General features: G+C 36.8%; 20 protein-coding genes across 49 annotated transcripts; 10 read left to right on the forward strand and 10 right to left on the reverse strand.

Annotated features, from left to right (window-relative positions):
- Positions 1-889: 889 nt before the first annotated feature.
- On the reverse strand, positions 890-12,350 carry dcun1d3 (defective in cullin neddylation 1 domain containing 3). Its single transcript, XM_051882201.1, has 4 exons — positions 11,792-12,350; positions 10,080-10,151; positions 6,303-6,848; positions 890-2,184 (listed from the first exon to the last, which is right to left on the reverse strand). Exons 3-4 carry the CDS (start codon positions 6,731-6,733, stop codon positions 1,692-1,694), a joined length of 924 nt encoding a protein of 307 aa, XP_051738161.1. The 5' UTR covers positions 6,734-6,848; positions 10,080-10,151; positions 11,792-12,350; the 3' UTR covers positions 890-1,691.
- A 1,023-nt stretch (positions 12,351-13,373) lies between these two features.
- Positions 13,374-15,511, forward strand: lyrm1 (LYR motif containing 1). The gene is made up of 4 exons (XM_051882214.1): positions 13,374-13,532; positions 13,618-13,678; positions 13,793-13,824; positions 15,086-15,511. Exons 1-4 carry the CDS (start codon positions 13,383-13,385, stop codon positions 15,197-15,199), a joined length of 357 nt encoding a protein of 118 aa, XP_051738174.1. The 5' UTR covers positions 13,374-13,382; the 3' UTR covers positions 15,200-15,511.
- Positions 15,512-15,890: 379 nt separating this feature from the next.
- On the reverse strand, positions 15,891-60,334 carry dnah3 (dynein axonemal heavy chain 3). Of its 2 annotated transcripts, XM_051882121.1 has the most exons (62): positions 59,665-60,334; positions 56,406-56,477; positions 52,398-52,493; positions 52,113-52,308; positions 51,323-51,377; positions 51,090-51,189; positions 50,585-50,777; positions 48,525-48,720; positions 48,313-48,438; positions 46,152-46,347; positions 44,681-44,860; positions 44,052-44,185; positions 43,864-43,960; positions 43,590-43,768; positions 42,340-42,524; positions 42,024-42,147; positions 41,784-41,937; positions 41,431-41,575; positions 41,028-41,239; positions 40,530-40,621; positions 40,293-40,407; positions 39,678-39,794; positions 39,197-39,376; positions 38,623-38,759; positions 38,301-38,502; positions 38,031-38,123; positions 37,842-37,952; positions 37,615-37,729; positions 37,000-37,198; positions 36,494-36,602; positions 36,203-36,316; positions 35,895-36,071; positions 35,271-35,362; positions 34,945-35,164; positions 34,732-34,866; positions 34,390-34,501; positions 33,410-33,651; positions 33,222-33,322; positions 32,185-32,290; positions 31,966-32,095; positions 31,642-31,878; positions 31,274-31,377; positions 30,155-30,449; positions 29,648-29,827; positions 29,437-29,560; positions 29,107-29,263; positions 28,871-29,014; positions 28,039-28,705; positions 27,108-27,273; positions 26,802-27,018; positions 26,371-26,553; positions 25,284-25,482; positions 22,989-25,130; positions 22,453-22,678; positions 21,646-21,890; positions 20,766-20,882; positions 20,335-20,492; positions 18,432-18,599; positions 18,201-18,343; positions 17,866-18,070; positions 17,504-17,641; positions 15,891-16,382 (listed from the first exon to the last, which is right to left on the reverse strand). In XM_051882121.1, exons 3-62 carry the CDS (start codon positions 52,491-52,493, stop codon positions 16,029-16,031), a joined length of 12,036 nt encoding a protein of 4,011 aa, XP_051738081.1. In that variant the 5' UTR covers positions 56,406-56,477; positions 59,665-60,334; the 3' UTR covers positions 15,891-16,028. The 2 variants fall into 2 exon arrangements, with proteins under 2 accessions (XP_051738081.1, XP_051738082.1); XM_051882122.1 differs by lacking the exons at positions 56,406-56,477; positions 59,665-60,334 and adding an exon at positions 52,958-53,087.
- Positions 60,335-81,939: 21,605 nt separating this feature from the next.
- kcnj12a (potassium inwardly rectifying channel subfamily J member 12a) lies at positions 81,940-98,587 on the forward strand. Its single transcript, XM_051882189.1, has 2 exons — positions 81,940-82,518; positions 92,027-98,587. Exon 2 carries the CDS (start codon positions 92,186-92,188, stop codon positions 93,497-93,499), a length of 1,314 nt encoding a protein of 437 aa, XP_051738149.1. The 5' UTR covers positions 81,940-82,518; positions 92,027-92,185; the 3' UTR covers positions 93,500-98,587.
- A 5,902-nt stretch (positions 98,588-104,489) lies between these two features.
- Positions 104,490-155,109, reverse strand: si:ch73-103b11.2 (myosin phosphatase Rho-interacting protein). Of its 14 annotated transcripts, none has more exons than XM_051882127.1 (27): positions 154,295-155,109; positions 149,000-149,077; positions 147,640-147,705; positions 138,274-138,425; positions 137,520-137,604; positions 135,748-135,801; positions 135,037-135,220; positions 131,216-131,948; positions 128,409-128,568; positions 128,010-128,117; positions 125,385-125,441; positions 124,941-125,009; positions 124,779-124,868; positions 123,153-123,262; positions 122,646-122,684; positions 120,052-120,799; positions 117,713-117,829; positions 113,288-116,968; positions 111,945-112,092; positions 111,522-111,627; positions 111,214-111,373; positions 110,338-110,445; positions 110,172-110,258; positions 109,885-110,050; positions 109,407-109,540; positions 108,765-108,824; positions 104,490-105,669 (listed from the first exon to the last, which is right to left on the reverse strand). In XM_051882127.1, the coding sequence occupies exons 1-26, from the start codon at positions 154,424-154,426 to the stop codon at positions 108,792-108,794; spliced, it is 7,605 nt and encodes a 2,534-aa protein (XP_051738087.1). In that variant the 5' UTR covers positions 154,427-155,109; the 3' UTR covers positions 104,490-105,669; positions 108,765-108,791. The 14 variants fall into 14 exon arrangements, with proteins under 14 accessions (XP_051738087.1, XP_051738086.1, XP_051738091.1 ...); XM_051882126.1 differs by having other exon boundaries at positions 108,756-108,824; XM_051882131.1 differs by having other exon boundaries at positions 108,756-108,824; positions 109,407-109,483; positions 154,295-155,108.
- A 712-nt stretch (positions 155,110-155,821) lies between these two features.
- On the reverse strand, positions 155,822-164,486 carry mfsd1l (major facilitator superfamily domain containing 1-like). Its single transcript, XM_051882188.1, has 13 exons — positions 164,332-164,486; positions 163,960-164,060; positions 163,281-163,402; positions 162,999-163,054; positions 162,780-162,923; positions 161,811-161,969; positions 161,604-161,719; positions 160,432-160,532; positions 160,232-160,343; positions 159,597-159,734; positions 157,911-158,050; positions 157,617-157,728; positions 155,822-156,445 (listed from the first exon to the last, which is right to left on the reverse strand). Exons 1-13 carry the CDS (start codon positions 164,351-164,353, stop codon positions 156,317-156,319), a joined length of 1,452 nt encoding a protein of 483 aa, XP_051738148.1. The 5' UTR covers positions 164,354-164,486; the 3' UTR covers positions 155,822-156,316.
- spsb3b (splA/ryanodine receptor domain and SOCS box containing 3b) lies at positions 164,436-176,925 on the reverse strand (the record flags this gene model as incomplete). Its single annotated transcript, XM_051883053.1, has 7 exons — positions 176,743-176,925; positions 173,421-173,713; positions 172,962-173,139; positions 172,691-172,878; positions 172,450-172,552; positions 171,563-171,688; positions 164,436-164,488 (listed from the first exon to the last, which is right to left on the reverse strand). Coding segments are annotated over exons 2-7 (939 nt in total), but the record flags the coding sequence as incomplete, so codon positions are not given.
- LOC127506057 (crossover junction endonuclease EME1-like) lies at positions 164,929-169,985 on the forward strand. 2 transcript variants are annotated; one of them, XM_051882192.1, is made up of 8 exons: positions 164,929-165,608; positions 165,737-165,858; positions 165,966-166,082; positions 167,069-167,187; positions 167,262-167,322; positions 167,404-167,519; positions 167,694-167,883; positions 167,958-169,985. In XM_051882192.1, the coding sequence occupies exons 1-8, from the start codon at positions 165,212-165,214 to the stop codon at positions 168,111-168,113; spliced, it is 1,278 nt and encodes a 425-aa protein (XP_051738152.1). In that variant the 5' UTR covers positions 164,929-165,211; the 3' UTR covers positions 168,114-169,985. The 2 variants fall into 2 exon arrangements, with proteins under 2 accessions (XP_051738152.1, XP_051738153.1); XM_051882193.1 differs by having other exon boundaries at positions 165,037-165,608; positions 165,969-166,082.
- Positions 176,926-177,570: 645 nt separating the features above from the next.
- Positions 177,571-180,985, forward strand: nubp2 (nucleotide binding protein 2 (MinD homolog, E. coli)). Its single transcript, XM_051882206.1, has 7 exons — positions 177,571-177,660; positions 178,043-178,161; positions 179,494-179,692; positions 179,774-179,928; positions 180,010-180,120; positions 180,206-180,275; positions 180,666-180,985. The coding sequence occupies exons 1-7, from the start codon at positions 177,648-177,650 to the stop codon at positions 180,800-180,802; spliced, it is 804 nt and encodes a 267-aa protein (XP_051738166.1). The 5' UTR covers positions 177,571-177,647; the 3' UTR covers positions 180,803-180,985.
- A 2,848-nt stretch (positions 180,986-183,833) lies between these two features.
- On the reverse strand, positions 183,834-192,997 carry atp6v0cb (ATPase H+ transporting V0 subunit cb). Its single transcript, XM_051882210.1, has 3 exons — positions 192,730-192,997; positions 186,026-186,209; positions 183,834-184,856 (listed from the first exon to the last, which is right to left on the reverse strand). Exons 1-3 carry the CDS (start codon positions 192,800-192,802, stop codon positions 184,652-184,654), a joined length of 462 nt encoding a protein of 153 aa, XP_051738170.1. The 5' UTR covers positions 192,803-192,997; the 3' UTR covers positions 183,834-184,651.
- A 1,864-nt stretch (positions 192,998-194,861) lies between these two features.
- Positions 194,862-206,817, reverse strand: tbc1d24 (TBC1 domain family, member 24). 2 transcript variants are annotated; one of them, XM_051882177.1, is made up of 7 exons: positions 206,724-206,817; positions 203,143-204,197; positions 200,653-200,811; positions 200,015-200,078; positions 199,106-199,201; positions 198,116-198,356; positions 194,862-196,970 (listed from the first exon to the last, which is right to left on the reverse strand). In XM_051882177.1, the coding sequence occupies exons 2-7, from the start codon at positions 204,117-204,119 to the stop codon at positions 196,816-196,818; spliced, it is 1,692 nt and encodes a 563-aa protein (XP_051738137.1). In that variant the 5' UTR covers positions 204,120-204,197; positions 206,724-206,817; the 3' UTR covers positions 194,862-196,815. The 2 variants fall into 2 exon arrangements, with proteins under 2 accessions (XP_051738137.1, XP_051738139.1); XM_051882179.1 differs by lacking the exon at positions 206,724-206,817 and adding an exon at positions 205,157-205,302.
- Positions 206,818-209,706: 2,889 nt separating this feature from the next.
- LOC127506062 (myeloid-associated differentiation marker-like protein 2) lies at positions 209,707-210,901 on the forward strand. Its single transcript, XM_051882202.1, has one exon. It carries the CDS (start codon positions 209,712-209,714, stop codon positions 210,579-210,581), a length of 870 nt encoding a protein of 289 aa, XP_051738162.1. The 5' UTR covers positions 209,707-209,711; the 3' UTR covers positions 210,582-210,901.
- A 2,769-nt stretch (positions 210,902-213,670) lies between these two features.
- On the forward strand, positions 213,671-214,550 carry LOC127506065 (myeloid-associated differentiation marker-like protein 2). Its single transcript, XM_051882205.1, has one exon. It carries the CDS (start codon positions 213,671-213,673, stop codon positions 214,526-214,528), a length of 858 nt encoding a protein of 285 aa, XP_051738165.1. The 3' UTR covers positions 214,529-214,550.
- An 8,082-nt stretch (positions 214,551-222,632) lies between these two features.
- LOC127506064 (myeloid-associated differentiation marker-like protein 2) lies at positions 222,633-223,915 on the forward strand. The gene has a single exon (XM_051882204.1). The coding sequence runs from the start codon at positions 222,712-222,714 to the stop codon at positions 223,567-223,569; it is 858 nt and encodes a 285-aa protein (XP_051738164.1). The 5' UTR covers positions 222,633-222,711; the 3' UTR covers positions 223,570-223,915.
- A 135-nt stretch (positions 223,916-224,050) lies between these two features.
- Positions 224,051-230,300, reverse strand: mss51 (MSS51 mitochondrial translational activator). The gene is made up of 6 exons (XM_051882195.1): positions 230,094-230,300; positions 228,423-228,566; positions 226,731-226,855; positions 226,084-226,647; positions 225,393-225,483; positions 224,051-224,484 (listed from the first exon to the last, which is right to left on the reverse strand). The coding sequence occupies exons 1-6, from the start codon at positions 230,108-230,110 to the stop codon at positions 224,286-224,288; spliced, it is 1,140 nt and encodes a 379-aa protein (XP_051738155.1). The 5' UTR covers positions 230,111-230,300; the 3' UTR covers positions 224,051-224,285.
- A 105-nt stretch (positions 230,301-230,405) lies between these two features.
- Positions 230,406-244,086, reverse strand: LOC127506056 (putative protein MSS51 homolog, mitochondrial). The gene is made up of 7 exons (XM_051882190.1): positions 243,736-244,086; positions 241,438-241,629; positions 241,203-241,349; positions 237,921-238,045; positions 237,272-237,835; positions 232,172-232,265; positions 230,406-231,249 (listed from the first exon to the last, which is right to left on the reverse strand). The coding sequence occupies exons 2-7, from the start codon at positions 241,593-241,595 to the stop codon at positions 231,057-231,059; spliced, it is 1,281 nt and encodes a 426-aa protein (XP_051738150.1). The 5' UTR covers positions 241,596-241,629; positions 243,736-244,086; the 3' UTR covers positions 230,406-231,056.
- Positions 244,087-245,656: 1,570 nt separating this feature from the next.
- Positions 245,657-276,174, reverse strand: capn15 (calpain 15). Of its 4 annotated transcripts, none has more exons than XM_051882148.1 (13): positions 275,903-276,174; positions 271,095-271,868; positions 262,804-264,268; positions 257,882-258,090; positions 257,413-257,596; positions 256,224-256,447; positions 254,850-254,975; positions 254,476-254,628; positions 253,131-253,292; positions 252,817-253,043; positions 251,556-251,719; positions 248,953-249,131; positions 245,657-247,777 (listed from the first exon to the last, which is right to left on the reverse strand). In XM_051882148.1, exons 2-13 carry the CDS (start codon positions 271,277-271,279, stop codon positions 247,600-247,602), a joined length of 3,456 nt encoding a protein of 1,151 aa, XP_051738108.1. In that variant the 5' UTR covers positions 271,280-271,868; positions 275,903-276,174; the 3' UTR covers positions 245,657-247,599. The 4 variants fall into 4 exon arrangements, with proteins under 4 accessions (XP_051738108.1, XP_051738109.1, XP_051738112.1 ...); XM_051882149.1 differs by lacking the exon at positions 275,903-276,174 and adding an exon at positions 272,614-275,379; XM_051882152.1 differs by lacking the exon at positions 271,095-271,868 and having other exon boundaries at positions 275,903-276,173.
- Positions 276,175-279,095: 2,921 nt separating this feature from the next.
- Positions 279,096-360,435, forward strand: LOC127506037 (ankyrin repeat and fibronectin type-III domain-containing protein 1). 6 transcript variants are annotated; one of them, XM_051882144.1, is made up of 26 exons: positions 279,096-279,345; positions 280,956-281,076; positions 283,869-283,933; positions 292,700-292,878; positions 295,433-295,656; positions 323,619-323,659; positions 331,867-331,989; positions 340,504-340,711; positions 341,026-341,233; positions 342,312-342,509; positions 342,585-342,698; positions 343,860-343,957; positions 344,950-344,973; positions 345,702-345,792; positions 346,715-346,822; positions 348,262-348,361; positions 348,461-348,590; positions 349,425-349,544; positions 350,425-350,643; positions 351,713-351,879; positions 351,962-352,112; positions 352,934-353,102; positions 353,188-353,354; positions 354,613-354,817; positions 356,431-357,023; positions 358,097-360,435. In XM_051882144.1, exons 2-26 carry the CDS (start codon positions 281,062-281,064, stop codon positions 358,433-358,435), a joined length of 4,056 nt encoding a protein of 1,351 aa, XP_051738104.1. In that variant the 5' UTR covers positions 279,096-279,345; positions 280,956-281,061; the 3' UTR covers positions 358,436-360,435. The 6 variants fall into 6 exon arrangements, with proteins under 6 accessions (XP_051738104.1, XP_051738105.1, XP_051738102.1 ...); XM_051882145.1 differs by lacking the exon at positions 280,956-281,076; XM_051882147.1 differs by lacking the exons at positions 279,096-279,345; positions 280,956-281,076; positions 283,869-283,933 and adding exons at positions 288,991-289,498; positions 291,125-291,298.
- Positions 360,436-374,943: 14,508 nt separating this feature from the next.
- Positions 374,944-378,428, forward strand: nog2 (noggin 2). Its single transcript, XM_051882209.1, has one exon. It carries the CDS (start codon positions 375,687-375,689, stop codon positions 376,320-376,322), a length of 636 nt encoding a protein of 211 aa, XP_051738169.1. The 5' UTR covers positions 374,944-375,686; the 3' UTR covers positions 376,323-378,428.
- A 9,936-nt stretch (positions 378,429-388,364) lies between these two features.
- ntn2 (netrin 2) lies at positions 388,365-423,449 on the forward strand. 6 transcript variants are annotated; one of them, XM_051882168.1, is made up of 10 exons: positions 388,365-388,631; positions 389,148-389,221; positions 390,895-390,920; positions 396,385-396,554; positions 398,099-399,329; positions 410,596-410,784; positions 416,402-416,551; positions 416,674-416,727; positions 419,250-419,324; positions 419,451-423,449. In XM_051882168.1, exons 5-10 carry the CDS (start codon positions 398,312-398,314, stop codon positions 419,783-419,785), a joined length of 1,821 nt encoding a protein of 606 aa, XP_051738128.1. In that variant the 5' UTR covers positions 388,365-388,631; positions 389,148-389,221; positions 390,895-390,920; positions 396,385-396,554; positions 398,099-398,311; the 3' UTR covers positions 419,786-423,449. The 6 variants fall into 6 exon arrangements, with proteins under 6 accessions (XP_051738128.1, XP_051738132.1, XP_051738129.1 ...); XM_051882172.1 differs by lacking the exon at positions 396,385-396,554; XM_051882169.1 differs by lacking the exon at positions 390,895-390,920.
- Positions 423,450-436,110: the final 12,661 nt, after the last annotated feature.

Consider the following 436,110-nt stretch of genomic DNA (forward strand, 5'->3'; position numbering starts at 1 on the left):
TTTAATTAGTGGAAAGTAAAAATGAAAAACACCTGTAATATTTCTTAATAGCCTAAATTGTCAGATTCCATTCAAAATAGAAGTATTGAAAGGGTTAGTTCACCCAAAAATGAAAATAATGTAATTTATTACTCACCCTCATGTCGTTCTACACCCGTAAGACCTTCGTTCATTTTCAAAACACTGCTTCGGAGCTTTACGAATCGAATCAATGATTCGGATCTCCTATCAAACGGCTAAACTGCTGAAATCACGTGACTTTGACGCTCCGAATCACTGATTCGATTCGTAAAGCTCCGAAGCAGTGTTTTGAAATCGGCCCATATTGTTGAAAAGTCGTTATTTTGTTTTTGTTTTTTGGCGTTCGTCGCTTTATAATATTAAGGTAGAACCACCGAACTCACATGAACTGTTTTAAATATGTTTTTAGTACCTTTATGGATCTTGAGAGAGGAAGTACCATTGCTGTGAATGCAGGCCTCACTGAGCCATCGGATTTCAACAAAATATCTTAATTTGTGTTCCGAAGATGAACGAAGGTCTTACGAGAGTAGAACGACATGAGGGTGAGTAATAAATGACATTATTTTCATTTTTGGGTGAACTAACCCTTGAAGTTATGTAAAATCCACCCAAATTTACATCTGATATAATGAGATAAAAGAAAAACTAATAGAATTTCCATCCTCAAAATTTTTTTTATAATAATAATTTACCCAATATATTAAGACATGCATGATAATGCACTGTATAGTATGAATAATGAAGCCTGATTTTAATAAAAATAAATAAATCTTTCACCTCTAGTCAGATGATACACTGATGCTTTGATATGGAAACAGATCAAAAAGTGAATCTCTCTCACAAAACAGACACAATAAAATCCAAGTCCAATGTTCAACACATTTTTATTCATTATAAACTGTATCATTTATATAAAACCAGACACAAAAGACTGAAATGAAATCACTTTGAATTAAAAAAAAACAAAAAAACAATGTAAACTGTAAAATAAAAGAAAAAGCTCACAGCAGACATCCAACTGCAAATGAATCTCTATTTCCCCACGCGTACACACACACACACACACACCTGACCGTTGAGAATAGCAGAATGAATGAACACATCAGAAGGGACATGAATGATAAGAATAAAACAAGAGCAGGGAAGCACATGAGAAATGAGGTTTTGAGGGCTTCAGTACATCCATCACCGCAGTCTGATGTTAAACATGACCAGTATTACCACCACACACACTCCTCGGTCAAAAGAAACCCAAATATAACCGTTAAACACAGCATTTATGCTGACGTATGCATGTGTGGGTTTCTTTAGTGCATAAATATGTGTGTGTGTGTGTGTGTGTGTGTGTGTTCAAACTCGGTAGGCAGCTGACAGAATTCCCTTTTCTTTGGCGTGTAGGTGAATCCCAAAATATTCGCGAGAAGAAACCGCTCTGGATGAAATGTGAATACTAAAACAAATTAAATGAACAATAGCAATAACTTAAATAAAAGTGCTTAAAAAAAACAATTCATTTGGAGCCCTTTCATCAAAACAAAAGTCAGAGAGCGCACTGGGATGCCCAATGCAATAAGACCAAAAGAATTCATAACAATATCTAGAATCCGGATGGAGAGTGACGGGCTCAGAAACACCTCCGCACGCCAACATCCCAAAAGTGTCCGCCCTCAAGGTCCCGGCCACATCGAAGCGGCCTCACAGTCCGCGGCGGGCTCCGTCTCCGCGCCGCCGTCCGCTCGTTCCCTCCGCCGTCTTTCCGTCTCCCACTCCACGAACGAGTCGAACAGGCTGGGCCAGGCCTCGTCCTCACTGTAGTTGCTGAGGTCCTGCCCGATGCTCTGCGTGAAGTTCAGAAACATGTTCCAGGTGTCGCGCGAGATGCCGCGCACGCCGCACGGGTTCTCCGACAGGAAGTCCAGCCAGCGCTCCAGCACAGGAGGCGTGTCCAGCGTGAAGACGAGCCTCCACAGAGCGATGGCGATGGAGCGCTGCAGCGAGCGCTGGCCCTGCTCGGCGTCCAGCCCGAACTGGAAGGTGAAACGGTACAGGTCTTTGAAACTCTCCTCTCCACGAGACTCCTCTAGCAGCACAGAGAACCGAGAGCAGATCCCCGGGATACTGTCGGCCTGGATCGCCTTACAGCCGTCCACGAACTCCCTCCTGAGACAGACACAGAAAACACACTAGGACTGAGAATCATTCCTGAAGCAAACAGGATGCAGAAAATGTGATTTGAATTTAGGGAAGAAGATTACAATTTATGTTAGTATCATTGAGATAATGTTTTGAATTAGCTTTTATTTTTGTATTTTCCACTTTCATTTTAGTTAACGTTTTAGGAATTTTGTTGTGTTTTTGTTATTTTTTTTTATCCGTTATTGTTGTTATTGTTTTAGTACATCAATTGCAAGTTATCTCCCAATTGTGACTTTCTTTCCTGCAATTCAGACTTTTTATCCCCCTCGCAATTCAGACTTTCCCCCCCCTCGCAATTCAGACTTGTTTTCCCCTCACAATTCAGACTTGTTTTCCCCTCACAATTCAGACTTTTCCCCCCTCACAATTCAGACTTGTTTTTCCCCTCACAATTCAGACTTTTCCCCCCCTCGCAATTCAGACTTGTTTTCCCCTCACAATTCAGACTTGTTTTCCCCTCACAATTCAGACTTGTTTTCCCCTCACAATTCAGACTTTTCCCCCCCTCGCAATTCAGACTTGTTTTCCCCTCACAATTCAGACTTGTTTTCCCCTCGCAATTCAGACTTGTTTTCCCCTCGCAATTCAGACTTGTTTTTCCCTCGCAATTCAGACTTGTTTTCCCCTCGCAATTCAGACTTGTTTTTCCCTCGCAATTCAGACTTGTTTTTCCCTCGCAATTCAGACTTGTTTTCCCCTCACAATTCAGACTTTTCTTCCCCTCGCAATTCAGACTTTTCCCCCCTCACAATTCACTTTTCTTCCCCTCACAATTCAGACTTGTTTTCCCCTCGCAATTCAGACTTTTCCCCCCTCGCAATTCAGACTTTTCTTCCCCTCACAATTCAGACTTGTTTTCCCCTCGCAATTCAGACTTTTCCCCCCTCGCAATTCAGACTTTTCTTCCCCTCACAATTCAGACTTGTTTTCCCCTCACAATTCAGACTTTTCTTCCCCTCACAATTCAGACTTGTTTTCCCCTCGCAATTCAGACTTTTCCCCCCTCACAATTCACTTTTCTTCCCCTCACAATTCAGACTTGTTTTCCCCTCGCAATTCAGACTTTTCCCCCCTCGCAATTCAGACTTTTCTTCCCCTCACAATTCAGACTTGTTTTCCCCTCACAATTCAGACTTTTCTTCCCCTCACAATTCAGACTTGTTTTCCCCTCGCAATTCAGACTTTTCCCCCCTCACAATTCACTTTTCTTCCCCTCACAATTCAGACTTGTTTTCCCCTCGCAATTCAGACTTTTCTTCCCCTCACAATTCAGACTTGTTTTTCCCTCGCAATTCAGACTTTTCTTCCCCTCACAATTCAGACTTGTTTTCCCCTCGCAATTCAGACTTTTCCCCCCTCACAATTCAGACTTTTCCCCCCTCACAATTCAGACTTGTTTTCCCCTCACAATTCAGACTTGTTTTCCCCTCACAATTCAGACTTTTCTTCCCCTCACAATTCAGACTTGTTTTCCCCTCGCAATTCAGACTTTTCCCCCCTCACAATTCAGACTTTTCTTCCCCTCACAATTCAGACTTTTTTTCCCCTCACAATTCAGACTTTTCTTCCCCTCACAATTCAGACTTGTTTTCCCCTCGCAATTCAGACTTTTCTTCCCCTCACAATTCAGACTTTTTTTCCCCTCACAATTCAGACTTTTTATCTCACAATTCTGACTTATTTTCCTCAGTTGCAAGTTTACATCTTGCAGATTTAATCTCACAACTGCAAGTAATAAAGTCAGAATTGCAGGATATAAACTGGCAATCCTGACTTTCAATTGCAAGTTATCTTCCAATTGTGACTTTCTTTCCTGCAATTCAGACTTTTTTCTCACAATTCTAACTTTTTTCTTGCAATTCCAAGTTCATATCTCGCGATTCTGACTTTATAACACGCTATTTCACATTTATATTATGCAATTCTGAGAAAAAAGTCAGAGATAAAAGTCGCAATTACCTTTTTTATTTTTTATTCAGTGGTGGAAACAAGCTTCCATATAGAACTTCCATAGGTGTAGTTTTTTATAGGTGTAGCTCACCAAGGCTGCATTTATTTGATCAAAAATACAGTAAAAAATGTGAAATATTATTACAATTTAAAATAGTGGTTTTCTATGTGAATATATTGTAAACTGTAATTTATTCCTGTGATCAAAGCTGAATTTTCAGCATCATTACTCCAGTCTTCAGTGTCACATGATCCTTCAGAAATCATTCTAATATGATGATTTGCTGCTCAAGAAACATTTCTGATTATTATCAATGTTGAAAACAGTTGTGCTGTGACATTTATTTCATGATTTATTTGAGGAATAGAAAGTTCAAGAGAGAGGCATTTATTTGAAATAGAAATCTAAATGGCTTTACTGTCACTTTTTCTTAGAGACCTCAAATTTTTTAATAGCAGTGTATACATTTACATGTATACACATATATACATTTTTTTAAATCAATTTCACTATATTTAAGACCTTTATTTTATAAACCATAGTGAAAGAAACCTTTGTTTTCCTATTACTCAATTTTAACTCAAACTCTTCAAAATGGAGCCAAACATCAATATATAATGAACAGAATCTCATAACAATAACCCACGATATCCCACAAGGCCTAGATAACGTCAGCTGAAACAAAGCTGTTTCAGAGGTGGAGCATGTTATTATAATTTGATGAAAACACAATTTCTTTACAATAACATGCACTGATTTGTGCACAATAAGAGCAGAAACATGTATGAAGTCAGTTAACAGGGTCAGTTTTGATTTCATGTTGACTTCAGACACATTTGAGCCACATAAATGTGCATTAAATACAAACAAACTGAAGTAGCGAGAGACTGTATGTCCAAGTGAAATGAATTATAAAAAAAGAAGAAAACATAGGAGGCAGAATCGCAGACTTGTGCATCAGTTGCTGAATGGATAGAGGCGGATCTGAATAAAAGCAGGCAGTCTGTTGTAAGAATGAGGTGGTTTAAACAGACAAAACGATTGGAGAAGTCCAAGATATGCAAACAGATTGAAGATTATGAGGTCAAAATTTTAAGAAAATTAAACATGCATGAATGAATTGTTCACGATAAGATCTATAACATGCATTTACAAAATATATTTTCATTTCATGCCAATTGAAACAAACAGAATCAAAAACCCTGACAAACACACAAAGGCAGCAAATGGCATCATTGCAACACTGACGAGATGAAGCAATCTTTGCAAGTTTGTGTCTGTTTCTGGAGGAACTGCAGTGACTAATGATCTCTCACCCCAGTGTCACGTCTGTGACTGCAAACACCACTGCTATTCAACAATAAAACATTAAAAATTTCTCTTTATTGCTTTGTTTTCTTCAACTCCAACTTCACATTTTCCATCTTTTGCATCAGACCCTTATAATACCCACAATGCTGTGCTGTAGAACTCTGTGGCTATTCAGAATGCAATCCTATCATTCTGCTTCTACCATATCTTACAAATGTGTAATTTGGCAAGTAGCATCCATGACTAAAATAATTACAATAATTCAATTTTGACTGTTACACAATGAAAGAACTGTTACAAATGGTGATTTATGTCTTTCATTGCACATTAAACTGAAGGTGTGCATTGCATTTTGGTATACAGTAATCAATTACACAGCATAAATACTGAATGCTACCCACATAAAAAAGCACACACAAAAACAAATGTGCTCCACCTGCCATACTGGATGGGTTATTTTCTTGTGGAGCAATGCACACTGGGATTGGCTTCTCAAAGCAAAGGTTGCATTAAATTGATCAAACGTGAAAGTAAAGACATATATAATCTTACAAAAGTGTATTATAGTTTCTTGAGTAGCAAATCGGCACATTAGAATGATTTCTGAAGGATCATGTGACACTGAAGACTGGAGTAATGATGCTGAAAATTCAACTTTGATCACAGGAATAAATTACATTTTAAAAGATATTCAAATAGAAAACAGTTATTTTTAATTGCAATAATATTTCAAATATGACTGTTTTTACTGTATTTTTTTTTATCAGATATATGCATTAAAAAAAAATTTTTAACCAACTCCTCCACACTTCAAACTCACCTTGTAAACTTGCACATGGTAGCAGCCTGGAACTTCCACGCCAGCACCAGAACTTTGAACTCGGCCGGATCGACGCACAGATCGTTGCAGAAGCGCTCCATACCCTCCTCCAGGATGGCATCCTCATGCTCATCCTTATAACACAAGAACATCTCGTCGATCCGAGCGAGCGACACTCCTTCCCCTTCCTGCAAGGACTGCTCCCGCCGCAAGTCCCCTGCCGAGATGGCCGGAGCCGTGCTGCCCTCCACGGTGACCTCGGACACTTTGGTGCCGTTGAATATGACGTCGGCAGAGGACTTGGCCACTTCATCCTTGTTCGCGCCACCGGTGCTGCCGCCTTTCTTACCATGAGATTTCCCAGCATCCTTATCGCTTTTACTGCCCAGAGAGGACGTGGGGTTTTTACATTTAGTCACACACTGACCCATGTCGCTCTCGTTCTCGTATTCGTCTCCCTCGTCCTGTTTCGGAGGTCTTCCTTCAGGTCCAGACGGCCCCTGCTAGACGCCGCTGCTCTGGCTGACGGACAGCAGTCACCATGCCCTGAGGATTCAAATCAAAGATTCGTCATGGAGAATCAAACGAGTCATAATCAGAGAGTCACTTTAAAACTTCACTGAAATATTAAATGGCTTGTTTTCTGTCTGCTTGTGCTTAAAGTAATTTTGTTTGCATTTTTGTGCCAATATTCTGTTTATGTTTACTGGAATGTGTTTTTTAAAGGGGACCTATAATGCCCTTTTCACAAGATGTAATATAAGTCTCTGGTGTCCCCAGAATGTGTCTGTGAAGTTTCAGCTCAAAATCCCCCACAGATCATTTATTATAGCTTGTCAAATTTGCCCCTATTTGGGTGTGAGCAAAAACACGCCGTTTTTGTGTGTGTCCCTTTAAATGCAAATGAGCTGCTGCACCAGAAGAGGGCAGAGCTTTAACAGCTTGCGCTTCGGTTGCTCAACAACAACAAAGCTGGAGAATCTCACGCAGTCAAAATGAGGATTGTCAGTAACGGTGTTCAGCCTTACATTGTTCAAACCGGAGTCGACACTGATGGAGAGACTCAGGAAGAAGTTACAACTTTTAGACATTTCTGAATGGTTAGTGGATAAATTTATGTAGTTGCTGTGGAGTTGATTCAACTCATCCACTAGCATGTGCCGTCATGTTAATCTTTTTTCGTTGAATTGACCCTCGTTTGTGAAGCAGTCCGGTGTAAAATGACGGCATGTCAACAACACTCTACTACAACAACTCTTCCTCTTCTCTAAAGCAGCCCAACATGGCCTCACCCCCTTTGTTGCATGTTCTCGGGGGCGGGGTTTATGCTAATTTTAGGGTTAGTGATGTCACCAACCCGGGAAGAAGCTCGTTGTAGTCCCTACCAGCTGTTTGTTGTAGTCCTTAAACAGCGATTTCTGTAAAAGAAAATATCTCCCTTTGCATTGAACTTTGAGCGTCATAACTTTGCAGATGTTGTTTATGCTCAAACAGCAACATTACACACTAACTAAAGCTAAAAAAGTCAAATCATAATCAACCACCCGTTTAATGTTTTATGTACCATATGGTCGTACCATTGTTTTACTAATTGTAGGCATGTGTATTTATAGAATTCTTTTTGTTGTTGTTCTCTTCTTCTTACCATCAACCTGCCAGGGTCTGTAGATGAAAGTTAGCCCGGTACATTTACATGATATCAGTTAATGTGCATTGTACCTTTTAAAATAAAAACAAACATAAAGCATCACTGAAATATTAAGTATAGAGTCAATTATGATTTCATGCTCACTTGTAATGTAATATAAATTCAAATCCAGCTGGTCTTTCTGAGTGTAAATGTCAAAGAAAGAAAGAAAGACTGTTGCGCAGGGTCTCACAAGCCTTTTCATCCCACTTCCAAAGAACAATGACTATCAGATGAGTCTGTATTGCACGTACACTGTTCCTCTTTCCAAGTCCACAAATACAAAGTTCCCTAGATGAACCTGAGCTTCACTTCCTTCCACACATCTCCCTGCGGTCAACACTCCCTGGACTGCTTTCTTAACTTGTGAAATGTTTTTTTTAATTGGAACGGCAAACCTGAAGAACTGAATACTGATTCATCATGTGCGCAGAATTCTCATTTCCTCTGAACAATGAAAGCCAGTTAAGCAACGTGTGCTAAATTGCACCCTGCCAGTGAATCAGAGTATGGGCAGGACATTAACCAACCAGTGTGGTGAGATCCATTCATTGTGGTTGTTGAACTAGTAATCAGTGTGTTACAGAACGCAGAGAGCTTTAATTGGGCGATTCTCGTAGTCAAGAGTCCTCCTGCATTCTGATGCAGAGATCCTAAACACGTCCGCTATGACACGAGCAAACACCTGAAAACTGTGTTACTAGGCCGGAACGAGTTACACAGACCAGGCTGAATGTCGAGGGATCCGCTCTGAAGTTCTTAGAATAACACATTTATAATGAGCCGTTTGTGCTGTTTGCAAGAGCTCTTCAATGTCTTTGGAGGAATGAGAACAATGTGTGTTCATAATTCATCATGTGGGATCCTTTGTTTCTGGGCTTTGTTTGTGTGTTTAATATTACATAAAATGCAGGGTGTCTCTCTTCTGATTTATTTTTCTCATACAGCGAGACAGTTTGCCTACAGGCAAAATTTTGTTATGCTTTTGAAATTTATAAATAAATTAAAAAAAACTCATTTAAAGTGAACAATAAACTATAGAATGTGTCAAATATGAATTAGTGCCATAATTTATCCATGTGAGAAATACAATATTTAAGGCCCTCGATGATGTACTATTTTGTTGATTTATAACCTTTGCTTAACAACGTTCTTCAGCTGTGACAATATATTGTAAATATATATGATATATATTATATAATTAGAATACGATTATATATATATATATATATATATATATATATATATATATATATAGATGTGTGTGTGTGTATATATATATATATATATATATATATATATATATATATATACACACACACACACACACACACACATATATATACACACACACACACACACATATATACACACACACACACATATATATATATATATATATATATATATATATAGTAAAATATTTATTTCATATTAATAATTTTATATTTTTAAGAATATTTTCTTCAAATCAACAATTATAATTAATTTCTATTTTAATATTAATATTTATTTTACACACATACAAACAAACACACACACACACACGTGTGTGTGTTTGTATGTATGTGTGTAAAATAAATATTAATAAATATTATTAAATATTATTAAATATACTTAATATACTAAATAGTAATTATTAAAAAAGTCAATATTAAGATTTCAATATTAATATATATATATATATATATATAATTTAGTATATTTAATATGAATGAGACAATATTTGAAAAATTATAAATTAGAATATTTTTATTTATTTTACTTGTTATTATAGCTATATTTATTTACCTATAAATAAATAAATATAACACGCAGCGGTCTTGAGTGGTTATTTAATAAAAATGTTCAAAAAATATTTCAATCTTCAAACTGAAGTGTCCTCCATCCTTCTGCTTGTGGATCTAGTGGTGACATGTACATTCACAGTTGGTCTCTATGGATGCTGTACCGGCCAATCAGCATCCAGGAGCGTAACGATCTGCTTTATAATGAACGGCGAGGACTCTGGGATCAGACTGCTTGTGCAAAACAGGCTCAGAGCGACTACATCACATGTTGTGTTGTGCAGTAGTACGGGACACACTCACCCAAGTCCCCGAGCAGTGAACCGACGTGTCATCTGAGGAAACTCCATGGAGACGGCCGGAACATCCGCTAGCCTGAGCCAAAGAGCGGGAACAAGCAAAGCAAAAGTGACAGAGCGATCAGAATATGATATGGCACACAGAAACACAGCATCTGAACCATCTGCACAACACACCTCAATCCTCCGAGACACTTTCACACACCTGATCACAGGACTGGAAATGCTCTAACTAACTAACTAACTAACTAACTAACCCACAACACAATACCCATGAGGTAACCTAAATAAAACAGGGCAAATCGGAGCCGGGTTACATTAGAGGTGTTGGATTGCTGGTGTGACCAGTGCCACGATTAAATGACATATAACCTGACAGGGGTCATCGTCATAGCAACATACACCTGATGAGGACGAGGCTAGTGCTTGGGGGAAAAGGTCAAAGGTCAAACCCAGGAACAAGTTCACATTTGCAGGTTTATAATCAACAAGAAACTGCATTCGCAACCCAATTTACTTCCATTATGTGATGCATTTACTAGTATAACAGGATGCTCAATGTAGGGCGAGACTACATTGGATGGTGAATCATAGTAACATGGTAATTGGATATTTACAGGCATACTTTAGGACACTGTATGTTTAGCATATTCATTTACCAAAGTATTTGCATGCTGCTCCAAAGTCCTCAATATACCATGGTACCAAAAACACACTAATAGCACAGGGACGCCACAGACCCCCAAATAAAATCACAGACCCCCACACCAACATTTAAAAGCCATCTATATAGTTTCTTGAAGAAAAAGCAAATTCATACTGTGAAAAAAATAACATTATAGATAATCTAAAATATTATTTGGAAAATATCTAGTTTATATTAAGCTATATTATGATGTTGTTGTTTTCTACTCATTATATTACTGTAAGATTTTTATTTACTTATATTAATCTCTATCTATCTATATATATATAAAATATTTTGATTATTTATTTAAAAAATTACATTTTTTTGTTCTCTGCCTCAGTCTGAAAGCCCTGCCCTAAGGTACTTGAAACTTAAGAATATCATGGTTAAACCACTGTAAAACACAGTAAAACCATGGTACTTCTTTGATAGTGAAGATAACTCAGGTTTAATGTCAATTCATGTCAGTTTTTATGATATTAAATGTCCATTCCTCTCACAATCTCTGTTATATATTATATAGACAGATGCTTACACAGATGTTGTCTACCTAGACAGCAGTCTAATCATCTAAAATATACATACATAATTTTTAGGGCATCTATTAATATATTTTTAGTCATCATAAGCGATATTTGATCCCCATAATGCTGTCTAGGTTAGTAGCTCACTAAATTTGAGCCACAGCCAAGAGTCTCTATCAGAATAAATGTGAAACTTTTCCTTTAAAATTATGATTAACTGTCCATCTATACAGCAAATACACTACATATCCTCTCTAAACAAGCTCTATAATTATACGAATAGTTCTGATTTATTCATATATGACTGTATGTGAGTAATGAAACACTCGATATGACAGTTAAAGTCTTTTAAAGAGCTGATCTCATGTTAGCAGCTTAGCTGGTTAGCTTCAGATAAGTGTGGTTCGTTTATACACACCAAACTTCATTTGAACTATAAAATGTGTAGAATCTGAACAGAAACACAGCAGAGATTTGAACTGAAGGTGTTTTGTGTTGATTTACCTGTGGAAAGATGATGAAACGGATCAGAATCAGCGCATCCCTGCTGTCATGCTAAAGCTAAAGCTAATCCCACCCTCCAGCCGAACCGGATCGGTTCTGAATATCTGTGAAAATGCAGGAGAAAGGGCTTCTCTTTGTGTGCTTCTGATGCTCTTTGGGTCATTAGATGATCGTAGTTGACATTCCCCCCCGCATCACTTCCTACAGACTCGAACCTGAACCCGAACCGAACCTGCGCTGATCCGGACCGGCTCCTGTAAAACCACCGCCTTTACCAACTTCCACTCCTCTGGACCGGTGCTGGGGGGTCGGAGATGATCCTGATGGACTTGATACGACCGCACAAAACCAAAGAAACGCGAATCGGCCGCTGATTGATCGCAGTTTCTCTTTTTGTTTGGGTTCGAGGGAGTATGCGTAAAAGCGACGCAGACTTAGCTTGCGCAAACATCTCACAGATGTGTGAGTGCGCAACATGGGAACGTCCCGGACTAGTTTGAAACAAAACTCACAGCAGTTCGTGGCGTCATTCCTCGCAAACACGTGGACGGTGCGGAAGTGCGGAGATGTTCACATAAGCTGTATTGATCATAGGTAATATTTATTTCATCAGGAAGAGATAATGAGCAGCTAGATTCTTAATGAATAAAACGGAAGACTGTAACAATTATAATATATGTCAAGGATGTTTCAAACCCTGCAGATCTCGTATTGACAGCTATCCAGTTTACCTAACTGTAACACAGAGGTCATGCCTCAGATTTCTGTTTGTGTAACATTTTTTTGTGCGCGTTTTATTTTATACTGAATAATAATGATTATTTCAACATAATTAGGCAGCATGATAATTAACAATTATATATATATATATATATATATATATATATATGCATAATTGTTGAAATAATCATTAGTGTGTACATATATATATACACACACATACATACATATCATACCTTATATTTTCTCTCTATATATATTAGTGCTGTCAAATGACAATCGCATCCAAAATAAGTTTGTTTACATAACATGTGTATTGTGTATATTTATTATGTATATATACATACACACACTCACACACACATACATACATGTTGTATATACTTAATATTTACATTTATACATACATTAATTTATATATAAATATTTTATATTATATATTGAATATATTTTTAAATATATACATGTGTATTTATATATACATAATAAATATACACAGTACACACGTTATGTAAACAAACTTTTATTTTTAACTTTTTTCGCGATTAATAGTTTGACACCATATATATATTTATATTTGGAACTAAATGTCTTGTACCACAAGTAAAAGTAAAAAATACTTCTACTTTTCATTCTTTTCTAATTTCATACATTTTCCATTAAAATTATTAGATCATCAGCATAAAAATATTAAGAGAAAGGGCAAACTGAAACATGAACATGAATATGAAGAAAATAGAAAATTCCTTTGGGAATTGTAGAGCTATTTCAAAGGTGAAATAATAATGTACTGTCATTATTATACAGTATAATGTCAAGTTCTTCTAACACATACAGTACTGTTGTCTGTTCATGTTCACAGGTGGTCCGGATGTCTCGTTCAGAAGTGCTGTCTCTCTACAGGAGGGTCCTGCGCATTGTACGCAGTTGGAAGGCTCAGTCTGCTCTTCCACAGGACACTGACACCGAGCGGAAATATATCGCTCAGGAGGCCCGAACCCTCTTCAGACAGAACCAGCAGGTGTGGACTGACCTCACATCACCTGAGGACCTGTTAGACATCTCGTATCCATAGCATGTTTTCTAATATCTGCTCCCTGTCATAGATAACAGATCCAGAATCAATCCAGAGATGCATTGAAGAGTGTGAAGCTCGGATAGAGATCGGTCTGTATATTATATTAAATGCTTCATTTATGAGCTGAGAAATATTTGGTCATTTTTAAGAAATTTTCGGGTGTTATCAGATAACAGGTGATTTTATTTTGTTTTTCATGGCAGGACTGCATTATAGGAACCCCTATCCCAGACCAGTAAGTATCTCCACATAATACCATAAGCTCTAATAATAATAATATTGCTGTATTTGTGAATAGAAGTGATCTCATTAAGAAATGTCTTAACTCTAACTCAATATCATCATTAGTGTAATACAATAATAAAAATCACACATATATATATAATATATATATATTATATATTAATTGCACTGTACAAGTGTACATATTAATGTATAATTTTTTTTTTGCAAAGATTTATTGATCCTAAAAAGGTTTTGATGTCTTCTTTTTCATTTGGGGTTAAATATGACTTGGTCATGTTCTCGGTAGTTTAGAAAGATTTAGGTTTGTACTATTTATGATTTAAAAAAGTTACATTACAAGTGTGCTACAGTTACATGTGACAGTAATTTCTTCATTTATGTCAGGAGTGCAAAATCAATCAGTACTTATTATTTCAAATAGAATTAGGGCATTTAGTCCAAAAGTATGCACATTTGGAAAAATATTTACTTCATATTCCTTTAGGTTTTAAAGGATTAGTTCACTTTCAAATGAAAATGAGCCCAAGATTTACTCACCCTCAAGCCATCCTAGGTGTATATGACTTTCTTCTTTCTGATGAACACAATCGGAGATATATTAATAAACATCCTGATGCATCCGAGCTTAATAATGGCAGTGAACAGGGGTTCACGAGTATGAGCTGAAGAAAGTGTGTCCATTCACATCCATCCATCATAAACGTACTCCACACGGCTCCAGGGGGTTAATAAAGGCCTTCTGAAGTGAAGCGATGCGTTTGTGTAAAAAAATATCCATATTTAACAAGTTATGAAGTAAAATATCTAGCTTGTCCGGCTTCTGTATTCAAGTTACGAAGAAAGTGTAAACTGGCGTCGCGTCAGTTAAGCTTTTTCCGTAAGTTGAATAGGGAAGGTGTAGGATGTAGCGTAGGCTTTTTGAACTGCAAGAGTTTTACACTTAATTCGTAACTTGAATACGGAAGGCAGTATAGGATGTGGATGGATGCACTTTCTTCAGCTCATACTCGTTAATCCTGCTCACTGCCATTATAAAGCTTCAGGATGTTTATTAATATTTCTCCGACTGTTTTCATCAGAAAGAAGAAAGTCCTATACACCTAGGATGGCTTGAGGGTGAGTAAATCTTGGGCTAATTTTCATTTGAAAGTGAACTAATCCTTTAAATTTGGAGTGAAATATGACTTTGATATGTTTCCTGGCAGTTTTTGTGAGATTTACACACTAATACGTCAAATCTTTTCTCTCAGACGTATCTTCCACCGATGGGTCTCGCCACTCAGAAAGGTAGAAAGCTGCGAGCTCAGCAGAGACTGAGGAAACAAGCCAAACCTGTGTACCTACAGTCACATGACGAGACCTGACACACTAACAGACTTCACTGTCATCTTAAACTGTGTAGGACATTGTGTCGAAAAGCATCAGGGAACATTATAAAGTTTGCTGGTTCATGTTGTTTATAGCATAAAACAGATCATAGTGCAATTACCCTCACTGCCAGTGTAAAGCATGATGAATGTTAACGTGAGCTGTTTTGATTCATGTTAAAAGGTGTATTTATTTTGTTGTCATATGCTACATTGTATAAAGTTCTCAGGTAATGTTACATGCAAAGCGTCTAAGCTGCATTAGTTTATTTCTCATCATTCATTAAACTTTTGAGTTTACACTAGAAATGATTTCTGCACAGTTATGTTAAAGTCACCATGAAACTGAAGTTTTTTCCCTATTGTGACGTTTATCTGAGTGAAACGGCTTCTCAAACAAGAACAAATGTAGGGCGGGGCTTGATTTTGTCTGTGAGGAACTGATTGGGTTGTGGTTTGCTATTGGTGGATCTCATGTGAGTAACAGGTTGCCCTGCCCTCATCATCAGAGAAGTCGGTGCAAGAGGGAGAGGAAGTTATTTTGATTTAAGATTACGAGACACATGAATTAAAAATAATAATGTGCACAGATTAAGTCATTTATAATAAATACTTAAATATTCCATAAAAATAAGAATTGTCCATTTTGTTTACATGCTGATTTATCGTCTAAAGAATTACACAATAGTGCTTTAAGCCATTTTGTTTTATTACTCCATTCAATTATATTAAATGTAACCACAATATGCTAATCAGTGCTGTATTTTTTTCGGGTTTTGATATGTTTGGCATGTTAAAATGTAAACACAATCTGTTGTGGATATGCTCAGTTATCCAGTTGGCACAGGCAGGCGACCCCGCGGTTGATCCAGTGTTTCTGTGGCTTGTCCGAGGGCAGCTCGATGGACAGCACGTAGTTGGTGGAGTGACCAGTGGTGGAAAGAGTCCCACGCCTGGCGCTGGTCTTGTACACGGGACAGATGTAAACGCTCTCGTGCAGGAAGGTTGCGCTCTCTCCAGGCTTCAGCCAGATTATGGGCAGCGTGTCGAAGAGAACTTTAGGAACAGACTCACCGATAACCATGTGCTCTCGATCCCAGCGTGCTCCCTCTAGGAAAAACCCACGGACGTATGCGCCATCCTCCGGCTTCTCCTCCATGTGAGTTTCCTGCTTACAGACCTAAAAGAGATGCACATTATGATCTACACTACTGTTCATAAGTTAGGGGTTGTTTTATTTATTTTATTTTTAAATATAAAGTTATACTTTCAATCAGCATTAAACTGATCAAAAGTTACAGTAAAGACATTTATAATGTTCCTATTTCAAATAAATGCTGTCCTTTCAAAGTATTAATGTATCCAAAAAAATGATCATGTTTACAAAAAAATGAAGCAGCACAACAGTTTTTAACATCAATAATAATCAGAACTGTTTCTTGAGCAGCAAATCATCATATTAGAATGATTTCTGAAGGATCATGTGACACTGAAGACTGGAGTAATGATGCTGAAAATTCAACTTTGCATGACAGGAATAAATTACAATTTTAAATATATTCAAATAGAAATTAGCCATTTTAAATTGTGATAATATTTTGTAATATTACCACTTTTACTGTATTTTTAATCAAATAAATTTAGCCTTGTTGAGCATAAAAGACTACTTTCAAAAACTGAAGAGAATCTTACAGACTCCAAACTTTTGAAAGGTAGTGTTAGCGTAACAACACCAATCACGTGTGTTTAAGATGTTAATGTTTATAAAACATTCCCTTATTAACCACAGATCTATGGAAGCCTGTTTCCGCCACTAAATAAAAAAACAAAAAGGTAATTGTGTCTTTTTATCTCGCAATTCTGACAATCGCGAGTTATAATGACAGAATTGCGAGATGTAAACACAATTCTGAGAAAAAAAGACAATTCCGAGTGTATATCTCAATTCTGACTTTATAGCACGTAATTGAGACTTTTTAATTATGCAATTCTGACTATATAGCACGCAATTGTGAATTTATATCACAATCCTGACTTTATAACTTAAAATTGCGAGTTTATATCACGCAATTCTGGGAAAAGAAGTCAGAATTGCGAGATATAAACTCGCAATTTCAAGCTATAAAGTCAGGATTGTGATATAAATTCGCAATTGCGTGCTATAAAGTCAGAATTGTAAGACAAAAAGTCAATTACCTTTTTTTTTTTTTTTTATTTAGTGGCAGAAACAAGCTTCCATACAGATCACCCCCTTTTTCTTATATGTTCTCAGTTTCTTTACTCTCTCATTGGCACACAAACCTCAAACTCAAAGCCGATGTAGTCGATGGGGATGGTGTACTTGCGAGCGAAATTCTGAGACACACCAGTGAGGAACGACTGAGTGAAATAGAATGCAGATATCCAGAACACAGACGGAGGGCCATTATCAATCCAGTCCTAAAGCACACACACAAAAAGATGGCTGAAATATTAGAAACCGCTTGGTGACTAGTGCGAAATTGTCCTAGGTAGAGCACAACTGGTTTTAATAATCTCAGAGCACACACTGGCTGACCTAGTCTCCACATTACACCAATGCACACTACAAGACAGCATTGTGTCGCCCTGCATATTTAACTCTTCCCCCTCCAGTGTTTTTTTTTTCGTTGGTACTTGTTCACCTGTAGAAACTGCAACCTGGCAAGGAAGTCGGACACGTAGCTTCCGAGGGGTTTGAGGGAAGGGTAAGACTTCGCAGCCCATGTGACCGGCACTTTCCCAACGAGAAGACTGTTGAAGACGTTCTCCAGCTCGGCTGACATCACAACCTGTCCCCGAAGTGCCTTCTGGGTGTTTAACAGGCTGCTACGCACCACCTTTGACAGCCTGTAAATTTACATTCATGCATTTGGTAGACGCTTTTATCCAAAGCAACTTATATTGCATTCAAGGTATACACTTGATCATGCATTTCCTGATGTATGTAAATCAATGTAGGTGACAATATGTCTGGTACCTGTTGAAGCGAATGAGTTCCTGGCGCAAAACGGTGTTCATTGACTCCTCATACAGGAGTGGGTATTTATTGGTCACCATCTCAATGTCAAAATCACAGGGAAGCTTGGCCAGCATTCCTTCGGCCAGCTCGTCTACCACTTCCTTTATGGACACAGACAAACGCATTGACAGAAAGACCAGGTACACAAAACTGTCAATTATTTGTCATTTACAGTCTGCATCCTCCCACCTGTGGAGATTTGGCTCCGCTGCTAGTTTGTCTTGGTAGAGTCAGCAGCACCCCGTCTAACAGCTGATTGGTCTCCTGGTTATCCTTGGTGATGTTAGCATTGCTGTGGAGGCCGAAGACCTCAGGTTCAGCACTGATGGGCAGGTTGCGAATGTAGTCCACATAACTCTACATATAAAAGAGATTCATCTTCTGTAGCTCTTAAACCACATACCCACAAGTCAGTGTTATTTTAGTATCCTTAATATACTGTTATAGTTTTTATTAATATTTTGAATTTTTCGTTTTCATTTTAATTTTTACTTACAGTTTTAGTAATTTTATTGTTTTTGTCATTTTAATTAGTTTTTGTTTTGTTGGAATTTTTGTCTATATAGTTTTTACTAACAAAGTTTATTATTACATGAATTCAATTTTCCGTTTTAATTTTTATTTACAATTTTATTTTAATTTTATTTTTTTTTTCATTTAAATTGTTCTTGTTTTGTTGTAGTTTTTGTCATGTCTATCTACACTACCAGTCAAAAGTTTGGAATCGGTAAGATTTTTAATGTTTTTAAAAGAAGTTTCGTCTGCTCACCAAGGCTGCATTTATTTAATTAAAAATACATTAAAAACAGTAATATTGTGAAATATTATTACAATTTAAAATAACTGTTTTCTGTTTGAATATATTTTATAAAGTAATTTATTTCTGAATAAAGCTGAATTTTCAGCATCATTACTCCAGTCTTCAGTGTCACATGATCCTTCAGAAATCATTCTAATAGAAACATTTATTGTGTACAATTGTACAAAATATTTGTGTACAATATTTTTTTTTCAGGATTCTTTGATGAATATAAAGTTTAAAAGAACAGCATTTATTTGAAATATAATCTTTTGTAACATTATAAATGTCTTACTGTCACTTTTGATCGATTTAATGCATCCTTGCAGAATAAAAGTATTAATTTCTTTAATTTCTTTTCAAAAAAATACAAATAAAAATTCTTACTGACCCCAAACTTTTGAATGGTAGTGTATAATGTTACAAAAGCTTTGTATTTCAGATAAATGCTGTTCTTTTGAACTTTCTATTCATCAAGGAATCCTGAAAAAAAAAGTACACAACTGTTTTCAACATTGATAATAATCATAAATGTTTCTTGAGCAGCAAATCAGCATATTAGAATGATTTCTGAAGGATCATGTGACACTGAAGACTGGAGTAATGATGCTGAAAATTCAGCTTTGATCACAGGAATAAATTACTTTATAAAATATATTCAAACAGAAAACAGTTATTTTAAATTGTAATAATATTTCACAATATTACTGTATTTACTGTAAATGCAGCCTTGGTGGGCAGACAAAACTTCTTTTAAAAACATTAAAGATCTTACCGTTTCCAAACGTTTGACTGGTAGTGTAGTTTTTAATTGTTTTTATTAATAAAGTTTATTATTAAATGTATTACATTTTTATTTTTATTTTTAATAATTTTCAACTTAAACTTAACAAACATGAGAAATGCCAAGTAACTGAACACTGAAATAAATGGTATTTTATTTCAGTTATTTTATTTCATATAACGATTTTTTAAAATAGTTTTAGTTTTAATTAACTAAAATAATTCACTGCCACAAACATGATGCTTCAATATGCATCATGGTTTTCGCATGTCTCATAAATGATCACAATTCAGCACGTTTTAATGTTTTGACTTGTACGCAATGCATCATATGACCTCATTTCTGGGTGAACTATTCCATTAAGAATCAGTAAAATCAGTATAGTTTGTTTATGCTTCTCTTTTGCATAATGAACTGACTTTGAAACGCTAAACTGACTTCAGCTGAACAATGACACTCTTGTCTTTTTGGAGCTGCTTTACAGAATTGATTTCTTTTTGTGTGTGTACCTGGTAGGGAGCGTGTGACGGCACATAGTACAGATCTCCCTCACACACACGATACTTGTCCTGTTCAATGAGCTCCCAGCTGTAGAAGATGGAGAGGAGGGACATCAGCAGCCTCCGGTCCTTATCGTCAGTCACCCTCCCACCATAATTACACTCTCCTACAAAGAACACGAGCAAACATGACCTCAAGTGTTGTAAAAATGAAACTATATTTCATCAAATTCTGTAGATGCTAAGATGGGTTTGTATTACAAAAAATTTAAAGAACTATATTTTTACATTTTCTGAGGAAAAGAGTGGAGTTTGCCTATACAAAACTCACCACTATAATGCTAGGGTGTTGCTATGTGATTACTAAGGGGTTCTGAGTGGCTGTTAGCACACTGCTATGCGTTTACTAGGGCTTTCTGGATGGTTGTTAGCTTAATCACCTGTCAGGTACGTGAGGGCCTCCAGCGGAACCTCCTCATACTCGTCCAGGAACATCTGGATCTGACGAATGCTGATTCTCAAGTCAGACTCATTAAACTCATATGGAATATTCCAACCTACAGAGAAAGATGAAGAGAGAGGCTTGAACACACATATTAAATGTCACAATGAAACCCCCTTTAGAAGATATGAATCAGTAAATAAGTCTTACAAAATACAAAAGAGTCAAAAGAGCATGCTTTATTTTTGGGGAAGATGTTGGTATTAAAGGTACCGCCTTAGACTGGTTTAAATCATATTCGAAGGATAGATCATTTTCAGTTTGCATTGGAAATGTGTGTTCTACATCAGCTAAATTACATAGTGGTGTGCCACAGGGTTCTATACTTGGACCTATTTTATTTTCGTTGTACATGTGCCCTTTAGGCTCAATTTTTCGTAAATACAATATTATGTATGCAATACTACTGTTGTAATTGTTTTTGTTGTATTAATTATGCAGGAAAGCACTTTGATCAACAGCAGTTGTTATAAATGTGCTATAGAAATAAAATTTGTATTGTATTGTATTTATTTGATTGTTGGATTATTACTCTTCCTAATAATATCCAGAACATTAGTAGTTTTATTAGACAAGCTTGCTTTTATAATAGTGTTAATAGTTTTCAGGGGAATCAAACTATGAACCTATAGCTGCCTCTTCTTATTAAACTGCCATTCAATTGTGGTTGTATAATGTGTGTTTAGAAAAGATTAGATCAGGTAGATTGATGATAGTATGCCAGAGTACCACAGCAGTTTGTTCTCTTGAGATGGAGGCTGAATCAAATGAAGGATTATAGACAGGAAAGCAAACTGCATTACAGATTCATGTCTGACCGAGTGGGCCGAATGTTCTCCTCTCCTGTACCAGAGCGTGGAAGAAGCAAAGGCCGAACAGTAGCTTCTGCCAGATTTCCTGCTTAGCTGAGCTGTTGAAGAAGGCGGGGTCTGAGATGGGATCGCTGATGTAAGAACGCAGTAAATTTGCCCTCAGTCCTTTGGGAGGCTCATTTGTCATCTTCACCCCGTTCTGCAAAACACTCACTGGAAACTTATCAGATGGTTGACTGGTCAACCACAACCTAAAACACAAAGAGTTTGGGGTTAGGATATTGGGTAAGTAATTGGGACATTTTTTGTCTCACAAACCAAAAGAAAAATAATAAATAATATTTGCAAAAATGTTGATTACCATAGAAAAAATATTTTAATCTATTTTAATTACTGTAATGAAAAATTCATTTACTACTGATTAATCTTATTTATTATAATTATTTAATTACATAATGGTAGGATTTATTTTACTGCATCTATTTTTAAGCTGATTTTAAAATCATTTTGTAGGATGATTTGCATAACTGTATTATAATAATGAGAATTTGGGGGGGGAAATGCTTAATTGTCATTAAAATAATGTCACAATGCTAAAATCTTAAATGATCATAAATCACGCTTTATTTTATGAAAAATTTAATTTCTTGATTTTTTTCTTTTGATTTTGAGATTAAATATATCCTTTGTATTTCACTTCATGTTGAAATTGTGTGTGATTTGCTTTAAAACTGACCACTTCAGTCATGATTATTTTGAAACAGCACAATGTATGTGTTTTTTAGATGTATTGTAAACGAGCATTGTTTTTACCTGAAGCTTGTGTGTGTGTTTTCAGGTGTGATGACCTCCTCGCAAATCTTCTCCAAGGTTGGCATCCAGCTGGTTGCGAGATGACAGTTCTGCAGTACGACCCAGCTGCCGTCAGTCAGCGCTGCCTTGATCAGCTGCTCAGCTACTGGACCTTGACCTTGACCGAGAGAGATTGTTTGGGTCTTACTGCCGCCCATGCCCAAGTCATCTGCAAACTTCAGTAGTCCTGAGTAAGACAAAGAGGGAAAAAACTTTAACTCTAAATGTTTAGATCTGCGCTGAAACAGTCATATACTGTGATTCTAGTTCTTATAATATTATAAATAAAACACATGGTTGGAACAAACCATGTTTATCCTTTTTCTCATTTTCATTTAGTTTAACTTGAAGTATTAAAAAAAAATAAAACTGATTTAAAATATTAATAAAAACTGTATAAGTATATTAAATTTTCAAAACAAAATAACTAATGTTGTATATCAGAAGGAACAATAATATACAATAAAAAGCCCAAAAAACATGTTTTATTGTTTTACCTGCAGTAGGGTCTGATCCTGGAGAGAGGACAAAGATGAGTGGCGAACAGCAGTTGGAGTCACTGTAGCTTTCTGCCAGGTCGAAGGTCGGCGGCTCGATGTATGCGCGGCCCATATTGTCCACAATGAACTGCTGTACCGCCAGCACAAGTTTATCTGGTCTGAAGCAGCGCAGCACCACCATGCGCTCCATGCCCACTACCTCACACCACTTCCCGGGTAACTCCTCGTCCTGCGGATGACCAGAGTCGTAAATCTGCTTCCATTGCACGATGTTCTCCTGCACATGCTCAAACAATCCTTCGAGACGGGGAAGTTGGGAAGCCCGGACTATTTCGGACCATGATTTGTCCGAAAGCCACTCCGGGGCTGGGTTGGGGAACGGGTTTTCCAGAGCGACGCCTCCTGTGAGAAGGAAGCGCCAGACAAGGTCGTCGACCTGACTTTTTCCCTGCATTATGCCAACAGTCAAAAGCAGGGAGAACAGCAGCTTGTCCTTCTCGAACAGAGAACGGCACACGTTACAGTAAACGCGCAGGGTGAAGTGTTCCAGGATGTTGGCTATGCGGATCTGTAGGTCATCGCTAGGTGTGCTGTGAGCAATGGAGTGCAGGTACAGGTTGATGAACCACGTGAGAGAGTATTGGTACATGGGATCGATGTTCGCCAAATCTGAAATGCAGAAGAACAGAATGGACGAGTGTTCTGCAACCGGCCGGTAACCCATTCGAGTTTCATCAATCTCATTTTCAGTTACGCTTGCGATCTTCTGCTTCTCGGATATCTCTTCTGACAGCACTTTAGATGATGAGAGAACCCTAATGGCAGTCTCATCCTCTAGGATGTTCCCTTCAGAAGAAGACAGAACCTCCAGGATTTTGTTCTCAATCTCCTTTAGCTGTTTATTATTGGCTGCACTTTCGAGAATCAGCTGATTTTTCTTCTCCTCAAGTTCTGGTTTCTCTTTGGCGGCGACAATCCCCAGAAGCTGATCTTCGAGACCCAACGGCGTGATCATGAAGTTCAAGAGACACACTTTGACCGCCACCTCCGGCAAGTAATGCGGATTCCTCAACCCTGTTGTTATGTAGAACCGGAAGTCGCTTGAATATTCCACAGTATTCTCGCCCAGTTTCATATATTCCACGCCCTGCTGCTTAAAGGTCTGTTTCAGGAGAACCGGCTCTAAAACTGCATCCAACTCCTCGCTGACGTTCTCCAGGAGGACTGGTGTGCCAAACTGGATGGCGTTCTCGAGGGTACGGATGTAGTTGCTGTCTGAGAGCTTGATGACGGAGAGTTTGTTGGCCTTATTCATGTTTTTGATCCACTTGTTGGCTTGGCCCTGAGGGTCGATCATGAGTGGCCAACGGCGAGAGTTTGAGACAATGATTCCGTTGTCAGTGGAAAATGAGTCCACGGGTAATCCAGAGATCTGCCACGATCGGATCAACACCTGGTTTCCGAGAGTGTTGCTAAGCGTGAAGTCCTTTGAACATGGCACCTTCTTCTCGTTGCAAAGCTCATGCCACTTTCGCTGACACTCCACGCGATAATCGACGGTGAATGCGCCAAGATACGACACTGTAGCCGAGGACAAAAGCACGTCGCCGGTCAAGTCGGTGTATTTAATGCCGAGGAGCCGCGCAGCCTCCGTCCATCTGTCTTTTTCTCCTCCCAGACCACCAATTAGTTTTTCAGCTCGTATTAGCTTCTGGGAACAGAGCTCGATGTTTGCTTCCAGGTCTTTTTTCTTCTGAATCATCCCTTCGAAAGTGTCATTCAACGCCTGCAGACGATCCTCCACCTCCTTCAGCTCGGCACGTTTTACGGCTAACTTCTGCATCTGCACAGCTAGCTCTTCTTCTGCTTCTTTTAATTTCTCTTTCTTGGGGGCAACAACCTTTGCCACACGCTCGTACACTTCCATTGCACGCACCCATTTGCAAAGGCCCTCGCAGGCAGAAGACACGCTTTTGATTACTGAAGGCTGAAAATCTGGGTTGTCTATAAACTTTTCTCTGATTTTCTTGATGTTAGCGGCAGGTATGTTGTCCTTGTTGAATGTTTTGAGGCTCTCAAGGAACTTCATATCACCTAGAAGCTTCTTAGATGGCCCCCAGAAGTCTTCAACCATCTTACCTGTGTAAATAAAGCAACAACAACAAAAAATAACAGAATAGATGCTGGCAAATGTGTCAATTAATATCTTGGCTGGTTTAATGTGACCTTCAACCAATGCTGTGTTCAGGACAGACAAAAGTCTTGTGTTTAATGTGTGCTACTTTTTCATACCTGATCCACCAGGGTCTTGTTTCCTCTCTGGTTTAATTCCCTTCATGACACAGATGGACTCCATGACAAGTTTGACAGGACCAGGGGGATTCTGCATTGTCTTCAGGACAGTAATATCAGCCGGTTTCAGTGTGTCCAGAGCAGAAAGAGCCGCTTCCAGCGCTGGCATTGCTTCCGCAAGATCCCCCTCACACTCATCCTATCCAACAATAAATTCATTGATTTAAACTTCTTTAAATCATAGCTTGACTTGACTTGACTTGCGTAGCTAAAGTTTTGAGCTGGAACATACTCTAAAACATGTAGCCTATGCAAATGTACAAGCTTTGCAATCCGGCACTCCAGTCAAGTCACGTCACTTTTATTTATAAATAGCACTTTATACAATAGATTGTTTTAAAGAAAGCAGCTTTATACTATTACACATGAAAAACGGTGTCAGTGTCGCGTTCAATTGGAATTACAACTTCAACATAAAGCAGATCTCCAGTGAACTGGTGAAGATTTCCAAGTCTAAACAGTTGGAGCCCCAAAACACGCGTACCTAATAATTTACCTAATCTCCATGGACCAATGGTAGTTTGAAGCCGGAGCAAACTTTTACGGAAAGTTCACTTTGCCAAGCTGTTTTGAACTCATGGAATGAATTTCAAACAAACTGTGTTTGACCTGATTTTGTTTGAAATGATGTCACACCAGTTTGTTCTTTGATTTCGCTATATAGTTAATCGGGGCCTTAACAAACACTCAATGGGGCGCTGGAGTGACATCTGTGCCATTAAACCAGTGTTATTGTTCTTAAAACTACCTAAAACATGTTGAAAGTTCAACAGTTTTTTCCTCAATGACAAAGGTTCCTAGAATAAGACTGTTTACACTAATGAACCCCTGTAGTGAACACTGAAACTGCAAAATGTACTTGTAAATGTAAATGTACTATTGAAACTGCATTCTAATAAATTATGGGTGAAATTGATGTTGGTAAGGGTTTGAAGGGTCTGCATTCAGATAACGATTTAGATAATTTCTGTGAGCCTTAGAAATGTAATGCTTTGAAGAACTGAAATCCATTTTCCCCATCCGTTACCTTAATCGCTTTAGCAGCAGCTGCTGCTTCATTGGCGACTTTCTCATCAGCACTGACAAGCTCTTTCTTAGCATCCACCTCTACGGTCTCTTTTTCTATCTTCACCATCATCTGATCAGTCTGCTTTGCTGTCTCGATCAGTTCCGGCTGTAGAGCTGTGAGCTCCTGCTGCATGACCGCTACCTGCAGATCACAAACACATACACAGCACTGTCAAAATCAATCTATTCCTGACTAATGACTATGCACATTATCAAACAATGGGCTCTCATTGATTAAAATAATCACAATAATTTTCTAAAAAGTTGATCTCGATTATTTATCTGAGACCACCTATATATATGCATAGAATAGAAGAGCAGATGAACAAAATGAAATGTACAGAGAGTATTATGAAATGACAGGTAAAGAATTCACATTTTCTGTCTCACCTGAGAAGCAGCAAAGTCAAGTTTCTGCAAGCCGACTATGTAGCGATTCCTGAGCTCATTCACTTCATTGCGTTTGGAATTGAGCAAGGCTTTAAAGGTCAGGATGAGCTCCAGGTAAGAAGTAGGAGTGACATAATTATGTCTGCGCAGCTGGGAGTAGTAGCGCTCTGACAACTCTTGCACACTCTCCTGGAACGTTTTACACATTTCCACCACCCTGAGAATAATGCAAAGCAGACAATGTGAGCCTTTATATTTGAATACTATCATCTGTTAAAGGTAATAAATTCTGGATCTTGACCGCACTCCATCCTGATGTTGTCTTCCAGGTCCAGATCCTCAAGGAACTTGTTGGCGACCATCTCCAGAGCGTCTTTGGGCCAGGCCTGAAACCAGTCTATGGTGCAGCAGTTGATCAGAGATGGGAACATCCTCAGACGATTGCGGAAACCTTCACCTATTGGGCTCATTGCTATTGGGACAAACATGCACAGAGTTTTATATATGTTTAAACTAGAATATTATATAACATACATAATAATTATAACGGTAATTGATTTATATATTATAATGATACATAAAATATTATAATATATATATTAATTACAATGATAACCGATTTGTATATTACATAAATAACTATATAAACATACAATATAAATATATATTACAATATATAATAATTAATGATAATTGATTTATATATTATAAAAATACATAAATATAAAAAATAAACATATATATATATATATATATATATATATATTGTTTTACATATTGTAAATATATAATTACATATTATATTATATATTTATTACATAATAATAGTATATTACATATAACATTATATATAAATTATATGATAAATAAATATATTTACTCAATAAACAAATAATAAAATAACATTTTATTTATATATTATTTGATTAATTATGTATGCTGTTTTATTAAAAAAAAATTTGTGTATACATTAATTTCCTATCTTGGCCAGTAAAAGTACTATATTTATTAAATAATAATAGTATATTATATATAATATAATATATAAATTAAATGATAAATAAACATATTACTAAATAAACAAATAATAAAATAACATTTTATTTATATATTATTTGATTAATTATGTATGCTGTTTTATTACTAACTTGTTTGTGTACACATTAATTTACCATCTTGTCCAGTAATAATATAATATAATATAATATAATATAATATAATATAATATAAACTGTACCAAGAACTATATGAAGATTGGCTTTAACTTTGTCGATAAAGAAGTTGTACATGGAGAGTGGTGTGACGTCAATCTTCTTCCCTTCCAATTGGGCAATTCCCTGCATTTTTTCGATGATGTCCGCACGCTCGTCTGCTGGAAAGATGTTTGGCACATCTCCTGTGTTGAGCAGCATGTTGATGTCCTCAACGAAGGCTTCGTCCTTGATCTGGTTGTCGCTAAAGAGAAATGTCGTTTTCTTCCCCTCTATCCCTGCTTTAAGCATCAAGTGCTTCAGATTGTCACGCCAGTCCGACATGCTGTAGTTCTTGGTCAGTTCGATCTGAAACAGCTCATAATCATTGATGAAGGTGGCAAGTTTGGTGGTGCTCTGTCGCCCTGATCCGCCGATACCGACCAGCAGCAGGTGGCCGTTATCTTGTTTCAGCACACGGCAGATTCGTGAGATGTGTTCGATGGCAAACTGAAACATGACAAGGTTCATGGGTGCTTTGCTGATGTTATTGAACTCCTTGAGGTAGAAATCCATCACCTCAGTTAATGAGCTCAGATCTGTGATCTCATCATACGGTTTACTGGCCGAGTCTGGTTTGGCATAGTCACCAAAAAACAGGCTGCGAATGCTGTCATCTTCGACTTTACCAGACAGAGTGAGATGACAGAGAAGCTGAACAGGTGAAAAGAGACACAAAAAATACATCTTTTTAAAATCATCTAAAGCAAAGTGCAGTATAAGAGATACTAGATAACCAGAAAAAAATTATTTATTCATTTGTATAAATAATTTAAAAATAAACATTTATTTATTTTTAAAAACAATTATAAATATTACCTTATCAATACTTTGTTTGAAATACGCTGATGTCCTCTCTTTAACAATATTAAAAAATTTCTCTCTGTCATCATTATCGACCAGTCGATCATAAAACACACGATAGACCTCATGGATCCATAACCGGATCAGCTTATCTCCTTCCTGATGAAAAAAGAAGCACAAAACTCAGATGCTGTAAACTATTTAGTGTATTTACTTTGCCTTTACAGAGAAATATACATGTGTACATTTACCTGCATGTGCGTCGATGGACAGAGCATTACACCCCTAATCACCCTCGCAAAATCTCGCAGGTTGAAAATATAATGAGATTTAGATGGTGTTGGGAGGAAACTCTCGATTGCATCCTTGTACACTGCCATAGTAGCTTGAACCATGATTTTACCCAACCTACAACAAATACACATACCCAGAAATATTCAATCACTTTTTTTTTTTTTTTTACCATACAATGGTTACAAAAACTATTTGGAAACTTAAGCCACACTTAAAAATGTTTGGCTTGTAAGGGTGCTTGTGCTATTTTTATTCTAAATATGAGGCCACTTTACATCATTACACACCTGTAGAAACATGCATCAAAACCATTGCTGAAGTGCCAGTCGGTGATGGATGTGAAGATGTTACTTAGAGTCTCATCATCAAATGTGTCGATCGATATAATGTTTAGGTGACGTGTAAATCGCCCTGTAAAAGGAAAGAAACCAAAACCGTGACAAAAAAGAAACTGACTAAGACTAATATTGTTAAAAGCATTCAGGATCAGACATTTACCTGTAATGTCATTTCTCCCTCCACCAGGGGGCCCCATTGCAGACATATACAGCACATCCTCAATGTCCAATCTGGATGTGTCTTTTTTATCATACCAATGATGATGATCGATCCACTGCCGCAGCAATTCAATGGGCGGCTGAGCACCGTAAATCTCCTTTGCAGGCATGTTCAGATCATCTACAGAATGTTTTACCAAAGCAAAGACAGTTTTAATCTCTGCTAGGTCACAAAATTAATGTTTATTTATAACTTATTGTGTATGAACATAATATATGGCACACTGTAATTTAATTTAATCATATATTGTGATTATTTTTCTTATGTAACTGCATCCATACTTTATTTATTTATCTGTGCATTCACATCAATTAATGAAGCAGATGTACATAAGCACACACTTTCAGAGCTTGTGAAACTACTATATTTACAGCATTATTCACAGCAAGACCTTAACCGTGCAAATAAATGTACACAATCAGTGTTTGTACCTAATCTAGTTCTTACCAACATATATAATGCATTTCTTCCCCATCGGTGGCCCAAACACGCCCTTGCGGCGGCGGTCCAGCTTGGACATGATGATGTCCTGGGTTTGGTTGGCAGAGGTGCGGGCGGAGAAGTTGATGCAGATGGGAGTGTAGCGTTCCTTTGGGAGCGACATCAGGAAGTTGTTGTTGATCACAGACTTGCCGGTTCCTGTGGGTCCCACAATCAGAATGGGCACTTCATGTGACAGGTACGTCCTGAGGAAGAAGAGCTGCCGTGACGTTTCTGCCGTGGGTATGATGAGATCAGACACCTGAGAGACAAAGACATCAAAGGACATATAAAGAGAGTGACTTCACACTGTGAATTAATTTTTCCCTTCGATGTTCACTTGATGTTTACTTTACGAATATCTTTAGAATTAATTTTCAGATGTATTTTTTAAAGTTTACAAAGTGTTTATATTTAATATTTATGTTTATATTAATGATGTACTTTTAGATTTGACTTTTATTTTTAATATTATTAAAATTTATATTGGTAACACTTTACAATAAGGTTTTTTGTTAACATTAACTACATAACATGTTACTTAAAACATTAACAATACTTCTAAAACATTTATTAATCCTAGCTAATGTTAATTTCAACATTTACTAATACATTATTAAGTTTAGTATATGTTAACATCAGTTAACACACTGTGAAATAACATGAATATGAACATTTATATTAACTAACATTAACAAAGGCTAAATGCAGTAAAATATATTGCTTATTGTTAGTTCATGTTAGTTAATATGCAGTAACTAATGTTAACAAATGAGACCTTATTTTAAAGTATTACCTTTATATTTTATTGCTTTGTTAAAAATATTTTTTTTTATATTTTCCATTTTAGCGATTTTTTTTGTATTTTTGTTTTGTGTTATAGTCATTTTTATGAGTTAAATATGTCTATATAGCTTTTTTTTAATAGCTCAAGTCAAATTAAATCAAAATGAGAAATGATGCCTGAGCAACTAGCTGAAATAAATTAACCTTACTGTAAAGTATTACCCAAATTTCTTCTGGTTTTAGTTGTTTTTTTATAGTTTTACTTGTTAACTATAATAACCCTGATTAGCATGTACTAACTTTTGCGCTGGCAGGTATGACTCTGTCTTCTTTAGAGATGGATTCTGTCCAGTTGTTCCACTGACCAGGGCCCTGCTTATGGAAATAATAATCATAGACGGTGCCTGTGTGGAGAACAGAAGAAACAGACAGCAGACGATTCATAAAGTTACTGTATATGACTCTTGATTTATTGTCAACTGATTAATAATATTATTCGCATCAATCTCCCTTCTCTTTTTAACTTGGTGTTATACATGAAAATATCTTCTCTTCGAATTCGTTAAAAATTTAAGGGGAACAGGCATTATGAGAAAATAGTTATATATTCAGTCACAATTGTATTATATTTCCTGGGTTTAGGTATCAGCCAAAAATATCATGTGGACCTCTCTCTGGGAAAACATTGTTTTTGTTGAGTTTCACACTCTGGGGTCGCGGGTGATCAGTCATTGTGCCCATGATAAGGTTTCGGTAGAAGGTGTCAAACTTCTTCCTGCTGTTGCCGTTGATGGTTCCTCCCAGACTCCACACCACAGCAAAGAGGAACAGAGCCTGCAGCCACAGCGTCACCTGCTGACTCGTCATAGATTCTGCTCCTTCCTGTCCTGACTGAAAAATCTCATCTGCACGCATGAACATACTCCTCAAATCAAATGTGACATGAATAAACAGATTGAAAAATGTTTGAAATGTATAATGTACACATGTACCCAGTAGGCAGGTATACAGGCGCATCAGACTATAGGCCAGGTGAATGGGTGACGTCTGAACTAAGAAGCCACACTCGTGGTAAACAAAGTCCAAACAAGGCTGAACCAGCCAGTTAAAGAGATCAGTAATCTACAACAAAACACACACAGGTCATCAAACGGTATTCAGAAATGTTTAAAAGCATACATTATTAAATTGTACATGAGTGTCTTCTTCACCAGTGTTGTGTGTTCATCTGACAGGCTGTCAGGCAATGTGTTCATGTAGGAGTCTCTCAGAGGCGTCCAGCCCAACTGATGCGGCTCCATATAGATCATACCGCACCTAAACACAACACATACACTCTGTATAAAAAGCTATCAAACATGTCAAAGCAAAACAACTCGGGTGTAAAGTACATTTTATGCGCCCATATGATAATAAACCCTAATATAAGCTTGCATATTCATAAAAATTTAGTAATCAAGAGAATCTGAATTAGAAATGTATTAATATTTAGAATAATTAAAAGTACTGAAACAAAAATAAAAAAAGACTATATACTTAACCTCTTTAATGAGGAAATTAACCGAAAGTTTTGGGGTTAGCATGATATTTTAATGTTTTTGATAAAGTCTCTTCTGTTCACCAAGGCTGCATTTATTTGATCTACAATACAATAAAATCACTAATATTGTGAAATATTGTTTACAATCTATTTGAATATATTGTAAACTGTAATTTATTCCTGTGATCAAAGCTTAATTTTCAGCATCATTAATCCAGTCTTCAGTGTCACATGATCCTTCAAAAATCATTCTAATATGATGATTTGAAGATGTTGAAAACAATTGTGATGCTTCATAATTTTGTTGAAACTGTGATATTTATAGCAAAAGAACAGCGTTTATCTGAAATAGAAATCTTCTGTAACATAATAAATGACTTTCGATCAATTTAATACATCCTTGCTGTATAAAAGTATTTCTTTTAAATAAAATCATACAGTCTCTAAACTACGGTTATGTACACAAATATTTAAGTTGTTTGAGAGTGTAGAGAGAATCAATTATGTTATGTGCAATGCTTTATGGGAGTGGAGAAGTCAGGATTGTAGTTCTTCACTGGAAATTTGGCTACTAAACATGATTTTTTGAAGTAAATATATTATCACTAAAAAATTGGCAAGAAAAAGAATGAGCTATATTTCCATGTGAGTACTGTATATTGAATTATTGTAACAGCGTGGAGCAGGTGAGTGTTTGTTGTTTGTTACCTGCTCACAGTAGCCGGTGACGCCTGCTCCAGATCCGCAGGCTCAAAGATCAGACTCATTTTAGGACTCATCTGAATGATCTCACCACTCATCAGACACAGCTGTTCAACAGCAAAACACATCAAACACAAGCACTGAACCTGAAACCCTTCAGACATGTTTCCTGCCACACTGAAATGTAAATGTACCTTCTTGTTATCATCCAAAACGGTGTTCATGTTTTCAATCCAGACCGCATCAATGGGCCCGTCGAAAATGATCCACTGCCGGTCGTCTGTGGTGCACTGGGCCTGTTGTCTGAATGAGGTGGCCAAAACGCCGTCTGACCACTCGTGACTCACTGGATCAAAACAGCCATAGAGCTGCCCCATAGTGATCGCCTTTGGATTAATGATGCGGAAATCCACCGCAAACTCTTCCATCAGCCCTTCTATATGGACAAATAACAAACACACAACATGCTTGGTTATGAAATAGTTATTGATTTATTTTTATATGCAAAATTTAAATGTATAACTAACACTACCATTCAAATGTTTGGAATAAGTAAGATTTTTTTATGTTTTTGAAAGAAGTTTCTTCTGCTCACCAAGGCTGCATTTATTTGATCAAAAATACAGTAAAAAACAAAAGGATGTAATGAATTGATCAATAGTATTGGTGCATAAAATTGATCAAAAGCACATTTAGATTTAAATTTCTATTTATCAAAGAATCCTGAAAAAATGTATCATGGTTTGAACTAAAATAAGCAACAAAAACTGTTTTCAATAATGATAATAAAAATATCCATTATTAATAATTTTGCACCAATAATAAGTGATAATAAGTGAGCAGCAAATCAACATATTAGAATAATTTCTGAAGGATCATGTGACACTGAAGGCTGGAGTAATGATGCTGAAAATTCAGCTTTGATCACAGGAATAAATTACATTTTAAAATATATTCAAATAGAAAACAGTTATTATAAATTGTAATAATATTTCACAATTTTACTGTTTTTACTGTATTTTTGATCAAATAAATGCAGCCTTGGTGAGCAGAAGAGACTTATGAGAAAAAAAATTGCAATTATTCCAAAGCTCTGATCGGTAGTATATATCTACACAAAAGATTGATTAAGTTAAAAAAAATAATAAAAAAAAACGTATTATGGACTGATTACCCTTATAAAGGTCTCCCAAAGCTCCAGCCAGAACTTTATAAGATGAAGTTTTTCCACCCATTGGCTCGCCAACAATCATGAAGCCGTGCCTGACCAGCATCATCTCATACACCTGTGCACGCAATAAAACTGATCAATTGTTTGTTTTTTTAGCTACAGTTTTAGCTATAAGAAACAAAGCCGTTAATATAGAATTAGCTTATTCTTTTTGCAACAACTTCAAACAGGATCACCCAATCAGATTTTTCAGATCACCCAATCAAACTACTTTCTAAATATTTGAATCTTAAGGCAGAATTTGTGAGTATAATGATGTGACAGATAAATGCTCAGATTTTGTACTTGTATAATTTTGCTGATGAACCACGGCACAGGTTGCAGTTTCATCTTGGCGATGTTGTCGTCCAAAGCTTTTAACAGTAACTCATAATCTGGTTTGGGCAGCACCACTCCAGGAAACAGATCAGTGATGATTCCCTAAAACACACACAAACACACCATCATTAACCAAATGCAAACTCATACAAAATGATTATGCAATTTACATTCACACACCTGAAACAGTGGTAAATCCTGCGCTAGGAACTTGGCCATGTTGACATCCATGAGAGCTCTGAGCAGCAAAACGCTCTCGTCCTCCTCTGGGTATTTGAGTTTCAGGTTTCCCGCCGCAGTCAGGACTGATTTCACCGCACGCATGCCGTAATCATAGTGCGGTTGAGACGAGAGCTGCTCCGAGCACAAGCGATACGTCGCCACGATCTTCTGAGCCAGGCTGGCAACCACAAAACCAGGTAGTGAAACAACTGGAACTTAAAATAATAGTACCCACCAAACTAAAAAACATTTTAGTTTTATTGTTTGGATGGACCTGATTTTACCTCCGGGAAGCTGTGAAACCCATTGAATAAAGTGATATCTCTCCTATCAGTCCGTAATCCGGGACCATCATTGCAACTGTGCGGAACAAAGCCTACAAAACATACAAATTCAGACACACAAAACATGGAGAAAATATAATGACTTGGCCCATTTTTTAACTGAAATTAATTTAACCCTGTAAAGCCAGACATATAAAAAATAATCATTTTTTTAATGGAACCATTTATTGAACCTTGTGTTTTTCGTTGAGCATCATATGTTATACGTCAGGCTTTTATGGCTCATATGAAATAGATGATATAGTGAGAATATGGAAAAAACACCTCAGATTTATTCAGAGGCCCAAAATGAGCAAAAATATGAAATCCTGATCGCCTTCAATATAATTCAATGAAATTTTATTACAGTATAGCAGATGCTATAGCGTTTTATGGACCATGGTGTAAGAAAACAATTTCCCAAATGCTCTAGTTTATCTCAGTGTTACAAATGGAGCCAAACAACAAGAAAGTTAGAAGATGGAAACCTGAAAATGAACATCTTACAAGTGATAATTAAGTATTTGGTGTGTTAATTTAGTATTTCTCTGTGAGTATGTATTCAGAGTGTTTGTTTTTAGTTACTTTCAGGTTATCAGGTAGCTCTGCTCTGCCTGCATATCCTGGGTTCATGGTGATAAACACACAGCAGGTTGGGTTAAGAGAGAGCTCGGTTCCTTCAAACATAAATGTCTTCATGTTTCGCATTACAGCCTGCTGAATACTCAAAATCTGCTGAGCGACCACAGACAACACCTCCACCTGAAACAGAGTGACAAACACAGAGAGACATACTGATAGGCAAACAGATAAGTGTTAACTACAAAGTACGATTTGTTTAAATTGTTAATTCAGCGGTCACATCAACACCCTTTTTGATCATCTGTGCTGACCTCTATTCGGTTGAACTCGTCAAAACATGCCCACGCTCCAGACTGTGCCAGACCCTTGAAAAATTTACTCATCGCTTTGTAGTCCAGACCATCAGAACAGTTGAACACCACACACTAAACACACATTTACACATTTGTCACTTACATAAAATAACAATAACAATAATAATAATACTGATTAATATTCTTTATTATTATAAATTTAATATATATTAAAGTAAACGAAACAACATAATCAGTGCTTAAATTGAAATAGCAGCTTTATATATGTCATAAAATCACAATGAGTACCTGTTTGGCGAGCGCTTTAGCCAGATCTTTAGTCGTCTCTGTTTTTCCAGTTCCCGCAGGACCCTCTGGAGCTCCGCCCAGATTCAGCTTCAGAGCACCCATCAGAGTCCTGTGGACCAATCAGCATTCAGCATGACAGATGTGACATAACTCAAAACTCCACAACTACGCCCAGATCACTACAGCGCTCAACACTAGAAATAAAATGAAATATTATCATAATGTGTATGAGTAGGGGGTAGCGAGTCTCTGTTAAACTTCACAGATTTTACTGAATAAGTGCCGGCGCATATATGTGCATCAAACAGCACAATATACATATTTTGCAGTCGGTTGCAGCAAAACTTTTTATTTAAAGAACATAGTTTGTTCAGAAAAGCACTGTTTAATTAAAAAAAATTTTCCTTGCTCTACCGAACACTTACCGAACTGTGACTTCAGAAATTGCACCAAACTGTTATTTCTGTACTGTTACACCTCAGCGTTAGTGTGTTATGCGAGTGTACCTGTAGCAGCGATCGGTTAGTGGTGTTATGACAAGGCGCGGTGAGTTGCCGAGATATTCGTATCCATATCTGATCTCGGTGGTGATCATCCTCAACATGACCTCTCCGTCCTCCCAGAAATACCGCAGCTGGGAAATCCACTGGAAATCATTCAGAGATGAAACGCCATCCTGAGCCAGCTTGCAAACAACATCACGTGCTGCATGGGACAAAGAGGCAAAGGTCGTGTACTATATAGACATTATAGAGACTTTGGGAGTTAGGAATAATTAAGATTTTTTGAATGAAGTCTATGCTCAACAAGGCTGCAGGAAAAACAGTAATATTGTGAAATACAATTACAATTTAAAAGAACTGCTTTCTATTGTAATATATTTAAAAATGTAATTTATTCCAGTGATCAAAGCTGAATTTTCAGCATCATTACTCCAGTCTTCAGTGTCACATGATCCTTCAGAAATCATTCTAATATAATGATTTGCTGCTCAAGACACATTTATTTTTTTTATCAATGTTGAAAATGGTTGTGCTGCTTCATATTTTTGTGGAAACCTGTGATACACTAACATTAAAAATAAATAACAATATTCTTTTATTCAAGAAAATGGCACTTACCATGAACATCAATGACAATAAGAGCTCCCAGAGTCATTCTGGCCCCACCTGGCAACTTCCCTCTTACCAGCTCGACTATATCAGCGATCTGAGCATTACTCTGCTCAACGTAAGCCTGAAACACATGCAAACACATGCTTAACAGAAACTTCACACAAAAAACACATTTATAAATTCTGACCTGCTCCACTAAATCAAATCTGCTCTGAATGTGTCTGTGTGCTCACAGGAAGTGTGTTGTTCTGGATAGCATCAGATACTTCGCTGGTCCAGAAGATACAGGACGCACAGATCACGACCTGACCGGGCCACAGCAGCACCCACTTCTTCCTGGGCATCTGAAACAAGCAGAATCAAACACACATGATGCGCTGATCATATTCTAGATGTTTATAAGTCATTGTGTGTATTTATACCTCTGAGTACTGCTCCATTCCTTGCTTTATGACATTTCTGATGCTCATCAGCATCGTGTTTTCAACCTGCAGGAGCCACTTCTCGACCATTCCCTAAAATACACAGGAAACATATTGTACAAGCGGGTAAATCTCATGAAACATTCCATAAAAAGGTCATATTTTACTCCAAAATCAAAAGAAAGAAATAAGAAATTTTATTTTGCATAAAGAAAATACTTTTTTTGGTTTCTTGAGATTCACCCTCTTTATTTCTCTCTCTGCCTGTACCTTGGCTTTAGCTGGGTAGATGGTCTCAATAAAGGGGACGATCTCTTTCTCTGAGCTGATCATTCCAGTGATCTCCAGCTCAGGGGTGAATTCTAGTTTAGCAATGCCCTCAAAACACTTCTTAAGATGAGGCTGAACACGCAGCGGATCCTTCGTCTCAGACAAGATCTCCAACATCTCATCATTAGACAGGAAGAAAAACCTAGTGAGAAATAAGGAGTAAGAGACAGGTGACTTACTTATAATGACTCTGAACATTAAACTGAGATACCTGAAGGTGTTTTAACATCTTTAAGAGGTAGATCTGCAAGTTTAATCTTACCGAGGGAAGAAGAGTCTCTTTGTTTCCAGGTATGAGTTCAGACCCTGCTGTATTTCCTCCAGGAAGGTGTTGGACTCCTGAAGGCGACCCAGCATGTTGGGTTGCTCTGTGGCCACCAGTACATGTGTGTCCTTTAACTGTTTAAAAAAAAAAAAAACACATGGCATGCTCAATAATGTACACAACTGTTTTTTTTAATCTTTTTGAAAGAAGTTCTTTATGCTCACCAAGGCTGCATAATATTGTAAAATATTATTATTACCATTTAAAAGAACTGTTTTCCATTTAAATATTTTTAATTTATTCCTATGAAGTCAAAGCTGAATTTTCAGCATCATTACTCCAGTCTTAAGTGTCACATGATCCTTCAGAAATCATTCTAATATGATGATTTGCTGCTCAGTTATTATCTCATTAACCCATGAGCAGTTTTGGAATGACAATATTTACAACAAATTAAAACTATGGATTTAAAAATGGATGTCTTTGTGTGCTCTTTACTTGCTATTATTAAACCTGATAATTGTCAGATATAGCTGTAGATGCAGTCAATAACAAATTCAATCACACACACCGCTTCAGCGACAATGTTTTTCCAGTAACTGTCTACGATGGCAAACTTGCGTCCGTTCTCTGGCATCTGGGCGATGATGTCCTCTGAGCTGAAGATGGGCTCAAGATACATCCACATGCTTTGACACTGCAACATTGCATCCAATATATCCTGCATGCGCTGCAACTTCTCCTCCCAGGCCTAATGACAGAGACAGAACTATTTAAAAGGTCTAGGGTCATATTATTATTATTATTTTTAGGATCATATTATTTACATAGTTTAAATCATATTATGTCTGTAACATGCACAACTCAAAACTTCCTCCCCAGTCCACCCAGAATTTTTTTTTAAACTAAACTGCACAAGTTGTCGTTGGCATTTAATCATAAGACAGGTTATTTACATGAGGACTTCTTACAGTACAGTAAACGGTCATGAAAACTAGTTTTGTGGCAAGAAATGCTTATGTAAATTATATGCAGGTGAACAAGTTGTGAACCTTTGCATCGGCCTCAATGGGTTTGATGAATGGAGACCCTCTCATAGTCTGAGTCTTGATGATGTGATCATCCAACAGCAGCTGAATATCATCTACCGCAGATAAAACACTTGTACCCTTCACAGACAAATACACACACACAAACATACAGAAAGACAGAGAATAACGTTGAGGGAATAAAGTTCTTAAAATAAACAGTAGTTCAATATAAAAGCAAAATAATGTTTAATAGTTTGTCAGTAGTGATTCACCAAAACTGAAAATAAAGTTTTTATTTAGCCAAAAACCTAAACCCAAAAATATAGCTTTTAAAAAAAAATAATTAATCTATTTTTTCCAGTAATCAACACTCAAATAAAAACAGAATTGTATATAAACTTTTAAAAAGCACATAAGGGAGTTTTATATCAGCTTTTTAATGATATAATTATGTTTCTACTCCAATTCATCATTTAAACTGTGGCTGTAATAAAAACTTGTTTTCATGGCAGATTTATTCAAACATACATTAAATAATAATGACAACAGGTCAAGTAAAATATAATGTAGATGTAATATAGTGCATTTGTTTAACAAAATGCCACATTAAAGTATATCATATGAAGTGTGTTTTACCGTGTCCTTATACGGGGAAAACCCAAAGCGAAGCTCAGCCCACTCCCGTTTCATTTTCTCCAGGGACTTTTCCAGAGAGTATTCCTTACTGGCAGAAGCGCCGATTTCCTCCAGCCTGCAGACAAGGAGAGACATGACTCATTAAAGAGTGATTCTGACAAATTTAGATTCAGATTACATTAAAGCAACATGGTTTCACACAAAAGATCATTTTTAAATGTCAAAGGTCAGCCTCACTTGTCTGAATATTTCGACAATCCGAGCTCCACCATCTTGATGAGTGGGGTGTCCTCGTCTGGTTTAACATCAAATCCCACTGTATTACTAATCTGATATCAGCCAAAAAATAATACAAATAATTCACATCAATCAAACAGTGAGGAAATGCAATGCTAATGGTAACTATAAACAGTAACAAAAGCAGTATTTCAGATCCTAAAACATATCTCACATAAAAATGTACATGTCAATGTGTTAAAACAGTAGTTTGGCAAGCTACTAAAGCTATTTATTGTCATAAAGCAGAATTGTGCTAAATACACCATTTTTTTTTTTTTTTTTTTTAAGAAGATGAAAATTGAAGGAACTTGACCAGTGAATCACTTTTTGAACCAGTTTATATGCATGAACTGTTCAAAGGAATCAAATGATTCAACGTCAAAAATGACTGTCCCTTTGCACATCTGCGAGTGAGTTTCATTAATAAATAAAGTGTTATGTATATTACTGTCGTACCATCTCCCAGTGTCTGTCCTTCAGGCCTGGATTGCAGATAGTTGTCAGAATGGGGAGATGTTGTTTGAATTTGTCAATCTTTTTCTTGAAGTTCTCCGTGACACGTCCGGGAGCCGTCCGCTCTGAGAACGTCTTTGCAAGTTTATACATGGTGCGCCACATGTTTCCTAACTCCTCTGATACCGTTTCTGCATTCATGTTTCGGAATGGACCTCGAGAGAAAATACAAAAGACATATGAAACTGATTTAGATGCTTAATTTATATCTTTCAGATCCAGGAACAGTTGAGACAGAAAAACAACATTCTCAACAGGACAAACAGATGTCTTTTATTTGTTATACAAATGCGAGTCCAATTAGATGCAATAATTCCAACAGGAAATATGACAGCATGTGTTTTACCATTCATCCAGACATCAGATTTGGTCTGAAAATCAAGACCCGTGATCCACAGCTGGTCGTACGGCTGTTTCTTGGCCATTATTGTTTGTAAGATGGGAAACTGACTCTGTTCTTTATCCAGCAAACTCTCTTCTTTATTAATGCCCTGAAATAAACACACATTATTACATTTCATTTATTCAAAGAAGAAATGAATAGTTCATGTTTTTGGGGATTTATTTATAATCAGCCTTTCTCTTGACTCATCTTTCATTTTATTTTTATATATGTTTTATCTGCTTTGCATTTGACCCAGGTAGGCAGATCATTAGCTCATTAGGTTTTGTAAAAGAGTGATAATATCAAACACAAACCTCTATCTCTTTGACAGTGGCTTCCATGCTGACGCCGATCTTATTGAGTTTCTCCACATTGTACTTAATCTCCTCCAAAGTCAACTTCTCTTTCATCTTAAAGATGTCCACCTCTTTGTCCAGACCCTTCAGCATCTCCTCTAACTTCCCTATTCTGAGGATAAAACGTGCCATAGCTGTCAGGTTTGTTTAAGCTGTGTAGGATGTGTTTGATGTGTGTGCGTGTCCGTGTTTAAGCACCTTTTCATCAGATCAATCTCAGCCTGATCTTTCTGATTGTTCAGTTTATCCTTGCTGAATTCAATCGATGACAGAATCTGCTCGGGCCAGTGGATCACAGTGCTGAACAACTTCATATCCTCCGCTGTGAAGAGAGAAAGTCTTAAGTAGTTTTAAAGAAAAAGCGTTCCCACAAGACCCAGACTGCCTCAAATACAGAAGGCAAACACACACTGAGAGATTGTGAGTGAAAAGCTGGTTGAAATATTAGTAATTGAGTAGTGTGGTGTTGCCATAGACAGTATTTGCATGCACACATTAGGCAAAGGAAGTTTACCTGGTAGGGTGGCGTAGTCAAGCAGGAAGTCAAGTCTCTTGACGGCTTCTTCAATCTCATGGCGGAGTTTGTGTACGGTCACTTCACTTGTGTGTTTCATGTACTGGTTTAACTCCACCAGCTCCTCTGTGTTACTCAGCTTGCTTGTGATTCTGTCCGTAATCTCATCATAACGACGGCAGATACTATTATAGAATAATAAACGGTATATGCTATAATATATCATACATACAATATGTGAAAATATCCAATGAAACTGTTTTCAACTAAAAATCAGCTAAAAAAAAAACAATCTAATGTGACATATTTTTGAAAGCAAAAGGAAGTTTAATAAGAAAAATAATGAAAATTGTACAAATTAAAATTAAGGAAAGCCAATTTCAGGCACTAGTCAAATTTGAGATTTTGAGATATTCTTCTTCCATAACTTGTCTTTATTCAGACTAGTGAAAGAAATCATCCAAAAAACACATTTAAGTGTTTATTTTAAGTGTTTACACACTTTATCTATTTTCATCTGTAGATTTTAATTATAATACATATCTTTAAAGGCCATTTTCTCAAAATGAATTTTTTCTCAGTCAGAAATTTCCACTTCAGCAGCACTTTCATACATCAAACTTTACAGTTTAATTTCTGTCTATATTCTGAAGGGTTTTCAAGAGGGGTTTGTTCAAATATCATTTGACTCACTTATATTATGTTTTATTTCTGAAAACATGGTGAAAATGTATTTGCTTTCTGGCTGTTTACAGTATTTTCTATGGAAGCTTGTTTCCGCCACAAAAAAAAATAAAAAAGGCAATTGTGACTTTTTATCTCACAATTGTGAGTTATAAAGTCAGAATTGCAAGATATAGTCAGAATTGCATGTTATAAACTCACAATTGCGAGTTATAAAGTAAGAATTGCGTGATATAAACTCGCAATTCTGACTTTTTTTTCTTGCAATTCTGACTTTAAAACTCGCAATTTTGAGTTTATATCTCGCAATTTAGAGAAAAAAGTCAGAATTGTGACCTATAAACTCGCAATTGCAAAAAAAAAAAAAATGTCAGAATTGTGAGATAAAAAGTGGCAATTACCTTTTGTTTCCTTCATGGTGGAAACAAGCTTCCATAATTTTCTGATTTATAGAGTAAGAAAAATGAATATCCAAAATCCCCTCTGTAAAAACCTTTAACTCTAATAAGTCAAAAAAACAAAACAAAGCTTTACTGTGAAGAACGTTTCAGACTGTTTCCACCCACCTCTTGTTGAGTTCTCGGTTCTCCTCCATCACAAACGTGGTAAGAAGATCTATGAGATGCTCCGCCTTGTCACACAGATCTTGGTTCAGGTTCACCGCATCCAGACAGAACAGGGACAGCGGGACTGTCACATGCAGTGATGTGATCTCCTTCCACACGTTCTGTACGCCTGTGATTTTCTACAGGACACAGAGTAGAAACATCTGGCTTTACAAGGAAGCATTTCACCCGTGTGTTGTCTATAAGGCTGCAATGCACATACTAGAAAAACTACCTTAGTAAAGCCCTGCAGTGAGTGTTTGGTTTTAAGGAAGTTCAGTATGTCTTGACGGTCCAGTGAATCAGTGTACTTCTTATACACACCCAGATACCTACACAACACACCACAGATTCAAGTACAGTGATTCAATCTTAATTTGAAGCTTTTCTACTGGAAAACATGTTCTCTGAATGACAGCAGACCTCTGGGGCCCAATGGTGTTCCTCTCAAAGATCTCTCTCGCTCTGTTCATGATGTCTGTCACCAGCGCCTCGTTGGGTCTCACTGAGCGCAGAATTAAGGTTTCTCCAAACTCTGGGAAAAGTTTGCACTCCACCTGCAAGAACAGAATGCACATTTGGATTTCAGATTAAAAATGACTGTTTAAGCATGATCTAGGGTCCATTTTTCTAACTTAAACTGTGACTACACTCACACAGAAGATCCATTTAAAGGGACAGTTCACCCAAAAAATAAAAATTAATCATCAATATTAATAAAAACCTGATATAAAATACAATTCCTATAAATCACAAAAAAGGCATCCATGTAATTTCTTCACTGAGTTTAATATCTAGTTGTTATTCTTAGAGTGTAGAACTTCTGCTAGATGTTCTTTACACTTTTTGAATCTCAGATGTTCAAATTTTATTATTTGTGTAAAAGTGTGAGTGTGTGTTTGTGAGTGTATTCCAGGACCAAGAATAACTTTTTTCTATCCTCTCTAATAAAGAAAACATCTTAAAAAATGTACACTATAGTATAACAACTATAACAACAGAAATCATCTGGGAGTCCTCTCTTTGGTAAATAAAAGTATATGTGTGTTTACCCGTGGTATGTTGTGGGCGCTGTTGATGATCTGTGTGAACGCTTGTTGTATGAGCTCCCAGCAGCTCTGCAGTGAAGGCTCAAATGCAATTTTGGGCTCCTCGAGTCTTAATTTCACCAGTAACACTGGACGCTGTGTGTACTGCAGCTCATTGAAACACTCCCCAAAATCATTACCATCCTGCCAGAAACACACACAAAAAACATGCACGTTTAACATGCACAGTATTGACTGCAAAATCTGTCTGGATGAACCAAGTTCAAATCAGCTATAAAATGTCTAATGTATAAACTAGTGATCTCACATCAGTTGAATTCTATATACACTACTGTTCAGAAGTCTTGGGTCAGTATTGATACTTTTATTGGTACTTTTATTCAACAAGGATGTGTTAAATTTATCAAAAACAACAGCAAAAGCAGAACATTAATAAGATTTCAAGATTTATATTTCAAATAAATGCTGTTCTTCTAGCTTTCTGTTCATCAAAGAATCCTGGGGGGAAAAACACATCCACACTTTCAGCAAATCAGTATATTAGAATGATTTCTGAAGGATCATGTGACACTGAAGACTGGAGTAATGGAGCTTTGCCACAGGAATCAGAAATCACAGGAGTGAACTAAAGTTTAAAAATGTATTAAAAAAATTTTAAATTGTATTTTTGATCAAATAAATGCTGCCTTGGTGAACATAAGACTCTTTTTTCAAAACATAAATCTTACTGACCTCAAACTTTTGAATGGCAGTGTAAATACAGTAATAATTAGGCAAATTAACTGTATTAATTGGTAGAAGAAATGTTGAAAGTATATTATTAAGAACTGTTTATTAATGAACATAATTATTTATTTAACATTAGTGTCTGTGCAATAAAATACACAAGACAGTATGCTAGAGTGATTTTACAGAGGTAAAATAACTGTAAAATACATAATATATTAAACAAATATACACAATAACTTTCAAAAAGCATGCATCCGCAAACAAACAGACGTGTACAATACATATATGCCCATAAACGCATGCACATGCTCAGTAACTAGGCTGTATAATGTGAAGAGAGCATCGGCATGATAAACATATCAGTAGCTGCGTTTACATGGACCCTAATAATCCAACTGTAAGCACAGTTGGAATAAAAAGTCACACATCACATCAATCGGAATGAATTGGCTAATTTATCAATCATGTAAACACTTGATTGGACTGAAGTGAAAACCAAAACATAGAAATGGGGTAATGACGTATGACGCACGAAACAAGCTGTTGTTTTTGTCGAACATAGTGTTAATCTAAAATTCTCGTTCCACTCATCGTCTGTGAAGTGCTGCAGGAAAACGGTGTCCCGCCACTCCTTGTTTCGGACTCTCATGTGCAGACACCTTGTTTTGGGTGTAGGAAATGATTTCATTCCAAATAAAACAAAAGGTGCCCATGTAAACGTAGCAAGTGTCACTGGTTGCAGTACCTGATGTAGCTGGAAAAACTGCAGCAGATCCTGCAGTGATGCGACCACCAGACTGCGCAGCTGCAGTGACATCAGCGCAGCCACACAGTAGAAGAGTTTTTGTGCTTTTACCGGGGCGATGCTTGCTTTTTTCGGCACCAGTGGCAACCACAAGTCTTTAAAGGTCATAAAAAGAGAAGCACAGCGGGGCAGCCAGCTACACAACACACACACACAAAAACACAGACAAAGGAAACAGGTGATATGCTGTTTAAAAAATATACATTATAAAACAATATTTTTATTCTTTTTCATTTTAATGGCTGGATATCGAAATTCACTTCTTGAGTTGATATGTTCATGATACCAGTTAACCAATTTGATTTATTTCCTGTGCTTGAAAGTGTAAGATATTCTCAAATGTCTCAATCTTCAAAAGTTAAAGAAGTCATCTTACTGTATAAAACTTACATTTAAAATTCTGTAACAAAAGGGTCTGTTTTTGAGAGGTAAAATATGATGGATATAAATCCAAAAGTCTCACACAAAGCTATTATTAAGTTTTAGGAAACTTGTAATATAGTACACCAGTCAATCACAAAGTTTACTTGTTACTGACTGATTCAGTCAGTCCATTCAGTGAAGGATTCGTCAAATTGCAATTCACACTTCCTGCAGTACATCTTCGAAACACTTCACACTGACTGTTGCTGTAGCGCCACTGACGCCCTGCGTGTTAAAGCAGGTCCAGATTGCTCTTTATTTCCCCATTGTTCAAACCCTCATTTAAGAGTTTAAAAGCTTGTATTGTGTGCGAGTGTCTGGGTGGTTTGAGGAGACCATGGATACAGAGTTGAGAACAAAGGTAGCCAAGACGAAGAGAACTATTTAAACAACAACACACTTGTCCGCACACAACGCTGACCTTATTCAAACGTACATTTACCACAGTCCAGTAAATGTTCAGTATATCCCATGAGAGCATCAGGAATAATTGATAAAACAGACAAACATCAATAGTTCATCAATAGGTTAACAGTTCATGTTATATTTTTATTCTTATCTGTAATTTGTTTTAATTCCAAGTAATAAAGAGTAGTGTTGTTTCTGAATGAATCAGTGTGTTTAAATGAATGACTCAAAAGACTCACTCATAAAGATAAAATTGAGTTGTTTTGCCACTGAAAGAATCAGTGTTTTTGAACAAAACAGTTGAGTCAATGATTCGATTCACTCACTCATAAAGAAAAGTCACTGGTTTGTTCCTGTGTTATTTTAGTATAATTAATATGCTATTATAATTTTTATTAGTTTGAATAATTTGAAAATTTAAAAAAAAAAAAAAATTATAGTCATTTTTAGTGTTTTTGGCTTTTTTAAAATATGTCTAATATAGTCTTCATTAATTTTTGTTTCAGTTTTAGTTATTTCAGTATTTCAAGTAACTTGAAACATTTTTTACAATTTTTTTTTTTTTTAAATAACATTAATTTTATTTGAAGTAACGAAAAGGTTTTTTAATGGTTTTAGTCTGTTAATGATAATAATCCTGGTTTGTTAATTCCAGAATGAATCGGTGTTGATGAACAAATCGTTGAATGAACGATTCAGATGACCCACTCATAAAGGTAAGTCATTTGTTTGTTTGTTCCCGAATTTGTTGCATGAATCGGTTGAATGAATGATTCAAATGACCCGTAACTTGTCGCTACCTACTACAGTTTCAATGTAACCTGCAAAAAGAAACACTAAAAAATCCCCACCACGAACAAACAGACAGTCCGTCTGAAACAAACACAGACAAGAGGAGTGATGCTGACTGTGAAAAGTTATATTGGCACTTTTAGAACACTGCTCGACCAATCAGATTTGAGAAGCGGAACTAACTGTTGTATTAAGTTCTATAATTACAGCTTCCTGGATGTCCAGCTCTTCCTTTGAGATGTAATTATAGAGCTGGATTCAGGTGACTACAGTGACAGGTTTACAGAGAACATGAGAATGAAACCTACAGACAAATATATCATGTGTCTCGGTACAACTTCTCAAACTGTACTGTTTCCGTTACTGTCCACGGCAGGATGTTACTTAAACCAGACCTCACAAAAAACACAGACACAGGCCTGGTGATGTTTCTTCACTTGTTCGGAACAGATACATACATACACAGAAAGTCTCTTACGTGTTAAGCAGTTCATCTTGTGTGTCCTGACAGTGTCGCCGCACCAGCTCCTCAAACTCCGCTGGCAAGAGCGGAAGATCGGCTGAGAGCAGATCGTCCAAACGCACAAACCGCAGAGACGAGAAACTACAAATGAAACATATAATGATTTTATAAATCATAAATGGGATCATAACCATTAGGACCATGATGAAGGGATCAGAGATGCCAACCTGCTCATCCAGAGATCCTGTATGTGGAGCAGCATAGGATTCACAGTGTAGAGGTTCTCCGTCTGCCAGCTGTGAGCTTCACGGTAGCTCTCGGACCAGGGAACTGGTGCACGAATTACACGGGACGGGAACGGCCGGGGAACAGCAGAAACTGATAGACGCGCCCGCTCTGCTGGATCTAGCAGGATATAATCGACTGCGAAAAAACAAAAAAAGAGATTACGACTAAGATTACGATTTTGATACAATTTTTTTTATGTTGTTTATATGTCTATGTGGTGTTTTTATGCTTTAAAGGGTTAGTTCACCCAAAAATGAAAAAATGTCATTTATTACTCACCCTCATGCCGGTCCACACCCGTAAGACCTTCGTTCATCTTCGGAACACAAATTAAGATATTTTTGTTGAAATCCGATGGCTCCGTGAGGCCTGCATAGCCAGCAAATGACATTTCCTCTCTCAAGATCCATTAATGTACTAAAAAAATTAGTTCATGTGAGTACAGTGGTTCAATATTAATATTATAAAGCGACGGGAATATTTTTGGTGCACCAAAAAAACAAAATAACGACTTATATAGTGATTGCTGATTTCAAAACACTGCTTCATGAAGCTTCGGAATCAGCGTGTCGAATCAGTGGTTCGGAGCGCCAGTCACGTGATTTCAGCAGTTTGGCAGTTTGACATGCGATCCGAATCATGATTCGACACAAAAGATTCATAACGCTCCGAAGCTTAATGAAGCAGTGTTTTGAAATCGGTCATCACTATACAAGTCGTTATTTTGTTTTTTTGGCGCACCAAAAATATTCTCGTCGCTTTATAATATTAATATTGAACCACTGTACTCACATGAACTGATTTAAATATGTTTTTAGTACATTAATGGATCTTGAGAGAGGAAATGTCATTGCTGGCTATGCAGGCCTCACTGAGCCATCGGATTTCAACAAAAATATCTTAATTTGTGTTCCGAAGATGAACGAAGGTCTTACGGGTGTAAAACGGCATGAGGGTGAGTAATAAAATACATTATTTTCATTTTTGGGTGAACTAACCCTTTAAGACAAGCCATGTGCAAATTCATCAGTCAACACCATTGCTGAGTATTTTCTCCTTAAAACTGCAGTGAACCAAAGACAATCTGAAAAACGTGGACATATAACACCGTCCCGCTTTGGGCGACCCAAGTTTGAGTCCTGGCCCTGGAGCTTTCCCGATCCCATCCCCCCCCCTCTCCCCACTTCGCTTCCTGTCCTATCATAATGAAGGCATAAAAAAACAAAAATATATCTTAAGCCAAAAATATATATATATATATATATATATACATATATATATATATAAATTTGCTGTTTCTGACATCACAAAGTACCTTGTAACCAATCACGTCAACCTGTGATCGTCAACGAGTGGATCTCTGAGCTGGTGTGAGTGAGTGGAGGCGGGGCTAATTTGCATATTCATAGAACCACGTATACTAAATGAGGCAAGGGTGTAGAGTTGCATTCAAGCTATTTTAAGGCATGAAGAATTTTTTTTTAAGGAAAACTGATCAAAGATGAGTTTTAACAGATAAAATTATTGACTACAGGGGGACTTTAAACTTATTTAAAGTGACATAAATGAGGAAATAACTCACACTAAAAAGACATAAATTATATGCCAGAATAGTGTTGTCAAAAATTTCGATACGATCAACACTGAAATATCTGAAACGGTTCCAATACTCTTTTTCTGCAGTATCAATACACCGATACCAGCTGCGCGTTCTCGCTCTCTCTTCTCTTTGACGGTGAATTGACACACACCCGCCTCCTGTCACTCATTCGTCTCATTACCTCCGGTTGAATAGTGCTTGTATTGCGCATAATTGTATTCCTGCAGGTTTCGAGAGTGCAAAATTGAGTTCTTAAATGGTCAAATACACACAAAATGATGTGCTAGTATTCAGGTAAACAGTCAGTTTTGGAACGTAAATAGTTGAAAAAGAAAACGCATGTTGTGTAACAGTATACTGGATTCGTGCAAAAGCTCTAGGTGGTGTTGTGTGTCATACCGATGCTCTTGCGGAGGCTGAACTCATAGTCTCTCTGGACCTCATCCAGGAGATCCTCCAGCATCCTCTGCATCTTGCGCTCATCACCTTGGAAGCGGCTGGGTACCAGCTTCAGGATACCGGTGATCTGCTCTGGTGGGTGGGGGGCCAACATGTGGCCGTAAATACCCTCAGTGATATAGTACACATACCTCTGAGAGAGAAAGAGAAGAGAAAGAATATAAACTGACAGATAGATGGAAAAGCAGCTGGAGGAGAGAGTGAAAACTAATTAAAACCATTTAAAAAAAATAATTTAGCTACATTTCTTGAGCAGCAAATCAGCATATTAGAATGATTTCTGAAGGATCATGTGACACTGAGCAACTTGTATGTTTCACCAGCTAGAAAGCCAAAAGTTACAATGTAGCTTTAAGGAATGGGAATCGATCAGAAGAATAAAAGTGTGATTTAAAAATCCCATGAAACCATCAACATTGCTTGGATGGATTTTTCTAATACTGACCTCTAAATCTTTCTCTGTAGGCTCCATCTGATCCCTTTGACTTTTTGTTTCTTCACGCCGCATAATTTCAAGTTGCTGTTTCGGTGTCAAAGGGCGACTTCTAGGAATGACGGGTATATTGTTTGTTAATGTTAAAAAGATAGTTCCTGCTGTATATATTACAATAAACAAACACACACATGCACTAAAACTCTGCTTTAAAGTGTGTGCTGTGTGTGAGAGAGAACTTTTACCTCTGTGCTCGGGTCGTAGGTTGTCGCCTCCTCACAACCGGAGCATCACTGCACACTTAAACGTGACGTTAAGATGGGACACACTGACAACATGTGTGTGTGTGTGTGTGTGTGTTTGCGCGTGTACAATACCAGTCAAAACTTTGGAAATATTGTGAAATATCACATTATTCCAGTCTTCAGTGTGACATGATCCTTCAGAAATCATTCTAATATGCTGATTTTCTGCTCAATTACTAGTGTTCCTCAATTATTAACAATAGTACTTATTATCAGTGTTGAAAAGTTTTTGCTGCTTAATATTTTTGTGGAAACCTTTTTTGTCAGGATTCTTTGATAAATATAGAAAGTTCAATGAACAGCGTTTATTTGAAATAGGAATCTTTTGTAACATTATAAACATCTTTACTGTCAATTTTGATCAATTTAATCCATCCTTGCTGAATAAAAGTATTATTATTTTTTTTAAATACTTGCAGTATTGGCTTACTTGCCCCAAGCGTAGTGCATCTTGGTTTCCACAAAAATATGAAGCAGCACAACAGTTTTTTCAACATTGATAATAATCAGAAATGTTTCTTGAGCAGCAAATCAGCATATTAGAATGATTTCTGAAGGATCATGTGACACTGAAGACTGGAGTAACGATGCTGAAAATTCAGCTTTATCACAGGAATAAATTACATTTTACAATATTTCACAATATTTTTACATTTTGACCGGTATGTATGTACATATTTAAGCATAACTGAGTGTGTGTAAGTCTTTGAAAGATGTTTGTTAAGGATACACGGAGTTGGAGGACATTGAAGCGAGTGACGTCTGCGGTGCAGATGTTGGATTTTCAGGTTTTGTCCTCTCGGGCTGTAGTTGTTCCCAATGGACTCGCAGGGAGTTCTGTGATGCCGCAGCTCTTTATAGGGAACTGCAAGAGTCCGTGAGTGATTCTGCAGGATGGGCGGGTATTGACTGTTAAGGAGGTAAATCTGCAAGAAAAGAGAAAGCAAATCAGGACGAGCAGAAAAAATCATTGTTATGATTATCATGAAGACATTGAGGCATTTTACACACACACCTGATACAGGTCAGAGGGATTCTGGGATGCGGGTAGGGGCGGCAGTCTAGTGAGCCTCCCAGTGCATCCAACATCATGTCTCGAGTTAGCATTCATCTACAAGGAAAGCAAGTATACAAGAACATTTTAAAGCACAGACTTTGATAAAATAATGGCTTCATTCTGAGGCAAGAGGTCAATGTGTTTCACAGTATGCAGTAGGTAGTGTAAAACACAGTACAATATGTTTTACACTACACAAACACTGACAAAATGCTGTCTAGTTAGGCAGCGCACTATGATGTCTAGGTAAGCGGTTTACTAGCTTTTGAGACACCGACAGTTTGTCTTAACAAGTTTAAATGTCTTAAATGCCAGTACAAGTACGTTAAAAACCCCACTTTTTACTTATAGTTATATATAAGTCTAAAAACTTTACATAATGAGTGAATTACCACAGACAAACTTCTTTACTTAAACGGGACACTTTCAACGTTTAAGGTAACGTTAATCAGGTTTCGTTGGCGTTCATCAACAAACAATGTTTTTCTCCACATAAACGTCTTTTTAACTGGTCTTACCTTCAGTCATTCATCATATAATCCGACATAATCGCGTCCACAGAAAATATTTGACCAGATCAAAGCGCCTCACAGCCGTTAAACGCGCACGAGCCGCTTGTCTGTCACTGGTTGTCAATATAAGTGTTTGTTCACGCGCAGTACGTGGTGACAGCCCGCTATAGTTTCACTATCATCAGTAAACAATAGAATTTATGAAGCTGTTTGCGTAAAATAATACATTACAAGTAAAATAAAGAATATTTATAAAGTTATAAGTTACTGTACAGCCATTAAAACAACTGTCAATAGTTTTTAAATAATAATATTACAGTTATTCATTGTAGTTGTAATGCCGCATTGTGAACACACAGTGTCGCTGTTTCACCGATCGTTAGATGTAAAACACTTTGATAAAACAATGGTCATTTGTAGATAGATTTGCATTACAAATGTTTTTGCTGTTATCTGTTTGTTATCTGTTGCATAATATTATTGTTCTCTGAACAGAAAAAAATACAAACTTTATTTCACTGGAAGAGAGAAAAGTCTCTGGCCCACATATGGGCAGTGGACCCCTGTGGGGAGTTTGAGTCCCTTCATAATAAAAGTCACTATAAGTGGCCTCTCTCCTTGTCCTGATTTAGATCTAATTATAGACATCTTTAACCAGCAGAAACAATGCACTTTTTTGGCACTGTGTATTATATATATATAATACACATACACACATATATCATATATATATACATACACACATATATATATATTATAACACACATACACACATATATCTTTATGTGTGTGTGTTTTGAGGTCTCAGAATAAATAACCACAGAACTGGCAAAGGACCCGAGAGCAGACAAGAGCCATTCATCACCAGACCTCTATACAGAGCAATCACCTATAGTAAAGTCTGCATTATTTAAGAGGGAGAAAGAGAGGTAAACCCAACTGTCCTGTCCGATTTTCCAGTTTCTGTCCTCTCAGCAGTTATTCCATCACCTGCATTCAGCTGAAAAAGACTTCACGAGACATCACTTATTCACAGATTTCTTTACATACTTTCACTAACGCACAAGGTCATCAGTAGAAGTGATCAGACACTAGTGAGTGATCCAGCACACGCAGATCAACTAACTCCAGCGCTGTCAGCATCAAATAAACATGACTTCTGTGTTTACTGCTTTCACATGTCTAAACAAGGACTCAGTCGAGCTCCACAACTAGATTACAGACTGAGACTGGACTAGATTACAGCAGAGATTACACTGGATCACACATGCCTATCAAGACGACAATGAGCCTGACATTCTGGAACAATTGAGCCAGTCAGAATTACACTACCGCTCAAACGTTTGGAATAATTAAGATGTTTTTGAAAGAAGTCTTGTATGCTCACCAAGGCTGCATTTATTTGATCAAATATACAGTAAAAATGTCAATACTGTTTTCTATGTGAATATGTAATTTATTCCTGTGAATCAAAGCTGAATTTTCAGCATCATTACTCCAGTCTTCAGTGTCACATGATCCTTCAGAATCAATGTTTCTTGAGCAGCAAATCATCATATTAGAATGATTTCTGAAGGGTCATGTAACACTGAAGGCTGGAGTAATGATGCTGAAAATTCAGCTTTGCATCACAGGAATAAATTACATTTTACTATATATTACAATAAAAAACAGTTATTTTAAATTGTAATAATATTTCATAATTTTTGACATTTTTATTGTACTTTCGATCAAATATATGCAGTCTTGGTGAGCAGAAGAGTCAAAAACATTTAACCCTCTGGTGCTCTTCTGTCATTTTTGACCGAAAAATTTTAAGGTTTGTTTTATATATATATATATATTATTTTATTTATTTATTTATTTTTTTACTTCATTGGAATGGTATGAAACTTGGTAAAGGTTTTGGTACTTACTATGTGAAGAAAAAAAAAAAAAAAAAAAAATCATGGACATGATTCGAAAAGGTTACATGGTTCCTTGTGTTTCTCGCGGTCAAAAATGAGCAAATTGGAAATGAATCGGAGATGAATTTCATCTAGCGAAAACTTTAGGTACTGCCGCCAAAACAAAATCTTACCGAAAGCTCATTTTTTGAGATATTAAGCTCAAAAACATGTTTTTGAAAATATAAATTTCAGATAAAAATTGAAAATAGTATTTTTGTGCACTTTTCATAACAATAAACGTAAAATTCTGTAACTTTTTTTAAGTTACATTTTTCAAACTTTTTTCACTTAATAATTTGCAAAGTGTCGTCTTTGAAAAGAGATCAAAATTAAGTCTGTGCTCTAAAGCAGTCAAAATGTAACTTTCATGTTCAGGTCTATGCTCAAAAAGTGAATAAATGGATTACAACTACAGCGTAAATATAATTTAGTACCATAAATCCCCTAAAAATACAAAATATTAAATAAAAAAACATTATCAAACTAAAATATAGTACATTCATTTAACTGAAATAAAAAAAGGTCATTTTTGACCAACACGTGAAGAACACCAGAGGGTTAAAAATCCCAAACTTCTGAACGATACATGCAATAAAGTCTAAATAAATGTCAAAACTGTGGTTATTATAATGCATGATATGAAAACTCAAATCAAAGCATCTAAAGCATGAACTATGGAACTTGCTGAACAAAATAACATTCAGCACAGTCAAATTGAAACCATCAGCAATCCATTTGAATTTCATCTAGAGATGTTTTAATGAGCGAAAGAGGACATGCAGGAGAAAAATGTATGGGGATTTGAAAGATAAGTTGTTTCAGAGGCAGATCAAATACAAAGACTAACATTTTGTGCTTTAGAATAATGCAGAACACATTCAGTAAGACCAGCAACATGCAAGAAAAGGGTTAATTTTATTTTCATGTTGACTCTATTGACCCATAAAACTGATTTTTCACATTTTCAGTCATCACAGCTCATCTACAGCTTATATCACATCACAGCTAAACCCAGATTTCTGTATATAACCTGTTAAAACGTAATATTTCGTGCATGGAACTTGATAACACATCAGTTCTGGAAATAGAAATGGTTATGAGTGGGAGAGACGGAGCAAGAGAGAGAGGGAGAGAGAGAAAGCATGTAATTAGATGACTAAAGACTTAATTGTCTTTCATCTATAAAGACATTTAGAACACTCTGCTGTTCTAGCATGCAAATACAAAAAGACACATTCCCTCGCTCGCTCTCTCTCATCTCTTTTCATGAAGTCAGCGAATCAGACACCCATTGTAACTGCGATACACTAATAGCTGTAAGTGATTTCTTAACTGCTCTCTCAGGACAGATGCCTCCAGAGCTATTACACTGCTTCAGAGTATGTGTATCCGTGTGTATTTGAGTGATATTTACACTGTAACTGCTTTATTAAAGAGGTACACTTTCATCCCAAACCTTCGAGATCTCAGAACTGAAAGTTCACAGCATTTAAGGGATCGTTTACCTGAAAATGAAATTCTGTCACCGTTTACTTTATCCTCATGTCGTTCCAAACCCGCATGACTTTGGTTTTCATCTGTGGGACATAAAACAAGATGTTTTAAAGAATGTTCATGCTGCTCTAAAAGTCACTGTCAAAGGCAAAAAAGAAGCACAAAACTACTTTAAAAAGTAGTTTCACAGAAGCAAGAAAGTCATAAAGGTTTGAAACAAGGTGAATGATGAGAGAATAGTGCAGTTAAACTTGTTTTCTAAGACAGCAAAACAGTCCATAATAACTCTTCCAAATGGTTTGTAGTTTGGAAACAACATTTTTTAATGGAAAAATAAGTGATTCCCCACTTTTCCAGCGGCTTTTGTATTTTTCCCAAGCATTTTCTCCATAGTGATGTGATCATGAAATATTACTTATTAACTACTTATCCCCAAAACCATTAAGAATGACATAACTATGAATCAAAATATTGAATGCAAGTATAATATCAATGTTTTATTGGAAAAACATTAAAATCAGTGTAATTTTAGTATAATTGAGATATTATCATAGTTTTTAATATTCTGAATTTGTTTTATGTTTCTATTTTCAGTGTCCATTTTAATTTTTTGCTCAAGATTTAGTAATGTTGTTGTGTTTTTGTTTTATAATTTTTTTATTAATATTTATTTCAGTTTTAGTACATGAAAATGAGAAATGTTTACTTGGAAACTAGCTGAAATAAAATAATTTTTAATGTTTATTTTATTTCAAGTAACATTTTTTATGGTTTAATTTTAGTTTTAGCAAGGATGCATTAAATTTATTAAAAAAAATGACAATAAAGACATTCATAATGTTAAAAAATATTTCTATTTCAAATAAATGCTGTTTCTTTTGACCTTTTTATTCATCAAAGAATCCTGAAAAAAGATGTATTACTGTTTCTACAAAAATATGAACTGTTTTCAACACTGATAATAATCATAAATGTTTCTTGAGCAGTAAATATTAGAATGATTTCTGAAGGATCATGAGACACTAAAGACTGGAGTAATGATGCAAAAAAAAAAATGTTGTGCTAAATTATAATAATATTTGTCAAATTTTACTGTATATTTGATACAAAAAATGCACCCTTGGTGAGCAGAATAGACTTCTCTCAAAAATATTACTAAAAAAAATCTTGTTTGAAAACTTTCAAACATACATTTATAAGTAGTTTAGAGAATGTATATCTAAAGAGAAAATGAATGTGATTATTACTTCCGTTAGCATATGAGTCTTGCTTCAGATGCACAGGTCCCAAGTTCAAATCCCAGACAAGCCCCCAGTTACGTTCCACTTGAGCTCAGTGGTGCAGGGGCAACAAACAAGCAGTAGTTTCACACAGACTTTAGGTCAGAACAGGCACATTCACGAGTAACTCGATAATGACATGAAATATTAACACACCCACATACCCCGTCCCCCCAACACACACACATCGAATATTAATGCAGCATCCTTTTCTTGCAGATTGGATGTAAACATGCATGTCGTGTATGACACATGATCTTCCCTGCTGAGACGTGACGCTTTTCTTCAAGGAGCTGAAAACTGTCATCTCTATTTGTCTCTCTCTCTCTCTCTCGGAGCTCACTTATGGTCACTGAGTAAATTTAAGTAGTGATACATGGTAAGTGCTTTCCGTTAATTACGGCAGTGTGTGTGTGTGTACGAGCGATGGAAAACTCATTAATGGGGCAGTTAATATTTGATGTGGGTTCTGGCGGTTTGGTTTACGGGCTGAGTGGGTCGTTGTGGTGATGAGGAGGGTGAGAAAGGGATGCCGTCGCCGTGGTCGCCCAGTGAAAGTGAGAGAGGGGTGAAACAGAGGAGATGATCAGAGGTGCAGCAGTTTCATTAAGAGAGAAATGGAAAAACGCATCTGTGGCCAGATACCTCCACGTACGTGTGTGTGTGTGTGTGCGTGTGTGTGTGTGTGTACAGGTTTGGCTATACTTGTGAGGGCCAAATGTCCTCACTTATACAGTGAAATAGTATGACAACCGACTAGTGAGGACATTTTACTGGTGCTCACTAGTTAAAAAGGCTTAAAAATCATCCAAAACATGTTTTAATTTAAATCTAGTGTTTCTGAGATGAGTAAGTTTAGGGGTAGGGGTTGGGTTAGGAAAATATCATTATAATATCATTAACCTGATATAAAATCAATAGAAGTCTATGCAATATCCTCATTAGAGAAACAAATGTGTGTGTGTGTGTGTGTGTGTGTGTGTGTGTGTGTGTGTGTGTGTGTGTGTGTGTGTGTGTGGGAAAGGACAAGTGTGTGTGTTTATTCCATACATTTTATCCTCACAAAGCATTGATTTTATTTTCATGTCTAATATATATGAAGTAATACAATAATTTCAGGTCAATATTTAATACTGTACCTGTATTTATTTACTTATTTTATTAGTAGCTGTGAAATAATCAGGCCAATTTACAGTAATCTAGTTATAACTGCAAAATTAAGCATAGATTGACTGACTTTTCTTTATAATATATAAAAATCTATATCTTATAATCAATATACACTACCGTTCAAAAGTTTGGGATAAGGTTTTTAATGTTTTTAAAAAAAGAAGTATCTTATGCTCACCAAGGCTGATCAAAAATACAGTAAAAACTGTGAAATATTATTACAATTTAAACAACTGTTTTCTATTGTAATGCATATTGTAAAGTGTAATTTATTCCTGTGATCAAAGCTGAATTTTCAGCATCATTACTCCAGTCTTCAGTGTCACATGATCCTTCAGAAATCATTTTAATATGCTGATTTGCTGCTCAAAAAACATTTATTTTTATTATCAATGTTGAAAACAGTTGTGCTGCTTCATATTTTTGTGGAAACCATAACCATTTTTAAGGATTCTTTGAGGAATAGAAAGTACAAAATTACTTATAAATGTCTTTACTGTCACTTTTGATCAATTTAATGTGCCCTTGTTGAATTATATATATGTAAATAGCATGTTATGATATATCATAAGCACCATGGCATTTCCATCTGATATCACAGTACACTTTTGTCTCATGTTCTTCTTCCAAATAACATTAATTACGCCTAAATTGGATTTGTTAATTAAAGTTTCTCTCTCCCAGAAGAAATCCCACAAGCCCTGGCATTTCTGCTCATTAGTTTCCCTCCTGAAACAGACACTTATTCCACTCGTTCAGGTAAAGGTCAGGAGGTCATTAGAGTCATTAATGCTAAGAGAAAAGGGAAAGGTCTCCTTACGCAGAGCGTGACCTCTGACGGCGGCCCGTCCTGTCCTCATGCTGCCTGAAATCCAAGAATCGCTCAGCCCTTGACCTTGTCTCACACACACACACACACACACACACACACACACACACACACACACACACACACACACACTTTAAGAGCTGTCAACCCTGTAAAACTCTACATTGATAATAAAAGAGTGCGAGAGAGAAATAGAGAGAGAGAGTTAAAGGTCTTTAAAAGCTCGCAGCGCTCCCGGTTTCCTCTCGGGAACGACAGTCCTAATGCAGGATGACTGCACTCTTTCTGTAAAGGAACGACAGACGCGCTGAATGAAGAGAAGAGCCATCTGATGCTGAGTTATAGTGACTTGTGTAAAAGACAGACAGAAAAAGCAATGAAAAGAAGAAATTGTATAAACTGAAAAGCATAATAGAGCTCAATAGAAAGGTTATGGGTCAGAGATCATATATGCTAGTGTACTACTAAAAGTTAATAAAATATACGTTTTGTCAAAATACTAATTGAAAATGTACAGTCTTAGGTGCCGTTTGTGTGTTTATTGGCCAGTTAACTTCCATAGACAGCTGCTAATATAAACTGAAGGTAATAGTTCACCCAAAAATGAAACGTCATCATTTACTCACCCTCAAGTTGTTCCAAACCTGTATGAGTTTCTTTCTTCTGTTGAACACAAAAGAAGATATTTTGAAGATTGTTGGTAATCAAACAGTTGACTGTAGCCATTGACTTGCATAGTATTTTCCATACCCGCATTCTTAAAAATATCTTCTGAATAAATATAAATGCATAGCTTATCAACCTTTTTTTCATCTTTAACCAAATTTTTATCTTCCATGTGTCATTTGTGTGAGGGATATGGATGTGAAGTAACTCTCTAAAGCGTTTTTATATTTTATATGGAGAGTTTATGTGGAGCAAAACCCCATTCACACACTCTAAAAAATGCAGGGTTAAAAACAACCCAAGTTGGGTTGAAAATGGACAAACCCAGTGATTGGGTTGTTTTATCCCAGCGATTGGATTGATTTAACCCAGCGATTGGGTTGTTTCAACGCAGCGATTGGGTTGTTTTAACCCAGAGAATGGGTTGGTTTAACCCAGCGACTGGGTTGTTTTATCCCAGCGATTGGGTTGATTTAACCCAGAGAATGGGTTGGTTTAACCCAGCGACTGGGTTGTTTCAAGGCAGCGATTGGGTTGTTTTATCCTAGCGAATGGGTTGTTTTAACCCTGCGATTGGATTGATTTAACCCAGCGATTGGGTTGATTTATCCCAGCGATTGGGTTGTTTTATCCCAGCGAATGGGTTGTTTTAACCCTGCGATTGGATTGATTTAACCCAGCGATTGGGTTGATTTATCCCAGCGATAGGGTTGTTTTATCCCAGCGAATGGGTTGTTTTAACCCTGCGATTGGATTGATTTAACCCTGCGATTGGGTTGATTTATCCCAGCGATTGGGTTGTTTTATCCCAGCGAATGGGTTGTTTTATCCCAGTGATTGGATTAATTTAACCCAGCGATTGGGTTGATTTAACCCAGCGATTGGGTTGATTTATCCCAGCGATTGGGTTGTTTTATCCCAGCGAATGGGTTGTTTTATCCCAGTGATTGGATTAATTTAACCCAGTGATTGGGTTGTTTTATCCCAGCGATTGGGTTGATTTAACCCAGCAAACGGGTTGTTTTAACCCAGCAGTTGGGTTGATTTAACCAAGCGATTGGGTTGTTTTATCCTAGCGAATGGGTTGTTTTAACCCAGCGATTGGATTGATTTAACCCAGCGACTGGGTTGTTTTATCCCAGCAATTGGGTTGATTTAACCCAGCAGCTGGGTTGATTTAACCCAGCGATTGGGTCAATTTAACCCAGTGGTTGGGTTAAATGTTTACCCAAACTGCTGGGTAGTTTTATTAAACAATTGTTTAAAAATGACTGTATTGTTTGCTTAAAATTAACCCAAAATATGTTGGAAATTAACATGTATTAATATGTTTAATAAATGAACATTTATTAATAAATTTCATGAATAATAAACAATAAACATTTATTAATTTGCTTATTAATAAATGTTGACCTTTTGATTATTATTGTTGCCTTCAGACATTATGACATTATGTGTCTGATTTTTAATTTCCAACCTATTTTGGGTTCATTTTAAGCCAGGGTTAAATAAAACTGCCCAGCATGTTGGGCAAACATTTAACCCAACCGCTGGGTTTGTCCATTTTCAACCCAACTTGAGTTATTTTTAACCCAGCATTTTTTAGAGTGTACTCTAAGTGCACTCATTGACAGTACACAAGTCGATGTAATTATCTGTGATAAAACATTGATTTTAAACAATTTTATGCTGTTGTCTTCATCGTGACACCAGTATTTTGTCATAGTATGTAAAGATCTGTGAGTGTGTTTGTGTTCGAGCATCAGCTGTGTGAACTATGGGCTGGAGCAGCTGTCACTCATTCCCCTGGTGACGGCGCTTCAGACGTGTAATCATGATGATCGTCATCCGGTCTGCAGCGATTCAGAGGCTTTAGATCGGTTATTAAGTAATAACTTCATACACACTGATGGGTTACACCAGGTCATGTTACACAGCCAGACACAAACATGCCCATTCAAACATATACAGATCAGGGAATCACACTTTTTCTCTGCTGTTAGCAAAATAAAGCCTTTATTTGCGAAACAAATATACTTAATAGAAGGAGCTGTCTTTAAAGCCTGTACTGTATCCAATAAACCTCATCAGTGTACGTTTTATGTTACAGTTACCGTAAATAAGTCCCTTGAAATATGTCTCTCATATTTTCATGAATTTGTAAGCCTGATCTTATAACGTACATCTCCATATTTTCCCAGCTGAACCACATAATGAACCATCATTATTTTTTAATTTCAGGCCATATGCTGTGAAAAACTGAAACATGCAAACACATAGACAAGCAAAAACAAGACAAAAAACAAAAGTAGCACAATGAGGAAATTAAATCTATAAACTTCTTGGCTGTATATTTAAATTAAAAGCATTCTGAGGCAAAATAAGCAGTATGTTCATTATACAGTCAACAACTTCGAATCAAAACTGAAAATGTTTCAATACTTGGAAATGAAGTGTGTGTGTTTCCATGTTATATCACTTTATGACACATGAAATATCAGGAGACGACTTCAGGGTCTTGTTTATTTATTTATGAACTCTTATGGAGGTGTATCTCTGTCTGTCTGGAGAGATTGAGATTGTCTGACAGTAAAGGTGCTCTATCTGAAGGTGCTCATCTCCTCCAAACTTTCAGATTTATGCTTTATGACAAGGTAGAGGACGAAGAGACGGTCAGTGTGTGTGTGTTAGTCCTGTCAAAGCTTGTTTTGTTTATTTGTGTTGCATTGTGAGATGACAGTGTCCTGCAAGATGTCAGACAGTTAACCGGAGGTATATATATGTATGTGTGTGTGTGTGTTAGTGTTGTTTTAAAGATACAAACAGTAGCATAAAGAACAGATGTGGGCCTAACACACACAAAAAGTTAACAAGTAAGAAGTAAATGCAAACAAAATAAAAACATACTACATATCGAATTAAGAAAGAAAAAAAAAAAGAAAAAAAAAAAAATATATATATATATATATATATATATATCTTTTTCAGTGGGATGTTATTTCCTTTCAACTGTAGGGTTAGCTCTGTATTGAGAAAATTCTTATTAAATGTAAAAATGTTTTTAATGTTATATATATATATATATATATATATATATATATAAACTCAATTCCGGTAATGTCTTACACACACCTCGTTGTGTTCATGCCCAGCAAACTCACCCAAAATATCAGCAGCACACACCTGGAAACCTCTGGAACCTCAACCTGTCCTCGTCCTGTAACAGCAGGGATGTCATGTGACCCACAGTGCGCGCGCATGTACACACATACACACACACACACACACACAGTGGATATCATGATCTGATGACAGGAAACAAACACACGTTTACTTATCTGAATGAGAACGTACCATAGACTTCTACTGTTTATATATAAATACAATTTTAATAACCACAGACTAACCCGAACCTTAAAAAATGACTTTTTGCAATTTTTAAAAGTACAGTTATTTTGTTATAAATCATTTTTATCTTTGAGGATGTCCCCAGATATCCCAAAAGATAGTTTTAACAGATTTACCTCACTTCTAGAGACACTTCTGTGCTCAAACTAGAGCTAAGCAAATCTATTCATTAGACAAATATTAATATTATTACATTTTTATCAAAACTATTATTATGGTTTTATCCACTTAAATATACTACTAGTAAAAGAGGATCAAGAATGAATTAATATTGTATTAATATTTGACAAATATTAATATTTTTATGGTAAAAAGTAGTAAGATCCTATTAAAGATGATCATGTATTTCAAAACATCTTTTGTAAAGAAAAATAAAAGAAAACTAAATTTTCTTGTGTTGTTTATCTGTGTAAAACTCACCTCCATGATACTAGGGTGTTGTTATGTATTTTTCACAGGTTTCTATGTGGCTGCTGGGTGGTTTCTTCTGAAGCGAGTCCTGCAGCCTCCAGTCTTTGTGATCTTCGGGTCCCTCCTTCAGTGTGTGTCTCTGATGCATCATTCATTTCATATTCATAGTGAAAATGCTGCAAGATGAATTACACACCAGAATTAATACTAGTGTTAAGGGGTTTGATCGTAGCACTAAATCTGAGAATTGTTGTCGTAGCAAACACCACATCAGCTTCTCATAAAGCTTGAGTAAAAGAGAGAGAGAGAGAAAGTCACCATGGGAAAGGCCTACTTTTCTGACCAAAGACGCACAGATGAAAATAACCCAAACTAGCAGGGGAAAAACACAAGGATGAGCAAACAGAAGCGTTCTGCATGTGCATTTATGTGTGTGTGTATGTGTGTGTGTGTGTGTGTGTGTGTGTGTGTGTGTGTGACACCTGGGCATCAACCGGGGACATGTACTGAGCGAGGCAGGTGCGTGTGTATGATGTGTCCAGGTAGTATTTTGGGGCTTTCTAAAAACGGGCAGCACCATAACGGGCCTACAGTCATGTGAAACAGCAGAAACGTGTTTAACCCTGCAGTGAATGTGCTGAGCAGGTAAAGAAACTTTCCCTGTTTTTGCAGAGCAGTCAGACTCGAGTTTGTCCTGTTTTCTGATCAGATCCTTTCAGAAGAATAAGCTGAATCTCAAAAAAGAAAGAAAGAAAGAAAGAAAGAAAGAAAGAAAAGAATATATCCACACAAAATATTTTACTATTTTTACAAAAAAGTATACAGAAAATTAATCTATTTTTGACCATTACATTTTTTTACACTATTTACATGCCAATTAAGCACATTTTTTGACATTATAATAAAAATAACATTTAATGAATTATTTCACAATGCAAAAAAATCATAGTTATCCTGAAAATTCTTTGTGTAAATTATTATTATACAGAAAATTAAGCCTATTTTTGGACCATTAAATTATTTTCATGACATTTAAGCACATTTTTTGCACACTAAAAATAACTTAAATGTCATGAAAATGTCGCAATGCAAGAAATTATAAGCTCCTTAAAACAGAATTCATTTTCTTCATCTTTCTTTTCTAATAAGACATTTGCATACAGAAAATGCATCCTAGCATTACAATAAAAATGTCATGAAAATACATGTTAATAACTCAAAAAGTATGAAAACTATGGAAGCTTGTTTCCGCCATGAAATAAGAAATAAATAAGGTAATTGCGACTTTTATCTCACAATTCTGACATTTAAAAAAGTAAGAATTGCGAGTTATAAAGTCAGAATTGCGAGATATAAACAAGCAATTGCATGTTATAATGTGCAATTGTGAGGGGAAAAAAAGAGTGACTTTCAGAAATACAAGTTTGTATCACTCAGTTCTGACTCTATAAGATGCAATTGCTAGTTTATATCATGCAATTCTAATTTTATAACTCACAATTGTGAGAATAAAGGTCAGAATTGTGAGATATAAAGTCAGAATTGTGAGATATAAAGTCAGAATTGCGAGTTATAAAGTCAGAATTAAGATATAAAGACAGAATTGCGAGTTATAAAGTCAGAATTGTGATATAGTCAGAATTGTGAGTTATAAAGTCAGAATTGTGATATAAAGTCAGAATTGCGAGTTATAAAGTCAGAATTGTGATATAAAGTCAGAATTGCGAGTTATAAAGTCAGAATTGCGAGTTATAAAGTCAGAATTGTGATATAAAGTCAGAATTGCGAGTTATAAAATCAGAATTGCATGATAAAAGCTCAAAATTGCGAGAAAAAAGTTTAAAAACATTGCGACTTTATATCACAATTCTGACTTTATAACTCACAATTGCGCGTTTAAATCTCGCAATTCTGAGAAAAAAAGTTAAAATTGTGAAAAAAAGTCGCAATTATCCTTTTTTAATTTTTTTTATTTAGGGGCGGAAACAAGCTTCCATAGAAAACATACTTCTCTTTATGCTAAATATTATTGTTTTTTTTTCTTTTGTAATAACTTCGATCTGGACTACTTCCATGGGATTCACACAATTAGAAGTGATTAACAGATCTGCTCTATGCTGGCGTACGAGTCATTTTTGTAAGATGATCTTACTAAATCATCTGCACTCACACACACAAATGTCCCTGAAACCTTATACAGACTTTTCTAATTACATTACCAACACAACTAATTGATATTCCCTCTGTTAAAGATTTGCGTGTGTGTGTGTGTGTGTGTGTGTGTCTGTTAATTTACTAATCCTTTTTGGATATCCGTTACTCATTTGCTGCCTTCAAGCTATTGTATGTTATTGGCTGCAGTCTGAGATGATGGCTGACACACACACACACACACACACACACACGTACACACACAGGACCTCCGCAGGGCCGCTGATGGGAGCGTCACCCCCGCGAGGGATCGTCCGATCACTGACACCCCGCGGTCAAACCCCACACAGTCCAACTTCTGAGCTATTCATGTCCACAGGATTGATGTACCTGATGTGACCTTTGATCATGTGACACTGAAGACTGGAATAATAATTTTATGACATTAACTTATGACTACAGAGGATAAGTAAGTGTGGTGGACGGCTCCTTCTCATAATGAAGCTTTAAATTTAAAAAAATAAATTATTTCTGGCAGTGTATGTGGCAGTATCCATGACAACCGAACTGAGAATGACTACAGAGCAGCAGTGTGTTGGTGTGATGCGTTTAAGTGTGTCCATGAGACAAAGAGACACAGAGGAGTAAGTGCTGGTCATCACACGCTTCTGTCGCTTAAACTCACATTTAAACACATTTACGAGAACTTTGCACTGTTGAACTTAAAATTTGTTCAGGAAAAGAAAAGAAATTCCTCATAACAATAATCTTCACAGCTTCTCAGTTTTGCGTGATTTTAGTGAATCAAATGAGTTTTCAGGAGCGCATCTCACCCTACAGTGACCCACGCAGAGGTTCAGTGCCCGTGGAAAAGTGCAAGCCGTGCTGTGATGGATAAGCACTGAATTAGTCCGGCTAAATCCATGTGCACTGATGGGAACAAAGAGGGAATGAGGGGTCCGGACACGGAGCGGAAACACTGCATTACAGCAAAGCCTGGGAGAATGAAGCTGATGCAACAGCCCAGATATGACCAGCACACACACACACACACACACACTTTACAGCCCAACACATGCATTTATCAACACAGTGTTGCTCATACCGTATCCACACATTTACCATGGAATTACTACTAAATTACAATATTCATATATACAATTATACAATATTGAATACACAAACTGAGTAAACAAGTCGGCATCTCAACAAATATTATGCTATTTTTGCTAGTGTGATATCATGTAACAATTGAAATAACAGTGACTAAACTTTTTATGTATAATCAATTCAAAAACAGCTGGGTAAATCTTGTGTCCAGATCACCTCAATCAAGAAAAATAAGAATTTAATTGTACTTATTATTTTTTTGCATAAAGATTAGGCTTTTATTCTCCATTCAAACAGTATTTTTAGGTAAGGCACAACAAATACTACCATATTAAATATTATATCATTAATATATTTAGTTAAAAATGAAATACCCTGGCTTCATGTTTTGGGTCTGTAACATTTTTTGACTGCTCACCAAAGACACATTTATTTGATTAATACACTAATAAAACAAAATAAATAAATAAAACAATAATAAAGTAGAAGATTTTTACTATTTATAATATCTGTTTCCTATTTGAATACACTGTAAATTGTAATTTATTCCTGTGATCAAAGCTGAATTTTCAGCATCATTACTCCAGTCTTCAGTGTCACATGATCCTTCAGAAATCATTCTAATATGATGATTTGCTGCTCAAGAAACATTTCTGATCATTATCAGCGTAGAAAACAGAGTTAATATTTTTGTGGAAACTGTGATACGTTTATTTTTTCAGGATTCTTTGATGAATAGAAAGTTCAAAAGAACAGCATTTACTTAAAGGGGGGGTATCACACAGTTTCTGCCAATCTCATGTTAATCTTAAGTACCTATAGAGTAGTATAGCATCCTTCATATCGCCGAAAAGTCTTTAGTTTTATCATATTTATAAAAGATACATACGCTGTACTGAGTCTTTCCGAAAACAGCCGAGCGCCTGGAGGCGTGTCCTTGTGAGCGGAGATAGAGTGACGAGCTGTCACAAGCACGCGCAGCTTTTGTGTAGAGATCGTCTGCAAGCTATCAATGGTCAGCTAAACAAATATATTTAAACACATGCAATACACCATCGCATTATCCATGGATAACTTTTGAATCATTATAATGAATATAGCGTATAGTGAATGATGAATAATGAATTTATAGATTCACTACCTTCGTATTGTTTACATTATATGCACAAAACAGACATCTGAAGCAGTTTTACTCTCCACCTGCGGTTCCGACTCATGACCGGGATCATTATCGCTGTGACCGCTCCATCTTTCAGTTTCAAACGATCTGTAAATCCAGCGTAGAACTGGGCCTTGTTTATGAAACCATAAGCGCCGATCCTGAGGGCTCGAGCAGCCACGGAAAAACACGAGATATTCTCCATTCATTTTAACCAATAAAAGCACGATTACAACTATCAGTTTCTATGGTTATTTTAATAACAAATATCGAGAGCGCATCAATGTAATGCGTGAGCACAAAACTCTCAGCTCCACTTAACGCTGGGTTCTTTGGGAAGCAAGGTTATCTTTCCCTCACAACCAAAAACACACTTCTTTGGTGATTTTGTGAAGTCCTGTGACCTGTACAGCGCTGCCGACGACTTCCGTAAAGCCGAACGCGCGTTGATGGGCGTGCTCTTGCTCTCTCTGGTCGACGTGTGAGCGCGCACTCTTCCAGGAGAAGTGCCCGTACAAGGAATTCTGCCCCCGTTTACGTCACTCAGGCCCATACTCAAAAAAAACCCCCGAAGTTCGTGAGGATTTGGAAGAGTATTTTTGGCACAGAAATTCTCCGTCATACGTCCGACTCGTGTTTGGAAACTTTGGCCATGTTTAGCATGATAATCAAACTCTTTAACAGTGCAAATAAGTCAGAATGCATGAAATAGCATCATACCCCCCCTTTAAAATATAAATCTTTTGTAGCATTATAAATGTCTTTACTGTCACTTTTGATTAATTTAATGCATTCTTGCTGAATAAAAAAACTATGATCTGAATATTTAGTTTTGTTTGTGTTTCGGTATTTTAAAACATTTCATTGTTATTGTGCTAAATAAATTCAATGAACACACTCAGTTACATCATTCTCTCTCTCTCTCTCTCTCTCTCTCTCTCTCAGGGAACTGCCTGAAGTTAGACCTTCTTGTCACTCCACCATATGCCTCAGCCAGTCGGCATATGCCTGACCAACCCATTTACCAAATACACACAAACACACACACACTGCCAGAGACCTGCTGCGTTAAATGTGTATCTCATGCTGAATGTCCATTCACACCACTCTAGATCAATAGTCAAACACCAAAATTTGTCCTTTCTTCACCCTCATATCACTCCAAACCTGTATGCTGTTATCTAGTTTGAACACGAAGTAGAAATCTTTGATTATGAAACTTCTGCCGTACAACAAGGCCGTAACCATGTCTTGAACATTGGGGAGAACAACGTTTTTTTCTTGTTTTTTTTTTTTGTTTGTTTTTTGAGGGGGGGGATTTTAATACAAAAGAAATAATAATGGTAAAAGAAGTTCTAGGTCTAGTTGTGAAGTAGTCCATTTAAACTCTGCGCAAATAATATTTTATTTAAAAATATGTAGAGTTGTCAAAAGTACCGACTTCGGTATCAAGTCGGTACTGATGTGACGCTTTGAGCACTGTTGATCACTGTAGCCAATCACAGATGAGCACGTCAACACAATGGCCAATCAGAGTTGTGTATGAATCCACTTAACAGTGCTCAAAGCCTCACATTTTTAAAATTTCAGTACCAACTTGGTACCGAAGTCTGTACTTTTGACAACTCTAAAAATATGCACATATTCACTCTTGTTTGTATATCTAATATGTCAAATATGTATAAAATGTCTCTTGTCCAGTGGTGTAGTCTACGTGATACACAGGTATACGCCGTATACCCACTAGGAAAGGTCAAGGATTTCCGTATATCCACTTAAAAAAGCGTGAGGATACGTAACCATCCAATAAATCACAATATGATTTGTGGTTTGTTGCCTTTGACATGAAACAAAGTCTCATATTTCTCAAAGTCTTAAGTTTAATATTTTGCCCATTTTACTTCTAAATAATAAAACATAAATACTGTTTTGGCGCTCTTTAATGTCGCTGTAGCAGTTCAAGAGAAGCAGCCTGACGCGCACGTGAACTGATCCTCTCCTTTGCTTTAATAATACCAGTTACAGCGCGAAATAAACATGAATGTACATCTCAAGGTATGATAAAAGATACAGTACAACTTAACGAATCGTATAATCGCTCAATCAGTGTTTTAGCCACGGAAAGACGTTAATAACAGCTTGTAAACAATGTCACGTAACGTCACATTTACCTCAGAACAAACATATTCAGTGACCATAAACTCGTTAGTCAGCTAGAAAAATTAACTCTAGAGAGGAGCATTTAGCTTAATATATGCACCATATTACCTATTAATTATAATCTTTAATGTTCTTCAGTAGCCTATATTATGCATGTTTGAATAAATCCGTCAAGTTGACAGCCACCATTTAAATGTTTATATTTCAAAAAATGAATTGGTAGGTCTATTATAACTTTATTATTATAAAAATTTCCTTAAGTGTAATTTAAGTTTGTATACAAATCAGTTCATTTTTACCTTCGATATTAATGTTGTACCAACTGATTCCCATGTATATTATACAACATTAAATTTGCCATGTACTGTACCTGATATACAGTATATCCAAAATAACTGATATCGAATCGAATTGCAAGTTAGTGAATTGAAATGCATAACTATGATGACAGACTGGCAGGAAATGGTGCAAAACAGAAAACAAAGTCCAAACAGGGTGATATTGTGACATACTGAGAAGCCTCATCTTTCCATTATTGTTACACTCTAAAAAATGCTGGGTTAAAAACAACCCAAGTTGGGTTGAAATTGGACAAACCCAGCGACTGGATTGTTTTAACCCAGCAGTTGGGTTAAATGTTTGCCCAGCCTGTTGGGTAGTTTTATTTAACCCAACTATTGTTTAAAAATGACTATATGTCTGGCTTTAAATGAACCCAAAATAGGTTGACGAGCGCTGTTAGACTGCTGAGGCAGACCAGCCTAAAAAATGCAACTTTTTAAACTGTCTGTCATCCTAACATTGGTGCATAATGGAGGGCAGCATTAAAAACAAATCAAATATTGGGGCGGGGGGCCAAAACAAATTGGCCAACTTGTCTCCCTCAGTGCCTATGGTGGTTATGGTCCTGGGCTGCATTTCCCAAAACCTTCTTAACTCTACGTCGTTCTTAAATTATACCTTAAGCTGTACCATAACTATAATACGTGTTTCCCGAAATGTTCTTAGTTAAGAATACCTTCTGTAAGTCATACTTTCATAAGGTTGGTCTGGAGCACTCTTAGCTATACCTTATCACTGCTGACAATCAATACGAATATAATTCTGAAGCTGTAATACAAGCAGTGTTCGATTAGGATTATGGCAAAGAATAAAGTGCAAAGATTCACTGCTAAATTCAAATGTGCTTTAGCACTGATCCAGAGACAGACGCGCGCGCAGCACTTGTCATGTATCACAACTATTTGCTGTTTTTAACCTCATCAGGTTCATTTTAGGATTCAGACATTTAAATACACACTTGAATTAAGTAGTCTACTGCATAAAAAAGACATTTATAGTTTGTTCAAATACACTGATGTCTAAGCTGCAACAATAAACCCTTTCAATTATATAATTTGACGAAGAGTTTTATTCATAGATACACATTGTGTATGAAACAATAAAGTTTACTCTATTCTTCTCCCAGTTCACTGGCCACATACTTTTATGTATTTCGGGGAAGATTTTGTAAATCCGACAGCTCTTAATTGCCGTGCAAACTCATCACGCGACAAAACACATTCACTTCCACATATTTTACAATCGGAATCTATCATACAAATTCATGATAGGCCTATAGTTAACAAGTTTGTGAATATTTTGAATAAAAAATGAAAAAAAAACGATATAAACGCGATACCTACATGTCTGTCAGCTGCATGACGAGTCTCCAAGGAATTAAAACTTTGTTCTAAAATAATGGTCGCCTTAAACTCACGCTGATGGGGGCTCCGCGCCCCCAGAATATAGATAAATTACAATATAGATTTAGTTTGCAATTTGGATTACTTTTATTACATCCCATGAGTCCTGATAAATGCAATTTCTACTTCTGAAGTGCTTCTTTTTATAAAGAACACTGATTTCTCACATAATGCAGTGAAGCAGCCCCTTTATAGAGTGAATTATTGATTCTCGAGCCATTGATATCAACCAATTCAGCACCAGCGCCATGATAACGTCGCACTTAAGAAGATATACCTTAAGCAAGCTCCTAAGGGATAGTTCGGGGAACATGCCTAGAAACGATATATCTTCAGTTAAGGTCTACCTTTAGAGTCTTCGTAGCACGCTAAGAGACAACGTTATAGGGAAATCCAGCCCTGCCGTACAATAACAGATCACAGTCAGTTATCATATCTGTGAAGCTACAAATAAGATAAAAAAGCATTAAAAAGAAAATACATAAACATCTTCTGAAATCATGTGGAAGACTGAAGAACAGACTGACATTTAAATAGTTATTCACTAGTAATTTTGCCTTTTCTCCGAATCTCATGCCTTATCTGCATTCATTGCCATCGTTCAATTGTTCAATTACAACACACACAAGTAACACGCAGTACCATTTTTGCACTTTTTTTGGAGCTTGACAAACGTGATCTTATGAAGTGTCAACATATGAAAAAAATGCTGCGTAATAAGTATTCAAAAATATCCCCAAAAATGCCAACATACAGGTTTGGAAAGAACCACAAGAGGGTCAGTAAAAATAGCCAGAATTTGTATGCCTTGGTAAATTAAGTTAGCCTGAAACATCTAAATGTCTTTCCTCACTGTGTGTTTGTGGGTGCGGGATGTTCATAAAACTCAAACTCAGTATTATAGATCAGATTTGGGTTGGCATATAAAGTGGCATATATATATACATATCTTGGTGCGAGCTTACATAAATATATTTTCTGACTGATTCAGAGAGTTAGAACTGTTTTAACTTCAAAACAAATGTTGATTTATTGTCTTTTTCCTTTATTATCTCTCTTGTTGAAAAGCATCAATAAAAAACGATATTTTAGGTTTAGAGTTATATGAATGTACAGCATATTAACTAATGAACAACATGTTTTTAGTCCTTTTCAACCAGTCCACAGTAAAGTCATTAGCCACAAACTGAACTTGAATTTTCTATAACTGAGATCAACTAAAGCAATAGTTTTAAAAAAAAATGCATTTTTTTTATCAAAACTATTTTTTAATGCAAACTTTGTATCAGCAATTTTCTGAAAGAACTCATAAAGACCTAAAATAATGCAGACAGGAACAGATCACTTGGCTGCAGTGTGTGTGTGTGTGTGTGTGTGTGTGTGTGTGTGTGTGTGTGTGTGTGTGTGTGTGCGTGTTGGACTAAACTGGGTTCTGCTGGCAGATGGATTTAACTCCCTGAGAGCCTAACCAGCTACAAATAGCACCAGTCACACACACACACACACACACACACACAAACACTTGTCAATGCACAGGCAGACACACATCACTCTCTCGATTTATCTCTTCGACACACACACACGTCTCTCTCGAGTGTGAGAGGTACTTAATGTTAAGGAGGCTAAAATTAGCTGATGAAGTTTACAGCCAAGAAAACATTATAGGACAAACAGGTGGTAAAAAGAGAGCAAAAGAGGACATTCTCTTGTCCAAAATTTCCCATGATGCTCTGGGGCTGGCACAGACCTGGCACACTCGTGGAGAGCCCCGCTGAGAAACAGCCAATCAGAGGGAAGATCCGCCCCCAGGAGCCGTCGAAGCACATTACATCTCACAACCAGAGAAAGTGGCACGACACTCGCACACTCGACACTGACCCGCATGTGTGTGTGTGTGTGTGTGTGTGTGTGTGTGTGCGCGCTGATATGGAGTAATGGATTTAGAAAAGTGACCTGGACATGTTTCTGTGAGACTGTGATCTGTGAGACGCACGTGAGTGAGTTCGTGTGGGTCTCTGTCAGTCACAGGGTGTTTAGCGCTGATCTCAGTCTGTCATTACGACTCCGCGGGTGTGAAAAACTATCGGCCATTAGATCCGCGCTGCTGTCACCTCTGTCCTCGCTTCAGTCTTTCTCCATCTCTCCATCTCTCTACAGGCTCCCCTCCACGTCAACTTTAACCCAACCTGTCTCTCTCTTTAACCTTGCTGAGTGTGTCTCTCTCATCTCCACACACACACATACACACACACATTACAACAGATATCTACATAGGAACACCCTATAGACTTCAACTGGAAGTTTAATTTAAGTTTAACTAATTATAATGACTACAAATAACTCAACCCAAACCATACCACTAAAAGAAAATTTTGGGATTTTTAGAATAAACAAAACATGCGTTACTTTATGTATGAAATGTTTTTCAATTTGAGGATGTCATCTAAGGGAAGTTTTTCTCAAATTTGACTAACTTCTAGTTACTTGACACACACTTAAGCCCGGGATACACTGCACGATGTTTGGCTGTCCCAGACGAAAGATTGCCATCGTGAAACAATCGTGGCGATTTCTGTGATCGTGGCTCTTAAAGGAACACTCCACTTTTTTTGAAAATAGGCTCATTTTCCAACTCCCTTAGAGTTAAACAGTTGAGTTTTACCATTTTCGAATCCATTCAGCTGATCTCTGGGTCTGGCGGTACCACTTTTATTCTATTGAATCTGATTAGACCGTTAGCATCTCGCTCAAAAATCACCAAAGAGTTTCAATATTTTTCCTATTTAAAACTTGACTCTTCTGTAGTTACATTGTGTACTAAGACAGAAGGAAAATTAAAAGTTGCGATTTTCTAGGCCGATATGACTAGCAACTATACTGTCATTCCGGCGTAATGATCAAGGAACTTTGCTGCCGTACCATGGGTGCAGCAGGCGCAATGATATTACAACTTTTCATTTTCCGTCAGTCTTAGTACACAATGTAACTACAGAAGAGTCAAGTTTTAAATAGGAAAAATAGGAAACTCTTTGGTCATTTTTTTAACGAGATGCTAACGGTCTAATCAGATTCAATGAACTATGCTAAGCTATGCTAAAAGTGGTACCGCCAGACCCAGAGATTGGCTGAATGGATTCGAAAACGGTAAAACTCAACTGTTTAACTCTAGGGGAGTTGGAAAATGAGCCTATTTTCAAAAAAAAGTGGAGTGTTCCTTTAATCGGTGGTCCTATGTCGTACAGTGAGAGAGGTTCAAAGACGGCCGTTTTCCCGGTCTTGCGACCAAAGATAGCCTACGATAGTTTTCTGACAGTGTCAGAAATTCAGCATGATCAACGCACAGTGTGTTTGCTGCTACGACCTACGTCTACTGACCAGCCAATAAAAATGCGACATGAAATCAAAGCGACGCTAAAACTTAAAACTGCTTACCTCAAGCTCTTTTCCCTTCTTCTTTCGCCGCTTCCTTTTTATTTTCAGCACACATAAAAATTACAACTGCCAAAGTGTGATTCAACATGGTGTTTTTGTTTACCACTAGCGCATGCTGATGACGTTTTATTCTTCTACAGAAACTTTTTAAGACACAATAAAGGTTTAAAAAAATCACAAGCGGGTTATAACTGGTGTGTTTTATGTCATAGATCAAAACGTGAAAATATTTAGAGGCTTTGTTAACCACAGACCTTATTTCAGGCGATTTAGCAAAAACCCATTCAAAAAACCCATTGACTTCGGGGCGATGGAACCGGAAGTCCTAAAATGCTAACTCGCTTGCCTACAAAAACACGTCATCCCTGAGGTACTCTATTGTCTGTAGACCTCCGAGACAAGATCGTATCGAGGCAGAGATCTGGGGAAACGTACAGAAACGTTTCTGCAGCAGTCCCAGTGAGCACAGTGGCCTCCATCATCTATAAATGGAAGAAGTTTGGAACCACCTGGACTCTTCCTAGAGCAGGCCGTCCGGCCAAACTGAGCGATCGGGCTTTAGTCAGGGAGGTGACCAAGAACCCGATGGTCACTCTGACAGAGCTCCAGTGTTTCTCTGTGGAGAGAGGAGAACCTTCCAGAAGAACAACCATCTCTGCAGCACTCCACCAATCAGGCCTGTAAAGGAAGAGTGGCCAGACGGAAGCCTTTTCTCAGTAAAAGGCACACGAGGACTCTCAGACCATGAGAAACAAATCTGGTCTGATGAAACAAAGATTGAACTCTTTGATCTGAATAGCAAGCGTCATGTCTGGAGGAAACCAGGCACCGCTCATCACCTGGCCAATACCATCCCTACAGTGAAGCATGGTGGTGGCAGCATCATGCGGTGGGGATGTTTTTCAGTGGCAGGAACTGGGAGACTAGTCAGGATCGAGGGAAAGATGAGTGCAGCAATGTACAGAGACATCCTTGATGAAAACCTGCTCCAGAGCGCTCTGTGCCTGGGTGCATAAAGCACCTTAAGTTTTGATGACACTTAAGGCATGATTTCCCCTTAACTAAGGGAATAACTTAAGGGTGTTGCATATAATCCCTTAAACTGTTCTCTTAGGTAAGGGAAACCGTTAAGTGTTTCACGACAGCAAACCAGGTTTTGCCGTTATAAAACTCCAGTGTTGCCATAGACACGTTATTTGTTAATACCGATCGCGACATGTTTTCACAGAAAACAACATAAGATGGATAAGGAAAACAAAAAATAAAACCAAATATGAAAGAGAAAGACTCAAATTGATAGTTTACTCAAAATTGAGATTTCTGCCATCATTCACTCACCCTCACGTCGTTCCAAACCCATAAGACATTAATTCATATTTGAATAACAAATAAAGATATTTTTAATATTCTCTCATCATTCATTGAAAGACATCCATATGAATAAGGCTGCTTCGGAAGCTCGAAAGTGCGCGCAAGCACAAGAACCAATGAGGTTTATTTTTGCGTGATGCATGCACGTTTGCGTTTCTGTTGACCACATGTGCTACATATGTAATTTCATCAATGTTCATGTGAATAAACGCTTAAATTACAATTTGTTTACCAAATAAAGCGGTCGATCGTGTCTCGTTAGAAGACTTGGATTGAACCTGCTCACTTCGTGTAACACTTAAGGTGAAGTTTTTCGAACCTTATGTTATACTTAGGGAAATGACAGTTAAGGGGCTTTATGCAACCTTTATCGTTTTTTAAGTGAAAAATATATACTTAAGGGAAATTCTTAGGATTTATGACGTTTCACTTAAAGAAACCCTTAAGTAATACTTAACGGTTATTTTCTGCAACACCCTTAAGTTTAAGGGAAACATAAGGGCGAACTTGAGGGAAAATTACACTTAAGGTGCTTTATGCAACCAGGCACTGGACCTCAGACTGGGGCGAAGATTCATCTTTCAACAGGACAATAACCCTAAGCACACAGCCTAGATAAAAAAGGAGTGGCTACGGGACAACTATGTGAATATTCTTGAGCGGCCCAGCCAGAGCCCAGACTTGAACCCGATTGAACATCTCTGGAGAGATCTGCAAATCTCTGTGCACTGACGCTCCCCATCCAACCTGATGGAGCTTGAGATGTCCTGCAGAGAAGAATGGGAGAAACTGCCCAAAAATAGGTGTGCCAAGCTTGTAGCATCATGCTCAAAAAGACTTGAGGCTGTAACTGCTGCCAAAGGTGCTTCAACAAAGTATTTTTATTTTATTTTTAATACATTTGCAAAGATTTCAAACAAACTTCTTTCACATTGTCATTATGGGGTATTGTTTGTAGAATTTTGAGGAAAATTATGAATTTAATCCCTTTTGGAATAAGGCTGTAACATAACAAAATGTGGAAAAAGTGAAGCGCTGTGAGTACTTTCCGGATGCACTGTATATATATTTACAAATTTTTGATTGAACCACTTGACAATAAAAAAAAGAGACACTTTGAAATGTTATTTAACATTTGAAACTTGTTTAAACACATTGTTCCTGACTCAAAAATATGCATGACATCATTTTTTTTTTTTCAAATACCTTTTTTGAAGCTTTATTTGTCATTGACCCAGTGGCATACTGCGTGGTATTATTAAAATCACTTACAGCCCTATGAAAAGAGCAACATCTGAGCAATAAAACATTCTGCTGGGCAAACAGACTCACACAGACAGAGAGAGTCACACTTAGTCACGGAATGTTCAATGTATCCCAGAACAAAAGCATCACTGCAAACACACAGCACAAAAAGAACAACAAAATATGAAGGTGTGAGAAGAGAAAATGGATAATAAACAGAAAGCACATATTATGAAAGAGAAGAGAAATTATGAGAATTGGCTCTAAGACTAAACCGAAATAGAGCAGAAAGACTAGAGAGAGAGATAGAGAGAGAGAGAGCGCAAGTTCTCAGAACAATAGTCTGCATGTGGGAGGACAAGAATCTTCTATTTTACATTTCCAGAAGCGAACACAACACAGGGGTCTGAGGAGAGCGATGCTAAGAAAACCGGGAGCTGCTTATTTAGCAGGGTTTTTAGTCATGTATTACTATTATTAGTGATCCTACTTAGGGTTAGTGATTTGAACAAACCAATAACCCCCACTTATCCTATCTGAGCTATTGAATTATTCCTTAAATCACGCGGCTTGATGTGCAACTGCATAAAAAAAAACACTCAAAACACTTTAAACAACACTGTAAGGCCCTAACAACCCCCTAGCAATGCTAGAAACTTCATAGCAACATGCCAAAACACTCAAAACAACTTAATCACATCGCAACCCCCATAACATCCTAATTGTGGAAAGTTTTGCATGGGAAAACACCATTCACATATAAAAATAATGTTATGCGTTTCTTTTTTAGCTTTACAGAAAAGCCCCCCACTGACATTAATGAAAGCAACAGTGTGAGAGCTCTTCAACAGGTGTGTGTGTGTGTGTTTCTCTGGTTTAAGCCTCCAGTTCTTCACATTTCCATCTATCTGTCCGTTTCATTTTTGGAAACGGTGATGCTGCTGCTCAAAGCTGAGCTCTAGATCACCATGGAGACCCTGACTCTCTCCAGGAAACACCTAAAAACGCTTCAAAGCTCTGATAGTGTGCCAATCACCATGGAGACTTCAAGTGTTCAGAACCTGCCTGCCGGACACACACACACACACACACACACACAACAGTTTTAATGAAAACTGACATCTTCACAGTTTTGTGGGTAAAAACAGAACCGCTGATGTTTGGTAGGTATTGAAAATTCTGAGCTAAAATTAGTGTTTTCACAAAAACTGTTGTGGCAAATACTTCAAAATATAGAGTGCAAGAAGTGGTAAAACTAGAAGAAAAGCATCACTATTAGTTACAGCGTCAGTATTTTGTGATACTAAAAAAAGAACTAAAGTGCAGCGTGTGCATCATCCATATTTTTGCATTGTGACATTCTTGTCATGAGATTTGAGCAAATAAGAGCCAATCGCATTACTGTAATGCAAAATATATATATTATTTAAATAAAATATATATACATTATGATAGTTTTTGTTTTGCTGCATTTTATATATTTTGATTTTATAATTAAATGATAATACTTTACAATAAGGTCTCATTTGTAAATGCATTAGCAAACATGAAATAACAATGAGAAATATATTTTGAAGCATTTATTAATCTTTAACATTAGTGAAAATCTAATTGTTCACTGTTTGTCAGTTCACAGAGCATTAACTAATGTTAAAAAAAATTAAACTTTTGATTTTAAAAGTGAAGACGTCATCTATTAGTTAAAGGGGTGGTTGATTATGATTTCACTTTTTAACTTTAAGCAACATCTGCAAAGTTACGACACTCAAAGTTCAATGCAAAGAGAGATATTTTCTTTTACAGAAATCACTGTTTAAGGACTAAAAACAAATGGCTGGTAGGGACTACAACAAACTTCTTCCCGGGTTGGTGACATCACAAACCCCAAAATTTGCATAAACCCCGCCCCTGAGAACACACAACAAAGGGGGTGAGGCCATGTTGGGCTGCTTTAGAGAAGAGGAAGAGTTGTTGTAGTAGAGTGTTGTTGTAATGCCGTCATTTTACACCGGACTGCTTCACAAACGAGGGTCAATTCAACGCTGGTTTTGCACAAAAGATTAACATGACGGCACATGCTAGTCGATAAGTTGAATCAACTCCACAGCAACTACATAAATTTATCCACTAACCATTCAGAAACATCTGAAAGTTGTAACTTCTTCCTGAGTCTCTCCATCAGTGTCGACTCCGGTTTGAACAATGTAAGGCTGAACACCGTTACTGACAATCCTCATTTTGGCTGCGTGAGATTCTCCAGCTTTATTGTTGTTAAGCACGAGCTGTTAAAGCTCCGCCCTCTTCTGGAAAGCAGCCCTCTTCTGGGCCGGGAGCAGCAGCTCATTTGCATTTAAAGGGACACACAAAAACGGCGTGTTTTTGCTCACACCCAAATAGGGGGAAATTGGACAAGCTATAATAAATGATCTGTGGGGGATTTTTGTAAGTTTGTTGCGTCTACTCTCACCTTAGCTTACTCCTACATCATACATTGAGTCAGAGGTCACTCTTCCGCTGGAACTCGACTTGTGTACGGCTGTTCTAAATATGGATATATTTCTTACAAAAATGCATCGCTTCACTTCAGAAGGCCTTTACACCCTGGAGCCGTACTTCATTTATGATGGATGGATGTGCTTTTTTGGGCTTCAAAATCTCAGGTACCATTTACTCCCATTATAAAGCTTGGAAGAACCAGAATATTTTTTATGTTTTTTATGTTTTAACTCAGATTCTGTTTGGCTAAGACGGCTTGAGAGTGAGTAAATCTTGGGATGATTTTCATTTTTGGGTAAACTATCCCTTTAAATTGTAACATATTTATACATTATAATAGTATTTGTTGTATTGCCTTTAATATTTACTGATTTTATAATTAAATAAAAGTATTGTACTACATTACTATTATACAGCAAAAATAATTAAAATTGTAAAATATTTATACATTATGATAGCATTTGTTAATTTATACTGATTTTATGATTTTTAAATTAATGCATTATAATGTTTTACTGTAATGCACTACAAATTGCCATATTACAGTAATGGGAATTTAATGAGAATTAATAAAACATCCAGATGCATTACATTAATGGCACTGTAATTTGGTGGTAAAGTGTGCTCAGATGTCATGAAACTGTCACGAGTGCTGCGGGAAAAGATCAGACACCCCCAAAATTGCATTCACACACACAAGCAAATAAAAAACCTTTTCATAGAGGAAGATGAAGAAAGTTAGTGAGGTTCTCTCTCTCTCTGTGTGTGTGTGTGTGTGTGTGTGTGTGTGTGTGTGTGTGTGTCCGTATGACCACAGCAGAGCATCAAGTGACAAAACGCTGGAACGCTTGTGCCGTGGGAGGGAGAAAAAGAGCGGGAGGGGTGAGAGAGAATGAGAGAGACAGACAGAGATGAGATGAGAAAAGTGCAGTACTGATAGATCTGATGGCAGATGAAGATGAAGTAAGCAGGTGCATGAGAGAGAACTGGCGTATTCCTCCCTCATTTTGGGGGGACAAGAAGATCTGAGTACAGAAAGAAAAGAGGACAGTGTTTTATCCATCAGGAGTGGAGGAGAGGAGGAGGAGGACATGCATTTCTCCAAACTGAAGTATTTCTTCATGACTTTCTGCCCATCACGAGCTCACTGATGCTGTGATTCAGTCAGAACTCATTCACTAGAGGGTCATTCAGTTGGAGTGAGTGTTTTGGGCTGTTTCTCTGTTTCTGATTTGGAATATATGCGCTTTTTAAATGGGAAGAATGAAAAAACAAGTGGAACATAGGATATGAATCTGAAATGGACAATGCGTGTGTGTGAGGTCGAGATGGCAGAGCTCTGGATCCCCATCACGAGCTGCACAAGCTCTCATCAAATGCTCCAGTTTGGATAACGCAACCACAACGCCATAGCACACTTGTCCTGTCTTTGTGCACACACACACACACACACACACACTCAGAGGGCGAGGACCCCTTACAAAACGCAAGGTAAGCAACATCCGTCTAAAACTTTACCAGTGTTTTCTCATGTGTTGGAATGCAATATACTTTTAGCTGCTAGAATCTCAATTATATGCACATTTATTGCATATTACATCATTGCTGTCAATGCAAATTAAAACAATGCTCTAAAAATAAACAGAGAAAGTTCATAAAGGGTTAAACATAATGACCGCACAGCAGCTGGGGTCTATGATATTATTACTGCATCAAATACGACGGGTCTGAGCGTAAGTATAAAACTAATAAATTAAAGTGTAGAACTATTGTAAAAATTGTTTAGATACATATATAAACATGAAATAGGAAGCAAATATGAAAAAATCAATAATTAATATTAAAATTATATCTCTATATATACAATATTAATAATAATAATATTAAATATTAACACTAAATAATTATTTAACAGTGCATAAATGTTTTAACGTGTGCTGGGAAGGATCGGTCACTGAACTTCATTAGAACATCGTTAACTGACCCGATTATAATGACCTGATATTGAGCAGAAAGTTATGCATACTAAGTACGCATATGTGTTTTTCAGAGCGTGCTTTAGGAATATTTTGGAGCACAGGAATTTTTGCTGCCATCTGAATAAAGTAAAAATAAGCCGTACTTATAATAGTGCAAGAATGGACAGAATGAGCCTGTAAACTGTCACACGCGTGTCTTTATCTCTGATGAGTCCCACTCTTATTATCTCCCTGACATTCAGAGATTCCTACAGTGAAGTACATCACAACTGACCTCGAGCTTTGAATAACAAACCCAGACACTATTTACTTCGTTTTCCCAAATGAGGGCGTCCCAAAGGGAAGTTTTGTCAAATTGAGCTCACTTCTTTTGTCTCAGAGTCCCTGACTCACACATGCTTCTGTTCAGGAACTATTTCAGTAAAGATGTTGACACAGAAGAACACGATGTGTGTGTGCAGATGAAAGTGTGTGTGTGAGAGCATGACGGTCGTGTTAATGTCATCCGTTACCCTGCTGAAGAGGTCAGAGCTCCTCTCACCCCTGGTGCCTATAAACTACTCATTCATCTGATACACTCTTAAAAATAAAGCTTCTTTATTGACATTGATGGTTCCATATAGAACCTTTGACATCCATCCATGGAACCTTTCCATTGTTCTTTAGATTTTAAAATGTTCTTCATACTAAGAAAAAAAGATGGTTCTTCTTTGGCATCGCTGTGAAAACCCCATTTTGGAACATTTATTTTTAAGAGTGTATTTTATAGTATTTTACCAGCTGATGATGACCAACAAAACAATGTAAACCCACATGCATATGAATAATTTAACCAGACGTGTAGAAATGCATCACTGACCACTTTCACATGGATACAAACAAACAATCCGACTATGGGTTTTACTCTGCATAATACATTATTTGATGCATTTGCATTGCTCATGCAGCAGACTTATGGTTTTTTGTTTGTTTGTAGCTGAGCATGTGATTGTCCGGTAAATGCATGTACCATAAAATAAAAAAATTCTAATAATACATTATTAAAATAGTACAGTAAAAATGTATAACTTATGTAATAACTGTATGTTTAATATAAAATCAGAGCAAAAGTTTCAAGTTCAAACATGAATATGCATGAGGCAAAGGCTTTTTAACAAAATAGGCTTGAATATTAATTCAGAATTTCTGATTATAATTTTAATAAACATTTTAACATTACCTAATGATCTGTCAAGCATTGCATAATGCAGTTTTCTTTAAGTGTTACCAATATTGCTGCTTGGCACTGAAACTGCATGAAGAAAACAGCAGGTAGCATTAAATACTGCCGAAAACTAGGCCGCAAGCGGCGAACATGAGTCATTAATCATGATATGCTCCATATCATAAGAACAGCTCTGTTAAGATGTTAAAAGAAAACTGTCACATTTAAATTAAGTCAAATACTTAAAATTTGGAGACTAATGTATGCAATGAAGTTCAGGTCAGTTCACTGTCAAATACAAACGAATCCACATATGCAAGGTCAAAGTTCATTGTAGGAAACTGTCTGTAATTCCTCTCATCTACACCTTCTGGACAGAATCTCACCTGCCATCAGAGTCAGATGATGATAAAAAAGCAATTCAATACTGCAAATTATTAAATAATTCATTGACCACATGGTAACCTGATTAAAAGCCGTCAGAGAGAATTTGAGAGTGACAAACCGTTGGTTTATCTGTCGTGACTAGAAATACTGTCAACATTACAGTATCTGTGACCATGTAGTCTTGTTCTTTTAGCCATATTAAATTATATATTTGACTTGACGTAACATTAATTTGTCACAAAAATGAAAAATAAGCTGCAATTTTTAAAATTTTTGCCGCTTGTTAAATTAAAGCAAAACAACTGCTGAACATTTTGTGTCTACTTAATTTAATTGTGTCCAATCTACTTAAATAGGTAAAACTTAAGTTTACTTACTTTTTCTGAGTTTAAATTTTTGTAGCATTAACTGAAAGTGGGCAGTGGATTTTTAGTTCCCAGCATGCTTTACATAATGCTGAATCAGGAGAGTAAATGTTGAAATTAAGTGTTATTTTAAGTGTTTTTGAGTACAGGGAAACATGTTTAATGTTCAGTTATGTATGACATTTAAAAGTTATTTTAAACATATAATAACAATCAAGAGTTCATTTTACTCACTTTTTATAAGTAATTAGTTGTAATACATTGACAAATGTTAGATTTACTCAACATATGGGATGAACTTTACCCAAACAAACGGAGTGCAAATTGTTACCCAAATTGTATTGAGTAAGTTTGTTTTAGGTGCTTCATATACTGATAACCAACACTGTAAACTTCTTAACAGTTCAGTTTTTATGAAAAAAACCCTGCTTCTGTCATTCCCATGCCCTACATTCTGTTCGCTTCGGTTCACGGACAGACATCATGACATTCTCCGGTCAAATCTGCTGCTACAACCTAGAACTCACCGTTCCCTTACAAGTCAACTACCTCCTGAGGGTGAGCCGTAGCCCAAAAATCAGGCAACACACCACCTTACGTCACAACTTTTTGATAAAAAATGGCTTCTTGTTCATGCACAATACTTCACAATTTGTTAAATTTCTTTAATATCCATGTAGAACAGTTGTTAAAGAGCTATTTCTACCTGATCTGCCCCTTAAAATCACTTTCACTGGTGCAATTTTGTATATTTTGACTTGATTAAAACTTGTTACTTTAGATATCACATTTCCAAATTACAGTGAATGCATTTAATTGCATGAAAAAGATTGTTTTTATTCAGTGTAGTTTATTTATTTAGATCTATTTACATCTTGCCAATTTTACATTTTAGTTGCAGGATTAGTCTTTTCTCAAAAGCATTCACAAGCTTTCTCTTTCAAACTCTGTCACCTGAGACAGCGGTGGTAAAAGGCCTGATGCTGATGACGGCCTTGAAATGATGCAAGACAGTGAGAGCTCAGATACAAGACAACACTACAGTGTTTCTGTGTGTGTATGAATGCATGAGTGTGTGTGCTCAGATCAGGTATCATGTTTTCAGGTAGAAGGCAGACAGCACAGAGACACCGTAATTATGTAATGATGTTATCAAGTATCACATTAAACACAAACAGACCTTGTTGTGAAAATAGTGAAAAGGGAGGAAAAATCACAAAAAGTGCACTCTCTTCATAGTTAACCATAGTAACTAGATCGACTTAATCTAACTATCTAGAGAACAGGTTATCATAGGGCTCTTTTGACTTTAGCCAGGTTCACACTCTATGATTTTGGCCACGATTTGGCCTTCTGAGACAAATTTTGTGAATCCTAATAGATTCCTCTGACCGTAGGCCAAAAGTTTGACATGTTTGCCGATAGATGATTAATGACTATTGCGATTCAATTTTACCTCAGATGAAATTCTGTCAGTGTCAGGAGTTTTGAGGCGCAGTCCTGCAGTGTGACTTCTACGACAACCGTCAGATCAAAAACCAATAGAAACGCAGAACCTGATGACACAGTTAGTGAGACAACAACAAACCACCACTTGCTCCACACGTCTTCATTTTTTCCTGTTTTTGAGAAAAGCCATAATCAAAATTAACTCTAGAGATTGTTTGTGGTTTGCTAGTCACCATGTCTATTCTATTCCAAATGTGTAACGGATTGATGATGTTGCGTGCGGATTGATGCATCTTGTGTGCATCGGTTTTTAATGTGTCTTGACTGCCGTACATCTGAAATTAATGACAACTGAGATCCTACAGCATGACATGGCTTATTATGATTGTACAGTCGTAACAGACTATTATAAATCATACAGTGTTGCACCCGACTTTAGACCAGCTACCATCCACCCATATCCCCTAACAACCAACACACACTTAAAATACACTTTAAAAGTGAATAGCAACACCCTGGCAACCACCCACAACACCCTAGCATGATGAAGGAAGCTTTTGCACAAGTTTGTTCAGAAAATATCCAAAAACTGCAAAGAGATTATATATTACACAATAAGAATTATATTCAGTCTTATGAAAATTTAAAAAAGCACAGCAGAAAATCTGGAGATATTGAATATCAAATGGGCATATGTATTGTGTTCTTCAGTGTTGTTATTGTTAGCTAAAACTAAAACTATTAAAATTGTTTTCAGCAATTGAAATGAAGCTGAAACAAAATAAAATATATGAAAAAATTTAGCAAACTTAAAGAAAATTAGAAATGATGCCTGAAATAAAATGTTTAAACGGAAGAATGACTAAATGACTAAAATTAAAATTGAAGTAAAAATAAAGATAAATAAAAACATTAAAAAAACTAACAAAAATGACAAGAGCACAACAAAATTTAACTAAAATTAAAATGCAAAACTGAAAATGTGAAAAAACAACTCAACAGTTAAAAATATCAATAAATACTATAATACTATTACTATACAATACAAAAATAACACTGAAGCAAACGCCACTCACAGTTTTTCCGAAAAACGTAAAGAAATTATGTAATAAGAAATTATATTCATTTAAAACAACACAGGGGCAAACTTGAATATTAAATGGCCATACTGTATATATTGTGTTTTCCCAGGTTTTGTTATTATTAACTAAATCATTTTTGTTTATTTGACATAAAGCTTAAATAAAACAAAATATAAATAATAGATGAAAAACTTAAAACTAATAACAATGATAAAAGCACATAAAATTACTAAAACAATCTGATATTAAAATAAAAGCTAATTCAAAATGTAATGAATACTATAGTAAATAATCCTAAAATAACAGTGGTGTTCTCCAGAAGAGCAGATATTAATGTGAAATACAAGCGAGTAGTGTAAGTGTGACAGTAATGACGTCGCTCTATGATATGCAGAAGCAGGCCAGACAAATAAAGCACGAAACCTCTCTGAGCGCTCGACTGTATATATTTAGATATCAGGCCACAGGGTTTCCTCCCTTCTTGGTCTTTGTCGTACATCAGTTCTGTCTCTCTCCCCTATTTTTTGCTTCATAACCTTCATTTATTCCACGTCTTATGTTAATTTTCTATCTATGCCCAGCTAACTCATCGCCCTCCCCCCCTTCAACCCACTTAGCGCCTCTAGAGGATTGTGGGACGGCACCCATGGCCAATGCCTCATACAGACACAGGTCTCCTGAGTGTCTGAATGATGTGTTTAAAACTCAAGCATGTGTGCGCAAACACTCTCAAACACACACTGGGCTCTTGCACAGACTCCCAAAATGTTAACACCCCTTTTACGTCATTTTTACTTTGGCGCAAATGTTACAGAGGGTAAGATTTGAGTCTCTTGAGGGACATCTGTGGTTTTGAGTTTATCCGTGTGTGTGTGTGTGTGATCTGATAGCCAGAACATCTCTGTTGTGTTAAGCAGCTTTAAAACAGAGCTCTGATCAATAATGTAGAAGCCGAGAACAAAAACACCTACATGAGAAACCTGAAATGAATCCAGCATCCTGCCTCAACCTGGACAAACTAATTTCATACAATATCCAGCCTGTGTGATGCCAAGCTAATATCATAAATATTAGCAAAACAATCTGACCTTAAAATGACCCCAAAACAAAACAGCCTCAATTACATTTTTTTGTCCAAACATAAAACACGCACCAATGTCACATACTGTATCAAGGTGAAACTGAAGTAAGTACGTGAATACACTCTTTTTGGCACATTTTAGCTCTAAAACCTAGTGACCTTCCTACCTAGAAAGCATTTTAAGGCATCATGGGCCAAAGATTGGTCACATTTTACAGCAGCATTGCATGAATTCGTCACAAAGAAAGCAGAAAGACGTAGAACAAACTCAGGATGGCAGAGGAAGTAAGAGAAGTTATGACTATACATATAGATACTTATATTTTATTTGATGCAGCAAATTAAAAGTTTAGTCCAATAAAAAATTTTAATTTTCAATTTTCAGTCGCTTACATTGCTCCATTTCAGACATTCTGCGAGTTTCCACCGCAGGAACTTTCCCCAAGAACTTTGGGGTGTTACTCGGCGTGTTTTCACACCTGTAGATCGATTGCATTGTTCCGAAACAGGGACTAAATTTGTTACAATGTTGCATTTTCTGCTTGGTTCGGTTTGCTTTCACAAGGCAATACTTCAAAGCAATGTGTTTATGCAAATCACATGCGTGTACAACTGTCCCCTTATTGGTCAGAGTTTTCTCAGCGTCATCCATTAAAATGATTGACAAGTTCGCTTCATGAGCATTTTGGCTTTTTTTGTACTGTCGAGACATACGCAAACACTATACGAATGTAGCCATCATTCCCTCTGTTAAATTATATACTGCATTCAAATTAATTCAAGCGAGCGAGCTCTCCCAGCGCTGATAGGCTAACAGTGTCAAGACACATGGAAATACTATATGAATGTTATAATGCAGCAAGAGCTAACTCACTCACAGAATCGAACACTGCTGCATTTTATATAACACATTTCCCACTATGAAATATGATATTGGTCCGTTGGGTCGGATTTCTTTCACACCACAAGCGAACCACTCCAGAGTTCATTTGCAATTGCGCCAAGACCACCTCGTTCAGTCGGTCTCGGAGCGGGTTCTGAGTGCGATTGCTGTGTTCACATATGCCTAAACGAACCGAGCCAAGGGAGAAAACACACCAGGTTCTGAAACAAACGACCGCAGGGACCAGGGTCTAAATGAAGTTCCAGGTAAAAATTCCCCCCTCAGAAAGTCCATGCTTGGAAGGTAGTACTATTAGGGCTGCACGATAATGGTTAAACTGATATTCACGATTATTTTGCTCAAAATCATAATCACGATTATTTATCACGATTATTCTCTAAAAAAGGGTTATGTAGTTATGGCCATTTTGCATGTTCTTTACCAACCTACATTTCACCCAAAAGGCCTGTAGGTGACAACCGACTTCATTTAACCAACTATGATAACTTCGTTGGATGGTAAATCAATACAAAACACATGGTTTTGGTGAGTGCTTTGTAATCTGTATTCACATTAGATTTTAAAGCAACACAATTCGTTTGCAAATGAGACAAAACAGATTCAGATTGCCCTGAAAATTCATAAAGCAAAGAACGATGCTTTTTGATATAGCCTATATATATATAAATGTCCCAATGGCGATATATGATATAATCAACAGATTAACATCATGAAAACTGGTAAAACCTTAGGAACTTCAAAAGATAAAATGGCGAAACTCCTAATATTATTTTAAATAATTCAAAACTATGTTCATTTTCCCGATTGTCACATAGGTTGCAAAAGTGCATTCTGCAAACAGTAAGGTGGAGATCCGTGTTGCATTTGTTGAAATTAATCGCTGAAGGTTTGACCATGGCAGATTTAGTCACACAAATAGTACAAGTAGCTTGTGAAGAAACAAAGACTGGCTGTATGACACTTTCATTGAAGCAGAATTTCGCTGTGGAGATCACTAAACTCCAGCGCACATGTTTGTTTTCAGATCGTCAGTGCTTCTTCCGCATTTAGAGGGAGCGTGTGCACAGAGTTGCCAGATTGCACAGATTAAGTAAAACACCGGGAAGACAGTATATTTTTTAAAGGGAAAAGCTCTATTTGGGGGATTTAAGCTCTTTGCATCTGGCAACAACAAGCATATCCCAAAGAAAAACACGTTTTCAGGATAAATAATGAGCGGACCAATATCATGACGATTATTTGTAATCAATCGAGAGAAGCAGATATCGTTATCGCGATTAAAATACGATTATTCGTGCAGCCCTAGGTACTATTTCAAAGTTCAGGAACTTTCGGTGGGTGGGACTTGGGAGTTGAACATGCTGATTGGTTGACTCCAAGCAGCATTTTATTTCAACCACCATTTTGAAAAGTCTGTTGCGGTGCGTGCAGTAAGAGTTGTTTGCTATTCGAATCAACAATGGAGTTTAAAAACTACGACTGATGGACCGAAAACGAGGTTATTAAGCTTATATGCGAAGGACGAAATCCAGCGGGAACTGGAAAGTCGCTTCCTGGAGGGCCACTGTCCTGTACAGTTTATCTCCAACTTGCCTGGACACACCTATGGAAGTTTCTTTTCCAACAAAATTACCCGGAACAATTTGTCCCAGGAACTTTTTTCCCCCAGATCTTTTGCTGTCTGTATTTCCATCGCAGTCTAAAGTACCTTTAAGATGAGGCAAATTAGTCCGGTGACGTAGGACTGCATGCAACTTTCCAGTTCCTGCTGGATTTTGTCCTCCGCATATACGCTTAATAAAGCCTGAAACTCGTTGATTCGAATAGCAAACAACTCTTAAAGCACACACAAACTTTTAAAAATGGTGGTTGAAATAAAATGCTGCTTGGAGTCAACCAATCAAAATGCTGCATGAACTCAACAATCAGCATGTTCAGCGCTCAAGTCCCAATCTGAAAGTTCCTGAACTTTGAAAAGGTACTACCCCGTGAGAAGGTACTTTCTGAGGGGGAAATTTTTACCCGGAACATCATTTAGACCCTGGTTCCTGCAGTCGAAACACACCGAGTACCACCCCAAAGTCCCTAGGGAAAGATCCTGGAAACGCGGCTTATGTCTAGTAAAGGTGCATTCACGCCATGTCGTAATTACCGCAATTACGTGATTTCAACTTTCAACTTTCACATCCTCCTACAGCTCGTAATTACAGCTTGTAAGATGGGAATTGTCTGAGAGCTCCTACTTGTACTACTACTACTTCTACTGGTTCAGGTGTGTTTAGTTGGGGTTGGAGCTGAACTCTGCAGGAGTAACCACATAACAACATCATAGCAAACACTCTGCAAAACTGCAAAAGTTTCTTTAAGAGTTATAAACAGTACATTTTCTATAACAATGAATACTGCAAATAGCTTTGCATAAAAGCATCTGCTAAAATGATTACTTTGATATAAGAATGTTTTTATATGCAGAGTCACTCTCAAATGCCACCATTCATACAGTTTTATGAACTGATATAAACATGATGATCTGTTTCTTTTTCCCAAGGGTCTGAGGAAACCGAAGTGCTTCTACAGTTGAATTGGATTTGTCCCAACATCACTACAACTAAACCACCCACCACCCTGGACTTGTACTACTACTAAACTGCTCCAAAAGAGAGGGAACACCAGATTGGAAAAATAGGAAGGTGGAGTGCTAAAGAGAATGAGCGTGGGTCGGATTGGTCGCTATAGTATCGTGTCGACGGAGGAGGATGGTCTGCGTTTAACAACCATGCATGGCGGAGGGATGAATGGATATGGCAACGGCAAAATCCACACTCGACGGAAAAGTCGCAACCGCTTCGTGAAGAAGAATGGACAGTGCAATGTGCAGTTCACCAACATGGACGAGAAGTCCCAGCGCTACCTGGCGGACATATTCACCACTTGCGTGGACATCCGCTGGCGCTACCTGGTGATCATTTTCACATTCGTCTTCGTGATTTCCTGGTTGGCATTTGGCTTGGCGTTTTGGGTTATCGCGCTTCTCCACGGTGACCTGGACAACCCGGCGGGCGACGACAACTTCACGCCGTGTGTGCTGCAGGTGAACGGTTTCATCGCAGCGTTCCTGTTCTCCATCGAGACGCAAACGACCATTGGTTATGGGTTCCGCTGTGTTACGGAAGAATGTCCTCTCGCAGTGTTTCTCGTGGTCTTCCAGTCCATCGTGGGCAGCATCATCGACTGCTTCATGATCGGAGCAATCATGGCCAAAATGGCACGTCCCAAGAAGCGAGCGCAGACTCTGTTGTTCTCGCATAACGCCGTCATCGCCATGCGTGACGGGAAACTGTGCTTGATGTGGCGGGTGGGGAACTTGCGTAAGAGTCACATCGTTGAGGCGCACGTCCGAGCGCAGCTCATCAAACCGCGGGTTACGGCCGAAGGCGAGTTCATCCCGCTCGACCAGCTGGACATAAATGTCGGTTTCGACAAAGGACTGGACCGCATCTTCCTCGTCTCGCCAATCACCATCCTGCATCAAATCGACCAGGAGAGCCCTCTGTTCGGCATCGCTAAGCAGGACCTCGAAACAGCGGATTTTGAGATCGTGGTCATATTGGAGGGCATGGTGGAGGCCACGGCCATGACGGCACAGGCGCGAAGCTCCTACCTGGCCAGCGAGATCCTCTGGGGGCATCGATTCGAGCCAGTACTATTTGAGGAAAAGAACCAATACAAGGTCGATTACTCACACTTCCACAAGACCTACGAGGTGCCGTCCACCCCTCGCTGCAGTGCCAAGGACATGATGGAAAACAAGTACCTGGTGGTGCCCAGCGCCAACTTCTGCTACGAGAACGAGCTGGCGATCCTGAGCCACGAAGAGGAAGAGGATAACAGTCCGGAAAGGATAAAGCCAGAGCGAGCGAGGAGCCTCAGCCCGGAGAGAACCCCTCGACATGATTTCGACCGACTGCAGACCCCTCGCTGCACGGAGCAAAGGTCATACCGAAGGGAGTCAGAGATATGAACCTTTACTATGACCTTTTTGATACTCGAATTTCATGTTTCGTTCCTGGAGATACTGGAGCTTCTAAAATGCAGAACAATGCAAAGTGCCATACGGAGAGAGTGAGCGAGTGAATGAGCGAAAAACAAAGGAGTGAATGTGTGAAAGCTGGAGAGACGTTTAGCTGAGATGGGAGATGCTGTTTCGAAGAGAGAGAAAGGCAGTAGGAATCTTTTTATCCTGCACGGAAAAACTTGAATCTTTTCCTCGTTTTGTTTCATGACAATAGTTTAGCTGTTAAACTTTTGATTCATAAAGGGGTAGCTCACCCAAAAATGAAAATTCTGTCATAATTTACTCACTCTCATGTCATTCCAAAACTGTATGACTGTCTTCCGTGGAATGCAAAAGAAAATATTTTGAAAAAATTATAACAAAAATATATATTTGTAAAAAAGAAAAAAAGTTAATAATAAAAATGGTTTCATTAAATAACACTGTTAACTAATAAAAATATAATAAAATTATATATATGAAATTATATAAAAAGCTTTATATTATATATGTTTTTTAATAAATTTATTATAAATTGTAACTTCTTTCTTATTATATGTTTTGATATATTTTATAAACACTGATATCCAACCTGCGCCATATTTGTTTGAAGAGCTATTTGGTTTTCTATTACATAGAAATCTATCATTTGGCTTCAGAGCACTGAATACAGTCGTATAGACTTTTAAGAGCCGTGGTCACTGAAAACTATATATAATGAACTAGGGTTGCAATGTGGCAGAAAATTTACAGTAAATTTACGGAAACTTTCCAGAAACTTTCCATGGGAAATTTAGAAATATTCCAAATTTATGGGAATTAAAGGGAATTAAATAGAAAATTGGGGTAATTTATACAAATTGTATCATATACAAACATTAATATAAACATTTTGTTTGGTCATAAGCAGACATGCATGCAAACTAATACAAATTTTAAAAATTTAAAAAGTCAAATTTTTGACTTTGGTTTATTCGTGAGTAGAACTTTCAGTCAGTGAAAAACAAATAAACATGAATGTTGAATAAAATAAACATATTCTATATGTGCTGTGTGCATGTGATCGAGGAATGCGGAGGCTAGAAATTCAACTGAATTTGCATTAAATCTAGTTGTTTTTAATAAAGATTATGCTGCAAGATGTTCTTTTCAACTACATTTAAGTTCTCTCTCATAGGTTAACCTGCAATTTACAGTTTATTCCCATTAATTCTTGTTAATTCCCATATATTCCCGCTAATTCAAATGGAAAGATTCCAACTTTTGCAACCCTGCTATAAACTGTCATGTAGAAAAGCACTGCAGGAAGTTTCCTTTTAAAAAATCTCCTTTTGTGTTCCACATAATAAAAAAAAAAAAAAAAAAAGATAACAGCATACACATTTGAAACGACATGAGGGTGAGAAAACTATGACAAAATAATGAAAAAATAAAGAAGATTAATTTTGGAGAGCTATTCCTTTAATGTGTAAATATTTCTGCATAGATACATGGTTTTGTGTGCGATATTCATTTCTAGCAAGAGAGAAAAACAAAGACAATGTTACATTTACGAAGAGCGATATTAGTAAATTTATTTTTGCATTCAATTCGAGCACAAATGACAAGCAATGCCAGGGCACACTATCCCTGGAGATCTACACACACACATTGATCAGTGAGACATGATAAATTCCCCTTTACAACTGCACTACCTAGACAGACCATGTGAACAATGTGAGCACCTGAGTGTGTGTGTGTGTGTGTGTGTGTGTGTGTGTGTGTGTGTGTGTATGTGTGTGTTTTGTGCAGCTGAGCACAATGCCTCGTGTGAGACGCACAAGGAGAAGGTTAAATGGCAAACTCTCCTAAAACTACAACATGCTCAAGCATATATGTTATATATATTTACAGCAAAATAGAGAGATATATATTTAGGTAGATAGATATATAATGTAGACATTATCAGTTTGCACCATGTAACCTAATATAGTGGCAGATCTTCAGAGAACTCACTGGGATAATCATCTTATTTTAACTATTTAGATACTTCATCTTTTGTCCCTGAGGCTCTGACAGAAAAGCCTGATAGAAAACTCTGTGTGAATCCAGAAACTTCCCTTCAAATGTCGTATTTTAATACATTTACCTCTGTCTTCATATATTTCAACTTCCTGCTGAATTTTTCATAAAGAGAATGGGATTCAAGAATGCCAACATTTACTGCATTTCTATAAATATATATAAAAAAGAAATTACATGCCTAACTAACTTGAAATATAAAGATTGAGAATGATAGTGTCTCAAAATATTCACTGATCTATGCACACGGTCGGACTGAGTGTTGAATACAATCTGCATTTCATCATCTTCTCTTTTCTATTATTGCGACAAAAACCTCACATCTTGAAGCATTTTAGCTGTTCATTTAAGGAATTTTCCAGGTTAAATAAAGCTGTCAATTATTACAAGAATAACATAATTTAATCAGCGTTTCATGTAAAAGCAAACAAAAATCATGTTTACAGTAATGCACTAAGGAAGTCTATGGGGCAAGGCATTAAAGGTGCAATGTGTAAAATTTGTGAGGATCTATTGACAGAAATGCAATATAATATACATAACTATGTTTTCAGTGGTGTATAAAGACCTTACATAATGAACCGTTATGTTTTTATTACCTTGAATGAGCCATTTCTATCTCATACACCCCTCCAAATCAAGTCACCATTATGCGCCGGCATGTTTCTACAGCAGCCCTAAACGGACAAACACTCTACAGAGCATGTTTCGTCAACGTGTTTGTTCTTCTTCTAAATCGTTGGTGTTTTTAGAGGCAGCTTGCATCGTCACTACGTTGAATATGCACGAAGAAGTAGTAGTAGTAGTAGTCCTCTGGTTTGTTAGAAGCAGAGACCATTCTTTGTTAGAAGTAAGAAGAAACCTCATTGCTTGACTGGCTAACATATTCTCTGCTGTCTCAGACGATGACATCTTTGACTTGTGTTGGCCAGACGGCCACCGTAGCTGTCTACGTAGGCAATCTTTAAAGGTATCACAGGTGTAATGCATGTTTATTCAGAGAAAACTTCTTTTGGCCAAATTCCAACGCACCATCACATTTATCCGATTTGCTTTGCGAATTGTTTGCTTCAAACCAGTGATTCAGAGCGTGTACCAAACTGCTAAAGTCATGTGATGTCACAACGATCGGTCTGCGCAGCGGACATCTTTCGTTACGTTTCGAAACGCTATTGTGCATAGCTAATTTTTGAACAGTTTTATAATGTATACATGTTTAATTACACATTTATATAATAAAAAAAGGGGAAAAGTAGTAGTTAAAGGCACAGTTCACCCAAAAATTAAAATTATGACATCTTACCCTCAAGTTGTTCCAAACCTGTATGAATTTCTTTCTTCTGCTGAACACAAGATATTTTGAAGAATACGGGTAACCAAACAGTTGAAGGAACCCATTGACTTCCATAGTATGGAAAAAAATTACAATGGAAGTCAATGGTGCCATTCAACTGTTTGGTTACCGAATACCAACATTCTTCAAAATATCTTCTTTTGTGTTCAGCAGAAGAAAGAAATTCATACAGGTTTGGAACAACTTGAGAATGAGTAAACGATGACAGAATTTTAATTTTTAGATGAACTATCTCTTTAATTGTCTCTTATTGGCGTGAAAAGAAAACCCTACAAATAAAACAATATTTATACAGACACTACATGGAATTTGATGATTCGTAGATTTCATTTAATTGATTGTACTTTCAAAAAATTATTTACAATTTTCGTAAAAGGTGTCTATGCATGTTTAGACTGAGGTTTCGTTGCATCTGACACCGTTTTGACCAGTAAGATGTCGGTTCGGAGTTTTGAAAAGCTCCGTTTCATCCAAGATGGCGGCTAAGGAAAATGTTGATGTAAATATAATTATATTTTAGTCACCAAAACTAAAGTAAAAATCATTCAATCTGATTAAAAAAAGATTTTATTCAATATTTGTGGTATATTTTATCCTAATCACGTTGTTGGTATCAGGTCTACTGGAATCCAGTGAGTCTTGTTGGCCATGTGCTTCATATAAAATGCTATTTGAATGATCCTTATGTACAGTAGAGCCAAACTCATCACTTATGAGGTTATATAGACAGCAAGGGTGCTTACTAGGTTTTGGGACAGAGGCACTGTTACCACCACAAAACATTATACAGTTGACATAGAGTTAGTGATAAAAACTACTTAATTACCTTGATGTGTACAGTTAACCTCTTAGATCCTGTCAAGACCATGTGAAGCCAGGCAGTAAACAGCAACTTTTCCACGGTTTGTGCAAAGAAAATAGACTTTTTACGTGGAGAAAACGCCACCTACAGGTGTTTTAGCGCAAACGCAGATGTTCATCCGCCTCGAAAAGTAGTTCCATTTCAAAACGATGAATTAGACAACTTTAGAGCTAATATAACACACATTTTGCACTGAATAATTAATATAAGCGCTTTAACATACGTTTTAAAAGTATAAGCTGCACATTTCTGTTTTTAAACTATCTGGAACGTCTTGCCCCATAGACGCCCATTATAAGCGCAAACACCATTTTTGCTTGTTTTCATCAACGGAGCTACAAAAATTGTCTGGTGTGATTGACAATATGTCAGATGTTTGAGATGAGCTTTGGCTGTATTAGACCCATATTCATTTAAAGAGAAAGACAAAGGACAAAATAATCACTCAATATTAGAAACTGTGGCTCAGATTGAATGCTGCTCCTTATCTGTGTGTGTGTGTGTGTGTGTGTGTGTCTTATGCCACTGTATGATAGTATGAAGGGCACATTCATGAAGCAATAATGAAAAGATCAAAGCAATATGTGATTTATCAACCACAATTTTTCAGGACAAAAACATTTCGATTTTACCAGTTTGAAGTGAAGTGAAGCAATGTATTCATTGAGAAAGCACAGAGAGTTACAATAACTTTTGTGAGCTGTACTGTACAACTTTTTTTGTAAAAAAAGAAAAAGAAAAAGAAAAATATTAAGAAATGAAGACTAGGTCAATCTCTGCTTCTGCTGTTTCACTATTATTCCAAAGCATGACATTATACACCTGTGAACACATATGTGAATACATGGAGCTTACAACAGACCACAAAACAAAATTAACAAAGGCATGATGAGGGTTATAAAACAGCCAAGTCAAAGCAGAGATCTGAATCATATAGAAATGCTGTGGGGAGTAGAATTTCTGTAGGGAGGGCAAAGCTGCTGAAAACAGCCAATTTAGGACACTGAACGACAATGACAAGAAACGCCTACGAGACGTGATTTCTGCCAGAGAGAACGACACCTGCTACTGAAGCTAGAAGAGAAAACGGCATTTTAATTTGCGTTGTACTGGAAACAAAATCTTTACAGAGACTCATCAGTTATTTGTCAAAATGGATCTGATTCAATATTGCTAACATGAAGATCAATAGGCTACATGCAAACATTTATGGGGTGTACAAACTTTTTCACAGACTTTAAAGTCTTTCGACCATACTAGAAAAAAAACTGTGAAATTTATGGTAAAAGTTATAGCAAGCAAAATTAACAACATTTAAGTTTTACAGATTGTCCATTCATGGCAAAAACATTTCGATTTTACCAGTTTATATATACCATTAACATTATTTCAGTTAATAAAATGTTTTTTACTGTAAAAAACTAACATAAAACCCTAATGTACACTGTAAAAAAAATGCTGGGTTAAAAACAACCCAAGTTGGGTTGAAAATGGACAAGTGATGTTTGCCTTTAACTATTGTTTAAAAATGACTGTATTGCATGCTTAAAATGAACCCATTTTGGAAATAAACATTTATTAATAAGTTTGATAAACAATAAACATTTATTAAATTGCTTATTAATGAATGTTCACCTTTTGAACATTATTGTTGCCTCTCGTAATTATGTATCTGATTTTTAATTTACAACCTATTTTGGGTTCATTTTAAGCCAGACATACAGTCATTTTTAAACAATAGTTGGGTTAAATAAAACTACCCAGCACATGGGCAAACATTTAACTCAACCGCTGGGTTAAAACAACCTAATCACTGGGTTTGTCCATTTTCAACCCAACTTGGGTTGTTTTTAACCCAGCATTTACATAACTAATAGGCTACAATAAAAAATACAAATAAAAAATATATAAACATAATTAATCAATTTAAAAACCATCAAATGTGAGTCACAGGGAATTCCGGGAATGTCAGTTTATGGCTTTTTACTTCCAAAAAATGGTACATTTAATAGTATTTTACTGTAAAATTACATAAAATTTAAGGCTAGATTACAGTTTTTCTTTCTATATAGTAAGGGAACCTACTGTTAACCAAATCACAGGTTTTTACTGTAGCATTTTTAGTCTTTTCAGCCATTCAGAATAGTATTGAGAATGCCTTTTATTACTGAAACATGATGAAGAGTTGCAGCTTGAATTCAAACTTTGAATTAAAGTGAGCTGAAGTTCATATACTGTAATGTTGGTTTGATAAACCCTTGTTGGAAAGTGAAAAATATTTAAAAAGCCTTAGTTTGACGGTTTTTAAACCTTACAGAGAAGATACAGTTTAGTGTAATACAGATAGGACTAATTTTGAATGACGCCATTGACCAAAACTCAAGTAATCCAGTGAGATGTTTAATAACGCATGAAGCCCAACCGAATCACCCTGCAGAAGAAACACTTAATCAAACACGACATTAAAACAGAAAACCAGTGAGACTGAAGCCCCAAACCAACCTGCACAAACAAACAGATGTACAGCCTACAGGTAACGGCTTCCGCTAATCATTTGCATATGTATTTATTAATACATTTATCTACACCTCGTTATGATTTGTCCTTCAGCAGGACGCTTCACACTGGAGTTCAGCTCCGTCTCTGTGGTTTCTGTTTCCATGGAAACGTAACAGAACATTCTCCTCACAACGTGGTTCCAGGTGTCCTGCATCGTCTTACATGAGGATATAATAATTCAAGAAAAGGAGAGTAGGGTGAGGGAAGCAACGGAAGCTCAACATTAAGAATCTTCCCTGATTAGATCATTACAGATAACAACAACCCTGCAACAAAGTATCATTTTTTTTTAACCCTGCAACAAAGTATCGTCTTTTTTTTAACCCTGCAACAAAGTATCAATCTGCAGTTATTTATTTTTATATAACAGCTCTTTAAATATCAAGTTAAGGCAAGACACCACAGGTGAACAGGGTAAAGATGTCAACTAATACATACATTAGGACAATTGCTTTGCATAACAACTTTTCTGGAAAGTTACACAAAATTCTAGGTTAAAAACAACCCATGTTGGGTTGAAAATGGACAAACCCAACGATTGGGTTGTTTTAACCCAGCAGTTGGGTTAAATGTTTGCCCAACCTGCTGGGTAGTTTTATTCAACTCAACTATTGTTTAAAAATGACTGTATTGCTTGCTTAAAATGAACTCAAAGTATGTTGGAAATTAACATTTATTAATATGTTTAATAAATGAATATTTATTAATAAGTTTAATGAATAATAATTAAACAATAAACATTTATTAAATTGCTTATTAATAAATGTTCACCTTTTGATTATTATTATGTGTCTTATTTTTAATTTCCAACATATTTTGGGTTCATTTTAAGCCAGCCATATAGTCATTTTTAAACAATAGTTGATTTAAATAAAACTACCCAGCAGGTTGTGCAAACATTTAACCCAACTGCTGGGTTAAAACAACCCAATCACTGAGTTTGTCCATTTTCTACCCAACTTGGGTTGTTTTTAACCCAGCATTTTTAGAGTGTTGGTTTAAATATGCAAACGAGGCACTATATAATTAAATATGCATTGACCCTTCCCCAGGAGTTTGATTGACAGGCGATCTAACCAATCATAACGCCATTTTGTCCGACAAAGCAGTCAGGGGAGTTAGTAGACTAACGTAGGTGGATTTGAACTTGAAAAATGGTGTATACTGACGTCTTTCCGCGATTGAAACAACATTCCTTCTGATGTTCATTCATGTTTATTTGATGCTATAAATGAACTAGTAGAGATGATCGGTTCACGAGCCGCTTAAACTGAGGCGCTACAGCGATCTGTCACGACACATTAAAGAGTCACAAAACTTTTTTTATTTTTATTTAAAATTTGAGAATTTGTTTCATATCAAAAGTAACCTGCTCTGTCTTGTCTGTCGACGCGTTGTCAGTGTCCTCTTTGCTCCGCGATGTATTTTTTACTGCGTGAGAACATGATGTGTGGCGTGAGATCGACATTAGTAACTAAAGGGGGCGGGTCTTTGCGAACGGTCAATTTGCATAAAATTCCATAACGGAAATCTGAACATTCTTGTTTTGTTTTGTTGACAATATTAGAGTAGATTTTGGATTTCTATCTCTCCATAGATCAGAAAATACAGTCAAAGCCAGAAAGCACATACATTTTCACCATGATTTAGGAATAAAATGTAATATAAACGAGTCAAATTATATACAAACAAACCCCTCAGTAAAACCCTTCAGAATATAGATAGAAATGAAACTGTAAAGGTTGATATATGAAAGTGATACTGAAGTGGATATTTCAAAAACTTGAAATTTATAGACACAAACAAAATAAAAGTGTATTTGGGATGTTTTCTTTACACTATAGTTTTTTTGCCTTTAGTCCCTTGCCTTAAGGCTTAATTTCATAAAAAGTGAATTGTGTGTGGTTTAAACGCAGCAGTGTTGAGACGAGTGACAGACAGACATGTATGATGGTAAATTTCACACACCAAACCCACATATGCACTTACATAACTGTGATCACAGAGCGTTAACAGCAGAAACATGTTTGTATTTGGGCTTTGAATCCTCAGCTGCTGGATTCATGATTCACAAACGCTCAATAAACGCCTTCGAAATAAACTTCAAAAAATCTGATCAGGGATTTCAAGATTCAAAGCTCTAAAAGACTTTCTCTCCCTCCATCTCTTTCTCAAACAGGTAACACCAGGGTTGTGAAAGATCTTTGCATAAAAATAGTTTACTTTCAATGAATGAATCATGATTTACAGTGGGAAACTAATTATCTTTAACCTTTAATCTATGCAAAGTTTTAACTGATTTTCATGTCTGAAATACAAGCATAAAGGAATAGTTCAGCTAAAATTAAAAATGGTCATCCTCTATTCACCCTGTCACTGGAGTGTTCATATACCGCTCCATATAACAAATATATATATATAACAATCCATATAACAAATTGTCATGTGGGGGTTTCAAGGTTCAAAAAGGGCAAAAAATCAAAAGCATCATGTGTGTTAAAACCCAGGTGAAAAAATATATATAACTTTTTTTTTAAAAGTAGTACACTTGAACCCATGTTTCATACAAAGATGGGCTCAAATGTACTACAAGTGTTAACTAAATATATTTTAATACAGAGATAGTATATTAAAAGCACATTTTGAGTACACTAGATGTTCTTAAGATTATCTTATGAAGTACTAAAGAAGAATTTTTAAATTAGTGCGCAATAATAGAGCACTTTAAGTACATTATGGAAGTGTAGTTTTTTCACCTGAGGACATTTTTGAGTCAAGTGAATTTTGAAGGCAACTTATAAATAAATAAATAAATATTTTCATTAACCAAGTTGCATGATTAGCGTAGGCATAAAATCGTTTGTTTAAAATGCTGTGGCATTTTGTGGCAGAAATCAAGCACTTTGTGTTCACAAAAGATGTCATTATCAAAATGTCAAAAATGCAACTTTTCATTTAACAGAACTACATAATTACCACTGGCTGTCAAAGACAACTGAGATCCAGATTTGAACGCAAAACCCTTGCAAACGAACCGAAATCTACAAGATCAATTCAGGTCAATTACAGACTGAGAGAGAGTTATTATTGTTAACTAAAACTTAAATTAAAAACAAATTCATTATACTTGAAATAAAATAAACATTAACTGAATATGAAACGGTGTGTGTGTGAGCTAGTTGGCAAGTTTTTTTTCTTTCCATTTTTGTTTAAAGTACTAAAACAAACTCAGACTAAATAAACTAAAACTTAATTAAAATACATGTTTAATAATAATAATAATAATAATTTAAAATAACAGCAAAAATACCATTTTTAACTAAAATTAAAATTAAAACATATATAAAATCTAATATAAAAATAAAATCTAATTCAAAATATTAACAAAAACTATAACAGGGCCGGTTTTTGACCATCATTTCTGTCCAGTGTTCTTTTAGTGTCATTGATATGCAATTTATTTATTTTTTTCAATGTTTCCACCGGACACAGGATCACTGGATGGGTCTTATCTTGCTCTCTTGGAAGAAAAAAAAAAAAAAAAAAAAAGCATTATAAAGAGAAACATTAAAAGTAAAACTGAACCGTGACTCCCCCTGCTGGCCAGTACTAACATTACTTCTCAAACGCAAATCCTACACTTTGTTTTTTAAAATCGTAAATAAAACCAAGATTATTGGAGTACGATATACAAAGTAAATCCTACACCAAATGTTTTTCGGTGTACAGACTTCAATATACTTTATTTAGAATACACCGTATATAAAATAATTATAATAGTTGAAATAACTTTTCTCTCAGCTGAATTGTGTGAAGATGAACGCTGGCTGAGATCCAGATGAACATATGCAGTTAATGATGATGACAGTGTTGGAGCATCAGATTACTAGATTAGCTGCTAGACTTCAGTCATCTGCTGCTCATCAGTTTCACCAGATCATGTGTTCAACTCATCTCACGTCATTACGGCTGCACAATACTGTGACATTTTCAATGAAAAATCATTGATTTATTAGTGTGAATGATGAACAGCAGTCATGATAACCGTTCCAAGATGGCGGACGCGTCAGGTTTTTTTTTTTTTTTTTTAAAGAAAGAATTTATCAGTGGATTTCTGATTCAAAACATTTTTATTGTTACAGATGCATCACATTCACGCACACCAAAATAAAAATATTCATACATATAGGCAATTAGGTGTAGACATACCGTGTATACATAGATATAAAGATACTTTTTTTTTTTTCTCTATGCAGACCGAGAGAACAGGATAAAGAACTCTTCTCTAAAACCAAATATTTACAAAGCAAATATTGAATATTATACAGTGAGTTTTCTTTGTTGTGTGTTCAATACTTTCTGACTTCTGGAGCAGAAGGAATAGGCCTATGGAATCACGTGTTTCAAAACACAGAAATCAACGACTCAAAGTGCTTCATATTCATGCAAAGGCCAGTATTAAACATCTGGAACAACACAACGAAAATGTCCCGTGTTCGGAACGAATTACAGGATGAAATAAGCTCACTATCAGTAGCCGAACGAACGCTTTTACGCCGCAACACCCACAGCAGATATCACGTTTGGTTGCTCTATATTTTGCACGTTCATATAAACCAAAAGCAACACAAAAGCAATTAAAACAGCAATTAGATTCTCCTCAAGTAAATGACTTCAGCACATAATCATCTCAGACGATCAAAAACACTCTACAAAACGCACTCGCACTCACGTTACCACGTCATTTCATCTCAAGGTTACAGTACTAGAAAGTCTGAAAAAGTGTTATCACGTACACGACTTATTTACAATATCATTGGCAAAATAACATCTCTCTCTGTGTCAATAATTCTTCTTCTCTCAGAATAATCATAAAAATGTCTCCAGCACCCCGATAAGACAACAGCAGCCAGTTCTCCGTTCAGATGAGAAAGACACACACGTCTAGTGCTCTAGATCAATACTGAGTGTGTTCATATATACTGTGATAATGAGGAATAGCTTCAAGACTTATAGAGACCAATAAAAAGTGTAAAAATATGAGGTTCATCAGAGCTGAAGGTTGGCAAAACAATGTGTCAATATTAAAACATTTCATTCCCTTAATTCACACGAACAATATTAAAACAATCAGAAAGATACAGTTCTTTACCCTGCTTCATCTACCAACCAAGAAGATCTTAATGAAGACAAAAAGAGAGTGAGAATACAAAGAGGAACAAGAGTGTGTTATATCTTTCTGGAGTCTTTAGTTTCGAACAGCTTCATCCTCTCCTGTACGGTCAATCCCTCCTTCAAACTCTGTAAAAGAGAGAGACAAAGAGATGAGAACTTTTTCATACTTAGGAATAAATAAATAAATAAAAACAGTCCTTAATAAGACTTCAGTATGCACACATAAGAGAACTTGTGTTTGATTTCAATCATGTGATCTTTAACCGTTCATAAATGACACTTTTATGAGGAATAACTCAACTTTGATATCATTGCCAGCTAAGGTGGTTATGGTAGATATGGAAAAATAATTTTTAAAAAGGAACCATGTTTACCAAACAATGGCCAATAAAATGTCCAATTAAATTAGATTATCTTCTGTATGTAATAGCCTTAACAAAACTGTAAAAAATACAAAAAAAGAAATGCTATTAACAAACAAATAAATAAACAAATGACTGTTAGATTGCAGAACTACATCATCCAAAAAGTCATTTTCTCTTCAGTTCTTCAAATTCAATGGCAACATAACTTCCAGTTAAATCATATTCTCTGCTGTATATAAAAGTCTGTCACATAATCAATAAATACACAGTATGAATGAATACATAAATAAATGTTACATTGCATTTACTCATAATTGCTCAAGTTGTATTGTGTCTTAAAGACATTGTCTAAACCACTAAAACTAGATTACAATCAACTTTAAAGACTTCCCTTGATCATATTTTTCAAATTTAATTCATTTCATGTGCTTTAAACTTGACTTCTATGTGGTTCACAACAGTCGACTGTGGGAACATGCACATTCCTTAAAGGGACATTCAGGGGGTTTTAAACCAAAGCCTGTTTCTATATTCACTTTTTTTTCTCTAAATAGTTTTAGATCTATTTCTTTGTTTTTACGTCTGTCATTCACTGTCTGTGGCTGCTTGATCGTGCAACACGACACCTGCGAAAGACGTTCACATGAACATGGTGTACTAACTGAACACACACAGGTGTCTGGTTTCTTTATTATTACACTATTAGATCGGTCTCATTGCCTTCAAGAACTTAACGAGACACATGACACTTCATTTCCTCATGCCACTAAGTAATGAGGAATTTTTCAGCAGGAATTTGAGATGCACAAAGATGATATTTTGGTGACTCATTTACGAGTACTTTTGGGGTAAATTACTTTAAATTACACAAATTCATGTTTCCCAAGAAAACAGGCTTTGAAGTAAAAAAATATCCTTAAACATCCCTTTAAGTTGTCTGATATACTCAGGGCTTATCACACAGGAACATACAAAGAAAAATGACAATGACAAACACACAAAGGTCTATTAAGACAGTAATTGTTTTACACGTGAGTTACTTCAGCATTTGTAGAAGACCGTCAACGATTGGACCTAAAAATGTCTGTTTTTCTCTTCTCATTGGTGTGATATTCTCATGTGAATCAACACATTTGAGCTTAGGCCATTCTCATCAGAGCCACGGCTGAGTTTGTAGTCCACATGAGGAGCACATAAGAGCAAAAATCAACATGTACAACTTGTAGTCAAGTCATCCAAATGCATTCGAGGGAGTCGTGCAAATGTGCATTTACAAACAATTACCATCCAAATAGGGCTGAAGTCCACGTAAACACCAAAAACCACAAATCACACACACACAAAGCAAGAAAACCCTGCATAAAAACAGTACGAACACATAACATTCAGGTAAACGAGTGCTGGTTATGTGTCCACCTGCCAAACCAGGTTCAGTTGCAGGTGAGTTCAAACTGCTGGGAAGGTGTAGGGCTCATGCAGGATTCAAAGGCTGTGTTCAGAGTGGAATACTAGCTCACTAAATACTGCACAGTATACAGTGTACACCGCCTAGCATTTAAAACAAATATTATATGAAACAGTAGGTATTATTCCATGCTAAAACTGTAGTGTGTTATATCACTGACTTCGCATTGCATGCGAGTGGCATCCCATTATCTAATTTTGCATTTTTAAAGTGCCCCATTATGCTTTTTCTAATATGACCTTTCATGTAGTGTGTAATATAGCTGTTTGTTAATGTAAAAGCTTCAAAGATCAAAGATAAATGGAGTTATTGTCTCCTAAAAGCAAGAAGTGATTCTGAACTGCCTGAAAGGAGTCGTCAGTAATTCCAGTCTTACTTCCTGTATCAATGGCTGCATCTCATTTCGGAGGCTGCGTCCTCCGGAGGTCGCATTTGAAGGTTGCATACGTCATCGTGGCGGTCTCATTTAAGAAAAGTAACCATTAGATTGCAAAGTAAGAAAGAAATTACAGTATATTACACCTAATGAGGAATAAGTCAATTTTATTAAGGTTATTTTTCTTAAATAACACCCTTGATGACGTATGCAGCCTTCAAATGCGGCCTCCGTAGAATGCAGCCTCCAAAATGAGACGCAGCTCATGTAGGTTTGAAACAAATTTACATAATGCCTGCCTATGGTCTTCATTGGCTGCCACATCGTCTATTTTGCTCCGCCCTCAAACACTGTAGTTGTAGCGGAGACTGGTTTGTGTTGTTGACATGTCGAGAAGATGCTGTTTTCAGCATTAAGAAAGCAAATCCACTTTGATGCACTTTCAAAGGAAGAGGAAAAGGACGCACATTGGAATTGATAAGGTAAAACCAATGCCATTGTTACTGTTCGTATAACTGTATCAAGTGCTGAAGAGGAGCTGAAATTCAGATATGGTAATGGCAATTTAGCTTCCAAAAAATGCTGTAAGCAGTAGACCAATCACAACAGATTGGGCCATCTGACCAATCAGAGCAGAGTAGGCTTTCAAAAAGGAGTTTAGTGTGACTGAATCCTTTATCAAACTGTTTCTGACACTGTGATAAAAGAGCTGATGCTGCAATGTGTATTATGAGAAAATTAAAGTGTTTTTTTGACCTTGGATGCATGTAAAACTCTTGTAGAAGACTCCAAAACAAAATGAAGAACCTTTAAAATAGCATAATAGGGGCACGTTAATTAAATTTTGTGTAAAAATGTTAAATGTTAAGTCATGGGAGTAATTGCTTTCGGTTCATTCCTAACACTGGATATGGAAGTGGGATGCTTTGCATTGTGGGATACAGTATTCTGTGCAATATGCTCCATATTCCATGCTAACATAGCCGTACTCTCACAAGAGTGATACCTGCTTCACCTGTTGGACCTGACGGGGTCACAGCGGTCAGCTACCCCCGACCAACCCCTCACTCTCTGCCTGACAGGGCAACGTACACATGTGAGGATACACACACACACACACACACACACACACACACACACATACACATGTACGTGTACACCGTTTCATACTTCATACACATAAATACTAGGGCTGTCACATAAAAAAATAAAAAAAAATTAACAAATTAATATAAATTCAGTATAGAAGCTTATTTTTACGAGAAAAAATAAATAAATAAATAAAAAAAAAATCACATTTTTTTTTACATTTTTTATTCCATAGCGGAAACAAGCCTTCATAATTTTGTAACATTTACCATAAATAACTACATAAAATATTAAATTAAAAATAAATAAATATTGCAGATGGAATATAAGAATTTTGTCTGCGCCGGACAGATTCACAAACTCGATTGTAAAATGGATTGTAGTGGATCAATGATCCAAAAATAAACTATATATTGACTTTTTGTATAGCAGTATTGACAGCACATAAACAATAACACAAACAACATCATTTTCCACATAAATGTACAGGAATATCAATACATTCAGAGCTGTCAATGGCTGACAAGAATATTTATGACACAGACAGACGTACACTTTAAACTCTCACCTTTGACCTGACCCCACGTATCTGTCTGGATTTTTCTTTCTTCAGGAAATCTGGGTTACTCTTTGACTTCATAATGTCTGCATTGAACACAAATATACTTGAGCTCATTTTTTGTCTCATTTTCCTTTTGTGCACTACGGAAGAAACAAGTTCATGCAGATTTAAAACGTTAAATGATGACAGAGTTGCTATTGTTGTGTTAAAGGGATAGTTCACCCAAAAATGGAAGACACAAAAGAAGATATTTAAAAAAATGTTCAGACAGTTGATAGTAGCCATTGACTTCCATAGTATTTTTTTCCTATTATGGAAGCCAATGGCTACCGTAAACTGTTTGATTACCAACATTCTTTAAAATATCTTCTTTTGTGTTCAACAGAAGAAAGAAACTCATACAGGTTTGGAACTACATGAGGGTATGTAAATTATGACAGAATTGGGTGAGCTATCCCTTTAACTATTCCTTAAAATGTCTCACCGTATCCAGCAGTAACGCCACTTCCTTCAGCGTCTAATTCCCCAAGAGCTTCTGTAGCAGCCAAAAGTTTCTCCCTCAGCTTGTTAATGTCACAGTCAGCTTTAGCTTTCACGATACTCAGCTCCGTGTAAATGTCCTTGTACTTATCTGAAGCATACTTCTTATCCTGCAACACACACATAAACAAAACACATCAGAACGTGCTAGCATGTGTTCGGAGAGCTGTTGAAGAGAAACATGTCCTGAGTGTTCACGTGTGTGTGTGTGTGTGTGTGTGTGTGTATTACTCGAAGTGCCGACTGCAGCTCATCTTTGAGAGAGTTTATTTCCTGTTTGAGGTACTGGATCTCTGACTCCTTCACTCGCAGCAGAACCTGCAGCAAAACAACATTTAGAAGATGTGCATGACAGCTTTCACTGAACAAAATTCAGATGACAGAGTTTGTTCTGTACCTCCAGTTCATAGATGTCTTTGCCTTGTGTCAGAGAGGAAGACAATTTGTCTCCACTGATGCAGGAGTGCATTCTGGTGATCTCCTCATTCAGACGATGATTTAGTTCCTAAAACACACACACAAATTTATGTTTATTTCATGGTGGGGAACTTTTTTGACTTCTATTGTTCTTAAGGCAAGACAATACAGGCAAAAACCTGGCCAGGCAAAGGCTGTTTGGCTTTTCATAATGTGTTGTTTCAGATAAGTGGAAAAAAAAAACAACCAAAATACACTTTTAACTGTTTATTTTATTACACTATTGAATTCAATTACAATACATATCTTTGAAGGCTGTTTTCTCAAAATGAGTTTGAGTCAGTAATAAGATTTTTGAGTCGAAATCTCCACTTCAGCAGCACTTTCATACAGCAAACGTTTTTTTCTTTTCCTATCTATATTCTGAAGGAGGGGTTTGTTCATATATCATTTGCCTGATTTTATACATTTTATTCCTAAAAACAGGGTGAACATTTACACTTATTGACTCTATGTCAACAAAATGAGACCTGGCTTTATCTAATGTTTAGATTTCTGTTCTGGAAATGTATGCCAATTAGTGCATATTAAATGAGATAATGCCTCACTTGACATAACATTTCAGAACTTGAAATACAAAAAATAATGTTATTAAAAAGAATTATTAAGTGTGGTGATATCTATTAGTTTTTTTTGTTTATCCTATTCGCCTGGGTTGTCTTGCCATAAATTAAGATAATTATAATTTACAAACCCTAAAAACAATTATAATTATTTATATAAACTTGTATTTTTAATAAGATATCAAGCTGTTTTTCTTTTTGGAAAAAAAGTTTTCATTAAAGCTTTGGTTTACCTGGTTGTGTATATGCAGTTTCTGGTTCTCTCGCTGGCACTGCCCGAGCGCCTGTCTCTCCGCTTCCAGCGCTTGAGCCAAATGTGCGTTTTCCAAACACTTCTGAGAATACTGCTCAGATAAAACCTCCAGCTCACGATGGATTGACTGCAACTCCTCTCTACAAGGACACAAGGTAAATATACACAAGTCAAAACATTCATTTGCTTGGTAAAAAGCATCAATAAATAAGTGTAAATCTTCTTAGTGACAACAGTAAATCAAAACAACAGTGATTAATGCAGATATAGTGATGTTTGGTGTCTTACTCATACTGTCTGCGCAGCTCCTGGATGTCTGCGCTCACGCCGCTCATCTGCGATCGCTGCGTTTTCTCCAGTTCCTCGCGATGAGCATTTTTCATGGCCTCAATCGCTGCGCGCAAAAAAATCTGATGTGATGCTTCAACTCGGTGACATTAAACTCAAGCAGATGCCAGATAAACTTTAAAATTTGAATATAATTTGACTATAATAAAATGCAAATGAAGAGTATATGTATGTGATTAATCTGATATTCACAGCATTAATCAACTATAACATTTATTATCAGGCAGCTAGATGTAATGCCACATTAAAAACATTACAGGGCTTTCACACTGACAGCAATTTTCAGCATCAAAGCAAACTGGAAGCAATTCACTGTCAATGAAATATTGGTGTGTTTTTTTTATACAGTGATGCTTTTATTACCAGCAATAGTGGCATTTGTTTCCTCCTCCAGTAGCCTTTCTTTCTCCTCCAGAAGTTTCCGGACCTCACGCTGATGCTGTCTCTGGATGTCCTCGATCACCTTCTGATGCGTCTCCTCCATCGCTGCAAATCCACGCTCACATGTTGCCTGCGTTCCACAAAAAAACCCATCAGATCAAAAACACAAACACAATCTCTCTATGCTAGCAGGCTCTTTATTAGGGCTGGGTATCTATTGTCTTATTTATGGTCTTGGTGGCTTGATGGTAAATAAAAAGTCTATATAATTTACTCAGCAAAGCCCATTTTTCATGTATTTGGCACTTTAATGATCAATTTTGGAGTCTTTGAAGAATTTCGTAATGCATTAATTTGACAAGGCATCCATTAAATGATCATTCTTGGGATTTTAAGAACCAATATAATTATGCAAATGAAGAAATTAATCAGAAAACCAATCTTTACCCAGCCCTACTCTCTACAGAGCTATGGCAACTCAACAGACTTCTCAAACAGAAGCTACAAACAGGGTTGGGTGGCATCAAAGGGGATAGCAGGATTTATCCTGTTCATCATTTAAACATTTGCGCTTGTGATGAGAGATGACAGATCGCACAGAGGAGTGAAAGCAAAGCAGCATTATTGATAGGGGTTAACTAGAGCAAATTCATGCAATCAAACTCTCACACTAACACAGAAGACAACAATGCTAACACTAAAAACACAAGGTGTTTTGAACAGAGGAAGTCTTAAGAGTGAACAGTAGAAGTAAAGAGTAATTTGTGACAGGTGTCTGTCATTATGGTCATGTGACTCCCAGTGCTGCTAATGTGCACTACAGCATAGGAAAAAGGGGAAAGCATCATGGTTACGAGGCTACAGGGTTGCAGTGGTCATCCCAGCATTATTTTCAAAAATCCAAGAAGCCATAAATACCTTAATATACTGTATATCAGGGTTCCCAACCACATTCCTGGAGGCCCCCCCAACACTTCATGTTTTCCATGTCTCCTTAATCAAACACACCTGATTCAGATTATCAAATGACTAGTAGAGACTCCAAGACCTGAAATCGGTGTGCAAAAGGAGAGATACAAAATATGCAGTGTTGGGGGGCCTCCAGGATTGTGGTTGGGAACCACTGCTGTATATAATACATAATTGTGTAGATTTTGAAATGTGTACTGTTTCTTAAACTTGTATAAACAAATAAAATAAAGAAATATTCCCTAAACAATTATCAGCTAAAACCACTGCAACCCAATTAGCAGCAACAAACTAAAAACATGGCGCCATGGTGGTGAATGGGTGTGACATTAAATTTGAAAGGTGAAAGGTTAAACCTTAAGGCTGTCCAAGTCTCGCTGGTACTTCTCCCTCAGGCTGGTCAGATCTCCATCCAATGGTTTCTGTTCCAGCTCCTCTCTCATGCTGCTCAACTGCATTTCCAGCTCCCGGACTCGGAGCAGGGCTTCCGAATCCCTGCACGTTACCTGATCAGATCCATCCCCTTCCTCCATGGGACATGTGTCGACCTCAGCTTTGTTCTCCACTCTCTCGCTCCTCTCCTCCAATGAGCAGATGGTCTGGCTGTAGCATTCTTGTAGCTTGTGGAGCTCCTCTCTGTTGGTGTGTTGTAGTTCCTGGACCTTACCATGAAATTCCTGCTCAAGTTTTTGGATGTGCTCTTTGTGCCTCAACTCAGCATCTTCCATTTCTTGCAGCAGGGTCTCCAGCCTGCGTTGGTTGTGTGCGGCATGCTCCATTAGGTCTAGCTCTCTAGTTATCTGCTCCTGCTCGGCCTTTCCCATCTCTTCTGCATGCCTGCTCTTCAGCTCCTCTTTCTCCCTATGAAATGCCTCTTCCAGCTGGGTTAGGCTCTGCCGTTGCTCCTGCAGCTCCCTGAGCTTATAGGACAGTTCCCCTCGTAGCATGTCATTCTCCTCCTGCAAGGAACTTATAGTGCCAGTGAAGCTCAGATGCTCTTTCTCTAAGCAGCTCTGGTAGTGCCTTTGGATGGCTGCAACACTCTCAGCGTGTTCCTGGACAAGCGCTGCCATGTTGCGGCTAGTCTCCTGGCAAAGAGAAAGTTCCCTTGTGTGACTCGCCCGCAACCTGCAAGCAACATATGCGACCTGTGCCTGCATCAAGGCCTCTCGCATGCAAAGTGAGCTGGAGTCGCTGCGCCATGAGCTCATTTGGATGGCATTTGCAAGTCCAGAAAGCAAATTTGTTTCCCCTTCCTCACAGACCTTCTCAATTTCCTGAGAGAGATTACGGAGGGCTTTTGCTTGCTTCTTCAGCTCAGCAATGAGATTTTCCCAGCCTGTTTGCAGATGTGATTCTGACTCTGCGCTATGGGATAGCGTGCCGATTGCTAAGTGTCTGCGGACAATCTCTGCCGCTAAACTTTGAGCTTCCTCCATCTCAATCTGCTCCATGTAGGGAGTGAGTTCAGGAGGGGCAACGTCAGCAAGATTATCAGTATTGCTCACATTGAGAGTATGCTTTGATGCACTAACAGCATCTTTCAGAGCCATGTCCCTTTGTTTCAAGGTTTCATTGGCTTTGACCAAGTCCTTTTGAAGCTCATCAAATTTTTCCTGAAAATTCATTGTTAGATTCTGAAGCGAATAGGCAAGCTCGGCGCTAATGCAGGCATTCTTGATGACATCCTGTGAAAAAGCACTATTTGCTAGTTTACCCGTCTCAAGCTTGTCCACCTCTGCCAAGAACATGGTCTCCAGCATAAGTTTTCTTGTAAGTACATCAGCATAAACAATTGAGAGACAGCCATCACAGTTCTTCTTGATGTTTTCAGCATCCTTGTGAATGGAGTTTAGGGCCAACATAATATCAGAGTTCAGGTCCTGCAGAGAGAAACCCATTCTCTCCAGAACTTCAGCCTCAAAGGATAATGTTCTGGCAAACCGTTTTATATTTTCCTTCATTGATTGCACATCTGGTGCATCAAAGATCTGGCACGACTCATAGAATGTGCTGCCCTTCCTCAGGTACGTGGTGGCACAAACCAGCCGTTTCTCTACTTCTGCAAGGGTACAAACGAGAGATTCAGCTGAACTCGTCTCTTTCTGATTGCTGAGAATTTCTCTGACTCTTTCTGTGCAAGACTCTACCAGTGCCAATGCCTTCTCATATTCATCAGTGTCCTGCTCACCAAAAGTCTTCTGACTAGATTCATCCATTGGTAATTCATCACAGGTTTTAGTTGTGCAGTCCTCCATGGTAGCTCTGGTGCTCAGGTGTTCCTGCATGGCTGAAAGATCAGGCTGGTCCCGTATCTTCTCTGTGAGGTGTCTGAGTTTCTCCTCCGTGGCCAATAGTTTGGTTTCCAGCGCATGTATGATGGAGATGAACTTCTCTGGATCTTTGCACTGCTGGAATGAACTGTCACTGACTACACTGATATCTTGGGTCAGGCTCAGGTCATGCATGTGGTCTAGGCTCAGATCTTGTGTCAGATCCAAAGACGTGTTTTCCATTTGAAATTTGTCTGCTCCCTGGGACCGGTGATAGGATTGGCACTGGATGGTGGAAAAGCGAATCCTCTGCCGCTTTACCAAGGACATTTCTGTCTCTGAGCTGCTTCTTGCAAGCACAAGTGGGGAAGGACTTGAGGATGCGGAAACATCATGTTGCATCTCTTTCAAACCCTCAAGCAAGTCTTCGTGTGAGCGGCAACGTCGCATCCTGAGATCTGCATATCCAAGTCGCAAGGCATTGAGGTGTTCCTCCAGCTCAGCAATTCGATCCTCTGCAACCACCAGTTTTGCCTGCAGTTCCTGTTCTGCTCTTCGGGACTCTACCAGTCCCGGATAGTCATGCTCCATTTTTGAAAGTAGTTCCTCTTTTTGCTGCAAGCAAAGTTCTGTTTCTTCTAGACTACTGCCTAAGGCAGCCATCTTTATGAGGGCCTCACTCAAGTCCTGCTCTTTCTGTCTGATTAGCTGCTCATACATTTCCTTTGTCTGCTTCACTTCCTCTTCCTTCTCTCGTAGAACATGACTTATCCTAGCAAATTCTTCTGAGACGCGCTCATACGAGCTCTCAAGGGAGTGATAGTCTGTTTCCACCGTCGTTAAACATGCCTGTTGCTTTCCAACCTCTCGGTCGGCCTCTGCAATTTGATTGAGGAGTTCTTGACAGCGGCAAGTAAGCTGGTCACGTTCTTCTTCCAGCCTCCTCACACTCTCCCGCAGCATTTCCACCATATCCGTCTGCGCCTCCAACTCCTGCTGAAGACGATGGACTTCCTCCCTGAGTCCCATAGTTTGCATCCCACCACTCCCTCTCAGCAACGCCTCCACCTGTTCTTGTGCCTCTTGCAGTTGCTCTTCTATTTCACGCCTCCTCTCTTCGGATTCTGCCAACCTCCAGGTCAGCCCCTGTCGCTCCCGCTCGTGTTTCTCCTCCAGGCACCGCTGCTCTTTTCTTTCCCGCTCCTCTCTCATAGTCTGAGCTTCCTCGATGGAAATCAGACGCCCGGTGGCCTCAGAGAGTCTCTCCTGTAACCTCTGCACCTCTCTGTGCTGGTCCCTCTGCAAAGCTTGCTGCTGTTCGAGCTGTCTTAACTCTTGGTTCTTCTCTAGCAAACTGGCTTCAACTTGACGTAGACGTTCCTCACTCTCTCGCAGCTGTGACCGCAATGTCATCTCATTTCGGACCCATTCTTCTTCACGTTCTTGACAGCGAACCCGCTCAATTTTCAGCTCGCTGCGCATTCGTGCCACTGCCTGCTCGCTCACTACAATCTCCGCCATGGCAGATGTTAGCTTTTCCTCCAAGGCCTCTATCTCTGCCTCATGGTGTCCTATAATATCTTTTGCTTCGCTGTAGCTACGCCTCAAGCTGCTAACTTGTTGACTGGCCTTATCTTGCTTCCGTCGCTGGGAATCCAGCTCGGACTTTAGATCCTGGTTCAGTTTGCTGAGGCGCTGCCATGGCGCTCGGTGAACAGCGGTAGACGCTGCATCAGGTGAAGGCTTTGTAGCGGCCGTGTCACTCTTTAAGAGATTAAGAGGAAAGTACAATTAGTAACAGGAAGTCTTCTCTTTCATAGCCACATACATGATGCTCAACATCTTCTAGGCTGTGGCTGGGAACCCAGGAACGTTTGGAGTTTAATTTCCGAAGTTATATACTTACTTAAGCTTTCCACTGTGCTTTTTCAAGATGGAGAAAATGGTGCTCAACAATGAGGGAAAAATGTGAACAACAACTAAAAAGGAAAATAAATGATCTAAAGAGGCTGTGGAACTACAGAATGCAATGCAACCGTGTCTTTGTGGATAATATAAATGGCATTGTACAGAAAAAATACAAGAGGAAAACTAAAAAGAATAAGGAAGAAACAGATGGAGTAACACTACACCAGATTATAAAACAGCAACTAAAGGAAAATGAAGAACAGAGGAATAATTCCACTATGCAAATTATGCAAAGAATGACAAGATGAAAGAGACAACAAACAAAAAGTAGAAAAGCACAGCTGAAAGCTTGTCAGATGTTTACTTTTGTTATCTTCAGAAAACTTGTGGTTTGGTTACAAGAATTTTAACCAAAACCCAGTCAGAGCCCAGGGAAAGAAAGACATTGCAGATCAGTTAGTACCACTCATGCAGATAGTTTCATTAACACCCAAAAATTATATTAGTATTGAATTAAAAATAAAAAAGAGCCACAAAAACTACAGAAGATTTTGATTTCTGTATCTTTTCTGGCTAAGTTCACTTCTTCTGTTTGGGTACCTGTAGTACGTATCCTTCCCGTGCGTTCTGCTCTCTCCCACGCGCATCCTGAAGTTGCTCCTGTAAGACGGTGTTCTGCTGCTGGAGTCTGGCTAGCTCCCTTTGTGCCTGACCCAACTGTGGACATCAGAGAACATCAGAGGAAAGCAATAAGATTTGAACAAGGAAATATAAAATGTTCAGAACTGATCTGAATGCAATCAAAAAACCTCAATCAAAAAGTAGTAGGAACCTGCACATACACATCATTTTATGAAGGAAAATGAGGCAAGAAGTAAACACTGATGTTTCAGGGCTCCAGACTGCAGCTAAATGGTTGCACTTTGCGACCCTTTTCCTGCTGGTGTGACTACATTTTGGTGCGACCACCACGTTGCCCAACTGATGAGAGCTGCCATTTCTGTTGCACATAATGCATATGAGAAACAGCAAACAAAATGAAATGAAAGTGGAACAAAACCACATTACTCATTTGAGCTGCGAAGCACAGACCGTTTATCAGCTCGGACAATAATAAACAGCACAACGCAGCGCAAACTCAGAACAGGCTCTCGGGCGCAGATCTCGATCACGTGATACTGTTACTACACAGCGCTGGGAGACCCAGTGAGAAAGCATTTGAATTCACCGCAGAATTAATAACATCGCAGCGAGATCTAGTGGGAAGCATTTAAATTTGGCAAAGTATTCTCTGTTATAAAGTACAGCTATCAGATCAAACAGTGCTGATGTGGAAACCAGCAGAAATATTGAGACCTGAATGAACAAGTTATATAAGGCTCTCCAGTCCACAAAAAAAAAAAAAAAAAAAAATCACCAACATTCACCATGGATTTAATGTAGTAACGCAAACTTTAACCATGGTCGCAGAAATAGTCGAATGTTTTTACATTATTCATTTCAGGGTTCATATGCAAACTTTTGAGAGTGAAATCCAAGAACTTTTCAAGGACTTTTAAAAGTGCTTCACACTTTTTCCAACACTTCAAAGCTTTAATTTTAATGTTATTTTTAATGTGATTTGTAAAACTAAAAGTTAAAAGATGAAGGAAAACTAATGCTTCATAGCAAACAAACTTTTATTATCTTATTAGACATTTCCACTCCCTAATATATGGAAAAGTAGGAAAAGTCATTAAGTCTCATGAAAAACAAAAACTTTTATTCAAATTGTGACTGAATTACACAGAAAGCAAGTAAAGAGTGCTCCTTCTATAATCACTGAAGCTGTCAGTCAGTTATGGTACATATAAAAAGAGTGGAAAATGTACTTTTTTTCCCTATAAAAATGAGGTTTTTGCACATTACTGTTGTTAATAAAAGTTTTTAAATAATTATAGATAAAATACTAATTTTTTATTTGCATCTCAATTCAAGCTCAGTGCTGTAAGACTGAAAACATCTTAAGATATTTTAAAACGAACAAAGACATTTGCTTTACTGTTTCAACCCCCTCTCTCTTGCTACAAGGGCCATTTGGAAGGCACAAAGGTGTTGAAGGTGATCAAGGCCTGTAGGCCAAAATGTATATACATCGGGGGTCTACAAATGGTCACACCTTTAGTACAGTGGGGGAAGTTTTAATGTCCTGATTGGTCAGTTTGAATGTCTCATATTTTGGTTTCAGTCACATGGTCAAGGAAGGGATAAAAGAGGATTGTAACTGTTGCTCTGGCTCTTTGATTCTTGGCTTTTCTTGGGCTCTCTCTCTCTTTCTCTTTCACTCTCTCTCTCTATCTCTCAGGTAACTTTTGACATACATGCTGGGTACGATTAATGGTATATGATTTTATCATCTCATACATCTATTTTGTAATTATTTTAAGTGTAACCATAATCAGATATTGTCATTAAACCCTTTCTATTACAAATGATGTGCTAACTAGTTTTGATTTAGTATTAACATTAATGTGCTCCCTATTGCAATACAATATTGTCACACTGTAGCAACGCTCTCCCACATATTTTGCTATTATAACTGCGCTTATTTCCGTCGTTGGTATAAGTTGCAGTGGGTGGTTATAGACAAGAAATGTACAGTTTTCTGCCATCTTGCTGATAACGTTTCTTTAGTCGCTCGGCAACCCTACAGCCTGAACCCCTGTAGGAGGTCCACCGTTACAGTGCTTTACTGTCAAATTTCCAATAAATAAACATGTAATATTATTAGTAACTGCACTTATTAATGCAAAACTATAGTAATATGATTAAATTACCTTCATGATTAATAACCCACCCCCCAGCACCACCAAATCAGGTGCTGGCGCCACCATCTGTAGAATTTAGTGGCAACAGTGCCACTGTTCTTAAATGTTAGTCTGGAGCCCTGTGTTTCTTACCTCCTTTTCCAGTACGGTGGTCATCTCTTGTGGAAGGACTCTTTCTCCAACAGGTACATTTGAGATGTTAGGGGAGCTGCCAGTGATCGGTACCTGCTTTTCCTCTCTGAGGGGCGTTGTTTCTACCTGATGCCACCTCTGCTCAATTTCCACTTGGACATCAGAGTTTCTGCGGGCCGCTCGGTGACCGTTAACCTCCTGTGTGTCTCTGAGCTGGTCCACATCCATTCTCCCCGGTTCCTGTGGCACTTTATGGGGGAGCTTTGACGAGGGCTCTGACACCGTCGTCGCATTGACTCCACCTGCTGTAGGTGCGGTCTGATGGTGGTGCGTATATTCCTGCACCACTTCTTCTTCATCTCGCTGTGGCATCTTGTCAGTATGGCTGGTGGTAGTAATGGAAGACGACGTCTGATGAGAGGAGGTGCTAGAGATGGGAGAGGAGGCAGCAGAGGAGGAGGAGGAGGGAGAAGATGAGATAATGACTGAAGTGTCTGCCCTCTTCATTGAGGGTTGTCCACTCTCATTTTCTTGTCCTGGGCGGAACTCAGACCAGTCAAAGGTTTTAGAGCGTCCCTCTCGCTTGTTGACTCGACTCTTACGCTCAGGAGGAGGCGCTGAGTCTGTGATGTCCTCATGTGACTTTTTAGCTTCAACTACAGAGCTGTTAGAGAGTTGTGAAGAGTTAGGAGGGGGTTGGATGAAGTTTTGCTCCACATTTGATCTGGTTCGCTCTTCTGGAAGGGAACTGTGACATGAGAAGATAATGAATCAATACACTGAGTACAAGTATTTGAATTATTATTTGTGTTTGCTAAGGAAAACATCACTGCCACTCTCTAAATATTTGTTTTATCACAAAGAACTGTTGCACATGGCATTGTGCTCAATCTGAATGTTTACCGAAAACACACAGAGGTCAAAATTATGCCTTAATTGTTGACATAACTCCACCAAAATGAAAATGTGTTGTCAAACATGCACAGGGTTAACAAAGAGAACTGTGCTACAGCTGTCTAAGAACACACACCCAAACCACTGAAGACAGGATGGTTTGATTAATGGTTAGTAGGGTGAGGAAAACCATCTGGTCACTGCATGGCATTCAACCACCGTCAAACATGTCGGTAAACACTCATGTGTGTCTGTACACGCTCCAGGGTGTGTTCTAAAAGTGGGCGCTGATGCAATGCTATTTTTTCATCTCCTTTAAAGAATGGAAATAGATGGGGAGAGTGATGAGGTGTGAACATAAAATGTGCTGTACTGGCCAAACTTAAAGGGTTAGTTCACCCAAAAATGAAAATTCTGTCATTTATTACTGAGCGCTTTCTGTCCCTCCATAGAGATCCAACGCAACTACCACTTTCAAGGTCCAGAAAGGTCGAAATGACATCATTAAAGTACTCCATGAAAAGATCTTAATTTGTGTTCCGAAGATGAACGAAGATTTTCCGAATGTGGAATGACATGAGGGTGAGTAATAAATTACAGTTTTTCATTTTTGGGTGAACTAACCCTTTAACTACCTGCCATCCTGTTTACCAGTATCTTCAACAAAAACTATCAATAGATAAAACTTCAAATTATTAATTTGTGCTGAAATATGGCTGTAAATATATATAAATATAAAAAACATTTTCCTCTCATTTAGTTTTAATGCACTAAATTCATTCTTTTAAAAAAGAAAATGCATCAACAGTGTTTTTCAATTATTGGATATTTTTAACTTGTTGGGCCTAAAATAATAATAGGTTTCATCTAATAATTGAATTCTGCCATGCGAAGACTCCAAATGACCTTAGCTTTAGCAAATGTCCCATATGGATTAGATTTATAATTAAATGATCTGTTTAGGTCTTTACCAGTTCTTTACTGATATGAAAGCTCAGTTGTGTGTCTACCTAATTTCTAATTACCTTCAGAAATTACACAGAACAACATCATGCCCTAACCAGACATGACATAATAAGCTTTTTTAAATGTGTGTCTATGGGTTTTTTTTTTTTTTAAGTTGTCTGTCTGCAATGAAAAGGTTTAATATAGGTCTGTCCAGTGTGAAGCTGATAAAATGTCCTTCAGTCAGACAGGATTTCACACGTATCACTTTATCATGTTGCGTCTGGTTAGCATGTGGTGTGAAACAGCTGGAATTTTAAATGAGGTAAATGTGTCAAGAGCATTAAATAAGTATAATGCTGTTAAACATAATTAATTAGTCTCAAAAATTAAAAGCACAAACAAAAACAATCTGGCCACATACACAGCAGCGATGCAACACACTCCAAAATAACTAAGCATACATTGTGAAGACTCTTCTATTTCATTTATCTCTATCCATTCTGTTTGATTCAGAGTGGCTGATTTTTAACATGTTATTTACAATACAATTAAGTGTACTAAATGAACATGTTAAATTAACAGTCCCATTATAAACAGAGCAAACAGGCAAACGACAGAGGCGAAAGGGAACCGGAATTACTGACATAACAGATAGAAGCCAGAACATCATGAAAGCACATCGCTACGCTCAGCTGACACAACAGCGGCCACAAATACACACACAGGTTAGAATAAGAACAGGAAATGCCAACCTGGGCATAAGAACTGAAAGTTTCAGAGACACATTTTTCCTGTGGTCACATGGACGGAGCAGGAAAAACACAAGAAAATAAATTACACAGGTAAGTTAGGAACAGAAGAAAACTGAAATAATAATAATAATAAAAAACAAAATCAGTTTTTGAGGAAAACTCAAGAGGAAAAATGAAAGTTGACATCTTTCCAAAGAAGAGTTAATGCGCTCAAATGCTTTAGGGTAAGCATGTACTGTTTGTATAATGGTGTGGATCTTTAAAGGTAAGGTTTGTCATTTCAGAACCTGCCTGCTGAACGCTGAACCAGTGTTTTTATGCCAGGCCCAGGTGAATAGACTGAAAAACCAATTGTTGCCACTAGAGGTGCAGAAATGACACACTTCACCTTTATTTTATAGATGAAAACTATTTTTTTTTCCTAATTAAGTTAGAGAGGTAAATCTAATTGGTAAATGTTTGATGTTCTCTCATTCTTTTCCAACTAAACATGATGTAGAAGCTCACCGTGTGACATCAGGAGCGACGGTGGGCCGCATGTTCTTCAGAATGGCCTGAATCCAGTTTCTCCGTATCCCAGAAGTCATGGCAGACAGTGTGAATGCCCCTTCCTTACTCTGAGAGGAAGACAAGGACGTGAATGAGGAGATTGATCAGATCAGTGCTGTGGATTGATCAGATCAACTAAAAGAGACTATTTCTGTTCACTTCTTATATTGCTGCTCAATTCGACTTCAAGCGCCACAGAATATACTGTAAATCCAATGAGTTTCTTTTACTTTTACAAGACTTTTCTAGTCATGATTACTGGACAATTGTAATTAAAAAAAAAAAAAAAAAAAGGTTAACAAGTTTATTTAAAAAAAATTATTCAAAGGTTATCTATTATTTTATTAACAGCTCTCAAACAAATAAGATTCTTTTTGGTTAATTCTTCAGCTCTAAATATTTTAGATCCAATAAAAATAAATTATTATATTCATAATATTATATATTAAATTTATATTTTAGACCATAACTATAAAAATTATGTTAATTATAGGAAATATTTTCAGATTTTATCTGATCACATTTTTTTTTATAGGACAAGAAATCACAAATTTTAAAATTCCTTGATATTTCCATTTGCCATGACTGTGCGAACCTTGCAAATCACAAAATAAATGAATGAAAAAGCATGTCACAGTCCGAGATCTTTCTCTTCTCAAGATTAAACCACAAGAAATGGTCTATACTTTAATAAAAGTTCATGATATACAGATCAAGTGAAAACTAAAATCCGCAAGAGGAGTTTCAGACGGGAGTTTAGTATTACGTTAGTTTATCCGTGGCATTCTCTATCCAAGGCATAAAGATAGCAGGCTGAAGTTATATTTACAGTTGTTATTCATTTCTTGACACTGACGCCCTGCTGTTCGTCTGTACACAGAGACGGCCAACGCTTTCTGCTATTTCTGACATCTCTAAAATAACTTTAAAAACAGCACCAGGGAACCTACAGTTATTCGCCACCTAGATGAACAACACAATATCAAGTACATCTCAACAGCTTTATTAATAAAACACAGTAGCATGTGAATCAAACATTTATAAACTAAAACTTTATCATTATATCTTCATAAGTCTTCTGACCATTTTTGCATCCACCAGATGAATTTGCTTATTTGCAAATTATAAATCACTAAGAATGAATTGTATAGTGTTGCTTGAGTTAAAGCCATTAATAAAAATCTGAAAAAATAAATATTTGATATTAAAAAAAATCTATTTGCCCTTTAGTAAAGGCAAAAGAACATTAGACAAACATCTGATGTGTGGCACTGGACCTGTAGGGTGTTATTTTAGAGGGAAGTGATGATGTCACAGCTGCTGACAGATCAGGTGACATTAGTGATGAAACAATGCTTAGTGCGGAACAGCGTTAGGGTTACAGCTAACATCACCACAGCTTTATTTAGGTGTGAAAACATACCAATGCAATCCTAGTAGCATATTTGTCTAGCTTTAATACTTTATTCTTTCTCTTATTACTCCAGTCTTCAGTGTCACATGATCCTTCAGAAATCAGCCCTAAAACACCACAGTCTTTATAAGGGTAAAATACACCCAAAACAATAAAATAACATCACTCACGAGGATTTGGAAGCCATAATTCCTCTGAACTGGGAATTCTGTCACATCGTAGCATGTGGAGAGATCGATCTCTCCGTCCAGATCAGCAGCCTGAGGAACATGAGGGACATTGTTAAAATGTTTGTTCACAGTGCTGTTTTAATCGCTGATGAAAACACTCACCTCCTCAGCGATGGAGTCACGGTAGAACCTCAGGCTCTGATCGGTAAGAACAAACCAGTGTTTCTTCCACTGAGACACCAAGAGAGATAGAAGCAGAACGAACCTTTTGAATAATCTTCACTTTAAACGTTCAGACATTCCTGAATGTGTTGACAAGCTGTTTAAAGGGTTAGTTCACCCAAAAATGAAATTTCTGTCATTAATTACTCACTCTCATGTCGTTCCACACCCATAAGACCTTTGTTCATCTTTAGAACACAAATTAAGATATTTCAGACAGTCACGTTGACTATTTTAACAATGTTTTACTACTTCATTTCATCAATAATATCTTAATTTGTGTTCTGAAGATGAACGAAGGTCTTACGGGTGTGGAACGACATGAAATGTCATTTTTTGGTGAACTAACCCTTTAAGACTATGACTGGTTCATTTTAGACTCACCAATCCATCTTCGTACAGTTTGGTCATCCATCCTTTTTTAAAGTTGAGCAGGTCCGGCTGAAAAGAGATGAGAACAAATCATAAAATTAATAAACTACCAAAATTAACAGGGAACAGCCAGTTGTTAATAGACATTAATCAAGTTTTCATGACCAAAAACTGACTCCAAACTAAAATTCAATGCAAGAATTCACTCAAAAATGATTTTCATTCATGAATGAATCCAGATAGTCTTCTACCTTGTTTTTAAATACATTTTTCCTTTTAAATACAGTTTATCTCACCTATAGAGAAAATTAACACAATTTATTAAAAATACAATTTATATGCCTATAGATAAAGTAAAATGCAAATATATTTTCTCAACCCAGGCCATCGGAAAAGTGGTTTGTCCCCGTTGTGCTCAATAATATCTCTTGCTATTTTGTCTCAGTGAGATATTTGTTTACAAATCATGATTTTTAAAAATGCTGTTTTAAAGTACTTTACATGCAATCAGCTACATCTAATAAATATGTTAATATCAATATGTTAATCTCAATACAACACAACTAATATAGAAGAGACAAAAAAAAATATATAAAATTGTATATTCAGAAGAGGCATTCAAAGTTTAAAAAGTGCTTAAAAATTACTTCTGCATCATAAAACCAGCACCAAACACAGTCATAAGGGTCCGGCACAAATAAACTGCAAGATTTGAACAGGCAGTGGCACCTCACAAAGCCTAATCTACACACTAAAATTACACAACCAATAATAATAATACAAACCCTCTACCATAGTATCTAATGCTGCGGTACAGAGCAGATCTGGTCCAGTCGAGATCACACCCACCAGGCGTTCGGGTCACAGTACCTTAGTCTTGTTGAGTTTCATCTGTGACCTGTTCTTCACACGCTTCTGACTCACATGCCGTCTTTCTGTGTGTATGAACATGAATCTGTGTTCTCGTATGCATGTGTGTGTGTGTTTGGGCATGTGTCGGTGTCTCTGGTCCTAACGCTCTGAGTGAACGCTATTTATAAATCGCGGGTGGTGAAGCGGTTCTGGGTTGGGTTTGCATGAACGCAGTACTAACAGCTGAAACACACAGACACTCTTAGAGCTTTGCAGCCCCTTAGAAATAAACATGCTATGTTCCTTAGAGTAATTAATTCTACAAGTACATTTTATAAACACACTTTAGTTTATACGGTTTATATTCGATTTTGCATGTAATGCAATATAATTCTAACCAACAAAGTGAAAGTTAACTATTGTGAGAATCAAACAGTCATAGTGTTTTATATCTTAATGAGCGACACAGAAAAGGAAAGTTGATCCAGAGGTCAGATGGTGGTTAAGTCTTTGGTCATGCACTCAGTCTCTGAAGGTCCTGTTTGAAATGCTTGCAATGCAATTCACCTTAAAAGGGACTATATGTATAATTCAGAAAATCCGGCCGTTAAGTGAACTACAGTTAGCAACTTATTGCTCGTGCTCGCACTCGTGCACACCTAACTTACAAGATTCAAAGATTCAAAGTCACGATATACTCACAACAAAGTTCTTTTTCGTATTTTGCTTAGAAGTAAAAATAAGTTGGAAATACCTTTGCAGTGATATACTGTTAACGAACATCCCGACACCGACCACACTACTAAGAGTGACATTTAAATGAATAAGTAAATATGTGAGACGCATCAAAAACGACAGCGGTGAGAAAGCAGCAAAGAAAGCACCTGATCATAGCGATGTGGATATGTTTGCATCAGCTCTGCAATTCACCTGCATCATATCAACAGATGAGGTCATGAAAATTACACTGTTATGATAGTTTGATTATAAAGTATATTTGAGACTATAGACTATAAAGATCTGGCTATGTGTGGTAGTTTGAACGAATCCCTTTTCTTCGAATGACACATTGACATTACAGTACAGAATGGCTCTTTCGGCATTATCCTGAACATTGTATAAGTATTAATTTCATGTGTCACTGAATGGAAGAGAGGCTCTCAACCGTCACATCCTTTTGATTTTCCTGGCAAAAATGTCTCAAGTCCTTCACATATAAATCAGTCTACAGGCTTTCATGGACAACCTAGGAAGTCAGGGAAGGGTTCCATACTTAGAAAAAGGTTTCGTTACAAGCGGTTCACAAATTGGCAATAAAAAAGTGATTAATACATGAAAATTCTTATTGTCCCTTTAAAATATGACATTCATAGACAATATGACAATTCAAAAGAGATGCATCAGTTAAATTCAGAGAAAAAAAATGATACTGAATGATGTGGAAGCACTTGAAATGAAAAATGAAAACAATTAGACATTTTTCTATATTCACAAAATTTACAATAATGGGTTTTTTTTTATTTAACGTTTTATTTAATTAATAAAATAAATAAATAAACAAATAAAGGTTAATTTTCACTCATGACTTAATATTTGCCAACATAAAGTTCTATTTTGTTGTTTATAATTTAATAAAAAAAAAAAATCTGTTATGTATCATAACCATTAAATTACTACTAACACTATTTGATATAATACATCACCATATATACAATATCGTAATCAAAATTTCTTGTCAAATATAGCCCTAATTAATGTGGATTTGTGTGTTATTTATGGTCTTACAGTCATGAGTGTCTCTGTGGCTCTGCGGTCCAGACTTTTGGCCCTCCGGTAACCAGCTAGTGAAGAAACCTCATCTGTCCGGCATTTAGCTGAATCCAACGAGAATTCCTGCAACAAGAAATTAAAAATGAATGAATTCTAAAAAACATGTTATTACTGGTGATTTTAATGAGTTACTGCTACTAGGCCTCCTTGAAATTTTATTATAAAACAGACAGTTCTGATTCTGAAATCTCATTGGATGATCCACTGAATGAACTGGCTTATTGCTGTAACAACACTCAGCAATATACTGAACAAGTTTAGTCTGTTTATTCCTGCACACTCAAAGTGCTGTATTGCAATTTATACAACATTTTCAACAGATGCAAAAATGATGATTTAATGTTAAATGAGTACCTGTTTCTGGTTGGACAGGCGTCTCTCATTGCGTCCTGCTCTCTGATTGGCTGTTTTAGAGTAAGAAGGGGCGGGATCTGTTGAAGAATTCGTTGTGTCCATTTGCTCTGGAGTGTTGACATCGTCATGACACTCAAATCTCTCGATGACCTGTGAACGTCTGCAGCAGAACACACACAGGTCAGAACAAAAACAATGGAAAATACGGCATAATCAGATGCTTTTCTTTCATCACAGATCTTCTCATACTTTAGTTTTGACTCTGAGGTTTGTCTAAAATAATGGCTTAAAACAAAGTTAAATGCAACACATAATAAACTAATAAATGCATTAATACATAAACACATTTCATTATTTCTACCTAACACTGCAGGATGTTTACATCTACAGAGGAAGGATGATGGAGCATATTTGATGAAAAAGCACTTCCTCTGTTCATTACTGGTCAGCTAAAACTGATCTCATAAATAACCTTCACACTATCATAACTCAAACAGGAAATGTGACTGGAAATTGTTTCTCATTGTTTTATGTCATTAAAGCTGTGACACTGCCTCAGAACGACTTTGTATTATAAAACAGATTCCTGTTCCAAAAGCCGGTGTAATTTAATATTTTAATTAGTTGTGAAAAATCACTTTTCATTTATAACGCAGCAACTTTTGGCATAACACACACAAGCTTAATTTCCTCTGCAAAATGACCTTTAGGAAGAATTTAGGCTTTTCTCAGCAGAGAGTATCTGAGATGTTAGCATGTCACTTATTTGTAGTATTTGTTTAACAAGATGAATTTTAGATGTCTTATATACGAGCAGATGGCAGAGCAGAGGGACAGACACAGGAAACCAGTGACAACAGCCATGAGCAGAACCCCAGACAGCAATCAGTCTTTGTCCCAGTGTACACCCGTGTATTAGTAGGAATAATTCATCTTTTACACCTGTTTCACACCGAACTGAAGCGGCAGCATACGTGCGTTATGCTTTGACATTGACAGCGTTTCTGATGCACAACTGATTTCTGGGGTACAACATTTAAATTACAATCATCTAAGCAAAATGGAATTCAAACCCCACAGTGACGCTATAAACTAAATCATCTATGTTGCATAATTGGGCAGTCTGAATTCACTGTTAATCTGCTCGCCGAAATAAATATGCGCTGCTTGCAGTGTGAAAAAGGCTTTGGTTTTTATGTCTTTGATTCTGAGATATGTGTGTGTGTGTGTGTGTGTGTGTGTGTGTTATAGTTTGGCCCCAGCAGGTGGAATGAAAGTAAGCAGTGGGTGTGTCAGTGGGCGTGGCAGGGCGTGGCACAGGGCAGGAAGTGCAGAGTTTCAGAAGACTGCCTGAAAAAGAGGAGAAACAGATCAAATAAAAAGCAAAAAAGACATAAAAAGCATGAGAGAGAAAGAAATAAAGAAATGAAAGGAGTGCAGAAATAAAGAAACATTTTAAATCACAGATACAGAACTGAACAGATACAGTGTTCAGGTCTGTGTTGAGATTTCAACAAAATGGAAGAGAGATTAGGCTGGAAGTTCAGTTTTACACAGTGTTCACTAGGTGGCGCTAAAGCTGCAAGAATGGGATGAATGTCATGATTCTAAGTGCTAAAGACACAGCGTTAGCTCAGACAGATAGCAGCACATCCTTCCTGCTTGTTCATCCTGAGTGTCATTGACAGATAACCAGCTGGTTTTTCCTGCCAGCTCCAGCAGGTGGAGATATAACCTCCACACTCGCTCGGAGACGTAAACACAGCAGGCGTGTTGGCTGGGACTGAGTGAGCAGATTGTGTTTATACTGCAAGGGAAGTAGCTGCGCATCTTCACTTCCCTGTACAAAACCATATATCTGCTCAATTACAATCAGACTATTATAAAGCATGAATGTCTTCATTTCTGTGATTTAAATGTATGTATATTTAACTAGAATGTGTGTGTCATTGGCTCTGGTACGAACTCAAGTGACTTACCTACCTAGACAGCATTTTTAGGCATCATAAGCACATAAAATCTAGTACCAGTACTGGATATTTGACATTTCATGTCACATGTTGAGATTTCAAAAGCCATTATCCTTTTGCATAACAAGCGCAGAATGCATAAGTACAAGACAAAATTGAAGGAAATGATGATTATACACTTTAGTCACCACTGAAAAGTAGTTAATTAAATTGAAAAACAGTTTCTCCAAATATTTGGGTGTGTATTTTTGTGCTAATTAGAGTATCAAGTAATGAACTTAACTACACGTTAGTATTAAAAGTGCACCAGGTAATTACAATGTTTAATGCAAAAAACTAACAGCGCTTCAGAAGTTGAAAATAAATGCACATATGCATGAGACTCTAGTCATGTAATTAGGGTAATAATGGATCCTCATGGGGCGGAGATCACATGACCAGATGAATACAAATCATTTCTATCTCAGTAGCTTTTAGGGCTCATATAGTATGACAGAGTGGAGCTCATACTTGAGGAGGAAAAAACTAATGTCATTTAGAGGCCCAAACTGAGCAAAAAATATGCAATTTGGATCAGTCAGGTGACATAAGGCATGTAGAACATTGTGTACAATAGGTTTTTCAGCAAACTTTTGATAATTTAGAAAAAATCTGCGTATCAAAAATTATATAGTTATTGGGTTAAGTGCTATTTGTGTGATGCACATGGATGCCCACTACAAGAGCTGCTGCCCATGTAGAGCATTTCAAATCAGTTACTTATAAAGATGCTGTCTAAGAAGATAGCTGCCTCACTTGGGTTTGACTCAGAGCCTTTGTGTGCGTAACGCTCATCACCTTCGTTCACGTCCGAACAGTCGTTCCACTTCCTCCCTGCCTGGGCTCCTTGCGCGTGCTCGCAGCTCCTGCCGTTTCTGACTGGATCTGTAAGCTTCCCGATGACTGAGTCTCCGTGCCCGAGGCACGTCCGCCAGGGCGGCGTAACCCTGCCCACCTCGGCCCGCCCTGCCCGGGGCTCCGCCCACACGGCTCTCCGGACTCTGCTCAGAGTCCAAAGAGCTCTGAGAAGAGGACAGGGATGATGGGAGGATGTTTGCGTGGCATGTGTGCGAGTTTGGACTGGACAGGGTGTCCGGGCTGGGAAGGGGACAGGGATTAGCATCCGACGAGGGTGAGAACTCCAGCGATGGGGCGTCCACTGAAAGATGCTCCTCTGATTTGCTAAGTCTTTGTGTGTTGTGTTTGTGAGCGCGGGCGTTATGTGTGACGCACACGTCACCGGAAATCTGTGTGTTAGCAGCAGCGTGTGGGTTGTGTGATGTGTGTTTGTGTGAGCTGACTGGAGAGCTGAAGAGCTCAGGATCAAATGAGAGATACCTGGAGCGTGAGGAAGAGGACGACGAGGCGGAGGAGGAAGAGAGCAGAGGGGGCGGCTGCTGCTGCGGTAGCGGCTCTCGCTCCTGCTGGGGTTGATGCTGTCGTCCTTCGTCTTCTTCGGGTTTGGGTTTTTCCAATGAAAAATATCCACTCTCCACCCGTGGCTTGCGACCAGCACTCAAGTTTCCCGAGTCTGAGCGTGAGAAAGACAGAAAAATCTCAGTCAGTACCTTCACAAAAACGTACCATGCCGCCAGAATACCTAGTTAACTACTGCAAAATCGTATTAAATTAATCTGGGATCTCCTTCAAACAGTGTAAGACGCTTTGAGAATCTGTCATTTTGTTTAATATTGTTTTTAATGACAGTGGTGACTAACACCAAGTTACCACAGTTTTATTGAGGTAACAATCACTGTAGCATTTTGTCAGAAATTATAGTTACTGTGGTTTTTGTGAGTGAGTGAATCTATTTAAAAGTTCTTTTCATTTTGCCTGAAATTGGAGGTCCAGTGACTTTATGATGTGTGAAGTGGACGTCTTTCCTCTAAGACCAAAATAACTAATGTTTCCTGGTGATGTAATTCAGTATTATAAATCACATGTACTGAACGTGACGGCAATAGTGGACTGTGACAGTGGGATATTTCTCAAGATTTTACTAAAGAAAATTTGAAAACTCACTTTTTAAGCGGTCTTGGCTTCGGAATTATTTTTTCATTCATTTTTCCAATAGTGATTTTTAAAAAAGCCATAACTTTAACTGCTGGTGTCGCTGCTGAACAGGGTCGAGTGATTTAAACACGTTTTCGTAATATTCATATTTCATAATATTTGCATTGTTTTATTTTTGTACTGTGGATTTTTTTCTCATCCAATTTTCTGAGGAGGCACTGCCTCCCTTGCCTCCTCGGAGGAAATGCCCCTGATACAAATATTTAAGTGATTTGAAAGCATAAGGAGACTGTTGTATGTTGTATGTTGACATGTTGTAAATAGACATCTGTGACACTCTTCACCGAGTGCTTGCACGGATACACATGGGAGAGTTTGAAAGCAGGCGTCTATCACCCTAATATATCCACTGATAGACGCCTCTGCCATGTGTATCTGTGTAAGCGCTCGGTCACAGATGTCTATTTACAACATGTTTTTGAAGCATTGATCATTGTAGCCAATCACAGACATATCTGTTGAGTGCGTGAACACAATGGCCAATCAGAGGTGTTTAAGAATTTAAGAATTTACCATACTTTCAATAGAAAAATTAAACTATGAAAAATATGCAAATTATTTTCAAATAAAAGCATTTTCTTTATAAAATACAAGATCTGGTCTTCAAAAAGCCTTTTTCCAAAAGGTACATCTGGAAAACGAGGAAGTCGTCTTATATTCGGAACAATATCGTATACAGTGGGTACGGAAAGTATTCAGAGCCCCTTAAATTTTTCACTCTTTGTTATATTGCAGCCATTTGATAAAATCATTTAAGTTCATTTTTTTTTTCCTCATTAATGTACACACAGCACCCCATATTGACAGAAAAACACAGAACTGTTGACATTTTTGCAGATTTATTAAAAAAGAAAAACTGAAATATCACATGGTCCTAAGTATTCAGACCCTTTGCTGTGACACTCATATATTTAACTCAGGTGCTGTCCATTTCTTCTGATCATCCTTGAGATGGCTCTACACCTTCATTTGAGTCCAGCTGTGTTTGATTATACTGATTGGACTTGATTAGGAAAGCCACACACCTGTCTATATAAGACCTTACAGCTCACAGTGCATGTCAGAGCAAATGAGAATCATGAGGTCAAAGGAACTGCCTGAAGAGCTCAGAGACAGAATTGTGGCAAGGCACAGATCTGGCCAAGGTTACAAAAAAATTCTGCTGCACTTAAGGTTCCTAAGAGCACAGTGGCCTCCATAATCCTTAAATGGAAGACGTTTGGGACGACCAGAACCCTTCCTAGAGCTGGCCGTCCGGCCAAACTGAGCTATCGGGGGAGAAGAGCCTTGGTGAGAGAGGTAAAGAAGAACCCAAAGATCACTGTGGCTGAGCTCCAGAGATGCAGTCGGGAGATGGGAGAAAGTTGTAGAAAGTCAACCATCACTGCAGCCCTCCACCAGTTGGGGCTTTATAGCAGAGTGGCCCGACGGAAGCCTCTCCTCAGTGCAAGACACATGAAAGCCCGCATGGAGGACTCCAAGATGGTGAGAAATAAGATTCTCTGGTCTGATGAGACCAAGATAGAACTTTTTGGCCTTAATTCTAAGCGGTATGTGTGGAGAAAACCAGGCACTGCTCATCACCTGTCCAATACAGTCCCAACAGTGAAGCATGGTGGTGGCAGCATCATGCTGTGGGGGTGTTTTTCAGCTGCAGGGACAGGACGACTGGTTGCAATCGAGGGAAAAATGAATACGGCCAAATACAGGCATATCCTGGACGAAAACCTTCTCCAGAGTGCTCAGGACCTCAGACTGGGCCGAAGGTTTACCTTCCAACAAGACAATGACCCTAAGCACACAGCTAAAATAACGAAGGAGTGGCTTCACAACAACTCCGTGACTGTTCTTGAATGGCCCAGCCAGAGCCCTGACTTAAACCCAATTGAGCATCTCTGGAGAGACCTAAAAATGTCTGTCCACCAACGTTTACCATCCAACCTGACAGAACTGGAGAGGATCTGCAAGGAGGAATGGCAGAGGATCCCCAAATCCAGGTGTGAAAAACTTGTTGTATCTTTCCCAAAAAGACTCATGGCTGTATTAGATCAAAAGGGTGCTTCTACTAAATACTGAGCAAAGGGTCTGAATACTTAGGACCATGTGATATTTCAGTTTTTCTTTTTTAATAAATCTGCAAAAATGTCAACAATTCTATGTTTTTCCTGTCAATATGGGGTGCTGTGTGTACATTAATGAGGAAAAAAAATGAACTTAAATGATTTTAGCAAATGGCTGCAATATAACAAAGAGTGAAAAATGTAAGGGGGTCTGAATACTTTCCGTACCCACTGTATGCTGTTGAATCATGTTTAATGACCACCTTTGCTTACTTGCGCGTAAGCAATCTGCCATCCGCTCCTTCCTCACATGCATACTTGTGTACGGAATGCTTCTGTGCTAAATTTCAAATTCAAAATGTATTTTTGTGGAAACAAGTAATTTTCAATATTTCGTCAGCTGATTTACTGACACCCAGGTTCACAACAGTATGTCATGACCTTGTTTTTGTTAGTTTCAATTGAATTATGTTTGCGTGTCGGTACCCAGCTGACTCAGGCTGCCGGTGCTGCAGCTTGTTGGTATAGTGGCTCGACTCCATGTTTCCTCTTGCCACAGGGTGGCCCGGGTGGGCGGCACTCGCTCTGCCTGAGCTATAGTGCTGGGGAGACACACCATACTGCTGCTGCTGCTGGTACTGGTGACCGTCACCTTCGCAGGGCCTGGTTCCTGAACACAGAGAGAGAAAGAGAGAAACGTACAGACAAGCATAATATTTAACTAACCCGTAGTCAAGAACAAAGAGCTCTTTGATGTCAAAAACACCTGTGTGAATGTGTGTGTGCAGACAGATACACACACGAATGTAACTGTCTAAACTTGCAGGCTGATAACAAATGAGCTATTGTGCCATGATTTCATACACATGCTGATTTACGCTTAGCACCACACCCCACACTAAACACACACTCGCAGATTAACGTCTGTGTCTTTCCTGTTTCCATCTGACCGCCCAGTAATACCTTTTTGATTAAATCATAAAAATCACTCAGCGCATTTTTCTGCATGAAACCAAACACACACACACGCCTGCGTGAGCCACCCAGCATCCTAGCAGAAGCACACACATGAGAATCATTTACTGGAGAAATTATGACTGCCAATCATATGATCTCCAAAAACACCCTTAATTCATGTATTGATCAAATTCCAGTGCTGTGCTCCGATTGGTCAGATTGTGCTGGTTCTGGACTTACAATAAACCCATTCATGTTCTGCTGGGAGCATCGACCTGTTAGAAGAGCAGCAGCCTGACAAAACACAGGTCAGGAGGTCAGAGCAAAGTAAATAAACCCAGACAATACAGACACAATCCATTTAAAACTCTTCATTATTCTATTAATTACAGGACTGAGCAATAAAATAAATCAAACAATAACCCAAAAAAGGGATAAAATAGAGTTAGAGAAAATGGCTGAGATTTGTTCTAAAAATATTTTAAAATAAAATATTTACAAAAATATAATAGAATATCAGAAAATGTTTATATATATATATAAATGTTTGTTCAAGAAAAAAAAATACTATATATAAAAATCATATAATATATTATATATAGAAATATAGCAGAGTTTATATATATTATATATATATTGTTTGTTCTAGAAAATGTAAGTATATACAAAATAAAATATTTTTATCCAACATATCATAAAATATATTTATATGTAAATATGGTTGAGTGTAAATTTGTTTAAGAAAAAAATATAAATATCAAAATATATAAAATATATTTTAAAAACATTCCATTAATCTATTAATTACAGGACTGAGCAATAAAATAAATCAAACAATAACCCAAAAAAGGGATAAAATAGAGTTAGAGAAAATGGCTGAGATTTGTTCTAAAAATATTTTAAAATAAAATATTTACAAAAATATAATAGAATATCAGAAAATGTTTATATATATATATAAATGTTTGTTCAAGAAAAAAAAATACTATATATAAAAATCATATAATATATTATATATAGAAATATAGCAGAGTTTATATATATTATATATATATTGTTTGTTCTAGAAAATGTAAGTATATACAAAATAAAATATTTTTATCCAACATATCATAAAATATATTTATATGTAAATATGGTTGAGTGTAAATTTGTTTAAGAAAAAAATATAAATATCAAAATATATAAAATATATTTTAAAAACATTCCATTAATCTATTAATTACAGGACTGAGTAATAAAATAAATCAAACAATGAAAAAAAAAGAAGAAATAGAGATTGAGAAAATGGCTGAGATTTGTTTTAGAAAAAAAATATTTAAAAGTAAAATAAGTAAAATATTTAAAAAAAAATATAGAACATAAAATGTTTATATACAAATATGTTTGTTTTTTTAAATATATATATATATATATATATATATATATATAAAAATAATACTATATAGAAAAATCAAAATATTTTATATACAAATATAGCTGAGTTTAGGATTGTTTGTTCTAGAAAAAAAGTAAGAATATACAAAAAATTTATTTATATGTATATATGGTTGAGTGTTAATTTGTTTAAGAAAAAAAAATTAAAAATATAAATACAATATCAAAATATATAAAATACATTTTAAAAAAAAAAATCATAAAATATTTAGAGGTTTAATTTTTTTTTTTTTTTTTAAATAAATAAATCTCTTCAAATTCCAGTGTAGATTCCTGTTGCTGTCATTCACCAAATGAGGTGACGTTGAAATGAGTTGAAATATTTTGCAAGGTTTTGTGTGCAGGTGTGCGTGTGTAAGTTTGTAACTCTTTTCCGAGAATGAAGCCAAAGCTCATGCTTACGACAAAACAAACACATATCAGTTACGTCCAGACGGAGATGGAATGCTGGTTAATTCTTGTCTAGTGCTGGTTTATTGACCAAAGAATACTTGCTGGTTAAGCCAGTTAAAGGAATAGCTTATTTAAAATAAATGATCTATTTTGGGGTGAAATATTTCTGTGTGTGTGTGTACCTGTGGAGTTGGTGTTTCCACTTTCCGTTTCTTCTTCTGGTTTTGTTTGTTGGTTCGTGGGAACACCATCAGCGCCTCCTGCCACCTGAACACATATACAGTGTTTGGGAATTATTTCAAAATAGCAATTAGTTAGTAATTGCTCATCTAATTATACAGATTGTAATGAATGCATTTGACTAAATTACTATCAGTGAATGATCACATTAGTCATTATTTCACTTATTAATGTCTAAAACCAAACCCATATCAATGAGGATGGACACAAATGCATGCCATTGCAACACCTCATTTTTAAAATAAAAACCTTCTCTATTAGTTTCACGTTAGCTTTGACATCTCTTGCTGTTAAATATGGTTATTAGGTGTTTTTCACCAAAAATAATTTATATTTGGTCTTATGAAGTCTTATGAATTGATGCATTTTTATTCTTCAAAATAGTGAGTCCTTACAGCACTGTTGGCTCTATGACAAATTGCTTGTGATGTTCTCCATTTGTAAGTTACTTTGGATAAAAGCGTCTGATAAACGAGTAAATGTTAATGATTAAATGCATCAAAGTCACAATTAAACCTCAAATAAATCATGGAGTGAGTGTGTATGCGGTAATGAAAATGAAAACAATTTGTTGTGGGATATTAAATTTCCATTTTAAATCATCATTACAGTAACGTGTTAACATCAGACAGTAGTCATTATGTCTTAAGATCAACTGTGAGATATGAATTAACACTCATTCTTCATCTGACTCACCCATGTATGATCTCTTTGCTCTCAGCACGTATGTAATGGTCTTTCTCTGGTGTGCAGATGCACAGTGAGTGTTTCTGACCCGTCCGGCTCTCACCGTCCACAACATCCACACACTGATTCAGGTTTATGGTGCCCTGTGGAAGAGTGCTGGCCTGAAACACACAACAATTACCAGTTTACATCTCGCAATTCTGACTTTATTCTCGCAATTACGTTTATATCTCGCAATTCTGACTTTTTTTCTCACAATTCCATGTTTATGTCTCGCAATTCTGACTTTACTCTCTTAACTCCGAGTTTGTATCCTGCAATTCTGACTTTACTCTTGCAATTTCGAGTTTATATTACGTAATTCTAACTTTATTCTCGCAATTCCGAGTTTGTATCCCGCAATTCTAACTTTATTCTCGCAATTCCGTGTTTATACCTCACAATTCCCACTTTTTTCCCACAATTCCGAGTTAGTTTCCTGCAATTCCCACTTTTTTCTCACAATTCCGTGTTTATATCTCACAATTCTGACTTTATTCTCGCAAATCCGTATTTATACCTCGCAATTCTCACTTTTTACTCACAATTCTGAGTTTGTTTCCTGCAATTCTGACTTTATTCTTGCAATTCCGAGTTTGTATCCCGCAATTCTAACTTTATTCTCGCAATTCCGTGTTTATACCTCGCAATTCACACTTTTTTCTCGCAATTCTGAGTTTTTGTTTGTTTCGAGTTTATCTGACAATTCTAAATTATTTCTCACAATTACGTTTATATCTCGCAATTGTGACTTTATTCTCGCAATTCCGAGTTTATTCTCGCAATTTCGAGTTTATCTGACAATTCTAAATTATTTCTCGCAATTACGTTTATATCTCGCAATTGTGACTTTATTCTCGCAATTCTGAGTTTATCTCGCAATTGTGACTTTATTCTCGCAATTCCGAGTTTATACTTTATAATAAGGTCCCATTAGTTAACAATAAAGCATTAACTAACATTAATAGATTTTGTGACAGTATTTATTCATATTTGTTAACATTAGTTTGATGAACAAAAACTGAACAAAAACTGTTCATTGTTAGTTCAAGTTGGCTCAGGTCCATTAAATAATATTAACAGATACAACTTTCGATTTTAATAATGTATTAATAAATGCTGCAATTAACATCAATTAAGATTAATAAATGCTGTAGAAGTATTTTTCATTATTAGTTTATGTTAACTAATGTTAACAAATGGAACCTTATTGTAAAGTGTAACAGGAATGATTTCTATAAATAAATAAATAAAAGTTTTCTTTTAGGGTTATGGTTTGGATATTATAACTGCTTAATATATAAAAAAAAAACAGAAGTCTATGGTACATCCTCATTTATATAACCAAGTAAACATGTATGTGTGTGTGTGTGTAAACGTGTGGCACAAATACACACCTCCCTCAAATACACACCACAAAAACATCACAAACCGGTTCATTCTCCCTGTATTTCTGTCATTCCCTCACAAACCTCCTCCAACATTAATCCAAGTTTCTCTCTCACCTTCTTTCACAACATTTCTCGATATTTTACTTCTTGTTCTTGACGAGTCACAAAATTCCTTCTTTGTTGTTCAGCCAGCATTCACTCATACACACACACACACACACACACACACACACACAATAACTCTTTCAACAGGAAAGACTGACACACACAGAATCAGTGACCAAGCAACACACACATACTCATCAGAAATCTGGAAAGAAGAACAACACAAAACCCTGAAAAAAACAGGCCTTCACTGAACGTTTCTTTTTCAAAGTTGCATTTTCAGCTTCCTTTTAATCGCTTGTTTACTGAGTTTCTCTTTGGTGCGGCTGTTGAACAAGTTTGCTTGTTTTAAAACCACTGATCACATGATGCCAACACGACTGAGTGATGACAGCTGAAGTGCAGATAAAGCTGCTGAGGCATCACGGGAGAAATTCAAGTTCCATAAAAGAGACATCATCCATTTTTAAAGGCCGGTGGGGGGTTTTAGTCCATGTAATAAGCCCCGCAGGGTTCATTCGATGCCAGAAAACGTAACCTCTTTAACCTCCCTGAACTTGTTGCTGAATTTGTTCCATATTTGATGAAGTTTGCATCATTGATTCTGTTTATTACTGTGAAGCAGTTTTGACAATGTGTAATGTATAGAGCGCTATATAAATAAAGATGGTGTCCTAACCAAACGTAACATGAGATTTTTTCAGTTGCTTGATTGCTATTTTCCAGAGTGAAATCAACTGCTGCATATAAATGTATATTTAAATGTAAAATTGAGAATTTACATTTATTGTTCTTCACAACATACATTAACCTGTCTATGTTTAACCACACTCCCAAAAACAGGCTTTTATTACAGACTGATTTGTTTATAGTGAATCATATTTGCAGATCAAAGTTCCTCAAGTTCAAATATTGTGTTTGACTTTTGCCCTCTATTTACTGAGAGACTAGTTCCATCAAACTAACCACCACTGCACTCGTTTATCCACAACTTGTGCTCATTTTGGTCTTACATATTTAAATGAGTGCCATTTTAGAACTGAAACCACATTGGAAAGTATACAGTTGACAAACTGCATGTCTAATTTTTTGAACACCAAAATTTGATTAAAATTTATATCAAAATAAAGCGTTTAGGTGACTAGTCACCATTCCACCATTTTTGTCCTGCAGTAAATTTTAAAAGTGTAAATACTTTAAATTTATATGAGTTCATTACAACTTCATGTTTAACAATCATGTAGAAAAAGTTAATTAGTACATGTATGTATAAGGTAAAGTCATTAACTCGTAACTAGTCATCATTTCACCATTTTGTTTTTGCAATTTAATTAAATTGTAATGTAGTTTGACAAATGAATTTTAAGCTTAAATATTCTAAGTAGTCCAGAAATTAGTTAAAAATGTGTGTTTAATGATCATACAAATTGTTTCAGGTGAATTAGAGAAACTTTTGAAACTTCACATCAACTACACACATTTATTTCAACAGAAAATCCTTATCTGGACCAGGGATTCCCAAAACTTTTTCATCAGCCAAACAACTTTGACCTAAAATATTTTCCCCATGAGATTTTCAGTAAATATTTCAACAAATTTAACAACACATTCCCATCTTTGAGGTTCTCTGATGTTGGTTAATAGTCACGTGACATATATACACATATACATACATTTAATCTTTTTCAGTTAGTGTTTTATTTTTGATTGTTTTTATCTTAACATAATTTTTTTAATTATTTAGCCTGTTAATTGTCAGTGTCCAAGTAGTGGGACAGTTGGTGCATTTTTTAATTGCCTTTTTCCCTATCACATATTTTAGTAATCATCATAAATTAGGTATCATTCAAATGCTTAAACACTCACAACACATCCAGTGAAAACGAGAATGATTATTTAGGCCCTTTTAGCAGGCTCAAATTTTGTGATATCAACTTCAAATGTGGAACACAACTTGGTAAGACACGTGGCTTTGATTTTCTAGCAATTTTAGGGCAAAAACTATTTTATTTATGAAGTATTCATGAATTACAATCATTTAAGTTCAGATCTATTCTCAGAAAGGATGATGACAGTTAACAAGTTAAATTTTGTTATAAATAATTATTAACTTTTCATCAACCCAGTTTGGGAATCCCTCATCTAAACGGTTGATAAACTACAAAAAGAAACACATACGCAGACATGAAGATTGCACTACAGATAAATCACATTAAAACTCCTCTACTGCTGCTCTGCGTCCCGCTGTCTTTAGAGAGGTGCCTCTGGGAACGCTGCCCGACTGACTGAGCGTTTTACGCAACACAAAGAGACTGCTGAATCTGTGTTCAGCAAACCCAACGCTGCCAGAGTCCGATGCCCGTAGCTTTAACCCTCGCCCGGCCCTCAGGTCAACATCAGGGGCAGATTCGCTAAGGTCGTGCACTACAGCATCTATGTGTTCAATAACGGCCGTCTAATCAACGCTCACATGCATTCATACAGAGATGCAACTGCTCTGAAAATAGCAGCCAGGCTTCTGTTGTAATCTTCCTTTCCTCCTACACATCCAACAGGGACAGACAGAAGAGGAAGGTGAACGAGAGGATGATGGAGAGAAGGACTGTCAATCAATTAAAAAAAAAAAAAAACATTTAAATTAATTATGTAACATTTCATGTTCACGTTAAAGTCCCTGTGAAATGGTTTGATGTCATTTTCTTTCTATGAAGATTTCAGTTTTCCAGGAAAGACATTTACATGCATATATGTTATTTTTATTTGGTAAACTTATTCTTGTTAACACTGGTTAACTACATTAGTTAACATGATCTAACAATGAAAATATTTCTAAAGCATTCAGTAAATGATTTATTAATCATTTACTACATTAAAAAAAAAAAGAACTTTCACTGTTGTTAGTTTCACTCAAACCATCCTTGTTCACATTACTTAAAAACTCATGTAACTACATTAACTTAATTTAACCGAGTTGTTTCTATTTGTAGAGCAAATAGTTAATTCAATAAATGTGTTCACCTTACATAAAAATAAAACTTTTTAAAACATTTAACATAACATTATTAAAGGTGCAGTATGTAAGAATTCTGACCGCTAGAGGTCGCTAGAGGCCTATTCAAAACAAAGGCGTAGCTTGATGATGCCAAGTTTGAGCGCGGAATCTTGGGACATGTGGTCTTCACCTCAACGGAAGGTGCAAAAGAATAGGGATAGGATTCGGGAAGAAATCATGTTCATGGATGCGATTATTAACGTTACTGTAGTATGAAGCGGAGCAGGACCGATTGTTGTGGGAGCTGAACGAGGACGCTGGAGCGATTGCGCAACACACGCCTCACGAGCAGCAGAACTTTTATTGTGCCACAGTCGCCGGCGCTGCTTCCGCTTTTCCGGTCATGAGTATGAGGTAACGCAGCTCTGTTTATCATATTAGATACATTTGAGTGTGTTGAAAATGTTATAACGTTACTCTGTGCGTTTACTCGGCAGCTGCTGTGAGACACTGTTGCACACTGCAGTAAGCTAGATCGATTTTAGAATATCATATTAAATGCTGGATGGCTTATGTTGATAAATGGCATGCAATTAATTTTAAAACGTATTGTATGATGGAGAAAATTCTGTATTACTGTTACTAAAAAATAAAGCTGCATCTGATTATGCTATGTTAGCTACTTGAAAAAAATAGTGTTTTTCTCTGAGGCATGGTAAAGCATGGTACTCGTAAAAAAATCAAGAAAATTAGATTTAAACAATAAGACTAAACGTGTTGAGTTATATAACAATGATTAGTTTTCTGTCTTTAAATATAGCAAAACAGTTGTTCCCTTGTCTATTAAAACATGTAATATATTAAAGTGTCTTTGGTGTTTCCATGGTTTCTACAAAATAAAACCGGAAACCGAGGGTAACGCAGGTATGGCGCAATTGACAGGCGACTCCTCACACGTCCCGGAGCCTTGGTTAAAATTGCAATTTTCTCACGATTTACAAATAGTTGGAAACATTTAGGATATTGTAAGTACTCAAGTGAACAAAATATATAACACTGGCCTAGTGGTTTTTGAATATTTTACTGCAAAATTCTTACATATTGTGCCTTTAAGTAAACTGCTCATAAATATTATGTAACAGTGACAAATTCAAATGATTTGCATTTACTCAAAGAAATTTTGTCAGCTTTACTTGAATTTATTTTGTTCATACAACTAAATTGTTATTTGTACAAATTACTCAATATAGTTGCACTTGACACTGCTTTTTAAGTAAATTCAACAATTCATTTTTTTGAGTATGTAAAACGTCATTTATTTTGTCAACTTTTATATGTACACTAGCATCAAATCTAACACACATAGACTAAATGTTACAATGCAAAAAAAAAAAGAAAAAAAAAAAGGCATAGTTTGGCAGTTTTCATACAATGACAGTCAGTTTCGGACCCCACTGACTTACTATATGTACAGAAAACACTGATATTTTCAAAATATCTTCTTTTGTGTTCTGCAGAAGGAAAAAGGTCGTACTTGATGGCAATTTCCCCTTTAATAGTCCTGAAATAAGTGCCATTGTCGTCATGCAAAATATAACTCCTATTTTTCTGTTGAATCAGGGTGTTCTTGACATGTTTTGTGAGATTCGCCACTTATACTACATTCTAAACTACATTCAAACCCTACATATATTGTAGGGTTTGAGTGGTCGTTATGGAAACACATGTTGAAGAGCAGCTATAAATACAGCGTGAGGCTCAGAATGTGTTCTAGCTTTCTGCACACACTCAGAGAGAGCGTCCAGTCAACACCAGACGTCCTGACCTCTCACAAGACGACACTTCAGCACCTGTTTCTGATGGGAGTGATACAATGAACACCCTGCTGATGACATCGACACACACACACACACACACACACACACACACACGTCAAAATCATCTGCATTAGAAAGGATTTTCAAGTGCGTTTGCAGCAGCGTTTCCTGCTACGCATATGGCCAAAAAAAAATGAGTTCTTAGTTCTGACTCTATTAGTGCTATTTTAGCATTATTTATATACTATTATAGTGTTTATTTATGTTTGAATTAGCTTTTATATTTAGGTTTAATTTTAGCTTAAGTTTTACTAATTTTGTTGTGTTTTAACTAGTTTTTGTTTTATTTAAATATTTCTTTATAGCTTTAATAATTTTTATTTCAGTTTGAGTTTCTGTAATTTTAGTACTTAAACTTATTTCAGTTAGTTGCCACTGTAAACCCTAATGCTCAAAATAATTAATTGGGTTGAGTAGAATAAACTTAAATTAAACAAATTAGTTCAGTCAAATTAACTTTCATGAGTATTTAGCACTTCATTTTTCTTGCAAGTTCACAGAACCGTTATATTTTAAGTAAACTGAACCGTTTCATTGTTTTGAGTTTTATGAACTTATTTCTTTTAATTTAGAAGAACTTAAGTTTAACTGAAACTGGGCTGGAATTTCTAGCGTTAACACCAATACATCTAAAATAACTCCAGTAAACAGACTTCAATTTAACACGTGTAAGTTTAATTATGTAATTAGCAGTGTGCTGTAGATGCAAACCACATGACAGCTTCACTGCTATCAATTACTCATTGAGTAGAGTAATTCATATGACGCACTACGCTAACCTGTCGTCAACCTAACGTCAGGCAACACTCATCACCACGACGGTAACTCCCAACATGACAAAAACATTCCTAAATCCCACCTTAATAGAACATTAAACAATAATAACAAGTCTTCTACTTATTTATCTTGCTTAAAAACACATGAAGATAAACAAATTCAACATTTTCTCTTCGAATTAAATCCCATGCAAAGCATTCTGGGAACTAGAAATCCTCCTTACCCCCAGTAAGTAGATTATACACAATAAAATTAAGTAAATGTTCATTTAAATAATATTGAACATCCTCGTTTTGAGTGAGTGCTTCCATTTCAGTAGCAAAACTAAAAAAAATCCATGACTTTCCAAACAATGAAATAAATAAAGACAAGATTACAGCAAGATGCGAGCAGCACATCGTGAAGCGTCAAAAGCAAGAAACCATTACAATCAATGAACTATACGATGCGGTACAGCACGATGAGACAGTAAACGGATGCTCTGTATACCTGAGGTAAAGCACGCGGTTTCCAACAGCAGTCAGGATTTGTAAAGTTCGCATTGATGCGTCGTACCGCTATAGATGTCTATGGACCACTTCAAGCTGTTGCGGTGCGGCGCGAAACACCAACGGTCATGACTGTTGTTGATAACGCTGTTAAAAAATTACCCTAAAATATGAAATATGAGAAAAATTGCTAGATTTATGTTGCAATATAAAAAAAATACGTCGTCACCATGTGAAAAGGGTTTATTGCATCAGCCAAATCCAGCAGTAAATGTTTTAAGTAAATGTTACTTAAATAGTATGTTGGAAATGCACACGTTTACAAAGCCTTGTCTAGATTACTCAAGATAAGACGTGCGATATTGCTTATTCGGGCTTACAGTGAAGGCAATATTTTCTAACTTTCAATTAATTTTAATAGTTTTAGTTTTAAATTAACAATAACAACAACACTGGACTCTATACGTACGTTTTATTGCATTGTCAAAAACAAACATACGGCATAACCACTGTATTCCGATTCACAAACAAACGACTCTTACGAATCTTCATGAATCACTCAAAAAGACTCTTGAATGGTTGAACCTGTGAGAGCTGTTGCTGAATAAATACCTCTTTGTGTGTAGTAAAAGTAATAGCTCACCTAAAAATGAAAATGCGTCATCATTTACGCATCCTAATTCAATGAATTTTTTCTGTGGAACACAAATGGAGTTATTTATAGCTAAGGCCGATGCTTTCCACGTGAATAGTTGTCAAGCAAGATTTTCAGTTTCAGTTTGCGCCTCACACAAATCAGTAATACGGCTTTAGAAGATTGGGATATAGTGTACAAGTAACATTGACTGATGTTTTAATGCTTTTATGGTGTTTTTGGGGCATTTAACATCATTCACATCTTCTTTCCCAAAACTAGACATGACCTGAACCTTAAAACAAATGAATCATTCACAGCCTCATTTCATTAGTGTCAATTGTAGAATACAGTCCATATCTACAAGAACATCATCCCTCCTTTGTTAAATACGACTCGTATTTATCCTTCTTTCTCTCTCCGCTGCGAGCGGTTCTACAGAATGAGAGTAATGTGTACATTTGTCTCTGTTCCTAGATGTCTGAGTGTAGGAGGGAAGTGGGCACAGATGGATTGTGGGTAGTTTTACGGATGTAGCGCTGCTTCACCCACCCACACACATACACACATACAGATCATCATCACCCGGGCCGGGTCGAACCTTGCCTTCCTGCCTTCAGTAATGACGGACTTAAGGTTCACGTAGTTCCAGACACACACACAAAAGCTCAGAGAAATGTTTATGCAAACAAACACGCACACAAAAGAACTCATGATCACGTGTGGGCTGAAGTGGTGCTTAATAACAATCACAAACACACATGAATGCAAATTATCCAAAACAGCTTTTTATCCTTTATGCTGCTCTTTATACGTACATCACTCACTTCCAGAGAAAGAGAGATGAAAGAGAAGCAAATGCAAAGAGGAGAGGTCACAACTCAATTCAGCCATATTAAACCAAGCAATGCATATACAAACACACACACAACATACAACAGGCAGGCAGTAACATAAACACCCTGAAGGTCTGTCCACACAGTGCCGCCCACAGACAGCAGACAGAACATGGCAACACGTATACAAGTATGAGGAGCGAGAGCCATTGCACACACTCTCACAACACACTCACCATGTCATCCAGAGCATAACGCAGGAGTCCATGTTCATACAGAAGGAAAAAGCGTCTCTGCCATTTCTGTAAGAGAAGAAATTAAGATTGCATAAGCGAAAAGCGAGGACACCTTAATGTTTTAGATCTTGAAAGCATTTCAAGTGAGCTTTAAGTGTCTAAATACTTCTTAGTGCCACTGTATATGGATTATAATGTTTATATAATCATGCGGCCTGATTGATACGGTGCCCGATTTATTTAGTGTCTCATTTGGTGTCATTAAATTGCATTATTTATTTATTTATCCTGCTCTTTAGCTACTTAGTTATCAGCAATAGCCATTTGGTTTACCACTACATCCTACATATATTTACTTATATATATTACATATGCTTTAGGTTATTTTTAGCATATTTCCATCTCGTTTGTCAATTTGTGATTTCCTGTTTGCTGTCGAATTGTTTCCCATCCCACAAACTCCCTCTCCTGCTGTTTCTCACGAGTTCAGCTTGAGAGCCCAAGAGTGAGTCAGCGACTCCACGGCCCCCTCAAACACACACACACACACACACACACAAATATACAGTAGGCACACTCAAATACACACAGAAAAGCAGCAATCTCTTGCGATAATAAAGAAAAAATACTTATCTTTTGTTGAAATAAATATAATGCATGACATTTAATATATTAAACTGTTCTAAAACTCATTTAAACCTTGTTTTCTGTTGAGATGGGCTTTTTATGTTTAGACGCACATGTAAAAATAACCGTTATATATAAATTATATGGTTATTAAAACAATTTATTAATGAAATAATTTACTAACAAATTATAAAAAACAATTTTAATCTCATATTATTTTTTCCTTAAATCATTTTAATAATCTGAACTAACCCAAGCCAAATGACTTGTACTTCTGTTTTAGAATTTTATTTATTTTAATTTTATTTACAATCACATCCAGTTAGGAAAAGTCATTAAGTAGTAACCTCATACTAAAATGTTTCTTTTTGACCAATTAAAATGACCCAAAAGAGAGTGGAAAATTATATATTTATATAATTAATTATATAACTTTTTTTTTATATAGATAGATAGAATTCTTTTTTCTTTCTTTTTTATTTTGTGGTGAAATATGACCTGGACATTTCTTGCCAACATCCATGAGATTCACTCTGTTAGTGCAGGTGGGAACAGCAGAACTTGACGGAACAGCACATTCTAGAATGCTTCTAAAAATAGTTTTTGTTAGACATTTTTTGCCAAAATGAACTTGCTAAGTAAAAAGTGCAGCGCTGCATTATAATCCATATTCCGCGGCGTGTTCTTGGTGAAGTTTTTACTGGGCTTTCAAGAGCCGTGCAGTCATACGAACCCGTGATCTGTGCAGAGGATTGTCAAAGTTTGTTCCTTCAGGTGCCAGGAGCAGCCATCCACCGTAGATGGGTTTTGCCTGAAACATGCAACACACATGGTGTAAGAACAATAAGACCATGATTCCAGGCAAGTTCTTTTTAACACTGATGTGGCATCAACTATTTCAGATAAACCTGCAGCTACCGGCACAAACTGTGTTTGGTCGCTTTATGCAGTCTTTAACACTTTATTCTGATAGTCAGGAAGTCTCATTTACACGTCTCAATGCATTAAACTGGGATTTAAAAAAGTATTTTAACATCCACCACGCTTCACTTTTATGGAAACATGCCAAAGAAAAGTACCAAAACATCTCTGCATGTGACCCTCCTGTGACTGCACAACAAAGTGCCGACGGACGGATTTGTGATAATACAGAAACTTGCTAGAAAGAAAGCGTACACAACAGAAAAATGAAACACTGGGGAAAAGAGATTCCTCTTTCAAAGCTCAGCAGACTTATTGGAAATCTCAGATAATGTTTCATTTTGTTTCTCCTAGAATGCCTTAGGGAAAGAGAACTGTAGTTAATATACTTTATATAGCTTTAAAAATATCAGTTTAGGTCATTTTCTCTTGGAGAAATGTTTGAGTTCACACTGAGATGTGACTTCTGATCGCAGACAAATGTGAGCACAGTTATTTGAGATCTCTTCTGAAGCTCCAGAGGAGACGCATGAGCTTTGAGAAGCAGGAGACTTCAGCAAGAGTCTCCGTTTCATCTCTTGCTGTATAGGAGAAAATATTAAAGAGATCTCAGTTGGGATTTTTCTCCGCTAAGGTACGGAAAAGAAAGAGTGAGCGAATGAATGCCAGTTTATCGTCTGGTTTAAGGAATGTCGGCTTGACAACTTGAACGATGGCCCGTGAAAAAGTCTGAGCAAAAGAAAAACGTTAGAAGTCTCCTCAGATCAAGTGCAGGATGAAAAAAATGAAAGGGAAATTAATTTCTCTAGTTCTTGCACAGCAGCACTATACTGACTAAATACTAACCCTACATTCCCAACTTATTCGATTTATTCCACCAAAACAATTATCATCATATTTTCATTGTGAATTGCATTTGGTTAAACTAAAAGTTTAACACTATTCTTTTGCTGCACTATTTTCCTCTAGGAAATGTAAATCTAGTTTCTCCTGATCTGCTAATGGGAGACTCTGTGCTCTGGGAAATCAGTGATGAGGAGCGCACAGGGACACGAGAGCGAGAGAGAGGGGCTAATGTAGGCCAGATTTTCCTCTTCAATGGTTAAAGTTTGTTCTGTTTATTTTTACAACCCCCCTTTTTCTCTCATAACAGCGGAACTGAGCGCCGACTGTCTCACAGAGAGTGTGTGTGTGTGTGTGTGTGTGTGTGTCAAGGGGGAGGGTGGATTCTAATAGCATGACAAAAAGCATGGACATAAATATGTGAGGAATGAACAACTCGGAAAAACCTGACCAACTGCAGTGAGAGAGAGAGAGCGAGCGAGGGAGAGAGATGGGTATATTGATGTCTGACAGAGCGACGGCCCTGAATCATTATGACACCCTCATGTGCCGTACACCTGAACAACAACAACTAGCCTGGATTTTTGCAATTTCAGATGACAATGTCAGCGATGTTTGTCATGCAAATCTCACCCCCATGATACTAGGATGTTGTTGTTGGTTGCTAGGCTATTCGCTTGCAACCAATTCAATCTGAATGAAACTGTCCATTTAAGTGAATTGATTCATAACTCTGATTCGATAATTATGGCATCACTCAAAACGTTCACTGAAGTGCTGGCATGGCTTTTTTTCCCCAAGGACTGAAATGTTTTAGTAAAGAATATAATGTAAAATATTGCTGTTTATCATTATGTATATGTAAAACTCCTGACAAATCTTAGTCAAATCTTAGTTATGTCAAGATAAAACATTATTACAACTGCGTTTTAGTGCCATGTGAAAAAATTAGCGCTGTCAAACGATTTAATCACGACTAATTGCGATCAATCGCATCTAAAATAAGTTTGTGTATATTTATTATGTATATATAAATACACACACATGCATGTATGTATTTAACAAAAATATATTTATATATAAAATATCTATATTTATATATAATATAAATTATATATAAATATAAGTGTGTGTATATATATATATATATATATATATATTTCCTAAACATGTATGTGTGTGTATTTATATATACATAATAAATATACACAGTACACACACATATTATGTAAACACAAACTTTTATTTTGGATGTGATTGATCGCTTGACAGCCCTAAAAAATAAAAATAAGATTTTGAAAATAAAGTCGTAGCAATATGAGAAGATTAAAGCAGTAATACTTTTTTAAGAATCAAGTCAAAATTACAAAAATAAAGTCCTAGTATTATGAGAATAGTTTTAGCAATACGGTATTGAAGTTTTACTTTGAGATATTTTGAGATTGCAAAAGTCCAGAAATGTTCTATTCATTGTGAAATTCATGCTGTTTCTAGTAATACTAATATTTTTTCTCAAAATAATTAACTTTATTAACACAATATACTACTTTATTCCAAAAATATTATGAATTTAATCTTGTACTGCTTCAACTTTATTCTCGTAATACTACGACTCAAAATTTTACAACTTTAATCTACGACTTTATTTTCGCAATCTTCTATTTTTAATGTGACACTAAAATGCTTTCGTACATTATTACCCTATATTATTCTAAAAAACAAACTATTTTCCTTTCCGGCTGATGTCATCAAGTCCTTTTTCTTTTTCAAACACCTGTAATGCAGAGAATTTTCACCATCTAATCAGTTCTTGATGGATAGAATTAAGTCCAGTCCGTTTTTCTAATTAAATATCCTGATTCACTTGGCAATACATCACATTACAGATGTAAAATGGGTTCCGTGTGGACCTTTAGAGCAGGAACACATGAGAATCAAATACTAAAGAAGTCTGCTGGGACTTTATTCTGAAGGTTATGACCACAAATCTGAACCTCAAACAAAAATAAGGTCCACAAAAAAAGAAAAAAGAGGATACGAGTCGATACTTTGACGGCCTTAACAGGTACTAAAGACCTGATTCTTTTCACTGTGTCAACTCAATTTCTAAAAAAAGACTTCAGTGCTGCTTTGAGGCTCATTTCTCTGGAAGCGCTCATTTGTACGTCCAAATATTCGGTCTTTCTTTGCTTCATCACTTCATTCTTTGATGACAATCCAACCTATACAATGAGACAGATGGCAAACGGAGGCCACGTCACCTCAGTAATATAGTCGAGACCCAGCTGCGGTAATTTTTAAGGATACAGTCTGGAAACCCCCTGCATTTGCGTGTGGCCTTACAGTAAAAGCATTCTGGAGCTGGAATCAGGGCTTGAAATAGTTCTGAAGCTCCGATATGAGATGTTCCTTGGGTCTACAGCTGGTGAAACGACACTAAACGGTTCCATTGATTAGTAAATTAGTCAATTTTAGCCAAAATAAAAGGGTCAGTCCTCTTGAACTTGCTGATGGGTTCGAACCCATAATCTGTCCAGATATTTAACTATGCAAAACTTGACCACTGGTTTAAAACTTAGAAACAATGAATACAGCAGCTTGAGGCAGGTCGCTTAACTACACTGTGCATCTGGTAAACTGCATCATTAATTACTACTAATCACTAATTAGTCATCTGGCTGACACCTTTACCCAAAGCAACAGTTCATCAGAAATGGGTCAGTCGTCAAGGGATAACCTAATGTCTCAATCAAAGCCGTAATGGTAATTAGTACGGATTAACCTCTACGGGATTTGAACCTGCAACCTTTCAAGCAGCCCTGATATTTAACCACTACACCAAAACACATGCTATTAGATGTCATTATTACAAACCTGTGGTCTAGTTTTACAAACGAAAGTAAAAAATGAGAATTCAGATTAATTTGGCCTTTTTTTTTGAGTCATCTCAATGTCAAAAAGTGGTTCAATTCACCATATATACCCTGGTGATAAATGGTTACGATATGCATAAACCATAGTTTTTACAATTTACCTCCAACAATACCATAGTACATGCCAAAAAACACGGTATTATGGTAAGTCCAACTTCCATCCTCTAGAACAGGCTGTGCTCAAAACCTAATGGGCTGTCAATCTTGGCTTGGACCATGAAAGCATGTCTAAAAACCATAGTATTACTATGGTACTTTATTGGTAGTGTAGTTTTGAAGCAGTTTGGTTGTTATCCAGTGCCCTAGACTGGCATTAATGTGTTATATATTCAATATAGTATGGCTTTTCCATTATACTACTGTATCTACAACAATACTATAGTACATGTCCACAAAAAAACATGTTATTATGGTAAGGTCACTCATATTGTACTAAATGTCATTCTGTAGAATAGAAACATAGTATTACCATGGTACTTCATTGGTAGTGTAGTTTTGAAGCAGTTTGGTGGTTATCCAGTGCCCCAGATTGGCTTTAATGCACTAATATAGTATGGCTTTTCCATGATACTCCATTTATCTCCAATAATACCATGGCATTACCATTGTATATATGCAAAAAACATGGTATTATGGTAAGTCCAACTGCCATCCTGTAGAATAGGCTGAGATCAAAACCTAATGGGCTGTCAATCTTGGCTTGGACCATGGATCCATGTCTAAAAACCATAGTATTACCATGGTACTTCATTGGTAGTGTAGTTTTGAAGCAGTTTGGTGGTTATCCAGTGCCCCAGATTGGCTTTAATGCGCTATATATACAATATAGTATGGCTTTTCCATGATACTCTCCAACAATACCATGACATTACAATTGCACATATCCCCCCAAAAATAGTATTATGGTAAGGTCACTCATATTGTGCTAAATGCCATTCTCTAGAATAGAAACATAGTATTACCATGGTACTTTATTAGTAGTGTAGTTTTTGAAGCAGTTTGGTGGTTATCCAGCGCCCCGGATTGGCTTTAAAGCGCTATATATACAGAATATAGTATGGCTTTTCCATGATACTCCATTTATCTCCAACAATACCATGGCATTACCATTGCACATATCCAAAAAAAACATGATATTATGGTAAGGTCACTCATATTGTGCTAAATGTCATTCTCTAGAATGACATAGTATTAAAATGATACTTTAATGTCAGTGCGGTTTTGGTCAGCAGTTTGCTGGTCATTACTTACTTGACAAGGCAAGTTATCAGACAGAGCATTAGTCTAGTCGAGCATAAGAAAGTATTTGGTAGTTTTGTAGATATATTTACCTGTGTGAAGTCTTCATCACTCAGCAGGTGCGCGTCTCGAGCCTTGAAGCAGTTCTGGCATTTACTCTTGTTGAAAATATTGGCCTGAAATTTTCGGCAGGCGTTATCTTTTGCTGACATACTCTGTGCCATGAGTGTGTGTTTGTGTTCCCGTTTTCCCGTTATTTTAAAAACTGCGCAATAATTCCACCGGAGTGTCCTCCCCCGCGCGCTGCAGTCCGACCTCCGGTCCGCCTCATCACAAACTCACTGCGATAATGATTTATTTATGCACAATAATCATCTGACAGGACCCACACTAAGGGGACAATGATGGTAACAATAAGAACGATAATAATAATAACAACAATAATACTAGAATTAATTTAGCCAAAAAGTTTTAATTTAGCCAAGCTCTCTTGGATTGATTTCTGAAGGGATTCAGTTCGGGACCCTCCGCGCTCTCGATCCATGCGCGTCCCCGCTCCCCCGCAGGCACACGGACGCGCGCTGATGCGTTACAGTGCGAGTTCCAAAATAATGTGGCAAACTTGTAAAAACACTCTAAGTAAATGGTGATGGAGAGGACGTGTTTACTTTCCACTAGCTCACAGCTTCCGACGAACCTTTCAGCGATACGTGAAGACAACTATCCCGAAACTCCATGATGTGGAAAAATGTGGATTCTCGAGAGAGTTTCCGCTCCGAAGACGGATTTTTGCAGGTCTGGATGGGCACAGTGGGTCCGTTTCCCACGGTCACAGCTGATCACACGGGTCCGGCTGCGCTCTCCACACATACTACACACTCAATACACACGCAGGAATGAAGGGGGCGGGGCGCGACTTAACTGACATGAAGCATAAACCAATCACAGGAAAGAACGCGCCTACTATTTGTAGTCAGAGTAGGTCAGTGTCCAATCAGATTGTTCAATCACACTGATTTTATGGGGAATAACAAGAATCAAGGTCGGTGGACTGTGCACGGTGTAAACTGAAGTTATTTAAACTTACAGGCAGGATTTTTATATGCATTTAAACAGTGTTTTAATGATTTTCATATGGTTATAAAGTGAAAAATGACGACACTAAATAATGCATGCGTTAAGATATTTGATAAGTACCCTTGTAACGCCCCCAGATAGTGACCAATCCTACCTGAGCGGCTCTCCAGTGCCCCCGTTTGGCTTTAATGTGGTACGAGAGCCTGGTTTAAAAATATATATTATGAAATATGTATATATTTTATTAATTTATTATATATATATATATGTGTGTGTGTGTGTGTGTGTGTATATATATATATATATATATATATATATATATATATATATATATATATATATATAAATTCAATTATTTTAAAAACTATAAAGTTAAAAAAAAAATTAAAATTTAAAATATGTAAACAAATTTTTTTTACATATTTTAAAATATATTTTAAAAAAAGATTTATAATTTTATTATATTTTACAAAACATTTTTCAATTTTTGCTTGTGTATATAGTATGAAATGAAATTTCAAAAAGTAACAATATTCATAATCTCTTAGTGGCACAAAACTTTATTTTTGTTTTGTAAAAAAAATCCTTAAAATGAGCAAAATGCATATTATTCAATCATATTGTAATCAGTCAATAATACAAGTTCAAAAGCAGTATTAACAATTTAATCTGACCCATTTCAGCATGTTTTTAAAATGAAGTAACAGTAAATTTACAGATAAAACCCTCTGATTCCCTCAAATTATTCAGACAATAACATCGTTCATATGTGACGAAGCAGATGTTAGTTTGATATTATAAAACGGATGACAGTGTCAACATTTCCATATCAGCTTCCTCAATAAAAAGATTATTTGTCTCTCATTTCCGAAAGTATTTCAATAAACTTGGCAGTCAAGAATAGTTTAGGAATGGTCTAAACTTATGTTAGCATTAATACTGAAAATCATATGACACGCTTAGTTCTGAGAGAATGTGTTTTCCCTTTAGTAACGTCCAATGTCCCATAATAAGGGAGAATAGGGACATAAGTTCTTCTAGGTCCTGTTGATGGAGGGAGCGTTGCTGATCTCCTCGTTGTCCTCTTCATTCATCAGCGGTTCTGTGTCTGTCTGAGCGGGACTTGGAGCCGTGGATCTCTTAGTTGTCTTATTGAGTGTGCTTCCCTATAAACACATTTAAATAATAGCTCATAACCTGAATATCTTAAAGTCAACATAAACTGTGTTCATATTCTACTTCATTTTATCTGATCAAGATTATGAACATGTTTCCCTTTGGTATAGAATGCACTGATAAATTATGCATGATAAGATCAGGATTGTATATTACACAAGTAAATAGGGTTAATTTTCAGTTCATTTTCACTGCATTAGGTCATGAACAATACTGTCACAGCAGAACAATCCAATCCACCTCTAATAAAATGAACTGATATGTTTTTAAAGCCAAAAATAACCTCTGCTATTCCAAAGTACTGTTGACTCAAAACTCACAGTTCATGCGTCACACGGAACAATTGGACTATAAGACACCGCTATCAGTTTCGCTATCAGTGTTACTCATTTCTAACTAATGATGTAGTAGAAGACAGACAGACAAAAAAGCTGTAAAATGTCCGTGCCGAACACTGAAGAAGACTGTAAATGGGAAATGCTTTGGTGCGTGAGCTCAAAAAGTTATATAACCAAGTCCAACAAGAGAAGAAGCTCACATACAATTTCTAAAAATTAGAATGGGTTTGTAAGCATTTATTTTTAAATACTATTTCATTATATAATAAAAATACTAATTTTAATATTATATATCTATTATTGTAAATATTTTTATATATTAAAATAATTAGAGATATATTTTAATAAAATATCCATTTATAATTTCATTATATTATAGTATAATAATTTATTTTTTTTATTATTTATAAAGGTTTCATTTTTTTGCTAATGTGTATACAGTAATTGTGCAATGAAATTTCAAAAAGGAACAATATTTCTTGGTGGCACAAAACTATTTTTGAATGGTAAAAAAAGGTTAAAAATGTACTTTTAGAATTGTTTTGTAAGAAATTTCCTACAATTACTGTATGTGTGCAAGCTTCTCCTATAAGAGGCAAATCAAGCTTTTCAGGCTCTGAGAAACCCCTGTAATTACGCCGGTCAAGGTCGCGTGAAATCACATGTTCTGTGAAGTGTCACTCAACTCGCTCTGTGTTCTAAAAACTCTTCACAGTTCTCCTCGGTTCATACTGTTGCTATGGCTACCTGAGGTTATCCATCTATGATGGGTGATTCAGAGAGATGTGGCGATAGTGGGCGGATGTGTGTGTGTGTGTGTTACCTGTCTGTAATCAACGATGTTGAGTATTGTAGAGGTGATTATGCAGCTGATGGTATTGGCCAGCATGAAGATCATCATATATTGCCATCTCCACAGCGGGATCTTAACATCACTGACACACAAAACACATACTATGGTATAGACATGGTACTATACATTAAATATACTTTTTTTTACTATCATATACATGTTATTTTGAAGAATATCATGGTGCCTTGTTCAAAAAGTATGGTAATATTATTTTGTTAGTATAATGCAATTTGAATGAACATGAATGATGGCCATAAATGTCACCTGGACGTGGTGCCCAGTATCTGTCCCACCACCAGGTTGGAAATGCCGATGCCAATCATCTGTATGGATGTGGCCAATCCCATCGCTGTGCCTAGTGTGGCTTGAGGCACCACCAGGGGGATTGAAGGCCACATGCTTGCCTACAACACACAAACATGACAGAAAACACATGAAAAACATGACAGTCAAACAGCAAGAATTACACCTGAACATTATCACGTATACAGTATATATATATATATATTAGAAATTATTTTGTTTTTTACAGTTGACACCACCTATTTTGTCATGTCCCTCAAGGCCTTCTATGAAAGTGTACTTGGGATATGAAAAATAAAATGAGAAAAAAAGTCCATACATTTTGCCATTCCCATAAATATCCATCTGTGCTTTTTTGCTGGTAAAGTAAATACATGATTATTCATTAAAAACACATTATTTAGTTCCGTACCTCAGTAACCCCGTTACACAAACCATTCACCCCCTATTAAAATAATGAACTGATACTTATGTGACATCATTAATAGGAAGTAACATCATAGAAGTCTTCTGAACAACACTGTGAGCAGACACAGGTGAGTTACCACCTTCTTTAATAATTATAACTAAATTAAGTTGTGAAATTGTGTTTGTCAAGCTTAACGTCTCAACACCCCATCTAAAGATAGAAAACTATTACTTGTAAAAAAATTATCTTTGTTATTTCAACATTATTCATGATTTCTTAATATCACGCATGCCATGCGCTCTCCATTTATTCACTAGATTTAGAGCAGTGGCCAATTTGGGCAAAAAATTACAACCCCGTCACACCTACATTTTTATTATTATCATTATTATTTTTTTAAGTTTATGAAAAAGTAATTTAAAGTTTGTTGAAGTCTGTCCAAAATGTACAGAGCAATCATAAGAATACTGATTTTAGTTCAAATTCTGAAGTTAAGCCTTTGATCAAAAATGATGAGGTTGCAGTCACAAAAAGTGCCCATTTCAGGCTTTAGTATAGCAAAAGTGTGAGATTTTATGTAACTTTTATATTTGCAATTACTGAATTAGTGTGAGGGACATCTGATTAATAGGAACATGTTGATTTGATCACAAATACATTTTATAATAATATTCAGAGAGCTCCCATAGTGTCCATAACTTAAAATAATGACCAATAATAATAGGGATTTGATGCCCGAGATGGGAAAATATGTTTTTCTGGAAGTTAAATATGTCATGTGTTCAGAAAAGTAAAAATGTGTCCAAATTGACACATTTAGAAAACATAAGAACATAACACGAGTTAATGTCTTTTTCATTTTCACATTTTTTTATTTAAAACGTGATTTTTTTCATTCATCCTGAAATATAATTTGGTTTATTTCTCTTTTCTACTCACCTAGAGGAAAACCTATGCAAAAAGTGGCATAGCTTACCCCTCTCTGCCCTATTGAGCTAATCCTGCATGAACATCTCAAATTTCTCATACTTCAAAATGTCAGCATCATCTTCAGTAATTGGATACTTCAAATACTTCAACCAATCCAAGCTCTCTTACAGTGTTTGCTGACCACACAATTGAGCATGCTGCAATACTCCAATAACGCTGTATAGTTGGCGTCCATCCATAGTGTCTGCTGTGTGTGTATGTGTGTATGTGTGTGTGCGTGTGTGTGTGTGTTCATGTTTAATACTCACAGCAGCAAATGAGTATGTGATGCCGAGCCAGATGGTAGATACGAGAGGAGGGACAAACGTGAAGGCCAGCAGACCAAACACAGGCAGTGTCAACACGGCACAGAGCCCTGCAAACACACCGCGCAGCCCCACATAGTCCTACAGCACAGACAGAAACAATGCTTTTGAAAGAAGCCTTGAATGCTCACCAAAACATTTTTTTTAATAAAAAATACAGTAAAATCAGTAATATTGTGAAATATTATTGCAATTCAAAATAACTGTTTTCTATTGTAATACATTGTAAAATGTAATTTATTTCTGTGATGCAAAGCTGAATTTTTAGCATCGTTACTCCAGTCTTCAGTGTCACAGAAATCATTCTATGCTGATTTTCTGCTCAAGAAACATTTATGATTATTATCGATGTTAAAAACAGTTCTTTGCTGAATATAAAGTTCAAAAGAACAGCATTTATATGAAATAGGAATTTTTTGTAACATTATAAATGTCTTTACTGTCACTTTTGATCAATCTAATGCATCCTTGCTGAATAAATGTATTCATTTATTAAAAAAACAACTTTTGAATAGTAAATGAAATATCTGTGGAGGGTATGTCTGTGTAATTGTGAGTTTAGTGTTTGTTTGACTTACGATGAGGATGCCGACAGCAGCAGACAGCACTAGTGAACTGTCATACACAGCACCCGCGATGTACGCCGCCTCCTTCTGACTGTACCCGCTGTATTTATCCTGGATGAACTTACTAAAAACACACATACAGCAACATACACATGAGCAAGGTGTATGAACCCATTTTAATCTAGAAACATCAAAGTGCTTCATGACTTTACCTGGCATCAGCGATGAAGGGGAAGATGCCATTATAAAAGAACATGATGGTAAGAACCAGCAGCCAGTATCTGAGAGACAGACGCTTCACATCCTGAACTCTCTACACACACAAAACACACAATACACACCAGCTGTATCACAACAACAAATCATTGAAATAAAACAGGCATTTTATCAAAAAAGAAAACGTGAAAATACTATATATACATTCATACAGGGCTTGACATACAATATTTTGCTCACCAGCCACTGTGGCTAGTGGTTTTCCAAGGTTACTAGCCACTCGACAATTTCGACATCGAGACCATGGGGAAAAACTGCCATATAGATATTTTTTATATTATCCCATAATTTGGCAGCAGGTATATTAGGATATATACACGGATCCATTATACTGTTACACATGCATTTTCTTTCTCAACTGTTTACGTTCACTTAAAACATAACTGTCTGTGTTTATGTGAATACTCGCCATGACTTTATTTTGTGTGTATTTGACAGTTTAAGCACAATAAGCAGCGAAAAAGAACTCAATTTAGTACTGAGAGGCGGCTTTATGTGCACATACTTTGGGTGTGAGCACAAAATCTGCGGGAATGAGTAAAATTGTGCACAATATGCGCAATCCCACACTGAAATTCAAGCCCAGTAACACCAACAATATTCATCCGGATCAAATGAAACGAGTGAGGGGAGGCGGGTTTGTGTGTCGACTCGCTGTCAGAGAGATGAGAGAGAGAGAAAGAGCAGCTGGTATCGTGTATCTATTCTGCGAAAAATGAGAATCGTAAATGTTTCAAATATTTCAGTATCGATATGTATCGAAAAATCAATATTTTTGAGAACACCACACTGCACTTAGTTTATCATGTCAGATGCCATTTTTAAAGACTACTATTGAAAAATGTATATATTATTATATATAAAATTCAATTGTAGTAACACGCCACTGCTGAAATACACCCGGGTTGGCGGGTGTTAATGTCAAGCCCTGCATGCATATATATATATATATATATATATATATATATATATATATATATATATATAAATATAGTAATATGTTTATTATTACTGATTTATCATCATTATTATATTATACTGCAGCAACAGTAAGTAATAGTATAGTAGTATGCCATTATAAACATAACCTTTGCCATCTGTGTCTCACCACTTTGCGTGACTCCTCCTGAATCACTCCATCCAATCCCAGCTGCTTCATGCCCATCTTATCCAGAACACTGACCGTTATAGCCGACAGGAACCCAAGAACACACAGGAATGTGCCTGTACACACAAAACAGATCCATGTGTATTTCCAATATTCCCAGGACGCCAAATCATAGCTTTAGTAGTTGTTGCCTGTTGTGTTTCTTACCTCCCCACAGCGTCCACTGCATACCATACTGAGACTCAAACCTCTGCGTGAAGAAGAAGTTCAGTACCGAGCCCAATCGAGAGAAGGCCAGGGTCAGTCCAAACGCCAGAGCCAGCTCCTTCCCGCGGAACCAGAACGCTGTGATACGGTTTTGGACAACTGAGAAAGGAAGAGAGACACACGAGTTTCGAATTTAACTTTCTCATTGGTGCTTTTTTCATGGGTGTCTTTGGCTATGAAAACCCTTGTTTACTGAGCAAGTAAAGAATCTGAGCAAGAGGAAGCGCATTTGTGTTTTACATTTTGTGATATTTCTGAACTAGATAGAAGGAGAGGTTGTAAAAACATGTGACTAAATAACCAATAGACTAAACAGACTAATTATCCAATTTAATAACCTCATGGCCAAAGAGACATCAGTGGAAAAGGAAAGTCATTTCAGAGGAAGAGCAAGTTTTTTCATTCTCAGTAAAGATTGCAAAAATAATGCTTTTCTTTGGAAGAGCAGGCACATATGAATCATGCACAATAAGACCAGAAACACGTATTATGAAAATACTTGTGACTCACATTGACCATAACATGAAGGTAAATGGGTTAAAAAAAAAAAAAAAAAAAAAAAAAAGAGCAGATGAGCATTTTCATTAGAATACGAAAATTAAATCATTTTTTCAATTCATTTTGGTGCCACTAGTGGAAGAGATTAATTTAGAGTTCATTTACATTACTATAATTTACTTTATTTAGAGTTAATTTACTTTATTAAATTGTTTTTAATTGTATTATTTTTATCCTTAATCCTTTTACCCTTGATCCTTTTTCCTAGTCCCTGAAAACCACAACAAATTCCTGTGCACACTTGGCGAATAAAACTAATCTGAATCTAAATTTACAACTAAAGATACGGCGTTTCTAGAGTTAAACCTGCACACTGTCAGCGGTGTTACGGGTAAAAATCTGATGTCATACTGGTCAGGGATCCGTTTCCAGATCCAAACAGAAGTCGTCCAGTCAACATGAGGGGCAACAGGTACGTCGTGCCCTTAAAATGAGACCCCAGTGCGAAGATCGCTGAGCCCAACACAGTCAGGAAGGAGAACAGAAAAACGCCGACTACAGGAGAGAAAAAAAATTTACAGACGTTTCAAAACAGCTTATTAAAGAAAAAGAAAATCCATTCCAACTTACAGCGGTTTCCCAACTTATCAATGAGGAATCCCGCCATGATGACCACCACAGCATTCCTGGAAAAAACAAAATAAGAGTCATTTTACAGGTGATAATAAATCGTATGAAGTTTTAGAGGGTGATTGACAGTATTAAATTCTGATTGGGTGAGAGTGTGTGAGTCAGGGTTACAGTTAACTAAAAGTAAAAATAAAAATTAAAAATTAAAAAAAAATAAAATGATGTCACCTGAAATAAGATAGTATGTCAATGATACTAAAATAACAGTGGTGTGAATCTCACGTCCAGGCGTAGACGGCGTAGAGCAGGTTATACTCCTGTGGCGTCATTCCCAAACCTTCCACACACGTTCCTGTGCCATTACCAGTGCTGTTACTCACTGTCCCGTTTGGACATGTCAAATTCTGTGGGAAACAACACAGTCTGTGCATTCAGGGCCTTACTTTACTGACCTAGATCCTAAACCAGAGAGGTTTATATGCAATATTTGTTACTCTCATGACGTAAAAGGGGTCATATCATACGTTATTTTATTATGTTAGCAAAGACTTTTGTCCGTAAAGCTGTCAGAATTCAGTTGTTCATGGTTATTTATGACATGGCTTCAATAGGCTTCATGCCATTTTACTCTTATCGTTAGCTCTCCTGTGGTTTGGAACAATTTTATCTATCCTTCTCCCTCCTCATTACCTCACTGTGACTGGACGGGCAAAGTTTTTTTGGTCACTCAATAGGTTTGATTTAAATGTAAATGTAGGCGGCCAAATGTTCAAATGTATTCATCTGTCAGCCACTGAAAGTTGCAGAAGTTTACGCAGCTCAGTTTTAATACATGTAAATGCTGTCGTATACATCTCGAAATATAAAGGCAAACTTGCATTTGTCATAATATGACCCCTTTAAAAATGTCTAGATTAAGTGACGTGAAAGTGAGGTCAGAGGTCAGAAAGTTGCTCCTCACCCCCTGAAACTGCTCCTGCAGGACACTGGGAATGTCAAAGCAGAAATAAGAGCCGAAAGTCAGCATACAGTTAAAAAACAGGACCACGAACCGGTAGTAGGCTGTAAATACACACATAAACACACCAAGAGACATTTATATGCAGAGAGAGAGAGAAAGAGTTAGTCATCATGTGTCAGGTTACATCTAAGCTAACAGAGAAAACAACACTTGTTAGCTATGAATCTCTTATGAATTATGATATTTAATGTTTTTAATAAATGAAACTAAGATAAATCGATCACATCTGCCTCTGTTTACAAACTGAGAGCTCATTTAAATGGCACTAAATTAAAAAAAAACATCCTAAAACCAGTGAAATTATTGATTTACCTTGTTCTGCTGCTTTGGCCATCTCGACCCCAGATAAATCTCCGCAGTCTTCCCATATAACGACAATCTAGTGTGATTTCTTTTTGTTTATGTGGCCCAGAAAGGAGGCGATCTTCAAAATGTGCAGCTTGTCCAGGAGCTGCAGCTATTTGCTGATCTATAAATCATAATAAAATAGTAAAAAGCTCCAAACTGCAGGAACAGTCGATCCAGGTTTTCTACTGACTGACCGTTTTCCTTATTTAGCGTTACGTTATAGCTTGGGAGTCATGTGACTGATCAAATGATGTTGTTTTTCTCAGCGCTGACACAGCACTTAGTGATGATTGGGCAATCATTGATCACAGCGGAGGTGACCCTTGCTTGACTGACAAATAACTAGATAATTAGATAAATTAATCATGTATGTTTAATCATGCTTTAAACAAAACAGTGGCCATTGTCATTATATATTTAAGGAAAGAAAATATATTTATATGGGACATTTCATAATCTGTGGTAATTTAAAGCGCTTTAAACAGGCCTAAATATATATATATATATATATATATATATATTTAAATAATAATATTATATTTAGAAAAATTTAATCGAAATTAAACAAACTGACTTTACTGCATTTCCCCCAAATCTTTTAATCATTTTCGAAACGCAATCCGTAGTAATATTGTCCCTCTCACCACCCCGTATTTATTTACATTCGCATCCTGGAGGCTCAAACGAGAAAGGAATTACTGACAGTTGAGGGAACAATAAAACACATTAAATGATAACATGTCAGGCTTAATTTACACATAATGACCCGATTATCATATAACATACTGTATATTTAAGTATATTATATATTATATTTATAGTCACCGGCAGCTGATTTAAAGGGATGTCAGCCGTCCAGAGAGCAAACACGTGGGAAATTTCAGATTCAGAGAATGAGAGTGATGAAGTTAAACAAACATCATGTGTAATACTCGATCAGGACACATCTATAAATGAATCAAACACTTCACCCTCATCCAAGAGCTGCTCAGCCCGGGCAGAAGACGGCAGCACCAGCGCGGATGGAGTGAAGATCTCCAGCAAAAGGAGGAGGACGCGAGAGGAGGTGCAGGAGGAGCTGGAGACGAGAAAAGCTGCCAGAGATAAACGGAGACAGGAGAAGGAGAAACTGAAAGAGAAGAAATTACAAGAGCAACAGAGAAGGAAACAGGCAGCGGAGAGACTGAACCTGTTAAAACCTGAAAACTTCATTAAGAGTCTGACTGCTCACATTCATGCAGGTGAGAAACTGAGACACTGGACAAGTGGAGATGCTGGTGTCACTGGTGAAGCTTGATTATATACTGTTATTGTTTTCTCTTCTGTCACAGTTGTGTTTCTTAATTAAATCAGTTAAATCTCTCTCCAGTGCTGCTGCGGGATGCAGGCTGTGATGTGCTGCTCAGGACTCTGGATGGGTTTCAGTGGAGGAACCGTATAGAGAATCAAGGTCTTCCTAACAGCATCAGCTGGACACGACAAGCCCTTCAGGTCACTAGTAACTCAGACTGTTGCTTCTGTCCATTAGAGGAGTAGCAGAGGGGTCAGGTTGCATTATTTTTATCTCATTAATGTCTCAGCAAGTGTTTGTTGTACAGCAGGCTGAGGATGAGGCTAAAAATGGAGTTATTGAAGAAGATCAGGTCCTGATGGTGATCTCCCATGATGAGTTTGAAGACATGGTGATGTCACATAAAACAGTGACCAATCAGTCGGTCAGTCATTAATCATCATGTTAATTATAATACTATTATATCATTATAGTATACACTGATCAGGCATGACATTATGAGCACTGACAGGTGAAGTGAATAACACTGATCATCTCTTCATCACGGCACCTGTTAGTGGGTGGATATATTAGGCAGCAAGTGAACATTTTATCCTCAAACTTGATGTGTTTGAAGCAGGAAAAATGGGCAAGCGTAAGGATTTGAGCGAGTTTGACAAGGGCCAAATTGTGATGGCTGGACAACTGGGTCAGGGCATCTCCAAAACTGCAGCTCTTGTGGGGTGTTCCCGGTCTGCAGTGGTCAGTATCTATCAAAAGTGGTCCAAGGAGGGAACAGTGGTGAACCGGCGACAGGGTCACGGGCGGCCAAGGCTCATTGATGCACGTGGGGTGTGGTCTGATCCAACAGATGAGCTACTGTAGCTCAAATTGCTCAAGAAGTTAATGCTGGTTCTGAGAGAAAGGTGTCAGAATACACAGTGCATCGCAGTATGGGGCTGCATAGCAGCAGACCAGTCAGGGTGCCCATGCTGCCCCCTGTCCAGCGCCAACAGTGGTCACGTGAGCATCAGAACTGGACCACGGAGCAATGGAAGAAGGTGTCAGAAAGCAAAAATGGTTCAGGAATGGTTTGAGGAGCACAACAACGAGTTTGAGGTGTTGACTTGGACTCCAAATTCCCCAGATCTCAATCCAATCAAGCATCTGTGGGATGTGCTGAACAAACAAGTCCGATCCATGGACGCTCCACCTCGTAACTTACAGGACTTAAAGGATCTGCTGCTAACATCTTGGTGCCAGATACCACAGCACACCTTCAGGGGTCTAGAGGAGTCCATGCCTCGACGGGTCAGGGCTGTTTTGGCAGCAAAAGGGGGACGAACACAATATTAGGAAGGTGGTCATAATGTTATGCCTGATCGGGGTGTGTGTATATATATATATATCTGATAATCTGCATCATTCTAGGCTCTTATTGGTGATATGCATGAGGGGGCGGAGTCTCTGTTACAGCATCTATCTAAGTACTTGTCCAGAACTGCAGGGAAAGTTGTCACAATTCTAGTGATGATCAGTCATCAGCAACGGTAAATACACAATCTCTTAAATCAGCTCATATTTAATCTTATAATATGAAGTGATAGAATATGTGTGTGTACAGATCAGGATCTTGGGGTGAAGATGACTTTTACCTCAATCAGCATCATCTGGACACAGAACAGGTCAGATAAATCTGTCATCATCCTTATAATGTTTCAGTAATGTAGCCTTCCAGTAACCATGGTTGTTTCTGTGATGGGCAGCTGTTGGTTCACCTCCAGCTCTACTGGAATGTGACAGTTCACTTCCTGTTTGGCTGGCAGGAAGTGACCGATCATGTGGTTGCACTTACCAAGGCTTTATCTAAGAGACCTTACAAGTGAGTTTTACACAGAAATCACACCAAATAAATCATCCAAAAGGCCTGGGACTGGGTTTACTTTTTCTGTTATGGTTTTTTTATAATATTAATTCTGAATTGCTTTTAGTGTGTCATTATGCAGAAGACTGACTTAAGTGAACAACAATAGCTTTAGCGTGTTTTTGTTCTCAGGGCGTTGTGTGGCGACCCTGATCTGGGGTTCTGCATGGACGGCTCGTGGTCAGCAGGTGTGCGAGTGGACAGAGACGGCCGTGGTCTCGCTCAGGTGTGGACACGTCAGATGCAGCAGCTGAACCGCGTCAGTCCAGCCATGGCCAAAGCCGTGACGAGCGCCTACCCCTCCCCTTCCCTCCTGCTGAAGGTAACGTGTGTTCAGACTCACACTGAACGTCACTCTTCATCGGCCCTCATTCTCCTCATCTCGTGCTCCAACAGGCCTATGAGGAGTTACCGTCTGAGGAGGAGCGGCGCAGACTATTGGCTGATCTCACGGTAGTAGGCGGAGCCAAAGACAGGCGTGTTGGTCCTGAGCTCGCTGGCCGTATACATCGCCTCCTCACTTCCCAGAATCCTCATCTACTGCTGGATTAAGGCCAGAATTGTGGAAGGAAAAAAATAATTTTGCACTTTATAGCCAGCAGACTGTAGAAGATTAAAGTTTGTGCCTCAAATGAATTCATTCATCCTCCAAACTGAACATATTCATTGATTTGCCATCGATCGCATTAAACGTTTTGTTACATTTGTATTGATCATTCAAAACTGATGTTAAGTTTAGACAATATAACAAAAACTTTAAAGGGGACCTATTATGCCCCTTTTCACAAGATGTACTATAAGTCTCTGGTGTCCCCAGAATGTGTCTGTGAAGTTTCAGCTCAAAATCCCCCACAGATCATTTATTATAGCTTGTCAAATTTCCCCCTATTTGGGTGTGAGCAAAAACATGCCGTTTTTGTGTATGTCCCTTTAAATGCAAATGAGCTGCTGCTCCCCGCCCCCTTTCCAGAAGAGGGCGGAGCATTGACAGCTTGTGCTTCGGTTGCTCAACAACAACAAAGCTGGAGAATCTCACGCAGCCAAAATGACGGTGTTCAGCCTTACATTGTTCAAACCGGAGTCGACACTGATGGAGAGACTCAGGAAGAAGTTACAACTTTTAGAATGAAACTGGACGTTTCTGAATGATTAGTGGACAAATTTATGTAGTTGCTGTGGAGTTGATTCAACTCATCCACTAGCGTGAACCTTGATACTCACTGTATGTTGCTTGGATAAAAACATCTGTCACATGATTACGTACATACAGGTACATTCATGTAGGTAGCACAAACACGGTTCAGGATGTGTTATGCTCAGGAGTTTAATACATGTGAAACAAAAATTAAAAGGAGTAAATCAGATTCTTCAAAAACATGCAATTATTAAATGAGCATTTTTGTTGTTTTTTTACTGCAAAACAATGTAATCAGTAAGAAAACATGCAAAAGAGTACAAAATCATTCACTCGTCAATCAAATATATGATAAATCATAATAATCAGATATTAATAATAAGAGAGGGGAGGTTAAACAAATAAATAAATATAGTAGGAAGAAAACAGTCATATCTGAAAATACACAATCTACAGTGTTTATCATATCAGATATGCATTTAGTTGTCATAGTAGAGCTGTAGCTCTCTGGTCTTGAATTTTGATAAAATACTGCAACACTTTCATTAACAGAGCAGTTGACAGGCTCAGATATTGATCTGCTGCAGTTCAGTCAGCCTGTGCTGGATATTATAGATGGCAGGAAGTTGTTCATGAGGTTTATGATGTTCTGAGCCCATCTCTCTGAGTCTGAATGAATAAACACAAATGCTGGAGATACTGTACAGTGCCTATATTGAGAGTATTTACAGTCTCATTGAACTAATCTGCTGTTTTTAGATTTCAAACAACTGGTGACCAATCAGAGACAGGCCACAGCTTCAGAATTCAACTAAAAGTAATGTTATAAGATGTTTGGCATGTGTTGATCTACCTTAATATATAAGAGAAAACTTCACACACAAAAAAAAAAGAGGTGGGGGGGGTCACCTGACTAGCAACATTGGCACTGGAAATGATCAAAAGTTTATAAGAAATTTAAATCTCCCAATTCATTAATTGGAAAAGGAAACTTACTAAGAAAAAGGATGGTGAGTTTGATTCACAACAGGTCCAGTGAATGAATTTTGATAGTTTGGCAAGGGAGACGACGCAGGAAGTGATGTGCGTATTTACGGAATAGTTTGCATAGCAATGACAATTATGTCATTTACTCATCCTCATGTTGTTCCGTCTCTCTTCTGTAGGACACGAAATGAGATGTTAAGTGTTCTTCGAGAAGAAAAGAAAGTCTCATACTTGCACAAGAACTGCACGATTTGAGGGAAAAAATAAATCGTGATTTTTCTGATGAAAACTGATGATTTAAATCTCCAGGTTTGCTGTGCTTTTTTGTAGTGCTGCACAATTTGGCCATCAATTTTGTGATTATATATCAATATGACTATAATAATAATAATTAACAATAATAATTTTATTATTAATACTAAATAAAGATCAACAACTGTAAAATTACAATACTACCATTTATAGCTGTCTTAATTTCTTCATTTTCAAACATTAAACCATTAAGCATTTATTTTGGCGAAAAAACCGCAAGGAGACTTTAAAGCTGTATTTGATGAATACAGCTGGTTTATAAGCACTGCTTTTTTGCAGTTTTTGGAAGATGGTTGGTGCATGTTGCATTTCTAAATGCACTTAATAAGCGATCCAAACTCGCAGCACATGCACGGATGAGACACATGAACTGATCCTGAGCTGCACTCCTGTAAATGAACACGTGCCATGTTTCACTCTGAAAGCAGTGCATATATTTACTTAATTAAGTCACAGGCTTTGCGATTTTATAATTGCACTAAGCCATATTGGATGATTATTAATCATGCAGGCCTACTCACTCAAATCATACAGGTTTGGAACAACATGAGGGTGAGTAAACGATGAACTAAATTTACAAGTAAACGTTCTGTGTCTCATGTCCAGCGGCAGCGTTTCCTCTTGCATGTCTTGCGATCCGAGGAGAAGTCGTCCGAGTCACTCTCAGAGGCGGAGTCAGACCAAAAGGAGGTGTGGCCTGTTGGAGTGTAGGACGGGCAGAGAACGCAGGAACCGGTGTGTTCTGGTTTATACACAGCACAGAGGTCATTTACCTCACGGCCATCACTGGAAACAGAGAGCGAGGGGTCACAACAAGGACAGGAAGCAGATATGTGCTGACCTTCAGGGTTAGGAAGGGAGTTGTGGTCAGAGATCGGGGCGGAGCCACAGTAGAGGTCAGAAGGGGAGGAGGGATCAAGGTAACAGGCGACATCCATTATGGAGTTTTGATAATGTGCATCATCTGGACAGGAAGCACAATCAGGAAATATGGAGGCTGAATCAAGAGGGTCATCTTTACTACAGTAAGAACCGGGGTTATCAGAGAAGGAACTAGAAATAAAAACACGTTCAGTGTCAGAGGGATTGTGGGAAGGAAAGGGGCTTGTATAGTTGCTGTCCTCTGTTTGTGTGGCTTTGTCCTCGCTGTTGTCTGCGCAGGCGTCCGCGCAGCCGAGGGTCAGCACCCATCCCAGCTGGTTAGACAGCAGCAGACGCAGACCCGGCGGGAGCGGCAGCACACGCAGAGCGTCTGCGCAGTTGGGCAGCATTTTGCGCAGCTGCGTACAGCACAGGTACTGTAATGTGGTGGGTGCTGAATGTGAACGGATCAGTTTCATGCTGCTCTTGGCCGCAGTCGAACAAACCATCGGATACAGACGCTTGTTTTGCAAGTGAGTAGCTGCTATGCCTGACAGAACCAAAGGGGATAGATAGATAGATAGATAGATAGATAGATAGATAGATAGATAGATGACAAAGGTAGAAAAAGAAAGATTGTAGTTGCAACAGCTGTTTGAGTAGGAAATACACTCATAAAGGAAAGAAAAGAGCATGTATGTCCTACCGATGCAGCGACGGTTCTTGTAGAAGCTCAGGGTGCCGTGCCAGCTGTCCAGATGAACCCCGATTATGGACCCTTGACCAAACCGTGAAGAAAAGTTCACCTTTGACCCCTTATGATGGAGTTGACCTATACCAAGATAAATGTAGATGAAAATATGGAGTTAAAAACGCATAAATACTACAACAAAATACCTGAAATACAGTCAAGCACTGTAAAAAAAATGATTTTTTATGTTTTTGAAAGAAGTCTCTTCTGCTCACTAATGCTGCATTTCTTTGATCAAAAATAAACAGTAATATTGTGAAATATTATAACAAATTAAAATATCTGTTTTCTACATGAACATATGTTAAAATGTAATTTATTCCTGTGATCAGAGCTGAATTTTCAGCATCATTACTCCAGTCTTCAGTGTCACATGATCCTTCAGAAATCATTCTAATATGATGATTTGCTGCTCAAGAAACATTTATGATTATTATCAATGTTGAAAACAGTTCATATTTTTGTAGAAACCGTGATACATATTTTTAATTTGATTCTTGAATGAATAGAAGGTTAAAAAAAAGCATTTATTTGAAATATACCATTATAACAACTATAACATTATAAATGTCTTTACTGTCACTTTTGATCAGTTTAACACATACTTGCTGAATAGAAGTATTAATTACTTTTAAAAAGTCTGACTTTTGAATGGTAGTATATATCTAAAATGACATAAAAAGGGATTAATTGAGTTTTATTGAAGTCAAAATATTATTTAAAAAAAGTTAGCTACATCCATTTAGTCAAAAACTAAAACTAGTTTAGTTTTTTATATATGTAAATGAATAATATTGAATTAACTGTGAAGAGTGCAGGTATCGCATGACCTCTGACCTCACCTGTGTAGGACAGACCCCAGCTGTCCTCATCAGTGCCCAACAGACTGCAGAAACTATGTTTGAACTGATCCAGATTCACTTCTGATGTCCCGATACCAACCATCTGTGCTCATGAACACACAAGATGATATTTTTTCCACATTATTATCATTAATGTCTTTAAAAGTAATATAGGCATGTAAAGGCGTCTGTTTAGATAATCAGTATTAGTATCTTTGTACTTCCAGTCTCCATATCTCACCATATCTGTGCCGTAGACGGGTGATGTCATCTTGATTTCCCAGAAGTGCTGTCCGTCACTGAGAGCCTTTGCGCCCCTGATGGCGGCGGTTCCACAGCTGTACTCCGAATGGAAGCTCACCTTCCGGTTAGAGCAGCTCAGAGACACGGAGAATGATTTGCCCTCATCATCCCAAACCCAATCACATCCTTAACACAATCATAAACACAAATTTCAAATGATAGTCCAAACTCATTATGATGTTTTCTCTTGACTGACGGATGAATCTCACCCTGTTCTTCCTCTCCACAGGTGCAGCTGTGGATGTACGGGCAGATCTGGACGTCTGAGCTGAGTTCAGTTTGAGCTGGACACTGGCAGAACGACTCGCCCGTCACGGGCACCACCGGTGGCATCTCCGCTGGCACACACACCGTCACGGCCTCGTACCCTGTAGAGTCAGCCTCCGACTGCACACACAAACAAAACCAGTCAAGTGACTCTCTCAGAAATGACAGACATGCCCAGGTTTTTAAAATCAAAAGAAAAGATTAATAAATCAAGAAAAAGCCTGTTTTATTAGATTGTTTGATTATCTTCTTCAGTATTCTGCTGCGTCATTGTAAACCGATCATCTGAGACTCTGATTGGCCAGATGCCCAGGTAATGTAAAGCTGGTACGAGTTAGCTGAAAATAAGCAGACAGAAATAACTGCAGCACGTGAGGAGAGAGGAACACACTCATGTTCACCTGCGCTGCGACAGCCTGTTTGTCTTCTGGGCGGAGGGGCGTGGCTTCAGTCTCCAGGGGTGTGGTGAGGGGTGTGGCCTCAGTCTCCAGGGGCATGTTGATGGGCGTGGCTTCAGTCTCCAGGGGCATGTTGATGGGCGTGGCTTCAGTCTCCAGGGGCATGTTGATGGGCGTGGCTTCAGTCTCCAGGGGTGTGGTGAGGGGTGTGGCTTCAGTCTCCAGGGGCGTGTTGATGGGCGTGGCTTCAGTCTCCGGGTCATTTTCACTAACAGCATACTTATTCCAAGACATTCCTGGAACACAAGAACAGAATGAGACTGTTCTTTCTTTCTTTCTTTCTTTCTATCTGATCTCTCTGTCTATCTCTCTATCTGTCCATCCATTTATCTATCATCTATCCATTTATCGTCTATCCATTTATCTATCTCTCTGTCTATCCTGTCTGTCTGTCTAGCTATCTGTCTGTCCATCCGTCCATCTGTCGATCTGTCTGTCTGTCTGTCTATCTATCCATTTATCTATCTATCTGTCCATCATGTCTGTCTGTCTGTCTGTCCGTCCGTCCGTCCATCCGTCCTTCCGTCTATCTATCTATCTATCTGATCTGTCTATCAATTCGTCTAGCTATCTGTCTGTCCATCCGTCCATCCATCCATCTGATCTATCTATTCATCTATCTGTCTGTCTATCTATTTATCTATCTATCCATCCGTCTGTCTGTCCGTCCGTCCATCTGTCTGTCTATCCATTTATCTATCTATCTGTCCATCCTGTCTGTCCATCCGTCCGTCCATCTGTCCATCCATCCATCCATCCATCTGATCTGTCTATCCATCCTATCTATCTATCTATCTATCTATCTATCTATCTATCTATCTATCCATCCATCTATCTGATCTATCTATTCGTCTATCTGTCTAGATACAAAACATGAACTTGTTTTGTATCTATCCATCCAACCGTCTGTCCGTCCGTCCGTCCGTCTGTCTGTCTGTCTGTCTGTCTATCTATCTATCTATCTATCTATCTATCATCCATCTATCCATTTCTCTATCTATCTGTCCATCCTGTCTGTCTGTCTAGCTATCTGTCTGTCTGTCTGTCCGTCTGTCCGTCCGTCCGTCCGTCCATCCATCCATCTATCTGATCTGTCTATCTATTCCTCTATCTGTCTGTCTGTCTATTTATCTATCTGTCATCCATCCATCTATCTATCTATCTGATCTGTCTATCTATTCATCTATCTGTCTGTCTGTCTATTTATCTGTCCGTCCGTCCATCTATCCATTTATCTATCTGTCCATCCTGTCCATCCTGTCCATCTATCTATCTATCTATCTATCTATCCGTCTGTCTGTCCATCTGTCCGTCTATCCATTTATCTATCTGTCTATCTGTCCATCTATCTATCTATCTTTCTATGATTTGTAAGTGATTTGTCAGTAGTGCTGCAGCTGATCTGTTATTTTCTCAGCATCAGTTCCTGTAGCCGCTGACTCACAGATGTCAAGGCTTTGCCATGAACTTGTTTTGCACTGACAGACTGACTCTGACACTGTAGCCTACTTCTGATTGCTCCATATGCCACGGCTGGCAATCTGAGACTCTAGTCTTACATGCTTCATGTGATCTGCTCAGATCGCTCTGATGTTTACACTGTAAGAGTTTTCAAAACAGCCCATGAGAGTGAAGAAACATTAAAAAGCTTCACCAGACCAGGCTGGCATGGCAGAAAACACTCTTTATAAAACCTGAGCTCTTTACACACGCATAAACACAGAAACTGGCATGCTTTAAGAAAGTCCTTGTGTTTTTTCACATAAATCTGATTTCTTAATGAATATAGGTTATTAAAGCATTTTGAATGTTTCTATATCAATATATAATTGGATTGAAAGACTTGATTCTGTCCTAATGTGCACGCAACACAGCCAGGTGTTCGCTAATTGATGGATAATGTGTATCCAAAACGAGAATCCTGCCCTGGATACCTCCACCAACTGGCCCATCTTTACTTGTGTGCTTCTGGGAAACGCAATGGTGCAATAAGTTTGCATTACACTGGCATAAGCACATTTCTCATTCAATCTGCATATTCATAACAAACAAGATTGCGTAAGAAGCAATGTGAGAGGAGATCATGTAGGTAACACAACATCAAGAGTTTAGTTTAGTTTAGCATATTTTCTAAATTTTCCACTTACATATTCCTGCATTTTGACTTTTTTAAGTGCAAATATTGAATGTAGACAATTAATATGAGCTCATAAAACAATAAAAGAATTAGAAAAAACGCATAAAATTGTTTAAAAACAGCATGTCACACGGCTTGACATCAACTTTGCCGAATTGTTCTTGCTATTATTTACATCAACAATTTTATTGTGAATATGACAATTAATAAAACTGAACAATCATTTAATTATGAACACTTTACAATAAAGTCTCATTTGTTAACATTAACTAACATTAACTAACAGCAATATATTTGTTACAGTATTTATTAATCTTTGTTAATATTAGTTAATAAAAATACATCTGTTCACTGTTTGTTCATATTAGTTTATTCACAAATGTCAACAAATACAATGTTGGATTTTAAACATGTATTAGTAAATGTTGTAATTAATATTAAGATTAATAAATGCTGTAAAAAATATTGTTCATTGTTAGTTCATGTTAACTAATATAGTTAACTAATGTTAACAAATGAAACCTTATTGTAAAGTGTTATTTATTTGAATATATAAAGGAAAATGCATATTTCATTGTGACTTTTTTTGAGTGCATTTACTGAATTTAGTCAATTAATTTGAGCTCATGAATTATAAATAAGTTAGAAAAACTGCATAAAATTGTTTAAATGTCACACGGCTTGACATCAACCTAGCCTAATTGTTCTTGCTCTTATTTTGATCAACAGTTAATAAAAATGCACAATCGAATATGAATATGAATTACATTTAAAACACTGAAATCAAATTCCCTATAATTCTGACATATATAAAAAGATTAACAATAGTAATTCTACTAATTATAACAATGTTATTATCATAATATCAATACTCAAAACCAATAATAATCATACATATACGATTATAATATCTCAGCAATTATTATTAAGTTAGAGTTACTATAATACATTATTATTATGATCTTTACATCATTGTAAACATTTTAGACTTCTATCTACTGTAAACACCAGAGTGTTTCCTGAAGGCACCAAGAGTCACACAAAAGTGGACTTTCAGAAATCACTATACATACAACACAACTTTTTCTTAACTAAATTATGACATACTTGACATGTAAACACACATACCTTGTTAAGGTTTCGTAGAGTTTATTTCCTCTGCTTTAAACACGCGTTTCCATCCGGAGCTGGTGTAAATGATATAGCAGGTTCGTGTCGGTGTGGTGACCTACATCTACACACAGCAAACACACACCACAACACCGGCCAGTCATGAATCATACTATGGAAAAGGCGCAGCTAGTGTATATCAAATAGGTCATGCAGTCGTTGCTTGGTAACCTTCCTCGAGCGTCTTGTGACTGTTCTTAATTAATATTCATGAACCGAACTCTCATTGGGTAGCCGAGTAGCGCCCACTTACCTCGTCTCCTTTTCAGCCAATCAGTTCGCCATATTGGGTAAACGTCTTTTTACGTAGTTAATATTCATCGTACAAAGCCTTCGACATAGTAGGACTCGTAATTTGACAGACGGAACGGGTCGTTCTGTCTATCATCCTCATTAAAGGCCGCTTTAAGGATCAGCCCGCGCTGGCTTTCCGTCATCTTTACCTTAAACGACAAATTATCTGACCTACAGACCAACATGTCAACATCAATGACTTGGTGAACTCAAAACGTTGCACAACATAAAAATAAATATGTGTATTTGCATTAATCAACAGGCTGGTATTATAGTATAAAACAGTATTTTTAAAACAATTTTAATACAAATAATTACTATTAATTATGTGTGAATATTTCAACCTGGCTGAAAACTTTATAAACTACAGTTTAAAAAAATAAAATAAAAATAAATACTACACTTTCGAAGGACATTAACAGGGGCGTGACTAAGTCGGCTAAATGACCAATAGTAACGTGAGACGCTTTGCACTCTAGTATCTGATTGGACGAGCTTGTTCTTAGGCGGGATTAAAAACGCAGAACGTCATTATGACCGAAACATCGCGGAAGTAAAAATAAACCAACATGGACCGCAGCGGTAAGTGCGAACAGTAGTACTTTTTTATTAACAAGTCTTTATGCAATACAACTGAATCACTTCACAGCTGTCAATTTGCGTTGTCATAAAACGTAACATGATAATACCATGTTTTTGGACATACATCATTGTAAAACTATGTTTTTGTTTATGAAACACAACATTGTCATTTCTGACAGTTAGATTGATAATACAATGGTTTTGATGGACATTAAACATGATGATATTCTTTGGAGTACCATGGTATTACCTTACAGCATCACTGTACCACTACTGAGTTTTTTGTAAGTTGTTAAAATAAACTTTAAAGAGGACAGAATGTCTGAATCGAGTTTAAATAAGTGAGATAAATGATGTTTGAACTCATGCACGCGTCTTTCAGAGAAAGGAAACCTGGCTGATGTGAAGCACGTGGTTCTGGTTCTGTCTGGTAAAGGTGGAGTGGGTAAAAGCACCATCACCACTGAACTCGCCCTAGCGCTCATTCATGCAGGCAAGAAGGTGAAATATCACTCTATTCTATTCTATTCTATTCTATTATTCTATTCTATTCTATTCTGCTCTATGAAATTCTACTCTATTTAAATTGATTCTGTTCTGCTCTATTCTAGTATATTCTGTTTTATTCTGTTTTACTCCACTGTATTCTGTTCTTTTCTGTGATCTTCTGCTCTGCTCTATTATATTTTGCTCTATTCTATACTGTTCTGCTCTATTGTAATATATTTTACTCTATTTCTATTATATTCTGCTGTTTATTCCATTCTATCCTGCTGTTTTTTTCTATTCTGTTCTGCTTTATTTTATTCTGTTCTGCTCTCCTGAATTCTGCTCTATTTTAATATATTCTGGTTTGCTCTATTCTATTATATTCTGCTGTTTTATTCTATTCTATTCTGCTTCATTTGTTTTGCTCTCCTGAATTCTGCTCTATTCTATTATAATTTGCTTTTTTATTATCTTCTGCTCTAATTTATTCTATTCTGCTCTATTCTATTATACCTCTCTAATTTAATATACTGTTTTGCTCTATTCTTTCTATTATCTTCTGCTCTATTTTATTCTATTCTGCTCTTTTCTATTATCTTCTGCTTTAATATACTATATATTTAATATATATTTTAATATATTCTGTTTTGCTCTTTTCTGTTCTGCTCTTTTCTGTTGTCTTCTGCTCTATTCTATTCTGCTCTTTTAATCTATTCTGCTTTATTTTATTCTATTTTGCTCTATTCCATTCTGCTCTTTTGTATTATCTTCTGCTCTATTTTATTCTATTCTGCTCTATTCTATTATATACCTCTCTAATTTAATATACTCTTTTGCTCTATTCTTTTTTTTCTATTATCTTCTCTATTTATTCTATTCTGCTCTTTTCTATCATCTTCTGCTTTAATATACTCTATTTTAATATATTCTGTTTTGCTCTTCTATTCTGCTCTTTTCTGTTGTCTTCTGCTCTATTCTATTCTGCTTTATTTTATTCTATTCTGCTTTATTCCATTCTGCTCTTTTGTATTATCTTCTGCTCTATTTTATTATATTCTGCTCCGTTCTATTCTACTCTATTTTATTCTATTCTGCTCTATTTTAATATATTCTGTTTTGCTCTATTCTATTCTGCTCTATTTGCTCTATTCTGTTATATCCTGTTTTTCTATGATCTTCTCTATTATATGTTATTCTGCTCTATTATATTCTGCTTTATTTTAATATAATCTGTTTTGCTGTATTCTATTATCTTCTGCTCTATTTTAATATAATCTGTTTTGCTGTATTCTGTCACACCCTGCCTTATTCTGTGTCATGGTTTGATGATGTGGTGTGTGTCAGGTGGGTATCCTGGACGTGGATCTGTGCGGACCCAGTATTCCGCGGATGCTGCGCGTGGGGAAGCCGGAGGTGCATCAGTGTGACGCGGGGTGGGTGCCCGTGTACGCAGACGCCCAGCAACAGCTCGCGCTCATGTCCATCGGCTTCCTGCTGGAGGATTCGGATGAGGCCGTCGTGTGGAGGGGGCCCAAAAAAACAGGTCTGACCTTCTAACACGGCACCTGGAGTTTTTGAACTTCGGTACCTGATGTGTTCACGTCTCACCCCTTCACTTTTCCAGCTCTGATTGGGCAGTTTGTCAGTGATGTGGCATGGGGCGAACTAGACGTTCTGCTAGTGGACACGCCACCGGGGACATCAGACGAACACCTGGCCGTGCTCGAGAACCTGCGCAAACACAGAGTGGACGGAGCCGTGCTGGTCACTACACCGCAGGTAAACACACACACACATATACTGGTACTGTAAATCTCTTGTCTGCTGAATAACATGCATGAACACACTTTCAAATGTCAGGCAGTGTCTACAGGAGATGTGAGGCGCGAGATCACCTTCTGTAAGAAGACCGCCGTGAAAATCCTGGGCATTGTGGAGAACATGAGTGGATTTGTGTGTCCACACTGTTCTGTGAGTGTAAAAAACAGACACAGCTGTACAGGAAAATGCCTTGAACTAACCTATATATTTAAACATGCTGATGTGTGTTTTTCAGGAGTGCAGTAACATTTTCTCTAAAGGTGGAGGTGAGGAATTAGCCAAGCTCACAGGATCTGTGTTTCTAGGTAATGTGCTGATTGGCCAACACTTTTGACTTGTGTTGTTCCACTATTCACCACTTGATGGTGCACATCAACTCATTGTGTGTTTAAATGAGTTCAAGTACAGGATAGATTTGATACTTTTGTATTTGTCAGTAAATATAGTGGGGTCCAAAAGTCAGCCTGAAAAAGCTAAATTTTTATACAAAAAATTAAATTAGAATAAGAAAATGAGGATTCTGCACTATTTTGAGGTCAAATGTAAATTTCAATTTAAAAAAAAAAAATCAAATGTAAATGTCTGTCAGCGATTTATGTTGATTTTCTTCTTTCGCTGGTGGCCTCAGATTTTGGGACCCCACTGTATATAGCTTCACATTCTTTTATGTCTAAACACATGTTCTGTGTCTGCAGGCTCAGTACCGCTGGATCCGCTCCTGGCAGCGAGTTTAGAGGAAGGGCGGGACTTCCTGCAGGCGTTTCCAGAGAGCAGCACGTACACGGCCATCAGTGATATAGCCAACACTCTCCTCAGCAGCCTGGACGCCTGAAACACCACAACACTGTCAGTTCATGTCAGAGACTGAGATGACGCTTCATGTGATGTCAATTGTTATGAGAGAATTTCTGTAAATGTTTTTTTTTTTTTCCCTGGAGATATTATATGTTATTGACAATGCAATGAGTTTCATACTGGTGCAACTTTCAATAAAAAATTCTAAATATTAAACAAATGGTGCCCTTTGTGTTCCTCATGATTGTATATAAAAAAATGACTATAAACAATGAAAAGCTAATGATGTGTTATTATAGGCATGTTTCTTAACACAACAAGAAAAATGCCTTAAAGGGTTAGTTCACCCTTCGTTCCACACCCGTAAGACCTTCGTTCATCTTCGGAACACAAATGAAGATGTTTTTGATGAAATCCGAGAGGTATATGACTCGTCCATAGACAGCCATTTAACCAGCACTTTCAAGGTACAGAAAGATACTAAAGACATCGTTAAAATAGTCGACGTGACTGCAGTGGTTCAAACTTAATTTTATGAAGCGACGAGAATACTTTTTGTGCGCAAAAACAAAACAAAAGTAACGAATTTATTCAACAATCTCTTCTCTTCCCTGTCATTATCCTTACGCAGGTGACACAGTAAGCACAGTGAAGGCTTCCGTGTTTACGTCCGAAATGCCGGCTCAGTATTGGCCAAAGCTGATCACATGAGCAGCATGACTGGATTTAATAGGGGAAACTGCGAAAACGCGAGTAAAACAAACGATTACACTAAAGGTTGGTCTCGAAAGTGTTCCTTATGACATGTCAAAGAAACCTAATCCATGGATACTGACATACAGCCAGGAATCGTGTTTCCTGACATTTATATGTGCCTGATTTTGACGCCGGGAAAATACATAAAAATCGGCCTGTGAACGCTTTATATAACTACAATATAGGTAGGTCTAAATCGGAGCGATCACTTATATCAGTGTTATATATTTCATCATGTCATCCAGCCCTAAAACTTGTATAGTTTTTGTCACCCAATTATGCAGAATATAAGATGGTAACTATTTAATTGATGAGTTGTCAACACAATATATAACAATACAATATATAGGGTATGATTTTACCCCAAAATCCAACATATTGACACAAAATGGTAACTGCAAAACATGTTTCTTCGCCATGTCAGTCCAGTTGTTTCTGTGAATTGCAGCAACCTATTTGCTTCTTTTTTCTGTAGCTTTCAGCAGTCTGTAAAAATATACCTCAGATTTTGTGTCAAAGCTATTTGTACAGTCAGTCGCAAAGCTTTTTCCCATTTTGGATGTGTTTTGTGTGTTTTTCGCGGCATTCACGCTGAAAACCAATGCTGCCACTCAGTCTTTTGCCACTCAGTGGGCGTAACCGCAGTCATAACGATCGACGGTGCTGTCACATGTAGCTCCGCCCCTTTTCAGCGCTGCGCTCGTTGTCTTTTGACTTCCGGTTTGTATTTCCACAGCGATCTTACGTATTTATGAATGAACTGATCGTTTTAAAATCTTCCCGGTCTACTGACATTTGACATATGCTTTAAACAACAATGCTCATAATAACTTTTGTTAACTCTACAAGAAGTAAATTTACTCCACCAGCTAGTTATTCTTTGACAGCAATACCATAGAAATATACAGAGCTACCGCAAAAACGGAAGTTCAAAGACAATATTAAGACAATTGTTTCTCTGGCGATTAAGGTCTATAATGAGACGGCGTTCTGACATAGAACCTGGAAGCGCTGGACGTAAACAACGTATGAGAGTGACACAGAAGAGAAGAGACTGTTGAATAAATGCATCGAATATTTTAACGATTTCTTTAGTACCTTTCTGGACCTTGAAATTGGTGATTATATTGCCGTCTATGAACGAGTCATATAGGCCTACCTCTCGGATTTCATCAAAAATATCTTGATTTGTGTGACGAAGATGAACGAAGGTCTTACGGGTGTGGAACGACATGAGGGTGAGTAATTAATGACAGAAATTTCATTTTTGGGTGAACGCTCTAACTTTTACCCATTTTTATGTTCTCCATCTTCTTCATGAGGATCCCCTTTGGCCTGTTCTTTCCACTATTTCCATATTAACGAGTATGCACATTTTAAGTGAACAACGACAAGTAAAAGATAGTATTTAGTCATAATATTTTTTAAAGACTCATCTTTCTTATATTTTGTAGGTCAACGAGAGTCTTAATTTTAGTTATCCCACTTATTAACGATTTATTAGCACTTTAGTCACTAATCGTGCTTATTCATGAATATGTGCGTGAAATCTGCATACAAACGTTTTCATAAACGATTCGCACGAAAAAATGAACGACCGAAATCACAAGTAGGCTACACAAAAGCTGGGTGTCCTTATAAATGTGTTAAACTATATATTTTATCTTAAATAGATTTCTTCGAACTTGTTTTGAGGATCTCACACTTATATTCGTGGAGAATATTAAAAGGGGGGAGGGGCTAGGCGGAAAGCCCTTATATGGATATGGTCTGGGCGTGTTCTATGCAAATTACTAACCTCGGAAACGCAGTTGCTCATTTGGAATATTTAAAATGAATTGACATTAGAGCAGTGGTTCTCAACCAGGGGGTCATATAGAATCACAAAATCATGTTTATTTCATTTAATATATCAACAGTGCCAGATTCTGTTAATAGTAAAAAATAAAAAACAAAAAAGCTTGAAAACAAGCAGTTCTATCATAATTACAGCAGAAATGCTTATTATTTGGGGGGTCTTTCGAGTCAAAAAGGTTGAAAACCACTGCATTAGCAAATTCATGTGCGCACGCACGTGTGTGTTTGTGTGTATGCAAATAGAAATAACCCACATAATTATTAGAGAACGAGACCCAGTGATTGTGAAAATTCAAGTAATTTACACTAAAAATGGAGTGAAAATAGCAGTAAATCTATCAGTGCTGCTGGTGAATTATTATCCAGGTCAAGGCTGAAGACTGCAGGGTCCGAAACACAGCTGAACACATTCACACGATCCGTCTGATGATGAAAAAGCACTGGGAACACAGGCATATGGAAATGACACTTGTGAGACCCACGAGGGGCACACGCACACCTTTAATACAACCAAACATCAGATATACACAGGAAACAACCATAGATACACACATCAAGCCGAAATACTCCCCAACACTGCACTCAGAACCAGAACCACGGCCAGTGCAGGTCTATTCTTATATATATATATATCTCTGTATATATATAGATTTATGTTTATATAAATATCAATTGAAAGGATTTGAGGAGCTTCAAGTACATTTTCATGAACAATATCTTAAAATCAGCGGAAAACAAAAATGGACGTTAACAAAAACTATTCCATTCCACATACAGATTCATCAGTGCATTTTTCCACTTCACAAACACTTCTTTGACACCAATGTGGAAATTCATAAAAGTCCCAAATCACGTGACAGGAAGAGACAGGAACCAGAGGCGTTTCCCTCTCTAGCGTGAAGGAAGCGAAAGAGAACGCGTGATTGGCTAACAGACCGATAGGCAGGAGGAGTGTGGGGAACAAACAGAGAATGAGATCTATTACATTATTATTATTATTATTATTATATTTTTTCTTCACAGACACAGGACAAAATCACTATATACCGCATTTACAAGAAATCAAAACTATCAAACTGGACGACTGTACACTTTCAGAGATAAAACCAAACGCAGAGCCTGTTATAATGTGTAGGATTATTTCCCCACCTCTCAATTCATCTAATTTCATTTTAGTTTAAGGTACCATTTTTTTTTTTCCCCCTTCCCACTTTATTTTTTGTTCCACGTCCCCCATCGTGTGGTCCGGCAGCGCCGCATGCTGACTGCCAGTTTATTTGGTTGAGAGAATCAGGGCTACGATGAGGCCGTAGAGACCCAGGACTTCAGCGAAGATCAGAATGAGGATCATGCCGACGAAGAGGCGCGGCTGCTGGGCGGTGCCACGGACGCCCGCATCTCCCACGATGCCGATGGCAAAACCAGCCGCCAGCCCGCTCAGACCTACGCTGAGGCCTGCACCCAGATGCAAGAAACTCCTGCCACACAGAAACAACAATCAGACATTAGTAAATAAATACATAAAATGTATATATATATATATATATATAAAAAAAAAAACACTTGATAAAATAAAAAATGTAATAAAAAAATTAATGAAACAAATACATAAAAGTACATAAAAGAAATAAATAAAACAAAAAATAAATAAATAATCATCTTTGTGTTCTAAAAAAGTAAAAAATGTACTGAAATTTAAGCACTGCAACAACCATAACATAACATAAGAATATGAATTATCACTGAAAAACTATTACAGGTTTTATTAATATTTTGAATTGGTTTTTATTTTTATATTTTCCATTTAATTTAAAGCTTTAGTCATTTTTATAGTGTTTATTTAAATTTTTTTTTTTTTTAAATATATTTTTTTATAGTACTGTCAAATAGATTAATTGCATCTAACAAAGGTTTGTAAATATATGTGTGTATATATATATATATATATATACACACACACACACACACACACACACACACACACATATATACAGAGTCAAACCAAAATGTATTCAGACACCTTATGCATTTCATTCATTAATACAGTTTATTCACTATAGTTAAAAAAAATGGTAATAAAATATGACAAGATCTCAGAGTTAAACTGTGTCAGAAAAAATTAATCTTAATTATGTCAGATTACACTTAAGCAAAACATGGTCAGGTCAAAGTGTCTGAATAATTTGTGGGTATAATATGTCACAGTTTACTTTATTTTGCTCTCCTCACTTACATAAATGAACTATAGTGTCCTGCACCCACTAATAAAAATATATCAAAAATATCAAAAACGTTTGAAAAATATTTGGTTTGACTGAACATATAGATATATATTATATATACACACACACATACATACATGCATACATAAATATATATATATATATATATATATATATATATATAAACATTTATGTTAGATGTGAAGAATCGATTTGAAAGCACTATTTTTTTTGTCATTTTTATTTCAATTTTAAATTTTATTTTAGTACATCAAGTTAAACTATCTAAATTGAAATTTTATTTTTTAATATATTTTATTTCATTTTATTTTAACGGTTAATTTATTTTCAGTAATGAAGATTTTTTTTTGTTTTAGTTTTTGTTGATCAGAATCAGAGTTTATCAGTGCTTGTGTTCGACTCACTTGTAGAGAGTAATCTTTTCTGAAATGCCGTTGGCGATGAGGACGGCCACCACCAGGCCGTATATAGCGATGATTCCCGCCATGACCACAGGAATGATGGACTTCATGATCAACTCTGGACGCATCACAGACATGGCAGCGATACCCGTGCCGCTCTTCGCTGTGCCATACGCCGCGCCCAACGCTACACAGAGACAGAGAGAAGAGGGTTAGTCTTTTCTTTATTGCAACAAAATAAAAGTCAGAGTCAAAATCTAAGTCCAATTCTGCAGTCATATCAACAATAATCATATCTAAACACTCAGTTCAGCTCGAAAAGATGCAATAGATTGTGCGGGTTCAGTGTGCATCAGGTGAACGACAGTCATTCGTTTTTTTAATATTTTTATTTCAGTTAACATTTATTTTGTTTCAAGTAATGATTTTTTTATGGTTTTAGTGCACAATATAATCCCTGGTAACTTGCAATGATGAACCAGTACTTGTGTCGGGGAATTTCAGTGGTTTTTTTTTTCAGTTTTGGTTTTATCATGCATTTTTGTTCTGACCTAGTTTTCAGTTTGTTTCCTTGGTTGTTCATTGATTATGTCTCACACTTGTGATTAATTTTCGTTTAATTGGTTTGATTGTGAGTATTTAAGCCCTCTGTTTAGTTCTGTTCATATCACGTTTTACCTGGTTGTTCTGTTCCTGTTTCCACTGAATTTTCTAAGCCTTTTGTTTTGAATTTTTGTTTAATTAAGACTTTCACTGCCTACGATCCAGCAAATATTTCATCAATGTTTGCAATCTGGCTGTGACATTCTGATAATATAGTGTAATCATCATATTATTGCGTAATTTCTCAGTGCAGCATGACTCAGATCTCCTGCAATGTTTCTGCAGTGTTTAGTAACAAAACCAAAAGGGCAAAAACACGAGTAAGCTGGAGTTTTACACTTCTGAAGACAGACTGCCTGCGAAAAAATGTGTTCTGGGTGTTTTTAGAGCATTGTTGATTGGTTTCTTGGTTTATGGTTTTCTGCTGAAGTTGTTTGCTTACTGCTTCACCTATTTTATCAGCCACAGAAATGAAAATCATAAATCCACCCACTTCCTGTCAACAAACAAGTTTAATACTTGGATGGATGTTTTAGTGGTTTAAAAAACATGAGTAATAGTATAGTGAAGATTGCATGAGAAAACAGCAGTAACAGGTAAACAACACTTTCCATTTTTAGAAAGGAAGCTACAACAATACTCGTGTACCATGGAGCCGAATATAATAATTTAAGCACCTGCAGATGGATGGAATTGAACTCAAACCATGCAACTAAACCAAGCTAAACGATCTGTTCATTTGCAAACTGACGGTTTCCGTGAATCATCAGTATTTTGCGGCTGGCTGCGGTGATCTTGCTCATGTGTAGAGCTGGTGTTAATTCAGCAGACCTGCACACACACGGTTAACCCGCTGCTGCACATTACAGCTCGATCATCCGGGAATCTTAGTCTAATCTTAGTTTCCAGGATTAAAGGGTAACCCTGCTGGAAATACCATCCGCATTAACCACGATTACAACTACTACTGCAGCACAGAATCACCCAAACTAGCCAATAACTGTGTGTGTGTGTGTGTGTGTGTGTGTGTGTGTACGAGTGACAGATGGGCCAGTGTGATGAAGAGCTGAATCAATCCTTCAGTGTGCAGATGGCCACCGTCCAAACACACACTATTTAAGACCAACTCTACCTGCTCTGAGAACAACACTGAGACACAAATACTGGTTAAACTAATTTTACCACTTTTACAGGGGATGATTGTTTCAAAAACATCAAAAGAATCAGCTTTTCCTTGAAGAGTTTTTGCAAAGAACTTGTTTCTGTGATGATTCATTCATTCATTCATTGCCACATCAGCAGCAAAGGCTATTTTCATGGCAAACTCGTTTTAGTAGAAATCAAAATACATTGTATACAATAATTTAACAACATTTGTCTTACAACACTTTAAAAAATATAGCAATTATATAAGCTCTATCAGTTTTATATTTGATAAATCTAAAAACATCCATTAATGACATTTCTGAAAAACAAAACTGATGCCCAATATCATTTAGAGCAGGATATTCTAATAAAATATGCTATAATTAAAGTCATACAAAAATCACATGCTGGTAATTCTTCACCATTCAAGTCTTGAGTGACCAATGTGACATTACATGGTTTGATCATGTCTATTTTCAAAATTTTCCACTTACAACAGGGTCTGGTGATGCATAAATCATGGTGAAATTATTTCTATTATTAGATACATCTGGGACAAATTATTTTGGCCGGTGAACAGTTTTGGATAACCATTAAGGACCAGAACTATGACATATGGACATTTTTTTTTATTTTTTAAATGGAGCAAAAGTCAGTAAATGAAGATAGAGATGTAAAGATAAAGACATTCTGACTGATACCAATTAAGAACGATAAAAATAACTGTAACGATAACTATATTACCATCAGAAGATTTTGTTCTGTTTTATTCTGCATGTGCTGCAGTTTGGTCGTCTGCCACTTTAAATGCTCAAGAAGATCTTTAAAGCAGGATGGATTCTGATTAGCTGTTAATGTTTTCATCAGTCAATTGTTCATCAGCTGGAAAAAAAATCATTCTGAAAGTGATTCCAGCGATATCGTTTCTATGTGCCATTATTATTATAGTTTTGGTGTGGACTCTGCTATTCTTTTGTAGTTAGAATGATTTTTAGAACGATATGTCTTTACAGTTATCAAATAGTTATTGTTATTGATGTAAATGTCTTTAGTCATGTGCAAAACTAAATAATAATCAGAAGCATGAATCATGACTATTTTAAAGGGTTAGTTCACCCAAAAATGAAAATTCTGTCATTTATTACCCTCATTTCGACCCACACCCACAAGACCTTTTAAGACAAATTAAGATATTTTTGATGAAATCCGATGGCTCAGTGAGGCCTCCATTGACAGCAAGACAATTAACACTTTCAATGCCCAGAAAGCTACTAAAGACATCGTTAAAACAGTCGACGTGACTGCAGTGGTTCAACCTTAATGTTATGAAGCGATGAGAATACTTTTTGTGCACAAAAACAAAACAAAATTCAACAATATCTAGTGATGGGCGATTTCAAAACACTGCTTCATGAAGGCTTCACAAAACTTTTCGTTTCGAATCAGTGGTTCGGAGCGCCCCCCAGTGGTGAACCATTGAAATTTCGAAACACTTATGACTTAACGAAGCCTCGTTTACTGAAATTACGTGACTTTGGCAGTTTGATACACGCTCCGAACCACTGAATCAAAACAAAAGATTCGTAAAGCTTCGAAGCTTCATGAAGCAGTGTTTTGAAATCGCCCATCACTAGATATTGTTGAATAAAGTCGTTATTTTGTTTTTTGGCGCACAAAAAGTATTCTCGTCGCTTCATAACATTAAGGTTGAACCACCGTAGTCACATGAACTGTTTTAAATATGTTTTTAGTAGCATTGAAAGTGTTACATTATCTTGCTGGCAATGCAGGCCCTCACTAAGCCTTTTTGAGCATTTTTGGGTGAACTAACCCTTTAACTTGACATGACGTCTTAAATATGCAATACTTATAGCACGACACACAGGACAAAAAGCTGAAAAAAAAAATCTAGATAAACTAGTCGAACTCTCTAATAAACTAGTTCACAATTTTGACCCATCCCTAATGGAAATAGTTAGTGTTTCTTTGCTTAATCTTATGGCCAATAACTGATATGACGACTGATTAGATCAGTCTATCACAGTCTTATCACTAGTAACCTTTAGATAGTTCATCCCTACTAAACATGACATATAGTCCTGAAGACAACCATTGTGTTCTGCTATACTACCTTGCCTTTCTAAACATATACATTTATATACTAAGATGCATCACTAACGAGCACAGGACTACACAGACTAAACTGGGACACGATGCCAAGTCAGGAGAGAGAGATCTGTCAGATGAAAGAGCGTAACATCTCAAATTAGCTTCAGCTCTTCCAGTCGCATCAGAAATTATCCGTGTGCATCACGTCTGTTAGTCACAACACACATCGAATCACTTTTTCTACAAGTAAATATAGTGTAGATCAAATCAGCTGAATGACAGGTGTTCTCGTGCCATCAGGGACGCGCAGAATAACTCCCTTCCTCCATGAGAAAATCAAGAGGAACTTCTGACATAAAATACAAATGTGCCTTCTGGCTGTCTGGATCAACATCTAATTTAGTCACTCCAGGACATGGATTACAAATGTTTTGGGTTCAATATAAGTTAAGCTGTATCAACAGCATTTGTGGCATAATGCCAATTACCACCAAAAACTATTTCAACTCATCTTTCAGTTAAAAATGTAAATAAATCACAGTTACAGTACTGCATAACACGTAATAAAAGTAAATGCGTAATTTTTTTCACACATGTAAATGTTTATCTGAACTATAAAGAACCCAGAACATCCTTTAAAATAGCAGAATTAAAACCAAGTCTTTCTCTTGTCGCATGTAAAGTCAACTTGAAATGGCATTTTACTTTACAACTTGACGTATTTGTGGAAGCAATAGGATATTCAACATAGGGCGGAGCTTGTTTTATCCACCCTGAATAAACTGGATCATAAAGAGGCATTACATACTACTGTGAAGCCAGAAGTACGGAGGGGAGGAGCTGAAAATAAGAGGACTTGGTGATGTCAGCTGAAACGGAAAGTCGTTTGAGAGGCGGAGCAATTTATGAAGACAAACATTTTTACGCATTACATTAAACGCATTAATTGTGCACAATAAAGGCCTGTTTCCAGAATGAATGATATCTATAATGATATATATATATATAAAATACTGACAACCAATCAGAATCCAGATGACATAGCTACTGTACTGTAAATTTCATGCTTAAAATAATGTTCTCGTCTGTTGGTGTGGACGCTCATATAGTTATTTTTATAGTCATTGTTAAACTTATTGTTTTTGGCACAAACAGGACCCTTGACAAGAATTAAATGACATGATTTGAATTAAATCAATTCCATTTTGATTTGAGGTTTATTTTAATGGTAAACAGGACTCGGAGAGGCAGACAGCTTTAATATTCTGTACTTCACATCTAAAGCAGCAGAATCCCTGAAATATATAAATAATAAATCAACTTCAGCTCTTTCTTCTCTATGCTTCACTCTCGTGTTCAGTAACAAACCGAAACCTGGAAGGACACTTCTACTCACAAAGACACGTATGAGAAAGACATGCTGCTGTTTTTTCCTGAGCTCAGTGCCGTTCTCATTAAGAAGCTGTTCAATCTCAAATGCACACGCAAAATGGCCTGACGGAGCATCTAACAAACAAACACACACCAGCTGCTGTATTAGCTTGTTTGCAATACTGACGCAGACATACAAATATAAAATTACAGATAACAGAGATAGAGAGAGCAAACAGGCCTCAAGTGCCGTCTAACAGTCCAGCAGAGAATAAACAGCATGATGCCTTGTGCTGGGAATAAACACAGATGCAGATTCTGATGTCGTGATTTCCCTCGCTACTGTAATTTGCACGTACATTTCAGCATCACTATTGCTGCATCAACCTGAAATTTTGTGGGAAATTATGGTCTGATTATTAAAAATGCATTTTATGGGGAGTTATGATGCTAAATGGAGTGAGAGTGATTTATCTATTTTCTAGATTGTCTATTTTATCTATTTCTGGATTGTCTTTCATCTTCTGTGATGATGAGAAGGATGCATCTGTATCATCCATCATTCACAGCCAAATTAAAGCTGTTTTAATTACTAAAAATATATATCTAATATAAATCTTAATATAATTTCTTTCAGAACAACTTGCAGTTTGAGGTTAATTTAACAACATAACCCAATAAATCAGTAAATATTACACTATTAATATAATCACCTAATCCACAACTGTCAGGCTGCACCTTAAATTCAATAATTCTGCATCTAAATTCAATCAAACCTGAGTAATGACCAATTCCTGTGGAAAAAAAACAGTTTAACCTGTGAAATAAAACTAGTTTAACCTGTTAAATAATCCCTTGCCCTTTTATGTCCCTTCCCTTTGCATAAAAATTATAATCTCTGAATGTACCCAAACCAGGGAATGACTCCTATCCCATAGCTGGTTAAATGAAGGGCTGCTTGTATCGCTACAGCAACATTTGCTGGCATGTAAATTAATATATCTGACATTTTATGAGCAAAGTACAAGCACTGTGATCAATAATGATTAATTCTAATAATAAATGCAACATTTCACCAGCAATTTTATTTTTTCGACTAGCACATGCATAGATTATGATCATAAAAACACCATCATGTGAAAGTAGATGTTATAAGTGATATTAAAGATTTTCTACAATATTATTTCATACGATACCAGGAATAATGGAACCAGCTCTGACAGGATTGGATTATAATCACGCAGACATCATTTTGTTGATGATTAATAGATGTTTAAAAAATACATTAAATAAATAATTGTATCTATTTTCATAATGATAATACCAATAATTACAATGACATTACATCATATATCAAGAATAATGTGACCAGCACAGAGAGATTTGATTATAATCAAGACGAAATTATTAAGCAAATGTAATTTATGTAGATATAAATGTTTAATAAATGTGTTAAATATATTTAAAACAAAATTTACCACTGAAGACCATCGCTGCTGATGCGCCCATCACTGCGAAGAACGGTGAGTATTCAGGGCTTCCCGACGACATTATTCCTCTAATTTCACCTCAAAACCCCAATAACACCGAACTAATACTGCTGGACACAAGCAGAACCGTACAAATTGACGGATACCGGAGTCTGGGGATAAAGCTTTTGGTAGAGAACAATGGTTTTAAATCCCAATCAGATGATGGAAACTGCTTGTCACGGATACCGTCGGATGAATCTGCGGTACAAAATGGCGGAAAACGTCACCTGACACACGGTGAAGAAAATACCATCCGACTCCTGGAGGGGGAGGAGATAGTAAAAATATAGAGATGAACCGGTATACATTTTCTAATAGACTCCGAAAGCAAATGTAAAACTAAAAACGTCATAAATCGTTAAAAAGAAAGCATTTTGGTGCAATGCAGACCGTGATTTAAAGGTTTCGAGGTTTCGTGGTCTCCCCCATTTGTAGTGAAGTTAGTGCGCTCCGCTGCGGGCTTTCCCTTTAATACTGAAGATGTTCAAATCCTTAGAATAAAAATCATGCGTTTATAATCTGGGAGTTAACATATTATACTCTTAAAATTATTCCATATATTTCATTTAATTTCAGACTGAATGGGGAGATTATTGCAACCCTTAGTCTCCATGGTAGCTAAACATATATGTTTTCCTCATAAATTAACACGGACGCAATCTAACATAAAATAGTGTTTTAAAAAGACGTTTTCATGCATTATGTTACTTATAATGCATAATTTGCAAGCGATTATTAGAATCTCTCTGCAAAATGATGGCAAAAACGTTGTCAGTGTATGATAACTATTCGTTTGAATGTGTAATATAGTAACATGTAATTGCATTCATTATACTTTTATTTAATCTTTTCCTCTTCTAACCCTCTGTAACTTGCTGAGACACTCTTTGTAAGGGCGTAGGTTTACTATTCACATTGTTGGCGACACATTTTAAGGTATTTTATTATTCAAAAATATCATTTTGGTTTATGTAAGGGCTTCTGATTTCTATAAAATGGCCTTCAGATATTCTATGCTGTTTATAATAAATCTTCTTTATAATAAAGTGATATTACGACACCCACGCAGTGAAATGTGATGCGGACAGTGGATGAGGATTCCCGAGATGAAGGTCATTCTGAGCAGTGACGTAAACCGCAGGCCACGCCCACCGCCCTCTGTGTCAGCAAGACTGTACTGTAGCCTATATGTGAATGAACATGAGTGTGGGGTAGATAACAAATATTTATTTAATGTACATTTTATTCCCACTATAATGATATATATATATTTATTTAACATTAAAAAGTATTTTTATCAAAAAATATATATTTAATATATATTAAACATATTAAAATGTATTTAAAACTAAAATATATTTATTTTAATGTTTATTATTTAAGATTAAATAATATGATATAATAATAAATATAATATTACATTAATAAATTATCTAAAATGTAACCAACTATTGTAATTAAGCCATATTTATTTCGAGTGTCAGTCGGCCTGATGGACACATGCTGTTCAGGAAACATAAGATCAATTAGTCTGGTCTCGTTTAGCCAAGGGGAGAATCTGCATTATAAGGTCGAACACACACATGTCATGAGACCAAATGAGAGTTATATATCTCAGTGATTTTAGTGAATAGTATTGAGTTAGAGATTAATTAGAGAGGAAAGTAACTGCTAAGTGTGCCAAACTCTGACTATATCAGTAGTAAACTTACTGTACATACATTTGGATTAAAATAGTGACAGACACAAAGAAGATTAAAATAATAATACTGCTATAGCATTGTTAAAACACTAATATCAGAGAGATTTACAGGGAAAGTTCTCTTATTTGAATGTCCAATTGTTGGTAATTTCTGAATAAATATTTCTAAAATCATTCTTTAGAGATTGCACTCACAAAAAAAATGTATTTATATCAAATGACCTTTTTTTTTTTAGAGTATTACTAAATACATGCTTGACTTTTCCAGCCCAGGAAATCACAATTTTCCGGTTTTTCATAACTGTGGGAACCTTGTTGCTTAATGGACAATGACTAGACAGTTACATGCATGAAAAACTGAAGACAACAACAGAACTGACATCTTGCACAGTTTTTATTCTTCATCAGAACGGATCGCTCAAATCTGCCCTGCATAGGAAAAAACAGTCCTTCGCAACTTTTATGAGCAGATACTACATTACTACATGTTTGACACTATAATCTAGGGCTGTTACCCATGTTTAAGACTTCACACTTGAAACACACACACCTGCTCCACTTGAATGAGACACATAACATACAAACACATCACTTGATATGGTAACACACCACAATCACAATGTACATACACACTCCTCAACAAACAACTTTGATCACTGAAGCTCTGATATGACAAAAAGATGAGCTTAAAATATCCTTACTGATACACAGAAACTGAAAGCAAACAAAATATTACTGATATTAATTAACAGATGATTTACTAACATTCGGCAACTTAAAATAGGTTCAATAAGTGCAAAGAAAAAGATAAATCATAAAATGTAATACTTCCACTTAAAATAGTGCTGATTATGCTGTCATACATATAATTCAAGCAAAGACCATTTAATGATTAACAAAACAAATACTTTACATTGCAATTCAACCTGCGTACATTTAACGTTCATTTAGCATTTTATACATGGTTCTTTAGGATTCGGACGGAGTGATATGGTACATTTCATTCCATTACTGAAATTCAAAATTGAAATTAACAAACAAACAGTGCATTTCACACACACACACATCATTTACAGCATTCGCCATTATATTGCTCCAAACCAGCATGACTTTCCTTTTTATGTGGAGCACAAAAAGAAACGTCCACTTTGTTCTTCTCTGTGCAGTGAAAGCTGTCAAGCTCCATAAAGTAAGTAGTTTGTGCACTATATTTCAAGTCTTCTAAAGTCAAAAGCAAGTGTGGTGTGAGGAACAGACCTAAATGTAGCTGTTATTCACTGAAAATGTACTCTCAAATCTCTCAAAGCTGCATCTGGTTTCAAATTGTGATTATGCAAATGTGCAAATGAGATCTGAGATCTACAGTGAAATTGTTCTTCGCAAAAGTATAGCTACAAAACATATGAAATATAGTGCACAAGTTTATAGTTTCATTATGATGTTTTAAATTTAGCCGTCCTTTTACGAACTTGACAGCCCTGATCAGATTCACTCTCGTTGTATGAAAAAAATCAGCCAAGTTATTCTGCAAATTCTCTGTATTTGTGTTCCACAGAAGAAAGTAAGTGATACCGGTTTAGAAGCACATGAACACAATGAGTAAATGATGACAGAATTATTAATTTCTGGTTTAAAAGAACACTGGAATGCCATTTAAGCATGCTGAATGCCCAGAAGTACTTCTGTTTTGACTAAAGATTTACGAAGAGCTCATGTTTTACGGTCTTCTTGTGCCGACAATCTGTAAATTAAAATTTTTCCAATTGGCACACAACTGTATGGAAGAACAAAGGGGATTTGAGACACAGAAACTTTGATCACTCTCTCAAATTCCACCCCTAATATGAATCCTTCATCCTATAATGAGAAAGCAATGATATATTGGTGCGTTTAGCACCAGAAAAGACAGCCACAAATATCTGACAACTGCCTGGAATCACATCTAACTTGATTTTGCTTTAACAAGAAAGTCTCTAGTGTTCTGGTCCTCATTTCTTGTAGATATTGATCATTATAAATTGCAGAAAATGCAAAATGCAGCATTGATGAAAATGGTCTTAAACTTAATTTCCTTTGTCTAGATTCTTCACTGGTCTAGATCAACACTGTTGATATGAAAAGCATCAAAATAAACCTCGACATATGTCTTGCATTGCTAAATATACACAATAAGCATTACATCTTGAGTGGAGCTCAGGGCGGATCTTTTAGTGCACTGGAGGAGCATCACATCTCCATTTCCTCCTACATGAATGGACGTCTATCACAACACAAATATCTTACAGCCACAGCATCCCATCAGTATCTCCTGCAGACGTGGCGAGCCGCTCTTATGATGCCATGGAGTCTCTGAAGCCCCACACCTCCAGCAGTGCGATCTGGAAGCTCTCAGCACACAGTGGCGGGTTGTCAAAGGTCAGGCAGCGTTCGGTTCGGCCGTGGTTCAGCTCAGAGTCGATGTACAGAGCGTTACCATCACCTCCTCCTTCAACAACAAAAGGCATCCGATTATAGAGAATCGAGTATTCAAGATTGACTAGCTTCCTTTATGTACTACACGACTTAAATAATAATACTGGATTTAAGAGAATGTATTTATACATTTATACAAATACATGATGTATTTGCTCTGAAATGGTTGAAAACATCATTTTGACCAAATAGTCTCAGTACATTATACAAATGTTTAATGCAAGAAACAAAAATAAAAATGTAAAAAGGTAAATTTCTCATAATTTGGCAGCAGGTATATTAGGCTCCTGTCACTTTAAGACCTGATGCACAGATCCATTATACTGCGTTTTCTTTCTCAACTGTTTACGTTCACTTAAAACATAACTGACTGTGTTTACGTGAATACTCGCCATTTTGACATTATTTTGTGTGTATTTGACTGATTTAAGTGCAATAAGTAGCAAAAAAGGACTCAATTTAGTACTGAGAGGTGGTTTTCTATGCGTCCACTTTGAGTGTGTGGGCACAAAATCTGAGGGAATGAGTAAAATTTATGAGCAATACATGCAATCCCACGCTGAAATTCAAGCCCTGTAACACCAACAATATTCATCAAGAGCAAATGAAACGAGTGAGTGAGGGTTTGTGTGTCGACTCGCTGTTGGAGAGATGAGGGAGCGAGAAAGTATCATGTATCTATTCTGTGGGAAACGAGTATTGGAAGCGTTATTTTAGTATCAATATGTAATCAAAAATTGCATTTAAAATGCCACGTGGAGATTTCTTCATATATTTTTGAGTGACAACGCAAATGAATCATTGAACTAATCATATGAACTGAATCATTTATACTTACGGTCCAAAAGATTTGCAGAAATAAATCTTCCTAAATTGGTCATTTTTGCTATTGAGGTTTAAATCAGACATGATATTAAAACATCTCCATCTTAACACTTTAGGAAACTTAACGGTCAAATATAAGTCACATTAAATTAATTGTATTTTTCAGAATGATGGTTAATTTTACATCACAAATAGTCAATAAATCAATACTGAATGTAAATATTGAAATGCACCTATCATTATATTCCTGTAAGAACTGGTACTTGATTTCAAGTGAAGAGAAAAGTAATAATAATACAAATATGATTTGTGAGAAATGAGTATCTCACTCACCGATAATGATGGAGTCGACGTTTCCTGCCATAAACATGGAGGTGTTCCTTGAGTTCAGGTTGAAGTGTCGTGCGGACAGGAAGGGAGACAGCTGAGACGACTCTGTGGCTGGTTTCTCTAGAGACAGCGGTGCACCGTTGCCTTCGCCGCCGGTCTGTTCGTCGCCTGCGGGCTGGGCCGCGCTCGCCAGCTCTGGGTGTTTGATAATGACCCACTCATAACGCTCCATCTCTGGCTTCATCTGAAATAAACATGTAAGACATGTTACACACATATATTTAACATGCTTTACTTCTGAAAACACACAACAGCAATCTGGTGGTCAGACGTCAGCAAGTGAAACCTGAATACATGCTGGGGTGGTTAAATTGTGGTTAAAGGTCTGGGCTGCTACAAACCACAAACATTCACCCTTATATTGTCCATGTACATTGCTTTATATCTGCTAAATGAAAATGAATCATATAGTATAAGTGAGTCAGGTGAGAACACATTATGAACAAATTTTATTACCATTTTACTACCTTTTAGGGTTTCAAAGAACTCAATAATGTCTCAGTTGAGCTCCAACTTGCTATGGTTTGATCTGATCCACATTAAATGTATAGCTCTATAATTTTATTATAACTATGATTCATTTATGTCCAAAAAGGAATTTTAGGAGAAACATCTGAGACCAAGTTCATATTTAAAAGAAACATAACTGAGAACTCCATTAAATTACCCAAGAGCTATAAAATATTCCTGTGAGAGTGTAACAGGATGAAATGATGATAGATGAGAGAAACTTGATACATAAACGCACTGCACTCTAGTCTAATACTAAAGAAAATAGCGCCACCTAGTGGATCATAAACATAATTTCTGAAAAACTAATACCTTAAATTGATTATTTATATTCTATATTATTGTTTACTGATAATCAAATTAATTTGATTATTTATATATGCATATAAGTACCAAAATGACATGAAAAGAAATGTAACATACTCTGAAGACGAAACACTCTCCAGTGCCAAAGAAGCTGAGCTTGTTCCCTCCTCTCTTCCGCTCCTCCCAGTCAGTGGACAGGAAGGCCCCACACACCTGGAATACAATTGGATGAGAGGCGCGTCAATCATAGACTAGCAGCTCCTCATCCTGAACAACCTCCCTGCATCCTAGTTCGCTTACTATCTATCCTACATAGCATAGTATGCAAGTATAACCACAGACCTTAACTCAAAAAAGCTAAAAATAGGAAATTAACAAAGGATGACTTCTGGCCTGAACTGAGCTCTATTAGAGATGGCATATTTTTGGATTTCGGGTTACAAACGGATGAAACAAAATCAGTTCTTCATGCACTTCCAATTATTTTGGGGAAATTTTCCCTTTGAATGTGCATAATTTAAATCGCCCTTAGTCTAACATGGATTACCTCCACAGAAATGCTGCATAAATCAACTGGGATTGTGCAAAATTAATAAACGTGAATATGCAAACGTGAATATATTTGCTATGGTTCGTAGTGTTGGGGGTAACACATTAAACAATGCGATTAAGTAACATGAGTTACGTAATCAGATTACTTTTTTCAAGTAAGACTACTTTTAAATTTACAAAAAATACTTTTTCAAATAAGTAATGCAAGTTACTGTATTTCCCCATTTTTTATTTCTTAAGTAAGAGTGTTGAACTTTCTTCTGCATCATATTCTTCTGCAAGTAAATGTAACGTGATATTACTTTCCCAAAAAGTAACTAAGTAACAGTTACCTTTTTAGGGAGTAACACAATATTGTAACGCATTACTGTTAAAAGTATCTTTCCCAAACACTATACCAAAATAAGTGCTAAGAAGAAACAAAATGACAGAGAAATAAAGAGAAAGATAGAGTGTGACACAGGGTTTTGGTACCTCTCTATCTGTAGTTCTGATGAGCATTAGCGTCGGCTCGTGTCCCTCACAATGTGAATAAAACCTGAATAAAACATCACAGACAATATTTCAAAAACATTAAAACAGTTTGAGAAGCTCATTCAGCTCTTAAAGACTGTTGTAAACGGTTTAACTGAGTAATAACTGTTACTCAGAGGCAGCAGCTATTACTCATGATGACTTCTTGAATAATATTCCTGTGCACAAATATCTTTCTTTAAAGTCGGCATGAAATGGAAGCTGCGATAGTCTTTTCTTCTCTAATGTGATGAGTGAAACTATTGGTGGATCTCTTGTGAGTGACATGTTGCCCCGTCCTCGCGCCAGTAAACACGATATCAGAGATGTCATTGCAAGAAGGAGAGGAACTTATTTTGATTCAAGATTACAAGACACATGAATTAAAAAAAAATACTGTGCACAGATAAATTATTTATTATAAATAATGCAATATTCCATACAAAATAGGAATTGTCTATTTTGATTTCATGGTGACTTTAAAGTAAAGTCACATGCTTTGATATTTTGTTATCTAATGAAATTACATTCATACATGTTTAAGTGTGACTTGAGTGTACAGATACTGTATATGCACTGAAGTGTGTATGTATTTGTACCGGTTCAAGCTGCAGCCGTGTGTGGACGTGGTGAAGAGAAGCTGCGGTTGACACAAAGCGAAACGCTCCGGGATCCACGACCAGACATCTCTGATCTCTTTAGCACTGACGATCTCCGAGCTGAAATTATCAGCGTTTACGGCTAACTGGACATTTTGTCTGGAGAAATAAAAAGAGAGAATGCAAACTTGATGATTTGAAAATCATCCATTTTTCACTGTGCATCAGTGAACCAACAACATAACAAAAATAAATAGGTCAAAAATAGCCTGAAAAACAGAAATGTGTGAGGAAGAGGAGGATGACAGATGAAGATACCCACCTTTTGACAGAACTAAAGGACAGCACAGAGAGTGGAGAGCAGGAGAAACGAGAAAAACCAATGAAACCATGTGAAAAAAATGAAAATTAGGGAATGAAAAATAAATATGTAAATTAGAGGAAAGATGCAAAACACAAAAGATATAAATAGACATACATAATAAACAAAGATATTTTAATATGAAGAGACACTTTATATTTTTATGGAAACTGTGATACTTTTTTTCAGGATTCTTTGATGAAACAGCATCTATTTAAAATAGAAATATTTTCTAACATTATAAATGTCTTTAGTATCACTTTTGAACAATTTAATGCATGCTTCCTGAATAAACGTATTCATTTCTTTCAAAAACAAAATCGTACAGACCCCAAACTTTTGAATGTTAGTGTACGTTTAGTTCAGCTAGTGACATCCAATTTGCATCTCAGAAATAAGCAGCTATATTTTGCATTTTTAACCCAATTTTGTGTAAAAACTCTTTTAACTTTTCAAGTCTTACTAAATAACAAGTAATGTTTAATGTCAAGTACATAAACATTTACACGCCTTTTGACCAATTAATTTCCATTTGCCTGTTATAACTACACAGTGATTAAACAGAAATGTTTTAATACTTTTATAAAACATTGTCATAGAGATTTCACTAGATATAGAGTAGAGCAGCACGATTCTGGATAAATTGAGAATTATGGATTTTTTTTTTTGTTTCAAATAGAGACCACGATTCTTCCACGATTCTGATCAGACATTAAAACAAAATAACATGTAATTTACTAGAGGTTCTGAAAAAAATGTTACTATTTAAAATTAATCTGAATTATTTTAAAAAATCGTTTTGAATGAATGATTCACTGACTCACTCAAAGACTTCATTCAGACTTGTTTCATTACTGGATGAATCAGTGTTTTTGAACAAATCTCTTGAATGAATAATTCAATGACAAATACATTTTTAACAGTCACTTGTCGCCACCTACTGGTGTAATGATGTACACTGTAAAAAAAGATTTGATCAATAAGTTATGATAAAAACGTTTTTACTCATCAAAATAAGTTAAGCAATCTTCAATTTTTTTTACGTTATACAAGATTCAACTAATTTTTAAGCAAGCTTAAAGGGTTAGTTCACCCCAAAATGAAAATTCTGTCATTAATTACACACCCTCATGTCGTTCCACGCCCGTAAGACCTTCATTCATGTTCAGAACACAAATTAAGATATTTTTGATAAAATCCGATGGCTCAGTCAATCTTTTGTTTAGAATCAGTGGTTCGGAGTGTGTATCAAACTGCCAAAGTCACATGAACCATTAAAATTTCGATGTTTTGAAACACTTATGACATAACGAAGCCTCATTTACTAAAATCATGTGACTTCGGTGGTTTGATACACGCTCCGAACCACTGATTCTAAACAAAAGATTGGTAAATCTTCGAAGCTTCATGAAGTAGTGTTTTGAAATCGCCCATCACTAGATATTGTTGAAAGTCGATATTTTGTTTTTTGGCGCACAAAAAGTATTCTCGTCACTTCATAACATTAAGGTTCAACCACTGTAGTCACATGAACTGTTTTAAATATGTTTTTAGTAGCTTTCTGGGCATTGAAAGTGATAATTATCTTGCTGTCAATGGAGGCCTCACTGAGCCATCAGATTTTATCAAAAATATCTTAATTTATGTTCTGAAGATGAACAAAGGTCTTACGGGTGGAGTACGACATGAGGGTGAGTAATTAATGAAAGTAAAGCAATTTTCGGGTGAACATAATTTAAGTTGAAATTACTTAAACATCCAAGTTGATTGTACTTAAAAATTTAAGGCAGTAACTTTTTTTACAGTGTAATTGATCCAATCGTTATTTGAAGCGCCAAATTACTTTCAAAAGGTGAATCACTCTATCTGAACGTTCCGCTGTGATTTTGTCAAAGGTTTAATAGATATAGGTGAATCATTATCATTTAGGAATGACATTGTGTGGGTGTTTGAATCGAGATCTTTTAACGATTAATCGTGCAGCTCTAATATAGAGTAATAGCCCATATGATCAACTAGAAAAATGTATAGTTAATATAGGAACATCCATGATTTTTTTAAGGTGTCATTTCCAGGAATATTTCCAGGTTTTTTGCTACAAATATTGATGATAAAACTGTAATGTCTACCTCTTCTGTTTGACGGTGATGCCTTTCTGCTGGAGTGATTTCTCATTGGCCAGCTGAAGCAGCGTGATCTCTTTACGGCTGAACAGGCGGATGGAGAAAGCCTTTTCCAACAGCTTATCCGGCGTCACACTTTTCCCGATGTTCTGCACGAACGTCCGTATATCACTCTTGACCGCCGCTGAGTCCTGCTTGGTTAAGGCCGAGCCGGAGGCCACGCACTGCTTGCGGTAGAACTTCAGTATCGCCAGTGCGATGCGGTAAAGGACCTTGTACCCTTCCACCAAAAACACGTCCATCACGCGTGCGGCGAAGCTGAAGGGCAGGTCACCCAGAACCCATCTCTGCCAATCAGAGTAAACCTCCAGCACGTCTGTAGCGGTGGCAACCATCAGCTTATGCGCGGCCGGGCAGTATTTATGCACGAGGTCGCCGAAGGTCATGCAGGCTGACTGATATGCGAGGAAAGTCTGATCTAACAAATGCCGCCCGGGCTCGTTGCAGGCCAACATGCGACTGACGCTCTCGAAGCACTGCGCTTCATCCGCGCTCCAGTGCAGCAACAACGCCGTCACCGCCGGCAAAGACGGGCAGTATGATATATCCGGGAACTGCCCTGCCACGCAGGAAATTACGGCATGCACCGAACCTATGGATTCAGCCTTCAGACAGTACCGTGGCACTGCCGTCCCGTCCACGAACTCCGGCAATATGTACGCGGATGGGTTGCGCTTGCTGTTGGAATTCCCCACGATGTCCCGGTAGACCTCGGCGTCCGGGGTGACGGTGCGACACGGGAGGGCTTTGATCAGGTGCTGGTAAACGGCTGAGCGCTGGCTGTGGTTTTTGTCCCACTGGCCTGAGCGGGCGTGCTGTTTCAGCTCCTTTAAGTCTTTATATTCAGTCTTACCAGGAGCCGCGTCGCGAGACACATCGCCCATCTGAGACCAGTCCACGAACACACCACAATCCACAGCCATGACCTCTGACCTCACACGTCAACCGGCACAAAGAAAGAGAGCAAGACAGAGAGAAACTAGCCAGCCATATTGCTCCAGCTGTTGAGAGAAGAAATATTGTCAATCTCTCTCATTGATGACAAAGCAATATTTAGGATGCCTATATCCAAGAATGCATGAACTCGTTAAAAATGCATCCATTGAATGCAATGTAAATGCTTCGGATAAAGCGTCTGCCAAATGCATAAATGTAAAATGTAAATACAATATTGGACAAGCATTTTCATCAGCATGAATAGGTTGATATTGGATTTGGAAGCACATATCATCAGGCCTTCCCATTTCAAACAGTACAACTACTATGTATGCAAAAGTATTTAAATGTTATCCAAATTTTCTACCGGTCCGTACATTACAATATTTTGATGCCTGAATTCACTTGAGCTTTGAAATAGTCGCCAATATTAGTACTGTACAGACATAAGTGACTGATATCATCCGAATATACACTACTGTTCACAAGTTTGGGATCAGTAAGATTTAAAAAAAGAAAAGAAAAAATTAACACTTTTATACATCAAGGACGCAATAAATTGACCAAAAGTGACAGTAGTTTCTGTTTCAAATAAATGCTGTTCTTTTGAACTTTCTACTCATCAAAAAATCCTGACAAAAAAGTTTCACAGTGATATATTTTGATGGTAACAGTTAGAAATGTTTTTTGAGCAGCAAATCACCATATCAGAATGATTTCTGAAGGATCATGTGACACTGAAGACTGGAGTAATGATGCTGAAAATTCAGCTTTTTATCACAGAAATAATTAAAATTTTACAATATATTTGAGTAGAAAACAGTTCTTTTTACCTGTAATAATATTTCATATTCATAAAATTACTGTTTTTACTGTATTAGATCAAATAAATGCAGCCTTGGTGAGCATAAGAGACTACTTTCAAAAACCCAAAAACTATACATTATATAAATATATAAAAGATGAATTAAATTAGTTTTAAAAATGGCCCTGGGATTTAAAAGAAATGCCCTAAAAAAATCACCTCAGAAAGCCGCCTGTGAGTCCATCTCTGTTTTTCTGCCTTTCTGACTCAGTTCATCAGAATTTCCCAATTACACTTATTAGATTTCAATGATCTCCGTTGCCCTCGCTCTGTTTTCTTCTCTCTCGATTTCACTGAATTTGTAAGCGTGTGCATTGGACTCTTGTACTTTAGAGTTGCTGTGAGGTCAGAGCTCATAAGAACGTCAACAACATGAAACTATCAGGACAAAGCAAAAAATAAATACTCTATTGGATTTGCTGATGTAGCGTAATAGCATCAGTGCTCCAAGGGTCAGGGGTCAAGGGGCTATAATCCATTTACACCAGGACAGGTGGATGTGTATCTGGCAGGCTGCTGTAGTATTATTTGAGAGGGTCTCTTACAGTGTTATGATCATATAACTGTGTCTATTTTAATAGCATATTATACCATCAGTTATGTTTTAAGAAAATGATTTCATAGCAAAACATTGACTTTAGAGGAACTTTTTTCTGTGGTAATCCATAAAATGTATATCTACTGTTATCGTGGTAGTTTTTGGTCACAATGTCCAACCTTATCATGTAAATACCATTGTACTATATGAACACGGTAATCAATCAGTAAGTACCACGGTATAAATTAAAGCAGGGGTTTTCAAACCGAGGGCCGCTTGGAAAATTTTAGAGAAAAGCAGAGTAAAAAAGTGTTAAAAAAATATAATAAATAAATAAAAATACAACTAAACTAACTAAATAAATTTGATTAAAATAATAAAATCATCGATTTATTAATAAATAAATAAAAATAAAAACAAACAATTAAATTAATTGGATACAAAATAAATTGGTATTGTAACAGTACAATACCATAGTATTTCTAACATTAATTTTTCACAGTATTGTTTGGGTCTTTATTCTTGAAAATATATAATTGCCTTTTACATTTCAGCCTGGGCATCTAAAAGATACTTTAGACTATCATAATAAATTCATATTTGATCTATTTTAAACAGTGTAAAAACATTATGTCAAAATGTAATAGTTTTTTTTTTACTGTAGTAATGATAGTAAGGATGATAACGATACATGTCAGCAGTCAGCCAGCCAATCAGCGAGCTAGAGAAACGCCTCACGCGCGCGCCGTCAAGCCCACCTGGCACGCGCTTTGCTGCTCTTCTAATGCTTCTAATGTGCACAAACCCACGTCAACTTTCAGTGACATAAACATTATATGACACGCACATCCTCGTTCAAATCTGCCTGATGTATACTTGACTGACAGATGACGTTATAGATACACACTAGTATGCAAACACAACCGATGCAGATGACAACTCTATGGCGTAGTCGTTTTTATTAAATATGTCTTTAATACATGTAGACGTGCAAATGAAACGGCGACGCTTCAGATTAAGCTAATGTGAATAGCTCGTGCAGCTAATGTGCAGGCAGTGTAAACTGAACTACATGCCGAAGCCATTTAAATGTCTGTACTGCAGCACTTCAAGTGTAGGAATCGCAAATAGATGCGTGGAATCTAGAAAATGTAATAAATTGAAAGATAATATGAATGAACGTCTTACCTGATTTGCTTTCGACTGTCTGTCAGGCAGCGGGCATGTTTGTGATTGTGCGCGCATGCGCAGTGAGTACAACCGTCACAGTGCCCGCTGGGTGAAGAGACTTACAGAGATATATAGTTATATATTAAATAGAGAAAACAATACAATTATGTTTTATCTATCTATCTATCTATCTATCACACACTTAATGATATATATATATAGATATAGATATATAGATATAATAATAGAGAAATGTCTATATGTGGTTATACTACCAGTCAAATATTTGGATATTGCTATTTCTAGTTTTCTATAATATAATTATTTTATTAGGCCTAATATTTATCTTACCCAGAAATACATTGCCAATCTTTTGCTTTTTCCATTACAAGAAAAAGGAAAATCCCAGACAGTGAAAGGCCGTCCTGTATCACCTGACCTGTTTACAGTTTTATGAGCATCTCACTGGCCAGAGGGTCGAGTCGGTCTGGTAATGAGACAACGCCCGGCCTTGTGCACAACATCCGCCGACACATGACAGTCATTAAGATAACTCAATCAAGACTGCAGTGCTGCACGGACGCAGTTCTTGCCTTCCCTAAAGTTTATAGACGCACACAACTCTTAAAACAAAGTATTCACCTTTAAATAAACAAGGAATAGGTGATACTAACCTATAATAATTCACTAAAAGCATCATATAATCCAAGTATATATCATGTAAATGTGGTATTTAGTGTAGAGAATTAACAGAAATGATGTTAAAATAGTTTGGATGTGGTTCACCAGCAGTTCAGCCTAGTAATATAATCCAGCATAGATAATATATAATGATTATGCATGATCATGCATGGCTAATGAGTCACGAGGACAACAGGAAAGCAATACTTGAATAACTGATATGTTAATAATTAAATATTGCACAAATTCAATGATCTGTTTGGCTGTCTTTCACTGTTATTCGGCTGCAACAAACATTGATGGACCGGATCGAGCGGAAATGCTAAACGATTCTCAGGCATTATTAACACATATATAAACATAAATATAAACGTAAGTTCATTCCTCTGAAGCAAAAGCAACTCTGTACAAGGCCACACCAGTGTTCATACTTAGCAAACACAATCTCATGCTTTTAGATTATCACAGGCACATTTAAATAAAGTCAAAAGACATCAACAGTTTCTAGATATTCAAAGATGTTCTTGCAGCTAAAACTCAATGGCATTGAGGTAAATGTGCAAAGTTGTAAACTTAAGCTCATTTCTTGAAGGAAAGATATGATTCCACAGTATTATTCTGTCAGATAAATAACAAAGATTGCATATAGTCAAATATAGTTAACGGCTATGAAACATTTGACTATCATTTTCTCCATTTAATTCTCATTTACAACTGTCAAAGTTAAACCGACAACCTTGTTTCTGAAAGTAAAGATGTTCAGAACTAATTTCTTGGTTGAATTCAGTGACTTTCCCATTACAAAAGTAGCTTTTTAACCATTTATGAATAAAAATGATCTGGAAGGAATCTGATACAAGGGCCCAAGTGCTTAAAAGGTTAGTTCACCCAAAAATTAAATTTCTGTCATTTATTACTCACCCTCATGTCATTCCAAACCTGTAAGACCTTCGTTCATCTTTGGAACACAAATTAAGATATTTTTGATGAAATCTGAGAGCTCTCTGACTCCTCCATAGACAGCAATTTAATTAGCACTTTCAAGGTCCAGAAAGGTATTAAAGACATTGTTAAAACAGTCGACGTGACTGCAGTGGTTCAACCTTCATGTTATGAAGCGATGAGAATACTTTTTGTGCGCAAAAACAAAATAAAAATAATGACTGTATTCAACAATATCTTCTCTTCTGTGTCATTCTCTGTCATTCTACGTCAGAACGCCGACTCATTATTGGCCGGCTCCTGCGTCGGCATCAAACGCATGCGTCGTGCTGATCACGTGATCAGCTTTGGCCAATAATGAGCCGGCATTCGGACGTAAACACGGAAGCCTGCACTGTGTTTACTACGTGATCAGCATAGGAGACTGACAGGGAAGAGAAGAAATTGTTAAATAAAGTAGTTATTTTGTTTTGTTTTTGTGCACAAAAAGTATTCTCGTCGCTTCATAACATTAAGGTTGAACCACTGCAGTCATATGACTATTTTAACAATGTCTTTAGTACCTTTCTGGACCTTGAAAGTGTTGATTATATTGCATATGGATGAGTCGGATTTCAACAAAAATATCTTAATTTGCGTTCCGAAGATGAACGAAGGTCTTACGGTTGTGGAACGACATGAGGGTGAGTAATAAATGACAGATTTTTCATTTTTGGGTGAACTAACCCTTTAATATTTACCGATGCTGTGACTTAAAAGCCTTTTGGAAATGTGTGAGCTGTTTTATAAGCAGTTTATGAAATGTTCAAAATTATGATTCCTAGCAACCGTCGTTATTGATCCATTTTTTTACTGTAATGTTCCAGTTAGGAAGTTCTTGTAACAGTTTTTAAATGTTACTGTTTGTTTTAGAATGTCCAGAGAACAGTCAAATGTAACATTTCCATAATGTTTAAAGAATGATAAAATGGAATGTTTGCACAACCAAGAAAAATGTTTTAAAGCATTTTTAAAAAATGGACATTCAGAGAACATTCAGTAACAACGTTTTCATAACTTAATGGGAACTTTATCAAAATGTTCTTAGAAGATCCTTTTGATGGGTCTATTGTCTTGTTTAGAGCGTCATTACATAAAGTCATTTCATAATTGATGAATTTTGCAAAAATTATTTTTACTGTTTATTCCTTTGAAATATGATGATCTGTATCGTATAAAATGCTATGTTAATAAATGCAACTTGACTTTTGAATAATTTCCCCCTGATAATCACTATGGGACGGTTGTAAAGTCGTTTGCATGTCATACATTTTTATCTTCCTCTGAGTGCAGCTCGTTTCCATAACCCCTTCAGACCTCTTGAAGAGCCACTGGACTTTCAAGATGGAGAAGCCGAAATTCAGTCCTTCTGCCCTGACGGGTTCCCGTGGTGCCCTGCACATGGCGCAGATCGTGGTGTGCTTGGTGACGTTTGTGGTGGGCTACATCTGGGGTCACCCGTCACACACCTACTGGATCTACAGTATGGTGGTCTGGGGTTTGTGTCCTGTCATCTCACTGGTCATCACCATAGTGGAGATGTTCCTCATCCACAAGCTGATCCTGGTGTTTTGCATGGACTGGGACGACTTCACGACCGGCATGGCCATGATGTCGTCGCTCTGCACGTTCTCATGCACGGTGACATGCGCCAACTTCTACATCTGCCGGAAGTGCATCTGGGGCTGGATGATCACGATCCTCTCCGCGGTGTGTTGCGTGCTTTACTGCGTGGAGATGTTCAAGGACAAATGTGACGCGACGCGCTCTGCGACATATGTAGCTGCGCTTCCTGGCTTCATTAAGATTCTCCAGGCCTTTGTTGGCTGCATCATCCTCATTTCCCTGATCGGTTATGTGGGTAAACCGGCTCTGCTGTGGTGCATCGTTGCCTACGCCATTCCTTTGCCTTTAACCCTCCTGATCATAATCACCAACATCTTGACCAAGTTAAAGAAATGTCTGCCCTTCAGCATTGATTGTTTCTCCATGATTTTCCTGTTCATATCAGTTCTGCTGTACGTCTCTGCTGCAATCCTCTGGCCCATCTACAGCTTCAGAGGAAACCCGCGGCCCAAAGACTGTCCAGGAAACAGCTGCATATGGAGCATCCAGTTTGTTGTGGCCTTCATGACCTACGTCAACCTCGGCCTGTACATCATTGACCTGGTCTTCACCTGCTGTGGAATCTGTGGATTTAAACGTTCTCAATAGTATCACTACTGTATACACTCTTAAGAAGAAAAGGGGGTTTTCCAGAGCAATGCCATTGAAGAACCTTTCATGGAACAGTTCTTAAAATAACTATTATTTTCTTAATGTAAAGAGCTTTTTAATAATCTAAAGAACCTTTTTCCACTATTGTTGAATGGAAATGTTCCATGGATGTTAAATGTTCTTTGTGGAAGTATAGATGCAGAACCTTTCTTTTTAAGAGTATATTTCAAGGTACTCTTGTTTCTATGTAGTCGGATGTATTTTGTATTTTGCTTTCATTGAATGCTTGATTTTTCAAAATAAATGATTTTATTTGACATCTGTGTTTTGTTTTGTTTTTTAAAATTGGTAGATTTATGTTACTTTTCTCTTAGTTTTTTTTACTCTATTAACAATTTTAGCTGTGTTTTTTAACTCTAAGAAATAAAAATCAGCATATAGTTAAATGAAGTTCATCAAAAGTGACAGTAAAGACTTTTACATCAAATAAATGCTGTTCTTTTGATCTTTCTATTCTTCAAAAAATCCTGTTAAAAATGTAGATAACACTTTATTTTAAGGTGGCGTAATTACATGTTACTACATGTACTTACTATAGTAATAACAGTAAATTATGCATAATTACAAGTAACTAACCTTAAACCAAACCCTAACGCTATAGTATGTACATATTACTCTGTACTTATTTGAGTAGATACAACAACTACGTCACCTTAAAATAAAGTGTAACCAAAATGTATCATGGTTTCCACAAAAATATTATATGACAAAATTGATAATAATAAATGTTTCTTGAGCAGCAAATCATCATATTACAATGATTTCTGAAGGATCATGTGACACTGAAGACTGGAGTAATGATGCTGAAAATTCAACTTTGATCACAGGAATAAATTACATTTTACAATATATTCAAATAGTAGCCTATAATGAAAATCATAGTTTTTCCGTGTTTAAAGGATTAGTTCACTTTTAAATAAACTTTTGCTGATAATTTACTCACCTCCATGTCATCCAAGATGTCCATGTCTTCAGTCTTCTTCAGTTGAAAAAAAATTAAGGTTTTTGATGAAAACATTCCAGAAAAAAATGGGCACCAAACGGTTGAAGGTCCAAATGACAGTTTCAGTGCAGCTTCAAAGGGCTTTAAACGATACCAGACGATGAATAAGGGTCTTATCTAGCGAAACGATCGGTCATTTTCGAAAAAAATACAACTGTATATGCTTTATATAAACAAACGTTAGCCTTCTAAGTTCAACTTACGGAACGAACGCAGCGCCAGTTACATTTTTTCCGTAAGTTGAATAGGGAAGGCGTAAGACATACAGCGTAAACTTTTTGGAGAATATAGAAATGCGGTTTTGGCGGAGGCACTTAGAAGGCGAACGTTTGTTTATATAAAGCATATACAGTTGTATTTTTTGTTCGAAAATGACCGATCGTTTCGCTAGATAAGACCCTTATTCCTCGTCTTGTATCGTTTAAAGCCCTTTGAAGCTGCAGTGAAACTGTAATTTTGACCTTCAACCGTTTGGAGGCCATTGAAGTCCACTATAAGGAGAATAATCCTGGAATGTTTTCATCAAAAACCTCAATTTCTTTTCGACTGAAGAAAGAAAGACATGAACATTTTGGATGACATGGGGGTGAGTAAATTATCAGGAAAATTTTATTTGAAAGTGGACTAATCCTTTAAGTGCTATAATTGGTTCCCTGGTGCATCGAACAACCCAGAAAACGTGAAAAAGGATAACCCAGTAACTTTGTTTTGGCAAGCCTTTCTCTGCAAGCATGTGAAAAAAACGAGCCGTTCAGATTTCACTCCCCTAGTGACGTAGGAAGGGGATCTTATTATAATATTACCGCCCCTTGTTTCCACTCACGGCGCCGCCATTTTGTTTTCATAAACGAAAATGGTGTACCAGTTCTAATGCCATGGCAAAAGTTTGAGCAAAGCATGCTAACTGTTCTGCTGTTGGCTGCACAGACGAGCACATAACACTATTGAGTCTCGTGAGCTTGGAAAGCCTGCAAGTTGACCCTGGCAAGTTCGATTGCTAAAAAAGAAGCGTTTCTGTCTGAGCAATATTTTTGATAGAATCTATCTATTTGATAGAAATCATAAACGTTAACCTGGTGTGTATGACTCTGTTTGGCAAACAGGTACGCTATGTATAGTGGGCGTCCATACGGGTTTTGCACAAAAGATTAACATGACGGCACATGCTAGTCGATGAGTTGAATCAACTCCACAGCAACTACATAAATTTATCCACTAACCGTTCAGAAATGTCCAGTTTCATTCTAAAAGTTGTAACTTCTTCCTGAGTCTCTCCATCAGTGTCCGACTCCGGTTTGAACAATGTAACGCTGAACACGTCATCATTTTGGCTGCGTGAGATTCTCCAGCTTTGTTGTTGTTGAGCAACCGAAGCGTGAGCTGTTAAAGCTCCGCCCTCTTCTGGAAAGTGGAGCTCATTTGCATTTAAAGGGACACACACAAAAACGTTATGTTTATGCTCACCCCCAAAGGGGGCAAATTTGACAAGCTATAATAAATGATCTGTGGGGTATTTTGAGCTGAAACTTCACAGACACATTTTGGGGACACCAGAGACCCAGAAAAGGGGCATTATAGATCCCCTTTAAATATTGTTAAACTGTCATTTTTATGTCTAAGGGGATACTGGGGTGCTCTTAAGTATAGCACAATTCATACACAAATATGAGTGTTACACGATATACAGTACAACCGTTTTTCTATCAGTGAGAGCTATGTGTATAGTTGTACATTATTACTTAAAAAGAAAAAGTGTGATAGTGAGGATCATGGATGATGGAAAAGCCCCCCCCCCCCCCCCCCCCCCCCACACTTTCATTTACTCACTAAGCAAACTTGTCAGAGAGGTGTCACATTTGAGATATGAACAGAGAAAAGAATGATAAGTCACACACATACTGAAAGTTTATGGTGTGTGTGTGTGTGTTTGAAGACTTTATTGATGCAAATCATCCAGTTTGGAATAACTGTCCACTTGAGCACAGCTCACACTTGAGTGGTTTTGGGCATCAGATGAAGAATAATGACATTGTGCGGACTTAGTCTCAGTCAGTGTTTCCGGATCCTCGAGATGGTGTTCTGCGCGCTGGCCCTGATCATCCCGATGTTCCGCGGCTCCATGTCCAGTCCGTACGGGATCTGGTGCGAGTTTGTTTGGGTGTTTGGACTCATTGTGGCTGTGGTGATCTTCTTTATCGAAAAATATTTGGTGGAGACAGTGATCGAGCTCCTGGTGCTGAAGCACACCTGGAACGATCTCACCTGCGGACTGACCCTTCTGTCATCCCTCATGCTGTTGTCCGCGTCTCTCATCTATTCCACTGTGTTTGTGTGCGCAACATGCATCGCAGATATGATTTGTGCCATCGCCTCCATTCTGGCTTGTGTCGTGTACGTGTTGGATGCCGTGATGTTAAAACTAAAGTGTCCCGAAGGTTATCTGTCCAGCGTACGAGGCATCCTGCGCTTCAGCCAGGCGTTTGTGGCCTGCCTCCTCTTCACAGCGGTATACAACTACTTCAAAGGGGTGGAAAACCGATTTCGCCCTGGCGGTTTGATCTGGTGCATTCTGGTCTACGTGGTGTGTTTCCCTCCAACTGTGGTGGTGATACCGTCACACCTGCAGAAGTGTGTGGATCTGCTGCGATGTTGCAATCTCAATAAGTTGGAACTGGTGCTCGACATCGTCGCTGTAGCTCTGTACGTGTCTGCGGCCATCATCTGGCCTGTGTTTGGATATAAAAACTATAAAAGAGACTCTGAAACACACGATTATCGCTTTCATGACCTCAACATCATCACAATCATGACATATGTGAACTTGGGGCTTTACATCGCAGACCTTGTTTTGACATTGATTGCACTTTGTAAAAACAGGTAGAAGTAGAGTCAGATGTTCTACATTTCATGAGAATATTTTATTATTTCAATAATCCAAAGATAAAGTTTGGTGTTTCATACAATACAGTGTCTTACAGGGGATATGTGATTGATTTTACCACAATATGGGAAAGAAAATGATGGATAAAATCAAGTAAAATGGGCAATATGGTCAATGTCAAAAAGTGGTAGAATTTATTTACATGAATTCACACAACAATTTCTCTCTCGCGCTATAGACTGTTTAATATATTGTGTTTAATATATAATATATTATATAATAAATAAGATTGAGAAAAGACTAATAAAATATAATAATAAAAAAAAGCTCCTCATTTCTATAATAAGCAGAGTTTATCTTAAAATGATTTTGTATAATATGTCAAACATTGAAGGACATAAAGCACACTCAATGAGGTATATAATGCAGCTGAAGACACACTGTAAACAGTCATATATTTAATATTACATCAATTGCATTGATCCCCACATTTTCACATCACATTTCATTAAATTCTTATTTCATTCTTATGAAAAACATTCTTTTGAAAATCATCACACAACAAACATTAGACTACTTGTAGACTCTCATTCAACACGTAAACTACTAAAGTCTGTCTTCTACAGTCACTAGCATCATCTTTTAAATAAAATTGAGGTTAAAATATCCAGTATTAGTTCTGTTCTTCCTCCTCTTTCATCTCCAGCAGTCCACAGAAAGAAATGTAGTGAGTGTTGGCGTAAATGGGCGCTTTGTTGGGGCTTTTTGGCAGTTGTTCAGGTTTCAAAGAGCTGAAGGGGTTTGAGCCGGAGTCCTTAACATGAATCTCCAACTCCAAGAACATCTGAAGCGAACTCTGCAGCTCTGCATCACTGAAGATAGATAGATAGACAGACAGACAGATAGATAGACAGTTATTCTCAGATACGAAGTCCTGTGCAGCATGTGTGAACATGTATTTGTCATAACATACTTGATCATGGTTAATAAAGTCGGGATATTGTAATCTCGTAGCAGCAGGAGTGTCGGCAACCAATCCTGACTCACTTCCTGTCCTTCAAACCCTGCAAATAAAGTTCATAATCAATTAAGCTCAATCTCAACACTGAGTATAAACAGCAGAATTAGTGCTTTAGGTTTTATTATGTTTATTTAGTTTATGTGTATTTACCCAGATACAGATCCTTACTGTTTCTGAAGAACACACTGCACTGATTATTACACTGTATTAAATCTGATATGATAATATATAAGAGGGAATTACAACCATTCAAAAGCTTGATGTCAATAAGATGTTAAAATGAATACTTTTGATCAGCAAGGATGCATTATTCATGAAAAAATGTATTCAATGTATTTCCACAAAAATAGTTTTCAACGTTGATAATAAGAAGAAATTGAAATATTGAGCAGCAAATCATCATATTACAATGATTTCTGAAGGATCATGTGACACTGAAGACTGGAGTAATGATGCTGAAAATTCAGCTTTGATCACAGGAATAAATTACATTTTACAATATTCATATAGAAAACAGTTCTTTTAAATGGTAATATTTCACATATTACTGTTTTTCACTGTGTTTTTGATTAAATAAATGTAGACTTGATAAGCATAAAAAATCTAAATCTTACCGACCCCAAACTTTATACTTGTATTTGGATGTTTTGCGGAGGTTTGTTTGTACCTGGATGAAATCCAACAACTAGATTTGGTTTGGCTGCTTCTCCTTTCTCTACAACTTCCTCCCAGAACTGGTGGTAGAGTCCCTTGTAAGCACTGATGTACACTCTTCCCCGGGGTCCAAACGCCCTCAGCGGAGGCCTCATGATGGGCCCCTGGACCACCTCGGGCCCCACTATCACCACCTCCAGACCCTGGTGCCCCGGGAACATGCGGTTGAGCTCGTCCATGTCTGTGACTCTGGCTCCCAGGGTCTCACTTTGACCGGCTCCGACCACGTGGACGGTGAGAGGCTGAGAGTACAGATCCAAGTTAAACATCCTCAGTCCCATTCTCATCAAAAGAGGCCGAGAGAGAAACTCGCTGCACACCCGCCACACAGACTCACAAAGCTCCGGCTCCTCTGGCCGCGGCCTGCAGGCATTGGCCCAGAGGTCTGTCATGTTTTGTCCGGACAGGATGGGCTCCAGACGGGGTGTCAGATCTCCTTGCATAGACAACCAGTCCTTCCAACAACTTACTTTGTTAGCAGGACGAGACCACACCTCCGTAGGGAAAAGAAGATCTCCTTTTGGATATTAGGAATGATCTGAAATAAACCTGGGTTGTGCTAAAAGGACAGTAACAGTGAACCGACTGCATCATCCTCACCTTTATAAATGAGCCACTCGACGTGTCTGTCCACCGCCGCCATGCGCAGTTTGTTGCAGTAGAGTTTATGATGAGGCCAGTCTTTCTTCTGACACTCTTTACTGCAGTAATACACATTCAGACAGCTGCACAAGACAGAGACAGAGATGTTATAGATGTGAGATATGACATGTAGTCTCTCGCCTCATCAAAATCATCACATCACTGTACCGTGTGCATCGCTTTAGCTGACCCGTGACCTGTGATGGGAGTCTCTCACACTGCGCACATATTTTGAATGATTCCTCCATTTTCTCAAACATCTCCTTCGTTGAGCAGAATGTAAGAGGCTTATTAGCCTTACTGTCTGAAACACTGAAGAGAGAGAGAGAGAGAGAGAGATGTAAAGCTGCGGTTGTGACAAAAACTAGTGCCTGGTCTGTTCTGATAATGGGGAAAAAATACTAAATGCAAATGAAGTAGGATCTGAAGGATCATGTGACACTGAAGACTGGAGTAATGATGCTAAAAATTCAGCTTTGATCACAGAAATAAATTACATTTTAACATAGAAAACAGTTGTTTTAAATTGTAGTAATATTTCACAATATTACTGTTTTTACTGTATTTTTCATCAAATAAATCCAGCCTTGGTGAGCAGAAGAGACTTCTTCAAAAATATTTGAAAATCCTTTTAAAGTATTTATGGCACAAATTAATATGTTATGTGGTAGAAAGCGAGTCAAATTAGACAGATGAAACATGAACATATTCAAAAACACGACACAAAACTATACAATGTCAAATAAAACATGACATACACAACATTAAATACAGGTTCACTTCCAGTATTTCATTGTTATGTGTCTTGACGCGATTCTCGGGGTGTCTACATTTTCACACGGGGATCATCAACCTCTGACCGAGTCAGTGTTATTGAGGGAAAAAAAAAAATTATATATATATATATATATATATATATATATATATATATATATATATATATATATATATATATATAGTTGGGTTTTCAATAACAGAATGACAGACACGTTTTTTAAATTTGCTTATATAAATTTATTAGCTTCAGAATTCTTTTTCCATATCAAATAAATAATATTCACTTAAGTATGAATCTAAATTAAAACAGAGATAAAAAAAAACAATCTGACACAAGTTCTGACTCAGGCATCAAAATAGACCTTTTGGTTTAAAATTAAAAACTCATTATTAATATAATATAATATAAACCTTTTTAAAGAGCAAATAAAAAAAGAAAATGTCATAGCACATTTCAGCACTAGGGGGCGCTAAAGTCTAATAAATTGTGCCGCAAATAACTGCAAAGAATTACATTTAAAGGGATAGTTCACCCAAAAATGAAAATTCTGTCATCATTTACTCACCCTCAAGTTGTTCCAAACCTGTATGAATTTCTGTCTTCTGCTGAACACAAAAGAAGATATTTTGAAGATTGTTGGTAACCAAACAATTGATGGACCCCATTGACTTCTATGGAAAAATATTCTGTATTCCATCAACTATCTGATTACCCATATTCTTCAAAATATGAGTAAATGATGACAGAATTTTTAGGTGAACTATAATTTTAACAGCAGTTTTAGATGAAACATTTGTTAAGTAAATTCGGTCCTGTGTCTTTAACATCCATCTCGAGTTCTATGAGAATCTGCAACAAAGAGACTGGAGTAATGTTGCTGAAATTTCAGCTTTGATCACAGGAATAATTGACATTTTACAATAAATTCAAATAGAGAACAGTTATTTCTGTCAGGACCACTATCGTCAAATATGATTGATAATTGCATAGAGTTTGTATTGGTGGTATGGTTCTGTTCTAGGCAAGAACTCCCTGCGCATCCATGCAGCCTAGCATGGATAAGAGCAGGGAGAGCAGCAATAACCCCCCTAGGGTAAACAGAACAGAACCAACATATGCAGATATCATTAATGTCAATAATTTAACATGTATACATATTTCAAGAATTAGTCTGATTCAGGGGAATCATAAGGCCAATCCTGACTGAAGAGAGGAGGAGCTGGGGATGGAGGAGGATAATTAGCTCCTGAGAAATGCAATAGCTGCTGATAATACTGAGGAGCTTATATATGAATGCCGTGATAGGCGTCATATTCCTATAGGTAGACGTGAGTCACCTGGGAGTCAGCTGATGCGAGCTTGACTGACGTGACCTGCCAGAACAGACACTAATGCTTGATTTTAAATTTTAATAATATTTCACAATATTACTGTTTTTACTGTGTTTTTGATCAAATAAATGTTGCTTTGGTGCGCATAAGAGACATGTTATTAAAAATATAAGAGGATCATCATATTTGGGGGCCCTTGACTTTAAGCTGTTTGAAAGCCCTTATAGTTTAACATTCAGCACAGATGTGGTTTATTCTAGTTCCTATAGTACAGTATGTTAAGCAATTTAATGTTGGGAACAAGCATACTATGCACTGAAGTAACACAAAAAGTGTATGACAAATCTTTAGGGATAAACTGTAAATATATATACATACATACATAACACCCCTCTACCCAGGTCCTACTCACTCCGCTCTGCACGGGCCTCGAACCCAGGTCTCTGGCATGGGTGTCGGACGCTCTAACGAGGAGGCTAAAGCATCTCTTGAGACCAGAAGAGTGAGGTTTACTCTCACAGCAACTAACGTTACTAGCTGGCCTCCGTTACATATATATATGTAAGCAATAAGGTAGTCGAGGCTGTGCTATCGTGAAAAAGTCACGGCTCACCATACAGCACTAGCCTCGAGTACCTTATTGCTTTTATAAAATGGTTACCACACAATACAAATATTACAGCCAAAAATATGTATCAATGCAACTTTCATGAATTAAACTTTCACCAAAAGCCTTCCTTCCGCCCGAAAAAATAGTCCCTGACCGTGAACAGCAACAGAAGTTACATTATTACACCATTAGATGGCGGCAAAGACTGTCTTTATGAGTGTGTCAGTCAGTAGCGAAGACTTTTACTTTGAAAAGACTGAACTGTTGTGAACACGGAACAAGACGCAACTGACAAATGCTTTGACTAGCGCTGTCAGTCACGGAAAAAAAACCTTAACTGTTAAAAGGACAAGATAATACAAAGGTGATTTAAACAGATGTTTTATTATGAACATAAGACTGACCTGAAGGAAAATGTTAAATCTGAATGCAGGTAATAAACTCGCTCACTCGATCTCTTTCTCACAATACTCTTCTACATAATACAGTAAGCTTCAATGAACAATATCATTTGAGAACATACAGTTTACGTTGCTAAGAGTGGTTGCTAAGGATGTTGTGTAGTGATACACAGAACCGTTGGGTGAAGCGGTCATAGCTGTGTTTTATCGTGAATAAAACACAGCTATTGACCAATCAGAATCAAGGACAGGAACTAACCATTTTATAAATATATATATGTGTGTGTGTGTGTGTGTATAAATATATAGTTGTACATTATTACTTAAAGGGGACATATTATGAAAATCGTACTTTTTACGTGTTTAAAGGTGGGGTATGTATTTTTTCAACAACACTGTTTGAAAGTTAGTCGGCCGAGACCAACAACAAACGTGTAACTGTGCGTCCACACCGCCGCCGACGAGAGAGTCAAAATTCGCCTTGGCTGCCCTGCCAACAACGCTGTACTGTGCGTTCAAACCGCCGCCGGCGGGAGGGTCAAAGTAAATGACAAGTTGTAGCAACCAATTGAAATCCTCTCAAGCGAGGACCTCTACATTCCGATTGGTTGCTGCTGAACTGCGTCATAGTTTATTACCATAAAGTTGACCTGACTTCAACTCTCCTCGACGCTCTCACCGTCCAAGACGCGCCGCGCCGGAGCTTGAAAATAATTGACTTCCTGTCACTTTGATGCTCTCGCCGGCGGCGGTGTGAACGCACGGTAACCAGTCAACGTATGACGGTCGAGGAGAGAGAACGAGCAAGAGGGAGATTTGAAAATAAGAAAAAAAACTGCAGAACGAGAGATGGGACACAATACAAAAGAGCTCAAAAAATATCACTGGAATAGAGGTTTATGACTGGGCAAGCGCTTTAGGACCACGTTTATATTAGAAAAGCTTTCCAGCGCTGGAGAGAGCTAAGTGGGAAGGCCTGAAAACAGACACGGAGGCTGCTTTGATTCCTTATCATGTGAGTACACTGGGTTTTGATTGTCTGGAGCTTCTGTGCTGTTTGCGACTCACAATGAACACTTGTTTGTATACTCTTGTGTACTGTACGTTCATTTTTTTGTGCTTCCTTGTCATTCGTTCATCATCTGCGCTTTATTTTTCGTGAAGCATTTTGTTGCGCGTCTGCTGTGATAAACAGACATCCACTCGCAGTGCATGCATAACAGTGGCCAGATAGTGAGTTTTGCTGTTAAACTACTGCACACTGAAGACTGCTAGAGAATGTGGTGTTTAGTGTGATTGGTAGTGCGTTCGCCTCGCATGCCAGCAGCAATCAGGCCGGGTTCGAGACTGACTCAGAGCAGGGTGGTTAGGATTGGAGTGTGAGTTTTGGAGGCGGAGCAATGAAGAGAGGGGTGGGTTTGTTTGGGTTGATTTCAAATATCAACAGTGTTCAACAACGAATTTGAGAAATCGCATACAGCACCTTTAAGTGCTATAAAGGGGTGCCCAGAAAATGTGAAAAAGGATAACCCAGTAAGTTTGTTTTGGCAAGCCTTTCTCTGCAAGCATGTGAAAAAACAAGCCGTTTAGGTTTTGCTCCCCTAGAGATGTAGGAAGGGGATCTTATTATAATATTACTGCCCCTTAATCTGTATGTTTCCACTCACGGCGCCACCATTTTGTTTTCACAAGTGAAAACGGTGTACCAGTTCTAATGCCATGGCAAAAGTTTGAGCAAAGCATGCTAACTGTTCTGTCGGTGGCTGCACAGATGAGCACATAACACTTTTTAGAGTTTTGTTAGCTTGGATAGCCTGCAAGTTGACCCTGACAAGTTCGATTGAATCAACTCCACAGCAACTACATAAATTTATCCACTAACCATTCAGAAACGTCCAGTTTCATTCTAAAAGTTGCAACTTCTTCCTGAATCCGACTCTGGTTTGAACAGTGTAAGGCTGATCATCGTCATTTTGGCTGCATGAGATTCTCCAGCTTTGTTGTTGTTGAGCAACCAAAGCTCCGCCCTCTTCTGGAGCAGCTCATTTGCATTTAAAGGGACACACACAAAAACTGTATGTTTTTGCTCACACCCAAATAAGGGCAAATTTGACAAGCTATAATAAATGATCTGTGGGGTATTTTGAGCTGAAACTTCACAGACACATTCTGGGGACACCAGAGACTTATATTACATCTTGTGAAAAGGGCATTATAGTCCCCTTTAATTGTGTTAAACTGTCATTTTTATGTCTAAGGGGATACTGGGGTGCTCTTAAGTATAGCACAATTCATACACAAACATGGGTGTTACATGATATACAGTACAACTGTTTTTCTATCAGTGAGAGCTATGTGTATAGTTGTACATTATTACTTAAAAAAAAAATAAAAGTGTGATAGTGAGGATCATAGGATGATGGAAAAGGGGCCCCCACACACTGTCTTTGCATAGGGCCCAAGATTCAGTGCTACGCCTCTGCTTTCATTTACTTACCAAACAAAATTGTCAGAAAGGTGTCACATTTGAGATATGAACAAAGAAAAGAATGATAAGTCACACACATACTGAAAGTTTATGGTGTGTGTGTGTGTGTGAAGACTTTATTAATGCAAATCATGCAGTTCAAAGTAACCGTCCACTTGGCACAGCTCACACTTGGTTTTGGGCATCAGATGAAGAACAATGGCATTGTGTGGACTCAGTCTCAGTCAGAGTTTCCGGATCCTCGAGATGGTGTTCTGCGCGCTGGCCCTGATCATCCCGATGTTCCGTGGCTCCATGTCCAGTCCGTACGGGATCTGGTGCGAGTTCGTATGGGTGTTTGGGCTCATTGTGGCTGTGGTGATCTTCGTTATCGAAAAATGCTTGGTGGATAAACTGATCGAGCTCCTGGTGCTGAAGCACACCTGGAACGATCTCTCCTGCGGACTGACCCTTCTGTCATCCCTCATGCTGTTGTCCGCGTCTCTCATCTATTCCACTATGTTTGTGTGCGCAACATGCATCGCAGATATGATTTGCGCCATCGCCTCCATTCTGGCTTGTGTCGTGTACGTGTTGGATGGCGTGAAGTTAAAACTAAAGTGTCCCGAAGGTTATCTGTCCAGCGTACGAGGCATCCTGCGCTTCACCCAGGCGTTTGTGGCCTGCCTCCTCTTCACAGCGGTATACAACTACTTCAAAGGGGTGGAAAACCGATTTCGCCCTGGCGGTTTGATCTGGTGCATTCTGGTCTACGTGGTGTGTTTCCCTCCAACTGTGGTGGTGATACCGTCACACCTGCAGAAGTGTGTGGATCTGCTGCGATGCTGCAATCTCAATAAGTTGGAACTGGTGCTCGACATCGTCGCTGTAGCTCTGTACGTGTCTGCGGCCATCATCTGGCCTGTGTTTGGATATAAAAACTATAAAAGAGACTCTGAAACACACGATTATCGCTTTCATGATCTCAACATCATCACAGTCATGACATATGTGAACTTGGGGCTTTACATCGCAGACCTTGTTTTGACATTGATTGCACTTTGTAAAAACAGGTAGAAGTAGAGTCAGATATTCTACATTTCATTAAAATATTTTATAATTTCAATAATTCAAAGATAAAGTTTGGTGTTTCATACAATACAGTGTCTTACAGGGGATATGTGATTAATTTTCCACATGGGAAAGAAAATGAGGGATAAAATCAGGTAAAATGGGCAATATGGTCAAAAAGTGGTACAATTTACATGAATTTACACAATAATTTCTCTCCCTCTCTCTTTCTATATATATATATATATATGTTTAGACTGTTTAATATCTATTTAATATATAATAAGTATTCAATATATGACTATTTCCTAAAAAAGACTAATAAAATATAATCAAATAAAAAAGCTCCTGATAGTTGCAAACTGTCATTTCTTTACTAAGCAGAGTTTATCTTAAAATGATTTTGCATAATGTGTTAATCATTGAAGGATATGAAGCACACTCAATGAGGTATATAATGCAGCTGAAGACACATTAGCCAACTAAACACACTGTAAACAATCACATATTTTAATGTTACATTAATTGCATTGATCCCCACATTTTCACATCACATTTTATTAAATTTTTATTTCATTCTTATGTGCTCTGCATGGAAAAAAACATCACAACAAACATTACACTACTTGTAGACTCTCATTCAACACGTAAACTACTAAAGTCTGTCTTCTACAGTCACTAGCATCATCTTTTAAATAAAATTGAGGTTAAAATATCCAGTATTAGTTCTGTTCTTCCTCCTCTTTCATCTCCAGCAGTCCACAGAAAGAAATGTAGTGAGCGTTGGCATAAATGGGCGCTTTGTTGGGGCTTTTTGGCAGTTGTTCAGGTTTCAAAGAGCTGAAGGGGTTTGAGCCGGAGTCCTTAACATGCATCTCCAACTCCAAGAACATCTGAAGTGAACTCTGCAGCTCTGCATCACTGAAGATAGATAGATAGATAGATAGATAGATAAACAGATCAGAGTGAGTAAAACAGCAATTATAGACCAATGTGGAGCAGATGTCACAGTTACGTCACTTGCAGCTGCACGCACATAGTGGTGGCAGAAAAATAGCAGTAACAAGTGGAGGAAAATGGACAAAATCAACAGAATAAGAGAAAAATGTTTTGTTGTGCTTTTGGATGTCAGAATCGGAATACAAAAAATATAGTCTTCATTTTTATAGAATACCGTCGCTGAAGACGCGCTTTGAAGCTAAACACAGACGTTTATGTTGCAAGTCACAGACTGGACTGATGAAACCTGCAATGATTCGTCTACTATTAAAGCATGAATTTGATGTAAACATAAGTCTACATAATATTCACATATGCAGTTCATAGGGGACAAACATACATAGCAGTTACAGCATGAAATAATATCTAAACCTATAACATTTTACATAGATAACTTTTAAACATATTAATTTTTTTTCACAATTATGACTTTTTTCTTGCATTTGCATGTTTATATCTCCCAGCTCAGACTTTATAACTCACAATTGGGAGTTTATATCACAATTCTGAGGGGAAAAAAGTCAGAATTGCGGGATATAAACTCGCAATTCTGAGGAAAAAAGACAGAATAACGTATTATCTCACAATTCTGTTTTTCCTTCCAGGAACTGTGAGATATAAACTCAAATTTGCAAGAAAATGTCAAAATTGTGAGATTCTTTTATTCTTTGGCTTCCACAGACTGCTACTGCAGAACTGTCATTTTCTGCCACCAGGTAGGCTCCGCCCACAAAAAAACGTCATCACTGTTTGCAAACAAAAAAAATGGATCTGTTCTCAGATATGACTTCCTGTGCAGCATGTGTGAACATGTATTTGTCATAACATACTTGATCATGGTGAATAAAGTCGGGATATTGTAATCTCGTAGCAGCAGGAGTGTCGGCAACCAATCCTGACTCACTTCCTGTCCTTCAAACCCTGCAAATAAAGTTCATAATCAATGAAGCTCAATCTCAACATTGAGCATAAACAGCAGAATCAGTGCTTTTAGTTTTATTACGTATTTAGTTTATGAATCACAGTTTGACACTGTTACCCAGATAGAGATCCTTATTGTTTCTGAAGAACACACTTCTGATTATTACATTATATTAAATCCGATATGAGGGAATCATAAGTACACAACCATTCAAAAGCTTGATGTCAAAAAGATGTTAAAAATAATGAATACTTTTGATCAGCATGGATGCATTAATCCTGAAAAAACGCATCATGGTTTCAACAATGATAATACTAAGAAGTGTTTCTTGAGCAGCAAATCATCATTTTAGAATGATTTCTGAAGGATCATGTGACACTGAAGACTGGAGTAATGATGCTGAAAATTCAGCTTTGATCACAGGAATAAAATTTAAACAGAAAACAGTTCTTTTAAATGGTAATATTTCACAATATTACTGTTTTTCACTGTGTTTTTGATTAAATAAATGTAGACTTGATAAGCATAAAAAAATCTAAATCTTACCGACCCCAAACTTTATACTTGTATTTGGATGTTTTGCGGAGGTTTGTTTGTACCTGGATGAAATCCAACAACTAGATTTGGTTTGGCTGCTTCTCCTTTCTCTACAACTTCCTCCCAGAACTGGTGGTAGAGTCCCTTGTAAGCGCTGATGTACACTCTTCCCCGGGGTCCGAACGCCCTCAGCGGAGGCCTCATGATGGGCCCCTGGACCACCTCGGGCCCCACCATCACCACCTCCAGCCCCTGGTGCCCCGGGAACATGCGGTTGAGCTCGTCCATGTCTGTGACTCTGGCTCCCAGGGTCTCGCTTTGACCGGCTCCGACCACGTGGACAGTGAGAGGCCGAGAGTACAGATCCAAGTTAAACATCCTCAGTCCTATTCCGATCGTAAGAGGCCGAGAGAGAAACTCGCTGCACACCCGCCACACAGACTCACGAAGCTCCGCCTCCTCCGGCCGTGGCCTGCAGGCATTGGCCCAGAGGTCTGTCATGTTTTGTCCGGACAGGATGGGCTCCAGACGGGGTGTCAGATCTCCTTGCATAGACAACCAGTCCTTCCAACAACTTACTTTGTTAGCAGGACGAGACCACACCTCCGTAGGGAAAGGAAGATCTCCTATTGGATATTAGGAATGATTTGAAATAAACCTGGGTTGTGCTAAAAGGACAGTAACAGTGAACCGACTGCATCATCCTCACCTTTATAAATGAGCCACTCGACGTGTCTGTCCACCGCCGCCATGTGCAGTTTGTTGCAGTAGAGTTTATGATGAGGCCAGTCTTTCTTCTGACACTCTTTACTGCAGTAATACACATTCAGACAGCTGCACAGGACAGAGACAGAGATGTTATAGATGAAAGTACAACCCGAATTCTGGAAATGTTGGGACGTTTTTTTAAATTTGAATAAAATGAAAATTAAAAGACTTTCAAATCACATGAGCCGATATTTTATTCACAATAGAACACAGATAACATAACAAATATTTAAACGGAGAAATTTTACACTTTTATCCAATAAATGAGCTAATTTCAAATTTGATGCCTTCTACAGGTCTCAAAAAAAGGCAACAAATGGCTGAAAAAGCAAGAAATTTTGAAAAGATTCAGCTGGGAGAACATCTAGCAACTAATTAAGTTAATTGATATCAGGTCTGTAACATGATTAGCTATAAAAGGGATGTCTTACGAGAGGCAGATTCTCTCAGAAGTAAAGATGGGCAGAGCTGTGAAAGAGTGCGTAAAAAGATTGTGGAATACTTTAAAAACAATGTTCCTCAACATCAAATTGCAAAGGCTTTGCAAATCTCATCATCTACAGTGCATAACATCATCAAAAGATTCAGAGAAATTGGAGAAATCTCTGTGCGTAAGTGACAAGGCCAATTGTGGCAATGACATTACTAAATGGGCCCAGGAATACTTCAGAAACCACTGTCGGTAAACACAATCCGCCGTGCCATCTGCAGATGCCAACTAAAGCTCTATCATGCAAAAAGGAAGCCATATGTGAACATGGTCCAGAAGCGCAGTCGTGTCCTGTGGGCCAAGGCTCGTTTAAAATGGACTGTTTCAAAGTGGAAAAGTGTTCTATGTTCAGACGAGTCCAAATTTGTAATTTTTGTTGGAAATCACGGACGCCATGTCCTCCGGGCTAAAGAGGAGGGAGACCTTCCAGCGTGTTATCAGCGTTCAGTTCAAAAACCAGCATCTCTGATGGTATGGGGGTCCATAAGTGCATACGGTATGGGCAGCTTGCATGTTTTGGAAGGCACTATAAATGCTGAAAGGTATAAAAAGGTTTTAGAGCAACATATGCTCCCCTCCAGACGACGTCTATTTCAGGGAAGGCCTTGTGTATTTCAGCAGGACAATGCAAAACCACATACTGCAGCTATTACAACAGCATGGCTTCGTCGTAGAAGAGTCTGGGTGCTGAATTGGCCTGCCTGCAGTCCAGATCTTTCACCTATAGAGAAATACGTCAATGACGCCCACAAACTCTTCAGCAGCTGGAAACCTATATCAGGCAAGAATGGGACCAAACACCAAAACTCCAGAAACTCATAACCTTGATGCCTAGACGTCTTCAAACTGTTTTGAAAAGAAGAGGAGATGCTACACCATGGTAAACATGCCCCCGTCCCAACTATTTTGAGACCTGTAGCAGGCGTCAAATTTGAAATGAGCTCATTTTGTGCATAAAATTGTAAAATTTCTCAGTTTAAACATTTATGTTAACTATGTTCTATTGTGAATAAAATATCGGTTCATGTGATTTGAAAGTCTTTTAGTTTTCATTTTATTCAAATTTTAAAAATGTCCCAACATTTCCGGAATTCAAGTTGTATAACGTAATCTCGCCTCATCAAAATCATCACGTCACTGTACCGTGTGCATCGCTTTAGCTGATCCGTGACCTGTGATGGGAGTCTCTCACACTGCGCACATATTTTAAATGATTCCTCCATTTTCTCAAACATCTCCTTCGTTGAGCGAAATGTAAGAGGCTTATTAGCCTTACTGTCTGAAACACTGAAAAGAGAGAGAGAGAGAGAGATGTAAAGCTGTGGTTGTGACAAAAACTAGTGCCTGGTCTGTTCTGATAATGGGGAAAAAATACTAAATGCAAATGAAGTTAGGAGAGCAAAATATCTTTATCGTTTGCTGCTTATACACTACCCTTCAAAAGTTTGGTTTCAGTAAAATTACTGAAATTAATATATTTATTCAGCAAAGATGCATTAAATTTATAATGTTACAAACAATTTCTATTTCAAATAAATGCTGTTCTTTTGAACTTTCTATTTATCAAAGAATCCTGAAAAAATAAATGTATGAATATAACTTTTAACTTATATATATGAAGCAGCAAATCATCATATTAGAATGATTTCTGAAGGATCATGTGACACTGAAGACTGGAGTAATGATGCTGAAAATTCAGCTTTGATCACAGGAATAAATTACATTTTAACATATTTAAATAGAAAACAGTTATTTTAAATTGTAGTAATATTTCACAATATTACTGTTATTACTGTATTTTTGATCAAATAAATTCAGCCTTGGTAGCAGAAGAAACTTCTTCAAAAATATTTAAAAAGTATTTATGGCACAAAATAATATGTGGTAGAAAGAGAGTCAAATTAGACTCTAAAACTCAAAACTATACAATGTCAAATAAAACATGACATACACAACATTAAATACAGGGTCACTTCCAGTAAGACGATAAACATTTTATGTTTTGTACTGTGCATTATTAGAGAAACTGGTTAAATTTAAGAGACATTTAGAAACCAAACACTGCATATGTTTGGGCCTATGCAGTTCATGTTCATATTATTTAAGTTCACTATAAACGACAGCATATCCAACCTTGAGCGAGTTATTGCAAGGAGTAAGATTAATTTCTAATAAAGACCATATAATTTGGAGCGAATGATAAATGAACACCAGAGAGATTCAGTGATTGTTTATTAGCCTATTCTTATGATTGGATGCAAACCCCTTGCTATTTTAATAAATACAAAAAAATGACATAAGAATTCAGCAGCAGAATTCTCTCAGGAATTAATGTGTAATCAGCAAATTGTCTTGTATTTGATCTAATTAGGCTATAAACAATAATTGAGAGCATTCGTGAGGCCGGAGTGAATGAACAGAAGCACAAACAGCTGCTGGGATATTTATATCACCTCTCAAAATATACAGCACACAGCGAGACAGCTGAGACAACTAACGTTATAAGACACACAGTAAAAATGGACGTTTTAAGCTTTATGTTGTTAAACGCAAGTCAATAAACACATAAATAAATAACTGGAACAATTAAATTATAAACTCATGAACCATTTCAATAAAGAAATAATAATAACTTACATCCATGTGTAGTTATTAAAAACTTTTAAAGTGCACGTGTGTCAGTGCATAACGTAAACATAATGAATTCAGACTGGAATGGATCACGTGACCTCGTCTGTCTTACAGTAAAGTAGCCTACTACACACTTTATTTACAAAAAAAGAAAAGAAAATGGGTTTAAAACGTGGGTCTTACCTGTTGGTGTCGTTCATTGTTTACGGTCACACGTTTACAGATGAAGTGAGGTTGAGAAGCTGTTCCAGCGGGTGTCTGACGGCTGTTTTATACTCGCGCGCGGCTGTGCGGGTGTTTTCTCGAGGCTTCTGTGAGAGGATTCTCGGGGGGTCTACATTTTCACACGGGGATCATCAACCTCTGACCGAGTCAGTGTTATTGAGGGAAAAAAAAAAAAAAAAAAAAAAAATATATATATATATATATATATATATATATATATATAATATATATATTTTTTTTTTCAATAACAGAAAGACAGACACGTTTTTTTACATTTGCTTATATAAATTTATTAGCTTCAGAATACTTTTTCCATATCAAATAAATAATATTCAGTGTGAATCTAAATTTAAACAGAGATAAAATCAATCTGACACAAGTTCTGACTCAGGAATCAAAACAGACCTTTTGGTTTAAAATTAAAAACTAATTATTAAAAGATATAATATAAACCTTTTTAAAGAGCAAATAAAAAAAAAAGAAAATGTCATAGCAGATTTCAGCACTAGGGGGCGCAAAAGTCTAATAAATTATGCTGCAAATAACTGCAAAGAATTACATTTAAAGGGATAGTTCACCCAAAAATGAAAATTCTATCATTTATTCATTCTCAAGTTGTTCCAAACCTGTATGAATTTCTGTCTTCTGCTGAACACAAAAGAAGATATTTTGAAGAATGTTGGTAACCACACAATTGATGGACCCCATTGACTTCTATGGAAAAACATTCTATATTCCATCAACTATCTGGTTACCCATATTCTTCAAAATATGAGCAAATGATGACAGAATTTTTAGGTGAACTATCCTTTTAACAGCAGTTTTAGATTAAACAAGTGTTAAGTAAATGCTGTAACCATAATAAACTGTAATATGCATTTTTTTTTTCTTTGGAAAAATTAGGGCATTATTTGCAACTTTCTACCCTTCCTCCTGTTGTGTCTCCAGCAGACCCTGAAAGTAAATATAAAAAGCGTTGCAGTAACTGGGGGCTTTGTTTGGGCTGGACTGGACCTGCTCGGGTTTCTGGGAGCTGAAGGGATTCGGTCCGGTGTCTTTAACATCCATCTCGAGCTCTATGAGAATCTGTAAGGAATACTGCAGCTCCGCATCACTGCAACAAAGAGACAGCAGAGATGATAACGGATGAATGATCCAGGAACATGTGTGATTGTGCATTCAGAGTTTAAGAATCTTAAACATCACAGGAAGTTAAGATGAAATTTGCTTTGGAATAGACTTTTGGGGAGCAGACGTCACAGTTACGTCACTGCAGTTGCGCGCACACTATGGTGGCAGAAAAAGTGGAGGAAACAAGCGAGATCCACGGAATAAGGAAAAAACGCCTTTGGACGTCAGAATCGGAATGCAAGAAAAGATAGTCTTCATTTTTACATACTACCGTCATCAAAGACGCCCTTTGAAGAGAAACGCTGAATGTCTTTAAAGGTTTATTGTTCAAAATCAATTTCCCTGTGGAGAAAATTAATGTTTTTACCATATATACAAGTGACTTACATTGCATTTCAAGGCATTACATTGCATTTTCATGCACTCCCTGGAATCAAACCCATGACCTTAGGTTGGGTTGAATAAAAAAAGAATAAAAAAAATTCAAAACCCTGGAATATGCCATGTAAACATGACCTGGCGTGGCGCATCACAGAGCAGTGCAAGATGAGCATTTGCGGTTAAAAAGCATATATATATATATATATATTATTTATTTATTTTTTTTAGAAAATGACCGATCGTTTCGCTAGATAAGACCCTTATTCCTCGTCTGGGATCGTGTAGAGCTCTTTGAAGCTGCACTGAAACTGACATTTGGACCTTTAACCCGTTGGTCCCTGTTTAAGTCCACTATATGGAGAAAAATCCTGGAATGTTTCCCTCAAAAACCTTAATTTCTTTTCGACTGAACAAAGAAAGACATAAACATCTTGGATGACATGGGGGTGAGTAAATTATCAGGAAATTTAAATTCTGAACTGAACTAATCCTTTAAATTGAGTATATGACTGGGTGTCACCTACTTGTACATGGTGAACATGGATGGGATGTTGTAGTCTCTGAGCAGCAGTAGCGTGGGCAGCCAGCCCTCTCCTAACCCCTGAGACGCGTGAAACCCTGCACAAGACCACAAACAACAAAACAAATGCTGACCAAGACAGTGAGAAACAGAGGACAGAAGCTGACAGGTGCAGACCAGAGGATCCATCAAATCACACAAAGAGAGTTTAGCTGGATAATCTCTGTCTTTGTTCGTTTGTCTCCACTTTATGATTGATAGCGTGTATATCCCCTCTTCCCAGATTAGATGTGTTGTCGTGTGTTTGGATATGAGCAGATTTAAAGTTGATAAAGGCAGCAGTGCTATAAAGGGGTCTGAGAATGATGGAGCGCTGTGTGTTTGTGTTGTGTTTGTCACTTGTTTGGATGAAAAGCAAGCTTAGCTTAGTGAGTTGAGAAAAATGTTATTTTAGCATCATTGAGATACTGTTTTTATTTATATTATGAATTAGTTTTTATTTTTATATTTTTAATTTGAATTTTAGTTAAACATTTAGTCTTTTTTTTTCAATTTTAGTAGTTTTTTCTTTAAATATGTCTGTATAGGTTTTATTTGTTTTAGTTTTATTTATTTTAGTAAGTTACAATACATCAACTAGCTGAAATAACAAAGTTTAAGTTTATATTTTATTTTATTTCAGTGAATGTTTATTTCATTTCTAGTAACAAAAATGTTTTTTATGCGTTTAATTTTACATTTAATTAACTTTAATAACCCTGCTTGAAATAATTTTATTATTTTAGTTTAGTAAATCGAGGGAACGATATAGTAAATCTTGTGCACGTTTTAGTAAATTGAGGGAACAAAATAGTAAATCTTGTGCACGTTTTAGTAAATCCAGGGAACAAATTAGTAAATCGTGCGCACGTTTTAGTAAATTGAGGGAATGAAATAGTAAATCGTACGCACGTTTTAGTAAATCCAGGGAACAAAATAGTAAATTATGCACACGTTTTGGTAAATTGAGGGAACGAAATAGTAAATCATGCGCACGTTTTGGTAAATTGAGGGAACGAAATAGTAAATCGTATGCGCGTTTTAGCAAATCGAGGGAATGAAATAGTAAATTGTGCGCACGTTTTAGTAAATCGAGGGAACGATACAGTAAATTGTGTGCATGTTTTAGTAAATCGAGGGAACGTTATAGTAAATTGAGGGAATGATACAGTAAATCGTGCGCACGTTTTAGTAAATCGAGGGAACGTTATAGTAAATTGAGGGAATGATACAGTAAATCGTGTGCATGTTTTAGTAAATCGAGGGAATGATATAGTAAATTGTGTGCACGTTTTAGTAAATCAAGGGAACGAAATAGTAAATCACGCGCACATTTTAGTAAATCCAGGGAACGAAATAGTAAATCGTGCGCACGATTTAGCCTACTTATATTTTCCTGCATGTCATGTCCGGGGCTCCGTATATTTTATTATCCTTATTTCTAAGAAATATATAGCTGCTTTATCAAAGTTCAAGTTGAGAAATATAATACAAATATAAAAATATATAAAATAAAATGAAATAAAGGTAAATAATGAAATAAAATTCAAAGCAAATTAAAATGGAAAAAAAAAAACATTTATCATAATGCATACAGGCTCTATTGAGACAGATTTTTTTCAGTATATTTTAGTGGTTGAACACTAAGAATTCTTGAGTTTTGACATTTAAGCAGGAAATAAAGCTTCCAACTGCTATATTTTCCACCATGGTAAAAGTTGTAAGGACACAAGCGTCTGTCACAGTTTTTAATGTGACACTCGGCGAGTGTTAATTTTACTGCTAAGTAAATAAGTAACTGGTCATTTAGCAGATGCTTCAATTCAAAGTGACTCACAGTTCACTTATTACAGAGATAATCCTCAGTTAGAGCTCATCTTACATCTCAGGATTAGAACCAGCAACTCTCTGGTGACCAGCCTGGGCTTTAACCACTACTCCACCACGCTCAAGTAAAATGATAATGTCACAGTTAAAATATTGTTGTTCAGTCTGTTCTATACAGCTATCTGTCCACATGTCAGTGTGTATGTGACTGGTTGGTGATTCTGGTAGACTGATGGTGAGTCTCAAACTGTCAGCTGTTACTATGAATCACGGCTAGTAAAAGTCCGACAGCAAGGCCTAGTCAGATGAATTACAGCTGTGGTAAAGTGGCACCTGTCTACAGAGTGAATCTCCCTAAAAGAAAAGTCTGTCTGATGCTATAGATGGAAACTAAACCCCCACTGGAGCTCGAAGGGTCACACGTCTGCACACGAAGACAACAGACCGCAGTGAAAGTCAAATCTCTCTCCTAGTAAACTCCTCAACACCTCAGACTGTATTACTATGTTCACCACACAAACCAAATATGTTATTCATTTCAATTAACTGGTTAAAAAAATGACTGATTAATTAGTTTTTTTATAGTGAAATAGTTCATGCTAATTGTTTTCTACATTAGTGTGCTTTAAGGTTAATTAGGTTAATAGAAGTTTGATGTTGTGAGCCTAATTAAGATCCTCAATGCTTTTGAGCATGATAAATACTGCTCTGATTGGCCTAATTAAAATTTAGTGCTCTCTCTTACATCAAAGCAGTTAGTTACGTTCTGTTAGATAAAGATATCATTGTAAAAATCGTTCTAAATAGCCTATAAAAGACAAGCTGAGTCCACGGCACTGCTATAACGATAAATACGCAGATAAACAATATAGTTGGAATCACTTTCAGAACGAATTTTTCCAGCAGATGAACGATAAAAACATTGACAGCCAGTCAGAATCTATTCTGCTTTAAAGAGCTCGAGCAGTCATTTCACTCGGCGGCCATCTTTGAAACGCCTCTCGGGCATGGAAGTGCAGCTCCTATATCTCTGAACGAGGAAACATCAAATTCTCCGAAGCTGTTCACCATGCTTTCAAAGATATTTGAAATCACCAATGAAATCTGACAAAAACTGTCTCTTAAATTGTGTTTCTAAACGCTCGAATCATGACATTTTTTTTCAGGCTGGATCATAATGCGCTGTCCTAAGCGCGCATCTGACTGTTTTTATAGGAACCGGAGCTTATAACGGCCGCTGCAGTGATGCGATGACTTTACCAATCGGAGATAGACCCTTTTCACAGACTGTGATGACACGTTTTAACGGTCAACAATATCGTAAATCCTGCAAAGTTTTTTTATATTTTCATTTTTATAAAATGTATGTACATTTATAACACTATACTTAGTATTATATTACCTTTGCATCAAATTTAAAAAACTAGTTAACGCTGCTGTGAGGGTTATATGTCGAACATCACATGACCAAACCGGAAAACTGGTCTCATGCATCTGCTTGTCAGAGAAAGTGTTAACAGCAGTATGAACTGACGGCATATCTATGGACTTTTAAGGTAATCAGCGAAACTACCTAGTTATTCTATTAAATATCTAAACGTTAGTGTGAAGAAGAAAAATTATAAAAGCTTTTAAATATCAATCTGCATATGCGGGGGACATCAGTTATGCTCATCTCTGCTCGCTCCTTTTAAGTTGTCTTGAATAAAGCAGCTAATTTTTCATGAAGCACATACAAAAGACCTAAACCGGAAGCGATCTAATCTGTTTTACAGAAAACGGAAGTTAGATTGCGCATAACCCCTATTACAGCTGCAATAGGAGTGAAGATAAAAATGTTTTTTTTTTCTCTCTTCTAACTGCCGTTATCAATCACCTCTCTATTTTTTTCCTCTTTTTGAAAGTTTTGAAAACAATATTGTGGAGTTTTTCTTTTGCTATTTGCTCAATTCGAAACACAAAAAATATATTTAATGAAGTCTCTCATTCACCACTATAAAAGTTTACCCAACTATGATGACTTCCGCTTCTGAGAAACCCGGAAATGTGAAAAGGGTCTATTGGCTCTTATTTAAAAGGCGGGACTTATTCCGCCATATTGCGCGTTGGACTTTCATAATAATACGAGTGCACCGTTTCTATATATAAAGTCTTTGATTTAAAGCGACAGACAACATAAACTGCAGCTTGTGCTTAGAATAAACAGAATGATATCGTCCGCTGGTGTGGATGCCAGTATAGTTATCGTTATACTTATCATTCTTGGTGTGAACGGGCCTTCTTTATCTGTTATCATTTAGGACCAGTGTTGTTACCGTTAACTAAAACTATTAAGAATTAAGGCCCGTTCACAACGAACAATAACGGTCTGTTTATTCTAAACTCACGCTGCGGTTTCAAAGTGTGAACATCATGTTTTTGCTGTTCTTGTTGCATTTACACGTTTTTAACCAGCAGATGTCCTCAGCATGCTACGTTTCTAGTGAATAGCTAGTGTAATCCATCTAATCTAACAGTGAATTTAGCTGACGAAATCAATAAAGTGGAATAAAAACAACGCCTAGTCTTTTTCACAGCAACTTCAAAGAAGCAAGACAATGTTGTCGAAACTAGCGCTGGATACCTGAGGTAATTTTATGTTACACTGTTTGCTAGCCTGGCATAATGATCTCATCGTTAATACTTCTCAGCATTTATTCCGAGGATATGACCGACTGTTTTCCATATATCCATTTTCTGTAAAGTATCCTTGAAAAGGGGGTTTGACTTGTCAAACAGTGGTGGCTTTTTCTGGACCTCGGCGATTAACTTCTCCGCAATGTAGTCCGCCATTTTAAATGCGCGAGCGCTTAAATTAGAATGGATTCTGATTGGCTGTCAGTGTTCTATCATTCAACAGCTGGAAAAAATCGTTCTGAAAGTGATCCCAATGATATCGTTTCTCTATGTTTTTATCGTTATAGCTGTGGTGTGAACTCTTTTAAAATTTAGAATGATTTTTAGAACTATATCTTTATCGTTATCTTTATAGTTATCGTTCTTGGTGTGAACGGACCTTTACTCATTATTATACTAATATTTTGCTTTAATTCATATTTATTTCAGTTTTAGTCATTTTAGTACTTCAACTTAAGCTTATTTCACTTAATATTTATTTCAGCTTTATATATAATGACCAGAAATGATTTTTAATAGTTTTAGTTTAAGGTATGGATGTTTTGCGGAGGTTTGTTTGTACCTGGATGAAATCCAACCACTAGATCTGGTTTGGCTGCTTCTCCTTTCTCTACAACTTCCTCCCAGAACTGGTGGTAGAGTCCCTTGTAAGCACTGATGTACACTCTTCCCCGGGGTCCGAACGCCCTCAGCGGAGGCCTCATGATGGGCCCCTGGACCACCTCGGGCCCCACCATCACCACCTCCAGCCCCTGGTGCCCCGGGAACATGTGGTTGAGCTCGTCCATGTCTGTGACTCTGGCTCCCAGGGTCTCGTTGTGACCGGCGCCGACTAGATGTACAGTCAGAGGGCGGGAATACGGGTCCAGACGGGACATTTGAATCCCGAGTCCCACCGTCAGTGCCCGAGAGAAGAATTCGCTGCACACCCGCCACACAGACTTGTGAAGCTCTGCCTCCTCCGGACGCGGCCTGCAGGCATTGGCCCAGAGGTTTGTCATGTTTTGTCCGGACAGGATGGGCTCCAGATGGGGTGTCAGATCACCTTGCACGGACACCCAATCATCCCAACACCTGACGTCTTTAGCGGGACGAGACCACACCTCCGTTGGGAAAGGAAGATCTCCTATTGGACCACAGGATGATTGACAGAATATTACTTAGCAACCACTCACAACTCCCTAGCAACCACAAATGCTGCTCTCTCTCACCTGTGTGAACGAGCCACTCCACCAGCCGGTCGATGGAGACCTTGTGGAGCATTTTACAGAACTTCTTATGCAAAGACCAGTCTTTCTTCTGACACTCTTTACTGCAGTAATACACATTCAGACACCTAAGACGAGTGAGAAAGACACAAACACAGACATTAAAGAGTTAATACATTCTAGCACTAAACATATTACATAATATCAACACTTATCAAGGTCCAACAGACAGATAAAAAGGTCTGTGCTGTTTTTAGAAGCTGCCCTCATCATTTCAGTACTTTAAGTTTTTATTGTGCGCATCATGTGGTGCATGTGACCCCGTCGTAAACATTTCCCCTCTGCACAAAGGCTAAAAAATCATATCGGGTTTTAAGAGAACAGCCGGCAGAGACAAAAGGAGACATAACCTACTATGCTAAGATAATATATCTTATTTTATATTTAAAATATATGTTGTATATTTTGTATAAACCACAACTTTAAACTATATATATATATATATAAAATATTTTATATATTTTATATTTTTATATATATAATTTATTTTTATAATCATTCATATAAAACTTTATAAATATATTATTTATATATATTAATATTTATAACATTAAATACATCATTTTACATATTATATATAATTATAATATATTAGAATATATATATATATAATATTTTGTTTTACATATTTATTTCATATATAATATTTATATTAATTTAATTTTAAATTAAATTAATTTCTTTAAATAAATGTTCATATAAAAATGTATTATTTATATACAATATATTAATATTTATAACATTAAATACATAATACTACATAAAAAATTTATTTGTTATAATTTTTCATATTAAAACTTATAAATATATTATTTATATATTAATATTTATAACATTAAATACATAATTCTACATATATAATTTATATATTATTTAATATATATATAATATATTTTATATTTTCATATATAATATTTATATATATTTAATTAATTTTTAAATTAAATGTTTAATTTACATATAAAAACTAAAATATAATAATATTGTTATATAAACGATCACTTAACTCTTAGTAGTGACTTGTTAAGTAACATTTAATGGTGGATCATTATTGGAGAAATGGGAGCTCTCTCACGGGTGCTGACGGTGGGCGTCTCGCAGCACAGAATAAGACTGAGCAGTGTGTTCAATAAAAGCCTGAATGGACGACACCCAACTGGCCTCCAGCAGTACTTACTACTTGGTGAACAGTGTGCTATTTTTAGGTGAATGTCTGCGTTCGGATCTTTGCAGTATCTTATTCTTCTAGGCCAGAACAGTGTGAACTGAACCACACGAGGGAAATTTGGGGTCAGACATGAAAAAATACCAAAAACATGGTTGCAATGGCTACAATATTTTTACTAGGATTTTACTACAAATAAACTAAGCTTACTGTAGTAAAACCATAGTCATTTTCTGACTCTGCTGCTACGGTTTTACTACAAAAATCACAGTTGAACCATTGTTACTGTAGTAAAATAAGTCACAAGTGCTGCAGTCACTGCAAGTATCATAGTAAAATTATGGTTCCTGTAGTAAAACCATAGTTAATTTTTGTAAAAGACTGTGATTGCTGTGGTTTTACTACAAATACCATAGTTAAACTATGATTACTGTGGTTTCCAACGGACTATATTACTAATTGTTTAATGGATTATCATTAGCAGTGCTGGACAGGACCTGTGTGAGGTGTTAGCGTGTTAGCACACAGCGATATCTCTTGGTGTTCAGATGGAGGTGTTAACATCTCGCATTATCTTTGTTAATGTTAATAAGCGGGTGATAATGTTGAGGGCAGAACCCTACAGGAGGACTGTGCTCGACCTTCACCCGCTGCGGGAGAGACAGCACCAGCTGTGTGGGATAGAGACTGGATTATTGACAGACTCTCATTATCTGATACTGAGTGACCAGACCTCCCTGTTTCCGCGGACAGTCCCGGATTTTGGTGTTCTGTCCCTGTTTTATGTCCCTGCTTTACCACATGTTCAAAACACGACCAACATAACCTGCTATGAAGCCTAGTTCCACCGCATAAGATAAACATCAGGCTTTAGGAAATATTAATTATGAAATAAAAATCATAAATATGACATACTAAGTCAGAATTATGAGATTAGTCAAAATGAGTCGAAATAATGACTTTCTGTTATGACTTCTTGTCATAACTTTGACTTGTTATAATTTCATGATTATAATTTTTACTTTGTCATAATTACAGTTTTTTATGTCATAATTTTTTGGTCATGATTTAGATTTTTATGCCTTAATTACGTCATAATTTTGACTTTTATGTCAATTTCAATTTTTTGTCATAATCTTCCTTTTTGTCAAAATTTTGTTTTTATGCCATGATTAACTTTTTATGTCAGAATTTTGACTTTTTATGTCAATTTTGACATAATTATGGCTTTGTAAGTCAGAATGCTGACTTTTAAGGTCAAATAATTTCCTTTTTATGTCAAAATGTAATTTCTATGCCATGATTATGACTTTTTATGTCATAATTTTGACTTTTTATGTCATAATTATGGCTTTATAAGTCAGATTGTCGACTTTTATGTCATACTTTTGACTTTAAGGTCAAATCATTTTAATTTTTTGTCATAATTTTTTGTCAACATTTTTATGCCATGATTATGATTTTTTTATGTCATAATTATATTTTTAATATCATAATTTTGACTTTTATGTCAATTTCGACTTTTTATGTAACAAAGTTTTATGTAATTATGTTTTTTTGTCATAATTTCGAATGTCATAATTATGATTTTCTTCAAGCCAGAATATTTACTTTTTTTATTTCATAAATTCAACTTTTAATGTCATTATTTTTTGTCATAATTTTGCTTTTTATGTCATAATTTTGACTTTTTATTTCATAATTATGATTTTTTGTCATCATTTTGACTTGTCATAATTGCGACTTTGACATTTTCATCCTATTTCATGATTATGACTGCCATAACTTCAACTTTTTGTCATAAAAACGATTCTTTTTGTCAATTCCGACATCATAATTTTGACTTTTTATGTCATAATTATGTCATAATTTCACCTTTTTATGACATTATTATGATTTACAAAAGCTTGATGTTTTGTCTTATGTGGTGGATTTGTGTTTCCACAGTTGCCAGAGCAATCGTGTTAAAAAAGTGAACTCTGAAATGTCCCTTGTTCTCATGTCATGAATGTGTTCCCTCAGCTGAGAGGTGTGTGGTAATGTTGTCATGGTCCACTCACTTGATGCAGCGTTTGAGCGCTTTAGGATCTGGAAGGTTGGACGGTAGTTTGGAGCAGCAGGCACAGAATTTAAACGTGTCTTCTAGATTCTGAAACATTTCTTTGTGAGAGCGAAAGCCCACCTTGCTTTTGCCCTCCAACGCTGCCCTGAAAGAGAGAGAGAGAGAGAGAGAGAGTGATGACATCTGAATGATACAAACTCATTTTACCCTGTGTGTGTGTGTGTGTTTCTCACCTGTAATCTTTGTAGTCTTTCATGTTGAGTTTGTCTAAGATGACCTTAGAAAGTCCAGGAACGTTACAGTCCAGACCGTAAAAACCGAACTGATCCGAGTAAATGCTGTTTGAACTCGGAGTAAAAGAGTCTGGGAGTGCTGGAACCGGACCGGCCATAGTGGACGAGGTCTTCACCTGGACACGTAGAGTTCTCGAGAAGTTGACAACAAGAGATTTCTGTCAATTTGTGACCTTTTAATGCATTACAGCCTGATTCTGAAATAGATCAGATCTCAGCCGTTAGTTCATGAGCTCATGAGTAGAAATACTGCAGACACTGTAACTCTTATCTAAGGTCAATTTTCAATTCAAAATATAAAGATTTTTTTTTTTTTTTTTTTTTTGTGACATTTTCATGACAATTAAGCATGCTTAAATCCTAATATAATTGTCAGTAGCCTAAAAAATCTTGTTACTGTAATACAAAAAAGTAAATATAAAATACTTTAATTATAAAATGATATATAATCTTAAGTACTTTTATAAAAATAAGTATACATGACAATATATGTATTGTTGAGCCTATATATTACACATATATATATAGTTTGGGGTCAGTAAGAATTTTTAATGTTTTTGAAAGAAGTCTCTTCTGCTCACCAAGGCTGCATTTATCTGATCAAAAATACAGTAAAAATGAAATATTTTTACTATTTAGAATAACTGTTTTCTATGTGAATATATTGTAAACTGTAATTTATTCCAGTGATCGAAGCTGAATTTTCAGCATCATTACTCCAGTCTTCAGTGTCACATGATCTATCAGAAATCATTCTGATATGATGATTTGATGATCAAGAAACATTTCTGATTATTATCAGTGTTGAAAACAGTTGTGCTGCTTCATATTTTACTGAAAACTGTGATTCATTCTTTCAGGATTCTTTGATGAATAGAAAGCTGAAAAGGACAGCTTTTATTTGAAACATTTTTTGTAACATTATAAATGTCTTTATTGTCACATTTGAACAATGTTGCTGAATAAAAGTAACATTGTTCAAAAAAAGTCTTACTAATCCTAAAAATTCATATTTGTTGCAGGTGAGGCAGACATTTATTATTTTTTGTCATAATTTTGACTTTTTGTCACAATTTCGACTTTTTATGTCATAACGGCTTGTCAGAATGTTGACTTTTATGTCATAGTTTTGACTTTTTTAAGGTCAAAAATTTTCAATTTGTTTGTCATAATTGTCCTTTTTATGTCAAAATTTCATTTTTATGCCCTGATTGATTTTTTATGTCATAATTATTTTTAATGCCATAGTTTTGACTTATGTCATAATTTTGACTTTTAATGTTGTCATTTTTTTTTAATTATGACTTTTTATTTCATAATTATGATTTTTTTTTTGACAATTTTTTTGACAACTTATGACAATTTCTACTTATTTTATAATTATGACTGTCATAATTATATTTTTAATGTCACAATTTCGACTTTTTGTCATAATGGAAATGTAAGTCAGAATGTTGACTTTTATATCATAGTTTTTACTTTTTTAAGGTCAAATAATTTCAATTTTTTTGTCATAATTTTCCTTTTTATTTCAAAATGTTATTTTTATGCCATGATTATGACTTTTTATGTCATAATTATATTTTTTTAATGCCATCATTTTGACTTTTTATATCATAATTTTGACTTTCAATGTCATAATTATTTTTTTAAATTGACTTTTTATTTTATAATTACGATTTTTTTTTTTTATCATTTTTACTTGTGCCATAATTGCCACTTTTTGACAATTTCGACTTATTTCATAATTATGACTGTCATAACTTTGACTTTTTGTCATAATTTAAACTTTTTGTCATAATTATGTCTTACTAATCCTAAAAATTCATATTTGTTGCAGGTGATGCAGGCATTTGTGAAATTCACCCTTGCATTGTTCACAACATTATCATAACTTTCATATCCAATTGATGCATCAAACAGTTTCCACCTACAGATGTGAATCCCTGACATTAAAGCATCAAAGCGAACGCTCGTTTAGACACACAGCGTGAACAAACGTGATAAACGTCACGTCAGTGCTCCAGTATTTCACATCAGATACTCACAAACCAAGCCATCAATCTTTAAAACCATAAAAGTCAAAGAAGGACAGACGGAGAGTGAAAGAGAAATAGATGTGAAATCATGTGAAACTATACTGTACACATTTAACACACAGTATTTCTAATATACTCACATATAAGAGAAACTACCACTGCAGAAAAATAACATGACAGCTTGAAAATCAATACTCACAGAGGAACTGCAATCTGTAAATGAGAAACAAGAGCAGAGCTGATGAAGCTGATGAAGCTGATGAAGCGTCAGATCCACTCACGATGAGCTGCTGTTCTTCAGGTCCGGACGGCTGCAGTAACTCCACCTCTCTTGGTCACGCACTCATCCCTCTCTCCTTTTTTGGGATGAGGGGAGAGACTGACACTCGTCCAGGTCCAGGTCTGGGAACGTGTTCAAATTACTAGGAAGACTTTCCTTACTCTGAATCCCTCCCGAGTCATGCAAGACTTCACGAGGCTCTAGAGTTTCCCCAGACCTCCTGACCCCGCAGATCCACATGCCTTCACTCTATTATTGCCCAAAATATACCTATTTTAATGCTCACCCTCTCTTCATACACAGATATCATTAAACATGCCATGAGGAAGGAACTCGTGTGGCTTTTTTATGTCTGTGGAAAAATTTGCTATCAAATATTAAATGCTTTTCTATGATCAAAGTGTTTATTGTATGAAAGTTCTGGGTCATTCTCAAGAATACAGTGATATAATATAATATAATATAATAATTATATATGATTTTATTTATTAATTTTCATTATTTCATCATAATATATCATTGAATTATTTATTAAATTATATATATTGAATATAAATAATTTCATATAATTTATTTTGTATTATTTTGTCATAAATATGACAATAATTTATTCATTATTTCAACATATAATTTTAATTATTTTTCATTATTTCTTCATATAATTATATGAAATGAAAAATTATATATATATATATGATTCATATGTATTTTTTCTATTTTTTATTATTTCATCATAATTATATATGACTTTTTGACATGTCATAAAAGTTTTGGCTTTTTATGACCTTTTTAAGGTCAAATAATTTAATATATTTGTCATAATTTTCCTTTTTATGTCAAAATTTAGCTTTTACTCCATGATTGACTTTTTATGTCATAATTTACGACTTTTTATGTCATAATTATATTTATAAATAATTTCATATAATTTATTTATTTTGTATTATTTTGTCATAAATATGACTTATTTTATTTATTCATTATTTCAACATATAATTTTTTTTTTCATTATTTCTTCATATAATTATATGAAATAATGAAAAATAAAATTATATATATATATATATATATATATATATATATATATATATAAATATAAATTCATATATAATTGTATATTATTTAATTTTTCAATAAATAAAATGTCATTATTTATGATTCAATATATATATATTCATATGTATATATATGATTCATATGTATTATTTTCTATTTATTATTTGATCATAATTATATATGATTTTTTTAATTTAATGTATTTTTCTTTTTTATTATTTCGTCATTGTTAATATTAGGTTTTGTATGTAAAGCACACTGGTCAACATTGTTTTAAAGGCTGTTATATAAATAATTTTTACACATAAATACAAATACATTTGCATAATTAACCAGGATACTGATTTTAATCCCATAATTTTATGGATTTTCTCTGTGTTCAGTCAGTGTAAAGCAAAATAACTAAATAAATACCTCTCACCACTCTATTTTAAATAATTATAGGATTTTTTTTTTTTTAAAAAGGACCTAAACACTTTCACTATCTAGTTCAGAGAAAATGCAGAATTAAAATCATAAAAACATGATTTTCAAACTTACTGTGACGTGAATAAAATGATGATTTTTTATAAAAAGACCTTGAATGCACATCAGTCTCTATAAAACCTATTTGAGATGATTATCATAAACATACTGTGGGTCAATAAAAAACATCATAAAATCAGCAACATCATCTAATGAACATCAAACTGGGATATGAGAAACTATATTAACAGTGAAAAACCCCTGTCACACTGAACAAACAACATCAGGAATGGAAAAATCAAAGTCAGTAACTCACATGTTCCTTGATTTAAAAAAAAAAGAAAAAAAAGAAACAAAAACAAAAACTTTATTTGTCATTTGGTCCAACAGAACCTGAGATTGCAAATGAACCGTACAGATTTTTAGACTTTCATACATTTTTTGTCCAAGAATCAATAAAATATTCTACATGTTATACTCCGGCCCGACAGAGATCTGTATAATTACAGCGAGTACTTTAGATTGGATTGTGCGGAGGGGAACAGCGCTGTACAATTTACAAAAGAAAGACGGAGAACGTGTGTGACGTCACGTGGATCAGACCGACACACACCAACAGAGGGAGACAATGAACACAACATCCAGAGGAAAAAAATACACCGGTACACAAGATGCAGAGACGCTGGACTAAAGATCAGTGCACAAGACAAGTCAAACACACATCATCAACCCGCCGACCAATCAGATCCAGCACAGGTGGAAACATCCCGATGAGTCGTACAGCTATGACGCCATCGCAGGAATCAAACTGACGGGCAGATCAGCTCTCGCTCAGCAGCTTAACTTGTGCTTCTCTCAGAAAGGTTCAGCTTTACTAAAACAAATAAATTAAAAGATGCTTTACGCATAAACCCCTCGCGGCCTTCCACTAAAATCAAGTATCACCATTTGTCATTACATTACCCATGATACAGAACATGTGACCCCAGAACAGTTTGCTGATTGGCTGTCAGAACGGCGATAAACCTAAATCTCACAAAACATGTCAAAGACGAGGCGCATTTCACCCTACGATTAAAGGAAGAAGAAAGATTTATTTTGTTTGAGGCAATGAAAGATTTATTTTGGACTGTTAAGTGACGACAATGTTTTCGTGACAATTCGTGACATTTTTACCCCAAATTCAGATGAAAATAATGGGGAATAGATATAGATATAGATATATATATATATATATATATATATATATATATATATAAAAACAATGATATATTATTTAAATTATAATACATTTTATTTATAGATCAACATGGTAGCATTTGCTCTACTGCCTTTAATGTGGTTTAAAAAAACATTTTTTATTTATATTTTTTACAATCCAGTAAAAATACTCTATTCATGTAATAATAATCTAGTGAAAATATTTCTAAATAACACAAATTATACAATTAATTGTCCAAAAGACATTATAGAAATGTGAATTTGAGGGAAAATGTGCTTAATTGTCATGAAAATAATCTAACTGAAACTGTAATAATAATAATAATAATAAACGTCCAGAAGCCATTAATAATAATCTAGTGAAAATGTTTCTAAATAATAAAAATTATAAAATAGTCCAAAAGCCTTATAGAAATATGAATTTGAGGTAAAATGTGCTTAATTGTCATGAAAATAATCTATTATAAAACAAACTATAATAATAATAATAATAATAATAATAATATGTAATTATATTTCATAAAATATGTAAAATAAAATGTTTCTAAATAATAAAACTTTTCAAAGTAATTGTCCAAAAGTCTTACAGTAATGTGGATTTGAGGAGAAAATACGCTTAATTGTCTTGAACATTATTATTATTATTATTAATTATTATAATAATGATCCTAAAAATCAGGCTCCATTTAGCTTTTTAAAATATAATTTTTTCTGTTGATTTTGGGTGAAATGAGCCACGTGAAATATTTTCATGACATTCTCTTTGACTGAACGCACATAAACGAAACTAGAAAGTGAAGTCAGCTGACAGGAGACGCACGCGAGACTCCAGGAGCGGCTCTGAATGACAGTTCATCATGACACGCGTGTGCTTGAGCAGAGCGAGTGTGATTGCAGTGGGCGGGTCTTGGCTCAGTGAGCAGACGTGTGATTGGCTCAGTAGTTCCACCCAGACCCCGTCAGTGCCTGCGTGTGCGTTCATCAGCACGGGTCTGTATTCATCTATGTGGTTTCATGTCTGTCTATGTGTGTAAGCGTGTGTCAAAGCGGCCGCGGTCTGTGCAGTCCGTCAGTGTCTGGGGTGAGTTGGGGCGAGTGTGTGGCTTTACTAGACGTCCAGTCGCCCAGAGACGCCTGCGCTGCTTTCCTATGGGCCAGTCTGTGTGTGATGGAGAATCCGGCGTTCCCCTCCAGCTGGGACAGGACCACCAGTACCTGCCTGCAACACATGACAGGAAACACACGGGTGCGTTAGATCACATGACACTGCTGCTCTGTTAGTGAAAACGTGCACAGAAGGCACTTTTTAGGCTTTTCTAAAAGGTGAGAAGCAATATTATAATGCATATAAAGATACTTCCTAATTTAAAGGCAGCATCACATGTTTATTTCACAGAGAAGTCGATCTCAAACTCCATTGCAATGCATTCACTGAAAAATGATTCCAAAATGGCGGACGACTTGAGAGAAATTCACATTATTCCACTTTCACTCAATGCTGACAAGTAGGCTAGAAAAATATGAACTAAATGCAGATGATAATATAAATAAATAATAAATTAATGTATATAAAATGTTTATTTACTGCTAACACCAAAGTCAACTGAACTGAGTCAATTGTGAGTCATTTTGTGGGAAAATGTAATTAATTGTCATGAAAATAATCTAATATAAGTGTAATAATAATATAATAATAATGATAACAAAATAATGGTCCTAAAAAACAGGCTTTATTTTCCGTTTTAAAAACAATTTTTGGTGGATGCATCACGAGAAATTCAGATTATAAATATAGATTTTATTTAATGTAGAAAAATATTTGTAAAAAAAATTATATATATATATATATATATGATAAAAGGTATATTTTATATTAAAAATATTATATTATTTTGTATTTTATATATATATATATATATATATTATAAAAAGTATATTTTACATTAAAAATATATTATTTTTATTTTGTATTATATTATTTATATTATTATATTAATGTAATTCCTACATAAACATCTTTAAGTCACATTTTTTTCACTTTACTAAACACTGAAGCGCAAAATTATTATTATTAATTATCTTTATTCATTACTTTAAATAATTATTTAATTTAAAAGAATAACTGTTCATTGAAGCATCATAAGCAGTACGGTGAGGCTTGTGATCTGCTGTCATGTGGCTCTCGCTGTGAACAAACCTCAAATAAAAACACTTCAGGAACGAACAGGACTAACATTCACAAGCACACTGCAGGTTTTCATCTGGAGCTGGAGGAACAATGGTCTGTTCTCGTTCCTGTTGCTGTCAAATAAGGAACCCTCGAGCATGAATCGAAGCTCCCGCAGACTTCAGAAAGGGGAAGTGAATCACTTCCAGCGCAAAGCACGTGTTTACCTGTGCAAGGGCGGCACGCTGTCGATGGTCTTCAGGCTGCCTCGGGTCGACACCACATTGAAGCTGTCAGTACAGTCACATGACACATGGAGGTAGTACTTTGGGTGACGGTTCTCCACGACGACGATAAGCCCCGCCCACCCGTGAGTCAGGTAGTAACATGTCATCCCTTCCCGACCCTGAGACATGAGATAAAGAAATCACATCAGAAAACTGTCATCTTTGTTGTTTGCTATTAATTACAGTGGGGATCGAAAGTTTGGGCACCCCAGGTAAATTTTTTTATTAATGTGCATAAAGAAGCCAAGAAAAGATGGAAAAATCTCCAAAAGGGATCAAATTACAGATTAGACATTCTTATAATATGTCAAAAAAGTTTTTATTTCCATCATTTACACTTTCAAAATAACAGAAAACAAAAAAAATGGTGTCTGCAAAAGTTTGGGCACCCTGCAGAGTTAATACCTTGTACTGCCCCCTTTGGCAAGTATCAGAGCTTGTAAACGCTTTTTGTAGCCAGCCAAGAGTCTTTCAGTTCTTGTTTGAGGTATCTTCGCCCATTCTTCCTTACAAAAGTCTTCCAGTTCTTTGAGATTTCTGGGCTGTCTGTCACGCACTGCTCTTTTAAGATCTATCCATAGATTTTCAATTATGTTGAGGTCAGGAGATTGTGAAGGCCATGGCAAAACCTTCTTGATGTAATCCACTGTGGATTTTGAGGTGTGTTTAGGATCATTGTCCATTTGTAGAAGCCATCCTCTCTTTAACTTCAGCTTTTTCACAGATGGCATCAAGTTAGCGTCCAAAATTTGCTGAAATTTTATTGAATCCATTTTTCCTTCTACTCGTAAAATGTTCCCTGTGCCACTGGCTGCAATACAACCCCAAAGCATGATTGGTCCACCCCCATGCTTAACAGCTGGACAGAGGTTCTTTTCATTAAATTCTGTGCCCTTTCTTCTCCAAATGTACCTTTGCTCATTCCGTCCAAAAAGTTCTATTTTAACCTCATCGGTCCACAGAACTTGTTTCCAAAATGCATCAGGCTTGTCTGTATGTTCATTTGCAAACTTCAAACGCTGATTTTTGTGGTGAGGCCGTAGAAGAGGTTTTCTTCTGATGACTCTTCCATGAAGACCATATTTGTACAAGTATCTCTTTATAGTGGAATAGTGTACCACAACTCCAGTGTCTGCCAGATCTTTCTGGAGGGATCGTGCAGTCAAACGTGGGTTTTGACTTGCTTTTCTCACAATCCTGCGAGCTGTTCTGTCTGATATTTTTCTTGGTCTTCCAGATCTTGCTTTAACTTCCACTGTTCCTGATGACTGCCATTTCTTAATTACATTCTGAACAGAGGATATTGGCATCGGAAAACGCTTTGCTATCTTCTTATAGCCTTCTCCTGCTTTGTGAGCGTCAACTATTTTCAGTTTCAGTTTTCTAGACAACTGCTTAGAAGAACCCATGGTGCTGATTGTTGGGGCAAGGTCAGATGAGTCTGGGCATTTAAAACCTTTGAGATTGACATCACCTGGTCTTTCCAGAAGATGATGGAGAACAATCCACGACACTGTCAGGTCTCAGCTTTCCAAAGGGGGCGGTGCATGCTATAAACTCTGCAGGGTGCCCAAACTTTTGCAGACGCCATTTTTTTGTTTTCTGTTATTTTGAAAGTGTAAATGATGGAAATAAAATCTAACTTTTTTTTGACATATTATAAGAATGTCTAATCTGTAATTTGATGCCTTTTGGAGATTTTTCCATATTTTCTTGGCTTCTTTATGCACATTAATACAAATTTTTACCTGGGGTGTCCAAACTTTCGATCCCCACTGTATATATAAAAAAAATTATATATATATATATATATACATATACACACACCTGTATTAATTATAAACATCTAATAATATTAAATATAATATATAAATTATTAATGTTCATTATTTTTATATTATATACTTTCTATTAATACGTATTTTTTATTATTTTAGTTTATTTTATATTTTGCTTATATTATATTATATATACATATATTAATAATTATGATTAATACTATACTTTTATGATTATATTAATTACAAATATCCTTTAATAATATAACAATTATTTACTATATATTATAAAATGTATATGTATTAAAAAAATTATATTGATATATATAATTATTATATATTATTTTTGAAAATATACATTTACAAAAAATATAAATACCATATACAATAATATATAAATGAATAAATTATATAAAATAATAATAATTATATATATTATATATATATATATATAAAATAAATAATACCGTATATAAAGCAAATTATTAAAATGTTTAATCCTATTAATAAAGTTTGCACAAACATTATATTACATTAAATAATATACATATGTAAAGTTAACTAATTTTATTTAATTCTATTATAACATCTTTATTATGCTCAGTATGATTTCTAAAAATAATTTATATATTATAAAACACACGCATATTTATATATTTGTCTTCATGCATTTCCTGTGCTCTTCTTAGGCTTAAAAAATATAATAAAAGTCATCAAATTTGATAAACGATGATATTGTAAGTTCTCCATACAGTGTTCCTGTACCTCATGTCTCTCTCCCTTGTTCTCCGTCAGCAGGATGATGGCGTCAGCGAGCGTTGTGGACATGGCCTCCACCTGCTCCACCATCACTTGTCTGGAGCTGTAGATGGCCAAGATGTACCCTGGGAAATCCTGACTGGGTCTCCGAGCGTTGGTGGGGCTGGACACTGTCAAAACACGCACACATGGTCCCTTAAAGAGGTCCTGCTTTTTTGCATGTTCATCTTTCTTTAGTGTGTAATGTTGCTGTTTGAGCATGAAAAAGCTCTGCAAAGCTCCAGTTATTCTCTATATCAGAGTCACTGTTTCTGAACTCCCTGAAACGCCTCCATTGTCAGGAGCGCAGCCAACAGACAGGCCCACTATGATGAACAGGCCCCCGGTTATTGTACACATATTATATTTATTAAAGTATTGTTGTTTCATTGATTTTAATATAATTGTTATAACATCTAAATAAAATCCTAAAATAAATAAAATATGTTTTTGTATAATGCTTCATGAGTTTGATTGACATGTGTCAGTCAATTAGGAGTTGTCCAGGCTGTCTCAGGCATTTTGCACCTTCACCCGTTCAGTTATAATTTGCAGTTGTGTGTTAGAAAATGTTAGAAAAACTATGGAAGCTTGTTTGCGCCATGGAATAAAACAACTTAAAAGATAATTGCGACTTTTTATCTCACAATTCTGACTTTTTTTTCTCGGAATTGCAAGATATAAAGTCGCAATTGAGTGTTATAATATCATAATTGCGGGCTATAAACTCGCAGTTGCGTGTAATAAAGTCAGAATTACGAGAAAAAAAGTCACTTTATAACTTTATATCACACAATTCTGACTTTATAACTCGCAATCGTGAGTTTATATCACGCAATTCAGTAGTGTGTTTTAACTTGCAGTTATGGTAAGGGGCAGGACATTTCCCAAACACACTCAAAGCGGTTGACCAATCACAACACACCGGTCCAACTGACCAATCAAAGCACATTGTGCTTTTCAGAAGGAGGGGCTTCATAGAGACAGGAACTAAACAGAGCGTTACTGATGGACTGGGAAGAGAGGAGCTGCAACAATGGAGAATATGAGGAAAATAATTTGTTTTTGAACATTCAAGTATGTAAACCTGTTCTAGTAGAGCTCAAAAACAAAATCAAGACTCTGTAAATGGGAATAACATGGCCTCTTTAATCTTGTCTAAAATGATCTCTGGTTACTCTTCAATGTTAATTCATTCCAATCCAGCGTCGTCTCTCCATCTGTGTACCTGGTGTTGACGCCCCCGTCAGGTCCATCTGCCAGTGGTTGAAGGCACAGCAGACCACCGCATACTCTCCCGGCTCCAGCATCACATCACATCCTACAAACTTCTTCACCGCGCGCTTGCTGTGTGCTAACAGACGCCCCAGTACCAGCTTATTCCCGTTACCGAACGATGCCCGGAAGACCATAATGCACAGATCCAACAGGTGACTGTCGGCCGTGTCTGAACGCCTGGTGGATTGAGAGCGATTTTATTTTGTTGTTGTTTTATGATTAATATTTTATGTCTCATTCTTTATTGATTTTGATGTTATTTACCTGCTGCCCTCCTGGAAGAGGGCGAACTCCAGCGCGGTTCTCTCCAGGACTGTCAGCGCCGTTACCGTCACTGGTTTACTCGCCCGGCAGGGGAAGCAGCCCTGCAGACGAACCTCCTGCCAATCAGCATGGATTTTGCAGATATCCACCGAGTCAAAGTACCTACACACAAGATACACCAACCACAAATGAAAAACTCTTCTGGTAATTTAACTAGATCTACTGATATATTGGTGGAGAATCTTATATTTTGGCCATTTTGAGCATCAATTCATAATTAAACCTGATTGGCTGATAAACAGAAATGTCCTGGAATCAGTTCCAAAATCCTGATTTGTTAATTGATCGTGCAAATTTGAGTGAATTTTTAAAAATAATAACTATTATAATTATAAATAATATAATTATCAATAATGATAATAATAAATAATAATATTGAAATTTATTTTTTAAACAAGTAATAATTATTTTAATTTATTTTTTATTATTAAACAATATGTGTAAAATGCCAAATTAATCATTTTAATTTAATAATTTTATTAAAAACAATAATTATTTATGATTCAATAAATATGGTGTAAAATGCCTTTAATTTTTTGCTTTCATATTCATGCAGATCTCATTTGCCATCATTAAATATATAAAACTAATTAATTTTAATAGTCTTTAATTTTTTGTTTCAAATTTATGTAGATCTCATATGCCATAATTAACTATATATATTTAGTATAATATAAAATAAATAAAAAATTGTTACATTTTAATATAATATTTGTAATTAATATAGTGTAAAACAAGTCTTTAATTTTTGCTTTCTGATTCATGCAGATCTCATTTGTCATCTTTAAATATGTATTAAATATTTTCATTTTAAATATTTTCAATAAATATAATGTAAAAGAAGTATTTTATTTTTGTTTTCAAATGTATGTAGATCATATGTGCAATAAGTTAAAATGTTAACAATATTTTTAAAATAAATATCATGTAAATTATGCCCTTTTCAAATTAAAGATTTAATTTGTCCTCATTAAATAATGTGTGTATAATATAAAATTAATTAAAAGTTTAATATCATTTTTTATTTAGGATTTTCAGAAAAAAAGTGCTTTAATAATATTCAAATTTATCTCATTTGACATTAATATGTATATAATAAAAAAATATCCATTTTAATAGAACACATAATATAATCTAATACAAATAATAAACAGGCCATCATCCTCCTGCACATTTAGATCACTTCTGCCCACTAATGAGATCCTCGTTATTTATGGAAAGCTCTGATGAAGATCATCTCAGATTAAAGGTCAATTTAGCACAGATGAATCAGTTAATGACTCACTTAATGAAGTCTCCGTACTCCATCCAGAACACGCCTTCACTGCTGCCGTGAGCCATGAGCTCGACACGCAGATGCTGCGGCCAATCGGCCCACTCGTCTGACCAGGAGCCGTTCCAGGAGAACCGGCCCCATGGGTTCCTCAAACGCAGCAGTCTGAAACAGAAACCCGCCGTCCTTTATGACAAACTCTCACAACGAGTGCAAGCGTCACTTACAATATAAAAACAATTCACTTCCTCATGCATGACCTCAGGAAACCTGTATGGACTACTTCTTTTGTCCTTTTTTTAAGCATGACAGCGTGAATCATTTTCATTATACGGACAGCAGTGTTATACGTCATCTTTAGTGTCATTTGTAAATGTGTGTCTGACCTGTAGCCCTGAACGTCTCTGACGTCCAGTATGGAGTAGGCGTGTCTTGGGCGGAGCCCCAGAGATTCATATACAGCATCATCCACCTTCATGTTGCCGCCTCCACAAGACGCCCCCATCAGAAAGCTGAGAGACACACACAGCAAAACCAAAGCTAATGAATATTCAACACTTATTTACTTATACACAAGTATATAACAGTGTTATTTTTACTATCATTGATATACTATTATAGTTTCTATTAATAACTTGAACTAGTTTTATTTTTAGATTGTCCATGTGTGTTAGCAATTTTGTTTTCGTCAGTTTTTGTGGTAACACTTTACAATTAGCTTTCATTTGTCTACATTAATTAACAATGAACAATACTTCTAAAGCATTTATTAATCTTAGTTAATATTAATTTCAACATTTACTAATACATTATTAAAATCTGTTAATATTATTTAATAGATCTGACTGAGCTAACATGGACTAACAATAAACGGTTGTATTTTTATTAACTAATTTTTACAAAGATTAATAAATACTGTAACAAATGTATTGCTCATTATTAGTTCATGTTGATGCATTAAATAGGTCTTTAAGCTAGGTCTTCAAGTTAAACTAAATGAAAATGAGAAATATTGCTGTTTTTTTATGTTTTTTTTTTATGGTTTTAGTTTACTATAATAAACCTGATATAAAAATACCATATGAATATTCAAATTAACCAATAACACACTTCATAGCACATTCAATTCAAAATATGTATGTTTTAATCATATTTTTTTAGCTGATATATTTTTTAAATAATATTTTATTCCAAATTTTACAGTTTCCAAAACAAATAAAAACACAGAACATAAAAAAACAGACATTTGTGTATACATTTTACATTTTATATTACAGTTAATATTTTATATAAAATTATTATAACAACACTTAGCATAATGCCTGAAAATATCTAATAAGTGTGTCTTTTAGACATGATATAATATTTTTTATAAATATTCTAATAATAATAATTATAGACAATGTTTATAAATAATATAAGTACCAATCTTTTTCAATATAATTTGCGTTGTTCAGCTGATACTGTGTGCAAAACTAATGCTAGTATGTGGACACTAATTACCCGGTAATTTGAGCCCTGTAATTGCCAAGTAGCCTAGAAACACTTTAAAAGGCACTTTCTAATTTGTAGTGGCACACTTTAGAAGCAATTTCCCATTTTTATGCCTTGGCTTTTTGCCTTTATTATAAAGGACAAAAGATGCCTTATCATCTTATAATGTGCCTTGAAATTAGTGAGTCCAGAGCACAGTGAATAAATTACAGGGGCCAATTTACAGGACAATTTGTCTAATAATCTGTGTGTACAGTAAGTCATACCCCGCCTCTTTGGAGCTGAGCATTTTGGCCCATATGAGGTCCGTGTCGATTGGTTCTTCACGGGGGTTGGTTGAGCTGACCTGCAGCATCAGACTTTCACAGGGGGCGCCAGTGAGCGTCGCCAAACCCTCGATGGCACGACCGGCCTGCAACGCAAAATACGAGCCGTGCAGCTTCGCAAGAGCCTTTTCTATCAGAGCGACCCACAACTGCCTCCGCTGAGCCTGAGACAGAGAGAGAAGAAGAAGAAAATAGTAACACAAGCCTCTAGCAGGAAATAAAAGCAGCAGACAGGGATGATATATATGGAGTAAAATATCTATTTTCAACTGTACAGTTTATTAATCTCATCATTATGAAATTTTGGCTGATTTCATTGCCTGTTTTGTTTTACTTGCATTAAAGAAGAAATTTACTTGCATTAAACTCAGAATAATGCACAAAAATTATTATTACTTTCAATATATTTAATGATAGCAATAATATTTACCTAATGATGATAATATATATATATATATATATTTAGTAATATTGATAGTAATATTTTAACTGTACAGTTTATAACTGTTTAACTTTAACATTTATTCATAGTTTATTACATGTGTTTCTCAATGTTGTCGTTATAAAATTTTGGCTGATGATTAATTGTCATTCAAATAATTAATTTTATTGCCTGTTTTGTTTATGTCACTTGCAGTGTGAGCGTAAGGAGATATTTACTCACATCGAACTCAGAATAATATAGTTAAATCTAAAAAAAATTATTTATATTATTAAATTGATATATTTAATGATAGCAATAATATTTACATAATAATATATAAATATACACACACACACACACTATCAAAATGCATTATATTTATTTCTTATGATAACAGAAGTTTATAATTTAAGTATGATGAGACAAATACATAAATATATTACTACTACTATCACACACACACACATAGTAATAATAATATTTATAGTAATAATTTTATATATATATTTATATGCAATATATATCAATACTTCACATGTTGTTTAGTGGGTAAAAATGTGCAATTCTTTATTCACTTATTTGCCGGCAATATTTGAAAGTGCTCAGTGATCGCGGTTCTCTCAGATAATCACAATCAGGCAATAAATTACAAATTAAGTGCTTAAATAAATCATATGCAACAAACTCAACCACAGCAACACAAACCTGTGAGAAGAGCAGAAATCCGTATTCGTCGCAGGGCAGCATGTCGTCCACCAGAACCGTCGTCCACGTCCCATCTTTACAGAGCCGCACCTGATACGCTCCCTCGTGGCATATGGTTCTGGTGATCATCACGCGTTCCACCAACTCGGGCCGCTCCGCTAGCACTGCCAGAGCGCTTAAGAACCTGGCAAATACAGCAGTGCGTGTGTGGTTTGATAAGAGCCACACTTTTAAATCACTTCCTCTAAACACTTTAATGCGCTGTTGAACGAACCACTAAACTGGGGCTGAAATTATTCTGTGCACAACAACACACACCATCAAAACACATCCAAGACGATAACCCAACGCCACTCACAAAAATGAGGCATAATGCATACAGTATTATGCTACATACAGTATAATACATACTATTGTGATTAAATAGTTCTCCATTTCAAACACAGCCATAAATGACAGACACTCTTACCAGCAATTTCCCAGAAGGCCTTGCAGGATGTCAGAGGGGCGGGGCGTCCTGAACACTGACCACTTCACGCCACGATCCTTAAAATTATTGCAGTTAATCTCGTGAGGGCGGAGCCACTTTTTGATACGCTGCTGGACGCTGTCATTCTCGGGGAACCCGACCGAACGTGGACCAGGAGGGAAACTGTCATCCACGAAGTTCACCGCATTCTACAACAAACACACAAGAAGATTGTAAGATACCACACACACACACACAAAAAAAAGCATTTGCCATCATTAAATAATATAAAATTAATTTTTTTAATATTTAAAAAATATATTCATATTTATAACATAATTATGTAGATCTAAATTTCCATAATTAAGTAAGTATATACAATAAATGTAATTATAAAATGAATTAATAATAAATTGCAATATAATATTTTAATAAATACAGTATAAATTAAGTCTAATTTTTATTCAAATGTATGTAGATCTCATTTGTCATCATTAAATAATGTGTATACAATAAAAAATTAATTAAAATATTTTTAATAAATATAATGTGGAAAATAATTCTTGTTTTTTGTCTCAAATTCATGTTGCCATCCTTCGATACATATATAATATAAATTAAAATGTTAATATAATATTTGTAACAAATATGGTATAAAATAAGTAATTTTTCAAATGTATTTATTTTTCAGATCATATTTGTCATGATTAAATATTGTGAATATATTAAAAAATTAACTAAAATTGTATGAAAATGTTTTTAATAAATATGGTGTAAAATAATTCTTGATTTTTTTTTTTTATATGTAAATCTCATTTGCCATGATTAAATAATATGTACTGTACATAATTCACATATACACAGTGGAAGTAATTGTAAATTTTATTCAAAGCATCTTAGATTTAGTTTATTATAGTTTAAGCCACTTCAAATAACATCCTTAACCAGCCAAGAACGCCAAGTCACCTTAAAAAGTAACTTCTGGTTGCATTGTTGCTACTAATCACTGTCAGTGTGAACATCTGTATGAAGTCCACATGTTGTGCATCAGATGAAGACACTCTGAAGAGTGATGAAACATGTAAAGTTGCAATAAACCAGCCCAGAAGCTTCTGGATCAAAACTGCACCAGTTATTCTGCAGGAACAATAAACCTTTAAGTGTATATCCTCACAGGCAGCAGCTCACGCCGCACCTGATTTTTTTTCCTTGTAGGAAAAACACGTGTATGCCAGAGAAATAGGGGTCATTTTGACTCTAGGGAGCAGTTTAATCGCTGCTGCAACCATTTCTAAAAATACGTCTCCCAGGTTGTGAGCGCAGACAGCCACAAATCGGAGGGGTTGCTGGGAAAGATGTGTTCAGACATGGAAGTGTGGTGAATATAAATGCCAACTTGCGTTTTAGATGCCCGAAATCCCATTTGCAAAGTGTTGGAAATATTTCCTGATTATTAATCAGATTATGTTAATATATAATGTGCTAATTATGCAGAAAAAAACATCAGGTTCTAAACTTAGTTAATGATGCATCATCTTTCATTATGCATCATTTCTGAAGTGAGAACATCTGGGTCAAACCACAGCTGCACATTTAACTGAAATTAACATTCATGTTGGTTGATCTGATCACAAGTAAACAGGCTACAAAGTCCTCAGATCAGATCACTCGGAGCATCTTCAGAGGAGGTTACGGCCACATCACATTTGCAGTGTAAACGCTAATGCAACCTGATGTGCCCTAAAAACAGCGAAGGACCATGCAACAAAAAAGCAAAAAGATGTGCTTCGTCTTAGCTTGGCCCAGAAAAAAATCTGCGGATTCACGTCATGTTGCATCGACCCTCCTGCTGGAAAAACGCATGTAGTCTGGAAACCAGAGACCTTAGAAAATCTCAGATCACAAGAGGTCACTGGAGAAGCGTTCGAGACATGGAGTGTCCTGTAGTAGCATCCAAATATGATACTAACATGTACTTATTGACATGTAATGTTGAGATCACAAGCTCTGATGCTTTGGTTTGTACAATCACAGTCCTTTAAGAGGGGTTTGACTACACAAGTGTAAAATAATTCTTTCATTTGTTTTTCAAATTTATGTAGATCTAATTTGTATGGAAGCTTGTTTCTGCCACTAAATAAAAAAAATAAAATAAAAAAGGTAATTGCGACTTTTTATCTCACAATTCTGACTTTTTTCTCAAAATTGTGAGATTTAAACTCACAATTGCGAGTTATAAAGTCAGAATTGAGAGATATAAAATCGCAATTCTGAGAGAAAAGTCTTTTAAAAACAGAGAAAAAAAGTCTTTTTTCTATCATAATTGGACATTATAAGAGAAAAAAGTCAAAATTGCAAGAAAAAAGGTCAGAATTGTGATATAAACTCGCAATTCTGACTTTATAACTCGCAAATGTGAGAAAAAAAAAATCAGAATTGTGAGATAGAAAGTGAAATTTCCTTTATTTCATGGTAGAAAATAGCTACCAAAAATTTGCCATCATTAAATATGTATATAATATAGAATTAATTACATTTTTTTATATAATATTTTAAATAAATTGTTAAAATAATTTATTTTATTGTTAAATTGTTAAAACAATAACATTTTTGCAGCTCTCATCATTAAATAGAATGTATATAATATAAAATTAACAAAAATATAATATAATATTTTTAATAAATATGGTATAAAATATTTATTTTTCAAATTTACGTAGATCTGATTTGTCTTCATTAAATAATATGAATATAATATATAATATTTAATAAAATAAATATAATATTTTACATACATATATATATATATATATGTATATATATATATACATATATATAATTATTTCCAAATTTATGTAGATCTCATTTGTCACCATTAAATAATATGTATATAATATAAAATTAACAAAAATTGTAATATTTTTAACAAATATGGAGTAAAATAATTGCTGTTGTTGTTCTTTTTTTTTTTTTTTTTTAAATTTATGTGGATCTCATTTACCATTATTAAATAATATATAATTTACACAAAAACACATGGGAAGTAATTTAATGAATTTAATTCTACGCATCCAGACATGGTTTATCATAGTTAAGTGACTCCAAATAACAGGCAAATATATTCAACTTCTAATATGATACTAAGTACTTATTATCAGTACGTAATATTAAAGGGAATGTAGTCATGATAAGCTCGGTTTCTATCATACTGTGGCTTGTCTTGATTTTGACCTTTGGTTTGTACAATGGCAGTCCTTTAAGATGTGTTTGACTACACAAAGAGGAAACACACACGTCAATTTGATTTGACTACCAATCTCAAGGCTAAAGTCTAAAAATTAACCAAAGGTTTTCCAAGACACCAATCCATTTCTCAGGACTAGCTGTTTATCTTCAGGCAAGTTTAGGCCAAGCCTGTATTTATGAGTCCTAGGATTAAGGAAGTTTAAGACTCATAATTTAAAAGACAAAACTTAGAGCTGTTTTAACTGTGCATAAGCACTTCTGTGGTCTTTTCTGAAACATTTATTGAATATGGACAAGGATCAAGAACAAGAAGTTCTTGGTATTTACATTTCACTCTCAACTCGGCACTACTTAAACGTCCTTTCAGCCTGAGCAGAACATCACAAGCTGTACAGTTGCTGTCAGCATCTCCTCAAGCACAAAGTCTGACCACTTTTCCCTCTAAGAAGGTCAGAAATAAATCAAATATTTAGCAGATATGAGGGCGCCACTGGTTTCATAATGCACTGTGTGTTTTTGATACTGGCTCAGTTTCAAAGATGAAGCTGCGGTTTGATACCAATAAAACGTCAGCAGAACAGAGTAGCACGGATGTTTAGATGATGAAACATTAGTATTTATCGGGTTGTAATATAGAAATATATATTACAGTATACTGTGAAGTGTGAACGCTACAAATATCTAGAGATGCACCAATCACTGACATTTAAACCGATTATTAAAAACAGATGGTTCATTAATAATTAATTAGGTAGATCGAATGTGTTGGATAAGGTGTATATTTGCATACATATTCAGCAAGGACGCATTAAATTGATCAAAAGTAACAGTAAATACATTTATAATGTTACAAAAGATTTCTTTTCCAAAAAAAAGCTGATCTTTTGAACTTTCTATTCATCATTAATCCTGAAAAAAAAAGGTGGAAAATCACTCCAATCCCAGGTTAAAAAAAAAAAAAAAAGTACATTTCTATAATGTACTTAAAGTGCTCTATTTTCGCGCACTAATTTTGTACTTAATATACTAAAAATTCTTCTTTAGTACTTCTTAAGAGCATCTAAGTGTACTCAACTGTGCTATTTTGAGACACCATGAAATATGAACTAAACTGTGCTTTTAATATACTATCTCTGTATTTAAAAAATGTATTTAGATACCACTTGTAGTACACTATGGGTTCAAATGTACTATAAGTAGTACCTAAATAAATGTTTAAATACAGAGATAGTATATTATTAGTATATAGTATATACAGAGAGAGTAAGCACATTTTAGTTCATATTTCATGGTGTCTCAAAATAGCACAGTTGAGTACACTTAGATGCTCTTAAGAAGTACTAAAGAAGAATATTTAGTATATTAAGTACAAAATTAGTGCGCGAAAATAGAGCACTTTAAGTACATTATAGAAATGTACTTTTTTTTCACCTGGGATATTCTAATTCATACCCTTGTTTCAATTAAATAATGACCACAATCTACCTAGATAAAAATGAGGGAACGAATTAGTACAACTAGTCATGTGCGGGCCTCCGTAGAATAGAGTGTCGCTGTTAGATATTTGAAAAAAAGTTTGAATCGGTGCATCTCTAGAAGCCAAAATATTTTATGTACTTAAAAATACTACACTAATCACATTTAAAAAAAATTTAATCAAACTGACAGTGTCTTACCTCTCTACAGAAGCTGACGATATTTTCCCACAATTCCTTGGCCTCTCCCTCATCTGTGCGTCTGCGGGCCTCCACATGCATGCTCTCCCTGCGTTTGAGCGGTTTCCCTGTTTTGCGCAGATTCAGGTACTGCTGCGGGGTGTGACACGCCGCGCAATGCTTCATCTTTCCTTCGTTCAGCAGTGTGCATGCAGGACACGTCCACTGACACGCGCTCTTGTCCTGCGCCGACGGGGACGAGATGGAGGAAGATGAGGCAGAAGTAAAGGCACGCGTGTGGGAGTGCGGTTGTTTCCGAGAACACGACGAGCAGCCGGACGGCTCAGAGAAACCGTGCAATTTGGACGATCCGCAGGCCGTGCAGTGGCCCGTGCCCGTCGGATTGCGCAACGTACATTTGGAACACGCCCAAGAACTGAAGTCCGGGCTGGACGGCGACGCCGGCGTGAAGCGCACTGATTCGCCCAGCACGTCGATGACGTCGCCGCCCGAACCCGGCCGCGACCCTCGACATGAGTCGCACCGGCCGGCGGATGACGAAGGAGGAGCCGTTGGGGCGGAGCATCCGGGGCACTTCCAAGATGGTGGAGATGTGACTGGAGGGGCGGGGTTGTTAGGCTCCTCCTCCTCCAGCACACTGAGGCGCTTGATTGGGTAATTGTCTGATGGTGGGAGGGGCTTGGATTTGTTAGGTGGGCAGGTTGAGGGTGATGTTGGTGAGGGGGCGGGGTTTGGAGGCCGCCCAGGGGGCGGCACTTCCCTCCGGCTTCGAGGCACGGGATTATTCTGAAGCGAGGACAGGGAAGGGGGCAGAAACGGGACGGGGGGTGGAGACGGGGTTTCAGAAGGAACTTGGGGTGGAGAATCTTCAGTCAGATCAATGAGAAGTGGCACGGACGCTCCTGCTGTTTGTGTGGGAAACCCCGCCACTGGTGTACGCACTTCCGGGACCACTAGCGCTTCGGGAGGGATTTTCGGTAAGGAGAGTTTTCTTGGACCACCACATGCTGAGCATGACAACGCCACTGGAGTGTTTACTAAAGTACAACGAGGACACGCCCACTCCAATGACCCCTCCCCACACATAGACACCTCCCCGTTGGACTCCGCGCACCGTGACTCCCCATTGGCTACCTGCCCTTTGACTTCAGGGCTGGAGGCGGGGTCTACGGGAGTGGGCGGGGGCTGCTTGGGTGGAATGGGTCCATTGGCTGTAACTGGAGCGGCTCCGCACACAGAACATGAGCCTAATCCATGGTGATTGGTCAGGGTGCAGCGTGGGCAGGACCAGCGAGGTTCCTCAGCACTGCTGAGGCGCAGAATGTGATTTAAATCCGGCTTCTGCCGGGGAGCTTCGCAAATAGAGCAGCGCAAGGAACCGCTGGAGTTAAGAAATGTGCAGCGTCCGCATGACCAATCAGAATTTCTCACAACTGCTGCCATCGAACCAGGAGAATGAGAGTGACTAAAAAAAGAAAGAGAGAGAAAAAACTATTAATAATGAAATCAACACTGGATATGAAAATTAAAGTTCTGAGCACAAAATACGCACACAAATGCGGGCAGAACTGAGATCACAAAGAAAAAGGAATATGTAGTGATGAAAACCGTATGGTTTTAAATAGAGTTTAAAGAATATTTGGCCATATATAATAGGAAAATAAACAAATTATTAAAAAAACTTGTATTTAACTTATAATATAACTTATATATAACAGCATAATTTACAGAGAGATAAAATTTATATTGTAAGATTTTTAGGTACACACACACACACATATACACATACATATATTATATATACATATATACACACACATATATTTATATATACATATACACACATATATATATATATATATATATATATAGATATAGATATAGATAGACATTCATACATTTAAAAAACTTTTGTAAGATGCGATTAATCATAATTGATTTGACAGCACTAATATATATTAATATATATATATTATATAGTTATAAAATTATATTTTAATCACGATTAAGGGCATCTACCATAAACGTTTGTAAATATGTATGTGTGTGTATGAATATCTATCTATCTATCTATCCACATCTAATTTATATCTATCTATACATCTAATCTGTATATCTATACATCTAATCTATATCTATCTATATATAATATATATATATATATATATATATATATATATATATATATCTCTCTCTCTCTATCATTATATATATATATATATATATATATATATACACACACACACACACACACAAACAAACTTATGTCAGATACGATTAATCGATTTGACAGCACCATATATACATATATATATATAAACACACACAGTTTTAATATAATCATTTTTATTCAGTAATGTTCACATTTTTTAATATATAAATTATTTTATTACATTATTAATATTGCTATAATAATTATCATAATAATAATAATAATAATAATAATTATTCTTATTATTCTTATTGAATTATAGTAAGAGTCAAATTATGTGGATTTGTTTTTACAGATGATATCTAGGGAGCAGGGTGGATAATATATGTATCCATATAAATGCATAAATAGTACTAATGAGTACAGACTAAAGATGAATCAAAGATTAATAAAATGGATCAAAAGCGAGAAGATTAATCAAAGATTAATCAAAAGGAGAAAATATCTCAAATATATTAAGAACAGGCAAACATGGTATTTGCCAACCATGAACACAACTGTTTTATACACTTTTGGTCTTTGTGTCGGTTCCCTGTGAACATGCCGAGACATTTGGCCCCGAGTCTCCAAATCCATCGCATACACGCAGTAAGACATTTGTACTGTGAGTCACAGTCATTAGCACTGGTCAAACAGAACTGGCCCTCATCCCACTGCTTATGTGTGTGTGTGTATTATATGACTCAGTACTGATACTAACTGTCGGCTCCAGGAGGATCATGCTGATAAATAATGCAAAGAATCAAAGCTTGTGTAAGTATCCGAGCATGTGTGTGGAGGACAGACTTTCATTCTGCAGTCTGTACACAAAAACGAGAGCATGGGTGTGTTCTGTGACCTATTAACACTGCTGGGAAAAAGGGAATTATTGGCGGAAAAAGTTCATCGGAGTATGTGATCTAACAGCATTCCAACTGCATAATGTTTTTGGCTTCGGGCTGACAAGAAGGAACAATGTTGACGAGAATCCATTAAAAACAGTCATATTTGAGTCACATGAAGCAATCTGGGACAGATGAAATCTGAGGTGAGGAAACACCTTCATTACGCAAACGAGGAAAGGACAAACGAGGTCAAAGAGCCATCAGAATTCATAGAACAATCCATTTTTATGAATTAATATGGACATGTGCACTCAGGCTTGACGTGTCCTATATAGAGGAGGTGATACGGGCGAGCTGTGACACTTCTTCTCCAGATATTATATTTCTCAGCGTAGGTCTATTTCTATATAGACACAAACCTAGTGATTGTTTTTGTATTTGCACCATTATTGACCAGGAAAACACATACAGTTAATCGAACACACAATGCCGGGGCATGTTGTCACAATGGAACCTGCTAATAAACCTCTATTACTTTCAGCAAAATGTAAAAAGTAAAAGAGTTAACAAAAAAAAAAAAAAAAATTAAAAGGTAACACTGAAATATCAAACTATTGTTTTGGCCAATAATTAATATGGTGATTAATAAATTAAAATGAACGTGACAACTTGCCCCAACCTCATATTCATGAAAACATATTTCCCGACAAACTGATAAAAATGTGATCCAGAAATTTTAAAATTTTGAAAGCAGCATACTAAAGCAAACTGACATATTAAACAACTGTGTGTGTATCTGAGTTAGAGAGAGACGCAGGGAGAGTTTATTCTGAATTCTGATTGGTTGAGGTGATAGGAGCTTGTTGCTATGGGAATAAATCCTCAGTAAAGCCTCAGAGAGCAGCAACTCACTTTCTACCACTGATAAAACACTCAGGAAACATCCTGATAATGATCAAACACACACACACACACACACACACACACACACACACACACACACGCACGAGGCGTCCAGCTGGATTCATGGTGTACTTGTCACACTGGGACACTCTACAGCATTTATGTCTCAAAGTGTCAAAGGTCATGACAAAGGTGAAGTGTGTTTTTTGATGTTACACAACTTCACCTCAGACAAACTTCATAATGAGAAGTAGATGGAAATGTGACACCTATATTTCTGACAATTTTTTTTTAAATGATTAAAAAAAATAATAATAATAATAATAATAATTTACCGAATGACGATATTTTCAAACAATGCTAACAGGCTGATATCTAGCTGGCTAACAAAAGGACAAATAAAACATTTTATATTTAGTACAAGTTTTTAAAATATTACATTTTCCATGTTTTATAGCGGTTGTACCAAATGACCTGATGTTTCGGGACATGCGTATGAGCAAGTGAAAACATGAATTTTCCAAATATTTAAAAGAGAGTTAGTTACTTTGCTTTACGACCATGTGGTCCTTTGCAGGCGTCTGAATGATGTCACATCCTGTCACATGATATTGAACTCATGTCTTGATCCAAAACGGTCCCTTTATATTGGTTACTCCAAATTACATCAATGAAATTCATTTTTCCGGACATTCTTTCTCATAACAAAGCAACGACTTTGACACATAATTCTAATACCATTTTGCACTATGTTGATATATGATGTTATAAAATCATGCCAGAATAAAAAATATATTCATTTATTACATTTTAAGATATTTTAATCACAAATGAAATGGCTGTATTGGCCTTTGGACGGTTAAACCGAATGACCTTTTGACACTTCAAAATCTTTAAAATACCTTTATATGTAGCAAAACATAATTAAAACCTTTTGGATTCGATAAAAGAGATCTAGTTGTACTACCTTACATACTTTGGATGTCATATCTTTGTTTTTTATTATTATTAAGGCCTTTGGACAAAAAAAATGTACATCATATATACACATAAACTAGTCAACCGCACTAATCCACTAGCTGGATGTTGGGGACTAGACTTGAGGACTGGATGTTGGGCCATCATGACCCCATCTATGAGACACATGCAGTTTAAAAAAAAAACCATGAAAGTAAAACAGTAAATATGTACAGTGCAAATATGAGTCTGAAGCGGCTCGCAATTTGACACTCGTGGAAATGCATTACATAAAGTGCTTGTGAAGCTGCCTGGATTCTGTTAACACAAGAAATCCTTTAGAAAAATAACACAAGGACATGTCGAGTTCTTGCACTGCACAATCCTTATAAAAATAATATGACGGAATTGTTTTAGCAGTAAGAATAATTCATACGCGCCTCGTCCTGTGCCATGTGACTCCAGCTGAGAGCTTGTTACTTCTGAAACGCTCTTGTTTGAGCTCACTGAGTCTGTTCTTTGGAAGTGTCAGTTGTTAAAAAGGTCGGTGACAGACGTTTGTTTTACTCCTAGAACTTTTGGAAATGAACAGCCGCGTTCAGCAGATGGTGCTGCAGAAAAAAAAAATGACATATCTCCAAGCCTGACAGCTGAACCGCTGTTTTCTTTAACCCGGTTAAATATTCTACACTAGCATTTTAGTTTTTTCCCCTCTTAGGTTCACGTAACATGATAGCCATTGTTTATTTATTTTCATAATTTTTATATTTTATGACCATTTTCCACCCTATTTCTGAGCCTTTAAATAGGCTGTTTCGCTATTTTACATTGATTGCTTTTTTATGTAAATGACTTGGGTTACAATTGGCTGATCTCAAAGTACCGACAAAGTTTACCAAAAATTTAACTTCTGTCATCATTTACTCAATCTAATGACTTTCTTTTGTTTGTGAAGCATAAAATCATTTTAAACAGAATCACCTGACTCTTTGGCATAAAAAATGAATAATGTTGAACACTGTCAAGTTTCAAAAATGACATAAAAGCACCATAAATTATGAAAGAAATAACATATGACTATATTAAGTCTTCTGAAACCATTCAAAAGCTTTGTATGAGGAACAGACCTAAATTTAAGTCATTTTAATCTATAATAAAACTTCCCCTCTGTCTTAGCTCTTAAATATCATTCAATTCAAGATGTTAATAACAAGACATGCAAGAATCAGTGATGTTTTGATGATGACAAACCTTGCAAAATACAACTTTATTTGATTATAAATGATAATTTTGCAGCTCATTAGCCCTCCTGTATGCAAAAGAGCAGCATGAACAATCTACTAAACATCTTCTTTAAGAAAGTCTCACAGGTTTGGAACAATGCGAGGGTGAATAAATGACAGAATGATAATTTTTGAGTAAAATCTCTCTTTAAATGAACATTAGCGCCTCCACGGCTCATTATTTAAAGAGCAAGACGTATGCTGATGATTAAGCTCCATCACGTCTGCCTCAACATGCGATGCAAACATGATTAACATCTATGTAACAGAGAAGAACGTCACAGATCTATGTTATCAACACACACACACACACACACTTGAAGCCTCACGGGTTCACGGGTGCCCCTGGCAAACAGTGGTAAAGGGAAAATCCTCTAGTAAAAAGATGCCTTCAGTGCCATCTGCTAAGTCCAGACCATCTGCTTATCAAACACACACACACACACATTCAGAATCTGTCCAAGATGTTTCAGTTATACACTGTATTGACACACACGCTCCATTAAACATGATCCTACTGCACTATATTCACTGCTGTTCAAAAGTTTGGGGTTTGGAAGATTTTTTAAAAAGTCTCTTCTGCTCACCAGGGCTGCATTTATTTGATCAAAAATACAGTAAAAACAGTGAAATATTATTACAATTTAAAATAATTGTTTTCTAATTGACTATATTGTAAAATGTAATTTATTTCTGAGATCAAAGCTGAATTTTCAGCATCATTACTCCAGTCTTCAGTGTCACATGATCCTTCAGAAATCATTCTAATATGATGATTTGCTGCTCAAGAAACATTTCTGATTATTATCAATGTTGAAAACAGTTGTGCTGCTTCATATTTCTATGGAATTCATCATACTTTTTTTTTTTTTTTAATTTAACTTCAGAATTAAAATTTCCTGATAATTTACTCACCCCCATGTCATCCCATATGTTTATGTCTTTGTTTCTTCAGTCAAAAAGAAATTATGGTTTTTGAGGAAAACATTTCAGGATTATAGCGGACTTCCATCTACGTCATGCGGGACCTTTCCAATGTGATTACGTAATGCGTGGTGCATCGCAGAGCTTAATTTGTGGTTAAAAAGGACATAAATTTACATTTTTTTTTTTAGAAAATAGCAGATTGTTTCTCTAGATAAGACCCTTATTCCTCGTCTGGGATCATGTAGAGCTCTTTGAAGCTGCACTGAAACTGACATTTGGATCTTCAACCCATTGAACCCCAGTGGAGAAAAATCCTGGAATGTTTTCCTCAAAAACCTTAATTTCTTTTCGACTGAAGAAAGACAAACATCTTGGATGACATGGGGGTGAGTAAATGATCAGGACATTTTAATTCTGAAGTGAACTAATCCTTTAAATTCAGAATTCCTTGATGAATAAAAAAAAAAAAAAAAAAAAAAAAAAAATTGCTCAAACGAACAGCATTTATTTGAAATATAAATATTTTGTACCATTATAAATGTCTTTACTGTCGCTTTTGATCAATTTAATGCATCCTGGCTGAATAAAAAAAATTCTTTAAACCAAACAAAAAAACCCAAACCTTTAAATGGTAGTTCAAAATACACCAACAACCCAGAATGCAGAAGCAACACCTCAATCCTAATTTAACTCGGAGTAGCATTTCCGAATAAAATACAGGGTGGGAATATTAATCAGGAATTGATTGGATGGTATAAAGTGGGGAAACATTCATACAGAAAAAACTAAATTTAAGATTTATATATTTGAATTGCATATAAAATCTCCACAGTTTTAACGTAAATGTAATAATGATGCATATTTGTTGGTAATACATAAATAAAACAGGTCAGATTTCTGAATTCAAAAAAAGTTTACTATCTATTTGCATCGATTTGATTTGATTTAAATAATCAAATTTTCAAAATGCATTTATTCAAATTGCTTAAAATCAGCATGATTTTTTTAAATGATTAAATGTTAAATCTGTGTAATCCAAATGGATTGAAATTTTATATGCAATTCAAATACATAAATCTTAAATGTAGGCCTAAATATTGTTGTTGAGTGTGTATTGGTAAACTAAACAGTCATGTTGACCAGAAATCACCTGATGAGGTGAAGCTGGCGCATGCATGCGTTTACCTGCGTTCTCTGTGTGGGATAGGCTGCTGCTGCTGCTGCTGGCGTGTGATGAAAGTGGTTCCCCACACCGGGCTGCTGTGGCTGGTCCTGAGCCAGCCCATCGGAGCGGCTGCGGGGAACGGAGCCGTACCGAACCCGTGATCTGATTCTCTGTCCGTGGTCAGAGACGACGCAGAACTCCCCATTGCCACAACAACGAACAACTTCTAAACACACACACTGTGTCCCTCTGTTTGTCTTTCACACACATAAATACACACAAACGCAAAGGTTCTGAATCTCAGTTTGGTGGGTCAGACATCTCCTCTAGTCAGCCAGAGATCAACACCAGGATGTGTGGTCTGTGATTGACAGCGCTCACGCATGCATGCGAGTCTGCTGGCTAAAAATGTTCACAAGATCCACGGGTGGCGTTTCCCAAAGGTCTGCGAGGGCCACGGGGCCCCTCAGCTCAACGGGCCCGTTCGCTCTAAGCCTCAGGTGACGTTTAACCTGCCGTAACCTCGCCTGAGAGGAAGGACGACACTTCAGGGATGGCAGTACAATACATTACTGAAGCACTAGAGACGAAAACACGCCGTTTCCAGCTTTAAAAGAGGAACTTTGATGCAGCGAGAAAGTTTCCAGTCTCGTCCCGTCTTGTTTTTCTATGCGACTGGTTGAGTCACGGCGCAGTCCCTCTAATCATGTTCACTGCCTGTCTCTCTCTCTCTGTCTGTGGCTCATCTTTCCGCAGCTGTCACCGGGATTACGATGCGTCACATTTCATCCAGCCTGCAGAAGCAAATATTCCTTTCATCGCAAACAAACATCAGCGTCCAGAGAACAAGCATATGAGTCTGTGTGTATCTATGCATGCGAATAAGTGCATGTATGTGTTTACTGTGCATGCAGTTCATCTGCGAAACATGCGAGGGCCATTTTTACAAACACTATATAGCACTACAACCTATTAAAAATTGACTTATAACGACATTTGAAGAGGTTTTAACTAGTAAAAAAACAACAACACTTAAATAGGCCAACTGTTTAAATAAAAATATTTTTAAAAAAAGGTATTTTAGCTGATACAGATAAGCAATATTATTTAATGAACAATATGACTTTTGCATGTTTAAAAAATATTTTTGCATTTTATATTTACATTCAGGCACTGAAGCTCTGTTTTAATGTTCAGCAGAAATGATTTTAGAATTTTAGCATATAATTCTGTGTGCATCTAATCCAATACGATATGCATAATATTTAAAATACTAATTAAAAATACCAATAATAATTAAAAATCAGCCAACATAGTCACCAATATATTGTGCATCTCTAGTAAGAGTATGATTACAGCATAGAAAATATAATCAGCCAGATATAAAACAACATAACATATATGCAACCGCGCATGCATGCAATCATGTGTGTGTGTGTGTGTGTGTGCAATATAAGTATCAGTGTGTGCGCATGCATGTGTGTCTTCAGCAGCAGTGGATTCAGATGACATATAGAGGTTTGTGTGTGTGGTTCTGACCCAGCGGAGGCCCTCAGCGGGTCAGACTGCAGGTGCTGCAGTGAATGTCCTCCTGCCTGTATAGATCCAGCTGCTCCTCTCATCTAAAGCTCATGCAGATGTTTATAACGTGACAGCGTTGGCTGTGAAGGTTCTCATCTGTCTCTCCAGGCACCGGAGTATCAAGTTTGACACTCAGATCGTGACTATGAATATTTAACGGCGCAGAGAGGCTCGGGTGAGGAGGTGCAGTGGTCTCGGGCCCGGTGAGGACAGGAGCGCTCCGGTTCCGCCGGTCCGACGTGGGTCTTAACTGCGGTCCAGCACCGAAAGCATCCGGATGGATGATATAGACAAATCCCTGCGGTTAAAACGCTCCCGTCCGGATATGCGGTTCGGTCCTGTGCGGTTCCGTGAGCCAGTTCGGTCACTCATGATTCGGCTGTAGCGGAGGACGATGATGATGATGATGATGATGCTGCTGCCGCTGCCGCGCGCCGCATAAACACACACAGCCAGCAGCCAAACTGCAGCGGTGCTTTCATGCATCTCCTCGCGGGACTCATGATGACAGCATGCATGTGTCTAAAGCGCAGTTGCATATGCTGCGGTTATTTATTTGATTCGGTTCTTAATTCAGCCTGTTTCTCTCCAGCACGCGCAGATGCGCGAGGATTACGGCGAGTCAGCAGCGCGCATGCGCAGATTCAACGCTCAGGCTCTGCTAAAGGATTCAGAATCTCTCGTATTTGTCATATATATAAATGTATAAATAAGTGGGTGAATCTCACAAAGCCTGCCAAGAACATTTCTGGGTCGTATTTCACCTCAAAATCAAAAGAAGAAATATCAACTAAAACGTACTATAATAAAAATAAACTATTTCTGAATTATGATAATATTTTTATACAATTAAAATGAATTTCAAGCCAAAATGTCTTGAGAAGTGAATAGAAAAAATGAAAGGGTGACTGTATGCTGTTTCAATAGGTTTTATGAGCCGTGATGTCAACATACGTGGATGTGGAGGTCAGTTGTGTGTCTTTTGTTAGTCTGTGATGAAAATTTTTATTTTTTTCCTATATTTTCAGAGATACTGAAGAAATAGCCATAAAAATTTCAGATCAGTGCGTTATGAAATGAGAAGATGATAAATGCTAACTGCAGTGTAATATGTACAGAATGTGGGAAAATGTTTATAGACAAGAAAATGACAGTCTTAAAGGGGTGGTTGATTATGATTTCAATTTTTTTAACTTTAGTTAGTGTGTAATGTTGCTGTTCGAGCATAAACAACATCTGCAAAGTTACGACGCTCAAAGTTATTTTGTTTTAAAGAACTCGCTGTTTAAGGACTACAACAAACAGCTGGTAGGGACTACAACAAGCTTCTTCACGAGTAGGTGACATCACAAACCCTAAAATTTACATAAACCCCGCCCCCGAGAACACGTGACAAAGGAGGCCATGTTGGGCTGCTTTAGAGAAGAGGAAGAGTTGTTGTAGAAGAGTGTTGTTGCCGTCATTTTACGCCGGACTGCTTCACAAACGAGGGTCAATTCAACGCTGGATTTGAGTTGAGTTGAGTCGATGAGTTGAATCAACTCCACAGCAACTACATAAATTTATCCACTAACCATTCAGAAACGTCCAGTTTCATTCTAAAAGTTGTAACTTCTTCCTGAGTCTCTCCATCAGTGTCCGACTTTTGGCTGATTTTGGCTGCGTGAGATTCTCCAGCTTTGTTGTGGTTGATCAACCGAAGTGTGAGCTGTTAAAGCTCCGCCCTCTTCTGGAAAGGGGGCCGGGAGCAGCAGCTCATTTGCATTTAAAGAGACACACACAAAAACGGCGTGTTTTTGCTCAGACCCAAATAGGGGCAAATTTGACAAGCTATAATAAATGATCTGTGGGGGATTTTGAGCTGAAACTTCAGACACATTCTGGGGACACCAGAGACTTATATTACATCTTGTGAAAGGGGTCTCCTTTAAATGTTCCAGTTATTGTAACTGGCTATTTAGATGCATTAATCCTAAATATTCCTAATGCAAAATAAAAAATAAAAAACTTAGGCTGTGACCAGTCACATATGAATTCATGCATTCAGCACTGCCTTAATCATAGCAATATCATCACGGTAAAAGAGCAGTAGGCCAATGTTTGCGTGTTCAGTTTGTTGTTCCAGTAGGTGTGTTCAATTCATGCGAGTTCCACGGAAATTATGTCCTTACACTTTCGCAATACGTCAGTTCATAATACCAGTCTGACAAGATCTTACATACGCAGACACACGCATACAACACAACTAGAGATTCTTGTGGGGTGAGAGAGCCGATGTGTGAATCCACTTACTGAAACCACAACAGACTTCTTTATGGCCTGTGTTATGCACGCATATTTAAATAAGACATGTGACAAGGACAACTGTAGATTCTTGAGAAAATGAGTCACTGTATAGAAAACACACACACACCTTTACTTAACATCTCAATGGGCTCATACCATAAACTTCTGATATAAAGCTGTACTCACACTCGACATTTAAAAGATGTTTTATATAGTTCAAAATATTATTTGAGCATTTCAAACGCAAGTATGGTTAATAAACCCAACACACACACACACACACACACACACACACACACACACACACAGACAGTAACACCTGTTAAACTGTATATTCAGAGCCAACTGACCCATAAGGGACAGACAGATTGCTGGATACAGACAGACAGACTCAAACTGCACTTCAATAGTCTTACTAATAAATAATCGAACATGAATTGATAGTAGAAAACAGAACTGAGGAAGACAGAGAGCGAAAGACTTTCAGTCTGAAGACTGTTTCTATTATTCAAGATGAGCATTTTCCAAAAAGATTCATATAACAAACTTAAATTCAGCTTTACAGTTTGATGTTTTCACACACCACTGAATAAATGAACACATTTCAGCTGTTAAAGGAAAATTTCCACATCTCAGAATTCACTTCCTACTTCAGATGCATAAATAAACCACCACCAAACCAGAGCCTAAACCAGCACTTAAACTGTCCAAGCTTACACTATTACGAAACCAGCGTTCGAGTTTAGAACGAACAGTTCTTTCAGTGACAGAATGTTACACTGTATCACTTCGCCAAGGAAGTTGAACAGAACCGATACAATGTAACATTTGATTTGACTGTCGCTCGAGCAATTAAAGAGACAGAATCCGCCAAAACACACCGTACAGAAACACATTTACATCAAATAACCTACAGCTTGACACGTGATGTTTGTTATGATCTATTTAAAAGTGATCTTACTCGTGAAGCACAGGCAGACCTTTGGATGGACCGATCTGATCTTCTCTTCCTTGATATGCCCGTTTAACTTTCGCTTCTTTGGTCAGGAATGAGCAATTTATTCCCCAAAATCGTCATAAATACGCGTCTTCACTCTCCACGAGCTCCTTTTTTCCGCCGATCCATGCTCGTTTGTGGATAGGTTGGTGTGTGTGATCTGGCTGGTTCGATCTACTGCATTAATCTCGCAGGGTTCCTCATGCTCTGTGGTAATAATCACAAGAAACAGATCGCTGCGCAATCATCGTAAATCCGCACTCGTTTACCGCGCTGCGCTGGTCAGATAGCGTAACTCCCGTTCAGAATACGGATTTCTGAAACTAGTTTCCCAAAATGCCTTGTGTGTATTGGAGAGAGAGAGGTAAATTCTTATTGGACCGCAAATGTCGTCGACCAGTAACTGTTTCCTAGAAGACGCACAGGGTTATTCCTACAGGGGGCGCTCGGCGGCCCAGATACCTGAAATCCTCGTTGAGCCGCATTCAAATTCAATTTTTTTTATTTATTAAAAATATTTGTTTGATAAAATCTGTGAATTTTCAAATCTACCAATTACCAAAAAATCTAAAATCCGCCAAAACAGTGTCTATAAAACTATTTTAAATCCTCATCGAGCCAATACAATCAACTGATTAGCGCAAAGAAAAGTAACAGATATCACGTGACAACGCCTTCTACTTCATCAGTGTCCTCCGGAGGTCGCGTTTGAAGGCTGCATACGTCTCATTTAAGAAAAGTAACCATTACATTTCAAAGTAAGAAAGAAATTACAGTATTTTACACCTCACGAGGAATAACAGTCAATTTTATTACGGTTAATTTTCTTAAATAAGACATCCTTGATCCTCGTATGCAGCCTTCAAACGCGACCTCCGGAGGACGCAGCTTCCGAAATGAGACGCAACACACAAAACGACGGTAAGATATTTTAATTGTCGTTTAATTTTAAGTAAACAGTGAAGAGTATAAACAGGATAATTAATATTTAAAGCCATCGTACTTGAACTTCCGAATTAAGTCGGTTTCCTCAACAATTCGCGAAACTGAGCCTGAGGTAATTTACAAAAAGGATAATAAGAAATAGCTAAATTTATTTAAATAAAAAAATATTTAAAAGTCTACTTTATTCTCATCCTAAATGTGATGTGCCCATTCTGAGGAAATATTTACTGTGAAACTGAACCACAGCTCTATATTATTACCAATGACTGCTTAAAAGCAGTGCCTTGAGGCGCCACTATTGTTTTGATGGTGAATAGCGACATCTAGCGGAAGAATGGCAGTACTGTTGGACAGCAATATCAGACGTTCCAAGTGCCCCATCTAGTGGTTAAAAGTAGAAGTTCTGAGAAAAATATTTTCTTTACCCTAATATTTGTGGTTTCAAGCTGTTCTTATTAGAGCAAGCATTGAGTTATGCATATAATAAACATTATTGGCATGTGGAAAGAGTGAACAACAATAAAAACCATACTTAATTAAACATATTGTTTAGAGAGAGCTTTAAATTAGTATTATTATATTATAATTATATATTTTATCTTAACATTTATCAGACAGAGAATAAATAATAAAGTCATAGAATAATAACAGATGTCAGATCCATTTGGAGCAGTGATCCTCCATTTGAGAGCTCTGGTAGCAGGACTTTGTACTAATCCAGATCTTGGCGGCGTGGGAAAAAAAGAAAATCCTACAAACTTCATACACAGTTTCAGTGGCATTTCTCATGTATTCATAATCACAATCAAACTTCTTTTCAGTCTGTTGCTATAGCAGCATGTGAACTGATTTAATCCTGGTAATTCCGTGTCACCCGGTGCATTTGAGCTTGTATGGAATATCACATGTGCCAGGATATATTACATATCCCAGGATTTCTCTACTTTGGGTTTGTCCCCCCAGACTTATTCATTTAAAACATCATTTATTATCTAGAAAAGTCTGCTTTGCACCTTGTTGCACTTAAAACAACATTTAATGCAAAAACGTTGTAAAAGGTTACCGTGTTGAAATTTTCATGTTAATTCACCCATGAAAGTCATATATAATTTGTGCATTTTGTATTTTTTTTCTCACAAATAATCACTGTACCTACTACAACTGCTTACCATCATGCCAAATATTTAAGATAATGTTTTACATAAAACTTTCTGATTAAATATTTATGTAGGCTATGTAAAAATGTATTTATTTACTTATTTATTTTCTTATTATATCTTTATTCTAGGACAAGTAACTTAAAAACGTTTAATTTTTAAAGAATGAATCCAGTCAAAAGTGCACTTAATTGAATAATTAGCCATATATCAAAAGAACCTGTCATCAAATGATAATAATTAAAACCACTCCCTATTTTAGATGACCGTGTTCTCTAGTTATGAACCGAAACTCGTTTGAACGTGCCACATCAAATTAAAATGAACAAGACATGACAAAAATCTAATTTTATTCTCGCGAAGATGCATGAATGAGAGACACGCGGTTTAGAAAGTTTTAAAACCCAAAGAAATAGAATAACGGCTAGAACGGAAGTTAGCATGACAATGAGACGCATCGTGGGCGGGGCTTAACAGACCGGGTTTGTTTGTATTGGTCAGATACGATCGGTCTAATAAATAATAATTCTCTGTGTGTATTTTCTATTTAATTCAAGTCTATTAAAGCTGTTATTTTCAAGACCGCCTATTTTTGTTGATATAATAACACATACATTTTTATACCTACAGAATATATTAAACATTGCCGAATATAATGAACATTTAATATTAATACACATGTAAAAGTACATTTAAGACACTTATCTTCTTTGTATTTATAAAATAAAATTATGTATTTTAATATAAAAGTGTATTTATGAAGAAGCGAGTTTACAGCGTTGTCACGTGGTACCTGTTACTTTTCTCAGCGCAGGCCAGAATCGACTAGATTTGTTTTGAATTTCTTCATAGAAATTTCAGCAGCAGATATTCATTTATATGTTATATATGAATCTTCGGAATAATAACATTTAAACGATTATACTTTGTAGTGTGCAAATCTCTCAATAAGGCAAAAAACATCTCGAAATCTCCCTGAGGCTCAATTGAAAACCTCGGTTAATGAGCGGCCGCGCGCCCCCTGGAGGAAGACCAGTTTGAGGCTCAAAGGAAACGGTTATTATTAGTAACATTTGATGCCCAAAATGTAGCCTCAGTAGGCAGTTCACTGTTTAGAGATACAGGCAACAAGTGAGTGGACAGTAAGATCTTGGTGAGACCGGTGCTTTATGTTTTCATCGATGGAATCAGAAGAAATTCAGAGAGAGGAATATCAGACCTGAAACACTGGAGGAGTTAAAAACTTTCGCACTTTGACTGAGGCGTTTGGAGTTTGAGAAACTCAGCGACCTCTTTGTGTTGAAGGTAAGCGTGTGTTTATCCGACATCCATTTAACTGACTGTGTTTGTTGTTATCAGCAGTGAGATTTTTGTTAGCAAATTGAAGCTGGTTTAGTAAATATATTCGCGTTTGTTTTTGCGAGATTTTTGCTTTGCGCGCTCATGTTCAGCGGTTGTCATGGCGATCAGATGTCGCTTTGAGTTTACAAACTATCACAGTAACAGACACACACCAATACAAAATCAGTTGCTTTGTCAAGAAACCTGTTGTTAAGGTTTTTAAGGATTTTTTTTTGATAATTCTGCCGAGTTTTGTGTTTTTATGTCAGGAAGAATGTTTGTGTGTGTGTGTGTATGTATGTGTATATATATATATATATATACACACACACATTCATACATATATACATATGTCATGTATATACATACATGTATTCATGTAAGTGTGTGTATGTGTGTGTGTGTATATATATATATATATATATATATATATATATATATAGTTTTGTTTATGTAGGTTTGTTTGAAATATTTTGGTATTTTTTATACGAATATAATACATTTCTTTCCAATAACAAATATCAATTAATTTTCTTGTTTCTCCATTTGTCCTGAACAAAATGTGCCTTTTCATAAAAGGCCAAAATATGTGATTATTTATTTATTTATTTATTTATAAATCTCTCTGTGATGTCATACTGTATAACATTTCATTATTTTTTTGTCACATGACGTCAGAAGGGCTGCCTGTATTTTTATGACATCAAACATTGAACATGATTTGGCACATACAAGTTTTTCCAGTTATGATTAATAATCTTTAAACAAAATTGCTCTGTTGCTTTCTTTTCTTTTTTCTTTTTTAATAAAAGCAAACAACAATAATAGAAGTTATGACCAAGTAACATCTTTTTCAAGAATTTCAATGACAGTTTTTCATTCAAAATCCTCACACAGTTTATGAACCAGCTATTTTAATTGTGAAGAAAATTTCAATTTTAATTTAGAAATTGAAAACATGTTCATCATATTGAAGTCATTTTTTCCCTTGCCGGTGTAACGCATTTTCAACTTCTTTATTGTATTTAGGACAATAACATGACCACATAAAGAGCAAAAATTTGTATTCAAGCCATTGTCTGTATAAATAAAGAACTTAATAGATCTGGACAATAAAATGTGCGTCACATCATTGACCTGCATGTAAAAACAAACAACAGTTCATAGAAGTCAAAAATCATAAAAGTGTATGATGTTCCTATTTAGCCAAGTAAACGTGTGTGTGTGTGTGTGTGTGTGTGTGTGTGTGTGTGTGTGTGTGTGTGTGTGTGGGTCAGTGGAATCGCAGGTTGAGAGTTTGAGGAAGTCAGATGGTAAGGTGTGTCCTGCATACAGCAGGGTCAGGAAAAGGATGCTTACACACACACACACACACACACACACACACACTCCATTATAAGCCCATAGTGACTAAAGGAAAGGGCTGCTATTGTTGCTTGTGAGTTGAACTGATGGATCACAAAGTGTGTGTGTGTGTTTGTGAGTGGGAGACGTTGGATTGAGATGCATTTGTCCAGTTCCACAGGAAATGAGCTGATATGAAGTGTGTCATTTCCTCCATTTATTCCATTCAGCTCGTGAATCATTACATGGATGTTGAAGTCGACCCTTTTATTTCTCGCTGACATTCAGAGAAGTGAGTCAGAGGCGCGGGGAAAGTGAGCGCTGAGGGAGGCAGTGATGATGAGCCGTCAGGTGGGTGACTCATGGGAATTACATTATCCAGTAAATATCAGCGGAAGGTTAACGCGGGTGATCGTTTGAATGAGAGATTTGTAAAGCATATGATAATGAACTTTCTGTCATGCCAAGAGCATCTGCACACGTCGAGCTGCGACTCTGTTTGAACTTGTAGAGACGCTGGAATACGACTGTTTTCTGCTTTCTTTGGGCTTACTTTATACACACACACACACACACACACACACAGATGATGCAACATCCAGGATGTAAGGATGTTTCCTACAAGAAAAGCGTGCATGAAAATACAAATCTGTTTCCTGTACTAAAGGTTCATTCATTTCATCTTTTTTCCCGCATGACACTGTCCATTCTGTCAGTGTTTTGTGTTGAGCGACAGTAGTGGCCAAAAGTGATGTCTGGCCTATGAAATTTGACATCTTCACCCTTTATTCAAATATTATTAAAACCTTGTGTAGTTGTGCTTGTAATCATTTGTTAGGGGTCAAGCATCAAAGGTGTATCCATTGGCGTTCTTCTTCTTCCGCTCTGGGAGTCTATGGCAGCCCGTAGAACCGCTTGCGGGAAAGTTATGAAATTTGGCACAATGATAAAAGACAGTCCCGTCATTAACTACAGCAAATTTGGTGTCTCTAGATCAAACTCTCTAGTGCCACCACTTGTTCAAAGTTTCACTCATGTTTACGCTAATTACTTTTGAACCAAAATTCTTTTTTCTTCTAATTCTTTGGCTCAATACGATTCAATTCCACCCTATGACATCATGTAACTTTTCCCGCCAAATTTTCCCGCCAAAAAAACTACTTTTTCGAACTCCTCCTAGACGGTTGCTCCAATTTTCATGAAAATCAAATCAGATCATCTTATGCTGGCAAGAAGTTATCAAAAGCTTTTTGATAAACCCAACCATTCTCAAATAACAAACAAATTCGAAGAGCATGCCAAATCTATATCTCCACATCGCTTTAGTGTATTCTGACCAAACTTGGTACATGTCATCACAAACATGACCTGAGGCTACATGCTGTGTTTTGGCATAGCGCCACCTACTGGTCCGGAACCAGCAAAAATACTTCCGAAATTATAAAACTGGTCTTGTTAGATTCAGGGCAGTGTGCCGAGTTGAATGGTATCCGATTTTATCATATTGGCCATTTTGGGCGTCGGGCATTTTGCATTTTGTAGCAAAATGCTGTATTTTTTTGAACGCATTAGCGTATCATTACGAAACTCGGTATGGGTCATCAGCACAATGCCCTGAAGTTTCGTCACCTAGTGGTGAAATCAAATATTCATATGCTAATAACTTTTGATGTGGTTGACTTATTTCCATCTCCTTAGATTCCTGAATCCTTGCCGAGTCCAACGATACCTAACAGCACATCCTGATATTGCTGAGTTAGATGCGTTCCTGGGTCAACATATTTTGTTGATCCTGGAACAACATTCTAGTCTGAAAATTTAGTCTTAACCTTATTCCTACCCTTAAAAACTTAACCCTACCCATAAGTAATCCCAAAAATCAGAGGGAAATGATAGATGAATAACACTGCTGTAGAAGCACCAATTCATGTTTTTAAGCCTAAACTTGACATAATCTGTAAACTTGTCCCTCAAATCTGATTGGTTGATTTGAATGTTGTTCCAGGATCAACAAAAATGTTGACCCAGGAACATGTTGAACTCAGCAATATTAGGTTATGCATACCTAACATGCCAGGTTTTGACTAATGGTATGTGCAAAGTTGCGAACAACGTTCGTGAATATCGAAACCGTTAGTACAATCAAGACGAAACCACCGTAAGAAATTCAGAAACATAGGTCGTTGTTTATATGTTAAAGCCTAAATGCCAAAATTTTTATAGTAAGTGGCAAAAAATGCAATCAAAGTCATTTTTTATGTACTCATACATGTCTATAACTCTTAAACAAAATGAGATATTTTATGGGCACACTCTGAGGACTTAAAAAAGTGGTGAGATTGTGTTTAATGAACAAAATATTAAATTGCCGCTAACTACAATAAAATGTATGAAATAAAATGCTATATTTCACTAATGATTATACTTCTTGCTTGCTTCTTTGTGCTTGGCCTCTTAATGGCTGCTTGCAGCTATATTTTTGTTTGTGATAATAATGCAATGAAACATGACAAATTGTGCAGACATAATTTTTGGCCCGGCTGTCATACATAGAAATTATGAACAATGTTTGTAATCAATGTATGCTTTTTCCTGAGAGCTTTTTGCTTTTCCATGCTTTTGTTTTTGCATAGTAAAATAAAACCTGTATCTGTAGTTTGCTTTTTTTGCCAAATAATTTTGACAGATAAATACCTTTCTTCCCTCATATTTAAAATATTTAAAAAATAAAAAATATTTTCCTCATATTTCGATGGTTTAATCGAAGGTAAAGCAAAACTACAAACAAATATCCCCTCTGGACATCATTTTTGGCCATTTCTGTATATGCTTTTCATTTCCGTTTCATGATGAAGAAATGCACTGCATTGTTATAAAATTGTGAGAGGCAATATTTATGTGAAACGATCAGAGACCGTTTTTTAGACAAAATATTACAGTTTAGTTCACTCTTTTTTTTTTTTCCCTATACAGCACAAACAAAAGTCTTCCTGTTTATCAGTACAATAGTGTTGTTCAGAAAACCAACTAATTGGTTGTGAACAACATTTAAAGGTGAAGTGGAACAGCTCTAATGACGTCTGCTTCCTCTTTTCCTGCGTGTGAACATGAACAAGCAGTCTCTTTCTGTCTCTTTCTCTCAGGATGGCTCTGGCATGATGTTTGCAGGCTGTTACGCTGATGTATTCAGTACGGACACACTGATGGAGTAAGTCTTCACGTTTTGCATTTCATTAACACTCACATCAATATTCATCATGTTTAAAAGCCCTAAAGACAGTCCTTGATGTACTGTGCTTTTAGAGAAGCATTCAGACGCCTATAAATCAGCCAATATTTGGCCATGTTAATATTATCAGCATTGGCTGATTGAAACAAATGTTACAACTCTCCCGTCTGTCAGTTTCAAAATCTACGAATGCACATTTTGCTTTTAGATATTTTTATGAATATAAATAAAGTAAATATTGTGTAAAAAAAAGTGGAATTTCAGCATATATGTGGATATCTTTATTGACATGTTATTGGTTTGTATCACATATCGTCCTTCAGTCACTTCTCTTTCTAGTAACAGTAATCAGTTTATCACAACTAATAGATTACAGTGCAGTGAATTTTTTTTTCTGCTTTCATTCAACACTTAATACCCTAAAAGAGAAAAATTAAAGCATGTTTTTTGAAATTCACTGAAATTTATTAAAAATGGAAAGCAGTATCAGCTTTGTTTGGCATTGTTAAGGTCAGTTTTGAAAGAAAATAATATCAGGGCTTTCTTTATAGTACGATAAACAATTTTTTTTGTGCCATGTTTTGAAATGAAAGTTTTATCTTAAGTACATTTTCTAGTGTTCAAAAGCTTGGGGTGGGTATGATTTTAAAAAAAAAAATTGTTTTGAAAGAAGTCTCTTATGCTCACCAAACATGCATTAGTAGTATATTCTATGTAAATATATAGTAATTTATTCCTGTGATCAAAGCTGAATTTTCAGCATCATTACTCCAGTCTTCAGTCACATGATCCTTCAGAAATCATTAAAATATGATGATTTGCTGCTCAAGAAACATTTCTGATTATTATGAATGTTGAAAACAGTTGTGCTTCTTTATATTTTTGTGGAAACAGAAATGTTTTTATTTAATGAACAGAAAGTTCAAAAGAACAGCATTTATTTGAAATAGAAATCTTTTGTAACACTATAAATGTCTTCAGTGTCACTTTTGATCAATTTAATGAATCCTTGCTGCATAAAAAACATCTTATTGACCCCTAAACTCTTGAACAGGAGTGGTAATGTATTCCACTTGACCTGTTTTACTTAAATTGAATGTTATTTTTTTGTTTAAAATCAGGCAAAACAGTAAGATATACAGAATAATATCAGTCATTATATTGGTTATTTATCAGGCATTACAAAAACATAATTATTGCCCATTGGTTTCTGCCAAAATGTACTCTGCATCCATAACAGAATTAACACTCACTACATTTTCTTCAGATTTCTCTAATTTATGTAAATATTCAGACCCTTTACTGAGATGCCAAATTAAGCTCAAATTGATTGACGCAATAATGATGAGCAGTGATGATAATAATTCTGTTCAACAGGAAGTGCTAATGTCATTTTGCTGAAGCGATGCACACACTTCCTGAGGGCATTGCAGTCCCAGTCATCTTAAACTCATTTTAAAGCCCATCACATCTAAAGGGAGACTCTTCTGGCGTCACACTGTGAGGCAGAGGGTTTTGTGAGTGAGGGTGAAAATAGTGACTGGCTCCTCCTACCACTCATTCATCATCGTCCCTCTCACTGCGGCCCATATGTAGATTTAGTAAAGGAGGGTGTGGTCAAGAGAGAGCCTTATTTAAACCTTTAAGTACAATTTAATCATGAGGATCAAGTTTATTTTAGATAAAGTAGGTGAAGTAATACAGAGTAGTCAGACATCCTCATTTGACATACAGTGTTATGCATACTGTGTCACAGCGAAGTACGCATTTTTTGGACACAGGGGAGATGTGCCTGGGGCGTACTGCTTTATTAAATCCACACTGACGTCTCATCTGTGCTGGTTTTGGTTCTGCTAGTGCATATGTGAGCAGTCCTCAGGGATAGATAGGCATGACAAACCACTGCCAGAACCATCAGCATCAATGATCTGTGATTTAAAAACACCCTCGTTGCTCACTAAGTGTCACTAAGACCCTGTTTACACCTGGTATTAAGATCCGTTTTGGTCAATTGGATCTCAAGAAGATGAGGGAGACACATTCCCGTTTACACCTGGTGTTTTAATCCGTCTCTGTTGTCCACTTTCAACCTCTTTCTTCGAGAGGAGGGTCTATGGGCGGGTAAATGTGTGGGTTTTTTCAGATCTTTCCATCTAATGGACAAAATAAGCTTGCACAGTTTACGTATGAACACACGGAGACGAAGTAAAAAAAAGAGCAGCGGCTTTAATTTCTGCTCTGACAGTCGCAAGATCACGCTGAACGCTGTGAGTGTGTGTTAGAAAACAGGAATGGTGAGAGAACATTGTGCTTGGTACATTTTTCCTCTTCAAACCAAACATGGGGCCTTTAGCCGACAAAGTTGAAATCTCATCTGGCTAGCGCGCTTCCCATAATGTTTACTCATTAGGTCAGGTAGGCGGAGAGTAGGCGGTCTTTAGTGGCTGTGCGAACACATTCGATCACGAAAGCAATCCAGTTGAAAGCATTTTCGACTACCTCTGAAAGTTGACGAAAGTGTACAAGCTCAAAACGTTTTACACCCTGTTTACACCTGTATGTAGCTTTGTCCACTTGTGATCTGATCGACCAAAATGCATCTTAATACCAGGTGAAAACAGGGCCATAGTTCTACAAATGGAGGCACCAGCACTTGATTTGTTAGCGCTGGGGGTATTTTTAATCATAAAGGTAATTTAGTCATAAAATGACTATTGTTTTTGCATTAATAAGTGCAGTAATTAATAGTATTACATGTTTATTTCTTGGAAATGCACATTTGACCGTAAAGCACGGAGCTTGAGTTGAGATGGAGATAAAATTAACTTTTGTTAACAACAGTAACATGTAAAAAACAAATTTTTTATTTTATTTTTGGTCATCATGTTAAAAAAATAACATTAAAATTGGATTTAAATTGGATTGAAAGTGCTGGAAAAAGTGTGAAGCGCTTGAAAGTCCTTGAAAAGTGCTTGAATTTCACTCTTAAAAAAGGTTGTACAGCCCTGAAATGAATAATGTAAAAACATTAAACCATTTCTGCCACAATACCATGGTTACAGTTAGCGTTACTACATTAAATCCATGGTGAATGTTGGTGATTTGTGGACTGAAAAGCCTTCTTTACTTGTTTGTTCATGGCACAATGCTTCTCTTGGTTTCCATGTCAGCGTTGTTTGATCTGATATGGTTTATAACAGAAAATTCTGCGCTGAGTTTGAATGCTTCTCACTAGATCTCGCAGTGATGTTATTAATACTAACTGATATACTATCCATGCTGCGCAGCTCAAACAAGAAGCTTGGTTTCGTTCTGCTTTTGTTTTGTTTGCCGTTTGATGTTTTTCATATGCAACAGACTTGGCAGCTCGGAGATTGTTTTTGCAGATTGAACATGCTGAATCTGAATTAAAGTGTCTGAGAAGTGACGTGATGTTATCTGGTGACTGTCGGCGTTGGTCTGCGTCTGTGTGAATTGTCCTTAACTACAACGTGGTCTCTATTTACTGACCGTTATCAAGCCCCACAGTGTAAAATGAAACCGTATTCGTACCAGCTGGTCGTATCAGCACAGAATGGAACGGTTAAGCAATGAGAACGGTGTGAGAATTCTCAAGTGCTTCATTTTGAACAGCTATTTATATAATTTTTTTGATATAAGGTTTAGAATTTTTAAAAAAAATAGTGGCGTGAATTTACCTAAACATTCCCTACATCTCTTATTGGTTGGACTAACAGATAGTCCCTCACTAAACAGTGTCACGCTGGTCGTGATGTTCAAACACGCATACTATCAAATGAAAGATCATTTTCATCATGCACTGGGTTGAGTGTTTGATATAAGAGAGAGAGGAAACACATGTTTAGAGCAGTGACTTATCACAGCTGTGACCTGAAGCTGTATTGATTGGAGAAGCCAGGTTATGACACACGTGTGCTATTTTTGATGTTTCTCCCAAAGGCAGCGGATATCATGATCATCGTGTCCATTGTTGTTACCAGCATGGGTTTTTTCAACCCTAGATGTATGATACGCTCAGAGCCCTTGTCCGTGATGTTCACATATCCCTATTGTGTGCTAATGCAAATCTTCACCAAACCCTTCAAATATTCACAATATTGTCACAGTTTTTACAAGAATAATTTCTCTTTTTCATGCAATTTAAAAGAAATGGGACAGATTTTTTTTCATATGTTCATGAGTCATATGTTTGGAGTGAAATGAGGGTGAGTAAATTTTTAAACATTTTTCCACTGAAAGGGTAGCAAAATTAAATTACGCTATAAAAAAAAAACAGATCAAACATTTATATGTTTAATATGTAAGAGTCTTGCAATGAAACCACACAGACTTGAAGTCCAAAATGAAAGGAGAAGTGCGTGAATGTTTGATTGCGTTTGGTTTGATACTTGAAGGTTGATTTTGCTCCCTTGATTAACTTGACCTGTATTGTACATTCTGTTACATCCGTCCCCACCATGTTCAGCTTCTAGCAGGAGAGAAAAACTGCACACGGCAGCAGAAGCAGGATGCTGCAGGGAGGGAAATATGTTTGGTAGAAGTTACATGCTAGGACACAATTAATTCTCAAAGAGAGCAGTGGACACAGTCCTGTAAATCTGCCACGAATGTGCAATATATATGCGGAGAGCTGTGCTCAGTTTTGCTTGCAGCAGGCAAAAAATGTGCCAGCCTGATGATGCCAACTGGGTATATTCATTCAGTTTCAAAATCTGGCCAAAAAAAGGAAAACAGTGGATGTAGAGAGCAAACAAAGGACAAGCGATGCTCTCCCATTCCCTGCCTGTATTGATTTTGTGAACTCCACTCTCTGAAGTGCAGCCCAAGCTGCTGTCTTTATCAAAGAATGATTCACACACACGCACAAACACACACAGAAATGCGTCGTTCTGAATGCAGAACAGTTGGCAAATTCACTGATTCTAACCGTGTCACCTCCTTCTGATTCCCTTTTCATTTTTAGTCATTCATTTTTTTTTCCCCCTCCTTTGCTCTAGATCATATTAATTCTTTCAGAGCGCTCGGCACGCATTTGAAAGAGAGAGAGCGAGAGAGGGAGGCTGAGAGGGAGAGATGCAGGATGCTGATGATGTTGCCGCAGCACTGATGATACTCCGGAGGGAGAATGCTGAAAGACACACTAAACTCACACGCGTCCGTCTCATTCTGGGAGAGACCCTGCGCCCGTTGCGCTGCTTTTGAAGGAAGTTATAAGCGTTGCTATTTTCAGTGTGAAAGCGAGCGAGGCTCAGGCGGGCACGCAACTGCTGCTGCTCCGCGTCCGCCGATGTTTGCAGGGGAATGTGAGAGGAGAGGAGAATGAGTGAATGAATATGATGTTCAAGTAAACAGCAGCTCGTGGAAGAACATCAGAACGCGGACGCACACGCATGCAAGGGACAGAATGGCAAGTTTCGGGAAACTTACGGATTACTTTAACCGTCGGCGTTCCAGAGATGAGCTCATGGCTCGGAGGGATGCCCGTCGCAGCGGCAGTTACTGTTGCACGGTAGCCGAGGCCAGGTACTCTAGAAACGGCGGGATTCTGGGAATTTTGTGTGTGCGTGTGTGTGTCCTGCCTGAGATTTCCAGACTTTTATTTTGAAGACAGCTGGTCTATTTTGTTAATACTCTAATAATAATGACATGGCATTACCTCAAAATGAGATGAGCAAATATCAAAATCACCTGTTAATATGGAGGATAATCAAATCTAAACACCTTTAATGATGTTTTTGTGTATTTTGGTTAACAGTATGTGTGTGTGTAGTGTTTCCTGGAGGGTTCGAGTGTGGTCAGTTCACCTGGACTTCTGGTCAGTGGGCGGACAGAACGGGGCGGGTTGAGAGAAATGAGCAGCCAATGAAATAAGAGAGAACAGATGGGGTACTGTGATTGGCAGGGATCGAACTGAATCATCAGGATGTTTTAGTCATGATGAACCTTTGAAAAGGTGTAGTCTAGTGTCTTCGTCTTAGATTTTTTGCTCAGGTGTTTGTTTTATCATAGCTCGGATTATGTTGCATTTGCATTTGAGTTGCATCTGATTTTATTTTAAAATTCCCTTGGAGAAATTAAAAAATGAGTCAGAACTATAAAATCAATGTGGAGCAGCTTGTCTTGGCAAATCTGAGCAGAGTTTGAGACATTTGTTGTTTCCTTCTGAATCTCTAGAGCCCGGTTTCACAGACAGGTCTTAGATTAAGCCAGGAGTATGCCTTTAATTAGGACATTTAAGCAGCTTTTATAAATGTGCCTTATAAAAAAAACATTACTGGTGTGCATCTTGAGACAAAACAATGGCACTGACATACTAGTGCAAGCTGCTTTTTTAAAACAGCTCAAACATGCATTTTAGTCTGGGACTAGTTTAATCCTTGTCTGTGAAACTGGGGGTAGAAGAGACATGTGAGATTTCCAGGGTCTTTTTCTCAGGAGAAACATCTGAGAAGCAGGAGATGTAGACGGATGAACGTTCGGTCATCATTTACTCACTCTCATGTCATTTCAAATCTAATGATTTTCTTTCTTTTTTGAACACAAAAGGAGACATTTTGGATGTACTAATCTGTTCTTCTATCGAATGAAAGCATATATGGGGCTGGGAATTCTCAGTCAGTTTTATTTATATACTATTATACTATTTATTAATATTTTAAATTTGGATTTATTTATATAGTTTTCTTATGCTTTTGTATTTGTTATTAGTTTTTTATATTTCTGTTTAGCTTTATTTTTATTTAAGTTTAATTCTTCAGCTTAAACTTATCTATTACCTTGTTACATTTTTTTTCAATCTAATATTTATATTTTACTTTATTTCAGCTTGATTTCAATTAACATAAACAATTGTTAATAGTTTTAGTTAAAAATAACAACATTAGCTATGTTTCCATTCAGTCGTGAATTTAACTTTTGTGCGAAATTGGAATAAAAAAAATTTGAATAAAGCAGCGTTTTCATTCCATCTGTTCAAGAGAACAAAATCGTCACTTCCTGGTAAATTGGCGCAAAATATCTGTAATTAAAATGGAAGTTGCTGTAATCGGTGAAGCCATTGTGGCTCTTTTTTTCCTCCATCATAATTGACTTGCATCTCAGAGTGACAGATGAAACACAATAAACGCTGTCATGTTCTCTTGCGTTCAGATGCTGGTGTTTGGGAACACAATCATGTGAGACACTTCTGGGAGGGAATTGAACCAAATCATTTTGATGACAGACTTTGGCATTTCAGAACGACCGAACCAACATTTGAGATGCTGTGTTACGATTGGTCTGCTGGTTAGTCCAGTTATCCATCCTTTGTTGAGGCAAAGTCATGTGAGTTTTTTTGTTTGCCATCGAGGGATTTATTCAGTAAATGTGTTTCCATTGTAGTCTATGTGCATGTCTTCTTATCAGATTAAAATATTTATCCACCTCAATTGAGAGCATAAGTTCTTTATGTGCATTTTTAGAAATCCTGTGCATCTTGGCGTTTCCATCCAGTGTTTTTTTATTTTTTTATGCGATATCCTAAAATGTGCATAAAAATAGGTGGATGGAAACAGCTATTGTCAGATCTATCTTGTTGAAGTCTGTACTTCTGTAAGAACATATTTCTGAGTATTAAATTGTAGGTCAGGGCTTGGTTTTATCCACTGAACTGATTGAATCATGAAAACTCAGTGTTATATACCAGAATAAAGCCAGATGTTTGCTGGGGTTGGAAATAAATTGATGTCAGACTCAGAGGTAGAGCAAGTTATTAAGTTTTGATAAAAGATTACCCAGACAAACATTTAGAATAACATTGATGAATCACCGTAAGATCAGGAACATCATGTATTAAAAAACTAAATGGTCACTTCAGATTTCATGCTGTTCTGCTCTAGTTCTTTAATCTAGTTTTTAATGCAGGCCTCCAAAACTCATTAGTGAATATTAATAAACTAAATTCTCTTTATTACCTCAAATTTAATTTTTCCACAATATGATCTAGATTATCTTAATACATTTGATGTAATAATTTATGTCACATTGGCCAAGTTATATTTTGCTTTGCCATTGCTTTATAACATAAACAGTTTTACTGAGAAAGATTAATGATGGGAAAACCATGTGAAGCCTTTAATATTTGATCAATATTTATTGGCACAGACCTCAATCAAATGCTCTGCAGCTGCTGTTCACATCTGTGCTGTGGCTTTTACTAGTTTTTGGGAATGTTTTGTAGTGAGATTATTGTATAAAATGTGTCTTCTTCTAAAATATCTTCTCTTTGCGCCGTAGCTTTGATTTACTCCAGTGTTTTGGATCGTAATCGTGTTGCATAACCCAACGCCTGTTCAGATCACAGACAGACGCCGTCACATTCTGCTGTAGAATTTCCTGAAGCCGTTTGGAATTCACTGGTCCGTCGTTGCCAGACATTCACACATGAATGCGGCCAAATCTCCACACGCTGTTACACTCCATCCTGCGTGCTTGAAGAATAATGTTTTCAACATTACTGTAACCTTACAGATGGACCGATACAAACTAGTTCTTGTAATGCATGCAAACTTTACATGCTGATTAAGACAAAATGTTTCGAGATCATTTTAACCAATTTTATTCAATACATTTGATATGGTTATACTAATTATTAAACCATAGCAATAAATAAATAAATAGATAAATAACAGTCGGACTGTGATCGATTATTGATCTGTTGGTTATGATTCTATGTTTGTGTTCCAGGTCTTTGGAGCGACGGCTGCAAAGGCCTCTGTTGGCCAAATCCAGAACATTACCCAGCATCCCCCAGTCCCCTGCTGCCATCCGTGTGCAGCAGTCGGAGAACGTTTGTGAACGACAACACCGCCCACGTGTTCCTTCCAGCCCCAGTGGTCTTGAAGCATGTACGCTGCCCCCTGCAGGTATTGCTTGTGTGTTAATGTTTATTTATGTTTATTTGAACTGCACACCCATGTATCAAAACATTTTTTTAATGAACTTTCGGTTTTGATGATACTGCTGTGAACTGGATGCAAAGCAGTTCTATAGGATGACAACCAAAAAAAAAACCCTCCCATTCGTGGGTGAATCTCATGAAAACATGTCCAGCTCACATTTCACCCTGAAATCAAAAGGAGAAATAAGCACACATATATATAATATAAAAATGCAAAAAGAAAATGGACAATATTTTTTAAATATTATTTAACTTCAGTAATGAGTTCAGTTTTGCTTTTTAAAATTTCTAATTATTCTTGTGTTGATTTTGTTTGAATTAAAATCTGCATAAATTTTAATTTTCAAAGCAGTAAAACAAATACTACCATATTAAAGGTGCACTATGTAACATTTGGCCCTCCGGTGATTAAAAAAACAATATTGCATGCACATTGTTTTGGTTGTCCTTCGGCCCTGCGTAACTGCAGATGAATATGGTTTGCGGCACCTGTGTTTAGACATAGATGCAATAATGTGAAGCCATTATTGTATCTATAAACAGAAATAGACAGTCATTCCTTGAAATTAAATTCCAGTGCAGCGCTACAACAACCATAACGAAATGACCCTTCACAAGAGAAGTCTGTTAGCTACATATGACAATTTATCTGTTCAATAAAATCCCTTACTGACCCTGTTGAGTAATAAAAACACCATCATTTCCTTGTCACTTTTGCAACATTTCAAAACCTTCAGTTCTTGCCATCTCTGAAAAGCCAAGCCAGTGCTGATGCCTTGATGGATTGACGATGCATTGATTATTTAAAGTCCCCATGAAATCAAAATGGAAGTGTTTTGGCTTTTAGTATGAATATTTTAGCCTTAAGGCTATCTATAAGCTATTTGTGCTCTAAAACAATGACAAAATGGCATTTAGAAGATATAAGCATTCAAAACCTACAGTCTTGTTATGGATCAATGATTTTGATGACATCACTCTGCACTTCAGCTCTTCTGTCCAATCAAATGGTCTCTAGAATCTAGTGTCCCGCCCCCTACGCTATAAATAGACGCTGAAGCTGCAGCTGAAATTGCTCACTTGTTTACTATTTTTACAATTTTTTTATAAGGTGAATGGCACATAATGCAATATATAGAAATAGGGAACGATTTAGACAGTGTAAATATGCTTTCCAATGGAGCGAATGAAGTCTGGTTTCACGTTAATGTCACACGAACCGCCACGGTCCAGAGACATGATAGCACAGAGCGGATCATATTGTATACGTGAGTCGGCACAGACTGTTAGATTATTAGACTGTGGCAGTCATAAACTGTCAAATGCAGCTTTGCCGAGCTGTGTTATAAATGAAACGCTATTGGCTATTTTAAAAAGGGGAGGAGCTGCTCGATATGTCCCGCCCTGTCTTCCTGTTTCGGTGAAAATTACGTCAACACACTGAATAATGCTGTGCGTTTCAAGGCACTTCAGTGGGCCTTTAAATCTTGTTAATTTTGAACAAAAAAAAAGTTACATAGTGTAACTTTAAATAAATATTGTTTAAAAATTTAAATGATATAGCATTTTTTTTTTACATTTCAGTATTTTAATTTTTAATTTTTGCATTACAGTAACAAGATTAAATGAGCTAAAAAACATGAAATTGTTGCAGTGCAGAAACAGTTATTGGGTCAAAAATAGGCTTCATGCAAAATATCATTTGGATTTTTTTTCTTTTGATTTTAGGATGAAATATGTGTTGTGAGATTCACCCTCTTATTCTCTGATTCTGAATATTTTTATTTTTCAGCGTTTGAATGCGCAAGACGAGCTTCAGTTAAAATAATACATGTGATTGAAAACATCAGCGATTGATAGAATTGGCAGCGTAGTTGTGAATGGACGACATTTTCCACGAGAAGCTTCCACGCGGCACATTCCATTCACAACATGTGTGAGCTTTGCGCCATGTGCGATTGTTTAGTGCATTCATGCACTCGATATTTACTTCTGCCTGCACTGCTCGGCCAAATCCCCCCCCTCTCTTTCTCACGCTTTTCTCCTCAATTCTCACAGCTGCGCTGCTCTTGTGTTAAGCTTCTGTGAAGGATTTTTTCACTGTCTCTCAAATGTTAAACCTAAAGTCTTTGGCTTCCTCCCCATTCTAGTTGCTTAGCAACCATCATCGCCAACAGCGTAGCGTCGTGGCTGTTTCAACACACTCATACACTCCGAATCCCAGCCGTCTCCCTCAGCGTGTTTGACGTGCTCATTATGCTGGGATCATGCCAAATGAGGGCCGTAATGTCTCATAGAAACTCTGACCCAGATTTGACTGACTCAACTCTGATAAACATGAATAACTCTGTTCCAGCGGTCTGACAGCTCCCTAATGTCCTCATCAGAAAGTCTACAGCAGATCTAGCCATGGGGCAGGGGCTGCCTGGGAATAACCACCAGCCAAATAAGGTTAAATATGGCGTGTGTGATATTTCACTGATGTGTGATCAGAGTCGTACCCGTCTGTCCGTCCTCAGGCGAGATGTGGCGGCTTGAAGATGAAACCGAGGGGGACGTCGCTCCAGGTGCCGTTGACCTGCGTCCGCGCTCTCAGTCGCCGTTCTCACATTTCCGGCGCCGGGCGGCATATCTGAGGAAGAGCATCTCTGCGGATGATCACCTGGGAGATTCAGAGTTTGAGCCCGCCCAGCCGGAGGGGAGGAGCTTAGCTGATCCTAAAGTTAAACTGAAGAGGAAGTTTGTAAGTACTTCTGTGTCCAAACTTACTTTCTTCTAAACTGAGTTCACCCCAAAATGAGCGTTTGGTCATTATTATTATCTCAGAACCTGTATGTGGTTATTAATTTCCATGAAACCCACTTTTTTTTTTTGTCAAATTGGTGCAATGTGTACAAGAAGATGCTAAATTTGAAATTAAATGCAAACACAAATGAGGCTTATTTTGGGTCTGATCCTCATGCAAAGCTACACTACCGGTGAAACGTTTGAGATGTTTTTGAAAGAAGCCTCTTCTGCTCACCAAAGCTGCATTTATTTCATAAAAAATGCAGTAAAAACAGTAATATTGTGAAATATTATTATTGTTTTCTATGTGAATGTAAAGCTGAATTTTCAGCATCATTACTCCAGTTTTCAGTGTCACATGATCCTTCAGAAATCATTCTAATATGATGATTTGCTGTGTGTATATATATATATATATATACTTTTATTCCGCAAGGACGCATTAAATTGATCAAAAGTTATACTAAAGACATTTTATAATGTTACAAAAGATTTCTATAAGATATTTAATAAATGCTGTTCTTTATTCAGCAAAGAATCCTAAAAAAAGTAGAACAGTTTCCACAAAAATCACCATTGATAATAATAAGGACCATCATTAATTGAGCACTACTAATAATTGAGGAGCAAATCAGCATATTAAAATAATGTCTGAAGGATCATGTGACACTGAAGATTGGAGTAATGATACTGAAAATTCAACTTTGATCACAGGAATAAATTACGTACAATATATTCACAGAGAAAACAGTTATTTTGAATTGCAATAATATTTCACAATATAAATGCAGGCTTGGTGTGCAGAAGAGACTTCTTTCAAAAACATATAAACATGTTCATTATTCTAGACTTTTGATGGTAGTGCATGTAAAGTAAATAAGGACAGAATTTTCATTTTGGGGTAAGAGAAGTAATTGATGTAAATGATCACATGCACACAGAAGGTTTAGTATTAATATTTAATATGCTGTGTATAATAGCATGAAAGTCGAGCCCTCATTACCTGCCTGCGCCGTGTAATAGAGGCTCAGGTGTTCGAATGCAACCTGACATGTGGAGAGGCTTCAGAAAGCTGAAGACAAAACCAAACTGTGTGTATGAGTTTCACTGTTTCAAAGGATGGGCTCTTCTTTGGACCTAATGGGTCGTCTCTGTTTAGGGGTAAGACATCTATGGTTGTGCATGGTTGATTGTCTTAACTTCTTTTAAGTTATTGTCTGAACGACTAGACCTGTATAACTAGGCAGTTTTAGGGATTAGAAATGTGTCTTAGTGATTTATTGAATGCAGTCCTTCAAATAGGGCAAATTATAGATATTTGATATGTAAATAAATAGGCTAACAATAAGCTGTATTGCACAAGACCATCATAGTCCTCACAAAAAATGCTGGCATTCAGGCTTTGTATAAAAACAGGAATGTTGCTCACAGCAGGCACTATGAATTCAGACAGTAATTGCTTTGAAATTTATTGTTGAAACAGTGAATTTGTTAGAAAAGTGCTTTGATGGCTGTGGCGGTGGGGCTTTGAATGGGGTGCAGCTTCTCTGAGATGGTTAGACTGTCTGAGAAGTTGTCTCTAAATTTAACCCATTTTTAAAGGTTTAGTTCTAGGGATGTACTGATATGAAAATTTTGGCTGATACCGATAACCTATAATTCTTTACATTTGAAAGCCGATAACCGATATATTGGCCGATAAATCTAAATCAAAATTTTTATATAATTTTTGAGAGCCTGATTATAAAAACAAAAGTTAATTTTTAAAAGCCATGCCCCAAGCATACAATTATAATGTTCTCATTATAATATTACATGGCCTATATGACAGACTTGCGCTGCACGTTGCACTTAACTGTATTTTCCTTTTTTGAAGTGATTTTAATCATGGTGGACAATGTGCATAAGAAGTGTCTCAGCTGAAGGAAATAATCCATTATTTATCGGCTTTAATATATCGGCCAAATTTTCTTGTCAGGCCGATAACGATAACATTAAAAATGAACATATATCGGCCGATACCGATATGGTGGCCAATATACCGTGAATCACTAGTTAGTTCACCTTAAAATGAAAATTAAAATTAAGTCATCATATACTCACCCTGCTGTTATTTTTATTATGCTCTTTTCTCATTTTCGGACCATAAAAGGAGAATTAAAAAAAAAAAAAATGTGTCACATGGGATCATTCTGTGATAATTTGCATCTTTTTTTTTTTTTTAAAGCCGAGAAGTTCTAGACTTCTGCCATCTAAATTTAACCCAGTTTTAAAGGGTTAGTTCTAGGGATGTACTGATATGAAAGTTTTGGCCGATACCGATTACCGATAATTCTTTATATTTGAAAGCCGATAACCGATATATTGGCACAAGCTGGCACAAGCTTTTTCCTTTTGTGTTTCGAAAAAAAGAAAGAATGGCATATGGCATTACAACAACACCAGGGTGAATAAATGATGACTTCATTTTCATTTTAGGGTGAACTATTCCTTTAACACAGCTGCTAAAAATATTAGAGCTAAATCTAATAATAAATCTAGATAAACCGACTAGTCAACCTTAAGTCAGTTGTCAAGTTGTCTATCATCTCATCCCTACATATAAGTGAATTTTTATAAGCTCTTTTCCTCCTGAATCTTTCATTTTCAGTGTAGGAGTGTCATGGTACAGTAAGCAGATTATTTTGTTTTTGTAACAGATTTTTTCTAAAGAAGTGAGTATACTGTACGGTTTAATAATTCTCACTACGCTGACACATTCAGAAACCGTTCCAGGGTTGCAGAATGCTTTATTTTCAAAGAGCTTAGTTGTTACAGTATTTGTACAAATAAACCGTGCTTTGGCAGTCTGCCGACAACTGCCAGCTTAAAGTCGGAGATTTCTTGGAGAAAATGGCTGGAAAATCTTTTTGCTGTGCATTAGCTTTGCTGTTTGAATGGCCTGCTGGTTACAGATGATTGTATGAAGTCTGTGGACTTCTAGTGAACTTCTTGTGCTTGATCTGTATATAAGAACTGTGTGGAGAGAAATGACAGCGGCAGATCCATCAGGAGGATGTTTGAATAATTCATCATGGATATTCATGGCAAGTATTTGTCATATTAATCAAATGTTTTATTTAATGCTTGATGATGCAGTAAAGCCGGATAGGTTTATGTATTCTAAATTTATAGAGCACATGCATATACTAGTATGTGTGCCGAAGTTGTGTTTGCATGGCAAATCAAGTTTAGAAAATCACAGTAATTATTATGTTTAATTATAATGCATGACTCTGTCAGTTCTCGTGCATTCAGGCAGAACTAAGGCTAAAGGCCTGTTCACACCAAGAACGATAACTATAACGCTAATAATTAGCATCCACACCAACAGATGATATTGTTCTGTTTATTCTGAGCACGCTGCAGGTTTGTCATCTATCGCTTTAAATGCTCACGCGCTTTAAAACAAGATGGATTCTGATTGGTTGTCAATGTTTTTATCATTCAACAACTGGAAAAATTTGTTCTGAAAGTGATTCCAACAATATCGTTTATGCCATTATCGTTATAGTTGTGCTGTGGAATCTGCTATTCATTTGTAGTTGGAACGATTTTTAGAACTATATTTTTATCATTATAATTATAGTTATCGTCCTTGATGTGAACAAGCCTTGAGACTAAAGAAAATGTATTTGTGTGAATCTCACAAATACATGTCCAGGTCACATTTCACACCAAAAGATCGCAAAAAAAAAAAACTGAATATATGTTTAGCATTAAGACAGTGTTATTTTAGTTTTATTTATATACTATTATAGTATTTATTACTTTATATTAGCTTTTATTTGTATATTTTTCGTTTTAATTTTAGTTATGTGCTTTTGTCATTTATAATAATTTTTGTAAATATTTCTGTTTAGCATTGGTTTATATTTATGGTTTTAGTTTGGTTTATATTTGGTTTTAGATTTAGTAATTGTAGTACTTCAACTTAAAACTGTTTTACTTCAGTTAAGGTGAAGTTAAGTGGCCTCGTGCCGTTCCAAACACGTAAGACTTTCGTTCATCTTTGGAACACAAATTCAATCTGTTCATCATATAAAGCGATCGAGTCTCTTCAGAAAATTTGGACTAAACCACTCAATTCATATGGATTCGTTTTATGATCCATACGATCTTTATGAACTTTTTGAAGTGTCAAAGTGGTAGTTGTGTGGACTGTCAACGGAGGGACAGAAATCTCTCATATTTTATTAAAAATATCTTAATTTGTGTTCCGAAGATGAACGAAAGTCTTACAGGTGTGGAATGACATAATTAATGACAGAATTTTCATTTTTAGGTGAACTAACCCTTTAAGAACGTTTATTTAAAAATTCTCATTACTATAATATATATGGTTTTACTGACTTTAATTATGATTTTAACACAATTTATAAATACTTTACTGTAATGCAAACAAAATAATTATATCTTATTTTTGGAGAAAATGTGCTTAATTGTTATGAACGAAATCATAATTGTCCTGAGAAATTAATTTTCTCTAAGCAAAATATAATTTATTTGTGTTGAAATATGACCTGGACATTTTCAGGTTTTGTGAGATTGTCTGTGAAAGGGTTTATCATAGTTATAATGCAAATAAAAAAATCTTAAAATAAGCTGAATGAATCCTAACGTAAGATGGTTTTTTGTAATCATTCAGAGAACAGCAATTTGTATAATCAGTTGTATGATATGTAATTTTATGTATGAAACTCAGTAGATTTAGTGCAGGATTTTAGCCCTGAATTGTTGACGTTCAGAGGTCAGAGAGCGTCTGTCTGTGTAGTTCTGTAGCAGAGCTCTAGATGGCAGTGCTGAATAGGCACAAACTCTGTCAGTCTGTGTCTCTCAATGCTGAAACGAGCTCAAGATCATCAGAACCCTTCATTAACAGCAAAAACACTTAAACATTTACAGTAATAACAAATGTACAGAAGACGAGCATCAATAATAGGAAAGGAAAGAAAAATCTAGAAGAAGTGGCGACGTTTAAAGTGTGTCATCTCTTTTGTATGTGCTGCTTTGTTTAAATGCACACACACACACACACACAGATGCACTAGCTCACACACATACACACTTGAGAGGCGAAAGGCTGGACATTTTTTCCTCGCAGCAGTGGTTGCTGTTGGTTACGTGGTGAAACAGCGGCCATTAAGGGTCATTATGTATTTAGATGTGGGGCGTCGCTCCCAAACTCATCCTCACACTCTTCCCTCTGAAGTTTGTCCTTCCTTTCTTTTCCTTTTTGTTCTGTCTGCGTTTTATCCGACGTGTCATCCCAACAGAAAGCTTGCTAAAACAGTTTAGTTAATGCACTTAGTTGACTCTAATCGATTAAGCTCTGGTAAAGTGTTGTAAACTTTCCATTGAAAATATGTTTGTATTAGTCAAAAGATGAATGAAATGACTCCTGGCACATGGTAGGCTGAATGTTTATGCGTGTGTGAATGTGAATAAATTATTTGAATTGGATAAACAAAACCATCTCTCAGTCTTTATCGAATCAATTCAGTCCCGTGGGAACTTGCGATTAGACTAATGGCTGAAATCAACAAACATGTTTTTTCATAGGTGCTGTAAACATCATTCAGACTGTACATGTGATTCACACATTTTTTAGCAAAAATAAGAGCATATAAGGGGTTTCTGAGAAGAGTATTTTTGATGTTTTTGAGAGGGGGTGGGTTCGACATTGCAAACACAAAGAAAGAGAGAGAGATGCTCTCAAGGATCGAGTCCAAATGTCGACTTCATTTTTGGATATTGATTAAGTTCAGTACTTGTAGTTCAGTGTGTGTGATTTTACTGCAGCGTTTTTTACGATAGATTGTAAACAACCACACTAGCAACCACTTAGCAACATTCTAACAACCACTTAGCAACGTTGTTGCAGTTTTTGTTGGCCAGCAACACTTACATTTTCTTCAGAATCTATTTTTGTGTCGGTTATGGAGAATAAAAGATGTGTTTCTGTTCGTATATGCATTTGTACCCTATACACTCTTAAAGAAACTTGGTGTAGGATTTACTTTGAAACAATTTTCACTCAGAAATTGCTATTAAGTTTCACACATAATTATAAAACAAAATGCATCACATTGATTTAAGCTTGAAATTTTGAAGTAGAAAGCCTGAAATAGTAAAATGCATTCCAATAATCTTCATATAAACCATTTTTTACAGTGCAGACAACTGATTAAAAAATTGTTTATGAATTATATTCCATTCGTCTCTGCTCTGATTGCTTATTAATCAATTAGAGATGTATGATTGTTAATTATAAGCATTAAATCATATCTTCTTCCTGTATGCACACTAATAAGGGCTTGACAAATTGCACTTTAAGGATTTAGTTCACCCACAAATCATTTACTCAGCCTCATGTTGTTCCAAACCTGTTTGATTTTCTTTCTTCTTTAAAGATTTGTGCTGGTCGCTCTTCTGCATGCAGTTGTAAGCTTCAAAAAGAAAACCCTCATAAAAGGAGTTTATTTGACTCGTGCACTGTATTTCAAGTCTTCTGAAGTCTGATAGCTTTATGCGAGGAACAGACTGAAATTTAAGTTGTTATTCACTGATCATCTTGACATCTACCCTAACTCTCCTAGGCACAGTCATGAGTTCATTAGAGAAGCAGCAGTGTAAAATTCTTAAATGAATCCTTCTTTTGAGTCGATTCTTTTCAATGATTCAGTTGAAGTAGTCCACAAAGTCCATTACTTAAAGGATTAGTTCTCTCCTGGTAATTTACTCACCCCCGTGTCATCCAAGATGTTTATATCTTTCTTTCTTCAGTCGAAAAGAAATTAAGGTTTATGAGGAAAACATTCCAGGATTTTTCTCCATATAGTGGACTACACTATGGTTCAACGGGTTGAAGGTCCAAATATCAGTTTCAGTTCAGCATCAAAGAGCTCTACACGATCCCAGATGAGGAATAAGGGTCTTTTCTAGAGAAAAAATACAAATTTAAATACTTTTTAACTACAAATGCTCGTCTTGCACTGCTCTGTGATGCTCCACGCATTACATAATCACGTTGGACAGGTCACACGTGACGTAGGCGGAAGTACCGATCTAGTGTCTACAAAGCAAACGTGCAAAGACTAAGGCAAACGGCCTTTACAAAAAAAGGTCAAACAACGATGTCGGACAATTTTGAAGTTGGAGGAGAAAATTAGACAGAGTTTTTCGCCCTACCGCGGTACTTCCGCCTGTGTCACCCGCAACCTTTCCAACGTGATTACGTAATGCGTGGTGCATCACAGAGCAGTTTAAGATGAGCATTTGTGGTTAAAAAGTATATACATTTTTATTTTTTTTTTAGAAAATGACCGATGGTTTCACTAGATAAGACCCTTATTCCTCGTCTGGGATCGTGTAGAGCTCTTTGAAGCTGCACTGAAACTGACATTTGGACCTTCAACCAGTTGAACCCCAGTGAAGTCCACTATATGGAGAAAAATCCTGGAATGTTTTCCTCAAAACATTTAATTTCTTTTTGACTGAAGAAAGAAAGACATGAACATCTTGGATGACACGGGGGTGAGTAAATTATCAGCAAATACTAATTCTGAAGTCAACTAATCCTTTAATTATTACCATAATTAAGATTGCACGTTTTATCAATGTGCAATTCTTGAGCGAATCATTCCTTAAAGTCAGATTTTTTTAAAATGAATCAGTTGATCTCAGAACTGATCTGACTGATACTGTTGTACTCTCTGTCACAGCAGTGATTATCAGTGAATAGCCACTTAAATTACGGTTTGTTCATCATGCAAAGTGTTCTTTTTTGAAGCTTGAAAGCTTCAGTCTTCATTCATTGTGATTGCATGGAAAAAACAGCAACCGGCGCAGCCTTTGGAATTCCTCCTTTTGTTTGGAAGAGGAGAAAATGATGACAGAATTTTAATTCAGAGAACTGTTCCTTTAATCCTGGGTTGTCATTTTATTAAATCCCTAGAGTATGTTTTATTTGAGTTGCGATGCCGCAGAATCGTCTCTTGGTAACCTGCTAAACGTCTGCAGCGGTGTGTTGACGTATGGCTGTATACATTTACTGCGGTCACAGTGAGCTGCTCTATTCATCAGTGTTAAATAATACTGCTGCACTTACTGACCCGTACTGATTGATTTTATTGCTCTTAGGTTGAGCTAGTGTACTTGCGGTAGAGTGTTTGGGGTTTGTTGTGCGCAGGTGGACGGCTGTTAAGATGGACAGATTTGGCTGCTGTATTTCTGCTGTCAAATAAATGATTCCAGGTTAAGTTTAGCTTTGCAAGTGTGCAGTCCTTTTGTGCATGCTTGACGTGTGTTCTTGCGTTACTGTGGCAGTCACTGGCCTGACCTCATTACTCAAGGTTTTTTTCAAATGTCTGCGTCATTAAACCAGATTTTGTTATTATTCAGAAAGCTATAGCTATAAACATGTTGACTTTAACTTGATAGCCAGATTCCATCCAAAGCAGTAGACCTGAAAGTGAGAACTTACCATAGAAGGAAGTATTTTAAAGCTAATGCACGCTATAGCACCCCTTGTGGCAACGCTGAGAATGCAGTGCATACTTGCGTTGTTTTAAAATTATTTGTCTGTTTATTTATTGTACATTTGCAACATTATATTTTGTGTAATGTTACAGAAAATCGATGTGGCGAGGTAGTGACCAATGTTGGGGGTAACGCATTACAAGAAACGTGAGTTACGTAATCACATTACTTTTTTCAAGTAACTAGTAAAGTAACGCATTACTTTTAAATTTACAACAAAACATCTGAGTTACTTTTTCAAATAAGTAATGCAAGTTACTTTGTTTTTCCATTTATTGTGTGCTCTGTGTGAACATAATTGTTATTCTAGACTAGTTCTAGACTAAATGTGAGCATGCATTTACTCATTTACCTCTGCATCCTATTCTTCTTTAATCCAGATTGGCAGCACAGCTGAAAGGTTTGTTTGAGCTGCGCCCTCTACTGTACAGGCGTGAATTTGCATTTCTTTCAGCCTGAGGCTTATTTTATTTCACTTTTGGTGTGAAAGGGCCTTTACATTTGCCAAAAATATAACTTTTTTGTTGTAATAAAAACAACCCAGCCCAGCCCAGGTGAGAAAAAGTAACACAAAAGTAACGTAATGTAAAGTAACGTTACTCCCTTTTTAAGGGAGTAACGCAATATTGTAATGCATTACTTGTAAAAGTAACTTTCCCAAACACTGTACTCTAAAAAAAATGCTGGGTTAAAAACAACCCAAGTTGGGTTGAAAATGGACAGTGATTGGATTGTTTTAACCCAGCGGTTGGGTTAAATGTTTACCCAACGTCCTGGGCAGTTTTATTTAACTCAACTATTGTTTAAAAATTATGTATGGCTGGCTTAAAATGAACCCAAAATAGGTTGGAAATTAAAAATCAAACACATAATTACTAGAGGCAACAATAATAATCAAAAGGTGCACATTTATTAATAAGCAATTTTAAAAAATGTTTATTGTTTAATTATTATTCGTTAAACTTATTAATAAATGTTCATTTATTAAACATTAATTTATTAATTTATTTATTATTGATTTATTAATACTTTGGGTTAATTTTAGGCAAGCAATTTTTTAACAATAGTTGAGTTTAATAAAACTACCCAGCAGATTGGGTCAAACATTTCACCCAACCGCTGGGTTTGTCCATTTTCAACCCAACTTTTTTAGAGTGTGGTAGTGACTGTAAATTTGACAGTCTTTCTCTTTTCTGAATTGCGTAACTGATCTCTATTTTTTCCCGTATTTTGGAAAGTCGTAGAAAACCAACTGGGAATAGTGGGAATGCAATGGTGATAGTGTTTGCTGTGGTCTCTAATGTACCTCTAAACACGGTTCCCTTGCTTTAGTTCACTTCCATGTTCCAAACATGAAATTGTGAAAAGGGTTCATTGCGTTCTGGCACAATTCTGAACTCAACAACACATGAAATTGAGCTTTCATAGTTAGAAGCGTCTGTGTTCTTTCGTAGAACATGTTTTGGGCTTCATGAAATCACTTGACGAGAGCATTTATTGTTTCTTGCATTGCTGTTTTGTGATTGATTGTTTTGCAACATTGATGTGTTCAGTGTGGACAGACAAATGCACCAGATTAGCGCAGTGTAAATCACTAACTATCATTGAAAATGAATGACTTCTGGATACCGCTCCAAATCTCTTTGAGTGTGAACGCCCCTTTAAGGTGGACTGATTCAGTGGATTCCTCATGGTTGAAGTGGGCGGATTTATTACGGCTTGTTTACAGTTGTTTTGCTTTTGCCTTCATGGTCTGCAGCCTTCTGTCAGAGACTCCATTTTGTTTTTAATAAACTGACACTTATTGGTTGTTCAACGTGAAGGGTGTATAAATATATATGTGTGTATGTGTGTGTGTGTGTGTGTGTGTGTGTGTGTGTGTGTGTGGACTGGCTGTCTCCCAGCAGTACACCCAGAGAATGCAGCCCTTCATATGCTTACAAACAGTCCTTGGAAATCCTACTTACACAGAGCGCTACTACAAGAAGAGGAGTGTGTGTGTGTGTGTGTGTGCATGCATGTGTGTGTGTTTATAAATATGTGTCTGTGTCTCTGAATCTGTCTACTCCATCACGCGTACACACACACTACATGCTCTGTGCCATGCACATTTCAGACCAGCATGTTTTGTAACCATGAGGACTCTGGGATTGGCTTTAGCTCCATTTGCAGACTGATGCTTTGGATGTTTAAACTGGAAATAAAACACATTAATGCAGCCAGTCAGCATAAACTCAACCCAAAATACAAATCCAGAAGATTGTGTCATTATAGCTTTGTGATTTCTCTTAGTCTTGCAAGACAGAGATGATTTAATAACTTTCAAGTAGCGAAGTTTGATTAATTTCTGTGAATCAGTTCAAACTGTCCATTTCAGTTACCTAAATCAAAACGTTGATTCAAGATTCACTTGTATCATGTAGCAGTTTTTTATTATAAATATATATAATATATGAAAAATTAAATATACATATCAAAAATTTAAGTTAATGTTTTTAAAAAAAATTTTAACTAAATTTTATACTTTTATTACTAAATCCTTGCATATTTTATATTTTTGTGTTCATTTAGTGAACTGGATTTTCTTTTCTTCAAATATTTTTTGAATCTGATTAGTTGAAATTTACGGTTACCCATTAAATATTTTTAAAAGGGTGTTTTATTGTTATTATCATTACTTTTTTGTTTGATTTTTAGTGCAAAAACATAAATCTTGATATAATTAATATCTTAACGAGGCTGAAAAAAGGTATTTTTCTACATCACTCAGCCATACTTTTTGCCATATTAAATATCAAAAATATGTTAAAATATTTTAGTAAAATAAATAAAAATTAAGTATGCATATTAAATATTCGTAATATCAATATTTACTTTTTTAAATCATATCTTCTTTGTGTTTATTTAGTGAATTATAGATTTTTTTTCTTTTTTTTTTTTTTTTTTTACTATAATCTGGTTTGTTGAAATGATGGTTCCTCTGAAGGAAGAGTTTTTATATATATATATATTATTTTTTGTGCAAAAATCTAAATCTTGATATATAATGACTATTTTAACAAGGCTTAAAAATATTTTAGCTACATCATTCAGTCTTACTTGTTGCCATATTAAATATCAATAAGGTACTTCCTCTTCTAGCTCCAGGGTGGTATTATAATTGGGGCGTATCATAGACGGTTCATTTTTATTTCTGTCTGTCTGTCTTATTCTTCCAGCTTTCATGGGTTCAACATCACTGAAGATGTTTTTTAGGGCTTTCTCATTCCTGTCACGTTCCCAGGCGAGTGTGAAGGAACTTTGACACCATCAGAGACGCAGACGCTCTTCAAAGATCTTCCAGAGAGAAGAGAGATAACAGAGACTATCTGAGCTTTTGTTCCGAAAAGACGGACATTAACTGGGCAAAACAGATGGTTTTCAAAGAGCATGCTCACGGTTGTCATGTATTTCATCATAGGTTTCAGTATGAGCTTTATTTTGGTGTCAGGTGTCAAGCTTGCGTCCATCTGATTCGATTTAATGAAGGAATCCAAAATTTGAAAGCCATAGCTAGTTGAAAGCGAGCTCAGTTTCAAAGATAAATCATGGTAATGTGATCCAGCTTTACGCTCATATCTTTTATTTGTGTATTAAACATAGATGGTTTAAGTGCCAACCTCAAAAAACAGCCCAAAACAACCCAGTCTATTTAAAGATGATGTTAACATGCACACATACATCACAGCTCAGGGTTCGTCTTTTTTCATCTTCCGTCTTTTGGACTGTTGTCATGACAACACCAGTTATGAAATAAATGGAATGTTAAATATCAGACAGTATGTGCACACATGTGTAATTGTGTGCGCTCATATGAGCTGTTTGCCTTTGAGCGTTTGTTAATATAATGCAGATGTGAGTAATTATAGCATTCGATTGAATTGAGTTGAATCTTTGTATATATGTGGATCATTTGTTATGTCACATAAACCCTCTCGGGCTTGTCATAATGAAAGTTTTGTGCCACACGGAAAAGCATGCTTTACTGGTTACCAAATGTCAGTTTCATGTTAATTTCAAATTATACTCATATTGCAATTAATACATTTTCTAAATCAAACCGTAAACCTTGGTTGTAGCGTTACTGGTTATCAGCAAGACTCTTTTCATTTTAACATTATATTATATTGTAAATCATCATTTTTGTTTTGTTGGCCACAATGCAAAAGATGAAAAACTAGTAGCCGACCATATAAATTACTTTTAGAAAAAAAAATGTAGTGTCTAAATGACTAAACTTTTAGACTAAGCAGAAGCCTCAGGCATCTGACACACTACAACAAATCAGCGAATGCATTTTTAAATTCATATTTGTTTCAACACTATTTTAAGACAAATTTCATCTTGATTAGCGTGATTAATCATTTATATTGAACCATTGGGCTTGGAAATTGTTCTTTTCTTTGTTTTTTTGGAAGTAGGACAGAAAATATGCTGCATATTTTTCCACGTTGTCGCTTTCTACCTGACGACAGAAGGTGATATGTCTGAGATGGACAGAGAGAGACTGAACTGGACTGTGTCCTCATGTCCCGCATGTCTTTGACACTGATAACACGTCACACACACATGAATCACTCACTACAGCAGACAGACCAGCATTAGACAGCAGACAGCTCTTAGCACTGTCTGAGAGACAGATGTGTGTGTGTGTGTGTGTGTGTGTGTGTGAGAGATGTGCAGTAGTTCATTACAGACACTAATAGATTGATACAGTTTAAATTATGTGTGCGTTTATTTAACTGTCATTTGCATGTGAACTACATTTATAATAACATTCAGTTTTGTGCTTCCGCCAAACAATCATCCAGAAGTCATTCTTTATCACTGGAGAGCTAAAACTGGATTTTTTTAATCCGATTTGAGGTTTAGGCCCCGTTTACACTAGTGCATTTTCGTTTTAAAAGTTTTACTACAGTTACGTCTGACGTTTACACCGCGCCAGCCTTTTCAAACCTCGAAAACTGAGACTTTCGAAAATGCTGCAGACCCAGTTTTAGTTTGAAAACACTGGGGTTGTGTTTAAACCCAGGAACACACCAAGCCGACGCTGACGAACTAGTGGCGACGAAAGCAGACTACGGAGTCGGCTCACGTCGGCAGCGTCTGGGTCCAAAGTTGCCCTGACACACCAAACCATCGCTCGACACCCGATGGCCAAGTAGCACATCTGTTCTGCGCCTGCGTAAGAAGAAACACCTTTCTGTACCAGCAGGTGGCAGTAGCTGAACAGCCAATCAGAATGATCAGATGGCCCGACGGACTGACGAGCTCCGATGCCAATTTCTAAAATGTCGAATCGGCCGAAAAAAAGCAGACCAACTTCAGCTGACGGTGCAGAACACACTGAGAAAACTTTATAACTTCATAATTTATAATAATTTAAACCAAAAAAATCTGTTTTATTCTAGCTTCATGCATTTTTTTTTTTAATCAACACTTAAATGTGGGTTTCATAAAAAAGCAACATTTTGAACAAAAAGCTGAGAAAAGAACTTTTTTTTTTTTTTTCAACAAGCAATGCTTTTATCGCTTGTTCCTTTTTTTTTTTGCCTGTGCTTTGATCTGGAGATTCAGGACTCTTTCAGAAGATGTGTAATAGCGCCCCCTACCGTACAACAGTGAATACACGGAAAGCCCGAAAATCCTGTCAATGGCGGAGAAGCGTTGTCTAATAAATGATGGAAAATTCCTTTAGTGGCGGGGAAAGAGTTAAAACTTTTTTCAATGTTTTCCAATATTTCTGTTTTTGAGAGCAGTGTCAAAAACACTTTCTTAAATGTACTTTTATTAATTTATTTTATAGAAATGAATTTTTACAGACATTTTTAATCTTTATGAGGCTATTTTATTCTTTTTTCTTTCCAAACCCATTCTAGTCAAGTCTAGAATATAATATATTGAAATGCATCTAATGTTTCTGTATATCAAGTAAAGAAAACAAGAAATCAGTTTGGTGGCTTTTTTTGCCCTACTTAATTTCAACTAGGTAGCATGCGACCATCTGGCCAAATATCATGTATGTCAATTTTAAACTTTAATATAAATGTAGAGATATTGTACAGGTCTCAATATGTGCATATGAGTGTGTGAATGTGTGTGTACTCTCTTGGCATAATCCTGTTCAGGAAACAGGTATTCTGGGCTGCTGGCTTCTATTTATTCACACAGACACTCAAAGGCCGCCGTAAGCCTCCATTAAGACAGGAATGGAATGTATTGAGACCTGTCTACACACACACACACACACACACACACACACACACACACACACACACGGACATGCGCTTGCAAATTTCCATGGAGCAGGTCCCTGCACTGGTGTAGGCGAAAGCTTCTCTGCTGCTACTTTTAGAGCGCTTAAATATTCCAGTGTAAAAACACATTAGCATGACTACACTGATGCAGGCCGCCATAGTAACACAAACACACACATGCGCACACTGACAATACACTCACACAGTATCGAACACAGAACATGCATGTGAGCCTACAGTCCCATTTTAAGACAGCAGAACATAGTACTCTAATATTTATCTGTTATCACACACACATATACACACACAGGTGTGTGTCCATTCATAGATCGGGCTCTCGCTATCTCAAATCCCCCAGATTCCAGGGTCTGATCCGGGTCTCAGCGGGACATTAAAGTTTTTTCCGTTCTGGAATTTTGGGAAAATTATATTCATGTTCTGCAGAGATAGCGTCAGCGTTCCGAGCGCTCTGATTGGCTGTCGTTCACTCCCTCTGTTCTGAGGGCGATAGAGGGATGTAGAGCGAGTGGAAAGTTAGCAGCAGTGGACGGCTGGGAGATGAAAGGATGGCTAAAGCCGGGATGGAGGGGTTGACAGAGAGCTGCAGAGAGAGAGAGGGCTGATATCTCTTTATCCCTGGCGTCTGGCGCACGGCTCTTTGTTCTGGACGCATGTCTGTGTGTGAGGAATGGCTCAATGGCACCACACCCTGAGATGATAAATAATAGAATATATTTATTGCACTGTAAATAATATAATATCTGTGTCTAGTCAAATGAAATTCAACATGATATGAAGATTAAATAAGCAAATTAAACACATGCATTTTATGATTAGATCATATTGAAAACCATATTAAATATGCTCAATACCAATAAATTGATTTAATACAAAAAATAACTTAGTTTTTTTTCAGTTTGACTAAAAGCATTAATATTTAGATTAAGTTTTCTATAGCAATTTACAAAATCAAAAAGCACCATAATGCTTATTATTTATATTTTAATACAATTGTTTACGTGATATTACTTAATCAAATTAAACACAATAACATTTATCATATATACATTTGGCATTGACATGCATTTTATGTGATTAGATCATATTGACAACAATAATAAACATGTTTAATGCCATTAAATTGATTTAACTCAATAAACAACTTAGTCAGTTTGACTAAAAACATTAATATTTAGATAAATATTTACATGTATTCAAGCTTTCTATAGCAATTTACAAAATCAAAAAGTGACGACTGATTTTTTTTTTCAGATGTAATTCATAATATTTACATTTTAATACAATTGTTTGCATGATATGCTGATTAGTTAATCAAATTAAACACAATAACATATATCATATGTACATTTGAAATTAACAAGCATTTTGTGATATTTTTTTTTAATTTTTTTATTTATTTTTTTTTTTTATGGATCGTATTTGACCACATTTCACAAATATCAACATTATTAAATATATTTTATATGCCATAAAATTGATTTAATGCAATTAATGCATTTTGTTAATTCGACTAAATGTGTTCATATTTAGATGCAACTTTCCAATACCAATTCATAAAATAAAAAGGATTAAAAGTGACAGCTAAATTTGTTCTGTTATAATGCATAATATTTAAATTTTAATCATGAGATGTGAAGATATTTACTTGTCAATTTAAACACAATTTGTTGCATATATGAATGCCATTCTATTAAAATATGTTTGCATTGTAAAAATCTGTTTCAGCATTATTAAATGTTTTTAATTGATTCAACACAATTAATGTATTTAGTTCATTTGATAAATGCATTAATATTTAGATGTACATTTAGATGCATTAATACTTAGATGAAAGCTTCCCATAGCAATTTATGACGAACGGACTCAAATTTTTGTCTGATGTAATTGATAATATTTGAATTTCCATGTTCATTTGTGCAGCCCAAAATAAGCCAATGTTTAAAAGGATGCTTCCAAGTTTCTCTTCCACATACAAATAACACTGATCTGTTGATCTCTGCATCAGCTTTATGCGAGAATATTAAATGATTTGGATGTAATTGAATTAATTTGGTGTGATTTGATCTCATTTAGTAGTGTGTGTGTGTTTGCAGTGCTGTCATAGTTACGGATCTGGGCTCGCAGCCCAAAGGTTACAGATTGAACCCTGGCGTGGGTTCGATCCATGAACCGGAGATTTACAGAGATCCTGTATCCATTGTGCTCTTGAGCGGTGCACTTAACCCCGAGCTGCTCCAACGGGACGTCTGTGCCATAATGCTGCTGTACGTCCCTTCGGATGAAAGCATCTGCTGAATGACTAGTGCCGGTAGTAAGATGCTTACCACGAATACGGGATGTTCAGGATGCCAGGAGGATGTGCTCATCGTAGGATGCATTTCTCCCTGGTGTGCTGTAGTAAATATTTGTGTATCTGTGTGTGTGTGTGTGTGTGTGTGTGTGTGTGTGTGTGTGTGTGTGTGTTTTGGGGCAGATCGCTGCTCAGTGGATGCAGGAATGTGCCATAGTTATGTGCAGTTGTTCTTGTAAGGCTGATCCGACGTTCTCCATGAATGAAAACCTCTGTAGCTGCCGCGCACACGTTTTTAGGAATTGTGGACTGTGGACTGTTGACTGATGACAGTTGTCTTAAAGGATTAGTTCACTTTCAAATGAAAATTAGCCCAAGCTTTACTAGCCCAAGCCATCCTAGGTGTATATGACTTTCTTCTTTCTGATGAACACAATCGGAGTTATATTAATAAACATCCTGACGTGTCCAAGCTTTATAATGGCAGTGAGCGAGTATGAGCTGAAGAAAGTGCATCCATGCATCATAAACGTACTCCACACAGCTCCGGGGGGATAATAAAAGCCTTCTGAAGCGAAGCGATGCGTTTGTGTAAGAAAAATATCCATATTTAACAAGTTATGAAGTAAAATATCTAGCTTCTGCTAGACCGCCTTCCGTATTCAAGTTACGAAAAAAGCGCAACTTACATCACTTCCGTAAGTTGAATAGGGAAGGCGTAGGACGTAGCGTAAGCGTTTTGAACTGCGAGAGTTTTATAAGTTGAAAACGGAAGGCGGTCTTGCAGACGCTAGATATTTTACTTCATAACTTGTTAAATATGGATATTTTTCTTACACAAACGCGTCGCTTCGCTTCAGAAGGACTTTATTAACCCCCCGGAGCCGTGTGGAGTACGTTTATGATGGATGGATGCACTTTCTTCAGCTCATACTCATGACCCCTGTTCACTGCTATTATAAAGCTTGGGATATTAAAACGCGTCAGGATATTTATTAATACAACTCCGATTGTGTTCATCAGAAAGAAGAAAGTCATATACACCTAGGATGGCTTGAGGGTGAGTAAATCTTGGGGTAATTTTCATTTTAAAGTGACCTACTTTTTAATGTAATGTAAATTTGGCAGTCCTGCTATTTATTCACCGTTAAATCTTCACTAAAACTACACTGAAACGGAAAACCAAAATAAAAACTAGGGAAGTTTTCAGAGCTGTTGAAACACAAATGTTCTTTCACACGCTCAGTCACTGTCTTTTTCATTAGCGCTGTACTCATTGAGGTCACGGAGCGCGCTCTGAGTTTCAGTTACAGACAGACGGCCAGTAAAGGAGAGAGAGACTGATGCTCTGGTGATGCAACTTTAGACCTGTGCGTTTCCCACAGAGCTCCCCTCAGCTTTCTTACACACACACACACACACACACTGGAAAGGTTTGAGGTGGCGCCCCGACCCCTTTATTTATTAGCTCTGCTGAGCTGTGGAGTCTGTGGTATTTTCTTCCGAAATGCCATGCATGTGTGAGTGCATTTGCGTCCGTGTCTGTGTGTGTTTACGCGCTCAGGATTCAGGTATTCAGCAGGTTTGGGTTTTAGATCACTTCAGCAACCATGACGCAGAAATAAACAGCACTGGAGAAAAGATTAACGAAGAGAATTTTAATATTTATCATTTTATTTTACTGTAATTTATTTAAATATACTTCTTACTTCTTAAAGGTTCCATTTTTTTTGTAGTTTAAAATACTTTTTCCTTTCACAGCTTAACTCTTTCCTCGCCAGCATTTTGGATCATTTTCACAAAACTTTCATGTCCCCCAGAATATTTTGTTGTATAAATATACTGTATGAATCTGCAATATATCAAAAGAAAAAACAGAGCCTCTGCTTCTATACAACCAAATTTTATTCAAGCTTTATGCATTTTTTTTTTTATCAACGCTTCCTGTAGTTTTTATTTATATGCTTTTTGATGTTTGATGATCCCGTTATTTTACATTTGCATAAGCAATGCTTCTATCACTTTTTTCTGCTGCTTCTTCACCTGTGTTTTGATCCAGAGATTCAGTAAAGTTTCAGAATGTGATGTGTAATAGCGCCCCCTACTGTAGAACAGTGAAAACATGGATTGCCAGAAAATGGCGGAGAAAGAGTTAATGTGAATAGACAACTATAATCATGTCAATCATTATTTTTGCAATTTTATTTGGTGACGCAAGTGGTGCAGAAATTACACAGCCATAATGCATGATTTTCTATTTAGTTGTTTGCAGGTGGAATCAGGGGGAGGGACATTCACAATCAGAGCTTTTGATTGGACAGAAATCAGTGTAGTGCAGGATGAGTCATCAATATATTTGGTCGTTTCCCAGAATAACAAGACTGTATATTTTAAATGTGAATATGTGCTAAAAAGGAATTTTGTCAACATTTGATTAAAGCCACAAAATTCTAATTTTGATTTCATCACGTTTCTAATATTTCCTTTTTATTTGCACAATCAAGTTAAGGGCAGCAATAACGATCAAAAAGAAAATTCATATTAGCGAGTTGGTCGTCATTCCTTGCTGATAATTCGGCTCAGATACTGTGGTTTGTTGTTGTGCACGTCTGCATTTACGTGACTGTTTTTTGTGTCTGACTGCGGCACGTAAACAAACCAAATACCGTGGGAATGGAGAGGTGTGAATCAGAGCGTCTCTCTCTCTCTCTCTCTCTCTCTCTCTTTTACTCGGGCTCTCGGTCTGTCTCCATGTCTGGCTCCCGACTCCAAACCAAAATGAGTTTTCCTCTTGTGTCAGCAAATAATCGGAGATCGCTCCTAACCCTGTGCGCGGAACATGATAGAGAGCCTATCAGACACGCACGTATGCTGGCTAAAGCAAACACGTCAAAAGAAAACAAACAAGTAAACACACCACCACTTGAGTTTATTTAGGTATTTTTGTCATTTTACTACAGTTCCTTTAGTGTGTCGTATGAGGCTGCTTTTCATCTAGATTATTTTTCCTAGTGTCTTTTTGTGGCTGCATAAAAATATTCTAATATTTTACGATTACAGCTACAGAACTTCAGGATAGGAATTGGAATTATTTATTTCAGATTAAATCTTCTAATACTTCACTCTTTGAAACAAAAGTTTCAGCGGGGTTCTATTTAGAACTTTAGAGTTCTTGACTCAGTTTTAAAGACCCCTTTATGCAAAAAAAAGGGTTCTATATAAGGAGAAATGTCTTAACCTGTTAAAGATAAAAGTAATCATTTATTTAAATTTTTATTAGTGATAAAGAATGTTTACGAGCTTTAATTAATAACATTTAATTATAATTAAAAATGTAATTAAAGTTAATTAATTTAAACTAAATATATAAAATTATCCTGTTTTTAACCCCTTAAAGGGGTGTGTGTGTGTGTGTGTGTGTGTGTGTGTGTGTGTGTATATATATATATATATATATATATATATATATATTTATATATACACTGTACATCAACCTAACACAACAGTCCTGTGATGCGTCGTCTATACTGTAATACCTGGAAAGAGCTGATCGTTAGCATTCCTAATCCTCAAGGATTGATTATCAATCAATTTGTGATTTATATTGCTTCCAATAATAATTATTTCATCAAAATGAACTTAAGTTTGAATAGCGGTCATTGGATCCAGATGGTGTAGTTACAGCATCCACCAGTAGGGGCAACCTGGACCATCATAACCTGCTCAACACCCGTCTCCACTTATCCAGTTCTTCTTTTGCTGTCGTTTTTTTTTATCTACTCCTTCCTTCTTTTGATCTCATTTTTCATTTCGATGTCAGCAGAAAGTTCAGCAGACACACTTCACAATTACACCAGCATGATCGTCCAGAGTAATGTTTGATGTCTGATGGCTCATTTAATACTAATGAAGGAAAATAAACAGAGAGATCCGTGAGAAAGAGAACATGTAAAAGTGACCTAAACTGATTTTTGTGGTCTTGGTTTTGCGCTGGACCGGTCACAGTCATTGTTTTGAGAAAAGACATTCAATATGGAGACCCACACCCATAATAAAGCAAAAAAAAACTGATTGGAAATGTAGATACGGGCCGTTGTGCAGCAGTCAGTAAATCAGTGGTGTCTGACGGACCCACCGCCGCGGCTGGCATCGGTCTGCATGCGAATGACTTCATCATGCAGATGACAGCATGTCTTCTAGCCCCATTACCCTGATTTGAGGTGGCTACACTGCAGAGATTTATGGGTAGCATTCAGTCGCTCCCCACAGTAACCACAAGCCGTGGTAGATGGTGCTAGCCACACCCATCAGCAGACTCACACACACACACGCTCGACGACACGCTCATGAGCTTTCAGAGCGTCTGTGTCGCTCACTGTGACTCACTTTACGGTCATGTTAATTGTCCGATGACACTGAACGCTGATCTGCGGTTCTTTCACTCTGACACATTCCCTGTTTCCACAGCATCCTCACCCAGATGAAGCTTTTATTGCTCCGAGGCTTCTCATGGTCTCGAAAAACTGTAAAACATATCAGGGAATTTTTATTTTATTTTATTTTGTTTTATTATTTTTATTTATTTTTTTTTATTTTTTATTTTAATTACAGGCTTTGCTTGAAAAACTGTAAAATATATCAGGGAATTTTTATTATTTTATTTTATTTTATTTTATTTTATTTTAGTTTTATTTATTTTATTTACAGGCTTTGCATGGTCTTGAAAAACTATAAAATATATCGGAATTTTTTATTTAATTTTATTATTATTTTTATGCAATACAGATACGTAAACAGATGTTTCCACAGCATCCTTACCCAGATGAATCTTTTATTGCTCCGAGGCTTCTCATGGTCTCGAAAAACTGTAAAACATATCAGGGAATTTTTTTTATTTATTTATTTATTTATTTATTTTTAATTACAGGCTTCACATGGTCTTGAATATATCAGGGAATTAATTACAGGCTTTGCATGGTCTTGAAAAACTGTAAAATATATCAGGGAATTTTATTTTATTTTATTTTATTTTATTTTATTTTATTTTATTTTATTTATTTTTAATTATTTTTTATTTTAATTACAGGCTTTGCATGGTCTTGAAAAACTATAAAATATATCAGGGAATTTTTAACTTATTTTTATTATTATTTTTATGCAATACAGATACGTAAACAGAAGTTTCCACAGCATCCTCACCCAGATGAATCTTTTATTGCTCCGAGGCTTCTCATGGTCTCGAAAAACTGTAAAACATATCAGGGAATTTTTATTTTATTTTATTTTGTTTTATTATTTTTATTTATTTATTTTTTATTTTTTTTTTAATTACAGGCTTTGCTTGAAAAACTGTAAAATATATCAGGGAATTTTTATTTTTTTATTTTATTTTATTTTATTTTATTTTATATTTTATTTTATTTTATTTTATTTTATTTTATTTTATTTTAATTTATTTTTCAAAGGGATAGTTCACCCAAATGAAAATCATCATGGTCGTGAAAAACTGTAAAATATATCAGGGAATTTTTATTTTATTATTTTATTTTATTTTATTTATTTATTTATTTATTTTTCAAAGGGATCGTTCACCCAAAAATGAAAATCATCATCTTTCACTCACCCTCATGTCATTCCAAGTCTGTATGATTTACTTTTTTTCCCCGCAGAACTTAAAAGGGGAGAATTTGAACACTTTTTTCCTTGCAATTACAATGAATGAGACTGAAGCATTAAAGCTTCGGGAAAAAAGACACAATAAAAGTATCATAAAAGTATTCCATATGGCTTATTTTAAGTAAATATTGCTCTGTTTTGCATAAAAGTATGGTTTCATAAGACTTGGAATATAGCTCACAACTCCTGGTAGTTATCAAGGACATCATGTAGAAATATGGTCCATTTCTCTCTTGATTTTGAAATGATTTCGACATTGTGACTGAAGCAGATTTTCTCCCTTCATTCTGTTAGTTCGAATGGCACATGTCGATTGGACTAAATTGGATCATATGCTGAAAAAAAGATACATTCAGTTTTTGGGTGCTTTTAATTGATTTAATTATTTTGGAGAGAAAAGAGGAACAGACTGTTTTTTGGTCTTTTTACATTGAATGGCTCGACAAATAAATCAAACGCTCCCATTTCTTATCAGATATATTATTATATATTTAAATACAGTTTTCTTGAATTAAAATTTTAGTTTTCTAAACAAAATCACTCTTACATTTGTCTCCAAAACTCATAAGCAGAAGCTTCTAGATCAAAAGGCTTTTTAAGATCATGAGAAACATAAATCCAGTCACGTGTGTCCAAACTTTTCACTGCTACTGTATATGTTTTATAGTCTAAAATAAACAGAAATGCAGTGAGAAATATGGAAGAACAATTATAAAAGTTCTTATGTTTTGGAGAGCCATTTCTATTATAATTAGCGCACAGCCATGCGTGCAGACGGGAGCTACGCTGCGGATCATTATGGCAAACGAACAGAGAGAGAGACACTTTTAGATTTTCCATTTCATATAATGTGCTGCAAATGTTTCCAATTTTCCATTTCATACTAGAACAACCTCATTTAGTTAAAGTGGGTGTGAATATGTGTCTGCCAGAGACGGGAAGCTACAGTATCAGCCTCTGACTTTGGAGGTTTTAAGTTAAACGCATTTAAAAGACAGAACGGGAGTCTCCCAGCGTGTGTTTATGTTCATATATTCATCATTAGTTTCATTAACCTTCTCTTTTGAATGACGTATGCCCAGCCAGTGTCCCAAATCCCTGCATGGCATTATGGGAGCTCTTGGATTGGTTGAGACATTGCTACCATGGCAACCTCAGCAGGCATCTCTTCTGGAGTTCTGCCCCTCCTATAGACACACGACACGCAGAAGTGAGCGTTTTGTGTGTGGGCTGTTTGTGTTTTAGGTATTGACCAAACCTGGCTAGAAAATAGATTTGCTGTGTAAACATGACTTCGTCTCTCAGAATAGCTTGTATAAATTTGTGAGTAATATAATACAATTTTGTAGGATTTTTTTCAAGTTTCCCATGGTCGTTGAAATTGAAAAAGTGATGGAAATGTTTTGTTAAACATTTCTATAGTGAATGTAAATTTCTGCATGGAGTTTAGAAAGCTGGATCTGTTTAAATCTAAATGATAAATTATAATAGTAATTTTAAATAAACAAGTTTTGAATTTAATCATTTTAGCACAAAAAATCTGTGTTTAAAATGATTTTAAAAATAATTGCAGTATTTTTAATGATGTAATCATGAAGTTTGTTCTTTAGTTACTGTTTCTAAAAAATTCTAAAAACATCATTATTGTTGTAATTAGGAATAAATTTATGATTATATTTTAATAACACTTTACAATAAGGTCTCATTTGTTAACATTAGTTAATGTATTAACTAACATGAACTAACTATGAGCAAAATATTTTTACAGCGTTTATGATCCTTTGTTAATATTAGTTAATATAAATACAATTGTTCATTGTTAGTTCGTAGTGAATTAACTATGTGAACAGATACAAATATAAAATTTAAATATATTACTATTTAATAAAATATTTAAAATGTTTATATATATATACATATATATATATATATATATATATATATATATATATATATATATATATATATATATAGGATACATTACATTTTAAGTATTTTACAAAATAATAAATTTTAATTTAAAATAAAAAATATTAAAATATATTATTTTATAATTTAATTATTTTACAAAATAATATTTTAATTTACAAAACAATAATATTAAAATAAAACAAAATTGAAATATATTATTTTATAAAATAATTAAAATATAATGTGTGTGTGTGTATATATATATATATATATATATATATATAAAATATGTGTGTGTGTGTGAGTGTGTATATACATAATATTTTAATTACTTTATAAAATGATATATTTTAATTTTATATTTTTTGTTGTTTGTAGTGTAGTCAGATACTTTATCAAATGTATTTACACTCACAATAAACCAAACAAAAGCAGCTCAGCTGAGCTGTTAATGATGTGCTTTAACTAAATCAGTGGAACAAAAGAGAAACAGCATCACATAAACGGATAAACGAGTGAATCAGGAGCCGATGTGAATGAATGAATATTTCATACCTGCTCGTCTGTGCCTCTACATTAATGAAATGCCAAATAGAAATAAATATTACATGCAGGAAGTGAAGTGAAGTTTTAGCTCATTTCAAATGGAAAAGAAAACTAGCTTGTGAATCATTAAAGACTAGAATCTAACAGCACCTGCTCACTAATGAGTAAAAATGATGTGAAATGTGACACTATGCAATTTTGCTCCACAATTATATGGTGCAACTTTCTATCAAACACTAAGTGTGACGTTCCACTGGCCTTTAGTTTAACTTTTATTGTGGCAGCAATTAGTATTCAGCAGCGTTTAGAACACCCCCTCTCTCTCTTTCACTCTCTCTCTGTTTCTTTCTCTCTGTTTACTGCACAGTTAGTGAAGCTTATCGCCTGGCAACCACAATTAAAGTACACCAAGTCAGCAGTAGCAAAGAAACGGGCTGTGATAAAAAAAAAAAAAAAACTAGAACACCTCCAGCAGAGAGAGAGAGAGAGAGATAGACACCGGCGTGTGTGTTTTAGTTGCTCTGTACCTGAAGAGCCTCAAATGAAGGAAGAGAAAGCGAGTGCGACAGGTGAAACTGGAACTGCACAGGTATGTGAGCACTGGAATGTCTGAAGTGTGTGTGTGTGTGTGTTTAGTAGTTTTGTTTAATGACTTTAGATTACCTGTCTCACACTAATCACACACGATGCTGTGTCGAGTGATGTTCTCAGTGAGAAGTTATAATTTCATGGTTACCCTTTTATCACAGCACTCATTTGCTCTGATGAATGTCTGATTTCTCTGGTTTGAGGGCGCTGAGGTGTCAAATTACATTGAAGATGATGTTCTGTGATTTCATTCACAATTAACGTCACTGTGATCGAGCTCACGCTCTGGAGAAACAGGTGGAAACACAGTGTGAGTGGAAGAAATGCATCAGCACCAGCGGTTTACAGGTGTTTAAACAAGTTTGTGCAATCGAAGGTTTAAAATCATACTTTAGATGTTATAATTCGTTGTGTTTTTGTCTCTGCGACTCTCACAGGTAAAGGTCAGAATCACAGCGGTGATCGTCCGGTCTCCAGCTGTTACCTTTGAAACAACCACACACACCGTTTCAAATGTCACCACATCTGTCTGTCTGTTGGAGCTGATTTTGCATGTGCTGTTCTCTCTTTTGTCTGAGTGTATTTTTATACTGTTTTAAGTTCTTCACAATATTGATGGCGTAGATCTGCAGCGTTTGGTTGTCTGTGTTTTTGGTTTGATAATTGTCTTCATTTTTTCCTCATTGCTTTATGGTCTTATTCAAACACTTTTTCATGGATTTTCTTAGATGATTTGAGAATAGATAAAGTTGCCCATCCATCCGTCGTTCCATTCATCCATCCATCCATCCATCCATCCGTCCATCCATGGATTTTCTGAGATGATTTGAGAATAGATAAAGTTGCCTGTCTCTCTATCTATCTGTCTCTCTATCTATCTATCCATCCATCCATCCATATGATTTGAGAATAGATAAAGTTGCCCATCCATCCATCCGTCGTTCCATTCATTCATCCATCCATCCATCCATCCATCCATCCATCCATCCGTCGTTCCATCCATCTATCCGTCCATCCATGGATTTTCTTAGATGATTTGAGAATAGATAAAGTTGCCAAATCTATCTGTCTCTCTATCTATCCATCCATCCATATGATTTGAGAATAAAGTTGCCATATCTATCTATCTATCTATCTATCTATCTATCTATCTATCTATCTATCTATCTATCTATCTATCTATCTATCTATCTATCTATCCATCCATCCACTTAGATGATTTGAGAATGGATAAAGTTGCCAAATCCATCCATCTATCCATCCATCCATCCATCCACCCACCCACCCATCTATCAATCCATCCATCTATCCATGGATTTTCTTAGATTATTTGAGAATAGATAAATTGCAATATCTATTTTTCTATCCATCCATCCACTTAGATGATTTGAGAATAGATAAAGTTGTCAAATGCATCCATCAATCCATGGATTTTCTTAGATTATTTGAGCATAGATAAGTTGCAATATCTATTTTTCTATCCATCCATCCATCCATCCATCCATCCATCTCTCCATCCATGGATTTTCTTAGATGATTTGAGAATAAAGTTGCCAAATCTATCTATCTATCTATCTATCTTAGATGATTTGAGAATAGATAAGTTGCCATATCCATCCATCCATCCATCCAATATTGTAAAATGTATTGAATAATTAAGGCTTAATGTATCCATACATTATTGCATGTAATAAACCCCTGGCAGGGTGCCGGAGACCATCTAACTGTATATGTCACGACTACTTATCAAATCAATAAATAAATTGGCAGGAATAGTTGAAATGGATTATGTGAGATGAAAGTGTGTGGAGCGATACATGAGACATGAAACTAGCACAGATGTGTAGGAAATTGGTGGGTCAGCGTCAGTTTGGTGTCATTATACAAAACATTTGACCACAGAATGTTGCGATTAACCAATCAGAATCAAGAATTCTAAGTGTAATAATCTGTAATAATTATGCTTTGAGATGAGTATCTCTGTAAATTGGTTGTTTGTGTGTGTTTCAGAGTCTGGGCTCCATCGACAGGAAGGGAACGCGGCAGAGAAGGTAAGACTCATCTGTTCTCATTCTGGTGAAGTCAGGGTTAAACGAGTGCTTAAAATAACTTCATAATGAATCAGTCCAGTCACTGGGAAACTGTTTGACCTTAATTGGTCCTAGTGACCCACAGAACAGAGACATCATCTAGTTTTAGACTAACTGTAATCTAGAGTTAGCATTTATAATGCCAACCTGACTGTGATTACTACTTTAGTCTGTGTGTGTGTGTGTGTGTGTGTGTGTGTGTGTGTGTGTGTGTGTGTTTAATTTGGGGACAAAATTGTCACCAGAAATTAGCTAAATCAGACATAACTTTTTTGGGGGGTCATACTGTGAAAAATTCATGTAATTTTTGTGTGTTTGTTTCAATTTTAAAAAAGCATATGTTTTATATTAGGGTCATAGTCATTTTAATTAGCTTTAATTAAATAAAAAGACATTATAATATCCATGCAAGTAACTCCTAAAAAATGTACTTAGAGTAATTAGCAGATATGTTTATACATGTATGCAGTCTTTCTCTGGTCGTGGTGTGTTGTCAAGTGGTTTGCTGCTATAGTTCCTAGTCATATCGGTCTAGAAAATCGCAACTTTTCATTTTCTGTCAGTCTTAGTACACGATGTAACTACAGAAGAGTCAAGTTTTAAATAGGAAAAATATCGAAACTCTTTGGTCATTTTTGAGCGAGATGCTAACGGTCTAATCAGATTCAATGAACTATGCTAAGCTATGCTAAAAGTGGTACCGCCAGACCCAGAGATCAGCTGAATGGATTCGAAAACGGTAAAACTCAACTGTTTAACTCTAGGGGAGTTGGAAAATGAGCCTATTTTCTAAAAAAGTGGAGTGTTCCTTTAATGATTGAGTGAAGATGAGGCTTCACAAGTCAATGAAAACGAAACATCCCATGACAGAAATGAATGCATTAGCGATCAGTTTACTACAGTATGGACAAGTGTTATGATAGTACTGTAGGTCTATAGTGTTCTGGATATGTTAACGCAGTAAATTGCTTGCGTAATCGTGTAAGTTTACTGTAGGTTACGAATCGTTGCAGTTGCATCTCAACATTATGAGTCTTCATTGGCTCTTTAATGTTTTAGTGCTCCTAACATGTTAAACTGACTCAGGAACATCTTATTATTGAGGACCTGTGTCTTTCTGAGTCTGTGAATCAAGAAACTGTCTCACAATGTGGCGTAGGAGAGCCTTCCTATCAACAAGAAAATCATGTTACCTTGGTTACTGGATCGAAAATGGCAGATTTCCTAAATCTGTCACTAATGGCTGACTAATGAGAACTGAACCGCTGATCAGATCTGATCAAAGGACGAGGATGAGATGAAGTCTTGTTTTTCCTCTCTGGGAAGGTTTAATAAAGCTGCTTTGTAAGATTTCTCACCCTGGATCAGTGATAACAGATGTAGTGTTGGTTTCATTTTTCCTAATTGGTATGTTGTGAAGGTCATTATTTGGTTGTGTGTGTTCTGGTCGCAGGTAAACGGCTCTAATAACGTGTCCTAAGCAGACAGGAAGTGTTCTTGCTGTGTAAAACAAGAAAAACAAAATGGATTTCGCTAAATCTAAATTCACACTGACAGCAATTAAATACACCTGATGTTTTGAAAGAAGTCTCTTCTGCTGACCAAGCCTGCATTAATTTGACCAAAAATACAGGAAAAATTGTGAAATATTATTACAATTTAAAATAGCTGTTTTCTACGTGAATATATGGTAAAATGTAATTTATTCCTGTGATCAAAGCTGAATTTTCAGCATCATTACTCCAGTCTTCAGTGTCACATGATCCTTCAGAAATCATTCTAATATGCTGATTTGCTGCTCAAGAAACATTTCTGATTATTATCAATGTTGAGCTGCTTCATATTTTTGTAGATACCGTGATATATTTTTGTTTTCAGGATTCTTTGATGAATAGAAAGTTAAAAAAGTACATTTATTTGGAATATACAGGGTTCCTACGCAGTTTGGAAAAGTATGGAATTTGATTTGAGTAATTTCCAGGTCTGGAAAAGTATGGAAAAAAGAAATCAGAGTATGGAAAAATATTTGTGTTTCAAGACTATTGGCTCTATTCAGTTTTCTAATTTATCATACCTGCAAACTAGTCACTTTTTGGTGAAATTAGCCGTTTTGAATAAAAATACGTCATTTATTTGAATCGTTTAGATCCGAAGAGTTTTTTTTTTTTTCGGGGTGAGTGTGTGTGTGTTACAAGATTCTCACTAGAATCGAAAATGGGCTACTTTCCCATAGACTTGAGTGAGAAACAAACTAAGTCACTATGCCACCCTGTTAAACAGGGAATATATTAGTACTTGTAGATTAATCCCCAACAAAAGTCACACAGGTGCGTGCTTTTAAGAAGAGAAGGTCCTAGACGTGAATACTAAATACAAAACTTTATTACAACAATCAAACACTAATTTAAAAATCACTGAAAGACTGCAGGACCCGGACTGCAAACATGAAGCAGAGAAAAGATAGAAAAGGAGACCGAGGCTTACCAATGGCAGAAATCGTTTGAAAGGGGGTCTGGAAATTTGAGTATGGAAAAGTATGGAATTTTGAAATGTAAAATGTGTAGGAACCCTGAATATAAATTTTTTGTAACATTATAAATATATTTAATGTCAGTTTTGATCAATTTAATGCGTCCTTGCTGAATGAAAAAAACAAAAAAACATAGTGATCCCAAACTACATGTAACTCAACTCGTCTCAAAACGAATTGAATATAAAAGGTCAATATAAAAGGTAATTTTTTGGCTTGAAATTTGTGCAGACTTCATCCAAATACAAACATAATTTACAATTGAAAATATAGTTTACTTGCTAGTAATATAGTTTAGTGCTTCAGGCAAAACTTTGGCAAACTGTCTTGTCAGGCAGACAAAATATGAAACTGTGTGGCCTTACATCCAGAAGTTAAACTCAGCCAATCACATTGTTTTTGAGTGCAGTGAGTGAACGCAATCAGCGAACGAACTGTTAGCGGTTACCGCGAGACTAGGTGTAGAATTAGTGAGAACTAAAATGCATGTGCTGTAACCATTTGTGGTCTTGCGTCTGAACGTCTAGTAACCAATGTGAACAAATGACATAAACTTTAAGTTGTGAGACTAGTTATTGTGGGTTGCAGAACTAGAGGGAGAAAATCAAATGAATTAGCATGAATGATATATGGCAGCAGTGTCCGTATGTGTGTGTGTCTCTCTCTCTCTCTCTCTCTCTCTCTCTCTCTCTCTCTCTCTCTGACCCACATAAGCATTTTTCACATAGACAGTCTAATAACTTTAATAAGTGTGCATGTTTCAGTGTTTGGTTTTGTGGTTAATGTGTGTATGTGTAAAGGTTGACTCAGCCGTGTGTGTGTGGAGGGGCTGGCGTTGTGGTTTGCGTGTTTGATGTGGTTTGGCCATGAAAAGTCTGACGGTTCCCCAACAGTGCTGTGCCAGAGACACACACACACACACCTCAATAAAGCCCCGCCAGAGGAACTTTCCCGCGAAAACATCGCTAAGAACACACGCCTGGCATCTCGTGTGTGTGTGTGTGTGTGTGTGTGGCATCGTCTTTTCTCGTTCACTCACACACAGGCATATACACACGTTTGGCCGCCGGTCTGGATGAAGGTACGGAGATGACACAGCGGAAACCACTTCCTCACAAACACACTCTCTTGTGTGTTCCCGTGTGTGTGTGCGGTTTGTTTCTATAAATGTATGACACGTTCACATGCTCATGATCCGCTCCAGCATAAATAATCACCATGATGGCCGTCTCCACTCTGATTGGAATCTTGACGCCCTGTGGAATTGTGGGATTCTGGAGGGAACAACAAGATGGGAGCCGCTTTTGGTCCATTACGGCATTCCGTCAATGACCACAGAGAGAGAGAGAGAGAGAGAGAGAGAGAGAGAGAGAAAGAGAGACAGGCGGAGAGAGACAGGGCGAGTAGGTGGCCCTCTAGGGAAACCGCTTTTTATTTTGGAATTCTGGGAACATGAATCAGCTTTGCGTGTACTAGACTGTGTGTTTATAGCTGTATTAGGTGTTGATATACGTGTGATGATGTCAAAATTGAGTACTTTCATAATATATGCTGTTATTGTGACTGATTCATCAGTGCACATTATTTTAAAGAAAAAAAAAAGTACATAATTGTCCATCAAAATATAACAACTTTTTAGCTTCTGAAATGTCTTTACAACTACACAGGCCATTGGTTGATCAAAAGTCATATATCATAGTCATTTACAAAGTTGTGCATATTTGGAACCGAATTGTTTAATTCCAATTCAGTTCTTAAATTTGATAGCAAACAAGATTAAGAAGGTTGATTGAGGTTAAATGTATGTGTCTGTAATTTTCAACTACTCAAGCAAAATTTATCAAGACAAACTTTTTAATGTTGATTTGACAGACTTGCAGTTTTGAATAAAGTTTTTAAAGAAGCTTTGAAGGTTTATAGGCCTTACAGATGGACGGATAGATGGATAGATAGATGGATAGATAGATAGATAGATAGATAGATAGATAGATAGATAGATAGATGGACGGAGGATGGATGGATGATGGAAGGATGGATGGATGGATGGATGGACGGACGGACGGACGAACAGATGGACGGATGGATGGATGGACGGACGGACGAACAGATGGACGGATGGATGGACGGACGGACAGACGGACGGACGGACGGACGGATGGACGGACGGATGGATGGATGGATGGATGAAAGGACGGACTGATGGACGGATGGATGGAAGGACGGACAGATGGATGGACGGACGTATGGATAGATAGACGAATGGATGATAGATAGACAGATAGACAGACGGACGGAGGATGGATGGATGGATGGATGGATGGAAGGACGGATGGATGGATGGATGGATGATGGAAGGATGGACGGACGGACGGATGGATGGAAGGACAGACAGATGAATGGACGGACGGATAAATGGATGGATGGACGGATGGATAGATAGACGAATGGATGGATAGACAGACAGACGGACAGAGGATGGATGGATGGAAGGACGGATGGATAGATGGATTGACGGACGAACGGATGGACGGATGGATGGATGGATGGAAGGATGGATGGACAGACGGATAGATAGATGGATGGATGAATGGATGGATGGATAGACTGAAGGATAGATGGACGGATGCATGGATAGATGGATGGATGGATGAAAGGATGGATGGAAGGACGGACAGATGGATGGATGGAGAGATGGATGGACGGACGGAATAAAGGATAGTTTACATGAATGATGTTTGAAATGCCACCTTATTTAGCTTATATATTTCATCATATTTAATAAATGAACGTTTTTGGGATTGGGGTGAAAGAACACTTCATTTCCCAGAATATTGAATTTCTTTGATTTGTGAATTGAGTAAATTCCTCTTCTTGTCATTCCAAATGCCACTTCTCCTTCCTGTGGTGGTGTTCAAATTCACACACGATTTGACATCGAGTCACTTTAATGGTGATTTTTGTTTTTTAAAATTTAATACACAACTCCAGTACTAAAGTGTGTGTGTGTGTGTGTGTGTGTGTATGAGTGTGAGAGGGTCAGAGCCTTTAAGTGGAATAACACGGCATGACACATTTGATGTGCGGTATGGAGAGCTTTTATTTTTGTCTTAACTAACCAATTTATGTCTCCGCTGGCACTGCTGTTTAATACTGTGTGTGTTTGGTATTTATATGCTTGTCTAATGAGCAGCCTGAGCCGGAGCGTTGGATCTGTGCGCTGGCTGCAGTCTGAGCGCCGATCGACATCAAACAACGGAGGCAGACGCTCGTCTCTCTCCTGCTCTGTTCCCAAACCTAGAGAGCTGCCTACCTAGACAGCATTTTACTGATCATAGAGATGGTACTGCCTTCACCAAAAATATTTCAGAGATTTGAAGTGCATGTAAAATTTCCATCCATTTGGATTACACAGTTTTAACATAAACTAATGAACTTAATGTGATGCACATCTATGTTAAAGCTGTATGCAATTCAAATACATAAATCTTAAAGTTAGGCCTAAATATTTTTTTTTAGCGTTCAATTAGCCAAATTCTGTTACAGCATTCAAAGAAGGCAATCCCAGAATGCTTTGCGCTGCTCACTAGGATTTGAAACGGATCTCTCTCCCTCTCTCAATCATGTCTAAAAGTACATACGAATTAAGCGTTGACTTGTGCTGTGTTTATGTTTGGTATTTATTTTTACACTGCGTCCGCACGGCGTGTGTGTGCTCTTGAAGGAGGTGATGTCATCACTCAGGCCTTCCTACTGTAAGAAATCTTCTAATGGCATTACATCAGCACGTGGGACCCCGACCGAGCGTAGTGTCGTCCAGAACAGCTGCCGCTGGAATCAGATTCATCCCGCAGTCCTCCTTCCTGTCTTATTCCCAAACGGCTTCTATCTAGGAACATTCCCTCTAGAAATACGGATGCGGTCACCTCTCCATGTCATGAGTGTTTTGGACCCGCTGGCACTGCCGTTTGCTCGCTGACCTTGTCCTTCTCTGTTTAAACATTCTTCAGTCACACTTGTTGACTTGTTTGTCATTAAGCGATTGCAAGATCGTTCATTCACGCATTTACAGCGCTGTCAGATCTGCATATAGTGTCCGCTGCCGCCCGGGAGACTGCTGCTGTTATGACGACACTGTTGCTAATGAGACGCGATATTCAACACACACAATCCTTCTTGCATAAAGTTTTACAGGGGAATCTTGTGGAGAACATTTCCGGGTCATGTTTAAAAGAGGAAAAATATGAGGTTATATTTTGCAAAAATAAAATGAAGCCCGTTTTTTTGGACCATTTAATTTTTTTTTCACTGTGATATTAATAGCATTTTCCTTATAAATTCACATTACAAATTAAATAAATAAAAATTTGGTCCACATGTCTAAAACCCAATTGCAAATCTGGGAATTAAAAATGAAAACATGGAAATAAACAACATTTTAGGAAGATGTAAAACAACAAAAATATTTTTTTTTTTGTTTAATTCAATTCATTATTATCCATATTTTATTTAAAATGTGGGAATAAAAATTGAAAACATGTAAAAACTAAATTTTATGAAAATGTAAAACAATGAATTAGAGATTTATTTGTTTGATTGTTTTTAATTTTGATATTCCATGTTTTAATAATAATAATAATAATAATAATCATTGTCATTATAATAATCATAACAGTCAGAATAATAATAAACAACAATAATAATATAGTAATAATAATAAATTTTATTATTGTCATACATAATTATTATATGAATTATATTATTTATATATAATTTTATTTTCATGAGTTTCATCCTTTTATTTAAAATCTGGGAATAAAAAAAAAATGTGAAAACAAAATTTTATGAAAATGTAAAGCAATAAATTAGAAGATGTATTTGTTTGATTGTTTTTAATTTGATTTATTTTTGTATAATTTATTTATTTTATTATCTTATCTTATTATTATTATCTTCCATGTTTTAATAATAATGATAATAATAATAATTTTCATTGTCATTATAATAATAATAATAACTGTCAGAATAATAATTAACAATAATAATAAAATCATAATAATAATAATAAATTCTATTGTTCTACATAATTATTACATTAATTAAATTATTATATATATTTAATTTTTTTATGAGTTTCATCCTTATTTAAAATCTGGGAATAAAAATTGAAAAAAATGTAAAAACTAAAATTTATGAAAATGTAAAACGAATTAGAATATTTATTTGTTTGATTGTTTTTAATATTATTTATTTTAGTATCATTTATTTTATAATTATTATTATCTTCCATGTTTTAATAATAATAATTAATAATGATAATAATAATAATAATACATTTTATTATTGTTATTCATAATTATTATATAAATTATATTATTATTTATATATAATTTTATTTTCATGAGTTTCATCCTTTTAGTTTTGGGCAAAAGGATTTTTTATTGAGTGGTTAAATATATTATTTGTTTGTAGGTGAAGATCAAATATTTATACATACACATGAAACATGATGGAACATTGTGATGGAAAATATTCTGAACTAATCTCTGGCAGCGTGTTTGTGTGTTTTTAGGGGAACGTTTGGTAAATCAGAGAATTGACTGCACTAATCATGCTATTTCTGTGTGTTTGTGTTTGGCAGGACTGAGTCTGGGATTGTGAAGTTGACTCAGCGACTCTCTTTGAAGGACAAACACTGCAAGGAGGACAGGAGTCTAACGTCCAGACCTCCAGCCTACAGGAGGCGCTCTCTCAGCGTGGACTGGTACCACAAATGCTTTTACTCCAACATTTACATCACAGCAAATAAGCCTCAGTCTATGCTATAAATAATGTCATTTTAAGGCCAATTCACACTGCAGTGAAAGATGGCAACAGACACTTCAGCAGGTTTTGTCGGATCAGCAAACATGTTGAATCGGCCATCTCAGTCTTGGAATGTCTGAGAAGTGAAGTACTGTAATCTGCTGTACTGTCGGCGTTGGCGTGCATCTGTCGAATTGGCCTTTAAACAGCTAAAAAGTAGTTTGAGAGAGGTTGAACAAGTCATTTAAACTCACAAGATTGCAAGGAAGCCATGTTGGCTCTAACCACTGCTGGTTTCCCAAGGTTTTTCCTCTGCTCATCTCCACAGACATCATGACTCCAGTTATGACTGTCTCTCTGCTCTCCACCCTCCTCATCTGTCACGGCTTTTGCATGTCCAAAACTCACAAATCTGAGTCACTTCCAATATTCATACAGAAAAGATGAGCTTTTCTTGGGAGATGATAAACATGCACATAAGGCACAAGAATCTGTCTGGCATTTTTTTGTACTGTTGAAGGAAAAATGTCCAAACTTTGACCAGAATTACTCATTTGGCAACACAATTTTTCATGATACATCAAGAAAGCATGTCAAGTCAAGTTAAACTTATTTGAATAGCGCTTTTCATAATTGTTTCAAAGCAGCTTCACAGAAAATCATCACCAGGTTAATGTTTATAATATCCTGATATCTTCTTGCCTTATACTCGCATTTAGCAGATTAGATCTGTGCGATAATATACAATTAGAAATATAATTTAAAATACGTATGTTATTAAAGTTAAACATATCCAACTTTATATAAAGAGCTGGGCGATAATATAGTTACATTTTACGATAAAGTTAAAAAGTCAAGCAGACTGTTGTATATAATATATATCCAGCTTTATATACAGAACGGTGCCATAATACGGTATTTAAATAGTGTCTTTTTGCTTTCTTTTTAAGTTTATGTGCTTTTCTTTGTGCATGAGAAGAGGTGCCTATCGGTGGCCGCATCTGGGTCGTGGCATATGGCAAATTGGACGCCGGGCTCCAGAGACGCATATAACTCCGGGGAGTCTCGGGGTGGCGTGTCCCCAGGATGTAGCCACCCTGGCTGGGCACGATGAGGGCTGGGCCCCCCTGTTTTTGGGACCGCTCAGAGACTCACGCAGACTCCCTGTCACCTCCTGCACGCCGAGCTGTCTGTCGCCAGAGCCTCTTAGACTGGCCTAACGTCACACACACACGTACGGGGCCGTTGCACAAAGACACATCCGCGCACACGCATTCATACATTGATTGATCCCGTGCTCACATGCGCGTCTCGTCCCCCTGCGGAACATCCCCATGGCGACGGTCTTCTGTCTCTGCTCATCAGAATTAGAGAGATTTGCCCCCTGGGGTGGGGGGCGAACAGGTGGCGGGCAGTTGAACTCGACACAGCAAACACTCTCACAGGGGAGCGACTACTACTGCGACAACACACCCGCATACCGGCGCATGCACACAAATACTCCTGCGTTTAATCTCTTAATCTGACTGGATTATAACGCAAACGGCCACGGCAGAATCATGCAGACGTACGCGTGATGGGAAAAGACTGCGCGGCTTTACTGCGTTAAACAAACTCGCTCCCGTTCTAATGCTGTCGAAGCGACTTGTGCACGCATGGGTTACTAAACACATTTCACTGAAAAAATCTAAATTATATTTCACATAATGAAAATGTAACCTGTTTTGGATCATTAAGATGGTTTGAGATCTGACATTTTATTTATTTTATTGCAGTAATCCAAAAAAGTAATTTTTTTTCTCAAAAAAAAAAAAAAAAAAATGAATTGTTGGATTTACTTAAAAAAGCAGTGTCAAGTGGCTCCACATAATGATATTGAGTAATTTGTACAAATAACAATTTAGTTTTATGAATAAAAGAAATTCAAGTAAAGCTGACAAAATATCTTTGAGTAAATACAAATTATTTCAATTTGTCACTGTTACATAATATTTATGTGCAGTTTACTTGATAATGTTATTGTAAATATATAAAAGTTTATTATGCAAAGTGAACACATTTAATGACTTAATTTACCTTATTAAATTAACTGTTTGCTCTAAAAAAATGCATAACTCGTTGAACAAACTCAATTTAATTGAGTTCATGTAGTTACATGTGTTTTTAAGTAATGTGAACAAGGATGGTTTGAGTGAAACTAACAACAGTGAAAGTTCAGTTTTTTGAGTGAGGGAAAACATCCAAAATACACATTTAAATGTTTATTTTATTACGTTTTATCTGTTTGCATGTGTAGATTTCAATTACAATGCATATCTTTAAAAGGTTGTTTTCTCAAAAAGATTTTTTTCCAGAATGTTCAGATTTCCGCTCTGAAAATGTATGCAAATTACTGCATATTTAATTAGATTAATGTATCATTTGCATATTTAAACATAACATTTCAGAAACCGTGTAATACAAAACAATGTGTAATTAATCAACTAGGGGAAGTTTGTTGATATCTACACTGTAAAAAATGCTGGGTTAAAAACAACCCAAGTTGGGTTGAAAATGGACAAACCCAGCGGTTGGGTTAAATGTTTGCCCAACATGCTGGGTAGTTTTATTTAACCCAACTATTGTTTAAAAATGACTATATGGCTGGCTTAAAATGAACCCAAAATATGTTGGAAATTAAAAATCAGAATTACTAGAGGCAACAATAATAATCAAAAGGTGAACTTTTATTATTAAGCAATTTAATAAATGTTTGTTTAATTATTATTCATTAAACTTATGTTTCATAAATGAACATTTATTAATATTAATAAATGTTAATTTCCAACATATTTTGGGTTCATTTTAAGCAAGAAATACAGTCATTTTTAAACAATAGTTGAGTTTAATAAAACTGCCCAGCACATTGGGCAAACATTTAACCCAACCACTGGGTTAAAACAACCCAATCACTGGGTTTGTCCATTTTCAGCCCAACTTGGGTTGTTTTTAACCCTGCATTTATGTATTAGTCATATTATGTTCACCCTATTCACCTGTAGTGTGAATCTATTATGAGAATCACTATTGAGAAAAAGCTGGAAAAAAAAGTAAAACATCCAAATGCATTATAGTAATGAGAATATTTGGTAGAAAAATGTGTTTAATTGTCATTGAAATGAAGGCACAATGCAAACTATACATAATATACTAATTTCTTGACTTTTAAAGTGAAATGTGAGCTGGACATGTTCTTGTGACTCATTGACTTCTGATTGGCGAAGAGCGTTTGCTTGCTGAAGATCTCTGTGGTGACATGCAAACCTGTCTGCGTGTCTTTCAAACGGGGAGGGAATCAACTGATTAGCTTTGATTCCCCATTGTGTGTGTGAGAGGTCGAAGGGTTAGACTGGCTCCACTAGGCCTGAAGTACACAAGAGAGAGAGAGAGGGGTTCTGTTGACCCTAGTAACACACACACACTAATCGGTAATACTGTCCTCGCTGCCCCCCTCCTGTTGCTTACTGTCACACACACTCCCCCTCCAAATTTTGGCTGGTCGGACTGCAGTCTGTCTGGTGCCAAGAATCAAATTTCCGACTCTCCTTCTCGCAGCCACATATAACCCTCGTGGAGGAGTCCCTCTGTCCCCTTTCCGTCTGTTAGAAACAACTATTCTAAAAGAAAGAGAGACGTCGCCCACTCTTTGCGCATTTGTCGTAAAACATTCCAATTGTCAGTGGAGTTTTGTTTGATTGATGGCGATGTGAAAGAATCAGCCTGATTGGTGTTTCTCGCACACATCCGTGCGTCTGTTGCAGTCGTGCATCTAACGTATTTACGTGAAATTCATCTCAGCATCATTTTGCAGTTGATTAGGATCAAAAGTGTCTCTAAATGTATGCTTTATTGACTTTGTTCCATGTTAGAATTAGCGTAATGTGTAAAAACGAATGTCTTTGTTTAATTCATGATTACAGCTATAGAGTAAGGAAACTAAGAATTTTACGAAAATGTGCATTTGTTCTGTTTGATATGTCGTTTTATTATAACCAGTGTCACCTGATGTGCTTTTTTTAGTAGTTCTTTAATATTCTGCAAGAGACAATATTAATTTAATACAATGAGTAGAATCTGAAAGTTGTCATTTTGTAATTGCGATAATTTCATTAATGCCTCATAATATAGAAGAGCTACTTTTAGATTCTATTTCCCCCCCCCCAGATTTTAAATTCAGAATTCTGAATTAAATGTTAAATAAGCTACTAATAATCATCGTTGGGGAAAGTTACTTTTGAAAGTAATGAATTAAATTATTGCGTTATTCCCTAAAGAAATGAACTTAAGCCGTGTGTCCACCAAAGCATTTTTAGCCAGCTGAAAACGCTAGACGCTTTGCTAAAAACGCCCAGCTGTGGGCACTTGAGAGCGCTTCGGCAGCGCAGCGCTTTTTTCAGTCGAGATGCTTGCTTGCTATGATACTGAATATCCGTGGAAGTGTTACTAGTATCTCATTTCACAGATAGTTTGTTTTTGTACTGTTTCTATATAAAAATTTTGATACAATGTAAAGTATTTGCTCTTACTCTTGTTTTAAATTATTTTTTTCCGTTAATATGCTTGTTGTTGTCATCTGTTTACATTGTAAAAGCAGAATATGGTGGTTGGTGGGTGTTGTAATTGTCCCGCCCCTCCTCCACTGTGATTGGACGGCTTGGTGAAGAGTGACAGTGATGAGCGCAGCGTTTGTCTAAAGTTTAACATTCTTCAACTTGAGGTGACTGGTAAAAAAACACTCAGCGTTTGAGTGTGAAATAGACTCTCAGCGCCTCGTTACCCTCCTGGCATTTTAAAAACGCGGCACTCCCATTGAAAACAACTGGAAAAGTATGCTAACCAAAGGTGGACACATGGCCTAATTGCGTTACTTAGTTACTTTTTATGGAAAGTAATGCATTACGTTACTTTTGCATTACTTTTATGTTATTCTTTCTTATCTGGGCTGGGCTGTTTGTTTGTTTGTTTCTTTTTTTGTTTGTTTCTTTTTATTACAACAAAAAAAGTTATATTTTTGGCAAATGTAAAGGCCCTTTAACACCAAAAATACACTCTCGATTTCTCTCAACATAAGTACAGGAGAGGTGTCGGCCAATAAATGGGAAAACAAAGTAACTTGCATTACTTATTTGAAAAAGTAACTGTTGTAAATAGAAAAATAATGCATTACTTTATTAGTTACTCGAAAAAGTAATCTGATTACATAACTTGCATTACTTGTAATGCGTTACCCCAACACTGCTGATAATAATGTCTTATTTAGTATTTAGTCATACATTTTGCTATTGTCAAAAGAGACAAAATATAAACTTTTTTTTATGCAAAAACATTTTATCCTTTGAAAGTAAATAAAACATTTTCCCATTGATTGTCTCTACTGGAATTTTAATGAATTCTAATGAAGTTCAAGGAGTTTTAAGCCTGAACAAACATTTTATTTTTAGCAAAAAAGTGTTTGAAAATTTGAAAAAAGGCAAAGATACAACTTGTGCATCCTATGACATATTGCAAATGTGATAAATCAAAATAACGACTGTAAAATATGAAGAGTTAAATGTATAAACTGTTGCTGTCAGTTGTGTTTTATGTAAATCTTTTTTTATCCACAAAAGCGACATTCAAAGTCTGTGTGAACTGCCATGCACATTTACTTAAATATTTAATAAATATCTATTTGGCTATTAGTTAACATTATTAAGTAGTTTGCATAGCCTATATGATGTCAATCACTTCAGACGAAGAGCAAGTGCACTGATGAGTGGTGCAGAATACGCCCAGGAACAGAATGTTGAAGTTGTCATTTATTTTCTGTATAGCAACATCGGATCTAAAACGAGTGACAGAAACACTTCACACCGCCTCAACAGCTTTTATCATTGTTTCACGTGAAACAAAGCAGATAATTTACCGGCCACATTAGCAGTCATATCGGGTAGAGTTTGATCTCGGAGGTAAATGTGAACATGTGTTCGGGGAAACGGTAAAGAGTAATCTCTTACCATCAGTGAGCTCAACACATGCACATGTGTGCGGGATTGCATGTGTTTATATGCGCCTACTGTTCTCAATGGCTATTATTCTTAGACGGAGGCATTACTCACTAAATTTTCCATACTATGGCCTATTCTCATTTAGCCTTGACTTACTGGACGTGTTAAATGTGCTCGTATTTGTGTGCTAAATTTTGCTTTGCCTTTTGATGTGATGCCAGACACAATCCCCAGATATTGGAGCACTTTTGCCCCCAACTTGACTCTGTGTGTGTGCTTGTGTAAATAAGTGTTTGTTGCTGTGTACAGTCCGGTCCAAATGTCCTACATTTTTTCAAATGAATACTATTTTTATTTACTAATGATGTTGAATTGAAAAATGTCAAAAAAAGAGAGAGACACGCCAAACACTCTTTTAGCACTAAAGCTACATAAACAAAACTTGACGATCATGTTCTCCAGCATGACTTGAGATTGAAGAAGAAAATCTGTCTTTACAAAGAGTCACATGATCAAAGTCGCTAATTTACTTACATTTGATAAGTACATAGAAATACATCACAATCTGGAAAGTCACAGTGTTACTTTGTTTCAAAATTCTAAAAATGTGCTTATTTCCATGTTTAAATAAGCTGTGGAATCCCAGATTCTCAGTGTGGTCTCAGACGTTTGGACCTCACAGTAGTTGTGTGGTGGGAAACTGTGTTGTGTGTGTCTGTTCTATTCTATCACTATTCGTCTGATGGGGTGCTGAGACGGCTGTGTTAACATGTGGTGTCCCTGTTTCTTTTGTCTTTCTCTCTTTATCCCTCGTTCTTTCATCTGCTAGTCTTTCATGTGAGTGTGCGCGCCGTTCGCCCGGCAGCCCGTGTGTTCAGCACAAGAGGAGAAACTTTAAGCCCGGAGATCAGCCGCCTTTGAAACTGATCCGGCCTGCCACAAATATACCCACTTTTATCTGCACACAGCACATACCTGCCCGTTAAAATAACCACGTTATTATCAGAGCACTCGGAGGTGTTCGCCTGTTTCTGGCCGCCTGCATCCGACGCGGACAATGGTCCGCCCTAATACGAGAACATTTGTGACAGTTGTAGTTCTTGGAGCCCTTTGTTCTGTTTCCAAATCTGAAGCCCCTCTGAATGAATCTTGATATCAGGGTGTGCATGTCAATCTCCAATATTTATATCAGCGGCCAATCAGTATGGGTTTTCAGTTATTGATTCTTAAAATTTTACTTTTAATCTCTTCCAGTCTTAGTCTATTGGTAACTTTAATTTTTAAGCGTTAACCTCCATTTTTTTTTTTTTTTGTTATATTTTAAAGCAAGAAAACCTAGTTGCAAGTAAGATTTTAAGGGACCAAATCAAGGGTCATTGATTATGATAGTTAGTGTGTAATGTTGTTGTTTGAGCATAAACAACATCTGCAAAGTTACGACGCTCAAAGTTCAATGCAAAGGGAGAAAAGAATTCTCTGTTTAAAGACTACAACAAATGGCTGGTAGGGACTACAACGAGCTTCTTCCCGGGTTGGTGACATCACAAACCCCAAAATTTACATAAACCCCGCCTTCGAGAACACGCAACAAAGGGGGTGAGGCCTTGTTGGGCTGCTTTAGAGAAGAGGAAGAGTTGTTGTAGAAGAGTGTTGTTGCTGTCATTTTACGCCGGACTGCTTCACAAACGAGGGTCAATTCAACGCTGGATTTGCACAAAAGATTAACATGACGGCACATGCTAGTCGATGAGTTGAATCAACTCCACAGCAACTACATAAATTTTTCCACTAAACATTCAGAAATATCTAAAAGTTGTAACTTCTCTCCATCAGTGTCGACTCCGGTTTGAACAATGTAAGGCTAAACACCGTTACTGACAATCCTCATTTTAGCTGCGTGAGATTCTCCAGCTTTGTTGTTGTTGAGCAACCGAAGCGCGAGTTGTTAAAGCTCCGCCCTCTTCTGGAAAAGGGGCCGGGAGCAGCAGCTCATTTGCATTTAAAGGGACACACACAAAAACGGCGTGTTTTTGCTCAGATGCAAAAAGCGGCAAATTTGACAAGCTATAATAAATGATCTGTGGGGTATTTTGAGCTGAAACTTCACAGACACATTCTGGGGACACCAGAGACTTATATTACATCTTATGAAAAGGGGCGTTATAGGTCCCCTTGAACAGTTACTTCAGATTTTAATTATGTATTAGTAAATGTTGAAATTAACTAAGATGTTTTAGAATTATTTTTCATTGTTAGTTCATGTTAGCTAATGTAAAGTGCTACCAATATATTTAATAGAAACAAAAAATAATGTTTTTGTGGTGTATTTCTTGTTAAAAAAGACTATTTTTATAAGTATGCAAGTATTTATCCTCTGACGATTTTTTTTTTTATTATTATTTGTGTCCTCACAGCATCTCTCTTTATTCCTCATAATTCTTTTTCAGGGCCGAATCCAAAATGACTCAACAGATTCCAGACCCTCATCCTCTGATTCCACGCAAATACTCTAGCACGTCATGTTCGTCTCCTCCGAGTGCTGCACGGCGCCTCTACAGGAACCTGTCTGGAAAGTTCCGAACAACAAACCTGATTCTGGACGATACGGCACTCCCGGGCCAGTCGGACAAGGACCATTCGCATAAAACCAGCATGGTGAGATGCAAACACTTAAACAAGAACTACTCAATAGCAAAAACCAAATTAATCTCTGACATTTCAGCTTCTTTGACTGACATATAAAGCAACCAATTACAGTTGATGATGCCATCTGAGAAGATCCAAAAAACCTAGAGCCTAGAAACCAATACTGAAGAACCTATAATAAAACACTAAGACCTTTTTTAACCTTTAAAGAACCATATTGCAACTCTAAAATCTTATAGTCAAAAATGGCATTGATGTTTTGTGCATGTGTGTTTGCATGCGTTTTCTATGTGTATGAGATATATCTATGCATGCATGTCTAGTTCCAGGGTAACGAGGCTCTGTTCGAAGCCGTGGAGCATCAGGAGCTGGATGTCGTGGAGTCTCTGTTGAGCACCTTCAGTCTGGAGGAGCTGGACTTAAACACACCCAACAGTGAAGGACTGCTGCCACTCGATATCGCCATCATGACCAACAACGTCCCCATGGCCAAACTTCTGCTGAGAGCCGGGGCCAAAGAGAGTCCCCACTGTGAGTACACACGTACTGCGATCAAACGCATGCAGCACGAGCCCCACTTTATGAATCATAAACCATACATCTACAGATGTTTGCCACATGCTATACATTACAATAAAGCAGTAGTGGCTTATTGCTTCAATCAAACGGCGGCAACAGCAATGTGATATGGTATGCGACACCAAAGATCAAAACATACTGTCAATTTTTCCGCCACTTTATATAGTTATCATCATCTCTATTGTAGAATGTTTGGGAATGCCCAGGTCATATTTCATCCCAAAATCAAAAGAAACGAGAATAAAAGATTGCATGTAATAAATACAAATATGCATATTTTATTTTATGTTATATTTTGCATAAAGAACTTGAAGTGTTATTAATTTTAGGAGCAATTACGTTTTATTTTGTTTTGTTTTTTAGCATTGTTGCATTAATTAAGAAGCCTCCCACTCTTATTACTGTCATTTGAAATTAAATTAAACTGCAAATTGTTGTATCATGGTATCTTTTGCTGTCCTGAACTTAATTTATGCTTATTATTATTATTATTATTATTATTATTATTTTGCATTACAGCAATGTATTTTTTAGTGCAAAGTTTCAAAAAATCGGAATGATCCTAAAAACAAGCTAATTTTGGGGTGAAACATGATCAGGAAATTTCTTGCAATTTAACCATTTAAAGTAATATAACTAGATAATTGGAATTAATTTGCTTATATCAACATTTTCTTTTATTAACATGGCCCATTCATAACTTTATAGTGTACTTTTAAAATCCATGTATTTGTATTTGTCATTGAATCATTCATTCAAAAGATTTGTTCAAAAACGCTGATTCATCCAGTAATGTGAAATATTTATGAGCAAGTCAAACCTTTTTTTTTTATTTTTTTTATTCAAATTAAATACACATTTTTAAATAGACTGTAGTAATTAACATTTCATCAGAACCTCTAGTAAATTACATATTATTTTGTTTAGTTGTCTGTTCAGAATCGTGCGTAAATCTATTTGAAACAAAAAAAACGTGATTCTCAATTTATCCAGAATCATGCAGCTCTAATCTCTCTTATATCTTCTCTAGTTCTTAGTCTTGAAGGCAGAGCTGCTCACCTGGCCTCCCTGGTGCAAGAGGCGGAGCATCGCATTGCAGAGCTGGTTGCCCAGGTCACGGGGGAGGAGCCTGGAGAGAGGGAGGAGTCAAACAGAGAGAGACAGCTGAAAACGTGGGAATGGAAGCTCCGCCTCTACAAGCGCATGCAGACAGGATACACACATGCCAGTGAGTAACACACCCACACACTTGCGGTTATAACTGCCGGTCATAACACACTTAGTGACTTTGTTGTGTTTTCAGGTCCTCCTGAGCCTCCCAGTGACGTTCATCTGTCTGTCAGCAGTAGCACCAGTCTCAGAGTTTACTTCCAAGAGCCTCTTTGCCACAACTCTGCTGTTATTACCAAATACCGCGGTGAGTGACCCCTGACTCATCCTGTTATAGGGATGATTTAGATTATAACACCAAAACATGACTCATCGACTAGCTGGTGAGCATCAGCGGTTTGACAGCCAGCTAGAGAATATGCTCCACACAGCCGAGTGAGATGTGGGTGAGAAAATATCGCACGAATGATACTGCCAGATTCACACTTCTAGTGCTATCTAGTGTTTTTTTATGTACTACTAGTTTTTATAAATATTTAGAATTTCTGTCATGCTTTGCTGTAGTGAGCACCCAACGAAGGAATATCCAAAACAAAACACACTTTATTAACGGACACGCAGGAGATCACAGGAGTAATAATAACCATAGCTAAACAACCAAATCAACATAAATGACACGGAACAGTGAACTGAATGAACTTAAATACAGACAGAGAGTAATCAACAGAAAACAGAACAGGTGCGTAAATTAATTAACAACCAAGGAAACTAATGATGACTAGGAACTAAGGCAAAACTAGCACAGGAAACACAGTAAAAATGAAACCAGAGCTAAGTATACACGTTACAATTGGCGTTTATTGTTATATTTTCATTTTAATTTGTTTAATTTTTACTTTTACCTTAATGCATTTGGCAGACGCTTTACCCAAAGCAACTTATTTGTCGAAGAATTTTTTTAGTAATTTTATGTGCTTTTGCCATTTTTTTTTTTTTTTTTTTTTTTTTAATATTCCAATTCAGTTTATTTCAGTTTTATTTAAATGAACAGAAATTTAATAATTTTAATTTTAGCATTAGTTAGTTAACGATAATAACCCCGGTGCTATCATAAACGGTGTCAAAAGAACAGGCATCACACTCTCTCGTATTTTCTGTCAGACATTATATTTGTTTTGTGGTTCAAACAAACTCAGACTGTCTTAGAAATCTGCTGGTCAGACATTGTGAACAAATACTCTTCAGTATACAAATATATTTATCCCTCACGGGATACCATACAAAACAGACTATACACAAATACACCAGGTCACAGTTTGTTTCGCTATATAGAACCAGCACTGTTGAAGTCACATGATCCGTGTCTAGTAGGCACAGGCCCATAGCATGGCATGGTGGTAGAACTAGTTGTCCAGTCAGTGCAATTCCTTCTGCTAAATGACTCCCTACTTATGTGTGTGTGTTTCAGTGAGCTGGAGCAGTGTTCCTTCATTTACCCCATTGCTGGGTGAGACGGTCATTGAAGACGTGACTCAACTCCAGTATGACATCACTGGACTTACAGCGGTTAGTATATGGAGTAAAACATACTACAAACAATACTACCACAGCTGGCAAGCTTCAAAAAGAATTAAAAAGCACCATAAAGTTTTATAACATACGACTTGTGCACTATATTTCAGGTTTTCTGAAGCCATATGATAGCTTTGTGTGGGAAACTGACCTGAAATTAAAGTTATTTGCAACCTGCTCCATCATTGTGAAGCGCATTTTGAGTTTTATGAACTAAACCAGGGATTCTTTGCAAACTTGAGTCAAGATGACTTAAAATGATTTAGAATAAGATGAAACAAGCATTAAAATAAGCTAAAGCAACTAAACATGAAGATTTTTTTAATTTACCCCTCGACAACAGTTTTGGAAAACCTGTATGTATTAGGAAGCTTCATTTTAAAAGTGTGATTTCTACACCTGGAAAAGTCATGTGAATTAATAAAACTCCATGAGCAATATACATTGTCTAGTTATGTCAAGCACTAAAATATTTGTAAATCTTATCCTCAATCATGGGGTCTGTGGAGTCAAAAACAGTTGAGAACCACTGAACTAAAATATATATATATATATATATATATATATATATATATATATATATATATTTTTTTTTTTTTTTTTTTTTTTTTCTCTCGAAACTGTTGTCAAGATAGTCAATTTTATATAGTCAGTATAATAAAAAAAATTACTTTAGTGCATAAAACTCAAAGTGATGATGGAGCTCTCAAATCTCATGTGCACATCTGCATATTCAAACTTTATTCACGATTGGTTGGTTTGATGCGTCTTGAGGTGCCAGTTTTGGTGATTTATTTGGTGAGGACTTTAAGCTCTAAAATTGAAAAAACATTAAAAAAACATTTCCTTTAATGTTCAGCAGAAGAAAGACAGTCGGTGACATGAGGCTAAGTACAGAAAATTATTTCTGAATTTTTATTTTAGGTGATCCTTTTAAACTTGAGCTATATTATTGGTTAATATTCATTTTCCTTTGGTTGTGTCAGGAGGAAAGCAAAGTTGTTTCAGAGGTAAGAACATTGTGAAGAAAGATTAATATTTTATAGAATATATTGAGCACTACAGTGCTATTTAAGTATTATTTATATGCTTTTATAGTTTAAGTTTTGGTAAATTTGTTATGTGCTTTATCATTTTTTATTAGTTTTATAGATATAGATGATAGATATGCCTGTTGAGTGCATGAATGCGGTGAACTTGTCATTGCAACTTGATTTCTGCACGCTCATGAATGCTTTCATCATAACTAACAGTGCAAACACAATGTAAATAAGAGATTCATTATGCAGTGTAGACAGCATCATTGATTATAATGTGAGTTTTGGCGAGAGAGAAATTGAGACTGATTTGATATGTACCAAAACAAACAAATAATGCTCCACTGAGATATTCACATAGTTGAAAATAAGTAACCACTTTCCTAGCATTAGGATCCTTTCGAAGGTAATGTTATTTTTAGTCTAGTTACGTATCCTGTATCCTTCTCTCCTCATTTCACTAACATGCCAGTGGGCGGGGCCGAAAAAACACTGATGTAGAAGTAGGCATTTATCTGATTCTGCAGAGGCGGTCTTTCGTCACACTATTACGTCAGAATATGACAAAATCAGCTTAGTTTCAATAAAAGCTGTTTTTGGACTAATGAGGAAATTTTGAGTTCTGAAACTCTTACATGTTAAAAGATCAAGAAAATTGAGGGGTCCTTTAAATACAACACAGATCTATCTCTTTTTCTCAGGGCACATGCTGTTATGTCCAGGTATCAGCATATAACATGAAGGGATGGAGTTCACCTCAGATATCTGAACCTGCTTGTGCTACACCCTCAAGTGAGTACACACACACACACACACACACACACACACACACACATTCAACAACAACAAACAGGACAGATGTTAATCATGTTTTGCTTTCTAAGAAGTTGCATGACATATAATGTGTGTGTGTGTATGTGTGTGTGTGTGATTTTGTATCTGTGTTTGTGTGTTTACGTCTGGCTTCATTTGTGTAATATTTGTGTCCCCATTTTTATGTTTGTGAGGACAAGCCCTCCTTTTCTCTCACAGATTTTAGGGCTCTTTTACATTGAGTGTGTGTGTTTTGAGCATGCTAATTTAAATGTGTGTGTTTGTGTTTTCCATTTCGACTCCCTCTGGAAATATTTGCATGTCTGTGAGAGGCTGTAAAGTTGCAGACAGAACGGCTCTTATACACCAACTCAAACACACATACACACACACACACACACTTGTTGTCTCCCTCTACAATTCACGCTCACATACACATGCCGCTTTTCGGGCACACTCAGAAATGATTTTCACACAATTTCTCTTATTTACACCTTGTTTGCGTCCTTTACCCCCCTTGCTCTATCTCTTTCATAACACGCACACACACACGCTCTTAGCGAGGTTAGCCGGGCTGAAGAGAGGGTCTGTGTTAGACATTCCGGGAATAGAGCGTCCATGTTTTCCCTGCTTCCCCGGGAACCGGCCTGCAACCAACACACCATCAGAACATCATCCTGTTTACCGTGCCGAGTGTGTATGTGTGCAGAGATATAAGGCGAATGCTGAGATTAGCACACACACATTACATAATCTAATAGTTTCTTGTTTGGTATAATCTCCTACGGCTTTGAAAGACTTGTATTGTGATTTGAAACATGCCAATCTCACTTTTTCCATACACATCTGTTGATTTACCCATGATGCACTATTTTTTTTTTGTCTCTCTGTGTTTCTGCAGGTTGGAGGGAGGTGGACGGGCTTCCCCCCCGCCAGCAGGGTCTGAAAGAGGCGTTAGAGGAGCTCCTGGGGCAAATTAAAGGGGCTCACCGTCACTGCGCATGCCACGGTAAATACTCACTTACTCACTCTGGACCTGAATGAAAAACCTCCTCATTCACGCCGAGCCACAGTGACCGCGACCACAAACATTTAAGCGCTTTAAAACAAATGCTGAGTTAATATTTCAGAGGGGTCGAGCGGGCTGAGCTCGTGCGCTCGTGTCTCCCGGGTGCAACTCCGGGGGTCTTGTTTGTTGTTTTTAGTGCATCGGGGCTGAGGGTTTATTTTACTGTGAGTTAAGGGGATAAATTTGACTCGACTTGTAGGAGTAAAACACACTCGCGCGTGTCATCACATGCTCTATAAGAAAATCACTGCCTGCTCGCTCCTGTTTCAACACTGATCATTAAACTCTAATTAAACTATAAAAGGCCTTTAGAGACGCAGTCCTCTCCATCTGTGATATATGTGGCTGTTTGGTAGCAGATGCTTTACAGCATAAAGATGTGCACCAATTTTAAGACTCTTGAATTGGGGTCAGTTAAAAAAAGACTCCTTTTGGATGCTACACTAACAAATAAGTATTGTACAGAAAAGTGCTATAGTATTATCATGGTCATGAGCCATATTTTCACCACAAAATCAAAAGGAAAAAATATATAAAATTATATTTTGCAAAAGAAAATGATTTTAAAACCATAAATATTTTTTTTATTGTGATATTTTCATGACAATTAAACACATTTAACATTTACTATCATACAAAAATAATGTCATTCTCATTATTATAATGCAGTAATGAAAATAATACTGCACATGATAAAGTCAGCATAAATTACAATCTGTGGTACTAAAATAATTTTCAGCATGACTATGTTTGGCAATTTAATCTAAATTATTATAAATATTTGGTAACACTTTACAATAAGGTTCATTTGTTAACATTAGTAAATATATTAACTAACATGAGCTAACAATGAGCAATACATTTATTACAGTATTTATTCATCTTGTTAGCTAATAAAAATACAGTCATTCATTGTTTGTTTATGTTAGTTCACAGTGCATTAACTAATGTTAACAAATAAAACTTTTGATTTTAATAATGTATTAGTAAATGTTGAAATTAACTATACATGCAGTAGAAGTACTGTTCATTGTTAGTTCATGTTAACTAAAGTAGTTAACTAATGTTGAGTAATGAATCCTTACTGTAAAGTGTTTCCGAATATTTGTAACCCATTTTTGTCTGTGTATCAGTAACTTGTTTTTGTTTTTTTTCTATTTCAATCACTAATTGTTTTTCCTTCAGTGTTTTATATACACTTCATATTCATTTAGTGAGTCTAATCTGCAACATCCCAAATCTTTATGTGAAAGTTGAAAAGCAACAACTTCAGAAATACTAAAACTGCATGTCTCTGTATTGGAAAGGAGCTGATTATAAACTCTTCTACTTGAATATCTGTGCTGTATTTCACATGTCTGTCCTCCCTGTGTGTTTAGAACAATGCAAACCCCCGTTGAACACCAGGAAACACTCTGTGTCTAAAAGTCTGAGGCATCTCTTCCAGCCCACCAGCAAATTTGTCAAAAATCTGAAAAGGTGAGAGAAAACAACATCAGAAAATGGCTGTTGCAATATTGAACGCTCTCAACACACCTTGTCTTGCATTATCTATGACGCCTCTCTTCCTCTCTGTAGAGGTCTTTATCTGGCCTGTATACTTTATAAAGATGAAAATATTCTGGTGACATCAGAGGATCAGCTGCCTGTCGTTGAGGTGGACGACTCGTACAGCTGTCACGCACAGGATTTACTTTGGTTCACAAAGGTAACGAAGTGTATTGGTATCAGATTACCATGGGGAAAAACTGCCATATAGATATTTTTAATATTATCTCATAATTTGGCAGCAGGTATATTAGGCTGCTGTCACTTTAAGACCTGACACACGGATCTATTATACTGTTACACACGCGTTTTCTTTCTCAACTGTTTACGTTCACTTAAAACATAACTGACTGTGTTTACGTGAATACTCGCCATGACCGGCATTTTGACATTATTTTGTGTGTATGCGACTGTTTAAGCGCAAAAAGCAGCAAAAAAGAACTCAATTTAGTACTGAGAGGCGGCTTTATGTGTGCGTGAGCACAAAATCCGCGAGCATGAGTAAAATTATGCACAATACGCGCAATGCCTTGCCAAAATTCAAGCCCTGTAACACCAACAATATTCATCCGGAGCAAATGAAACAAGTGAGTGAGGGGAGGTGGGTTTGTGTGTCGACTTGCTGTCAGAGAGATGAGAGAGAGAGAAAGAGCAGCTGGTATTGTGTATCTATTCTGCAGAAAATGACTATTGGAAGCGTTTCAGATATTTTAGTATTGATATGTAACAAAAATTGATATTTTTGACAACACTATATTGCATTAGTTTATTATTTCAGATGCCTTTTTTAAAGACTACAACTGAAAAAAGTATATTTGTGGCTAGTAGGAGTGACTGTTACACGCCACTGCTGAAATCCACCCGCATTTGGAGGGTTTGCGGGTGTTAATGTCAAGCCTGTGTATATATATAGAGCGAGCGTTTACAGTTCAAAGTGTATTGTATCAACATTTGAGTATTAAACATTGTCTCCATACTTGATGCGTGTTGACAGGTGTCACATCTCTGGGAGGATCTCACCTGGATGCAGCAGTGCATCAGTCCTGCTCACGCCTCCAGTTCCTGCACGCTCCAGACGCGCCTCAAAATGCTTCAGGCTGCTGCACAGCTACAGGTGAACAAACTAAACTTAACTTGAACAATGTTTTCAAATTTATAGTCACTACTAGAGATGCACTGAAATGACACAGAAACACCGAAACTGAAATTAAAATGTTAATTTAGCCAATAACCAAAACTGAAACCGAAAATAAACTTTAATAAGTAATTAATTGATTTATTTATTTAATAATCAGAATGCTTACTTTTCTAGCTAACTAATGAGCTATTAACATTGATTGACTTTCCTGAGGTTGAAATATTGTTTACAAGCTGTTTTATTGACGTCTTTCCGCGGTTGAAACACTGATTAAGCGATTACATGAGACATGTTACATTTCAGTAAGTTGTTCTGCTTCTTTCAACATACCCTCAGATGATCATTCATGTTTATTTTATGCTATAACTAGTAGTAAAGAGGAAGAGATGATCAGTTCAGATGCTCTTCGTGGTGCTGCTTGAACTGAAGCGGTTGCAGCGATCATTAAAGAGCATCAAAACGCCATTTATTATGTAAATTTGTGGTAAAATGGACAGAATTTGAAAGCTGATAGATATTAAAAGCACAAAGCTTATTGCGATGGGATTGAATGTTTAGTCAAGTTTAGTTCTTGCATCAGCTATAAATAGCTTAGTCAATGATTCTGGCTCTCCAAAATCTTTTCGTCTGAATCCAAAAAACTTTTTTTTTTTGGCCAAATATTTTTGGTTGCCAAAATGTCAGTGCAACACTAGTCACTCGGAATGTAAAATGCATCCAAAAAATCAAGATGAATCAAATTGTGACCAAATTTAATAATGTTTTGCATCATTTAGTAAAGAATTGCAGAGTTGAGAAATATTTGCACTCATATCTTGAGGTGACGTTTTCTTTTTTTGTTTCGTTTGTTGTGCAGGCTCTCCTCAGCACAGTGGATCTGGGACAAGTGTATTTTGAGCCCATCAAGGACAAGCACGGTAACGTGGTGTTGGTGCTGATGAAGGACGTGAGCGCGTGCGCGTCGCTGGAAGGCTTACGCTGGATTCCCGTCAGTAAGTTCCAGCTGCAGCGCAGGTCGTCCTCTTCTTCATCAGATGAGCCCAGCGCACTGGAAACACTCCTCACAACGCTTCACGTGAGTGCTTTTAAACACAGCTGTCCATCGCTGTCACATACTGCTCCCTTCTAGCACCATGATAAATGAAATGAACATAGTGATCAAAACACTATTATATTTATGCACAAAACTCATTTTTAGAATAATGAGAAACATAAATTCAGTCTAAACAATTGACTGCAAGGCAAAACGCATCATGCCAGGTTTGATGTCCAACGTCACTAGCTTTTTCATGTCTCGTCATTGACGTCAAGCCTGGTGCGATTCATTTTGATGCACTGTATTCAATTTCAGAAAACACTATGATTTTGGAACAACATTGGAGAGAAAACGACTCAGTTTTCATCTTTGGGGGAACGAATGCTTTGACTGATATAAATGAGCCCAAAGCATGACAATCAGTGAGGGGGAAAAAACATTCAACATTGTACTGTATTCCTCTTTTTTTATATCTCTATTATTACTTAAGTGCAGTGAACTGTGGGAGTATAACAGTAGCATTGTTCACTTGATGATTTAGTCTGAATGCTGTAAACATGTCACCCACCGCTGGTCGTGTGTTTGAAACGGCTCTGGCTCAGGAACATCAGACCCAGTGTGAAAATGATGTTTTGTCTGAGCGGCTCAGATTTTCCCTGTGGTGAAGCTGTGTGTGTTTGTGTGTGTGTGTGTGTTTGTGTGTATATGTGTGTGTGTGTGTGTGTGTGTGTGTGTGTGTGTGTGTGTGTGTGTTTGTGTGTGTGTGTGTGTGTGGTGAAAGTGGTTCCACAGCTCAACAACCACATGGCTCCAGAGTCAGTCTCTCAGTCAAATAGTTTAGAAATGATAAACGTGGGTCAATTTCAGGCTATTGCAGGAAGTTCTTCATACCTCAGAATCTGTGTGTGTGTGTGTTTGGGGGAGGGAGGGGGTGTGTGGTAAACCCTATGTTTTCAGGACCAAATGTCCCAACAAAGATAGTAATACCAGTCATTTTTGACCTTGTGGGGACATTTTTTTGTTCATGTTCTCATAAATTCTCATTCGATTTTGGGATGTATTTCGACTGGACATGTTTCCCTTTTTATAATAAGCCCTTTGTGTGCAGGAGAAGCTGGCCTATCACCGGCGCAGCAGGAAGTGTCTGTCTCCGGGCCTGTATCTGGGTTACCTGAAGCTGTACACCTCAGTGGACCAGATCAGGGTGCTCGTGTCACACAAACACCCAAACGTGCTGTGCCACGTCAAAGTACGAGACAACGGCCACGTCTCCAGGTATGATGTGTTTGTGGTTGTGTAATGCATGAGTATATGTATCTATATATGTGTGTGATAATTGTTAATGTTTGTTTCGTAGGGAAGAATGGCAGTGGCTTCAATCACTGAGTTCGCTCGAGGACAGCGCACAGGTGTGTGCCGACGCTCAGAGCGCTCCGCATCGCCTCCTACTGGCCTTACGAACCGCTGCTAAAGATTTACTCGGCTACATCAACATTCCCAATCACCAGGTTTGTGCATTCACATGCACACACGTAGGCACATGTAATTTGTTTGATTGCACAAGCAAATTAGTGCCCTGCCTTAGTAAATCAGGGCCACGCAGTGTCAAATACACACATTTACATAAATGCCGCAAGCCTGTTTTGCATGTATTGTGTGTATAAATGGAAAAGCTATGGAAATTTGTACACTGAAAAAATTTGGTGTAGGATTTACTTTGAAACTGTTTTCATACAGAAATTGCTAGTAAATTTCACAATTACAAAGAAGTTACAAGTAACATTGATTTAAATGTGAAATTTCTAAGTAGAAATACTGAAAACATACATAAAATGTACTTCAAAACTTTTTTTGTTTTATTTACAATTCAGAAAAAAAATTTTTTGTATAGTCTTAGAAAATCTGATTTGGGAGCAAATTGGGTTTTTTTTTGAGTTGGTTTGTTTTGGTAAAACATCTGATGCAGTTCATGAATCAGTCTGAATGATTCATTAAGGAATTATTACAAAGTGGCAGCATATATATTGAAAATAGCAGAGGGCCTAACACTGATCCTTGTGGCACTCCATAATTTACTGATGTTATCCTAGATTTTTCCCCTTTTAAATAAACAAAATGGTAACAGTCTGATAGGTACGATCTAAACCATCTTAATGCCTGTCCCCGAATACCAATGTAATATTGTAGTTGATCTAAGAGTATTTTATGATCTATAGTGTCGAACGCAGCACTGAGATCAAGTAACACTAGTATTGAGATGCAAACTTGGTCAGAAGTTAAAGGTAACTCAATACAAATACTAATATTTCTCTTCGTCTTCATACCTCAGGCACAGGATTTCCGTGTGTATGTAAAGGAGGTGGTTGAGTTGGGGGAGGGCGTGTCCTTCCTGTTGCTCCTCCCTCCATGTGAGGAGGTGTGTTCACCGCCCGGACAGAACCATCTCTGCTCGCCGCGCTCTGGATTCTTCACCCTCCCGCTGCAGATCTTTGAGTTAGGTGAGAGGACACACCGTAAACTCATTGACCCACATGTATCTTCTGTCCCTGTCACCTGCTGTGCACTCATTCTCTGTCTGTGTAGTTCATTTCGAGGCCTACTGCCCTAGTTTCATCGGCCTGTATTGCCGCGTGTCGGCTCTGCTGGGTCTGGAGTCCCTGATGTCCCAGCAGACTTTGCGGGAGGCGTTCTCTGAGTCCGAGCTGTTCGCTGCCAAGCAGAAACATCAGCAGGTTGAGCAGTATTTGCAGGTATTTCTGTCCTCTGTCCAATTAAACACTGGCAGCCCGCCGCTTCAGTTCAGCTTTCATAGGTGTAACTGATGACAGTAAACCCGCAATAAAAATCAGAACAAACTGTTCAACTTGCGGGAATTTACAGTATCATCTTTAATAGATGCAAGAGGTCCAAGAGCAGAAATAAAAAACAGCCGGTGTGATCAGAGTCCACAGCTGTGCCTTCTACTTTATACTTTAGACATTTAAGATTAAAGTTTGACAGTCTTCCACTAAATTGCATTGATTTACTGCAAAAAAAATATTCTTAATGAGTATTTTTGTCTAATTGTTCAGTTAAAATATGTAAATATATGAAACATGATAATTTTACTTAGGAAGCAACTTTTTGAGATATATCTTAATATTATAATTTTATATTATTATTATTATTATTATTATTATATGTTATTATATCTTAATGTTATATATTTTATATAATATTTTATTCAGTTGTTTTTTACTTGCTTAAAACCAAAAAATTCCCCCCAAAAAACAAAACATCATGTGATGAGGATTTATGGGAAAAATACAAATATACTATAAATGATAAAAAAATATGAATATAAAAGAATTTAAAAAATAGAATGCAGTGTAAAAAAAACACATACCATATATGTGTATAATATTATAAAACATAACAAATTAATTATATATTTTATATAATATTTTATTTGCTTGTTTTTTACTTGCATTTTACTTGTTTAAATTCAAAAAAAAAAAAAAAAAGCCTTTATCTTGTGATGAGGATTTATGGGAAAAATACAAATATGCTATAAATAATAATAATAATAAAAAAAAATAGAATGCAGTGTAAAGCACACTTACATATATGTGAATAAAATTATAAAACATAAATTAAAATATAAATATAATAATATATAATATAATGTACAGTGTATATCCCTCATGAGTTAATTTACAAATTAAAATATATTGGTTTAGCAACAAATGCCACCAAGTTACCCAGAAAGTATGTGATTTCAAATTCAGCAGTTGCATTGTTTCTTGTGTGTAGTTAACAGAAATCAAGACACATTATGAGGATTTTGACAACGCCAAAAACAGCTCTGTGTCATTTTATTTACACCAATCGAAATATTAACACATAAATTCACCCAAAACTTTAACAGTAATCTACTGCTGCTTCTGCTGTTCCTTATACACTATGTTCAGATCAGAATCTCACTTATGTTGTGATGATTCACCCATGTTTATATGCATTCACTTTCAGCACATGGAGGACCTGTGGCGTGATGCCCGGTGGATGGTGGTCCTCCAGTCGGCACGATACAAGCATCAGAGCTCCGGAGTGAGTCTGAGCTGGATTATTGACTTCTCCAAAGAGAGTATCCCGGAAAAACCAGCTTCCACATCCTCTCAGGTGGACTACCTGCCCTCACCGACGCCTTCACCGGAGACGACACGCAAACACAACGGTGAGAGCGTTCACCTGACTGACCTGATCCGCCTCTTCATTATAAAATGAGATAAAGTACAAAATAACTAGACTGTGTTTCAGGCTTCATGTCATCAGATCATCAAACACAGAAGATCAACCATACAGACCAGATCAGTTTGTTTTAAATGAAGGAATTGTTGAGTTTTGCACCTGTGTAAAAGGTTTGGAATGTTTTCACTGTTTATGGATTGATCTGGGATCAGGGATTCCCAAACTTAGTTTGTCAGCCAAAGTCTCCCTGACAATTTAAGTTAATATTTCAGTAATATAACAACACATTTACTTATGGTTCTCTGATGTTGGTTAATCGTTATATGACATGCAAACAAAAAATGTCAATCTTTTTAGTAAGTGTTTTATTTTTATTTTAAAATTATTTTTAATTTTACATTTTTATGATTTAATTAATTATTAGTTTTTCATAGGCTAAAGAACCCCTTGCTGTTTGCCAACCCCAATAAATACTCGCGTATGAAAGAACCTGATGAATATGAAGTATTAATCTAAGAAATATTTATTGATTAAGTAAATTTGAACTGTGATGAGTTAAGGTACAATTAAGTCATCTTATCGAAACACAAAAAGTTGGTAATTTCAGTTGGTAATGGCAGTAATTTCAAACTTTGTTTTTAAAGCAAAATGATACATAAAATTACATAATTTACCTAAAATAAAATCTTAAAGAAGCAGTATACTTACAAATACTAATATTTATTCACCTTCATGCTGTTCCAAATCTGTACACTGTTATTCTTCCAAACACATAATTTTTAATGCATAATAATAGTTTATAGTGACCATGGTGTGTCAAGCTCCAAAAAGAATGAATACACCAAAAAAAGGACATAAAAGTTGTCCATATGACCAATTTACTTTAAATTAAAGTTGGAAAGGGCAAAATTATCAATGAATAATGACTTAAATTGTGGTCTGTTCTTCATATAATGTTTATAATACTTTTAGTAGTTTGACATCCCATGGTCATTATGAGTTGAAGTAAAATGAGTGAGTAAATAATAGTGAACTTAAACAGGCCATATTATGCCCTTTTACAAAGTCTTGATTTTGTTTTTGGGCTCTACTAGAGCAGGTTTTAACATTATTTTATTCCATTGTTGCAGCTCCTCACTTCCCAGTCTGTCAGTAACGCTCTGTTTAGCTCCTGTCTCTATGAAACCCCTCCTTCTGAAAAGCACAATGTGCTCTGATTGGTCAGCTGGAACAGTGTGTTGTGATTGGTCAAGCGCTTCCAGCGTGTTTGGAAATGTCCCGCCCCTTTCTATAACCACCAGTTTCAACACACTACTAACTAACTCAACCAGGCCCCGCCCCTTTGTTTGCATATGCCTTGAGCGGGAATTATTCAAATGAGGAATATTGTGGTGTGTTCGTTCCCGGAAGAAAACTCAAGGCTACAATGGAGGTGTTTCAGGGAGTTCAGAAACACTGACACTGATATAGAGGGACTTTGGAACTTTGCAGAGCTTTTTCATGTTCAAACAGCAACATTACACACTGAAGAAAGCTGAAAATGTCAAATAGGACCCCTTTAAAATGAATTATTCCTTCTTTCTGTTTGTTTTTCCCAAGATTCCCACGGTCTGTCTGATGAGGACAACTCATCCGAGGTGTTCCTCACTACTGATAGCGAGTACAGCTCCAGCGTGGCCCAGAGCACCAGAGAACTGGACCTGCTTCCACCATCTCCTACCAGCTTCAGATCTGTAGCGTCCACCCACCCTTCCTCCTCCTCGCAGTCATCGCCTCGCTCCTCTCAGCCGGATGTGCTGCAGACCGGAGGAGGAGTGAGCAGACGGGAACACGTGAACGTGTTCGATAGCGACTTCATCCTCCCGAGCCGGCAGATCGAGCTGCTACGGGTCACGGAGAAGAGAACGGCGCTGTGCGTCCGCACCAGCAGTCTGGAATACCCGCCTCCTGTCTCAATGCCAACCACACCCACCAACTCCTCCAGTCACAAGGGCTGGACACGCCCCTCCTCCTTCGATCTCTGCTTCTCTGCCCCTGAACCCCGCCCTGCGCCTGTGCGCACCCTATCAGAGGACAGTGGCGTCCAGCGACTCTCCGCCCACTCCAGCGGTTCCCCTCACAGGCCGTGCCACACCACTTTGAGAGTTTACCCACAATACCGGACCGGTTTACCCAAGGACACCAGTGTCAAAGTGAGTGTTTGTGAGCCGATGCACAAATCATTATTAGTAATGTTTCCATTCACCTATGTATATGTGCATTTTGGGATATCACATTAAAAGAACGCTGGGTGGAAACACCAAGATGTACATAAATTCTAAAAATGTGCATGAAAAAATGTAAGCGCTCAATTGAGGTGCATTTTTTGAGACGGACATGCAAATAAACTACATTGGACATTGACTTTGCCTCATCAGAGGATGTGATTGGATAACTGGTCTAACCAGCGGACCAATCGCATCACAGCATCTCAAATGTTGGTTTGGTCATTCTGAAATGCCTGATTTAAAAACTGTCATCAGAATTATTTGGTTTAATTCCTTCTCCCAGAAGCGTCTCACATGATTGAATTCTTTTTTTAATTAATATTGTAATTTAAATTATATTTATTACATATATTTAAAATATTTTAATAAAATATAAAAATTTGTATTTATAATAAAAATAAATAATTATCAATAAATTATCAGTAAATAAAATATTTAATGAATTTATTTTAATTTAGTTTACATAATTTAATTTAATTTTACTAGTTGTATTGACTAAATTTGAGCATTCTGGGAAATGAAGTGTTCTTCCATTAATTAAATATATATATAATTATTGTATATAAATATGAATATATATACAATTTACTTAGTTATACAAAATAATTAAATACATATTTTATTAATTAAAATGTTATGTAAGTGCCATTTCAAATATTTATTATTAATATTACCTTTTTGGAACTTTTATCCCAGAAGTCATGTGAATTTTTGTGATAATTTTTTCCCCCATTTTAATTCTATTTTCTTAAATTCATATTATTTTATATGCATTATATTATATATTATATTATATTATATATTATATTAACAATGTATCTAAAATATAAATATAATATAATTCTGCATTCTTTTTGCTACTTCTTTGCTACCACTCAGGATTTATTATTATTATTATTATTATTATTATTATTAGCATTTGAGCTGGACACCTGACTATAGCTCACTAAACAGACTTCATCTGCTGACTTCATATGTATGTTTGTCTGCCCCTGTAGTTACGTGTGACTCCAGAGACGTCGGCGAAAGAGATGGTTCGTCTGGTCGTCCAGGAGATCAACGCCGTATGCCATCACCTGCAGAAAGCCGCGCAGCAGTGCACGTGTGCGGCGGATCAGTGCGGCTACCCGTTGTGCGCGTCAGAGGTGTGTGTGTACGGCAGCGAGCAGCTGGAGCACTTTGGGTTGGTTCTGCTGGTGGAAGGGAGAGAGAAATGGCTACAGGACGACTTTTGCCCGCTCACACTACAAAACCCATGGACACGCGGGAAACTCTGCGTCCGCTTCAAAGAGTATTCTCCGCTCGCGCTGCAGTACAGCAGAGCCACGACTGTTTGATCGCCCACACATGTAAATACACACACTCACACACTGACTGAAGTGCATAGACTACTGAATTTTGGTGTTTTCCTACTTGCTTCTTACTTCACAAGGTCTTAGGGTTTATGTTTACCTAAGTGGTTTCACCAGGACTGATCTGCTCACTTTTATTGTTCATCAGGTGACGTAACGAGTCCCAGATCACCTGCACTACAATAATAACACAATAACCTTATGGGAAAATCAATGTCAAGTGCTTATCAATCACTAATATGAGTTAAAGTCAACATGAAGTCAAAATTGACTTTCTTAATGTTTCTGATCTTGAATAATTCATCAGTGCACATTATTTTCATAATCTATAGTCAAAATTGAATTATTTTTTCCACTTCTGAAACTATGTATGTGTATATATATATATATATATATATATATATTAGTGCTGTCAAACGATTAATGATTAATTGCATCCAAAATAAAAGTTTGTGTTTACAAAAATATGTGTACTGTGTATAATCAATATGTATATATAAATACACACACATGCATGTATATATTTATATATAAAATACTTATATTTATATATAATATAAATTATATAAATCTATATACAGTACATACATGCAAATATATCTTAAATATATACATGCATGTGTGTGTATTGAAATAAACAATAATTATACACAGTACACACATATATTATGTAAACACAAACTTTTATTTTGGATGCCATTAATCATTTGACAGCCCTATATATATATATATACACACTACTGTTCAAAAGTTTGGGATTTCTATATTTATTTATTTATTTATTCACTATACTTTTATTCAGCAAGGGCACATTAAATTGGTCAAAATTACAATAAATACATTTATAATTATCATTTATTTCAAATAAATGCAATTTTTTATGTTTCTTTAACAGCAAATCATCATATTAGAATGATTTCTGAAGGATCATGTGACACTGAAGACTGGAGTAATGATGCTGAAAATTCAGCTTTGCATCATAGTAATAAATTATATTTGACAATATATTATAATAGAAAACAGTTATATTAAATTGTAATAATATTTCTCATTATTACTGTTTTTACTGTATTTTTGATCAAATAAATGCATTCTTGATGAGCAGAAGAAACTTCTTTCAAAAACATTTAAAAATCGTAATTTTTCCAAACTTTTGAACAATATATAAAATCGAGTCTTAAATATCCTAAGTAAATACATCACACTACTGAGGTAGAATACCGTTTCATAATTTCATATTGACTTTAACTGGTCACATGGGTAACATCAGCATTATCACATGTAACAGTAGAGTTTTTGCCACTTTAACTGCTTTCTTGTTCCAGAAGGTGTAAGTTCAGCCTTGACAGAAGCTCTTCCATACGTATTCAGAAGTGAAATGTTTACAGCTTGCTGGTGGTGGTTCGAAACCACCGAACAAACATTAGGTCATGATCTTTTCTGTCAATGCATTCTTCCTCAGGACACCCTTATACCCTTCCACCAAATTGTACACATACAGGACTTATCCAAACTGTGAATACTCCATTGGGATCCTCCAATGAGCAAAGTACACTGAACAGATGCACTTGAGAATGAGTCTACACTGAATCTGCCACCAGAACAGAAGCTTTATCCAAATGAAGAGTGACGTTAAACCTTGTTCTGATTGTTTGTGAACAGACACATTAGACTGGATGAACAATACGACTCTAAAGCGAGATGGACCGTAGTTTTACAGACTCTTCTTGTTTCTAATGTTCATTTGTGTTGCTTTGAGTAGCAAGAGCGTTTACTTCTGTTGATCGGCCGTGTTGTGGTGCGCTGAGTTTATTATCGATATTGTGTTTACTGTCTCTGTTTCACGACTGACGGACACACACGAGTGCGAAGTAAAAGTTTTGGTGCAATAATATTTTACACTGTAGCTCGGAAGCGGATTTCTCTTCCAGATGAACGTTGATTTATGGGATCATGTACAAATACAAACTCAAGCTGATACACAAGCACTGTTGCAGATGATGTGTGTTTTGGCATGAGACGCAAGTCTGTTTGTGTGTGTGTGCGTGCTCCTAGCATGAGCTCATAGTCTTATGGCTGTCCATTTGATGAAAGCATAGTTTTGAGCAGCTGCAGTGTGTGTGTGTGTGTGTGTGTGTGTGTGTGAGAGTGTGTGTGTGTGTGTTTGTAGTTTACTACGTGTATTAATATGAGCATTTCATTTACAGCTCCAGCAGTATTGTGTGATTCAGAGTCTCTTCTCTGCACTGAAATCCTCCACGCGTCTCATAATAGAGTGCAACAGTCCGGTAACGGAAAAATCCCTTCAATATTCTTTGCAAAGAAATAATGTTTAATAATAACTTTTTATATATATATATATATATATATATATATATATAATGATTTCTGAAGGATCATGTGACACCGAAGACTGGAGTAATGATGCTGAAAATTCAGCTTTGATCACAGGAATAAACAAAATTACGTTTTATATATTTATTAAATATTTTTTATTATTATATTAATATATTTATTAAATTGCACCCAGCTCAGTGAACAAAATCTTTCCAAAATGTTGATTAGAAATTGTTCATTTTAATTATTATTATTATCATTATTATATTTTTATATTTAATAATATATATTTATATTGTATTGTCACCCATATATATATATATATAATATATATATATATATAATTATTATTATTATATCTTTATGATATATTAAATTTAAAACTATATAAATATATAAAACTTTTTCATAATTAAAAATAAGTATATATATATATATATATATATATATATATAAATTTTAAATAAATATATAAATTTAAATATATTTTAACATATATATATATATATATATATATAAATGTTAAAAATATATTTTAATATATTTTAATAATTAATTATAAATATATTGATATTAATATCTTTTAATTATATATATATTCATTTTAAGTGATTTTTGAATGAAAAACATTTTTTCTTCTTTCAAAAATCACTTAAAGTTACTTAAGCAAAATTAAACATTCTTTTTATCAAAGAATCCACAAAAATATATAAAATGTATCACAGTTTTCACATAAATATGAAGCAGCACAACTGTTTTCAACATTGATAATAATCAGAAATATTTCTTGAGCAGCAAATCATCATATTAGAATGATTTCTGAAGGATCATGTGACACTGAAGACTGGAGTAATGATGATGAAAATTCAGCTTTGATCACAGGAATAAATTACATTTTAAAATATATTCAAATAGAAAACAGTTATAATATATTGTAATAATATTTCACTGTTTTTTTACTGTATTTTGATCAAATAAATGCAGCCTTGGTGAGCAGAAGATTTAAAAAAAAAAAAAAAAAAAGAAAGAAAAAAAAAAAGCATGTTGAGTGTTAATGCGTGAAGTCGGTTCTCCTCAAGGTGTAGATTCACATTTACCATCAGCTTGATCCTCTAACCACAAACAAACACCATTCTGACAGTCTTCATGTTCAACACTAGTGTTTAGCGTTTCAAACCTAACATGTTTTAGTGCAGTTTTGGTCATTTATTACAATAAATGACACTTGATTTGATATTTGGCGTCTAATGCAGTGACGTTCAGACATGTTTAAGTGTGACTGAAGTGTCCAGATCTGTTTTGGGGCCGCTGTATTCTGTTCCCCGTCTGTTTCAGTGAAATAATAGACGCTCTCTGATTGACTGAGTGTCACTTCTACTAAGTAAAGTGTGGGAAACACTCGACAAACATACGCGCACACTCTCACAAGAACAGTTCCCCTCACACAAACAAACACGGACAACACAAACTGGCAGACCACACACACACTGCTATACAAGTGCTCCCTCACACACTCACATTAAAGTGCAGTGGAGCGTGTGGAAGACCACACACACGCTGCACCTTTAAGGCCGTGGCTGTGACGGTTATCGACAGTAACCTTAGAATTGTAGCAGGGTTCTCACACCTCCTAATTATACCGTGTAGACTCCGGGAAGACCTGCGCTAAATTTAGCCCTCTGCGGATCTGCAAATACTGTTAGCAAAACATTCCCAAAAGACCCTGAATGGATCTGATTCACACAGCTCTCCTGCAGCTCACTGGGGCTCTGCTGCAGAAGCTTGTGAGCTGCCTATGTAGACAGTGTTTTAAGGCGCTGTAAGCACGCTAACGATGATCAATTTGTTCTAAAAAGGTTAGCTGGCGTAATCTGGCCAAAATCTAAGGCAGCATTGCATATCGTCTTTAGGGAGAAACTGTTGTATAATTGCGACCCGCTCAGGGAACAAAGTCTATCCAAAATGTTGATTATAAATTTTGTTCATTTTAATTTTATATATATATATATATTTAATGTTTTTTTTTTTCTATTTTTATAATATATAAAATTTATATATTTGTATAATTATATAATATTTTTATATACTTTTTTATATAATATATATTAAATTGCTCCCAGTTCAGTGAACAAAATCTTTCCAAAATGTTGATTTATAAATTTCGTTCATTTTAATTAGTATTATTATTATATTTTTATATTTAATAATATATATTTATATTGTCATGTCTTATATATATTTATGTTTGTTTGTGTGTGTGTGTGTATATATATATATAATATTTTTATATATTATTTTTTGATATATCATTTAAAATATATATAAATAAATATATAAATTTTGTTCATTTTAATTATTTTTATTATATATGTATGTGTGTGTGTGTGTGTGTGTAATTTTTGATAATAAATTATATATTTATATATATATTATATTATAAATTATATATATATATTTATAATAGAAAATGTATAAAAATATAAATATATAAAATGCGTATATTTTTATATTTTTTATATACTTTTTTATATAATATATATTAAATTGCACTCAGTTCAGTGAACAAAATCTTTCCAAAATGTTGATTTATAAATTTTGTATTTTATATTTTATATATTTTATATATTTATATTGTCATCTCTTATATATATATATATATATGTGTGTGTGTGTGTATATATATATATATATATATATATATTTATACAATATATATAATACAAATATTATATATATTTTATGATATATTTATCTATTTTTATGATAAATAGAATTCAAAAATATATATAAATTTTGTATAAACTTTTTATATTTTATATATATATATATATATATATATATATATATATAGTGAACATAGCAACTAGGTTTTTTTTAGGTATTATTATTAGTATTATTATTTTTAGTATTTTGCAGTATGGTATTATTATGAATATATACCTCTGAAAATACCATGCTTTTTGGACCCCACTTTTTAAAGTACCATGGTATATAAATGTTCTTGTGAAAAAGAAGTACACTTTAGCATACTATTAAGAAGATGATACTTAATTTGAAAATAATATACTTTAATATAGTATATTAGACACTAATTGCATGTTATCTGCAATTAAATGTATATTAGATGGAATTAGTTGAATTTAAGAGTGCTTTTTGCCCACTTAATATGTAATTTATGGTAAACTAAAATATACTTTAATGTCTTTTCTATTGAAACTTGTGTTTAAATATATTTGCAATGACACATTGTTGCAATTTAGTACATATAAAATATATTACCTTTACAAGTAATATTGAATAACATATAGATGTTTACAATGCATCAAAATAAGTGTACTTCTTTAAAGTTTATTAATGCATAAAAAGATTATGAATACATAATGATTTAAAATCTACTTTAAAGGGAAACTTTTCATTTGGCATGATTTCAAAGAGTGTTAGGGAACAGTCATGGAAGTGTACTGTCTTTAAATACACTTATTATTTCATTATATTATATTATCTGCAAGTACAGATTTTAAAAGTAAACTTTAAAGATTTGAAGTACACTACAAGTGCACACTCAGTTCAGTTAAGTGCACTTTTTCACAAGCCTATGGCAATCAGACAATACTTTTTATAGAGCACAAACTTCATCATTTTTTTAGTATACAGTAGTTTAACACATGTTGGTGTGAATTTAATTATAACTCTCCTAATTGAGGAGCTCATCTCTAGGTTCACCCTCTATCTTTAAACCGCACCAATCTCAGCCTGTTATTCCCATCACAGGGTCTGATTACAGCTCCGGATGATAACGGACGTTCTTCTGCATCCGCTGCTGAAGATCTGATGTTCTGTAAGACTATATGTGATCCGAACACACCGTCCTCTGTGCATTTATAGCAGTGAAATGATGTGCGTAAATGCGTCTGGTTCACCTGTTATATGCATATTGTGTGCGTTTGTGTGAGTGAGACAGAGCCCACCCCTCCACCCCGGACCCCCGGGGGCCGTAACCCTTTAAAGCACCTATAAAACATTTGGCAGGAGCGTTTGAAGTTTTTATGAAGCGCTGCAGTATTGTTCCCCAGAGAGACGGCGCACTCCACTGGCGCCTTACTGCCCTCGTACACTGCCAGAGCGCGAGGGGAGGGGAGCCCGCACACACGTGTGTGTGTGTGTGTGTGTAAAGTTCTGTTTGTTCTTTCTTACTCTGTGTCATGGATGGAATGAAAGTGTGTGTGTGTGTGTGTTTATTTGTTGCCATAGTCTTAGTGTGAGTTCTTGTAGTAAAGTCGGGGAGAGTTGGGCTGCGTTCACACTGCCTGATCTTGATCTCCTCAAATCGGATTGTTGGTTTTAATGTTATTTTAGTATCATTAAGATTATATTATAGTTTTTATTTATTACATATTCATTTTAATTTGGGGTAAAGTTTTAGTAATTTTGTTGTTGTTTTTTTGTCGTTTTTTAAATATCTCTATATAGTTTTTATTATTTTTTTTAGATCAGTTTTAGTTATTTTAGTACATTAGATTGAAGTAAATGAAAATGAGAAATGTTTCTTTGGCATCTAGCATGTTTTTTATATTTCATTTTATTTCAGTTAATGATAGATTACAATAATAAGGGAAAAACATGCATATTTATAGATGATTAAGCTCCTGCTCTGTCTGTCTGTCTATCTGTGTGTGTGTTTGTGTTTGTGTGTGCGTCTGTCTCTGTCTGTCTGTCTTTCTGTCTGTCTGTCTCTGTCTGTCTGTCTGTCTGTCTATCTGTGTGTGTGTGTGTGTGTGTGTGTGTGTGTCTGTCTGTCTGTGTGTTTGTGTGTGTGTGTGTGTGTGTGTGTGTGTGTGTGTGGGTGTCTGTGTGTGTCTGTGTGTGTCTGTCTGTCTGTCTGTTTGTGTGTGTGTCTGTCTGTCTGTCTGTCTGTCTGTCTATCTATCTACCTGTCTGTCTATCTATCTGTCTGTCTGTCTGTCTGTCTATCCGTCTGTCTGTCTATCCGTATGTCTGTCTGTCTGTCTATCTATCTACCTGTCTGTCTGTCTATCTATCTTAAAAAAAGTTAGTTTTTTTTTTTTACAAAGATTTACGAATTTCAATTGTATAGTAAAATTCCATCAAATTGAATTTTAAGTGAGTAAAAAAATATATATATATATATATATATATATATATATATATATAATTTAATTTAATAATTGTAATAATATAATTTACAATAATTTAATAATACTTTTTATAATTTTTATATATTTATAATATATATTTTTTTGTATTTATGCATGAATTTATACATGCTCTCAGTTTCAGGGGTGAAATCAGATATGGCCACATACAGCTGCGGTGTGAATGCAGGGTTCGTAACATCAGTTTAGTGCAGGATTGTGTGTGTTACTCTGTTGCTTACTGATAAGTTGATAAGGGTGTTGTGAATGGTTGCTAGGTGTTTAATAAAAACAATAACAATAAAATAGACACCCTTCTAACACTGCTTTTTTTTCTTCAAACAAAAGAGTTTGAAAAAAGTTTTTCTGTCCATAAAGTTGAATTAATTGCAGAAGTTTAATGTTTAGGGTTGATTCAAAGTTTGGATCTGATTGTTTGGGAAATATCAGTACAGGCTGCTGTGCAAACACTGTAATAGTTTCATTTATTAATAATAAAAAGAAGAATAAATCATTCTTCTGCCAAGTAATAGACTTCACGATGTTAACTGTAGATTGCCAAGCTTTTTAGCAACTCTGCACATTGATACTGAATTTAATATTTGTATAGTCACAGATATGTGTGTATCGACTGTTATAAAAAGGCTTTGAATGCGACTCATCCAATCAGATCAGTTGTTTTAATTGTAGCGATTCTGTAATATGAAGGGTGTGAAAGAGCCTATCAGAGAAGACTTTACTCAACTCTTTTCTTTCAGGTTGTCGTGTGTGTGTGTTTGTGTGTGTGTGTATAGTCTGGAGGCTGTTGAGTGTGTTTGCATTCACACTCGCACTGCAGAAGCTAAAAACAAACGCCAGCAGCATCTAATCCACTGGAGCCAGACTGTGTGTGTGTGTGTGTGTTCATTATATCTGTTAATATAACACTAATAATCATTCATAAGCCGGTGGGTGTGTCCTGGATGAAACACAACAGCTGGAGTGGACGTGCGTACAGAGTGATGTCAGAGGGGCTGTCTGACCGTTTGATGCGTGCATGCGTGTGTGTGTGTGTGTGTGTGTATGTGTGTGTGTTACGTTGAGCAGTAGCAGTGAGATGGCAGCGAGAACCACCACAACACACAGTTAAATTAAGCACGCTTCAACCCCGACTTCAAAGACACACACACACACACAAACTGTGCCATTGTTTAGAAATATGATTGGATTGATGGATGGAGTGATGAACGAGACTGAGATAAAAGGAGACTGTGCTTGTGTACATATCTGTAGTAACACAGATATCCAGAAAGGCTTTAATTTACACACACACACACACACACACACACACACACCTAGCTATCAGAATGATTTGGAGTCTGTTAGATTAAAAAAAAAAAAAAAAAAAAAATGTTTTTTAAAGAAGTTTCTAATGCTGGATTTACCAAGGCTGCTTTCTATAGATAGATAGACAGACAGATAGATAGATTTGTCTGTCTGTCTATCTGTCTGTCTGTCTGTCTGACTGTCTGTCAATCCGTCTGTCTGTCTGTCTGTCTGTCTGTCCAACTGTCTATCCGTCTCTCTGTCTATCAATTGTCTGTCTATCAATTGTCTGTCTATCAATCGTCTGTCTATCAATCGTCTGTCTGTCTGACTGTCTATCAGTTGTCTGTCTGTCTATCTATCGTCTGTCTGTCTGTCTGTCTGTCTGACTGTCTATCAGTTGTCTGTCTATCAATCGTCTGTCTGTCTGTCTGTCTGACTGTCTGTCTGTCTATCAATCGTCTATCAATCGTCTGTCTGACTGTCTGTCTGTCTGACTGTCTATCAATCGTCTGTCTATCAATCGTCTGTCTGTTTGACTGTATCAATTGTCTGTCTGTCTGACTGTCTATCAATCGTCTGTCTGTCTGTTTGACTGTATCAATTGTCTGTCTGTCTCTCTGTCTATCAATCGTCTGTCTGTCTGACTGTCTGTCTGACTGTCTATCAGTTGTCTGTCTATCAATCGTCTGTCTGTCTGTCTGTCTGACTGTCTGTCTGTCTATCAATCGTCTATCAATCGTCTGTCTGACTGTCTGTCTGTCTGACTGTCTATCAATCGTCTGTCTATCAATCGTCTGTCTGTCTGTTTGACTGTATCAATTGTCTGTCTGTCTGACTGTCTATCAATCGTCTGTCTGTCTGTCTGACTGTATCAATTGTCTGTCTGTCTGACTGTCTATCAGTTGTCTGTCTATCAGTCGTCTGTCTATCAATCGTCTGTCTATCAATCGTCTATCTATCTGTCTGTCTGTCTATCAATCATCTGTCTGACTGTCTATCAATCGTCTGTCTATCTGTCTGTCTGTCTATCAATCATCTGTCTGACTGTCTATCAGTCGTCTGTCTATCTATCTGCCTGTCTATCTGTCTGTCTGTCTGTTTATTGTCCTTTTTAGATGGAAGGCAGATGAACGTCTGATGTGTTACTGATGTCATTCCAGTGATTGGTGGGCTGGAGCTCTGTGCGGACGCTCTCTGGTATCCTTGTACATGTGTTAAAGTTATCCGCATTATGCGCTCATGATATTGAAGTTAATATTGGACAGAACTCTACACAGCTCATGATTTACATTAAGTGACTTAATGTAACTGGGTTTTTTGCTTTTATTAGTAAAACTCAGGAATTAGTTGGAAGTAATTTCTATGGTAATCAATACTTTGATTTCATAATTACATTAACATGTGTTCTGTGGCAATAACAAACCTCAGTACTCTAGGGGGCGATAGAGTTTCCTTCAAATGGAAGATACTGTAGTTGTCAAATAAAAAGCTTAAAATTACAATAATTATGATCTTGCTAAATTATATATCATAGAAATATTGCAATGGCCATTAAAAGAAATTATAAATTGAAAAAACATAAATAAAGGATCTGTTTGCTTTGAAAGCTCTCATCCCGGATTTTAGTAAATAGTGACATTTGAGCCCTTCAGCTCTTCCTCAGATTTGATTAGAAAGACTTAGACTTATCTGAAGAAAAGTTAAATGACTTGAAAAATAAATCTATGGAGACTTTCAAAGCGTACAGATTCTTGACTTTTTCCGTAGCATTGATTTTGCTACTGTACTCAATTTTTGTATCGATTTTGGTTTGTGCATGCCTTTTTTGCAACATTTTTATGATATATGCTTAATGCTTGTGCCTTTTTTTTGCAATATTTTTATGATATAAAATTGAAAAGCATCATGAATATTGCTATTTTTAAGCTTTTTATGTAACCAAGTTTCCTAAAGATGATGTCAGTACGTTCGTTTCGCAATGGATTTCAGTAGATTGACTATGGTTTTACCAACCATGTATATGTGCAGGTCCATCAGAGACGGCCCAGCTGTCTCTCTGTCTTTGTGCTAAATGAGGGATGTTTGTTTTCTCCGTGTTTGTCCGCAGCTGCTCGTTTATGTGTCTTTTGATTAGATCACCAGTGTGAGTCAATATTCAGGACATCTTCTGTGTCTACACAGCGTCTCTGTCCTGTGCTGTTCTGCATGCTGTCGCTGCACTGAGGCATTTCACAGTATGTGTTCAGCGCGATCGGCATCTTCGCTACAGTCACACACACTCCTCAGAGTTATACTTTCACCTCACAGAGCCTTTCTCTCTCTCACACACACACACACAGTGTTTAACATCTACAGCCATGAGCATGACAGCAGGACAGATAGCAGATGAATCTAAAGGACTTGGTAGGATTAAGTTCCTAAGTGTGTTTCGGTTCTCCTGACAGCCTGTCCTAACCAGACACAACACGACAAGATTTCAGTAACTAGTCATTTGTTGGTCCATGGTGAAAGTGAGGATAGTTTTTCAGCGGTGTTGCTTCTGGAAGTGTTTTTCTGTTCAATTGTGCCATAGGAATATGCTTCATAAAAAGTCTTCAGTAGAGTATGAAGCCGTAACCTAAACTAAGCAGCTGGGAATGAACTTCTCTTCCCATTCAATCAAAAACAATTGTACAATATAAAACTACTGATAGTCGGTGATTTTAAGTATAAAAACAATATATATAAACGACAAAGTATGTGGATCAGTAAGAATCTTTAATGTTGTTGAAAGAAGTCTGATTTTTATCAGCATGTCATGTAAACAAAATGAATGGCGACTGGTCATTTTACATATTAATCAGATAGTTTGATAGTGTTTCAAGTAAACTAATCTGCCATGTGTTGTGTAGCGTGTGCACCAGCACAAAAAAAAGAAACCATGAACCTGTTTACACCTGGTATTAAGATGTGTTTTGGTCGATCTGATCACTGTATTTACGATGCTAAATACAGGTATAAACGTGGTCTAAAACGTTTGTCCACTTTTGACCACTTCCAGAGGGAGTCGAAAACACATTCGACCGGATTGCTTTCATAGTGTAAACGCTCATGTGATCGAATGTGTTCGAACAGCCAATAAAGACGCCTACTCTCCGCCTACTGACCTAACGCGTAAACATTATGGGAAGCGCACTAGCCAGACGGGATTTAGACCTAAGTTTGGTTTGAAGACAAAAAATGTACCAAGCACAATGTTCTCTCACCATTCCTGATTTCTAACACACACTCACAGTGTTCAGCGTAATCTTGCTGCTGTCAGAGCAGAAACGAAAGCTGCTGCTCTCCGTATGTTTTTCCGTCGTCTCCCGTCGTGTTCATATGTAAATTGCGCAAGCTTATTTTGTCCATTAGATCGAAAGATCTGAAAAAAACATACATTTACCCGCCCAAAGACCAAGAAATCAGGACAGAAGTGGTTGAAAGTGGACAGAAGAGACGGATTAATACACCAGGTGTAAACGGGAATGTGTCTCTCTCATCTACTTGTGATCCAATCAACCAAAACGCATCTTAATACCTTAATAATGCCTATGAGTATTTAAACGTGTGCTGGGTGACGAATTTCAATCTTGTGTTGTCTAAACAAATGCATTAAACAAAACTTTCAGAATTTTTAAATCGGATTGGATGCATTCGGATTGATGAAAATTCCCTTCTTGAATGTCGTTGTTTTTGCCTAGAAGGAAGGATTAGAAGTATGTTTTTATATTTTGTTGTGGAAGTGCATTTAGGGTTGTGGAGTGATTAAGTGCTGGTGAAAAGATAAAATAAATGTCAGATAGTCATTTTCAAGTCTACGTTCAACCCGATCGATTGAAGTCTTCTCAATTCGATTAAGCCATCAATCTAAAAGATTATTTGGGTACATGTAGCTACTCGCACCTCCACCGTCCACATTTGCCCTCTGAGATGGACTGAATTACAGCAATATCTTGTGGTTATTATAAATCTGGCTCTAGGAATGTGATGTCATCCCGCCCCCCTCACGTTGGGAATGCCCTCTCCCTGGGTCTCTTCCTTTTCCCCGCTTTCCGTCTCAGCGGGATATTTTCTCGCATTCATTTTAATTTTAGGCAACATGAATGAGGGTAATCAAGCTGGAATGCAGTGAAGTCACACACACACTGACCGCATCCCAATTAAATGAGGCCGAGAGATCATTATTGACCTCCTGCCCACCCCCTCTTCCACTTTTCTTTTCTTCCTGTGTCCTCTCCTCCCCTTTCTGTGCGACACGTTAGGCCTGAATAGAAGCCTAGAGTTGTGTTGTGTTGGAGTTGTGCGCTCAGTCTCACACACACACATTTAGAGGGAATCGTCCCCATGCTGTGTCACTGAAAACCCTCACAGTCTGCGCTGTCAATCAAACGCTGTTGTGCCCATATGCTGAACGTAAGGTATGACATCATCTCACGGCACAAACACACGCAAATATTCCTTATTGCACGCTCACCGGACCGGCCCAAACACTCGTTTATATCAAGCACTTCATCACTAGCATCGCGATAAACACGCGGCACCAGCCTCCATCGCTGTCGCCAGAGAGATTCGTCAATTTAATACTGTTTACAAGGCGTACAGTGAAAAGCTTCAGAAAGAATAAAGAGGAAATCTTCAAACAGGCAGCGCTAAACGAGCCCAGATTCTCAGTGCTGCTTCCAGCATCTGCTTTCAGTTAGAGACGCAGTCGAGCCAGAGAGACACGGAGCGAAGTAAGAGCACAGACTGAGAGATGAGTGACAACTGAGGGCTTTGATTCGCTTGTTTACTCTGATGAAACAGAGTCACTTTGAGCATCAAATGAGTGAAAATGAATTACAAAGAAGAAATATTCACATTACATATTCACGTTTATTAGACATTGAAAGCAATTTATCATAAATTAACGATATTTGAAGTTCTTTACATATAGCCTATTTTAATATTTATTTAAAATCATTTTGAACAGCCCAAATGTCTTCAGAACAAAGATCGATCCATCCATCCACCCGTTCATCCATCCATTCATTCATCTACCCGTTCATCCACCCATTCATCATCCATCCATCATTCATCATCCATCCACCCAACCATCATCCATCCATTCATCCACCCATCCATCCATCCACCTATATATCCATCCATCCATCCATCCACCCGTTCATCCAACCATTCATCCATCCACCCATTTATCCACCCATTCATCCATCCATCATCTATCCATCCACCCATTCATCATCCATCCATTCTTTCATCCACCCATCCATCCACCCATCCATCCATCCATCCATCCATCCATCCATCCATCCATCCATTCATCCACCCATTCATCCATCCATCCATCCATTCATCCACCCATCCATCATCCATCCATCCATTCATCCACCCATCCATCCATCCATCCATCCATCCACCTATATATCCATCCACCCATTCATCCATCCATTCATCCATACACCCATCCATTCACCATTCATCCACCCATCCACCATACATTCATCCACCCATCCACCATACATTCATCCACCCATCCATCCATCCATCATCCATCCATTCATCCATCCACCTATATATCCATCCATCCATCCATCCATCCACCCGTTCATCCATCCATTCATCCACCTATATATCCATCCACCCATATACCCATCCATCCATTCATCCTTCCATCCATCCATCCATTCATCCATCCATCCATCCATCCATCCATCCATTCATCCTTCCATCCATTCATCCATCCATCCATCCATCCATCCATCCATTCATCCTTCCATCCATTCATCCATCCATCCATCCATCCACCCATCCATCCATTCATCCACCCATTCATCCATCCACCTATATATCCATCCATCCATCCATACATCCATCCATCATCCATCCATTCATCCACCCATCCATCTATATATCCATCCATCCATCCATCCACCCGTTCATCCATCTATCCATTCATCCGCCTATATATCCATCCACCCATATACCCATCCATCCATTCATCCTTCCATCCATCCATCTAGTTTCTAGTTCTGTCTCTAGATACTCATATCTAGTATTTGCAGTATTCGAAGGTCTATATTTTCGAATTGCATCTTTATTTTTTTAAATCTTGAATCATTTTTTAAGTGAATGCTAGCAGACGCCTGTTGAGATACTGCCAGATTAAAAGTGGTTTGATGCGGTTAAGCTATATTATTGGCATTATTTTTTTAACCAAACTATGGGAATTAGTTTGCAAGAATGAAACCAATGGACCTGGTTTGGTTTACATCATTTTTTGTAACACTTTATAACAACATTCACTATCAGATCATTATTTATTGCATAACATCATCATTCTTTGAAATTTGAATATGAAAATATCTGAACCAGAATTCCAGCACATCTTTAGCTGTTTGAATGTACATACGCTGAGGGTCTGTTTGTGAAAGTTCCTGAGCAGTGTCAGTGAGCTGCTCTCGTTAGCGCCCTCTAGCGGCCAAAATGCGGCGCGACACCGGCAGCTGAACAGCAGCCAGACAGTCTGCCACCGATCAACAGACTGCTGGGGCCCTGCTTTACATGCCTCACACTCCTCATGTCATGAAGCCCACAGCTCACAGAGGGATATCCCTCCAGCCTCTGCAATCCACCACAGAGAGACGCTTAAAATAACACGCTCATTAATAATATTAACAAACAATATCACATCTTTTTTATTAAATAGTTATTAAATAAATTATGAAATAATGTATAATTCATGTGCATTCAATTATTTTGACATTTTTATATTGCTAATGACTTTGAAAGTTTTTGGAGCACAACTCAATTGGGGGATTTGAAAGTTCACTCGACTCTTTCAGAGTTTTTAAAATGCTACCTGTTCACCTGTGAGCTGCTCGGCTTCTAGATGATGGTGATGGTGATGATGAATTTTACCATGTCATTTGGACATCAGACACCATGAGTTCTGGCACCGTGAGAGGTGACATGTCTCTCTATGTGGCCTGTTCAAACACTTAATTGTGGCCGTTTATTTGGTGACCCCGAGAGTTCATACGTGTTGGTTCCTGCCAGTGGCAAGAGCAAAGGTCGAAGCCGAATCCACAAACCTCCACACAAACCAGAGGCGCTTTAATGGACCAATTATTGGATTCCTAAGCACTTCACTTTGTTTTTCTTTTTCCTTGGGAAAAGTGATGTCGCCTGTGTGTGTGTGTGTGGCACAACTCTAGACTACTAAAAAATGGCTTTATTGAGGGAAAGAAAAGCATTAAAATAATTATTCTTTAAAATACACAATATGCATCATGCCAATATGTGCAAAAGCCCCAGATGACTGATGCATCCAGCACACAGTGTAATTTGAATGTGGTATGAATGAATTATAAGGTTTCCACTTGAACATTATTTGTGCAAGACTATCATAATAGGTGGGTTAAGTGTCACGGAATGTGCAAGATATGGAAAATCCCAAATGTGTGTTTTCTGGTTGCTGCCTGTGATAAATCTAGAGCTGTTGTGGTGGGATGTGTGTGTGTGGAGAAGGTTGGGAGGGGGGTCTCATTGTATGTGTGTGTGTGTGTGTGTTCTGCTGTCAGTCAGACTGAGGGTTCTTGGTGAGCTGGCCCCGCGCGCACACACACACGCACGCACGCGCGCTCTTGGAGTTGACGGGGGGAGGGAAGGGGAGGGGATATTTAACTTGGGAAAGAGAGGAGTTCTCCTCCAGACGCGCTCATTCTCTTCTGTCCCAGATCAGGACCAGGCGAGTTTTCGGACGGATTTCTGACACAGCGGGGATATGAAGGTTCTGAAGAACATGCAGCAGATGTTCGCGGGAACGCTTGACGTGTAGAGGACTTGCTCGGAACTGTCAAGAGTCTGATTTTATTCCGGACTTACACCGAACATGTTCTAGTCGCGGGTTGAGGTTCTGATTGCGCGCGGAGTTCTGCCCGCTCTGTGGAGAGACTGAGCGGCTCTCGTCCCGGTTCAGCAGCGCCTGTTCGGCGGGACGGACTGGAGCCTGTGCGCTCAGAGAGCGAGAGAGAGAGAGAGAGCGTAAAAATAACATTGGCTAAGACGCGCTCCATTCCGCGGGCGCGCTGACATTTCAAACGCCAGTTTGGGTGGCACCCGGCAACAAAACCCGAGCAGGCTGTAGAAACGGTGCCATCCCATCCTATCCCGTTGCCATGGTGACCCGCCAACAGCTTCGCTAGAGGAAAGTCCGAGGAGGATACGCTTTTGAAGCACTTTCGCACTTGGCACGCCTCACCTGAGCGAGTATCATTGAAAAAAAACAGCCCATGTCCCATGTCATTCCGGGCCACGCGGCCGTCTATTAAAAGATCTCGCTCGTGCTGTCGCTCGGACTATTTATGCACGAGGGCGCAGTGAGGGCCAACTCCACTCCGTAGACAGACAGAAGACGAGTCATGGGCAGCATCACCCGCGCGCTGCCGCTGCTACTGCTGCTCCTGTGCGCGCACGGCAACGCGGCCCAGCCCTACCTGCGCCTGAGGCCCTCGCCCAGCGAGCATCTGCCCGTCCCGGACCTCATCGAGGAGCCCGACCCGGAGTACGACCCGCGCGAGCAGGACCTCTCGGAGAGGACGCTGCGCAAGAAGCTGGGCAGCCACTTCGACCCCAACTTCATGTCCATCCACCTGCCCGCGCAGCTGAACGCCAGCGCGCCGCCGGAGCTGCCGCGCCTGCCCATGCCCGCCGAGCTCAAGAAGCTGGACCTGACGGAGACGCCGTACGGCCGGCGCGTCAAGGTGGGCAAGAAGGCGCGGCGGAAGTTCCTGCAGTGGCTGTGGATGTACACGCACTGCCCGGTGTTGTACACTTGGAAGGACCTGGGCGCGCGCTTCTGGCCGCGCTACATCAAGGAAGGGAACTGCTTCGGCGAGCGCTCGTGTTCCTTCCCCGAGGGCATGTCCTGCAAGCCGGTCAAGTCGGTGACCAAGACCTTCCTGCGGTTTTACTGCCAGGGCTTCCTGCGGCAGAAGTACTGCACGTGGATCCCGGTGCAGTACCCGATCATCTCCGAGTGCAAGTGCTCCTGCTGAGCAGCGCGTGCATGCGCCTGCGAGAGGGTTTATCGATTATGAATGATTGCACTGTTTACCCACGGACAGGGATGTGTGGCGCCACATAGCGAATCTATTTTTTTAAATATATATATATAAATATATATATATATATAGCTTTTTAATTCAAAATATATGACATATATGTACATATTTAAGTCAAAGGAAGAAGACGACGACGACGAAGAAGAATGCAGCTATTTTTATTAAAGGATCAGGACCATATATTCTCATGAGGAGCACTTCAGCTCGTGGTTATTTTTATGAAATTATTGTGCGAAGACGCAAGAGAGAACTTGACTTTCCTCATTCGAACTCTATTTATAGAGACTGAAGAACACTACGTAGAAGTTTTGTACAAATATTAATATGAATAATGATGATGATTTTAAAAAAAGGCTTATACACGTGAAATCAGCCTTTTCTTTCTTTTGAAAATCATATAGTATTTTAGTAAAAACGAAATGTGTACGTTTTATTTATTGTTTTAACTGTTGTGAGTATGTATAGATAAAGAGAAGAGAATAGAATATACCAGAAATTCTACTTGAAAACTTCTAAAAAATGAATTTAAGAGAGTATTAATAATAATAATAATAATAATAATAAACATGTCAGTGTAAATGCCATGGTTTTAGCAATAAAATCTGTTAAACTTGGACTGAGTGTAAAGGATCTGAGAAATATAAGATATTAAAAAATAGTGAATATGTTGCAGAATGAATGCAGATCGTCTCCTGTTTGCCCTGCTCTAATAACGCTGCTTTTGGTGTGGAAATAATCACGCCTGTTTTTCGCCGTGCGTAAAAGCGCGCTCATGTTAACACAGCGCTAAAATATGATGCAGCCATTTTCAAACACTGTCATTGGTGAAATAGAGCAGGGAGAGCCAGCAGCTCCTGGCGTACTGCTTCTGGAAAGGGAAAGGGAAGGGAAGGGGGGGGGAAAAAAGTCTGAGAGACAGAAATCTGAGCCCGATTCTTGTCCAAAAGTCTCGGCGTGAGAAACACTGCAACCCTCTACAATGACTGTGAACTGATGCTGACGGTACCAGACTGTTAATTAGTCAGCAAACACGCTGTCTGCGAGCTCAAGAGATGCGAGACTCGTAAAATCGCGACTCTCCGTGTTCCAGAGACGCGCGCGTGCACGCAGTGAATCTCGCCTGTCATTTCAGCGAGGGAAAGTGCATGTGTGTGCGTGTTATTGCCGAGGTTATTGTGACAGATACACTGCTGGTGCTGTGTTTTGGCGCAGGGTGGGGGCAGTTGTCAGCTCTGTTTCTTGATGATGTCTAGAGCTTTTTGGAGGAGGCTGAGAGTGTGTACGAGTGTGCGAGTGTGTGCATGTGTGTGTGTGTGACGCGCCGGCGCCACTCGGCCGCGCACTCTGGCGAGCGCAGAATAGATTGAACAGTAACCCTTTCAGCCTGTGTGTGTGAAAGCCAATCCCCGACAAACTAGCCCTCAAAACACACAGCCGTCAGACTGGCGGAGCACTTCAGCCTTCTGTGAGGGGGGGGTGTATTCATCATTAAAAATATGACCCAAGCTGGAGTGAATCAGGGAGTTCTTTGAGACCAAAGTTAAACACAATGTTTTCTGTCCTTGGCAGAGGCCAATGAGATACCAAATGTAGTAAATGCTCCAATTTGCAGTGTGCATGGAGACTGCGCTCCGAAAACAAAGGCAAAACAACTCACTTATCTGGGTGAATTACAGCTAAGAACCGATGCAGAAGTTTAATAATCGATCATCTGCGTGTCTCTAAATAGTGCTACGGTGGTTACGGGCTCAGTGAGCTACGGGAGAAGGCTTTGGATTTGATTTGTTAGATGTTTTGGTGTAGTGTGTGTGGGGGAGACGCTTCCATTAGTCTTGTGGGTGACATTCATACTGTGCTTTGGGGACCACCAACAGTTGCCTTAACTCATGATGTGTGTGTGTGGTTACTACAGTCTGTGTGAGTCAAAGTATATGCATGTGTTTGAGTTCTGAATCCCAAATCTGCTTCTTTTTAATAGTTGCTTGTGTTATTATTCTTCATAATCTGCTCTAATAAAACAGCTTTCTGATGCAGAGCCGAGTATGTTGCGCACGCCGGTATCTTTATTTCCACATTCATCCAGGAAAGATGGTACTTGGGTAAGATTTGGATCATGTTAAATAAGATCTCAGAGTTGAACGTTTTGAAAAAGAACCTATCAAAGTGAATTCATATTTGGCTGCTCAGAGCAAACAACTGCAAACATGCTTATTTACAACATTTTGTTTTCCATATTCTCATGGCACGACCTTACAGCATTACAGTGAGCGTTTACTGTTTTTATGCAGTGGCCTTAAAAGAAATTCAAATCACACTTAAGCACAGTCTGAGAAATATGACTACATGTAACTACTCTAAGGTACTAATATCAAAGACTACAGAATAACACAAGACGCGTCACTCGTATTGTTTTGAATGGGAGAAAGTGCAACGCGCAATATGGCGAAATAAGTCCCGCCTTCTAAATAAGAGCCAATCGCCGATTGGTAAAGTCACTGCAGCCGCAGTTAGAAGCTCCGGTTCCTATAGAAACAGTCAGACGCACACCTCCGAAATGAGACGCGCATTTAGGACTGCGCATGTGCATTAGCTTGATCTAGCCTGTAAAATACCGTTTTTTTGTCATGATTCGAGCGTTTAGAAAGAAAATTTATGAGACAGTTGTTGTCAGATTTCATTGGTGATTTCAAATATGAAATTTAATCGAAAGCTTGGCAAACAGCTTTGGAGAATTTGATGTTTCCCCATTCAAAGAGATAGGAGCTGCACTTGAAAGATGGCCGCCGAGTGAAATGACTTGTCTTAAAGGGACTTTGCTAATATGCACCTTTAACAGGTAGATTAGGTATAAAGTTGTCACCTCTGTTTTACCTCTAGAGTCACAATTTTTGCACTTTTTATTAGAGATGCACCGATATATCGGCCGATACCGATTATTGGCCGACATATCGGTGCATCTCTAATAAAATGCGAATTTTCAAACTAAAAAACAGCCGATAGTCAGGGCCGATATATCCTGTCAATCAAAAGTGGACAGGAAAATGCACTGAATTTGGGCTTTGTGTGAAGAAAATGCTAAGAAACCAGTTTGATGTTCAATATTAATAGTAATTATATGAAGTAATAACATTTAGAAAGTTAAGAAATATTAATTTAATCTTCAAAATTTAGTTATTGTGTTAATATTAATTTGAGTCATGTGTTTGTTTATAACTGATCAGTTAATCTGAAACAAGTTGATGAAATGGAAAATAAAGTGTTTATTTGCATTTCTTTCAAAATATAATGATTAAAAATATAATGATTAATTACTAATTATAATGAAATTATCATTAATTTAAAAGAAGGTATAAAAGCCAGAACCCCCAAACTATCGTTATCAGTATCGGCAGATATCACTCTGAATAATCGGCTATTAGTATCGGTGGAGATATTTAGTATCGGTGCATCTCTACTTTTTATTTTTTACCTTGAATGTCTCGATGTACTGCAGTGCATTAAATTCAACATATCAGAGCAAATGTCGTTTATTGTAATTAAAGATGCACAAACAGTTGGCATGCAAAATGGAAATGTTAAAATGATAGATGGCTGCATCTGAAATCACATACTTCCCTACTATATATACAGTATGTGACAAAATAAGTATGTCTGAATTCACAGTACTCATAAAAGAGTAGACAAAAAGTACCCAGATGACCTTCTACTTCCTGTGAGATTCTGAAGTGTGTATATGATGGACACTTTACTATCCCATGAGGCCACAGGAGAGGATTTGTGAATGGAGGTTAAGCGGCGCAACTGATGCTAGTAGGTCACATGATAATGACAACATGGCAGATGTAGTACGTCTGGATTACATTCATACTATAGAATGCACTCTTTTAGCGGTCGTGAAGTAATTCTTATTCAAAATAAGTACAGACTCAAGAGAGTATGTGATTTCGGACGCAGCCGTAGATAAAGACTCATTAGTGGAACATGTTATGTGATTCTCTACACCTGTGGTTCCTCTGCTGGGACGCCTGTGAGAACTGACTTCATATAGACACCAAAACACAGATGATTCAGAAATATCTGAATCTAAATGAAACAAGAAATTGCTAGTAAATTTCAATGAATAATTGCAAAGAAACGCAAGTAACATTGAATTAAATGTGAAACTTTGAAGCAGAAAGGTCCTCTTTAGACATTCTACTAACTATAAGTACAAGTCATCTCATTAGAGTATTAGTAGACTGTTAGGTGTTTCAGAATAAGTTGACATGTACTTGCAAATTACTTATAGTCAGTAGAATGCATCAAAATAAAGTGTTCGCAGATATTAATCATACTGATACTCTAATGAATGCTAGTTGACGTGTATTTGCAAAGTTACTTAAAGGGGTAGTTCACCCAAATTCTCTCGTCATTTACTCACCCTCAAGTTCGTTCCAAATGTGTATAAATTTCGTCAAGACAATGTGAGACTCCAGGAATGATTGTGCGACTCTTGCTGTCACACTTGTGTGATTTCTGCAGCGCCACTACAGCAGGAGAGGATTTCACCGGGGTGTAAACATGATGCGCCTTTGGAGCCGTTTGCTGAGGAGCAGATGAGCATGTCTTGATGCTGTAGTGCTGAAACAGAAGGCCTTGATTTAGACTATCCAGGAAACTTGTCAGGAGTAGAATTGACCTTTTTTGGTGTACAGGTATCTGTGGGAAAGGATGCAAACTCCAAAAAATTAAACAAACCTATCAAAAGTTTTGGATCAGTAAGATTTTTTTTACCTACTTTTATTCAACAAAGATTCAGTAACAGTGACAGTAAAGAAATGTATATAAATATGAAGCAGCACAACTGTTCTCAACATTGATAATAATCAGAAGTGTTTCTTGAGCAGCAAATCAGCATATTAGAATGATTTCTGAAGGATCATGTGACACTGAAGACTGGAGTAATGATGTTGAAAATTCAGCTTTGATCACAGGAATAAACTGCAGTTTATTGAAATAGAAAGCATTCATTTCAAATTGTAATAATATTTCACAATGTTACAGTTTTTACTGTATTTTTGTTCAAATATATGCAGTCTTGGTGAACAGAAGAGACTTCGATGGATCCAAAATGTGGCCTAATCATTTTAAAAATGGGATTTGTGCATCTAATGTTAAAAAGTCAAGTGTTCCCTATGAAGTGCTCTTCCCTGGTTCTTTTTTTCTCTGTGTTTTGTACTTTGCAGGCAACTCCACTTCCCAGAATCCCGCGCGGGTCCTGTGGTCTCCATGGCAGCAGAAGTAGTTGTTTCTGTAGGCAGCAGTTGTGCATTATTCAGCTTGTGTGACTCAAATCTATCTTGGACGGTTAAAATGTTTAATTTGCTCTCGATTAGGCTAATCAAGTTTATTGGTTGTCAGAGTGGCCGTCTGTTTCCTTCATGGGTCACTGGTAAGACACATTTCACATCTGCATAATCATGTCAGTTTGTATTTTCTTGTAATTTAGGTATCGTACTCGTAATTAGATTTTATGCATGCATAGATCATATTCTGGTTTATGAAGAGAACATTTAATATAGGCTGCACTGCCCCCTACTGACTAACCTATATTGCCGCTATAATAAACTCTAGATTCTGGTGTTAAATGATAGGATTCATGATAAGGAACAAAATCACAACTTGACTATATCAATCTCATTAATATCCAGGTTCTAAAATAACAGCCACATACATATAAACCAATCACATGATAAATAAGGGTTTGTTGTAAGGAATTTATGAATGAAAGCATAAATAATTTCAACACTCCATGTACAACACATTGACACACACAGGATTTGTGGATTTGTACAGGTAGAGCTCGATTGTGGTCTTGCATGAGAATGTGAGATTGTTTTTTTTCCCCTATATCTTGCAGACGTATGGATTATAGATGCACATGTATCATATGACAGCTATTCATCTCACCCAGCTATTCAGCTATTCATCTCACCCATCTCACCTGACACTATGCTGGAGGAATAAGATGAGACAGTGTTGAAGTGAATCATTATCAGCAGTGTGAGAAGTTCATGTGTCGCTCTGTTAGTGATAATTTATATTTGCCTGTGGATGTGAAGCAGGTTTGACAGCTCAGAATCTGATCTGCTTATAACATTACATTACAGATTCATATATTTATTTGTTATGTCACTAGGTTTAGTAATCTGTTTTCACTTGTATATTGCATACATTTCTATATTATAGGTAGAACTTTTTGAAAGTGTCTAGACACATACGTTAACAAATATTAAACATTTTCAATGTCATAACTCAGGTCAGAGAAAGATATGTTTAATGGATGTCGAGACTATAGTAGGGCATGTTGTCACGATGTTTTATATATATATATATATATATATATAGAGTCAAGCCAAAATGTATTCAGACACCTTGAACATTTCATTCATTAATACAGTTTATTCACTATAGTTTAAAAAAAATGGTGATAACACTTAAGCAAAACATGGTCAGGTTGAAGTGTCTGAATAATTTTTGGTCCCAAATTTTTATCAGTTTTACTGGTAGTCCACTGTATGAATAATTTTTGGGTATAATATGTCACAGTTTACGTTATTTTGCTATCCTCACTTAATTAAATGAACTATAGTGCACCCACTAGTAAAAATATATCAAAAATATCAAAAATGAATAATTTTGGTTTGACTGTATATATATATATATATATATATATACAGTTTATAAACAGTATATATGGGTAATTCTACAGAATTGGTGCAAACTGCTGTCCCACAACCAAAAAACACATTTGAAAAGCATTTAAGTATTAAAGTTTTAAATGTTAAGATGATCAACTAAGATGTTATTATAGTATTTGGTTCAATGTATATTCAAACTAATGAATCCTTCACTTCGAAATCAGTATGATAAACTTTATGCCTTTTACAAAGAAAGATTGGATTCAAAATACAACAAATTTAATAAATTACACTTGAAATATTGTTAAAATTGTAATTGTTACTGATTAACCTATGAAAAATATATATATATTTACAAGGTAGATGTAACCTTTCTTGTTAAATGATTTATTATTGTGTTTCGTAGTGACAAATTTGAGGAGAGGAAAAATATTCCAAATCTGTCTGAAAATACAATATGAGAATTAAACGCACGATTAATAAAAATGTGTACCTTGGATAATATACAATTTGCATACATACAAAATTTGTGGAAAAACACATTTTTTTCAAGACTTTTCCAACTCTGACCTCTGTAGAATGGCCCATATTTGACAATTCTAAAAAGAAAACATACAAAACTATCAATCAGTTGTAGAATAAATGATATTGTAATGAATTGTATAAAATTATAAACGTAAAACTGTGAAGGTTTTAATTAGAATCTGCCTTCATTTGTGACTTGACTGTTACACAACAACTTTTATAAAGTTATGAATAATCTGAAAATTTAGTTTGAAGAACAGAATAATTTATGACTGTAGGTGTTTGAAACAACCATACGAGCCACTGCTAGAGAAAACAAACATGTGTGCAATTGGACTGACTCTTAAACCCCCCTTGTGACAACAAACTGCTCTATAATTTAGATAAATATCTTACTGCTCTGGTGTTAACAGTTTTACTACAGCAAAATTGCTATTCCCCCTCCCACATGATAATGAAAGGTTAACATACTCATGAAGAACTCAATCTGGAAGTGTAAGAATGCTAAACAGGCAGCAGGTGGCGCAATTGACTCATATTTCTTCTACACAGGTTCCACACTGTCCTCTCTTTCTGAGTGGGGTTTCTGTAGATGGCACATCCTGAAAGGTTCGTACGCATGTGTGAAGTGCTTGCGGGGAGTTTGTGGGGGCAGGAGGAGACGGCTGCTTCTGACTCTTTTATTTCTTGACCTCTCACACAGTGTGACACACTCATCAGAGTAAAACGCCACTGAACGGTGCCATAAATACCACAGGAATGTTGAGAAGCTTACACAGGGCTGAGAAACTCCCACACACGTCAACACACACACACACACGGACGCTATTCATTGAGAAATTGCTTTATTTTTTACGGCACATTATGAAAAATAGGCCTACTTGGATTTTGCTGCAGCCACATGCGTGATCCTAAATCTTTTGAGTCTGTGATCCGCACCGGCGGTACCGGTCACCCTAAAACCAGAAATCTGTGTGCCATGTAGTACAATTCAAGACGTCTTCAAGTATTTATTGTGTTATGAAAGCATGGTGCATCTCACTGAGAGCTTTCCCACTCATCAACATGAAGAACTCTACAGAGCTACCGTATAAGGCGAAAAACATTGTGAAATTAAATATAAAACAAAGTAACATAAGTCAATTCCACAGATGCTTAGTTGGATTGAGTTTTAGTCTGGGCCTCTCCAGGACATTAACCTTCTGGTCTGAAGCCACTTCAGTGTGGTTTTGGCTGTATGTTTTGGTTTACTGTCGTGTTGAAAGGCGAATCATCCTCCAGCTCCCAGCGCTCGGCACGTTTTCCTCCAGGATTTTTTTTCCTTCAGTTCCAATCATTTTTTCTTCAAGAGTTTTCCAGTCTGTGCCGCAGAGAAATATCAACAAAAGCGCAACGCTTTACTGTAGGAATGGTGTCGTCTGAGTGATGTGCTGTTTCTGAGGTTTGTGTTGCATAAAGCAGTTACAAATGAGATTAAAAATAGTTCAGATTATTGCCTTCCATCCAGTGGAGGAGTTTCTGCTACCTTTTTTGCAAGCCAGATCTAAAAATAATCGTTCATATGATTTTCTTTCTTCCGTCAATCACAAAAGATGTTAGGCAGAATCTTTCCATAAAATTAAGTCAAATGTCATTATTATCTGAGAATATTCTCCTCCACAGCTTTCTGGTCTGATTTGTGCATCACAATTATTATTAGTAGACACACAAAACAAATGACTTTTGGCATCATTGATCATCTAACCTGGTGTTTCAGATCTTGATGCCACTTATTTGAGCAATAAATGAAGATATTATGGTGTCTTTTATAATTTTATGAGCTTTTGCTTTCATTGTGCAAAAATGCAGCGTAAATATTTGAACTTTATTCCATAGAGGAAAGAAGATCATACAGGTTTGAAAGGTCATGAGGGCGAGTAAATGGTGATGGAATTTTCATCAATTGATGTAGTTTAAATATTTATTGCCTCACGCACAGTTAGTGAAGAAGTTCTCATAAGCATCTTGGTGTCATTCACAGCATTTGCTCCTGCCCAGACACTCATCTCTGGAGGACGGCCAGTTCTGGGCAGAATCATAGTTATTCCACATGATGTTCTTTTCTGTGCTTTGAGGTGGTGGACTCACTGTTTTGGAAAAATCCTGGTCTAGTATTTTTCAGAACACTGTCTTGATCAGTTTAGAATGTTCTCGTGATGAATGTTTTCTTCAAGATGCTCTGTATCCACCTTATTCCTACACTCCATGACGCTTTGCGCGAATTATGGGTGTAACTTCCGTTAAGCTGTAAACAGTCAGTGAAAGGCTCGCTCTATGAACGCAATAATATGTCTTTTTTTTTTTAACTGGGTACAATGAGATGACATTATTCTACTCACCCTTCAACAATCGAACATTAAAAGGACATTTAAAAGTGTAAAAGCATCAACAACGTACTTTAAACAGGCCATGAAAAAGCGCGATTCTTTCCACAGCAATAACGGACGGTTTAAATATAACTATAGTGATATATATCTGCATTATGTAAAATACGTTGCCTTAAAAAATGTCCATGAACTTCAGCATTGCGTGATACTATTTCAAAGTGATTTCCATCATTTTTACAGATAATAAATTGTATTTACCTGTGAAAACAAACCTGGAAAGAGACCTTATGATTTGAAACGATTCGTTTCAATCTTTTTAAATGGAAGTTCCCTAAACCGGAAGTGCAACCCATAATTCGAAACGCAGTAGCCTAGTCAGGAATAAGGTGGATAATGTTAAATGGCCGAGCAAGTAGTTTTGTAACCTGAAGAGAAGAGTATGTTGCTTTATAGGTAATAGACCCTTTTCACATTATACCGGGTTTCTCAGAAGCGGAAGTCGTCATAGTTGGGTAAACTTTTATAGCGGCGAATGAGAGACTTCATTAAATATATATTTTTTGTGTTTCCATTTGCACAAACAGCAAAAGAAAAACTTCACAATAGTGTTTTCATAACTTTCAAAAAGAGGTAAAAAAAAAAAAAGAGAGAGAGAGCGATTGATAACTGCAGTCAGAAGAGAGAAAGATGTCATTTTTACCGTCGCTTCACAGCAGCGTTAAATTTTTTTTTTTTTTTTGTAATTTGATGCAACGGTAATATAATACCAAGTATAGTGTTATAAATGTACATACATTTTTTAAAAAATGAAAATATAAAAAAACTTTGCAGGATTTACGATATTGATGACCGTTAAAACGCGTCATCACGATCTGTGAAAACAAGATATTTTTAGAGTATTTTTTGTTAGTGAGTGGCACAAAGGTTCCATGAAGAAACACAATAAAACCTGGTTTTTAATAAGCACAGTATCTCTTTTATTCATAGATATTATTATCACTTATTTGGGTTCCCCATCATGCCACCGTGCGTTAAAGGATCTTGATCACGTGATGTTGGAAGATGTTCAAACCGGATGAGCGCAATTCATCCTGAAGTGTTTTAGGTTCACTTCTGGAATTCCGTGACGCATCACGGTTTCCTACTCGGACGTTGCGGGATGATTATAATAATTGATCTGTTTTGGGACACACTGCATCTGCCTTGAGTTTATCTCCTGTTTTATACTCTCATTACGCGCTCCATCTGGATTCTTCATCTCAAACACACACACACACGCCGATTGTTTCCGATGATTTACGGGAATTCAAAGACTCTTGAGTGACTCCATGAGATAGTATCGGGAAATAAATAAACATTAGTGTCAAATGAGCGCCAGAACATCAGCACAGCAAAAACACGCATGCGCAAAGACGGCTGATGCTGCCAGAGGGTGCGAATTATTTGGGTCTGACCTCCTCACCCGCCCCCACCCCCTTAAGAACTCAAAGCAAAAGGTCGAGCAGTCTTCTTAGTAAAAGTTATTAGTAGTTAGGGCTTCTCAAGGTTTTAAAGCGTTTCAGTATTAATAAATGTTAGATTACAGTTTAGTCAGAGGGGTATTTTCGTTATCGTAGCCGTTTCATAAGTCTTGCTAGCCTGAGTAGATCATTTTCGCGCTGTACGTCGACAAATACTGTATCAAGTATCATTTTATCATAGGTTCATATCATTAATATATATAAAAAACGTTTCGTTTAAAAAGTAATTAACGGTTAGCTGACTGTGAATGTACAGCCAAAGTAGTTTACAATAAAGCGCGAGCCGAACCTCGCTGAAAATTACCTTTTTGTTTACATGTAATATTTAACAGACGTCTAAAATTCTCTTTAAAGCCGACATTCCACCCCCCTAAACTAAAACTTGAAGTATAATTCACATACTGCTGGACCGGACCCCCGACCACACACGGCGTCTCCAAACCAAGTTGCCTAGCTAGACAGCATCATAGGTGCCTGTAGCGTTCGTGCGCGTAACGGACAGGCGCATCTGGTGCCTAAAAAGCTAATATTGTAGCTCTTGTGTGATAAATTGCTTCATTTGTAAGTCGCTTATTGATAAAAGCGTTTGCTTAAAATACATAAACGTGAAACAAAAAATGCTGTCAGCCACTATGATGCTCAAAAAATGCTGTTCGCGACTATGCCAGATGCTAGACCAACGACCACCCATTGGATGCGTCTGTAAACCAAGTGAGTTGCTGCTAAGACAGCATTTTTGTGGCATCATGTGAATCCAGTGCGCTCAAAGATGTTGCAATATACCCCAAATCGCCACGCGCCTATGATGCCGCCTAGGTAGGCAGCTCACTAGGTTTTTGAAACAGAGCCTCCCTCTCTAATGCAGTTTGTGTCTGGAATTGTGTGTGTGAGGGGGGGCTCAGTCGAGTTTCTCACCTTGGCTGCCTCTCTGTCACCCCTCCTCTCTCTCTCTCTCTCTCTCTCTCTCTCTCTCTCTCAGTGCGCGTGTGTCAGTGTGTGTCTGTCTCATGAACGGAACTGATCGCTGCTGTATATCTGTGAGTTAAATTCACCAACAGACAACGGGACTAAATCACAATCGATCTGGATTTATTTTCCACACTCCCGCGCTTGAATGAGGTTTAGAGGTTCAGACGGGATTCAGAGATTCAGGTGAGTTATGTGTTGGAGTATCTGCATCATGAATTTTGCAATCATAATTGGAGATATACGTGGTATCACATATAGTTATGCATGTGATTTGTTAGTGAGGTGATTGAGAGCTTTGCAGATCACAACCAGTTCATTTAATTACAAATTACATGCATTAATTTATGAAAATTCCCCTTGGTAAGCATTGTTCCCTGTAAAAAACTCTATATACTAGTGATTGCTGCAGTAAAACTTTGTTGGTGTGATATTAATGTTGAAAAAAATAAAAATTAAAATGATTGAAAGCTTTTTAAAATGTTTTGTATTCATTTATTACAATTTTACTGTAGTAATAATAATTAAGTGACTGCTAAAATTAATTTCAGATGCAGTGAATGATATTTAATCAACCAGTGTTCATTTTATAATTATGAATAATGTTTATAAAACAATAATGAGGGTAGCACTGTGCACTGCTCACATTCTCTGACAGGTGAGCGAGTGTAATTTCTCTCTTTTTTAATCGTGATTTAACAGAGCGCTCCAAACTGTGTTTCCTTCCCGGTCCATGAGCGATGCCAAGCAAAGCAACTCTTCACGAGTCTTCTTAGGTATGCGTGACACCGTCAAGATTTCTGCTTCCCCTGATGGACGTGGCACACACACGTTTGTGTGTGTGTTTGTGTGGATTCCTGTGATTTTATTGCAGCGAAGCCCCTCTCTGGTTTCCCCGAGGTCACAGATGAACTGTAGAGTTAAACTTTGGGAAAAACATTTACGCCAGCTCAGTTTACTGATCCTGCCCACCGCTGGCCCTCAAGAAAAGGGGAAAAAAATCAGACATTTCAAGAGCTGTCAAAACGAAAAGCTCTGTGTTTAACAGTAAAGTCAAAGGTTGTGTGTCAGTTTGAGTCTACATCTGCCTGGCCTATATATTTAAAGAATAGTTCACCAAAAAAATCAAAATTCTGTTATCATTTACTCATCCTCATGTTGTTTCAAAGACGCATGAGTTTCTTTCCTCTGTGGAACACAAAAGGAGATATTTAGCACAATGTTTATGCTCTTCTTTTCCATACAATGAAATCATGCAACTTATGCACTATTTTCCAAGCCTTCTGAAGTCTTCTGAAGCTTTACACTAAAATTTAAGTCATTTTTTCTGCTGTAATTTTCTGTAGTCAGGAAGGCGCTACAGAATCCCTCTAGCAAATAAAAATGTTTAAAATCCTCAATTCCGCAAATGTGACTGACAAACCAAATGGAAGTGGCATGAACTGTATTTTTATGTAATTGTGAATTTGTCTGTGTTCTGTTTTTTGTCCTGTTTTTTTAAATTTGCCTGATTACCGTTTTTATGTGCTGGTGAGCCAAAGACAAATTTCCACCTTGGTGGACAAAAAAGATATATGAATACTGTTTTTTTCACACAAAGCTTGGTATATATAGTGCACGGGTCAAGTAGACTACTTTATTATATGTGACCCGTGCTGGCAAAATGAGTCACAATGAGCAAATTTTCAAAAATGAGTTATTTAGTTAGGCTATTTTCGCAATCTCTATCAAAAAAAACTTTTAAATGATGTATGATTTGTTGGAATCCGACAAAAAATGACTCAAGTTAAAGCTTTCTGAAGGTTCTAAAACAAAATCACCTTAAAATACCTTAAAATCCCTGGTAATAACACTGTATTTGGTAAACACTTCATCAAAACCAAATATCTATAGGAAAATATAAATAATCAACTTTTTTTTCAATATTTACCTATCGGGATTGCGCGCTTCAGATCTATTAGATCTATTAGTGAGCACGAGTTTACATCAGCATGAGTTTGAAAATCACATTTCATTGGTTCAGACTCATGCCATCAAAAGTTTACTATGAATATTTACAAATTTTGCTTTAAAATGATACCAAACTTGGACTAATGAGTAAGTTGCTGAGGGGAAGTGCCAGTAGTCGAGAAGCGAGCAGAGAAAAACAGCATTTTTCATGGTACTCCTCTCAGAAAACATACAAATAAAGATACTTTTAGATGTTTAATTGCTATTTGGAGCATTGGGATCGCTAGATGAGGGCTTAATGAACTAATTTTTGTGAAAACCTCAAATTCGACCAAAATCGACATTAGCTTGTAATTAGTCTGTGCACATTCGCCAGCACGGGTCATACATTGTTTTTTGTCCGTTTTAAAGTATGACTGTCCATGGTCAACATACACTTTCATTGTATGGAAAGAGCAGCTTGGACATTCTCCTAAACATCTCCTTTTGTATCCCACAGAAGGAAGAAATTCCCACGACATGAGGGTGAGTAAATTCAAAATTTCTATTTTTGGTTGAACTATTTCTTTAATTAGCACACATCATACTCTTCTGTGATGATGCACTAAATACATATGATGTGTGCCATGTGTGGTTTAGCGTCACGTTTTATCGTTATCTTCCTGTTCTCCTGCAATTTAAGACATAATTGGGCCGTATTTTCAGCGCTGGGCAACATTAGAGCAGCGTTTTTCAACTTTACTGAAAGGTTTGGATCTGACACAGCCTTGGCTCGGTCCACCTTAGCAGCTAAAGTCAACATGGCCTATATTTCACTCTCCTCCTCTTCCAGCACAGGAAGCTTCATCTGTGTGTGTGTGTGTGTGTGTGTGCGTGCACATGACACCCTTTTCTCTTTTGTCGCCAAGAAAAAAGCCCCTCCACTAACCTTAACTGCTTTACTGGACTTACCTTTAAAGGGGTCGTATCATGAATCAAATCTTGATCTTTCAAGATAAAAGAGTTTGATAGACTGTGAAAACAACTTTTAGAAACATTTATTGAACTTCCACAAGTTTCTAATGTCAGACAGATGAATAAATTTGAACTCATGACCATCCATGTGGGAAACAGCCATATTTAACCACTAAATGACTGTTTTAGATGCACTAAAGTGGATCTTATGTTAAAAATGTATATATTATATATTATTGCATGTGTGAACAATGTATGATATGACCCCTTTAAGAGTCGTGCATTGCTCCTGCTTTTGTCTGTCTGTTTATGCATGTGATTTTAAGCATGTCAAGAGGTCAGGGGTCATAAAATAGCAGGTGACAGCCGTAAAAGTGTAATTGTGGGAGTGTGTGCGCCTAAAGTTATTCTATGCCGTGCAACTCCTGCGCTGTAACTTTTGGGGTGTGCCTAAAAACACACACACTCAAACTGAGTGTGTCCAGTCGCAGAGCGGCGTTAAATGATTCAATCTGTTGTAGCCTTGGCACCTTATGACTTTGTACGTGTGTGTGTGTGTGTGTGTGTGTGTGCGAGCAAGAGTGGTGCACAAAATGTGTTTGTCAGTATTTGAACACTTCATAAAATTATTTGTGGTTTCCCTCCTGAGTTCAAAGCTGGTGATGCCTAGCGGTGAAATTTTTGTTGTCAACTGGAAAAAGGTGTGTGTGTGTGTACTTGTGTGTGAAAGTTTGCATGTTATTATACACAAATCCCCATGCATTAAAAACCTAACACCACCTAAAACCACAGACATATTTGCATATATATCTAAATGAGGAAATGCCATAGACTTCTATTGTTTTTTATATTTTTTATATTGTCTTTGGACGTCTCTAAAGAAGGGTTTTTGCTAGATTAGTTTTAGTGAACCTCTGGCAGCATTTCTGTCCCCAAAGTAAAATTGCAGAACTGTGATGCAACACATGATGTATTACTGCACAGATTGTCAAATTATCTTCAAATTATTTTCAAATCAGCAATCAATGCATGACCCGGTGGTCATGTGTGTTTTTGTAAGTGTGTGTGTGTGTGTGTGGCTAAGGATCAGGTTCTGCTGTTTTAGTAAGGGCTGGGTTTGGTCCGTGTGTGAGAGGGAAGGGTCTGGTCGCAGTGGCTGCATTCTTTTACCAGGCGGATTTCTTTCCACTCGCACATTTGTAGTCATGCATTTAACTTGTCATTATGGCTTGCATCAGTTTTAACTATCAAGAAGCTTGAATGATTCCTCAAATAATGTCCTGTTGTTACTTTGATGCACAGATGCACCATTTTCACCTGCTGAACCCTAAAACAGGTGAAAAAAATTTCCTATAAATTGAAGGACAAACCCGAGACTCGAACAGAGCAGGTCTGAAGTTATCAACACTTGTGCGCCATATGATACGTACAGTAAAATCAACCCTGATCCTCCATTTTCTTTGGAGTAATTTATGTTGACAGCAAACATGCCTCTCTGTCATATCTTGTTATTGCAATCTTTAAGTTCTTAAAGGAAAATTTGTATTGAAGAAGGTAGTCAGATGAAACACATGTGATTATTCCCTGTTGAGACACTCTGGATTAGTTTGTCCAGACCAATTTCTCTCTCTCTCTCTTTCCCATTACATTCAACATGAAACTGCATTCGCAACTCATTTTACTCCCGTAATGTGATGTATTTCCAATTGAAAGAGGATATTCAGTAAGAAAATTGTATCCATAGGGAATTGATTGAGAATTCTGGGAGTTTCATTTGGACTGGAGTCAGACCTGAACAGTGTTATTTTAATACACTCTAAAAAATGCTGGGTTGTTTCATCCCAAATTTGGGTTAAATATGGACAAACCTAGCTGTTGGGTTAAAAATGTAATTTAAACATTTACCTCAACGGTTGGGTTTGTCCATATTTGACCCAAATTTGGGTTGAAACAACCCAGCATTTTTTAGAGTGTATTAAAATAACACTGTTCAGGTCTGACTCCAGTCCAAATGAAACTCCCACAATTCTCAGTCAATTCCCTATGGATACAATTTTCTTACTGAATATCCTCTACATTTTTTTTAATATATATATTTTCAGTTTTTATTTTAATTTAATCTTTTTTTGTGCTTTTGTCATTTTTATTAGTTTTTGTTCTTTTTAAATATTACTATTTAGGTTTAATTTATTTTTATTAGTTTTATTTATTTATTTTTTATTACCTGTTTTAGTGCTTCTACTTATTTTCAGTTTCTATTTTTAGTTTTGCGTCTAATATTTATATTTTATTTCAACTTTATTCCAGTTAACAAAAATGTTTTAATTTTAGTTATCAATAATATCCCTGGACCTTAATGTGAGTTTGCTATTTACAAAGCCTAAATATTTACTCAGTTATTAGATAACATTATCCATCAGCCTTGTTGATGTCAAACAAAAAGCAAATTCATTTCAGAGGTGGAGCAAGTTATTATAATTTGATGAAAGATTATCAAGACAGTTATGTTATTTTTATAGTTAACTCTTTACACTGGGATACAAGAAAGTATTTTAGCATGAAAAAAATGTGTTTAAAAAGTGTTTAGTTGTCATCTGAGCTTGTGCACTTGTGTTGTGTGTGTATGTCTCAGATAAATTCAGTCTCACGAGTAACACACACACACACATATTCGCTCGGTGGAGAAACTCGACTCTCCATATTTAGTCATTCTGTAAGAGACGTCCATTTTTCATTGTGATCCATCTCTCTCTTTCTTTCTCTCATATATTTAATCTCTACGTTGACGTTCTTTATCTTCAGCCACTATCTATCTTTTCTGTCCCCCCACATACCGGCCCTTTCCTCGGTTCTGTCCATATTTGTCCCTCTTTTTGTCTCAAACCTTTCACCTATTTTCGTCTCATGCTCCTGATGTGTGTATGTGTGAATCAGAGGCATGTGCATTTCTTCCTCAGAATCAGACGGATCCGTCAGTAAATGATGTTGTGGCGTGGACACACACACACACACACTGTGTAAACACAAAAAGACCACACAATCAGAATGTGTGTGTATACATACAAAGATGTCCAAATGTCTGAGCCCACATTGACATTTTTTTTCCATTTAATTCTGGAAGATAAGTTTTAGGACTTTAGGAAATTTAGGAAATGTGAAATGTTAGTTTTTTTGTAGCTCTAAACAGTATATATATATGTATTTGACCCTGGACCACAAAACCAGTCATAAGGGTCAATATTTTGAAATAGATTTATACATCATCTGACAGCTGAATAAATAAGCTTTCCATTGATGTATGGTTTGTTAGGATAGGACAATATTTGGCCGGGATACAACTATTTGAAAATCTGGAATCTGAGGGTGCAAAAAATCTAAATATTGAGAAAATCGCCTTTAAAGTTGTCCAAATGAAGTCCTTAGCAATGCATATCCACTCACAAAAATAAATTTTTGATATATTTACGGTAGGAAATTTACAAAATATCTTCATGGATCATGATCTTTACTTAATATCCTAATGTTTTTTGGCATAAAAGAAAAATCAATAATATTATTGTTGGCTATTGTTACAAATATACCCGTGCGACTTATGACTGGTTTTTTGGTCCAGGGTCACACACACACACACACACACACACACATACATATATATGTGTATATATATATATATATATGTAATATTTAAATATAAAAGTAATTCAGTTCAAGTAAATATTGTGGTGTTCATTTAAATTCAGCAAACTGAAATAAATAATATAGACCCTATATTGGGAATTTCCTTGATATTGACATTGGTCAGTCACTAATTTGTGGAAAATGTTTTAGCTCCCATGAAAGCACAAAATGATGGAAGATTGTCAAATAATGCTGGAGAAGATGATCATCAGTTTTTTTCATCACAATCTCATTGTTTTTTGTCAAACTGTTATGTCCATAACTTAAATGTTTAAACTGAATTAGAAAAGACTGCAAAATAGAAGCTTTTTCAGTAGTGGTCCTAGACTTGTGGACCCCCTTATACGTGTGTGTCTGTGTGTGTTTATGCTAGAGTGATCGAGAGAGGTAGAGAAAGAGAGAGGTGGGGGTGAGAGAGTTCGACTGACGGCGTGAGGGTCAAATAATGAGCTTAATTCTCTGTTTGGTGTTTGATGATGTGTGACTGAAGAGATGTGTGTGTGTGTGTGTGTGTGTGTGTGGAGAGAGAGAGAGAGTTTGGTAGAATGTGGCAGAAACAGAGAGAAAAAAAGGACCATTTCAGAGCTTATTGTGTCTTCATAGATAACAAATGTTCTGCAATTCTCTCCGAAAACACACTACTGTCAGGCTTTGTAGCTTCATTATGCTAATGCTATCATTTGCTTGCCCAAAAACTTGAGAAAGGACACAAAAGCACCATAAAAATGTACTAAAAGTAGTGCGCTATAGCTTTGTGGACTATTGATTCAGTTAGTTAAATGAATGAATGAATCAACTGAATCATTGGAAAGATGTGACTCGATCATGAACACGATGTGAAGAGCTTGTCAAGATTGTCAGCAAATAGCATCACATTTCGTTTGTTTCTCACACATAGCTATCATATGGTTTCAGGAGACTTGCACGCATGTCATATGGACTACTTTGGGTGCTTTTGTTCCCTTTTTGATGCCTGACAGTTTCATTGTGATTGCATGGGAAGAGCACGATGTAGTAACAGCTGTGACGTGAAACCTGCATGCATCTGAGCGTTTCATTGACCAATTGCGCAATAATAATGATGATTTCATCTGGCTTGCATTTAAATGTTTTATAGTTTTTATAGAATTTAGCAGTTGCTTTTACAGTCATTATTTGAGGGTCCATCTGTACCGCTGCAAAGGGGCCCGAGCAGAAAGAGCCGCATTGATATTCACATCACACACACACAGTGACAGGTCCTGAGAGAGGAGTTTTACTCTGGTTTCATGGTTCATTGCTCTTTGTAGTGCTGTAGAAGTGTGATTCGGCTCAGATACACGCTCATGTCAGACTGTTTCTCATTAACTCTAAACAGCGTGCGGATCTCATCAGATTCCCCCCCGGCAGATCATATGTGCGTGGACCTGCGGATCGAAGCATCAGGAGAGTTTGAGAGTATCGAGTTTTATACGTTCGGTGTCTGTCTGGAACATGGCACATAGGATGTGGAATGGACTGTGACCGCAGATTCCTCCAGCAGTAGAGGTAGTATGCTTTCTTTGTTTTAAAACAAGATAAATATCACCATTTCATAGAAAAAAAGCAACATTATATTAAACCCTCTCATTCAAATCCCCAACGGCCCCACAAAAACATTAGGAATCTCAGCATGTGTTTACCAAGACAGAATTAACCCATCAAATAACAGCTGCGGTGCATTTCGGCATGCGTGGTTTTCCTGAAATGGCTCTTTTGGTTGAAATGTCTATTAATGAGCATTTCTAAACACACTTGCACAAGCGTCACTATTATTGTTGCTCATTCCCTTAACACTTAAAGTTCAGCGTGTGCCGCGTTTGTGCTCCAGACATGAATGATTCATCAAATCATGTGTGTTGTTGAGGAGAGTGTGCTGAGTGATCACCACTTTCACCTGATGAACCATTAAACGGGTGTGCATTGAAGGAGGAACCTGAGCATATCTAGGGACACTTTTGATTTGGGTCTGTAAGCAATCACTTAGCAACCACCCTAGCAACTGCATAGCAGCACACTAAAATCTAATTAGAACACCTTTGCAACTGCATAGCGCTGTTCTGTCGACCAACCACATCACACTAGCATCATGGCAGCAAATTTTACAAATGATTGCAAATATTTGCAACGTTAGTATTTAAAACTACTAAACAGCTTAAATATGAAGTAGCTGCTTTATATTTAACAACTTACTGATGTGTCTATTAACTAGTGTAGTATTTAATTTAGTGTTAGTTTATCAATAACTACAATACAACATTTGATCCAAACTATCCAGGCCCTATTAAGTGACAGCTTAATTTAGCTCTTAACTATTTTGAGATATTTTGCCTGTTTATTTATTTTTAAATGTATTATATTTTTTATTTATTTTAATTTTTATTTATTCATTTATATTTACGTTTTCTTTATTTATTTTAAAATGTATTTATATTTATTTTTTCATGTTTTTTTTAAATATTTTATTTTTTATTTATATTTATTTTTAATTTTTAAATGTATTTTAATATAAATAAAAAATACTTATTTATATTAATTTATATTTATTCAAATATTTTATTTTTATTTATATTTATTTTTAATTTTTAAATGTATTGTATTTATTTACATTTATTTATTTTATTTGTTTTTATTTTTAAATTTATTTTAATTTTTATATATTTATTCTTCATTTTTAAATTTAGTCATATATAACTGCTCATATTTATTATTTCTTTAAGTTGCACTTTATAAAGGTTAAGCTCCTTTTTTCACTGACCATTTGTTGAAAAATAAGTTGTTGTTTTTTTTCTTTTTTAGGATCTGTTTTGTATCATATTTGTGGCGAGTGCCTTATATTAATAGACCTGTTTTCTGTCATGTTTTTTTTTTTTTTTGGGGGGGGGGGGGGCATTTTCTTTAATGCACATCATTTGTGCTGTGGTATCACTGTAATACCATTATTTTTTGGTAATAGTCTTTTAGAGTACTATATAAATCTTACGGTGCATGAATATAGTTGACTTACTGAGTTTCATTTGATTTATTGACATTTTGTGCCGTTCCATTTCCAGACGCACACTGCCAAGGGTTGATCCCGGGAAAGTCGTCTATCTACTGGACGTTTTCTGGCTGGGTCGTCGTTCCGAGATATCACACGTACGCCAGACTCCGCAAGTCTGAGGAGACGCTTCAACCATATTTGTTTATTTGACTTCCCCCTCTCTACCCATCCATCTGGATACGTTTCTCCCCATCCCACATTCATCATTCTCTCCCGTGACATCATGTGGAGTATTCGGAACTTGCTTTCTTTGCTTACTGTGTTTCAAGCCTCTAGCCACAGTCCCAACCCATTCACCGGGCCTCAAGTGACACCGACGGACCCCTGCTATGACGAGACGGGTGCCGCCCGCCGATGTATCCCGGAGTTCATCAATGCAGCGTTCGGTCAGGAGGTCAGTGTGTCGAGCGTCTGCGGGCGGCCGGCGTCTCGCTCATGCAGTTTAGTGGAACGTGACGACCGTCCCGCCGTGCGCACGTGCCAAGTCTGCGACGCATCGGACCCTCGCCACGCGCACCCTCCCACCTACCTCACTGACCTAAACTCCGCCCACAACCTCACATGCTGGCAATCAGAGAACCTGCAGGGCTCACCGCTCAATGTGACACTCACACTGTCGCTCGGGAAGAAGTTCGAAATTACGTATGTCAGCCTGCAGTTCTGTTCCCCACGTCCCGAATCCCTGGCCATCTATAAGAGCATGGACTATGGCCGCACTTGGACCCCCTACCAATTCTACTCGTCGCAGTGCCGTCGCATGTACAACCGACCCAACAAAGCTGCAATTACCAAGCAAAACGAGCAGGAAGCATTATGCACGGACGGACACACCGATCTCTACCCACTTTCCGGCGGCCTTATCGCTTTCAGCACGCTGGACGGACGCCCATCGGGGAAGGACTTCGACTCGAGCCCTGTTCTACAGGACTGGGTGACGGTCACAGACATTCGAGTGGTCTTCAGTCGCCCGCAGCACACCAGAGCGCTGCCCATGTCGGGACGCGAGAGCGAAGACCCGCTCGGGCCTCCCGCTACGTATTATTACGCAGTTGGCGACTTCCAAGTGGGCGGGAGGTGTAAATGTAACGGCCACGCCTCCAGGTGTGTGCGAGAGAAGGACGGAAAGCTGGTGTGTGAATGCAAACACAATACAGAGGGTCCGGAGTGTGACCGCTGCAAACCGTTTCACTACGACCGGCCCTGGCAGCGCGCCACTGCGAAAGAAGCCAACGAGTGTTTACGTAAGTTACGCAACTGTTTTCTTCTTAAAATGTAGTAGTTGTTCAATCCTCATTAGCTGTTCCAAAACTGTTCCAAGACTACTGCCTACATAGGCATCCTAAAAGCACGTAGGAAGATACGTCAAGTCAGTGATATAGCGCTTTATCACAGTAATAAACAAGAAAATATCAGTATTAATGTTGCAAAGTTCTTAAATTATAAAAACAATATAGCTGCGAGCAACAATTATTGGGGTTCAAGCGCTTTAAGGCCTTTAAGCACATGCGTAAAAAGGTATAATGTTTTAATTAGCAAGCCTGTAATCATATGGAAAAGACCATTTACAGTGAATACAGGCAATTTATCATAGGAAATTTATGGTTTTTAAAGCTTGTTAACAGTTATCGAGGTTGAGCCAAAAACCTAGGATTAGTTCGCCAAAGTTTTTGAAATAATCACAAATATTTAACAAACGATTCGATGGACAGCAGCGGTCCTAGAGGCAAAGTTGCTCAGAATAAGGAGTTCTTCCATGTGGTGCGTGTGCGAAAAATCACCCAGTACACAATCCTTTACGCACGTGAAAAACGCCAAGGCCGATTTCTTTTGTTCTTTTGTTTTGTTACGATCAGCCTCGTTAACCTTTTCTGATAGCTGCTCAAATTTCATTGGCCGATGGCGGACATGTTTTTTTAATATATGTCAATGTCCTCATAGGCAATCGTGGCATCTCGGGCAAAGACACTGCATGCCAATTTTTATAATCGGACATATAATCGCACTTACTTTTTATAATCGCCAGTATTCAATCGGACGAAGTGAAGTAGTTACAGCCATTTTCATGTTTTTTTCCCTGTTATAGCGGCACCAAGTGGCCAGTCGCCATGTCCTTTTTCACAAAAACTTACGACTAGTTTGCAAATGTAGGTTTTTAAAAAAATCCAAAATACCAGAAAATTTCCAACTTGAGCCTATGCCAAATGGTTTGGGAGTTATGAGCCATTTTGTAATTTTGACCACTGTAGCACCCCCGTCAGGCCGATCAGTGCGAGCCTTGGTGTGTGTACGGTGTGAGTACTACCAGCCCTCAAAGTTTCAAGTCTCTACGACTTACAGTTTGGTCTGCCCTGATCACTTTTAGGGGAGAATGCTGATCCTTGGAAATTTTAACCGTTTCAATAGGGTTTGAGCACTACACGCTAGAACCCCTAAATACAATTTCAAATGTAAAGCAGCTCTAAAAAGACAACAGTGTCATTATTCATCTCCATTTAGTCTTTTAAACAACAACTAATAATGATAACTACAAAAATATTCTCATATTCTATGAGAATAACGATAACGACAACGATTCGGAACTATTTTTTCCAGCTAATGAATGCTAAAAACATTGACAGCCAATCAGAATCTACTCAGCTTTAAAGAGCTCGAGCATTTAAAGCAGCAGATGCGCTTATAATAAACAGGACGTTATTGTGCATTGGTGTCGACACTAATATAGTTATCAGTATCTTTATAGTTATCGTTTTCGGTGTGAATTTGCCTTAACTGTCATAGAATGATATGAAACGCTCTTCATATGTAAAAATGCTGCCATCAAAAATCAACTGTGACTATTGAAATAGTGACTCATAATTGATTTCAGTAGAGTTTGATGGTAGTATTTTGCTAAATTAATGATGTGATACTCTAATTTCCACACTGGTGTTTGTCAGTGTGTCTTCTGGGATTGGCTTTTCTGTACAGCACTTTAGATTTGCATTAAATTTGTCCCAAATAAGACATCTAAAGCAGCGTAATTATGTTGCTGTCTAGCTAGGCAGCTCAGTACATTTGGAACAGAGCTACAGTGTGGTGTTATGAAACGATCACTTTGCGAAAACGTGAAGGTTAATTCTCATCACATCTCAGGTCTGAACTTGATTTATTGAGTTTGGATCTCTTCGGCTGTATCTGTATTAATTCTGGATACATTCCATAGAATACATACAGACTGACACACGAGTGCAGGACGGAGATTTGTGTTTGTGTATGTCTGTCTTGCAGTATGTTAATCTTTACATAAACCTCTTCTCTTTGGACACATCTGAACAGTCCACGCTCAGAGCAGAACGCTGCTGACAGCGGTGTGAGAGAACTGTTTCACACCGTACACGAAAGCAACGTTTATTTCTTTTGGCCTAAGCAGCGCCGTGTAGCAGAAGCATAGGTGTGAACGTATTTTTGATCGGCATATTATGCTAAACCCTGCAGAAAATGTTTCAGATGCATCAATTTATCAACACAGACTTTTGCAATATAGGGTTTTATAAAGCAAACACTTTCTGTTCAGTGAATTTGACTAAATCCAGAGAAATTAAGCAGTTTATGAAAAAATGTCATTAATTTATGTTAAATATAGTTAAGTAGTACTACATACTAACATTTGGTCTAAAACTATATAGCCTAGTTTATAAAACTATATAGCCTATATAATTTTATATTTTTATTATTTTCAGTTTAGCTTGTCTTTTCACTGACCATTTTATATATATATATATATATATATATATATATAAAATTAAAATTAAGTCATAAAAATAAAAAAAAGTTATTTTTTTATTTTTTTTATTTTATTTTCATTTTTCATTCAGTTTTATACCTTCTTTTTGGGGTTGCAAAACCTTACCTATAGTATTGCATATATTTATATGGTACTCTTTTCGTACCATGGTACTTGTACCATGGTACGAAAAGAGTACCGTATTAATATATGCAATATCTGATACCATGATTGTACCATAACGGTAGTTTTTATAGGGATTCTAGCTAATATCTATAGATGTACGTATATCCATATGTTAAAGATCAGTAGCAGCTGCAGATATTTATCTTGTCTTATCAGACAGCAGTATTATTGCTGAACGACAAATTAGCTGAATAGTGTAAATGTATTAATCATTGTGTCAGGAAAGATATATCGTGTCCAAATGCTCCAGTCGGGCAGTCCTGACACTCCATTAGTATCGCTAATGTCTCCCATAAATCTCTCTGCCTCATCTAATTCTTCCTGTCCACTCTGTCTTTCCCTGTGCTCCTCTACACGTCTCTGTCACGTCCAGATGAGAGTTTGCTGATAGTTTAGTTTTCTTTTGTGTAATTAAACCCAGAATTCAATTCAGAGCTCTCTGCATTTCCTATTTTTATGTCTCCTCTCACCTCTTGCTCTGCCTCTTCTCATGCCATCTGCTCTGGTTTGGTGGCCCCGTCTCCAAATGACCCCCAGTACACGCTCGACTCCCTCGTTTTCTCGCCTCAACACACGCCAAGGACTCCCGTCGATTTTGTGCCCGACCTGGCAGTCGTTCAGTGTGATCTCGTTAAAATCATCCCCCCATTCAGCTGAGAGAACAAGGACAAAGAGATTAGCAGAGTTATAACAGACTAATGAGTGGCGGACCACAAATGGAGGGTCTGACAGTTAAATTAAGTTAAACTATATAGTAGTTCCCTATAGGGCTGGGCGTTATGGCCAAAAATATTATCACAATATTTTTTTCCCTATCATACAATATTGATATTTATCAAAATATTAATTTACCATTAATGGGGAAGGAAATGCTTTCATTAAGAATGAATGTAAACTTTTGTTTGTTCACAATTAAACTCCAAAGAGTAGCTACCTTTTAATTTAGGGCCGCATGAAATCCATTTTATTTTTCCCTAAATTCTGTGTTTTCTGTTTTATTATTTTGGTATTCTGTGTTTTATGATTTAATACAAATTTATATAAACTTTTAATCAAGCTTTTAAAATGTAATCAAATGAAAATATAACTTAATTTACAACAAAACATCGCATTTTTATTTTTTGTCCAATAAGATGCAGCACAACAGAACTGTATGCATTTTAAAAAATGGATGAAAATATATCTTAGTTGTATGATATTCCTTAGAAATAAAATTATTATTATTATTATTATTACTTTGAGAAGTACATTTTAGTATACAGCAGTGATCTATTTCTGTCAGAAATTCTAGAAGTTAAACCAAACTTTTATTTTGACGGTTTGTCGTGAAGATCTTTCAGTATTAGTTTCGGTTTCGGTGTGTATTTGACTGTCGTTTTTCCTCAAATGAAGCGCTTGTGAAGTGACTCTTAACGCAGCTCTGGAGTTGAAGTTTATGGGCCCTATCATACACCTGGGACAATGTGGTGCCAGGCAAGTGTTTTTTGCTAGTTACAGCCCAACGCAGTTATCATTTTCACGTCCTGAGCCACGTTGTTTAAATAGCAAATGCATTTGCGCCCATTTGTGCGCCCATGGGTGTGCTGGTCTGAAAACGAGTTGTGTTCAGGCGCGTTGTTGGCGTGTTGCTATTTTGAGGCAACTGAAATAGACTGTGACATTGACCAACTGAAACCTGCTCTAAAGTCAATGGCGCAATATTTGTTTATACACACAGGGAAGTGCAGCAGCACACAAACATGCCAAATATTAAAAATAAAAGAATTACAATGTAAAAGATTATTATTGTATGCATAAAGATAAAAATGCTTTGGTGGAATCCGGCTTTTCCCGTAGATGGTCTTTAACCTCCCGCACGAGCAGATCCGTTTCCTCACTATAGACGCGTTCAGCTATTCCGCTTTGTAAATAGCGAATCCGCCATGGTGCGAGCGCAACTGGCTTTTAAATGGAATGGGAGACGAGACTCTGGTTGGTTTATTGCACGTTATGCCCAAAACACTTCCCTTTTTAGACAATGCGCCGGGTGCGCCGACCATTTTTCCCGTCTTTAAACTAGCAAAAGTGCTAGTTTAAAGACAAAAGACACGCCCTAAGTGCACTTGCGCTGTGCGCTTTAGACCATGCGCTTAGATCGTTAAAATAGGACCCTATGTGTTCATAAACTGAGCACCATGACACCATGACATGAGATTGTGCATCAAACGAAACCGCGCCGTTCATTCACACAGAGACACGCAGAAATCACTTATTAGCAGCATGCGCTGACTGGCTGTTGTTGCGTTTATTTCCGCTGTGCGATCTCGATATGATATTGTTTATTGCCCTAGTTCCCTACTATATAGTAGGCGAAAAACAGTATGTGACAAAATAAGTATCTGAATTCACAGTACTCATTCACAGTACTCATAAAAGAGTAGGCAAAAAGTACTCAGATGACCTACTACTTCCTGTGAGATTCTGAAGTGTGCATACTATGGACACTTTGGCTGCGTCCTAAATCACATACTCTCTTGAGTAGGTACTTATTTTGATTACTTCACAGTGAATTACTTCACGATTGTTCTATATAGTATGAATGTAATCCGGATGTACTACATTTGTCATGTTGTCATTATCATGTGACCTACCAGCGTCAGTTGCGTCGCTTCACTACCTTTCACAAATCCTCTCCCGTGGCCTCATGGGATTGTAAAGTGTCCATTGTATGCACACTTTAGAATCTCACCAGAAGTAGTAGGTCATCCGGGTACTTTTTGCCAGACAATTCGGACATATTTATTTTGTCACATACTGTTTTTCGCCTACTATATAGTAGGGAAGTATGCGATTTTCAGATGCAGCCTTTACTATCCCAGGAGAGGATTTGTGAATGGCTGTGACGCGACCAAATTGACACTGGTAGGTCACATGATAATGACAACATGGCGAATGTAGTATGTCCAGATCATACTGTATAGAACGTATTTTTTAGCGGCTGCAAAGTTATTCAAAATAAGTACCTACTCAAGAGAGTATGCAATTTTGGACGCAGCCTATATGTATGTCTGTATATGTATGCTAGTCACGGCCACCTGCACAGGACACTGGAAGCATGAGTACTAACCATATCCTCATTAAACACACGCACAAGCCCACTTTTACTGCCTTAGATTTCCTATACGTCACAAACCAAAACATGCTGCTTCCGAGGGGGAAAAAAACGCCACACAGAGCGTTAATGATATAAAGCTGTGATGCTGTAGAGAAACCTTGTAGAGATGTGTTTATCTTCCTGTTTATTTGTTAGTCTGCCAACAATTATGTGTTTTGGAACTAGCTTGTCGTTTTGTTTCTTTGCGTGCTGCGATTCAAAGGACACATTTGTCGAAGTACTTATTAAAAAAATTGTTTGTGCTCTTGTAAAGCCAAAGCCATCTAGAAATTTGGAGTGGATTTCTATATTTCCTGTTCAGTCCAGCAGTATCTAAACAGTCTGAAAGATGCCTGTAAACCAAAAATACTAAATGCCACCTTTTATGTTTGGCTCGTCTAAACACATGTAACCAATTAAGTAAATTTAATAAATAAAAGCATTCTCAGCACCCTATTACTCCATTTTATGTGAGCGTAAGTATCGTGACATTTCAAAACAAATATAAAGCTTATAAAATGTTGCATTTAGTCAGAGATCTCCAGCATGAAATAACAGCGGCGTGTCTGTAACTCATCAACGTCGCTAGTCCTGCGCTATCGTCCTGTGCCAAACCTTCAGAGAAGAAACTTCCAGCTGTTGCCTGTTTCTGGGAGTTTCGGAGTGAGTCACTCTTCAGCGAGTGAAATGCCTGTTCAGTTGAATAGAAGGTAAAAGATTAAAAACATGTCCGCTAAAGGGCGAGATTGACTTGACTAATCTAACATTTTCCTGTTTTTTGGTTGTTTTGAATCACCATCCTGTTGAGTTTTTGAAAGGCTAGCCAACGAACCTGGCAGGTTTCGTACAGCGTTCTGGAGATTGTTGCTCATTTTATTTAACAATTGTTTATTTGAATAATGAAACCTGTTATCTTAAAGTGTCCTCTTTCTGTCATATAGTGATAAGGAGATTTTAGTGAATCTGTTCATTCACACATTTTATTTAAATCAATTTTTGACAATCATCTGAATGAACTAGAATCGCCTTGTGTAGAAGGTTCCGTTTGCAAAAAGAAAGTACCATTGAAGTTATACATTTAAAAAATATTGTCTAAGTAATTTCAGAGCATTTTTTCTTCTTCTAGTAGCTTGTTTGTAATTATGAGTAGCTTGTAGCTTGACCAGCTACAGTTTCAAAGTAGCTTCACTGCCAAATTGCTGTTTTGACTACACCCAACTCTTGTGTTACGACTTTTGCCAATTTTCCTAATTCTTTCAGAATCCAAAATCACTCGCTTTTCTCTCACAGGCAAAAACAAAAGATTTGAACAGAGCCGTGAAACTTCACGACTCTTTCATGTGTGAACAATCTACGCAACAGGAAACGCCTAATCAATTAGAAACACCTGTGAGCCAAATGTTCTGATATTTATGCTCACATAAAACCAGGGATGGAATTTTTAATGAGCTGTTATTCTTAGTTGATAAAACATATGTGTGTTAATGCACACAGGTGATGTTCTGTGAAAGGTGTTATTCTGTGGTTTTGGTCTTTTTTGTTAGTGGCGTTCACAAAGACAAGAATCACTATCACCGTTGCTCATACTTTAGGTTAGTGATTTGAACAAACTAGTAACCTTAAGTATTAAACAGCACCATTATCCTTCACCTTTTGTGCTATATGGACATGAATCATGTCTTAAATTGTACAGCTTTTTAAGAACAGACTAGCAACCTAATTGCAATGCACTGGCAATCACTCAAAACACCCAAGCATCATTGTGGCGAGATGTGCACACCACGGTAAAACACTGTTGTTTTTATATTGCTTGATTGAACAACAATATTAGTTTAAATATAGCTGCGAGCAGCAATCAATGGAGTTCAAGCGATTTAAGGCGTTTAAGCATATGCGTAAAAAGGTATTATGTTTTATTTAGCAAGCCTGTAACCACCTAGACTATTTACAGCCAAAACGGGCAATTTACTAAGGAAATATATGTTTTAAAGCTTTTTAACAGTTATCAAGGTAGAGCCAAAAACCTAGGACTAGTTCACGAAAATTTTGAAATAATCTCCAATATTTAACATACGATTAGATTGACAGCGGTGGAAGTTGCTCCGAATGAGGAGTTCTACCATGTAGTATAAACTTTGTGGGCATGTGTGAAAAATCTCATGATATACAATCCTTTACGCACGTGAAAAACATGAAGGCGCCCCCCTGGTGGCTAATTTCTTTTGAATTTCTCCCAGCGAGTTTCGTTCCGATCGGCCTCCGTTAACCTTGTCTGACAGCTGCTCGAAATTCATTGGCCAACGCCGGCCGTGTTTGTCAAGATATGCAGATCTCCTCGTAGACAATCATGGTACCTTGGACAAAGACACCGCATGCCAGTTTTCAAGTCAATCGGACTGACTGTTGTGTAGCTATAGCCGTTTTATTCATTTTACAGCACCACCAAGTGGCTAGTCGTCGCGTCCTTTTTCATGCGACCACAGCCCGAGCCCGTACATAGATGTACCAAGTTTGGTGAAATTATCTCATTCCATTCAGGAGGGATAGCCATTTTAGTACAAGTGTTCACGCCCACTTTGAACGTTTTGGCGATCGAATCCAATACGTGTGTTTTGTTCGTCTTGAGCCAAGATGGCAAAGACTATATACAGCCAAAACAGGCAATTTACTAAGAAAATATATGTTTTAAAGCTTTTTAACAGTTATTGAAATAGATCCAAAAACCTAGGACTAATTCGCGAACGTAGGTTTTTAAAATAATCTCAAGTATTTAACAAATGATTAGACTGACAGCGGTAGTGCCAGTTTTCAAGTCAATCGGACTAACTGTTGTGTAGCTATAGCTGTTTTTGTGTTTTATTCATTTTATAGCGCCACTAAGTGGCCAGTCGCCACATTATTTTTCACGTGTCCGTACATGGGTATACCAAGTTTGCTAAAATGATCTCATTCCATTCAAGAGGGATAGCCTAAGTAAAATTGGCCACACCCACTTTTTGTATACATTTTGGTGATTGAATCTGACATACATGTTTTGTTCATCTCCAGCAAAGGATTCCAACTATATAAGACACTTGAGCCTGCGACAAATGGTTTAGGAGCTATGAGCCATTACATACTTTTGACCGCTGTAGCGCCACCATCAGGCCGAGCCTTGGTGACGTTGCAGACGGTGTGAATACTACCAGCCCTCAAAGTTTCTACGACTTACGGTTTCTGGGCTTTTATGGGAGAATGCTGATCCTACGTGCTTGAACCCCTAATTATAGTTAGTATAATATTAAGATTTAGACATCATAATACATAACATATGCAGAGTTCTGATTTTGCACCGTGCCTATCACAACATGAAGTACAAGATGTATGGCATTGACAGAAATGTGTTTTTGGGTGTAGTTCAGTGCATACCTGTAGAGCACGCTCCATCAAACTAGTGTTCCTGTTTTACAGAAATGAATCTGGAGCTCTGGGTTTGCTCTAACCTCAGGTTAATAGGTTTGAGTGCTTTCAGCTGTGTTTGGAAAGCTCTTGTAATAGAGGAAGGGTGCCATTGAGAAAGACCCTTGGAACAACTTTAGATTAAGTACCACGCTCAAGGCACAAACGCAGCGCTGAGAGATATCAGAAAACCTGCGCTCCTTTCCAAATCCTTCTTGCTCAAATCAGACCCCCATCTGGAAACGCCCTAAAAACAGTTCACAGTTAGACTGGACTGTATGCTTTAATAATTCAATCTTGTGCATTTGTGTGTTTGAGACTGTAGCTTTTTATTTGGGTGTGAATCTGTGTGTTCTTTTTGTCACACGTTTGGAATTTCATTTGGAGAAATGCACACACCCTTACAGCGCGTTCGCACACACACACACACATCGCCTGCAGACGTTTATCGAGCTGAATTTGCTGTAATCTCACCCTGTTGACTTTAGCCCAGAATCCCCCTGAAATTACACCCCCTTTTCATGAGCCCCATGACACACACACACACACACTCACACAGAGCAGCAGATGGTGTGTGTGTTAGGGAATGGCCCGAGCAGGTTTCATTAACCACAGAATTCCATACAAATTGGCCCTGTAATAACAGACACACACACATGCACATGCCCACGGACAAAATCAAACACTTCATGATAAAACAGGCATGCATTTTAAATAAATAAAAAAAGATTAAACCTTTTACCTTTTTAAAGCAGACATTTGAACGTAATATATAGCACATCCCGTTCCACCACATCCCAAAGGTGCTCTATTGGATTGAGATCTGGTGACTGTGGAAGACATTTGAGTATAGTGAACTCACTGTCATGTATGTTCAAGAAACCATGATGATTTGAGCTTTGTGACATGGTGTGTTATCCTGCTGGAAGAAGCCATCAGAAGATGGTCATAAAAAGATGGGCATGGTCAGCAACAATACTCAGGTAGGCTGTGGCGTTTAAATGATGCTCAATTGGTACTACGGGGTGCTAAGAAAATATCCCTCACACCAATACACCAGCATCAGCTTGAACCGTTGATACAAGGCAGGATGGATTCATGCTTTCATGTTGTTTACGCCAAAATCTGACCCTGCCATCTGAGTGTCGCAGCAGAAATCGAGACTCATCCCGTTTTTCCAATCTTCTATCATCCAATTTTGGTGATCCTGTGTGAATTGTAGCCTCAGTGTGCTGTTCTTAGCTGACAGGAGTGTCACCTGCTGCTGCTGGAGCTCATCTGCTTCAAGGTTGGACGTCTTGTGTGTTCAGAGATGCTCTTCTGCGAACCTTGTGTGCTTATTTTGAGTTACTGTTGCCTTTCTGTCAATTCAAACCAGTCTGGTCATTCTCCTCTGATATTTTCTCTGACCCTTTTCAGTAAACCCTAGAGATGGTTGCCAAGTTCACAACCATGCCAAGTTCAAAGTCACTTAAATCACCTTTTTTCCCCATTCTGATGATCAGTTTGAACTTCAGCAGATCATCTTGGCCATGTCTACATGTCTAAATGCATTGAGTTGCTGCCAGATAGATAGATGGATAGATGGATGGATAAATGGATAGATAGATAGGAGTAGTGAACTCACACACTGCAAACCGTAACACAGCACACCTGGAGCAGGGTCATTTGGGTAATTTGGGTTACCAGTCAGACTTGCTAACCATGGATGGATGGATGGATGGATGTTTCATTACAGGTTCTGCCGATCAGTGGTTTGCTTTTTAGGCTTCTTTAAACCCCAGAACTAAAAAACAAGAGAATAAAATGTTCTTTGTTGAGCTCAAAAGCTTCTCCTATATATATATATATATATATATATAGTGTCAGACTGTAAAACCCTTTTAGTGATAATGTATTTTTGAGAAAAACACCATATGCATATTCATAAAAAACATTGATATGTAGCTTTCATCAATAATGTGTTTACCCTCTCTTTTTTTTATAGCATGTAACTGTAACCTGCATGCTCGACGCTGTCGCTTTAACATGGAGTTATATAAGCTCTCGGGCCGTAAGAGTGGAGGAGTGTGTATGAACTGCAGACACAACACCGCCGGACGCCACTGCCATTACTGCAAAGAGGGATTCTACAGGGACATGGCCAAACCCATCACACACCGCCGAGCCTGCAAAGGTACGACGCTACATTTCTTTTACTGGCAGGTTGTCTTTATCTTCAATGAGAGATTTTTATTTTTATTCCTTCATCTCTAATCCCCAATGAGTTAAAATAGTGTTCAAATGCATCATCAAAGTGTTGGTAAGATGTTTACCTCATTTACAGCAGCTGCTGTACCATTTCTGCACCCCTAGTTGCATCAAACAGGGTTACAAAAATAATGTTTCCAAACAGATTTTCCCCTTTCCTCCATTGTTTAACTGAAAGTCCCGAGTCTCAAACCATTTGCGACTGCTCAAATAAACAGGGCAATGTTTCTGATTGGCTGGGCCGCTGTCAGGTAATATTTTGCTGTTTTTAGAGCCAAAAGCTGTCGCAGAGAGACAAGTATTCAAATTAAAAAACTTTGAAATTCAAGTGTGATTTCTGATCTGTCAAGCAGTTGCGACAGGTTATGCGTTGTCTTCCAAAAAATCACTTACAGCTGTTTAAAGTACTTACACAAACATTTATAAATTATGGTATTGAGCAACAACATGTTGTTGAATTATTTAAATATTAAGGGCAAACTCTCAGTTCAAGAGGGTTCGGCTGACAAAAAGGTTTGTGAATCTAATCCCTGGTCTAGTCTTTTAACACCATTTATGGACTAATTTAATTTTGCACCTTGAAAACAGCAGGCAGGATGTGTTTAGATATGATTTTATAGCTTACTCTGTTATATAAGAGTCACTCTTGTTTATTTTCTGACTGTGACTCAGTCGTTTATTAAAAGTTTACTGTTTATTTATGGGTTAAAAATGTATTTATGTGTGTTATGTGTTTATGCACTGTATTTTCCAGTTTCCCCATAAAATCAGTAGCACACAAGTATATATAAATTAAAATCTAAATATAGAATACGGTTCAATAAAACCAGAGCGAGACTGGTGTGCATTGGGAGCAGCCTGTACATGAAGCTCATATATCTGCTGCCGTCACACCAGCCAAAGCAAACAGAGCGCTGTAAGAAAACACACATCATAGTTTGAGAAAAATTGCAGTGTTTGGATAAAAGATGTCTTGTAAGTTGAGAAATTCTGGAAGGAAAAGGCAATCCATATGTAGAGGGTTTTCTATAAGTTAAATTACAAGCAGCATAAAATGTCTGCTTCCTACAAAACAATCAATAATTCTGCTTTCATGGCTTGTGAAAATTTGCAATTTTTGTGCCAAGAGCTGAAATGTATTCATCTGGATCAGTGGCAGTGTGCAGTATTTACAGTGATAAATTGTGTTTGTGTGTGTGTAAGTATTATATAATTTATGTTAAAGTGCATTTAAGATGCAGATGGTAGACCAGTCAGTGCAAATACAGTATATACAGAAGTTGCTCAGACTGTCCTGTGATTTTTTTTTTAATGCTTTTATGTTTTTATTTAGTAAGCTCACTTAAAGGGTTAGTTCACCCTAAAATGAAAACAAAGTCATCATTTACACACCCTGGTGTTGTTCTAATGTTGTATGCCCTTCTTTCTTTTTCGGACCACAAAAGGAGAATTTTTAAAAAATGTCCCACTTGCGCTCGTCCATATAATGGGAGTGAATAGCGACCAGCATCAAGCTTTCAAAAAGACAAAAGTATCACAGAAGGATCCCATGCGACACGTCGTATATTCCAGGAATTCTGGAGGTATACGATGGTGGATTGGTGGAAAACAAAACTAAATTTAATGTATCATTTAATGAAAATCTTGACCTTGGTCTTTGTGCACGACTCATGAGACTCTGTTAGCGCCGCATTTCACTCCGACTGGCCCAGAAAAACACACAAGATGTGAAAAATCAAGATGAGTAAAAATGCAACTCAAAATACTATCCATGTGCTTTCTTCTTTGAGGTGAATATATCTGTTGTGTTTGTCGCAACAAAAAGTTATCACGTTCACATCTGTCATTCTGACTGTCATCAGACAAATGAAGCTCCGGCCCGGAGATATTCAACTCAGTGAAGAACGTAGACTGATACTTTTTTGGGGATTTCTAGGCGTTGTATTTCATGTCTTGTTTTTGTTAATCTTGATTTCTCACAACTTGTGTGTTTTTCTGGGTGAGTCGGACTGAACTGAGGCACTAATAGAGTCTCATGAACACAGTTGAGCACAAGGTCAAGGTCATACGGCACGTGTCACATGGGATCATTCTGTGTTACTTTTTGCATCTTCTTTAAAAAGCTTGATGCAAGCGGGACCTTTTTTTTTATCATTTTTAGGGTGAACTATCCCTTTGAGGACTAGTTTAGTAAGATTTTAGCAGAAAAAAGTTTTAGAATTTGTATCATATGTAAAGGTGAAAGTGAAAATGACATGCGAAGGCCAAGTATGGTAACTCATACTCAGAATTTGTCCTCTGCATTTAAAGGGAACCTATTATGCCCCTTTTCACAAGATGTAATATAAGTCTCTGGTGTCTCCAGAATGTGTCTGTGAAGTTTCAGCTCAAAATCCCCCACAGATCATTTATTTTAGCTTGTCAAATTTGCCCCTATTTGAGTGTGAGCAAAAACACGCCGTTTTTGTGTGTGTCCCTTTAAATGCAAATAAGCTGCTGCTCCCGGCCCCCTTTCCAGAAGAGGGCGGAGCTTTAACAGCTCACGCTTTGGTTGATCAACAACAACAAAGCTGGAGAATTTCACGCAGCCAAAATGAGGATTTTCAGTAACGGTGTTCAGCCTTACATTGTTCAAACCAGAGTCGGAGACTGATAAAGAAGTTGCAACTGGATGTTTCTGAACGGTTAGTGGATACATTTATGTAGTTGCTGTGGAGTTGATTCAACTCATTGACTAGCATGTGGCGTCATGTTAATCTTTTGTGCAAAACCCGTATGGACGCCCACTATACATAGCTTACCTGAGTCATACACACCAGGCTAATGTTTATGATTGCTATCAAATGCTGTGAATGGTCTAATATTTTTTCCAAAATATCTCTTGGACAGAAACGCTCCTTTTTTAGCAATCGAGCTCGCCAGGGTCAAATTGCAGGCTTTCTAAGCTAACAGAACTCTAAATAGTGTCCTGTGCTCGTCTGTGTAGCCAATGACAGAACAGTTAGCATGCTTTGCTCGAACTTTTGCCATGGCGTTAAAACTGGTACACTGTTTTCACTTGCAAAAACAAAATGGTGGCGCCGTGGCTGGAAACGTGCAGATTAAGGGGCAGTAATATTATAAAAGGATTCCCTTCGTACGTCACAAGAGGAGTGAAATCTGAGCGTCTCGTTTTTTTCACATGCTTGGAGAGAAAGGCTTGCCAAAACAGTCACGTTTTTACAGAAAATCATGTAGTGTTTAATGGGTACAGACTCTGTTTTTTTAGCTTCAGACTATGATTTCATCCAGTCAGAGGATATCAAAACATGTTTGATATTTTGAGCAGATTTTAGGACACGTGATTTGTCGCTACTGAAACAGAAGCTGTCTATCTACCAGTGTTGCAGTAAAATACAATACAAAAGTAAATGAACAGAACACGTGTAACAGTAACCTCAACATATGACTCATCAAACTGCGCCACTCACTCACCTCTAACTCCCGCTGTGATCCGTAGAGTCCATACTGACCGCGTCTACCCACCAAAGACCGCATCCAAATGCGCTTGGCTTATTTTTTCTTTTGTGACTCAGCACACAGAATCACAACAACATCTCCTGCACATCCATGTTTTGTCAAAGATTATGTACAGTGCAAAAAGGACCAGTGCATTGGTTAAGTATTCAAGGATAACAGGAGAAATATCAATTAAATATCATTATTATTAGTGCTGTGTGCTAAGAGTTCAGTGTGTGCGTCGTCCTACAGCGTTTGTGCTCCAGACATGAATGATTCCTCAAATCATGTGTGTTGTTGAGGTGAGTGTGATCACCACTTTCACCTGCTGAACCATAAAACAGGTGAGAAAATCCCACAGACGCACACCTGTGTGGCACCTGAGCATATATAGAGGCCAGAAGATCATAGAGACTTGGGGGTGCAGAACTCTTTTTGCTCAAAGCAGGAAGAAAACACCTAGAAACTTTATTTTGATACCCTATAGACATTCTGTTGACTAAGTAATGTTACACCTACATGTCAACTAACTCTCATTAGAGTATTAGTTGAGTATTTTAAGACTGTTAGGGTTAGTAGAATAAGTTGACACACACTTGCAAAGTAACAGAATGTCTGTTGGGAGACAATAAAGTGTTTAAGCAGACAGTCTACTAATACTCTAATGAGAGTTAGTTGACATGTAGTTGCAACGTTACTTAGCGTCAACAGAATGCCTAAAGGGGACCATCAAAATAAAGTGTAACCAGTTGTAAAAATCTAGTTGTTTCTGCTGCTCTCTGCTGGTTTGAAATGAACTCAATAACATTTGGTTCAGTGTGTTGGTAACTAGAACCAGTAATGTTCTTGCAAATGTTTGTGGCTTCCTGAACCTCTTCTGTATGACATTTGTGCTGAATGAGTGTGTGTATGTGTGTCAATCAGGAGCTCTTTTGTTGTGCTGTCAGTGTTAATTTGATAACGCCCATGTTGAGCGCTGAGACCTCTTATCAGCGTTACTGTGATACAGCACCTGAGAATTCCTTAAATTCCACCTACACACACACACACACACACACACACTCACACACACATAGAAATGAAGTCACAGCTCAATCTCTGGACCTCTGGACTTCCAGCTCTCACCTGCAGATGCCACAGCTGTTCAAACCTTATCACCGTCTCTGTGTTGTGTATGTGTGTGTGTGTGTGTGTGTGTGTGTGTGTGTGTGTGTGTGTGTGTTTTGAGAGTCTTGACACAGAAGAGAAATGTACATACACATGTAGACACATGCTCAAACACTACTATAGACAACATTAACACACACAAAACCATCATTATAATGATAAAACGGATACTTTTCTTAGCACTCACAAGTTCTTGAAAGTGATTGGTTCTTGATCACTTTCCATTCACACTGTTTTTTAACCCGGTTTAGGTTGATCTAGAGGTTAACAAATATAAGCCACGATTTTATTTTATATCATTTTAATTTTATTTTTGCTATATAATTCCCATACTTTTCTTGTCATGCCATAGTTTTGAATAACTTAACTATTATTATAATGTGAAAAATAGTCATAATAAAGAATAAGCAGATATGCACAAACTTTTGACTGGTAGTGTAAGTAGATCTTGGTTGTGAAATCATAATATGATTTCTGAACAAGCTGTTTTTTTGCACTTTAGTTTCAGTAAAATGAATGTCACGCAGTTCATGAAACCTGTTTTCCATGCTGTGACTCTTTGTTTGTTGTTGCATGAAACGCTGGTTACTATGTGTAATTCCTGTAATACAGCCCATAATTTAATATAATATCATTGAGCCATATGACTTTAAATGAGATAGAGCTGTGTATGTGTGTGTGTGTGTGTGTGTGTGTGTGTGTGTGTGGTTACGGGAAGTGTGTGTAACAGATTGAGTGTCATGGCAATGTTTACGGGTCCAGACGGGGACTAAAGCCATTATTTGGACTTCCCTTCTGCGCCTGTGCCAGAGTTGTTCATCTCTCTCTCTCTCTCTCTCTCTCTCTCTCTCTCTCTCTCTCTCTCTCTCTCTCTCCAGCATGTGACTGCCATCCGGTGGGAGCTGCAGGTAAAACGTGTAACCAGACGACGGGTCAGTGCCCATGTAAAGACGGGGTGACTGGCATCACCTGCAACCGCTGTGCAAAAGGGTATCAGCAGAGCCGATCACCCGTCGCCCCGTGCATTAGTGAGTGACACACACGCACACTCACACACACGTTTATTAATCTGCCTAAATGGAGACATACACCCCAACTCTTTTGAGCTAGAGGAATAAACACTGATGTCATACTGTATTGTGTCTTTCAGAAATCCCTGTTATAAAGCCGACGGCTGTGATCAGCACTACAGAGGAGCCTGCAGGTTAGTGCACACACACACAGGGCAGAGTTTAGAGACGGACGGAGGAAGTTACGCTTCGTTTTCTCTGCTGTTTCGCTTTGTAACACTGGTGGAAAGGGGCGGAGAACTCGCAATCTGTCCTTGTCACGAATGAAAGTGAAACAGAGGTGTGTGTGAAAGCAGAGAAGTGAAGGAATTGTGTGTGTTTTCAACAGCTCTTCTGGGTCAATGAACACTTCACACAGTGTGAGCGATGGCTGAAACCGACACACACACACACACACACACACACACACACACACACACACTCTAAAACACTCACAATACCATGTTGAAAACACCAGGCCAGACTACCTAACTAGCTTAACCAGCAATTGGTCCTTGGTCAACCAACTTCACCAGGATGGATGGATGAATGGATAGAACAGTGGATGGATGAATGGATGGATGGATGGATGGAACAGTGGATGGATGGACGGATGGATGAAACAGTGGATGATGGATATATGGATGGAACAGTGGATGGATGGATGGATGGATGGATAGATAGATTGATGGATAGAACGATGGATGGATGGATGGATGGATGGATGAAGAGAACAGTGGGTGGATGGATAGAACAGTAGATGGATGGATGGATGGATGAATGGATAGAACAGTGGATTGATGGATTGAACGATCAATGGATGGATGGATGGATGGACGGATGAAGAGAACAGTGGATGGATGGACAGAACAGTGGATGGATGGATGGAACAGTGGATGGATGGAAGGATAGAACAGTGGATAGATGGAACAGTGGATGGATGGATAGAACAGTGGGTGGATGGATGGAAGGATAGAACAGTGGATGGATGGATGGATGGATGGAACAGTGGATGGATGATGGATGGATGGATAAAACAGTGGATGGAAGATGGATGGATGGATTGATGGATGGAACACTGGATCAATGGATGGATGGATGGATAGAACAGTGGATGGATGATGGATGGATGGATAGAACAGTGGATGGATGATGGATGGATGGATTGATGGATGGAACAGTGGATGGATGGATGGATAGAACAGTGGATGGATGGTGGATGGATGATGGATGGATGGATAGAACAGTGGATGGATGGATAGAACAGTGGATGGATGGATGGATGGATGGATAGAACAGTGGATGGATGGAAGGATAGAACAGTGGATGGATGGAAGGATAGAACAGTGGATGGATGGATGGATAGAACAGTGGATGGATGGATGGATAGAACAGTGGATGGATGGAAGGATAGAACAGTGGATGGATGGATGGAACAGTGGATGGATAGAACATTAGATAGATAGATAGAACTTTTTTTAAAAACATTTATTTTAGTGTTTTTTTCTTTTTTACAGAACAAAGACAACAGTGAGGGAAAATAAAATAAACGATAAAAATAAAAGAACCTGTAACAAAACAAACAGAACATTTGAGGGACAGATGCATACAAAGACAAATGATCTTTATAGACAGGCAATGCTTAAACTGGATACAAATTCGTAAATGTTGTAGAGTCACTTAATCCTATTAATATATTCAAATAAAACATCTACTGCCCTTATGACTAATGTGTACAATACAACAAGAGAGATAAAGTGCATTATCCTGACTATTGTCAGCTGTCTAATAAAACTATAGGCACTACATGAAACACATTATCAATAAATACAAAGAGATTACACTCCATTACTAATAACTCTGACATTAACAGGGGTCATTGGCTATGAATGCACTACATCAGTTACCTTAACATGTTCTAAAATTTGTCCCTCAGATTTATCATTGTTAATGTATCTCAATCTCTCCAATGCAGGCATGTTTACAAGATCTCTACCCCACATTTCAAACTTAGGCACAGAATCAGTTTTCCACATTCGTAAAATCAGCCTCTTAGCAATTATCATACCAGATAAAATAGCTTGTCTTTCATGTATATCAGACATTTCTAGATTACTAGATATCCCAAGAATAGCTAAAAGTGGACATGGTTCGAGATTCTTTTTAAATGCTTTAGAAAAACAATCAAATATGCTTTCCCAATATTCCTGTAATTTAGGGCACAACCATAGTGTGTGAGTCAAAGATCCCTCTGCTACTTTACATCTATTGCAGAGTGGAGAAACCTCTGGAAAAATGCTGTGCAGTTTCACCTTAGATAAATATATTCTATGCAAGGTTTTAAACTGAATTAAATTATGTCTTACATTAATTCAACACGAGTGTTTGTCCTCAAGGCCTTCTTCCCAACTGTCTGGATCAATCTCGAGACCTAATTCTATCTCCCAGGGCTGTTTGACTGACAGATTTTATATATTAACTTAAACGTATCAACATTTAACAAAAATATGTAAAATCTGTCTTTATTGTGAGCTTCTGAAATAACATTTGAGTTCATTATTCAAATAGAAAGTTGAGTTTCTAATGCTTTAGTTATTTTAGCGTTTTAGACGTTGAAGAGTGTCACAGTATGCTTCAATTCTAATCAAAAATTAATTACAATTTTCTGTGTTGTCAGATTGTGACTCATACTGTAAACCTCTGAAGGGAAATCTCAAGATAAACATGAAGAAATACTGCAAAAAGGACTACGGTACAATTCCTTTATCACATCATTTCTAAAGATTTCATTTGTTTTATTTAAGAAGCATTTGATTTAATGCAAAATTGAATTTATTGTTAATCATATCTGGTGTACCATTCTCGTGTGTATTTACAGCTGTCCAGGTCAGCGTGTTGGACATGGAGACCGTCGGCGACTGGGCCAAATTTGCCGTGAGTCTAGTGTCCGTGTACAAGAGCCGCGGAGAGCCGCTGAAGAGAGGCGATCAAGTGCTGTGGGTCAACATGAAGGATCTGGCTTGCAAATGTCCGCGAATACACATGGGCAAACGCTTCCTCATCCTGGGCACTACTGAGGGTGCCATGAGCCCCGAACGCCCGGGACTGCTGGCCGACAAAAACAGCCTGGTCATTCAGTGGAGGGACATTTGGACTCGACGACTGCGCAAGTTCCAGCGCAAAGAGAAGAAAGGCAAGTGCAGCAAAGCGTGATGGGATTGCAGGGAACTCTTTATTATTGACCACTGTCCTGCGTACGCGGGAGACTGCGAGACCGAACTCTGCGTGTTGTCGTCTGTACGTTTCCAGTGCGTTATTTGATATGTCGTCCTGTTGGTCAGCCTTCTAAAGGGACCGTTAAAAAGACTGTTTCTAATCACACACCACTGAATCTCACACACACACACACAGTACACGGACTGATTCCATTTCCTCTCAAAGCCACATTTTAATCAATCAAATATGAAATACGTCCTCAAATTACAAATCAGCAGAACGATTCTGACCGCATCTGGTTCGGTTCTTCTTGTCTTTGTGGCCTTCATCAGATGGTCACACTGGTGTTCACCACATGCTGCTCGCTTCAGTTCTGAAAACCTCAAAAACTTCATCGTCATCATCATCGGCCTGGGTCATTTCACGTTTGAAGAACTTATTAAGCCGTCTCATAGCTGTGGGTTGTGTGCCGTACGTGTGGATGTCTACTTTGATACTGAAGGATTTTCGTCTAGTGCAAAAATGTCCATTAACAGTCCTATAGAAAGAAACATACTCTGTGCAAGTATGCAAACGCAAACATGGTTTCATTGGGAATATTGCTGAGTTACTGTAGCGGGAACACGTCTGTCATTACATTGATGGTTCAGTCAAAATTCACCCAAAGATGAATATTGTCATCATTTACTCACACTAATGTCTTTTGAAAAACCCATTTTATTCTATTCTGTGGAACGCAAGAAGAAAATTTCCCTCTTTTTCATATAAATACTGTCTTTTAAAGTCTTTTTAATGTTGTTTTTAAGACAAACCATGTGCAAATTCATGTCAACACCAATGTGGAGTATTTTCTCATGCCGACGGTGTTTAGCATATCATTAACAGCGAACTAGCAGGGGAGTCTCTAGAGAAGCCAGGTTATCCCGGTATATTTTTCTGTTGATATGAAAAATTGTGTAGATTTAGCAATATATATAGCGGGTGTATGATGTATATTATGATGTTATGATGACGTTTTGAGTTGTTCAAAGCATTTGTAAGGAACTGATTGTTAGAAGGCTGCTGTCTGTCTCTGACATGGCGAACAGGAACATTAGCAACACATTATTAGCTATTTGATAACATAGTCAAGCAAAAGGCTAATCATATTAATTACCGTTATGTGTCCGACGTTGTAAAGAGCCATTGTGCAGCGTTTACCTCAGTAAGTTGACCAAGTGGATCTCTGAGCTGCGTGAGCGAGCGTAGGCGGGGCTAATTTGCATATTCATAGATTCGTGTATGCTAAATGAGGCAAGGGTGTAGAGTTACATTCAAGCTATTTTAAGGCATGAAGATTTTTTTTCACAGGAAAATGTTTAAATATGTCATTTTGGTGAGTTTTGATGAGTTTTAATGGATACAATTATTGACTAAAGGGGGACTTTAAGCTCCACAAAATGACAAAAATCACTATAAAAGTAATCCATATGATGTCTGAATTAAATATGAGCACAATTGAGAGACGTTTATCAGTGAATAATGACTAATTAAAGTCATTAAAAAGACTTGGATTATAGTCCATGAGTTGTATGGACTGCTTTTGTGGTGGTTTAATGGTTATATTTTTTTCTTGCTAGCCGTGATCACTACTGTATTTGATTTTATTCAAAAATTTTCATGGAAAATACTAGCATATGAGTTCTAAATGATATGAGGTGAGTAAATAATGATTGAATGTTCTTATTTTGGGTGAATTGCTTCTTTAAACCAGTTGTGTTATATTTAGGTAGCTAGATTTAAACATGTCAGCAGTTTAACTAAAGGTTGGAACACATAAGACTTTTAAAATATGAACAGACTTTCAAGTCGTTCCAAACATAACAAACTGTGATGCAATCAGCCTTCGATGGATTAAGACTCTGAATTGGGACGCAGCTAATGTGTGTTCTAAAATCGACTCAAAATATCAAACATGTTTGATCTCCTCCAACTGGACGGATTCATAATTCGATGTCTGTACCCATCGTACAGTATGCGATTTTCTGTGAAATTTCCGACTTGCGTCGACTCCTCCAGACTGTAAACAAAACTGTAGTGTCTTCCAGCCTTGCACTGTAGTCCATCTGAAAGAGAAAACTGACTGTAGAAGGCATTTTATGCTAATGCATTATAGCGCCCCTTGTGGCAGTGACGAGAATACCCTTCATGAATTGCATTCTGGTACATTTCTGAATCTAATGGCACGTGAGAGTGTTTGCATACTTTTGTAGAGCATGTTTCAGGGCTAATGCTCTGTCCTAATGTCTGTCACTCTTTCTCTTCTACTACTGAATGTCTCTGTTTTTATCTGCCGTCTGACCTTTTAAAAGACAAGACAAAGACGAGAATAATGACGTGTATTGTTCTTGTTTGCATCTCTTACTGTGAGAAAGTGTCAAACACACACTCATACACACATATACAGTGGGGTCTTGAAGTCTGAGACCACTTGCTTTTTTATTGTAATTTCAAATGCATTATCAGCATAACAATTTACATTGAAAATTTACATTAAAGTTCCCCTTTTATGCTATTATAAGGTTCCTAATTTTGTTTTGGAGGTCTCTTTAAAAAAAAAAAAAACACTTTAATTTGGATTCACTCTCTCTAAACCCCTCCTTTCCAGGAGCCTGCTCTGCTCTGATTGGTCCAACATTTAAATATGTCATTTTGGTGACCAAAGATGAGTTTTAATGGATAAAATTATTGACTACAGGGGGACTTTAAGCTCCACAAAATGACAAAAATCACTATAAAAGTAATCCATATGATGTCTGAATTAATTGAGCACAATTGAGAGAAGTTTATCAGTGAATAATGACTAATTAACTCTGCTCTGATTGGTCCAGTGGCTCAGTCTGTTGTGATTGGTCGACCACTTACAGCACGTGTCAGAAAACAAACACCCATTACCATATCTGAATTTCAGCTCCTCCTCAGCACTTGATACACAGTGATACGAACAGTAACGATGGCGTTGGTTTTACTGTATCAATTCCAGCTTGAGTCCTCATCCTGTGAAAGTGGATTTGCTTTCGTAGTGGAGAAAACCAGTCTCAGCTACAACTGCAGTGTTTGAGGGCGGGGCAAAGTAGACGTTGTTCACCAGCAGCCAATGAAGACCATACACTGGCATTATGCAAATGTGTTACAAATCTACGGAGGTTTGAGCAGTGACAGTCAGTTCAGAATCGCTGCTTTCTTTTGAGAGACAATAACTCCATTTATTTTTGATCTTTGAAACTTAGCAGACACGACATGAAAGTTAACACCTGAAAAAGCATAACGGGGCACTTTAATTTTAAAATTTAGTGGTATTTGGTGTGTCTCTCTGCAGCAGTTGACATGAACATTATCTGACTAATAATGGCCACAAATATCAGTTTATCACTATTAAAACAGTGCCAAAAAAGTAAATATTTCTCCTATATTTTATATCATAACTTAGCTTTTTAGGTTTTTTTTTTTTCACTCTCAAACTTTGGGACCTCAGTGTATCTGCTATGTCAAATAACAGTAATTTTACAGCAAAATGAAGGAATCACAGTAAAGGATTAACTATAGCTCATTCATAAAGTGTGTTTTACACTGTCTCTTTGCTGCATTAAGAAGTAAACAACCCTTTTATTGCATAAAAAAATCGCCGCCCAACCAATGTCTCATTTTCTGTTCCACGGAAGAGAGAAATGAATGAGTGAATGATGACAGAATGTTTGTCAGGATTTCTATTGTTTGAGTATTTTATGTTGATAGATGTCTGTGTGTTTATGCAATAACTATTCTTTTGTATGTCAATGTTTGCTTCTTTATGTTAAACTAACAGGAGAGTTAATTGAAGTAGTGTTAAAATGTTAAAACTTTTTACCAGCATCCATAGATACACTATGGTAAACTCTCACACACATCGACACACACCGACCTCAGAATGTGGCCAATGCAGTGACAAATAAATCATTATATATATATATATATATTGGACTAGGGATACTGTATGTACGTAATGGCATACCAGCATATAGTTTATCATCTATACTGCATACTATTTCACACACTTTTCTTATAAATAAGCAGTATGCAGTGTTTACTGCACAGTAAGCAGTATGATAATCCATTCCAAACATTGCCAAGTGCTCTGCGTGTAAAAATGTATCCCACAATGCAATGCACTCGACTTGACCTTCCATTTGCAGTGTGACAAATGCACATGAATTACTATCAACAGATTTTTTTGTGATCTGACTGCCAAAAGTTAAGAGCTTTTTGCACAAAAGTGGATTAAAAATGCAAAATAACCATATTTACAAGATGACAACGGGGCGAGTTAAACATGCAATGTAATGAGGTCATGTGACAATGTAGCATTCTACTTGTTGCATAATGTTTCACATACTATTTTTAAAAAGCAGAATATTTTATATAAGTGGCAGATGTGATTAATCCGAGGGATAAAACAACACAAGTAGTGCAAACATTAGTAACTAGTACACTATTATTCCCTTCTGAACATAGCCGAGGTTGTAGAGATGTTGAAGGAAATGCCATTTCCACAGCAATTTCCATTTTCATTTGACTCCTGGACGTGGTTTGGATGAGAGACTATAAACATATAAAATCTTTCCTGCTGCATGAGCGGCGCAGATTACCCATTTTAATGACCCTGATGTCATTAAGTAAATGAACATTTAGAGAAAGACTGAATTCTGTTTCTGGAGGGAATCGGCAGACGTGCAGAATGTTTCTCTGTCCTTGTGCGAATGTATTTGTGTTTATAGTTGTGTGCAAAAGTTTGGGCACAATTCATGCTTGGTTGATTCATTTTGGCAAGAACATTTCACTGCCATCCCAACTGAGCATGTGCTAAATCAGCTTTGAAGAAATGCAGCAAATAAACAGTTTTTCTGCATTAAAATGAGCAGTAATAAACTGAAGGTTTAGATTAGCCACAGGCATCTGCACACAACTGTATATTTTTATGTATGAATGAATATGTGTATGTATTTGTGTGTGTTTACATCCATTAGTCTGAATGTGATGTGTGTGTCTGTATGAAGATGTATATACATGAGTAAATGCGCAGTTTGATGAACTTTATGTTTCCACATGAGGAATATTCTTCCGTCTAACGTACTGGGAGAGTTTCTCCCCTTCTCATCACACGTTTTATTTGCTGTCTCTGTAACTGCAATGACCACTGAATTAATCAAATATACAAATAAATTATTAGTTGATGTATAACTTTGTCCTGGTATTTATCAGCTGTAATTAGTTCTGTGTCACTTTAAATGGTTGGTTTATTATGATTTCATTCTTTTAACTTCAGTTAGTGTGTAATGTTGCTGTTTGATCATAAACAACATCTGCAAAGTTACGACGCTCAAAGTTCAATGCAAAGGGAGAAAAGAATTCTCTGTTTAAGGACTACAACAAACGGCTGGTAGGGACTACAATGAGCTTCTTCACGGGTTAGCGACATCACTAACCCTAAAATTTACATAAACCCCGCCCCCGAGAACACACAACAAAGGGGGTGAGGCCATGTTGGGCTGCTTTAGAGAAGAGGAAGAGTTGTTGTAGTAGAGTGTTGTTACCATGCCGTCCTTATACGCCGGACTGCTTCACAAACGAGGGTCAATTCAACACAAAAAGATTAACATGACGGCACATGCTAGTCGATGAGTTGAATCAACTCCACAGCAGCTACATAAATTTATCCACTAACCATTCAGAAACGTCTAAAAGTTGTAACTTCTTCCTGAGTCTCTCCATCAGTGTCGACTCCGGTTTGAACAATGTAAGGCTGAACACCGTTACTGACAATCCTCATTTTGGCTGCGTGAGATTCTCCAGCTTTGTTGTTGTTGAGCGACCGAAGCGCGAGCTGTTCCTTCTGAAAAGGGGGCCGGGAGCAGCAGCTCATTTGCATTTAAAGGGACACACACGCAAATTTGACAAGCTTTAATAAATGATCTGTGGGGGATTTTGAGCTGAGCAGTTCAGTAAATTCCTCTTCCTGTCATTCCAATTCAACTTCCTGTGTGCCAATTCTTCAATTATGAGTTTTTGCTTATAGATGATTCTCTCCGTCATAACAACCAGTCCAGTATAACTGTGAGTGAATCTTATAAACCCAGCTAAAAACAGATGCTCTAACGTTTTATTAACATTCCCATTAAGTTATAAAAATGTTTTTCTCAATGTTCAAAACATCTAGTTTTTTAAATGTTTTTAAAACATGTTTATGCCAACATTAAATTAATATTCTATTCTTCAAACATTATGGGAATGTTACTTTTTTTTTATGTTCTCTGAATACAAGTAGTAACATTTAAAAAAAAATGTTAGATGAACGTTGTATAGATAACGTTTTGAGAACATTATTAAAGAACAGATAACTTTGAACAAACATTCTATTAACATTACTGGTAGAACGTTTGTTCATAACATTGATACAACCTTGCCAGAACATTAGCTAGGAAGCTGCCAAAAGAACCACAAGAAAGAGAAGATTCGCATTCTATGAACAACTCTGAGCTTGTGTGTTTGTGTATGTGTATGTGTTCTGTAAAACCAGAGTGAGTGATTTTTGGTAACTTTCCGACATGGTTTGGAGGGTCAAAGCAGATGTAGAATAATAAAAAGCACATGTGAGAGAAATAAAGCTACATCTACACTCGCACAATCCTTTCAAAGTCAGTTAGAAAGAACTCTGCATGAGGATGAAGAAAACAAACGGAGCCATTGCAAAATGTGCTTTAACTGAAGATCGGCTCATGTCTTTATTACTGCTCACGGATTGTTTTGATGACTTCTAAATCTATTTAAATCAATCTATGACAGATATAAGACATTATTCGCTCAGGTTGGGTTCAAACTAAATAACCTAAGAAGTCATCATGTGTAAAGGTGCAGTGGGGACACTTCGGTGACTCGAGTCACTGAAGGTCGTTCTGGCACACGCACACACAGAACAAGCGCTTTAATAATATACAGGTTCAAATGTATATAAACACTAGCAGGTTTCTGTTGGGCTGTATACATTACACTGACGTGTCTTAATATTTATACACGAGAGCGTACGGGGAGTTTGGAGAATTTAGGTGCTATTACTGTGTTTTCTCAGGTGTTTTTGCTGTTGATCTTAGAGAATGACTCTGCTTGGACTGGCTGAGCGCTCCGTACAACACAAACACACACACCGGTCTGGCTTTACACCAGCTGAGAGGAAACTCATCTGACACTTCCTGTGTGTTTCACCAACCAGCTGATGATTCTTTAATGACTCAAAATAGCCTGTTAAGTATCTGTAAGCTTCATAACAATGCTAAACTCATCTAAATAAAGGTTCTTCAAAGGATCTGTGAAGCTTTTTAGGTTCAGAACTATTTTTGGCTGTATATCATTCTTGAGTTGCTACACTCTCAGGAAAGAGTCACTGGGATGGTACCCTTTAAAAATGTTCTAATATGTACCATTAAGGTACTAATATGTACACTTTTGGTACCAATTTGAGGCATTATAATGCACTCTTTAGGCACAAAGGTGTACCTGTTGAAAGGGTACGGTATATTCCTTGGTGCACGGCCAGACAACGCCTTATAAACAAACTTAAGGATTTTAAAATTAGGTTTTTGATTTGTTTGTGTACACTGGTTGAAAGAGGACCTAACTGGGCTTTGAGATCAGGGGAAGAATTTGCAGGACAACCTAAAATTAAAACCTCTGTTTTATCCTCATTTAGCTGCAGAAAATTATTTGACATCTGCCTCTTGATATTATTTACACATCTCAATAACACATCGAAAGAAACAGTGGTGTCAAGCCTTACTGGAAGGTAAAACTGAGAATTGTCTGCATTGTGTTATGAAATGTAGTATTTTTGAAAAATGTGAGCCAAGGGAAGCATATAAATGGAAAACAATAAAGGTCCCAAAATGGATCCCTGGGGCACACCACACAATACAGTCTGCCAGTGCAAATTTTGTATTTATAATTTTAAGGATTTTTTTTTTTTTTTACTAAACTGGAATATGCTGGAAAATACTCATCAAGAATATTTTATTTATTTATTTATGTTTTTATATTTTTGGTAATATTTATTGATTTTATTGTTGTGTTTATTTTTTACAGGATTGTGGTTGGTAATGCATTATTTGGATGCTAAATTGTGGTCATTTCCTTTTCAACAGAAGACTAGATGCATGACTGTCATGACAACGGCAAGTTTAAGGTCAGAAACATGCTTTATGCAAGTTTGTAGCTGTGAATGATTGACCAACACATTTCTAATGCATGAATTGAATGCCGTTCACGTCATGTACTCGTCAAATGGAGCCAGGTGCGTTTGTATTCAGGTATGTGTAGAGCATGTGAGGTCGCAATACTGACTTTTCATTTGCACAGAACCAAAGCCTAAATCCTAAAGCTATGACACTGTTCCTTTTCTGCCCTGCGTCCACTGCTATTTCCTTGAGGAAATGCAAATCTACTTGGAGCCTTTCTTTTGAAGAGTGTACAGTATATGTGTGCCAAGTTCAGGATCTGGGCTGCAAGCACAAAGGTTGCGGTTTCACGTCCAAGTATACAGGGGCGACCCAGGACCTGGAAAGTAACATAGATTACAATCGCTCTCTGTCACCATTGTACCCTTCAGCAAGACATTTAACTCCAGGCTGCTCCAGAGGGACAGAACCTGCAATTAGCGTACTGTAGGTCATTTAAGATACAAAGCGCCTGCTAAAAGCCAAGCATTTAAGGTGAAATAGCCCCTCAAAGTGCTGTAACATCATCTCAGTAAATTCATTAGTCTGAGTTTGCTGGAGTTGAAAAAGAACACAAAGGTCTGTAGCATGAAGACGACGGCAGCAAATTTCCAATCAAGTATTTTTAGGGTTTTTCTCTGAACGCTTCTCTCTTCTTTAACCTCTGTCATTACACACAGTTTTTGGGTTGTGGTACAAGAACTTCCACACATACCAACCCAATCTCTCTCTCTCTCTCTCTCTCTCTCTCTCTCTCTCTCTCTCTCTCAAGTTACCAGGTTTAAAGTGAAAACTTCATCCTTTATTTCAACACGAATCAATTAAACCACGTCTTGAGGATTACCAAAGCACACACACACTGACACTGAGGTACTACAATTAGAAATTTAGTCTCTCTCCATCCTAAGAGCAATTCCCAAGTTTGCGTATCTCATTAGCTGGTGAAGAGAGACACAGTGTGCGGCTCTAATCACCTCAACACTTTTAGTGAAAGAGACTCGAGGACCCTTGAAACCATGTCTCGCATGTGTAGTTTGAACACCACCACAAGTGGAGCTATTTTACTCACAGCTTTCATGTTCATTCTGGCTTTGGATCAAACAAAAGTTAGCAAGGAGCTAAAATCTTTGTTATTTTGTAATTTTAATAACAAAAAAAGTATTATAAAGTTTTATAAAGATTTACATCATGTTAAACTTGAGGACGTTTTCTTGTATCCCAGTTTAATGTGCAGAGACAACTATAAAGTAAGCCTTTTGTAGGTTGATTTCTGTGAATATTTTGTCAGAATATTGCACAGCTTCTTTTAAATTGCGTCTTTCTTTCTTTCTGTCTGTCTGTCTGTCTGTCTGTCTGTCTAAGGAATAACAGATCTATTCTGATCAGCCAAACCTTCACCATTAGTTTCGAACATCCTCACTGACCTCACACAGCAACACAATCTGACTCAACCAATGGCGTCATTTGGGGGCGGGACTATGTATGTTTCTGACCAATGGAAGACCAGGGTGAGTGTTCTGGAACCCTGTGTGAGAACAGTCGTTATTATTGCGTCCACGAATATCACAAAAATTACACATTTCAGGTGGGTGTACTTTCGAGTGGTGACAAATTTTAGCAAAATATATAATTTTGACTCAACCAATGGTGTCATTTGGGGGCGGGACTATGCGTGTTTGGAGAGACCATTGAAGTCCACTATAAGGAGAATAATCCTGCAATGTTTTCATCAAAAACCTTAATTTCTTTTCGATCGAAGACATCAACATCTTGAATGACATGGGGGTGAGTAAATTATCAGGAGAATTTTATTTGAAAGTGGACTAATCCTTTAAAATACGCCAGAGCGCGTACACTCCTCACGCACCGGATGCCGTGCACAAGGCAGTTGGACATAGTGGTGTATTAGAGGTAAAAAATGATATAAATACTGTTTGGTTTCTCGCACAAACCGATCGTTTCGTGTCTTAGGACATCAATGTGTCGTCACGAGCCGCAGGGTTTAATTTGGATTTGTCTGTGCATGTTTTTTTGACTCTTATAGATTGTGTTCCCATTGACATGCATTATACGACTGACAGACTGCAATGGTTGGAGTTAAAAATCATCATTTGTGTTCTACTGAAGAAACAATGGATGCCCTGGGGGTAAGCAGATAAACATCAAATTTTCATTTTTGGGTGAACTATCCCTTTAAGCCGTGAGACTTCTTGTACCGGAAAAGATTAAAAGCCTCGGAGTATAGACATCAGCGCCATCTGCTGCCTCGTAAACGTTACAACAGCCATAATATAATGCATATTTCACATATTCATCGACTGCAAATGTTCCTAATTGGAGGAAGGCTTCGTTTGTCATCGTTCACGTGAATTTTCTGAAACCTTTACACTGAAAACACTTGACATTGCGCTGCTTATATTCGATACATGCTTTGGAGACTCAGTATCTCAAGTGAAAGGCAGAAGAGAAATTTACTTTTATTTAATATTTCATGGTAAATACCATAGACTGTAAAAAAGATGGACGACTCACCTTCACTCTCTTTCATTGAGTCTCGAGTCTGCGCATAGTGAACTTGGCGCCCTCGAACATCCTCACTGACCTCACACAGCAACACAGTCTGACTCAGCCAATGGCGTGATTTGGGGGCGGGACTATGTGTGTTTCTGACCAATGGAAGACCAGGGCGAGTGTTCTGGAACCCTGTGTGGCAACAGTCGTTATTTCTCCGTTTGCTTCCACGAATATCACAGAAATTACACACTTCAGGTGGGTGTATTTTTGCATGGTGACAATAAATGTTTGCAAAATTAAAAGATAAAAAGCCTCGGAGTATGACATCAGCGCCATCTGCTGCCGCGTAAAAGTCACAACAGCCATAATATAATTCATATTTCATCGACTGAAAATGTTCCTAATTGGAGGAAGGTTTCTTTATTTAATATTTCAGGGTAAATATACACATTTTTGTACCTTTGTCTTTTTTCTGTTTTTATATATTTTACTTTCATATATATATTTTTGATGAATGCCGCCTCATTAACACATCACCAGAAGTTATTCCACCCAGAAAAGTAGTCTCACATTAAAATGATGATTTAGATTATATTTATATTAGACTACTAACGTTTTTTTTTTAACATAAAATTGGGCTTTAACATATGAAAAAAAAAAAAAATCCTCCAAACCCCACAAAAAGCAATACAACAATCAATTCAGGACTATAAAAAACAAATTATAATTATTTTTAAAGGTGCAGTGTGGACGTTTTAGCGGCATCTAGCGGTGAGGTTGCGAATTGCAATATAGAGAAGCTACTGTGGCTAATACAGGACAAAGATGTAGTCATCTGAGACGACAGAGAGTAGCCAGTCAAGCAAACGCGCTCTGTAGAGTGTTTGTCCGTTTAGGGCTACTGTAGAAACATGGCGGCGCAAAATGGCGACTTCCATGTAAGGGGACCCGTGATGTATGTAGATAGAAATGGATCATTCTAAGGTAATAAAAACATAACAGTTCATTATGTAAGGTCTTTATACACCACTGAAAACATAGTTATCTATATTATATTGCATTTCTGTCAATGGATCCTCCTCAAATTTACACATTGCACCTTTATTTTCTGCAGGTTTGGGTCTCCTGCTTTTAAACCCTCCAGTTCATTTGCTCAATAGACTTGCAAGTGCTTTATTGTTTGTGCATTTTTTCTTTGTTTTTACAAGCTAAGAGTCGAGTCAACATTATCTAGAGCTTAAGTTCTATTTAACCTAGAATATTCTTTAAAAATACCAGTTAATGTACAAGGTTCACACTGGTAAATAAGAGAGTCTTGCAGTGAGCGATTAAACAGCTCACAGGTGCTTCAAATTAAAGCGAGGGTTTTTATACGGTGTGTGTGTTTCTCAGAGATGCGCTGTGTGTTGTGTTACTTTGAAGTGCTGTGTTATGTTAGAGGTTTGCTTGCGTGTTTTGCCTGCCTCAGTTTCCCCCACAGCGTCTGGGATTCGACTTGGCAATTCCAGAACCTTCCATTTCTTCTTTTTTCAATTTGCTCGGCACGTTTGAAGGAATTTGTTCAAACAGACTTGTATCACATCTCAGCTGGTGTTCGGCCCAAATGCACACAAAACACTTCTTGGACAGTTCTGAGGAAGATTCTACGCTCCGATAAGACCAAATTTGGTTCTCGATGTTTAGCACGATGTTTGGTGTAAGCTGACCGCAGCACATAACAGCAGGAAAACCATCTATAGTCAGGCCTGGTGGTGGTAACATTCTTTACTGTGGCAAGCACTGGAAAACTCATAAAGACAGCAGGAAAAATGACTGGAGCTGTAACATGCCGTCCATGGGACTGAGATGATCTTTCAACATGACAATGACCCATAACATGCCTTAAAACTTACGCGAGAGTCACTCAAAACCAAAAGATTAATGTCCCAGCGCAGAGTTCAGTCCAACTGAGCATCTGTAGAAGAACTTAAGTTTCCGTCCAACCTGATGGAGAGTTTTTCATTCTGCCAAGAAGAATGAACTAAACACTGAGACAAACCCGAAGAGACTCGCAACTCTGATTGCAGTCTGACATTCAGTTTCAGATGCAGAGATACAGTTTTCAAACAACCACCTAGAACACCCTAGCAACTACATAGCAACACCCTTACAACCAACCAGAAAACCTTAGTTATCTATTTATCTAGTAATCTATATATCCATTCATCCATCGTTCTTTCCATCATCCATCCATCCATCCATCTACTGTTCCATCCATCCATCCATCTATCCATCCATCCATCCATCCATCGTTCTTTCTATCTACTGTTCTTTTTTATCCATCCATCATTCTTTCCATCTATCTACTGTTCCATCCATCCATCCATCCATCATTCTTTCTATCTATCTACTGTTCTGTCCATCCATCCATCCATCCATCCATCCATCCATCCTTCTTTCCATCTATCTACTGCTCTGTCCATCCATCCATCCATTGTTCTTTCCATCTACTGTTCTATCTATTCATTCATCCATCCATCCGTCGTTCTTTCCATCTATTTACTGTTCCATCTATCCATCCATCCATCCATCTACTGTTCCATCCATCGTTCTTTCTATCTATCTACTGTTCTGTCCATCCATCCATCCATCCATCGTTCTTTCCATCTACTGTTCTATCTATTCATCCATCCATCCATCCATTGTTCTTTCCATCTATTTACTGTTCCATCCATCCATCCATACATCCATCCATCGTTCTTTCCATCTATCTACTGTTCCATCCATCCATCCATCCATACATCCATCCATCGTTCTTTCCATCTATCTACTGTTCTATCTATCTATCTATCTATCTATCTATCTATCTATCTATCCATCCATCCATCCATCCATCCATCCATCCATCGTTCTTTCATCTATCTACTGTTCCATCCATCCATCCATCCATCATCTATCATTCTTTCCATCTATCTACTGTTCTATCCATCATCTATGTATCCATCCATCCATCATTCTTTCATCTATCTACTGTTCTATCATCCATCCATCATCCATCCATCATTCTTTCCATCTATCTACTGTTCTATCCATCTATCCATCCATCCATCCATCCATCCATCCATCCATCCATCATCCATCCATCCATCCATCATTCTTTCCATCTATCTACTGTTCCATCCATCCATTCATTCATTCATCCATCCATCATTCTTTCCATCTGTCTACTGTTCTATCCATCTACCTATCCATCCATCCATCGTTCTTTCCATCTATCTACTCTTCCATCCATCCATCCATCCATCCATTGTTCTCTCTATCTATCTGACATGATTTTATCCATCAGGATGGTGACAAGCATGACAGATGACATCAGATGTAAAGGAAAGTTGTTTCAGAGGTTTAGTCTATTTTGATGAACAATTTTTATTATTATTAAATTATTATTAAATCATTTTGTTTTCTCTTTAGAATAACACGCACTGATAGAATTGTTCACAATAACCTTATGAACATGTATTAAGTACATTTTGATGATTTTTTGTATTATTTTATGCGTCCACACCTGACCAGTGTGCTTTCAGTAGTAATTATTTAAAGTTTTATTCTCAGTGTTCACAAAGGTCCGTCCGTGCGTTCAGAGTCTTCTGGGGATGCAAAGCCGCGTCTCCATGGCGCCCAGGAGGCGGAGCTTCCACGGTGCTATGGGAAAACAATCTGGACAATCTGAAGGACAGACAGAAGAACTGCAACAAAAGGCTTTAAGAGCGGCAGACAGCTCGTTCAAACCCTGAGCGCGTATGTGTGAGGCATTGTCTACATACACACCATCCATCAAGCGGTCAGGTGGCTCTCTCCCTCTCTCATCATTCTCTACAGCGCTCTTTCTACAGCATGAAATCAATTTTTAGCTCCTCATTTCCTTTGCCAAGAAAAGAGGCAAGTCTGCCAGACACACACACACACACACACACACACACACACACACACACACACACACACACACACACACACACACATTCCTCATGTATTCCCAGTGGACTTGTTAGGTGGAGTCTGGGTTTAATTCTTGCCTAATTTAAAATAAGAATCATTTTAGTTAACTGATTATGATCCCAAAACTTTTCAAACGCGCACACACAAAAATACTCACACCATGATCAAAGATGCACACACACATTACACACACACACTGTCTTCATTGTCCAGACCACCCAGTGTGTGTGTGTGTGAGGGGTTACTTATCTATAGTTGGGGGATCAAACTATATATCTGCCTCCAAAAGTTAACTTAGCCTTTTTAGGGAAAATCCAGGGACATCTTTAATTTGAAAAATAAATATTTTTTAGCACATTTTGTTACATTTTTTAATTGATATATCTATGTAATATTTTATGTATATTTTTTATTTAAAAGTGCAAAATGTTTTTATTAGGATTTGAGTTAGTTTCTAGTAATAATAATCCATTTTATATAAAAAACATTCAACATTTATAGCATGTCCTCATTTACGCAGATAAGTAAACGTGTGTAAAGAGTTTTGCTTTACTTTTAAAGCGGTAATTCTCATATGGAATACTAGCAGTTTATCCTTTTCCAGTTAAAGTATTTTTGTATTAATATTTTTGTATTATTATTATTTGTTTTCATATAAAAATGCTAAATATTTTCTTTCAAGGTTGGGGTTAGTTTGTAGGAATTATAATTAATTTTATGTGAGTCACGTCCTCATTTACATAGATAAGTAAACGTGTGTGTAAGAGAGTTTTGGTTCACTTTGAAAGTGTAATTCTCATATGGAATACTAGTTTTCCAATGAAATCTTGGTGGAAAATGTTGAGGTGAAGACAGTGTATTTCCAGTAAAATGTTCCCGATATTCCATTGGAATGTTTCTGATGTTCCAGTGGAATGTTTGTGATGTTCTGCTAGAATTAACATTTCTGGAGCGTGTCAGATGGCTGTCCAAAATCCAGTGCGTTATCCCGCTAGTATTTTTCTCATTATTCCGCCCTCGTTTTTCCCTGTGTCGGAGGAAAACAGAAGGAGAGGCTGAAAAGAGAAGATGTTGTGACGGAATTTTCATCATCTTCTCTGTGACTGGTGTCGGAGTGAGCGGTCGGATCCAAAGAGGCTTTGTGTTGTTATCACGGCTTGCTGAGTGACGCGCGCACACACACACACACACGGCGCGGGCTGCAGGTGCAGGATCCTGGAATGTGTTTGAAATGATGTTCACCTGCAGGGGCCGTGAGAACCTGAGGGACTCAACAGAAACACGAACTCCACAGAGATCAAAGGTCAGAGGTCATCGTCTTGCTCTCATGTGAAATATCCAGTCTGGATATTGACACACACACACATACTAGAGTATTTCTCATCAGCCAATACAAATCTTGAACAGGTGCAGTGAGCGTCTCAGTCAGGATATGAGGGGGCTTTAGTTTGTGAGGAGAAACTTTATGCGAAGGCCTGGATATGACATAAAGGGTTAGTTCACCCAAAAATGAAAATTCTGTCATTAATTACTCAACCTCATGTCGTTCCACAC

The sequence above is a fragment of the Ctenopharyngodon idella genome, chromosome 23 (genome assembly GCF_019924925.1).
Source record: "Ctenopharyngodon idella isolate HZGC_01 chromosome 23, HZGC01, whole genome shotgun sequence".
Classification (NCBI taxonomy): domain Eukaryota; kingdom Metazoa; phylum Chordata; class Actinopteri; order Cypriniformes; family Xenocyprididae; genus Ctenopharyngodon; species Ctenopharyngodon idella.

Bases quoted from the DNA above. Each gene is read 5' to 3' on its own strand.
- LOC127506037 (XM_051882142.1), top strand. From the start codon at position 289,380: ATGGCAAGTTTCGGGAAACTTACGGATTACTTTAACCGTCGGCGTTCC. The intron at 292,879-295,432 runs GTATTGCTTGTG...GTCCGTCCTCAG, and splicing joins ATGTACGCTGCCCCCTGCAG to GCGAGATGTGGCGGCTTGAA. The intron at 352,113-352,933 runs GTTTGTGCATTC...TTCATACCTCAG, and splicing joins TCAACATTCCCAATCACCAG to GCACAGGATTTCCGTGTGTA.
- dcun1d3 (XM_051882201.1), bottom strand. From the start codon at position 6,733: ATGGGTCAGTGTGTGACTAAATGTAAAAACCCCACGTCCTCTCTGGGC. The intron at 2,185-6,302 runs GTGAGTTTGAAG...TGTCTGTCTCAG, and splicing joins ACCATGTGCAAGTTTACAAG to GAGGGAGTTCGTGGACGGCT.
- capn15 (XM_051882148.1), bottom strand. From the start codon at position 271,279: ATGGGGAGTTCTGCGTCGTCTCTGACCACGGACAGAGAATCAGATCAC. The intron at 257,597-257,881 runs GTAAGAGTGTCT...TGTATTTGCCAG, and splicing joins GGCCTTCTGGGAAATTGCTG to GTTCTTAAGCGCTCTGGCAG. The intron at 253,293-254,475 runs GTGAGTCATTAA...TCTTGTGTGTAG, and splicing joins GAGTACGGAGACTTCATTAA to GTACTTTGACTCGGTGGATA.
- LOC127506057 (XM_051882192.1), top strand. From the start codon at position 165,212: ATGTCAGCCGTCCAGAGAGCAAACACGTGGGAAATTTCAGATTCAGAG. The intron at 167,323-167,403 runs GTCAGATAAATC...TGTGATGGGCAG, and splicing joins ATCATCTGGACACAGAACAG to CTGTTGGTTCACCTCCAGCT. The intron at 167,520-167,693 runs GTGAGTTTTACA...TTTTGTTCTCAG, and splicing joins TTATCTAAGAGACCTTACAA to GGCGTTGTGTGGCGACCCTG.
- lyrm1 (XM_051882214.1), top strand. From the start codon at position 13,383: ATGTCTCGTTCAGAAGTGCTGTCTCTCTACAGGAGGGTCCTGCGCATT. The intron at 13,533-13,617 runs GTGTGGACTGAC...TCCCTGTCATAG, and splicing joins TCTTCAGACAGAACCAGCAG to ATAACAGATCCAGAATCAAT. The intron at 13,679-13,792 runs GTCTGTATATTA...TTTTCATGGCAG, and splicing joins TGAAGCTCGGATAGAGATCG to GACTGCATTATAGGAACCCC.
- tbc1d24 (XM_051882177.1), bottom strand. From the start codon at position 204,119: ATGGCTGTGGATTGTGGTGTGTTCGTGGACTGGTCTCAGATGGGCGAT. The intron at 200,812-203,142 runs GTAGACATTACA...TTATTTCTCCAG, and splicing joins ATCACCGTCAAACAGAAGAG to ACAAAATGTCCAGTTAGCCG. The intron at 200,079-200,652 runs GTACAAATACAT...TGTTTTATTCAG, and splicing joins CACGGCTGCAGCTTGAACCG to GTTTTATTCACATTGTGAGG.
- mss51 (XM_051882195.1), bottom strand. The intron at 226,856-228,422 runs GTACAGTGACGT...TGTCCTGTGCAG, and splicing joins CAGCTAAAGCGATGCACACG to CTGTCTGAATGTGTATTACT. The intron at 225,484-226,083 runs GTACAAACAAAC...CTTTATTTGCAG, and splicing joins AGTTGTTGGATTTCATCCAG to GGTTTGAAGGACAGGAAGTG.
- LOC127506056 (XM_051882190.1), bottom strand. From the start codon at position 241,595: ATGGCCGGTCCGGTTCCAGCACTCCCAGACTCTTTTACTCCGAGTTCA. The intron at 232,266-237,271 runs GTACAAACAAAC...GGTCTTGTGCAG, and splicing joins AGTGGTTGGATTTCATCCAG to GGTTTCACGCGTCTCAGGGG. The intron at 231,250-232,171 runs GTAGGTGACACC...TCTTTGTTGCAG, and splicing joins TCCATGTTCACCATGTACAA to TGATGCGGAGCTGCAGTATT.
- mfsd1l (XM_051882188.1), bottom strand. From the start codon at position 164,353: ATGGCCAAAGCAGCAGAACAAG. The intron at 161,720-161,810 runs GTAAGAAACACA...TTGTGTGTACAG, and splicing joins GCAGTGGACGCTGTGGGGAG to GCACATTCCTGTGTGTTCTT. The intron at 160,344-160,431 runs GTAAAGTCATGA...GTGTGTTTTTAG, and splicing joins CCCTTCATCGCTGATGCCAG to TAAGTTCATCCAGGATAAAT.
- ntn2 (XM_051882168.1), top strand. From the start codon at position 398,312: ATGTGGAGTATTCGGAACTTGCTTTCTTTGCTTACTGTGTTTCAAGCC. The intron at 410,785-416,401 runs GTACGACGCTAC...CTCTCTCTCCAG, and splicing joins ACACCGCCGAGCCTGCAAAG to CATGTGACTGCCATCCGGTG. The intron at 416,728-419,249 runs GTTAGTGCACAC...CTGTGTTGTCAG, and splicing joins CACTACAGAGGAGCCTGCAG to ATTGTGACTCATACTGTAAA.
- LOC127506065 (XM_051882205.1), top strand. From the start codon at position 213,671: ATGACATTGTGCGGACTTAGTCTCAGTCAGTGTTTCCGGATCCTCGAG.
- LOC127506062 (XM_051882202.1), top strand. From the start codon at position 209,712: ATGGAGAAGCCGAAATTCAGTCCTTCTGCCCTGACGGGTTCCCGTGGT.
- kcnj12a (XM_051882189.1), top strand. From the start codon at position 92,186: ATGAGCGTGGGTCGGATTGGTCGCTATAGTATCGTGTCGACGGAGGAG.
- dnah3 (XM_051882121.1), bottom strand. From the start codon at position 52,493: ATGAATGCTAACTCGAGACATGATGTTGGATGCACTGGGAGGCTCACT. The intron at 51,190-51,322 runs GTAAAAGTTCTC...CGTCATTCCTAG, and splicing joins CCTACGACCCGAGCACAGAG to AAGTCGCCCTTTGACACCGA. The intron at 20,493-20,765 runs GTGATTAAGCTA...TGTTCTTTGTAG, and splicing joins GGCCCTCACGTACCTGACAG to GAGAGTGTAATTATGGTGGG.
- LOC127506064 (XM_051882204.1), top strand. From the start codon at position 222,712: ATGGCATTGTGTGGACTCAGTCTCAGTCAGAGTTTCCGGATCCTCGAG.
- si:ch73-103b11.2 (XM_051882123.1), bottom strand. From the start codon at position 154,426: ATGGCACAGAGTATGTCAGCAAAAGATAACGCCTGCCGAAAATTTCAG. The intron at 123,263-124,778 runs GTGAGTGATGTT...TCTTCCTCTCAG, and splicing joins ATTATGGCTTCCAAATCCTC to AGTAAGGAAGGGGCATTCAC. The intron at 111,374-111,521 runs GTAAGACACCAA...GTGTCCTTGTAG, and splicing joins GAGCTGCGCAGACAGTATGA to AGAGGAGTTGCAGTCAATCC.
- nubp2 (XM_051882206.1), top strand. The intron at 178,162-179,493 runs GTGAAATATCAC...GGTGTGTGTCAG, and splicing joins TCATTCATGCAGGCAAGAAG to GTGGGTATCCTGGACGTGGA. The intron at 179,929-180,009 runs GTAAACACACAC...TTCAAATGTCAG, and splicing joins TGCTGGTCACTACACCGCAG to GCAGTGTCTACAGGAGATGT.
- atp6v0cb (XM_051882210.1), bottom strand. From the start codon at position 192,802: ATGTCGTCGGGAAGCCCTGAATACTCACCGTTCTTCGCAGTGATGGGC. The intron at 186,210-192,729 runs GTAAATTTTGTT...GTCTCTGTGTAG, and splicing joins AGCAGCGATGGTCTTCAGTG to CGTTGGGCGCGGCGTATGGC. The intron at 184,857-186,025 runs GTGAGTCGAACA...TCTGTGTGGCAG, and splicing joins GAAAAGATTACTCTCTACAA to GAGTTTCTTGCATCTGGGTG.
- nog2 (XM_051882209.1), top strand. From the start codon at position 375,687: ATGGGCAGCATCACCCGCGCGCTGCCGCTGCTACTGCTGCTCCTGTGC.